The sequence below is a fragment of the Dryas octopetala genome, chromosome 8 (assembly GCF_963921425.1).
Source record: "Dryas octopetala chromosome 8, drDryOcto1.1, whole genome shotgun sequence".
NCBI classification, from domain to species: domain Eukaryota; kingdom Viridiplantae; phylum Streptophyta; class Magnoliopsida; order Rosales; family Rosaceae; genus Dryas; species Dryas octopetala.
The window spans coordinates 4,123,451-4,656,227 of record NC_141373.1 but is presented as its reverse complement, the minus strand read 5'-3'; the positions used below and the strand labels follow the sequence as shown (position 1 = coordinate 4,656,227).

Below are 532,777 nucleotides of genomic sequence, written 5' to 3'. Positions count from 1 at the left end.
AAGCCTCCACTTTAAGTAAAGCATCTCAAAATGGAACCTGAGTATGGATGTGTATGTGCGTACGTTACATGTATAGATAATTTTGTCTAATCTAACCTACGTTAATATTGGGAACTCATTAAATCTGAGTTTAAACCTAAAAATCAATGCATAGGCATCATTTCTTCAAAACATATGCTTTTTGTGAATTGACAACCTACCGAGCAGACTGCAAGAATATACAAAGAGATATAAAGTCATCTAGTCGGAACATTCCATTCTTCTTTTGATCAAAGCTCTGCACAATTAAGAGGAAGAATCAGCAATATCAAACCATCTCAAGCCTTGCATATATGAGCCTTTGCATGATTTTCTTTCTTTGGGGGGTATAATATGGAGTCAATACACATTCATCAAAACAGACCAGGGCACAACCAAAAGGATAATATTCGAGACATGTGTGTGTGTGTGTGTAGATATATATATATATATATAGAGAGAGAGAGAGAGAGAGAGAGAGAGAGAGAGAGAGAGAGAGAGAGAGAGTATACCTCACAGACTGTGTAGAAAGCTGGAGAATCCAACATGAAACCAATTTTCACCAATGCCTGCAGCAATGGTTCAGCAATTGAAAATTCAGAAAACAAATAGAAAATAAGAGATTGGGCAGGGAGGAAGAAGTAACACAGCCTTCCTATTACAGTACTGTCAAAACTCAAAAGATACAAGAATTTTGAATGCCAGAAACATTCACTCCTAGTGATATTTTAAGATACAAACTTCAATTCTTCATCCAAGACAAAGAAAACTAGATACCTACCTTTTGCACATCATCAGGAACAAGATAGCCACGACCCCTGTACAAGTACACCAACAAAATTAGGCAGTTGATAAATATATCCAACTATAATTGAAGCAATTACCCTGATCTCAAACATTTTCAACTAAAAGGAGAACATAATTAATATGCATATGTAATACATTCAGTTGTAGGCATGGTGAAAGAAGATCAGAGGAGCATAAAAGTTCAAGTCAAGCATTGCATTGCTCAATCAATAGAATCATAAACTTCATAGTGTTATAATTTCCTAGCATGCACAAGTTTTGCAAAAGATTATCAACTGTCCATTTTCTTTCTACAGAAAAAAAAACTAACTGCCTAATAATGTCTATCATACACAGTCAAGCGCACCGCCTACAAGAAATAACATAGACTGTTGACCACTTCTTTAAAGCAACCAACTTAATTATCAACAGATAAGATGAATCTTACGGTGTATGTTGCTTCATACTACCACGGTTGAATCTATCATATACACCTTTAATTAGGTTGATTTGAAGACACTGCAACTCAAATCACGAGAGCATGTTTACTAGAGTGGACAAGAAACTGCTTAAATAAATTGCAATGAGCATTGAATTACCTCTCTAAATCTGAGAAAGCTTGTTGAACCTGCAAAGAAGAAAGAAATCCCAAGAAAAATACATATAAGTTATAGGAATACTTAGCCACACATGGCCATCCTCGAATTTGAGGCGTTACATCTTAAGAAAATGCGGGCTTTGGACATTTAATAGAATGAGATGATAGTAACAGAGCAATGGTGTGAGGTATTGAACTAAAAACTGCATTTGCATGATAAAAGTGATCACCTTGATAAGGAACTTGTTCAGCGCAACAAACTCTGAGACATATAAATTGTATAAAAATCAGTGAACCATATATACAAAATTACAAACAAACAAAAGGGTATATAAATTGCAGCATTAAGCATAAAAAAACTTAAAGTAAATCATAGAAATTTTTGCAAAAATATAAGCATATACCTCCAAAGCTCATAGTCCCATTTCTGTCAAAATCATACATCCTGCAAAAGGCTACATATTCATCAATATGTGCAAGTAAACAGATACATACATGAATTGATAGTGGAAATATATGCATATGAGGACCTTATCATTTGCTGAACCACTGAGAGAGAGAATTCGAGGTTCCCAACAGAGAGAGCACTCTGATCATCAGAAGGCCATAGATTATTAGGAAATGAAATTGGAATTAGAGGTTTATAGCGCGAAGAGAATGAAGATTAAGAAGAAGAACCTTGAGCTGAGGTGCTGTGATGCTTCCGGTGTTGGCTGAGTCAACTCGCGCGAACCACTCTCTCAGAATCGTCGCGTTCTCCATTTTCTCTCTGCTGTCAGAGTGACGTTGTGATGCTTGCTCGATTCTTCTTCCGAGTGATTAGGGGTGTGATTTGGATTGGAAAATCCGAATCCGACCGATTCCTATCCGAAAATTTCCAATTTTATTCCGAATCCGAAATTGCCGAATCCGAAAATGCCGAAATCCGAAAATTCTGAAAAAAATTGGATTGGAATTGGAATGTTTATGTAAATTCCGATTCCGATCCCAATTCCGATCCAAAAAATTCCGAAATGTTCCGAAGGCATTCCAATCCAATATTTCCAAAATTATGCCAATTTATTTCATATTATATATTTTATCATTTATTTAGTATGATACATATAACATATATTTTAAAAAAGATGACTAATACTATTAATATAAACATATGTACATTATAAATATATGTGTATCATAATAACATAAATGGTAAGTTGGTAACACAAACACCCACATTTTTCCGTACATGTAATTACTTTTTTTTTTTTTTATTAGGGAGGGGAATTGAAGATATGGAGCAATTCTACAGTTATTCCAACTGGAATATCCCACCAATTGTAATTACTAATTACTAAATATTTAAGCTTATTATTTTCAAAATTTCAAACATGATATATATATGTGAGTAACATGTATCTACTAATGACATTTATTCTAACAATGTTGGATGAGCTCCAAAGATTAATCCCCCACCTCTAAGATATGTGCTATTAAGCCTATTATACATTCATAGTGACATTTATTTCTCTTATATATTATGTATGTTATAATATATAATATATACCATTAAACATACACAATATATATCATACATAATTTATTTCTTAACATACATAATCTAGCAATGAAAAACTTGCTAAATTGCATCTTTTTTTTTTTTTCCTTCTTTTCTAGATTTTTTTTATGGTAATGGTATGAGATGGTATGGTTCTAAATGTTATTTAAATTAATATTTTGAATTTTCTTTTTAAATTGGACATATATTTTAATTACATTTTAATATAAATATTGAAATAGAAAATTAGGATTAAATACCAAATATCAATAGTTTTTTAATAAAGCAGCAAGACACTAATTTTTTTTAGTTTAGGTACTAACCTAGAGTAAAATATTTTGGATTAGGTCACAAATCAGTTTACTATACGGTTGTGACTGTCGAACAGTTACAGTTGTAATTGTCGAACAGTCACAGTTGTGACTATTTAAAATTTATAAAAAATCAAAATTTTTAAAGGTTTCATACTTTTGATTTAGGTTTGGGGGATGAAGTCCTATAATCCAAAGACTAAATATTAAAGTTTAAGCCTTGCAAATGTTGAAAAAACAATAAATCAATAAAAAAGTTATGACTGTTAGACAGTCACAGTTCGATATAACCATATTTTTTAAAATTGGTACCTAAACTGAAATTTAGTACCTAAAGTGAAATGACATAAATGTTTTAGTAGTTGAAATGAAAAAATATTATAATTTAGTACCTAAAGTTAATGGACCTATATTGAAATGCATCATAATCTATTGTCTTTTAATTTTTGTTTGTTTGTTAATTTCATCATTATTCTATAAAAAAATCCAAACATGTTCTAAAAAATATTATGAAAAATGTGAAAATTCCGATTTTTTATTCGAAAATTTCAAATGTTTATCCGAAAGTTCCGAAAATGTTATATTCCGAAAAATTTCGAAAATTCCGAGAAATCCGAAAATTCCGAATCGGAATGAGATGTTGAAATTCCGATTTTTTGGAATGGAAATTGGAACATAAATTTCATTCCAAAATTTTTTGGATTGGAATTGGAACACCCTATTTCCGATCCGATCCGGCCGAAACACACCCCTACGAGTGATGCTAGATCGATGCTTCTCTGTTTTATGATTTTTATCTAATTATTTATATCGTCTCCAAACGTCGCCGTTTTGGGTGCCTTTTTCTATGTTTTTGGGGATGTGTACGAAAAGTCTTTTGTAGGATGGAGGCGTACACACCCATTTTCAGTGTGGATCTATAGAACAGGTTGTTGGTTGCATACTTGGGTACCTCAATGTTTAGCTTATTTTGGACATTTTATCAAACACTTTTATTTTATTCTAATAAATTTATTGGATAAATTCCTTAGTGTCATTCTTTTTATAATCATGTACAACACACAAAAAGGTGATAAAAAATGAGTGAAAGCACTGCTGTATCTCAAAACCTATGTGCCAAAATGAGTGGTGTCACTATGGTTTATAATTAAATTAATTTTTTCTTTGATTTTAGGGGAGGGGGAATTTGAACTTTGGGTTTCTCCATTAAACTAAGAGCTAGTTGGTAATTGAATGATTTGTTTTGTCATCTCTAAATACTGCTTAGAGCCTTCAATGCCTCATCTTCTGCAATATGTCATCATTGTCTGTGCTCATCTTCATACTTAGGGGCAACAAAAGTAACTGTTTGTATGGGCAAACACATTTATATCACTCAGATCAAAGAAACCGTTTGTATTCCAGGAAACATGAGTCATTGAAAAACTGCTTAAAAAAAAATTCACATTATCTGCTGAGTGCATACTTATAGTAGATTTATCTGCAGAGTGCAGACTAAAATAGATGTACTGATGTACTGGTGTTGGCAACAAAAGGAACCCCACCCACCCCCACATGTTCTTAAACCCCCCAGGGCAACTTCTGTTGCTCAGTGACAACTTAAGAAAGACCTTAAAATTTAGAGAGTTTTGGCCGCTTAAAATTTGATCATTTTTCTTTGTCAGCACCATCAGAGATCAAGCAGGAGGAAATCAGCTGGTTCAGCTTTAGCTGCATACCCAAACTTCCATGTACTGTACTTCCTGTGTACTCCAGTAAGTTTCCCAGTTTCAGCCTTCTGATGGAAAGTCACTATCATCCTTGAGCATTCTCTGCACACAAACATCAGCTTTCTGATAAGATTTCATGTATGACTAATGCAAGTAAAATAGATTTCATGTATGACTAATGTAAGTAAATAGATTTCATGTATAGCTACATGCCTACGTTACCATATTCTTGTAACACATTCTGTACTATATTCACTAATAGAAGTTCAGTGATTGTGGTACAATACTGTGATGCAGGAATGTGGTCCAAATAGTTCTATTATTTCATGTATACCATAAAAATTGCTATGAATCATGAAACTCCAACATATACTCACAGGAGTTCATCTTCTGAGTAATTAGTGTACCACTCGTTAGTTTTGCTCCACTGCTTGAACCGTGAAAGACTACACTGGGCAGTGTAAATGGCTGCAGCAGCAAGCAGAGATGGTCGGAACCTAAGCATTTCATACTCCACCAGGCATAGCTCCATGAGAAAGAAGGCCAGAAGCTCAAGCTGCTCCAATTCCATGAGTACCAAGTACATAATATTATTATTTTAATGAGAAAAGAGAGAGAGAGAGAGAGAGAGAGAGAGAGAGAGAGAGAGAGAGAAAATAAAAATAAAAATAAAATCTAATTGGATCTTATAATGTGGGATCCTATTACTCACTTTTTTGTCTGATTGGGCTGCCTTGAGGAATCTCTTCATGAACACATATGCGGTAGGAACAGAGAAGTTGAATTGTAAATTGTTCACCATTGACTTCTCCTATTGGACAATAAACAAGAAAACCAGTGAATGTATATTTTACTATGAAATAAAGTAATGACAGTTAAAATAACTGAAAGATCATATTACCATATCAAGGACATCTTTCCTTGTGTATGCCTTATCTGATATCAGAACAAAATCCTCCACAATTGGGACAGAAACCTCCTCATACTTGCAAGCGAGTAACATGGCTGTCACACCAACCAACTGAAGCTTCTTTCTGATCACCGTTTGGCGCTCTAAGAACCTGTCTATAATATTGACGGTAAGGAATAATGTCTCATCCATAAGCTCAAACTTGTAGTGGACCTGTAAACACAATCAAAAATATCAAATCCATTAACAATCTATTCACACGTGTAAACCTTTAAAAACGCAATTCATAAAATTAGTTTAATATAGTACCTCAATAAGCCAATCAATAAGAATAGCCCTCATTTTCTCGTTGATGTCAGGTTGCTGGGCCATGTAACTTGAGGAGACACAGCTTAACTTCTGCATATTAAGATGAACATTCTTCAGTAAATCAAACTTAGTAACATCTCCTAACTATTCATCTACTTAGACTGTCTTTTTGGCCAATTTTCTGTAATTAATTTCTTTCAGATCTTAATCATTTGACAATCTGACCAACTAACCAATTTTATCACAAGATTATGGCAAAGAAATTAAAGTTGCTCATCAGTTGCTAATGTTAAGAAGAAGAATGCATTTCATTGCAAAAATAAAGAAACCACTAATGTGGTTCAACTAAGGAAGTTCCTCTCAATCAGAAGACCCCATTAATCCGGTCCAACACTTGCACATACATAGCCTTGTCTAACTATTTGGGGTTGGCTACATGAACTTTTGTCCACTGCTCCCTTCAATCCTAAGCCATATTATGAATCCTTTTTACATGTTTGAACTCATCTAGTAAAACAGATGTGTTATCAACAAAACTTGGTTTTAAGGTTATCATGTATTCCTTTAATTGCCAACCCTCAAGAACAGAAAAGTAACTTATGAGATATAGTGGCATGAGTGATCCATCTAATAGTAACACTTTAGTATATGCTTTCAATAGCTAATGTAAATATACCTCAGTTCCCCTGTAGTGAGCATAGATGTCATCTATGTACTCAACAACACTAAGTGGATCCTTGACGCTGCTGCTGTCAATATCCATGACAGGTTCCTCCACCTCTTCATCCTCCTCCTGCAGTAATTCAACACCACCAACCTTGTTAATTACCCAAATGAATAAATAGGAACCCTTTATTAACAAGAATGCAGGTAGTACTAGACACACATACCATCCTATCAATTTCATCTAGCATGGCTTCTGTGTGCTTCACATACATTGGCACAGGAACATCACAATCATCATCCTCATCATCCTCCACATCTATGATTTCACAGTCCACCAGAGCACTAGAATTTGCAGCAGATGAGCTCAGCCTCTTAGTTTCCTTATCACAGTCCTTCACACCACTCGGATTTGCAACCAATGAAGTCACAGTCACATCCTTGGTTTCCTAATAACAAGATAACCAACGCAATATACTTAAATTTCAATTCAAATTGGAAAAGTAAATGAAATTAAAAGCTTCTTGTCATTGGTCTAAAAGGGTATACCTTTGAGAACTGCTGGACCATTTGTGCTGCAAACCGCCTTGTAATTGGTCTATGTGCTGCTAGATTTGCCAAGTTCTTATTACATGCTGCATCTTTCCTGAAAAACGAAGGTCCCCAATTAGTTAATTAGAAATTGAAAGACTACCAGAAAACCCAAATGTCAGAACAAAAAAAAAACTTACAAAGAGATTCAGATTATAAGAAAATACCACATACCCAGAACACTCTCTTTTGTTGACAACGCAGGGGTTGAGGTTAGATCTTGTAATGTTATGGATATCGCCTAGTGCCCGTCTCTGATTGTGCCCCACCTCCTTCACAAACTTGGTACCCCCCATTCTTGGACCCTCTTTAGAATTCAAAGAAAAAAACACAAAAGGAAGAAAATAAATTTTAAATTCAAAATGAAAAATACGCTATAACAGGCATTTTAAGGTTCTGTTGTGTCTCTACCTTGGAGATTCGAGGACCTAATGAGACCTAGGTTATTCTCCTTTGAACCCATTTCGCTAACCTTCAAGAGCAGCCCCAATAGATTAGTCCCAATAAGAACCCACATTCAAACAACGAAAATCAAACCCTCTAAATAAAATTTAAACAAAAAGGGAAAAAACCCATGATCTAGAACTTGAAGAAGAAGAAGACTGCAACGAAACCAAGATCAACCCTTTTCGGAAAACAAAGAAAAGAACGAAAGAAACCCACTAACCTTGAAGAGAAATGAAGTCTAATACTTGATCAAACTGGTGTAAATTAAAGCTAACAAGCCCTTTAGCTTCAATCTTCAAAAGCCCGAGAGAGGCTCTACTCTGAAATCAGAGAAAGGAGTGGCCTATTTTCTTGGTAAGCCCCTCTCTCTCTCTCTCTAACACACACACTGCTTCGCTCTCTCTCTTTCTCTCTCCTCTGTGTGTCTCTGTCTCTGTGTTTCTTTTGGGGGTTCTTTAAAATGGGGTTTTATTAGCAGACTCTCACAGAATAAAAGGAAAAGAAATAAAAAGCGAAAATTGGCACGGAGAGAACGGGCATGTTACACCTCCCTCTCCTTATTCCGATTTTGAATATAACGGCTACTAAATCCTGACCGTCCGATCTTAATACCAGCGAAAAGTCGCGATGCTCTGTCCCTAACGGCTATCTCGCTTTTGTGCTTCGTGTCCGGTGATTTCAAATATTTTGTGGGACGGGCCTGCTGCTTTGGTTGTTTGGGCTGGGCCTTGGACTTTCTATCTCTGGAAAAAGCCCAATGGCCCATGAATACACGCTCTACATGACCAATGATTTCGCTTTTTTCTTTGCCATATTTGGAAATCTGCTAATGTGGAGCCGGGGACTCAAACCATAAATACGCTCTGCACCACTATGGAAACTTGGAATTTCGACCAAAAAAAAAAAAAAACTTGGAAAGTTTTTCCTAGAAGCTCCCATGCCACGTGGCTCACAACAATTTCATATATTTTCTAATTTTGCTTCGTGCCTCATGAATATATCATTTTGATTTACCAAAAAAAATGAGGAAATGAAAAACTCTGATTTTGAATTTGCTATTCTTTAATAAGCATGCTCGCTCCTTTCTGTTTTTTTCTTTTAAACAAAGAATAAGATGAAGAGGGGGAAATATTTTCATGAAACCAAAAGTACAAAAATACAAAAAAAAAAAAAAAAATAATTAATTATTGGTGCTTATCCGAGATTATGAATTTGTGACAACTACTCGTTAGTTGTTTATTGAGTTAAACCATGTCATATATTCAACATATGGTTGATAATTATTTACGTACACCATAGCAATTATCGATAACACAATTTAAATATTAATAAGCAACTGACTATTATTATTAATGTACATATTTTTCATCAATAAAAATTTATACTATTAGATAGCCGATCTAAGTTCAATGTGTTACAAGCTTCACAAAAATTTGTGAGGTTAAAAAAAAAACAGTGACAAATATCATGTAACTCACTCTTCTCTTTCCATATTTTTCATTTTAGCATTACTAGTGGTTTCAAATTTAACATATCATTTTAGCTCTTAATCATTTTTCTATAATTCAATCATTTGCCAACAAATCATGCAGATTATTTTTTAAAAATAAATTTGAAATCTAGACATGCATTGTTAACCATTTCATAATTCAAGTTTTTCATTTATCTTTTGATCAAACAACAAAAGCTTCTCATTTTTCTCTGGTATTCCATTTCCATCAATTTAGTTATGTTACTATATTTGATCTTATCAAACAGTATTGTGTAGAGGGTCTCATAAAATTGCAGATCCATCAGTTTTCCTTTCTTGTTTTCTTGATTAGCAATTCATCTCTTTGCCATTTTTTATTTTTTATTTTCACAAGATTGGAATCTGGACATTAATATTGAAATCTTGTTATTAATTTGACAGCAAAACAATTTGGTGGGTACGGGCATCATGCAAATATGCAATGCAACCACAACACGAAATAGACTTGACCTGCAAAATGTGCTGGCTGGCTGTCAATCACTCAGTGGTCGGAGCTTTTTGTCCATTAATTCCATTTGTGGCCCCAAAAAGTACTTAATTACAAAGAGACTTCAGCATGGAGAATTGGCCAATTGGGGTCAAGCTCGAAATGTGCTGACGCTGAGTCAACATATCGATCCTCAATTCCTATACGGGAAATGGAATTGTTATGACAAATGAAATTGTTATTTATATTCTAAAATTAAGAAAAATTATTATATATAATTAATATCTTTCGTTATCTGATATAACTAACGCATGTGTTATAAATTTATAATTAATTTTTAATTAAATAAAGTAACTTAAGTTCAAATAGAGCAGAGCTCTCAACTCATCCAATACATATGAAAAATGTCTTTTTCACCTAGGGTGAAAACCAAACTTTCTAATTACCAAGGATGAGTTGTGTTGGTGGGTGATATGATGTCAATCATTGGTTGCGTTAAGGGAGGGCTAAGGGAAAATTGCCCTATTTGTTTATGTATTAAGCTCGTATTTATATCAATTAATTATTGATGTAATAGTATTTTTCTTCCTAATATTTTAGTTGCTTAAGTACGTACGTTCGAATTCATTTTTCACATATAAGAACAACTCTTTACAAAGAGATTCAACCCCAAAGGTGATATGAAATTATTAGTCTATTATCTTAAGGACATTCTAGATCCTGTTCACCATGCTTGACATATATAATATATAAGACAGATGCATGCATCATGCATGGATTTATAACCAAGAAAGAGGTGGAAATTCTTGGAGAGACTTGACTTTTCAAACAGGCTTAACTACTTCCTTAATTTGTGCGCGCATGTTTGTGTCACGATCATCATGATTTTGAGAGACATAAAATGTCTATTTTTTCTTGATGAAGATATAAAATGTATATTCAACAAGTAAATTCACTTTTAATTAAATTTAATAGTAAATGGAATGACAAGTTACCCCATAAAATAAAGAAATTAAACTTGTGTGCATGAAAAAGTGACTCATAACATCTAAAGATTTAAAATATATCTCCATTATATGCAGTGTCTACAAGATAAAATTTTATAGAAATAAAATATTTATTTGGCTCCTTATTATTTTTACTTATAAGTAATAGTCATTTACTTTTATAAATTAATGATTAAAAAGAAAAAAAAAACAATCAAGACTTGATAATTTGTGATTGATTTGTAAAGAGTCAAACATTTTTCTAAGCGATTAGCAAATGCAACCAATCAAGCATCAACCTTCCCTTGGTAATTAATCAAATATCAACTTTAATAATGATCTAATTAATTTCATAATCCGATAACTTAACATAGAAATTGTTATAATATTAGACTATCTAATAAGAGATCATATTTAAAGTCATTAAAAAACGTAATTACCAGAATTATCAACCAATGGTCTTAGCTTAAATCACAAGGGTCCCACTCCCACTCACCACAATCCCATCGTAGAGATTTTTTATATCCTGAAAATCAGACCACATAAAGTGGAGGAGAATCAGAGCAGTGGGATCCATCGATCACACCCAAAAACAAAGATAGGGCCAGAAATGAATGGGACCCATTAGCAACGAACCAATACGATCCAAAAGGGTGCACGTGATTGCGCGTCACTTTGTCAATAAACCGCGTGAACCGACCCAGACCATGCATGTATGAAATAGATTAAAAGTTGTAAAACATAGGCAACTGTTTTTCAAATGCCTCCCTTTCTCTTTTTAGTAAACCATAAAACCCGCCAAACATGTACAGCACAACAAAATTAAAATCCTAAACACCCGGAACATCACCAACTTTTTTTCTCTTTTTCTTTGAGAAAAGCATCTCAATTATCATATTAATTATCATAGTATCCAATGAAGACAAGTTTAATGGAAATAAATATCATATATTTGAGATATAATTACATGACAGTGTGAGTGTGTGGATTATACATAATAATTTTTTCGTTTTGAGTTTAAATATCTTACATACTTAAGCCTAATTTAGAATACAAGCATACAATCATTGCAAGAAAAAATCAACAATTAATACGAACTCTTGAAATATCTTAATCTTAGTTATTTTTCCTAACTATGATTGTTTGAATATCTTGAACAGATAGTAAGATACTATCAATCTACTCATATTATAAAATGTATACAAGATTTAAGAATAAACGTTTAACATTGGTCCCACTATATTAGTTAGTGTTTCACATGAAATAATAATAGTTTATCAATCATGATAGTACGTAATTATTGGGTTTTAAATTACTTTCTCGGAAAATTCACCATATATTGTCCGGGAAAGTTGAAGATTTTAAAGTTTTAAGAGGACCCATTTTAAGGAGTTTTGTGTAACTAGGTGAGGCATAGAGCTAGTTTAGTACTAGTGGGGAAATGGCGGAGATCAGGCAGATAGTGATGGAGGGAGGAGGGGATGATGAGAAGGGGAATGTTGGGAGTTCAACAAAGGCTGAAGATGAAAGCGATGGTGGCGTTGTTGGGGAATTGTTGGGAGTGATTGAGACCGTTGGATCGTATTCTGGGTACCGAAGAACGCACAGGAAGGAGTGCTTGAACTTGGTCAGGAGGCTAAAGCTGCTACTGCCCCTTCTGGAAGAGATGAGGGAATTAGAATCATTAGATGACATGTTGTTCATTTCGACTACCATGGCTTTGAATTCTTTGGCCAGTTTGAAGAAGGCACTTGTTTCTGCCAAGAAGTTGCTCAAGAATTGTAGCTGTGGAAGCAAGATTTACTTGGTCAGTGCTCTCTCTCTCTCTCTTACTGAATTGAATATTACTTGGGTTATCATATTAATTCTTTTGTTACATTTTGTGCATGTTTATGATAGACACTGGAAAGTGAGGCAGTGATGGGAAGATTTCATGCTGTTTATGACAAATTAAGCCTGACTTTGGATGATATGCCATACCATGAGCTTGGGATCTCAGTTGAAGTTAAAGAGCAAGTAATTTGATTCCTTTCCTTTGAATTTTTTCTTCAAATTGTTAATAGTTTAATACCCATATGGTAGATTTTCATAGAAACAGATTTGCAGAATGCAATGACTGAATGAGATGACCATTCACCAGCTTTACATTAATTTCTGTTATGTACCAATAAAGCTAGCTTGCCCATGAGTTTTTCTGGTTTTCGTTTTTGTTTTTACATGGGAGGGAATCAAACTCTGAACCTATCATAATCCTAACCGATTACCCCAACCACCCTCACAACTTGGGCTAACTCCATGAGTTTTTCTGTTTCTCATTTTGCATCCATTACTAGTGTGCTTATAAAAGCTTATAAAATTGGTCATTTTTCAGGTGGAGCTAATGCGTATGCAGCTGAAACGAGCAAAGAGGCGAGCGGATACACAGGACATAGAGCTAGCAATGGACATGATGGTTGCGTTCTCTAAGAGAAAGGAGGGCAGGAATGCAGATAGTGCCATCCTGGAAAGACTGGCCAACAAGTTGGAACTCCATACTGTTGCAGAGTTGAAAGAGGAAACAGTAGCTGTTAGAAAGCTGGCTAAAAGGAGAGCAAGGCAGATTAGTGCTGAAAGCATTCAGCAAATCACTGATCTTTTGGTAAAGTTCAAAGAAATTGCAGGCATTTATGAGGACTTCTTGCTTGATGGTCCTGTTTCAACAAGAAGTCTAAGGAAGTGTCAGTCTTTGTTGATTCCTCATGAATTCCTATGTCCAATTACATTGGAGATCATGACCGATCCTGTCATTGTGGCAACTGGACAGGTAATCTCAATTCTCAAATACACCATCTGAACCATTAATTAATTTCTACCACTAGTTATTACCATTGTTTTAATTGTTAGAGCCAAATCAGCCAATGCACTGAATATAATAAAAGTAGTACTTTTACATTTTGATGTATATGATTTCATGGACTGCATGCTGTCATGACCAAGATAATAAGTTATGGTGTCAGCATCAGTTTTTATTCTGTTTATCATCAAAACAGAAAACTTAATCAGGAAAAAAATTGCCTAAAATCTGAAAGCTTTGTTAAGTTCAACTATAGTTTGATTTTCTGAAATGCATAAAAATGGGGTCTGAGATAGTTTTCCCTGCCTTGTTTTGAAGACTTATGAAAGAGTAAGCATACAGAAGTGGTTGAATTCCAAGCACCACACCTGCCCAAAGACAGGACAAACATTGGATCACTTATCACTAGCGCCAAATTTCGCCCTGAAGAACCTGATCCGGCAATGGTGTGAGAAGAATAATTTTGAACTACCCAAGAAGGATCCTTATGCGGGTTCCGGTGGCTATTCTGCTGAAATCTTAGAAGAAATATCTTGCTTGGTATACAATCTATCTTCTTGTCAGCTGGATGTTTTAAAAGAAGCCATTTTTAAGATTCGTATGCTCTCCAAAGAGAATCCTGAGAATAGAGTTCTAATTGCTAATGGTGGAGGAATCCCCCAATTGGTTAAGCTCCTGTACTATCCGGATTCCAAGATTCAAGAACACACCGTGACAGCTCTTTTAAATTTGTCAATTGATGAGGCAAACAAAAAACTCATAGCCAGAGAAGGGGCCATTCCTGCTATAGTTAAAATCCTGCAGCATGGAACAGATGAAGCTAGAGAGAATTCTGCTGCTGCGTTGTTTAGCTTATCAATGCTTGACGAGAACAAAGTACTGGTGGGGACTTTGAATGGAATTCCTGCCTTGGTAAATCTTCTGCAGAATGGAACAATCAGAGGCAAAAAGGATGCTGCCACAGCATTATTCAACTTGTCTTTGAACCAAGCCAACAAGTCTAGGGCCATTAATGCTGGTTTAATACCACCACTGCTTCATTTACTTGATGATACGAACTTGGGCATGACTGATGAAGCCCTCTCGATTTTGTTACTCCTTGCATCACACCCCGAGGGTCGAAATGAGATTGGCCGGCTATCTTTCATTGAAACTCTGGTCGAAATTATCAAGAATGGAACCCCCAAGAACAAGGAATGTGCTACATCAGTTCTTCTAGAGCTGGGATTGAACAATTCGTCTTGCACTTTGGCTGCACTTCAGTATGGTGTATATGAGCATCTGGTGGAGCTGGCTAGAAGTGGAACCAACAGAGCTCAAAGGAAAGCAAATTCCCTTTTGCAGCACATGAGTAAGTGTGAGCACATTCCCTAACACTTCAAACAAAAACTTGATTTCTAACCTTTATTCTTGAGTGGTGCCTACTTATGTTTTTGGGGAGTATAACTATAAATCAAAGTTCATGCTGTGTTATTCTTCTTCTCAATTTTTTTTCTTTTCACTTTGGCTGAATTTTGTCACTATATGTAGTATAGATTGAGAGTTGAGACTGTATGATGGTATAAGAATTGTTGATTCTAATAAGTGAAAGAAGTGAGCTTTAGAGACTGATCCTTATACTTTTTCTGCCTAGCTCCAATGCTTACCAGTACATATTGAAAATTTTCTCAATCATCGTATGAATCATGCAGTAGTGTCTCATTGGATGCAAGTATGCAACTAATACTAATGAAATGGTACCAAAAATGATGTCAAAAGACTTTTCAAAGGGACTTCTATAAGGAGTGGGAAAATATTAGTCAGACTCAGAAGAGTAAGACTCATTCTGATTTGGGTTTTGCTTGTATGCATCTCCAAATAATCCAATGGTTTCCATTATTCCACATCATCATAGGATTTTTTTGTTCTTTTATGGTCTTATAGCTGTCCATACTCGCAGGAAAATTGTCTAATTGTAAAGATAGAAATGCTAATTGCAAGTTTGCAACTCCCAACCCCATCCAACCAAAGAACACTGCAACTAGCAACGTGTACTGTGTATAAACATAATGAAATGATCTGTCGACCACACACAACTCTGGATGTCATTTTCATTTTCATTTTCAATATAAACATCAAATGGTTTCTCAAGTCTTATACACCAGTTGATATAGTCGATGATGGGACCACTTTGAATCCTGTTTTCTTTCAACCAATAGCTTATTATGTCTTGCGAAATGAAGGGTAGAGAATGAGTATGAGGTTATTTTCTCATGTTTGGTATGCACGCTTTAGGAACGAGTATGCATGAGTATGAGAAACCCATAAAATAAGGAAATGAAAACCCCATGAGTCCTTTCAGTTTGTCAATCTCATTCTCTAGAATGAGTTTATAATTTTGAATCACGAGATTACCTCTCATCTCATATACAATCTTTTATATCCTGAAATCGTGATTACTACTCCTATAGCATTTCTAAACATTGAAATGAGAATCATCTCGTTCCCAATAAACTCATTGAGTGAAACAAACTCAAATGTGGTATGGCAAAATATTATTGTTGGGTGACTATGTTTAAATTCCAAAATTTTCTTGCCATACCACTTTTTTCTTTTTTAATGTTTGGCCATACGCCCATACTCATCTTGGAAAGTGATTACTACCAGAAATAGTGAAAGAAATAAGGACTGCATATTGACAAGTAATTTGTTGCTCCATTTTTAGTATCGTGGAGAGTCATAGTGCCTTAATGATTGATGGAAATTAAGGAGGTGTGATTGGTTCTGCAATTTTTTTTTTTTTTTTTCTTTCCGATTGCATTGAGATTTGAGGAGGTGTGAGTTGAATAATTACTCATCTTTAATTTATTAATTCAGGCCTCAGAGGGAGGGTGGTTTCATAAAAGCTTGAAGGGCCACAAGATGACAAGAAGGAAAAAAAAGGTGCCCTTAGTGTTACACAGTTTTTTTTTTTTTTTGGTCGAATTAGTGTTACACAGTTACTATAATATAATTAGACACAACGAATGAAGTTAATGACAACTACCTGTCTTATCATGCGTAATAGTAAGAATGGAATACTTATGTCGGGTTTATAACTCCAATTATAGAGTTATAAAAAAATATAAAAAAAAATTGTAAAAGAAAAAGAAGCTGAGTATATTTGTACCCACCTTCTTACTCAACATCCCCACCTAAAAAAATTTGTCAAAAATGGACTTTTCTACCTCTCTGAGTAGTCTTTGGTTTTGAGAATTAAGGGAAGAGACAGGGAGACCGGCTCACCATACCAAATAAATTTCGAAAAATTTCGCCGAAATTTTCGATGTAGATGCCGGAGAGAGAGAGGGGAGGCAGAGACCGGAGGGAGAGGGGAGGAGAGCACCGTCGCCGGAGGGAGAGAAGAGATCGGAGAGGGTGTTGCAGAGCCGCGCCGTCGTCGGAGGGAGAGAAGAGATCCGGGGAGGGAGAGGGAAGAAAGAGATTAGGAAGGGAGGAGGGAGAGGGAAGAGAGAGATTATGAAGGGAGAAGAAAAGAAAAACTGGAGAAAAAAAAAGAGCAAGGCCACTGCCCACTGGAACAGGAAGAAGACGAAGATGAAGGCCACTGGAGGAAGAAGAGGGAAAGGAGAGAAAAAAAAGAGGAAGTCACGTGGGAAGAAGAGGAAAAGGAAAGAAAAAAAAGAAGAGAAAAGAAAGGAAAAGGAAAAAAAAAAGAAAAGAAAAGGAAAGAAAAAAAAAAGAGAAAAGAAAGGAAAAGGAAAAAAAAAAAATAAGGAAAGAAAAAAAAATAAGAGAAAAGAAAAAAAAAGGAAAGAAAAAAAAGAAGAGAAAAAATAAAAGGAAAGAAATTTTTTTTTTTTTTTTTTAAGGTTGATTGAGATTTGGAGTCTTTAAACAATTGGAAAGGAAAAAAAAGGTTTGAGATTTTATTTGGAGTTTGATTTGGTCATTTAGGTGTTTCGTTTAGTTGTAAACATAAATTATGAAAAAGAAATTTATCCCCTTATCATGAAGTTTCATTTCCTTACTATTTGGTTTTCCAATTTCGATAATTTGTAAAATTGAAATTTTAGGTAAACTGTTATCGTCGCTGCTGTCATCGCATTGGTTCTATTTTAACCCAATTCGGCTTAATTTAACTATCGAAAACAATTTTCAAGCCTCTTTGAGTAAGCTTGCTACTTTCCGTTGCCACATTGGTGATTTATTCGTGTAATTTTATTATGTAATTATTAATTAGTGAAATATTTTTTTAACAGTATTGTCTCCAGCGCGCATTATATTCATCACATATCACATGAAATCTACTATATTATTTGATTTCTTCAATGTTTTTTATCAATGTAGTAGATAATATGTTAAATAAACATATGGTCAAGTTTCATTCAAAATTTCCATATTTTGATAGCAATTTTCGTCATTTTTCAATTTTATCGATATCAAAATTTTAATAGAAATTTCCGCGAAAATTTCAATCGAAATTTCCATTGAAAATTTCTTCGAAACCGAAATTTTACTCCTTGATTATAAGTATTTTTATCTTTTTTCTTAATGAAAAAAAAAAAAAGATTGATAGTCAAATATGGTTGTAAATAGACGGAAACTCACTTTTAAGGAATGAAGTTTACTTATATTTTACTTTTAGAAAAAAAACATAGAGACTTAGAGAGTTTTCTTTATAGGTAAAGAATCAAGCCGAACCAAGCATAATTTATTCAATTATTTTTTGAGAAAATTACAGATTTAATTCACTTATTTCATAGTTAGTTCAGTTTTAATCCATGATCTTTTTTAAATTCGATTTTGGTCAACTTATTATCTAACTTATTCGATTTGGTCCATTCCATCTATTTTGAATGAATATCGTTAATTTGAGGGGCAAATATATAATTTTCTCATAAAAAATTTATAAAATAAATAAAAACAAAAAAATAAATAAAAAAAGTAAAACAAACTTGCAGCCACCACCATCTTCCTCGGCCCTTCCCGCCTAACCCTACCCAGCCACCACCCTTTTCCCCTTCCAACCTTTTCTCTCTCTCTCTTCCCCTTCCCGACCTTTTCTTTTTCTTCCTCATTCTCTGTGCCTCTCATCTTTCTCTGCCTCTACCTTTCTCTCTACCTCGCCACCAGCACCCAACCCCTCACCCATAACCCAACACCTAGACCCACGATCCCAACCTAACCCCAACACCCAGACCCGCGACCCCAACCCAACCCCAGCACCTGCGGAATAGAGAGAGAGGAGGTCGGGGAAGGGAAGAGAGAGAAAGAGAGGGAAGAGAGAGATAGAGGTGCTGGCGTGGGGGTGGGGTGGTCGAAGAGAAGGAAGAGAGAGAGAAGATATAAAGAAAAAAGAGAGAGAGGAGAAGGGCTGGGTTGGGAAGGGAAGAAGGTGGTGGCTGGGGGTGGACGGGAAGGGCTGGGGAAGGTGGTGGTGAGAAAATTACATATTTGCTTTTCAATTTAACGGCATCCATCCAAAATAAACGAAATAGACAAAAACCGAATAAGTTAGATAATAAGTGGACTAAAACTGAACTTAAAAAAATTATAAACCAAAACTGAACTAGTTATAAAGTAAGTTGATCAAATTTGTAATTTTTTTTTTTTTTTTTACTTCTTACTAATAACCAAATCTTCCTTATAAATCCATATATCAATTTTTTTTTTTTGGCCAAACCATATATCAAATTTTAATTGGGTTAAAAAATAATAATGACTTATTATATGTTGCATGATATCATGGTAAATTGGCAACTACCCTAACATTAAAGCAAAATAACATTAACCATCAATCCATCATGGCACAATATGATTGGTCACAAAATTAATTTAATAAATCAAACTTTAGAGTCCAACTACTTATTTGTTCATATTCTTTTATACTATTTTAGAATTTATTTGTATAGTCCATCTCATATAAAAAAATAAATAAGAAAAAAATATTAAAAAGTAATAGGATTTTCTTCTAGCATCTTCCAACTTGAAGAAGGGTTCAACTCCGAGCCCAGCTGCTGGACTAGAATTAGAATATGCGAACCGAACCGTAGAGAATCTAAACTCCTCCTTTTCCTTTTTGTCTTACAAAAATGTTTCGTATTTGGCACACAAACCCACACTGCCACACATACTCTCTGTCTCTTCTTTTCCAATTCTTCTCCAATCTCCTCAGTCCTCCCTTCCCTTTCTAATTTTGTAAATTATATATTTTTTTTATTTTCCCCCAAAATTTATTTCTCTAATAATAAAACGCCTATATTCTATTTAGTAACACAACACACACAAATTTTCTGGGACTATTTTTAACTTCACTCCAGAGAGGTTTCGATTCAATTTTTTTTATTTTCTAGGGTTAGGGTTTTCGGTTCCTTTGTCTTCGTGATCAGTCAATTTGGGTGGAAGGAAGAGAATTATGGGTGCCGAGGGCGATTCGAGCGAGCCAAAAGCCAGTGGCGAAGGAGGAGAAGTAGTGATTAATATTCGATGCTCCAATGGTTCAAAGTTTTCGGCGAGGGCGAGCTTGGACTCGACGGTTGGGGCATTCAAAGCAGTTTTGGCTCAGAATTGTAATATTCCAGCTGATCAGCAAAGGTTGATTTACAAAGGTCGTATTTTGAAGGACGACCAGACCCTCACAAGTTATGGTATGCTTTGTTGCTTCTCTGGATTGACTCTGCGCTCGTTTTCTTTTCTGGGCTTGCGGATTTTTCCCAAATTAATTTTTTTTTTGAATGTTGATTTTGTTGTTTTTATCGAATCTGGGTTTGATTTTGAGATGTGGGTTTGTTTTTATTTGTTGGAATTTATGATATTGGTATTGAAAAATTGTTAATTTGGAAAAGTTTTGGGGGATTATGATGTTGGTGGGTTATCTGGCTTCGATCCCGAGCTACTTTGGTAGTGATTACTGATTAGGGTGAGATTGTTGTATTTGGATGCTATCCATTGCTGTGGAAGTACCCATATATATCTATATCATGTTTAAGGTGATTTGCTGGACTCTAATGAATGATTGGTTTCTTTTGTTGAAGGTTTGCAGGCAGATCATACTGTTCACATGGTTCGTGCCTTTGCTGCAGCTGCGTCAACACCCGCTGCTCCTGCTGCTAATGCTACTTCTGCAACTCCTAACACTGCACCAGGTGTTACACGTGGTGTTGGTTCCACTGAACGTGAGGGGCTTGATGGTCCTGACCTTGGGGCATTATTTGGGCCAGGTTTAAACACACTCGGTGCTGGCGGAGCGTCTGGTTTATTTGGAACTGGACTTCCAGAATTTGAACAAGTGCAGCAACAACTGACTCAGAACCCGAACATGATGAGGGATATAATGAACATGCCTGCCATTCAAAGTCTTATGAATAACCCTGAGTTGATGCGAGGCTTGATCATGAACAATCCACAAATGCGTGAGATCATTGACCGCAACCCAGAGCTTGCACATATACTTAATGATCCCGGCATTCTCCGACAGACGTTAGAAGCTGCAAGGAACCCTGAACTCATGCGTGAGATGATGCGAAACACTGACAGGGCTATGAGTAATATTGAATCTTCCCCTGAGGGATTCAACATGCTGAGGCGGATGTATGAAAATGTTCAGGAGCCATTTTTGAATGCTTCAACAATGACTGGGAACACTGGAACTGATGCGGGTTCAAACCCATTTGCTGCTCTTTTGGGCAACCAGGGTGGGGCACAGGCCAGGGATGGGTCTAACAACCCTTCAACCACTGGTTCAGAGACAACTGCAGGTTCTGCTGCTCCTAACACAAACCCACTTCCTAACCCTTGGAGCAATGTTGCTGGTGAGCTTCTCCCTTTTTGTTCTACGTTATCCAAATATTTGTTTTCCCGATAGTGGTTCAATTTTATTATTCTTGACTCATTATTGCAGTTAAAGTGATATAAATTATATATAGAAAGTATAATATTTTTCCTGACAGAAAATTCAATCCTGAAAACAGGATCGTGACTGCAGTTGGACATCTAGTCTTGGTTCTTACACACATCATTAATTATGCAAACTTTATGCTTGGTTCTTGAATCTTAACACCAATTTGCTTAGTTGTCCTATATATGTAGTTGTGGAATTTTTGGTACTTAGATATTCTTCAATTCTTGCACTGTTCTGAAAGTGTATGTTTGAATCTGCATGATATAATTTAACAGTTGCATATTTTAAGAATGTTTAACTGCAGTCGCTTGTTTGACCTAAAATCCATTGCAGTTGGCCCTTAAAATAGAGTATTAAGTGAACTTATGTCTTTTACCAACCTACTTTCTAGCTTCTTTATATGGAAAGAGTTTTTGATGTAGTTTGGATAAATTAAGGAATTTGTTATTTTATAGTGCACTGATAAAATTTCTATATTTATATGTTATGATCTGAATTATTAGGAGGAAATCAAACGAACACTACCAGACCAAATCCTGTTGCGGATGGAAGGCCACCCAGTATTGCTGGTCTGGGTGGACTTGGTCTTCCCGGAATGGAACAGATGCTTGGTGGCATGCCAGATGCTGCTACAATGAATCAGATTTTGCAGAATCCAGCAATATCACAGATGATGCAAAGCATGCTCTCCAATCCCCAATATATGAATCAGGTACCATCAGTAGACAAATTTTCTTTACCATAGAGGTGAATATCTTCCAAAAGTGGAGTTTTTATTATTTTCTATTTTAGATTTTGAGCCTCAATCCACAACTGCGTGGCATGGTTGATTTAAATCCTCAACTTAGAGAAATGATGCAAAATCCAGAGCTTCTACGTCAGTTGACAAACCCCGAGACAATGCAGGTATTTCCCTTTGATAAGTCTGCAGAAATTCAGCAGCATAGTCTCTCTCTCTCTCTCTCTCTCTCTCTCTCTCTCTCTCTCTCTCTCTCTCTCTCTCTCTCTCTCTCTCTCGCACACACACACACACAATGGATATGCTCTACTGGAACTGCTGGTTTATCTCCTTAGTCCATGCATCTATTTTTATGTGTTGGTTAATGTAACTTAATGACATTTTGTCCACCAAGAACATTGAAACTGTTTGAATTGTAAGCCACCTATATTTAACTTTTCTTCTTTTCTCCCCTACTCTGTGTTTTCCTCTTGCAGCAAATGCTCGCATTACAACAGTCACTATTTTCTCAGACCAATCGGCAGCAATCAACTCAGTGAGTCTGAACTGAATATGTCTTACTATGCCTGATTGGTTGCCACAATCAAATTTTTTATTTGTGTTTGCTGTCAGCATCTGATGATTTTTTTTTAAATTACTTTTGTTTAAATACATGATCAATCTAGGATTTTAATGAATTTATAATATATTTATATATAATTTTCCCATAGAATAATACTATTTCTGTGGAGGTGTCAATGCATCTTATGGTTTGAAATTCCCTACCATTCCACCAGAACACCACCCACCTGCCCAAAAGAAACAGAAAAACACCCACAGGTCCTCTACCTATCATAGTGTTTGCCTTATTACTAATCATTTGCTACTCTCTTGCCAGGGATTCAGCTCAGACCGGTGGTGCAACAGGTACTTTGAAAATAAGTGTGTATATAATATTTTATAATAATTGGTCTCTGTCATTTTCTCCTTTCGGGTGTATATTTTGACATTTTTGTATAATCAGGAACCCCTAACAATAATGGGCTGGAGCTGCTGATGAACATGTTTGGTGGTCTTGGTGCTGGCAGTTTGGCTGCTCCAAACAACCCTAGTGGTGAGGACCCCTCTTCATCATATTTTAATACAAGCTTACCTTCATGAAATTGAACCTTTCCTTATCAAGACAAGAAATAAAATAAAATCGAACTTTTATGTTGTCTCTGAACATTTGGTTTGTTGTTGCAGTGCCACCGGAAGAACTTTATGCGACTCAGCTGTCGCAGCTTCAAGAAATGGGTTTCTTTGATACCCAAGAGAATATCAGGGCATTGCAAGCCACTTCTGGGAATGTCCATGCTGCAGTAGAGCGACTTTTAGGGAATCTTCCTGGGGCATAAAATTTACTTGGTTTCATGTTTCTATATTTATTCAATTGGGAATTTTTCATGTGGACATGTAAAATTAGTAATCTGGAGTAAAGTTTATGAAGACACAAGACATACAGGGCACTTGTAGATTCCATTTTGGGAGTGTGAATAAGCAAGAACACACAATGATACAGCTGTGAACTTGTGGATAGCTTATGCATTACCCACCTGAACTATTGCTTATCTCTTACTTTCTCCCAATCTCTCATCTATGCTTGAACCTGCTTTGGTCCAAAGTATACGTGCACATTCTGTATAACTGGTTTCAATGTCTAGAATACCAATTAGAATAAGTCTTAATTTTTGCTACCAAGTTGATTTCATTCCAATGCCACTTAAATAGTGTTAAAAAATGTTCATCTCATGTGAAATATTCTCTTATTAGAAAATTTGATGATATAAGATGTTTAGGAAAAGGAAAAAAATCGTAAATTGGATGATTGATTAAGCTGATTCTTATAAAAGGGCCTTGATAGAGTATGACAGTATGCAAGGACTTAAATTCAATATAGACAGAAATATTGGTGGTTTAAAAATATATAAATTTTAATTTTGAGGAAATATTGATATATATATATATATGTATAAATTAGACAAAAACAATGAAAATTATAGGAAAAATAATGACATTTTGATTGAAACTTTAAAAGATGATTATTTAATCAATTATTTACTATTTTGACAAAACAAAAAATGAATAAACTTAATTGCATAGTGGGTTTAATATGATATGGTATGAATATAATGCATGTTGTGAAACACTCTTACTTAGAAATTGTTTACTAAAATTTGATTGAACACACCTCAATTTTATTTATACTACAACTTTTTACACTTTATACATGCATAGTGAAGGTAAAACGTACATGAAGCTAGAGTAAGGACATGCATGCATGATGTTCTTTTCAATATGGATAAATGCATGTCATCCCCATACCAAAAATATTAAATAGATTTGTGCTTAAACTAATACGAAATTAAGTATTTAATTAAGAGAAATTTGAAAAATTAACCCATTTTAGTTTTCATTAAATACTTTTAACCATTTTTCAAAATTTTTTAAAATTTAACTCTTAGTAGTACTCAAGCTTCACTCAGGAAGTGTTCGAATCCCCCTCGAGTAGTGCTTGAACCTTATCGAGTAGTACTTGAGGGGTATTCGAGCACTTCTTGAGGGGAGCTCGATCATTACTCGAGAGTCAAATTTTTTTAAAATTTTAAAAAATGTTAAAAGTTTTTAATTGACTTATATGTGAGTTAGTTTTCCAAATTTCTCTTTAATCAAGCATAATGAACAATGATAACATTGAGCCAATGAGATGAACAATAATAAGATTAAGCCAATGAGATGAATAATAATAACATTAAGCCAATGTCGCTGGTGGGGTTTTGTACAGTTAGTTGGATGTGTTAGATAGTGACATGACATATACTTACAATCAGTGGCGGAGCCACGTGAGGACGAGGGGGGACATAGGCCCCCACTCAAATTTTGGCGTTAAAAAAAGATTGGCTTATGATATATGGTAATTTACTAAAATACCCTTAAAACAAATCAGGTCTCACACATGTTAGCCTTTTTTATTCCTTCTTTTTTTGCCACTTTCCCTTTTGTCTATTCTAGAAGGTCCTTTTTTCATATTTTCATTCATCTAATGTCAATCTCTGTTTTTTTTTTTTTTTTTTCTCTTGCACAATTGTCTTTCACTTCAAATAAATTTCTCTACTTTTCAATTGATATGGGTTTTTACACATGCAAAAATTAAAATAACTATTAAACCTAAGGCAATTTTATTGCATGAATTTGATTTAGGGTTTACTTATTTGAACTTGAAGTTGATTAATTAGGTATTGAGAAGCAAAAAGGAAAAGCTACTACTTCTGGTAATTACAAAAAATGAAGACTATATATATGTTTTATTTTTTCAAAAATTTGTTTGGGATATTTTTGTTACTTTGCAAGATTGCAACATAATTGCAGGGATTTATTGGTATTGATAGTGAAGTTATATATGTAGGGATTTTTAATTATGTTTCTTTGTTATAATATTATGTGATTTTTTCTTGTTCATTAACCAATCAAAAGTTTTCTTTTAAATTAATATTATTTTCTGTTTTGATTTAAAAATTTTGAAGTCATAGGTGAGCTTCAAAGTGGAAAGGCCTCAATGAAGATGAGCCGATGGTGCCCCCATAGGAAAACATTTCTGGTTCCGCCATTGCTTACAATTCATCACATATGAAAATTGTATCAGAAAGTGAATAAATATAAAACACATAAGTAACTTAGAAAATAACTTACTTGTCCCTATGATAGGGACAAGTGGTATCACAGAGAAAGAGAGAAGAATGAGAGAAATAGAGAGAGCTAATGAGAGATGGAGGATATTAGGTGGTATCCCAATGGGGGATTGGTAAGTTCTTCTCAGTAACGTAACATAAATAAATTGAAGTATGGTTGGTTGAAGCTTTAACATGATGGGTGTAGGGGGAAAGAGGTTCAAACTTCTTTTGTCTCCAAAATACTTTAACATTTTTATATTTTTCTAAAACTAACGAAATTGAAGAAAATTAAGTGAAAAATTAACCATCTAGCGGTATTTACAAAATACCTAAATTACGGATAAAATGAAAAAAATTGCCAAAAAATCAAAATAATTATGAAAAAAACCTTGAGAATATTCCTAAATATCTAAAACTCGAAAAAGTGAATTTCTTTGAAATTTTAATAGTATGTCATAGAATAGTATGACTGTATGACATATCTTTCTGTTTCATACAACAATTGGATGGCTCTTCATTCAAGAAAGAAAAAAGTTGAATGGCTCTTTTATTTCTCCCCCTAATATGAGAATGAGTCAATGACTCTTGTTCTTAGGATTCTTCCATGATTTTAACCCAAAGTTAAAGATAGATACAAAAACAAGGTAAAAAAGTCATACAAAGGGATTAGAAGACAACTTGTAGCTTTTACTTTTCATCTTTGTCAAAAACCATGACTTCCTATCTTTGCTAACTTCTTTACTTGTCACGGATAGAATCCAAAATTTCACTTATCAATCCAAGGCCAAGAGTTATTTAAAAAGCAAAATAAAAAATCAAGCCAAAGAGAAAAACGAAAAGGGTTGAGAGGTGTATATGTCAAACTTCTGGGGTAAAAGATTAAATATCAAAAGATGGTAGGACTAATTTAAGACTTCCTGAAGAATAGGGAGGGACTAAACTACAAATTCTTCCCGTTGTTAGAGCCAAAGCTTCTGGCTTTTGAAACCCGTCTCATTCTCTGCCAGAGCGGTTCCAATGAGCTAAGGTAATGCTCTTCTTCCCCTTAACCTTCGATTGGAATTTTCAAATTCTTTCGTTTCCGGGTTGAGTCTTACTCTGCTCTACTGTCGTTTTATATATACAATATACATGTATTTTGAGACGGTCTATTTAGGTGTTTTGGTGATAGATTCATAGAACATGATCAAATCCCAATTGCATGAGAATCTTCTCTTAGAAATTTCTTTATAAAAATAGAATTGATTAAATGGGTGCTCCTTAATTTTTGATTTCAATGGAACCCATGTCTCAAAATTGTTAAATTCATGTGAAAATGAAGTGATCTACATAAGGGTCCTTCCTTTAATGCATATTTGTCTTGAAAAGTAGAAAAAGGAACCGAAGTGAGTGAATAGAGAGAGTTATTTGATCATGCATTAGTCGTCAATCTGCTATTAAATAGCATGCATTGTTGAGTAATTGGCAGCTAAATTGGTATTTTTATGAGATTGAGTTTGGATCCTCTGTGTCAATTAGTAAAAGAAACTTTGTAGTAGGTTTTTAGATCATAATGCCAAACTTGAGTTTACCCGCCAAAAAATAAAAAGAAAGATAGACTTTAATGGAGAATGTGTGTTCAGCATAAATCAGTTAATGTTTCTCTGATGCTGCACTTCTTTCTTTCTTTATATTGCACTTATTAATGCCTTATATATTTTAAAAATAGTACTTTGTTTCTCTTGTGTATAATGAGGGAAGTGATTCAAGTGAAAGATTTTATTTGTCGTAGTGTCTTAAATGAAACTGAAAACTACCAGAAGATATTATTAGTAGTATTATGTTTAGGAAATCTACCAGCGGTTTTGGCTATGCGTTTTATTGATCCCACTTTGCAACGTATATCAAGAATATATTTGGTTTGTCATGCTCTGGAGGTCTTATGTACAATAAGCTATCTTCTCTAGTTTAGTTTCATAAATGTGAGTTTGCATTTAATTTATAATATGATTTTTTTAACATTTTTTTGTTTTCTAAATTTGACTGATTTTTCCATCACAAGGTCAATTACTTCAGATGGTTCAGCAAACCTTAGATTCTAAATTCAGTGAATATGGGCTGGGAAATACTGAAGCTGAGTTGCCTATTCATGATAAGCAACAGTCAGTTGCTGTAAAGAAGACAGTGTTAAGAGATTGCCAAAATGATAATAGAATTGCAGTGCCCAACTCTACTGGGAACTCTTGTATATCAAAGGATAGAGGACCCGCTAGTAATTCCATTAGAGTTTCTGGCACCAAGAGACCTATACCTGAGTGCCCGGTGAGCCCTCCTCAACACCAATCCCCCAGTAGCAGTGCTGCAAATGGGCATCTTGTTTATGTTCGTAGAAAATCGGAAGCAGACATAGTCAGAAGTAGCACGTGTGATAGTGCAAGCATTAATGCTGCTTGTCAGGAATCAAGGAAACTGAGTCATCACGAGGCAAGCACCCAACCCATATCCCAAATAAAGGAGCCAAAAGTTTATTGCATTCCGACGTTTGCACCTTTTCCAATGGCAGCTCCGACCATCCCGTCTGGAAAACCTTCAGTTCCTCTCCCACATTCTAAGTCTGGTATACGAGTAGCACCGGCAGGATCCAATTGTCATCCCATTGCTTCTGCTACCCCAACACTGGGTAGTTCAAAGGGACTCAGAAATCTGCACTGGGAAGAGCAATTTTATCAGTTGCAGTTGCTATTGAGGAAATTGGACCAATCAGAGAATGAGGATTATCTCCAAAGTATGCTCTTGAATTGAGAAAATTCACCTTAAGATGTTTCATTTCAAATTACTTAAAATTCTAACTACACTGATTCACCCTTTGATTTATGTTTATCTGGTAGTGCTGCGGTCGCTCTCCGCGGTTGAACTGAGCAGACATGCGGTTGAATTGGAAAAGAGATCAATTCAGCTTTCACTGGAGGAAGGTAATATGAAAATTGGTTCTTTACTTTTCTTTTTTAAAATGAAATATGATTAAAAAAAATTCCTGAATTGGAAATATATGAATCACTTATTGTCTTGTTATAAATATACGAATTATGATTTTTTGCTCACTGTGCAGTTCACAATCGGAAAGTTAACAAAAACATAGATTAAGAAAGTCTGCAACCTGTTTTCATGATCCTTGTATGCAGTTACATGCATGCCAAATCTGCAAAACTTCTTTATTTAGTTCATCTGTGAATACTTGCAGGTTCTTTTGATTGAATTAATCTTGCACTAGGGTCCTGCCAAAGTTAAAAATATTGTGCAGACTTGTTAGTTGACTTCTTTTATAACTTTTGATGCTTTCAGTATCTGCTATTTGGTTTTCCAAAATCTCAATGTTTTCACATGGTTGGTAGCATACTATGATCTGCTATAATTGTTGTTATGTACAAGGTTAAAAGACAGTGTTTATAAGGAGATGATTTAAAGAATCACAATCAGTAAGTTTCTATGATAAGGACTTATTTTTTCTCCTTTGAAAGGAATCACTAGTGATGTTTATTAGGTACCTGTATATTTCATGCTGTATGACACGTGGTATGTACATGTGGCCAGATTCTGTAGGGAAGATGATATTTTTGTCCTATCTCATTTATAACAAAGTCGAACCATCTTAGCATCCACATAATGCATATGGTATGCCGCAATATTTATCATTCTAGATGCTACTGTACTCAGGTATTAAGAAAGAAAGCATGAGTCGATCTCTCAAGTAGGCACAAGTACATGATACATGTGACTTGGTGATGACAAACTTTGGTAAGGCAGTTTGCACATGTAGGCTTCCTTATCCATTATTGTCAGTGAGTTAGGTTTCAGATGTATGTGATGTGTGAATTTTGATAAATTCAAATCCAGTAAACTGATAGATGATATATTTTTTGCACTTTTGGGTGGATGGCATTATGTTTTGGTATTTCAATGTAAGTGCTGCCGTCCAATTACCTGGCATCTGTTTTCAAATTCATTCATTACTCTTTGTTATTTCCAACTCTGTGGTCCATTTGATGATGGGTTTGAGTTGGAAAAGCCCAATTTTTCCTTTAATTTTCTGTAACTACCTGGCAATAATAGAAAGCATAATGTTTCATATCATATCTGGTAAGCATTATGTTTCATATCATATCTGGTAATCATGCATTTTACTGTGGCCAAAACTATTGTAGTCGGGTAGTGCTTACATACCAAGTTTTTAAGCTTTCTATCTCATATTCCTTTTTGCATCTCCCATTATTGCAGCGAAAGAGTTGCAGCGTGTTGGGGTTTTGAATGTTCTGGGAAAACCTGTGAACCATTTTAAAGTGCCCTCAACTCATCAAGACCGATCGGAGAAGTGAGAGCACACCAGGGAGGAGGGTGCCATTGTAATAATTAGTAATTTGCTGCTGGAGCTGGATAAAAGTGTGCCTACTAGTTTCTTTTTCCCCTGGTTGCGTCTTCTCTGCAGTTGTTCTCCAGTTGGTTTTTGCTGGTATTCACTGCAAGTCTTTAATATTGGCTTACCGTATGTGCAGTACTTTTTTTTTTTTTTCCATCAGCTGTAGCCAAAGCTGCTGAAAGTATTGAATTGTAACTGTTGAAAAATAAAAAGAAATAAAAAATTTGTCAACTGCTATGCAGCTTCTTATTTAATCTGATTGTCTGTTTGTGTATTGGGCTCTGTGCTCGTCTGTGTTTTGGGCTCTTAATGTGGTGGGCCTGGTGGTTTCCTCAAATTCTTTTCCAAACCCCAGTTTTAGGTGAAAGTTAAGTCTATATCCAAGCTTTTGGTATGTTCAATGTTGCCAAAAGGCAAGTTTCATGTCACCATGCAACCCTTCAGCGCAATTTATGCTTTCTACAAAGCAATACATAGAATATAGAATATGTAGTGTGGATTCTCCATTGATCTTCTTTACATCGTTTAAATTTTTTATTTAATTATCTATGATAATTAAACTTCTTTAAACTTAGAACGCTCAACTTTTAACCTTCAAAATGATGCAGTTTCGGATATAAGCAGTTTGGGATATAATCTTTTAAAAATCAACAATCATTATGTGCAATTCATGACATTGCAAACCCTACCCCCCCCACCAAGAAAAAGAGAAATGAAAAGGAAACAATGATTATGGTTTTTTAAGTAGATTAGAATTCGTTTGTTAATATTGGTAAAAAAAAATAAGAATTCGTTTGTTAATAATATTAATATACATCTTTGGAAGTTGGAAGGGTTACACTCAACTTTAATATTCAAGTCCCCATTATTTGTAAAGAGAAACAGAGATTTGCGTAATGGAAGAAGCATAAATCACGTTCCAACATACGTTGATATGAAATCATATCACATCACATCACATCCCAAATGGCATGCATTAACATCGAAGCCATTAAATAAAACCTTAAAAAATAGTTCATTGTCTGCCACCTTCATGCACACGCAATGTGCTTGTGAAATGAAATAAATAAAATTGAGAAAAAAAAAAAAAGTGGGATAGTGGATTTGAACTGTACGGATAGGAACAAGAATAACTGATAATAACTGCCAATTCACGATGTGTCCCAAGTAACCGCCTTTTTGCCTACAAAACCCAAACCTTCACCAACTGTTGAACTTTTTTCTTCTTCCCCAAATTTTCTCTTCAGCCGAAGCCTCACAAAGTCTCAATGAACAACAACGATCCTCTGGACCTCGATTTCCGCTTCCCCATTTCACCGACAACCCACCAAAACGCCGTCGTTTCCACCACTGCTTTCGCCGTTGCTTCTTCTTCTACTTGTGCTCACCACCAACAACATCAAAACCCCAGAAAAAAGCGCTCGAAACTGAGCAGAGTCGACGACCCGGCTGCTGCTGCTGCTGCGACCCGGATTTCGAGGCCCAAGTATGCGAAGAAACCCGACCCATCTGCCCCGAAGATCACGAAGCCGTGCAGCGAGTGTGGGAAGAAGTTTTGGTCATGGAAGGCTCTGTTTGGGCACATGAGGTGTCACCCTGAGCGCCAATGGCGGGGAATTGATCCCCCGCCGAATTTACGACGACCTGTTTCGCTGAATCGGGGTTTGAGTAAGTTGGAATTGGCAATGGGCGAAGAGGACCACGAGGCGGCCTCTAGTTTGCTAATGCTGGCTAATGGGACTAGTAGTATTGGGACTAATAGTGTTGGGACTGGTAATGAGATCACTATGAATACTCAGAGTGTTAGTACTACTAGTACTTTTCAAGGTGTGGTTCAAGAAGTTGATCATCATGGTGGGAATTGTCGGTTTGAGTGCTCCAGTTGCAAGAAAGTGTTTGGTTCGCACCAGGCTTTAGGGGGTCACAGGGCAAGTCACAAGAATGTGAAGGGTTGCTTTGCAATTACAAGGAGTGATGGTGAGGTTGATCAGGACCATCATCATCATCATCACAATGGTCATGATGTAGTTGTTCATGGTCATGGGCATGGTGATGATGGTGATGATGATCATGATGATGGTGATCATGGGGATGATGATGTTATGGTGTTGGGAGGGCACAAATGTAGCATTTGTTGGAGGGTGTTTTCTAGTGGGCAAGCCTTGGGTGGGCACAAGAGGTGCCATTGGGAGAAAGGGGATCATGAGCCATCATCATCATCACTGGCCCAATTAGGGCCCAACAATAACAACAACCCTTGTGGATCAAAGGAAGGTTCTGGTGGGTTGGACTTGAATTTGCCTCCTGCTCCTCACACGAATGAAGATGATCAGTCCTCTTCTTATTCTTCTTCAGCCCTCACTTTGGATTTAAGGTTGGGTCTTTGATGAGGGACTTACTACTTAATTACTGAATTAATTCTTTTGTTGGGTCCTCTGCTAACTCTGTGTTACTTACTGTTGCAACTTATTAGGGATTGATATATTCTGTAACATTGATAATTTGACTTGGACAAGATGTACTTTATTAGTTACCTTGTTGTTGGCTCCACAATTTGGAGACATATATGTGTTCCACAGAATACCTGAAAAGACACTTTCTCATTACTAATACTAATAAATTACAAAGCTCAGTGTTCAGGTTGTTTGATGTTTGATGTTATGATATTTTTATAGTGGTATACGAATTTATGAACTTGAGTTGCATCTTCTTGATATTTGGTTGTGTTAGTTCTTACTGCACAAAAGATGGCCAGAAGATCTATTACTAATTAACAAGCTTGGTTTTGTCCTTCTTTACCTTGTTTTAGGATCATCATTGTACACATAGTTTATATCTTTTCCTTACCCTGAGTCAATCTTATGTTTTCTGTTTTATCACTGATTAGTCTCATCCACTTAATTAGAGCTTAATCTCTGGGATTTTGAGGTAAACCCATGTGGTCCATCAATTGAGTAGTTAGTCCTAATGTGAGGTCTGACAGTGGTATGCAGCTACCTGATCGATTTGTAGTCACAAGCTGTCCGAATATATACACAAACAAATCTAGTCTGTTCAGTAGTATAGTTCCATTTGACACTTGTATATGGCCATTTGATCCATCTCAGGGATACTGTCTGGTGACTATATAAGAATAAAACCCGCGATCTGATTGTTATGTGGCTATACAATCAATGTTTTAGATCTTGAGTTCCATTTACAATATGCGGATGTAATATGCCATTTGATTGGTTTAATAGTCAGTTCTTGCCTGATAGTTCACACTAAGACCATTAGATGAAAATATATTGGTGGCCTTAATCATAGGAAGGCATAAGGTAAGAAGAACTCACAAGGCAGTATATTTATGAAGATAATGATTTGGGCTCTGTCCACTGCAATATGGGTGTGTATGTGTATGTGTTTTGGATTTCAACAGCATCAAAAACTTCAGTTTGATTTTTCTGATACTGTGACCCCTCTAGACCAACTTAGAATTTGGAAATGCTTTCCAGCTGAACAGGTGTTAGTTGAAATTAGTAGACCTTTAATTGGCTCTCTCTCTCTCTCTCTCTCTCTCTCTCTCTCTCTCTCTCTCTCTCTCTCTAAAATGATCTAAATTTCTCACAAAGAAAAAAAATCTAAATTTTGCTCATGGATAAGACTCCAGTCTTTACTCTTTAAGGAACTGTTAATGATGGCATAAGTCTGTATCTCAGATATTTATCCTTTCCTAGTTGTCATGACTCATGTTCAATTAACACAGCATCACAACTTTTTTTTGCTGTGAGGCTGGTTTACTTTAGATTAATCTATGCCTCCTTACAATTGGGTCATTATGGTAAAAGCTTAAGTCAACTATCTTCATTACATCACCTAGTTGCAATTTTTCTCTACTTAAATTTACCTTAAAGTACTTTTAGCTCGAAAGAATCTATCTCATATATGCAACTTAGAGGATTATTCTTGGTGATTTGTGTAGTTTACAATCAGACTTTCTGTTTGGTTTGTGAAAAGAAAGAGAGGAAGTCATTGAACCTGTAATGGCAGGGTCCATCATTCAATTAATCCTCTTATTTAATTATGCATAAACATTAACAAAATTTTCCTATATCATCTTAAATGATTGAGCTAGCACATCAATCCTCTTTGTTGGAGAATAGATATTTCCCATATCTACCATGGTTAATATATGATCCAAACGGACCCATATTTTTTTATTATGCATATTTGCTTGCTTATTAGTTTAATTCAAAGAATCTTTTCTGGGTCTGTTTCCTATATATCTGTTTTCTGCAACATGATTCATGTTAATCCCTTGCCTCAGTTTAACCAACCATGTGATACTATTGAAAGAAAATATTAAGGTATCCTCTGCAGTCTGCCCAGTTGAGTTTGGACATGAAATTAATATCAAATATATGGGTCCTCTATGTGTAAGCATATTATTACATATATTAGTCCAATTAATTTCTATATATAACCACTCCTAGTTTTCTACTATTAACTTTTTCTGATGATGATTAATGCCTTTATATGAATTATATGCAGAAGACAGTGACCCATTTTCACAGTGACATCCACATCCATCCCTCTTACATATATATATATATAATTGTATATATTATTTGGTTGATGTTGATATAATTTAATGGGGTAAGTGGTTACAACATTAAGTCATGAACAAACAATTAAACAAAAAGCATCAAGTTGGAAGAACAAGCCTCCTTAATTCCTTCCACGTACTCCTCTTGTTCTCTTCCCTTTAGATCTACTTGTAGTCTCTCTCTCAATCCTTTCAGACCAGACCCTTATTGGTGCTTGAAAACCTCCTACACACTCCTACTTACACATAATAAATAAATTGAATTACTGGGGTTCCTTGTAAAATGGCGCAATCTAAGCAAATATCACACACTTGTCAACAACAGGGCTCATCTGGGTGTGAATAACCAAATTTGAATCCTCCTACACTTGAATGTTGAATCCACATTGGATGCCTTGTCCTACATATGGTTCCTAGCTATTTCCTAACAAACTTAGAAAAAAATTTCATTGACCAATGATCATTTGCTAGTATATTCATATAAATATATATTATATGTGTGTGTGTGTGTGTGTGTGTAAGAATCTCCATCACCAATATATATCCCTGAGGTCATGAGTTTTCATGGTATATATCATCTTGCATTATGATTCTGATTCAGCTTAATTGGTATATAGAAAGCTTAATCACTTTGATTAAGATCAAGATAATGCAAATATATATAGCTTAAAAAATTGTTTGGTGCCTTAATTAGTAGGTGCAGCAATTAAATATATATTTGGCTCCCCTTTAAAAAATTCCTAGCTACATTAAGGTGTTTCAAATAGTTCTGCAAAAGTTGGTTGGTCCCTCAACCCCACTATGCCCAAAAAACAATTATGCAGAAAATTAAGAGCAAAGTTTTAGGGTTAAATACAAAAATGGTCCACGAATTTTATATTGATTCTCAATTTGGTCCATTAACTATAAAAAATGTCAATTTGGTCCACGAATTTTCCAAGTTGTATTAAAGTAGTACAAACGTTAACTTTCATTCGAAAATTAACAGAATTGGTCACATGAAAATGTGATGAACAGAGAGAAATGCAGCTTAAAATGTGGTTACTTGTTGTACACATGATCAGTTTCCGTTAAATTTTTTGATGAAAGTTAACGTTTGTACTGTTTTGGTACAACTTAAAAAGTTCGTGGACTAAATTGACACTTTTTATAGTTAGTAGACTAAATTGAGATGCACTGTAAAATTTATGGACCATTTTTGTATTTAACCCAAAGTTTTATTACATTAAAAAAGAATTTCGTATCAATAATTAATTTAAATTAGTAATTAATTCTTGTACAATGACTTCATCTAAGTTGACAAATTCATAATCTGAAATCAATGATAATTTTGGTCCACTGAATTTCCGAAAATTAATCCAAGGAACCTTAATCCTTGCTGCAATGGATTATTGCACACAACTTGCATGATAAGAGATACTGCAAAAAAAAAAAATATATATATATATATATGCATATTCAAGATCCGATGTTCATGTCTTGGCCAAAAAAAAAAAAAAGATCCGATATTCATGATATTGACTTCCCGGCCTAAGTTTGGTGGGCCCTGCCACTTCGATCATTCGTCATTCTTTTATTTTTCTGATGGAAAATTTTTATTATTGAATATTTTTAGAAAGAATTGAAAAAGAAGGATTTTAATTTTTTATTTTAAATTAGGAAATGAAGGATAAGATGTGAAGAGCTCTAAGAGAAATTAGATAGGAATGACAACGGTGCGAGATGAGGTTGAATTTGTCATTTCCATCCTCGCCTCTAAATTGAGATATTATTTGATAAGCGAGGCTTTGGTACCTTAAATACATATATATCACGCAAAGAAAAATGAAATCTATGAAAATATATGTAAATATTTTTTATCAAATTGTTTGGCAACTTAAAGATCGAACTAAATTAATTTTTGTTTGGATTGTGTGACAACAAAACATTATAATGAAAATATGTGTAGAAAATTAAATGGAAAAATAAGTTATGTTGTTGTATAAAATAAAAATAAGAAAATGGTAGAAAGCAATGCATGTGTCGTGTGTGTTGATTTCTAAATGCCACCTCCCAGGCAACATATTTATGGTTGCCGGTTTTGGTCAAGCAATATTGAAAATAGAGAGAGTTGGTAATTTGGTATGGTTTGTAAGAAATTAGCTCAATTTGGAATCTCAAGCCATGACTGCTCAAGATTCTATTTCTGGACCATTCTCCAAGAAAAGAGAATCAATATTAGCAACGACAACCTTCTTTTTTTTGGCTAACACGTAACAGAACAGTTGTACAGACGCGGCGATCCGACCTCGATAAGCGCGTGGCCCCCCAGAAACATTAAAATGCGCTTCTCTACATAATGAAAATGTGATTTAAATTTTACAGCAAATTTTTTTTTTTTTTGGGTCAGATATTTTACAGTACTGATCTCTTTTTGCCTAAAATTTTAATAATTAAGTAAAAAGAAAAAGAAAATAAATACATATGTGCCCATGTTCGAGCTTGAGTTCAATTATATAGATGACAATTGATTACATTAAATAAACAAAATGTTTGAGGATTGGTTCAAATTGCTGCGTATTCTTGGTGCATCTCCAAATGGACACTTCAAAGCATGGGGCGAACTATAAATACTGTGCATGAAAACTTAAATTTGACCCAAATACTTTTCACCACAGATTCATTATATTGCAGCAAATAGCCAAATAGGCCCCACTATAATTAAATAAATAAGTAATGTAATTGCATTATTGTAAAAGTTGTAAGAGATAAAAACAAAGAGCAAAATAATAGTTTCTCTAATTATTTGGCCCATTCTTTAAAGAGACAAACTTCTAAGTAGCAAATTTCTATGCTAAATGCACATAATAAGGTTAAAAAAGGACAATTTACCATTCATTTGCCTCATTTTTTGGAGATGCACTCACCAGAACTGTTGGATGCAAGGAAATCCCACGTGGCATAGCAAAATGACTTTGACATGGTATTTCCTACCTCCATCGGAGGTGTTCTGAAAAAACAAGAGTCATGACCTTCAAATTTATAAATTTATCATTTTTTGTTTTTTTATTGATTTTATTTTATGATAGATACCTTTATTGAAGAAAACCAAGAAGATTTACAATTAAAATGACGTTGTTGTTGACGCCATACAAGAGCTTCCCTCGCCAAGCAAGTAAAATTTCCAAAAAGTAAGTAAAACAAGCAAGAGCATGAGCCACCACCCCATTATATATTTTAGAAACTACAACTAACGTCGGAAATTGAATCCTAACTCTTTTAGCCTCCTCCAAAAGGTGCATGTGAGGAGCTAAATTATCCTCTATCGTATGAAATCAAGAGATGAAAGTTTGAGCATCGGACTCCATAAAGATAGAATAAAACCCTACACCTAAAATAAACCAAATCTCGTGCAAAAGTGTCATTATCTCTACTTGTTGGGGGAAGCAATACTACCAATTAAGTGGTTGGGCCATAACCATCACGATCTCTTCGTGTGAATCACAAGCAATCACACCCGCACTAGCCACCCCCAAAACTTGATCAAAAGCACCATTGAACCCTGAAAAGAAACCAACAAAAAGCCCCTAGACAAACCCTCTCTAAGAACAAGAAATTGACTCGACAAATCAAAACTAAACTAGACAAAACCCTCGATCAAGAGAAAGACTCAACAAACTAAAATGACTATATCACTAACCTGCGACGGCCTTGGATATCAAGGACGTTGCCACATAAAAAGAAAATTGAAGTTTTTTTTTGTCTCTAGTGGCTAGGGTTTTTTTTTTCTCCCTTAGTGATGATTATTATTATTTTTATTGAATTTTCACCCATTTTTTAGTGAAATTTATACAAATATGTGTATCCACATAAATATTTTTTTTTCAACTCATATGTCACTAACTATGGTTGTTTAACTAGATAGATTCCATAAAGAAATGCGGCTGGTTGTTAAACAAGATCAATTAGGGTCACACATTGAAATATGATTTTACATGATAAATAATTTTAATTGATTAACAATATGACAACATAACAAATAAGAATGTTTAACTACAAAACATATTAAATTGATCGAATTATTTAATAAGAAAACATTATTTTTTATATATACATATATAATACAAACACTATAAGGTTCTTTTTTTGTTTTTTGTTTTTTTTTTTTGGCTCAAAACACACGCTATAAAGTTGCTTTCAAGTGTTCATTAGTATATATATGTCTATACCAAAATAGAGCTTACTATAATTAAAACTTCTTAGGAACAACAATTCCAAGAAAAAGATTTTAATTAAACAAGTGGTGATGATTTGTAGTATTAAGTGAATTAAATAATTCTTTGTCAATGAAAGTACCAATTTACCTATGAAATCCGATCACTACTATATATGAAATATAAAACATATATACACAGAAAAAAAAGAAGAAGACAAAATAATGCTACGTAATATTAATTCAAATAGCTATGTTTGCGTGCATGGATAAGTTTCTTTAATTTCTTTTCTTCCTTTTTCTGTGGGCTAGCTAATAGATAAGTTATTAAGTTTCCTTTGTAGTTGTCAAAATAAGAAAGCTGGAATTTCTTTTTTCCAAAATGAATAATTATTATATAATAGATTCATTAATTATCCACCATGGAATCAAGTTGATCTTTCAGTTAATCATTTAGTATGTTCACTTCGCAGAATATTAGCTCATCATAGAGGGTTAAAATTTTTAAACAAATCACTTTCACCAGCCCATGTAAAATTTTTAATTTAATCTTTTGTAAATTTACACCCAAAAGCTTCAACCAAGAGTCGTAGAATAATTGGTAGGAATAATTATCTTTAAAAAAGGGTAAAAAAATCATGGTACAACTTACATTCCTTAATGGAGACGTATCAATAAATTAATTATATATGGTGATGGTGTTGAGAAATTCATTAATTCCAATTGAATAATTGATGGTAGGCAATTGAAAGTTCAAAGCTACTCTTCAAAAATCTTAAACTACTCACATCTTATTATTAGAGTGTTTTAACTTTTGATGCCATACAAGTAAATATCTTCACGAGACCCAGTAAATTGTACTTGATTTTCTGCATCAATTACTACAACTATATTATATGGTGTAAAGTTGACAAAATTATTTGTACGACATATTATATATGTTTTATATATGTTGAAATTTTTAAAGAGGTGTGATCCACTTGTATAATAGATATTATAAAGATGTGGTATAAAATTTGTGGTACATCAGCATTACTTGATGTGTTCATATAAAAACGTGTTATACTATATTTATCATATTTACTTATTAAATAACGTGACAATATTTCATGTATTTAAATTTGGTCTTATTCAAGATTTTAATTATTTTTAAGATACTAATATGTGCTAAAATAAATTATTCGGTACAAAAATATAGGCGCGCAACAATTAAATGTGGTAACTCTGTTATTATTTTCTTTCTAAAAAAATAGGGTTTTTTTTTTTTTTTTCATATTTAGTACCTAAACTTTGACCCTTGTCTTAATGTGGTACCTAAACTTTTATTTGTCCCAATTGAGTACTTAAACTTTTATTTTGTGTCTAATAGGTACCCAAATGAATTTCTATTAAAATTGTCAACAAAAATTAGGGGCAATATAGTCACTTCAAAAAATTTATATTTTAATTATAATTTTTTTTGTTTGTTGTGTGTTTTTTTTATAATAATTTTAAACATATAAAGAAAATAATTAAAATATACTTTGACTATATTGCCCCTAACTTTTTTTGATAATTTTAATAGAAATTCATTTTGATACCTATTAGACACAAAATAAAGTTTAGGTACTCAATTGGGACAAATAAAAATTTAAGTACTACATTCAGACAAGGGTCAAAGTTTAGATATTAAATATGAAATAAACCCAAAAAAATATATATATCATTGAAGCCGTCACAACTCACAAACGCTGATGCAGTGATGGACTCATATATATGGTGGGGGTGAAAGTGAATGTCATGAACGTCATGGGATAATGAGAATATAAACAAAAAAAAAAAAAAAAAGTATGAGAGTTGTCTTTCTTTTTGGGGTGAAAAGGAATAATAGGGACTTGTCATTTGCCACTAAAGAGTTTTAGTGGCTGGTTGAGTAGTTGTCAGTGGTGTGTAACTGGTCGCACACCAAGGTGGGAACTCTGTAATTTGCAACTAAACAGGGTAACGTAATGCATGCAACAACACTAACTAAAATTGTAGAAAACTTATAAAAGTTGGAGTATCTAATAACACCAATTTGCATTAATAGGTGGATGCTTTATATGGAGATTTTATATTTTCAACACGCCCTCTTATGTATGATTGGATTGTGCCAAAATCAAAGTGACAGAGATCAATCATATTGAGTTACATAGAGTAAGTGTACATGGTTAACTTAGATCTGCCACGTGGATGATCAAATTGCTTGATCTACTTTATACCATGTTGAAATTAGAATATCTATTTCAAAATCAATCAATAATGGATGAAGTGATCTCAAATTTAATATATTATGCCCAATGTTAGCTTTATATTCTTAAGTCTCAAGTCTCAACCCATTCCATTAGGGGTGGGCATATTAACCGCGGACCGCCAAAATCGGCCGAACCGCACCGCAAAAAAACTGAAAAAAACCGCGTTGACAAAAAAAAGTCAACATCGCCAAAAAAACCGAACCGCACCGTTTCTCTTCGGTTCCGGTTCCAGTTCTACACTTTATTTAACCGCACCGAACCGAACCGCACCGCATACTTGCAAAAAATATATTTTTATACACATATTGTCATATACACCATTTTATATATATATTTTTATATATATTTATACCATTTTTATATACTTTTTATACACTTTTTGTACACATTTTTGTACATTTTTATATACTTTTTAATTAGGATGGGTTTGCATCATTAAATAATTGGGCTTAGGCTTAAAAAAACAAGTGTGAGGCCCCATTAGGCCCAGAACCGTGGTGAGAACCGCACCGCACCGCATTCAAGATGGTTTGGTTTGGTTCGGTTTTTTTATTTTTTTCACGGTTTTAAGCACCGAACCGCACCATCTATTCATGTCTGGTGCGGTGCACGGTTCCAAGGGAAAAGTGAGTCGAACCGCACCGCGCCCACCCCTACATTCCATCACTGTGGTCATATTGAGTTTAATGCGTGGATAATTATATTAGTAGACATGGAGCACGTGTGATGAAATTGAACTTGCACATAAAAATGAATAATATGCTATAATATTAAGTTAAAATTCGAGTTATCTAATTTAAAATCAATCAACAATGAATGGAAAGACGTACTTAAAATTATATATATATATATACAGGCTCTTTCTGTTGAGGTATACCTCAACTTATTTATGTTGAGGTATACCCTATTGGGGCCCACACGAGTCGTTTTGTGTCGATCTGAACTGTTTATTTTTTACATTTCCATTGATAGATCATCTTTGCAAAAAATTAGCCGAATCGGAAATTATTTGCCTATCTAACTTTGATCAAATAAATTGACGAACCAAATATTTTCGATGAAACCGTCCATTTGTTTTATCAAAGTTAGATAGACAAATAATTTCCGATTTGGCTAATTTTTTGCAAGGATGATCTTTCAATGAATATTATCCTTGCGAACGATTCGGATCGACACAAAACGACTCGTGTGGGCCTCAACAAGGTCATACCTCAACATAAGTAAGTTGAGGTATACCTCAATCAAAAGAGCCTGTATATATATATCTATTGACATATAAGATTGACTTAGAATATCTTATGTTAGATTATATCCCAACGTCCTCCATCTTATGTGGCTAGATTGAGTTTAACACATGGATCAATTATATTAGATGACGTGGAGACTTGACACATATATATAAATTGTCCGACATAGTACCATGTTAAAATTAAAATATTTTATCCAAAACCAATTAATAATGAATGAAACAAAAAACAAAAATCAACATGTTCTAAATTCCATGCTTATTTTGAGATAACATATGTGTCTATATTAGCTTATTGGATACTTGAAAAATCAAATTCCTGAGTTAATTTAGAACCTTCCATCTATAATCCCAGGTTGGTTTAAATATTTCCCATTCGAGCAGGCCCTAATTAACAAGCAAAAACCTGTCTCATGGAGTAAAGGTTAAGATGAAAAAAGCAAAAATGGTTCTTTAGATCACATGAGAATCTTTTAATCCAAAGGGAACTCACCAATAGTATGCCAAGTGTCTCATCCAAAAAGGTCCCAAATAATAAAAAGCTAAAAATCATATAATACCAAGCAAAGGTTAAAAAAGATGGTTTTCTTTTCTTCTTTTATTAAATGCTATCTAGGAATCTCTTGTTTACTCACCAATAGAACAGTAAGAATCTTTTTTTACAGTCTTCAATTAAAAATTAAAAAAAGAAATAATGAAAAAACAATAATAAAACCCTTTTCACAACTTTCCACTTGCAAATAAAGAAATGGCATTAATGCTATTAATGCAAGTAGTAAGAACGCAGAGGCTTCATATGTTTGATATTGAGGTTAATTAAGTAATTTTTTTTTGGCATAAATTCAATTTAGACACATAACTATATATGCTATTTCAACGGGGTCCACGAACTTTCAAATATTTCAAATATACACCTGATTTATTATGTAAATTGAAAAATGAAATTCCGTCCATCAATTTATTGAGAGATCAGTTAAATGTCAGCTTGGCTTTTGCTAACGGTGATTAATTGGCAACGTGGCACCAACTCAGCATACATTTCCCGTCAAATGAGCAACATATGTCCATGCACTTGACACGAGCCCACACACCCATCACCTCTTTCCCGCTCGTTGAACGCTCTCATGATCATTTAGTCTCCCAAAAACATCATGTTTTTCCCCAAATTCGAATATAAATCTCTCACTTGTGTTCAACGAGCGAGAAAGAGATGATGAGTTTGTGGACCCGTGTCAGGAGTTAGGTGGACCTGTGTCGCTCATTTGGCGGGAAATGAGCAACACAGGTCCACCTAACCCCTGACACGGGCCCACAAACTCTCTCTCTCTCTATTATTATTAAATTGTGGGCATGTGTCGCTCATTTGGCGAAAAATGTTTGCTAAGATAGCGTCACATCGCCAAGTAATCCCGATCAACAAAAACCAAGCTGTCATTTAACTGATCTCTCAACGAATCAATGGACATAAATTTATTTTTCAATTTAGATAATAGATCGGGTGTATATTTGAAATATTTTAAAGTTCATGGACTCCGTTGAAATAGCTTATATAGTTATGTGTCTAAATTAAATTTATGCCTTTTGTCTTTCTTAAATAATGGACATATTTAGAGAGGCATCGTTTTCACCGATGGCCTGCACGTGTGTATGTAGAGAGTACACTACACACAGTGCGTCACTTGAAAATACATAGAGAATGTGTAGATGAGTGTCCATCTGACATGTGTCGTACGGACATCGCAAATAGCCGCATACACTAAGTGAGAGAGTGAGCTCCTGTGCATAAAACAAAGATGTAGATTCGAAACTCCCACATCAAAATATTCAAAAAATAATTTATAAAAAAAACTTTAATTTGCTTCTCGGTGATTTTCCGAAACTGCTATACTCTTTCTGTCCCTTTCTGTTTTTTTCACTCACTAATTTACTCACTCACTCATTCCCATTTAAAGAATATATGTGTTACTTACATGGTCGATTTTCTTTTTTTAATATGAATAATGTTATATTTACCACATTTCTTATACCACATTCTTATACCATCTCACGTGTCATTACTTTATTGGACATAATTTTTCTTTTTCTTTTTATTTTTTAGTATCCAATGTATGAATGCCATGTAAGTTGCCACATAAGGTGGTATGAAATTATGGTATAAAAATGTGGTATATCTAGCACTACTATTTTAATATTTGTGTTTGCGTGTGCGCGCGTGTGAGTGTGTGCGTGTGAGGAAGAACTCAAACAAGCACTGGTGCTACTGCTACTACAAATAGCTGAGGTTGAATCCTCATTTGCTAACCTTGAGACTAATTGAGTACAGTTGACTGCCATAACAAAACATAACTGGAATTGAAAGGACGCATGATTGGAAGATGAGATTGGAATCTGATAGACTCTCCTTGATATAGTATACATGGGTTTCCCTTTATTTATTTAATTATTTTATTTATTGTGGGTCCAACTTAAATAAGAGATTCTTTTTCAGGTTTTTAAAGGTTTTCTTTGGTTCTTAAATAGGAGATTCTTCACTTCACACGTCCTGCCTCAAAAGAATTAGACACCCAAGAAACCAAGAGCTGCAGGAAGAGGAACAAGAGAACTGAGGAGGATATATAGTAAACCCATTTTGAGAGACTTGAGAGAGAAGAAACCATTCATCCAATTCCTTTTGTGGATGTGGGAGAGACCCAATTCCATATTTCTTCAGGCATAGTAGACACATATATGCCCAACTGAGATCACTTTCCTTGGAATTTATCTGAATTCACACAGTGAGTGATACATCACATTCTTTTCTTTCTCCTTTCTTTCTATATATGGCCAGTTTCCATGTATGTGAAAATGTTAGTGTGGGTTTTGATTTAAGTTTCTACAAATGGGACTTGCTATATATGTTTGCATCTTTCTTTGAGCAAAAATTAATCAACCAGTTTCTTGACATCATAAAAAGATTGGATAACCTTATGAACTATGATATGGGTTCTTGATTTTCTCTGACTTATGAATCCTGACATCAAAGGGGGATTCATATATTTGGGTTTTACATTGAAATCTTGCTTTGTTAATTGTCATGAGTGCAATTTGAACCCAGGCTGATGTAACTTCTGGACCGATAAAGAAAAAAATAAAATATCTTTTTAGAGTCGACAAAAGTTTTAAATTTTACATTGTAAATAAGAGAGTGTGTGTGTTTGTGTGTATGCGTATGACAATATGAATCTTCATGTTTGTGGTCTATATGAAACTGTAGTAAGTTTGTTGGTCTGAAATGCATTTGTATATGGGCAAAAGGAATAAAACTTGCTGTTTTATTTTTCATCTCTTCTCTTCTGGGTCTTGACAGTGTTTGCAATTGCGTTGTAGATTGTAATAGGCTGCTCTACTAGAAACTTGAAGAAGAAAAACTCATCATCACTATGGACTACGGTGGTCTGATGCCAAATCCTTCATATGGGAGTCTGTCTGACACCACCATGGAAGTTGATTTCATGGATGAACTTTTATTTCAAGGGTGCTGGTTGGAGAGCAATCCTGGACTCAACCTTTTGCAGCAACAGCATCAGCAGCCTGCTGGTCCTCCAGTTTCTCGGGCTCTAACTGACCACCCTTCACATTACTTTCCGCCTTATGAGTCTAATCCCTCTGCTGCTCATTTGAGTATAACCCCCCATCAGCACCAGCAAATCTATCAAGAAGACACAGATGGAAGTTACCCTGAAAGCCACTCTAGTTTTGTAGTTGAAGGCAATACTGAGGCAGGCAGGAGATTGTGGATTGGTCTGAGGGCGAATCCAGGCCCTTCATCTTCTGCGAAAGAGAGGCTAATGCTGGCCATTGGATACTTGAAGGAATGCACAAAAGGCAGAGATGTGCTTATTCAGATATGGGTGCCTATTAAGAGAGGAGGCAGGCAATATCTTACCACTCATGACCAACCATTCTCTCTTGACCCAAACTGCAAGAGTCTTGCAGGCTATAGAAATGTTTCCAAAGATTACCAGTTCATAACTGATGAGGATTCAGCAGAGTCTGTTGGGTTGCCTGGTCGAGCCTTTTTGGAGAAGTTGCCTGAGTGGACTCCTGATGTTCGTTTCTTCAGAAGCTACGAGTACCCACGAATCGAGTATGCTCAGCAGTATGATGTTCGAGGTTCTCTAGCCCTTCCCATCTTTGAACGCGGTAGTGGAACTTGCTTGGGTGTTGTAGAGATTGTAATGACTACTCAAAAGGTCAATTATCGTCCAGAACTTGAATATGTCTGCCAAGCTCTTGAGGTCTCTTCTTTCTTCAATTTCTTCTTCAGAAATTCTAATTACAAGTCTCTGAAGAACTTTAAAAAGCTTCAGAAATTTTAATTATATATCTCTGAAGAAGCATGAGAAAATTATTAATTTAGTGAAAATAAGTGATTAGTTGCATAGTAGCTCACATCCACACAAACTTTGCTAGTTATGTCATGCAAGTATCTATAAGCATCTGCCATGGGTTAATTCATTTGGAGAGTATATAACAAATGTGTTTCTATATTCCATTTATGTTGTCTTTCCATTTACATAATATTCCATTTGTGTTGCACAAACTTTGTATGCTGATATGGGAATTGACTCTTAGATTTCTTACATGTTCTTCTGTGTGATTATTGCTTATTGCCACTGCATAAAATATAGATTTTCTTAGAAAAAAAAAAAAAAAAAGTTTTCAAAAAGCTTTAATAAATTTATGAAGACAGAATTTTGTGTCTTCCTCAATTGAGGAGAGATTGCTCTTGTATTTCTAGACAAAGAATGTCTATGTTACAAGGAAACAAATACAAATTGGATATACAAGTAAACTAGAGAGACTGACTACATGACTATTTATGTCCTATTCAAGTACTTGTTTATCATACATGATTAGTCCCTCATATCTAACCTAATTTATCATATTGATTTTCAGGCTGTTGATCTTAGGAGCTCTCAGAACTTCTGCCCACCCTGTGTAAAGGTAAGAGGATGGTACCAAAAAACAGAAACTTTGATAGTCTTTAATTCATTCCCAATATCACAGGTATGCTAACTGCATGTTCCCTTTTTGCAGACTTGTGATGAGCTGTACCAAGCTGCCTTGGCTGAAATAGTAGAGGTCTTAACATCTGTCTGTAAGACTCATAGACTGCCTTTGGCTCAAACTTGGGCTCCTTGTGTCCAACAAGGTAAAGGTGGATGCCGACACTCTGATGAGAACTATGCTCATTGTGTTTCCACAGTGGATGTTGCTTGCTTTGTGGCTGATCTTGACATATTGGGATTCCATGATGCATGCTCTGAACATCACCTGTTTCGAGGCCAAGGAATTGTTGGAACAGCATTCACAACAAACAAACCATCCTTTGCAACTGACATAAAGGCCTTTAGCAAGACAGAGTATCCTCTCTCTCACCATGCTAGGATGTTTGGGCTGCATGCTGCTGTAGCAATTCCATTTCGAAGTGTGTATACTGGACCAGCTGATTTCGTCCTGGAGTTTTTCTTACCTAAGGATTGCCAAGACCATGAAGAACAGAAACAGATGCTGAACTCATTGTGCATTGTTATACAACAGGCTTGTCGGAGTTTACATGTTGATGTAGACAAAGAACTTGAAGAGGAAGTCATGTTTCCTGTGAGGGAATCAGTTGTTGCTTCAGACATGGGACTTCATAAAGAAGAAACTCAAAAACTGATATCTTCTCCCACAGAAGAACCATCTGCAAAAGAGTCATCCTGGATTGCCCATATGATCGAGGCCCAACAGAAGGGTAAAGGCGTCTCTGTCTCATTGGATTATCAAACAGAAGAGCCAAAGGAAGAGTTCAAAGTGACAACCCATTGGGATAACACTCAGGGGAGTTTACACAATGGGCAAGCATTTTCAGAATTTGGGCAACTTCATCAAAGTTGTGGACCAAATGGTAACGTTGAGGGAGGTGCAGACTCTTATTCTTTTGGTGGGCGTCGCACATCAGGCGGAAGAAAAGCTGGTGAGAAGAGGAGGACAAAGACAGAAAAGACAATCAGCTTGCCAGTTCTTCGGCAATATTTTGCAGGGAGCCTGAAAGATGCTGCTAAAAGCATTGGGGGTAAGATAGAAACGATTACATATATTATGACTAGTACTTTTTCTGATATTTTCCGGAATAAATATTGAACATGACAACCGAGTGAAATCTACAGCTATTCAGTGTCTAAAATTCTTTCTTGATGCCAAGATTAGATTCTGCTAAAGACACTTGAACACAATTCTTTGGAACAATTTAGTTGGCAGTACTAGTCATTGTCTCTACAGATTTAGCCTACAGCTAGCTCACCAATAATCTCTTACCCGGTTTGTTTCAAATGCAGTTTGCCCCACTACTCTGAAAAGGATATGCAGGCAGCATGGGATTACCCGATGGCCTTCTCGGAAGATAAAAAAGGTAGGCCACTCTCTCAAGAAACTCCAACTTGTAATCGACTCAGTCCAAGGTGCTGAGGGTGCTATTCATATTGGGTCCTTCTACTCGAGCTTCCCAGAATTAAACCCTCAACATGAGAATGGCTTATTCAGCCATGGAACCACTACAAAGTCTCCATCCTCCTCATGCAGTCAGACTTCTGGCCCAAGTGTCTGTGTTCCTGGAGCACACCAGCACCCAGTTACTATCAATGCCTTGAGTAGTGGAGATGCTTTCATGACAGAAGACCCTGTTGGAGTGCTAAAGAGAGCTTGCAGTGATGCAAGTCTGCACGCCTCATTTCAAGAGGAAACAAAGCTTATCCATAGATCCCAAAGCCATAAATCCTTCAGTGACAACCTCACTTACGAGAATCTACCTCCCTTAGCAGGAAGCAGTAGCCGAAATTCGCGGGATGGGGGTCTTTACAGAGTAAAAGCTACTTTCAGGGATGAAAAAATAAGATTCAGCATGCTACCAAACTCTTCTTTCAGAGATTTGCAACTAGAGATTGCAAGAAGATTCAATTTAGATGATGTCAGTAGAATTGAAATCAAGTATCTGGACGATGATCGGGAGTGGGTTCTTTTACAATGTGATGCAGACCTTGAAGAGTGTATGGAGATCTACAGCTCCTCTCCAGGCCGCACAGTCAGACTCTGTCTTCAACAAGCTTTTTATCCAAATCTAGGAAGTTCATATGGCAACAGCAGCCCATCCTAACATTATGACTGCTTTCTACTTGGGTCATATTGTTTAGGATCAAGAGTATACCAACAGTTGTCTGGTCGAATTGTTAGAGAGGGATTATGTTCATGGTTGAGGAATGAGGATTTAGGAATCTGTTCAGTTTTATGTCAGCATAAAAGCCATTGGATCTTATTTTAGAGATCAAATGGTTAATGTAGGCAAAATAAATGAATTATGCTATTGTTTATTAGGACCACACTTCCATCCTAGGCTCTATAAATCATGAGATTACATCTATGTCAGTTTTCATCTGTGAAACTGTCCTTGTATGAACATTCTATTTGGTGCGATTCAGTATCTGAGGTTGTATTTAAAGGCTTAGGGTGAAGTAAATAGGACTATTTATATATATATCTTTATTTTAGAATATATATATATATCTTTAATTTATACAAGATAAGTAGGATTATATGACAATATTTCATAATATATATAAGAGTGAGGCTATGCAGACCACTCTTAGTTGCTGAGTTGACCACCCTAACATATTTTGTCCAACTTTTTTCTTATTTTACCCTTTATTATAAAAACATGATGAAATCATCCAGATTCATTCAGTGGTCATCTACCGAAACATCCACTAATGTTCGGCATATAAATGTCGAATAAATATAAATATTTCGGCAAATAACTGTCGAATGCCTTTTTCATTTCTATTTGGTGGTTATCCACCGAACAATCCACCAATGTTCAGCAGATAACTGTCGAATAATCATAAATATTTCGATAGATAACTGTCGAATGACCAGACGAACAAAATTGAAATTTTTTGTTTTAAGGGTGAAGTTGAAATTTTGAAATAGGGTGGTCAACTCAGTAGTTTAGGATGGTCGGAATAGCATTAGCCTATATAATTATTTTTTGAATAAGTCATTATGATATTATCGGTAGGAAATGCATATGAAATAAGTGAATTGTTGGAGTCTAATTTGAAACCCACATCTTTGTACCTTGTAAGTAAAACGAGGAATCTTCATGCCATGAATTATTAACGGTAAAAGTCATTATGATATTAACGGTAGGAGATGCAAAATAAATAAGTGAATTGTTGGAGTCCAATTTGAAACCCACATCTTTGTACCTAGTAAGCAAGATGAGGAATCTTCATGCCCATTTGTATAATATAGAACCCGTTTTAATGAGACATTATAATTTTGATATCTATTTCAGAAAGTTAACAATTTTGACCGAATCTTTTTTAGAATGAGTTTCAACTTACATAGTTATATACACTCAACTAATTCAACTCTAAACTGGATCAGTAATGCCTGATCTTTGTTTTCTCTGAGGAAACAAGCTATATCTAGAAATAAAATTCCTTCTCCGTTTTCTCTTTTGTCTATCAAAACTGACTTCATGTATATTCGTAATTTTTCAGTTAGGTTCTTCTTTAAATCTATATAAAGCAGATTTCAATTTATTTATGCTTTTGGCAAAAAGAAACTAACAGAATGGAACCCAAAACTTCAAAAGCTAACAGAAGGCTCTTGGCATAGTCCACGACATGCTTTTACATTTGCAAAAGATCTTCTAGAGGGTGATCTTCTCTAAATGCTTTCAAGCTAAAGAGATGAATAGCTCTATCATCATTTAATACCTTTGGTTTATATGTACTGTTCACAACAGTTGGATTAAAAGATGTTCATCTCCTAGGACCAAACCAATCACACTCTCCAACCAGACTTTCCGGTTGGTCGATCTTTTTCTTTTCTTCTCTTTTTGGGTCTATTTTGATTCATATATCCTCAAGAACAATAAGGATCATTTTGTGACGCTACGTTTTTTTGTCAAAACTAATGTTTTGGGGTAATTTTTTGTTATTATTCTTCTCCTCTTGTTATTAAACTCTTACACAAAGTCAACTAATCAGTCTTAATTACAAATCTAACTTAATTGCAAATGCATGATTTTAAGCATCCAATTCTACAACACATTAGGCAATTAACCTCAATTAATGACAAACGTTGACTCTACGCCATTAATGACAAACACTCATTTCAACACCCTCCCTCAAGCTGGACATAGATATCTCAAATGTCTAGCTTGAAGAGTATCTTTTCATCTAGACCCAACAACATTGATCTTGTCTCGATCAATCAGTCACGATCTACTCTCTTGCTTCTCCATGTCTTGGAAAAGACTTCTCCTTCTTCTTGCTTCTCCTTGTTTCAGAAAAAACTTTTCCTTCTTATTTATTTATTTTTTTTTCACATACAGACTGTCAAAATAATGGAAATTTTGTGGAAAATTCCGAAACCCAAGTATGGAAATTTTATGGAAAAAATTCCTAAACCCAAATATTGAAATTTTATGGAAAAATTCCGAAACCCAAGTATGAAAATTTTATGGAAAAAATTCCTAAACCGAAATATTGAAATTTTATGGAAAAATTCTGAAAGCCAATAACAAGTGTGGGAAACCCAAATCATGGAATTTTATGAAAAAACTCCAAACCCAATAACTCTTTTCATCTCTCTTTTTTCCTTTCCTTTTATTATTTTTTTGTTTTTTTGTTTTTTCTCCTCCTCCTCCTTCTTTCCCGACATAACATAATCACCATCATTTTTTTTTTCTTTTGTTTTTTTTTCTACCAAGACCAATCTTCATTCTCATAACAGGTTGTATTGGCGAATGAAGTTGAGCCCTGGGCTTGAACTGGTGATGTACTAGAACTAAAGGAATTGGCAGGAACTAAATCTGACATTTTTTTCCTTTATTTTTTGAACCCATAAACCCTAAAACAACCAAGCCCCAATTTCTTAAGAAATTTCAGAAGGAAATTGAGGTTGGCTCTAATATCATGTCAAAACTAATGTTTTGGAGTAATTTCTTATTATTATTCTTCTCCTCATGGGAGGTTTATATACGAGAAACTTAAACTCTTACACAAAGTCAACTAATCTGTCTTAATTACAAATCTAACTTAATTGCAAATGTATGATTTTAAGCATTCAATTCTACAGCACATTAGTCAATAAACCTCAATTCATGACAAACGTTAACTCTACGCCATTAATGACAAACACTCATTTCAACACCCTCCAAGCTAGACATAGATATCTCAAATGTCTAGCTTGAAGAGTATCTTTTCATCTAGACCCAACAACATTGATCTTGTCTCGATCAATCAGTCACGATCTACTCTCTTGCTTCTCCATGTCTTGGAAAAGACTTCTCCTTCTTCTTGCTTTTCCTTGTTTCAGAAAAAACTTTTCCTTCTTATTTTTTTTCACATACAGACTGTCAAAATAATGAAAATTCCGAAACCCAAGTATGGAAATTTTATGGAAAAAATTCCTAAACCCAAATATTGAAATTTTGTGGAAAAATTCCGAAACCCAAGTATGAAAATTTTATGGAAAAAATTCCTAAACCCAAATATTGAAATTTTGTGGAAAAATTCCGAAACCCAAGTATGAAAATTTTATGGAAAAAATTTCTAAACCCAAATATTGAAATTTTATGAAAAAATTCTAAAACCCAGTAACAAGTGTGGGAAACTCAAATCATGGAATTTTATGGAAAAACTCCAAACCCAATAACTCTTTTTTCCTTTCCTTTTATTTTTTTTTTGTTTTTTTTTGTTTTTTCTCCTCCTCCTTCTTCTTTCCCGACATAACATAATCACCATCATTTTTTTTCTTTTGTTTTTTTTTTTTTTCTACCAAGACCAATCTTCATTCCCATAACAGGTTGTATTGGCGAATGAAGTTGAGCCCTGGGCTTGAACTGGTGATGTACTAGAACTAGAGGAATTGGCAGGAACTAAATTTGACATTTTTTTCCTTTATTTTTTGAACCCATAAAGCCCAAAACAACCAAGCCCCAATTCCTTAAGAAATTTCAGAAGGAAATTGAGGTTGGCTCTGATACCATGTCAAAACTAATGTTTTGGGGTAATTTATTGTTATTATTTTTCTCCTCGTGAGAGGTTTATATAGGAGAAACTTAAACTCTTACACAAAGTCAACTAATCTGTTTTAATTATAAATCTAACTTAATTGCAAATGCATGATTTTAAGCATCTAATTCTACAGCACATTAGGCAATTAACCTCAATTAATGACAAACGTTGACTCTACGCCATTAATGGCAGACACTCATTTCAACATTTTTCTTATCATATTAGTTCCTATATAAGCATCCCTAATAGGAAGATTTTCTTCCTTCAAGATGTCTAATAGGAGTTTCTTTTGTAAAGTTACTAAACCACCACACTGAACCAAATATCATTTAATACTTTACCAAATATCAGATATGTTATATTATTAGATTATCAATCTGACATCACACATTAAAACAAGAGAATCCACCCAATCAATGGTCTTGTATCCCTTCATCAAATTTTTCCAAATATTTTTATGAATTTTTTAAAATTATTAAAAAGAGGTTTACATACTATGGAAAGGCTACATCATAACAGAAAAGTCTGATCACTGTGTTGATTGTACAACAAGATACATTTCTGGAGCAAAGTTTTTATTTCCATAATTTATATATATATATATATATATAGATATTATTTACACATTGCTAATTTAGATCTGTTTAAAGAACTGGAGGAATACAGGCAGATTGGGACTTGGGAGTACCCAAGCAAACAAATATCGGATATTGAAAACAATATCAACACATAAGGAACAAGGGAGTCATAAAAATTGAGTAGAGTGCCTGGGCCAACACAAGGTTTTCAAAGGACTGATGAAGGTATCATAATTGAGTAGAGGCAGGTTTATGACTTAGCGCACCATGTCCACGAATGATGAATCACAGTTCTCGTGGCATGCATCCTCTTGACGTAACAAATGGGGTTCTAGTTTCCTTGAACTTTGCTGCAAATCATTCAGGCCAAATCATTACCACAACAAAGGCAAACATGATTGATATGCGAGCAATACTACATCAGAGTTTGTTAACATAAGCTTCTGCTGGGGATTTCAGCAGCTAAAACCAAGGAAACTAAGGAACCACCAACAACAAAGTCATGCCTCCAACTCCACAATGAATAAGAGGGTTCTAATTATGGACAGGGTGCTAATTGATTTCTAGTTAGTCCATTCAAAATCCTTGGAGGGATTTCAGACCAAGTGTGCTGTAAGGTATCTAACAACAGTCAAAGTATTTCTGTTTATTCAATGAGCAGGCATTAAAAGTCAGCAAACTTGGCTGGTAATCCTACATGTGAATTTGACAGGACTTTACTGCTGGGCTCTTGATTTAATTTCACATTTACAAAAACTCATGTGAGGTTAAAAGAACAGAAAAATTGCCAAAATTAGAAAACCAATAATACCTGAGATACTAGGGTCGATTCCTTTCTTGGCTTTATTTTTGGGGTTCCACTGTCTCTTCAACATAGTCAAAGGAATTAAGGGAAATCATTGCCTCTCAATAATCAAGAACTTCATTTTGCTGGTGCTGCAAACTCGTTAGACTCCCTCGACCCCAGCCTTTCTGTACCCTCTTAAGAGTTTTCAATGCAATTCCACTGCCATCATCTCTGTGAAAAAGAAAAAGGTAAGAATTACCAAGGAAGGTCATCACAGATAACAAAGCTAATAATAAAATTAAGAAAGGAAGTTGAGGAGAAAAGAATCATGAATAAATTTTCGTCAACCATACCTGTGTACTATGGCCTGCCAATCACTTCCACCAGAGTTACTTGGTTTTCCACCAATTATTTTCCTCTCATTTCGGTAAACCTTATTTGCCACCCTACCTTCCGATGCCATTTCCATCATTCTTTCTGAAAGTTCATCAGCCTCATGCTTATTTCCCCTTTTACTCAAGCCATCAATTACTGGCAGGAATGATGCTGGATCAAATCCATATCCTTTATTCTTCATCTTGTGGAGAATGCTACTAGCATCCTCTAACTTTTCATCCTTGCAAAGTCTGTCAATGAGATCTTTATAGAGGAAATTCCCCAAGTAAAAATACTTGTCCAATGCAGCTTCAAACAGCACTGTAGCTTTGGAGACTTCCCCTCCAGCAAGTAGCTCATTGAACATCAAACTATATAAGGCTTCCTTGTGGCCACATACACTTGAAGCAATGTCAAATACCTCTTCTGCATCTCCAAAATCACTTCCCTTGCAGAAAGCTTTAATTAATATTCTGAAGGTAGTAATGTTAGGGGATATGCCCTTTTGCAGCATTTCATCTAAAAGAGAAGTGGCATCTTTGACTCTCTCTGCTTCACAGAGACAGTTCATCACATTATTATAAGTGCGAACATCAGGAAGGACTCCTCTCTCTCTCATCTCATCCATCAGTCCATATATTTCAAATATTTGGTTTTTACTGCCTAATCCCAGGATTAGTGAATTATAAGTTTGAATGCTCTTATTGCAACCTTTCTTCTCCATGTCCTTTAACACCCGAAATGCAGATGATATCTTTCCTTGTTTACAAAAACTACGTATAAAAGTATCATAAATCACTGAATCAGGGTGCAAGTTTTTCTCCATCATCTCCATGAACTTCTTCTTAGCTTCGTCAAGCCTCCCAGCCTTGCATAACCCACTAATTATGGTTGAATACGTAATCAAATCAGGGATGCATTTCTTCCCATTATTACTATCGTCAACCAGGCCAACAAAGGAGTTCCCTAGGTTTCCAAGAGCTGCACTTCCATGAGTCCACATCCCATTCACAATTTCAATTGCTTTGTCCAATTTCCCTCCATTGCATAGACCAGCAATCACAATATTGCATGTCACAGTGTCTAAGCCATAACCTCTCTCATTCATTTTTTGCAGCAGTTCCTCTGCTTCTGATGTTCTTCCCTCTTTCCACAGACTGTGCAGCAGAATGTTGCAAGTATGAGTGTTTGGGAAGCAATTGTTCCTCATCATCTCATGCAGAACATTGTTGGCTTCAAATACCTTCCCTCTATTGCAGTATCCATGGAGTAAAGTACTGTAAGTCACCGTATCTGGGGAAATATTGTTACTTACCATTAGACTCATCACCATTCTTGCATCATGGAGCATCCCATTTTTGCATAACCCATTTATCAAAATGTTATACGAGTAAATACTGGGTTCTATGCCCTTATATACCATCTCTTTAAGAACCAGTCGTGCCTCTAAGAGCTTCCCATTCCTGACCAGACCCAACAAACATATATTATAACTCTCTAAATCAATAAAATCACCAGTCTTTTCCATAGATTGGAACAAGGTCTCTGCTTCCTCTAACATCCCTTCCTTGAAAAATCCTTGCAACATCAAATTATAGGTCACAACATTGGGTTGGGGCAGCCCCAACTCTTGATCTATATGCATATCTCTAAATATTCTAGAAGCTTCAAGAATTTTCCCTGCACTACAGAGAGCCGAAATCCTAGAATTGAAAGTAATGGTATCTGGAGACATACCATCCTCTCTCATCCTCTCCACCAATTTCTCAGCTTCATCAGTCCTGCCTTCTTTACAAAAACTAGAAATCAAAGTATTATACACAACCCTATTGGGCAAAAAACTACCACTCCTCATCTCATCCAAAACCTCCAATCCTCCGTAAGAAAGCCCAGCTCTACAATACCCACGAACCAAAATCCCAACACTGTACTCATTCGGTTGACAACCCTTCTCACGCATTTTATCAAACACCTCCCGGGCATCTTCCAAACGATCCGATTCACACAAGGCGCAAATCAAAAGATTAAAAGTATAAGTCTCGGGCTTAACCCCCGAGACGATCATATCCTTATACAACCACAACACGGAATCTACATGGTTCTCCCTAAGGGAGGACTCGATAAGCAAATTATACAAATAAACAGAAGGAGGGTCATCAGGGAATCGGGTTCGGAGGCATTTAAAATGGGAAACAGCCTTATCGGAGAGGCTCGATTTGGCCAAGATTCGCACGAGCGAAACGAGGCAAGGGAGGAGGATTTCGAGGGGCTGCGAAACGAGAAGGGACTGGTGGAGGCTATCTATTTCGCGGTGCATTTTTGCGCGGATAAGGATTCGGGCCATGATGGGTACGGAACGGAGGCAGAGGTCCGAGGACGAGGAGAGAATGCGCTTGAAGAGGTGCCATGCTAGTTTCGGATTGTTGGTGTTCTTCAACAAAGCTTTGGAGAGTGAGGTTGCTGTGTCCATGCAGTTACTGTCAACGCTCCTCTCCAAGGTTTTACAATTTGCTTCTGCTTGGTTTGGCGGGAGAGGAATACCTCAATTAACCAATTTTTAAAATTTCCAGAAAGACTGGGCCTCGGCCCATGGGGCATTAGGCCACCTCTTTATGGGCCTTACTAGTTGTGTAACATTAGGCCTGGCCCATTTAGTATCAGGAAGATTACAAAATAAAAAAATAGAACCATCCTGGGACAAGTGTTATATATCCAACCTATATAATCCATTCCTATTTTCTCAATCGCCATATTTCCCACCCCACCAAATTTTAAACAATTTCATATTGTCCTTTACGGTAATTTTCTTCAGTACTGGCGTTTATAGTAATTTTAGATAAAAGGAAAATTTGTAATAAAAGAATTTACATAAAGCAGTGTATTTTTTTCCTTTTGAATACATTTGTAAACCACATTAGAGAAGAGACTTGTATAGGTGAATTCCACCTCTATAGTATTGTATTAGTCATGTACTTTACAATGTAATCCATAAATGGAGTCTATGCTGTGATACATATATAATCGTACATATATGGGGATGTCCTTGCATGACCACCTTATACAAACATTGCCACCCGAAAATGGGGAGGGTTAAATTTAGATCATGTAAGTTTGAAAAAACAAAAAAGGAAATCTTGTCCACAGAGATGAGCCATGCTTCCACAACTATCAACTAAGGTGTGATGACGATTCAACTTCTTAAATCTCGATACTTGCATGTCTGTTCAGTGGACCAACCATGCTCAATACCACCTGCAAACCACAAGGCAAGCTCATATACTTGTTGGTTCAATCAATTTTATTAGGGAATGTTGATTTCAAACTCAAGGCACAATAGTGCCACCATGAGATAAGGGCAACCATATTCACAGCATTGAGAACAAAAAAAAAAACCTGTTGAGGTGACTTGTAGGAGTCCAAACAGCAAAAGAAAGTGTTGTTAGTGGTGCAACATGGACAGCAGTATCATCTTATGTGGGTGTCAGAGTAGAAACTGTGACAGGAAGAAACTCAGATAAACTTACCGGTAAAAATACAAGCCCATGCAAGAAACCAATAAGAACCAGTGCCAGGTACATTTGGAAATAATAAACCTGCAAAATTCAGAAAGCTACTTTACGTCTACTGAGCATCACCAAAAGTATTTAAAAGCTGAGAGAGAGAGAGGTCAAACAAACCACAAAAATCTCTGATCTTGAAAAGCAGAGGACAATCACTCCAACTAGCTTTGTAAGTGTAATTCCACTGCCAAAACAAGTCAAAACAATTAAAATTATATAAGAAGGGCATGCTAAGTGTATTGTTTGTGGACAAAATCACTGCTCTGCCTGAAGGGCTCCTAAGGATGCTGTTAAATAGAGCAGTATGGCATTGAACTCTGTAGAAATTGATGGTGAACCAAGTGCCCTAAGTGAGTAAGGCTATTTTGGTATGTTTTTTTTTCTCAAGGTATTCTGCCAATAATTAAAAGAACATATAGAAAAAACCACCTGTAGATAGACATCAAAGACAACATATTTCTCTAACAGCTTAAGCTTTGGGACAAATTAGTTGTCCAACATGATTTTTTGTTCAAAGTTCAAATCCCATAACTTTTTTGGCTAAGCCAAAGAAACAAAATCCTTCATTTTCCCTCAATCAGACAAAATATCTCTACTGTGGCTGGTTGTACCAAATGTATGTATGTCTTCACAGAAAGTATATTTGTTTTAAAATTATTAAGCTAAATCATTGTGTGCGTATTAAATTAGGCAATGTTTTTCTTATATTTTGTATGAGTGAGACAATTCTCGCTTACAAGAAGATTTCAGCTCAATCATGGAGTTCTACCAAGTGCTACAGATGTCATTATACCTCAAATGGTAAACAAGAGGGCATCAAGTTTACCTGAAGACTGAAGCTCCCACTGTACTCAGAGCTTCCTTTACTCGTTGGTTCCTGTCCCCATGGCTCACCTATACAAGTGTGCACGGGTTGTTAATGTATAGCAAATTATAATAGTAACAACCCAATCAAAGGCTGTTGACTGTTGAGAAGAGATCTCAATGGCAGGTAGGGAGTTTCTATGTCAACTCGGGGACTAAAGGAAAAGAAAAGGTTAATGACATGACACGAAGTGGTTGGTGGTTGATGGAGGATGATCAAATAGTGAGTGTGTGTGTGCGTGTGTGTGTGTGTGTGTGTGTGTGAGAGAGAGAGAGAGAGAGAGAGAGAGAGAGAGAGAGAGAGAGAGAGAGAGAGAGAGAGAGTAAATAAGCGTGACACCACAACGAGGCTTGATACTGACCAAGTAAGCATGTGTTATATGGACACAGAACTCAACAGCAATTCCGATTGACATTATAAGATTTACAACAGAGACTGCATTTAGTTGGATATCCAAAATGGCCATTACACCCTGAAAAAGTTCAATTAAGCATGTCAGTTTTCTAACAGGGAAAGAATTAAAATAAATTAAAACACAATTGACATGAAAGAGAAGTAAATACAATGGCAGTATGGCACAAATTTGAAAAAATATAGCTACAAAGGAGGAAGCCATTAATTGTATTCAGGGAAAACATACCATGAGGTCCACAACAATCATTGCCAAAACAAGTATGATGATTGCTGAACTCCATAAACTGTAATTTAAAAACAGATGAAAAAGCAAATAGAAAATTAAGTGTTTCAGTGTCGGAGAAACACTGTTTTCAGTAGATAGATCATAAGGTTGGGCTCAAGAAAGAATACAAACCTGGATGTGATAAGCCAACAGACAATGAAGATTGCACCTGTTTTGCCATCATAAGAGAAATTTGGTAAATGCTTATAAAGCTGAAACTGTACACAGTCCTTAAAATTCTAAACAGAAGCAATAACCTAACGTTAAGATAAAAGATTTAATTAAATAAAATTATGAAGGCCAGCACTATTGGCACTCCATTTAATAATAATCAGGGTAACAACTTATTCTAACTACAAAAAGGAACAAACAAACAGACTAAATGCAGATCTTTATGTCTCTGTGCATAACCATATATAAAAATGGTATAATGTTCTAGAAATACCAACCAAGTGCTATAGCAATGTTGATCAAAGCTATCCTCCAAATGTCCAGATATTGCTCAAAGAAGATATAGAACACTGAGTATGGAAAGATATCCATCTGCATCAAAGAAAACACTGTAAGCATAAGATACGGACCCACATCCACCTGATAAAGCAATCGTGCCAGTCACCACCTTTAGGGAGTTTAATGATGCAACTGGCTAAGAAATGTTGCAGATGCAGCCAAAGAGAAAGTTCAAGGACAAGACCTATCACTTTATCTCGACTGCACCATCTTCAAGTTTAATGCAATTCAACATTGTTTCCAGAAGGGAACTAGGGTTCGTTAATGCCTCCTAAGTGCAACTCAAGTCAGAGGACTAAGAACACAATCAACAAGAAATTGATACCACCAAAAAAATGAAAAATGAAACTTTAATGAAATTCATTGAGAAAGGTTTGATAAATGAAACTTTAATGTAACCAACTTACAGCATTATTTCACTCCACCAAAAAAAAAAAAAAAAACAACTTTACAGCATTATTAAGAATCATTAATCACCTAGTCTATAAACATGTAATGTCATTTACTACATGGAAAGCTGTGTTCTTGATTCAGCAACCAGATAATATATAAAAAATCTGGATCTTCAGCATAATTTGTACACGATAGGTATTGAGAAATGACAACTCTTTTGACATTCAACATCACCATTTTATACTCTTGCATACAGAAGTGGCTTAAATTTTCAATTCCACTATGACTAGATTTGTTCTGCCAATGTAATATGCCAGCAGTTTCACTATGACTAGATCTGTTATGATTTAATACATAAAGCAAAATGGAAAGTTAAGCATCCCATTCCAGGTACGTGAAAACAAAATCACCAAAGCTTATTCATGGAACCATGTTGCTTGGTGGAACTTAAACCTTTAAAGAATCAGAAACTCTTGAGCTGAATTCCCGCGCAGCTCGCAATGAATTGACATAATCACCCTGAGAACAATGAAAGATCAAACAAAAGAAGGGCATCCAATACAAGTCTGAAATTATAAAAGCATAATTCTAGCATCAGTTTACTCAAGACACAACCATACTTGTTTGTTAAGTGGTGTGTGATAGGTACGAAACTCGGATGCTCTTATGACACCACTCCCATAACCTGAAAAAAGAAAATGCAATATTTTTTTGAATACTGATACAATCAAAAGATTTCGGCTTCATGCACTTTTAAATCAGACATGGAAAATTAAGAACAGAATTCTGTGTGTGTCTTTGTGTGTATGACTCTTTCTCACACACACACACACACATACACACAAAAATATATGAGAGAGAGAGAGAGCTGATGATACAGACCATTTAGATCCACACTATTAGTGTAAGCCCCATGGCCACCTTTTGCACAATCCGCAGATGGCAGTGCATTGAGGAACCATGGAAGCTTCTCCCTGAACTGTGCTGTAGACGGGCGATCATTAACCAAATCTGAGTGGCGAAAGCACTGGAACCAATTTAAAAAGTTAGTACTTGACCCTGGTGCTTTGCTAAAGTTAATCTCAGCTGTATAGATAAGATGAGCATTACTGTTGTACAATCTTTGCACACTCCACCAAGGCCACAAGGACCATCATCAGGTGAACAGCAAGGTGGCTGGAGAGAAATATTTCTGCTTCAGTATATCATGGTTTAATAAACAATCAATGAGATGATTACAACACCAAACTTGAATTCTTACCATTTAATGGTCGATGGATACAGAAAAGATATATCAGTCTCACAGATCATATTATAATGCAATCATGATGGTTTTTTAAGCTTGCACATGAACAACCATTTGGTATAGGCAAGTCACCAAATTAAAAATGACAACCAAAATGAAGAGAAAAAATCAAAAGATACAGATGGTGATAATATGTACAAATGTATGTCTTTTGTGTGTGTATAATGCATGCATGGACCTACGTGTGTAAATGTTTAATGTAAGAAAAAAAAAAAAGTCCTAAGCACTGATAATAAAGATGATGCAGTTAAGTCCCAGGGATAAAAAAGGCAGAATCTTAAATCACTTTTCACCCAATGAGAGGTGACAAAAAGCACCAACCTGGTCATCAGGCGGACAATAAGAACCATTTAAGTACTTCCGACAGCAACCAAAAGCCTCAGGTGATATCCATACAAGAAAATCATCAAGCCAAGAGGCAGCTGGCTTAGAAATGTAGCTTGATTCAGGAATTAAAGATGCTCTTGATATCTGCAGCATCACAGAAGGAAGGAATGAGAGTAGGAAAAAAGGAGTATGCTCTTACACAGAGAAAACCCTTGACAATTGTCAAAGTTCACAGATCAGAAGAGATATGATGACAGGACAAACAAATACAAGCTAAATAACCAAACAATAAACATAAGGAAGAAAGAATTGTAGGTCAAGGTGCAAAATTGTAGAGCCTCTAGACTTGGGAGGGAGATGCAGCAACTGAAAAACTACCATATGATTCTAAAACAGGACAATTCAATATACAAGCTCAATATGCATTAAAAGTGGGCTTGTTTGATGCATGGTTGCTAATAATATTGATACAATGTGTATTGCAGCATAAAAAGTCATACTTCACATCCAATTTAAAATCAAATACTACCCCACCATTTCTGTTAGCCTGTACCTCATTCAAAAGAGAATTTGATTCACATTGGCTGATGGAGCATAACTGGTTTGTATGTCTTGATTCTGAGCTGAGACAACCAGGCAACAACAATTGTTAATATTTTTTATTTATAAGAAACGTAAACTTTATTGTATGAAAGAAAGGAACAATCCACTGTTAATCATAGCGTGGAATAATGTCCAAATTTTATGTTCCCTTTTTTATATTGTCTCTCATGCATTGGATAGAAAACTCTCCAAGTTTGGGAATAATCCAGAATATAATATAGAACTTGAAAATTTAAGATCAAAGCAGAATGGAGACTACACAGATACCTGTAGTTGTAATCCTTGACAACAAAATATAGTGGTGGTCCAATCCTTAGATGCTCTGAGACATTATTGAAATACCCCTAAAACACAGAAGATTTAAATGATAAATTAGGACAATAAGTCAGAATTTTATGGTAAGAAGATTCCACAAAAATATTGGAGACCTGAAGATAAGAGTCCCGGGGAAGGACAATCTGCTGTTCCAAACCGGCTTCAATTCTAGTACATAATGCCTATAAGGATCAAAATCATGTATAAGGTTTATGTTAGGTAATCTAGATAAAATAAAAGAAATAAACTCTAGATATAAGCATCAGTACGTGTTAAGTAAATCATAAGCAACTTACAATGCTTGCCAAGGTAAAAGCAGCAAAGACAGCAATGACGATCATTTTAACCACCCAAAATCCAAGAATTCGTGCATGTACTTCCTACAATAAAGCCAAGATCAATTTATTCTTTTATTTTTCGAAGAATAAGAAGAAAAGGAAGGAGAACATATATGATTATTAGTTTACTTCTCTAAAGAAAATATCACCCATTGTCAAAATCTCCAAACATAGGACAAAATAATGATTTTCACATAATAAACAGCATTGTTTCAGATTTGGACAGAACTTCAGTATTTCGCCTGGATTGTCTGGTTCCAAGGAACCGTTAACTCTTTGCTGAATGATTTCTTTTTGGGTGGTGAAGTTAACAAGTGAACTATCACTTTGTGGAATTGTGCTGTTTTGGCCTCTTTTTGAGTAGTGTGGTGGGAAAGAAATAGAAGAAATTTTTACGACAGAGAAGAGGTGACTTCACTTTGGGACAGAATCAGATCTTTGGTTTCCCTTTGGCCCTCCATGTCTAAACATTTTAAGCATCTCCACCTTAGATTGATCCTTCTGGATTGGACTGCTTTTTAGTATTAGGGGTGTGGTTTACTCTGTTTAGTTTGGCCTTGTTTGCCTTTTGGTGTTTGGTTTGTTGTTATTTTTCATTGGATGTTCTTGTTTTTTGTAGTTTTGGATGGACCTCTTGTTGATCTTATTTTGTACTCTTCTTTTATTTCTTCAATAAAATTACGGTTTCTTATAAAAAAAATAATAAATATGTAAATCTAAGATGATGGCTCATAACACAATATCCCCATAAGAAAACCCAGAAATAAAGAAAAGAAAATGTTACCTTCATATAGCGGGTCAGCAATCCATCTCTTCTATAAGAGATTCCTACACCTTATATTATGACTTGATCAGAACTAACACCAATTTGAAAAAGGAAAAGAAAATGTAGAACATGATAAAAAAAGGTAGATAAATTAAGATCGACACTATACTAGAAAGGCAAAGCAACCTCCACCCACACACAACAATGACAACACGCCAATATACCTTCACTAGTTTCCATAATAGACGAAGAGACTTTTATGCATGGAAAACAATCAACCCTGTTATCCTCAGCTCTCAAAAAGTCAAAATATATCAATGCAACAAAGGCAGTAACTTGCAGAAAGAAGTCCAGCAGAACAGCAAGAGCTACAAAACAAAAAGTAGATACATCAATGTACTAATGGAACTAAAATTCTAAAATAACTTTTAGGATATAGGAGAATTTTTTTACCTGCAAACATGGAGAAGACACGGCAAGCCGGCATAGGAATGAAACTTCCAACAGCAAATGCCAGAACCTCAGACAAACTAGCAAGTGTTATGGATGGCCCAACTTCAACCAGCGCATTACTGATTCGTCTTTCTAAAGGTAACTCCAGTGATTGCCGTTTCACCGCATGTACCAATATACACATGTTATCTACACCAACCTGATTTCAGGAACCAAAAAGAGAACCAATTCTAATATCATATCTCACAAAGAAAAGCACATAAGAGAGGTCCGGCATGGGGAGGAAAAAAGTTGGGAAAATTCAGCAAAAGATCACGGAACATCAAGAAATCTGTTCTCCTTTTGAAAGAGGTCGTGATTGAACATGAGGAAGGGAGGGTGAAAGTGGACACTATTAGGTAGCTTGAACAACAAAGAGTGGATAAAATATCATTTAGGATTGGGACAAAAAATGCAAAGCTCTGAAAAATGAAAACGGAATAGAAAAAAGAAGAAGAGAGAATCAGGCATAGAAGACAAAAGAACGAAGAAAGCTTTCTCAAGCCACCAAGAAAATAAAAAACCTAAATTAAGTCCCAAATGTGCAAGGCCCAAAAAGAGTTGTATAACTCTTACCATGTTTATTTTTCTTCTTTCCAGTTTCTCTTGTGCTAGAGTCACCAATATAAAGTGGTCGTAATTACAACAAGGGATATAAGACATTCTATAGATAGCCCAAGAGTGGCAAAAAGCAATTAATTAGTAATGTGTTGCATTACACTGTTACTACACATACATTACTGCCCTATTATCACTCAAGTATCTAATCAGTGTCATTTTGCATCAGGGTCTCTAACCAGTGTCAATGGAAAGAGAACTTCTCAGGCATGTCATATGGTGAGGTGAGAGTGTTAGAAACAAAAAAAAAAAAAAAACAAAAAAAAACAGGATTCAGTATATATTATCTCTACATGAACAAGGCCTAAGATCAATATAGAACAGAGATTCCATAACAGGACATTAATAACTCAAAACTGACACCCATAGTACTTAGATAAGGGGGGAAGAAAAAAACTTACAGCCAGAACAAGGAAAGGAATGACTTCCATTATGATTAATGTAGATTTAACTCCAACAGCACTGAAAAATCCAACAGATCCAAGGACAGAAAGCATGACAAGTATGACTCCTGACAAACCAAGCAGGACCTACAAGTCATTAGATCCAAAAATGAGTAGCGTTTCTGAGAACTTCATCAATGCCAAAAATTTGGCATATATGCCACATGGACATCAAAAATAGACGACTACTTAAGCCAAGGATGAAATTGCACCTTGGACGAAAGGTAAAAAGAAGATAACTGAGGTGCATCTCCCAAGGTCAGAGATATATAAACAAACATTACCAGATAGCTTACCTGTTATGAAGTACGACAAGAAGAATGATTAAGAAACAGTCATTTATTTCAGTAAAATGTTCAGCAACAAGTATATATATTATATTTATTTTTCTCATGAGGGTAATGGCATGATGAAATTTATCTGCAACAGGTTACTTGAGTAACATGAAGACATCCAAGACTCAGACTTACTACTATGGTTATAACATCTGCAGTACTTTCTCTTTTTAGTTCTTCCTCAATTGAGCTTTCAGCCGAAAATGAGAGAGTGAGATTCCGGGACAGAACCATTGGCAATAGTTCCTCCTGTCAACACAATTGCTTCAGATCTCAATACGCAAGTATCATTCTAAGAAAAGCAACATTGACTTTTTTTATCCAATATTGACTAATTCAAGGTTTTTTTTTTTTTTTTTTCCTTTTAATCCACGGGCATACTTGCACTAACAAATGTAAGACCACAAACACAAAACAGGCCAAATATATATTGCTTTGAGAGGGCCTCCTCCTTTTCTCAATAAAAATTCATCAGGCATGCAATTTAGGATGACCATGTATAAAGAAGCATGAAAATTGTGAAGCAATGAAACTGAGAACACTAAATGAATTGTAATACATGAAAAGAATGTTAAGAGGAGAAAGTTTCATATATTATCAAATGCAGATACACCTTCAATTTTCGGGTTCCTACCCAACAGCAGATGAAGAAATTGAACAGCCTACATCCAGATGCAGATCCCAAGACTTATTTATTACTTGGATAATACACAAAGTTATGGGGAAATCAGTAAGGAGACATCATGTTTTCTTTTCCAAGAAGTAAGATGAGTACGACAGGTTACTTGAGAACACTCTAGAGATTGATTTGAATTTTTCCCAACCGAAGGTCCTTGCCCTTGGAACCTAACTGCTGAATTTTGAGGATGAATTTCTAGGTAAGATGCTAGCTTCTGAGTCATAAAATGATGCAATATCCCTTGTATTTGTTGTTTTCTTTTGGTTGGAATCTTCTCCATTCCCCCTGTCACACCTCCTTCAATAAGTAGCATTTGCATAGAAGAGCTGTTGGAATATCTCAACTGGAATCCAGAAACCGTCAACTTATTAGCATTTCTACACACAAACTATAACCATCCTCCCAATCATGCCCCTCCCCAACACCCCACCTACTAAAATCAAATCAAATCAAATAGAAGGTAATGTCCTGCATTATTCTAAGGTAAAGATAATGCCCAAGGCTCTCCAACATCCACAGCCAGTGCAGGCCTAATTTCCATAAACAGACTGTTCAAATGGTTACCCGTGATGGATCTGCTTGTCTAGATTTCTGTTTCACTCCGAAAATATATCAATCTACACATTAATATTTCTATGGTAGTTGCACAGCAGTCTTCCTCTTTATAACAACAATGTGAAGATGCAGCAAATACGTACTGGCATGAGATGAAGATGGATATAAAGACACCAGGAGGTCAATGAAATAAATGAAAAAAATTATCTAGATGCTATTTACATTGAGGATTGCATCCAATCTGAAATTCCCACAGACAAGCATTACATGTCATTAACAAAAACAATGCAATGGATGGATATGCAGCACTCAAACCTTTGCTAACTGAATAAAAGCCTTCTCCCAAGCCAGTGCCTTCCCGTTCTCATTTCCTACATCATCAACTGCATTATTAACTGGGTAGGTGACAATGAATGCAGAAGCCTGAAATTCAAAGATGACATAGAATTAGTATATAGACAGATATCTGTGAAAAGGATTACAATGTTACCTCTGAATAGTTGTTTCCAGAGAATCCCCCCAAGGCAGTGCTTGGATCAAGTGGAGCCTTAAATGCGCTCAAACATGTGTCTGCAGAAGTATAATGCTGCAGGTGGGAAAATGATGGGATGAAAATCAGTAAGTATACAATACTCAAGTAAAAACCACAAGAATGGTAATGCAACAAAAACAAGCTTTAGATGAGCTGAAAATAATTAACAGTTATCCTTCATGAAGTTGATAAATAAAAACCTTCATAACCACTATTAGAACTTTCCTTTTTTAAAGGCAAAAAATTCATGCATAAACCTCTCTCACCAATTAATGCCTAAGCCAAGCATAGGCACTCAGTCAGCCAAATGCTCTAGTTGCAGTCAATGATGTCAAAGATGTGATCCATGCAAATACATGAACTTACCAGTACTAAGAAAAATACAGTGAGTTTAAAGAACATTCGAGTGAACAGACATGCTAGAAGACACTAAGACGAAAACAGTCCATCATTTTTCAACTAACATCATCTACAAAGTGAAAACTAGGTGGCCACCAGGATTTACCTGAAAACAATACTCAGCATGTACAACTCCTCCATAGCTGTCAAAATTTTCAGGGTCCATTTTAAAATACTACAAAAAAGAGAAACGAAAAACAAATAAAAATGTCAATACTGAGTATGTACTACAACTTCAGACTAATTTTCTTAACCATTAAGAGATTTAAACATTAATCTCCAATATCACAATAGCAGAACCAATGAAAATGTGTAACCCCTGGGTCTTGCCCAGTGCAGACTTTCCCTCAGTGCTATTGTGCCAGTTGCGTTAAATAGATGATGCAACTGAACATGTGAAAGGGAAGAAACAAAATTCTAGTCAATCAAACCTGCAAAATGCTTTGAGTGGCACAATCTTGGCCAATAGGCTTCAAGCAAATTTCTGTTAGAGCTACCACTGAGCCAGAATAATTAGCACGAATTCCGTCAACCTGTTGAAATTCAGAAAATTGTAAAAATTACATTAAAGTGAGGAAAAAATTCTAAACAAAAAACACATAATAGCTAGTACTCAAATACCTTGTTTTGTATGTCAAAAAGTAACTGAATATTATCATCTGTGACAATACTGGGTGACTTGCCATGCTTTGAATCCGGAACGGTCGCTAGTATGAGCTGAAACAGAAACAAAGACTGATTAGCATGTCAGTTTTTCCTTAAAACTACAAGACATACAAGAAACCCCATGCTTGTATTTATTTTTATTTTTTTTAATTTAGAATATGCAAAGCCTGCACTTGGTTCGTGGATGGATTTGCATGTGAGAAGAAGTTTTATGGTGTAAACTATATATAAATTGTTGGGCTTGCTTACATATATCTCTAGGAACTTTATATACTCTACAATTCATTAATGTGCTAAAAATATTAAAATAAGTATGGAATGCTAGGTGATCTTTTTCCACGGTAACTTGAAAAAGAAAATTGAAGAAAACATATGAGCAGTAATAAATGACAAATGACAGTGTTACTGAAAGAGAAAGTGAAACATTAAACCAATTCTAAGACCTGCTCAATTCTGTAGAAGGGGGCAAGATGACTGTCAAAAAATTGTTTCTCTTCTGCTGCCTTGCTCCCATGACCTACCCACAGCTGCAAAATTTTACATATCAACGCTTATGAACATTATCTGAAGCCAACCAGCAAGGTTTTCATTATGAACATTCTCATTGCAAAAAATGAGAGTTAAAAAAAAATAAAAAATAGAAAAAAAATTAATTTAATTTATTGATTTGATTCAAAACCGTTATAGGAGCATCAGCATCACAACAGTAAGGGTCTTTATTGCATGCTATAAGACATAACAGATTAGTGATGATAACACGATACCTTCTCCGGCCGTGTCTCCACCTTAAAACAAACTAGACCTACACACAGCATAAGGACAACTGCCACTGAGGAAAAGAGCACAAGAGTGGGATTCCTAGAAACCCAGGTTCCATAGCTCCTGGATAGACATTAAAAATTATTCAGCAAAGACTCCATATGCTATAAGCAATGGTTTAGTTTCTAACCTGTAAAAGCTTGACATATATCCCTGAATAAGAGATAGTTGGACCCTTTTTGTAACTTGAGGATCCATTTCATGCCCCTGATAATTATATAAAGAAAAAAAAATCCAATGGCTTAAAGAAACTAGAAAAACATTACAACAAATTAAATAGAAGACCAAGTCCAAAATAAGTATGCAAAAAGCCAATGAAATGGTAATTCAAATAAGAGTCTCAGCAACCAATGCATACAACACAGCTCCTTACCCATAACAAATGCCGACTCTTTGAACACTTTGTGTCCAAGGTTATCAAACATGCTAGACACTACAGAAAGTCAGAAACCAACACCTAAGACCAATACTCAACCACCCGTTGTGTAATTTATACTATCAATTTCAACTAATTTGGGTAAACTATTTAGAATTTAGTTGAATAGGCTTTCCTTAACTTCAAATATAGTGTTAATTTTGGACCAGCATATAAGCCTATTATTCGAGGAATACTCTCATTGCAAAGCTAGGAATTTGAAATGAAACACCCAACTATCACAAAATTTCAGATGTAAACCCCAATTCAAAACTAAGAAGCATTGTTTATTTCTAAAGGCGAACCACAACATAATACCAAAAGTGAAACATCACATGATTTTGAACATCATGTTCAACCACATCTAATAGGTATAAGAAGAATCAGCAGATACTAAATGAATAAAAATTCAAGTTTACCTCTGTCGCAACACTATCATCCTTTTGCAAAAGAACAGAGTCGACACCATCATCATGAATGACATTCAACAATGGTTCCTCACCAGATCCAGATCTCCTCTTCTCTCTTATCCGATGAAACAAGCTCCAGCCGAAGAATGCAGAAACTAAAAGAATATACAAGATGGCAACTGAAAATTCAATGCATTTTACCTGGAAGCATCAATGGAAGGTACAGGTCATTTAAATGTAGGCCAAATTGACGCACAAATCTATCACCAATCTAGTAAGTGCTCGATGACTTCAACTTGTTAGACAACCAAGCCTAAGCTATTAGAGAATGGGCCAACAATGGCAACAATGTATATTAAGCTAACACAACTAATCACCAAAACCATGGAAGCAATAGACAAATCAAACAAAAAATGTATTTGCATTGCATTAATTCCAACCTCAATAGATAGAATTTTGATGGAGCATGGTTCTTTCTTGTGCGGAGGAGGTTCAGAATCAGAACACACAGGAGATGAAGGGCAATCACCGCAAGAGCAGCCCAGTGAATTATCAGCACATGAATAAACTGACACATTCATGAGCTCCATTCTAGATGACTCAGGAACAGTCAACTTAAAGTCAATGGCATAAGGTGAACCAGGGAAACCGAGGGCTGCTTTCTCACCAAGAAAAGCAAACCATTCTGTTGAAATGCAATGAGAGCATTAGAACTTGGATAAAAATATATAATTAAGTAAAATCAGAGGCAAACATTCTAGTTTCACATCTGAACTACCAGCCTCAGGGCCAAGGACAAGCCAGACTAGACTTGGTATGACCCTTAAATTCACATTAACAATTAGTAAAAGATGCCTTTATGTAAAAGTAGCGGCAGGCTATTACTTAAAACTTACAAAAATTGGCTTTGTAATGTAAATTCTAAGTTCCATTTCCAAGACATGTCTTGTGTTTCAAACAAAGGAAACCCTTAAAGTCACAAACAGCCAAGCTAGATGAGAATAACGTTAAAAACAACACAATTAATTGCAAAATAAAGTGACCTAACCACAGGCTGTGCAACACTGCACATTTTAAACCCACAGAAGTTATAGTAGCTCACCTTCAAAATTTTTAGCACCAGCACCAATAAATTCTATGGCCCGTGTGTTCATAGTCCCAAACTTAACTTCCTTGCAAGAGTTGTACAGCCCTTCTCCAAAAGTTTCAGTTATGTAATATTCAATGCCGTCCACAGTCATATTGCCATTAACCTGAAAGACTAAAACAAACAGGAATTATAATAATGAGATTAAAATAACATATGATAGGATCTTTCATTAAAGTCATGGTTCTTATATAAACTTGTTGGTTTTAAAATTTAAGTTCGCAATTTTGTACTGAACAGTATAATAGTATACAAATTGCAAGGGCATGACCTCATAAAAATGTTAACAGAGGGTAAAATTTTTTGATGCCCATCATTGAGTAAGCAAAAACACATGAGAACCGCTCTGGGTTTGCACCTCAAGTTACATGGAATAAACAATTGAATTTACAAGCTGAAGTTCATTGACAGATGTTTTAATTCCATTAATTGTTGTTCTACAGAAAAGTTGGAAATGTTGAATAACGAAACCAATAAAGGCACATGTATTTATGCCAAGAAACCCTTATATTCAACTATTGAAATGGAAAATATGAGCTTATAGGCACTAAAACACGTCCATAAGCATAAAAATGTTACCAAAAAAATAAAATCAAATTGCCAAAAAGAATACCAAAAAAAAAAAACACCATAAAAAAGCTATGAATCTCCTTTTTACAACAAATGTAAAACACTAACATCAAGTCTGACCTCAGAGACAGAAGTCACATTGATAAACAGACTCTGATTTGGAGAGCAAGAAAGCTCGCAAAAAAGATTTAGGAAGTTCCTCAAGCATGCTGGACAGCCTACAAGAAACGGAATTGCCTGCAATAGATTATATACACTAAAGTTGAGGTATAAGCAAAAGGCATTGCTAGGAATAACTTAACAAGGCAAATATTCACTAGAGATCAAATTAAACAAAAATATGTGGTAGAAGCGGCCCTAATAACTGAATTCAGTATAATTAGGTGGCAGAAGGAGCCTTACTTGTTGAACCTGTGCCCGCAATGTTTCAAACTGGACCTCTGTGCAACAAACATTTCCACTTATTGTTGGACACAAACTTTGGATTTTGGAAGAAAATAGCTCATCAGGCTACAAAGCATGTAATGTTACAGCACCCATCAATATACAGTAATCAAGGTCAAATACTAAGACAGTAGAAAATTAGATATGCATGTCGCTGCAACTAGCCAGAAGTAATGTACCTCCACAGAAGGGGAACCATAAGGGCAATTCAGGACTTTCCCGTCGCTGCGTTCTCCACATATATCATACATTGCACAGTATTCTTCAGAGTGTTGTTTCCTAACCAGAAGACCAGATCTATGTTATTGCTTGTAGATATAACTATGCTTAATACCAATTAAGTTGCAGTGTCATTATAGGGTAAGACAGACAAGAAAAATGAGAAACAAAAGAAATAGATAGCAGTGTCATTATAGGTTAAAATATCAGTGTTCCAAGACCACAATAGCTCACTGCTCCATCATCACCATTGCACTTATAAAAGACAGTAACCAAACCAGTGCGCCAAAAAGAACCAATAAGTGATTGTCATGAACATCTATGTAAAGATCAATAAGTTCAGCTTCGGACCAAAGTAGCCTTACCCAGATGTGAGTTCAGACATCAAAAGAGCCAGCGAATCCGTCTTTGTCTTCTCTGCACTCAATGAAGAGGCAAAGAAGATAACCTACAACAATAACAAATAAATAAATAATTTAAAAATAAAAAACCGAATAAGCGAGGAACAGTAACATTAACCAGTTATAGTAGTCACTTCACTTTACCAACATCATTTCAATAACTGAATATACAACATCATGGAAGTACTACACTACAACTACAAGTTCAATCATCACTCATTGTTCCACAACTAATTCAAATGGGCATCCATTTTTCTCTAAACTTATTCGTAGAAGCCAAAATAATAGCAAATGATAAAGGACCCATCGAACAATTCAGCTACCATAGGTGGTCAAAAAAGTTAGCTACCATTACAGACCAACCCAACGTGAAAATGGGTCAAAGAAAACGCTATCCACAAAGGGTGAAGAAAAAAAAATCAAAGAAGGAAACAAAATTCTTGCCTGTAATAAAGAAAAAGCAGCAACAAAACCCAGAAACGACCCCATTGTTTATGTTCCTTGTGAGAAAAATGGAGTGATGAACTGATCGATCGTGCTTGGATTTCAGGAAGTGAAAGAGAGCAGCGAGAGGTTTTTGGGTTCGGCAGTTTAGGCAATAAGAGTCAAACGAGAAGGTGAAGGTGATGGAAAATTAATGAGCTTTTTCTGAAAATTAATGAGAATCCGACACGCAACATTAATGTGGATGAGTCATAATGCTTTGGCGACTTTTCTATTTTTGCTTAACGAAACGCTGCGTTTTACTAGAGCTGGGGGCTTAACCGTAACATTATCGTTAGTGAGGCGGTTGGTGTTGGGTGTTAGAGCTAAGATGGCCGTTTATTTACGTCAGCAAAGCGGTAACTTTTGTTGGCGCGAAAGAGTTCGGATTACCCATAAAAATGGCCGAAGCCCAAACAACAGACACAACTCTGGGCCTAGAGACGACCCTTCTTCAAGTAAACACAAGCCCACATTAAAAGGCTTATCCACAAACGAGCCCAAATATGCACAACGTGGCTTTTGAGGAGAAGAACATAGAGTTGTGCTTGGAATAATAAACATAGAATTGAGTTTTGTTTTGTTTTGTTTTGTAACCATGGCTGAAATCAATGACACTAGAATGGCCGACTGTATCAGCGAATTGCCTGACGACGTTCTATGTCGAATCCACTTGCACACTTAAGTGTATGCTCCTCATCAACTCACAAGTGAAAACGGAGTTGGTTGCACACTTGCACTCAAGTGTATATAAACTATAAAGGAATTGCTTTGAAATATTGCATACTCGGTTCTGATGTGTCAGAAGCTACTCGGCCAAACCTCATCGATGCAAGAGTGTTTCGTGCCTGGTCTGAACGGGAAAGAGAAGAACCTGCTGAGAATATTACGGTATTCATATGTTTATCTACTTTTCTATTTGATTGTTCATATTATATTGGTTTTGGAGCAGCATTACTAAGTTTTAAAAGAGGGCTGTTATTTGCACCCTTAAATTTCTTTTTGCACACCCTTTAAAAAAAAAAAAAAACTCAAGGGAAAAGACCATTTGGCCCTCCCCTCACCCACACACCCCCATCCCCATCCCTATCTCCCCCCCTCCCCCATACACACCCCATCTTCCCATCTTCCCATCTCCATCTTTTTTTTTTCTTCTTCATCGTCGAAGCCCACCCCCCACCCCCCACCCTCCACCCTCCACCCTCCACCCTCCTCTCTCTCTCTCTCTCTCTCTCTCTCTCTCTCTCTCTCTCTCTCTCTCTCTCTCTCTCTCTCATCTCACCCAAGCAGACAACCAAAAAAAAAAAAATTGCAACGGGTTCGGCACTGGTCCACCGAACCCGCTCCATTTTTTTTTTTTTTTTGGTTTTCTTCTCTGGCGAGCTGGGTAGGTTAGGTGGTCGGCGTGGTCTTGGCGGCTCTGCATGCATGTGTGCAAGTTGGGTGGGGGGAGGAGCGAGGGAGGGGGTGGGTTGTGTATGGAAGTTTGTGGTATGTGGGGGTGTGGCAGGGGGAGGAGAGGGCGATGGCAGAGGGAAGAAGAGAAATGGAAGGAGAAAAAGGAAAGGAGAGGGGGAGAGAGAGAAGAGAAGGGAAGGGTTGAGCCGCCGACAACCCCGCCGGCGACCTTGCCGGCGGTGGGGGTGGCTGAGGGAGGTGTCGGGGTGGGGTGTGTGTTGTCTGGGTTTTAGGAGGGGTGTGTATAAGTTGGGATATTTTGGTAATTGGGAGGGGTGTGTATATGAGAAATGTTAATTGTGGGAAGAGTGTGGGGGTGTGAAGTGAGAAAAAGTGAGGAAAAGGTGTGCAAAAAGAAATTTAAAGGTGTGCAAATAGCAGCACTCTTTTAAAATTAAAACGAGCCAGTATCATCTTCGATATTCTTTCTTTTTTTTCTTTTTTTGAGATCTAATCAATTATGTAAGAATGAGGGTGTGAATCACAAAAGTTTTCCAAATATGACTTTGGAAGTCTCGGCGCCTAGCTCAAGGGGGTACTGACTTTGCCAATGCAATCAAAATTTGAATCCACCCATAAACCTATCATAATCTTAACTCATTACCTCACTCACTCCCACTACTTTGGCTGTTTGGCTAACTCCAAAACTTTACCAATGCAATCAAATTGAACTTTACCAATGCAATCAAATTGATTTGTGTTGGGATGTGGCAAATCTTAATTCAATTGCTAATGCCTTCAAATCCCCATAAATTTTTTTATTTTTTTTAAGAAAAGGAATGTTGTCCTGCTTGCATAAGTTCTTGTGCAAGTAGTGTTTAGAGCTAGAAAGATGATAATTATTTAAGTAACAATCATTCCAATAAATCCAAATGATCAATATTCCTCTTTTCAGTCTTCATACAAGTATGCAACAGCTTAACCATAGAGTGCATCTCCCCTTGAGCTGGTGAATGGGGATGGGAATCATCCCCAGCAACAAATCTACATGTCTTGTTATCAACATGCACTAAGCTGTAACCAGCAACAACCCTCACCCCTCTTTCCTTCACCAACTTTCTCATACTTGCAGCATCGGCCCACAATCCACTTGCTGCATAAATACTTGATGCAAGTAAATACCCAGTTGAGCTTCCAGGCTCCAACTCAAGGACATGAGAGGCAGCTTCTGCACCAAGTTCACTGTTTGTATACCTTTTACAAGCACTCAACAATGCACCCCAAGCATTACTTGCCCCGGAGGCCTTCAAACCTTCCGGGATTCTATTGATGAAATCCATTGCCATCACAAGCTTTCCCGCTCGACCCAACAGGTCAACTACACAAGCATAATGTTCCAATCTTGGTTCAACTCCATGGTCTTGAACCATTGAGTTGAACATTGAGAGACCCTCTTCAACTAAGCCTCCATGGCTACAGGCAGATAGCACAGAAAGAATGGTCACTGCATTTGGCTTCAAACCATATAGCTTCATTTCAGCAAGCGAAGTTAAGGCTTCATGTGCAAGACCGTTCATTCCATATGCAGCTATCATGGCACTCCATGACACAATGTTTTTTTCAGGAATTTGGCCAAAGGCCTTTCTTGATTCTCCTATTGCCCCGCATTTTGAGTATATTTCAACAATTGCAGTTCCAACGGCTACATCTGCTGCCAACCCTCTTCTAATAGCAATCCCATGTGCCCATTTCAACGTCTTCAATTCAGCTGAAACTGAACAAGCTTCAAAAAGATTTATGATGGTGATCTCATTGGGGTTTTGATCTTGTGCCTGCAGCCTTGTCATCTCACAGAAGACGGTAATTGCTTTATCAGGTCTGCCACAACGGGTAAACCCTGCAATCATAGTGCCCCATGAAACCACATCCCTTTTCTTCATCCCATCAAAAAGTTTCCATGCAAGCTCGAGATCATTGCACTTTGCATAAGCATCAATTAGAGAATTTAGGAGCAATTCATTTGAATCATATCCCCACCTGATTGTTACACAGTGCACTGACTTGCAATGGAACAAGCTCAAATGCTTGCATGTTTGAAGAATATTCACAAGAGTCACTTCATCTGCCTCAATTCCTTCCTTCCCCATAGAATAAAACAGTGATAAGGCATCCAAATGCTTCTCATTAAGGACAAATCCAGACAAAATGGAATTCCATGAGACCCTATTTCTTTGCGGTATCTCCTTGAAAACTTTAAACGCAGAATCCACATTATTACACTTGGAATACATATCAATTAAAGAGTTTCCAACAAACAGATCACAATCTAAACCTCTATAGATTACCAACCCATGGACCAATGTTCCCATGGGCAAGTCCTTTAAATTAGTGCATGCTTTAAGAACACTGACCATAGTTACACCATCTGGTTCAATGCCAAGTTCAGATACCATCTTTCTGAACATCTGCATGCCAAGATGAGCTTCCTCACAATGCGCATAGCCTCCAATCATCACACTCCAAGAGATGACATCTCTGTCACACATTTCATCAAACAACTTTTGCGCGCTGTCCATGTCAGCTTCTGCATACAGACTCAACAAAGAGTTCTGAACTGAAGATATAGAGCAAAACCCACCTTGAATCATGTAACTATGTAATTTCAGTCCCTCATACTTAGCTCCAAGACGACGACAAGCTTGAATTACAAGCACCAAAGTAGAAGTATTGGGTTCAAACCCATCAACAGAAAGCCTAGCCTTGTTAAACCACCACCACCCATGTACTAAATCACCCTGATCAAGGTACCCACAAACCACTATATTCCAAGAAACTGAATCTCTGCTCCTCATACAATTAAAAACACCCAATGCAGAATCTGGGTCCCCAGTTTTGATGTAAAAGTCCATGGTGGAATTAGCAATGGAAGTGTATGATTCAAATCCATTCTTGATCAGACACCCATGTACGGATTTTCCATAAGGATGGGAGAGGAGGTTTGCACATGCTTTGAGAATAGGAGGGAAGGCTGAAGGGTCTGTTTGTTTAAGTCCAACTTTCTTCATTTCATTGTAGTGACAGAGTACTTCTTGCCATTTTCCATTGGATGATAACTCTTTGAGTCTCAAGTTCCAGTTACAAAGGTTTGGACCCAAGTGAATGGTCGGGAAGCGCATTCCGATATGCACGTGCAACTTCTTTGAAGGATGCTAGCGCGAGAAAGCCAGGATTTGTATACCTGAATTTTACTTAGGTCCCAATTTGGTCCCATGTTTCTGAGTACACATAACCCGCTCATATTAACTTGACTGGCATAATTAGGATTTAGACTTATTAAACCATTTATAGTCAATTAGGACATATTAGACTTTAGAAACCAAATTGAGATACGCGGCCCAAAGTTTAGATACAAAAAATGAAAAAAAAAAAAAAAAAAAATTACTTTTCCTTTTTTAGGTAAAGAGAGGTTCAACAGTATAACTCATCTATTAGAAATGTAGTTCATATGTAACATAAAAAGATGACACACCATAAAAGCAGAACTTAAAAGGTACAAAGTGCAACCTCCGAAAAACAATAATTAAAAGAACCATGACTCGGGTAGCTAAGGGCAAGCTAAATAGAGAACTTGAGAAACAGGAATCTGTCTGCGGTCAGAGCACAAGAAATGTAAAGTTTTCTTGCTCTTGTTGAGCACTGTTTGGTACTTGGTCAGCAGAAACAACAAAATGATTAAACCAAAAATATGACAAAAGAATTTTGAGTTTTCTTTCTTTGGATAAACAGACATTACAAGGGTATGTACTGTATTTCTCTGTGTGTGTGTTTGGAGGGGAGGGGTTATTTTTTCATTCACTGATGTTACAAAGTTGAAGATAAGGGTTATCAAACATTACATATTTTGACCAGTATGCCTTGTACTTCGAAATAGCCAAATCCAACCATGGCTTGTAGTTTCCATTGTAATGGATCACAGCTGCATTCTCTATTGCCGTTTGGTTGAGGGCTGGGTCATAGCCAAGCCCCAAAGCATGCCAACTCCGATCCAGTGGTTGTGTCAGGTTATAGAAAGTAATAAGCCCTGGTGGCAGTGTACCAAGTTTCCAAAGAGTTCTATCCTCATTCTGCAAAACAGTTCTTCCATCAGTTACAATTAACACGAAAGTAATATAATCTAAAAAATTAATATGAAGGCATTGCTTTTTAGGTAACTGAGTGGAAAACATATTTCGTTCAACTGTTCCACTGTCCCAACACAAACAACTGAAATGGAAAATAATTAGAATCAAAACATAATCTTCATACAATAAAGGTAAATGAGAAATGTAATCACTTCCAGCATGTCTTGCAAGATTTCATCTGAAACTATGAAATAATATCATTGTTCTGACCATGAAGAAATCCTATGCTTCCAAGAGGGTCAATGGAGAGAAAACAGAAGACAAGAGAACCAAAAGCCACTAAGACAAAAATCGATAGCACTCTACATCTCCCACCCAAACCACTATATTAAGGTTTTCTCCTTTTTCTTTATTGGATAGTAAACTGATCAACAGAGACTAATACAGACAAAGTGAACATAAATAGCATGTCATATTCTATTTAGTAAAGTATATGAGCCTATGACATGTTAATTTCTACCCTATCAAGTTAACCAGCCTTGGAACTGAGTCCTTGTCCTTGTAGTGAATGACAAACAATTTTGAGTGAGAAATTATCAGACTAGATAAAGAAGAACAAATGCTGCTATACAGAAATAACTAATATATAGAGAAAAACGTGACGAAAGCATACCATGTCTTGCCAATAATGATATATTCCAGTGATATTTCGCTTCCTCCACTCCTTTAAGTCAAAGATATTCATGCCAAATGCCCAACCACAAGCATTTGGATCAAAATTCTCCGAGATTAGTGGATGTGAGAAGTTGAGATATTTATCATACCTATGGAAGCTCTCTTTACAGGTCTCCACTGCACCATTTACATTCCCTTGAAGATCAATAGACCAAAGAGGGGTCAAATCCTTCTGAACTACAATATCATCATCCAAAAATAGAATCTTGTCCAACTTTGGGTAAACATCATGTATGTAGAATCTGAGATGATTCAGCAACGACAAATATTTTGGATTCCGATATTTGAGTTGGTCAGAACCCAGAGAGAGGGAGGAGGGATGATTTGCCTTGAAATAATATTCTTGAAGTCTGGCAGATTCAAGTTGACGTAGAACGGAACAGGAAGAGGAATTCAGCCACTTGAAATTATCAATGTTTTCAACCTGGACTGTTGCTCCTGCAGGAGGGTTGACAAGAAACCACATTTTCATAGCAGCATAATTTAGTTTATCAGTGACTATATGGAAAACATGGTTGCTGGGATCCTTAGCATGCAACACAGTAGAATTAACAACCACTGATGTCGCTAGTACATTATCGGAAAAGATGGCATAGTGGTAGAGAGAAGGATCCTCAAGCTTTTCTTTGTTAACACCCTCTCTATTATGAAAACCCAACAGGAAATAGTCTGCTGCAAGTTGTAGAGGAAGGCAATGCAACGGTTTAGGGACTGTTTTCGCTGCAAGCTGAATCAAAAATGCACTCTTTTTCTTCAGAGAATTTACATTATCTTCAGTTGACTGAAGCATGGTTCTTAACTTCCTTTCCATTGTGAGGCAGTCATATAACGTATCCTTTGCTATAGAGAGAACACGGCCCATTGCTTGTGCTTGATTAAGTGCACTGGTCAAGAAAAATATAAAGTAAAAACTCTGCATGTATAAACAAGACGTTCTGGGGTAAGATTGCTAGTGGATAAAGAGTAGCAAAACCTTGAATGAAGCTCAGCATCAGAACTTGCTTCTCCAATAGCATGCTGACTAAGTTTAGAGTGCTTCATGAGAGAATTATAAAGCTCACTTTCATTCTTAGACTTGGCAATGTTTGCATAAGCTTTGGCCATTATGATCTGGTCCTGCATAAGTTTCACGGTTGAATCAGAATTTGGGCTTTCATAATCACTCCTCCATATGCTGTACTTTCCCTTGATAATGGGGTCAAAGCCTTTTGATCGTTCAATTGCCACTGCTGCCATCTGGTTATTAGCTTCTTTATCTTTTTGTATTAGCTCTGCAGTCCGAAGTTTCCTCCTTTCTTCCCGTATCATCTGCAGGGCAAGGAAAACCATTAGAAATCCAATCCAACTGAAGAAAATGAAGATAGTCAAGAGAAAAAAAAAGAAGCATTTGACAATTCACCCGCCGCTTGAGCTTCACTGGGCTCATTGATGATAGACGAGAATATAGGAGTTCACCTTCTCCAGATTGACGATCATCTGTAGAATGCTCAGTCTTCTCTTTAAATCCCACTCCCGATTGAAATGAATCCTCCACTATCTAAAAAGTAGCATCAACTAAGTAAATTGCCTGTCTATGTTTGTATCTAGAAAATATAACTCAAATCACTTGAGCTAAAACAATAGAAATACTAGATGTTCTGAGATTTATGTTGCAATTTCCCATCTATGTCACTTAGTTTCCTTCTACACCAATGATTTTTAGTAATGAAAATGAATATCCAATACCTGCAAACTCTTTGGGCGGTCATGTCTTTCATCAGTAGGATTTTCCAAGACCCAGGAAGCAGATAGGTCCCCCATTTTAACCCTACTACTTCGGACAGCTCCAAAATTGTTGCTGTATGTCGCAATTATGTCAATATTCTGTGCGGAATAGATAACATAAGCACCACTGGTATCTGCTCTGAACATAACGAAAAGTACCCAGTAACAATTACCTTTTCATCTTTAAGAGTGCTGGCTCCAGTAACAGAAGATGCACCTTCTTCCTGCTAAGTCAGCATTTGACCATATAGTAAAAATTTAGAATATAAAATGTTGTTTACATAGCTGACATTGACAGTTAAAAATAAAATATGAACATGTGAATGAAGGGTTTGTGGGTGTCCGTCAGAAATACATATCACTTCAGCAATTTATCATATCTATTTGGAACTAATCATATGAATTCTATTAGCCATTCTACTTGTATAGAGCTTTGTAGGGCATCATGTTCTCTTCTCCTGTTCGGCCTCTCTCTCTCTCCCCCTCTCTCCCTTCTCCCTCTGTCCCCCTTCATATACTGACCCAGTGAATTGTAGATCGAAATACAATTATATTAGAACTATTCCCTTCAGCATATGTATATTCTTAGATCATCAAGAACAATCACAAAGGATAACTTTTCTCACAAAATATATTAGACATCAATATTACTAAGCCTTAGATTACCCATGCATAAACAATAATTGCTAATTTATGCTCTATTTTGTTGCCCTTTTTTGAATGCCCTCTAAAGTTTCCAAGCTAAGCACCCTCTTTATATAAAACATACAATTGTAAGCAAACCCCAAATTGTTGACTGAAAAGCCAGACCACCAACAAATAAAACAGCTCTTGTGAGGCCAACAAGCATAGCCAATCACCTCCAAAATGTAAGCAATAACACAATATGATTCTTTGCTCAAGTGTTCTGGGCTGCAACATTTAGAAGCACCCTTTTCAAGCATATGTTTGAAAAAAAAAATATATCATACTACAAGCAAGCCCATACAAATGAAATGAACAGAATCTAACATAAAGACATCAAACGGATACCAAATTATAAACAAGAAGTGTGTTTCTAAGAGGTTGCATCAGCATGACTACACCGGTATCACCACAAATACATAGTTATTAAAAGCAACAAAATATTTGGAAATGGAAATAAGAAAGATGGGAAAGAAACCTTGCTGTCATGGCATTGCTCACAATCACACAACAGTCGAACTTTACTGATATATCTTTGACTGAAAAAAATGCATATTAAAGAAAATCGTCAATCGTGAACAAACTGATAAGAGTATAATGAATTGGATAAAACTAAAAAAAGCAACTCCGAAAATCATAAACAAAAATAAGCCTTACATTGTCGAAGCATCGGACTGATCTGCTCCAACTAGGACACAGTGGAAAACAACCTGCATTAATTGATTAATTGAAGCAGAACTTAATACCAAATCTGAAATTAATTGGCACAGAACCAGAAACTGCTTAAATAAGTGGATGATCTAATAATCTAACTCATTAATCACTAAACTAAGATTAGCATTGATAAATCCATTAAATCATGCTGTAAAAGTCACAGAAACCATGATTTATGAGCTCTTTGTTTCGCCAAACATATTCAAAAGACTAGACAGAGGCGTATTTGCATACTAAAAATGGATCTAAGTGATCGACATCGATCCGTCATATAAAAACCCTAGAAAACCAAAGAGATAATTTGTCCTAATGAGTAAACAAGAAAATTTGAAAACGTGTTATCCGATTCCAAACAGAATCGTCGTGAATGTAACATTGAGAAGGACTGAAAAGAAAAGGGAAATTGAACTCTTTACCAAGGAGACGCAGAGGAATAGCAGAGAATCGAAGCTCGCCGATGTTCGTGGAAGAACTTCCATTGCAATGTACAGCGAGCGAGAGAGAGAGACAGAGTCGCTTCTATTTCCGAGTTCCGATTCACTACCATGACATGTCGTTTCAGGTCCCTTTTTTCTTTTTCGCTTGTCCACGGAAACGACATGTTAGTGTCTGCATCAAGCTGTCACACGACATGTCGTCTCCCACATTTTCTTTGCATGGGCGAGATTGGGCTGCGTCTTGCTCACATTGTTATCTTACAGTATGTTCTAGCATATTGTGTTAACAGATTATTAAAAAAAAAAAAAAAAGAGACTTTATTATACTTTATCCACCAGAACTTTGAACTCAATTTCACTTCACCACCAAAACAAAAAATTGTGTCAATTTATCACTTAAATTAAAAATTTATTGCAATGTACCACCTGTAATTCATTTTGTCTAAATTTTTGTTAAAAATAAGAGTGTTTGGTCTTTTAAGTCAATTTTTTATTGTGTTAAAGTAGATAAAGTATAAAAAAAAAATCATTTTTTTTAACAATAGGAACTTTAAAATGAGCAAAACACTTTTATTTTTAACAAAATTTTAGACAAAATGAGCCAGATGTGGTACATTGCAACAAATTTTTAATTCAAGTAGTAAATTGACACAATTTTTTTTTAGATGGTGAAGTGAGATTGAACCCAAAGTCCAAGTGAGTAAAATGTAATAAAACAAAAAAAAAAAAGTTATCAGATTATCTAGAAATCACCTTATTAAAGCTCTAAATTAAATATAACAACATAATTGACAAGAAAAATTTCTCTTTCTAGATATCTGAGTGAAGTCTTTGCAGATAAGCTTGTAAATGGCACCATTTCAGATTTGCAGGTAAATTTACATGACCATTTTAGTATTTTCAGACCAAACAAAAAAAACTTGCAAGACTATTCAACTAGTGTGCCAAATGGCCCAAAACCCCTGCTGAGGTGATGCTCAAAGAATTTCTTCATCCTTTGATATAAATAATTGTAGAATTTCAACTTACACACTACAATATTAAAAGGTAACCCAATAATCAATGACTAACTTCTCTTCACCATTAACATCGCCTTTGGAATACCAAAATAATATTCCAGACTTTTGGTCCTAGACTCTTTAAATTTGACAACAGAATGGAAGGGTTGTGTAATGCAACCATAAATTTCCCTCCCACAGAATCATAACTATTGAATCTGTTAAGTTTAGAAGCTCAATTCACCAGAGCTACTACAATAATTACACTTTCACTGGTAACATACCCAGTTCAATACAACAATTAACTCATTCCAACCTATAAATGATACATAAATGAAGAAATGGGAACTTTTTCACATGATATTTCCATAGTAAAGGTCTGCACTTGCTGACGGCAGCTGTATCGAAGTTACCTCACTCGGGGTGAGTGTTGATAGGTTTGATTCCCATCGTGCCTGGGGTGAAGTGGAGAACGATGTTGCAAAGGCTGCAGGCCTTGTCGATGAGCCATAGGATGAGTAGAACGAGTCCTAGGCTCCCTTGAAAGTTCATTGGCAGCTTCAATCTGTTCCAATGCCTCCACAACATCTTTCATGGATGGCCGGTTTTTGTGTTCAGATTCAATGCATTTTAGAGCAAGTTGAGCAATTCGAAATGCAGCTTTGGCTGGAAACTTTCCCTCCAGTCGAGGGTCCATAATGCTTTTCAATTTTCTTTTATCTGATAGAAAAGGTTTTATCCAGTCCACTAGATTATGTCTTCCACTCGGACGATTCGTATCAAGAGCCCGTAAGCCTGTCAATATCTCGACCAAAACAACACCAAAACCATAGACGTCGCTCTTCACATACAGATGCCCTGTTTAATTAAACAAGACATCAAGAATGTCAAGACATAAACTTAAATTTGGCAAGTGGCCTCAATTTTGCTAAACCAAGGTCAAAAGCTTGAGCCTAACCATCTATTGGTGTTAATATCACACAAATTCCAATAGGTTGCATAGGATTACCTGTGGCAACATACTCAGGAGCAGCATAACCATATGTACCCATAACCCGTGTTGTCACATGCGATTGACTAGCCGAAGGACCCAATTTTGCCAAGCCAAAGTCAGATATCTTGGCATTATATGACTGCAGGACAACCAAAAGTTAAAAACAAGTTTAGTTTGTTTTTGTTTTATTTCCATAAATAGCTTCTGATTTGGTGAAAATATGATAAGGTAATGAATACCAAAAGATATCAGCATTCCTCATCTTAGTTCTTGATAAGTGTTCATAAATCAAATAGAACTTTACCCCATCAAGTAGTATGTTTGAAGCTTTGAAATCTCTATAGATTACTTGCTTCTCTGATGTATGCAAAAATTCCAGGCCTCGAGCTGCCCCTATTGCAACTTTAAGCCTTATAGCCCATGGAAGTGGCTGAACAGCCGAGCCTCCTGCATTAGTAAGAAACATTAAGTGTTGGTGAAAAGTGAACTATCTGTATTTGAAAAAAGTTTGATGAACATGCTTTATATGCCTGCACATAAGAAATGCTTGCATGTATAGCCAGTTATGTCAAAACTTATATATGCTTTCTTTCTTACTTCCAAATAGATGGTTTTCCAAGCTACCCTTTTGCATGAACTCGTAGACAAGCAGCAGCTCTTTATCCTCCCAACAGTATCCCAACAGCTTTACAAGATTAGGATGAGATAATCGCCCTAAGAAATTCACCTCTGACTGCACCAACAAAGAACGATCATATAAGCATACAATGTGTAAACTAAATTGATTTGATGCACATACAAACTATACACTTAGAGAAAACTGGAAAAACAAGCCAGTGGTCCTACAAATTTATAGGGGTCCTTTATGCGTGTGTGTTGTGTGTGCCAGGAAAGAGAGAGAGACTATGGCTTGAGTTGAGGGGTCTGGAATAAAAGTAGGACTCTGGCAATGTAGCACTTTTTATAAAAGTAGAATTCACAATACCACCTAATCACATTTTGACAAATTTACATATCATAAAATTGGTTTATCATCGGCAGAACTCTATATGTCTCTCCCTTAAATTAACTGTGCACACAAGGCACCAGCTGCATAAACCAATAGCCAATCTGCTCTCCTAAATGAGCAGCAGATACCACAGAAATTAAAGTTTTAAAAATAGTTCACTAATTTATAGGATTTCAGCATCTCAAAACATTATTTTCCACTTTGTGATTAACATATCTAAAGAGAAGTGCAATTCTTATTGAAGTATGAAAGTGTAAAGGACATTAGAAAACAAGCTTAGAGGTAACAAGTTAAAGTGATACTGAAAGTATTATATTCCTCAAAGAACAGTTAAAGGTCAAAGAACAGTTAAAGGACATGAGAACATCACTAACTATATTCTTCTCCCTCGAAGTATAGTAAAATTACCTGCCATTCCTCAAGCCCTTGCAAGCTCTCAGAATTCAACTTCTTTACGGCAATTACTGTTGTTTTCCCAGACTTCGTTGGTGCCTTGTCATCAAGCCAACCTTTGTAGACTTTCCCAAAACCTCCCTCCCCAAGCACTGTGTCGGCTCTGAAGTTTCTGGTTGCAGTCTTCAATTCTAGAAAACTGAAGATCCTCAAGTTTGGAGTGGGTAAGATCTGCCCATGTGGGTAGCCCTCATCACCGCTTGCTGCACCGCTTGCTGCAGAGAATTGGCTGTTCCGGGATACAGTACTCCCACCCGAAGATGTGGATGGGGTAATACTGGTTGTCTGAGATATGCTACTGACCACTGAAGATGTAGTATCAAGGTTAGAAATGACACTCACATTAATATTCTCTTAGAAATCCAAGAAATTCAAAGAGAAACAAAATCTAGTAACTTGATAGTCATTATTTAATTACTGGTCAATGAACATAGTTCAAAAACATAACTTGCAGTTTCCCAATAAGGAATTCTGGCATGAATACACATATTATATACATATCTACACACATACCACATATAACAAAGTTTGGATTTCAATTAAAGATAGACATTGCTCAAAATCTAGAAAGATAAAATTAAATACAACAAAACCCAAATGAAAAGTTGAAGAATTAATGGAATCTGGGGAAGGACAAGAACAAAAAATCAAAAGGGGTACCTTTACTGAGGTCACCAGTAGTTGTTGGTGTTTGGTTAACAGCTGGAGAACCCCAGCAAATCCCCATCTTTGTCTCTTTTTCTTATCTCTACCTGTTGGTCTATATGATTATGGACAAAGAGATGATGATGGGTTATTGGGTTTGTTGAAACCAGGTTTCAGAAAAAGGAGATGGGAAGTTACAGAGAAAGGGGTCTTTCAATTCCTGATATTGATGACAAAAGGTGCTCTTCAACCCCTTTTGCTCTGATCAATTATTCTTTCTCCTTCAACAACCAAATGGGTACCTTCTCTCTCTCCCTCTCTCCTTCCAATATCCAAAGCCTCTGACTTTGTGTCTGTATTTTTTGTGCTTCAGCCACTTTAGCATCAAAAGTACGGTAAAAATGAGAGCATAGCCAGTAAAGACCGAGTCTAAACATTGAAACAAGGTTAGATTAGAACGGTGCTCTAAGTCAACTGCCGTGGCTTGTGAAACCAGTCAGTCAAAGAGAATTTATATTCAAAGAAAGCAGCAAAAGAAAGAGAAAGAAAACAATAAATAAATGTGCAAAGGGACATCTGCCTGAAAAAAGTATATTAATTATGGGTCATGGTGCTAATCTTTGTAGTACTTAACAAGAGGTCTCCTGTTCTACATTTAATTATTTAAATTATTTTTAATTAGCCTATTCAATCTCATTTTAATTAGTCTAATTTTTTTTGTCTGACTAATTAAATCCATTGTTTGACAAAAAGAAGACTAATTAAATCCCTTTTTTATTAGTCTAAAGACTCTAAACAAATGGATAAACTTATAATTCAAAACTAATAATACTAAAGGCACCAATAATGTTTTTTTAGTTATCAATTAAGTTATGTGACAGCTGACAGTATATTACTTAGTAAAAATAAGTTAGTTTTATAATGAGTTTGTATATAAACAAATGAAATAGTAACACATAAGTTGGTGCACTCATGCAAAAGAACAATTAAATTGTCTTTGAAAGTTGAAAAATACAGTACAAGACCACATTAATTTAGAAAAAAGTATTAACATTACCATAAATTAGCTTGACTGTCAATTTTTGAGAACCTGTGTACTACTACAACAATTATAACATGTCAAATTCAGAAATTATAACAATTAAATCAAATATCTGCATTAGAAAGAATTGATAGTTCATGATGATTTCAAAAAACTGCAAAAGGAAGACAACCACCTGATGAAACTTGCAAAATGCAACTTGGGCCATCACTGACCATGGAGTGTTTGACTGGATGCTGTTTTTAAGGGAAAGAAGCCTAATCTTATTTTAGTCATTGAGCTTGATCTTTACTTCAAATAAACAATTGCACCGCTCTTGATTTTGGTCACAGCCTCAGACAGAGTGATCAACTTTCTTGTACTTTTCCAAGATTTGTATTTATCCTAGAATGAACCCATGTACCAACATGTTGTTAATAAACTAATCTCCAATTCCAGATGTTGTTCTTATGTTCTTAACATTTTCTATTAGAATCCAAAACATGTTATTCGAATAATTGATTTTATTCATTTTATTATTCAAATTTACGGTCGATCACTCAATATTAACATGTAGAGTGATATTTTTTTGTCAAATAATCTATTAACATAAGTATATAAGATATTTATATTGTCATACATTGAATATAAATTACACATTTATACAAGATAAAATTTTTTTCATAACAAATTTGCCTTTGATAATCTTAACATTATTTAATGAGAAAACTTGCTTTGTTGCCTTCTTTATAACCATATTATGTTCTTCCAATTCTATTTGGGCCGGACCCCATACCACATGAAAATTTCAAAGTGATGGGGCAGACCCACTTGTTAATATAATTACATGACTCCAAGGTGATTGACAGCTTGTCATCCACATTTGCAAAGGACGCACGCCATTTGTATGCTGTATGCTTTAGAGTACCATTTAAGTTGGGAAAGAAAAAAGAATAAAACTACGTATAAAGTAGTGTTTACCATTATGCTTTTGTTGACCAAGGACTGCTTTCCTTGAACCTAGTATTTATTCTCATGGGCCATCCCTTGGCTCTGGTCATGATCTCCGAGCTTCAAAAAGTCAACCCTGCAACGACTTTTAGATAACAAAACAAATATAGAACAAGGGTACGACCCAAAGAAAAAAGAGAAATTGTAGAAAAAGGAAATGTATATTCAATTATATACGTTTATGATGCTTCGTGTCTTTCGTGTGCGCAAATATAACTATAAACCAATTTGAGTATGAAATGAGCTATAAATTCAGATATCTTATAGTCAAATTATTTTAATGTAAAAATACTCTTTGTCTAACCAATAAATGTGATTTATAAATAGTTACAAGTATTCGGTGTGATTTATAAATGGTTACAAGTATTCAAGATTACCTTAAAACATTGGTTGGAGTAAATAATGGATGGTAAGGGTTTTACTCGTTGCTGAAAAAGAATATAACCATGCAGCTCATGTTATGTGACATGAAATTGTTTCAACCATGTATGAATCCTATGTGAACAATATATCAAGTTGGTCCTCCCACGTAAAGTTTCTTGTATTATTGTACCCAAAAAAAAGTCTCTTGCATTAAAGCACCTTTGAACTTGATCCAAAGTCAGAGTCAAATTGGTTCTTGTCTTCAAGTCCCCGTCATATCATAGAGATTGAATTAATGATTCTCAGAATCTCACCATAATCAACTGATATATTGAATCTCAAGCAAACTTTATTTCTTTAAACTAACAAAGATTTCGAATATAAAACAACATTACATCATCAGGAACCAGAGTGTATGTCCTTGGAATAACCAAGGATTTTAAATGTAAAATAGATATTGCACATCATCATCAGGAACACATTCTCGCCGAATCATGGTTTCCAATGTTACAAATGAAACCTTTCTTTTACTTGTGGACCTAAGAATTAGGGTACATTAATCTGTACAACCTACTCCTTTACAATACAGTTAGGTGTGGCTTCCCTCCACATGAAAGAGACCCCTATGAATCTCATCACCAGGAGCAAGTGAATCACCCACCTTCTATGGTTAACTTAATCAAAGGAGAACTGAAAAAAGGGGGAAAGAATAAATTATTCTCAGAGCTGCAATGCTAAATCTGGCTGCGTTGAATCAGCCCGGCTAGAACTAGGGGACCCCGGGGACTGAAATCTGACATTCAGATCTGGTGGGACTGAATCGGGCTTCTGTTGCGGGGACAATCCTGAATCTGGTTTCTGCTGTTGTGACAACCCTTGCCAAGATGGTCGGGGATGGTGCCCTGTCGTTCGGGTTGCCAGTGCCTCATTCACTGAATTTTGAAATGGACCGGAAGAGTTTATTGTACCTGGATTTTCAGAAAACTTGGTTTCTTCTGAATTTAAGCTGTTTGAAGTTGCTGGATGGATGAAGTTAGTATTAGTCCTAGAGACTGTGTCAAGCATTTGAGATGACTGGAAGTTAAAACCACCAGGCCTGGCCGCTCCAATTAGTTTTCCCATCTGAGCAGGAAGGTTTAATCCATACGTGCCATTATATCCATTGATCCCAGGTTGCATTACAGGATTCTGATGGTTCTGAAAAGGAGGCGTTGGCCTGATTACACCAAGGTTGCTGTTCAGCATATTAAACCCAGTACGAGAGTTCGATCCTTCAATAGTTTCTGCTTTTCCTGTGAGGGGTTCAGGAGATCTATTAGCAACTAAGGGGGTTGATGAAGTGGCAGCAGACAGAGGGATAGGACTGGTTAGATGGCCACCCAATGCTGAAGGAATAGAAGGCACATTCTTCTCTGACGAGTTCTGTGCCAAAGGCTTGTCCGGTAATTTATCTCCACTTGAGCCAACAGAGCAAGATGTTGCAGCAGAAGATGAATTAGCACGAATGGGAAAGGGCTGTGATGAAGATGGCTGCTGCCCTAGAGAGGATGAGGCTAATAATAGGGGCCCATGTGGCGCAAGATCATTTTCCCCAACCCACCCAGGGCCGAACATAACCCCAGCAGGCAAAGACCTTTCAATCTTCTTCGAAGCAACTTTCCAAGCAACGGGTCCCAGATTCGCAGCAAATCGAGCCAGGCTCCTTGCGTAACCGTAGTCTGAGTGAAGCCCTACCTGATTCACATAAAAGAGAAGTCAGCAGACCACACAAAGTCCAGGCAAGGTATGACAAATGAATTTGTTCACCAAAAGGCAGGAAGCAGGACATGCTGGGGCTGTTGTGGAACCATCATGATGAAAATATATCATGGAGCAACAAAAATTCCATACCAACCCTTTGACGTAAACATGGCCATCCCACTAACAAACGTGTGGCCCCTAAACACATTCTAGGAAGTTATAATAACATATCCGCCACCAATCTACATGGTCCTCATGCAAAGTAGTGACTAACTTTAGTTGCTACAAAAGTATGAACTTAGATAATTGAACAACAATTGTATACATACAGCCATTAGTTGCTTTCTTTCTCCATCAAATGTAGTCAGCACAGACGACTCCCGTCCACCAGCTGAGGGATGAGATTGTTTATATGTATTACGCCTGTTCTCATCAAACACAAATTGTTTTCTCCCAGGCTTAGAATTACCCCTCAATGTCGAACCTGAGATAATTAAAAATAAAAGATAAATTTAAAATAAATTATCGAAAATCCATCAAGCCTATTAAATGGATATACGTAATAACGTCAGACAATTAAAATTGATGGACAAATAAAAGTGACACAAACCTGTGAGGTCATCATTCCTCTCAGATTTGTTATCAGCCAACCAACTAGTATAAACGTCATTATTCCGTGAACCATGGAATCGCCCAGATGAATCTGCGAAACCAGACTTGTCCGATCCTTTTCTCAGATCATAATTGGTGGCGTTTTCTGCCCCAGTAGCAAGAGTGGCATCTGAAAACTCTGAACCAGCACGCTCCAAGGAAGGCCTGCCCAGTGGTTTTTTCAAATTCTTGGTTGGTGGTCTACCTCTTCTCTTCGGTCCTGGTTCATTATCATCACTATCTTGCCTCAAATTTTCAAAATTCTTTATCGCAAGCTCTTGTATGGAGCGTGCCTGGAAAAAGTCATCAAAGTTCAGACAACACATAGTAGCCTCAAATGAGGTAAGAAAGGAGCTGGATCTGACTGTACCTGTCGAAAATATATGGTATCCGGGGCATTGTACTGCATCGCATTCGAGCAGATTAAGAAAACATCACTCTGCAAGATCATTAAACCAAATTTTATTTCTGATGAACCGATGTTCCAGCAATATTGCAGAGCATCATTGCATTACACCAATGGCCTAATCCAAATTATGGCTATTTTTTCAACAGTTAAAAACAAATGTAGTACTCCTCATGACATTCATAGTAAATGGCAATCCAATCTCAAGCAGAAGACAGCCAAAAAATAAAAAATAATACGATATCCAAGGAGAAAAATCTCAGTGAATTCTTGGAACAGATTAGTAGCTGTATAACAATGAGATCATTTTTTAGATTCAGAAGAGGGGGGAGGGGGAGGGTAAGAGTCATAATCTTGCTGTGGGTGTGTGCATAAAGTGCTCTACCACTGGAGCAGTGGAGCTATAAATTGCACAAACAAGAAAAAAGGAACCCAAATCATCAAACGATTAAAAAAGAGAATTGCAAAACTACAACAGAAAATGAAACCACAAGATTGTAGTCCAGAGTTGAGGACAACCATTCCATAACCAAACCCACAAAGTATCTGGAAGAGAACCAGTCAACAAACTACTCAAAATTACATATAGATAGAAAGGACACTGCAACAACATGCACATTTATGCCAAGGCACTGTCTCCCCCATGCAAAAATGAATAATGTTCCGGCCACATAAAGGGATGATCCACACATACAAAAGCGAGATGGAAGAATACTCTGATTTAACATCATGCAGACATTGCATAACAATCAAACATGGACATTGCTCTCTGTTAAACAAATAAGGAGGGGAGCATATGCAAGGTCTAACTGCAAAAGCAACAGACCAGTGGCCAAACACATGTTCCCAAGCGCACCACAACCAAAGGATTTAAACAAATGAAGGTAGTCCATTAAGTAGGAAAGCCAATCCTGATGCTAAAGAGTTGTGGAAACAACATTTCTTTTGCTTCATGAGACATTCTCTATTAAGTTACTGAATTGGAGACAAGGGGTCATTTCGAAAAGATTAGTCTGTACCCACTGAAATCATTCTAGATGACATTGTTCTTACAAAGTACAATCATGTAACAAGCCGAGAGTGAGCAGTACAAGTATGCTTGATACTTCTGAATAGAATCTTCATTAACTCTCTCAAGTGAACTAAATTCTAGAAGTTAAATGTTCCAATAAGCACAAAAAATGGAAAGTAATCAATATTAACCTATTCAAGTGGCATTCAGAAAAGTTCACTTCCTGTGAAAATTAAAGAGGGGTACCTACTATATTATTTCATTGACAAGCAAAATCAAAATAACCAAAGGGAAGGCAAATAGACGAGTATTTAATGCTTCATTAGCAACTAATCAAAAGATTTCAATTTTAGCAAATTATGGTAGTGTTTGGAAAGCACATTATTAAGTGGATTCCTACTTACGAGACCAATTTAACTGTATTGCACCAAAGCAAAGTATTTAGTAGAACCATAATAAAAATGGATACTTTTAGAAAATCTAATTGAATAGCCACGTAATCCACTTAAATGCAAATGGCTCCACGGTTTGACATGCATGATGGATTTTCAACAGGATCTTCCGAGAAGATGTGTAGAACAATATTAAAACAATTGCACGTAAACCTACTTCCAAATCAGAACATTTTCTCTCATAATATATTCAGCCCATTCAGCCAGCATCGCTGAAACGTGTCACAAACTCGTACAGGATAAGACCAAAGCTAATTTAAGGATCTAAATCCTACCAAACGATTAAAATCAAAACAGATGATGCAAGGAAGATTGAAAGAAGATTAAATCAGTGTAAGCTGACCTCAAACTGTTCCAAGCTGGCATATGCTCCACCAGTAAGTTTCTTCTTCACCGTTGCAAAATCCATAGGATGCTCTATCACTTCATGGTAGTCCGGAAGCTACATACCAAAGAAAAAAAATAGTATAAAAAGGGAACCTTCACACAAGTCCTTGAAGTTAATGCATCACCATTATATAAACTAACCTCTTTGGGGTCCACTGGTTCAGAAAACACACCGTAGGTGTCCTTCCTGACATAATTGAAAAACAAAAAAAGAAGCATCACCAAATTGATACTCAAAAGCTACAACAAAATAAGCAGAACAAAATCCCAGAAACCCAAAAACACACTTTTGAAGCCTGTCGAGTATGAACAGTAACAGATTTTTATCGGGTAAAGGGGTAGAGGGTCCAGAATCCAGCTTTGTCCCTCCTGCAAATAATCACAAACTCAATGATGCTAACAAAAATAACTTCCAAATCCATATCCAAAATCAAAACGCTTTCTTGCAAATGGGGTTGAGATTATAAGCAAACCTTGGATGGTGCTTGAAGGGTTTGTAGCAGAAATTGATTTGTCACCCTGCAAAAGTGAATACAACTGAGTAACTAAAAAACATGGAAATAGATGTACCAAATTAATTTCCATTGCGGGTGAGAAACCAGTAGCAAAGTGGCTGTGAAAAGGCAAAGTAGCCAGGCATTCAAAGTGCCAAAAAGGGAAAATACAGTTGCAAACTGGGAAATAATAATTATTAATTAAAAAAAGGATAAAAGACAAATTTAAACTTTTTATTAGATATGACAGTCAAATCATTATTAGTAAATAAAAAGAAGAATTTAAGCTAAATGCTAACAAATCGGAAAAAAAAAAAAAAAAAAAACCCCAACAATTATTATCAATTAAAAACTTTTAAGAAATTTATGTTAGCTCTGCAAAATTCAATACGGGAACTCCACAGGACGTACCAAGTCAACCCCATTTACTAAGATTCTAGAAAAACCCCAAAAAAGAACATAGTTCAAAGGTGCGAAATTCAAGGAATTTTCAAATATAATGTCAACGTATATATTTTTTCAGACCCACAGAAAAAGAGCCAAAAAGAATTCAAGGATTTTGGCGCTCTCAACCCGCGAAAATAAAAAACCCCAAACGAAATCTGACCCTTTTTACACAAATCCCCAAAAATTCAATACCTTTTGGGGCCGAACCAGGCCAGATCCATCGCCGATCGCATTGATCTTGCCCTTCTCATCGTCATCCGACGCGGCGTTGTCGTCCTCGGCATTCGACTCGGCGCCGCCGGAGTTCAGAGACGCGGAATTGGCGGACGATTTCTGATTGGGCGGCAATTTGAGGACGAGCTTGAGCTTCTTCTCGCGGCGTTTCCCGGCCGAAACGTCGTCGTCTTCTTCTTCCTCGTCTTGGTCATCGTCGTCGGGGTCGAGGCTAGGGTTGCGGCGAGTAGATCGACGGAGCGGAGTCTGGGTAGGGGCAGACCTGTAATTAGGGTTGGAATGAGGGGCAGAGTTGTTGCTCTTTCGCTTTTGCTGTTGTTGCTGCTGCTGTTGCTGCAGCTGTTGCTGTTCTCTCAGGGTCCGTTTTTGAAGATCTAAAAGAGAGGGCCGTCCTTTCTTCTTCTTCTTCCTCTCCACTACCTTACCCATTTTTGGTGCCCTCTCTCTCTCTAGGGAGACAAACAAACAGGGTGTTATTTTTTTAAAAAAAATTAAAAAATTAAAAAAAAAAAAAAAACAAGTTTTTATTTTATTTAGTTATGCGTTATGACTTTTTGGACGGAGCGGCATGCGTTGCACGTGATCCTCACACAGCTTTCGCGTGCCCCTACTCGACACGTGTCCAGGAGATGCCGAACCGAAGTCGTGTCGAAACGACACCGGATTTGAGAACGGACTCGAGTTTTGTCTTTATCTGCTGCGGGACTGTCTACGCGGCAGAAAGCCAGCGACAAAGCTCTGAGACGAAGTTCTTGTGTACGGACTACGGAGGAGATACGGAGATGTCGGACTTGGATGCTTTGGTGGAGGCGGTTGTACAGAATCAAAACTCGGTGTCGTAGATTTTGATTCAAGCTTATAGATTCTGAGTAGATGATAAAGTACCAGTTGAGTTTGGTGTTCGATTCAGGACAAGTCGGTGAGAAAAACAAACGTGCACATAACTAGTCAGAATAATCCAAAGACACTCAACAATCGATTAAAACAGAACAAAAATCAGCTGTTCCAAGCTAGATTAACGTTAATTGCTCTCCTAAGTCCTCATAGAGGACCAAACACATCTTCATCGTAATATTTTGACAAAAAGTTTGTTAACCAATTTTTTTCATTTTATATATTGAAGCTAGGTAAATTACAATTATATACTTCAATTATACACCACTTTTCAACTTAGTACCTCAAGTTTAAAAAGTTGCATTAAGATACACCAACAATGAAACCGTGTCAATTAGCTACTTTTGTTAGTCTGGTCGTCAAAAAGGCTGTTATTTGATGACGTGACACACAATTAAAAGGCTTAATTTCAATTTAGTACCTCAACTTTACCATATTTTTCAAATTAATACCTCAAGTTAAAAAACTGTCAAATAAATAAATGTTTTCAAGTTTTTATCTCAACTTCACTCCAACTTTTGACCCATCAAATCTTCACAAAAACCAACAATCTTATACTCATTTTGAAGTTATGAATCTTCTCTTTGCAACCATATAGAAATAATTAAAAAATGAGCAATGAAATGCGAGATAAGTAGACAAATTAGGCTACTCGAAATTGCCAATTTGTTTGAAAATTTTGGCAGTTTCGAGTAGCCTACTTTGTGACCAATTTTATATTCCTTTTTGCATGATTTTTATATGGTTGTAAAGAGGAGATTCATAGCTTCAAAATGAGTATAAAATTGATGATTTTAGTGGAGATTTGATGAGTCAAAAGTTGGGGTGAAGTTGAGATAAAAGTTGGAAAATATTTATTTATTTGCAAATTTTTTAACATAAGGTATGAACTTGAAAAATATGGTAAAGTTGATGTACTAAATTGAAATGAAGCCTTTTAATGATGTGTTACGTCATCAGATAACTGCCTTTTTGACAGCAAGACTAACAGAGGTACTTAACTGACACGGTTTCGTAGTTAGGGTACCTTAATGCAACTTTTTGAACTAGAGGTACTAAATTGAAAAGTGGTGTATAGTTAAGGTATATAATTGTAATTAACCCTTGAAATTACCATAACATACTATTATATATATTGACATATAAGGAATCTTTATTGAAACAAATAAAATGAGATCGATGTAGAATCATTATGTATATTGATATAATGATCAATATAATTCAATAATCTTAACCATTTATTTGTTAGATTTCTACTCAATGATCATTCTTAAGAAAAATCAATCAAATTGAAAACTATATACTTAGTCATCTAAGTATGACTAAATAAATAAACAAACACAGGGTTTTCAGTAAATATTAAAATAATCAAGATGATAATCAAACGATTAAATTAGTTAATTTTTTTATAAAGATAATTGTTAAATTTACACATAAAAATTAGACGAATTAGATTATTGATTTACAGTGTTAGATAACTTAATGGGGCCTTTTCAAAATAAATCTCCCTTAAAGCTCCCGGCCATTTGATATATAATTTGATGAGCGTACAAATTTAAAAACTCTTATGTTATTGAATTATGACAGATCGACTTACTTTTTCCTGTGTAAATGAAGATTAATTGACTAGAGGATTGAATCATTGTGCCATTCAAATTAATTTATGATCATATGAATTTGCTATACAACCCTTTTTTTTTTACACCAAATGCAAACTCGACAAATAAAAACTTAGGAAAACATCAATATGGACCTCTCTCATTGAGAGGAGACTAGGTATCACCGTATCACTAAATCAAATGGCCATTGACAACACAAGACAAACTTAATAACTCAACCAAGTTGACTAATCTCACTGTTAATAACATTACCCAATATATATATGCACTTTATATTATTTTCTTTAATTTCATGTACATTCTAAACTAATCGAATATGTTTGGTGATAGTTTTTTCGTAAATAAAATGATAATAATGCAACACAAGAACTTCTCCAATAGGTACACATTCTAGTACTGCATGCTTAAGAAAAATTATAGGGAATTTTGATAGGATCTAGTACATTAATATTGTTAAGATCGCATTCTTACTTTTAACCCTTTGATTATGACATGAATGACTCATCTATTAAAAAACCAAATGTGTACGTCCTACATATATATTCATTGAAAAATGTTTCAAAAGAATCTTTTTTGCTTTTATTAAAGGGGAAGGGGGAGGGTTCGAACCCAGATGTGTTGAGGGGAGCTTTTGTCCTCTGTCAACTAGGCCAATCTCAATTTACCAAAAAAAAATTGCGTGCTTCCTATAGTCAACAAATTTTTATTTACCAGTTAATTATCTTACATTTTTCTCAAAACCATTTTTATTTAACATTTTGAACCATTTTTTTTTTTTTTAATGTATAACCTTTTTAACCATTGTTAGAAAAAATCAACTTTAATTTAAATCTTTATAACACTACCACAAGTACTTCCAAATAGGTGGGTCGGTGACAGTAACTGATCCGACAAACCAAGATCGACGGAAGGCAAACAACACAAAAGGAAACCGCTTTTGAATTGACAGTCGTCGGTTGCCGACTTTTCAGGTTCAGGTGGGTTCAATCGGCAATATTTGGTGGTACAGTTCGACTTTTTGGTGTTTCGCAGGGGGTGGTAGCCGGACTGTTTCCGATCCCGATTGTGGCGGTATAGTTCGATCGTGCCGGTATAGTTCGATCGTGCATTCGAAATCAATGGAGGAAGAACGACCACCAAATTGATCAATTTGGATCGGGTCAATGGTCGGTAAAATTCGGTCTGTTGGCATTTTTTGCCAGCCCAGCTTCCAAACATGACCTATTTAGAAAACATGAACAAAATGACGCTCATCGATTCATGTGACACAAAGGGTGGGGGTTCAACACTTCAACTTAATAAAGTGATCAATACATGGATTCTTCTACAAATACCGATTGGTATTTTTCTTAAACTTTTATTTATGCTTAAATATACTCTAAAAAGTATTATGAATCTGTTAATTTTTTCGAGTGCTATGTAAAATAATGAGAAAATCTCAAAATCCAACAAATTTTGTCTCCAATCTGCATTGTACATTTGTACATAGAATTGCGTTCACGCACCCATGTAGAGAATCAAAGTCCAAAAGGCTAAAAAAGTGAAAAGCCTGACAAAGTGGTAGGTATCTGTGGGACCCACACTACCTTCTGTGGCCCCCAGCTCATGACGTGGTGAGACGTCAGACCTGGGCCAAGTCACCGGGCCTCAATGTAGCGAGGAGGAACGAACCTAAAAAAAATATATTAAAAAATTACCGAACATGCAAAAATCTAACCCTAACACACACATAATCACATATATATAGATGTATAAACTAATTAGGTCAACAAAGTCGTCAAAGCTGTGTGAATATTATTCTTGCGAAAGGTGAAGTCAAACTATTTTCCTGCGGCCAGGTACGTATAATAAGATTCATGATTAATCCCTTCTCTTCTTATTTATTTTGTGTGTTGATTATTTCATTACTGTTCTTCTATACATATAGATATAGCATGCTTTGATGATCATGATCATGCAGTATTACTACTAAATTAAAGATTAACAATTAATTAAACAATATTAATTAAACAGATCAAGGATCGAAGGAAAAATGGCAATGGCAGCAGCATACGCACCGATGAAGCCTACTAAGCTTGGGTTGGAGGAACCCAAAGATCAGATTCGTAAGATTAGGATAACGCTCTCCTCCAAGAACGTCAAGAACCTCGAGAAAGGTTTAATATGATTATCTCTATATATCTTAATTAGTTTTGTATTTTGATTCAATTTTTTGTGATCTATATATATTGTGCTTAATTAATATGGAGTTTTACATGGTGTAATATTATCTAGTTTGTGAAGATTTGGTGAACAAAGCCAAGGACAAGGAAAGGGTGGTTAGGGTTAAGGGTCCAGTGCGCATGCCCACCAAGGTTCTTCGTATCACTACCAGGAAGGCCCCTTGTGGAGAAGGTATACATTTTTATTTTATTTATGATTAATAATTTAATTCAGTCTTTCTCAAATATTATTATAGACATATATATATATGTATATATACAGGAACCAACACGTGGGATAGGTTTGAGCTGCGGATTCACAAAAGAGTGATCGACCTGTTCAGCACCCCAGAGGTGGTCAAGCAGGTTACATCTATAGACATGTTACCAGATGTGGAGGTTGAAGTTATCGTTGCAGATATTTGAATGGGCCTGTTGTTGTAGGCTTGTCTTTTTTATGTTCTTGCATAGTTACTCGATCTGCTATGTAACGCACTATTAATTTCTCATTGCATTACCTTATTTTGACTTTTGACTTTTGATGGATAATTAATAATCTAAATCTTCGGAATTGTGATTTCTTGGATTGATGAGTATTGAACAAATGTGATTTCTCATTCTTCGGAAATGTGATTTCTTGTTTTCATTATCATTATACTCTCTTCTTGTACGTGCATGCAGTTTGTGTACCCAAAAAAGCTTGGACCAAACTATCGGCTCCTTCTGAATAGTAAGGCCCATGAGAGCAACAATCCTACAACCAAAAACTTAAATTAAAAACAGGAATTTATATATAACATTTCTTTCAGTCACCCCTCATATGCAGCTTGCTTACTTAACTAGCTATTGTGTGCAAGAAGAAGAGGAGGCAGGTCCAAACATACAAGATTAAAAAGAAGAAGAAGAGGCAGGCAATTGTTGATGCAAATTTCCGTAAGAGAGATGCAACAACTTAGAGATGATGACTTGGCTGATCCGAAGCCTTGCTGGATGATGACGTGGATATTGATTGAGATCTTCCTGTAGACAAACACAAGATCAAAGGAGATGGACCGGTGTGGTACCAGCCAAACACGCTCCGATGATGAAGTCAGTGATGGAGTTTGATGGTAGGTGAGGAAGAACAAAGGATGAACTTGGGAGAATAGGAAGAACAAGGCAAATGTTCTGGGTTATTCTCAGCAAGTTGGGTATGCTCTTGGGTGTTTGGGAATTTTTGCGTAAGTGTTTTTGTAGATAGGTTGATAGATCCCCCTGGCGCATATGAGTTGATATATATATATATATATAAGCAAAGGAAGACTTGATGAGTAAGTTACCTGCATGTGAATGAATGGTTGCCAGTGACCCACGCGCTTGGTCAGAACTAGTTGCATGCACAGCTACTCACCTCCTCAGCATTCAATGCTGCATTGAATGCTTCATTAAATGCAAGGTTGGAAGGTTCAGGCAAACTACCTCAATAGTCATGGATGCAGACTGGGACATTCCATCCGTCAGAGGATTTGTGTCAGGTGCATTTAAGTGTGGCGGTCCACCCCAACGTGCTCTTCCTGGGAATGGCGGCGGAGAGCCGAGCAGATGTTCTTATGCGTATGTATGAAGTCCATGCGTGATCGGATCGGACATGAGATTCCATGCCGAGCCGATCCAAAAGATAGGGGTTCCTCTGAGCCCTAACTGGCCGACGCCAGAACTCGAAAGGAGGTCATTTCAGTGCCGAGCCGAGCCGAACCGAGATGACCGTGGAAAGATGGACACTCAATCCCTTGGAAGATCATTGGTTCGGCTCGGACCGAACATGGAGGACTCGGCATGGAGACCCGGTCTGAGCTGGCGGAGGAAGTGCTGAGCAGTGATGATGTGGAGGTCAAAGTCTGACTGCTGGGAGGTCAAACATTGAAGTCAGGTCTGACCAGCCACGTGTCCGGCCCTGGTTGGCTGTTGAATTGGTGTGGGTTTATCCACAAACAACAATAATGGTAATTGAAAAGTTGTGCACTGTCAAAACAATCTTTGACAAAAAATAGACTTTGGTGAGGAAAGGTAATGCACATTAAAAAATTAATGTCAGAAAGGCAGGTCCAAGTAGCCTCCAGTAATGGTTTTAATTTGAACTTGTTGTTCCCGTGTCCCACTCCAAGCATACCCTCAGCATATCATCTCACAGATAATAATTTAACCAAACTTCCAGTCTAAACCCATATAACAGAGATAATATATAGTTGCAACTATTACTATTGAAGTATTTTGCATCTCATTTATTTAGATATAAAATCCTTATGAAGCTTATTTATTTAGAACAACAAATAAGATACTAACGTATGTAATGACATTTCACGTACCTATTTTAAGAGTAAATCTGGTGTATAGCATTATAGCAATTTGTTCATCCCACTCGGGCAAATACAAGCGAATGACTGGTCCAAACCAGAAAATTAAACCACACAAGCCCCCACTGTCTTCACATTAATTGTTGCATCCATTGGTATAATATAAGAATCATTATATTATAAGATACTACAAAATATTCGCAAGAGCTTACTTGCATGCAGTCATCCATAAAAGCCTTGTCAAGTTGACACCCAATAAGACACTACATTTCTTTAGTTTGAGGCTTCAGCTAGCTACCATCTTTTCCGACAGGTCAGTCCTAAGCTCTAGTTCATGTGTTGTTGACTTCTTGTTGCTGGAATTTCAATACCCATTTGCTTTGTTTTGTGGTTTTTCAGCTAAATTAATGTTTAATTTTATGCTACTATCTTATGAATTTAGAAAATGGGTTTTCCATAATTTTCAATTGAATGTCTTCTGGGTTCTATCTTATATTGTAGGCAGGATGAGAAAGTTGAGCATTTCTTCTTTGTAATCACATTGGTTCTTGCAACCCTTCAAGAGGTGAGGTCTCATATATGGAGATCAGCCTTGGTCGAAGATTGCTATTCACAATACAGTGTATGCAATTCATGATGACCAAGCTTATGTTAAAGCCTAGCTCCCCAACACTTCTTGGACTGAAGGTGAACTTCTAAGCACACCAAGTATATTAGTCATTTGAAGACTGAGTGCCACTTCAAGCAATTGAATTTAGTTTTGTCAAAATTTTTACGTTTGAGCACTTGGGGTGTGTTTGGTACTGATGCAATTTTTCCTGACTCATTAATTCAGGGGCAAAATTCAGAATGGGTGACATTGGACTTCAGTTCTCCACACCCTTCAATTGATGATTGGATTGGAGTATTTTCTCCTGCCAATTTCAAGTAAATAAATGGAACTTTATTTAGCTAAGGTCAACTATTGGAAAGGCTTCTTGAAACTACAGCTGATTAACCAGAGATAAGACTTCTCTTTTGCACTATTAATTCTCTGGTAGCTTGTCAAAGGTATGCTGCATTTTTTACTCTTCTATAACTGGCATGTTATGTCGATAACTAATATTGCTTCTTGCATTTAAAAAAATTTCAGAGAACCAATGGCTGTTATAGCCTTTGTACTCGGTCTTACATTCTTTTAAATAAATAGAGGTCAAAATTGACCTTTGGGCTTTGGTTTAGGAAATTTCGTGAAGAGAGATTATTCTACTAATTTGTCTTATAAAATAGCCAAAGTTGGTGGCAGACTGGCAGTATCAAATAAAGTAGCATTCACAAATCCAAAAGCTCCAGTTTATCCCCGCTTGGCACAAGGGAAAATCCGGAATGAAATAAGACACAAAGCTCCAGTTTATCCCCGCTTGAAACCAAAATAGCCCAAAAATGTGTATAGCAGTGTTCGTATGGCAAGCTCACCCACTTTACCCCTTCCTCGTCTTGCTCAACAGGGACGAATATCACACTCGGTGAGTTACTGATTCTTCTGGGTATTTCTTAATTTTCTGTTTCTCAAATGAATTCGATTTGATTTTGATCTCTGGGGCTAAATGAGCTAAAACTACAATTGGGTTTGTTTTGGTTTTGGTTTTGGAGGCCAACAAAGCCTCTGGCATGGTGGGAAGGTGAAGAAATCTTGGGAGGAAGAGATGGGTTGGAAGGTGGGACATGGCTGGCTTGTTCCAGAGATGGGTTGGTGGCTTTTCTCACAAATGTGAGAGAAGTTGAGAAACTTCCACAAGCTAAGAGCAGGGGTGACCTCCCAGTTCGTTTCTTGAAGGTGTGATTGTGTTTAACTTCATGTGTATTATATCACTTACTTATCCTATTTTCTCTGTCAGCTGTTGTTGAGAAGTTTGATTTGCATATGTTGATGAAACTCATGAATTGAATTTCCTTAGGGACTTAGGTGTTTTTATGTTTTGGATCGCAACCTGAATTCCCATGTGTAAGGAGATTATTATTGTAATTAGGTGGAACAATGAAGTATAGATGCTCCATTTAGCTGATGATACATACATATACATATATGTGTGTGTTTATATATATATATATATATATACATATATATGTCTGTGGCAATTACTAAAAAGATTAATTCATGGTTCAAGGTGTAGGTGGAAACTTGATTGATATCAGAATGAAGAAAGTTGCTTTGTTACCTGCTTCTATTTATATGGCTTATTTAACTTTTAGGTTGTTGTTGTTGATGTGATAGGATGAATGGTTTTAATGCACTATACTAGTGTATAGGGAGCTTTAACTTTGACCTTTATATATGCGACTCAATTGCTAATCAATTCTTCAGTAATATCAAAAAAGAAATTATTTGCATATTTTTCATTGGTATTAATGTCCTGTTCTGTTTTTATCTTTTTTTTCTGATTCTCTCTAACAAATTCAACAGCCATTCAATATTTACAAGCTGATTGCTACTTGTATTTCTTTTAAGCATGGTTCTGATATCCAATCTAAACATTCAAATTAATTTTCTATCAGACTTATTCCTTTTATTAGAGATAAGATGAGAAATGTCTTTGGATAATCATTATAGGTTCCTGTGGTTGCAGAGCAAAAAGAATCCGGTAGAGTTTGCCAAGGAAGTCGTGGAGGAGGCAGATCAGTACAACGGGTTTAACCTGATACTGGCTGATCTTTGCTCCAGGACCATGGTTTATGTAACCAACAGACCAAAGGAGGACAAAAATTTTGTGACTGAAGTCTCATCCGGAATTCATGTATTGTCAAATGCAAAGCTAGATTCTCCTTGGCCTAAGGTAAGAAGGCATGTTGTTTTGGCTTGTTTTCTTTAATATATTAGATATCATATAAGTCCAATGTTGAAAGTATATACCTCAATGTGTTGGACAGCCTTCATTTTGAGCACGGGATTAATCATATAATCAATTATTGATTCACTCTTTGGTTTGTTTGGCTTGTTTGCTTTAATATAGTAGCCATTGTTCTGTTTGTTCAATTTAGTTTCGTTAACATTTATGGACTGTTTGCATTATCATTAACTCTCTTCATATTTTTGTTGTACTTTACTTTTAACCTCCTGGCTCCTGAATTCCCAGTCAGCTTGCAAATCATTTTGAGTCATCTTCTTCTTTTTCAGGCTCAACGACTAGGCGATAATTTCAAAGAGCTGTTAAATGAATATGCTGATGATGAACTTCCAATAAAAGAAATGGTTGAAAAACTAATGACGAACACGATCAAAGATGATGAAAGCCTGCTACCTCGCATTTATTCTCCAGAACGGGAATATCATCTAAGTTCCATATTTGTGGAACAAGCCCCTCAGTTGGTAAATCCAGTTTTCTTTCTCCCCATGGTGTTGTCCTTACTATAACAGAATTTCTCAAGGCTTTTTGTTTTGCACAGGGACATTATGGCACCAGAAGCACTTCCGCATTGTCTGTGAATACAACTGGGGAAGTTAGCTTTTATGAGAGATATCTCGAAAATGAGCTGTGGAGAGAAGGAACCGTGACTTACCGGATCAATAGAGGAGACAAAGATGAAGTAAACGGTAAGAAAATGGCTCCGTAAGTCTACATTCGTTAGAAGAATTCCTGGCTAATCTTATCACCTAAGATGTTTACTTAGCGAGCACCTTATCAAAGGCATGCATACTAACTGAAGCATGATTTCCCTGCTGCTAAACGGTTGGCCTCTTGGTTTCAAGATCAGTCTGACACTTCATGCCTTATTGGGTGCAAGAGGAGCAAAAATATTGCTCAAACCTTAAATCCCATCTGGGATTTTTCAGACCTATGCCTTATGGCTTGTTCAGAAACTGATATTTTTTCATATTTACATATACTGGGTTTATGGTTCATTTATACAGTGAACTATATGAACCATTTGTTTCATCACTCAATAATCTGCCATGCTCCAAGACCGGGGTTGGTGACTAGTAAGTGGAGGATTTGTTATTGAATATAAATGCCTTGGCCTATTCAAGTTCTAAACCCTGGAAGCTTATCATTTCCATCTTATGTGAGTGGGTCACTTAGGTTGAGCTCTGCTCAGAACATCCATGTTGATTATGCCTCTTACTAGTTCGACTCTTTTAGCTTTGGATCATGGAATCTTCATCCATTTCTCATATTATTTTATCATTACTCTGGCGACTGGTAATGGAGCCTTTTTCCTTTTTCTATTTTTTTATATACTACATAACTTGGATATTTCTTAACTAGAAGTAATCCATATTTTATATCAATTTCAAGATCATAGAACTTTCAAATACATAGTAATATTTCAGGACGGGAAAAAGAAGACTGAAAGCCATATAAAACCATAGTAATTTTATAATATTATAAAGACACTGGACAACCTTTTATTTGCTTATATTTCTGAAGGACAAACCAGTAAGTCTATAACAACAACTTTAATAGTCTTTATTACATTATGACACTATTCATCACAGTTGTGATGTAACTTTTCAGCAGCTGTCTAAGGTAATTAGAGTTGTTGCTTATGTGTGCATGCTTAGGCAGAGCATGAGACACAATTGCAACCTTCGCCACACCTGCAGTAGGCCCTGCCAGTCCCAGTGGTGACCACGCTCTTAGCACAAGTGCATGGGTTGCACCCGCAGTGCTCGCCGCATGAGCATTTCATGTGGCCATCCCCGCTCGTGGCCTCTGTCGTGGTTGTGCACCTGGTAATACTAATACACAGTTCAGATATTGTACAATTAGCAATATAAATAGAGAGAGAGAGAGAGAGAGAGAGAGAGAGAGAGAGAGAGAGAGAGAGAGATAAAACTTCAAGAAAGACGTAGGTGTGTCATGAAATTCCTTCATAAGGAGAATCCGTTCAATAGCGACTGGATCTGATAATCCGAACAATCTGAATGTCATCAGACTGTTCGGAGGGTATGCCAACTTTTAATATTTTAGTGGATAAAAGTTGACTCTCTCTATAGAATTCCGTCAAGTCAGTTTGATTACCTGACGGAATTCGATGATCTGATCAAATTTCGTCAGCAAAGCACTCTAAACATGTGGTTATAAAAACTTGAAGCAGTGACAAACCTGCAAGCCACGCTGCCAGGGCATGGAATAGGACAACCACACCGGTCGTTGCAGCCAACCTTCGTACCTCCCACTGTATCTGCCATTTTCTTCTCTTCTTGTTGATTGAAGAGAGGAAGCTGCTACCACTTGCTCTCTTATATACTGCTTTTCAAGGCCATGTGTGATGCCAAATGGCACAGACGGTCTTAGAAAGACAAACAAGTGGTGCATATCTTGGCCTTTCTAATTTCTAGGCATGGTGGAGGTGGCAATGTTTCTTCATGCATTTCTTGTAGTTGCACCACGTACACAAATTGACAGTCAATCAATCTTTCTGGGTTGTTGTGCTCTAGCATTTCTCATGGGTCAAACACAAGTAAGATGTTCTTGAAAACTCCAGAGTCGGTTTATCTTTATCCTCACTCAAAACTGCTCCTTCACTGTCTTCAACTTTCAGTTTATATTTAGATCATTTTTGGTGTATGTTTTATTTTATTATGTTACATGTTGGTGTATACAAGAAGGTTCCAGTTACATATTCTCATGTCACGTAGCAGAAAAAGTTGAATATTTTTTGGTTTTCTGGTGCTGAAAAGTTTAATATTCTAATGTCACGAGTGACAGTTTTCTACCATTTGACTTTTGGCCTTAGAGGGGTCGCATTTGCTTTACCATGTTTTACGTCTTATGATGTGATAGTTTATATGTTAATTTTTTTCTTTTTTTATCTACATGAAGGGGAATCTAAATTTGTGATCTCTTTTGATAAAAATATATACATATGTATATAATTTGATTAAGAAAAATTCTATCTTACAAACACAATTTTTAACACTCGAAGGATTTCGCTTTTCTACTAGAATATTTGTATCATTAACAAACTTCTAAGTTCTAACCAATAACTAGTTGGTAGTTCATGTGCATTCATTAACAGTGACCATGGAGGGGTGTTTAAGGATGCTTTGTGTGAATTCATTAACTATGCCAGCTGCAAAATTAAAGTTCCACACTTCCACTATCTAATTATCTAGATTCAATGATTATCTCTGTACTATTAACAGTTTAACTTTACTTTGGTCCATGGCATATATCATGAGTGGGATGTGGTTTACCATACTTATCTTAGCTCACTTTATTGTCTAAAATACGTTTTAAATTGTCTTATTATGTCAAGTTTCTCATTTTTTTTATTAGCAAAGTTGGCGTGGCCTTTACGTAGTAAAATTTTGATTGACACTATGTCAACTTGGTAAATGGAAAAAAGAGATCTTTACAAAATGAGATACTTTAAAACACATAGCTGAATTTAATGGGTATAGTGAGTCAAAGTGATTTTGGGGATGAAGTGAGACGTGACCCTCTAGTTTTAAGGGAGATAAGCATAATTAAGCCAAAACTAAAACACCCAAAGTTTTCCATTTAGAAACGTGATGGATTATTTTGATTGATGGATGAGACAAGTGGACAAAGCTTTATGCTTGACAGGGAAATATAATAAAAGTACTTCAATTGTTTTATGTAGCTCTATTAATTATGTCAGAAAAATGGTCACTTTCTCTAATTTGAATATGCTTAATATCATTGCTTGGCAAGATAGATGGGGGTACCAAAAAAGGAATAACACTGTAGTTCAAATTGTAGGTACACTCAGTTATGCAATTGAGGAGTTCAAAGCTTTGAGGCTCTCCTTGATTAAGTTGTTACTTGTTAGATTATCATAGCTCATTGAAACTTCCAAGGCTTAATTAGAGCATCATCTATATATATATATATATATTGTTTAACAAACAATAGATTATTCATCTGCCGATTGTCTCTTTTCTTACTAAGGGAACCTTTTCTCAGCATTGTGTTTGGCTCTGACCCTATTTAATCACCATATGAAATTGGGGGGCCCAATACCATTATTTTTATCTTTCTCACTAATCAAACATTGGGATAGTGACAGTGGCCAGAGAAAAAACTAGAAAAAAAAACATTGGGATAGTGACAACTACAACTAGCTTAAAAAATTGGACCTCGAATGAATAAATCACACAATTATGGGATTTAGTATTTCGGCATGAATTCAGATGAACAAGTTGTTATGTCATCAATAGAGCATACTGTCAGTTTAATTTTCTGACAAAAATAAGGAGAAAGGAGAAATAGAAAGGGTAAAAGGATTCACTAGTTAGATGTTAAGTTGTAACTATTGGTCCACCGAATTTTTTGTGAAAGGATTTCGAATTCAAATTTTCATTTTTATACTAAAAAATATATATATTAAGAACTATCCTAGTGATTCTGATCATTGATGAATATGAAGTTTTGAACCTTATTGTGAGGTCCACCTGCATCATCCATAATCCATAATTAGAAATTGATTGTGCTCGTCAGTGTTTGCTATGAGCTCTATTCCAGTTTTGAAGCTAAACTTATCATGAATCATGAATCGTTTTAATGTATTAATCGAAAAATGTATGTCACATAATGAGCATGAGCAACATAACGATTCATAACACTTTTTAAGACATGCGAAATCAAATGTACATAAGAATAAACCAATATGAATACCGGCCTACATTAATAGCGACCGGTATAGTAGGAAAATCCGAATTTATCACATGTTCAACTTGCATCTCCCGGAAAACAAAGTTGTTTGTCAATGGGGAAAATGGGGAATAGGAAAAGGGATATTTGTTTATTACCACCGGCATCTACAGGGTTTGGTGATTTGTATCTTTTGGACCCTAGTCCTTTTGTACCCATTCTTTATTTTCTTGCAAGCACCTACCCCAAAGACTTTGCAAATTGCAACCCCCAAGGCTCTTAAGGCCCTCAACCAGAGGGGCCACCACCACCACCCCTACCCCCCTCTGCTCTCTGAGAGGCATGGCCTGAAAGATCAGGGTCGTCCTTTAATTTAAGAATCCCTTATAATATGGGTACTTTTGTGGTCCCCAATATTAGCTGTGGATCACAAATGTGCCATTAAAGCTGGGTCATGAGGTGGCCTCTTGTCCAAGTCTCTAAATTAAAAAGACTAAAGTTTGCTCCTCCAAAATTTCTAAATTAAAATGCAAAAATTTAAAAAACCCACATGATCATCATGGTTGTAGCAAAGTTGGTGTCTTGGTGATTACTATTTGGGACATCCATTTTTTTGCATAAACTTGTCGAGTAAAAGTGGCATAATAATACAACATTACCTCCACCAAATAACAAAGATGCATATATCACACTTTTGGACTTATGTTCACCAAATTTTTTTATGAATATTTAATGTGGGTTTCGGTTTCTCTCTTTGGGAGGGTAATGACAGGCTGACAGCATAATTGTAAATGATATAGTCCACTTGGAGGGTGTTTGACAGCATGATGATGATGACCACTGTGAAATATGACATTTTTGGCTATGGCAAGGCTCGCATTCCCTCTCTGCTCTGCTGCCCTTCTCTATCAAAATCTTAGCAATATGCTTAATAACGGGAATTTTAACACCCACATTAACACACATCACATGTAATCCAGATGCATTTCTAACTTTTAGATCAGACAGATTCACCTTTTTCATTTTTAAGATATTAATTATGGACCTTTAAATTTAAATGTGTCCGCACCCCCTAATTGGTATCCTTAATTATTTGTTTTACTTTATTAAATTTTACAAACTTCTAAAATCTATAATAAGATGGTCAAATATGTGATTTATCATATTATTAAACTACCCATGTGAGTAACACAACAACAACTCACTAATGACAACATGAACATTTCCAACTACTACCACTTTTAGTCTTACTCTTACTTTAAAAAGAACTGAATTCTTTCTGAAAGTCATGCTTGATTACTCGGCCAATTCTGCTGGAGATTACTAAGGGTTTGATTGGTATTCTATTAAAAAACTATTTTTATTTTTTAAAAACAAAAAAAAAAAATTTTAGTCAAAAAAACATATTTTGTAAATTATTTTCAAAAACAGTTTTTTTAAAAAATTCAAAAACATGCCTCTTTTTAAAAATAATAAAACATTGTTTTTCTCAATTTTTTTTTTTACACTTCTTTTGTTCTTAACTGTCATTATTTTTTAAATTTAAAAACTATTTTCAAATTTCATACCAATTAAGTTTTCAAATTTCATAAATTGATTTTGAAAACTCATATTTAAAAAAAAACTTTAAATTTTGAAAAAAAAATTTGAGTAAGATACCAAACATGCCCTAAGATTTAAGCTCAGCTCTATCTTAAATTTGTACCATCAATTTCCATATCTTTAGGTATGTTAGTAGAAAATGACTCTGATTGGGATGAGGATTGAGGACAAAATTCCATTTCAGTATTTCAATCTGAATTCAGCATTTCAGCCCACTTTCTTACCAACTTATTATGATGAACAAAATTGCCAAAGCAAATTTCCTTCAAAATGGAAAACAAAAAAGGGCCTAAAAAAAACATATGATCATATAAACATATACTATAAAATTTGATATCTAAATACCCTAACTAACCCACCAAAAAATTGGAAACAAAAAAATTAAAAAAATTACAATAAGCTCAAGCCAAGCTTACTTTATCCATCTCCTCCTCCACCACCGCCACTCCAAACCCAAATCCCCTCCCAGCCTCCTCCAAACCATCCATCCTATAAAATAAAAAACAAATATTACAATTTTTTTTTCTTATTTGCAAAATGTATTTTTCAGTCCAAAGCATTAGGCCCAGCACAGGCCTTCAAAGTTGGGCTCCAAATCCACTGCACCAAGAACCTCCTCCCTTTCCTCCCATGCACATTGAATGTCCTACCTTCTCTATCCCTCATCACCTGCCCAATGTACCCGCCACCGCCTCCGGTTCCGTACAACCCCTCACACAAGTCTCCGATCTCCGTCGGCGCCGTCGGGTCCTCCCCGGCGTACCAAGCATTCACCAGCGGGTTCGACGCCAGCTCCGCCAGCTCGTGCGCGATCACGCTGATCATTCCGTCCACACCCACCTCTTTATTCGGCGGCAGAAGCGCTCCGGGCCCGCCCTGGCCCATGTACCCGGGAACCGCGAACGGGTACGCGCAGACCTCCGGGCACTGCTTGCCGGAGTTTCCAATCCAAGCGTAGGGGAGCGTGGACCCCACCATGGACGGGAACGTGAAGTAGTGGAACCCACAAACTGCTCGACAAAAGTCCTGAACGGTGACGTCTTCAGAAGTGAGGATCAAGTACACGCCGTGCTTGTGATCCACCGGTAACGGCGCGGATCGGACGGCGTTGGCGATGACCTGTTGAACTGAGAGGCGCGTGAGGTGGGGACCGTGGGAGTATTTCAAGTCAGCGTACTCGCCGGCGACGACGACTGAGCGGGAGACATTAGCGCCGGTCTGGTCGGTGTAGAGGGAGACAGTGCGCCACCACTCGGCGACGGAGGGGGAGGGGTCGGCGGCGCGTGGGTCGGCGGAGGCCGAGATGGAGTGGAGAAAGTCCTTGATTAGGAGTTTCTGGGGTAGGGCCCACTTGCCGTACCAGATGAGGTAGATGTTAATGGGGGAGGAGGAGAGGACCGGGCCCATGTGGTAGCGGAGCTGGACGAGGTCGGAGGAGCCCTCGAAGCGCTTGGAGGCGGAGAGGGTGCGCGGCGGGAGCTTGGGGTTGAAGAGTGAGGGTGTGGGGTTTGTGTTTAGGGTCTGGACTGAGGGACTGCTGGGAATGGCTTGGGTTGAAGAGGAGGAGGTGAAGAAGAAGAGGAACAACAAATGGAGGAGGACTGAGATTTTCATTTTTAATTTTTTTGTTTTTTTTTTTGAAATTTTGGGTGGTGGTGGTGGAGGTGGACCAGGTGGTGGTGGAGGAGGTGAGGAGTGAAGAGAGAGGAAGGAGAAGAGGGGGTATATAAAGGGGTTTGGGAATTTGGGAGGGAAATGGGCTGGAGACAGCTGCAATGTGTGGGCACTGGGCACACAGTCTTTAGTCTTTACTTTGAGTCACTCTCTCTCTCTTCTGTTTGTTCTGTAAAAATGGGAATCGGCTTTTAAGTTTTTTTCTTAAGTTTTAAGTGATGGGTTCGCTTCTTTGTTTGAAATTCAAGGACGGAAATGATTTTTGTTGGGTAGCATTGTGGCAAGTGGTTTTATTTCAACAAAAGCAATTGTCAATTTTTACATCTCTCTTTTAAAGTTTTTAGAGCATCTTCAAGAGGATCGGCAAAAGTCTTTGGTTGTTCAATTAGATGTGTCACGTTAGATAAATCATCTCCAATAACCTCTTTTAATGAACTCGTCAAAATAAGAATTTAAAGTCAATTCGTCAATTTTAATGAGTAAATTTGAGTCTTCAAATCTTAAAATATTAATTTAGACCTTTAAATCTTATTGAAATCTTAATTTTGTCTAAACAATAAAAAAATCATAAATTAATGAATTGAAAAGTTTGTTAGAATTCATAATTTTAAAGTAAGAAATTTGGTTCTTCAAATTGCCGCATAGGTTATCAAAGGCTCTTCAAATTGCCATATATGTCAGCAAAGTAAGATTTGAAGAGCCAAATTTAAAGAGTCGTTGGAGATGCTGCATGATCATAAAAGTTGTTTTTTCTTTCTAAATAATAATTTAAGAATCATTTTTGTAAAAAATTATTAAAATTATTTATTTATTTAAAAATAATTATATGACTAAATGATTTACGATGCAGTTGACTTTTTTAAAAATAATCTTTAAATGGTAATTTTAAAAGAGAGTGGACAATTTTGATCAACAACTACACTTGGTATTGACTAGGAAAAAAAGAAAAGATAGCATTCTTCTTGTCATTATTTTCTAATTAGAGAACTTCAATTTAACACAATAAAACTAAAAGAACGTAACGAAAATGGCAAGTTGGGGAAAATTGCAATTCTAAAAGAACAAAATGTTTAACCTAAAAACAATTTTTAATGCACTAACATGGAAAAATTGTTGAATCATTAGCTAATAATAATAATTGTTAATAACTATTTGGTCTAGTGTATGATGCCTAATTTTTCTTTTTTGACAGGAGATTCTGAGTTCAAATTTCATGAATATCAGTTATTGATAAAATAAACTAATAAAAATAAGCAAATCATGTGCTCACAAATTATTCACATAATATTTGGGGAAAAAAGACAATATACAAGATACCAACATGCAAATGAATTAACTAAGGGGAATTCTCGTTAAATAGGAATACTTGGATAAATTAAAGGTGATTAACTAACATAAGTACATAACTAAGTGATTAATTAACAGGTTGCTGCCACCTTCTTGTTCGAATGGAATCGGACCAATGGCAACGGAGGAGAGAATCTTGATTTGGTCGCAAAAAGCTAAAGACCAGATTTGTTGTGACAAGTGACAACGACGGAGATTTCTCTCCTAAAAGCTTGGGACGATGTCCATCCTTGCCACAATTAGTAATAGCATCTCATCTTACAATCAATTAAGCATTGAATTAATTAGTAGCTTTATTTTATCCAGATCAATTATTATTGAAGTTGTCTCTAGGGTCGTACAAACAATTCTGATGGTGGATAATTTACAGTAAACGAAAAAGTAATGTAATAATGTCAATTTATCAAGCATTGAGATTATTTTTTATCATCCAAAATTAGTGCAAAAGTGTGATAATTACTTTTCAAGTTGACTAAAAATATCAAATTGGAGGTATAATAATAATTCTAAAATCATCAAATACAAAGTGTTTTTTTTTTTGCTAGACTGTCGTATCTGAATCACGCATTCATGCATATGTTAATTAAACAAATGATGCATATTCACATATATAATAATACAAGCATATGATATTTTGACAGATTATTTGACAATAAGTAAGGTTGAGAATAAATATATTCGAATAAATAAAACAATTCCACGTGATTTCGTGAACAAATTTGAGTGAGCCGAACACTCTTTTGCTTTTGAGTTAATGCATAGCTAGTAGCTACAATGAGATTGACTTGTGTTGCACTAATTGAGAGAAGAGTGCTTTACAGAAGGCAACCTTCAAAGTGATGTTGACTTGGATGCCCTAGATTCCAAATATGTTCCCTATAAATCTGAGTTTCTAAAAATATCTATGCTTCTTTGACCAGCAAGCACCAAATAAAATATCTAATCGGTAATGTAAGTTCTGTAACCATAGCAGTTGAATTTAATGGGATATATAAACTATTTTGTCATAGTCCATTATTGTACATTAAATTGTTATTACTTTTATTATTAGTTTCCAACATGAACTGTTAGAAGAGTTATTTTATTTTTATTTTTTTGGTTAGGGATGGAACTGAAATTGAACCACATGGGCCAAGAAAATCGAACTCGGACAGAGTTTTTAACTAATGTGGGCCTGAATTGGTATTGCCTGGGACTGATCTATTGCTTGGCCCAAACAGTGGGGCCGTTATTGGTCCATGGTTCATACTCTAAAAATAGCCATGAAGAAACTCTATGCAACCAAAATTGGTGTATTTTTACCAACTTTTTTTTTTTTTTTGTCAAGAACCAACTAAAAAAGATATATTTACAGTTTGAGTTTATTGTTATCTATTGTTTTTTCATTTTTTCCCCATACTATATTTCACTTCATTCACTTATATCAACCTTTTTTGTAATTTTCTAATAATATAATTCAAATTCACCACAAAATTGACCTGTTAGAATTGAGTATTTATTACTTGACAAGCTCATGGCTAAGTTGGCTAACACAACCTATTAACACAAATAAAAGAATATGATTAAGTTGTTTCAAATATAAATAAAGAAAATTAGGATTAAATACTAAATATCAATAGTTTCTCAGTAAAGCAGGAAGACACTAATTTTTTTTAGCTTAGGTACTAACCTAGAGCAAGACATGTTAGATTAGGTCACAAATCAGTTTGTTATACATTTGTGACTGTTGAACAGTCACAGTTGTGATTGTCGAACAGTCACAGTTGTGACCGTTTTAAATTTATAAAAATTCAAATTTTTAAGGGTTTAATACTTTTGATTTAGGCTTGGGGGATGAAATCATATAAATCAAAGACTAAACATTAAAGTTTAAGCCTTGCAAATATTGAAAAAACAACAAATCAATAAAAAAGTTATGACTGTTAAACAGTCACAGCTCAATATAACTATATGTTTTAAAGTTGGTACCTAAATTGAAATTTAGTGCCTAAAGTGAAATGATATAAATGTTTTGGTAGTTAAAATGAAAAAATATTACAATTTGGTAACTAAATTCAACGGACCTATATAAATAACATAATTCTGACATGAAACGTTATCTTATTTATAGATTCGTATCAAATAATAGTTAATTTTGTTATAAAATACTAACATGCGGACATCACATGTGATTTATAAGCCTTTTTCCACTATAGTATAAAATTCAGAATATTCAATTTAAATGGATACAATGCAATGTGCACACACAGCATAACCAACCTCAACTTTGTGTTAGTGTATTTTGGTATGGTGTTGGGCAACAAATATAACCGTTAAACATCAATATGTTTACAGTTGTTAAATAACCCAATTGAAAGGACTTAAAATTTTTCACAATATAGCTAAATTCGATCTCCTAACCTTCTCCCCAACTCAAAAAAAACAAAAAAAAAAACAAAAATCAACATGTTCAACAAATGATGGGTGTGTGTCATAGTGAGCAGGATTGACGATGAGGATGATGAAGATTAAAGAGCTGCCACGTACTCCCATCAATTTCTTGATCTTCAGGCTTCATCATATTGTCACCCGTCACTTTCTGCATGACTGGCCACAGACAGACTCAGCTTGGAATCATTCATGTCCTGGATATGGACACTGGAGTTTTTTCTGGGATGCTCAAAACAATGCAGCCAATCTGCCAGTCTGCCACACCCAAATGGACAGCATCATGCCCACGTGTTCAATTGTGATTGCATAAACAAAAACAAAGTGAATGAATAAGATAAGGACTGCCGTGTGAGATATTTACTTCATTGTTTATGTTGTAACTTTAGGCAAAATTATGTTGCGGTCCTCTTGTCTGGGTCAAATTTTATTTTTGTCTTTAAAGTTTACATTATGCTAAATTTATCTTTATAGTTTCTTAATAGTTGTCATTGGAGAGCACATGTTTGTTTTTGTTAATTTAACTAACAAAAATAGTATGATTTGAGGTGTTTTAGATAATGATAATGAAGTTAAACCACCTAAAAACCTAAAGTACCCTCGACTGTGTGCTACATGTGTTATTTCCGTGAAAAATAAATTATGAAATAAAAAATGTGTCATCCAAACTAAAGGGACCAAAACCAAAAACGTAATTGGCCGACAAAATAAGTCACTGTTTGAGAGGCCGAGGCATGGTATTGGGCTTTCATAAGGCCTACTGTTTCTTGTGAGCTAAACAGAAGGCCCATTAATAAGGCCTACTGTTTCTTGGGCTGAGATAAATTGGTTGTGGACGGAAACTGTTTATCTTATTTTTGTTTGATCTTTATCTCTTAATAATTAGTCTTGATTTTCCACCTTTGCGTTGTTTAAAAAAGACTATTTTAATGAAGGCAAAACAACATAGTTAATAAGTGAATAACTTTTTATATTTACGTAGAGTCACTTTATTATCTTCAAAAAACAGAATCATCTTATGTAACATTTTATGATTTTTTATGCTTTTGTGATTTTAGGGTTTTTTTCATTTTGTGGTTGGTTTGAGATTTTTTGGGTTGGCTTTCTTTTGGCTATGTTTTTCTTGATTTTTTGTACTGTTTTTGGTTCTTGATTTTGCTTGTGTTTTAGGATGGTTTTATTTTGGTCGGTGACTTTATTATTATTATGTTTTATGTAAAAGAATGAGATTTGAATTTGAGACATTTCTAACATTATGAAGAGAAATACCACTAAACTAATAATTAGTTGTTCAATAACTTTAATTATTAAATAATACTTAATCATTTCTAAATTTTAAGAGAACTGATAGCTTGTAAGGCATGGATCGACCTATAAAATACCAAACATTGTGTTGTTCTAGTGGTTTAAATAACCATAGGTAGCTAAATTGTCTAAGAGCTTCACTCAAATTTGCTTCTCTTTTTCTTAATGGACAACTGATGAACTGACTGTGCCACTCTGTCCAAGACTCGAATCTGCATAAGAAGCAACTTGGAAAATGATGGTCTTCCGAAACTGCCCCCAGCCTGTCACCGATCATTATCACTAAACTTCAGTTTTGTTCGGGGTTAGTGTCGTCATTAATATTATTCTTGGACCTTGGAGTCTTGGACAGTTGGACCCATGGTCTCATGGTAGTTGTTGGTACCTAATGGGCCGGGCCACCGAACCAGTGGCAGTTTTGAAATATCACAAAAAAGGCAGTGGCATTTTTGTCCTCGAACACAAAAAAAATTTATAGCAACAATCGATTTTTTAACTTCGTGGCATCTCTCAGCGTCTCCGTCGTCGGCTTCTTCATTTTTCCTCCGAATCGGAGAAGAAAGATAACAAAATAAATCTCTCCGTATGTCATTTTAGGGCTTCGAATTCTCGCTCCGAATTCTGGTTTCTGATTATTCCGGTGCTTCTCGGCGTTCGAGCGTCGCCAAACTCCGACTGATTTCATGGTCTGATCTGCGCGAATCGCAATCCGACGGTGGTGATGGCGTCGGCGCAAAACCCAGCGGCGAATGTGGATCTCTTCGATGCTTATTTCCGACGAGCCGATTTGGACCGCGATGGCCGAATTAGTGGCGTCGAAGCCGTCTCTTTCTTCCAAGGCTCCGGTCTCCCCAAAACGGTCCTTGCGCAGGTACTCTCTCTCTCTCTCTCTGCATATGCATATTGCGTATATACGTATATATTTATAATTGTATAATTGTATGTGTGTAATTATAGAAATTTTAATTGTACGGGTGTTACTTTAGATGTTGATCGGGATTTGATGATGGAAATGGATTTGCGTTTTTAGTCTTTTTGTGGTTGAACTGGTTAATGTAGCCTTGGCGTCCCTAATTCTCTGATCGGAGCTGAGCTTTTTATTTGGTATTATTATAAATGCGGAATTGATGTTTATATAGTTAGATTTTTATAGTATGATGGGAACAAATGGTTCAAAATAAGTAGATGAAGAATTAACGGACTACTGTTAGTGAGGTTAAGAAAGTTAAGTTATCAGGTTAACAATAATTTCCTTAACATTGCAAATAGCTGTTACTCTACCCATGTGCTTTTTTGATGTATCCAATTGATCTTAGGTGGTAGGCAGAGTTAATAATGTTTTTTTTTTCTTTTTTTACGGGTAGTATAAGATGTGAATTTTTGCATAGATGGGTCACGGAGAATTATTTAGAAAATTACAATAATGTAGTGGTGTAAACCTACAGCAGGATGTGTTAAGGCTGTCCAATGTGTGAATAATAGTATAAGACTACCCTGGCATAGTTTGAACTGTAGCATATAACTGAAAGGTTCTTTGTTCATGATGATATGAACAAATAGGTTTTTGAAGCTGTATATTTGTTTAGTTGGAGAAATTACTGTATAAGATGATAACTGATGGGTAAGACGTTGTCTATAGATCAAAGAGAAGCACTTTGTCATTATCTTTTTTCTAACAGAAGTTTGGATCAGTTCTAGTTTATATTGGCCTTTTGTCTTTATCGGCAGATTTGGGCACATGCAGACCAGAGGCAGACTGGTTTCCTTGGTCGGGCAGAGTTTTACAATGCCCTTAAACTTGTCACTGTGGCACAAAGTAAGCGAGATCTTACCCCAGAAATTGTGAAGGCAGCATTATATGGCCCAGCTGCAGCTAAAATACCTGCACCACAAATAAATTTAATGGCCACGCCTGCACCTCAGTTCAATTCTGGTGTAGCGGCACCTGCCACTCAGGGTGGTGCTGCTACCCCAACATCCTCCCAAAATCTTGGGTTTAGGGGACCACAAATTCCACCTCAGTTCAATTCTTCTGCAGCAGCACCTGCCACCCAGGGTGGTCCTGTTACTCCAACATCCTCCCAAAATCTTGGGTTCAGGGGACCGCAAATACCACCTCAGTTCAATTCTGCTGTAGCCCCACCTGCCACTCAGGGTGGTGCTGTTACTCCGGCATCCTCCCAAAATCTTGGGTTCAGGGGACCTCAAGCAACTCCAAATGTGAGTGTGAACCAGCAAAATTTCCTTTCTCAAGAAAGTAAGTCAATTAGGCCACCAGTGCCTCCATCTAGTCCTGCTTCCCAACCGACACAGGGTGTTGCCACACAAGGCTTCCCTAGGGGAGGTTCAGTTGTAGGTCCTCATCCACCAAACTCGAGCATGTCAAGCGATTGGGTTGGTGGAAGGGCAGGTGGAGCTCCGACAGGGATACCCTCACAAGTTCTAAACAAAGGGATCACACCCCCTGCAACACAGGATGGATTTGGGCTGGAAACATCAGGACCAACAACTTCTTTACCACCTAGATCGCAAAAAACTTCTGGGGTAAGACCATCAGGGCCACAAGCTAACAATTCCAAACCATTAAATATTTCTGGGAATGGCTTTGCTCCCAACTCATCTTTTGGAGATGATGTGTTTTCTGCAACCCCATCTCAACCAAAGCAAAATTCTTCTGCACATGCATTTCCTCCTGGCAGTGTATCAGTTTCATCAGCCACCGTTCCAGTATCTTCTGGGACCCAATCTTCAGCTAGGCCAGGCACCGCTGATTCTTTGCAGAGTTCACACATGATGCAATCTGTTGGTGGCCAGCCCCAGCAGGCCCAGTCATTTGCAAAACCAAGCCAACAGGTCCCCGCTCAGATTACAACATCTAGTCAGTCTCAGGTGCAATGGCCTAGGATGGCTCAAACTGATGTTCAGAAGTACACCAATATCTTTGTGAAAGTAGACACAGACAGAGATGGGAAAATCACTGGTCAACAAGCACGTGACCTATTTCTGAAATGGGGATTACCAAGAGGTGAGACTATTTTCATTTTTAAATTTAGCTTTTGGCTTGTGATTTTTATGCAGATGCCATGTGGTTTACTAAAGCTTTGTTTTTTGGTTGTTACTTCCTTTATGTTAGTTTGTAACTGAAATTGATGCTATCGTTGTAAAACGTGCATTACTCCTATATCATTATCAGAGTTTAAGTGCTTGATGTGTTGTAGTGTCTCAGTGGTTGACAACCATCATATGCATAAGCTACATCTTGCAAGTCTGTTGTTGTATAGAATGGCTTACTATTAACATATGATGTTGGTATCTTGATTAAAAAGTTGTAAATGGAAGTAATATTCTCTTTCCAACCAACTGTTACTCAGGACCATTGATAAAATTTATAAATTGGAATCATGTTTGAATGTGTGACCCAGATTGATAGTCTGACAACATATCTTGCTAAAAAACATTACTCTTGTAATTGGATATGAAATTTCAAGGGTTTTTTTTATGTAGGCACTATGCTGTCATGTGTAGACATCCGCGGTTGTGTGCCTTTATAATGTGATTATGAACATAACTTTTTGATGAAAGCTCTAAGTTCCCTAGCTCTTAACTTTATGCTATTGTTTACATCTGTCAGAGATTTTAAAGCAGGTGTGGGACTTATCCGATCAGGATAATGATAGCATGCTTTCTCTCAGGGAGTTCTGTATCGCGCTGTATTTGATGGAGCGGTATAGGGAGGGACGTCCACTTCCAGCAGTTCTTCCAAGCAATGTTTTGTTTGATTTATCCCATATTTTTCAACCTTCAAATAATTACAGCAATGCGGGCAATGTAGCCTGGAGACCTGCATCTGGTATTCATCAACAAAACAAATAAATTTTTGTTTTTAAATCATATGTACTTTGGTGGAGATTAGTTTCTTATTTTACACTTTTTAAAAGGCTTTCAACAACAGCAACCAATGCCTGGACCTGGTTCTCGACACATGACACCCCCGGCTGGAGGAAGGCCACCAAAGCCAGTTGCTGCTTCTCATGCTGATGAAAGGTCGCAAACCAATCAAAAGAAACCAAGAGTGCCAGAATTGGAGAAACATCTTGTAGATCAACTGAGTTCAGAGGAGATTGACTCGTTAAACTCAAAGTTCAAAGAAGCAACAGAAGCTGATAAAAAGGTGCTTAGAATATTCCTGCTTTCCCAATTTTCAGTGTTAGCCATTTGTCTGAGCTTTCCTTATTATTTTTTTTATAATTTTAAAAATAATATATATTGTTGTGCAAAACAGACACAGCTTTTGTGTTGGCCATAGCCCCAATTGGTTTCATTCGTACTCTCTGTCTTTCTTCCCCTTCCTTTGTCTCTCTTTCTTTCCTAACCATGTAACTCTAAAGCCATTCATTTCCAGAATATCTCCTTATCAATATTTGTAGTAACATGTTACTTTTGCAGAACTATATGTCTATGTTACTTCCTGATACATGTCTCATAATAAATAGCCCAAAGAACTTGGAATTGTCACGTGTTTTGGTTTTAATTGTCACGTGTTTTGGTTTTATTTTGAACTTTAATTTTGTTGTTTTCATTCATCATTCCATTAAGATTTTGACCAAGCTAAATTTATAAGGTTGTTCTGGCTTCCAATCTCATAATGATCAGTTCTCATAGATCAGCCTTCCTAAAGATAGGCATTTCGGCATATGTTTTGGGATTATCTTTCATTATACTTTTTTGAACTTTCATTTTTAGTTGGTTTTCCTCAACCTTTTGACATGATTCTTTTGGTCCTTCAAGGTAGAAGAACTGGAGAAAGAAATTTTGGATTCTAGAGAGAAAGTTGAGTATTACCGTGTCAAAATGCAGGAACTTGTGAGTATCTCATGTTGTTTTCTGCACCTTCTTTCTTGTATGCCATTGGTTGTGCATGTTGCATAATCTGAAGTATTTTTATTTGTTTTGTAGTCTAGTATTCATTGTTGTACTGTTTAAGGTGGGCAACTTGTCCACAGAGATTGTACTGTTGTGTGATTGAAATGGAATTTTGTTTCCAAAAAGAAAAAAGATAGATATGGACTCGTATTGTTGAGGAACGTGGGTAGGCACATGTATACCAATGTATCCATTGGAATATTAAAGCTTTCATTCTTATTCACCACAATGATTATGAAATAAAGATCCTATGTTTGATCGACTTGCAATATGGGAAAAAGTTATTATATGTTATTTTCCACTAGAAAGAAGAGCCATGCATAATTTTAGACCATATGTTTTCAGGAAAAGTTCACAGTTTGTGCTGTATTTCAACTTGGCTTCACTATATTTTAAAAAACATTTGACTCAAATATGTAATAATTTTATATCTAGTTACTAGTATGAAGAAATAATGTTTCTTACTTCCAATTACTTAATGCTTATTGTAAAGAAGTGATAATGCTAATACTTAATTTTAAGTCACACATGCTTCAGGTGTGGTGTTGAACTCATGATGTTTGATTGCCTTGTTATTATTGCCCTAATTCTTTCCTCTTTGGTATAAGGTTTTGTACAAGAGTAGATGTGACAATCGCCTTAACGAGATCATAGAAAGGGCATCTTCTGATAAACGCGAGGTATGTTCTAGGATGCTTGAGCCTATGCACATATTTACATTCATATTTAGTTTCTACATTGGCTCAATGAATGCTACATGAATTTAGGTTGAGTCCCTGGCCAAGAAATATGAAGAGAAATACAAACAATCTGGAGATGTAGCTTCCAAGTTGACTATTGAAGAAGCCACATTTCGTGATATACAGGTACCTGTCACTACGTTTCATAATGTTGTGTTGCTTAAAGTGTCGCATGTTTGCTGTTCATTTTGTTAGATTTAAGTCAGACGTGTGATATGGCTTCCTTTTATTGTTTTATTATATTAATAAAAATGAGAATTTAAAACAGGACTTTACATGTTTTACTTTTAGGAGTAACAAACCAGAAAAAAATTTATAGTAGTTTTAGGATTAGTGGGATTGAGAGAGTGGATTGTAGAGAGAAAGTGGGGTTGGAAAAGAGAAAATAGTTGAATGGTGATACTGATAGCACAACTGGTTTATTCGTTTTATATACTAAATAGATTGTCTTATGTGATTTATATGCAGGAGAAAAAAATGGAGCTATACCGGGCAATTGTCAAGATGGAGCATGAAGGTGGTGGTGATGGCACTCTTCAGGTATATTTAAACTTGGGTGGTCAATGAAAACCTTCTCAGAACTTCTCTAAGATCATTTTCCAACTGAAATTTTCAGGAGCGTGTTGATCGTATCCAATTAGATCTTGATGAGCTTGTGAAAAACCTTAATGAACGCTGCAAGAAGTATGGATTACGTGGAAAACCTACAACATTAACTGAGCTTCCCTTTGGTAAGCTGATCTCTTTCCCTAGTTAATTTACTTTGGAATTTCTGAATCCTATATAAATGATAAGAGTACTTTTATTAAGGATTAAAATATAATTACTAGAAAATGTTAGGTGAAAAGTAAGATTTATGGGATATGTCTCAAGAATTTCCTTGGAGTTTTTGAATATATATATATATTTTATCAAACTTTTCTGATGGATTTTACAAAGAAACATTTTGGATTTTTGAAAATTGTACTCAATTTAATAAAAGTATTGTCTTTCTAGAAGCTGAAAGTCAGTGTGTCAATTTCCTTTTTTTTTTTTTTCTGTTTATATCGCTGCAATATGTTTAGTTATATGGCATTTGGCCTTCTGAATTTTTTTTGTTGTTGTTTTCTTTTTCTAATTAAGGTTGGCAACCGGGTATCCAAGAAGGAGCAGCTGACTGGGATGAAGATTGGGATAAGTTTGAAGATGAAGGTATGCCATAAATGATTTTACATAGGCCTAAGATTGTCTCTGAGATGAGAAATTGAAGGTCGCACATTAAGTGGCCAAAGGATTATAAGCATTTGATGCCCACTTACAGCCTACAGCATGCTATGGACAACAATCTTGTCATTTGATGACTGCACTGTGGTTGACTCAATTCAGACGAGTCATGCACTTGTTTCATCCATCCTTTGCAAAAGTGGCTTTTAATTATGGCAGGCATTAAGATGTTTTCCCCTTTTTCCGTCATGGTGAATGGAGTATAGTCCCTACTGTTTTTAGTTCCTTTATTGTTTGTATGTGGTCTACTAATTGAACAGGAATTTTAAGTATTCTAGGTGATTCATGCAGAAGTTTACTTTTCAGGATTCACTTTTGTTAAGGAGCTCACCCTTGATGTGCAAAATGTCTTGGCGCCTCCAAAACAGAAATCCTCACTAGTTCAGAAAGAAAAAGCTTCCACAGTTGAGAGTCCAACGGCTACTTTTTCGCCTAAAGTTGATGTTAAGTCAGAAAAGCCTCAGAGTGCTGATGAAAAGGTAGTTGAAAATGGAGCAGCATATGATAAAAATGAAGACGAGTCGGCAAAAAGTGCTCCAAACAGTCCATTAGCTAGCAGTACTGTTGGAAGCCCATCTGGAGAATTTTCAGATTCTAACTTTGGAAAGACTACAAGCGCAAATGCCTCACCCCGTGATAAGGAAACTCAGAGGTATAGTTCTTTGTGTTAGTTTTCTAAATATTTAAGATCAGCTTGATTTTTGGTCACCGAAAATGTACTTTTTTGTTTTAGAATTGGGCATAAAGATCTGTACAGATTATTTTGCTGTCTTTCATTCTGAATTTTTTTTTTAATACTATTCTGTTATTTAAAGCAAATGCCCCTTAGCACTTTGCTATTTTGTTTGTACTGCAAGATTTATTTATTTATGTATTTTTGTTTTTACTTTCTGTTGTATATAGGATCATTTCCATTTAAATTATAGGTCATCGCGTCTTATCTGAAGTTCTTGTTCCACATTCCTTTTTCATCTTGTTTAGCCCTATAGTGCCTTTACTTGAAAGGAATTATTTATCAACTGGTTTGGCCTTATGGGTTTCATTACAAATTACTGAGTCATCCTTAAATATTCTCCCATCTTTCCTTGTATTGTGTGCCTCATACTTTTCACCATGCAATAAATTATCTAGTAATGTATTGTTTGTATTTGATGGTTGGCTTGATATATTGTTGGGTCATTCCCTAACAACTCAAGTTTTTGGGGCCAATGGTTGTATAACATGGTATCAGAGTTTTGGTTCCTGGAGGTCCTAAGTTTGAAGCCTCTTATCCCAACTTTGCACTTATTTGTTAATTTGCAAGGTGCAGGGTATGGCAACACTTGTATGTTCCTCTATCTGAGGCATGGTGTTAGCTTGATGTACATGGTTGGTCCATTCCCTAACAACTTCGGGTCCAGTGGTGTTCTAATACCCTTTTCCCATTGTTGCCTGTTGAATGCAATACAAACTGACAAACCTACTCCCTTCCCTTGAACACCTATATCTACACATGAATAATATAAGGAACTCGATAAAAAAAAAAAAAAAAAGAATTCTATAAGGAACATCTGAAAATATGTCTTACCAAGTACATATACAAGAACTCCTGTACTATATCGAATATCCATGTCAAATGGCAGTGCTTGAGCCTTCTGAATAGGCTGGTCTTTGCTCTTTTCTGTTTGTTTAGTTAACTGTTTTTAGTACTTTCTAATTAAATTAATAGCCTTAAATGACCATCATGTCATATTGGTGAAATGTGGCTAGAATCAAACATTTTCCGTTTTGTAAATCCTATGATACTTGCAAGACTATTGAAACTATGTATTTTCATCTGCAGTGATCATGGGGGTGCGGGGTCTGTGTTTTCTGGTGACAAGAGTTTGAGTTTTGATGAACCAGCGTGGGGTACATTTGACACTAATGATGACCTTGACTCGGTGTGGGGTTTTAATGCAGTTAGTACCCCCAAGGTAAGCCGATACTTAGAAAATTTGCAATTCGTTTTAGTGAATGGAATCTAGGTTCTAGTGAATCAACTTTCTTTTTAAATGATTACTTGCCTCTCTCAAGCTCTCAGTTTTTTCTGTGTTATATTTGTGTTTGTTGTTAGCGTGCTGGATTGTGCTGTTAAGTGCTCTTAATTATTTATGATGTAGGGTATGGATCATGAGGGTAATAGAGAAAACTACTTTTCTGGGCCTGGGGAGTTCGGCCTCAACCATATCAAGACCGGGTCACCACAAGGTGGGTTTTCCCAGAAAAGCCGCCCTTTTACATTTGACGATTCCGTCCCCAGCACACCACTCTTCAGTTCAGGATACTCATCACCAAGGTACAAGGATAATTCAGAACCCTCATTTGACAGCTTCTCCAGGTTCGATTCGTTCAGAAGTACACATGATAGTGGATTTTTCCCTCAACAAGAAACACTGGGAAGATTTGATTCTATGCGCAGCAGTAGAGACTTTGATCAGGGTCATGGATTTCCAACATTTGATGACATCCCTGACCCTTTTGGGTCTGCAGCGCCATTTAGGACATCATTGGACAGTCAAACTCCAAGGAGAGACTCAGACCCTTTTGGGTCTTCCACATTTAGGACATCACTGGACAGTCAAACTCCAAGAAGAGACTCAGACCCTTTTGGGTCTTCTCCATTTAGGACATCACTGGACAGTCAAACTCCAAGACGAGACTCGGACCCTTTTGGGTCTTCAGGACCTTTTAAGATGTCAACGGAGAATCCAAGAAGAGACTCTGATAATTGGAGTGCATTTTAGCTGGGTAGTTCTGGTCTGTGTTTGTGTCTGCTACTCCCCGTTCGAAGCCTTGTTAATGCTGCTTATTGATGACGCTATTGTGGAACTGGTGTGTCCTTGTGTTTTACAGTTTGAAATCACTGAGCTTGTAATGTATTTTTTGTATTTCATATTGTTCTTGTGTATGCCTCTCTTTTCCTTTGTTCTTTTTGCCCTTTCAGCTCGTTGGATTATTTTTTTTGGAGCTTTCCTAGTCATGTTGAAGCGAATACCCATAGTAATTTTTTTTAAAATTACACATTTGATGATTGTATTATTAATTGAGTTATGCTTTCTTGGGTTTGCTGTAATTTTTTTAGTCACAAATAAGACTGATGTTGGTCCAAATGGACATTCATATTTCCACTGTGATTTTGGTGATTGTCTGTATGTTTACCATATAAATGGCATTCCCAATATACTTTGAAAGTAAAACATGATTAACAGTTCATCAAATTATGGTTCTGGGTTTTTTGTTTTCCTTTTTATTGTGGAGCAATCTTCAATTACTAGTATGTTCATTGGCCAGGATTTGAAAACAGACATTAATTGGTGAATATATCTGGTAACCTGTACCTTAACAGTGCTCTTTTTATGTTTAATTTGAATTAGTCTCCACCGTTATCAGCAAAATGAAGAAATAATTCTAAGAAAACAAGGGTCCCAATACTTGTTTTATTTAGTCCCACTGAATTTATTAGGGGAAAATGCTTGCTTTTAAGCACTCTTCCTTACAAGTCACAGTGTTCTTTAATAGGGTCATACGACTTATAGGATTCAAAATTTGAGGAAAAATCATTTGAAACATTTCACTTTTCTACTCTAGTGCCGTCCCCTGTAACAAAAACGAGTAAATTAGATGCAAAATTTGCAGTATTTGTATGAGAAACGACTGTGTTTTGCTAGTGCCTATTTCCACTAGCTGAATTTTTGGTATAGAATTGGGCAGGGGCCGCGCGAACGCAGGCCCCAACAGCAACAAATTACGACGTTGGCTCTCCCACTTGGGGAGACCATAGGCTGGCACCCCTCCTGAGTGCGATGGAGGTCACCAACCCAGGCCATGGGCCTTCTTGATCACCCATTAGACCCCGTCCAGGTAAGTATCTTTCTCGTACCTATCTCCCCTTTACTTATACCCTCTTCTCCCCTTCCCTTTTCTCTCTTTCTCCGATGTGGGAGTTTCAACTTTCAACTTTTTGATTTTAAGGTCTTTTGTTTTCAAACAGAGACTTAAAATGAGTGTGAGACAACAAATTTAATGATTGGATTTAACACGATTGTGAAATCAATAATTCATTGAAATAAGTCTAAGCCTTAAATGTGTTGTATCTCGCTTATATGCACTCTTATATTCATTGAAGAATATATGAAAATTGTTAATGTTACTTGTGATAATGATATATACATGTGGTGTATCATGACTCATGAGTCGCCTATATTACTATAAGACTAGGATTTCATGTCTTGTTCCTTATTGCATCCTGACAAGTGCTCACTAGAGGGACCATAACACCACCTCATTTCATTCATTTCCTTGCTTGTATCATAGATCAATCTTCTCTGTTCTTTTCTCTCTCTGGGACCATAACACTACCTATTTTCATTCCCTTGCTCGTATCACATCACCTTTTGATTGGTACTGCTAACTTGCTAAGTGCTAACTGCCTTTCAAGGGACATTCCTCCATGTGGTGTTGTTTTTGAATGCAACTGATGTTAAATCAATTACCATGAATGAGTATTCAATACACCATTTCCTTCAGCAGCAAAAGCACACGCGCATGCGTACACACAACAGAACAATAGCGATGGTTTTATAATGTGCAGAATTGATCAAAAATACGCCATTATAACCAACTAACTATTGGTTTCATGTTATTTTTCTTCACAATGTTAGAGAGATTCGAAGTACGAATCTCCCCTTTTCCAAATAAAAAAGAAATGTGCCATTGCAATGCACGGTTTACCCGAACATGAGAAAAGAATAATTCCACACAGATGTCGTTAGCTTTGCATGAATCTAAAAGCTGTGCAACCTAAGAGACAGTCTTATACAATTTATAACTCTATCACCGTGTCAGATACACACATGAAGCAAATCACAAGTGCAACACTACAACTCTACAAACGTTAATAAACTGCCAGCAACGCAGTGTACACATTGCAAGCGAAAGAACATTTAAACAAACAAAAGTCTATCTAATCAATGATCAATATCCTAAATTGGATGGCAAGAGAGCATTTCATTATCTCTTCATTCATAAACAACAAATGAAAGAAACCATGCCACATGGCAGCTATTATTCATTGTGAAAGTAAGTATAAGTCATCAGAATATTTAGTGCCAGCAAAAGCCTCCAAAATGCCAAAACCCAGCACCCATCTTAGCCAAACACTCAATATTCTGTGACAATGTATCAATACAATTCTAAACCTCATCAAACTAGGTAACTAATACTGCAAACATCAGATCTTTTCAAATTTAGACTGATGATGCCATTTCTGACCAAAAGAAGATAATAACAATCATTTGGTCTATACTAACCAACACAAACCAAGTTCCTGAATGAAAGAATCCTATACTTTGACAGAAAAAATCTCTTGCAGAGCAAACCAAGTTCCTGAAACCCCAAGAACAACTCCTAACACCAAAATGCTTACATCTGAACACCATTGTTTCCACCCCATCTCTCCCTTGAAGACCATCAGGTGAAACAAACAAGGCAAAACAAACCCCAATGCACAGCACACGCCACTCCCCACCAAAGACATGAAGTCAGCAAAATTGGGGACCAACAAAGCCACCAAACACACTGCCAAAACCAGCAACCATCTCAGCCACAAGCAATATCTCCCACCCCAAAACCGCCTCTCCACGATCTCATAAACCGGGTTCATCATTATAGGCAATGTGAAGAACAAATTCACAACAAGACCAAGCTTTACCAGAGTGCTAACCAAGCCTGCACCAAAATTAGCTGTGATCATATCCTTGGTTTCTTCCCCAAAAGCAAAGTAACCCAAAGCTCCAAAGCTCCCATACATCAAAGCAATGAAGGCCATGGTCCAAGCCAGGACTCTCCCAAACTTGTCCTTTTCTTTGGTCTCTGACTCCAAAGGCAAAACCATCCCAACCCCTTCAAAGGAGTACACAGCCACACCCAGTACATAAAAAAACAAAGAAAGGTCCCCAAAGGCCTTCACTTCAGGGCTCTGTCTCAACATAACCAACACATCCTCAATCATCACCACCCCCATTGCTCCAAGATCAACCACATCAGCAAAAATACTCAAAGGGGCCAAATGGGTCAGCGTTGCAATCGAATTCAACCCCAATTGGAAGGGAAAACACCCCCAAATGTAAAAGCTTTTCGGTGCCAACCCCAAAATCTTGGCGGTCATATTGGTTGGTGTAGGCGAATTGAGCAAACTGGCCATTGTATTACCAATAAAAATGAGATAACCAACGCAAAACCCAGCCTGCGCAAGAATAATAAGAACATCAACCACCAACCTCCCAATATTGCCACAAACGGCGAAACCCAAATCCCCAAAAGACGGGATATTCGTGGCTCCATTGGAGGCCTCGAGCTTTCTGCGCGTGTAGACCAACAGCATCATGCAATGGTGGGTGAGAAAAGCCACCAAGAAGAGCGTGAGGAGGCACATGACCCACCCGGTGCGCTTGAAAGCATAAGGCAAACCCAGAACGCCAGCACCCACAACAGCGATGAAGACATTGGCGAAGGTCTTAGATTCGGACGACAATGGCTTCGGGTCTCCGATCAGCGGCGTGTCTTCTGTGGGGGGTGGTGGTGGTCTGAGGCGGTGAGAGGACGATTTTGCCTGGTTCCCAATCCCCATCTCTTGATTCTTGACGCTGAATCAACAAGACCAAGAAAAAGAACAGGGACCTCTGACAAATGGGTTTTGCCTTGCTGTGTGATCTGAACAATGGGATTTGATTGATTTTGGGGATTTTGACGGAAAATGGTGTTGTGGGTTGAGAAATTTGGAGATTTTAATAGTTTAGGAATTGCAGAAAAATTGGGAAGATGGGAGGAGAGTATGTATGGTATAATGGTAATGTGTTTTGGTTGCTCTGTTTAATTTTTCACCTGGACTGGATTGCATATTTTGGTTAGGACTTAGGAGAGAGTGATAGTTGATACAGATGGAAGGAAATCAAGTTTGAATATATCAATCTTTCTCTGGTAATTGATTGGCTAAGGTTGATCCTGCACTGTTGCACCTGATTAGATTACAAAATAAAATAAAAAAATAACAATTGATTGGCTAACAGTGAATCAAATTTTTACTAAAACCGTCTGTTTATTTAATCATAATTACATAACCAACAATTTTCTATTTAGTTGATTTTTTGCAGAGATAATCTTCATAGTTAGATCTAAAAAATGAACGGTTCCAATTATAAATTTATATTGCAAAATGAGAATAATAAGAGAGAAGGTCGATGGAAAGGGTGAATAATATCCCCAATACTAAAAACCTTCTTTCTCTCTGTTTATTCAAGATTTAAAAAGTAAATGATTTATATCCTTTTAAAAAAAGTAAATGATATTATATATTAAAAAAGTATAAATGTCATTTTGTTCTTCAGATTATTGTACTTATATCAGTTTGCTTCTCACACTTTCAATCAAAAAATTAAGGTACTGTATTTTTTTAATTTTGCCAATTGAGGCAATTTCGTCAATTTGCTCCTTTTCTATCTAAAACTTTATTTACATTAAGCCAAGTGCCCCTCACGAATGGTCCTTATTGAAGAAAAAATAATAATTACGTGCCTAGCTATCACTTGTAGCAATTTACCAAACAAATTAACAGAATTATTTCAATTGGCAAAATTGAAAAATCAAGTACCTTAATTTTTATGTAGTGCAAACTGATATAAGTGTAATAGTTTAAGAAACAAAATGACAATTATATTTATTAAAAATATATAAATAAAAAAATGTTATGAGGAGGCTCGCATTAGCCATGATTAGAGACAAATGATGAGTAATGCTATTGGAGAATTTTTTGTATGTAAGCATAACATCACACAACGGTGTGAGAAATTCACTTTACTTATACTATGTGTATAATTATTAATATCTAAAAGCCGAAATATTGAATAATACACTGAAAAATTATACACGTGGTATTATAATTACACAATTTCATGTTATTGGGACCATCTTCATCAACCAACTTGTGGACTATCTTTTTAATAGAGGTGGGTGGGTCCGACGTCATGTGTCTCACCTCTAGTAGGGAGACGATGTGCTAGTGTGGGGCTTACCCACCTATATTAGAGAGATTATCCACGAAATGGTTAGTTGAAAATGATCCAAATAGTTTTATTTGAGCAAATGGTGAGCAACCCAGTTGGAAAAGCTGTAGAATTTGCCCGGTTACACCCAAGTTCGATTTTCCCTCCCACTGAATCTTTAAAAAAAAAAAAAAAAAGCTTTATTTGAATTTTGATCATAGAATGCCTTAGGGGTGGGTCGACCAACCGCAACAACCGCTCCGCAACCGAAAACCGCAGCAACCGCTCCGACAATGGACCGCTCCGACAATGGACTGTTCCGACGGCATCGGTATGTCTATTGAACCGAAGGTGGCGGTGGCGGCAACGGTCTGAGAATGCTTTACCCGTCGGTGTAACCGAACCGACCGACACTTCTTCTTCTTCTCTTTCTCATCTTCTTCTTATTCTTATTCTTTTCTTCTTCTCTTCGATCTTCTTCTTCTAATCTTCTCCTCGTGAACATCTCGAAGGTGGACGGTGAGCTCTGGATTGGCAGCGGCGAAGCTCCGGGAGTGGGTGCGAGTGTGCCACAGTGACGCTTGGGAGCTGCATGCGGTGGTGTCTCCTAAGCGAAGCTCCGGGGTTGAGTGGTCGGACTAGCGCCTTGTAGAGAGATAAAGGTGACTGGCCGGAGTTGCAGTGGGTGTTGGAGTTGGAGTTGCAGCAGTTAGGTGACTGGCCGGAGTTGGAGTTGCAGAGAGATAGTCTCAAGCACCGAAACCGATCACACCGACCCGAAAATACGGCATCCGAAGCTGTCGGTAACCGACCTTGTCGGTAGCGATTGCGGTTGTGAAGTTTGCCATTCCGTGGGGTGCGGTTCGGTGGTCGGTCATGGGGTGGCGGTTCGGTTACCGATATCGACCCAGCCCTAGATCAATGCCTATACTGACTGACAATAGAGATCCGTATGGTTGACATTTTCATTGGGCCTAATTCAGACCAAGGCCATTAAAAATTTTCCAGTCCAAAAGCCCATTTCATTTTTTTCCCGTCCGAAAGCCCATTTCTCATTGGACAGTGAGCAATAACAGCCGGCGCAGGTTAGCAAGTCATGGAACTGTTTTTTTGGCCGTAAGTCATGAAACTTGACTAAAATCATCATTGTCGAGTAAACGCGATCAAAATTCACAAAATCGCTTAGCAATTAATAGTTTTTTGGTCAATTACCTTCTTAATCTTTGAAAACATTGAAAATGGATCCTTATAATTCCATCTGATTCTATATTCAAGCTCGTGAGATCGGAGCTCCCGAAAATTTGGCACCAAAAACGAAAATGAAGAAAATTCTCTGCGATTTTCGGTTCCTCCTATTTGTCGCAGCTGCGGCGTTCATCTATATCCAGGTGCACCGAAACCCTACTTCTGTATTTCTCTCAACTATTTGCCTCACATTTCGCTCAACTTCAAGAAGTTGTTGCAGTAGTAGCTGAAAATGACTGAATCAATTTTCCTTCTACTTTGTGCTTGTGTGTTTCTTTTTGGCCACAGTTTCGGCTTTTCGCGACGCAATCACAGTATGCTGATCGCCTCGCTGATGCGGTATGAACTCTATTCACTTCTTCATTTGATAAGAAATGGGAAATGTGCTGCAGATATTAGTTTATTTTAGCTCATTTAGCTTTCTTTTAGTTACAATTTAAATGATGAGTGCGGGAATTGCTTAGTAGGGTTAATTTATCTTGCTGATTCATTGTCTACTTAAAAAAATTGAGCAGAAAAAGAAAAGTTTACAACTTCAAAACAGAGGGTCACACCAAGAGAGGGTTTTGGCTTAATTAATAGTATAATTGACTAAAAACTGTCCCTAGTTGGATGGAGTAATCTGAGAGCTACTCTATAGGTTTAAAAATTCAGTTTTAACGTTTGTTTGTTTTGCCATTCTTAATGATGGGCCATATTTGTTCTTTGCTTCATCCATCTGCTTGCTTATCAAAGTCGCCTGCTTTTGAAAATTGATCATTACCTCATTAATGCAATGAAGCTTCCTATGGGTTATTAATATTATTGTTATTTTTATTTTAAAACTCATAATCTAATCTTGAATCATACACCTACTTGTGACAGATAGAGTCAGAGAACCGTTGTACATCTCAATTGAGAACACTAATTGATCAAATAAGTTTGCAACAAGGACAAATTGTTTCCTTAGAAGGTGTGTGATATCTTTCTAGCACATGGGATTTTCATATGTTCATTTATATTATATGGTGAACAAGTAACCTATCTTTACTTATGTACTAATGAGTATGCTTTAAATTTATTAAAATTGTGGCAAGTTTTTCCAGTTATAGTGTCTGCATCATCTTGTGAGATTTAGTTTTGATCTGTGCTTTACTGTCATAGATCTTAAAGTAATAGAATGATTTTTGGAGAGATTTGTCGAAAAAACTGTTGCTCTTTGTTGATTGAAGATTTTCTGGGAGTTTGGGCAAAAGAGAAGGCTACTATTCTTTGGCGATATGTAATTTGGCTTATCTTTGGATTCTTTGGATGGAAGGAAATAAAAGACTTTTTGAGGACAAGCTGGAGGAGTTGGAACTTCTTTGTGACAGAATCAGATGCCTAGGCTCATTATGGGTTTTTTTTTTTGTCTAAACATTTTAGGGATATCCCTCTTACTGTAATTTATCTGGATTGAATGGTATTATTGTGTTGATTGTATAGTAGTTTTTGTTATTCTCTGGTTGTCGGTTAGTTTAGATGGACTTGTCCTTTTTTTCTGTACAGAAGTCTTACTTTTTATGTAAAAGTAATAACATACGTTTTTATTTTTATTATATAAATCTGACTCTAGAATTTTGCAATTGTAGAAGAAAAGCAACGGCTAGAGCAAGAATGTGGACAAGTGAAGGCCCTTGTTCAAGAACTTGAAAGTATGTGCTTATGAACAAAATCCTTTTCATGGCATGCATGTAGTCTTATTCTGGTTGTTTGGTGATTTCAAAGAAATTCACTTGAAATAGTTATATGATTTAAATGCAATCTCGGTTGGAGATTTTCTAGTGGTTATGTGAACTTTCTATTGTTTGTAAGAGGTAATAAACCTAAAAGTCTTGATTTTAAATAAATAGAGCTTTAGACCCCAAAATAAGGGGTATCAAAAGACTATATTTGTTTGCAGAACCAAATAATAGCAAAAATTGTATCAGTCAAGAGTAGGTCCTATAACAAATGAAGAGTTTAAAGGATTGAACTTCTAAATGTAATAGAAACTGAAAGAAAACTTCTAAATGCAACACAGTTTTAACTTTTAAGTCTCTCTGTTGTCCACCAATAGAGATGGTGAGTGAAATTTACAAGATATTTCTTGTCTGTTTTATTTTACCAAATCACATCTCTTATTGGTTTTTCCCAAAGGTACTTGATTTCAGGAAAAAGGTCTCACAACTTAATTATTATCTCTGGGTAGACGGACAAGGTCATGGTTGTGTATATTTCTGTGTTGCTTTCACCCATAGTGTAACTTAGCATATATGTTTGTCCTACATTAATTACACTGATTTCGATTCCTGTTCTGCTCCATAGTCAGTTTACTTCATGTTCATTCAAATTTACAGTTAGTTGGTCGCTTCTTAGTTCTTTGTTATATACTATATTCTATTTCTAACATATAAAAAAATTGCATTATCACTCTAGTCATGTATTTTCGGTGCTGTCAGTATTTGGGTACTTATACTTTTATGTCATTTCAGTATTATTTAGCTGTTCAGAACATTCCAAAGCACTTTATTTATTATTATTATTATTATTATTTTTTTTATAACATGTTCCATAGAACTTAGGATATTCCTTTTGTCAAACTTTTCAGGGAAAGGCTTACAACGGCTGATTGACAAAGAACAGGTGGAACTGATTGCGTGCCTTACATTTCAGTTTTCTTTCTTCCTAGAACTCATGACTTGTTACTATTCTAACTATTTTTTCTGATGAACTTGTTAGGTGCCACTGGCAGCAGTTGTAATTATGGCATGCAATCGTGCTGATTATCTGGAAAGGACCGTTATGTCTGTTTTAAAGTAAGTTTCATGTTCACAGAATGTTCTACAGTGCATTTTGTACATGATTCAGCTGACCCACTGGCCTAATTTCCAATTATCTAGATATCAGAGTTCTGTTGCTTCAAAGTTTCCTCTATTTGTCTCCCAGGTATGTATGTGCTTCTTTTTTTGGTAAAACATTATGGGTGTGATACCGTGACTGACACTTATCATTCTTTAACTGTTATCTAGAATCGATAGCTAAACATGGTAACTATATTTTTCTCAGGATGGATCGGATCCAAATGTGAAACATAAAGCTTTGAGCTATGACCAGCTCACATATTTGCAGGTAAGTTGTACATTTATAATAAAATTGTTTATCCTTGGGAATATCTTTGACTTTGGAAACGCGCCAGGCTACCTGTTAACTCCAACTTCAATTCATCGCAGCATTTGGATTATGAACCAGTTCATACCGAAAGACCTGGGGAGTTGCTTGCATACTACAAAATTGCACGTAAGGATTCTGAGCTTCTTCTTTTAAGCATATATTAGCTTCGTTTTACATTTCTTTGTTTTTTAGGTCATTACAAATGGGCATTGGATGGATTGTTCTACAACCATAACTTCAGCCGAGTGATCATACTTGAAGGTGAAAATGGTGTTCCTTGGATTATCTTTCCAGTTTTTCTTTCTTTCCTCTTTATTACAGAACGCTTAAGTATGCTATGCTGATGCAATCCATCATATTTGAACACAGATGATATGGATATTGCTCCTGATTTTTTTGATTACTTTGAGGCTGCAGCAGCTCTCCTGGACAAGGATAAGTATGTCTTCTAGATGAATTCAAAGTCTTACGCCACAAATACTTATATATTAGATAATTGTTCCAGATTCCTGGAACTCTGGCTTTTCCTCACTTTCTTGATGTCAAATTGTTGAAGATCTATCATGGCTGTTTCCTCATGGAATGACAATGGACAAAAGCAGTTTGTGCATGATCCTGGTGAGTTCTCATCAAATTTTTTGGGTTTATCTTTCTCAGATTGAAATCAGGCTTTATTTTCAAGAAGCAATTGCATTAATTTAATAATAAGATCTACAGAAATTGTCAGAACCATTATGTTCTCTGATTTGCTATCTGATCCACTGTGCAGAAGTTCTTTATAGATCAGATTTCTTTCCTGGACTTGGGTGGATGCTGGCTAGGTCTACATGGGATGAGCTATCACCAAAGTGGCCAGAGGCATATCCTTGTTGTTATAGTGAATTTTGTTTTGATTATACTTCTCTATGATTTTCGATGCATTTCTTCTAAATGTTTTCTTTCACAATGGTTCACTTACTGGGATGACTGGTTGAGGTTAAAAGAGAATCACAAAGGTCGACAATTTATTCGTCCAGAAGTGTGTAGGACATATAATTTTGGTGAGCATGTACGTTTTCCTACCTTTTCTTGTTCATTTCGTTCCAACCTCAGGCTTTTTTTATTGTAATATCATTGAGTCACATATTTAATTTCTGAAAAGTTCAGTGAATTATGTGTATTGATTATAATGCATTTCTACATTGATTTTTACTTATTATCTATCAGTGATGCTAGAAAGTCTTATCCTGAAAGTGGTTCTGTGTTCCTTGAAACTTTAGTATGTAGCATTACTGCATTGTAAGCTCGGTCTGCCTCTTAGGACTGTCAAATTTTCTTGCCTCAATTTTCAAGTCTTTTTGCAGGGTTCTAGTTTGGGGCAGTTTTTCAAACAATATCTTGAACCAATCAGGCTGAATGATGTCCCGGTAATTACCATTCTGTCTTCTTTTTTATTCTATCTAGTCTAAGTTTGTTCTCTTTTTTTTTTTTTATTCAACATTTTCACATTGAGCTTTTCGTTTTTTACTGTCCATAGGTTGACTGGAAATCTATGGATTTGAGCTACCTGATGGAGGTAATGTATGCCTTAATACATTTGGATGGAGTGCTGCTTTCATTACATCTATAGTCAATGGATCTTTTCGATGTGTTTGTAGGACAAGTATGTAAAGCACTTTTCTGACATTGTGAAAAAGGCTAAACCTCTACGTGGAACTGATCTTGTACTAAAGGCACGTAATATTGATGGTGATGTTCGTATACAGTACAACGACCAGCCAGACTTTGAACGCATCGCAAGTCAGTTTGGTATTTTTGAAGAGTGGAAGGTCATTTTTCGTTGTTATTGTGTATCTTCCTTTAATTATCATTGAAATTAGGAAAAGCCGTGGAGAATCTCTAAGTCCTGTCCTCCATCAATTAAGCAAGTAGCTCTAGAAATAAAATAATTTAAAGGCCTAGTTTTAGAATCCAGTTGTAAAATCTATTCATCTGGAGTTGTTTTTTGTGTTTCCTTCATTTTTCAGGATGGTGTACCAAGGACGGCATATAAAGGAATAGTTGTTTTCCGATACCAAACCCCACAACGTATATTCCTTGTTGCTCCAGATTCTCTCAAGCAGCTTGGTGTTGAAGATTTTTGATGCAAGATGAGGTTATTTTTTATATTCTGTGCTAAAACATGTAGACGCCAATTTGATATATTTGATAACACAAATAGTTGTACTTTGTCATGGTCAAAGTTTGAGAAGTTTTATTAATTCGCACCTGAGATTTTCTCTTCTTTCGTTAATTGACAGAGTTGATGAGGAGAAAATATTGTTTCCACGGTTCAACATTGTGATTCAGGCAATACATATGTTCTTGAAGGGCAAGGGCAACTCATACAAACAGATAACCCATACTAAGTAAACCTAGAGGAGCTGACTACATTTTTCGTGATTTAAGTTTTGTAGCGGGCTGTGTCTTCTGTAATTTGAGTTCCTCGGAAGCTTTACGTTATGGTTACATTTAACAAATAGCAAGTTCCACAATCCAAATCCCTGTTGAGCTCAAGGTGGTGGTCTCCATATGTGTTCAATACATATTCAGTTGGTATTCCTCGACAAGCAAGAGATTCTATGATTACTAATGAAGATTTTATTGTAACTGTGTTTTCTTTGATGGATACCTTCTGAAGGAGCATGAAATCTTAATCCTTGTTGACCCGAAAAAAAAAAAAAAAAATGTAATCTTAATCCTTGATGTATGATATCTTGAGAGATGTAGCATACAAAAATCCAAAATTTTCTAATATGAAATGAATTTTAGTGTGATGCAGCTTAGTCATTGGTGCTATAATGCCTTTAGGAATAAGGAGAAGTTGTATGTTGATTGGTCTTGCTTGCCACATGCTTGAATAAGGTGATAATTCTCATGCACTGGGAACAACAACATGGTTTCCACGTGTGAATTAAAAAGTTATGTTTGCTGACTTCCCTGATTTGCCATGGCCTGAGGGCCGTTCTCGGATGGAAGGGAGGGAAAGAGAAGATGGATGGAAAAGCCTTTTTCTATTTCAGATTTTACTTGACGCAACGAAGAAATACTGAGTGATTGATGAGCGTGTTAAGGTATTTGATTAACAAGTTAATATAAAGTTAACAACTCTTTTTTGTCCACTGTATCACTAATTTTATAATTACAACTATCCATTTTTTGGGTCTCACTTTAAAGATATCAATGCAAAAAATTAATCAAATTGAAAATTAGTTATTTGAGATTAAATACATAGACGAACATCGTTTTTGATAAATGTATATAAATGGTTATTATAATCGAATTGCAAAATGACTTCTAGTTATAAAGTTTTTTGCAAAAATGATATTTGAAGTAAGGTTTAAAAAATAAATGGTTTAAATTATGATTAAATTGTATAGTAAGTCCAAAAAGATAGTTAGTTTCGTATAATACCCAAATATTTGTATCGTGGAAAGAAAATCGTGGGGGTTTCTTTGGAAGCTCCTTTTGTTATAAAACTCTTCAATAATAAAAAGTGAGACTTAAAGTTCAGTTCATTTTATGAGCTTTTCTTAGACTAATATTGGTAATGATTTAGGGTTTTTAATTAAATTCTTTTATTTTTCTTCTTTGACGGCTTTATGTTAGGTTTTAACTCCAAGATTTTGGGCAGAGTTCAAACCTAACATGCAGCCACTACAAAGCCAACTCTACACCCTAAGAGGGGAAATACCCTTCAAATCGGAGAAGCACTTTATTATGAATTAAAAATTTTTTATTATAAATTAAAAGGACTTTATTATGAATTAAAATGATTTTCTTATAAATTTAAAAACATCTCCAGTCTTTATCTAAAAACTGTTTTTCTAAAGAACCTAAGCCTAATTATCTCTAATAAAAATTATTTTGCTTTGTGTCATGCTCGGGCCAGTCCAATTATTTTAAATCTTAAACTCAGTCCGGCCCATGACCCATCTCATAACGGGTTGTGCCGGGCTCACGATGGGCCGAGCCGATTAATTATTTTAATTTCTATTATTATTTTATAAATCAAAGATTTAATTTTAAAAATTAATTAACAATATCAATACAAATTTTAAAAAATAGTAATTGATAAGAAATAGGTTTGTAATTGAATATATAATTGTATTTAGTTTTTTGGAAATTTTTTTATTTATGAAACTAAAAAAATAGGGGTTAGTTAAAAAAAAAAAAAAAAAAAGGCCAGATCCAGACCCCACTGCACAACCCGGACCGGTTGCAAAAAACTAGTACCAAGCCGGTCCACTGCACTTTCTCCCTCACCCGCACTCTCTTCTCTCTCCTCCCTCTCAGTCACTCTCTCTTCTTATTTCTCTCATTTCATGTGACTCTCTCTTCAATCTCCTTTCATTTCTCTCTCCCATGCACACTCTCTCTTCAACTTTTTAGGTGAGTTTTTTTTTATACAAAGGGCTCTAAAATGGATTTTTTAGTAATTTACTTAAAAATTAGTCTTTAAATTTAAAAATGATAATTGAAAACTAATACAAATGGGCCGGCTCAACATAAGACGGGCTCGTGCTGGGTCGGCCGAACGGGATAGAAAACCTTAGCCCAACCTAGCCCATAAGTACGGGCCTAACCCCACTTAATGACGGGCCGAGCCGGCCCCGCCCAATGTACACCTTTACTGTGGAGGCAGACCATAGATGTAAAAAACTAGAGGTGTACATCGGGCTGGGCCAGCTTGAGCCTGGCACGGGCACGACCTGTTTAAAGTTGGCCCAGCCTGACCTGACCAATCATTAAGTGGGCCGGGCTGGGCCAAGATTTTCTATCCCATTAGGTCAGTCTAGCACGAGCTCGTCTTGGGTTGGGCTAGCCCATTTACATTAGTTCTCAATTATTTTTTTTTAATTTGAAAACTAATTTTTAGTTTTATAAATAAAAATATTTTCAAAAAACTAAATACAATTATATATTAAATTTCAAACTTATTTCTCATTAACTGCTATTTTAAAAAAATTTATATTGACATTGTTAATTAGTTTTTAAAATTAAGTCTTATATTCATTAAATAATAATAGAAATTAAAATAATTAATCGGGCCGGCCCGAGCCACTATGGGATGGGCTATGAACCAGGTTAGGCTTAAAGTTTAAAATAATTGGTCTGGCCTGATTATTAAATGGGCCGGCCTGATCATGACAATGTGAACAAAGGATATTAAGAATAGACACATATTTGTGTATTTGTGTTGCTTGCGTGTGTGTGATTAGAGCTGGTAGCAGCCTAGCTAACAACTGCTCAAACACATTGCCTAGTGTCATGGGCCGACTCTTTTTGCCCCAAACGCAGACCGTGCGGCACTTGTTTTCCCCCCATGGGTAGCAAGTGGCCGAATGTTTTACTTCACACAACAAGAACAACTAAAGATTAAGCAATGATTTATATAAAGTAAGAACATTTGAAAGGCTACTCTTCATAAAATTTGCACACACTAGGCACACTGATAAGATGATCACTATTGATATCATTCAATCTCACAATTGTCAGATATTAAAACTCATATGAAGAAGTCAATCCAAGGGTATAGACCACTGCCTGAGTGGAATACCGAAAATTAGGGCACTTTTGAAATAATCAAACAACTTGGGAATCATCAATGAATTTAAGATAAGTAGCAGTTTAAGATCGGATCTAATTCGAGTAATCTCCTTTAGTAATCCAAAAAGAAGACTATGATCATGATCAGTTGATTGCATTCTCTTATGGGCCTCATCCACACTGAGCACATTGTAGCTTGATAAATTTGGTTGAACAAGGAATTCTCGCAACAACATACCATCCGTCATGAATTTCAAGACAGTGTTTTGAGAAGTGCAATCCTCCAAACGAATGGAATAACCTACCTCATGTCCAAACTCAACACCCATCTCTTGAGAAACTCTAGCAGTAACGCTTAGAGCAGCACCTTGACTTGGCTGTGTGCATCTAAATTTCTTTTTTCCAATCTCTGTGTATTCGGCCTCATATACGAATTGGTGTATCAGTGTAGTAAACATATGAAACATATCATCATCTTAAACCCTTCCACCCAAATCTTTAGAACCAGAGAGGAAGATAAGGCTTTCCAAAATTTCGTCACATATGGGTTTGGGTAAACCTGGCAAAAACATACACGACACGACACGACACGACACAGAAATTTACAGGTTCGGGTTCGAGGTTATCGGACCGGGTTGATATGAGTGTCACCCGTTAAAATAACAGGTCGGGTCAGGTCAATTCGCAGGTACCCGTTAAGGAATAAATATTTTTTTTATGAGATTTATCATTTAATTTGTACATTTCTTAGATATTTCTTATGTGAAATATTTAAAATATACATTTATGTAATAAAATATATTTATTTATGTGATAAAATGTATTTATTTATGTAATAAAGTATATTTAATTTAAGTTTTTTTTGTTGAAAAATGTATTTTTTTTCTTAACGGGTAAAAACAGGTTGGGTCGTGTATACCGTTATTTTTCAGGTCAGCTTCGGGTTGAATTTTTTGCCACCCGTTGATTAACGGGTTGGGTCGGGTTCACCCATTATCGTTAACTGGTCGTGTCGGGTTTGACTCGAACCCGCTTCACTCGACCCGTTTGCCAGGTCTAGGTTTGGGTACTCGAAAAGAAGCCATGAATTTAAAATAGTAAAGGTTTATGCTCTTACTTGCATGGCATCTTCAAGCTGCCTAACTCCTACTTTTGAATACTATATGGTGAAGATCAAGGTTTTTAATATGAAGGGCAATGATTGGAAAGAGCTGTATGTCCCTGATTGGATATTTTATCTAAATCAAAGAGATGATTGTTATTATGAAGATCACATCTACTGGATTGGGGTGGTTGGTGATTTGCAGTTGATGTCTGACCCTCAAAAGCTTGGCAATCGCCTAGTCAGATATAACTTAGATCATGATTACTGCGACATGGTCCTACTACCAGACCCTCTCTCAAATGAAAGACTTTTAGAAGTTAATGTAGTAGGCGAGTACCTCTGCGTTTGCTCTAGGAGGAGAAACATGGTGTTGGACATTTGGATAAGGAATGATGCATGTGAATGAATCAGAATGGCTACCATAAATGATATCTTCGAATGTAGTCCACTATGCTACTGCAGCCATGGAGAAATCCTTTTATTGTTCACAAAATATCAACATCTCAGTGTACCGAATGGAGAAGATGCATATATATCACACGTTCACTTCCTTTAGAAATCGCAGGGAAGCCATTGCCTTCGTGCCGACACTTGTCTCTTCTTTTGATGGTCTTATATCATAGATTCATTTTTGTGTTTATTACTTCCGACTTGTCTACCATAAAGTAAGGTATTTTAGTTTATATACTTTTCCAAAAAGAATTCGAGTAATCTCTTTTAGTAATCCAAAAAGAAGACTATGATCATGATCAGTTGATTGCATTCTCTAATGGGCCTCATCCATAATGAGCACACTGTAGCTTGATAATTTGGTCGAACAAGGAATTCTTGCAACAGCATACCATCTGTCATGAATTTCAAGACAGTGTTTTGAGAGGTGCAATCCTCCAAATGAAGGGAATAACCTACCTCATGTCCAAGCTCAACACCCATCTCTTGAGAAACCCTAACAGCAGCGCTTAGAGCAGCACCTCGACTTGGCTATGTGTACCCAATTTTCTTCTTTCTAATCTCTGTGTATCCGACCTCATATAGAAATTAGGGTATCAGTGTAGTAAACATATCAAACATAACATCGTCTTAAACCCTTCCACCCAAATCTTTAGAACCATAGAGGAAGATAAGGCTTTCCAAAATTTCGTCATATATAGGTTTGGGTACTCGAAGGGAAGCCATGAATTTAAAATAGTAAAGGTTTATGCTCCTACTTGCATGACATCTTCAAGCTGCCTAACTCCCACTTCTGAAGACTATATGGTGAAGATCAAGGTTTTTAATCTGAAGAACTGTATGTTCTTGATTGGATATTTTATCTAAATCAAAGATATGGTTGTTGTTATGAAGATCACATTTATTGGATTGGGGTGGTTGGTGGTCTGCAGTTGATGTCTAACCCTCAAAAGCTTGGCAATCGCCTAGTCAGATATAACTTAGATAAACATGGTGTTGGACATTTGGATAAGGAATAATGCAAGTGAATGGATCAGAATGGCTACCATAAATGATATCTTCAAATGTAGTCCACTATGCTACTGCAGCCATGGAGAAATCCTTTTATTGTTCACAAAATATCAACATCTCAGTGTATCGAATGGAAAGGATGCATATATATCACATGTTTACTTTCTTTAGAAATCGCAGGGAAGCCATTGCCTTCGTGTCAACACTTGTCTCACCTTTTGATGGTCTTATATCATAGATTCATTTTTGTGTTTGTCACTTCCGACTTGTCTACCACAAAGTAAGGTCTTTAGTTTATATACTTTTCCAAAAAGAATTCGAGTAATCTCTTTTAGTAATCCAAAAAGAAGACTATAATCATGATCAGTTGATTGCATTCTCTGATGGGCCTCATCCACAATGAGCACACTGTAGCTTGATAAATTTGGTTGAACAAGGAATTCTCGCAATAGCATACCATCCGTCATGAATTTCAAGACAGTGTTTTGAGAAGTGCAATCCTCCAAACGAACGGAATAACCTACCTCATGTTCAAGCTCAACATCCATCTCTTGAGAAACCCTAGCAGCGCTGCTTAGAGCAACAACTTGACTTGGCTGTGTACGTTTAATTTTCTCCTTTCTAATCTCTGTGTATCCGGACTCATATAAGAATTAGGGTATCAGTGTAGTTTTTTTAGAACCTGTTTCGCCATAAATAAAAAGGACCTGCTCATCTTGAACAATTCGAAGAAACTCATCGCGTAGGGTGTGGAGATAGATGTTGAAGGATAACCCAATTTGCTCTTCCTCTTCCTTCTGCAACTTCTGCAAGTTTGATTTTGCTTTAGCCTTGTCAATTTCATAGTCCTGCCAGGTGAATGCTTCATCCCAAACATTGATCAGGTAGTGGTAGTCTTGCAAATCCGCAGAAAACATCGGCCGTGCAGATGGGATCGTTCGTGAATGTTTATGGGTTAAAATAAAATGGTTTGCGATGCACCCTTGCCGAGATTTCTTCAGCAAAATCAACCCTCTCAGTCCAAGAGCGGAATCGAAATTCTTAAAGCTTGTCCACCACACTAGCCGGTGATGTTGCTTTTTCGGTTAGTCCAATAATGTACTGAACAATAATAGGATTCGAATATCTGAGCAATGCCATTAACTTATCGAATACCCATGCCTTGAGATTCTTCTCGCTCTCCATTGCAAAATCAGAACAACAACTTTGATTTAAGTATAGTAGGGAATCGATCACACACTTTTAATATAGACTCTCTCTTTCCACCATGGGCTAGGGTTCTAAACTTTCTAAACAAACTAGTAGTCTAGTAGAAATCTACTTGCCAAAAAATAAAATTAAAAATAATTCGACTTCTTATATTGCTAAAGGTCATCAGGAGGAGTCAGGACAAGAGCCAAGCCCAAGCCCAATATTTTTTAAAAAAGAAAAAGTGTTTTATCCATATAATTTTGTCCAAGCCCAAGCCTAAATCAAATTTGTTAAAAAAAAAAAAAGTGTTTTATCCATATAATTTTGTCCCTAAATTAGATTAAAAAAAGTGTTCTAAAATCAATTAATTTGTTAGATTAAAGATATTATTGCAAAAAATCAATCAAATTGGAAATTACAATTCAAGGAGATGTTACAATTCATGTAGTTTGTAAATTAAATGTCTAAAAACACAACAAATTTGCCATAATAAAAATTCTTTTGCTAGTTTTGATAGAAACTCAACTGCTAAGACGACATGTCGTTTTTGGCCAAAAAAAGACGACATGTCGTTTTACTGAATTGAAGCCATTGCACCTAAAATCTGAAACAAAACCCTTGTTAGTTGTTACACTCTCCCTCAGGCCTCAGTTCAGTTCCCGCCGTGCCTCACCAACGCAGCAGCAACAACAACCAGCATGGCCTCCATTCTCTCCAAGAAGCAGAAACAGAAGCACAAAGCCAGCAAGCTCTCGCACCTCAAAACCCTAGGGCACGAGCTCCTCTCCTCCAGAGCTCACATCAACAACCTCCCGAAGCTCCTCTCCGTCGTCTCCCCAACCTCGCCTCCTCAGCATGTCCTCGAATCCCTCCTCTCTCTCCAGGCCTTCTTCACCCCCGTCTTGCCTGACCTCCCTCCCTCTTCCTCCAAGTCTTCTGCTCTCAGTGGCTCCCAGGACGACCCCGACCTCATCTACCGGACTTGGCTCCGCTCCAAGTTCGACGACCTCCTCGAGTCGCTCTTCCAAGTCTTGCTCTCGCCGCAATCCGATGACACTCTCAAGGTCGCTTTTCTATCTCTTCAACTTCTCTTTTAATTTTTTATAATTATAATTGCGAATAGTTTATAATTATTTTAATTATATTATTTAAATTCCATTTGCTGATGATGTGATTAGGAGGTGGTGTTGGACACGATAATGGAGTTTGTGAAGTTGGGAAATGGAGGAAGGTTTCACTCTGCTTTATACCACAGGTGTCTTCGTAGTATTGTAAGTTATTATACCATTTCTCTAAGAAATTAATTGGAGTTTTTTTTTTTTTTTTGGTTTTGTTTACTATTCTTACTTGAAGAGTGAGTTGATTTTCTGTGCTTATCGATAGGTTCACTCTACAATTCCGGTTAATTTCTTGTTAGACTTGCTTGCGACGAAGTATTTCAAGTATATTGATATCCGGTAAGTCACATAGTCATCGATGCTTTAGTAATTATGTTGTGTTTCGGAGAGACTTCTGTTATTTATTGGATGCTTAAGTGAGGAAAATTGTGTTATGGGGGTCACTTAAAAAGAATTGTAACTGTTACATATGTTTCTGGCAGCTATTTTACCTACATTAGCTTGGAAAAACTTGCTAAAAATTTGGATGCAAACGATGGGGGTCAACCTAGCGAGAGGTTAGTATAATCCACATTGTTGTCATTTTCTTTGGAAATTTCTATTTTCTTCTTCTCTCATTGTCTTTTTCGTGTTTACAGATTTAGATGACCTCAATGTAGAATAAGATTATTGCTTTTTGTACTCATGTTAAGTGGTGAAGTTCTTGAACAAGATTATCTTAGATCTTTATTGTTACATTCTGAATACGCAGATTTTTTTACACTATATTTGGATGGTTTGGTTTTGCATCAAGATTTCTTGGATTTACTCTTTTACTCGTATCCTTGTATGCCTCTATATAATACTGCATTCTTCTTTCACTCAAAGTCTATTCTCATCTGTATTATTCTTTTATTTTATGCTGGAGTATGAATTTTTGCCATTTTTGCGAATGTGCTAGATCCTTATCATGTTGATGCTGAAACTTGTTAGCTTTTGTTTGCTTAAAATCGTTTACTTTTCATGCAGCATGGAGCAATTAATTCACAAGATTCATTATACCATGTCACACATCCCCTCTCTGGAAGGCTCGGTTGAGAAAACTGATTATGAAATGTGGAGTGGTGACTGTTCCCTGCTCTTTTATTATATATTTTTTTTCTTGGTTTGGTGGTAGATATCATTATTAATTTTATGATCGATCAGTTAGGCACCTAGCAAAATGAAAAAAATGGCCTCCGACATGATAATTGTCCAACCTTTTGATTTAATTTTATGAAATGTAAAGATGCTGGAAAATGCTCCTCTTTTTTTATTTGAATGTATTATAATTGATGGAATGAGTGCCTAGTACGTGGAAAAACTAATTCCTTAAATATTGGACAGAAATGCTTTTCTTTTCTACTGATTGTTGTTCGCTCTTATGATTTTAATCATGGTATAAGAGAAAAAAATTCTCTTGAAGTTCCTTCCTGACAGCTTAGAATATACATTTTTGTTTCAAATAGGTTCTTGTAATATACTCTGGCAGTCCTTTTTTAATAATTTTGCCTACACATGCGCACATTAATGTATGCGAATGTGTGCAGTTTTCCTCTATGATTGCTTTTCGTATTTTCCCCCATACATTAAGAGTTTTGAGGTATCCTCATGCCACACATCTTGAGTTGAGAATATTAAAATGTTGGTAACCTTAATTACTTTCTGCCCTGTTTTCCTATTGTATTTAATCTTCTACTTTTGTGATGAATTGGACTTTTAAGTTTTCTTCTTTCTTTATTGATTAAGATTTTTGTCTAAAGGTGAATATGAAGATCACTCTGGCAATCTGAAAGCAGCAGATAAAAAGCCCAAGACCGAGAAGCATAATGATAAGGCAAGCTATCAATTATCTTCTGAGGAAGATGTGTCAATTCAACTATCAAAATTGTTTCCTGTATTCATTCACTAGACAGTCCTCTGTACTGTATTATGAGATTAAAATTTCATATTCCTTTGGGTTCACAATGTCTTCAGGCGTTGTCTGCAGCCAATATTGCCAAAAAGATGAAATTAAAATTTACTAAAGCATGGATGTCATTTCTAAGGTTACCACTTCCACTTGATGTTTACAAGGAGGTAAGATTCAAACCTACCACACCTGTGTTGTTCCCCTCAACATAAATTGATTGTTCTTTGTTTGTCTTCATAATTTAATTTGCTTGAACTATGTACATTGCTTTACCCTTACTCTAGGCTCAAGCCAATGCATTACTTACTAAATTCATGTGCATAATTCTTTCTTTTTTGGCTTGTGTCTTTTATCTAAGCCAGAACACACACGTATGTAATTTCTGTTGAAATATATAATCCAAATGATTGCTTGAAGTTCCATAAAGAACTTCTAGTTCAGTTTTAGGGCTCACAGGGTTCTTCTGTTAAATAAAACTTCTGCAATGCTTGGTTGCTTATTTAGTGGCTTGGTCATTTAACCGTCAAATATGTCATTTTCAAGCAACCTCGTAGATTGTGTGTTTGTGTGTACTTTTTATTTAAAAAAGCTAGTAGCATTTAGTGCTTCATTAATGAGATTTCAAACGGCCCTAGAACAGAAATGATATACTCCTAATTCTACTTGAGGTGTGACATCCAGTTTCTATCTTTGTATCTTATTTTTAGCTCTTTAAATCTCTGTACTCTGTAGCTCAACGCACATTTCCTCATCCGAATTTCTCTCCTACTACCATAATTTCAATTAGAATCATCCTTGTTTCCTTTATCTGGGAACTGCCCACTATATATGTAGAGGCAGTGCCTACTCTATGGTACTGTACTTCTCATGCTTTGATTTGTGGCTCTTGTCCGGTTAGCCTGTAAAGGCCAACAAAGGTAGAATCCCTCAAAATTGCAATTTACGAATTGTGTTCATGTGCTTGTTTCTGCTGTCCTTTCACCTTACATTGATCATAGATAGTTTTATATTTTTATGCTTTATAATTCGTTGACCTTGCTGACTTTTGCTGCTCAGGTTCTTGCCTCTCTCCATCAGGCAGTCATTCCTTATCTATCTAATCCTGTCTTGTTATGGTAAAGTTACATACTAACTAGGTTTTATTTTATTTTTCAAATATTTTCTTCGTGACTTTGAGTCTAATTCATTGGTTGACAACATGCAGTGACTTCTTAACTAAATCATACGACATTGGTGGTGTTATCAGTGTCATGGCTCTTAGCAGCCTCTTCATCCTCATGACAAAATATGGTTTAGAATACCCCAACTTTTATGAGAAACTTTATGCATTGCTGGTTCCTTCGATTTTTATGGCAAAACATCGGTCAAAGTTTTTTCAGGTAACGCTGAATACTACTATAGTAACAGTTTTCTGAAGTTAAAGTTGTATAGCGCAAGGCATATACATGTATGTATGAGTGTGAGTGAGTGTGCCTGTGTGTGGGGGGGGCGCATGCTTGTGTTTTTGTTGTTTTACAATGGCAAGTGATCTTAAGATATGATAATATGTGCTTAGAGATGGATGTTTTGTTGAAATCTATTGGGTTTTGTGTCAACTAGACTGGTTATTTGGTAGCCTAGATATATTCATCAAATATTTTCCACATCATGTGCATCACTATTCTTATCAGAAAACTTGTTTTCTGGTCAAAAAACCTTAAGGGGATTTGACGAAGTCATTCAAGTTTAATGAGCTTTCCCTCAGTTGTTAAATTTTGCACTTCAAATTTGGGTTGGCCTCAATCCCTTTGTCTGTCCACATAAATAAGTTCCAGAGCATAAACTACAGGAAGCTTTCTTGAAATAATGCCTCACGGACTTGAGGTTGCTTGTTTGGTCTGCCTAGTTGTCAAGCACATAGAAGAAGAGGATACACAACCCAAACGAAGATGGAAATTAAAATTGAAAGAGAATAATTGGTTTAAATGATTACATTGGACTAATTGGCTATTTTCTAATTGTGCTATTTAATTTTGCAGCTCCTTGATGCTTGCTTAAAATCACCACTCCTTCCTGCATATGTGGCTGCTGCTTTTTCTAAGAAATTGAGTAGGCTGTCAATTTCAATTCCTCCTTCTGGAGCATTGGTTATTATTGCGCTGATTCATAATCTTCTACGGAGACATCCTTCAATCAATTTTTTGGTGAATCAGGTATCCAAACAATCTATAATTGTTTCTGTCAATGTATCCACTATCCTTTTGATCTGAATGCATTTGAGGTCAGCTGGATTGTATGATAAGTACGCTATCAAACTCTTGACTCCTTTTTCTGTATCTCTTGACAATAGATGATATTAATGTTGTGCAGGGAGGTGGTGATGAAACTGCTGAAGATGATCCAGAAGCACAAAAAAGGAATGCTGATGATCTAGATGATACTGGAACTGGTGCAGCTGATAAGTCAATCAGAAAACGAGGCATTGATCCTTTTGATAATGAACAAAGTGATCTTATGAAATCAAATGCCATGAGTAAGTTTTTTCCCCCAAAATTTGATTACTGCATGCAAAATCCCTGCATTTCATGCAAGCCATGAATGTGGTATACTTGTTAAGATTTTATTTGGCAGCAGACAAATAACACACACTCAATTGCTTTACTTATGAAGTAACTTTTACATATTGATGAGAGCTTTTTGAACAGGAAGTTCACTCTGGGAAATTGATACCCTCCGTCACCACTACTGCCCTCCTGTTTCAAGGTTCATGCTTCAGTCCTGATCATATGTGATTATTATATCATCCCTTGTACCTTTTGATTTTTCCTGATATCTTTTTTTCCTTTGCTGTTAGGTTCGTTTTGTCACTTGAGAATGATTTGACGGTTAGAGCCAAAACCACGGAAATATCTGTTGGAGATTTCAGCTCAGGTTCATATGCGACAATATTTGGAGAGCAGGTAGTATTATCTTGTCTTATAGCTCATGGAGTAATGTATTATAATTTAGTCCAGTCTTGGAATTTATCTTTTAAGGGACAGAAACAGAAGTAATGGAAAATGGTACTTGCTGGTAGTATTTACAGTTTGCACTATATAGTATGTGTGATCTGGTAACTGCTTTGACTCTATATTGCAGATGAGACGAAGGGTAAAGCAGGCTCCACTAGCGTACTACCAAGCAACTCCCACTTCTTTGTTCCCGGAGTCCGGTTTGGAGTTTGTTGGTTGGACGTTCAAGTGTGATGACAGTAAAGGAAACAACGACAATGATGATCATAGTTTGGTAAAACGACAACGAATTGAGTGGTCATAAATAAAGTGTACTCTCTCTCTCTCTCTCTCTCTCTCTCTCTCTCTCTCTATGCAAGGGGCATGAATATGATCGTGAATTATAAGTTTTTGAGCAACAATTATAGGGTTCTTACGTCTATATTTTCTCATTTGTAAACTGTAACCAATTTTGAGTACCAAAAAGGGGGAAAAGAAAGCTACAACAGATCTTGACCTGCCATTTTGTTGACAATTTACCCCTGTACGTGTATTTTTACTGGTACCTTTATACCTTGAAATTTCACTTAAATGATGTGTGATCAGAGCCAAAATTAATTGCATCATTTTTCTGTATGCATTGTTGGAACGTGCTTTACCTGAAAAGAACCGTGAATGTCATTGCTGTTGGTATTGTCGACACATAACCATGTTTTGCGCATTGGTTGGTTTTTGGGCAATTGTGAATGCTTCTTTGATGGCTCATGCCATCTGACTTTAATAAAATAACATATGGTTACACCCCTTCATAAGTGTGCACCCTTTGTTTAGGCCCAAGTGCAGGAGAAATTCAGTGTAGGAACAAATAAATTCAGATTCTTCCTACACGACAGTTCATTTCATTTAATCGAAACTGATTTATTGCTATCATTATGATTATTATGTACAACAAATTTTACTCAAAAGCCAACAAATTAAATAGATCCCAAGGCAGATCAAAAAAAGCAATGGTTGGCCGTTGATGCATTATGAATAAATAAATGCAAGAGAAAAAGGACTGATCGTTCAATATCATTCACAAACGTGATTGAGCATCAAATCTGGTCATACATTACTATCTAGTACCTCCTGCAGAAGATTCAGACCTTCTGCTGATATACTCCTCTTGAATTTGAACTTTGGGATCTCAAGCTGAGGCGGGGGGTCAGCAGAGAAGCACACCACAACCACCGTCAGGTTGTCACAGGTATTGCGCTTGAGTGCCTCCCTAACCAGCTCTCTTGAGCATCTCTCGGGATCATTGTGATGCATTAGTTCTTTTCTTGCAATTGTGACTGCACACTGGCTGCTCATTACATCCCACAGCCCATCACAGCCTAGGATCAAGAACTCATCTTCCTCACTCAGAATTGTCTCCTCAAGCTCCGGCTCTGCACTTAAAGGGCATGAGGAACCTTTGGAGCCTTTCATGTGCCAGTCTCCAAGAGCTCGTGCCACCGATAATTGACCATTAAGGTATCCATCATACACCACACCTCCCAGCCTCTCAATTCTTACTCTTTCCGAGGCACAATTGGGTTTATGGTCTTTGGAAAGTTCAACTGCCCTGCCTCTTCTTCCCAACACAGCTCGACAATCCCCAGCATTGGCAATTAGCATTGTCCTAAAAAGAGCAATTATATATAAAATCAAGATGATGCCATTTTTAAAGACACAACTAGCATAGAGAGAATTTTATGGTTGATATTCTACAGGCAGCCTTCAGTACATTCTTCTAATAGAAAAATTTATCAAGTTTACCTGGTCAAGACCATAAAGTTATGTTATAGCAATATCCAGTGCACAATGGAAGGGTTTACAAAGTGACCCCCTGCCTATTGATGCAAGGAAATGTAAAGTCATGAAAGCATTCCTGGAGAAAAGCACCATGGATGACATTGAAACAGACAAGAAGAGTGGTTGATAGGCAAAGATGAAAGTTTACCCGTGGACTTGGTACATTACAATAACTTATAATATAGAATGAACCCTATCGAACCCAAATTGTCACATTAACCATACTACAGCAAATAACTCCATAAACTTTAAAATCTCTCTGTTACCAGTTGTTCAAAAATCGTTTCCAAAGAACAAAAACAAAGTCTGGTATGCAACAAGGGAGTCATATAGAGCATAAGACGGATGCAAAGACTAACATACAACTGTTAACAGAGTACTTCAAGGACATGGTAAGTATTTAGTTTAAGCAAGACCAACACAATTTAATTTCACTTTACCAATAATAGATGAGAAAATACACAAAAGAATGACAAAAACTCTCACCTTCCAAAGATAAGAGCAGTAATTGCAGTGGTACCGGAGGAACTATCAAGAGTACCAGTAGCAGCAAATGCATTATCAGCGTTTATGAAAGCATTCTTAATAGCCTTCTTGGCACAAAGAGGGAAATGTGAATCCTCAACTATAAACCTTAAAATGTTCTCTCTGATAAAAGAAGCTGCATCAGTACCACCATGCCCATCAAAAACCTGCAATAGAACAAAAATGTTGACACATCATGGCATGTTATCGTAGTTGTGCACCAAGAAGAATCACCAATATAAGTAGCATTAATCTTTATAGTCACAATTATATATATATATAATATATATGGTTGGAAATTAAATTACAGACCCCATAGAAAGCTCCAGGAGAAGGAAAGTTCGCAGTTGCACCTAGATGTTCAAGAATATTGTCTATACAGATATGCTCATCCTCCATATATGGTTTTGGTCCAATCTCTGAACAGCTTCCAGAGCGAAAAGCAGGTACAAATGCTGAGTTACTATCTGATGGGGACTTTGAGCTAACAATCCCAATATCCAATTCCTAAAGCAAGGAGTCAAACGGAAATATCAAATGGCATAAAAATTTAATATGAAGGAATGATTGAAAAAACTGCAATTGTTACGGGTGATGAATTCAGAGTAAAGACAATCTCACCACTTCAGTTGCAGGAGCCAACTGGGCAGAGCTCACACAATACCTAATAGCTGAGAGGTGCCGAGGAGGTTTTCCAATGTTCAGCTGCTTTATATTCTCAAAAGTATTTGATTTCTCATCTCTTGTCACAGTTACATTCTCCTTTCTGTAGCTGCCATCTAACATCGAAAGTGGAGGTGGGTTGTCTGTCCCTGCAGCCATTTTCTACCCAAAACATAATCCACTCCTTGATCAGAAACTGGTTCTCAAGTATTCCCTATCGAGCACTCCTTTGTACAAAGAGGCCGTTCAAACTTCAAGAGCTTTGTACTGTATTAACAAACAAACACTTTCTGATATCAGGTACAGACCCCAACTTGTACCACACAACAGTTTTAATATCGATCCTCCTTTTATGTTGTTTCTTCAGATGCTTTGTTGGGTACCTGAGTGGAAAGTTACCAGAAAATTCTTCACTCACTTTCCTAAATGAAAGATCAAACAGCTCTGTGGCACCACAAGCTACAAGTACACACCCTTAATTGCACTGAAAAGATAAACACCCTTAAAAGCATATTCAAAGAACTTTGACAACTAACCAAAATCTGCCACAACCCATATCAAATTTCAGATAGAAAAAAAAAGAAAAAAAAAGAGTAAAAACAAAAACCATGATTTTATTTCATTTTTGGTAAATATAAAAAACATGGCTTTATTTAGAATAAAAAATCATAATTCACAGATTCAGAATACATAAACCAAATCCAAATATAGAAACCATCACAAACTAAGCAAATAAGTTAAGCAACAAAATCCAAATTTACTACTCAAAACCCCAACAAGACTCACACACCAAAGAAGACAACTGTTCAACCACAAAGAATCAAGCTTGACATATGCAGAAGATACAAATAAAAGAAAATTATTGGTGGATGATGATGAAGATGAAGAAAATACTTGCCGTACTGTTCTGGTAAGCTAAAAGAAAATCTTCAAAGATCCCTGAAAGAGAAATTGGAAAAGGAGAGGAACATGCCCACAAGTCTCCAAAGCTTTCAAACCGAAAATGGTTTTGTTCTTTTTTCATAAATGATTTTTTTGAGTTTGATATGTGTAGGATTGATGTTGATTCGTTGAATAAAAGGTGCAGACAAGAGTTTGATCAATGAAGAAAGCAGGGGGAACTGGCACGTGGCTTTTTTCGACCGGTGTTTAGCAGTCATCCGGTGGACTCGTCGATTAGCACTCAGATTTCTGACACGTGGCGGTTGGAAATTGGATATTTGGGTTGTTTACCGGATAATGGGAAAAGAGGGTGTTGTAGTTCGAGTGTTTAGGTTCAACAATTGCGGCTGGGGTCTCTTAGAGCCGTTGGATTATACAACAGTTGAGAATTGACGGCCAGATGAGGACTGACGGTTTTCACCAAACGTGGGAAGAGGTAGTTGACGGTCGTCGACAGCGCTGATCCCATTTCATGTTTTCAATGCTCTAACAACTGAAATTTGAGGTTTGCAAAGAAAAGTGTAAATTCTATACCATCGACACACAGTCACACACACATCACCTAATTTTATTTCATTTTTAACAGTGACGTTTTTTATGAAGAGAGAGTTACATTTTTGTCACGACGAACCTATACCTCTATAAGTAAATGTTTCATTCACTAAAATACAAAACTATAAGTAAATGTTTCATTCACTTAAATTATATTTTCTTTTTTTCTTTTTCTAGAAGGCAATGTAATTTTAAGATAAATTGTGCATGTGTGGGCTCAATTTATGATCTTTTATATATTCGATTTATAATTTTGCATAACTAAAATGACATAAATGTTAAAAGTCTCATCAATTATGATTAATGACAACCTGTCATTGTATTATTAGTTACTTGTGTCAAGTCGTCATCACGATTATGTGACAAATTCTCCCACTCAATTTAGAACTCTATAGCTAATTAGCTATCCTTGAGTTTATGTTAATTAGGCATGAGGATCTCAACTTGTAATTTTCTTGTTAAAAAATAATAAATATATGCCACTATAGATGAGACACCTTAATTATTTTCTTATTTAGAATTTAGATTGTCATGTTTCCATTCAAAGACACTAACATGGATATTAAAGAGGAGGCCTTTCACATTGATTTTCATAATTACTAAGCAAAAAAAGGGGCATTTTCATAACATGTTTTTGTTTTTGATGAGTGAGAGGTACCCAAAACACCTTGAAGCTGACCAAAAGGGTCCCTCAATATATTTAATTGTGTACCAATCACACATAGAATTATAGAAAAGAAAAGAAGAGTTGTTGGGCTTATGGCATATATTAAAGGTAAGCGCCATCAGCTCCTGGACAATGGAATGAAATGCTAGTGCTAACCTTCAGTCTCAAACTCTCAATCCCTGATTCCCTGCAGATTGAGACTGTCTACTGAATGATGGGTTATTTGAGCAAACCAATGGCCATGTCAGAGTACTCAAATTTAATCAATTTATGTGCATGATATAGTTTTGGCTCCACACAAATTGTCACTTTGTCAGCTTCTTTTTCAGTAATTAAAACATGGGGTTTGATTTCACATTTATAATTTCTTGTTGTCATGTCATATATGCATGTTGACATGAATGGCCACCTGAAATAACCTTGAATAATTTTTTCAGATCTGCCCAGCTACAAACCCCATAGCCATGTTCTTCTGAAGCAGTACTTCTTAGATGTTCGACAATTGTGCTACTTGCTCAGAATAACAGTGAAGTATGAGGACAAAAATTCCAAAGCGTTACTTGATTGTCACGCTAACTTTCATCAGCACATGCATTTGCTATGTAGAACGTGTGGGATTCTCAATTGCATACACTGCAGCCAGTGGCGGATCCAGAAACATTCTGCTATGGGGGCAAGATTAAGTAGCAGGTTCGCAGCAGCAGCCGCCGTGTCGCGTCGCGTCGCGAGGGAGAAGTAGCAGGTTCACAGCAGCCAAGCAGAGCAGGGCCAGCAGGTGTCGGCGCTGGTAGAGGAGCAGGGGCGTCGCGTCGCGAGGGAGAAGTAGCCAAGCAGAGCAGCCGAGCAGGGCCAGCAGGCGTCTGCGCGGGTAGAGGAGCAGGGGCGAGTGGGCGACAGTGGTTTCAGAAATTCAGAATTCAGACCAAGTTTCAATTTTTGTCATTCTGTGATGTGTGTGTGGCTGCCTGGCTGGTACTCAGAGGTTTAATTAACTTGCCAAAACGACGTCGTTTTGGCAAGTTTATAATTCAAAAAACAGCATACGCATCTCACGTGACCGTTTACAGCTTCATCTTCCTCATCATTCTGTTCTTCATTTCTGTCAGCCATTTTCACAAACACTTGCGCCCTTCTCTTGCCCCTCTGCCTGCCACTGCTGCCAGTAAGTTCATGGGGTCAAAAATTTCTCTCAAGCCCAGCAATTCTGGGTTCATGGGGTCAATTGACCCCATTGACCCCATTGTAGATCCGCCCCTGACTGCAGCAGCTGATGCTGCTGGGGTAACCCAATCAAGCAAAGGCACTATACTCTCCACATTCTATTATGGGTATGCCTGTTCACAAGTGCCTGGAGGATTTGCAGCTCAGAGAATAGGAGGGAGGTGGGTTCTCTTCCTCTCCTTTGTGTCATGGTCTTTAACTTATGCTTTTGTCCCACTAGACCCTAATCGCGTCACGATGATGGTTTTGGCTCGATTTCTTGTTGGTGTGGCACAGGGGTTCATGTTCCCCTCCATCCACTCTGTTCTTGCTCAATGGGTCCCACCAAATGAGAGGTCTAGATCTGTTTCTCTCACAACTTCTGGGATGTACCTTGGTGCAGCTCTAGGAATGCTTGTGATTCCAAGCCTTGTGAGGTTGAGGAGCCCCCAAGATGTGTTTTTAGCTGAAGCAACATTGGGTACTATATGGTCAGTGCTTTGGTTGAACTATGCTAGCGACCCATCTCAATCTGAGCTTCCAAAAGCCACTAGTAATGGGTTTGGGGAAGTAATGTTGCTAATCAAAGGAGGTCATCAGAAGATCAAGGTGGAAGATGAAGGAAATTCTATTGGAACAGCCAAAATTCCATGGACGAGTATTTTTAAAAGTTTTCCAGTTTGGGCCATTGTGGTGAACAATTTCACTTTCCATTATGCTTTATATGTGATGATGAATTGGCTTCCAACATACTTCCAAGTTCCAACAAGGCCTCCAGCTTAGTCTTCAGGAAATGGGCACTTACAAGATGGTGCCTTATCTTAACATGTTCATATTCTCAAACATTGGTGGAGTGTTTGCAGACCACTGGATTACAAAGAGGCTCTTGTCTGTGACTACAACCAGGAAGTTGTTGAACACTGTAGGGTTCATAGTTGCTTCTCTTGCATTGATGGCACTGCCCGGGTTCAAAACTTCCAGCGGGGCTATAATTTGTTCTTCTGTGGCCCTTGGTTTCTTGGCACTAGGGAGAGCTGGGTTTGCAGTGAATCACATGGATATTGCTCCCAGATATGCAGGAATTGTGATGGGAGTGTCTAATACAGCTGGTACTTTGGCTGGCATAATTGGGGTTGATCTCACTGGGAAGCTTCTTGAGGCTGCTAAATCTGCTCATTCGGATCTTTCGAATCCGGAAAGCTGGAGATCAGTGTTCATGATACCAGGGGTGCTTTGCATTTTCAGCTCACTTGGGTTTTTACTCTTCTCAACTGGGGAGAGGATTTTTGACTGAGGTACACGATTTTTGATGGAGAATTTGGATTTGGAAAGGTCTGCAATCCTGTGATATGTATCAATGAATTCACCCTATAAAAACTAAGTTTTCAGCACCGATTGAATTGGAACATCAGCCTGAATATCTTGAAGCTCATTGGCTCATTCTTTTGCCATTTTTAAAACATAATTGAGGGGGTTTATTCATCCCCATGATTCATTTCCAGTCATCTCTTGGCTGGTTTGAATTAACATCACACTATGCAGAATATCAGAGTTACCATTGGAGCAGCTGCAGATCTGTGCAAATTGGACATATTTTCAAGCATCCTTCTGAGAATCAAGCAGATTTTTGCCTAACATGCCATAAGTTAATTCCTTTCAGAAATCGACCTTTTGGTTGAATTGTATTATATTTTCTTCAAACCATAAAAGTGTCAGTCAGTGTCACATCAGGAAAGAATTTGCAAACACATGATTGAATCATGTTTCAGCTAAATCCTTGAAAACAATGGATGTTCACTAAATTGATTGAATAAACATCTATGCATAAATGATCCATACACAAAACTTGGGCCACTGATTTTGGGCTATTGATCTTATGCATAAAAAATAAAATTAGATGGGACTAAACAAGTTTGATGTATCATATTGGTTCATTTCCTAACAGCTTAAACTTTAGGATCGAATCTAGTAGTTGCTAACATTTTCATGTGTGGGTTGAGCAATCGTGCATGTGAAATTGTGTGAGAATCACATAAATCAATTTTACCTTATTTTGCTTCTTTGATATTGTTGTAATGGAGTAAAACTTTCATGTAACAATAGAGACATAAAGTGTATACACTCGTTATAGATAAATTTTTCTCGTTGTAGTGTCTAAACCTTAAGTAGTAGGACCAACCAAAAAAGCTGGCCAGCAGTCCTATGGTGAATGAGGAAACGTTACCACCAAATGTATGTATAACTCCTTATGTGCCCCACCAAATGTCATTTAAGCTAAGACTGATGGACTTCGTCTGATTATACCTTTAATCGTAAAACTTCAGGCATCATGTTTAGAGGACTTTTGTCAGAGGAACCCAGAGAGACAGCATCTTCAGATGTTCTTTTTTCACCCTGCCATGATAACCAATCAGGGGAACAAATTCCAAACCAATCACATTAACATCTTTCATCTTTAATCACCACCAACAATTCCATCATCATCTATGAATCAACCAAAGAATAACATCACAAAAAGCCCCATAAACTGTCATCACCCAACTGCATTCATGTTCATGTGGCCTTCACCCAAAAAAACTCTTCTCATTGAGAACTTCTTACATACAAAAATTGTATACAACGTCCCTAAACCCTAAACCCTAATATAGTGTGAGATGCATTGTATACACCCTTTGTTTGTAAGAATTCTTCCTCATGAGTCCTATCAATTAGTAGGCTCCATATAGCCTATAGCCTACCCTTGTATCTCTCGTATCACTGTCTCCCTTTATCTCCAAAGAATTCTACCATGCCATTGTTTTGAAGAGTGACTGATACAAAAGAGAAGCAAACCCTGTACCCCTTCACAAAGACCAAGTGGAAAACCATTTGCCCAAGTTGCTGTATTTCCCTAGTTTGAAGTATTCTCATCATAAGAATTAAATAATGGAACTACCCTTCCCTCAGCTCTAATGGGATTCTTCATTTATTGTGAGTTTTGACTCTCTAGCTTTACTTTAGTCAGTGTATACATTTATTTTTTTTCGCTTATTTGAATATTCAATTCTATTTCCTTTTCTGTCTTTGAATGCCACTAGCTCTTATTAAAATACTTTCCCTGCTTTTTAGGATGGGGGTGGTTGTGTGCCTCAAAGTAACAGCGCTACTCTGGCTCCTCTGCCCTGTCCCCACTCTAAGTTTGAGGTGAGTGTCTATTCCTTGTGAGACACTGAAACCACCTGAATTTTCACTTTTTTCTTGCGCTGAGCTTGGTGGGCATTTCTTATAAATCCAAGATGTTGCTTTAGTGAGACAGATTGTGCTTTTGGTTTGCCCAGTTATCTGTCTGTTGCGTATGGGTTTCAAGTAGAGCAATCCTCAAAGTTCGATAATTTATTGCCTTTGGTTCTGTCTGTCTGAACTTTGAATTGGTATTTCTTCTCTTTTGCACCACTTTATTAACATAATAAGATTTTCTTCATATTTCTGAATGATATGGTGGTGCTAGCTGTTTTGTTCCTAATTTAAAATGCTACCCTTTCTCACTTTGAGTTTCAAGTTGCTTGTAGTTAACTCTGACATAGAAAGTGAATTTTAGTGTGATTTTAAAATTTAATTTGATTGTTCATTGTTCAAGTAATGAAACCCTTTTTGGTGAAGAAGGCAGGTCAGTCATGGCAGGAGGTGCTGGTGGTCTGGTTGTTTGTTCTCGAATCAATGACCGGAGGTGGGAAAGACTGGAGTGCTGATTGAGCGATACCATGTCTCAGGAATTTTTGTACTTCAAACTTCCTTAACAAGTAAGCAAGTAAACTACCTTTTATTGTTTGATGAGCCCAAGTGGCCAGTAACGAGTACAGATCATAGGCCGACAGCCCGTTGCTTATTGCTAGGAGATTTAACCGATGACGGAGCGAGGTTCCACTATTGCTATTGATAGCTTGAGCCAAAGGCAGTCCCTAGTGGAGTGAGGAAAGGAGCGTGGCTGCGGATCTAAACTATCGTACTTTACTGGTTCATTTCATTCCAATATAAGAAACTTGGCAAGGAAGAAACTTTGTGAAACACTGTAGTATCACAATGAATCTAGTTTGGCTCTTGTCAATATTCATTATCTGCACACAACGATCCACAGAAGGGGCCTCAAGACCTGCTGTTGTGAACGTTGGTGCTATTTTCACATTAGGCACCATTAATGGAAGAGTCTCAAAGATTGCCATCAAAGCCGCCGAGAAGGATGTGAATTCGGATCCAAGCATTCTTGGTGGAACTAAATTGTCTATATCTATTCATGACTCCGACTTCAGTGGATTTCTTGGCATCATTGGGGGTACAATTTTTGCCTTCTTTATGCCTGTTTTTACTTCTCTTGTCTTTGAGAACTTTTATTAATAATTTGTATGTCTCTGTTAATCACAGCATTGAAGTACATGGAGTCTGATACTGTGGCTATAATTGGTCCACAAAATGCTGTAATGGCCCATATACTCTCACATCTTGCAAATGAACTACATGTCCCATTGTTGTCATTCACAGCCCTGGACCCCACCCTATCAAGTCTACAGTACCCTTACTTTGTTCAAACTGCACCAAATGATCAATTCCAGATGACAGCTATTGCAGATATGGTTAGTTATTATGGTTGGACAGAGGTGGTTGCATTGTTCACTGATGATGATCAGGGCAGAAATGGTGTTACTGCATTAGGTGATAAACTTGCAGAAAAACGCCACAAGATTGCTTACAAGGCAGTACTTCCACCAGAACCGACAGTTACTCGAGAAGATGTTGAAAATCAGTTGATAAAGATTCGAGTAATGGAGTCTCGAGTGATTGTACTACACACATTTTCCAAATCCGGTCTCTTGGTTTTCGATGTTGCCAAGGATCTTGGGATGATGGAGAGTGGATACGTTTGGATAGCTACTACTTGGCTATCCACTGTTTTAGATTCAACTTCGCCACTTTCTCCAAGGACTGCTGGCTCTATGCAAGGAGCTCTCACTCTTCGCCCACACACACCGGATTCAAAAACAAAAAGGGCTTTTGTATCAAGGTGGAACAAGTTGAGTAATGGTTCTATTGGGTTGAACCCTTATGGTCTATATGCCTATGATGCTGTTTGGATGCTTGCTCATGCTGTGAATTTTCTTTTGGATCAGGGAGGCACCATTTCCTTCTCCAACATTACTAGTCGAAGTGGTCTTGGGGGAGGGACTATGAACCTTGGTGCATTGAGCATTTTTCATGGTGGGAAGCAGTTGCTGACAAACATATTGCAAACCAATACTACCGGTCTGACTGGTCCAATAGCATTTCATCAAGACAGATCTCCCTTGAATCCTTCATATGATATCGTTAACATAATTGAAAATGGATATCAGAAAATTGGATACTGGTCTAACAACTCTGGTCTATCTGTTGTGCCCCCTGAGACATCATCTAGCCGGTCTAGTTCGAACCAACAGTTATACACTGTGTTATGGCCTGGAGGGACAACAGAGAAGCCTCGTGGGTGGGTTTTTCCAAACAATGGAAAGCAATTAAGGATTGGAGTACCAAACCGAGCTAGCTATCGAGACTTTGTATCACGAGTAAATGGTACAGATATAGTTGAAGGTTTTTGCATTGATATATTCCTTGCAGCCATAAAGTTGCTTCCCTATGCAGTTCCACATAGGTTTGTTCTGTTTGGTGATGGTCACAAGAACCCAAACTACTACGAGCTTGTACACATGGTTGCTTCTGGTGTAAGTAAAATTTAACAATTAGATGATGCTAACTTACTTTTCACAGAAAAAAATGGTGAAGATGAATTTTTCATCTGATTTAAAACCTTGTTTTGTAGGTGTTTGATGCTGCTGTAGGTGACATTGCAATTGTCACAAACAGAACAAAGATTGTGGATTTCACTCAGCCATATATAGATTCAGGGCTATTTGTGGTGGCCCCAGTTAGGAGGTCAAATTCTACAGCTTGGGCATTCTTGAAGCCATTTACTCCATTGATGTGGGGAGTCACAGCAGTTTTCTTCCTGATTATTGGATCAGTCGTGTGGATTCTTGAACATAGAATTAACGATGAGTTCCGGGGACCTCCTAGGAAACATATAATCACAATTTTATGGTAAATACTTCTTACATTGTAGGATTAATTTGGTATGCTATGTTGTCAAACTGTGAATGTGGCACACATAAGAGTTCACGGAGCCAATGGTCACAATTGACAGTATGATAGCATAACATTTCCCTAATTTGTAGACTCTATTTTAACTTACCCATCATTCTTTTTGTGACTCATCTGCCTTAATTCTTTTATTTTTCAGGTTCAGCTTCTCTACCATGTTTTTTGCACATAGTAAGTTCTATTTTGGCACTACATGTTGTGTTCTTACGAAGAACTTAATGGTGTGTTTAAAAGACCTTCGAACTTTCAGGAGAAAATACAGTGAGCACACTAGGTCGCATGCTGCTGCTCATCTGGCTTTTTGTAGTTCTAATAATCAACTCAAGCTACACAGCCAGCCTGACTTCAATGCTCACTGTACAACAACTATCATCACCCATCACCGGAATCGATGCCTTGATAACGAGCACTGAGCCTATAGGGTTCCAAGTAGGGTCTTTTGCTCAAAACTATTTGGTTGAGGAGCTCAACATCCCAAAATCTAGACTAGTTCCTCTTGGCTCACCGGAAGAATATGCAACTGCCCTTAAGAAAAGAACTGTTGCTGCTGTGGTTGATGAACGACCATATATAGAGCTCTTCCTCTCAGACAACTGCATGATCTCAATTAGGGGGCAGGAGTTCACCAAAAGTGGGTGGGGATTTGTGAGTTTCTCAACATAATTACTTTCAAGTCATTCATCATCTCTACAATCTGCATCTTCCCATATATCAATTTGAATGTATTGGGGGACATGAAACATATATTTGCTTCACCATTCTCCCAAAACTTGCTCAATATACCCAGAAGCGCGCTAATACTTTTGTTTGGTAAAATAGTCTGAAATGTTATTTATAAGATTGACAATCTTACAAGTTATTAATATTTATACTTCAGTATAAACTATTGACTAGATAGACTCTTTTTTGAACACATGGTTTAAATTGATAGTATAGCAACATAACATGTTAGATATCTGTTAAGAAAATCCGAAATGTATGGTTTGACAATCTCCCAAAACATATGGCTATATTACTGCTTCTACCACATCTGTTTTTGTAGGCATTTCCAAGAGACTCTCCTCTAGCCATTGACATGTCAACTGCCATTCTCACACTATCAGAGAATGGTGACCTTCAGAAGATTCATGACAAATGGCTGTCAAGAAAGGCCTGTGCTTCACAGACCTCAGACCTCATATCAGACCAGCTTCAGTTACAAAGCTTCTGGGGCCTATTCCTCATCTGTGGCATTGCATGTTTTATCGCTCTACTCGTTCACTTTTGGTTGGCATTACGCCAGTTCAGCCGCCATTCCCCTGCATCTGATGACCAGTCTGAGCTGCCTTCTATCCGCGGCAGCAGATCTCGCTCAACACTCCTCACGTTCTTATCGTTCATCGACAAAAAGGTAGATGAAACGAAGAATACTAATAAGTCAAAAAGAAAACGTACGGAAATAATGTTCTCAAATGAGAAGGAAGACGAATCAAGGATTACATCATCAAGGAGAATGCAAATGAACAACAACTCTCGGGAAATACATAATGCTGACAATGAAGCTTGGCTAATTCGTTAGATATTATTATTTGAGTCCATCTATGAATGTCACTTGGTGGCATGTGATGTTGAGATGTGAGAAGTGAAACATATCATGGGCAAAATCATCCAATTTTTTCACTTATTAAAATTTTTTTGGTTATGTCTGTTTATATCGGTCGTCACTAACAAAATTTATCATATCATTTGACCAAAAAAATATTAGTTAATCAATTTAATAACTATACTAAATCTTTACTTGATGAGTGTTTTGGAACTTTGAAGGTGAAAAAAAGTAGATGGATTTATCTTCTTTTTCCTTTTCATGTTTTGGGTTTTCTATAAAAATGAAAAATAAGGATGTGTCATAATAAGTTAATAACTAACTCCATGAGATAGTGAAAACTGAAAAATGAGTTTAGGGTTTTTTTCATTTTTAGTACCTAAACTTTGATCATTGTCTCAATGTGGTACTTGAACTTTTATTTGTCTCAATTGAGTACCTAAACTTTTATTTTGTATCTAATAGGTACCCAAGTAAATTTCTGTTAAAATTGTTAACAAAAGTTAGAAACAATATAGTCACTTCATCTCTCCTCCATTGCCCCCCTGCCCCTTCCTTTCTCTGCAGATTGTAGAAAAGTAAAAAAATAAAATAAAATAAAAAACTCAAACCTCTCTCCTCCTTGGACAACCCAGCCCCCCAACCTCTCTCCACCATCGGCAACCTCTCTCTCAACCTACCCACCTTCCCTCTCACCACCATTTGCACTGGCCGGAGGCCTTCTCTTCCCCCTCCCTTTTTTTTTTCTTTTTCTTTTTTCTCTTTCTATCCTTCTATTTCTCTCCCCCTCTCTCTATTCCGTCTTTTCGTTGAGGATGATCCAGGGACACAACATCACAGGATCCACAGGCCTGCAAATCAGCTTCCTACAGCTTGGCATGATAGCTCTTCATCGGATTGGGAACATGTCATGAAAGAGGAGCTTTGGGGGGCAGAACTGTTGAACTTGATGCTATGAACCCAAATATTCCTGGGGGGTGAATGACTCATCTTCTTTACCAGACATCATACAATGATTGAGTACATTGTCGTGGTTGTTGCTTCGAAGAGTATATAACTCTCTAAACTTCTAAGTCCAAAATTAAAAAAACTAAAAAAAAAAAAAATAGTTTAAGAAAGGGAGTAAATAACTCTGATAATTATATTCCTGTATAAAGGGGTTAGCCGATGCAGTGGGGGGGAGGGGGGAGGGAGGCCAATGCAAATCCAAAATGAGAAAGGAATAAAGAGAGGGGGATAGAAATAGAAAGATAGAAAGAGAAGAAAAAAAAAAAGGAGGGGGAAGAGAAGGCCTCCGGCCAGTGCAAATGGTGGTGAGAGGGAAGGTAGGTAGGTTGAGAGAGAGGTTGTCGATGGTGGGGAGAGGTTGCGAGGCTGGGTTGTCCAAGGAGGAGAGAGGTTTGAGTTTTTTATTTTATTCTTTTACTTTTCTACAATCTGCAGAGAAAGGAAGGGGCGGGGGAAGGGGGGGCGATGGAGGAGAGATGAAGTGGCTATATTGTCCTTAACTTTTGTTAACAATTTTAACAGAAATTTACTTGATACCTATTAGATACAAAATAAAAATTTAAGTATTTAATTAGGACAAATAAAAGTTCATGTATCACATTGAGACAAGGGTCAAAGTTTAAGTATTACAAATGAAAAAAGCTCATGAGTTTATGCCGCCACTATCTAGTGTTTAGGCCCGGCCCACCCGGCCCATGAAATTTCTTCAAAACCCAAGCCTGTCGTCACTCTAAAGTCTAAAGCGTACTTCCACAGCCTAAAACCCCAAGCTACTCACCCACTCACTCACTCACAGTGTCTGTCAACAATGGCGATCTGCCACCAATCTCCGTTCAAAGTCTTCACGACGATCCCATCTGCAAAGCCCAAACCCCAGTTGAGATGCAACCTCTCCCTCCCCTCCAGACCCTCACTGACCAGCACCGAACCCGAACCCGTCTACACCTCCGTCAAGGCCTTCGCGCCCGCCACCGTGGCAAACCTCGGCCCGGGCTTCGACTTCCTGGGCTGCGCCGTCGACGGCCTCGGCGACTTCGTCTCCATCACTCTCGACCCGCAGGTCCTCCCGGGAGAGATCTCCATCTCCGAGATCTCCGGCAACCATTCCAAGAAGCTCAGCAAGAATCCGATCTGGAACTGCGCCGGCATCGCCGCCATCGAGGTCATGAAGATGCTCGGCGTGCGCTCCGTCGGCCTCTCCCTCTCTCTGGAAAAGGGCCTGCCACTGGGAAGTGGGCTGGGATCCAGTGCGGCCAGCGCAGCCGCCGCCGCCGTGGCCGTCAACGAGATTTTTGGCGGGAAACTCGGGGTTGAGGAGTTAGTGCTCGCCGGGCTTAAATCGGAGGAGAAGGTTTCCGGGTACCACGCCGACAACGTGGCGCCGGCGTTAATGGGAGGGTTTGTTCTGGTCCGGAGCTACGAGCCTTTGGAATTGATTCGGTTGAGGTTCCCGGTGGATAAAGAATTGTTCTTTGTGCTGGCGAGTCCCGAATTCGAAGCCCCGACTAAGAAAATGAGGGCGGCGCTGCCGGCGGAGATTGGGATGGCCCACCACGTGTGGAATTGCAGCCAGGCCGGGGCGCTGGTGGCGGCGGTGCTGCAAGGGGACTTGGCGGGACTTGGCAAGGCCTTGTCATCGGATAAAATTGTGGAGCCGCGGCGGGCGCCTTTGATTCCCGGCATGGACGCTGTGAAGAAGGCCGCCATTGAGGCCGGAGCGTTGGGCTGCACGATTAGTGGGGCCGGGCCGACTGCTGTTGCTGTCACAGACAATGAGGAGAGAGGGAGGGAGATTGGGGAGCAAATGGTGGCGGCGTTTTTGAAGGATGGGAGTTTGAAAGCGGTGGCTACTGTGAATAGGCTTGACAGGGTTGGTGCCAGGCTTGTTGGGACCATTCCCAGATGAAGTTGAACTTTGCACTTGTACTCAGAATATGGTAATGATGGTTAGTTGGTGCATCAAAAATAAGTCGTCATGCATGTAAACAATGCATAAGGTGTTTGTGTTTTTCTGATTTGTATTTTGGCGCAGCCTTTTTACCCACAGCAAAATTGCAATGAATGTTTTTGTTTGAGCACCAAATTCAAATTCATTGTCCCACATTTGCCTAGTAGTTTTGAATGTGTCAGCTTTGGTTGGATGTTTGATGTGTGAACTCACATTTGGTGAAGCGAAACAAATTGAACTCTGGTGGTTAAAGTGCTAATCTGCAGACATGGGGATGGGGTAAAAGGGTAGTTGGTCTTTAAATGCTGAATGTTTACCGACTTGTTTCCCAAAATTATGTTCCATAGGGTCCTTATATAATGCTACAGTTGATGCAAAATTCAGAAAATGTGCAGTCTCTGCTTGATTGAGTTTGTGTAGCCTTTACTGTGGTCATAGATGCCATGTGAACTGTATTGGTGGGTGATTAAAGTGCCACTCTTAAGTGCCCATCCGGTCCTGCCAATACGGTTATGAAGAAGTGTCACAAATGAAGTGGATTTTCAACTCATGGATTTGCAAACCAGACAAGTCGATGTTATTAGACTTGTATGTAATGGTACAGCCTTTGTTTATGAATGTGTGAATTCTACCACAGAAAATGTAGATGCTAAAATTTGGTTTTGTCAGTTTGCTAGTTTTATATCCCTTTTTGATCGTCGCGGTCTGACATTAAATAAAATGGTCAGCAAACTGAACATGCAGTATTCACCATAACACTAGCAGTAGTAGTGTATTCTGTCTCTGTAACCAAGTTCTAATGAAAACTCAAGCCTATTCCTCTGAGCTGCTTAATGTTTCATTTTCCTTTTTCTTGTTTCTTTTTTAAACCACAAAGGCCACAGAAACTTATTTTTTCCTTGATTTTCTTTCAGTGAAAGTGAAGTGATGTAATCTTAGCTGGGATACCATGAATCATTCCACAATTTCACTTCCGAGCATATTTTACACAAAATCTCTGAATTCGTTTATATCAAGTATAACAATGAGAGAGACTAAGAAAATATATATGATCCTTTCTACAGGGATCGACCGTGCCATTTCCAAACAAGTAACGAAAAAGTAGATTCAAAGCAAAACCAGGAAGGTACAGTGGCCATCAAAATTTCATCCAACAAGGACCAAGTTAATTGTTCTTGGCAGCTGCAGCCTGCTTTGCACCAACAGAGAAGAACTCAGTGATCACTTCAAGGGGCATGCCCTTGGTTTCTGGGACTTTCAAGAAAACAAATATCCAAGACATGACGCACACAATCGCGTACATGCCAAAAACGCCACCAAGCCCAACAGATTTGAGCATCACCGGAAGGGAGTAAGTGACAATGATGTCGCAAATCCAAAACGTAAGGGCGCAAATGGCAATGCAGAGGCCTCGAACTCGGGTGGGGAAGATTTCAGCACAGAGTATGTTGGGGATTGGCCCGAACCCCATAACAAACAAACAGAAGTAGAGAACAACGCTAACAGTCGAGATTGATGCATTCACTACACTGCCCATATCCACAAGACTTCCAAGCACTAGGATGGTGAGAGATACTATCAAGATAGGGATTGTGCTGAGCAGCAAAGTCCTGAATTAAGAATGTGAGAGGGGGTAAATGCTTAAGGAATGAAAAGATAGTCACAGCAAGTTAATTATAGATATTGTTATAAAGCGATATATGTAAACAATCAAGGGCCTGAAACTTATCAATCAGGAAAACCGACATGCCAGTTCGAACTAAATTTTACGAAACAGTATATGTTTGGCCATTCAACCAAGATGGCAAGATATAACAAGAAGAAAGTAATTTACCTTCTGCCAGAGATATCCATGAGCCTCATGGCAACAGCTATACTAGGAAGCATCAACAAGGTTGTTACTCCACTGATAAGCAGAGAGGCAGAAGCTGAACTAATGCCCATGTTTGAAAGAAGCACTCCAACACCTGCTTGCTCAAGAATTTGAGGTGTGTAGTAGAGAACCCCATTTATGCCAGAGAACTGCATGGAAGAGAAAAATCCTTAGAGGTACAAGCTTGAATGGTCTGGTAAAAAGGTGAGTGCAAGGTAAACTCTTACGTATAATGGTCTCATTTTGAGAATGCTATATTTGGTAGCACAAAGAACATTCTCTATTAAATAAAAATATATAAAAACAGAAAAGAGAAATATAGTCAAACTTGTGCAAAAATGCATAAATTAAATATAGCAATGATGGTTTGAAAATATATCACAAAACACTTAACATTGAAACCTCAAGATGAAAAGGCAAAAGGAAGCAAAAATAGAGTATGTTGACTAAGGATTCAATACACTAGCATGGAGTTATATTTGAGTGAAAGCAGAACTAAAATTCTGGCACCACACTGCATGCCACAAAATAAGAAAGGACAATGGTAATGGAATGAAGTTGTGAGTTTTTTATAAAAGATCACAAGCAGAAGAGTAGTAGAGGTTAAAAACAAGCAAAATACTAGAGCGTTTTCAGTAAATGCCATTTAATACCTGCTGAAGTATCTGAAGTCCCACCCCAACTACCAAAGCATGCTTGACTCCAGGTTCAAAAAGATCACTCCAAGTTGGCCCTTTTGCAGAAGTTGCAGCTGGGTGAACCATTGCCGGTCCAACTGGATGCTGATGCATAAGATCCCTGGAATAAAGAGCCGGTTGACTCACTAAAGCAGCAGCCTGGATAAAATCACCATCTGGCAGTGCATCACCACCAGGAATTGAAACAATAGACCCACGACGAGATGCAGGGATACCCTCTTGGTGCAAATAAATTCTTTTAAATCCTCCTTCCTTAATTCCATCCTGGCCTTCTTTTTCAGACCATTTCCATGCCAGCTGCCAACCACCACCAATCCCAGTGCTACTAGTTGGGTCTCCACCAGTGAGACTGCCGTGTCTCATGCTAGCAAGGCTTCCATTGGCCGGGTGGGTCATGTCCTTTTCAATGCTCGTTGTCTGACGTGAGATCAATGGACTCTGCAAATTGTCATCAGAATCACCACCAGCTGCATCAGATGCATAGTCATCACCTTCTCTGGCAAGGCTCTCCTCATCCCACTCTTCATGTTTGGCCTGATTGCCTCCCACACTGAACATGCTGCCAAAGTGTGGAAAAAGCATGCTCCGCATGCTTCCTGTATCAGGGAACTTCTCATGAACACTGCCAAAGAGAGTGACAAGAGGATCAACAAGTGCACTTTGATTTGCCATGCTTCCATGCCGAGATACAAGGCCAATAGTGCTCTGTCCGGTCACAGGTCTGGCAATCCAGGATTGACCTTGTTCAGGCCCATATAATTTGATTTTATCCTTCTCGGCTAAATCATGGTCATCAGCAAGGTCATTGTCTGGGCTAATTATGTACTCTTCGAAAGATGTTTCACCCCCAACTCCAAGACCCTCAACAAGTAAAGCCATCTCACCTGTTGATCTGAGAAGGATCAATAACATTCAAATAATCCAGCATTGTAAATCAAATAGTTATTTTACTTAAGCGAATAGCATGCAGTACTGAATTTTCTTTCTCCCCCTATAAGGGAAAGAAAAAAGCCTTGCATTTCACTAGATTTATCAGATAATCCAGTTAACCAAAAGCAGCCAAACAATAAATCATAGCAATAACACATGTTTCCCTACAACTAGTGCATACCTCCTAACAAATGGCTACCCACAGCAGAATGATGCAACCTGAAGTAAGAAAAAGAGAGATGCTTACTCTAAAAATGTTTGGTAATATTTATTTACACTTCAGCAATTACAGTTCGCCTCAACATTATCTTGTCCCAATTTATGCCATGATTTGATTAACAAACATCTTACTGAAGGTAGAAAACCAACCAATCACCTGGAACAGACCAAATGAATTCTGCAATTTCAGGTACCATAACAATCCTAAATGCAAACATGGACTATCTGGCAGGTTCATTTAGGGCTAAAAACAATGTGCAGAAGAATTTTGCTTCACATTAAACATAGAATGAAAAGGTAGCTTTTAAACATGACCAACTCTAATTACCCAAAATTGAATTGAAACAAATCGCTGTTTCACCAATCTACTCCAATCTACTTCTAGAAGCTTTACTATCTATATTGAATTATTGATCCTTAATGAATTGCTGAAGTTCCTTCTCAATAGAAATATGGGTCAGAAACCTATCACTAGGAATGTCAAGGTAAGCTCCCACTTAAACACCAAAGCACCATGCAAATAATATAAAAAATAAAATCAATCCCTGTATAACAGAAGTAGCCAATTTTTCGAAGATAATCAGAACAAAATGACTAACCAGAGACATCTTCTCTGCCACGCAGCCTCTGTAAAACTTTCTTGGCCTCAAGCATCCGTCCCTTACTCACAAGCCACCTTGGAGACTCAGGCAAGAAAAATACAGTCAATGCAAGATAAACAAGAGAAGGAATAGAAAGAACCCCAAGCATCAACCTCCAACTTGGTGATTCCGTCAACGACATCCCAAAAACCATGCAATACGATAAGAACATTCCACCAGAGCCAGTGAACTGCGGAAGGGTATTTAACGATCCCCTTATTTCAGGCGGGGCTGTCTCAGATATATAAAGGGGGACCAAGGTAACTGCCAAACCAATTCCAAATCCATCTAAAAGCCTTGCCAAGAGAAGGATATAAACATTGGGAGCCCACAACATTACAATACCACTCAAAAAGTAAAGGACAGAAGAGATTATAAGCATAGGACGGCGGCCTAGCCAGTCTGCTATGGCTCCGGAGCATGTTGTTATCAAAGTTGCCCCTATAAGTGACATGGCCACGATCAGCCCTTCCACTGCTGGTTCACTTTCTAATTTGAATTCCCTCTTTATGTACAAAACAGACGCTGCAGCAAAAAAGTAATTAGGTAGCTCAATCACATATGCTTAACTCAAAATGGTAGCACTTAAAGGAAAATCCGAAAGGAGGATCGTGGACCACTCATGAATCCATGAAGTAAACTTCGCTAGACCACCCATCAAGAAAATTTGATTAGCAAACAAAACACAGCTAAAAAAGCGGCTATTGCTCTCAATCTAAAAGAAAGAACTTTCGATGTTGAAAAAGACAGACATAAAGATATCAATACCCTCTAAGTAGGAAGTGGAAGAGTAGATTACCTGCAATCGTAGCGTTGTCCCATCCTTGCAATAAATTACCAACAGCAGCAGCAACAGCCACAAGCACAGCTCCACTCATTTTCCACTCAAAATTCAAAATCGATTGCTACCCTCTCAATTTTCAAGTCTCACTAATAATTAATCAACCCAAGCGAGACAACAAAAACCCAGATCAAAGATCAATGAAACGAACCAGTTCTTGATCACCCAGTTCAACAATCTTAACAGCAAACTGATCCACTATCAGACTATCAGTATAACCAAAGACCTGTATGAGAAGAGAAACATAGGTATACTAGACTATTGGATCAAAGGCTAAATAGCATCCAACAAAACAAACCAAAAGTGAAACAGAAGGGAAAAACATAGGCAACCCAATAGAAAACAGACAAAGGTGGTTTGAGTTTACCTCAAAGGCTCAAACGTAAGCGTTTAATGGGTGCTTGTTGTGTCTGTCTGCAAAAGCAACGACGCCGTCAAAAAGCTTAAGCCTTTAGTTGTGATATTTTCTTAATTTCCAAGACAATGAAACCCAAATTATGAAAATAAAAACAAAAAAAGCAAATGACCTTAGTCGCCCAGAGAAAAGGTAAAAAAGGAGAAGAAGACAAGGGAAACAGAGGTAAGCCCTTTGGAAACAGAGCGGTGAGTCTTCGACACCTGCCCTTGTCCTCCTCTCTTTGCTTAGCACGTCAGCTCACACTGCTCAGATTGCTGCATCACCCTTCACACGCTGTAATTTAATTTCTCTTTCAAACTTTAAAGAAAAAAAAAAGGAAAAAACTGAAATTTATAAGCAAATTTCACAACCCAAATGAACAAGTTGCTCTGTCTATGTGAGTATTAATGCAAAGAGTACCTGGGGGCTAGTAATGGGTTCTCATGGAACAGTCCAAGTACCCCATTGATGGGAGTAGGAGCTCTCAGGGGATTGAATACCAACCAATGCCGTCTAGGGCTCTAAAAGCAAACCCAAGAGAAAATACTTGAAAAAAAATATATATATGCCAAAATTAAAGATTTGGTAAAATTTCTAAACTATGAGGCTGCTTAGTGCATACACAGCACAGCAGAGACAGCACTACCACAGCTCAGCAGCTCTTGAATATTCTTCCTTTCAATTAATGTCATTATTACCATTTGGACAAGAACCATAAACAAATAAATAAAAGCAAAAGCATCTTAGCAAACAAAAATTAAAAAAAAAAAACTTTTTTGTTTTGGGGTTATGGCAGTGGCATCTGGTGACTACTATGGACTTGTTCAGATGGGAGATAAGTTAAATCAATCTTTCTTTTTATAGAAATCAATCTTTCTTAATAAAAAAAGGAAAAAGCAATAAATTATAGCAATGATTTGAAAGATGAATTGAATCGGATCGGTTGTATCATCAGTTACCTTGTTGTATTGTAGACTTGTAGTGGAGTGGAACACTGGAACACCACTAGCGGACGAGGAATCTATTGTAGTAGTTTAGTTCTAAGACTAACCAATAGGCAGGGATCACCTCCTCATTAGTTTAGTTACACTCAAATTTGTCTTTTCAAATTTTCTTTTTTCTTTTTTAGAAAAAATAATAAAAAAGAGGGGAAAGTAATACTAAATTACTAATACAATCCCTCCATTTTATTCCGTTGGCCCCTTTATTTTTTTCCTTTTCCGGGATTTTTATTGTTTTGGTTAGTATTACCTTTTAGACAATAGTTGGTGCATCAAAGTCATTAATTAAGGATTTGCAGTTGCACCATTGCACCCAACAAGTTGTAGGGCTTATTCCATGGTTGGTCTGTCAAATTTCCAAACCACTTTTGTGTGGGACTTGTAAATTTTGTTTGTTTTTTGTTTTTGGGGGTCAGAATGTGGGACTTGTAATTGATGTGCTGGGGAAGTAGTGTATTTCACTTTTTAGTTTGATCTGAGATTGTTATTAACTTATTATCATTATGCAATGTTAAATTTGATGATTTTTTAGTTCACTGTTCACCAAAAAAAAATTATGATTTTATATTTCATTTGTTATAGATATAAGTTACCCTTTGAGTCATAGATTCTCTAGTGGATGAAATCTCATTTTCCATGTGACTACTAGTTTTATTATGAAATTTCAAATATAAATAGTTGTCATGGCAAAGTGTTAGATGTGTTATATTTACATTGGAGATGGTTAATCAATCTTATAGGAAAAGGTGCAGCTAATTAAGCGATATTCAATTGGCATCAGGCTTGGTTTTCTTAAGAAGGGTTATTACAATTGACACCAAATCTGGATGGTTGCTAAAGATGAGGAGGCGTATATTTTGGTTTCCATCACATGCTTTATCTTTTGGTTTTCCATAACATGTTCTGGTTTGGTTGTCTAGCATATGTTTTTCATTTGCTTTGCATTTTAGATAGTATTGTGACGTTTTAGCTTCTCAAATATATTTCTAATTAAATTCCTTGGCTAATCATTGGTTAATGGTTACAAAGGGTCCATTTGCATGTATTCCATCATCCAAAATATTGAGTGAACTTTCTAGTCTTTGGCTTGTTTTCTAAATTTCTACTTCTTACCTCTTTGGTGATGCTTCTCAAAAATAAAAAAAATAAAAAACCTCTTTGGTGGTGGATGGATTATATTGAGTGACAAGTTGTCTATAAGTATTATTGTTCAATTCTCTCTTTAATCTCCATTTAATTCAGTGTTTACAATGTAATTTTTTTTTTTAGAGAAAAAGAGATTAAAGGGCATTGAAAGTAAAACATAGTGCAACAATCAAATAAGTTATTGATTGGGATGGATTTAATAGTACATACCAACAATAATGTTACTTTTTTATTTTGGTTAGGGATAGGGGAGCCAAATTTAAGTGTAGGAGGCAATTTTACAGCCCTTCCAACTCAGTTACCCTATCAACTACTAATAACATTATTATTTATATCACTATATATTTTAGTAATGTACCAATTCAACCCTCTACCAAATCCCAACTATTTCAATATGAAATGATAGTAGAAAACCCAAATAAAAAAAATGGTACAAAACATTATTTAAAAAGAAACTATAGTAAAAAAACAAATAGAGGGAACACAAAATAAAAAATAAAAAAAATAGTATCCATAGTTGATAGTTCCATACTAGAATGATCAATATTCTTAGGGTTTTTTTTTTTTTTTTTCATATTTAGTACCTAAACCCTAAACTTTGATTATTGTCTTAATGTGGTACCTAAACTTTTATTTGTCTCAATTGAGTACCTAAACTTTTATTTTGTATCTAATAGATACCTATGTGAATTTATGTTAAAATTGTTAACAGAAGTTAGGGACAATATGGTCACTTCAAAAAATTTATATTTTAATTATAATTTTTTATTTTTTTTGTTTGTTGTGTTTTTTTTTTTTATAATTTTAAACATATAAAGAAAATAATTAAAATATATTTTGACTATATTGCCCTTAACTTTTGTTGACAATTTTAACAGAAATTCATTTTAGTACCTATTAAACACAAAATAAAAATTTAAATACTTAATTGAAACAAATAAAAATTTAGGTACCATATTAAAATAAAGATTAAAATTTAGGTACGAAATAAATCCTATTTCTTATGTGAGAGAATGGGACAGGCTACGTGGGTCTATGATTAAAGACAATAGCGCAGGCCCAGGCAAGAATTTGGACCTTTCCCCATAAATTTAAGGGGAATGTATGAACCTAAAAATTTCATCACTACACCCAGTGTTGAAAAAAATATTTTAAAATGAGTTTTTTTCAATTTTGATATCTAAAATTCAAACCGACAAACCACGTGTCGGACAATCTGAGCCGGAAAAATTCATACTACCAAGCGCTTGGCCCACTGCGGAGCCGGATTTGCTATGGTCATTGAGTCATTCACTCTCGAGAGCGACTCGTAGCAACTATATGATGTAATACTCTATTGGGCTGGGCTAAGAGCCAAAGGTCAAAAGCCAAAAGCCCAATGTGAACCCAGAGATGGAACGTAGAAGGGACTAAAGAGGGTTTATGGCCCCTGCAAATTAAAAACAAAAAACAAAAAAACAAAATTCAATATAATTGTTTGATTACCAATGTATTGAGCATATTTGTTGCTTGTAATTATATTTTTTTATTATTCTCGTGAATGTCACGGGTAAATCAAATGCCACCTAACTCAAATCTCAAAACATCATTTGAAATTTTGAATATTTATTCTTTATGGTTATTGGTAATACAAATTTATTATTATTTTTTGTATTTAATTCATCATATTGTTTTTTTTATTGGGTTTATGTGAACTCAATTATTTTGTATCTTATTGGTAACCCAACTTTTTGTATGGAAATTTTCCTCCACATTTGTACTTGCAAAAAACAACAACCATTGATAATTTATTCTTATAGTTTCTTTTCTTTTAAGAACCATACTGAAGAGCCCAATTTCTTAAATAAAATCCCTTTATTAAATCAAACAAGAAATTTTATATTAAAGAACTAGGCATTACATAAAGAAACGATGATAATGATTAGTGCAACAAATGTGTAAACATAATATTCCAACAATAATTTTTTAACATACTCATAATAAATAAACTCTAATTATAAATATCGTATGAATCCACAAATTATTCTTATGAATATATTTTGGGTGTAGTATCATTTAAATAATGTGTCTATTCATGCTAATTATATGAGAATTTAATATATGTATATGTATACAAATTGATAATTTTGTACTATTTTTTTAATGATAGAAAAAGAAAAAAAAAAAAAAAACACTTTTAGACACTATTGTAAAATATTGGTGAAAATTAAACATTTATATTTCAACTCCAATAAACCTTCAAGTCTCATCTTTTTTGTCCCCTTACCCAGTTGGAGAGGGGATGATGGAGCCAACCTTACCATCATAAAGTCGGCTCTCACAAAGAAACAGCCAAAGCCATAGGCCATCCCTTCACATTCATTGCCTACGCTGATCTCTTCAAGTACTTGATTCTTGCTGGGGTGCCAGAGATAAAGCATACTGTGCTCTTGATCCTTGAAGTAGACAATTCCCCTGGAGCACCCTAAGACTTGGAGAAGCCTATCGTCAGGGAAGGGAGGAGCAAGTACGTATTCTTCAACGCTTCCATCATCTTTAAGATACAAAATTCTAGGCTGACATTTGGTGTTGGTGTGATGTACCAAAACTCTCTGCTTCATTGCTATCTTGGAGGGGGTAGACGATGTGGAGAAGGGGCATGAACAATCGTTATTCATAACAGACATAAGGTTTTATTAGTAATTAAATGACTAATTTAATAAATTAATTGACAAAATGTTAATGTGATATTGAATTACAACAATTTGTAAACTACCAATCAAAATTATAACAATTGAAACTATATAAACCAAAAATAAAATTTAAGTCTTTTACAGATTAGATCAAGATTATGTCCCTGGCCAAAAAAAAAAGATCAAGATGATGTGTAAGCAAAAGAATGTGTATATAGCACCACTTAATAAAATCACACTCCCTTGATGTACTATCCCATTGGGTTACGAGCGAAAGGCCAAGGCCCAAAGCCCAATAGCTTTAGAATTTAGTCCCAGCCCGGCACCCGTTTTTGGTCCGGTACCCTACAGCCATGGCACTATGGCAGCAACTACATGTCATTGATGGGTATGTATTTGGCTGATTGGTCACGACTCACGAGAAAGGGCAACAATGGTTTTTTTTTTTTGGTTGCGTTAATTAAACCAAAGCCATGTATTTGGAACCGTAAACGTGGACGTATTGGTGGCGAGAGAAACAAGTCGTCCATGGCATCTCGAGCTTTGTTCAAAGCCCCACTGACACGTAACCACAGAACCTCCTTCCCATACACTTTAGGACTTATATTCTCCAATGCCCTAGCAACAACTACCAAGTAAGCTTCGTCGTCTCTTTCTCTGTTGCACAGCAGCTGTTTGACATTTGGCTCCAATCGGCGATTTGTGAAATGGGGTCCGGTCGTTTTGGACGTGGAGCTTAGAGGAATGAATGTGCGAACGGGAGAGAGGAAAATGAGGTGGGGGGTTGAAGGGAGGTTGTGTGAGGAGTTTTCGCCTGCGTATTATGGGCTGTGCACTGTTGGAGGAATGCTCAGTGCTGGCACTACCCATCTCGCAATCACGCCTCTTGATGTGTTGAAAGTTAATATGCAGGTTGGTTTGAGTGGTTAAGTCCATTGATTCTTTCTGGGTTTTCTTGTAGTTTAGCTTGTTTAACCCTTTTTCTCTGGTGCTGATTGGGTGGTGACATGTATGTTTGATTGGTTTGGTGACAAATGTTTGGTGGGTTTTTGTTACTTTGTCTGACATTGCTTGCTGTTTGCTCATGGAAGTTGAAGGAAGGTTTTTTTAATATTGTTCAATGTTTATGGGTTTATTTTGTAGGTCCTTGTAACTGTTGTCCTGTTCGGGATCATAGTTATCATTCAATTCCTCGTTTTGTTGTTTGTTATTGAGTTGAATATTAGAACAAGGTTCATGTTTTCACAGCTCCGGTCTTATATTTTTCTCACTTTTGTGCTTATGCTATGCATTAGTGTAGTGAAATGTGTGGCCAAGTGTCTAATAGTAATAAACTAGCCGCTGAGATTCCTGTATTCTTTATTTATTCTATTGATTGTGGGTTTTAGTGGTAGATTGTGATAAATTGGTAGTATATGCAAGGATTGGCGTGAGAGAAATTATGTTACTGTTTAGCATAGTAAGACATCAAGTTTCAAGCCTTCTTTTAGTGTGTGAAAAATCTAGTCAATGCCTCTGTATAGATAAAGTAAATATGTATTTAAGGAATAGAAGTTGCCAAAAAGGGGAATGGGTCACAGATTCATTACAAAAAACTACATAGCTTTCCATGCGCATAATTCTTCTGGTGCTTTAGCTCATATCTTCAAGTGCAACTTACCATATATTCCATTTCCATTACTGATGGATTTAAATTGATGTTTTCAAGGGATTGGTCTCCCGAAGTTTCTATCTGCTTGTTGTAAACCAGTCGAGACTTAATTCTTTTTAGAAATTAAAAATGGTCTAATATTAGTTTTTTTTTGTTTTTTTTACTTTAGGTAAACCCAGTCAAATATAACAAAATGGCTTCAGGCTTTTCTACTCTCTGGAGAGAACAAGGCCCTTCTTCCCTTTGGAGAGGTTGGTCTGGAAAGCTTTTTGGATATGGTGTTCAGGGTGGCTGCAGATTTGGTCTGTACGAATACTTTAAGAAGCTTTACTCTGATGTATTGAAAGATCAAAACAGGAGTGTTATATTCTTTCTCAGCAGTGCATCTGCTCAAGTATTTGCGGATGTGGCTCTCTGTCCTTTTGAAGCCGTCAAAGTCCGGGTTCAAACACAGCCCTTCTTTGCAAAGGGCTTGGTGGATGGGTTTCCAAAGCTATACTCAACTGAAGGGCTAGCTGGGTAAGTTACCCCAAAAAATTGATTATTTTCTCATTTTTTTTCACAAGTATCCTTACTGGCTTATCTATGACTGCAGCTTTTACAGAGGACTTTTTCCACTTTGGGGTCGAAATCTTCCATGTAATATATCTATATCTCTGTATTATTAAAATTTTCATTTGCTTGTTTGGTAGAATCCAGCTTATGGATAAAAAGATATTTTTGGATGGTTTGCCACATTAGAATTTCAAGGGTGTGGTATGCTATCTTGATATGGCAGTTTTGAGGTTCATGTCATCTCATCACTTAAATAATGGAATAGCATCCCATTAGCCAGCCTATAACTGTGCAACCCTATTGATTATATCTGTCAAATAACAGTGTGAAAACATGGTGATTGTTGCTTGTTGGCCATATATGTATATACAAAGCTCCATTGTTGCTAGTAGGTAGTAGCGTGGTTCATTTTTAATAGGCGTGTTGACTTCTTTTGGCTGCGTATACTTTATAGTTTTCTTTCAGATTTTCTGATGTATCTTCCATTGCTTGTTGAATATCATGTGAAATTTAATACAGGGGAATGTAATTCTTTTAAATAAAAAATGTCACCAAATAATTTACTAACTAACATAGGAATGTGAACAAAAGGCTACTTGACATTATCACATTGCTGGTAGTTGATTAGTTTTGTTTTTTCTTTTTTCTTCACACAAAACCTCAAGGTAAATGTTTTGCCCTTGACCAAACCTTCCTACTTTCCAGTAATCATTCTGGGTGAATGTTATGGTTGGAAACAAGTAATAGTCCTGCATCCGTGCAGAATTGGAAACATGAGCTTTTTGGCACTTTGATGAGACTGAAAAATTATACCCTTGCAGTGTTGTCTGAGTAACATATTGTATATGCTTATTTAACAGGGTAATGATTTGCCTGACACAAGGAATCAGCTATGGGCTTTATGGGTTTATTGCTTGACAAAGTTGTTATCTTTTCTCAGTTATTGTCATCAAGCATTCAGTAGACAATCACATTAGTATGGCGTTGTTAATTTGAAGGAAATCTTTATTAACTTTTCTGATGTTCATCCAATTTTTGACAGTCTCAATGATAATGTTCACGGCATTTGAGCATTCAGTGGATCTGATTTACCAAAATATTATTAGAAGTAGAAAAGAAGATTGCTCAAGAGCCCAACAGCTAGGCGCAACATGTTTAGCAGCCTATGCAGCAGGAGCTGTTGGTACCATCGTCTCTAACCCTGCGGACAACATTGTATCCTCTCTTTACAATAAAAAGGCTGACAATGTGATGCAGGTAGCCCTTTGAATTAAGCTTTCTTTGGTTTCATCTTCTATTTGATGTTAAAAGCATCAACTGTATTGGCTTTATATCTTGTCTTCACTCTTCAGGCTGTGAAGAACATTGGGTTTGTTAATCTATTTACTAGAAGTCTTCCTGTTAGAATTACTCTTGTTGGCCCTGTTGTTACTTTGCAGTGGTTTTTCTATGACACCATTAAAGTTCTATGTGGATTGTAAGTGCATTTTACTTTATACACAGACAGACACAATCTTTTTTTTCCTCCTTTCATCTAATTATAAGTTCCGTAACTTCCATTTGAAAATATTTTAGGCCTTCAAGTGGAGGGCTTACCAGGCGTCTTGAAGAAGCTAACATCTCAGCTTAAGACCACGGAAAATATAAACAACAGTTCAATGGGATCAATCTCTTTTAGGGTGAGATAATTCATCAGACTCTATAGCTTCAGTTAAAATATTGACGCCAGTCACACTCCTTGAGGCAGCTAATACTATCATTTGTCAACGACTTCTCAACTTTGACCGTTCTTTGTGCTACAGACTACAGTTCATTATTGGTACAGGTGCATTTGAATTAATTGTTCAGTTATATCCATATTCTAAAGATCTGCACTCTACGTTAATGAGATTCTATAATTTTGGGTACATAAGTGAGATGTAAATAGATTTTGAATGCTTATGTTAATGTGCAGCAGCAATTATAAGATGTGAATTTTGCCTTGAAAGACATTTTGTATACTTTGAAAACTGTTGTTTTCCTTTTGGTAACACAAGGCATATCTAGTAGCATGAAGGGGTTTCATGGTCTCATTAACTATGGAACCTATTGTAACATCAAATTGCTGGTGTTTGGGACTATAAAAGGCTAGATTGTCAATGCTTTTTAGGGAGCTTTTTTGTGTGCAGGGCACGTGGTATGTGCAATGCAAGTTGTGACTTGTGACTTCATGAGAGCCTTTGGCTGAAAAGCCAACCAAGCAACACGGTCCGACATTTAAGGGCCAAAGTGAATGCTTTTTGGTTAAAAAGAAAGTGAATGCCTGTGGCTGAAAAAAAAAAAAAAAAAAAAAAAAAAACAGGAAGTGAATGCCTTTGCTTTCTATGAAGCTTTTCATAGTAAACTGAGATTGTGGATTCTGACGTATGTGAACCCTCAAGAACCAATGTTCATGCTGCATATTCACAAAACCACTGCGTCTGCATCTAATAATCTAATATAAGTAGGATATTTAGGAAAATGTTATGGTGTGGACATGTATAACATACAAACACATGTTTAACTCTTAGACTAGGGTATAAATCTATAAATACAATTTTTATACCATAGATGTACTTGAATATTTAAGCTCCTCAACAGAGCTTAGATTCATGTCAGATTGTGAGGGTCATGCATGATGCATGATGCATGATGTATGCAAGTCAAGTCAATGAGTCATGTTCTGGCGTTGTTAACCAGCTTACCTTAATGCAGTGTGTGATTTGCCCTATCCTTTTTGGTTGTAGTGAGTTGACTGTAAATAAGAGTAAAATTTCTTCTACAATTTGCTTAAGCATGTGCACTTAACCGATTGACTGGGTTATTGATGACTTACTGTGGACCACCCGAGTGGTTTTCGACTCCCTTAGCAGCCAACAGGATATTAAAGATACCTTTTATAATAAGTGCTTTGGAATGGTTGGGTATTATCTTTTACTTTTTGGGTTCTGAATTGACCATTTTAAGTTTCTAACACATAATTCAACCTTAAAATGACTGGCAAGCATGCCATGATGGTGGAAATTCATTCACCAGTTATTTTATGGTGGGGAAAGGGCATGTCTCCCAAATCTTTCCACATATTTATCCATAAAAATAGAAGAATGCTACTCTTGTAGGGCTCCTCTCCTTCCTTCCCCCTCTCATATCTTAGGCCTCCATTATACAAAAAAAAAAAATGATGATAGAAATGTGCAAAATTTTACAAAACTTATTTTACGTTAGATAGGACACAAATATAAAAATTTACTATTTCTTCATTCTATGAGTGTCGCTTCAGTTAGAACTCTCGGAAAAATCAATACAATATTTAAATAGAAAATTATGATTAAATATCAAATCTCAATAATTTTTTGGTATAGCATGAAAACTATATAATATTTCAATTGAACTACCAAATTTAAATGTAGTTTTTTAGATTAGGTCACAAATATGTTGACCCCTTTGATTTGAACCTTTTTCATTTGACATTTTTGTCATTTTGCCCACATATGATGGATGTTAGTTAAAATTTATAAAGTTTTGACAAAATTGCCTTTGATGCTTTTATATTATCTTGAAAATTTGCTAATGTAGTCTCAACTTCACATTTAGTTGTGACGTACGACACTCACAACTTCAAATTTAGTTGTGACTGAACGACAGTCATATCTAAGTTGTGAAACAGTCACAGTTAAGTTGTGACTTCATTGAATTTTTTTTTAGAGAAATTATACTATAATATAGTATAAATAGAGGTCAAAACAATATTTTTACTCAAAATAATACATAGTATAGTGGTGTGAATTGTCTTTTTTAATTTACCAAGACAGTCATAGTTAAATTGTGACTGGATTGATTTTTTTTTAATACAATATAGTATAAATTAATGTAATATTTGTGATATAATTTTATTTTTATTTTTCTATTGTAGTGGCATGTAATGTAATATTTGTAAATTCTAATATCTTTTATTTTATTATTTTGTTTGACTTTTCAATTAGTACTTAATCTAAAATGATATTTAATTTTGGTACCTAAACTAAAAAATTATTGAAATTTAATAGTTAAAATCAATGAACCTATATTTAAATTACATTAATTAGTAAAAGTTAATGTTTCATCAACGGTGTATGACGTTATAAAGATATTATCTTAGTGATACCAATAATATTTGCTAAGTATGATTTCTCATCGCTTATACCTAAAAATATTATTTTTGGTAATAATCACAATATCAGCACAAAGATATCAACTATCAATTTTGACTCCATAATTTTTGAAAGATCATGCAAATATCTCATATTAAGATAAGACGCGAGCCATTGCTTGCATAATCTATCTTGGTGATACAATAAGATTTGTTCAGATCATTCACAACTATTGATTTTCTAATCTTAAATAGAATCATAAATTTTCAAGACAAAAAAAAAAAAAATGTAATCATCATTTTTATCCCCCTCCCTAGTCGCCTCATCCCCTTTTAGTGGATGATGGTATTGTAATGGTTAGGTGGTCATAACCAAACCTATCAACAATGATCAGAATAATTTAATTTCAATTTATTGAAGCTTAAAAAAGAGAAAATAAATAAATGAGGACATAATGTGTAATCTCATTATTTTCTTTGAGTAGGCATAAAGAACATTTATTGGAAGTTAATCACCCTTTCATATATAAAATATATAGAAATTTCATGATTGCAAGTTTGCAACTTTTATTGGGTGTTAGAAAAGAAATTATTCCAAGGCTTGAAAAGTTGCTTACAATTGTTCATGATTATCAATCTTTTTAATTTTTTAATTTTTGTTTTCTTAAAAAAACTTGGAATAATTATGGAGTCCATACTATAAGAAGGCTGTTCAGAGAATCAAACAACCGCCTCTGACTGACATGAATGAATGAACCTGTCTAAATGTAGCAGCCACGATTTTAGATTTATCTCCCAGAAAAATCAGCTGGAAAATTTTGACCAAACAACCTCACACCCACCCCCACCGCCTTTTACCGCGCGTGTCATACACGCACCAATCACTCGCACATCGCACTCCCCATTCTCGGAACCATTTAAATCCCATAACTCTGGAAAATTACCTTTCACCGCGGATCTACCGGCGGGTCAACTCGGTGACTTTACCCTTTCATCAAAACCGTGTGCTTTTTTAATTTAGTGTTCAGACAAACAAAAATAAAATAAAAAGAAGAAATGTGACAAATGTCATATTTGACAAAAGAATGTCTTTATTTAATTGCAAAAAAAAGAAAAAAAAAAAAAAAAGAAGAAGTGGGAGGTGTGTGAGGGGAGATTAGAATAGAATAGCTGGTCAGCACTCACCTCCGATGTTTCCCAGCAACACCATCCTAAAATAACATCAAACGAAAACAGCCCATATAACAAAATCTAGTTTTGAAAACAATTTTCAAAACAAGTAGCTGTAAAGATATTCCATTACTTTTTTGATTGAGATTTTGGGATCAAAATCAAATCATCTTCATAACCACCACCACCATCATCATCATCTATCTTGTTGAGGAGGAGGTTTAAATCCCTGTTCTTCTTTCCCTTGTATTCCATTCATTCACACTCTATTCTCTTCGTTTTTTCAACTGGTAAGGGACCCATCTCTCTCTTTCTCTCTGTCTCTCAAAAATGTATTTGCTTTCTTGTTTTGTAGCTTTATATCTGTCTTTATGTGCATGTGGGTATCTGAATCTTGGTCTATTTGTTCTTTTGTTTAATGGGTTGCTTTCTTTCTGTTTAAAGATTTGATCTTTGTTGTTAGTTGGTAAGGTAGTCTTGATTGATTTCCAATAGCCTGTGTTTGTTTCCCCAGAAAATGGATGAGGTAATCTTATGAGTTATTATGATATGGATTTGTATCTTGAAAAAACTAGAGAGAGAAAAAGGAAAAGGGTCTTTCTTGGGGGTGAAGGGAGATTCAATTTCAATACTTCGCTTGCTTCTTGTTTATTATTGTGGATTCATTATTTGTGGAGTCCATAGGTCTGATCTGCATATTATGAGGCTGTTCTATTCTTGGATTTTGTTAGCCATGCTTATTGCTTATTTTGACATTTACTGAATGTGTTCGTGCATTATTTGTATGATTACAGTGCGAATTGATGAGAAACCAATTGGGTGAGGAAAAGTCTGTGAAGATATCTTGAGGGTATTGTGATTGTTTCATGGGCAACACATGCCGTGGATCTTCGAGGGGGAAATATTTTCAGGGCTACAACCAGCCCGAAGACCTATCTACTTCCACTTCCAAGCGCAACACTCCTTCTGACCGTTCGGTTTCCGACCACTCCCCAAAATCTCAGCAACACATTTCCCAAGAACTCTCCAAAGACAACCCCAAAACCAAAGACAGCAGTAACAATAATCATCTAAACCTCATTAGTCCCAGGAAAGACAACACCATGAGGCGAGGCGTTGATAACCAAACTTATTATGTATTGGGTCATAAGACTGCTAACATTCGTGATCTTTACACGATGGGTCATAAATTAGGACAGGGACAATTTGGGACTACTTATTTTTGCACTGAGATTTCTACTGGCAAGCAGTATGCATGTAAGTCTATCTCCAAGAGGAAGTTGATCTCAAAGGAGGATGTGGACGATGTTAGGAGGGAGATTCAGATAATGCACCATTTGGCTGGTCACAAGAATATTGTGACAATCAAGGGAGCGTACGAGGATTCACTGTATGTTCATATTGTAATGGAGCTTTGTGCCGGGGGCGAGTTGTTTGACCGGATCATCCAGAGGGGACATTACAGTGAGAGGAAGGCAGCTGAGTTGACAAGGATTATTGTTGGGGTTGTTGAATCTTGCCATTCACTTGGAGTCATGCATAGAGATCTAAAGCCCGAGAACTTCTTGTTGGTTAACAAGGATGATGATTTCTCTCTCAAAGCCATTGATTTTGGACTCTCAGTTTTCTTCAAGCCAGGTAAACAAAGAAAATAAGTGTGTTGTTTTCTTTTGAATATGAAGTTTTGATGATTCTGGAGCATATTAAGTAACCACTGCACTTCAATTAATATTCATTTAATTTTATATATGGCATAAATTATTATTTTATTATCAGATGATTTTCTACACTGTATTAATAGGTGTTATATCTTCTTCACGTGCATTTGAGTAACTAGACTTACGTTATGTATATATAGTAATAAATCTTAATAATTCTTGTCCTGAATTAATTGCTAGTTTGCTACTGCCTTTAGATAATATTTGAAGAGCTGAAATCCTTTGCAGCCTCACTGTCATTATATAGAAAACCAATGCCATCTCGAATTGCATGTCTGTTCAACTCTATTGAGTGTTTTGTTTTCCAGGACAAGTTTTCACTGATGTGGTTGGAAGCCCATATTATGTTGCTCCGGAAGTACTCCTCAAGCATTATGGACCAGAAGCAGATGTGTGGACTGCAGGCGTCATACTGTATATTTTGCTAAGTGGCGTGCCACCATTTTGGGCAGGTAATGGTGGTTGGGTATTTTAGTGAAACAGTGATTGTTTCATGTTATGCTTTACTGAAAAGTTTTACCTGTTTGGTGCACAGAAACTCAACAGGGAATATTTGATGCGGTGTTGAAGGGACATATTGACTTTGATTCAGATCCATGGCCCTTAATATCTGACAGTGCGAAAGACCTAATCCGGAAGATGCTATGTTCTCGGCCTTCAGATCGCTTGTCTGCTCATGAAGTGTTATGTATGTTTAAACCATTATTTGTGTCTTAAGTTATTTTCGTGTATAATTTTCAGATTTAAAGTGACTAGAATAGGAAGTTTCTCTTTATTTTGTTGATGTTTATTCTCCACTTCTTTTTTTTGGATGGACCATGTCATTTTTACTGTGTGCTCAAATATTTGTTAGTAGCAAGATTATGTGAAAGATGTGTAAAGCAGCTGAGGCACCAAAACAAGGATGTCTAACCTCAGGCCTGAAGTTTAGTTTTTTAGTTGAACTCTGTGCTATCAATTTTATAGAAAATCTGCTACCTTTTCTCAATCAAATTTAGCTAAACAAGAAAAAAAAAATTAAAAGTCTGCCTTGAATTAACCATTTAAGTGCAGTACATGAATATTATTGCTTTCTTTGCACATCACAACTATTGCATAGCTTTCCTTTTTAATATGAGGTTTTCCAAATTTTAGGAAATTGAGAACCAGGAAGATTCTGCTGAAGTGGAATTAATCATAATTATCCAGTGTAGGTTGCACACTTTTATTTCTCTGAAGCATTTAAGTGATATATCTTCATTTTCTAGGTCACCCTTGGGTTTGTGAAAATGGGGTTGCTCCTGATAGAGCACTAGATCCAGCTGTACTTTCTCGTCTCAAACAGTTTTCTGCTATGAACAAGTTAAAGAAGATGGCTTTACGGGTAAGTGCATGTGGGAGATTAAAACATATTGTTAGGCATTTCTTAGATTCTCTATTTGTTCCAGAAAGCATATTCATACTTGATGTTGGCATGCCCCTTGACTATGCTGAGCATTAGAACTATTATGATGGGGAGTTCTTTATGTTTTATCAGGTAATAGCTGAAAGCCTGTCTGAGGAGGAGATTGCTGGGCTGAGAGAGATGTTTAAGGCAATGGATACTGATAATAGTGGTGCAATCACATTTGATGAACTCAAAGCTGGTTTGCGAAGATATGGCTCTACCATGAAGGATACAGAGATACGTGATCTTATGGATGCAGTAAGACGCTTGTTTCCAAAAAGATTGTTTTATGGTTGGCTTATGTACATGTGTCTACTTGTCAATATTGTGATTGTTGTGCCGAAATCATTTAATTTTACATTGTTTATGCTACAAAGAGCTGAGCTATTATGGTTCTTTCCAGGCTGATGTTGACAACAGTGGGACTATTGATTATGGGGAATTTATAGCTGCTACAGTTCATCTCAACAAACTAGAACGTGAAGAACATCTTGTTGCAGCCTTTCGATACTTTGATAAAGATGGAAGTGGTTATATTACAGTTGATGAGCTCCAACAAGCTTGTGCGGAACATAACATGACTGACGTTCTTCTTGAAGATATTATCAGAGAAGTTGATCAAGATAATGTAAGTCATCAAAACTTCACGAGGGAACATTCTGCTTTATCAAATAGTAGACCAGAGTTTGAATATGATTAAGATATATAAAAATCAGTCCAAGAAGGCAAAAAAGGAAATAATGTGAGAATAGAAACATTATTTTCTAGCATTGGTTAATAGTAATACTATTTACTATAATTGGTCTCCATTTTAAGTAACTTTTTAACATGAAGTCTGAAGCTTTAGATGTCTTGCTATGTTAAAAGTATCTCATCAAAATAATTGATTGATGTAGTGATTGCTTTGCTTTGTAAGAAACTAAATATACTTCTAATGATTTATATGATTGTGCATTAGATCCAGAAGATTTGATTTCCTTCTGAATATCTCTGAAGGAAATGGTTATGTGACTAACTTATGAATGATGTGCTTCTAGGCATTAGTTTGACATATATATATATATATATATATATATTGATGGAGAATTAAGTCGTGCTATCTATTTTAAAATTTAAGCTTCTTGTTACTCAAGCTCCAATTCTCTCCTGCATGTAGGATGGAAGAATTGACTACAGTGAGTTTGTTGCCATGATGCAAAAAGGCAATGTGAAGGGCAATATAGCACTTGGAAGACGGACAATGAGGAACAGTCTAAATTTGAGCATGAGAGATGCACCAGGAGCTCTTTAGCTTCCAACTAAACACGTCAGTGTCATGTAAAGGTATCCTTTGCTGCATTTGATGTTTTACCATTTATCAGTTCCATCTAAGATTGCAATGAGAAAAACACGCACAAATGTGAAACACTCTACTCTCAATGCTATTCATACTTGGCCCATTGGCAGGTTGTACAGCAAAGCCAGAAGAGGAGATTTGGTGATAGAAGTTTGAGAAGCAATTTTAGTTCCTCAACTCCAATAGATTGCATTAGGTAACGGAGGATTTGAGTTGTGGAGATTCTGTTCTTTCGTATTTTTTCAAGTGATGCTTTTGTGTTGCTGTATGACCACAGAACATGTTGTAAAGCTTTGTTGACTTCAGAGTGTGAAGTGTTACAACTATTCAAGATGCTAAATTGTTTTGCGGCGTTTTCCCTTAAAACACATTATGTTCATGGCATATGATTGTTGTTGAGGTCCAGGATTCAGCACATAATTATTACATCGATAGGGGCTGCAAAAGAAGATAAATTGATACACAGTAAAAGGAAAAGCAGCCTTTTAAAACTGAAATTTGATTAGTCCTTACTAGTAATCATGTCATGTAATCTACAAGACTACGACAACATAATTTCAGATGTCCTCATTAGTCCCTTTTGAGTGTCTGCTTCTTACATGGATCATGGATTGACCTCTATGAATGTCTTCCTTGGTAATGAACCTGCAAAACTTCCAATGGGTATCGGATACAAATTTTTTATTCCACTATCCATCACTTTTTTCCACTTTTTCTCATACTTGGGTCAGTCCCGAAAACTTATTTTGCGATGGTCATTAGACAATGTGCCTTATGTCATAATGTGGAATGAGAGGTGGGCGGCTTCAAAAAAGTACATTGCCCCCTATCATGTGCATCTGTCTCGTCTGGTGAAGTAGCTCATGTCACTTTTCAAGATCTATAAATAAATAATCACACTCAGACCCAGATTCGATTCCTTTTGAGCCCTTTGTGGATTTTGTCTGTTCAAATTATAAAAAAATCATATATGAGGGTTTACTAATAGCTGTTTGAACTACTCCTCCCACTCTCAATTCTCCCACTCTCAATTGGCAGATTTCTTTAGGTACTCCGTGGCCAAAAAAAAAAAAGATTATTTATGGTACTAGACTAGTCAGATTGCCCCTTGCATTTTGTCGAATGTTCCAGTCAGAATTTATTAATTAATTTATAGTGCATTCTCAGGGCCGACCACATCCCTTTGATTGACTAGAAAATGTAATGAAAAGATAGTTATACTGCATTCATTCTACTTCATTTTTTATCATCCCACGTCAGAGAAATGAGGTACAAAACACTAGAAGGCTGTTTTTAATAGATAACCCTGGAAACCAGTTGTATCCAGAGCATGTGGTATACTATGAACTTGAACAAAAAAAACAAACAAGTTTTGTACATACATGGTAGGCCATGTGCTGTGGATGGCTTATTGTTAACCATTTATTCAGATAGAAGAAAAGGAAAACAAAACTTAAAGCTACATTTCATATGAATCCTATATTTGTGTTTGAATTTGACTCAGCATTGCGATTAATGGCCCGTATTGAAGCTGATCCGAAATGTCATAAATGGCTATGTGCTCTTCAAAGCTGCAGTTTCACATGCTACTGAGATTTCCTGCAAGAGGAGATGAAATGATGTCAAATTATCATACACTTCTTTGTTAATGACCATGAAAAACTGTAAGGACCGATACTTCAGCTTTGATTTATGTGACCAAACTAAAACCAAAGTGGATTGTGCAGACTGAAACTATGATGTAAAATCTAATCTTATTGGAGCAGAAAAATAAGATTGACATAAATGAATTTCACCATGGAAGCCTGAAATAAGGCAGCAATATTCAAACATGAATAGATGAAACTGTCTATCAGAACCTATTTACTGTGATCAAGTCAAATATGTAGGACTGAATCCTTAGCTGGTTTGTTTTCATCATTGGATGCGGAGATGTAACATTAGAAATTCAAAACCATTAAGAATCTAGTCTATATATGCAAGCTTACCTTCACCATTGCTGTGCTTGAGAAGGTGCATCTTGATGTGATGGCACATCCATGATCTAACAGCCATCCCACCTCGCTGCAAGTATCACCATCTTCACATTCTTTTAGCGAACACCACAATTTCTTGGGAAGCAATATGAGGCCACTTTCATCTCTTACTGAATTCTTCTCGTTGTCATCTAAAAGTTCTTGAAGAAAGTTCTGTATTTACCAAGTTGACATTATATACCAATTAGACCATGGAGTTACAAGTTCTTCAACAAAGATTGATGTACAATTATGTTGAGCTAGTAACTTCAGAAGATTCTAACAAAAGATAATAAAACGTGACACAAATGATCAGTCAAGAACTCAATGCAAGAATATCTAAATGTTTCTTCAAGTGGAACAAAACATCGATTGTATATATACCCATATTCATCTAAACATGCTCAGATACATCCATCATACTGATAAAATAGCAAAAGTAAGTTCTGAAAACTCAACTATCCATCTGATTTTTATAACACCAATTGGTTTCAGCCAAATTACAACATGAAATGGTCTCCAGGAAAAATCAACTCATCACTGTTCCATTGATGATTGGTGAAAACTGGTATTGAAATAAATTTTAACAGCAGTCCACAGAAAAGGGTATCATAAGCCTTTAGTGACATCTAAAAATGTAACAAATTCAAACAGAATGTAATGTAAAGATTACAAACTTTGAATGTAATTCCCACAACGGCAAAAGAAAAGAATGAGCTGAACCTCTGCGGTGAGCAAAATCACAAACTACTAACCAACCAAAGAAGTCTTTTAACCTCTGCAGCATACTTAGTGAGCAAAATAGCACCAATCTTAACTATGGCACACAATTATATTCATGGATTTCAGCTTCAGTTCAGCATCATACAAAATATACCAAACCAAAAGAAGAAAGATTTACGTAACTCACATTTTCAGAGCCATTGAAATTGGCAACTGTACTGGGGCCCCGCCAAGTTCCAACAACTTCTGAAGCTTCCAATGCAGCTGTAGAAGCAAAAGCAGAATCACGGATAGCACATCCTCCTAATTGATCCCCATTTCTGAATGGCCCATACCACTGCTCACAAAAAGCTCTAATGTTCTGCAACGTCATCTTCGTATTGTCTATACGAATGGCCTGAATTATCCTCACACGAGACTCCTTATCTTGAGGATTGATCAAGCAATACTCAATCTCCAACAACTTATATGCACCCTTATCCTCAACTGGCCAGACGGCCACATAACATCCACTAGACTGATATGCAAAAGCAGAAACTCTGTTATTCACACCACCAATATTTTTCTCAATGACAGTGTATCGTGTAGCAGCATCGGCTTCACATCCAACTGTAGGAAGCAGCTCTATATTCTTGTACACAAGAGCGCGTTCTTCTGGGTCTGCAAGAGTGGGGCATTGAGTCTGCCAATCAAAAACCTTAACCTCCCACTCCCTGTAAGCTTCAGGTACAACATTCTCGGGAAGCTCGATTGGGTTCCCTTCATTTGTGAAGTCTGCTCCATGGCCATCCCATTCACCGGACACATTTCTGGCAAATTCGGACCACGCTTGAACAAATAAAGGAGATTGAGAAATTGAATTATAATGCATCACAAATATATCAAGTTAGCTTCTAAGCTTCATATATTTAACAGAAAAAAAATGAGAATTTAACCACCACATGTCTTATCCAATGTTTTTTTCATGCTATATTATAAACTGGGTATATAGTAACTGGGCATTTTAGACTGACAGCATGCAATTACTTTGGAAACAAATTATACAAAATATACATTTTCATTATTCAATTTCTCTTATGCTCTTCTTATCGGCTTCCATACAATCCAAACCCAAATAGCTTCAGTTGCTTTTTGAAAACTAAAAGGCAAGATGAAAACTTTTTGATGCTATATACAATAATCATATGCTTTTATCTGTACCCACAAAAATCTAAAATGAAAGAAGCAGAACCATTAGTATAGTCTTTGACTTAGAGGGCTTAGAATAAACTCACCACTGGCAGAAGTGGAAGTGGGATTGAACCCGTTGCTGCGGTCCTCCTGAAGATGGTGCTCAACGTCTGAGAGGGTGGTCTTGGTGCTTTGGACCATTTGACTGCTTGGCCAACGATTGTGTGTCTGTTGAAATTGAGGGTTTGAAAGCTTTTTATGAGAAGAAGGCAAGGAAGTACTTAAGCTCAAGGCTCTGGTATGGGGGATTATGCTGTTCAAAGCCAATGCCATGTGATCGGGTTTTGATATGCTATGGTGGGTCTCTCTGCTCTTATCCTCAGCCTCACCACACCAAGCCAAGCTGGGAAAGACAGTTATGGCCTTGTAGCAGGGCTTAGCTGCACAAACAAGACGATGGAATATTCTATGAATGTTTAGCAGTGGAGAATCAAAGCACTGGGAAATTACCAGGCTAGCCTCACTTAAACGGCGCCGTATAGGCTTATCTATTTCTCCCTTTTTTTTTTTGGGCCGTCTCAAGTTGGGTGGGCTAAGAAGTGTGGTCAAGCCCAACCCGATACATGTGCAGCTAAACTGAAAGTCTGAAAGTGCGTTGTTTTCAGTTTTCACTTTTAGTGAACCACTTGGATGAACTGACAGATTGGATCTTAATTAGGAAACGGACCCAACTGATCGTATTTTGTCTCTACTATTTTAGTAATTTTGTGGTCTCTATTTTTTTGCTTTTTAAGTCTTTTTTTTTTTTTTTTTTGGGGTATTTCTTTGTACTTGGCAATTTATAGGTTTTGGGCATTTAGGGCCTTGAGTTGAAAGCCTGAACCCAGACAAACCCAATAGAAGGCCTCAAGATTACCACTAAGTTGTGGTACTCGTTTGTTTTTATTTTTTCTTATTGGGGAGAATGGAGATTGAAGTTAGAAGTTGGAAAAAAAAATTTAGTTGTAGTTCTTATATTTCAAATGTACAAGTTTGAATAAAACTATAGAAAATTAGGATTAAATACTAAATATTAATAGTTTTTTAGTAAAGCAGTAAGACACTAATTTTTTTTAGCTTAGGTACTAACCTAGAATAAAACATTTTGGATTAGGTCACAAATCAGTTTGTTATACAGTTGTGACTGTCGAACAGTTACAATTGTAATTGTTGAACAGTCACATTTGTGACTATTTAAAATTTATAAAAAATCAAAATTTTTAAGGGTTTCATAATTTTGATTTAAGTTTGGGGGATAAAGTTCTATAACCCAAAGACTAAACATTAAAGTTTAAGCCTTGCAAATATTAAAAAAACAACAAATCAATAAAAAAGTTATAATTGTTAGACAGTCACAGTTCGATATAACCATGTTTTTTAAAATTGGTACCTAAAGTGAAATGACATAAATATTTTAGTAGTTAAAATAAAAAAACATTATAATTTGGTAGCTAAAGTCAATGCACCTATAAAACTATTTGTACCATATATTTAATAATTGCATTGCAAATCACATCTATAATAAAGGTACGCATTTTTAATGAATGTGGAATGTCACCTCTAATTGAAGAAAATATAATAAAATGCACTATTGGTCTACTTATTTTAATTATTTTTTCAAATTGGTCCACAATTTTTTTTTGTCTCACTATAGTCCAATATTTAATTGTCGTGTCCCAATATGATCCATTCCGTCAATTTTGGGCCGGGGCCGACCGTTTGTTTCTGTCACGTGCCCAACACGTGGGCTTTTTTTTAGGGCAAAAAAGTCTTTTTATTCCTACATTATTGCCACTATCTCCAGAATAAAAATTAAAACAAAAAACAAAAGGCTTATTCATACCATTGCCCCCTGTAAGATACACTTTTTTTCACTTTGCCCCCTGAAACTTAAATCCTCTCAGTTTGCCACCTGAACTTCGCAAAGTTGTTGCAAAAGACCCTATGCCGTTAACTCTGTCAATTTTTTCGTTAAAATAGCTGACATGGCACCTATATGACATGAGTGAGACCCTTTTTTAGTTATGTAAGATCCATATAGACAAGTAAAATTATAAAAAATTGACATGGATCTTATTATTTTTAGTTTAAAAATTATTTTTTTTGTCCACATGGATTTTACATAACTAAATAAGGGTCTCACTCATGCCATATAGGTGTCACGTCAGCTATTTTAACGGAAAAATTGACAGAGTTAACGGCATAGGGTCTTTTGCAATAACTTTGTGAAGTTTAGGTAGCAAACTGAGAGGATTTAAGTTTCAGGGAGCAAAGTAAAAAAAAGTGTATCTTACATGGGCAATAGTGTAAATAAGCCAAAACAAAAAAACTATCACTGCACCCTGCAGACTCCAAACCCCATCCCCACCGACAACGTCCATCCCATCCTCACAGGAAACCTTCCTCCCATCCTCATCGGCAACCTCCCTCTCCATCCTCACCATCAAATCCAATCAATTTCTCTCTCTCTCTCTCTCTCTCTCTCTCATCTCAATATTTTAATCAGGATTTTTCCCAATCCGAACCAGATTGAACAAAAAATTACGGCATCACAGCAGCTCCATGACCTCTAATCGCAGCCAGAGAACAAGATGATCGATGTGGTGGGTAGGAAATGAAAATGATCGGGAAGTTTCAGAAAAATGGAAAAGAAAAGGGGTGTCCATTGGGGGGGTGTTGCAGAAAGGAAGAAGAAAAAGAAAAAAGGAAGAAGAAGAAGAGGGTGGGTAGGGGTGTCCATTGGGGGGGGTGGTGGTTGCAGAAAGGAAGAAGAAAAAGAAAAAGATAAAAAGGAAAAAGATAAAAGGAAGAAGAAGAGGGTGGGTAGGGGTGTCCGTTGGGCAGGGGGTTGCTGCAGAAAGGAAGAAGAAAAAGAAAAAAAGGAAGAAGAGGGTGGGGTACGTTGTGGGGGCTGTTGGGCTTTTAGTTTCTTTTTTCTTTTTTTGAATCCTTCTCCTTTTACTTTTAGTTTTTTTTTTTTTAATTTTAGAGATTGTGGCAAGAATGTAGGAATAAAAAGACTTTTTTGCCATAAAAAAAAAAGCCCACATGTTGGGCACGTGACAGAAACAAACGGGAACAACGGTCGTTAGCCCAAAATTGACGGAATGGATCATATTGGAACACGACAATTAGATACTGGACTATAGTGATACAAAAAAACAATCGTAGACCAACTTGAAAAAATGGTTAAAATAAATAGACCAATAGTGCATTTTACTCAAAAAAATAATTAGATCGATTAGAGCCATATATATATCATTGTATCCTCACATCAACTAGGTCAAGATCATCAGTTGGTAATTTGGTATATAAAAAAAGGAGAACACACCATACTAATCTCTAAATTTTAAGGTAAGCGTCATACCAAACGGAGTATGTGACTAAATTAAATTGGATATCAATTATAGACATATGTAATGTGATGTATATAGCTAGAATATTGACATACCAAACGGAGTATGTGACTAAATTAAATTGGATATCAATTATAGACATATGTAATGTGATCAGGGGCGGATGCAGGGTGGGGTCAATGGGGTCAATTGACCCCATGAACGCAGAAATGCTGGGCTTAAGGAAAATTTTTTGACCCCATGAAGTTTGGGTCTTGGTGGCAGGCGCAAGGGCAAGAATGCATTCAATGTGTTTGTGTAAATGTCTAAACAAGAAAATAAGAACTAGACTGCAGAGAAAGGGGAAGAAAGGCTGAAAGGGTGAGTGACAGAGTAGAGCCAGACCAGACCCAAGGGCCAAGGCAGAAACGAAGGGCTGAAATGCTGAAGGCAACTCTCCATGCGCGCCTGCGCTCGCTCACAACGTCAGACCCAGAAACGTCATCACCCCCTGCGCGACTGCTCCCTCGCAACTGCCTTTGCTCGTTGGGTTAATTTTGCCCCCATAATAGTTGATTTCTGGATCCGCCACTGAATGTGATGTATATAGCTAGAATATTGACGTACATGATATTTCATATATGAGAGGTGGGAAGGTCTCACATTTTAATGTCTCAACCTTCCCTCTTCTCATATAAAATTTCACACTAATATCCTAGTTACATGTAATTAAGGAATTAAATTTCAAAAATTTCTTCAAAATTTTTATTTTTTTGAAGTTTCAAAATATTACTAAATTAAAATTGTTGAAATTTTGTGAAAAATTTCAATTGTTTAAGTATAAATTGTCAACGAAATTTGAAATTTAATTCTTTACATATGGCATGTAAGTACTTCTCTTATCCCAACTCTGCCACCAAACTCAATATAGTATCCTCTAGTACTACTCCGGCAAATATTTTTTTTTTTGGTTAACTGGGGGGTCAAAGACCCCAAACAGCAAAACTAGACATCAACCAAACGAGATTTACAGACACTCCGGCAAATATTAGTAACATGTGATAAGTGCTTATTGGGTGGCATGTCTTGTGGTCCGTCCTTGTAATAAACTAATAGTAAAAAAGAATAAAAAAACTGAGGATTGGCATTTGGCAGCTAAGCCATACCATTTGACTCTCTAACTGTTGAGTGACGAGTCGGTGCAATCATGGGATGCATGTGCTTCCAGGTTTGGTCAAAACTCAAAATACTCAAACCAATCATTTCTCTTCCCTTTTTATCATTATATGCTTGGAAAAAGAATGACCGTCAAAGTATATACACCGACAGTTTATACATGGTTGAGGTGAAAAACAAAAGAAAATCTGGTCCTTTGATTTTTCTAAAGAGTAAGTAATAAAGTGAAGTCCTTCAAATATCCACTATAATTACATTTTTGCATGCAGCACATTAACATATATGAACATGTCAACCCCACCATGCAAAATTGGCTACGAATTGTACAAGACTATACAGAGATGAGCTTTCATGGGGTAATCTTTGTCTGTAAAAGTTTCTTCATCATCTTTATTTGCTGGCAATGATCAACATACATCACCGACGCTCAAAAATTGTGCATTGGAATCCCAAAAATCAACTCAATCTTTGGCCTTTATTGCTTTATTTTTAGAGTACAGCTATTTGCATACTTTTTTTTTTTTTTTTTACACACACTTTTCTCCTACACACCCCCTATCTTCTCCCAAAATTTAAAATTTCTCTTTAACACACCCCTCAATTTACCCTAATACCCCTATTTTATACATTTCACAAAATTTCTCACAACACACCCCTTCACCCACCACACCCCATCAACCATACCAAAAAAAAAAACACACAGCCCCTCCCCCTCCCTCACCCCCGACCACCTCCCTCCCTTTCTCCTTCCCTCACCGACCACTTCCCTTTCTCTTTCCTCCTCGCAGCACCGACCTCTCTCTCTCTCTCTCTCTCTCTCTCTCTCTCTCTCTCTCTCTCTCTCTCTCTCTCCTCCCCGCAGCACCACCCTCATATCTCTCTCTCTTCTTCCGCAGCAGCACCACCCTCCGAACACCATTAAAAAAAAAAAAAATTTCAGTTCAGCAGGTTCGGCGGACCAGTGCCGAACTGGGCTGTTTCGTTCGGCACTCATCCGCCGAACAATCCTGTTATATTCGGCGGATGACTACCGAACCAAACAGCCCGGTTCGGCACCGGTCTGCCGAACTGCATTTTTTTTTTTTTTTAATGGTGGCTGGTTCTGGGCTTCGAGGTGGAAGACAAGGTGCTGCGGGCGGAGGTGTAGCAGCGTGTGGGCGGCGGCCAAGGTTGACGGTGAAGAAGAAACATGTGGCTGCTGAAGGTTCGGTGGGTGGCTGTCGAAGGCAACTCGAATGTTCGGTGGGTGGCTGCCGAAGGAAATCGCCGGTTTCGACGGATGGCTGCCGAACGAACCCGCAGGTTTCGGCGAATGACTGCCGAACGGCCTGCGAAGCTCATCCTTTTGGCAAGGACTGCGGCGTGGTCGTGCGAGCTGGGCAGAGCGAGGTCGGGCGTCGGCGGCGTGGTCAGGCGTTGGGGCTGTGTGAGCTTGGCATGGTGGTGGGCGCGGGGAAGGTGGTGCAGCAAGGAGGAGAAAGAGATGAGGAGAGAGAGAATGAGAGGGTAGTGCAACAGGGAGGAGAGAGAGAATGAGAAGGTGGTGCAGGAGGGTGGCGCATGCAAGGGGTGGTGCTGCGCACGGTGGTGGTGCTGCGCCGGTGTGTGCAAAAAGATGGGGTGTGTACGGGGGGGAGATGGGAATGGGGTGTGTGGGTGTATGGGTGAGGAGAGGGCCAAAGTGGTCTTTTTCTTTGAGTGTTATTTTTTTTTTCAGATGAGGTGTGTAAAAAGAAAAAAAAAAGGTGTGCAAATAGCAGCCCTCTATTTTTAATTAGCTACTTGTCCTACCTATTATTATAGATAGACAAAAGGCAAACTTACGCGTAAAAACACTCGAAATCGTATAATAAATATATTTTTATGGATGATTTTACATACTCAATATTTATCTTTTAATGAGAGAGTGGGTCGTAGAATATTTTTCGTTTCTTGGTATGTAAAAGCACTTGTGTAATGACCGAAAGTCTTTTTTCTTGAATTGCGCGCTGTAATTTGAGCTTATATGATGGATTTTGTTATGTGAGTGATTGTATGTATTTGATATTTATGCATTTAACAGAAGAGTGAGTTATAAGATATTCTTCGTTGACCCAAAAACAAACTTCACTCTCAAGGCATCCTTGGTCTTAGATCTACCAATGGAATTGATTTAGTATCACACAAATCCGAAGCTTCTTTCGTAATTTATAAGATTGATGAGGACTGAAAGCAAGGTCTCTATGAAGAAAGAAGAGCTAAAAAAAATTAATATTGCATTACTAGCTAGGGACTAGAACATAAATAAATTGAAAGTACTTGTACAAATTGGAACCTGCAAAAATAATTGCTTTTAATTAAACAAAAATAAAATAAAATAATAACAATCATATTAATTGGTAATTTGGTATTTACTAATTGAAAAATGCTGTCTAAGAACGTAATCGGTGCCGCCCCGTCCGGCCCAAGACCCGAGTTTCTTTCTCCGGAGCCCCGAGACGCCCACGAATATTGCAGGGAGGGAAAATCACTCGCTAACCAAAGAATGGATATTCGACCCGACCACCATTAACGACCAGAAACAGTACTTGATGAGATCTATAACAAGCCCACGTAATACAACAACAACAACAACAACCTAATTACAATCGTATAGTCTTCTTCATTTCACTGTGGAACATGAACATGAACAAGAACGAGAACAAAGAACATGAACATGAACATGTTACATGGTCTCAATCTTGAACCTTATTATTCCAGAAAAGTTCGAGCTGTGTTGGGTTGATTTCACACGTACCGTCGATTTTTCAGCCGAGCAGTTTCTTCGTTTTGGTTCCGTAATTGAACGAATTGTACGTTTTGGGGAGACTACCGACATGGTCCGAACCCATGAGTTTTCGGAGCTCCGACCGGACCTTGTAGAAAACGTGTCGCCAGCTACCTTTGTTGTCGGACCCGAGAATCTTTGTCTCCTCCTCGTTCATCTCCAGATCCTGAGCGAAAATGGGTTTTCGGGAGAGGATCCAGGTCCAGCCCCAGTCCCACCATTTCCTTATGGACCCGCCCGCGTACTCGCCCATGGCGGATACGGATCTGGAGCGCTGGAAGGCCCATTGGGTCGCCGGGGCGGAGATGGGCTGGAGCTTGAGAGAGAGGGAGGAGAGTCTGCGGCGGAGGCCCGGGGCTTCGTTCGGGTCCTGGGTCGGGTTCTGGGAGACTGGGAGGGCTTGGTTTGATGTGGGCATGGTGGGGAATAAGGTGCTGATTCGCTTTTGGTTAAAGCTCTGAGCAATGGAGCTCATTGAAGAAGAAGAAGAGAGGGAGAGAGGGAGGGAGAGAGAGAGGAGAGAGAGAGAGAGAGAGAGAGAGAGAGAGAGAGAGAGAGAGAGAGAGAGAGAGAGAGGTTGAAATGAAAATGTGGGTTGTGGGTGTTGTTTTAGAAGGTGAGGTGGTGAAGTGTTGCGTTCACAGCTGCATCACAGCCTGGTCTTATTCGTTTTATTGTGGTGGGTCTTGAAGAAGAAGAGGAGGAGGAGGAGGAGGAGGTGGTGGTGGGGCCCCTGGCTATTATACTCAATTTTCTGTATTTACAGCATTTTTTCTCCTACCTCTCTGGAATGGTAGGAGAGTTTCTCATCTTGAGAATTTATATAACTTTCTCGTGATAATTTGAGTTCTGTGTGTTTTTTTTTTTTTTTTGGTATGGGATAATTTGGGTTTCCTCCAAAATAAAATAAGATCTTGATTTGGGGTCATTAATTTTGTCTTGAGGGGAAGTTTAGTTTACTTGGAGTCATTAAAGTCAACTCTAAATTAGACATGTTTCATCAATTTACCATTAAAAATTAAATAACACTCACAAATATAGTGATTATTTGTTTATGGCCGGTCAAGAATACTTTTAAAAATCGACTAAATTTCTCAATTAGAGGTAAATAACGAAGGAGTAATGAAACTGGATCATTCCTTATATTTAGAGTACATGTCGGAAAAATTAATTAAAAAAGAGTATATATTGAAAAATAATTACAAGAAACATAACAAATTTGGAATGTCTAACAATAGATTTCGAACACACGATTGTTGGTAGTCCAATTAGAAAGACCGTAAAATTACCCACAATGCACCAAAATTCGATCCCCTTTTCCTCAACTCAAAAAAAAAAAAAAAAAAAAAAAGATTTTGAACACAAGCATCCTGTCAACACTAAAAATATCAACATGTAATCTAAACTTTGAAATAAAACTAATTTTACTACATTTACTAATATTGATTAAATTGTTGTTTTTATTTCTCGGATAAAGATAATGACTCATTTATATAAGTAAATTCTAATTGTATAAAAGACGTAATCAACAGCATGATAATATTCATTTTATGCTATAACTTCTTTAATGATCCTCCAACATTCGAACTTTCATTCCAAGAGTTTGATGCTTAGTCTTTTATTACTTTATAGTAAGGCTAAGAGTTTGAACTCTTATTCTATTTTTGTGCAACTTTTCTGCACATGATTTAAAGTGTAAAACCCCTAGGTATAAACAAACGGTATATTTAGCCTAAGTGTTCGATTAATCTCTCTTAAAAAATTTGACACTTTGAAATTTTTAAACATACTAGAATGCATATTCTTGTTAGAGAAGCACATTTTTGTTTGTAATTTGTACATAGAGAATAAATGTTATACCTGTAATATTGGTTAATAATAAAGAAATATTGCTGGCTGGGTTGTTGGCATTGTTGCTTACCCAATAATTGTGAGCATACAGTGATCATTAAACATAAATACATCGATATCTTTAGTTACCACAAAGCGTAGGGCGCAATTTTTGGTCTGTAATAGTTGATAATTTCATATAAAATAAATATGAAATCACGATAATTGGAATACGAGTAGGGAAGGAAATTGAAATTAACGTGGGGAGAAGGCATCTAAGTACATAGAATCATACATAGTATATGGGGAGGAGCCAGAGTGTGAGTGCAGCTAAGGGACCACTTTGAGTATTTGAGTTGTCGGTTGTAAAGTCTGGATCTGCTGCAAATTGCAATTCACATATTAATAATAAATAAAAATACATACCATACATACATACATTCCCATTCATATTCATAAATCATAATCATAAGCAATTCCCTCTCTTTCTCTTACATTGCTTGCAATTATGCAAATGTTGTTTTATAAAATAAAAAGTAATAGCCAGCTGCGTCATGCTAATACTAACATCCTAACTTACATTAAATACCTCCAAGAATCTTGCATATATGACTTCACTATATACTTTGTGTGGATTCTAGCTCATCAATAGTAATTTGGACCCCCTCCTTTTATTTTGGCAATTCTTCCATCTTATTAGTGTCTAATGATAAAATTTGAAAACCCATTACCACTCTTACATAAAGATTGTCAATTTGCAGGTTGAGAATTAACTATCATTTGGTCAAATGGTATTTTCTCTAATTCTTTGTATTTTGTTAAAGAAAATCTTAGATTTAGTACCATAGATGCGAGTTTGATACATGTTTGTGGAGTTATCCATTACTATCTCCATTACTATAATGTTATTACAATGTTGTAAATATGAACTACTTGTAAATATTTCATCGTTTGTCAACAAGTTAAAAGAAGAGGATCTAAATCAAATTCATAGACCATAAGCACAAACACTTGCATGACTTGCAATTTCAATATAAGACATCTATCCTTGTATCAAGTAAGGATTGGGAATGAAGATTGGAGATTGAAGATTTTTCTTAGTAGGTGAGAATGAACATAAATGATTTTCTTGTCTGTCCTCAAAATATGAAGACATTAATTGAAAATGATGCAATAAACGTGTTTTGTAAACCATTATAGTGACAAGTTAATTTCAACAAACATCAAGACATCGCTATAAACTTTTAAAAACAAACCCCCATCCCCTCTGTATAATTTTGTTTTGGACTGAATCCATTTCCGTTTCTCATCGGGCTTGGCCTGCTTGGGCCACATTCCTTTTGGGCCCAATAGAAGCCCGTAGCGAGGATGGTTCAAAAGCCTCGCAAAATGACCTGTTGCCGGCCTGGTTCAGACCCAAGAGAAAGAACCGGGTTCATCTCGAGACGACGTCGTTTTGTTTGCTTTCTTCTTGATTGAGTCGAAGCGAGTTTTCCAAGTGGCTCAGTGTGCACTCCTTCTTGAGCCCAGTTGTGAGAGTGGTCCGTTAATGGCTTAAAGATCTGAAAGTGGCCAAAAAAACACCAAGAAAAACGAAGTGAGTGTGAAAATGGAGTACAGGAAACTCAAGGATCAGGTATTTTCCATTTTACACTATCAAATTTCTTCATCAAACCTCAAATTTTCAACCTTTTCATTCCCATCTGATCCAATTTCAGGATCAAGATGGAGATTCAGTACCTGATGACATCGAGAACTTACGGGGAAAACCAATTTCTGCTGGTACTTTGAATTTTTCTTCTCTTTTTCTTCAATGCTTAAAAATCTCAATCTTATGAGTTGAAGCTGATGCTGAATTTTGGTGTTCCACTGAATAATGCAGCGACAAGTTTGGCAGGGGGCAAGTGGAAGCGCAAGTATGGCAAACCCATTTTCTATTTTTATTCCAAATAACGCAAATTTTTGTTCTTTTTTGTTTTTTGATTTGATTTGTTTGTATTGGGTGAATTGAAATATAGGTCAGTTGTTACTCTGGCTTTGACTGTTCTTACGAGTTCACAAGCAATATTGATTGTGTGGTCGAAACGAGCGGGGAAGTATGAGTATAGTGTTACCACTGCAAATTTTTCGGTGAGGACTGAGGCAGAGGAAGTTGAATTCTTAATTATATGTCAATATTTATAATGGATAATGTCTGTTTTACGTGAGTTTCAATGGGTTGTCTTTTGGGAATTAGGTGGAGGCTTTGAAATGTGCATTGTCACTTGCTGCCTTGGCACGAATCTGGAATACTGAAGGTGTTACTGAAGATAATAGGTAACTTGTGCATTGTTATCAGTTTACAGTGTGTTGTAGGAGAACTCAACTGTATTCATTGTATAATGTTTTGTGTATTGAGGAACGACTACATAAGGCAACTTAAGGGGATTTAAACCCGAATTTAGATGGAATTCTTATACCAATTATTTTACATGTATTCTGTCATTGAATTAGGTTGAGTACAACCCTGGATGAAGTTATCGTATACCCCATTCCTGCAGCACTATACCTAGTCAAGAATTTGCTTCAGGTTGGTTGCATAATGTGTTTTCTGTTTGTATCAGTAAGTTTGGTCTTCTTACTTCTTGAAATGTGATTGTATCTACTGTTCATTTTTATGTGGCAGTATTACATCTTTGCATATGTGGATGCTCCGGGTTATCAAATACTGAAGAACCTGAATATCATTAGTACTGGTGTTTTATATAGAATCATACTCAAGAGAAAGTAAGCATTTTTACCATTCATGTCAGTGTTTTCCCCTTTTAGCCGGAAAATATTTCTGCTGACCCCTATACAGATCAGTTGTTGAAGGAAAGACCATTTGTTTTTATTCTTCTTTCCTTTTATTCAGCATTGATACAAAGGAACACAGAAAATGAAAAAAAGACATGGTTCATTGCTGGAAAATTGCAAATAGCATCCCCTTATAAGTAAATATGAACTAAGCTAAGATGCCTATGGCTGTGTGGCTATATACTTGCACTGAAGATATAAGCAATCTAATGCTTATTAGATTTTGTTTTGTACTTATATTTATTGCAGGTTAAGTGAGGTTCAATGGGCTGCTTTCATTATACTATGCGCAGGGTGCACTACGGCACAACTGAACCCAAGGTATCATTACCACACTTTTTTTATTGTATTTTCTGATTGTATTTGTGCTGAGTTTGTCTCTCAGTTATGTATGAAAAGCAAAGTGTATTGAGCATTGTTTACCACTTTTTAATCTGTATATTTCATAGATATCAGCTTGTGTTATTCAATAAGTTGTTTAAAATGGCTTTTTGCAGTTCTGATCATGTTCTTCAAACTCCATTACAAGGTTGGGTGATGGCCATTGTGAGTTCTCAACATTTTTGAGACTCTTAATTTTTTTTTTTTTTTTTGTGTGTTTCCCCTCCAAAAAGCTTTTAGAGCTTGCAATTTTTGTTATCGTAACAGTTAGTAATTTATTTACAGGTCATGGCACTTTTAAGTGGTTTTGCGGGAGTATATACTGAGGTAAATTTTTGAGTAAACAGTTCTGTTCTCAATTTCATGTTTTAAGCATCATATAGTGTTCAAATTATTTTCTCAACATACCTAATTTTATCAAACTTGGGGTTAAAGTTGGTTTTTAATGGCTTTTAGAACATTTTGATTGATAATATACAGAACCAGAACCCTATTAATTGAATTGATTGTGAGTTCTTCTATGATTGCTCTAGACAATCTCTTATGTTAATAATCTTGAATGTGGTATTGGCAGGCCATAATTAAAAGGCGCCCTTCGAGGAATATAAATGTGCAAAACTTCTGGTTGTATGTCTTTGGAATGGTCTTCAATGCTATTGCCATAGTGATTCAAGATTTTGATGCAGTGGTGAACCGGTAATTTAAACTCTTCTCAATTTCTGATTCTTCTCTTTTGATAGTTCCATCTCTTAAGCAATTTTTTTTCTCACCTCATTGTTAAAAGATCCCTTCTTTGAAACTGTGTTTTCTGCTTACTAGTTACTAATAATTATATGTATGGATTCCAATTATATTTCTAAGTTATTTGTCTATATTCAGGGGATTCTTCCATGGATACTCTTTTATTACAGTTCTCATGATTCTCAACCATGCACTCAGGTATACAAGATATTATGAAAATATACTTTTTGGCATGAGCAACATTATTGTAACTGTTGATTGGTTTCTATGATGAATGTTCTAATGCTCTCTCATTTTCCAACTGCACCTCTATTCAATTTGCTTACATTGCTTCATTTGCAGTGGCATTGCTGTGTCTATGGTTATGAAGTATGCTGACAATATTGTGAAGGTAAGACATGGCATTAAAACTTTGATTTTGGTGAGACATTCACTACTGTTTTACAATCATGCCTGGGCATACTATTATAATATTCTTTAATTGATTTGATTAAATTATGAGAAATTAGGGTTTTTGGTAGAATGAATTCATGATTTCTTCATTCCTCTTATACATCTTGGTTGGTGTTAACAACTTGTGTACATATCTTTGGCCCTGTTAAGAAGGAAGTGAAGGGAGGGGTACAGTCTTTTTATTTCTATTTTTATTTTCTGCTGGCCCTAGTTGTGGTTTGTTGGAATTACACCATGAACATTTCCTGGCCTTTTAGGGTTCCAATCTTAATTTAGCTATGTTCTGCAGGTGTATTCTACTTCGGTAGCAATGCTTCTCACAGCAGTTGTTTCTGTGTTTCTATTTGGCTTTCATCTATCCCTTGCCTTTTTCCTTGGCTCAACGTAAGTTTTCTGTGCTCACATAATATACTTTCTATATTATATCATCAAATTGAATCCTAGAGACCCATTTAGTTCTGTCATGTGGCATGGAATATGCATGGGGTTGGGACTGCCCTGGCCTTAAATCAACTTGCCAAAAGATATTGACAATTTATTATGAAATGAGTAGCAGTTTGGGTTTCATCAATATTTTTTAAAACATTACTTTATCTCAAATCTTGCAATTTGCCACATTAAATTACAAAAGATGGAAACATCAATTTAGCCATCCTGAGAAATACAATGGTGTGTATGCTTACTTCAATTCTGGTGTTTCCAGTGTTGTCTCTGTTGCGGTATATCTGCACTCAATTGGGAAGGCACAAAGATAGTGGTGACTTCATCTTGCCATCTCTGCTGTCAGTGTAAAGGCTTATGTTACTGAGATATTTTTGTCTTCTTTTAAATTCTCATTAGATATCTTGAATACTGATTGAAAAATCAGATTAGATGATAAGGAACATGCTCTTCTCCTGTAATTGTGTTGCAATTCATTTAATATTGAGTGTGAGGTTCTAGTTTCTGGTAGTTTCTTCAAGTTCTTTGTAGAGTTTAATTTACGTTTAGTTACAACTACTAATGTGATGAGTTCCACTTATAAAACGTATATACTCAAAATTTTTTAGCTCTCTGACTTGCTGGTTTGCTGAGTATATCCTCCTTCTGAGTCTCATCATTCTCTTCTTCTCTAATTCATCCAAGCGGTTTCCATGTATATGTAAACAAAAATGTGTTTTATTTAAGTAAATGATAAATAAGTCTACTCTATACACCAGAATGTTAAATCAACTCACCTAATGTTCGCCAATGTTAAAAGGCCACAACTTTTTTAAAAAATGACAAAGAAATCAGCGTTTTAAAATGGAGGCACTGATTAAACAAGGTTGCCTCCTTTGTCAAGCACTTGGTGTGTCCATATTTTTTCTATTTGATACTAAAATGATTGTCACTATGTAACAACGGCAATTAACAGTGGTAATGTTTAGAAAAAAAAAATTAAAAATTGCCGAGCTCGACTTATTAAAAAGCAGGTCTATCACTGTATTTTTTTTTTTAAATGATAGACCTGCTTTTTAATCGGGCCTTTTTTTTTTTTGGGGTTTTAAAAAAGGCTCAAAAAACTATTATGTGTAGGACCTGAGTATTCAATTGAGTTTTAAAGTGACCTGAGATATTTTTGTCTTCATTCATGTATATTTAAATAGATATCTTGAATCCGATTCAAAAAATCAGATTAAATGACAAACAACATGCTGTTCTCCTGTAATTGTGTTGCCATTCATTCAATATTAATAGTGTAACTGTGTAAGGTTCATAAACAAAACATAGTGTAAGGTTCTAGTCTCTGGTAGTTGCTTCAAGTTTCTTTTAGAGTTTAATTTACTTTTAGTTACGACTGCTGATGCAATGAGTTTCATTTGTAAAACGTATCTAATCACTCTTTATTAACAAGTTTAGAGTTCTCTGACTTGCTGGTTTGCCTGACTGAACTATTTGAAGGGCATTACTGAAACTAGGTGATGATTTCTTCTTGGCCAAAGAGTATGAACTGATCTGTATAAAATTACACCTTCTAATTGCTATTGAGAGGTGACTAGTTTGGAACTTAACTACCATCACTACAATCAAATTGTACAATGGTTGGATTCTATCTCGAATGTTCCTAGTTTGGAACTTACCCACCGAAATCAAATTTTGTACAATGATATAGATTCTGTTTTAAATTTTCAATGTGCCTTTATGGGCAGCAACAATTGTCTGGTTTTGCTTCCATTCTGTACCATACCAGATTACAACTGTTTTGTGTTCAAGGTCGGGCAATTATGTGCTGAACTTTAACACCCCTTAGAAACCAGGCATGGCTGACTTGGGGTTTAAGGAATCAAACTAAGTATTACACATGGTTCCCAAAAAAAAAAAACAAAAAAAAAAACCTTCAGTAATTGTTGGACAAGTTTGACCGTTCTGGTGACTCAATCATTTTTTCCACCGGCCAGTAATTCTAGCAATATGTCCCTTTGTCAAAATAGCCTGAAAATGTATTGCTTCTACCTTAGGCTTCCAAAATAAAATAAAAAAACAACTAAAAAGAAATTTAAAAAGTTTAAATTTTTGGACACACTCCATTCCTAATACAAATCATATTGAATAAGGCATCATTAATAGAGATGAACCCACCTATACAAGTAGGTTATATATCTATTAAAGATGTATCTACTATGTGATAGGTAAATGTGGTCTTAATAATTTTATTAGCTTCTTAGTCCGAGATTAATCAGATTGTTGATGACCTATTAATCTAACATAATGGCACATAGCTAATCTTTGAGATTTCAAGTTTGAGCTCGGACAATATTAGAGAATGGTGTATAATTTATACCTAACAATTAGCAAAAGCACTAAAAAAAAAAGGGAGATCGTAGCTTTGTTCAAATCTTCTACACAACAACTCACTCCCACGTTTGTGAAATCATATACTTGAATACAGTTTATGCTTAATCAAATGAGCATGCTTGGGACAAAAGCCTGCCCAAAAGAACCAACCGTAAAGACTCAGTATTGTAGAAAACAATTGACAACCACTTCACTTGAAAGCAACCCCATCAAATCAAAGCTATATAAGACCATCACATCCCCTCCTTCACATTCACCATCAATTCCTCTCTTACCTCTCTTCTCTCTTGTTGAGCACCAATGGCTTTTTCTTCCTTTTCTAAGGTGACCCTTCTGGTCTTCCTTGTGCCTCTCTTTATGGGTTCTTCTCTGGCTCATGAGTTTTCAATTGTTGGTTACTCACCTGAGCACTTGACTTCCATGGGCAAGTTCATTGAGCTTTTTGAGTCATGGATGTCAAAGCATGGCAAGATTTATCACAGCATGGAAGAGAAGCTGCATAGGTTTGATATCTTTAAAGACAATGTGAAGCACATTGATGAGAGGAATAAGAAGCTTGATGTTGATAGCTACTGGCTTGGGTTGAATGAGTTTGCAGACTTGAGCCATGAAGAGTTCAAGAGCAAGTATTTGGGGCTAAAAGCTGAGTTCCCAAGAAGGAGAGAGTCTTCTTCTGAAGACTTCACTTACAGAGAATTTGATGTGGAGCCATTGCCCAAGTCTGTGGACTGGAGAAAGAAGGGAGCTGTCACTAATGTCAAGAACCAAGGTTCATGTGGTATGTGCCATTCTCTCTCTCCCTCTCTCTCTCTCTCTCTGTGGTGATCAGGTACTAATGAGTAAAGATGACAATTTCATAATGCAGGTAGCTGTTGGGCATTTTCTACTGTTGCTGCTGTTGAAGGCATTAACCAGATAGTCACAGGAAAGCTAACTTCCCTCTCTGAACAGCAACTGATAGATTGTGACAGATCAGTCAACAGTGGCTGCAATGGGGGTTTGATGGATTATGCATTTGAGTTTATAATCTCCAATGGTGGGCTTCACAAGGAGGATGATTACCCCTATCTTATGGAAGAAGGCACTTGTGAGTCAAAGAAGGTAATTAATATTTAATTGGGTGCATAATGCTTTACTTCTTAAATCAAGTTTAGCTATCAGCAGAGCATGGCTGTTCTTATTGTTGCATTTGGTTTTGTAATCTTCAGGAAGAGTCAGAGGTGGTGACTATAAGTGGTTATCAAGATGTGCCAACAAATAATGAAGAAAGTCTCATCAAGGCATTGGCTCACCAGCCTCTTAGTGTAGCTATTGAGGCCGATGACAGAGATTTCCAGTTCTATAGTGGGGTATGCTTATCAACTGTCATATCATGTGGTCTGATAATTGGTCCATTTAGTATTACTTATCTATTATTCAGATAAAAACATTGATTCACAGTTTAATGTCTACAACACATTTTTACTAATTATTGCTTATGGATTGTTGGTTTTGCAGGGGGTGTTCAATGGGAAATGTGGAACTGAGCTAGATCATGGTGTAGCAGCAGTTGGATATGGGTCATCAAAGGGGTTAGACTACATCATTGTGAAGAACTCATGGGGACCAAAGTGGGGAGAAAAGGGCTACATAAGGATGAAGAGAAACACAGGGAAACCTGAAGGACTCTGTGGCATCAACAAAATGGCTTCATATCCCACCAAGAAGAAGTGATCAATTAATATGAGTGTCCATTGATAACCAATATCTTTGCTTGTTTTCTTCTCTATTGTTGCATTCAAAGAGTGATGTATTTTCATTTGTATAACCTCTCCCTTTACGTTTATCAATAAAATGGCTAAGAGATTCATGAGAAATACTTCATATAATTGAATACACTAATTACGATCAAAATAAACCTCCCATTTCTATTGGCAAATAGCAGGTAGCGACATCCAGAGGGTAGATAAGGGTCCATTTCCATTTGATAACATTTTTGTTTTTGTTGTTTTGTTTTCAAATAGGGATCATTATGTCCACTTATATACAAACTCAAGACAAATAGAATACACAAACCCAAATATATAAAAGCCTCCACTTATAATGTCCTCTTAATAGTCATCTGGTCCATATGCTTTAACATGCCATCCATACAAAGACTGAGAGTGTTGGCCCTTCGTTGGACGAAGATGACAAGCATAAAGTCACCTCTTTCTCTATGTCCTTCAAACTCAATGAACACATAGGTTCACCTTCCTCCTCTGTAGTTCTAATTCGCCCCCAGTTCTTAAATGTCTGTGTTTGTAATTCGAAAAAATTGCAAACCACTGTTAATGGCCTGAGGATCATACCTACCATTCTGATTTCTGATTAAAAAATAAGAAGTTATGATAACTATACAAGCTCACATGGTTGTTACCACTCGACCCACAACTTATTTCTAACCTTTTCACCAATGTGAAAATCCACTCGACCTGCTAATTAAGTCACCAACAAAAATTTGCTGAAAAGGTTAGACATAAGTTGTGGGACGAAGCGCTGGTGAGGGCTTGAGGTCTTGGGTTCGAACCCCAGGATATGCTCCCTGCTGCTTTTTAATATATATGTATATATTATTAATTGGCCGGTCCGGTTTGCCTTGGCTAGTTTGTGTAGGGAACCGAAACTGGTTGGAACCGGTCCCAACTCTTCCCAGGACGAGGTTTGCATGCCACTTATGTTATAAAATTAACAGGACATCACCAAGTTCAAATGAATTGCACATGCATTTGTGGAAATCGGGATCCAGACAGAAATTGATTTAAGTTGTTGTAAATAGGTCTTGACATGAGGCTAATTTGGTTATCCTTTGTGGCTCAATACCTACAAAATCAGCTCTGAATATGGGGACATCAACTTCATTAGTAAGAGAGGAAATTTAAGAAAATCTTTGTATGTTTCTATGTTCTCAAGTCCCTTTGATCATCTCACATGGTGATATAATTTGACTATTTAATCTATAGACTGCAAATTTTGTGCATTCTCTAAGTAGGCTGAGGCTGAGTGAGGGTGGTGGTGGTGGTGGCGGTAGCAGCCATAGTGGCGATGATGGGTGAGCCTGGGGCTTCCTTTAGGTGGGCGAGTGGGTTTGAACATAAATAGGTATAAATGGGAGTATTTCACTCCAATATTTTACAATTGGACAAAGCATGTAATAGAAAAGTATAAATGGGTATTTGCACTCACTAGTAATTCAATTCAAGGTTAATGTGTAACAACCATGTGAGCTTGTATAGTTATCATAACTTCTTATTTTTCATCTATTAACTATATATGATCAGAAATCAGAATGGTAGTTATGATCATCAGGCCATTAACAGTGGTTTGAAATTTTTTCGAATTATTACAAACGCAGACATTTAAGAACTGGGGGCGAATTAGAACTACAGAGGAGGAGGGTGAACCTATGTGTTCATTGAGTTCGAAGGACATAGAGAAAGAGGTGACTTTATGATTGCCTTCTTCGTTCAACCACATGTATGTGAGAATAAATTGCCATGTTTATTATTATCAAGAGGGCTGACTTTCAAAGTTGGAAATATGTAAGTTCTTCCCAGTCGCTAAGAAGACCTAATACTCCATGTACTGAAGGACTTAGAATAAACTGTGTTACTGTGTTAGGAGTACAGACAAGAATCAACATTATCAACTCAAAAGTACTTCATTGTATTTGAAGACGCAATCATAAAGCCGTCCTCCTAGAAACTGGGCAACCTCTGCATGCTTCACCTGTAATAAAGACAGGGGGAGAAGGAAACAGAAGTTGCACAAGATTAACATAATGCAGAAAGGAATGCTCACCAACTTAACTAATCGTCACAATCAATAATAATTCTAGTAGAAACATTACCATTCCAATCTTAAGGGAATCACACTTAAATTGCGCATAAAGATTTGTCTCTATCCCACGACCCTGTGAAAAGCAATATAAATTATATAAAAATGATGGAGACTGTCATTTTAAATATTCAACAGAGTCTATAGATGTTCCCACTTTCAATTTTAATCTACACGTAACTTGGTCTTAGACATAAAGTAATCAGTTCAATTTTTTAAGTAAGAGCCAATGCTAGTAAGAATCCAAGAAAGGTTCCTGGTGTTTACCATCCCTTCCAAAATAACTAGGTCTGCGTCACTGGCCAGGTAGGCAAGCTCTTGTGACACGCATGTAAGATCAATAACCTGCAAGGAATTGAGAAGCCAAGAAGGCTAATGTTATACAGTTGTAGCAATAGTGATAATCCTGTAGCAAACTCACATCAATTCAACATGTGACAAAAAAATAACAACTTCCATTCCCTTACCGGCAAATCATTACCAGAATTGGCAATGTACAGATTTGAAGTATCAACACCCTTGAGCTGCCCCTTTTTGTCCTTCAACTGGTAAATTTCCACTTATAATATCAGAATCAACAATGATTTTGCATAAACAAAATTCTAAAGTTTGCTATTACCTTAGATATTATTTCAACTAGTTCAGGGTAAGTTACATCATTGATTGCAGGCAAGTCATTAGCTGCCAACACAACCTGCATAATCAGAAAGGTAAGCATGTGAAAGAAAAAAAAAAAGAGGTTTCATAAGGCAACTCATTCAAAGAGCCCTCGTGAAAGCAATTTAAAATTTATGGAAAAGGAAAAGACACCAGCACTCATAATGACATTTCATTTCCTGTTGCAATATGGCAGGGAGATGGTGTAACTTTAGAAACGCATGCTAAATAATACTAAATATTTGGCTTTGGAAAAGGATTATTTTAAAAAACTTCTTGGCTTTCTGCCATAAGAATCATATGTATTGCACATGAGAAACCAGATCTAACTGCAAACCTGTGTCCCACGCCGGAGTAACTCTCTTGCAAATGGCAAAATACCCAAAATAATATCTGCACCAGAATTGTCAACAAATATAACAGCCTGTGAAGACACAAAAAGGATAATTGGTTAATACATAAGAAGCATACATAATGGCATAACTTCTTCCAGAGATATCTATTATAGCATACACATGAAACTTGCCTTTTTCCAAGATTTCTTGCTCCATTTCACTTTGAAAGCGTCCAAGTCATCGATAACCCAAGGTCGAGGGACAAGGTTTTGACAACTAGCTAAAAAGGACATGCCATCCTTTGAGAAAACTTCTGCAAGCTTCAAGATATATAAAACAGTAAATGTCAAGTAACTGCCACTAAAAGCACTTGTAGAAATGAAGTATCTCTTGAGCACTTGTGTTACAACAACCATATTATAATGCACATTCTCAAGAATTAATATGACATAAGTTCACATGTAAACTTTGATGCTACTAAATCCAACTACTGTAGTGGGGAAGTAAGGCTTAGTTGGGTATCAAATATTACTGCTAGTTCTTTGACAAGTAGACAACCTGTTAGACACAAAATTCGAAAATTGCATACCTGTGCAGAACCAAGATCAAAGATGTTTCCAGCAAATATTCCCCTAACCAAATTCTCTAAACGCTTGCCTTCATCTTCAATAGCATCATTAAGATCCACTACATTCTCAAATAGGGATATGGCCTTTGCATTCTCTTCATCCTGAAGTGTTTGATCACATTTCGAAACTCTGAGTCAATAAATTACACAATCAACTGGGAAGGAAAGTATTACATATCAGCTAAAAAAGCACCCACCTTGACTTTCTTGAATATATCTTGGAACCCCAACTCCCTAAGGATTTGCTCACGAAGTCTGCAAAGAAGCTACAGTACAATTCAACCCCAACAAAAAAGGAAATTAATTTTGTGCTCGCAAATTGCAATGCAACACCCAAGTGGTAAGTAATTAGATTAAACTAAATTTTGTGCTTACAACGCAATCAGGCGGGCCACCGTGACTTTCAGGGTCCTTCTTCAAGTCCTCGAGTATTTCAGCATACCTTTCACAGTAAAAAACACAAACGCATTACAGACATTTAAAAAAACCTACCTCACAAACCACCACAAACAATCAGTACACTCTACCTCTGAGCAAATTTCTCAGCTTTAACCGGAGCATCGGGCACTGAAGCATCAGTCTCAGCTCGTTTCCTGCCCCAAATCAATCAAATTGATTAAGAAAACGAAGTGGGTAATTAGGGATTGTGAAGTTGATGATGAAGATGGTGATGAATACTCAGAGTGATTACTTGAAGGAGGGGATGGAGTTGAGGAAGAGGTCGATCCAAGCGAGCTCAGTCGGGGTTGGCTTCCGAGGATTGTCGGAGGGGAACCTGTAGGGGATGGTGGAGGCTCTGTAGTTGGATTCGATCGGTGTCGTCAGCAATGGAAATGCAACCAATTCTGAAGCGCTCTCCATCTTCGTCTTCTTCTTCTCTCCGATTTCAACTTGTTGCTTCTCCGTCGTCGTTTTATACACACACACGACAACTGAACAAAAGCGACAATGCGTGTGGGAATGAAGACGAGGAGACCAAAAAAAGAAAAGAAAACAATACTACAATCTGAATCTGCTACTCAATATTGTTTTTTTTTTTTTCCAAATTATTTTTCATTCACTATATTTTTTTTACTCAATTCACATATTTATTTTAAAGGCCATAACAAAGAGACCACGTATTTTTTTTATCAAATATTTTATGGGATGAACTTAAAGTTGATATCTGAGAGTACACAGATAAATACTCTCAATCACTAAAATTATAGACCCTTTATTAAACATTCGATCGCATTGATTTTTGAGAAGTTATACATTTGTGACAGTATTGATGCTCTAGTATTCTACAATTAAAACTCTAGATATTTTTATAATAGATATCATTCTTTATTAAAAACAAAAGGGTATATTCGTATCTTATAAAGCTTGCTACCATCAGCTCAATTTTTCTTTTCTTTTACTATTTTATCATATGATATGATAGGTTTGCATAACATATGCACCCTTCTTTTTCATCAGATGGTGATAAGATGCTTTACATAACTTATGCACCTTGAGTGTACCTAAACACTTCCTATTATTCACAGCATACTCAAACAACAAAGTTAACTTCAAAAATTCTTTGATATTGTACAATAAGTTTGTTAAAAAACAAAAAGATGATGTTGTGTTATTACTGCTGCTTTGTTATAGGTCTAATCATTAGGCCTTATATTTTAGTTTAAAATATATTTGACACAAAAGTATGTTCATCTCATTGTCTTTGCTAGCAGCCTAGCACAGATCTAAAGATAATCAGTCACCAGAAAAACTCAAAATTCTTCATGTTAGTGCAGAGTTCCTGAAACAGCATTTCAATCCAACATCAGTAATTTTCAAGTGGAAACTAATAGGACCTCGGTAATCCACCTAACAAGTGAACAACTAAGTACATGGTGGTGGAATTTGGGTGCCAATGAATTTAGCTTTAACATTACTGCATGTTGAAGTTGCTTGTTTCTTCCCTGTTGACAAGTCCAAGTGAACATTTTCAAGGTAAATATTCTGGCATGGGATCCCTTTGCTGCATTGAAGTGCCACTGCTACTTCAGATGATGAGGTCCCTCTTATGTTCTTGAAGTATATGTCACTCAGCTTCACTCTGGATGGTTCCTGAAGTTTTTATATGTGCATGAGAGCCTAAAACGCAAATCAGAAATGTGTTTGAACTTTCATAACTGCATTTTGGTTACCTTTGAAGTGCAAGATGTGAATGGACAATAGGACTGGTCGATTATAATCGGATTGGTCACGTTGTTCATGACAATGTTCTTGAAGGTCATGTTGGTGGCTGCACTGCTGCCTGGAGAGTTAGCCCATGTCTTAATCCTAATACCATTCATAGTTCCTGTCATGGTGCAGTCTCTCACAACAAGTCCACTAACATCTCCTTCATTTGGATATCTTCCTAAACTTCCCACACTATAATCATCATCAACATGTACCCCAACATACAGATTAATCAGATTGTCATAATTAGCTTCATACAGTACTTTTTTTTTCATTGAATTGATAGAGAGGCAGCACCAATATAGAGTTTGAAATTAGTACCTGATGCCATGACCAGGTCCACAAGTGATGCTTGTTATGGTGACCTGAGAGTTTCCTTGTCCAACTGAGATGCAGTCATCACCAGTAGCAATGTGGGATAGAGAGAAGTAGACACTCGAGCTTCGTTCGATGTGGATGCCATCAGTGTTGGGACTTGATGCAGGGGCTAAAATCTTGAGTTTACTGCCTTTGAAGTTGTGGCATTCCACAAGAGCTATGTGAAAGAACTTGCTGTTCACTGAAGTTAAGCCTCGGATGACTGTCTTGTTCATTGCCACAAATTTCAAATTCTGAGAAGGTGAAAATGAATTAGATGGTTATGAAGATATAGCAGTAACCTTACCTATGTAAAATTGAAAACATATTGAGCTAAAAGAACAGAAAGATAGCAAGCTGTGGAGCATACAGTTGGAAGAAGTTTGCAGTTGGTGTCTGTGAGGCACTTATTGTGAGGCCAGGCTTGAGCACCTTGGCCATCAAAGGTTCCACCTCCAGTCAAGGTTAGCCCTTTCATCCATGCAAATTCAACCCAACCACCACCAAATCCATACTTGTACAAGTCTGTTGTGGCCTTCAGATAACCCTGCTAGTAATTCATTTCTCAAAATCAGTCACCAGAAAATGTCTTGGTACTGTAACAATGAAGTAGATGGAGATCATATATGGTCTTGCCTTTACATGAACAGTCAGAGAAGACACATTTAGGCAGGGGCCTGAAAATTTAAGAGGGCCAATCATGTATGTCCCCTTTGGTATTATAAGGTGTACTCTACCTTTGGACTGACATGCCTCCTTCCATGCTGCTATGAAGGCCTGCAATTACAAGCACCATTACTATGTCCTTGTCAAAATAGAGCTAAAACTACACTATGTACTAGTGTTACAAAATACAAGCATATATGCTTAATTATGAAGCTCAGTTTTCAGGTCGTAAAGAGCCAGTAATGACTAAGTCTCATGTTATCTGAAAAATCCATTACATTAAATTCACCCATCAACTTAAATTAGAAACTTTAAGAAAAGGGTTTTTTGAATTTGAAAGATTAATGCTAGAAAAGCACAGGAAAGAAAGTATAAAGAGCAGGGAAGAAAGCATTGAGATCCAACATTGCTGTCATCAGTTTGACCATCTGCTTGGGCACCAAAGCTCTTCACATTGAAAAAACAAGAGCTCTTGGCCTTGTGATCTACTTTGATACTATCCAAGCCTGAACCTGCTCTGCCACAAACACCATTAAAGCAAAACATGGACAGCACTAAGAGCAATCTAACATCCAAGTACTCAAGGCTCATGTTGCCCATTATAGAAATGCTTGATGTTATCTTTCACTCCTGGCTTCTGCTTATTTGCAGTTCTGAGTGTGAGTGTGGGTCATTTTTATTCAAGATTCATAAAGGGTCACTCGACTCTCTGATTTTTGGAGGAATTATAACTGTCGTTAACTCCCTCCCCAATGGCGAAGACATAGTGGGGGGAGTGGGGTCAACTGAACCCTATAGCTTTCTATTATTTTTTTATTTAAAGATATTGAAGCATGTTTTTTAATTGATTATTGATAATGAAGTTTTTTTTTTTTTTAAGAAGAATAATGAAGTTTATTTATTTTTATTTCAAAATAAATTGACAATGAAGTTGATAAATATAGTACAAATTTGGATAGATTTGATGTATTCTCGGATCGATCATTTTGAGTTTCCTTCTCTTTTACCATTTATCAGAAAAATAAATCTCTTTACCCAATTTTTGTTGGCAATGATCTCATTATCCATTTAAAAAATGTATATAGATTTTGTGAACATGAAAGGGGGAATGGTGTACTACTCTAACAACTGCATATTTCACATAGGTTTGAAATAACCAATGTTAAATTTTAGAGCAAATTATAATTTACACCCCTGATGTTTGGGGTATTTTACAATTTGCACCCTATAGTTTCAATTTTTTCAATTTAATATCTAACGTTTTAATTTACTTATAATTGACTGCTGCCATATTTTTGATTGTCTAAATATACGTTAATTGATGACTTGACAGTTGCAGGTCCCACATTTTTGCCAACATATTCAGGCCAATGACCTATTTGCTTATGCAGTTTTAATACATTAAGTTTGATATGGATTTTTGGAAGTCGTTCAAAAACCAAAAATTCATATTAAACTACTAAAGCACTTATTATAAGGCAGTCTAAGAGGTCGTTCAACCTTACAAGTTACAAGTCAACAAAATATGAGACTCACAACTGTCATATTATCAATTAATGTCTAATTAGATAGTCGGACAGTTGACATTCGTCAATTATAAATAAATCAAAACATTAAGTACTAAATTGAAAAAATTAAAACTATAGGGTGCAAGTTATGAAACCTCCCAAATCTCGGGAGTGTAAGTTGTAATGTACTCTAAATTTTACAATTACAATGAATTCATACGAGATAAGCCGTAGGTGGGTCAATTAGTCGGTTGTCACAATAACCTTTTTTTATTATCTTTAAGCATATAATAAGTATTAATTTTATATGTTAACTCTTTTTTATAGGTTGCCTTCCCGAGTTTTGGTGAAATAGTCTAAAAATATCACTTGTTTAACAAAACTATTAAAAGTGCATTATTTAATAATAAATTAATACATTAAATTATTTTATAACAAGATGACCCAAAACAGATGATCAAACCATACTTAGGCCTAAAAAAACCATACTTGGGAAGATACATAAGAGTGACAAGATTGTCTTCAAGACTTCAACCATCTCCATCCGAAACAACGTAACTTGCAATATGTTACAACAATCAAGGAATCAGTTAAACAATCATGTAGTCAAAGACTTTCCAACTTCACTAAATACTAATTATCAGATATGGAGATCAAGGTATCATGAGGTGAAGAAGCAATCATAACATGTTTCCTAGAACCCAAAACCCTGCTTACTCTATTGAAACAAAACAAATGACAAGACTTGGGGCATTTGTTGCAATGACATGCCAGGATATACAGAATTGAAGGATTCATACAAAGAATGAAGTTTGCAAAATGGCCAAGCAAGTAGAACATCAAACAATAATCAAAGGCCCAAGGCAATGTATGTAGCTCCTTTTTTCACCCTTCTTTTTAATGCCTCATTTCTTTGCCTTTGCAAACCTGAGACACCGGTACTTTTCGCCGCTAACAGTGATTTCGAGAGCTCCATCTTGGTTATCTTGATTCGATGCAGTTCCCATTAAAACACTTTTCTCTTTCTCGAGGTTTTCTTTCTCTATTTTCAGCCTCGCTTCTTGTCTGGCAATCTCTGCCTGTGACAAAATAATGTTCATGAGGCTAAACCATAAAACAGTTGTGCATCATTTCCATTTAGATTTCAATGTCTGATAAATTTGCACTTGCAAGCATACATAAATAACTCTAGTCTAGACCAGTACAGAATCACTATTGATATGTAATCAACATACAAAAAACTACACAGCTAAGCAGAGAAAAACTTATGTTCATAAGCAGACTGCAAATTAAAAATCTGGCATTGATTTTTTTTATACCCACTTAGCATTTAAGTCAGATAATAGCAAGAGAAGTTGCTGGGCATTGTTGAAAAGCAACATGGGCATCAAGAATGAGAAGAACCCAGTTTGATGTGAACTTGGTAAGGTTGCATTCAACAATAAAAAAAAAGAAAAAAAAAAAAAAAGAAGAAGTAATAATTGCATAAAATTGAGCAAATTTGTGATTGCTTAACTATCCAATGCAATACTAAATTCAACAGAAATTTGTGCCTTTGCATTTCTACAGTAACAAAAAATTGAAACTCCATTGGGTTCTTAAATCAAACAAAAAAAGACAGGGTATTTGATAATGTAAACCCTAAAACAAAACAAAAAACCCAGTACGACAAAATTAAATTCAATCAAGAAAATGGGATTGTGAATAGGAACAGTACCTCGCGGCGAGAGAGCTCGGCCTTCCAAGCAGCTTCGCGCTCGGCGACTTCGCGTTCGCGCTCTTCGATGTAGCTCTGCATCTCTCTCTCCTTCATGTTTCGGTCTTGAATATCGGCCTCCAAAGCTTCCTTGAGCTCATCCACGAACTTGTCCACCACCACTTTGATTCTCAGAGACATCTCCCACCAATCTCAAACGCTCAGAAATCTAAATGATAGATAAACCCTAACACAATCTCTGACTCACTCATTCGCTCATCGACACGATTGCTGATTGCTGCCTCAGTCAGAGTCAGGACGCTCCGGTTGGGCGGCGATTGCCGAAGAAGGAGACAAAACGTATTCGGACCTTTTGTTGCTTCGCTGCCACGTCTGTATTTTGGTCACTACTTGACGACTCTCTCGTAACTAAAACGGTGCGTCCCTCTTTATTGGATTGCACTATGGTAGTAGTGCTATTTATTTATAGGGGTTTTTACACTTATACAGTCATACGGTCATACCAACTAAATTGCAGTCGTTTTACATTGGCATTGAAAATATAAAAAACCTTAAATCATTTTGCTACTTGAAATAAAAATTTGTTATAATATGAGACCTAAGTATGAATTTTCTTCTTGTAAGAAATATCAAAATGAAATTCAAATAAAATAATGAACAAAATGTGTCCAAATCTCTAAAAAGATGAAATTATCTCTTAAAAAGACAGAGATAATAATGAAATTATAATTTAGATATAACATTACAATAAAATTTAATTTAGACTACAACCTAGATTATTTTTTCCGATTACAATTTGAGATGACCCCAAATTTTAGGTGGCAATTTGTATTTCTTCTTCTTGATCAAAAAAACCTCCGTCCCTCACATTTCTTATTTCCTTATTAAAATTTCTATGTCTTCTAAATTTTTTATTCAAGTCTAATTTTTAAAATATACTACCACATTTTAGTTTTTCTATTTCAAGTATAATTTCTTTATTCACCACAATTGTTAATTAGAAGAAAAACACATGAGAAGTGCTTTTATAGGGAAGCATAGTTATGTGAGAAATGCTTTTGAAGCTCCCTAAGTTAAGTTTGAACCCCTTGGAAGTATAGCACTGAATACCCGGCAAATACCAAACAGCAATGCATGGTCACTCACTCTGTTCTCAAAATGAGAGCCATCTCCATCTCCAAGTTGAACTGCAAAACACTTCCACCACTCTCACTGTCCCGTCCTTGCTCTCACATTGCGGCTAACGTTGCCGAGTCACCACCCTCCTCCACTCTGGTCGAAGAATTTACCAAATTCTGCTATCAGAGAGACCTCCCCAGAGCCATGAGAGCCATGGAAGCCATGCAAAGACGTGGACTTTGGGCTGACTCCCTCGTCTACTCGGAGCTCATCAAGTGCTGCTTGGCCCGTCGAGCTGTTCAACAGGGCAAGCTCGTCCACAAGCACGTTTTCTCAAATGGGTACCAGCCCAAGACCTTCTTAATCAACATTTTTATCAACATGTATGTGAAATTTGCTCTGCTGGAGGAAGCACAGGCATTGTTCGACCAAATGCCTGAGAGAAACGTTGTTTCGTGGACGACTATGATTTCGGCTTACTCTAATGCCAAGCTCAACCACAAGGCCTTGGAGTCTTTGGTTTTGATGCTTAGAGAAGGTGTGGATCCCAATAGCTTCACGTACTCTTCAGTTTTGAGGGCTTGCCACGGGTTGTTGAATCTCAAACAGCTTCATTGTAGTATTATTAAAGTTGGGTTGGAATCTGATACCTTTGTTCGGAGTGCTCTCATTGACGTTTACTCGAAATTGGGTGAGGTGCGTGATGCACTAAGCGTTTTCAACGAGATGGTGACTGGTGATTTGGTGGTTTGGAACTCTATCATTGGGGCGTTTGCTCAGAACAGTGATGGTGATGAAGCTCTGAATCTTTTCATGAGGATGAAGAGGGCTGGTTTTGCAGCTGAAGAGTCCACGTTAACGAGTGTTTTGAGAGCCTGCACCGCGTTAGCGCTTTTGGAATTGGGCAGACAAGTTCATGTCCATGCATTAAAGTATGGACAAGATCTAATTCTGAACAATGCACTTCTGGATATGTATTGCAAGTGTGGAAGTTTGGAAGACGTGAACTCTGTTTTTACCAGGATGGGGGAGAAGGATGTAATCTCTTGGAGCACCATGATTGCAGGGCTAGCGCAAAATGGTTTCAGCCAAGAGGCACTGAGATTGTTCGAGCAGATGAAAGTTTCGGGGACAAAACCAAACTACATCACAATTCTTGGGGTTCTGTTTGCTTGTAGTCATGCTGGACTTATAGAAGATGGGTGGTACTACTTCCAGAATATGAAGCAGCTTTTTGGGATTGATCCGGGAAGAGAGCACTATGGTTGTGTAATTGATCTTCTTGGAAGGGCTGGGAAGCTTGATGAGGCAGCAAGGTTAATTGAAGAAATGGAATGTGAACCAGATGCAGTGACATGGAGGACTTTGCTCGGAGCATGCAGGGTTCACCGGAACGTGGATCTAGCTATATATTCTGCCAAGCAAATTCTTAAAATGGACCCTGATGATGCCGGAACCTACATACTATTATCCAATATATATGCAAATTCTCAGAGATGGGAAGATGTTGCAGAAGTTAGGAAGAGCATGAGACTTCGAGGAGTTACCAAAGAACCAGGGTGTAGTTGGATTGAAGTGAATAAACAGATTCATGCTTTTATTATGGGAGATGACTCACATCCACAAATAGAAGAAATCAATAGGCAGCTGAGCTTGTTGATTGATAAACTAATGGGAGTGGGTTATGTTCCAGACACAAATTTTGTTTTGCAAGATCTTGAGGGGGAACAGAGGGAAGCTTCACTTCTATACCACAGTGAGAAGTTGGCCATTGTCTTTGGTATGATGAGCTTGTCAAAGGGAAAGACTGTTAGGATCAGGAAAAACCTGAGGATTTGTGGAGACTGTCATGTGTTTGCAAAACTTATAGCAAAGATGGAGCAGAGAATTATTGTGATAAGAGACCCCATCCGATACCATCATTTTCAAGATGGAGTGTGCTCTTGTGGGGATTATTGGTAGGGGAAGAAGAGGTTTATAAACTCTTCCCGCAGACTCGCAGGGCATCAGTAAAAGGTAGGGTGAAAACAAACATTTTTTATCAACTTGGGGGATGAAATTGGAGCTCAGACAGGTTATACCAACTAAAAATGGGTGGGATCATTTTTATGGATATGATCACCCACTACTACTACTAATATCAATTCTTGTGAGCCACCAAAGATGTAACTTACTGAAGAAAATTCTTGTAATCAGGTGCAATACGAAGAATGTTAAATACAAATATATTTTTTTGTTTTGTCATGACAATGAATAACTTCCCTGGATTATTGATGAATCATGGAACGAATGCATAATACAATTTGGAGAAAAAGTAAAATACCATGAGGGATTAACCAATATATTTTACTAAAAGCATGTACCTAAACATCAGCCAGTAAGTATTTCACCAAATAGGTCCTGTGCATAGTTAAAGGTGAACCCCCTGCTTCCGCCTTATTGTTACAGTATTCTGACATTTCTCATCTCCCATTATATTACAACAATGGAAAAACAATACGCACCCTCTCTCTTTTTTTTTTTTTTGTTTAGAAAAAGAAAAAAGGAATGAGCCACGTTGCTCACTTACAACTCATCTTTGGAACCCGCATCTCTTGAATGGTCAACATAAGATGAATAAGCTTTGATAATAGATTCGTAAACGCTGATTCCTTTCAAGTATTCATCTTTGTTTAGATACTGCAACAAGGTGAAAATATGATGGTCAGATTACATACTTGCAGATTTAACTTATAAATATAAACCAGAGAGAGAAATTCATGGCACTTTTATGTTTCGGCAGGTGCTAAGAGCAAGCCAGGATGTACAAGCATGCATGTGCACACTTATATCCCCCCATGCACGATCATAAGTGCACAATGCATGATGTGAACAACATAAAACACTTAATTCCGACAAAAAAAATAAATAAATAAACACCTAACGATGCATATGCAAACAGAACAATGAAATCGTCAACTTGGCTATTCACCTCATTGTGGTCATGAAGGAGAATAGGAGTGTTAGCCATAGGAGAGAATCCAATTGCTGGCAAGCCCAGATTCCGGAAGTAGCGAGCATCTGTTGAAGCAGGAAAAATCTCTGGCTTACCAAGTTTCCCATTAGCTTTTTTGACAGCTTCTTCTAGCAGCGCCCACCAGGGGTTTGAGCTGTCAGTTGGTGTAAGGATGGGCCTCCCAGAGCTATCAAGCACAGAAACCTTCTGCTTGAACTGCCCACGCTACGAAGATAATTAGAGAAACTGACATGGATTTAAACTATTCATATTTCATTATAATGCCTAAAAAGGACAAACTTGCAAAATTGAAATAATAGGACTTTCAAATTATGGTAGTCCCTACTTCCCACCAAAGCAATGCATCTAGGTTAAAGCCTAAACATTTAATAAGGTGAGGGCAAATTTAACAGCATAGCCTAAACATTCAAAATCCAGAAAATACTAGGAAAGAACCATTGATGATGGGTCCTGGCAAGGAACAACAACAGCATTTGTACGGTTGTACCACATATGTGCTTGGGAAGGAGGAAAGCTTTATCCATTATTTGATCAAGGAAGGATGGGATGTTATTATTAACTGATTCTTTTCAGCACATAGCTATCTTCAGTAGGTTATTTGAACTTAGTGCAATGCAACCATGGTATACACTATATCGATTTCTAAACCAACACTTTCTATTTATTGATTTATTTAACATTTAATAGCAGTGGTATTAATTTGAAATTATTTTTCATTATGATTTACACTTTTATATTTTTAAGTATTCAATAATTTTATTTATAAGATCAATGTGCTAATTACCCTAAATGTCATGTTGCGTGAAGCAGGCGCCCATTCTTCGGCAATCCGTCTCTCCAAAGACTCTTGATCTGCAGTTGGTGGGACCCTAATATCAAAGCCTGCTTCTGCTTCAGATGGCTGCAAATTCATGACAAAACCCTGGCAGAGAAAAAGGGAGAGCATTTATCATCACAAATCAATTATAATGAGTGGACCAAGGGGGAGGAAGAATTGGTTCCAATGTGATCCCAGTTATACTATAAAAGATAATTACAGTGCCAAATTCTGCAAGAATGTATCTAAGCACTTGCCAAATCAAGCAAACACTTTATGTCCTGAGGCAATAACATCAAGTTAGGCATATGCTTATTTCAACACAGGCATATATATACCTGAAGTGATACTGTAACACCTCCCACTAAAGTGTGGGTCCCACGTATTCGACTGCATTATTGAAGGATTCAAATGAAATTTTTTTCCTACGTTACAGCCCCTGAAGATGGGTAAGCTGTATGAGAACCAGCCCATTTGACAAAGGCATGAGTTCAATAGCACCTACAAGTGATTCTGCTGATTTTGGCAAACAACCATTCCAGTTCCATTCATTAGAATAAATTGCCAATTAGCATGCTAGTCTAGTGCTAGGTGAATCCACAATGCAGTATTGCATACTATAACTGAAATTCCTCATGTCCCTCCAAACTTTAAGAATCGAACCTTATATATGAATAGTCATTACTCATATGCAAGTTTAACTTCTCAAACAAATTTGAGCAATAAGGGAAATTGCAAATCCTATTACACCAACAACTCAAATTAAGCCAGCACCAAAGCATGAAGAAACAAGCCCCAGAGTGAGTGAGTCAACTTACAGTCGGAGTGGGCGTGCCAGACTTCAAAAACACCATATTAACTGAGACAACCTCGCCTTCCTCCTTCAAACCCGCCTTCACCAAATCAAACTGCGAAGCCCGAAACCTCCTCACACTCTCAATGCTTTTCAGGAGATTCTCCATGGCAGCGTTGTCATAAAGCTTAGCCCCATGACCAGGAGCCCCAGTAGCCTTGATGACCAGCCACATGGGGCACCTCTCCGCATAGAACGCCCTGTAATTCTCACTCGGCGATGCCAACCCTGTTTCGAAAACACCCAATTGCCCAAATAACAAACACTTAAAAAGGCACTAGTAACTTCAAAAACATAAGTAAACAACACCCAATTGCCCAAATAACACAATCATCATCAATTAGCAAACAAAATAACAAACACTTAAAAAGGCACTAGTAGTTAAAAAAAAAAAAAAAAAAAAAAAACGTAAACGACACCCAATTGCCCAAATAACACAATCATCACCAATTAGAAAACCAAATAACAAAAACGTAAGCACGCTTCAAAAACATAAAGCAAACAACACCCAATTACCCAAATAACACAATCATCACCAATTAGCAAACCAAATAACAAACACTTAAGAAGCCGACCTTCATCAAGCACTATGCCGACGTTCAAGGCCTTAAACTGATCAGATTCAGCGAACTTCTCAGCACCATCGTGACCACCAATCTCCTCATCAGGAACAAAAGACAAGTAAACGGACCGAGTGGGCTTAAACCCAGAAGCCTTCAAGCGACGAATGGCCTCCAGGTACTGAATCCCAACGCACTTCATATCCTGAGACCCTCTGGCGTAGATTTTGCCTTGTGGGTCTACGTGGGCCGAGAAGGGCGGGTGGGCCCACTTGTCGGGCTCGGAGGGAACGACGTCGGTGTGGGAGTTGAGGAGGATGGAGGGGAGAGAAGGGTCGGAGCCGGGCCACTTGAGGAGGACGAGGGGCTTGCCATGGACGAACTCGAAGGTCTGGGACTCGAGGGAGAGGGAGTTGGCTTGGGAGAGAATGAAATCGGCTGCTTCGTGGTATTGGGGATTAGGATGGGCCGTGTTGATTTGGAGGTATTGTTGGAACCTTGAGATTATCGCTTCCGATGATGATGATGATGACGATGAGTCGTCTTGTTGTGATGTTGATACTGATGAGAGCAGTAGCAGAGAGATTACGCAGAGATGGAAGCTCAGCTCCATCTTCTTCTTTGTTTCTTTGTGTCTCAGTGACTCAGTGTGCGTTAGTGAGTTGAGTGACAAATTTTGCTGTTTTTGTGAAAGATTCGGTTTAAAATAGCGTTGTTGACTTGTTGTAGTCTTGTAGATGTAGTCATGTAGGCAACCTATTCGCGGGACGGCGAGAGCCAAATGCATAAAAATGTTTTTTATATTAAAAAAAAAAAAAAAGAGAAATAAAACATAACATTATGGCATGCTAAACTAAAGTTTTATGAACTAAATTTTATAAAAGCCTTAGTAATAGTATATTAAGTATTTTCTATATCTATATTATACATGAAATTTTGTGTCAATACACTCACTATATATAAATAATTTGAAATGTGAGAAAACCATTTTCATTTTATTGAACTACATTAAGAGATAATTTAAACTTAAAATTTTGTGTAGGAGCAACTGTGTTTAATTACTAGAGTTGTAAGTCTCATAATGTGAAAAAAGTATTGGGTATTATTATTTTGAACTCAAGATAATATTAGAGACTATTATCCTAACTTAATAAATTCTAACTGATGTTACTTTTTTTTTATTAACCAATAGATGTTATAATATTTCATTTATCAATTTTTTAGTCTATTATAAAACTTATTTATTTACAATAAATAATAAATTTACATAGCATTTACCACGTAGTTGAGTTGGTGACCAAATATTAAGATAATAGTTAGTGTTTCTAATTTTAATATTATTTTATTAAATTAATATTATTATTCTAACTATTACTGAAATTAAAAACGAAGCCAGCTTTGTAGGCTGGACTCGGTTGGGCCTTGGAGGTGGGAATGATATGGTTGGGGGTACTAGGGGTGCAGTTTGAATGGACTATGACTCTATGAGTGGGATTTGGATGGGCTAAGAGTGGGTTATGGGCTAAATAACTAAGTAAAATCCGATGAGCAAAAAACGAAAAAAATAAAGTAAATTTTCAATAAATAAAAGGAGGGGGCTATTTCCCCAACAGCACTTTTTTTTTTTTTTTTTCAGAACAGCACATTCATTGAGTCCATAGCTGCGTCCCTCATTGTGCCAACTATATCTTTAAATCATGTATATTTGTAGAGATAGAACATAACTTAATTGATAGTCGTAGTTGGTGGGCAGCCCAGTTAAAAGGATTATAGAATTTCTCCCTTTGCACCCAAGTTTGATTCTCCCTCCTTTAAAAAATAAAAAATAAAAAAACTTAATTGGTAGTCACATATACTTCTAACGTTTCATTTAAAATAATATCTCAATTTAAAGTCTTCATTCCTTTTTTTCAACGGATTTTTTTCATGGTTAGTAACTTCTCAATTTTTTTTTTATGTGATTTTCTTCTCACAACATATATGTGAGTCTTATCATACAAAATTTAAAGGTATTGTATTTTTTCAAAAGAAACTTCTTGTTTTATGATAATAGGTTCATCTTTTACTTTTTTTTTTATATTATAAATTCAAAGATATGCGAGATTCGTAATAGTTTTAAATGTGAATAAAATTAAACGTGCTTAGATTTGTAATACATTATTACGATTAAAATAAGTAAAATCTAAGCATGGATGAGAGATAATATATTTCCCACCCTAATAAGGTATCCATATTATCATAATGGCATGTTTGCTAATCTGTAATCGGAATTCAATTCTTCTGGAATAAGGTGTTGGATTCTAATTCTTGTGTTTACTAATTATATAATAATAAAAACACAAGTGGGGCACACATGATATCAGGAATTCAATTCCTTATTTTAGAGGAATCAGATTCTTTGGTGGGAAAAATTATAAGGTATAACTGATATACCGCCACGTGATATAACCAATCCAACATGTAAGTGTATTATTAGACGATGTGTTTATATTAGTAGAGTATAATATTAATAACATCCACTCATATATAATACATAAACTGGTTATACTACATGTTAATATATCGGTTATACAAAATAATTTCTCGGTGGGTATTCTAATTCCTTATTTTGGAGGAATTCAATTCCTTATTTTTTTCTCATTATACCCTCACATTAGTAACTAGCATATAAAATAATTGAGGGCTACTATTTGCACACCCTTTCTAAAAAAAAAAAAAAAAATCAAGGAAAAATACCACATTGGCCCTTTTTCCCTCTCTTTCTCCTTCCCTCACCCACACACCCCATCCCCATCTTTTTTTTCTTCTTCTTCTTCCCCCCACCTCAACCACCTCCCCCTCGAGCCTTCCCCTCTCTCTCCCCGCCGCCTCTCAGCCCCTCCTCCCTTTCTTCTTTCTCTTTCCCCGAAACCCAACCCAGCCTTTCCCCTCTCTCTCTCTCTTTCCCTTTCTCCTCTCGCCCCGCAGATAGCCATAACCTTCACACACAAAAAATTGCAAGAGCTGGACAGACACAGAAAAAAGGGAAAAAGGAGAGGGGGAATGAGTGAAAGAAAGAGAAAGGGAGAGAGGAAAGAGGGGCAAAGAGGGGGTGGGGTGGTCACCGATGGTGGTGAGCTTCGACGGTGGTGGGTTGCGCAGCTTGGTCGGGATGGGGTGTGTGAGTGTTGGTTGTTTTTTTTAATAAGGACATTTTAATAATAAAATACCTACATGATATCATTAGTAAACAATTTCAATGAAAATTTAATTCCTCTTCAATTTAATTTTTTATTAATTTAATTTCTCCTAACCTGATTAGGGATTATGTCATAACTCATAAGACATATCTCAACATGCCATAAGACATATCTCATAACGACCAATAAGTTGTGTAAACGTGAAAGGGCTCTCTCTCTCTCTCTCAAAAGTTAAAAACCAGTCACACACGCAGTGACGTAGCTACCTTTTTAATTTTCTAGCACGAAAAGACTCAAACGAGGAGGCACCGCTTCAAATCCGCAAGTTTTAAATGAGAATCCATTGCTCGCTCAACTCTGTGCTGTCTGTTCATTTACTCTTCAATGACCATTATTTTGCAGCGTAGCTTTGACTCACTTTCCAAACCGAGTCAGCCACTGAGTCGGTGGCCATTCCCGTAAATTCCCTCAACTTGGGTGTCAAGTCACTAAACCCCAAAAACCCCTCCAAAACCCCCCAACCACATTCCAAACCCTACATTCAATCTCCCTCTCTCTCCCTCTTGTCCCCTAAAAACATTAAAACTCGCAGACCCAGTAACCGATTCGAACTCAGTAACTCAATTCGAATGGAGGAGTACATGAGGGGCTGTACCAGAAAGCTAGCGCTGTGGTACACGCGGACCTTCAAGCCCATAATGACCCACGACGAGCTGGAGCCCATCATGGCCACGTTGGGCTTTGTGGGCCTCCCGCCGAGCCCATCACCGGCCAACAAAGCCTCAACCGCCGCCACGTGGAAGGAGTACGTGTACTCGGCGGCGGGAGGGTGGCGGAGCAAGTGGGTCGAGTCGCAGCCGCTGCCGCCGCAGAGGCCCAGACTACCATACCCGAGGATCGATGGGCTCCACATCTATACGTACCGAGCTTTCATCGACGCCGTTAACTTCTACCTCGAGATGTGTGACATCTCCGATCTCTTCCATATACGGTACGGATCTCTCTATTTTTTTTTTCTTTACCGTTCCCGATTTTGTATATTTTATTTATTTGCCACCTTTTTTCTCGCAGTGGGCTTTGTTTGGCTTTTATTTCCTCTGTTTGTTTATGTTTTTGGGACTGTTTGATACAACCAACTAGGACTAAATTTTGTTTTTTTTGGGATGTTATTGTGTTTGTCGTGAGTGTTTGGGAGTTGGGACCAAATGGTAGTAGGAATGGGGTGTGCGTAATAGTATATTAGTATGTGACAAAGACGTGTGGCAATTTTGGACCAAGTCCATTAAACATATATAGTTAAAACATATATATATATTAATCATGTTTTGGTTATATTAAAGTGAATCGAATTATATGTGCACATTACTTATTAAGAATGACGATTTTTGGCATGCAACGTTACTTATTAAGAATGATGTTTTTTTGGCATGCAACGTTACTTATTAAGAATGATAAGAGGGAAATGGTTAAGTGAAACTCTCGACGTCATGTTTGGTAAACGATTTTTGGCATGCAATGTGATATTATAGTTCAAAATCCACACAAAATTAGTTTATTTTGGGAATAACTGTGTTTGTATTGAAATTGTGTCCACCTAATTAACATAAATTATAATAAATAGTTTGTGTTTTAAGCTTTTAGCTGAATTCTCCTAATTTGAAAATGACACCAACTGACATGTTTCATTATTTAGAAAATATGGTACAATTAATAATCTTGTTGCCTATGTCTGATTTTTTTTTTTTTTAAGAAATTTGAACCATCTCTCCATACATGAATCCCCAATTTTTAATTCTTTTAGTTTTTACATTTTCTGTGATTTCTGGACAATAGGGCATAAAACTGTTTTCTAATTGAATAGTTTAATAATAAAGTCTGAAATAACCTGCAAATGTCACACAGACTCCAGATTAATTAATCTTCACGAGTGTATATATGATGTATCTACTAGCTTTGTTGATGCATATCTACTGGAGTACAGGCAGAGAATGCAAGACAATATATATTATAATTTATATCTACTGGATTACAGGCAGAGAATGCAAGACAATATATATTATATGTTTTTATCAGGAAAATATTAAACTAACATTGAACTTGGAGGGCTTGAAGTTTTTTAACCTAATGAGCTTTTGACTTTACTCTGTGTCTTGTATATTGTAGAGGCATGCCATTGCATGATCTCCATAGAATTAGTGACAGAAGCAGGAAGTGGCGCAAAATGGAAGAAGATGATAGTGTGTTTGTTTATAGGGAAGGAACACTGGATCAAGCAACATTCAATCTTTATCACTCTAATAAGAACATCAGCAATAATGCCAATAATAGCACCGGTGGCAATGGCAGGGGCGGTGGAGGCGCAACCGGCTATAATTCGATCATTATTCGGGATAAGGGCAATAATACCCCTACCAGCTGCATTGTTCCTTTGAAAGATATCATAGTATGAGTGTCATACTCCATCAAGGTTGGAACAAGACAAGCCAAAAGAAAAAAACCTCACAATAATATTTATTTGTGAACCCAAAGTTTTGTTTTCCCCATAAACTCATTCTTTCTTGTGTGTGCCTATTTTTCTTTTTCTTTTTTCATATTTAAAAGAGACTTATTCTCAAAGAGAATGAGAGTCAAACTATAGCTATGAATGAATGAAATGTTCATTCACTAGAATTATGAGTAAGGCGAGCCCTGAGATTTTGGAGGTCTTAGGCGAATTATAAAAATACAGTAGTGCTAGATATACCACATTTTTATACCATAATTTCATACCAGTTTATGTGGCAACTTATATGGCATTCATACATTGGATACTAAAAAATAAAAATAAAAACTTTGTCCAATAAAGTAATGACACTTGAGATGATATAAAAATGTGATAAGTATAACATTTTTCATAAAAATAGGGTGATTGACCATTCAAAATTTAAGTTATAGGCGAAGTATAGTATATAAGGAGGAGTGCTCTAAAACTAAATAATTAGTAAGTTAATACGAAACTAACCATACTTTTGAGCCAATCACATAACTAATCTTATAATCCGAACCGTACATTTTTTAGTTCATACTTCAAAGATCATCATTGCAAAAAATCAACTAAATCGAAAATTATGTAGTCATCTAATTTATATCAAATAAATAGACGATCAGTGTTTTCGATAAAAGCATAGAAATAGTTGTTGTTATAATCAAATGACTAAATGACTTCCGATTGTGGATATTTTTTACAGGGATGATCTTTGAAGTAGGGCCTAAAAAATAGACGGTTCGGATTTTAAGATTACATTGTGCAGTGGGCCCAACATAATAGTTAATTTTGTATTAATTTACTAACATGTTAGTTTTAGAGCATTCTTGAGTATATAAGCATAAAAGGGGTTTATAAAATAAAAAATTTCAAAGTGGTTGCTTATTTCGCTTATCCTCGCCACTAGCCCTAATTATGCACTCTCACAATACACATGCAAAGCCAGTGATATGAGTTCTCACAATGCGCATGCAATTAGTACATTAAAATGAGATTTTCTTAATCTAACCTTTGTCTAAACTCACCTGAACTAGCACCATAGGGTTGTGTACGTGCAATTTGAGTGCTTGGGATGACTGACGTTTAGTAGTCTTGGGCTTTGACAGTAACGCGCTCAAAAGACGACGCCTGCAATAGGAATATAGGATGGACTACTCCACTTGGAGACTGTGGGCTTGGTGCCTTGGTCAATGTCTCAGGCCCGATTTAATAGAAAAATTGCAAAACAAGTCATAGGCACGCTCATAGCACTGGTTGGAGTAGTTTTCCCTCTCAAAAGAAGAGCCAAATCAAAAACACAGTTTTCATTTTAATACTACTTTTCAATTTTCATATATAAAAAAAAGTGCACAAATTACAAATACAAGCCATTGATATTAACAGTGGAAGAATGAAGAATCACAGTCTCAGAGGCATTTTCATCTGAAAGACTGAAACCAAAAATAAACTAGAAAATAATCATTGGAATATGTTTCTAATTTATTTTTAAATATTTATTTCAAGGCTTTCCGTATCTCTGTCTGCCACCGATACAACTATACAAGGCCTCAAACCCTCAGAGCCCCTCACTGTCCAATGTAGCCAAATGCAGGCGCCAAAGCCCCTTTTTCTGAGTCTCCATTGCCCGCTGAAAAGAACAAAAGAAGAGCAGGAAAGAAATAAAGCATCTCTCTTTTCCATGGTATAGGGTCCAAAGTCTATTGACCAATACACCCCTCGTGTTTCCCTCGCAGAATGTGCCCACAATGTGAACTGCCTCCATTGTAGGCAGCTATTTGTCAAAGATTTCAATAGTTTCTATCCCATCCATCAAGGAGGCTTGCTTTGCTTCATCTCCGCAAGGAGATTCAGGTCATTTGGCACAGGAAAAAGGAGAGCTTTCTTCACTCTTCTTCAATCCAGTTGCATCAAAAGGATAAAAAAGAAAAAGGAACCCAGTTCAAGTACAAGCCATAGTTCTCATAGATAGGTCTTGTTATCTCAAATGGGAGCCCTTCAAACTATATTTCTCTACTGGGTTCTGTTGCATATATGCCGCATTGCTGCTTCCATGGATGATGAAGAGTGGAAGACTGCTACTGCAACATACTCCAAAGAAACAGATGGGTCTATCATTACTGGTACTCTTCTTGTTTTCTGGTTCAAGAAATTTGCAAAATTTTCCAGCTTTTGACTGCATAATGCTACTCTATGTTTTACAGTTTTTCAAGGTCTATTTTTTTTAATCATGTTGCAGAAGGTGCTTGTGGCTATGGGGACCTTCACAGGATTAGCTATGGGAAGTACAGTGCTGGGCTGAGTGGCATTTTATTCAACAGAGGGAGTACTTGTGGGGCTTGTTATGAGCTGAGATGTGTTAACCACATCTTGTGGTGCCTGCAAGGCAGCCCCTTTGTTACTCTCACTGCTACAGATTTCTGTCCTCCAAATTATGGTCTTTCAGCAGATTATGGTGGCTGGTGCAATTTCCCCAAAGAACACTTTGAGATGTCAGAGGCGGCATTCACTGAAATTGCAAAGTTAAGAGCTGATATTGTGCCAGTTCAGTATAGAAGGTAACAGAGAATCTGATTAGAATTCCTTTTCTTTGTTCTGTTTTTGATATCTTGCACTGAGAGAAAAGCTCTGACTTTTCCTGCAGGGTGAAGTGTGAGAGAAGTGGGGGGATGAGATTCATGGTGAGTGGAAGTTCTCACTTCTATCAAGTCTTAATTACCAACGTGGGTTCGGATGGGGAAGTACTTGCTGTGAAGGTGAAGGGTTCAAAAACGGGGTGGATACCGATGGCCAGGAACTGGGGACAGAACTGGCAAAGCAATGTCAATCTTAAAGGGCAGCCTCTTTCTTTTGAGGTAACCATCAGTAGCGGAAGAACACTCGCATCTTATAATGTTGCTCCAGCAAATTGGCAGTTTGGTCAGACATTTGAAGGGAAACAGTTCTAGTAGGGAAGCATATGAATTTGAAGTTGGAATACTGGTCATCAGATACTCATTTCTGAATTGAAATATGGTTGTCTGATTGAAACTTCTAAACCTGATCTCATCAATATTGAAGGCTTTAAACAGAAGATGCATTTACTCATGGTCATGTGTCCTTGTGTACTCCCTACTTTTCTGCTGTCCTATAAAGTTTAGGTTGCGGTCAAAAGGAAGAGGGAAAATTGTAGAAGAAAGTTGAAAAATGGGAATACGAGGTCCCAGTTTTGTCCCTTAATGATATAATGAGTAGAAAGTGTAATACTTGATGGAACATGTAATTATTTAAAAGTAAAGTTATGCCCTTGCACTCTTGGCTATATTCTGACTTTAATGGCTATATTCTGACTTTAATGGCTATATTAGTTGTCTTCAGAGATGGTTTACCAGATATTGCTTCTACAGGCAAAACTCACCCTACTATGGAACTCAACGACAAGCTTAAGTTGTTATTATATAAAATGAGACAGTGCTCACAACGAGTATGTCCTTTCTTTCTTTCTTTTTGGCCGGGGAGTATGTCCTTTCAATTGCAACAAAAAATCAGTAGATAAACAAGTGAAAATGCAGAGCATTCAGAAAGAAAAGGAAAATAAGCAGTAGAAAGAAAGTATGGGAGAGGCCGAGATAATCTTAGGCAGGGCATAAAGGAATTCAGAGAGAATTTTCTGTATTTTTCATTAACCTTTCCATACTGAATTACATTGATGACTAATCCTTATATACCGAAGCTACAGTCAGTTACGTAATGCGAACACTAACAGGTGGCATTCAGAAAGTATGGTCTTCGATTCACTTGAATGATTTACAAACTCTTCTTAGTTTCAGTTTGGGTATCTGAGTGTTGCGCAGCATCCTTAGCTTTAGTTTGTTTACTGACTTGTGCTCTGCTACTGCTATCAAAACAAATGCTTGTTTCCTCATTAGGATCAGAGACTCAGAGTTTCATACATATTTCCTTACAGACAATAATATCATATGATCTATCCGACGAAGTCATTGGTGGCTCACTGCCACGTCTTCATTCTCCTCTAGAAACTCCAGAGACGTACCATAATTCTTCTCAGCATCCTGCCTTACAATACCTGAAGAACCTGTCTCTCCCATTGATTCTAGACCATTGATGAGTATTCTAAAAGATGACCTATCTGGTTCGCACCCTACCTCTTTCATCAAGTAATAGCACTCCATTGCAAGTTTAGGGATCTTAAAGCTTATTAATGTTGTCAATAGAGCATTAAAACCTTCAATTTCAGGCTGTAAATTAGTTTCCTTTTTCAAGCATAAGAAAAGAAATTCAACTTGTTCAAACAATCCATTGATAGCCATTACTTTAATTATATCAGCATACAGTGAAACCTGCGGCTTATACCAGTATTCCTTTCGAATGTCTTCCAAGACCTGTAAACAAGCATTGACAAGTACCGAATTGAAAAACTGAATCAACTGGTAAGGAAAATACGTCACAAAACAAGAAAAATGCAAACATATCAAAAGCAAAAACAGAAAGAAAAGACTAACAATCAAAATGATCCATGTAAATCAACAGCAAATACTCATTTGAATTCTATCAGAATAAAAAGAAAGGAAGCTTCTTTTCCATCAAATTTTACACAGCTGGTTCACATGAAAGAGGACCCAAGTCAATATTCAGCATAAATTCATGAAAAAATAGATTGAACAAGAAAAATGAAATGCAAGTAAGACTGTGAAGCGTAAACCTTGAGGGCCAAAATAAATGCAAACATAACATTAAAACAACAAAAAGGAAAGAATTAGCAGCAAATTTCATTTGGATTCTATCTAAACAAAAAGAAACGAAGCTTTTTTGGCATCAAATTTACACAGTTGGTTCAAATGGGAGATGACCCAAGTCAATATTCAATATAAATTCATGGAAAAACAAATCAAAAAAGAAAAATGAATTGCAAGTGAGACTAAAAAGAGCAAACCTTGAGGGCCAAGAGGCACTCATTTTGGCGAAGGAGGTCTTTAAGCACGGCCATCATGTCGAGCTTCAATAAGCGCCTGAACTTGGAATCGAACACTTGCTCCAGAAAGGTCTGGTTTTTTTGCTTGTGGGCTCTCTTCAAGGCCTGCACGGTCTGAATGGCTTCGATGCTGAGGAACCTCCCTTTCTGTAATGGCCTCGGGTTGTTGCTTCGGTCCCTCATCGTCACTATCAACAATCTCCATCTCTTGGGGCTTGAAAGTCGCAGAGACGGAGGCTGATGCTCTGTGTTGAAGCTTGAGGTTTTGGGTAGAGAGCCGAAGAGGGTGAGAGTTTGAGTTGCGGAAGAGGGTCTCATTATGTTCGTCTCTCGCTGGCCAAACCAGCCTCGTGGGAAGTAGATGATTAGAGAAGTGAATACGTTGCGTTTTGGTTGTCCATTTGGCAACGACAGTGTGAACGACATGTCGTTGGTGGAGCTAGAACTTCACCCTTTAATTGGGATGAAGGTAGTACTAGTCTAGTACTACTTTTTTTCTTGATTTGAAATGACCAAGTTTGATCCAAAATCCTATTTTATGTTTGTCATTGTATTCTCAATAGTCTTCTTTTATCATTGGTTCTGATTGCATGACAAAAATAACATTTTCACCCTTTTATATGTGAGTACTGAGAATGCATGTGTGTATTACTTGGATCATGGGTTTCATAATGACTTAGTAGTAATGGCTCAATTGGAGGTAGTAGCTAGCCTAGTAGGAGAGGTACTTTTCTCAACTTGAGTACATGTTTTACTGTTTGTGTTCAGTCTATCTTGTATCTTGTAAAGCATCCAACTGGATCATTTTAATTATATGTAGTGAATTTTGTAGGACCATATATGCCAGCAACCAGAAATAATTAAAGTCTTTGTACAAGCAATATGCTGAGAAGCTAGTAGAATCTGGTCATGTTTATTGCTGCTTTAGGTCTAATGCAGTGATTGTCTTCAACTTTGTAGACATGTATTGATTTCAACAAGTTTTTTTCTTCTCATCCTGGTTGCTCTCTTCTGCTGAAGCACCACTCGATCTCCTGTTTCTTATTGAGCCTTTTGTGTTTTCTTGTTATTATTCAACCAATACCAGTTCTATTGCAATGCAGTCAGTTGATGAGGACATTAAGAAGAAGAATTTGAAGCGTTCGATCAAGATCACTTACTCGAATTTTACACACACTCTTGATGACTGTATTCTTTTCGCAGTTGAAGAGATTCTGCAATACCCATTGAATAGGAAGGCATTTGCTTTTGATCTCAAAGCTTGCAAGGAAGAATTGTTTGTCAGTCCTCCTGATGGTGGACTTGATGAGAGCAATATATCACAAGAAGAAAAGTTGAGGGAGCGTGCGATTGAATATCTCTTTATGCATACGTGTACATCTTTATATTTTACATTTTGAGTTGTCCATTACTTACAAACTCAGATGAGGCTATGACATCGTTTGATTCGATGTTGTTGAGTAATGTTGACCCAAATGAGGTTACTATGATTGCTGTGCTTTTGGCATGTTCTGATAAGGGGCATATTGGTATTGGTATGGGATAGAGTTTTCATGAGTATATACAAATGAAGAATGTGAATTGTAGCCTAAATTTGTCTAATGCTTTGTTGGATATGTATGTGAAATGTGGTGTTTGATTGTGGCTGAAGAGTTTGACAACATGAAAGTCAGGGATGTGTTGGAATGCGATGATTGCAGGTTTTACTCAGAATAATAAACCGAATGAAGCGTTGAAATTGTTTCTATGACATGGTGGAGTCAGGTTTGGCTCCAATAGAGAACAGTTTAGTGTGTGTGCTCTCTGCTTGTGGTCAATTGGGTTGCCTGGATTTGGGTCAGCGGATTCACCACTACTATATCGAAAGCAGATTCAACTTAGTGCGATTTTGGGGAATGCATTGATAGACATGTATGCCAAGTGCAGGAGTATAAATTTGACTACAGAACTCTTCAGCACGATTGCTGGATATGCTGCTCATGGCGATGCTAAGCAAGCTCTTACTCTATTCACCCAAATGGAAAAATATGGAGTTGAAGCCTGACCACATTGGCAGAGAGCATTTCAAAAGCATGAGTAGGTATTGACAGACACATACTAATTGGATCATTTCGTCCCAAGCACTCGCCCTCATCAAGGTGAGAGAGTTAAGAGACCAGAGACAGGTGAGCGATGGAGCACACCCTGCACAGCCTGCACAATTTAAGGGAGGGATGCGCTGCGAGTGATATATATAGTGTTCAGTCTTTGACTTCTTCCCCAAGCAAGCTCATTTGGGTGACTCGGGCCCAATTTTGCATTGACTTCTTGTCCAAGTAAATAACCAACTGTCTGTACCCATGAGCTATAGCCTATAGAAACAACAAAAAAAAAAAAAACCAAATTAGTATTCATTAATCCAATCTCATGCATGAGCATTCGTATTTGGGCCCATTGTTGGACCGGATAAGAGGCTTGATTACGATAACTAATCTTTGGAACTTTTCATGCTTCTCCCTTCACCGAGCAAAGGAATTTTGTGCGAACCTGTCATATATGTGACATGTTCATACACTAATTTTTCTGTTTAGTGATATTAACAATTAATTAGCAAATTATTGTCCAAATATAGGGGCCAGTGTGGTTTTTACTGCATAAAACCTTGAAAATGTGGTATTATTGCTCCTGAAGCTGGGTATTTGCGACATTGGATGAAAGGCTCAAAATTTTGAGGCAAGCTGGGTTTTACTGCTGCCACTGTATCCAATTGAGAGTTCACAGTTTCCACCTGCACCATTCTAGACTTGTTTTAACATCCACATTAATTGTGATTAATAATTATAGGTGCTTTTTTTGATTGGTAATGCATCAGTATCAGCTTTCCAATTGCTGGTTATGAGTTATGACCTTCCATCCCACATGTATTGTGTGTGTGGCTTTGAATGACATTGCGTAATGGCTACTTGAAAGCCTTGTGCTTTGGAATTTCATTATGTTAAGGCAATAAGGTCTCAAAAGCTGAATGGTTTTATTTTGTACAACCCCATGCTTCACAATTCACACACCATTTCTTTATTCAAATTGCCTAACTGGTGACAAAGATGGTTGGATTGTACAAATAAAAAAAAGAGCACAACAAAATAAAACAATTGTTTTTGGTGTATAAGTGTTAAATCAATTATATTAATTTGATGGTAAGTGGTCCCTTGTTAGTTAAAGAATTCAACATTACGGTGTTGAAAGTTTAAACCACAAAAGTTAATGCGCAATTGTTGAAACTTAGAGGAGGATTATGAAGAAAAAAAAAACATAAAGAAAAGAGAATCACTTGTCAATGATATCATTGATGTCTAGTCTATGAATTGCTTAACTGTAGGTTGTAGGGTGCTTAGGAAGAGTTTGTCCTTTGACATTTCCAACTTGAAAAACAATAGAATGTAGTTGGTTCAAGTACTGATATGAGTTCAGTGGCCCAAAAAAAAAAAAAGTACTGATATGAGTTCTTGGCCAAAAAAAAAAAAAGTACTGATATGAGTTGATATTAAGTACTAAATATTATGGTTGAATGTTGAAAGTAAAATATGATCTTCGCTAAAAAAATTAGTATTAATTTTGTGTTTATATCAAAAACTACCTAATTTTGAGATTAAAATCGAGTTTTTGGAAGTGGTAGTTTTAAATTTAAATGTTGATAGAAATACTGACATAGAAAGATGTTAGATCAAAGTGAAGAACTTATTTATCCCCAATGTTATATCACATAGTATCCACGCTCTCTTTCATTGACTCTTTTTTTTTTTTTTTTTCACTCTCTTTTTCCCTTTATTTCTCTTATCTTTTATCTCTATCTCTTTTTTTTGAATGAATACCACATTACAACAACAACAACACGTGGATATATAAATTTTTTTCTTGATGAAAACTTTAAATAAATAATCAAAATAATTTAAAAACTATTAAAAGAAAGACAAAAAGACAGAGAGAGACAAGTGACGTAAGTGACAAGGCTAAGTGGCTTGGTATTAGAATTTCCGATTACGCGATTGTCGGCTGAGGCCCTCTCTCATCTCATCTCAGGCAACACAACCAACAACCAACCTGGCAAAGTCGACAAAGTCATAACACAAAAACTTCCCTCTTTCAGTGAACCCAATGATCGAACACCTTGCAGGCACAACCAACGATGAAATGGCAGATCCGTGAATGCCATCTTCTTCTTCTTCTTCACTGATCCAAATCCCAAACCAATGTCCGCTTCTCAAACCCTAGGCGGGATTTCTCGCGCCGGCCGCCTACTCGGCCCGTCCCTCGACAAAATCATCAAAAACGCGGCGTGGCGCAAGCACTCGCACTTGGTCTCCGCCTGCAAATCAGCGCTCGACAAGCTCGACACGCTCGCCGACTCACCCGTCGTCGATCCCAACTCACCGCTCTCCGGCCTCTTATTCGCCGACTCGGAATTCGTCCTCGGCCCCATTGTTTTAGCCCTAGATTCCGCCTACCCCAAGGTCGTCGAGCCCGCCATTGAATGCGTCTTCAAGCTCTTCTCCCTCGGCGTCTTACGCGGCGAGATCGAACCCCCCGCCGCCGCCAACAATCCCAAGTCCACTCTCTTCAAGCTCATTGAGTCCGTGTGCAAGTGCGGTGGCCTCGGCGAGGAGCTGATCGAGCTGGCCGTGCTCCGCGTGCTGCTCGCAGCCGTTCGATCCCCGTGTATTTTGATCCGCGGTGAGTGTTTGGTGAACATTGTTAGGACTTGTTACAATGTGTACCTTGGTGGACAGAACGGTACCAATCAGATCTGTGCCAAGTCGGTTTTGGCTCAGATTATGGTCATTGTTTTCACCAGAGTGGAGGAGGATTCTCTGAATGTTAGCATTGCGAAAGTTTCGGTTCACGAATTGTTGGAATTTACTGATAAGAATTTGAACGAAGGGAACTCCATTTTTTCCTGCCAGAATTTCATCAATGAGGTTATGGATGCAGGCTATGGGGGTTCGGATAATATCAAAGCACTGTCCTTTCCGCCCCCCAGATTGCAAAACGGGAATGCCAAGGGGCGCGGCGAGTCAGCTGACAGAGAGTCGGGTGATGGAGCTGAGTCCGGTGATAGTGGTAGTAAGATTAGGGAGGATGGGTATCTTTTGTTTAAGAATTTGTGTAAATTGTCGATGAAATTCACGTCACAGGAGCACTCTGATGATCAAATTCTCTTGAGGGGTAAAGTATTGTCCTTAGAGCTTTTGAATGTAGTCATGGACAAAGGGGGTCCATTTTGGCGCTCCAATGAAAGGCAAGTGATTGTGTGCTAATCATACTTGAGCCAATCTTGCTTATTTACTGTTACTTTTAACTTTGAAATCTTAGTAGATGTCTGTTGTTGTTTCTGTTACACCATTTTGCTTTTAGGCATATTATTGGAGACTGTCGGGGCAATTGAGATTAGTGACTAAACAATGTTGAAAGACTTCATATTTAGTGGTATACCATGCAGGCACTTAAGCAATGATTAATGATGCTTTAAGTGGCGTTTCTTATTGTTAGGGACTTGAAATCTGATGTGCAGTCATATTTCGTTTTAATCATGAATTAAGTTTATCGTACAAACCTTCCCAGCATACTTTTCTTTGGGTGTCGGTTGGATGCTGCCCATCCATATTTCATTTTGTGCTATTTTACTGAATACTTAATATGCATCCGAAGTTAGCCATACCAATTTCGTTGCGTTATTTAATGTCCATATCACTGTTGAGTCTGGTTATGTCTTGATTATAGAAAAATTAGTTTGGATAGATGTATGAATCAGAAGGGAGTATGAGGATTTAATAGATTGGATTCTTATATGCATATTTGTATCTGTTGCTTATTTTACAATTTATAGGTACTTTTTCTTTTATATTATTGTATAAGATACTGTTGTTATGTTAGTACACTTTCATTTGCACCAATTTTGATGCATCACCAGTGAGAATAGTTTCATTTGCTTGGCACAGGTTTCTCAATGCCATCAAGCAGTTCCTCTGCTTATCATTGCTGAAAAACAGTGCATTGTCAGTCATGGCCATTTTCCAGCTTCAATGTTCTATATTCATGAGCTTGCTATCAAAATTCAGATCAGGGTTGAAAGCAGAAATCGGTATCTTTTTTCCTATGCTCGTCTTACGTGTGCTTGAGAATGTTCTCCAGCCTAGTTTCTTGCAAAAAATGACTGTCCTCAATTCATTGGAGAAGATGTCTCATGATTCACAGATTATCATAGACATTTTTGTCAACTATGACTGTGATTTGGATGCTCCAAACATTTTTGAAAGGTATTGCACTTTTCTGTTACATTTTTACTTCAATGCCTCTGCTGCCACTAGAACAGGCATTTTCTCTGGGTCGTTTATTATTTTCATTTCTGGGATAAGTAGCATGTTTTAGTTTGCCTTGAAATATGAAGCTCACATATTTTAATCTGAAATAGAAATCCTTAAACTTTGAAGATGGTTGAATTCTATTTAGGAGACACAACATTTATCTCCTAACTGCAATCATTACTTTAAGGTTGCATAGTTGGGGTGCTTTCGCTACTAATGAGATTGACTGGGTGAGAATTACTGCTGTAAGAAGCAATAAAATGTCTCCAAAACTTTTATTAGAGTGTGTCCAAGGAAAAAGTTGAGTGCATGTAGCTAAAGGAGACGCAAATAGTCTTTCAATCAGTCTCTTGTCCTTTTTAACTCTTGAGATTTTTTCTGAGCAATAATTCAGAACCACAACTTGGAAATTTGCATATTACTTTATATTCTTTTTCAACCTAGTTAAAATTAAAATAATTTATCATTTAGAAATATTATTTATGAACTTCAAAATGTGTTTTCCTTTTAGAACTTCAAATGTGTTTTCCTTTTAGTCTTATTTTTCCTGTGCAAAGCATGATAAGATCAGGAAACTTTTTCATATATTAGGGACCTACTGTAGCCAACCTTTTATAAAGCTGGTCTGGAGCCCTTTTTTAATTTAGTTAGATTCTAGATTCTTCTTTCAGTTGTAAACGTTGAAAATACTACTACGTTCTTTTTTCTTAAGACAAATTCAGGGATTAATATTGCCAGAGGACTAGCTTAAACCCAGTTTTTCTGTTTTGTATGCATACTTCAGATAATAGAGCTTAATACTTAGCTTTATGGTGGAATCTCTTTTCTCTCTCTCTCTCTCTCTCTTGTGCATGCACCTCTCTCGCACGCACACATGCATATTTCATCTTTTTCATTGTCATTCCGTTTTAAGCAATGTGTTTTTGTAAAATGTATTAAAACCCTTATAATTCCATCAGATATTTGCAGGATTGTCAATGGCCTTCTGAAAACTGCACTAGGACCGCCTTCTGGTTCAACAACAACATTGTCTCCAGTGCAGGATATCACTTTCCGGCATGAATCAGTAAAGTGTTTGGTTAACATCATTAAGTCAATGGGAGCTTGGATGGACCAACAGCTGAGACCGGGAGACTCCTATCTGCCAAAGACCAATGAAAGCGACACTTCAGCAGAGAAAACAGAGAATCTTTTGATTCCAAATGGTGAAGATGGAGCTGCTTTTGACAATGAAGTAAATCCAGAAGGAAATCCTGAAGTTTCAAATGCTGCAACCCTTGAGCAACGTCGAGCTTATAAAATGGAACTACAGGTTGAGCTCTGATTTGCTTGTACAGGGCATATTTTCTCTAAGCGTTATATTCCCTTCTTCCTCTTATAAATGCTTAGTGTTATATTTCACCCATCTACAAATGCAGTATAAGTTTCATGGTAGTTTGTCCCATCACTTAATTGGGTTTTAGGCTAAATCACTTCCTCTCCATTCCCTTCAATTTATCGTATTTTTTGTCTCTTTCCTGACCAGAAATGAGCCAAGTGACAATTTTATTGGTTTCAATGCAGAAAGGTATCTCACTGTTCAATAGGAAGCCTTCCAAGGGCATTGAGTTTCTGATAAGCACCAAAAAAATTGGTGGTACCCCAGAAGATGTGGCTTCTTTCCTGAAGAACACCAATACTGGCCTTAATGAAACCATGATTGGTGATTATTTGGGTGAAAGGGAAGAGTTTCCTCTAAAAGTTATGCATGCTTATGTAGATTCCTTTAATTTCCAAGGGATGGATTTCGGGGAAGCAATCAGATTTTTCCTGCGGGGCTTCAGGTTACCTGGAGAAGCACAGAAAATTGACCGCATCATGGAGAAGTTTGCTGAGCGCTATTGTAAATGCAGTCCAAATTCGTTTACCAGTGCAGATACTGCTTATGTCCTTGCATACTCTGTGATAATGCTCAATACAGATGCCCATAATAGCATGGTGAAAGATAAGGTTTGCTTGCATAACCTGTTCCTTTTTGTTTTATGTTAAACAGTAATAAGTTTCAAGTCTTGCTTTATCTATTGATAGTTATAGTAAATATTTGGCTGGACTCTCAGGTCTTTTCTCCTGGGTATCTTTATCAATTATTTTCTTCCCAGGATGTGTTTTGTCTAAGTATAGGAATGTTGCCTTTTAAAGTTACACCTTAAGATGTTTTCATGCTTGTAAATATCCAGGGGATCAAATCCTTTTCTTTATGGGAACATCATTAATCTTTTTTTATAACAATTTTTTTTTTTGGAGAGGGGTTAATTGAGGATATCGACACTCTTATTATAGAACTTTTCAAAAAATAATTCTAGAATGCATAAATAAAATTGATAAAAATTTATTGTTGTATCAAACTTTTTTACACATTGATTAGCAATTTAGTGCCTGTCAGAAGTTATCTTCTAGATTGCATATATTCTCTCTGCTGAGCTGACATCATACTGTGTTGGCTGTTTATCCAGATGACCAAGGCTGACTTCGTCCGGAACAACCGAGGAATAGATGATGGCAAGGATCTACCTGAGGAGTATCTTGGTGCCCTATATGATCAAATTGTTAAAAATGAAATTAAGATGAAGGCTGATTCTTCTGTACCACAGAGCAAGCAGGAAAACAGCTTTAATAAATTATTGGGCTTGGATGGTATCCTGAATCTAGTAACTGGGAAGCAGACTGAAGAAAAAGCGTTGGGTGCAAATGGGCTTCTTATAAAGCACATTCAAGAGCAATTTAAGGAAAAGTCAGGAAAATCAGAGTAAGCTAAGATAAACTGTTTTGAGTATATTCCTGGATTTGAAGATAATTGTTAGTAAGGATATCGTACCTATGAATAGACTGATGGAGCATGGAAAAGTTTGTCTGTGATTTAAGACAAATAAATATTCTGCTTGAATATCTGATGTTTGTTTTGACTATATAGAAATGAAAATTGTACCTTTTTTAATTTCTTTTCTTGCCAAATATTTTGATTACTTGGATCGAGTTTTGATATTATACAATAATGTGGGACAGCTTCTGTATTTTGTTTATTTGAGCCATGTTTGGTTGTAATTGAACTCCGCTTGTAACACACTTAGTGTCATACAGTCATATTTTTGCACAACTAGTTCCAAGCCAGACAGAGGAAGACGGATATGGTAGGTTGAAAGCCAGTAGTAAACATAGTCACATCCTATCAACATCTTTCTTTTATGACAAAAAAATCAAAAGTTATTAACCTCAATTAGGGCTAAGGCTTAGTTAAGTTGGTTCGAGACTTGAGATAATTTAATCCAATCAATGTGGCATTGCTGATTGCTTATGTCTTCTGTCTATTCAGAGTCTGGTAACATTTGGGAATTCATTTTTTCTTGGTGCTGCAGGTCTGTCTATCATTCTGTGACAGATGTGGCAATATTGAGGTTTATGGTGGAGGTCTGCTGGGGTCCTATGCTGGCTGCATTCAGTGTGACACTTGACCAAAGTGATGACAGGCTTGCTACTTCTCAATGCCTGCTTGGTTTTCGGCATGCCATTCATGTTACTGCTCTGTTGGGGATGCAGACCCAGAGAGATGCATTTGTCACATCAATGGCGAAGTTTACTAATCTGCATTGTGCGGCAGATATGAAGCAAAAAAATGTTGATGCTGTGAAGGTAATTGCATAATATTCAGTATATCACAATTAAAAGGGAATTCACGGAAAGAACATACATGCTAAGTATGCATCTGAATTTTCATGTGTAATACTATTCCCCTGCTTAGAATTATTCTGTAACACTGAATTGTTATTTTATTACTCTCAGTGCATATTACGTGTGGATACTCTCAGTAAGTCTCTGTCCAATGTCCTATATTAATTTTACCCACACATTTCCTGTGTACAGGCAATAATAACAATCGCCATTGAAGACGGTAATTATCTTCAGGAAGCATGGGAACACATATTAACATGTCTTTCCCGAATTGAGCATCTGCAACTGTTGGGTGAGGGTGCACCAACTGATGCATCCTATCTGACTGGATCAAATGTTGAAACGGAGGAGAAAACTCCAAAACCTATTGGTTTTGCTTCTCTGAAGAAAAAAGGAACCCTGCATAATCCAGCTGTGATGGCTGTTGTTCGTGGGGGTTCATATGACAGCACTAGTGTCGGATTCAACACTTCTGGATTGGTAACTCCAGAACAGATCGATAACTTTATTTCAAACTTGAATTTGCTGGATCAGATTGGGAATTTTGAGTTGAATCATGTATTTGCTCATAGTCAAAGCCTGAACAGTGAAGCAATAGTGGCTTTTGTCAAGGCCTTATGCAAAGTTTCCATGTCGGAGTTGCAGTCTCCAACAGATCCTCGTGTATTCAGCCTCACAAAAATAGTTGAAATAGCGTAAGAGTCTTTTCTCTATTCTTTATAAGATTCTATTGCATAAGTACAGTGACAACAGAATTCATATTTCAATAGAAGATCTTCTATGCATTAAAAGTTCAAATTTTCAAGCTCTCAAATGGCATATTTGTAGGAGTTCCATGTGATATTTTTTGTAGAAATTAAATTCATTGGTACATCTTCTCAGTGTGATTTTATAGCAGATATGATTCTTTGGTTGCTGTTCGTCTCTCTCTCTGCTTTGGAGATAATTTTTTCCTTATTATGAGTCATTCACCTTATCTGAATGGCAATGAGATGTTGGGATGGATTTTATAACCAGAGAATAAATATTTTTCTTTGCAGGCATTACAATATGAACCGCATCAGATTAGTGTGGTCTCGCATTTGGAATGTACTCTCTGATTTCTTTGTATCAGTTGGCTTGTCAGAGAATCTCTCAGTTGCAATATTTGTGATGGATTCATTGCGTCAGCTTGCTATGAAATTCTTAGAGCGCGAGGAGCTGGCAAATTACAACTTCCAGAATGAATTTTTGAGACCATTTGTGATTGTTATGCAAAAAAGCAGCTCTGCAGAAATTAGGGAATTAATAGTTCGGTGCATTTCGCAAATGGTCCTCAGCCGTGTCAATAACGTGAAATCTGGCTGGAAAAGTGTTTTTATGGTATGTTAGAATCTTCATCATTGATTTCTTTTCAAAAAAAAAAGAATTTTCATCATTGATTTCTTGTTGCATATTGGACTCGCTTGGCAAAAAAAGATAATTTAAAACAGGAAACTATCAAATGTTTTAATGTTACACCATTGGAAGTTTAGGAAATATGGACAGGTTGCACAACAGATATGCATAAGAAATTGAGCGTTTTCTGAAATTAGGCTATTTAGAGAAAATATGAATTGGATGCCCAGACATGTTTGTAGTTCCTTAAAACATTAAATTTAGTTTCCTGGTGCAAGATCAGTTAAATTTTGGAAGATTTGTAATCCAAAATGAAACTTTCACAGTAGCATAGTTTATCATTAAAACCTTGTATCTTATCATTTTATTGTTGGATTGGGTGTGTTTATTCCACATCTTATCAATTTTATCTAGTTGTATACAGAATTATCTTCATGCATTTAGCATGCTGTAGTAAGGTTGGCTGGTACTTTTCTCCTCAGTTTCCACTCATCGAGTCTCGCAAAATTACATTGGAATCAGGGTTGGTCTGCATGATGGGAGTTTGCATGCAGTTGATTGTTTAAGCTTATTCCCTTCTTTTCTTGGTTTCAAGTATAGGCATAAATAATGTCCGAATCGACTAATCTTTCAGCCTTTTAAATTACCAGAGGAGTTTACATGTCTGTCTTTTGTAAATGCCTTGTCTCTCATTTCATGCTGTTCTTTTGTCAGGTTTTCACAGCTGCTGCAGCTGATGAGCGGAAAAATATTGTCTTGTTGGCTTTCGAGACCATGGAAAAAATAGTTAGAGAATATTTCCCATATATAACTGAGACAGAGACGTTGACTTTTACTGACTGTGTTAGATGCCTCTTAACCTTCACGAATAGCAGATTCAATAGTGATGTTAGCCTCAATGCCATTGCATTTCTCCGGTTCTGTGCTGTCAAACTTGCAGAAGGAGGGCTTGTTTACAACAAGAAGAGTGAACTCAATAGTTCATCCATTCCAGTAGTAAATGAGGATGCTTCAAATGTAGAGACTTTCAATGATAAAGATGATCATGCATCCTTTTGGGTTCCGTTGCTGACAGGTAACTTGATTTTATAGTTAGCATCTTGTGGATGGCACAACTACAGACACGTGCACACACACACACACACACACACACACACACTTTAATCTGCACCTAAGCCCCAAGCAGAAAATGCCAGAGTTATGTAGATATAAACATCCAATTAAATCCATTTTGGGTATTGGGTTTTATTTTCCCTTCATCTATTGCTGCCTTGCTGGTGGATTTTGTCAACCTCAACTAGTATCTTTTATATGTTCAGTTAATCTGAATGTAAACTCACTAAACTCTAATATGTGTTTACTATCTTATGCATGGTAAGATTTAACTCTAAAATCTACAGCAAACCCCCCTCTTCTAACCCTCTTCATTAACTTATTCCCATCATACTTGTCTTTCTATATCTTCGGAGAACTGCTTGCAAAGAGTTGCTCTTCCAAGACTTTTTTTTTTTTTTGAAAAAAGGGGGGGGGGGGGGGGGGGTTTGTTTGAGGGGACGTCAAGTACCATAAATTGCCATATACATTATATATAACATATATTATTGTCTATGATGTTTGGGGAGGGGGATTTAGCCTTCTCTTTCATAACGCAAGTATTCTGTTCCTGTCACAGGTTTGTCAAAACTAACATCTGATCCTAGATCAGCTATCAGGAAGGGTTCTTTGGAAGTTCTTTTTAACATTTTAAAGGATCATGGTCATCTTTTCTCACACCCATTTTGGACTGCAATTTTCAACACTGTAGTTTTCCCCATATTTAATTCTGTCTGTGATAAGAGAGATACACATATGAAAGATGAGCAGTCCTCGCCAGTGTTGATGTCTCCACGTCCAGAAGGAAGTGCATGGGATTCTGAAACTTCTACTGTTGCAGCGGACTGTCTCATAGATCTATTTGTCAGTTTTTTTGATGAATTGAGGTCTCAACTATCTGGTGTGGTATCCATTCTGACAGGACTCATCAGAAGTCCTGTTCAGGGTCCTGCTAGCACTGGGGTTGCTGCATTAGTCCGTTTGGCTGGTGAAGTGGGCAGCAGGCTTTCAGAAGATGAATGGAGAGAGATTTTTCTGGCTTTAAAGGAAGCAACTACATCTGCAGTGCCTGGATTTATGAAGGTCTTGAGAACCATGGATAACATCAATGTTCCTGGTCTCTCTCTATCTTTTAGTGATATAGATATGTCGTCCGATCAGGGGTATACAAATGAGGATCTTGAGGATGGTAATCTGCAAACAGCAGCATATGTTGTTTCAAGAATGAAGAGTCATGTTGCTATGCAGCTTCTCCTCGTACAGGTTCTCTTCCTCCCCTTTCATTCTTTGCTTGCATACAGGCGTGATACATGTATCTAGTTCTTCCTTCCCCCTTACCCTATACATACAGCATTCATGCAATTATGTCCTTTGCGTATTTGCTTAATTGCTTGTATGTCTACATGTGTTGTGTCTGTGCTTATGGACATACTTGTGACACAATAAAGGCAGGATTTGATTTTATATTGCTAGCATGATACCAAGTATCCATATCAGCTAGCTGACCACCTTTATATATATTTTCGAATTTGATATTAATTGTAATCTTATTTATCCTGTCCCAAAATACTGTGATTACTTAAGCTGAACTTTTGTCTATGCTAGTGAACTATCTATGTGGCTTTTTTACTTGTAAACAAGATTTCAATAAAATAGTCTCTAATGTTGATTTGTGAATTGTGACATTTTCATTTTTTGTTCCTTTTCTTCTCTTATCAGGTTGCTACTGATTTGTACAAAACACACCTAGATTCCTTGTCAGCTTCCAACATCACGATCCTTCTTGAAATATTCTCCCTTGTTGCATCCCATGCTCACCAACTGAGCTCCGAGACGATTCTGCAGAAGAAGCTGCAAAAAGTGTGTTCTATCCTGGAACTCACTGCCCCACCTATGGTTCATTTTGAGAATGAGTCCTACAAGAGTTACCTCAACTTCCTCCAAAATGCGCTTGTGGACAATCCGACTCTGTCCACGGAGATGGACATAGAAGCTCAGCTTGTGGCTGTGTGTAAGAAAATATTGCAGATATACTTAAGCTGTACTGAGCCTCAATCTGCCGAGCAGAGGCCTGCTGATCAGCCAATTTTGCACTGGATTCTTCCTTTGGGTACAGCAAAGAAGGAAGAATTGGCCGCCAGGACTTTCTTAGCCGTCTCGGCATTGCAGGTATTGAGTGGTTTGGAAAAGGTTTCATTTAGAAGGCACGTTTCTCAGTTATTTCCTTTGTTGGTAGATCTTGTGCGGAGTGAGCACACATCTGGTGAAGTTCAGCTTGTTCTAAGCAACATATTCCAATCATGTATAGGCCCAATAATAATGCAATGACTTTATTTTTTGTGATATACTTCACACATGCCATCGTCAAATCACAACCTTCTTTTTTTAATTGGCTGGAGCATAGAGCCATTATTTCATTTCTATTAATTTGGTAGTATATACCAAGGCTGGGTTTTCCCACCCTTTTTGTTTTTCCTCCCTTTTTATGTGGATTTTCCCACCTTTTGAAGAATGTATGATCTAATGTGTTAATAATAATATCTATATCTATATATACCATGATACTCAGAGTGAGACCTTAAATTATCACCCTAGTGTTGAGGTGTTTTATTTCCTTTTGTATATTTTTAAATTAGCACACCAATAAATTCATATGGGTACAAGTGTATGATGCACACTATTCAAGTTACCAAGCATTAATAATCTAATTTTGAGATAACTTTCAAGTATATATTCAGTCTCTTTCAAGGTACAAGCCCGAAAAGAAACTCTCAAATAATGTTAATTTGAATCACACATTCAAACAAGCATCTATTTGATTAATAGACTACTTAATTTACAATGTAGGATATAATTATAGACCCCTTATAATGTTCAAGTACACACCAACACAAATAATGTATGGCATGGCTACTAATTTCTGCCTTTGTTTGTTTTCATGAGCTTCTTCTTTGTTTATCTGCTTTTGTTTGCTTGTTTGTTTTTTTTTTTATAGTAGAGCATATACTCATTTATGTCATTATAATTGTTCAGACAATACATGGGACTTCTGATTCCAATTTCAGGAAATAAATAATTGTTTCCAATACAGTACCTAACGCTGTTCCTCTTTTTGTTTTATTTATTTTGACTGTTGGTATGGTTGTAAACATATAAAAGGTTTGAACCATTAAACCAGTCCAAAAGTAATAATATATTTAATTTGGGTGATTTATAATTACAAGAGTTGGTCAGAGATTAAAGAATTAATATTCTTAACTTCATTTTGTTGTCACACTTGCATTAATGTGCTTGCATGCTTCATGCGTCAATGATGCTCAAAAGGTTGGATGTATTCCAAGCCTATCCGATTTTCTAACCGCGTAATGTATAAATTTAGAGCGGGAGTCAAATTTTTGTCGTGAACGTAGAGGAAATAAATTTACTAATAAACTTATGAGTCTCATGTTCCCGATAATATTCGAATGCTAGCTAGGAACAATAATACAAGACCTAGGAATAAGTTTTAAGCTAATAAACTAATAGGATTATACATCCAAATTTATTACTCAACATTTTAAAGCTAATTTACTATAATATATAATGCAATTTTTAGTTTTCACATGGCCCACTAACTATTTTTAAAATATTGAATCAGTATAGTGGGTTAAAATATGATATATTGTGGGGATTTGGGTATTAGATTGTAATCTTCCTCCACCCGATGTTGATATGTATATATTCATTTGATATTTGCACGCTTTATATGTTACACCTCAATCAAGTCATGTATGATTTAACTAATACACTATAGTTGAACAAGAAATATGCATAACGTGGTCAAAACAATACTTGAATACTTGTCAAAATTTAGTTCCTGTATTTAGTTTTTCTTTTTAAAAGATGGGATTCGATTTACAATGGTACAAAATTACAAATGTACAATAAGGTATTGGGTTTTTTTTTTTTTTTTTAGTGATAAATAGTGCATACATTTTCTATGACTAATGCAAAACAATTAATAAAATGATATTGGATTCCGTTACCCAAAAAACTTTCCCAGGAAAGTGAAACACGACCTTTCTGGGAAAGAGGCCAGCTATGGATCCACGTTCAGCAGTGTCATGCATGTACTCAAAGAACCAAAGCACACTCCCCAACACTATGATACTTGATAAGAAAATTTTAGCTACCAATTTAAAATCCCAATTCTTCCGAATGGAATAGTTAGATTTCAAGTTTTCAACTGACTATTTTAACTTTAAAGTCATAAATAATTTTTTGAATTTTACGTAAATACATCTTACATTAAAATAATACAAATTATATTAATTAATATGATACAAATAATTTAATCGACAAAAAATATTGCAAAGAATAATAAATGATAAAGATCGAAGATATATATAGCAAAATCAAACACCTTAATTAAACCTTGTGTTTTATGAATGCAATGACATGTCTTATATTCCATAATATTGTGATGTCCATCAACTCTTGGAAAAATTATTGGATATATCTTATACATCGTTACGTAGCGTAATTAATCTAACGTGTAAAAATATTATTGAACGGTATATTTATATTAATAAGGTATACTATTAATAACATTCATTCATATTATGACACGTTAAATTAGTTATACCATGTAACGATGTATCGAATATACATAATAATTTTTCCAATTTTTATTGTATCCAAGGAATGAAATTTCGAAAATTTCGGCGAAATTTCGCCGAAATTTTCGTTTTTTAGAGATCCCGAAATTTTATAACATTTCCATTAATTTTCGTTAATTTTTCGACGAAATTTTCGAAATTTCGCGAAATTTCGCTCTACCGAAATTTCGAAGCTGCCACACACATGTTTTTGTAAACTTTCGGCGAAATTTCGCCCAAATTTGGCGAAATTTCGATAAACCCATCCATTTTTAGCATCTGCCAGCCCTCCCCTCGGCGACTTTTCTGCACTTCCCAGCCCCCCGACGACTTCTCTACATTTTCCAGTTCCCTCCCCCGCTGGCTTCCCCCCGTGACCCAAAGCAGAGATCGGCGGCAAGAGAGAGTGAAGTGGCAAAGATGCAACAGAGAGTGGGGAGAGATAGAACTGAGAAACAAATATATATGAGAGAGAGAGAGAGAGAGAGAGAGAGAGAGAAGAGAAGAGAAGAAGCGGCGCAAAGTTGAGAAATAATGAACACTGAAGAGATATCAGATATGTTAGGGACTTAGGGTTCTTTGACCACTTGATATATAATATAATATAATAAATACTGACGTGACCACTGAAGAGGTCATACTTATAGACTTAGAGTATGGTACTCATCATCTAGTCATCCCACTCATTATAACTTGCTTAATATTAGTTTATTAAAGAATATGAGTATAAATACACTATTTTGGACAAAAACTCATAACAATTCAATGGTCCAGTGGATGAGGCTTTCCTTTTTTTATTGGTCTTGTGTTCGAATGATGTAGTGGAAGTAATATGTTTTATAATTTTTAGAGTTTTAGGAATTTCATGTATAAAAAATTTAATATAAAAAAAAAACATATATAAACTAAACAACTATATAAACATAATTATATAATTTTTGTACAAAAAAAAAAACATAATTACATAATCTATGGGTATTACTATTAAGTATTAACTAGTTTAATTAAAAACTTTGTACTAAAACTATATACATTACATATTTAAAGATGGTTTTTTGTGATATTAGGGTATTAAAAATGTAATAAAACCTAATTAAAAGTTTAAAACAATATAAACTATAATATGGTTTTTTTTTATAGAAAAACTATAATATGCATTTAGTAATTTTATATAAGTTTATAAACTAAATATCACTATGGAGTATTTAAGTTTATAATTTTATATAAGTTTGTAAGTATATAAGTTTAATATAATTTAGGGTTTATGGAGTGGTTTATGGTTTAGGAGGTAGGGTTGAGTAAATTTAATAATATAGGATATATTTATGGTATAGCCTAATAGGGCATATAGAGGGTATAGCCAAGGAGTTAAATTTCTTTTTTTTTTTTGTATGAAAATTTTAACACTAGTTCATGAATTTTTCGCCAATATTTCACCAATTTTTCGCCAATTTTAGCCTTTAGGGTTGATTAGGGTTTGAGGTCTTTGGGCAATTGGAAAAAAAAAAAAAAATGTTTGAGTTTTTGTTTGATTTTTTTGGGATTTCGTTTAGTTATCTTTAAACCTTAAATCATAATACATTTCTGTATAAAAATAATTAAAAATACTCTAAAGAGCATAAATCCTAATATCTTATATCATATCCTAAAGAATATAGAGTATATAGAGTTTAATGTAATATTAGAGCATATAAAGCATAGAGTTTAGTGTATAGATTATAGAGTATAGAGTATAAAAAATATACTAATTTTATTTATTCATTATATTAATTTTATTTAACAGTATTTACCTCCAGCGCCCATTATATTCATCACATATTACATAAAACCTACCATATAATTTGGTTTCTTCAATATTTTTTATCAATGTAGTAGATAATATGTTAAATAAACATATGATAAAGTTTCATTCAAAATTTCCGTATTTTAATAGTAATTTCCGTCGTTTCCGTCTAATTTTTGTCGAAATTTAAAAATCTTCGAAATTTCCGTCGAAATTTCCATCGAAATTTCCATCGAAATTTCCTCGAAACCCGAAATTTTATTCCTTGATTGTATCAACCAAAACTTGCATAGGATTTGGACCCATAAATTAGCAAGATTATAAATAGCGGTCTTGAACGTCCATCAAGGGTGAGCCCGCTTTAGGAGCAGTCACTTTTGTCAAAATTTTGTATTATTGGATAATTGTACCCTTGTGACTTGTGACTTGTGACTTGTGACTTGTGAGGGCTTATAGTGGGTGGAGTGTTTTATCTCCACGCTCATTGTTACGACATTTATGGAATGAGTTCGACTCCTAATTTTTTTTGTTACTAAAAAAATAAATATAACACAAATATTGAAATAAATTTAAAAATTCTTAATGTCAATTAATACAATAATATTTCATTTGTTGATATTTAATTGCACTTTGATTCCCATTTATATTTAACAATTTGAAAAAACTTTTATGCGGTCGGATATTATTGTTATTGACTATTTTCTCCTTCTGATTATTGAAAAGATAATTCATCAAGTCTAAAGTTTTTTGTTTTTGTTTTAACAGATAAAACAAGCTAACCGAATATTATTGTACAAATTCAATCTATAATCATAGATGTAACACCAACGATTCAGATACACTTTCATATATGACCTATATACATATTTTTGTGTACAGTAATGCTACACTTATCACATTTTTATACCATAATTTCATATCATCTTACATGGCATTTATACATTAGACACTAAAAATTAAAAAAAAAATCTAAAAAAAAAAATACCCTTCCAGTAAAGTAATAACACATCAGATGGGATACAAATGTGGGACAACTAACATTATTGTTTTGTGTAAGAATCAAAAAAAGAAATTAAAAAAGAAGCAACATATATTTTAGGTTTTTAAGTAGTACCAAGTCCTACTCGTGCATGTTGACTATGATGAGGTAAGAGTAGAGCACGCAACCATCACATATATATAATATTGATCGATATATTGTAGTACTACCATTACCAACCATCACTTATTGTATTCATAAGATAATCAATGTGCATTGAATTTCCAAGTCCTAGTAAAAGAAATAGGCGCCAGCCACTTCAGACTATGGAGGGGTTGGCTAAGCACGAATCTACATACAAACAAGAGCCCGTCGACTTGCTCAAATTTCTTTATATTATCATAGAGATTTCTATGGGATTTTGTGGATGAATCGATCTCTTTCAGTTGATGTTAAATTAAGGGTATTACAAACAACAATTTGGTATATGCTGTTAAATTGTGAATATGAACCATTAATTGGTTTGGTTATTTATTGAATGTGTGGTTTAGATTCTCAGTTTAAATCATGACATGTTAAATTGTACGTTAATATAGATAATTAATTCAGTTAAGTCTTAATTGAATGTGAGGTTAAGATTTACTACATAACAATATGACATGTCAGATTATAAACTTAAATCATTAATTAACAAATTTGTAATTCAAATTTATAATATAACAGCAATAGAGTGCCTAATCACATAACTTGACAAAGAAATTAAACAGGGAAAAAGAGGTCGGGAGACGAGTTTAGTTGATGACTTGTACAATTATAGGAGAACTTAAATTAATGGAGAAGCTAGCCAATCACAAAAAGAGGTATGAAAATTGTGAACTGCGACGCGACCACAGTTTTGGGTTGCCATACAGGCAAAATACAAATGTAATACATGCACTGGATAGTTGCTTTCATCACAGCTATTCCATAATTAAGTGCTCATTATATATTAAATGTTTTTGTTTTTTAGTTTACTTGAGGACCTCAAAAAGGACTAAATCTTGTATGGGACATGCCCCAGTGCGGCAGCTCTCACATGAGGTGGGATCCACAACGGGCATGCCCCAGTGCGGCAGCTTTCACATGAGGTAGGATCCACATGGTTGTGGATCCCACCTCATGTGAGAGCTGCCGCACTGGGGCACGCCCCATCGAAGAGTCTCTCCCTCAAAGAGAGAAATGAGAGATGAGAGAAGAGAGAGGAGTAAAAACAAAATGTTTGATTTTTATTTGTTTCCCTTTTGGTCCGAATAAAATGCTTTTTAAACTAAAAGAATTTAGATTCATTGATTTTAACTACTAAATTTCAATAACTTTTTAGTTTATGTACCAAAATTAAATAGTATTGTAGATTAGGTACGAGTTGAAAAATCAAACAAAATAATAAAGTAAAAGGTATTATAATTTATAAATATTGCATCACATGCCACTACAATAAAAAAATAAAAAAAATATTACATCACAAATATTACATTAATTTATATTATATTGTATTAAAAAAAATCAATTCAGTCACAACTTAACTGTGACTGTTTTGGTAAATTGAAAAAGACAATTCACACCACTATACTATATATTATTTTGAGTAAAAATATTATTTTGACCTCTATTTATACTATATTGTAGTATAATTTTTCAAAAAAAAAAATTCAATTAAGTCACAACTTAACTGTGACTATCTCATAACTTAGATGTGACTGTCGTTCATTCACAACTAAATTTGAAGTTGTGAGTATCGAACAGTCACAACTAAATGTGAAGTTGAGACTACATTAACAATTTTCAAGATAATATAAAATTCTTAAGAGCAATTTTGTCAAAACCTTATAAATTTTAACTAACATTTAAATTTGGTAATTCAATTAAAATATTATATAGTCTTTATGCTATATCAAAAAATTATTGAAATTTGATATTTAATTCTAATTTTTTTAAAGATTTTTTAAAGATTTTTAGCTTTAATTTTCTGTTTTTTTCTTCTCTATTAATCTTCATATATCAAATCTCTCGTATTTTTTAGTATGAGAATCGAATTCTAACCGTGTGATGGTATGTAGTCTACCTCTAGAGCTCTAAAGTCTCCACTATTATCTTCTCTTCTGTATATATATCTCTTCAATTTCTTCTTCCTCTTCAACCAAATAACATAAAAACTATATAAGAGACAAAAACATGGTGTATGAAAATACACAAATATCAACAATCACATCAAAAGTTTTTAAGATATGTAACCACAATTTTTCTTTTGATAGATATGTGAAAAGAAATTCCAAAAAATATTGTATATAGTATTATTAGCTAAAACCATAATATCAGATATTGGACTTTCAAAAATATCAGATATATTTTATTAGCAAAATTAGAATTAAATATCAAATTTTAATAATTTTTTGGTATAGTATGAAGACCAAATAATATTTCAATTGAATTACCAAATTTAAATGTAGTTTTTTAGATTAAGTCACAAATATGTTGGCCTCTTTGAATATTTAAGCCTGTTTCCATTTGACATTTTTGTTCTTTGGCCCACATATGATGAGTGTTAGTTAAAACTTAAAATTTATAAGGTTTTGACAAAATTGCCCTTGAGGCTTTATATTATTTTGAAAATTTGTTAATGTAATCTCAACTTCACATTTAGTTGTGACTGTACAACATTCACAACTTCAAATTTAGTTGTGACTGAACAACAATCACATCTAAGTTGTGAGACAGTCACAGTTAAGTTGTGACTTAATTGAATTTTGTTTAGAGAATTATACTATAATATAATATAAATAGAGGTCAAAACAATACCTTTTACTTTATTATTTTAGCGGCATGTGATGTAATATTTGTAAATTATAATATATCTAATTTAAAATGCTATTTAATTTTAGTACATAAACTAAAAAGTTATTGAAATTTAATAATTAAAATCAATGGACCTATATTTTATACAATTTGAAAATATTGCCAGTAATTAACTTTATAGAAATAATGCATTCAAAGTTTATGATTACAATTAAGACTCGGGGATTGATCGAGCACAATGAGCAGATGCAAGACCCTCATTTTCCACAAGCTGAGATCACAACCTTTATCGTATATGATATCACAATCCACAATCATCTCTTCATTTTCCAGTCCACCATTTCCCACGCCAGTCCCTCCCTGTGTGTGTTAAACGAGTATAAAGCTCATGACATCGTAAACGTACGATACTTTTCAGACAATAAATCTAAACCACAATAATCAATATAATTAATCATTTAAACTTATATGGTTTCTCTAGAGATAACATTTTTATTGTTTATATAATTTTCACATAAATATTTAACCACATATTTAATGGAAATAATTGTACACTAGCCCATTTGATATGTTATGTTGTTGTATATAAACAAGAAAAACGTTACCCCACAGCCATAATTGTGGAGAAAAAAAAAATAATAATAATAAGCTATGGATTACTTGCATACATGCATTTACTCTCATATGAAATTAAGGCCACGAACTTGTGTTTGTTTGACTTTAGGTTTCTGAATAAGTGAGTCACTCTTTCAAACTATTCTTCTTTGGTTGGCTGATCCATAATATAAATATCAGACCAAAAGAATATCCATAATATAATTATATAAATATAAAAACGTTTGTTTTTTGCTTTTAGCAAAAATTTATTGAATATCTTTTGGAGCAATGATCCCGTATTTCACATGTTGCTTACTTACTATTTTACTAAGCCCACGCTCATCAATCATAACCCAACACCTTACTGCACGAGCTGACGACAGCCATGCAAAACCCCCGTTCCCGAAATTGAAAAATCATAAATGTTATTATTAATTTTTTTTTATAATTAGAATTATTCTTTTTCTTTTTTAGAGTTTTATCCAAAAATTTGAATTTTTAACATTAAATTAAGTAATCATGACCTACCACTCAAATTTTATCAAGTAATAATTTTTTTTTTTTTGCGATAATAATATTAATCAATCAACTTGTTTCTATAATTTTTAACTTGCAATCTTATCCATACATTTTCTAATAATCGTTTTAGCAATATTATTACAATCAATAATTATGACCTATCATTTTAGAAAATAAATATAAATCTAAAAAACCTAACTTGTTTCAATAAATTTTAACATGTGATCGAAACCTCTCATTTTTCTCATAAATTTATAATTTCTTATAATTTTTAAATATGTAGTAGAGTAATAATCTTTAATTGAAGCGATATGTCATATATATATATATCATCCCCTTTAAATTGTCTTCTTTCAATCTTTAGAGTATTTCGGACAACAAACAATCTTATAGTGGCCGGTTCCAACTTCCTAGTAATATAACCACAGTCAAATCCTATTAACCCCCTAAAGCACGTATCTTACATTCATTATGGTCTATGCATGGTGTCTAAATGATCGAGGAGCCATTCATGTGTACGTGTACGGTGTACCTTATCAAATTTTTAATGGCGCCTCCCTTGACCTTTATAACTCTCATATTTAGTTTTTTTTTTTTTTTTTTTGGTCCCATTTAGTTAAATGTTACTTTTTATTTATAAAAAATATATATTGCCACAAAAACCCTTTCGTGTCCTTTATAAGGTGCCATTAAAAGACTTTTACGTTGAGAGATGACTTCCCCTAAAGTCCATGATCTTATATATCTCATGGTGGCCCAATGGGCAACTAAATGAAAGAGGGGAAAAGAAAAAAAAAAAGAAAAAAAAAAAGGTTCGCGAACCATAAATTTTATTATAAAAAATTGGAGAGACTAGTACTTAAAATTGCATATATTACAAAATTGTAAAAAATAACAACATTTGTATGGATATCTCCACTTATTCTAAAACAACTATAAATCATTATCAATTCATTCAATATGTCCGTTTTTCATAAACTCATACTTTTAGAAATCATTTGATCTATCAAATAAGACTTCATGGCTATAACAAGATTGATTTATTGTCACATACTCACATACAAACATTTCTAATACAATATAATTTATTGTTCGCATCATGCTGATATATTTTTCTCACGAATTAATTCACTTTTGCAAATCATAATAATGTACATTTGATGGATTAGCTTAAGTGGTGAGGGAAGGTGGGTGGGGTAAGAATTAGAATTAGATTAAGTTCAGGATTCGATTCCCTCCAATGTAACCAAAAAGTTACTAATTTATTATTTTAAAGTATTATAATAGAATATTATGTGTTTTAGTATAGTTTATGTATATTATATTATATATTTGTAATAATCTCTATCCTTTTAATAAGAATAATAATATTTTAAAAAATAATATGAGAGCCTTGCATACCTAATGAGATCCCCCGTTAATATGATGGTGCAGAAATCAGGATGACAAATCTAATCTAATCTGATTTATCCCTCATGTGATACCACATAATATTCTCATTTTTTCACTGGCTTTCTCTTTCTCTCACTTTCTTCGTCTCTTTATTTTTTTTATCTTTTGTTTTTATATATCTTTTTTTTAAGAAATGTCATATCAGTCCAACATGAAAATAACTCCAACATGAAAATAAGTAAATTTTTTTTTAATCCATACATCATAAAGGTTAATTAACAAAGATGAAGATAAAGACAAAAAATGAGCACCCAAGCGACGTGACCCAATTTTAGTAACAATTAATTTTTCTCGAGAAAAAGCTAGGAAAGAGCCAACAACAACAACAACAATAGGTGTATTCCTTTGACTATTTATGTGTTGTAAGTTCAACACGTGCCAAAGACCCAATAGCCTATTATTAATTATCACTCTCTCTCTCTCTCTCTCTCTCTCTCTCTCTCTCTCTCTCTCTCTCTCTCTCTCTCTCTCTCTCTCACTCTATGTACCTTCCTACTACTCCCCACACGTGTGCTGTCCCTCCTCACACGCTTCACACGAGTCCTTGAATACAACCCAAACAAACTCCTATATAAAGCCCCCTAAACACTTGCTACACCATTCAAACACAAACCCCCAAACGGAAATCGCAGAACAAACACTCGGTTTCCAAAATATAAGCCTTTGGATTTGCTGCCACTTCAGCAGTCCTCGTTGTCAAACCCCGCTCTTCTCTCTCTCCTCTCCAACGTCCGATCGCCGTCGACGCATTTTAGCATCACCACCCCCACCGAAACCACTCGATGGACGTCCGTAGGCGATCGACGATGGAGACCACCACCACCAAGGCCGGAAGGCCCAATATGAAGCCCATGAAAGTGAAACTGATGGACGACGAAAACGACGTCGCAAAGGCCTCCGACGCCTTGCCTCTCCCTCTGTACCTGACCAACGCCGTGTTTTTCACGCTCTTCTTCTCCGTCGTCTACTTCTTGCTCACCCGCTGGAGGGAGAAGATTCGCACCTCCACTCCTCTCCACGTCGTCAATCTCTCTGAGATCGTCGCCATCGTCGCTTTCATCGCATCCTTCATATACCTACTGGGCTTTTTCGGCATCGATTTCGTCCAGTCCCTCATTCTCAGGCCCAACACCGACGTCTGGGCCGCCGACGACGACGAAGAAGAGCACGAGCGCTTGATTCTGAAAGAGGATGCTCGCAAGGTCCCTTGTGGGGCAGGCCTCGATTGCCCAATTCCCCAAATTGCCCCTATCGCTTCCCCCAAAGCTGCACCCAAGGTGTTTGATAAAGAGGTAGTAGTGGTCTCGACCCCGGAAACAATCGAAGAAGACGAGGACATCATCAAGGCTGTGATCGCCGGGACCATTCCTTCGTACTCGCTCGAGTCCAAGCTCGGCGACTGCAAGAGAGCCGCGGCTGTTCGACGTGAGTCGTTGCAGAGGATCACCGGGAAGTCTCTGACTGGGTTGCCATTGGAGGGCTTCGATTACGAGGCGATTTTGGGTCAGTGCTGCGAGATGCCAGTTGGGTATATTCAGATTCCTGTTGGGATTGCTGGGCCGCTTATGCTTGATGGGAAACAGTTCTCGGTGCCCATGGCGACCACTGAGGGTTGCTTGGTGGCTAGCACCAACAGGGGTTGCAAAGCTATCAATTTGTCTGGTGGAGCTTCCAGTGTGCTTTTGAGAGATGGGATGACCAGAGCTCCTGTTGTGAGGTTCAACTCTGCTAGAAGGGCTGCTGACTTGAAGTTCTTCTTGGAAGACCCCGGCAATTACGACACCTTGTCCATGGTTTTCAACAGGTAAAGCCTTAATCTTTGATAATGAGGTTGATGGAATTATGGGATTGTTTTGGTTAAAAGCTTTTGCTTTTTGATTTCTTTTTCGGTTTTAATTAACTGGGTTTTGGGTTTTGTTTTGCAGGTCGAGTAGATTTGGTAGGCTTCAAACAATCAAGTGTGCCATTGCTGGGAAGAACTTGTACATGAGATTCACTTGCAGTACTGGTGATGCTATGGGGATGAACATGGTCTCTAAAGGTGTGCAGAACGTTCTGGATTTCCTCCAGAATGACTTCCCTGACATGGATGTAATTGGCATTTCTGGCAACTACTGCTCAGACAAGAAGCCTGCTGCTGTGAACTGGATTGAGGGTCGTGGAAAAAGTGTGGTCTGTGAGGCTGTTATCAAGGGTGATGTGGTGAGGAAGGTGTTGAAAACCAATGTGGAGGCCTTGGTGGAGCTTAACATGCTCAAGAACCTTGCTGGGTCTGCAATGGCTGGTGCTCTGGGTGGTTTCAATGCACATGCCAGTAACATTGTTTCTGCAATCTTCATCGCCACTGGCCAAGACCCTGCTCAGAATGTGGAAAGTTCTCACTGTATGACTATGATGGAGCCCCTCAATGATGGAAAGGACCTTCACGTTTCTGTGACCATGCCTTCTATTGAGGTAATTGATTGTACCTTGATTGAATTCTCATGCCTTCAACGTTTTGAAGCACTAAAAAAACCATGCTTGCTAGCTAGAGTAGCAGTGCTTGAAATATTGGGTTAACACATGAAGTCTTACATTGCTGTTTGATGTTTTTTACAGGTTGGTACTGTAGGAGGTGGTACTCAGCTTGCATCTCAGTCTGCATGCTTGAACCTGCTTGGGGTGAAGGGTGCTAACAGAGAGGCACCGGGATCAAACGCAAGATTGTTGGCCACTGTTGTTGCTGGTTCTGTTCTCGCTGGAGAACTGTCTCTCATGTCTGCTGTTGCAGCTGGACAGCTTGTTAACAGCCACATGAAGTACAATAGATCGAACAAAGATGTCACAGCTCTTGCTTCCAAATAAGAAACTAGAAGACCGAACCCTCTGAGGCTCAAATGCCTCAAGAAAATGGTCTCAAGAATTCAAAGAATAACAGTGACATATGAACTGTCAATTTGGCATGGAGAGGGAGGACTGGGAAATAATGAACAGAAAAAAAAAACCGCAGGGCTTAGGAGAGAAGATTGTACTATTTGTATTATTTTCTTTGTTTTTTGTTATTTATTTTAATTTTCATGCCATGTAAGAAACAATATGCAAATTGTGTAAAATGATGATGAAAAGTTTAGTAGCACTTTTAATTCCAAAAATTCTACACATGGTGTCCAGTACTTTATTCTCTCGTTCTGTTCATAATGAAACTTGCTGTGGGATTCAGATGCTAAGTTTCCATTTATCTTTGATGATGCATGAGAATATGATATCCTTAGTGTTAGTCTCCTTCTGATTGTCACAAAATTCAGAAAGAGAATTGTGTTCTTCATGTGAGTTGAAGTTTTATTTCTTGTGATGCTTGCAGGGAATAGTTTGGGGAAGGTTAAGTATTAAGACTTCTTGCCAGCCTTGTGGGGTGAAACTTTCATATTGTTAATAAAGGTTGCTACTAAACTCCCAGCCTAATGAACTGAGCTCATGAAAGTATGTCCTTTTTCTTTGATCTGTTTCTTTGATCTCTTCTATGATCGTCATGTTATGAAAATTATTTTATATATATATATATTTTTTTTGTTACATGTGCTTGTGTATGACCTAGTCTATGTGTATGTATGTACTATGTATGTATTCATGCAGGCATTTAGTTTGCAAAGCTTCAGAGACTTCCTTAAAGTTTTCTGTTGCTTTTTGGGAGTTGGATCAATTTGAATGATAGCGCTCTCTGGTTGATTGTCATGTGTAATTTGTTTCACATTTTCCACATAATACATGCATCTTGACATCTTTTTGCCTTTTTGGTGATGAGACGTCAGACTTCACTTGTGAATTCCCTTTTGCCCCCCCTACAATTGTTTAGAAGTTTCAAAGAATACCTTCTCTTCTGTTGGTTGGTGTGTATACTGTTTATGGAGTACGAACCCAGTATTCATTGAAAGAATAGGAGAGAGCTTCATGGACCCAAATAATAGATGATAGATGATAGATAACTCTAGATTATCGAGGAAGCTCACATGTGTACCTAACAACCCATGTAGTCTTCTTCTTCCTGTTTTATTTTTTTATTTTTTTATTTTTTTATTTTTTTTGGAGCTTATCTAGTCTTTGGGTGTCTTGGAGTTAGGAGTTTGAATATTTTAGTTTCTGCAACATTATATATGAGCTGTACTATGATGCTAATTGCCTGGATCCAGATCATTGTTATGCCACTAGTTGACATAAAATTGTTTTTATTACTTTATTATGTTTTCAATATATTAATGCAGAAAACAAGCCAAGTTGGACTGCTTTTCTTGAATCTTGATGCCGCTGGAATTCATAAAGTTTATTCACCAATCTTACCTGAAAGATTAAGTATGCAGCTCTCTTGCGTCGACAAACTTGCACAAGTCTGTATATGTCCATAATGGTTAATACAGTACTACTAATAAGTTGAAGATCAAATTAGGAATAAGGAAGTAAATTAAATAGATCGGATTTACATTGTTTTTTCTGTCCATTACCCAAAAAATTGTCCCTTAATTTTTTCAAGTTTGGGGCACAAAAATTGTAGTTTAAGGTGGAATTTAGACTAGGCAACAAAATGCTTGGGAATTCATTATTCGATAGCTATTCCCCTTTCTGTTATTCAGTGGCTGAAGTGGCCAGCTATAAAAGTCAATCTATGTTGGCTTCATTTATACATAAAAGTCATTTCCTTGGGGCTTTGATATAGATCTTTAGCTACCTAACAGGCTAACAACTTAAACATTTAAACTTTTGAGGTCATTGTCTGATGTAGTATCATAGAAGGGGTCAAGAAATTGAAACCTTCCCCATATATCCTCCCTCTCACACTTATTTGTTAATTTGTAAGTTGTAGGGTGTGGTTCTACTCATATATTTCGTTATGTCTATATTTATTTATTTTTGGATTTACATAATAAGAAAAAATAAAATTTTAACTTAACTTAATATATATTGTTAGTTGATTTCCTAATTAACTTAAATTTTTTAAGTTCAATTGCTATCTAAGCCATTTTCTACAATCCTAATGGGCATAATGTGGGCATAACGAAAGTAAGAATGAAGTGATTGATGAGAATTGTTAAGTGGTTTATTAAAATTGTCGATTGGGAAAAGGTCAGTTCTGGCTGCTGCAGGCGAGTAAGTTGACCTGATCAAAAGTAGGTGACCTTCGCCATTTTAGACTGACCCCTTTGTTGTAGTCTAAACTCTAAAGTTGAGTTGGCACTAGCGGCAACCACCACTGAGGCATTGACTACCAATACACTGTGCCATCACGTTTTAATAGATTATGTTTCATTTTCATGTACGTGTATGGTGATGTTTACATACCTCTGCTAGCGACAAGTAATAATAATACAACTACACTTTGATTGCAGGCTGAACATATGGTTGTGTATTCTGCATGCACATAATTGAGAGCTCATAGTCTCCATACTAGTCTTTTTCTGCTCGTTGGCTTTAGAAAATTGAAAATCAGCATTTGGGCTATCTCAGACGTGACCATATATTGCATTCAATTTTGTAATTTATATAACTTATCTTTCACAACCACTCTTTCATGTTTTAATCACTTATACAATGTCTCTTTCATCATTTCTTTCATGTTTTAATCACTTATACAATGTCTCTTTCATCGTCACTTGTATTAAGTCGTGTGAGTCATATGACCAATTATAACGGGAGAAATATTGTATACACCCATCGTTTTCGTTTTATGCAAGAATTTCTCTTCAAATATTTCATTGGCTTGGAACTACTTACTTCAAATATTTCCTATTATTGGGTCTCTGTTTATATTATAACTAAATCTGATTCACACTGTGCATACTGCATGGGCAAACCCCTGCAGGATTGCCTGCTAACTTTACCCGAAGAAATTGGCAACATCTGGACAGGTGTGTTTGCAAGGTGTTTGATATGTAACCTGAAAACTGACTATAAAGTCTTAACAGCTTTATGCTTATTCTTGTAATTGGTGGACATCCACCAATGATTGGTGTTACAGAACTAAAGTTAATAGCCTCTTCTGATTCATCATCAAGGAATGTTTAAATAAGAAATTGTTTTATTTCTTCAGATAATCATAGTACACAACTCATTCATTTACATGCAATTTTTTAAAGTTCTCCATGCCATTATATATTACCAGGTAAGATTCATATCCTCCATTACATATATGGATGATTTTATTGCCATATAGAATCTACAAGTTCAATCTGGAACACTGGCCATTATTACATTATTTTGTATGCTTATATTTTAAGTCCCCAACCAACTCTGCACTTTCTCCATTTCTTGTTGCTGAGGACTCTGGAAGCTTCAAACTACCGCTTTTGTTTGATGCATATCAAAATTAAGATCTACTAGGCTATATACATGCAGCATTTGAGATGTTTGGTAATTGGTATTCTATTCAAAAATTTTTTTTTTTCAAAAACAAGAAAATGTGTTTTAGTCAAAAAAAATATATTTGATAGATCATTTTCAAAAACAATTTTTACAAAAATAGACATATTTTTAAAAACCATGTTTTTCTATTTTTGTTAGGCTCCCCTTTTCTTTAGCTGTTATCATTTATAAAATTCTTAAATTGTTTTCAAATTTCATTCTAAAATCTAAACAAGTTTTCAAATTTTAAAAATTTATTCTGAAAACTCATATCTAAAAAAATAATCTTAATTTTTTTAAAAAATATTTGAATAGAGACCAAACAGGCCTAATTAAATTTATGGGTCTGCCCTGTACTGGTCAAACCCTGCAAGACACTGCCAGATAGAACAGGGGTCATAATGTCAGCCAACTGTAAGTTATGGAAGATAGACAGAGTTTAAAGTATAGGGCCTAAAAGTAAAGGCTCTGCTCGTGATTTCCTTTGTAATTAATATATTATTGCATGGCCAAAAAAAATATATATATATTATTGGGCTCTTAACTTAGATTTGCCTTCTGAGTAGGTGATATCTAAAACTACATACGCGCCTACATACTACATTCAATGAGGAAATTAATGACCTTCCACCTACCCTACTCTTTTTTGCCCTTTAGCTGGGAAATAAGAACCAACCTATGTTGTAGGCTTTTAATTTATCGTGATGGACTTGGATACTCTGCTAGCTTGTTTGGTACCAGACTGGGACCTGACTTTTAATCTAAATCCTTGAATTTTTTCTTATGTTACAATCAGCTGGCAGGGAATCCCAGTCCTATGGTGATATAGAAATAATGTAGTTTTGTTGGGCATCATTAATTATTATGTACTACATTGTAGTTAATTCATGTATGTGATTGTTATATATATTATGTAAGAAAGAAGTGCCCCGTAATTTTCTCTTAGGAGAGAGAAAATAGGCTTATGAAAATGAGTACCTACATATGTTGTAGGTTCTTTTAAACTTTGGTGATTTGGAAAGGAATGCAAATTTGTGAGTTAATTACACTTACACCCTTTGAGGTTTATCGTCTTTTCACATCTACTCCTGGAGTTTCAATAATTACACATACACCCCCTGAGGTTTCAAAACTATTGCATATAACCCTCTATAGTGAGATAAAAAATGATGAGAAATTATGCAAAAAGACATGTTAAGGAGTAAATGGCCTAATAAAATTACTCAAGGTGTAATGTCCAACCTCAATACAAATATTTTTTTTTGTTTAATTTTTTTTTCTTGTAGGGGGTTATATGCAATAATTTTGAAACTTCAGGGGTTGTATGTATAATTATTGAAACCCCAAGGAGTGTATGTGAAAAGACAATAAACCTCAGAGGATATAAGTATAATTAACTCGCAAATTTGCTAGTCATCATCAATTATATGGGTTATTCTATTTGAACTCACAGATTTGCTCTTTACACCTATAAACCTTTTGGGTCACAACCAAAAAATTCATCATCACTCCCATATTCAAATTTATGAATTAAATTTTAAGGAATGCTATCCACTTTTTTTAATTTATATTCTTCATTGACCTTCTTTTTTATTATTCTCATTCCGTAATGTAAATGCATGATCGAAACTATTCATTTTTTAGATCTAACTATGAAAATCATTTTTGCAAAAAATCAAACAAAATCGGAAATCATTGGATTATGCAACTGTGATAAAATAAACAAACGGTTTTGGTAACAATTTGATAACGATTATATGACTAAACGATTTCTGATTTAATTGAGTTTTTGCAGTGATGATCTTCAAATAATCATCTAAAAAATAAATGATTTCGATCATTAAAATATACTGTGGAATAAAAATAATAAATAACAAGGTCAATGGATAACATTCCCCTTAAATTTTTATGATGAGTGCTTCTTTTTCCATAAAAAAAGTTATATATAAAAGCTTCCTCATCTCATCCCCATAAAAACAAAATTATGGATTTGTGCCTCCATTGATGATACCATGGTTTCTAATAGAAAAGTATATCTATCTCTTTAACTAAAAAAAAAAAAAACAAAAACATCACAAAATGGGCCGTAAATTAATAGATAATTTAGAAAATTATTTTTCACGGAATAGTGAAGGGGAGGGATTATGAATAAGGGTTTTTTTTTATAAATATTTTGTACCTAAACTTTGACCTTTGTCTTAATGTAGTACCTAAACTTTTATTTGTTCCAATTGAGTACCTAAACTTTTATTTTATGTCTAATAGGTACCAAAATGAATTTCTGTTAAAATTGTCAACAAAAATGAGGGGCAATATAGTCACTACAAAATTATATTTTAATTATTTTCTTTATATGTTTAAAATTATAAAAACAAATAACAAACAAAAAAAACAAAAAATTATAATTAAAATATAATTTTTTTGAAGTGACCATATTGTTCCTAACTTCTGTTAATAATTTTAACAGAAATTCATATGGATATCTATTAGACACAAAATAAAAGTTTAGGTACTCAATTGAGACAAATAAAAATTTAAATACCATATTAAAATAATGATCAAAGTTTAGGCACTAGATATAAAAAAACTTTATGAATAAATGGTGATATGTGACATATAAACAACTAAACAAGCAAAGGAAGACGACAAATTGGCTGATCACATGGCCTTGCTTGCTTCATGTCTGTATTCTTTATTTTGAAATTTCTTGAATCTTTAATAAAAATGTATTAAAGTATAAAGTAATCTGCAATTTGCTTAATGCTTGTATAATTAATTAATTCGTGAGGTAACGTATGGGAGCAGGGAGCTCGTCATTATTGGTACCTTTTAATTATTTTAGTGGCCCTTTGCTCCTTTTTTAAAGTTTTCTCTTCATATGAAAATTACAAAGAATCCTTAAGTCGAAGTTTTATGCATGTAATTCCATCCAAGTAATTTTCACCCACAAAACTAATAAAGAAATGCTTAAAAATATAGATTATAAAAGTTAGAATTCCATTTGTTCCATTTGTTCATACTATAATTTGATACATTTTTATTGATTTAAAATGCGACTCTACCAACTCTTCATCTCAGACTTGGCTTCTGCAAACTTGGGTATACCTTCAGAATTAATTGTCCAATTTGGCTTATATATGCAAACTTGCGTACATTAATTATATACTAATCAAAGTTTAAAGGGAATATAAAAATATCAATTGGTCATGCTGGAGTACTTTTTGTTTTTTGGTTCAATAAAGGTTGTTCTATAAATCATTAGGACAACTTTGATAATTCTCGGAGGCATCCTATCAACAGTTACATTGTAACGCATGTGCTATAAGCCTATAAGTATCCATCTTCTAAAGCTTGCTCTCAATTTTAGGGTTTTCCTTAAGTAACCAACTTTGATAATTCTATGTAGATTGATCAATTTTGTGGTTATGTTCAAAATGACTTTATTTTCGATTTATATATAATCATCTTTTCATAAAAAAATTTTAACTACTATACCCTACAAATCCAAAAACTTAACTTTTAAATACCAAAAGGGCATTATTTTGAACATAAAGTACAAAATTAGCACTAACGCATCAACAAAGGATCTTTTTTAATTTATTTATTAATCAACTGTCGTCTATAAGATTTTAATTTAATTAGATTCTTTTTTAGTAAGGAAAAATGAGTGTCATTCGCTAGACCAAATAGTCATTAACATTCTACAAAAGATCTAAAAATCATGGTACATTTGTAGTACTAGAGATCTCAAAACCTATGGAAATGGGTGCTGGACACCATATATGTCTTATAGTCTGAAGAGGGATGAGTAATAGTTAGGCCCAGCCCAATCTAGCCCAGCTTCCCAGCCCAGGTATCTCACACTGACATGTCGTTTGAGCACCATATTTGTCATTAATTAGTACTGTATACAAGATGCCATTAATTTGTAATTTTGTATCGTATACTTCTATAAATTGCTTTGGGCCTAAAACTCCCAGGTATACTTGTATTAATTTATGAGGGCCTTAACATCAGATACATGGTACTACCTACTATAAGCGTGACATTAACTAGGCGTAATATTTTCTCATCAATGAATATTAATTTATATTAATGAAGATCCAAACGTACTATACCACTAACACTTATTTCATTTAATTTTGGTGCAAATATCCATGCATGCAATTCGATAACAGGTGTATGCAGCTTCGGTTACTGCCTGCTGGCTGAATAAAAACTCAATTGCATTTTTGTTGTCCGTAAATGAAATTACTCTAGAGCTTGTTAAGTCTCGATTTATGTTTTATTTGTCACATAATTAGATAGATATATAGATAGGTAGATTAATTAAGGTCCCCGAAAGGCATAAAATTTTTATTTCTTCGTTGACACGAAAGCATGTTTCTTTTGAAATTTTCTATATATATCCGGTATTCAACTCTCTCTCTAAACTTTTCATGGGGGGGTTTTCACAGAACCTTCATCGATCTCTTTGAAAGATTCCTTTTCTCAGACGACATTCAAACCCATAGATCTTGAAAAAAGAAAAAGCGCGAGCTAGCATGCATCATATATATTAATATTATATGATACAGATATGATGATGATGATGACCGGTTTATAATATAAAATTCAATAGCTAGTATTCATGAATACACAATACTTTATATATAATATTAAAGTTCCCATACATATATTTGATCAAGAAAAAGAAAAAAAAAAGGTTCCCTCTATATATTATAACATTAATATATATTATAATTAGTTATCTTTAAAAATGAATTCAACCGGATGACATTATTAACTTTGTATTAACCCTCCTGCTACAGTTCCTTCCTGTAGAGATCTGACAGTCATGATCAGTAAAGAAATTAAACATATCTGGGGAACCCTTTAGGCTTTAATTAGCAGAGATTTTAATCTTTTTGGTACGTTGCGTTTTCTAATGCACTTCATCAATCACCTTCCTATGTGTATATGCTTCTTAGATCTTCATTCTTAATTAGACAGACTTCTTCAATTTTTCCCTTGTTTTCTTTGTATGAAATACATGTTATCTAATACTTAAGATGGTGACAAAAATAGGACAACTTGTCCAGGTATATGTTCTAGCCTTCTAGGGTTTGGATTCAAAGGCTTCGATTTCCGTAAGCATAGAAGAATTTAATGCAAGGCTAGCTTGTTATTCCAGTTATAGTGTGTCACATTTGAAAATCAAAAGTTTTCAGTTATATAAATATATAGCTTCTTCATATTTGGATAAATTAAATGTCTGGTTTAGAAGAACCTTCAGCTCCAGAGAAGAAATACCCTGCTGATGCACCCACCACAAGTTCCGGTGCTCCCGCATCCTCCACTGCATCTCGTAGGCCTCGTGGCCGTCCTCCCGGCTCCAAGAACAAGCCCAAGCCACCACTCATAATCACTCGCCACATCCCAAATGCTCTCACATCCCACGTTCTACAAGTTTCGCCCGGTTCAGACATCCTCGACTCGGTGGCAACCTTTGCAAACCGCCGTGGCCGAGGAGTTTGCGTGTTAAGTGGCGGCGGAGCCGTCACCAACATCACCCTGCGTCAGCCGGCAGCAGCGGCGGTATCATCAGCGGCTCATGTGGTGACGCTGCACGGCCGGTTTGAGATTTTGTCCCTGACCGGCACGTGCCTGCCACCTCCGGCCCCGCCTGGGGCCGGTGGCTTGACGATATATGTGGCGGGCAGACAGGGGCAGGTTGTTGGAGGGAGTGTTGTGGGGCCCTTGAGGGCTGCAGGGCCTGTGGTGTTGATGGCGGCTTCTTTTGCTAATGCAGTGTATGATAGGTTGCCACTGGAGGAGGAGGAGGAGGAGGAAATGCCGGCTGCCGCGGTTCAGCCAGCGGGGGCAGCTTCGCAATCTTTGGGAGTGACGAGTGGTGGCAGCGGCGGCGACGGAGGTGGGTATGGTTATAATTTGGGCGTGAGTACGGGGAATTATGGTTTTCCTGGTGATCATGTATATGGTTGGAGTAGTGGGAGTACTAGTAATATTAGGCCTCCAATTTAGTGTACTCAAACTGTGAATCTTTGAAATTGTGAACTAATTTTACAACTCTTGCATATTCAAATTAAAACTACTAATTTTTGCCCCTTATATTAGCTTTATTGATTAATTAATTTCCTCAAGCTTAATTGGCAGTTTCATGCTTTTGAAATTGTGTTCAATTGCATGTGCTAGATCCATGCATATATATATATGTGTGTGTGTTATATATTATCTGCAGGACATCAAATATTGTTGCTTCAGCTGCCTGTTGCCGTAACTGCTGAATGGCAGATCATGTATGGTTTCATAATATTTAATAATTAGTAAGTGCTTGCCATATATAGAAACAAATTAATGTTGCTTGATTTTTTACATTTTCAATATTAATTGTTAATTGTTGTTTAACATGATCGATGTTATTCCTTACAAAAACAAGTAATATATTTTGAAGCACCAAGCCACCAAGCATCTTGGGAAAAGAAAACAAATTTTGAAAAGCTAGCTGGGACTACAAGTATTGGAACTCTGAAATGTTGAAACTTGAAATTCATGCATTAATTGGAGCTCTAGCAAGTTTGTGTTAAACTGTTTTTGTTTGACATGTCCTGATCTTCTGCTCTTCAATTGAAATTGCACATTTTCGAAGCCCTTCGAGTCAGCGTTGGATCCACCAATATTTAACAAGGGGTGCACCTGAGACAATTTGCTTCTCTTATATATGTTTAATGATATTTTTTGGATAACAATTTAAGCTAATATTCATCTTCTTACAAAAGGCGCCCCTAGTTTTGCACTCTCTACTACATTTTCTGAAACTTGTTACTGAAGAGAAGAAAGAATGTGTGATCTGACCCAAATCGAGTAAGGGAGAGAGATTTGGGAGAAGTCGGGAACTAGCATGAGAGTAAGAGAGGGAGAGAAAAAAATTATATAGAGGGAAGAAGAGACACTTGAAATTTGAGATTAACTTTGTAATTCATGTACATAAACAAAAAATTTATATGTGTTCTTTTAAAATTTAGAACAAATAAAACTGAGTAAGAGGGGGGCGCGTGTTCCCCGTGGGACTAAGGTGGCTCCGCTATTGCTTTGGGTTAATTAATTAATCCAGTGGTGAATGAAAGATAAAAAATATATATGGAAAAATGAGTTAAAACTAAATATATCAAGGTTTAAGATTTCATTTTCTGTTACATTTTCTTTTAATTTTCTTTTTTTGGGTGAAAAAGCTCATCCTAAACATTGTACTGTCTAATTAATGTCTATGTAATCCAACTTACATTATGCTGGGGATGTGGAATGCTAGGAACAACTCGGTGCTGCAAAGACTTATTGAAAATGCACATGTGATTTTTGACAGAGTGATGCAATTTGCAAATGCTTATGAGCAGGCCAATCATGCAACCAATGCACTTCCTGCTGCTACTGCACCGGAGATCTACATTATTTAGTTGGTATAGTTACAACTAAATTTCATATATAAAATAAAACAGTTACTTTGATGAAGTCTCTTTAACAAAAGTCATAACTGATTTAGGGACCTATATATCATTACAATATGAGATTCACATAGTAAATTTACAAGTAATATTGTTGCAAGGAAAACAAAATTCAACCGGCAAAAGATAAATATATTAAAAATATATATATATATATATCACCTGAAACTTGGTCTTAGTAGTTTGACTAGTTTCTTCCAATATCTCATTATTTTGCTGATCAAATTTTAAACATATTAGATTTGTAATTAGTTATTTATATATAAATTTTAAGGAAAAGAGAGAGGAAAGGACTTAGAAGTTTAAGTTTTAATGAATAATCATAAAAATATGGAAAATGAGATGCATTTGAATTATGAAATCATGCAAATGACTAGAGTTCGCTAGCTTCTTGACATGTTATATTAATTGTTTCTCGCAAAGTGTATGTCCGGTTGCATGCAAGGTTTATTTTGCTATTATAAGTATCAATTGTATGACCACTTTAGTATGACAACTTTAATTCCAGTTTTATCTCTTAAAAAGAAAAACACAAAAAATATTTTCCCCTCTAACACGCAACCATCATGTATTCATGTGTGCATTTATTTTAATAAGAGGTCTAGTTTATTAGCAAATCGTTTCAAGAGACATGTACAAACCTTGCATGGTTGACCAGGCTTAATTATGACTAAGTGACATGTACTTTCTCCAGCTCACACGTACATGCTGCTCCTGCTAATAACCGATTAGCATGTGCACTACTAGAAAATTGAGTATATATACCCTGTGTGGCTGACTGCGCAGCTAATTAAAACTATGTGAAAAAAACAAATTAACAGAAAAATACCCAATTAATAAGAATAAGTACGTAGTATGATCTCATTTAATTTCAATCTTTTTAACTTTTAATTTTTAAAAACATAACCATTATCGCACAAAACAATAATACTCGATCATATATATATATGCTAGTGGTCGATATTGCAAAGAACCTCTAATTACTCCAAATAAATATGACTTAAATCATTTTTAATAGTTGATCCTCCTTAATGAATAATACTCCATAATTAACATGTAACTAAAGTGCTTGTTAATTAGTGACGTTATGGAGGTTAATGAATAATTAATGAATGTTCAAACTCGGCTGTGCTTCCCTCCACAAACACACACATACTCACTCCTTGAAACCCGTCACGCGGGACTCTAAAAACAGCATCTGATGGATAAGCAAAGACTCGGTCTCTCTCTCCGTGAATCGTTCTTCTTGTTCTTAGTACCTCCACTTTCACCTCTCAAATTTGTCCCTCCTATGTTTGTGGAAAGAAAAGTTAATTACCAAGCTAGCATTCATTCCTCCCTGCTTGTCTGAATCATGAACGTACACATCGGTATTTGTATTTCTCTAGGAAAAAACCATTCTGGGTTAGGTTAGTATATCCGCGCGACATGATTGGTCTACATGAAGTTGATCAACATATATCTGTATACCTTCTAAAGACATAAACAGAAAATTAATAGAGTAATTAATTGATAGAAAATATGGCATCATCCAACCAGCCATCAAAGAAGGCGATAAAGAGCCCGGGGGGCTCTTCTGGGTCTCAAGGCAAAGGCAGTTCGAGTGGGCAAACGGTTAAATTCGCGAGGCGGACTTCGAGTGGCCGGTATGTCAGTCTGTCTAGAGAAGACCTTGATATGTCAGGAGAGTTTTCCGGGGACTACATGAACTACACGGTTCATATTCCGCCCACGCCGGATAACCAGCCCATGGACTCCAACGTGGCTGTCAAGGCCGAGGAGCAATACGTGGCCAACTCTCTGTTTACCGGGGGATTCAACAGCGTGACACGCGCGCATCTCATGGACAAGGTGATCGATTCAGAGGTCACTCATCCTCAGATGGCCGGAGCCAAAGGTTCCGCATGTTCAATGCCTGCTTGTGATGGTAAGGCGATGAAGGATGAGAGAGGTGTTGATGTAACCCCTTGTGATTGCAGGTACGTAGGAATGATATCTCTCTAAATGCTGGTACGTACAATATTTGATGTTCGTATTGTGTTGTGTAGGTTCAAAATATGTAGAGATTGCTATTTGGATGCCCAAAAGGACAGTGGGCTTTGTCCAGGTTGCAAGGAGCCATACAAAGTGGGGGAATTGGATGACGAAGAGGAGGCACGAGGGTATTCCAACGGGACACTGCAATTGCCAGGCCCAGACGGGAAAAAGGATAACATGTCAGTCATGAAGAGGAACCAAACAGGAGAATTCGATCACAATAGGTGGTTGTTCGAGACCAAGGGTACCTACGGTGTTGGAAATGCCTTTTATCCCCAAGAAAATAATTATGGTGATGGCGTCGATGATGGCTTCTCAGGCCCTCTAGAATCGCAGGACAAGCCTTGGAAGCCGCTAAGCCGGGTATTGCCAATCCCGGCAGGCATTATCAGCCCTTACAGGTTGGTTGGTTGGGTCGATTAATGTCATTTAATTTTGAATTGAATGCTCTAACTTCAACGGAACTTATATATGCAGGTTGCTAATCTTTGTTCGGTTGGTGGTGTTGGGTTTCTTCTTGCATTGGAGAATAGCGAATCCAAACGAGAATGCAAGATGGTTGTGGCTGTTGTCAGTGATTTGCGAAGTATGGTTTGCCTTCTCTTGGATTCTCGATCAGACTCCAAAGTTCTTCCCCATCAATCGTCAAACGGACCTTCAGGTCCTACATGACAAGTTTGACATGCCATCCCCTTCCAATCCCACGGGGCGTTCGGACCTCCCCGGTGTGGACATGTTCGTGTCCACTGCCGATCCTGAAAAGGAGCCACCCCTTGTCACAGCGAACACCATTCTTTCAATCTTAGCCCTAGATTATCCAGTGGAGAAGCTAGCATGCTACATCTCGGACGATGGAGGCGCGCTTCTTACATTTGAGGCTATGGCAGAGGCTGCCAGCTTCGCGGATTTATGGGTTCCGTTCTGTCGAAAACATAACATTGAACCAAGGAATCCGGATAGTTACTTCAGCTTGAAAATTGACCCAACCAAGAACAAAAGCAGGCCCGACTTTGTGAAGGATAGAAGGAAGTTAAAGAGGGAGTATGATGAGTTCAAGGTGAGGATCAATGGGCTTCCAGACTCCATCAGGAGGAGATCGGATGCTTTCCATGCCAGGGAGGAAATGAAGATGTTAAAGCACATGAGGGAGACTGGTTCTGACCCTTTGGAGCAAGTCAAAGTCCCCAAGGCCACATGGATGGCTGATGGCACACATTGGCCTGGTACTTGGGCTGTCCCTTCAAGTGACCATGCCAAAGGTGACCATTCAGGAATTCTTCAGGTATTATATAATTAACAAAGTTAACACGAGAGACAACGTACACATTCAAGGTTTCGATTTAATTTAATGAAATATGCACGTACACGTACAGGTGATGTTGAAGCCTCCTAGTCCTGACCCACTATTGGGAGTGGCAGACGACGGAAAGCTCTTAGATTTCACAGATATAGACATTCGTCTCCCCATGTTTGTATATATGTCACGAGAAAAGCGGCCGGGATATGATCATAACAAGAAAGCCGGTGCCATGAATGCCTTGGTACGAGCCTCAGCCATCTTGTCCAATGGCCCATTCATGCTGAATCTTGATTGTGACCACTACGTCTACAACTGCAAAGCTGTTCGTGAAGGAATGTGCTTCATGATGGACCGAGGTGGTGAGGACATATGCTACATTCAGTTTCCTCAGAGATTTGAAGGCATTGATCCCTCCGACCGTTATGCCAACCACAACACAGTGTTTTTTGATGGCAACATGCGTGCTCTTGATGGTTTGCAGGTAGTACAAATGAATTCGATATCATTTTTAATTTCCCGAGAAATGAATTCGATGTCACGAAAATTGATTAAAAATGCAGGGTCCAGTGTATGTGGGAACTGGTACCATGTTTAGGCGGTTTGCCCTTTACGGTTTTGACCCGCCAAATCCTGACAAGTTTGTTCAGAAGAGCACTGAGGGTGGCGGGATACAAGCGGAGCCTTTGACACAGACAACACAACCCTTGTCAGCCAGTGACTTTGACCCTGATCTTGATACCAATCTACTGCCCAAGCGTTTTGGTAACTCCACCATGCTAGCGGAATCCATACCCGTGGCTGAGTTTCAAGGCCGTCCATTAGCTGATCATCCTGCAATCAAATTTGGACGGCCTCCTGGTGTTCTCAGGGCTCCTCGTGACCCGCTTGATGCCACCACTGTCGCTGAAGCTGTCTCCTCCATTTCTTGCTGGTACGTACATACTATATATGCTAGCTTTTTGACCAACAGTTGATGTGTACGTACGTACATGTCAGTTAATATAGTTGATGGGGGTCGTAATAATTTGATTTGGTAGGTACGAGGACAAGACTGAGTGGGGAGACCGTGTGGGATGGATTTATGGGTCGGTGACAGAAGATGTGGTGACAGGCTACCGGATGCACAACCGTGGATGGCGCTCAGTCTACTGCATCACCAAGCGTGATGCATTTCGGGGTTCAGCTCCAATTAACCTGACAGATAGACTCCACCAAGTGCTGCGCTGGGCAACAGGCTCAGTGGAGATTTTCTTCTCTAGAAACAATGCACTCCTTGCCTCCATGAGACTCAAGTTACTGCAGCGTCTTGCCTACATCAATGTCGGCGTCTACCCCTTCACCTCCATCTTTCTTATCGTCTACTGCTTCCTCCCTGCACTCTCACTCTTCACTGGACAGTTTATAGTGCAGAATCTAAACGTTGCGTTTTTAGCCTACTTGCTAACCATTACCATATGCCTTATATCCCTAGCCCTCTTGGAGGTGAAGTGGTCTGGTATAGGATTGGAAGAGTGGTGGAGAAATGAACAGTTCTGGCTCATTTCTGGAACCAGTGCTCACTTGGCTGCTGTGGTTCAAGGCCTTCTCAAAGTCATTGCAGGGATTGAAATCTCTTTCACATTGACTTCCAAGTCTGCCGGAGAGGACATTGATGATATCTATGCAGACTTGTACCTTGTCAAGTGGACTTCCTTGATGATCCCACCTATTGTTATTGCATTTATCAACATCATTGCCATTGCTGTTGGATTTGGCAGAGAGGTTTACGCTGCAAATCCGCAGTGGGCAAGGTTTATTGGAGGAGCATTCTTTGCCTTCTGGGTTTTGGCTCATTTGTACCCTTTTGCCAAGGGTTTGATGGGAAGGAGAGCCAAGACCCCTACCATTGTGTTTGTTTGGGCAGGTCTCATTGCCATTACACTTTCCTTGCTCTGGATTTCCATTAACCCGCCCGGTGGACAACCAGCAGGCCTTGGCTTCCAATTCCCATGAGCTGATGATCGATGAGAGACTACCATTTCCAAGTTTTTTAACAATCATACAGCTGATTGGATTAATATAGAGTTTTAGGGTCAACAAACAAACAAATAAAAACTGTAGAAATATGAACCAGCAGGATTGAAATAGTGAAGAGGACATCCATGAATTTCCATTTTCCCCACTCGCTTTCCTCTGTTACCTTTGGAAATGGGTACATGCACAAGGTTGTTTATTGGAGGATTGTAATGGGTGGAGTTTGTATATCTTTATTGAAGGAGGTGTATGATGCTGAAAAGTCTGTAAACATTAAGTGTAACTCTCTTACAGAATTGAATCTGCCAGTTGTGGCAAGCATTATACAGTTATCCCTGGAACATATTCTGTGGTTGATCATATCCTAGTACACATCTGATGTCGAATATTAGCCCTCTTCGTTATATCCCTACCTTTTCATATAAAAGGGTAGCATAGCGTATGTTATAAACTGGAAATCATGAAGTGCAGAGAAGATCAATTACTAGTCTTTAGTCACAAGCTCTGCAACATAATATTCTCACTAGGGCCTTCATAATCAAAACTACAACCCCTCCAGACAGTTCAAGAGGATTGAGCTTGTCGTAAGTCACACCTAAACGCTGCTAAACTAAAACCATGACTCCATTGTCTGTGTATTTCAATCAATCTCCACCATCATATACCATCCTAAAACCTAAAATGCTCAACTGCAGATGATAACAAAGCGTGCTATTTCCTAAAAATAAATGTACGAAAAGTGATGATTCGGTTACATGCTATGCAAAAAGGAAAAATAATAGTAAAAGTTTAATGGCACATCCTTTCCTTCCTATAAAAATCTGAAGGAGAATTTACTTTTAAGTTTGAAGTATAAAATAAAAGGTGAAAAGCCATTACGGCAAAGATCAACTAAGTAAAACATAAGAGCGGGATTTCTAAAATTTTAATTTCATCCTCAATGTACCCTAAATAATTATGAAAAAGAGACCCAAATACAATAACATCAATAGTACCTCATATTTACATGGATTTAACTATAACTGCTGACGACAATAATTATAGAATGGATGGTTAGATACATCCAACTGCATAGGCTTGAGCTCCAAGTATAAGTATGAACAATTCACAGACCAAAATTACTCGTCTTCTATCTTCAAAAACGTAACTGAGGCTCTCTGTAAGTGGTGGACAGACAAAATATTCATTTCTACATTTCAAAAATCTGACTGTTCAAATGGAACACGCACAAACAACTGGCCATTCAGGGTCACCACAGCAGATGTCTGATGTGGATCAATTCTCGAAGGTAAGCTGACAACCTATAAAGAAAGCCACTTTCATTATCCTGCAGGTATAATTTCATAAAGTGCCACACTGCATAACAAAAGTTTTGATTTAAACATAAAGTGTCAACAAGAGGCCGGAAATCCAGGCTGATGATATCTTAGGCTTAGGCCTAGGACTGTAAGAACCTCTTGGGAACAAACCCCCTCCCCACCCCCACCCCCTAAAAAAGATCCACTTTCTAAGGATTCTTTTTCCTCCATAACTAACATAGTTGATGAATCAGCTTTCCCAAAATCCTCCTTTGTCAATCATTACCCTAAAAATTGCAGCACTATCAACTGAATAAAAACAAAATGATATAATTGTGAGTAAAATATGGAAGAGTTCAGATAGGTGATCAATTTGCTAATTCATCAATTATTAACATGAGTTGTTACTGCAAACTGCAAAGAACCACACATGCAGCTATATAAGTTAAAGTTATCCAAACCTTCTTAAAGGGTGTGACGCCCCAAGGATTATCCAGTTGCGTTGGTTGACCAAATATTACCAGGCGTCCGGCTGGATCAGACTGAACATGGACCTGAATCACCAAAGATCATTGTTAACAACAAAAACAGATACAGAATATAACAAGCAGAGGCAGGATAAAGTTGAAAAAAAATATATATTTACAGTTGATCAACTATATCCCTGCATTTAAAAAAATGATATTGATAACAAAACTAGTTCATGAACTAACCTCCTCACGCAGAAGTCCAGGAACTAAGGCATATACCTCAAAGCAGTCATTCTGTGTACAGCCAAATTTCAAAATCTAAGTAGATATAATCAGTACAAATAGGTTCAGTCCTACAGTGAGAAGAGAGAAACTTACAAATTTTTTCACATTAATCTTCACCCAATCTGCTGGGGGTCCAATATCAAATACCATTATATCCAACCTATAAAAAGGGGAAAACAAAAACATTGAACTCTAACAAGACTAAAGGTACTTCTCATTATTATATGAACTGAAATCAATGGGGCCTGAGAGAAAATAATAACTGTGGCTTTATCGCTTTCATGTCAGCAACCTGGACAGCACAGTCCACTGGATATGGCTTTTTCCGCTTTAGTAAACCTGAGTTGATAAACCATTTTTCAAAGAGAGAAGACAATTATGGCAGCTAAACTGTCAAAAAACTAGACTCATGATACCAGAATTTTTAAGCTGCTTGTCACTTTTTGGCATACTACTCAAGTGCTTATCCTGAAATACAAAAAAAGAAAAAGAAAAAATCATATGGGAAAAGAGCAAAAGGCAAAAGAGAAGAAATTTAAAATAAAATAAGCAAAGAGCTTAAATATTCTTCAGACCTTAATAATTGCATCGCCAACCTCACCATTACCAAGAAGGCGTTGAGAGTGCCAACCCTGCATGGCACGAGCTGCAGCATCCCTCAGTGCCCTGCCTGATCCTAAAGTATGACTACGATCAGCCTGCATTACAAATCCAAAAGGATGATTTAACCAAGAAACAAAAGAAAGAAGGAAGAAGAAAAAAAACTGTGTGGTCTCTGCAGATCCTCAAATAATTAATTACTACTCATGCAACATTCAGCATCATTTTTATCATCTTATGCAGAACTGTAACTTACTATCTTCTACATCCAATAACAGATATATGCACCCCAGAAACGAAAGGAGAGGAGACATATATCTGCAATAGAAGAAACATTCAATCATCTCAAAACACTGAAAACAATATTAGCATTATAAATGATTAGCTAAAATTACCCGATTCTCAACTCTAGTAGGCTCAGCAGGAAGAGCAAGCTCACCGCCACGCAGTCTATGCTTTTCAAATTCAAGTAATGCCTACAGAAAGTGGTAATTAGGGACTCCAAGACCCATGTTGGTAAATCAGACAAATAACACAGAAGACAGTACTGACATGAAAACATAATAATCAGAGCATAACCTTCTCATAAAAATTTCGAAAAGTCCAAGAGACAGTAGTACAGGTCCTGTGCACCATGAAAAACCAGCCATTGGAATTTAAGTTTACAATAAGAACTCAAAACAGCAAAAAGATTTTATGGGGTTTTCCTATGCATAAGATGGGGACTTCTTAAATAACAGAAATGATAGTTTCCTAAATTCATTACACCACAGCATCATACTACAGATCAAAATAACTATGTCTCAAATATAGCCCATTCAAGCTCTTGAATATTACCATCAATTGATGGATGTATATATATACATACTATAACTTTTGGTAGCTAGCACAAAATGAAGTTGCTTCTTTTTCATTTTTATTTTCTGGTCATGGGAAACCATTTAAATAGCTTAAAGAGAGGCGTCAATTAAACAAAAGGATATTGCTTACTTTGGGGGATTGAATGATTCTCCGACCTGCCGCCACAACTTGCATGAAGTAACCTACATGTGCCCACAGACAAACACTAAGCCTAGTAATTACTAATTACCAACCAGGGAAATTCTGATGCAAGAAAAAAAGTGTAGGACATATCAAATTTCACATGATTGGTATTTGGAAGTAGAGGAATTGAGTAAAATTAATCTACCATAAGAAATAATTAATATGCATCTGCATCAGCCAGCTTTCTTTCTTTCCTTTTTATGAGTTTTTCTCCAACTACATTTGCATAGAAAAGCATATAAAAAAGCAGTTGTTCGCCTTATAAATAGAATTATGTCTTACACTATTTAAACCAATTTGTAATGCACAACTGAAAGTCAGGGATTCTTTCTAAATTATGCACAACACTTTCCAATCTACAAAGCCTTATCAAAAGCCAAATCCTCCATAATAACAAAGGATATTCAACATTCAGAGATAAATAAACACAGACAAACCTTTTCATAGCCACCAAGTTTGATCACAGCTCTCCATAACCTAATTTATAAAAAACAACAAAGTAACCATAGAGCCAAAATGTTTTCTAACTAATTAATTTATGCAACTCAACAGAGACATTATCACCAAGAGTTTACTTGAGCAAATTTAATTCCTCTCTGTAGAACTTTGGGGCTTTGAATTCCAAGTTCCTCTCTTTATATAAATTCTCCACCTCCCTCATGAATGCCGCTTGCTCCTCCTCTGTCCCTGAATCATCACCCTCAGCAGCACCTGAAGCCCAAAGAAAGGATTGCTCTGGGTCTGAGCTCTTCATCCCAACCTCCCGTCCAACATAAAACTTGGGTTTTGACACTTCCTCCTTTATGTCAGTATGCAGAGACAACTTTGTTTTGCTGCTCAACCCCCCCTTCAACTTCAGTGACTCTCCTTTCTCACCATCAGATTCAGGTTCAATCTCCGTTTCAACCTCATTACCGCGAGGCCTATTAAGCTCCACCGTACAAACAACATTATCAGTTTTAGCACTGAGATGTGGTTTTTTGGAGGGGTTGGCCTCGTTGCTCACTCCATCCATCAGTTTCTCAATTGCAACCTTGCTATCAAGAGACATATCAAGCTCCGCCTTACAAACAACATTATCACTTTCAGCACTGATATGTGGTTCATTGGAGGCGTTGGCCTTGTTGCTCACCCCATCTATCAGTTTCTCCATTGCAACCTCACTGTCACAAGACATATCAAGCTCTGCCTTACAAGCAACATTATCAGTATCATCACTGATATGTGGTTCATTGGAGGGATTGACCTTGCTGCTCAACCCATCTATCAGTTTCTCCTTTGCAACCTCACTATCACGAGGAACATCAGGCTCCACCTTACAAACACCGTTATCAGTTTCAGCGTCGATACATGGCTCATTGGAGGGGTTGGCCTTACTGCTCACCCCATCCTTCAGTGCCTTCCCTTCCTCATCTTCCTTTTCAATCTCCATCGGGACCTCAGTGTGATGGGACTCACCATCCACCTTACCAACAAGATTATCAGTCTCAGCACCAGCATATAACTCAATGGAGCGGTCGGCTTTGCTACCCATATCATCCTTGAGTACCCTCCCTTTCTCATCACCATTCTTTTCACTTTCAGTCTCCATAGATACCTCACTCCCACGATGCATAACAGAATCCACATTACTAACAAGCTTATCAGTTTCAGCATTGGCATGCAGTTCATTGGAGGGCTTCGCAGCAATATTAGCATCTTCAGGGGTTTCACTAGGCAATTCAACACCATTTTTACGAATGTTGTTCTGGGTCTCCAACTCCAATTCTACACTACCAACCAGGTTGGGGTTTTGTTCTTGGCCCTCTTCAAGCTGTGCATGGACATGGGTATCAGTCAGGCTTCTGTTTTCTTGAACCTCCTCCATACTTTTCCCCTCTTTATCGTCCATGTTTCTCCAACCTCTCCTTCAACCATTCAAACAAAAAACCACATACTAAATCTCAGCATCAAACAATCAAACCTAAAAAGACTCGGAAACTAGCAACCCAAATTTTGAACAAAATGAAACAAACAAAAACAGGAAACTTTGTGAACAAAACAACAACCCAGAAGAATAAAAAGAGTGCTTGTATTAGAACAACGAAGAGACAACACAAAAACAGCAACAACGAGGTGAAGGGGGACTTACCCAGCTACCCAGGTGAGACACGAAGATGGTGAAAGTGGTGGTGGGGACGGTGGCTCTGGCTCACCAACCTCTGCTTCTGCGTTCTTCTCTACCTCTCTCTGTTACTCTGCTCAATGGGTTTGCCAAGCCAAGCCAAGTTACGCGTGTAATGTATTGATCTGACTACTGGGCTCAGCCGGCTGGTTGCTACTGCTTGCTTGCAAATTTGCAATGGCTTTTTTCTCATTTTTTGGGACTTTTATCTTCTTTTAACTTCTCATGTGTCAACGACTCAAATCAACATGCTCTTTATTTTTTGCATTTTTTTGGGCCTTGGCATTTTATCACTTGGGTATTTGAGTATTTCTTACTCTTCTTTTTTAAAAGGGTAATACATTTGGCCATTTTTGGAGAAGTTTTTTGCTTGCAAGTTACGTACAACATTCCTTTACCACAAAAAATATGAAGTTAAATGTGAAAAATTATTGTATACAACGATTATTACAACAATTTTTTTTACGATCTAACAATGTTTTTTAGGCCATAATATCTCTTGTTTTCTCTAAAAATGTCACATGATTTTTTTTTGTCAAATTATACATTTTTAAGTCACGAACAAATCAATCTTGAATCCGGTTTAAATTAAATTGAAATTAAAACTTATAGACATATTAGAAGAAATACAAATTAAGCATTGATTGATAAATTGCTAGTTAAGTTTGTGTTGAAGTTGACACAAATTTGTAGTCTGTTTTCTTATTAACTTGAGTACAAACCATACTATAGGCCTCAAGGATTGATGGCAAAAGAGTAGTGATCAACACCCGGCTCCGAACTGCATCCAAATGAGGATCAAGGCCAGCCAAAAAGACATACATGTGATCATCATTAATCTCCTTAGCATGAACAACAATATCATCAGCATTCTTCAACTTATCTGGATGCAAAGAATCAAGTTGTAGCTAGTTTATGTGTAGAGCACCATTATAATTAGTTGAAGATCGACCATTCTGTCAAATAGTGTACACCTTGCAATGAAGTTCATATAGTTTGGAAACATCAAGACCCACAAAATAAGTTTTACTAGCAGCATCCCAAATATCTTTAGCATTCAAACAATCAAATATAGCATAGATGTTCTTGTTCATAGAATTGAGAAACGAATATTGCACCAAACAATCTCTTATTCCCAAGTATTAAATGAAGGATTGTCTTTAGTAGACATAGTTTTCTTCCCATTATAATAGCCCAACTTTCTTCAATCGGTAATGTATAACCATATAAGTGAGCACCCAATTAGTATAATTGGAACCATCTATTTTTTTCAGTATAATATAGAGACCATGTCAGGGCAGAACGAGGATTGATCCCTGTAGTAGGCAACAACTGGAGGCAATTTAATGTAATTAGTGAAAATAGCACATGCCAATTATTATAAAAAAATAGAATTAATTACACTTATACCCTTTGAGATTTATCGTCTTTTAACATACATTCATTGAAGTTTTAAAAATTACACACACCCCTTGAGGTTTCAAAACGATTGCATATAACTCCCTACAAGAGAAAAAAATAAATAAACAAAAAAGAAAATATTTGTATTGAGGTTGGACTTTACACCTGGAATAATCTTATTGGACCATTTAACCCCTTAGTATGCATTTTTGCATAATTCCTCATCATTTTTCATTTCATTATAAGGGGTTATATGCAACAGTTTTGAAACCTTATGGAGTGTATGTGTAATTATTAAAACTCCAGGGGGTATATGTGAAAAGACAATAAACCTCAAGGAGTGTAAGTGTACTCAACTCTAAAAAAATAACCCTATTCGTGCATAATATACTATTCGGTCTACTAAATTGATGAAATTAAGTATGTGTTCACAAATTGCATAATTCCGAAATTAACACAATTAAAACTACAAAAACATTAGTGAAACCAACCCAAGCCACAAGAATAAAAAAATGTAATTTGACCTAATATTTTTTATGTTGATTAATGCTGAACGACAAGATATGAATTAAATTGACTTAAAAAAAAAAACTCACCCACAATCTAATCCAACGGTGGATAAGCGTTTTGTCAAGTGATGTGTGAACCAGTAGATCAAAACCCCAAGAACTGGGTTGGAATAGAGTACGAAGAGTCTACCCACCCTTCTCAAGCTCCCGTCCCTCCTCCCCCTTCATCGTGACTCTCCGTATTCATAATTTTTTATTCAAATTTTTCAAGAAATTCCTTCAATTCAATCAATTTGAAATAAATGCAAAACCTTCCCACCGAAATTCAACCAATCCCTACTCAAATTGAAAGCAGATTCTAGGGTTTCTCTGTCATTGAAAACCCTAAGAAAAACCCCTCTCACTCTATTGGATCAAGCTTAAGATTCCACTCTGTTGAAGATCCACCAGAGCTCACTTTCTCAAGGGGATGAGACTATGAGAGTCTTTCTGAATGACTGTCTCTTTGAGGGTCAGTTTTTCCCTTTATAGTTTTTTACATTCATTCTAGCTTTTTGCATATTTATTATAATTTACTCTGTATTCCACTCTTTCCCGCTAAGACTGTAGAGGACTGATACTGAAATTAACTTTTTTATATATGTATATAATACCATATTATATTCATACAGAAGCACAAAATTGTCAGACTTGGGGCTTGAGAGAATTCACTTGGAATTGATCTGAAACTGTTCCACAGTTTGATATGGATAACGAGGTGATTGAATTTGATATTGGGTTGGGAGGGGGAGGCCGAGAAGATGATGATTTTGTAGACATTGAGCACCCTGTTGATGATGAGGAAATGGTTGATAGCCCTTCTTTTATGGGCAGTGCCAGTGGCAATGCAAGTGGGGTGGTTGTGGCTGGTGGGGTGAGCGGTGAAATTTACCTTCCTGAGGGGGACCTCTTGGACCTTGAACCTTATGATGGAATGGAGTTTGAGTCCGAAGAGGCTGCCAAGGCCTTTTACAATTCGTATGCTCGCCGTGTTGGGTTTAGTACTCGTGTCAGCTCCTCGCGTCGTTCCAGGCGTGATGGGGCAATCATACAGAGGCAATTTGTTTGTGCGAAAGAGGGTTTCCGTAATTTGAATGAGAAGCGAACCAAGGATAGAGAGATCAAGCGCCCCCGAACTATCACCAGAGTAGGATGCAAAGCATCCTTGTCTGTAAAGATGCAAGATTCAGGGAAGTGGGTTGTGTCAGGTTTTGTTAAAGAGCATAATCATGAGTTGGTTCCACCTGATCAGGTGCATTGTCTTCGTTCTCACAGGCAAATATCCGGTCCTGCTAAGACCTTGATTGATACCTTGCAGGCAGCCGGAATGGGTCCCCGGAGGATTATGTCAGCACTGATTAAAGAATATGGTGGAATAAGCAGAGTTGGATTTACAGAGGTGGACTGTAGGAATTACATGAGGAATAATCGCCAGAGGAGCTTAGATGGGGATATTCAGATGCTTTTGGATTACTTGAGACAAATGCAAGCTGATAACCCCAATTTTTTCTATGCTGTGCAGGGTGATGAGGATCAGTCCACGGGAAATGTCTTATGGGCTGATCCAAAGGCAAGGATGAACTATAGTTACTTTGGCGACACTGTTACTTTTGACACTACCTACAGGTCGAACAGGTACCGTTTGCCCTTTGCGCCTTTCACTGGGGTAAACCATCATGGACAGCCTGTGTTGTTCGGTTGTGCTTTCCTGATAAATGAGTCTGAAGCATCATTTGTTTGGCTGTTTAAAACATGGCTTATGGCAATGTCAGGCCACCCTCCATTGTCAATTACCACTGATCATGATGCTGTGATACAGTCAGCCATAATGCAAGTTTTCCCACAGACCCGCCACCGTTTCTGCAAATGGCACATCTTCAAAAAATGCCAGGAGAAGTTATCTCATGTGTTTCTTAAACATCCAAGTTTTGAAGCAGACTTTCACAAATGTGTTAATTTGACTGAGTCAATAGAAGAGTTTGAGGCTTGCTGGTTGTCTCTTGTCGATAGATATGATCTCAGGGATCATGAATGGCTTCAAACGATATACTCTGCTCGCAGGCAGTGGGTCTCTGTCTATCTGCGGGACACTTTTTTTGCAGAAATGTCCATAACCCAGAGAAGTGACAGCATGAACTCATATTTTGATGGATATGTGAATGCTTCAACAAATCTGAGTCAGTTCTTTAAGCTCTATGAGAAAGCTCTAGAGAGTCGCAACGAGAAGGAAGTGAAAGCAGATTATGATACTATGAACACTTCCCCAGTTTTGAAGACCCCATCTCCAATGGAAAAGCAAGCATCTGAGCTTTATACCAAAAAAATATTTCTGAGGTTTCAAGAGGAGCTAGTTGGGACACTGACTTTCACGGCATCTAAGGGTGATGATGATGGGGAGATCATCACATATCAAGTTGCAAAGTTTGGGGAGGACCATAAGGCATATTATGTTAAGCTTAATGTTTTGGAGATGATGGCAACTTGTAGTTGCCAGATGTTTGAGTTCTCGGGTCTTCTTTGCAGACATGTATTGGCAGTCTTTAGAGTGACCAATGTGCTGACTCTCCCATCCCATTACATATTGAAACGATGGACAAGAAATGCTAAGAGCAGTGTTATGTTAGAAGAACATTCTAGTGATGTATATACCAATTACCTAGAATCTCATACTGTTCGATATAATACCCTACGTCACAAGGCCAATAAATTTGTAAATGGAGCGAAGTCTTCGGAAACATATGACATTGCACTAGATGCTCTGAGAGAGGCTGCAAAAAAAGTAGCTCATGCAACAAAGAATGATGGGAGAACTGCCATGGTCAATGGGCATATCAGGGGGAACTTGGCTGGTGGTGCAATTCGGGCAAATTATACTAGTGGGGATCTTGAGGGGAGTTCTGACCAACATTTGTCTGAGGTCAGAGTTATTTCCCAATTTTTTTGTTATTTGATTACTTGTCTCCTTAGCCTTGTATTTTTTTTCATTTTTGGCTCCGGGATGGAGTGTTCCGTGTTAATGCAATCTTTCTTTGCCTATGTATGCCTCTTAATTTGACTTGTGGGATGCTACATTTACTATTTGCATATAAGACCTGTTCAAGCCTGCTGTAACTTTCTGTCATGTGGTCATATTGTGCAGGATGATTTGGACAAAAAAATTCGAGAACTTATGAATGAGCTGGAGTGTGCAAATCGGAAGTGTGAAGTTTATCGGGCTAACCTGCTTTCAATTTTGAAAGATATTGAGGATCATAAGTTACAGTTGTCAATTAAAGTGCAAAACATTAAGATTAGCATGAAAGATGGTTTCTAAAGGTGCAATACAGTCACACATGTATTTATCTTTTATTTGATTGCTTTTAAGTCAGTGTACTTTCAACAATGCTCTTTGGATGAGGCTGTTGCTTCACTTATGGGTAGTGTAGAAAATGGAAATCTGTGAAAGTTGTGATGTGTTTCCAAAGTGCATTTAATATTTGTAGATTATATGCTATGAATTTATAGTTGCTGAATCCAAACTCTGTGGAGATAATTGGCCTTGTGTCTGATGTACTGAAAGGTATTATCTCAGTTACCATCTCACAAGATCAATTGGAAAGTGAACTCTCACTTATGTGTGGAATTTGCAGGGTCCATGTTGTGGATCATGGATCTTGGTTGTGGATTGGACTCATCAGAGGCTATCTCACATGTAAATTTTTTACTGGCATATTTGTCATATTTCCTTCTTTTCTTTTCACAATTTATATGTATCTTTAAAACCATTTATATTATTTCTGACATCGTATGTGTAGTGATCTCCGCATGCTACAGTAACCTTGCAGGAGGAGAAACATCATTGTATGAGTAGTTGCAAATGAAGACAGATATGAGAGCCAACTGCAAGGTTAATCGGGGTACGGATGTGTTTGCCAATTGAAGTTTGGTGATCCTCAAATGCTGTTGAAGTCTTCATCCACTACTTATCTTTAAACTCAGAGGTTCCCGTGGAAGGTAATAGCCTAATAGGCAGATGTTATATATTTGCCTGCCAAATAACATCTTTTTTAACTAATGTTTTAGGAAATTATCCTAGATTTGACAAGTCATATTCTACTCATCCAGGCAAATTGGCTCAACAGAATAATACATTACTTGCAATTTCTGTTTTGAAGGCTAATACAATTTTACTGGAGAATATTTGAAAACAATTTTGTTTCATTGCCATTCATGTTTATCTTTAGGCTTTTGTTGCCGTTTTTCTTTAGCAGTGATTAGCTGTGAAGTATAAGTTAGGTTTTTTCTTGCCCTCTTTTATATCTTTCTGTCAGTCAAGCTTTACTTGAAGTTGGCTGCTTGGTTCCTGCTCTACCTATCGTAGGCTACCTTCTTTCTCTTGCATTGGGAGCGATGCTGTGAAGTTGTGAGGCTTTGTTGGGGCGAGTTATAAATTTGTAATGTAATATTCACATGTACACCGCAGGATCTGATTTCTCAAATAAAATTCAATTATGTGGCAGCAAATACTGATCTCTATGGTATGCTGGATTTAACAACCCTAAAATTGGGAGTACGTTGATTTATCATCGACCGTAATAGTTATGTTATCAATTAATGGATGCATGTGAATGATTCTTAATCGTTAATTGATGTAAGATTAAATAAACAGAATTTTAGAATTTGTGTCAATCAAAGGCATTGTTGGCTCCAGCGTAGGCTACTGTGACTAAGATTTTCCTAAGAATAATAAACTCATGTGGGATTTGGTGTTGCAAATAGCACGGTATCATCAGAAGCAATAGATAGGGAAAACGTCATGTTAGCAGGTTGAGTTTGTGTCTTAAAGTATATGGATCGACACCAACACGATTCATTTAACTAATCATGTTCAACAACTGAACACAAATGTGACTACCATATCCGTTTAATCTGTCTAGTAAATAGGTCAACAAAATGACATGTGACACCCATTTATTTATTTACAAAATTTGTAACTCCTTATAATTCATTAATACTTATAGAAAAGGATTTTGTAAATAATAATTGTTATTTTGAAATGGGATTTGGAAATGTATTAGAAAAAAAGAGATAACTTTGATGTTAGGTTTTTTTTTTTTGGCCAACAACTTTTATGTTGGTTAAAGTTGTGAAAATGCATTAAAATTATAATAAATTAAATCCTATTTAAAATAAATAAAAAACAAAATAAAAACCCTATTTCATGGCAATTCTTTAATTTCTTTTCTATTTTTTATTTTTTAAATAAACCCTCCCACTTAAAGATAGACGCTACAGAGTACAGACTGACAACACGAAGACGAAGCCAAAATGCGGGTTTTGTTTTGAAAGTCGCTTCCACTCGAAATAATTAAAAGGGCTTTGCATTGAGAACTCTCTCCCTCTCTCCCTCTCTCTCTCTCTCTCTCTCTCTCTCTCTCTCTCTCAACTCTGAAGAAACATTATCGTCGGAGGGAGACAGCGATCGGACTCCTCTTTCAGTCTGACGAAGACCACTTTCCCGAGTTGCAGAGATTGATTACGGTTCTGGGTGAGTCCAACTTTCCTTCTTTCTTTTAGTTTTCGCCTAATACAACTTACAAAATGTGCTCTCCTGGGTCCCCTGTAGTCTGTACATTAATTTTACTTCAATTTGTTCATCTTCTTCACGATTCTTTGCATTTTTGGCATATAATTTGTTTGAAGTTGATGAAGCCCAATTGATTCAAATATGTATTGATAACTGTAGCCCCCCCAGTTGCAGGCTTTCAGCTTTTATCACCCAATTCCCCCTTATCCCCAAACCCAATACTTCACCTTCAACTTTGTATGGAAATTTTTTGTTGTCGCTTTTGTCCTCCATTTTCATTAGTCTGTTTCTCTCTCTGCAATAGTTTGTGGGTTGGTTGGTTTTCTCTCTGCAACAATTTTTTTTTTTAATTTTTAAAATATACCTTTTTGGGTTCTCATGTCATATGTGTATGAATTGAAGTTACTGTAATGTTCACGATGTTGCTTGAAGGCGGTTTCAAATATAGGGGTTGTTTAAAGTGGTTTGATACTTATGACAAAAGCATGCTTAGGATTAGCTTCAATTGATAATGTTCCGAAAAAAGCATGCTTAGGATGGAAAATTTTCACAAGACGACTACAAGGAGCATAATATTTGAGTGAAAGTGTACCGATGATAGCATATGATGCGTTTGTTTTAGTTTGAACCCTGATTTGTGTGTTACCTTCTGTTTTTAATGGACTGTGGTGGAACCATTTCTTACTGTTTTTTTTTTTTCTTTTCATATTGGCTACAGTTGAATTTTGAAGTTAAATGAGTGGTGGCAGGCAGAGGAACCTCGGGGGAGGGGGTCAGCATGTGTTGGACTATTTGAAACGAATGCAGGCAGAGAATCCTGCTTTCTTTTATGCAGTTCAGAGTGATAATGATCACTCTAGTGGAAATATATTTTGGGCAGACGCAACAGCCAGGATGAACTATACATATTTTGGAGATGCTGTTATATTTGACACCTCGTACAGGACTAACCGCTATAGGGTACCGTTTGCCTCATTTTCCGGGTTTAATCATCATGGACAGCCAGTGTTGTTTGGCTGCGCAGTAATTCTCAATGAGTCCGAGTCCTCGTTCATATGGCTATTCCAAACTTGGCTTCATGCAATGTCTGGACGCCACCCTGTATCCATCACCACTGATCCAGATAGGCTCATACAAGTTGCTGTTGCGCAAGTTCTTCCTGAAACCCGCCATCGTTTCTGTAAGTGGGCCATATTTAGAGAAACACAAGAGAAACTGGATCATCTCTATCATTCTCATCCTACGTTTGAGACTGAATTTAAGAAGTGCATTAATGAGAGCGAGACAATTGATGAGTTTGAGTCATGTTGGGAATCACTGCTTCAAAGATACTACATCATGGATAATGAATGGCTTCAATCAATGTACAATGCCAGGCAACAGTGGGTCCCAGTTTACATGAGAGACACTTTTTTTGGAGAGTTTGCTGTAATTGAGGGAAGGGAAGGTTTAACTTTGTTTTTTGATGGGTATGTGAATGCATCCACTACCATACAGATTTTACTTAAACAGTATGAGAAAGCTGTAGTTAGTTGGCATGAACAGGAATTAAAAGCAGATTATGACACTACTAATACTATGCCAGTTCTGAAGACGCCATCTCCTATGGAAAAACAAGCTGCAAACCTCTATACTAGGAGAATATTTAAGAAGTTCCAGGAGGAGTTGGTTGAGACCCTTGCAAATCCTGCAACCAAAATTGATGATTCGGGAACTGTTGCCACCTATCGAGTGGCCAAATTCGGGGAAGACCACAAAGCACATGCTGTTAGTTTCAATTCTTTTGAGATGAAAGCTAGTTGTAGCTGTCAAATGTTTGAATATTCAGGAATAATCTGTAGGCACATACTAGCAGTTTTTAGAGCAAAAAATGTTCTTACACTTCCTTCTCAATATGTACTGAAACGATGGACAAGAAATGCCAAGGCTGGAGCTGTGCTGGATGAACGTGCTTCTGATTCGCCAAGCAACTCTCGAGAATCTGTCACAGTTAGGTACAACACTCTACGTCAGGAAGCAATCAAATATGTAGAAGAGGGAGCAAAATCTATCCACATTTACAATGTGGCGATGAATGCTCTACAGGAGGCTGCTAAGAAAGTTGCTGCTCTGAAGAATCAAGGTTCTGGAGTTACACAGAGTAGTTCCCTGGCCAATGGAGGTAGCCAAGAAATGCATGCAAGTGAAGAAAACCAAATGGCAGCGTGTCAATCTGCAGTAAGTTTCTCCCTCCTCAGTCCTCACAATCTGATCCAAGTTATTATTACTATTATTATTGTTTATTTTATTTCTGAGAATCTCTCTCTCTCTCTCTCTCTCTCTCTCTCCCTCCCTTCCTCTCAGTAGAAGGTTATTTGGGAAAATTCTAAATATGGAATAGGATTATTCAGAAGTGTTATGAATCTGGAAGTGTAGATATAGTTTCTGAATTATTTGCTTATTTGGTAGCTTAGGTGCAGCTATTGAGCTCTAAAAACTAAGAAATAATGCATCTTTGGGTGTTCCATGGTTACAAACATTAGTACCATAAATTTGATTTCATGTTTGTAGCCAGAAAGAACCAGTGATAAATGTTGATGCTTAGATATGGTGACATAATTAAAGAGTGAATCTAATAATTACATGTTATAGATGGTTCTTGTGTTTTCAGTGTAATCATGATATAATATTCTATTCTTTATGTTTACTCATTTATTTTCCCCAGGATGAGAAGGAAAAGAAAATTCACGAATTGTCTGCTGAGTTGGAGAACACCAACCAACGATGTGAAGTTTATAGAGCAAATCTGCTTGCTGTTCTACGAGATATGGAAGAGCAGAAGTTGAAGCTTTCAGTGAAGGTTCAAAGTGCAAGGCTAAGTCTGAAGGAGTGACTGTTATTTGCAGGAGAAACCCTACCATTCTGTATTCCCCTCTCCTGACTTTGTTGGTTCAGTCATTGGTTCGTTTCTCCAACCGGCCTGCCAGGGGCTACCTGCTGGAGAAAAGGGGGGGATGGAGAGAGGAGGGGGTTGACTTGGAACTTGGAAGGTGGGCAATATTGTATTTGGAACGATTATTTTACTCTTGCACCTTAGAATTCTTGTGTTGAGACTCTGTTGGATGAACCATGTACGGAGGAGCTGCCATTAGTCCAACTTAGTGCATGCGACCTGTGCCAGCTCAAGTGCAATTAGGCTGCTGAAAGGTCACTCATTAACGTTTTAGCCATGGGTTAACATCCTCTAATGTCAATAATAGGAAGATTCAATATTTAGGTTTTAGCCATGGTTGATAATTTGTGACAATTGTTAACAATGAGATTGTAAAATATGGAGTTGTCTTGCTGTTGCTGCTACTGAATCGCCTTCTTTGGAGGTGCAATGACAAACTAATTCTTGATTTTGAAATTTGTCTCATATACAGTCCTCTTATCCACTTTAAATTTGATATGGTTGGAGTTTGAAACCCTTTTTCTTTTTAATCTTTTGGTACTGTTTTCGGTTAATGCCTCCAAGAAAACGAAATTCCTTCTTAAACCCTCCACAATTGTAGAGTGTCGAACAGACAGAAAAAAAAAAAAGAAAGGGAAAGAGGACAAAAACAAAGAGAATAAAGAATCAAATAGTGAAAGTGAAAGGTCGAAGCTTGATTCACACAAAGTAAGGACTTCCGTGTAGTACTGCCTTAGTTGGCAAGTGGCATCCCTTCAGTCGGACGCTTACTAATTAACCATGTAGGAAAGGAGGTATTGCTTAACACTAGTTTTTTTTTTTTTTGGCCATATTGCTTAACACTAGTTTAACTACATGTATTTCTCACCATCTCTCGTTCCAAATATTTGTAAAAGCCAGAGAGGGGAGAGGGAGAGGGACAGTGACCGACTGTGAGAGTGACAGTAACAGTAAAAGCGAGAGTAAGATGCATACAAATTATACCATGCTTAACACTAGTTCAACTAAAGGTAGAATGAGATTGAGAGAGAGATGCATACAAACTACTCCATGCTTAACACTATTTCAACTACATGTATTTCTCACCATTAATTCTCAATGCATACCGACCTGCGATTACATGCCCATGACTTGTCTTGATGTGCACATGACATCCCAATGACTCATTCACGCACATCGATATAATTTATCAATATCTTGGAGCACTATACAACGTTTGTTTGGCTTCATCGTGGGCAAAGCGCCTTTAACGTGCCCATGACTTATTCATACACATTGTTATGATTTCACAATATCTAGGAGCTAGACAACATTTGTTTTCTCTTCTAATATTTGTAATTAAGCCCCAAGGAGTTGTATCCATGCAACACATCTCCTTGCACTTGTGTTTCTCGAGTTTATTGTTTGGATTGAGAATGTACCAAATTGGCCATTCGATATACTTGTATTGGATGTATCTCCTTCGAATTAAGTAAATAAAGTCCATCTTCTACATGCAAAAAAAAAAACAAAGAAACAAAACGTTTGTGAAAGTGTCATTTTACGTCATTGTATTGATAAATTTCGGTAAAACTATCATATCATGTCATTATGTTGATATGGTGAATTTTAGAATTGAAAAACTGAAAATTCTGCCATACAACTAAGTTTTTATCCTTGGATTTTGATGGGTTTATTTTTTCACAATTATAGAGTATAGATTTTCAATCATTAAATATGATTAGAGAATGAGAAAAGTAAGCATACATATGTACGAAAAGGGTGAGCCATTAGAACATCACACCGGTCAAGACACCTGTGACAGTGGCACCGAAGCTATCTCATTTGTTCTGCTTCTTTTCCCTTTTTCTTTACAAAATAAGTGAAGCTTCCAGATAATAAATCCTTGCTCCTACTTTAACAAGCGTTGAATCCCTTTATTTATCAAAGAGAATCAGAGTAAAAGCCAAAGCATCCCAAACATTCCACCTGTTGGGGTCAGATGAATTTTTAAGGACATTGCTGCCTTTGTTCTTTTGTAGACTCTGAAGAAAGAGGATAGTGGCTGCCTTAACATTCCGTGAAACTCTTAACTTAGTAGCCCTGCTGTGAAAACCATTCACAAAGCTTCTGATACTTTAGCAAGGACCAGTTTCAATCTTAGGCTCATCAAATTACAATAATATTGCTAAGGTTTTGAGTAATAACTCAGTATTAGGAATGCTAATCAGCCTAATCTTAATCCCAATGAGATAGGCAATAGCCAAAACAACATCCTTCCACGGCATTAGATTCCAAAGCTAATGCTTTTGCTTGATCCTTCTTTCAACCCTTCTCACCTTAATTATTACATCAACGTAACCATTTTGTATTCTCTACTCTTAAAATTTAAGAAAAGAATCTGAGAACTCTTTTCTTTTAGCTATCAAAGGCAAACCAAGCAGCTGGTCCATTTTAACCTTCATCCACCTCCATATAAGCAACCATCAGCTGGGTACTTCCAAATTGGCCAAAGTGAGAAACTTGGGGTTTGGATAAGAAAAATTATAGAAAAAGAAAAACCCATGAAGATTGACAAGGAAATCTCTCACCCCATCCACCCAAAACACAAGCTCAAGATTGAATACACAGAGATCCCATTCAACTGTGATGGGTGCAAAGAAGCTGGCATTGGCCTCAAATACAAGTGCCAGCAATGTGAGTTTGACTTGCACAAGGCCTGTGCTGTGGCTGACCCCTACATCAAACATCCCTTCTATAACAAATGTGAGTTTCAGTTTCTTTATAACCCCCCTGGTTCTGTTAGGAGAGTATGTGATGCATGTAGGAAAGATGTGTTGGGGTTTGTATACCACTGCAGGAGATGTGGTTTTGATCTGCACCCTTGTTGTGCCAATCTGCCACAAGTCCTAGATGATGGGGAGCACAACCTTTACTTGTGCTTCAAGATATCTAGTGCTTGTCATCGCTGCGGGGGTAAGGGATCTGGTTGGTCTTACCGGTCTGAATGCAAGACCTATAACCTTCATGTGTCATGTGTGAAGGAGTTGCTTGTGGAAAGTTGGCAAGCCATGTATCTCAATGTGGACAAGAACAAGGTTAGGGAAATGCAGACGAGGATCCCAAGCTTTAAAGGCACACTGCAAAACCATCATGGGGGAAGAGGAGGAAAGGTCAGAAAGTGTTGCCAGATTGCTGGTGGTGCTGTTCGGGTTATCATCTCTGCCATCCTCGGAGATCCTACTGCCTTAATTGGTGCGGCTGTTGGCGGCTTCATATCTAAGTAGAAGGGGCAGACAATGAAAAAAAAAACAAGTATATGCTTAGTATGTCATGTTATTGCTGCTCTTCATGTTGTCCTGTTTCATTTATTACTTGGTTTACATGTAAATTTAAATACTGTGTGCATGATCAGGACCCAGTGTCCTCCAAATCTGCATATTTCCTTATCTTTGTAAAAAAAGGATGTTTAGCTATGACAGTGTGTTTTTTTCTATGATAAAAATCATACAATTAATGTTTATAATTAAAAATGGGCTAATGGGAGAATGAGTGGCATTTTCACAAACCTCTTATTTCTTATGCATATTGGTCAAGAAAATAAATCTGAATGAAAAATATCACTTCACTCCGTTACTAGTGAGTGGATAGCAGGATAAATTTGGTTTTGCTCTTGGTGATATAACACTAAATAATTTGAAACCAAACTATGACCATGAACAAGGCAAGTGACAGTTCTGTAATGTAGCAAAGAGATAATAGTAGTCTATTTGACTTTGGTGCGGTCTGCGGTTGAATGCAAAATTTTGTTTCTTTGTGATTTTCTCCCTTTGTATCATTCAAAACCTTCTTCTTCTCCTTATGCCAGTGACCTAAATTTGGTCATGAGTGAAATTGCTTGAGGCCATACGGTACTCTCGTGCTGCTTAGAAGTTTCCTCAAAAAAATAGAATAAAACGTCATAGGCATAAGCCCAATGGCTTGAGATTTATGGCAGAAAAGATTGACTTTTCATAACATATTGCGCTTTGACTTTTGAAAAATCTTTCTGTTCAACATGTTCAACAACCAACCCATTCCATTCCTTGAAGAGGAATCAAAGGAAGAACATTGTATAATGAAGATAAGATTAAAGGTCCCAACGACAAATTGATAAGAGGAACAAAAGAAGTGCCCTTTTTCCCATTTTGGTAATATCCTATAAGTTTCCCTTAGTCAATAGATGCAGGTAATATATATTCTATATGCTATACGTAGAGAGCAAAGCTCTTATTTTGATCACCTTGTGCAGATGCTGAGCATCCATTGATTTCCTCTCAAACTTGGTTAGTTTCATCTTTCCTTTTCTGCCTTCAAATTAGTACTAGGTGCATAAACCAAAAGTAACAAGGAAAATGGGTTTTCCAAAAGGAATATCAATCACCTTCATAGTTGTCCCATTTGCTCTAGTGCTGCTGCATTATGCTGCCATAGGTTCTTCAGCAGCATCAGCAGTTGAGCCTAAAGATTTCCCTTTTTCTGTATTTGATGAGAAAACTGAACAATCCACCTTCCACTTTACTAAGTATTCTTCCATTGATAATGAGGCACTTCAGTTAACCCCAGACACTGAGAACCAAGACTTTGGCTTAAACAAGTCCGGCCGGATCATGTACCACAGGCCTTACAGACTCTGGCTGCCTGACATCGATAAGGATGATGATGATTACATTGTTGCCTCCTTCAACTCAACTTTCCTCATGAACATCTACCGCGACAAAGATTGGAATGCTGGCGAGGGCTTTGCTTTTCTAATAGCTTCGGATACTAATGTACCTGAACAAAGTTATGGGCAGTGGCTAGGCCTCACCAATGCCAGCACTGATGGTAATGCTACAAACTACATGGTAGCCATAGAATTTGACACAGAAAAGCAAGATTTTGACCCTGATGACAACCACATTGGCCTCAACATCAACTCTGTAAATTCAAGCAAGACTGTTTCTCTGAATTCTTTAGGCATTGAGATATCGCCGGAGATAGCCACCAACTACAGCGTATGGGTGCAATACAATGGCAGGTCCAAAGTAATGGAAGTGTACATGGCTAAACACTTCAAAAGCAATCCACAAAGAAAGCCAGAGACACCACTTCTGAGGGAGACAATAAACTTGAGGCATTATCTGAAGCAGGAGTCCTACTTTGGATTTACTGCTTCCACAGGCAGCTCAGCAATTCAGCTGAACTGTGTTTTGGAATGGGATCTAGAGGTGGAGGAATTGCACCCCATAAAAGATATGACTTGGCTGAAGATTGCTGTTGGGGTTGGTGTACCAACAATGGCTTTGCTAGTACTATTTACAGTTTGGCTGGGGATGGGGTATCTGAACAAGAGGAAAAGAACCAGCGTTGAGGAGTCCAATGTGCTAGGGACACTGAAAAGGTTGCCAGGGATGCCCAGGGAGTTCAAGTACAAGGAGCTCAAGGAGGCCACCAATAATTTCCATGAGAGTATGAAACTGGGACAAGGTGGATTTGGCATTGTTTACAGAGGAACTCTGCATGATAGGGATCTTGCGAATACTACTATTAATACACCAACACAAATTGCTGTCAAGAAATTCTCCCGGGACAACATCAAAGGCAAAGATGATTTCTTGGCTGAGCTCACCATTATTCACCGGCTTCGCCACAAGCATCTTGTCCGGTTAGTAGGTAAGAAAGTTTCACCATTCATTTTGTTAATCCAGTAATTTCCTTTTACCCCCAATCTATCTTTCTCTCTCTCTTCTAAATTATTTCTGTTTAAATTGCAAATGTTATTCTGCTAAGATAAAAATTATGAGCTGTACGTTCAGGAAAATTTCAAAATGTTTTGATTAAGAAAAAAGAATAAAGTAAGGATCAATAGTCAACTGAATATATCCACCTTGCTGATCACTCCATTCAATATGGACATAGTCTCTTGCATTGAAATTTGACCCAAAAAAAAAGAGTTCTTGCATTGGAAAAGGGTGTTTTTTCCTCGTAGGAAAATAGGAAAATGCTTCAAACCCCAAATCTTTTCCATTTTTTTCCCTCTCAAACTCACACACAAACATGTAACTGACTTGGGAGGCTGTTGTAGGACCCCTTTCCTTCTATTTTGTTTCAACTTTCAAATTTAAGTTTCAAGTGTCAACTGCATTTACTTCAGTTTCTGTTGTATATACAGTCAATGAAAAGTTCCAAAACCATGTTCATTACTCTAATACATTTACTGTCTTTGTACAGGATGGTGTTATGAGAAAGGGAAGCTTCTTTTAGTGTATGATTTCATGCGAAATGGCAGCGTTGAGAAGCACCTATATAAAGCTTCCAACCAGAATACACTGAATTGGAAACATCGGTGCAAGATCCTAGCTGGTGTGGCATCAGCATTGCATTACCTGCAAAATGAGTATGACCAAAAAGTGGTGCACCGTGACCTCAAAGCCAGCAACATCTTGCTTGATTCGGACTTCAATGCTCGCCTGGGAGACTTTGGCCTCGCCCGAGCCTTGGATCAAGAGAGGAACTCATATGCTGACCTAGAACTAGCAGGAGTCCCAGGCACCATGGGCTATGTTGCTCCAGAGTGCTTCCACACAGGGAAGGCGACTCCAGAATCTGATGTGTTCGGTTTTGGGGCAGTGGTGCTTGAGATTGTGTGTGGTAGAAGTCCAGGAATAAAGGTTCATCATGAACAACACCACTATTCCTTGGTTGATTGGGTGTGGATGTTGCATCGAGAAGGGCGAATTCAAGAAGCAGTGGATGAGCAGCTAAATAACGATTATGTGTTTGATGAAGCAAATAAGCTTTTACTTCTTGGGTTGGCATGTTCACATCCCATTGCCAGTGAGAGGCCTCAAACACAAGCCATATGCCAAATTATATCTGGAACTATGTCAGCCCCTGGTGTACCTCCATTCAAACCTGTTTTCACATGGCCTTCCATGGGTACTGCCAACAGCAGCACTGACAGTACATATTCTAACATCATTCTTTCTAACATCACATTGTCTTCCTAACTTTTGGTGGAACATTAATTTAACATCACTGCAGTGGCTTCAGCTCATCCCCTGATTAGAGTATTTTTAAGCTCCTGGGATGGTGGGGTTAACCAGCCATAGTTAGTGTTCTTGCTGATACATGGGTCGGAGCATATAGTCTCCCTTTGAATTAAGATTGGGAGGATTTTTACAGGAACCCATTGGTTAGAATGCCTAGTAATATTTGGCTTTATGGGACTGCTAAATGTGTTATGAATTTTCTGTAGATTCTACCTCAGAAAATCAATCAAATTATACCATAATTTGTTCTTTGAGATCCCAAACACTGTCAATTAACCTCATCAATTGCGTTATACCAAGGTAACTGCAAATCGTTAATTGAAGAGGATAGATTGTCATTGATTACATAGAATCAAATTATGGCATAATTTTGTAGCCTCAGGTTCCTATATGAACAACTCAAACTACCCCAGAGGCTCGGACAATGTTCTACCAGATGGCACTTTATAGAAGGGAAGACTTTCATATTGAAATGTATTGAAGACTAAGCCATTCCGTTCACCCAGAAGGGCCAGAAGCATATACAATTCAGTTCACCTCATATATTGAAAATACAATACCAAACTAAGCTACAATACAAGAAAAATGAATTTGAAGCATAGAAAAATGAGACTCTCGTACCTCGGGCCTATTCTTCAAACCAAACCAAACTTCATGTGGAACTTCTTCTGATTACAGTCCAGCATTTCACTCAAGCTACAATCAGTCGTCCTCTGTTTCAAAAGTTTGTGTCGCCACTCCACTCTTTTCTTCAAACCATGGCGAAAGAAGTCGGGATAATCAGTGACTTCATCAATTCGTCTCCCCATTACCTCTACCAAGAACTTGATTCTAGGTTCTAAAGAATTGTGGATGCTCTTGATCAGAATGGGAGGATAACCAGACACCAAAGCTGCTACCTGTCCATCTCCAAATCCACAGCTCTTTAGATAAGTGAAATTGGGTCTCAGAACCTTGTCCACATCTCTACACAACACTTCTGGAAAGTTCATTGCCACTGTTTGAAGACCCTGCTCTGTGAGACCTACTGATTTCAAAAACTCTGCAGTAGGGCGCAGTCTATTATCAACACTATAACCCATGATAAATGGGTTCTTTACCAGTACTTTGCCAATCATCCCATCTCCGGCAAGGCCAAGATTAGCAAGAAAGTCCACAATTTCTCTCAGTTTTGTTTCAATGCTGTAGCTGATGAGCCTAGGATTAAGCAAAATCATTTTCCCAAGTTGCTTTTGAGGAACACCCAGTGCCTCAAAGAAAGCCAAGAGTGGACATAGCTTCTCTTCCACACTATGTGACAGAATGTGAGGGAATTTGGCAATGGCAGTCGCAACTTCGCGGGGTTTGGTACCAAGCGTGGTGAGGCACTCAACCGTAGGCACAAGCTTCTCATGGAGACCAAAAGTGAGTATCTTGGGGCACTTTGAAACAACAGAAGGTAGCTTCCTCTCTTGAATGCCAATACTTTTCAAATAATCCCAGTTCTCAGAAGCTCTTTCCCCTTGCACATTCTCAAGACGCTTGCACTTTCTGAACAGTTCTTGAATACTCTTATCATCAAAACCTTTATCCCTGAAGAACCACATGATACTAGCACTACCATTTTGAGTGGTGCTGGTTTCCATTAACCACCTGACACCGTGAAACACATCAAACCCAAGCCACATTTACAGGTTCATATAAACCCAAAAAAGACAACTGATGTATAAGTTGTAATAGTATGAACAAGCAGTGAACATTAATGGAGGACTATGATGAAAATGAACAAAATTCAACAAATGGGCAATTGTAAAATCTAACAAACTAAACACTACCACACAATTTCTATCAAATAAACATCATTTCTTGTGTGAATTTAGCCAATAAATAATGTAAACAGAGTCACATACCTATAATTCAATCAAGCCCAGCAAAAGGGGAATAGCTAAAAGGAGAGAGACTTTGTACTTTTGCTGCCAGCAGCCGAAAAATCATAGGCGGAGGCAGTGGCAGGAAGGAGTTATTAAGAAGAAAGCCAAAGCCAAAGCCAAAGCCTTATCTGTTTGTTTTAGCTCTGCATTTCAAGCAGTGAAGCGAAGGGACTACTCCGGTACTGAGAGCCTTCATTTTCAAAATACCGTTTTTACCCTCGTTGTTTTCTAAAATGACCGACATACCTCTTCTTATATGCCACAATATACACACACACGCACACACACGCGCGCGCGCACACACACACACACACACACACACACTCACAGTCCTCTCTTGGTTTGAACTTTGAACCCCAAAACCCCAACTCTCACTTAAACCCTAAAACCGAAACCCAAGCTCGTCAATTTATTGATCAGAAATCTCTGGGGCCATGCCATCGTTTCAATCTCTGGTTTCTAAGCACATATTCTCCAGAATTTCTGACCCTCTTCGCCATTCATCTCAGTCCCCCATTTCAACGAGCTTGTTGATAAAACTACGTCGTTTCAGCTCCACCTCCGATCGCGGCGGTGAAATGGAAGCACCAGAGCAACAACAACAACAACCACCTCCAGAGCCCATACCAAACCGGCCCTTGAGAGGCCAAAGACCATCCAATCCCCAGACCTCCCCTCTTAAATTCCTCAACAAAAACCCACCCAATGTAGAAAGAAGGGGAGAGAACCCTTCTCTTCAACCAGAGGACAACAGTTTTCTTGAAAAACTCAAGCTGGGTCTTGATAAAAGCAAGAGAGAGAAGCCTCAAGAAGCAGCTGAGCCGCCACAGCCACCAGAAGAAGCTGATGAGATATTCAAGAAAATGAAGGAGACGGGTCTCATTCCCAATGCTGTGGCAATGCTTGATGGGCTTTGCAAAGATGGGCTGGTCCAGGAAGCCATGAAGCTTTTCGGGTCCATGCGTGAGAAGGGTACTATTCCTGAGGTTGTTATATACACTGCTGTGGTTGAAGGGTTTTGCAAAGCACAGAAGCCTGAAGATGCTAAGAGGATTTTCAGGAAGATGCAGAGCAATGGGATTGGTCCCAATGCTTTTAGTTACACTGTGTTGATACAGGGGTTGTATAGGGGTAATCAGTTGGAGGATGCTGTTGAATTTTGTGTTGAAATGTTGGAAGCCGGTCACTCGCCGAATGTGACTACTTTTGTGGGGTTGGTTGATGGGGTATGCAAGGAAAAGGGCATGGAAGAAGCTCAGAGTGTTATTGGAAAGTTGAGGCAAAGGGGGTATTTGGTCAATGAGAAGGCTCTTAGAGAGTTTTTGGACAAAAAAGGTCGGTTTTCGCCAAAGGTTTGGGAAGCTATCTTCGGGAAGAACACCTCAGAGAAATTGTTTTGAGTTTTCTTGTTTATTGGAAGCATAAGAAATTGTAAGTTCTGCTGTTCTCTTGATCATAATGGATATGAGTTTCTTCTGTTTTGTTAAAACCTTGTTGCTCCGTTGCATGAGGGGCAGCATGAGAAGAACAGCAATGTCACCCATGGAAATTCACTTTGCTAATTATGGTCATGATTCTTTGTGTTTTATGTGGTTGTCGAAGATATGTCAGCATTAGCGTTTTGAATCATATTTTATACAGTTTACATTTTCTCATACTGGCCACAGTACTTCTGATTAGTAAAAGATTACTCTTTTAGCTTAAACTAGGATATCATGGATTGTGAACATGGTAAACTGTGGAGTTCAATTAGAGTAAGCAAATTTATGGCTTTGACCAAGTTATGATTCACAGTTTCTGACTGGCCTTGAGTAGGATTGTTAAATCAGGTTTCAGTAAAAAAGAATATTTGGAAAGGGAATCAGTGTATTCTGATAGATGCATGGCTCTTTTAATATAGGGTTCAGAGTAAAGGTCAACATCTTGATGAACTTCTCACCTTTGGGAATTGCCGCATGCAATTTCTGCAATAAGTCTGAACTGTGTGAATACTAGATATGGCGAATCACTTTTGGGTTTGTATTTGAGCTGTATTGGCTTTTAAAAATTAGTCTCGCCATCCTGAGTACTATAATGTTATGCTTTCATGTGATTAGGTACTTTTGATTGGTCATTTATAGAGAACTGGTAGGAGTAGGTATTAGTGGTAGATAAGGTTAAAAAAAGAAAAAAAAAAAAAGAAAGGTATAAGTGGTAGATGAAAACTGAATTATATTAGTTTAGTAGTATTTGATGAAAACTGAATTTTCTAAGTAACTATCTGAAGTATTGTGAATATCGACAGGGTTCTGCCTAGGGGTCTGGAGGAGTAGATGAAAACATTAATTTCTCTCTCTACAGGCTACAGCTTTTGATGTCATTGAAGTCACTTTGTATTAATCCCTGGAGGTAGTAGTAGTAGGTGGTAGTGAATATCTGAAGTGTTAAATTTGCTCAGTAACTATCTGAAGCACTGTGAACATCAACATGGTTCTGCCTAGGGGTCAGTAATCCATGGAGGCAGTAGTAGTAATAATCACTTTGTATCGACATGGTTCTGCCCATCGCTTTTGATGCCATTGAAGTCACATTGTATAATCCATGGAGGTATAGTAGTAGATCACTAGATCTCTTCTATATTCATGCAGTTCTGTATTTTGGTGATTGAGTTTGCAATTGTCCAGCGTGGCAGGATTAGATGGAGATGCAAGTTCTTCCAATTATCATTTACTTGTATTGGTCTCTTTTTTGTCCAAATTATTTACCTTTGATAGTTTTCTAAGTGCCAGATACATTCCCTTTTGGAGCTAGTTAGGTCTGGAAGCCCTATATTGAACCCAGAAAGGAGCTTTGCCAAAAAGGTTACTGTGAATGTTGACTTGCAGTTTTGTGTAAATTGCACAGGATCTGGATAATTTTTGCTCTTTAGTTGCAGTTGCAGTTTATAAGGAATTAAGTTTTGTTATACATTGGCTGTATCTTGTATGCGAAAAGTTCTCGTAGACTTTGGAAGTCAAGACATATCCAACAATACCGAAGTGTTAAATAGAGACTTGTGAACAGAAATTAGTGAACTTTAAGAAGTTATGATATTAATTTTAACTGACTAGTTAGATGTCCAAACCAAGTTGGACCTTGGCTTGGATTCAAGAGGACATGTCTCAAATTCTTGTACTGAAATCAAAATCCTCAACAGACCTCAAACTTTGGTGGGTGGTAACACATCTTTCAACAACCCATAGAAGGTATGTAATATACTTCTACAAGTTGGTTTAACAAGTAAAGAATACCCCAGTTGCTTTGGCATTGCTTAATTTTTAACGTGAGCTTTGTTGTATTATAGGACAACAAGGGAAGCAATGTCACGTATAGAATTCATTTCCATTTATCAAGCTAACATTTTCCCAAACGTGCAACATATAGAGAGAAACATATAGGTGCAATTTCACAAACTAACAAAAAGGTAGGAACTGTGATTGTAAACATTCAACTCATGACTTTTTGAAACCAGAACTCTAATATCATGTTATGCACTAGATGCCACAAGCTTAAAGCTTAAGAAAATATGCTAATAATAATGTATATCAAACTAACAAAAAAAAAACAAAAAAGTGGAGAATACCCAAAAAGGATTGAAGATATTGAACTCATTGCCACCTTGCCTCCTGAAACTAGAGCTTAAATTTTTTAAGAAATGTATTAACAATGTATATCAAATTAACAATTATTACATCACACGTATATTTGGTTGCACAAAAAAGAATTTAAGTAGCTCAAAAGATGCTCCCAAGCTTGTAGAACATGTAAGATCACTATTCATCCTCTCTTGCCATAAGCACACGCTTTTGGTCACATTTGTTGCCAACCCAAGAAGGCTTTGTGGAAGGAGCACTACTCCGCGCATGTATGTTTGTTCACATTTCACAAAAGAGTAATGGGGTTGGCGACTTGGCGTCTGTCTGGGATGAGTAGTCCTCCGGCTGCTGTGGGAAACTCAATGACTCATATATGGTCGGCTATTGTTTATTCCAAGTGAGCAAATTGTCAAGAAGGAGATACATCTCCTCTTGAAAGGAGTTTTGATATTATAAACTACTCATAATTTAACCAACTCACCCACAAAATTCTCCCCTCTTTGCCCTATAAGATCTTTGTGATTTGGTCGGCTTTTATTTATTTATTTCTTTCCCCTGCTAGTTTAAGGTAGTCTGTGGGCATACTTAGGCTAGATGAAATTGTCCCTTCAATTTAGGATGGGCTAGATATTTCAACATATTTTAATCAACCTCATAGTAATCGTGATTGTTGTTATTTGGACTGTATTTATTTCTCACATTGTTCATTCCGTTTTGATAGAGGTGAGATTCACATAAATGTATCTTATCTCTATTATTAGATGTGATAAGTGAATGTGATACAAATAGTTTTATATTATCAACAAACAATAATTTCATCATGTGGGAAATCACATCATGTATATATAAGAACTGCATGCAGTTTCAATCACATTAGTTGATCCCATGATGATTGTATTGTTAATTAATACATTAAGTATTACTTACTGATGTAATTAGTACATTGAACATTAATAATTTATTTATTTTTTATGGGGATACATTAATAAATTAATACGACTCAAAATTTGGAATAGGCTCTAAAAGTTTTATATATAGAAGCACATGCTTGTTTTGTTTATATGCATATCAAAATTAGAACTAATGTAGTTTTCTTATTATAGCATGAAACTTCCCAAATCATGTGCACATTGAAAAGTTCATTATTAATTTTACATTTTATATACAAGTACTTTATATCAACCTGCGTCAAGGAGCCAATTACGGAGTCATTTGAGCTTGGTTTTGTCTATTAAGGTCTATGGTATGCCATCAGAAATTATATACTCAGATTTTTCGTGTTGTAGTTATAACCAATAAAGTTTGTTTTAGAAAGATAATTAATGGAGACTGAAACCACATAATTTTAGATAAAGGTACAATATCAACATAGAAATTATAAAAAGATTTGAAAATCACAAAATAGACGGTCATCTCAACTTAAAGGAGATAAATTGAAATTATGGGTACGTATACACCTTCTCTCTTTCATAATAAATAGTGAAGAAATTGTGAATAAGAGAATGAATGTATACATACACTCATTACATATAGATTTTTATAAAGAAAACCATGTAACTATATCTAACTAATGAAATCATACTTGGACTTTGTGAATATCTATATCAGTCAATTTAGCATAGATAACTAAAATTTTGGTTCTTGGCATAGTGGCAATTAAAGTTGTTTGTAGCTAACTAGGCTAATAGGCTTTATAGGGTGGGTCTTATGCATAATTTGCCTGTCTAATAAGAAGTCTCTGCAGTGGTGCAGTGGTTGGACAGTAAGTCTTCAACACAAAATGATAAACTACACTGCTTCTCGCCTTCTCTGGTGTTTGCATGTCTAATGTAACACTAATTACCAAAATAATAATAATTATGGAATGCATTATTCACGCTCCATCAACTAACAAGAGCTTCCCAATAAATTAAACCCATTATTTATTGTTTCATTCAAGGTTTAAAGTACTTGCTAATTACCATTATAAGTGAATTAGACACAAGTTGTACTTGTTTAATTAACTTGAACATTTTTTATATATTTAATCAAAGACTGTGAGGATGTGGGGTCGGCGCCGGCCCTGCTTCCCCGCCAATTTCAAAGTACGATATATAATTTAGAATACAAATGCATATGAAGCACAGAGACTCACACACTTGACTTGCAATATATATATAGATATATATAATTATATAATAATATATAATCATATCAAACACTTATATTAATTTGAAAACCTCCACCTCCAAAAGTCAGAGCTAACTGCTAAGAAACTAATACGTTTAAATTGTTTTTTAAGCCTATATGGATTAACATTTAGCACCCAAAAACCAGTTGCTATATAAAGGGTTACATGGGGTCCTTTATTACTCACAAACCAGTTGCTATAAAAACCAGTGCCTTGATTAGTTTCATTAGCCTACACTGCATTACTCACACAAAATCACAAAATTTTGGAACTTTGGGAGTGAAAGAGCAAAAGGGTTGAGAATTGCTTGAATTAAAAAGCTAGCAAAAATGATATGTCTAATGGTTTCTCAGTCAAGTTTGAGCATGGCCGCCATTTTTTTCTACACATGTTTTTGGGTCCCATTCATGCAAATGAAGAGAGCTGTGGCCAGAGTATTGGGTCATGTCCTGTTTTTCAGTGACTGCAAGCAGCCAGAGGAGGACTATATGTGCTGCAGCCAGTTTAGTCTACCAGTGGCTAGGTTTGAAGACTTGTTGCTGCAAACTCAGGACAATAGTACTAGTACTAAAGGGAGGACTGGACAAGTTCTGGAAGAGACATGTTCAATTTGCTTGGTGGAGTTTGAGAAGGAAGATGTGGTGAGCCAGTTGAGCAAGTGTGGGCATGTTTTCCACATGGACTGCATTGAGAGGTGGATGGACAGAAATCACTTCACCTGCCCACTTTGCAGGTCCTTGTTCTTCAATGTAAATACTTCTCATGCAAAATGGGATGATGATATCCCAGATACTACCACATCCTCATACATTAATGGTCTTTCTTGGCATTATTAATTTTCTTGATCTCAATTATTAATTAGTTCTTAATTTTTTCTAGAGGGGATTGTTGTAGAGGGAGGCAAGGCGTCAGATTTTCTTTTTGTTTTTCTTTTTTGGTTGAGATCAGGGCTCATGTAATTGATTGTTATATAGCTGCTTCAACATTTATAAGATCGGTTCGTCTATATCATAAGCATTTTACATTTATGACATACAAATTGATTTAAGGGTAGAATGATCTATATTTTCATAGTCAAAAGACTCAAAATGTAGGAGTTTTTTTTTTTTTATTTTTTTTTTTTTATTAAGAGTTCAAAATGTAAGAGGTAAAAGTGTGTTTGTATATATAATATGGTATTTGTATGATAAAATTTTTCTTACAAAGGCAGTTGCATAACAGAAAAAATCAACAAGGCATTTTGTTCTAGCTGCTGGTGTATGTTTCATATCATATAGATTTTAATTGTTTTTATTTTATTTTATTTTTCATGAGGGATATTGATAATAAAAATTAGTTTGACAAATGAATAGTATGACATCTGATGTTATATGTTTGTTGATGATGATGATGGGTTAGGTCAACCTTTGGTTAATTAATTTGCAAAAATAATGGAGGAGTACCTGAATCAACATGAGGGATATTGATGATAAAAATTAGCTTGACAAATGAATAGTATGACATCTGATGTTGTATGTTTGTTGATGATGATGAAGGGTTAGGTCAACGGTCAACCCAGCGCATGAAGTACAAAATAATGGAGGAGTACCTGAATCAACATGTTGGAGACGGACTTTTTTTTTTTTTTTTTGGTCGAAATTTGGAGACGGACTTTGAGCATATTTTGATCGATCATAATAATTAACAATGTTTATGAGGAGTACCAATCTTTATCTTTATTTGTACATGTAACATATTTACATACATACATGCTGTTTCAGCTAAATTTCTCAAATAATTATATATATATACATATAAATTCTCTAATACAGTTAATTGTGGAAATGTAAAATTGTATCGAACATTCGAATGCTTATACTTCAACGTTAATACTAAAAGAAACTAATTGGGCATATCTGGACTGCGATTAATTTTAATAAAGAAGAATTGTATATATATATATATACATATATTATGGTGACATGGTTATCAATATCATGCATTTTATATGAAGAGTAAATTTATTATGATGACAAACTTATCATAATAGGATAACTACAAAACTTATTCATACCAATGTTGTGATATTTATGATCAGACATTTACTATTAACTTATTGAGCAAAGTACAATCTACATCCATTAGGTTTTGAGGATTTTACAACTTGCACCATCTTGTTTCAATTTTTTCAATTTAGTACATAACGTTTTTATTTACTTACAATTGACTACTGTCGTCTATTTGACTGTCTAATTAGACGTTGATTGATGATATGACAATTGTGGGTTCCACATTTTGTTGACTTGTAAGGCTGAATGACCTCCCAGACTATCCTATAAGAAGCGCTTCAGCAATTTGTTATAAATTTTTGGGTTTTAAATGACTTTCCAAAATCCGTATCAAACTTGATGTACTGAAAATGCGCATGCAGAAAGTCATTCGGTCTTACAGATTGGCAAAAATATGGGATTCACAACTGTCAAGTCATCAATTAACGTATAATTAGACAGTAAAAAATATGGCATTAGTAAATTGTAAGTAAATCAAAACGTTAGGTACTAAATTAAAAAAATTGAAACTATGAGGTGCAAGTTGTGTAACACCTCAAACCTTAGGGTTGTAAATTGTAATTTGCTCTAAATTATTTACAATACAAAATGAGGGCTGCTATTTGCACACCCTATTTTCTTTCATTACACACCCCTCCCCACTTATTTAGTAAATTACCATTTTCACCCAAACCTAAATTACCAAAAAGGACAACACACCCTAACTCAGCCACCCAAGTCTAGACCCCACCCCTGACCTTGACTCCGCCACACGCCGCCACAGTCGCCTGCGGTTCAATCCATTGGCATCCCTTTCTCTCTCCTTCTATATATATATATCTCCCTCCCTCTCTCTCTCTCTCTCTCTCTCTCTCTCTCTCTCCTCCCTTTCTTTGTCTGGCTTCTCTCTCCTCTCTATCCAGCTTCCAGATCGAGGGACCCAACCACCGATCTTGAGGCCATCAAGGTCACCGACCCTTGCAACAGACTAGAGTGAGACATAAAGGAGAGAAAGGGAAGTAGAGAGATAACGAGGCCATCGAGTTGAACTATCGGCGATAGTCACCGAGGTTTAGGATGGGTTGGCATTGGGGTAGGGGTCGGCTGGCTGGATTTTAGTTTTTTTTTGTGTGTGTGTGTAAATGAGGGTATTTTAAATATTTTGAAAGTGTGTTTTAAGAAATTAGAAAAATCAAAATGAAAAAGAGGTGTGAAGTGAGAAAAGGGTGTGTAGTAAAATGAAAATGGGTATGCAAATAACAGTACTCTACAAAATTAGTCACATATAAGAAGTACGGACGTCAAACCTTATGTTTTGGCTGTAAATTTGATTGACTTTGACTCTTTCAATTTGATATCTTATGGGCTTTTCTGTGGGCCCAGAAGTTGGCTTGCTGCAAAACCTGGACTTATACCTGGCTCTTGCTGGGCCCAGCCTGAGAGGCACGGCCCAACTTCAGAATCCATTTTCATTCAGAGTTAAAGTTGGGGAAACATTATCGAGCTCAGGTGGGTTGGGGGAAGCTTCGAGCTCTGAATACTAAGCATCCGATCGCCAGATAAAGAACGAAGCTATGGTAATTCAAACTGAATTCTCTTTGTTTATTCGAAAACATCTACGATTTCCCAAACCCCATATTGATTCGATTATGTATTTACCTCTTTTCGTCTTCATACCTCAATTCCTAGATTGGGTTGTTTAAAATATTAGATCTGTTTTGAAGTAGCGAATTTCCATCTAGTTTTTGGCTTTATTGGGCTTTTTTGAATTTGATTTTTTATGAGCAAAATCTGGGCAGTTATAGTTGTAGAAATAAAATGTGATCCATCTTTTCCATCACCGCAAAGTATGCAAATTTTCTTGGTTTCGTATTTGCTATGGTAGTGGTGCTTTTGACAGCGTTTCTATGCTTGCGTTTATTGATTTATATGGGTTTTTACTTTCTTTGCTGATCTGATGGTTTATGTTGTAGATTCAATTTGTGCTTCTTATAAGTAGACAAGGAAAAGTCAGGTTGACAAAATGGTATTCTCCTTATACCCAAAAGGAAAGAACTAAGGTATTGGCTTTTCCATCTAATTTTGTGGGTTGTTTAAGATTCACTAATTTATCACATTGTTAATCACTATGTCTGTATGTTCATGCATTTTGAAAAGGTCCTTCGTGAGCTCAGTGGAGTAATTCTTGCACGAGGTCCGAAGCTCTGTAATTTTGTGGACTGGAGGGGATACAGAGTTGTTTATAAAAGGTGATGGACAGATATGACTGTGGTTTTGCTCTTCTAAGGATAATATCTTTTGTGAGTTGCCTTATAGGACTTTGTTACTGATTTGATTCTGTGAATGTGTTATGCAGATATGCTAGTCTGTATTTCTGCATGTGTATTGATCAAGAAGATAATGAATTGGAGGTCCTTGAAGTAATTCATCATTATGTTGAGATTCTCGACCGATACTTTGGCAGTGTGAGTAAAATGTGTCATTATATTCTTCATTCCATTTGATAAAGGATGTTCTTGTAGTAATTCATTCATGCTTACAGGTCTGTGAATTGGATTTGATCTTTAACTTCCACAAGGTATGTATGCTGTGCTTGTTTAATGGTCAAAAGTTTTGTTTCTAGAAATTGTATTTCAAGGATAAGTTGTCTTTTCCACATGTTGCTATTTTGTTAATAATCAATGCCATAAAAGGGGTCACTCAAAATCTGCTCCAGTTATCAAATTACAATTTTCTGATGTATTTTATATTATATTAACATTTGGCTTGATTGTTTGCTACTGTTAAACATGGAAGGCCTACTATATACTGGATGAACTTTTGATTGCTGGTGAACTTCAAGAGTCGAGCAAGAAAACAGTTGCACGGTTGATAGCTGCACAGGTATGGTTATTCTTAGATCAGTGCCATTTATTGTCAAGTATTCCAATACTGCTAATTGAATTATATTACTGGGTTGTAGGATTCATTGGTGGAGACTGCAAAAGAGCAGGCTAGTTCAATAAGTAACATAATCGCGCAGGCCACCAAGTAGGGAAGGAGATAAGCATATATGGTCACCTGTTGTATTAATTCAAATTGAAATTTTTCTGTATTGATATGGTCATTAATATTTTGGAATTCCTTTACGATAACTGATGCGCATTTTTTCAGTTATGTATGTCTTTTCAAGGATTCTATACTACATTGCTCTGTGGGCAAACCTTTGTACTTTTTGTGTGGCTGATTCATTGACATTTGAGGCCTTGTTTTGCTGTTCAAATCTCTGCAACTGGACCCGGTAGCATTGTCAACAATAGAATAAATAATTTGCAAATCACCAAGCCCTCACTGATGTATATCAACGTTTTTCAGTGTTTCAATATCTCTCCTTTTGTGTTTTGATACCACCAGTGCAAGTTTCACTAAATGTACTTCTCCCTTTAATAATTTGACTGCTCCTTTAAAATTCCTTGAGATGAAGGCATTAAGAATTGAATTTGGAATTATCCCCAATGTTAGCATATAGAAGAATGTATTGACTTCTGAGGAATTGCTTGAATAGTGAGGGAGATGGGATGGCAGGTGTGTAGTGGCAAGTGTGGCAGCAAAGATTATGATGTCACTAGGACGGTGATAGCGCATCATCATGTGTCTAAACCTTAAAAAAAAAAAAAAAAAAACTATTTGTTTGTATTTTATAATAAAATAATAAACTTTAAAATTTTATTTTACAATACATGACAATAGCATGGCGTGCATTGGAATGAAACAAATTTTTTTTGAAAAAAATTTTCAATTCATGGCATCCTTAGGGTATCCCTCTTGTAGGTTGTAGCTTAGGCTGGATCATCGTCAGCTCGTTTTGTTTTGATCAGCCTCATCCTTTGCCCCTCTGTCCTCTCCCTCAGTTCAGTTAAAAAACAGTGAAGATAAAACATGGACCTCTTATGAAGTTAGAATATCCATTCACATCAACATTATAGCTAAATAGCATTAATTGATTTTGATATAATTAAGAACATTTATTCGCGGGTAAATATATTTTGTGTAATTCTCTGGTTGGTTCCTGACACAACCTCTAATGAACCCAACCCAGACAACCAAAATAACCCCATGTTGACTCTCTGAGCTGTTTCTCTCGACCTCAAAGATCTGAAATTTCATGCTTCTAAGGCAAGGTAGCCCCCCATTCGCTCAAAACGAAGGTTGGGCCGAAAGATCTTGTCCAGTAACGCACCACATAATTCCATCCATAACATTGTGATAGTCCTGCAAAGTTAAGAAAAGGAAAAATATAAGGACAGAGTGCAACAAGAATCAGATACCATAAATTTTCTTGTATTAGCAGGGGCAGCAGAACATCAAGTATTCTGAATCAGCAGCAAATAGAGTCACTAGACATGGTTCTAATCTCTGTTTCTACAAGTAACTAAACTGAACCTTTAGAAAATATCCATATCCATTGAATTTACAAGAACTCCGTCATCTTCCCACGTTATATCCTTGGCCTTTGGATCTTTTCCGAAAGGCTGAAGAGGCACATCTAATGGCGGAGGACTCTGCAAACAGAACACGCAGATTTTAAAGCATGCAATTGCATGGAAAATTATAATATAATTGCCTTTATGAAATTTACTAATATTTTTTAAATCCTGGGTAGGCTTTTTAGACCAGTATTGGTATTTCAAAAATCAGTATTATTCCTCAAACAGTGATGGAAGTATTACTACCATGCAACGGATCAAAGGCCAATTAATTCCCCGGAAGAAAGGATGCTCTTTGATTTCATTTGCACCAGTGTTGGATCCTAAACGTGAGGCAGGATCTCTTTGCAACAATGCATTGATCAACTGCCGCGCTGAAAGGCTTACCTGGAACGTTAAATTATGTTAGTGGGTGCATAATTAGCACGAAGCTTCATATATTGACATTATAAACGCAGTCAAAATGATAGTACAAATGCATAGCTTGATTTAACGATTTTACCGGAATGCTGCTTGGAAAGGTGAGATCTTTGTGCAAGATGTTGGCGAATGTCCTCTGTCTATTTTTACCTCTGAAAGGTGTACGGCCATATAGCATCTCATACAACAAAATACCTGAATACAAAACACAAATCAATTCAAAGCATTAATGATAAAACGTATGATGGCCTCTACAAAGCAAATTAGTTAAGAGACCCATATCATGAAATAAATGGAACAAATCATTTGTTACATCTTTTTCAAACTACCCAACAGAGGCAAAAAAAACTCTATGACAACATGGATCCCCTATTTGTCTCAACCATAATAGGAAGTTTTTTCTATATGGTTTACTTGAGAGACCACAGTAATTTCAAAGTAGTGGAACTTGAAAAATTGATTCTTTGATTAGTGTCAGAATGACAATAACTTGCAATGGTTGACACTTCTGAGAAGTCATTAAGTTAGTTTTGAAAAAGCATTCGTAAAGTTAATTTCACAACAGGTGGTCCTATAATGCCTTGGGGCTCTGAAGAAAGAAGGAATCTCGATCATCATGAGGCATATGCTTCATGTTATGAATTTTTCATACCCTTTTAAATATTTTTCAAATGACCAACCATGCTCTATATGTACCAGTAGCACGAATACTTTTTTAACATACTAAAAGTGCTTACATAATTCAATATGTGCTGATGACTTAATTATCTTTGTTGTTTCATTACATTAATATATCCTCAGTTATTTGATATAGCTACTTCATCTGTTACTCATTTTTTCTCTCTGACTGCTTCTAATAATTTATTTGTTTATTTAAAATAGCAAATTAGAGGCTTACACTTCAGGTCTTCATGTACATATATGACGCAATGCTAAACTTAGTTTTCAAAATACAGGTGAACTCATAATAAGACATTTTATGATCAGACTTAACAAGAAATTCTAATTTGTAAAAAATCTATATATAAATATATATTATTGTCATGCCATGAGCTGTTTATGGTAGAAGACACAGTATTTGTTAGCAATGTTACAGCTCAAGGAAAAAAGAAAAAGAAAAGGAGAGAGTTACAGCTTAGGCACTATAGCATTATCATATTTGGGAGGAAAACAAGTCAACAATCATGCATGCATGCACGAGCGAGCACATGCATATGCATCCACACACACACCCATGTTCTTACCAAGAGCCCACCAATCAATAGCACTGCTGTGGTTTGCACCGGTAATAATTTCCTGAAATCAAGCACCTATGAGAACTTTGAAAAGATATAGGTAGATGAAATTATTATTCATTATTGGAATACTATTGTAGCTGACCAGATTAATAGTTATCTAAGTATTTCATAAACATGATTAAGAGGATGCATACATAAACTCAGTGCAGCTACATTTCTGAAGCAGACGCATATATCTTACTGTTGATGAAAAGGTCAAAATTGTGCACGTATGTGTGTGTCTCATATGGGACACTAATATCTTACTGCATGAAATAAATTGCTCATGAAAATTCATGTCCTGCACACTATGTTGTACAAACATACTTTTTCTCTGTAATCTTTTGATTTGTGCACTCCACATCAGAGGTGGTACATTGATAAAACTCATGCAAATCATTTTTAAGGTGTTATAGCATCTCCAGTCGTTTCCCTATATTTTTCTCCAATTTGAGGATTAGTTAGGGGAAAAAAAAGTTAGATTTGGGGAAGGGCTCTCCAATGCTAAAGTTAATATTTTCCTTAAATCTTTTTTTTGTTTGGGTTTCTAGTCTAAAATATCACTATTAGAGGTTTAGGGAGAGTTTGAGGAGCCTCATCTATTCAACTTGATTTGGGGAGAATTTTTGGGAAATCTCACATTTGGGGAGATTTTAGGGAATGGTTGGAGCTGTATTTTATATCATTTTCCTCCAAATTTAAATTTGGGGAAATGTTTAGGGAAGGACTGGAGATGCTCTTACCCAATCATTCTAGAATTGCATGAAATCAAAACATGTCCTTCTGTCTAATGCACTATTAAAAGTAACATGAAGTTCCTTAAACCCTAAACCATAGTTGAAGATCACCATACAGGAGCAATGTACTCTTCAGTTCCAACAAATGAATTTGATTGTGTAATTGGTTCTGCAAAAAATGTTGGTGGTGGTTGACTACTCGATCTCCTCCTATTCTTAGGCATTTGATGCCTTATAATCTGCAAGGCATAACAAAATATGTTAACAAATTAGAAGAGTCAGTGGTCCCCATTTCAAGATCTATTAGGTAAAATGGAAATTCTAGAAACATCACTATCAATGTAATCTATCAACATTGGCATGGTACAAGGCACACTCTGCACCAAGGGAAAGAAATTTGGAGAAATTTGTTATAATAATTTGGTCAAAACTGGACAGAAATAAAACATTATCAGATATGGGGAACACTTAAAGCAAGTTATTGATATAACCAAGTGGAAACATTTCTACCACTTAAAAATGAGAAAGCAGTTCACTGCCCTCATTCAAACAAGTGACTACATGAGTACCCTGATTGGGTTGGGAAGGCACTAGCTTATCATGCCATTCTTGATGTAATGAACATGAATGACCCATACTAATATTTTTAATCAGTTACAAAAATGGCCCAAACATCGGGAGCAAAAGATTCTAAAGTCTATAAAAAAGCAACATGATCTTGTAAGAGGTATATGATTTTGTACCTGAGGTTTACAGGATGTCATAAATGATAAATCAAAGTCTGTTAAGACAATATGTCCATCCTTCTGAAGTAAAATATTTTCAGGCTTAAGGTCGCGGTAAATTATTCCTGTAAGAAGCCATAAATATAATAAGCAAAGAAGCAAAAGAACTGAGATTTTTTTTTTTTCATCATCATAACTGATGCAAACTGTTATAATCACTCAACCCTGGGTTGGAATCCTGTACTTCAAGTATTAGTTCTTATACTCAGGGAAGAGCTCACGTTACTAATTATATCATCTTGGTGTCAAGAAAATTACATAAACAGTAAATGTTAACACTGAAAATACCTAGACAGTGAAGATATTCCAAGCCGATCACAACCTCTGCCGCATAGAACCTGGGATATAATTAAAGTTAACACTGAATCGTAAGAGCATACAGCTAGTGTATAGATGGCCAGAAGATGAGGTTCTTTTGTACTTCAATTGAATAAATATTAAAAACATCTGCAATTTATATGTAGCAACTATCGCTTTCTGCTTCACATGGCCATAGATCCATAAAAATGAAACACAGTTACCTTAACAGAACTGGGGTGTATATGGGTTGGTCCCTTCTAAAACTTAAGTATGCTTCCTCAATCTCTACCTATATTTGTTTGTGGGATCTTTGTTTAGATTTTATATATGAGTGTTTGAGTTGGTAACTTTTTTTTTTTGGTTAAGTAACTTAGTACAGAGAATAAGTCATCAATCATATTATGATGGGATTCATCTAGTGTTGATTTATCATAGGCCCTTGAAACTATACAAATTCCATTATTTGTAACAAAGTAGAGATGCTGTTTTAGTTATTAGTATTGTACATATAACATGTGGAACCCTAAACTATAAGTTTCGTATCTACACATTGGCATATAACTGCTTTAACTAAGCTCTGCATTTTTAGAAATACATATATTTTAGGAAAAATAATAAGAAAGAAATTTCAAAGAAGTTTAGTATGATGTTATCATAGTGAGTGCCACTAATTGAAAGAACATTGAGTACATACAAATTATAGAAGACACTAAAAGTAAAATTTATATAGTATACTGACACTCATAATAGTATAGACTATATACTGACACTACAACCATCAAGAATGGATTCTCAATAAGTTATTTTGCCTTTTGCCGTCCCGTGAAAGTTAGTCCTTGTTCTGCCAGTGCGTGCCAGTTTGTCAGAGGAAAGTGAAATAATAATTATTTTGTAGTTCCATCAACCAAATGGTACTATCTCCAATACAAATATAAATCCTTGTCTTGGTGTTTCTTAACCTTCAATCTATATCAAAAATCCATTGGTTGTTATGCAATTTTAACTTTCACTAGCAAAAAGGACACATGGATTGTGATGTAAGGTTCAGATTGAAAGTCAAGCAAACCAAGGCAAGCAGAGGAGCCATATCCCTAAAGGAATACTTAATTTGTAGTAGAATCTAGCACAAGAAAGAGTTTAAAGTAGCTTTAATCAGATTAATGTTTCTTAATTACACATTCCAAGCAATAGTAAGGCAAGTTGTAGCTTTGGTACTAAGAGATATTAGAGTAAGAAAATAAAAGTACCTTGCAGATTCCTCCTTGAATAGTTTCATAGGCTGCTTATCAAGCAAAGCAAATAGCTCTCCACCAGTGCAAAAGTCGGTTATCAAACAAACATGTGTAGAAGTCTGTGGAGGTAAAAGCACATCACTATACTTGGCCATATTTGATAAGTTAGGAAAGTAGAAATATTCAAACTGCATATTTGGTAAGCTACACAAAATATTGAACTGTCCCACCAATCAAATGTGCCCTATCCATGCAGTATATGTGTGTGCATGGATGCATCACAAAATGTGCATACAAATTTTCCAGTTGAAAAGAGAAGAAGTTGTGGTGTAAACCTCAAATGAAGTGTACAGTGTGGGAAGAAAAGGATGATCCAGCAGCGAAATTATTTCCCTTTCAGTGCATGCTCGGTGAACCTGTAAACAATCACAGTAATATGTGACCCCCAGGAAAAAAATCAGGGATATAAAGTAACTATGCCACTGTTCCACTTTTGAAAAAACAAAAAGGGCATCCATATGTGCACATGTATATGTGTGCAAATGCCATGAATTCATACAAAAAGGTGTGATAATGACACACATTCATGCACAAAATTGCAAAGCTCCTTTTCAGGATGCCACTAAGACACATGCTTATGCATTGCAGAAGAATATGGGTTCTCTTATATGTTCATACCTTGTTGCGGTTCAACATTATTGACTTCTCCATTGCCTTCATAGCATACAGTTCACCTGTACCTTTTAATTCCACCAAATGGACACTGCAAAAATACCATAGTAACGTAATTGAAAAGTCAGATCCAGTCCAGATACATGAATATTTGTGCTCTGCATGCTGTAAAGGATTGCCTAATGACCCTTGATTAATAGGTCCTCTTGACACCATTGAACATAAGTAAATCACCGTTTCATCCTTGTATAGCATAAAGAAGAATGAAGCAATTATGCTAAATTCAAATCTAATTTAATGTCTTTGGCATCACTCCCTTGAACTAGTGCAACTCTAAAACATCATTCTAATGCTACAGAATGTAAAACTCAAAAGTAAAAAGTTAACTTATCAAAAAATTGAAAAAATACTACCATTATAATTCATATCCACAGAAAGGCTTCAAAAGCACAATATTGTAAAGTATACACCAAGGCAAGGTGATCACAAATTTATGTTGAAGAATCCTGATGAAACAAATAAAGCGGGAATGGAGGGAGGAGGCTAACAATATAACGAATAATACATGCTTAAACGAAGGAGATAAGGATTATAAGATTTAAGCATACAAGTTAAACAATTCATTTAAAGGGACACACCCTTACTGCAATCCTTCCACCTCCCTCAATTGGGTTTTCTAACACAGACTACGAATTGCAAATTCTGTGCTAATTGAAGATACTATAATTAATGACAGACTGTATTCAAGATTTCCAGGGTCCAACATAGCAGCCAACAACCATATAACAAGTTCTTTTTTTCTTTTTGGTCGAATAACCATATAACAAGTTCAGATAAATGCATAGAAGTTCTCTTTTGAGAAAATTAGGAGTGACAAACAAAATACAGAATATAAATACAAAGATTTGGTGGAGAATGACAACAAGAATTATGAATGAACACCATCTGATCTCAATCACATACATCAAGAAAAGTGAATAATTTGCAGTACCTGCCAGTATCACCACAACCCAATGGTTTTATGGGCTTAAAATGATGTAGACCAATTTTTTCACCACGCGCAGTAATCTGCAGGGAATAAATAAGAAAAAAATGAAAAAGAAACAAGACATTAGTGAGGGAGACAGCTCATAAATGAAAACATATCCTGATTTTGAACACCATCAAGAAGTAACTATAACTTGTATGGACCTAGAGACTACAGAAACTAAAATACATGATAATCTAGGGATTGGTACCTCTTGTATTGCTATCCAAGAAGGACTATCCTTTTTGTGAGGCCTTGGGAAGACAGGCTGAGAATGAATTGCCCACAAATCTTCAGGTCTCTAAAGAATGAAATAAATATGATATTTGCATCAGCTAAAGTACAAAATTATAGCCATAAAGATATTGATTGGATCTCATCATTTGATGAAATAAAAGATGTAGCAACTAAAAAAGAATTTTAAATGTTTCATTATCAAAAAATTTAACATTTTACGTTATGTGCCAATACAAATTTTTAAAATATGTGAAATGAAAATATTCAAAGTCAAAACTATACTTTTTTCTAAGAAAAAACTTTTAATAACAACTTCTTAGCCTCTCTAATTCAGAGCAAAAGGAGTACCTTACCAAGTTGGCATCAGGAAGTTCTCGGACAGCCTCGTTAACATTTTCTGCAGTAGCTTTGACCTGATAAGAGAGTAAAATGCTGAAGCATCACCAGTAACACAGGAGAAACGTATAAGAGATATATCAATAAAATCACTGATAGAGTATGCCACTGCACATGGACTGAATCTCTGCATTTTCTAAAGTATGCATTTATTGCATATGGTGTTATTAAATGTTCAAACAGTGAGTTGGTCTTCTTTCTAAGATGCAGCGTATGTTGAAAGCATATAAGTCTGTTAGACAGCTTTCTTTTCTTTCTCCAATTAATTGGATATACTGAGTGATCAAAATATTGGAAAGATAATTCTTCTTTTTAATCAACTTCCAAAATAATTATTGTTGTTTTGCAAAAACATTCTTGCAACTACTTGGAATGGGCACATTAGGAAGTAGGCATCAGCATCATGATTACAACAGCAGATACAAATTCAAATTACACGATAAACATACTGGATTGAATACGAGAGTTCTAAAAACAGTTAAAAGAATTACCACTTTAGCACTTTCTAGCTCTGTTCTCTCCGATAGGCGATTTCTCAGAGGTTCCACATGACCACTTCCATCCAGTTGAACACCAATGAAATATTGAAGTTCACCCTACGAAAATTACAAGGGACTCAAAAGAAAAGACCAAAATGAAATATGCAGCCGAATTAGATTTAGATTGAACCTAGGATAAGAATCTCATAGTCACCTTATGGTCACGCATGGGTTGCAAGTGGAATAAATTCCAAAACTTTTTTCCTGCAAATCAATAAATCATAACAATTAGAAAAAGGAAAATATAACATAAAATCTCCCAAATAAAACAAAAAATACAAGCTGATAAAGTAAATATAAACTATATGACACTTGCAATTAAATGTTGTAGCTTTACTTGTCTTGCAACCAACATGAACCAGTGAAAATAATTCGAGTTAATTGGCATATCAATGTTTATAACATATTTGTGGCATAAAAAAATCCAATGCATGTTCTTACCACTCTTAGTATAGTTGATCAACTGTACAGTAATTTCCCTTTGTTCTCTAATAGCATCTCTTATCTTTGAGACAGTTGCTTGATCTGTTTCAGGACCTTGAAGAAAACTTCAAAATGGACAGAGAAAATTAAAATCCCATTGCCATTGCTGATAGAAGTATATCAAACAAATGAAATATAGAGTAGGATAAGGGATTAGGTTACAATATCAAAAAGAAATCTTAATTCTAGTTTCATAAGATTCATATCAGCAAATTGGACCAAGTTACCATAATTAATAAAAATATAACAGTTGACAGGAATATAATCTGATATGCTTCAGTTTTAAGTGGGAAGTAATGATGAAAAAAAAAAAAAAAAAAAAGGAACCTTGTCAAGAAAAAAGGCATAATTAGAGTGAAGTTCGTACCGACAATTTCTTCCCAAAATTTCTTCACGTGTATATTCTGTCAATTCTAGAAAGCTATCAGATGCAAATATCTGCACAGAAAATAGTCAAAATACTATTCAAGTCAATTAAAAATATATGTCTAAACTGCATTTATAATTGGAGTAATTTTGCAGAAGAAACCATGATGCTTACAGTGCATATTCTATATCATAAAGACAAAAACAAAGTGAACCTCCCTTGGGGATAGCAAAAATAATACTAGTATTAATGACAATTAGCAGTCTTGTACTGCCATGTAATTTCCAAGTACAGGAAAATGTCAGCTATCATATGAAGAGATCAGTAGTCTACAGAAAGATATCTTGAAAAATGATCTACAATTATCTAAACATCTCAAATGCTCTGGTAATGTCCTTGAAATGGAGTTGGGCTTGCAAGATGCACTTGGAGTTTGAGAGAGAGCACTACAAGAAAATTGTAAACGAACTTTTGGCAGAAAGTTAATATTAGAAAGCAACAAAACAACAATTGAACTCACTCTACTTGAGTGAATAATCATGAGTATTGGCTCAAAGTCTAAGTGGGTACTTGAGGTTGTGTAAAGTGAGTCCTCGGAGCAGTTCATTCACGTGGTAGTGTGATATCAATGTAGCGTGGTGGAGATTGAGAGTGAAACTAAATATGAATGAGAGTAAGACTGGGAGAAATGTTTGCGTGTTTTTTTCAGAAAAAAAAAAAAAGAATTCATACGATTGGGTTATCAGGAAGTCTAGGATCACTAATCACAAAGTTCTTTTCAATGCGTTCCAATGTGGTTGCCAAGTCAATTCCTTGGCGCATATCCCTTTCTCTTTCAGTGGAGTCCCAACTATCAAAGCATTCTATATCTTTGGTGATTAAAACCTCTGGTTCAACAATTGGTTCATTTTCATGCATGCTTGCAGAGCTTAGAGACCTTGTTTTAAATCTGCAGGAGAATATCACACATCTAATTAAAATCATGTTCATCCAGCTAACTAAAATGATACTTCTAAGTAATGAAAGACACAGGACATAATGCTAAATGCCAAGGAATTTACAGTTCTCAAGCCCTCAACCTCACTATAGTGAAACAATTGAAATTTGGATTTGAAAAGAAAAAGTACTCACCCAATTGAGGAAACGCGCCCAGATTTTCTAGATATTTTTCCTGCATCCAGAGAAGAGCCTCTGCCAGATGCATCACCTTTCACATCCGACTGAGTAGTTTGTCTACCAGGCGTACTCATACTTGCAATTGCAGCAGATTTAGGAAGAACATAATCAAGTTTCATGTTATCCTGCTCTTCTTGATTGGTTGTAGTGTCATGACTCGCATCCTGGATGTGAGAACGTGGATGTTTCACAGTTTGGACAACTTCCTTAATGGAGCCTAATGCCTTCTCCTTCTGTCGAGCTGATACATGAACAATACAATTAGAAGTGAAGTAACAGCCATACTAGCCATACTAATTTACTAAATACCCAAATGAGAAATTATGGTTACCATCATAGCGGATTAGTGACTTGGGCAACCCATTTGGCCTTAATGCCTTGTCATTCACCCCTTCTGTGAACTTGCTGACCTCAACCTGCATTCTGCAAAAACAACATGTAAACTTTTTCTACAAGAAATGCTCATAAACATTATGTATACATACAATGCCAGAGAATTCAGAAAAGGGGACTGACCCAATAAACTTGATGGTTTTTCCATTTCCATCTTTGATTGGGGTGATGGTGAGCAGATTCCAGAAAGGAGTGCCATCTTTCTTGTAGTTGTAGAGCCTGCCACAGTAGCTTTTCCCATTTTTCACTGCGTCTCGGATTTTGTTCACTTCAGCCTGGTCCGTTTCCGGTCCCTGAAGAAATCGGCTGCAACCAAAACATCACAATCTTAGGGCACACAATTTTTCCCTTTCTCGTCTTCTTCGTGGAGCCAGACATTATATGATTAGTCCATAAAAACTCAGTCCAAGCTGTAATTTATGAAAGCAATTGGAGAGAGCAGCAAGTTTACGAGCAATGTCGCTACAAAAGGAACTCTATTGTGACTAAATGTGGTGCTGGTTACATTTGCAGTGAAAGAAGGCCGTTGGCGATGGCGGGTGTTTCTGAGCTGAACTGAAGCAGTGAAACGGCGCCGTACTTGTTTCATAATTCATTCATCCAAGACGCTTCGAAACGACGGAGGTGCATGTTAACCGTTTGTTTGTTACGGTAACATACAAAACGACGGGTTTTTTTAAAGGGTAAAAGTACTTGTGATGTCGTTTTCCTTTTTTGTTAATTTATTACTTATTCAATGAAGGGACTGGATTCTTTTTGCAGGTGTTTGTTGGTTTTGTGACTCAAGAAAACTAGAAAAGGTGTGTGCTTGATGGCCTTTTTGAATAGAGAGAAGGTTTGTTCAAACTTAAAGATATCGGAGATTACATGTCGTTTTATATTTATTATTATAATTGATTATATAAGTAAATTTGAGATTACTTTATTAAAAATTTAATATGTGTTGATATGTTATATTGTTATATTCTCAATTTAAATCATTATCATTATAATTAATGATTTTAGATTGAAGAGAGAACATTTTCTACAAACCTATGTACTAAAGAGAAGGGCAATTAGTAGCTTACCAGTTCCTTCCAATGACCTCCTTTGAAGGATAACCAGTCATACTAAAGAACCCACTACTGGCATACATAATTGGGCAATCAGGTTTTGTAGCATCAGACACAACAAATGTCTGTTGCAGTGTAGCCAAAGCTGTCTTCAGCTCATTTGACACTCTGGGGAATTCAGACCCAGAATTTGACTCTGATGATGTTCTTGTTGATTCAAATCTCCCTGATGAAGTGTTCCTTCCATCTCCTCCATCACCTGAAGACCTTTTGCCTTTAAAACTACCTTCTCCAACATCTGTCTTCACAACAACTCCCCACTCTGCTGTTCTTGCATCTATGCTTGCCTTCTCTGTTATAATCTGGCTCGTGCCAAAAGAGTACTGCCCATTTGAACCATTAAAGATATTAGCATCTGCAACATCATTGTCAGCAGTGGCAGTGTTCTTAGACTCATCATCTGCAGCCTCAGTTTCAAATGCCATCCACTTGTTAATAGGCTCTCTGCTAGCAGAAGTGAAAGAAGTGCTTGCTGATCCACTTTCAATTTCCAACATATCAGCAGCATCCCCAAGCTTATTGCTAGGCTGTCCAGCAACTTTACTGTCTTGCAGAGTAAAGACCTCCATTGATTTCCGGGTCTGATTATCGCCATGAGCCAATTGGTCCTTGGCATTGGAGCTCATAGCAGGAGGCTTGGGTGGTGGCCTACTAGCCCTTGGTTGTTTCTCCATCTTGTAATTCTCTCTTCAGTGGATACAGATGAACCTGCCACAATTGTAAAACATAATCTCTGTTTCAGAAAATTGGAAAATGGTCCACACCACACCAAACTTTTTTGTGAATCACATTCTGGAAAACTCAAGGACTTCCCAAAATGGAAATCATCCCCACTTGTCCCTATTTAAAGTGGAAAACAAATATAACAATTGAAATCCGTGACACTAAAAATCCCAGAACCACCCCCCCCCCCCCCCCCCCCTTCCCAAAAACAAAGAAAAAGGCCAAAGAGAATGTTAAATAGCATATTTGATGCTGAAATTATCACCCTATTCAAAGTTCAAACTTTACCAAATCCTCTCCAGCAAAAGTTCAACAAGAATTGCTATTCTAAGTGCAGAGTGCATTGGAAACTCAAAAGTCTTGGTGCCACTCAATGATGATCATAAGATAGACTTTAACATAAATTGATGTACTGCTGAATGAATTAGATGGCAAAGAATTAATAATAAACTAAAATTTGCATGAAAGGACCTGCTTTGAATGGACTACGGAAATTAAAAGAACAAGTTCTTGAAGTCTCAGAACTTAGAAGAGTAATGAAGCCAATAATGCTCTTCCCACAACTTGACAAATATGGAAAATTTAACAAGAATCATCTGTTTTCACCGACTTCTATTTATCTCTTTGTCTCAACAGTACCCTCTGTCAGGCATGTGAAGGTTTCTTCTCAGAGTTTTCTTTCTATCTGGGTCGAGTTGTAAAGGATAGGAAAAGAGATAGAGAGGAAGATAAACCTCGGGTTTCTCATCAATAAATATGTCTTCCAAACCACACTAAGCATGCATACCCCATGAAAGTTGCTTTTCCTCACAGCCTTTGTTTTGCAATATTATTCATCTTGGTGTGTACAAATTGCATAGAGACCGCTGATTTCTTTCCAGTTTATCCAAACTTTTTTATCTGCATGTCAATTGTCACATTTCCCTCTTGGTGGGATAAAGAGCCAATTATGATATACCAATAATAAATGCAAATGCGAACAGGTCAGAAGAGTTATGGGGCCACAAAACAGTGTACTACACTAGTTAGTGAATGAAGTGTTACTTCAACTTCAAGCTGTGCTGAAGATAAATTTCGCCATCACTTTTGAATTTGTCTTGTAGTCTTGGTGTGTATAGACGTCTGCATATATACGATAGCTGCTTGCACCACTGCCAAGGACCACAGTGTAATGCGGGCTTGTAAACTTTCCACGCACACGCAAAACTAGCTATTAATTAACATCCACAAGAACCTGATATCATACACCTGGCATGCATAATCAGTATCGAAAAACTCTACATAATACAACTTTGTAGGTACGTGATACAACTATTCTTTGACCTTTAAACATAATGGGTTAGTATTTTTTCCCTTCAGATATAAAATGATAATTACCGTCGAATATAATTGTACATATAAGATATAAAGTTGTATCGCAGAACTTGTATCAATTTAGTTTAATTGATTGCAAAATTTTACCCTCATGATATAGCATGGAGATGCACAAGCTGGTCAAAATCTTCATTAATTTGCTTCATGACTGTAGAGTATATAATTCTTAGTTTGCTGGCGGTTGGTTTTTTTGGTTGAAGCTTAGTGGTTGTTGCTGTAACACATAAACTGTATATAATGGCCACAAATATATGATTTGTCAAAGGCTTGGCTAGGGATGGGGGTTATGTATGCATTAAATTCTCACTTTTGTCAAAGAAAGAAAAAGAAAAAAACAACGTTTCTCTTTCATAATGCTTTTTCACTCATACACAATTTCACATAGAATACGACTATTTGTATCATATCAATTGATCGTGTTTTATATACGTATTATTTCTATATTAAAAGTGGGATTCATACAATCTCATTCATATTTGTATTGTTTTTACTTAAAAACCATTGACATACATAATACACAGATTATAAAGTATAATGAAATTACTGAATAATGTAGATGAAATACTTCAATGCTGATAATATAATGTTAAGTTTGGAAAACCCACTAGGCTTCTCCAAGTATTATGTGTTTTTGGTCTTTGGATATAATCCATTTGTTAGATAGAATGCCAGCAAAGTTTATAGAATGATGTTTCCAAGAGTTACATACACCAGGGAAGGTCCATGTCACATGGGGTAGTGATGAACACGTGGCATCATTTGGAGCCACATGAGCACTCAACAATCACGTGGACACGTGTACTTATGTCGGTCTCCAGCAACCAGGATTTTTGTGGTGGTTGTTCATCCACCACCCACTTGGAGCAGCAAAGAATCTCAAGGAAATACATAGATGGGAGCTTTTTCCCTCCATGCATGGCCATGAGTTATTGAAAGTTGCATTCCCAATCACTATCTAAGTAATTCATTATTCAAATCATGTTTTCAGCAAAGAAGAAAAACTGAACCAATTAATAAGTTTTACAATACTTTCATCATCTACTTAATATATAGAGTAATTGTATCTTGTTAAATATGTTATGATATGTTATATTAAAGAGAGTTAAAGTTGCTTTTCGGATTCCTAAACTTTACTTAATTACCCATGTGGGACTTGGGATATCACAATTTGCCCTCCCTTAGACTTTCTTATATAGCGTAGGAGAGGGCATCATTTCCATAATCAAGGAATAGCCACCATCATAACTATGGTTCTTGAGTCCACATATGTAATAAATTGGGTTGCGTTTGGATACCAGTTCCTTTCAATGACCCAAAACCTCCTCCAAAATACTAATTAAATTTGACTTTTGGATTCCAAAATCTTATTTAAATACCTAGATTAGTGCATGATCAATGTGGGATTCAAGGGTATTACAATATATATGTGAAGGCATATATATATTACAAAAAGACACTAACAACTATGTATGCATATGTTTATGTATAGAGTCATTGCATCATAGAAAGATCAGATGAAAACGTACATTTTATAGTAAATTTCTTAGTTTATTGGCAAGGTACTGCCATCCACTGCCTTGCTTATTAACTTCCTAAGTCGAGGCTTTTATGTCTCTTGTTGGTGCCTAGTGGTGTGTGAACCCTTACAGCCATAACCCTTAACTGTGAACTCCTGCAGCTACATATAGCCTTGCCAAAACACTATGGCAAGACAAATTGCAGAGCTTCCTACAATGGAGAAAGATGGCCTTGCTCCACCAGAGAAGCAACGCAATCATCAAACATCTCTTGGATAGTCTTGAACTTGAATCCCAGACTCTTCAACTTTGAGGTGTTCAAATCATAATATGGCCTTTTCAGTTGCTCAATCCTGAAAATTCCCATGCATATATGACATTTAAGAACAGTTAATTAGTACTGCTACATAAATAAGTACAACTTTCGGCTTTCCCAGAAAATGATCATTTTGAATCCTTTACTTCATGTAGACTGTAAATTACAAACCTTTTGGGGATAGGTAAGGAAGGATATCTTGTGGATAATTTGGATACCAATTCATTGTTGTCCAGCACTGTTGAGCTACAAATGTATCGACCATGAGCACTTTCATGCTCATAAACTAAGATGTGGCAAAGTGCAACATCATCAATGTGAACATATCCCATCCTTCCATGCCACTTGAATTTCTCTGTTTCCCCTGCTTAATTTCTTAAACCAATAAGCATTTAAGGTAATTGGTGACCGACGCGTTCTCTAATGTGGGATATGATGCAGCAACAATGCGAGATGTGGGATGTGAGAGAGTGTTCAAACGCTCTCTCACATCCTGCATTAATCTTGCATTTTTCATCCCAGGTTAGAGAAAATTCAACCATCATTTGGTTTCCAATATAAAACCAATTAGAATGAGTACTACCTTTAAGCAGGCCAAGTACATCTGATGCAGTAGAACATAGATCAGGTGGCAAACTAGGTCCAATCACGAATGAGGGTAGAACGGTTACTAGATCAATCCTATTTTCTTTGCAGAAATCCCATGCTGCCTTCTCAGCTAAAATTTTTGATAAAGGATACCAAATCTTTTGTAATAGGCAAACAACAATCATGGGTTAAGTTATTATGTAGTAGCTAGCAAAGACCAATAGAAATGTGTATTGCTTTGCTTTGCAGCTCTGAGAACTACATGTAAGAAACAGCATTTTCAATATTATTTTGAATTCCCCAACAAATCAACTATTGGACTACCTTACAATTAACAATCTATGTTTAGGCCAGAGGATGTGGGTTTGGTGATTATGACAGAATTCAAACCTCAACAAGGACAGAAAGAGAGAGAGTGTTGCTAATGGTACCTGAAGTCTCTCGCAGAGTTCTAGAGAGCTCCAAGACGACTCATCCAGAGGAATATTGGGGTCAATATCATCTTCTTCTCTCACCCTTACAGCTGAAGAAGATGAAGTGAGAACCACACGCCTTAGAGATAGATTCTTCTTACATGAACGAAGCACATTCAATGTACCCTCAATAGCCGGTTCCAGGATTTCTGTCTGTGCATGACAAAAAATTTATGTAACCACAATATCAATCTGTGTACAGGGTCAGCTATTTTAGGACATATATACATAGAGAGAGTAATATTTTAGGACATATACGTTATGTTGTCAGATTATAAATCCAAACCCACATGGCCACATCACAGTTCTAATTCATAGAAAATTATATCTGATCGATCAGTTTTTGCCTTTTTGGTCAACATGCCTTTGGATCAGATGAAGGTTTGAGTACAGGGGAAGCTGAGTGGAATACACCATGGCACCCCAAGATTGCATCATCAAAGCTGCCTTCTTCCATTAAATCAGCCTTCACCAATCTGAGTCTTTCCTTAGCTCCCTCCAGCCTCCACAAATGTGCCAATTTCTTCTGGTTTCCTAATTTGCATGCATGCATAAACCAGATGATCATAGTCTTACAATTTGAACCATGCACATATTCTTATAAAAAGAAAAATGCATTGCAGGCTTGTTCATGCAGATTGACTTAGGGGGGTATACCTGGATCTCTGACAGTCCCAGTTACATGATAGCCGGACAAGAGAAGTCGCTTAATAAGCCAAGATGCCAGAAAGCCAGAAGCCCCAGTAACACAAACTTTGCCTTGGGATTCAAGTTTTTGATCCATCCCTTTCAAATTAGCAGTGCTTTAGTCCACTGCACCCCTGGCCACCACGTTTACAAGCAATATATAAACATACAATCATACATGTTGCATGCATTGGGATTTCCCATTAATACAAGTTGGGGTTTGGAGAGTATGAAAGGAGAGAAGGTAAGCCATCCTATGCTTGTGGCCTATTACAAAATGTAATCATATTCTTTATGAAGTAAATAATTATAAACTACAAGCATAAGTGTGATGATTTTACTTTTTACCTTGAGCTAAGTTTAGAAGTAGGCAAGCCATGCAAAAGGGCTGATCCCCTTGCCATTCTTGCAGCAGAATTAGGCTCCCTATCAATTCTTTGGACTAGAATCTCTAGATCCCTCTGATACAACAGTAATGCTCAATGTGTGCTACAAATCAAATACATAGCAAGCACAGCTTATTTGGTGGCAATAAAAGTTATAAAACTACCCTCCCAAACTGGGCAGTCCAAGCCTCATATCTGGGTCTGACCTTACATTATACTAAGAAAAATTTGTACGTGACCGTAACATCATGTGACGTATTAATGTAGTGTTAATAATTCACTCAAATTATAAAACGCGTACAATTTTGAAGGATATGTTTAGCGTTTAAGATTTTAGATATTAATAATTTACAATCTTATAATTTAAATAGATCAATATTTTTCCTCAAATAGATTAGTAATTTTTCTTACTTCAGCATGTCATATATAATGTTACGGAAACAGAAAAAATTCAACAAGGAATTTCAAGCCTCATTGCTCTAAGGCCCAGGTTCCTAGTGGCAAGCTCATCTACCCAAATGCTTAGTACCAGTCCATTGGACCAACAGGCTGAAAAACAGTCCCTTCGTTGATACTTGATAAGTTACCTTAGTTAAGTAACATGCGGATTCTAGAACCACAGTTACAACACTAACTACTAACATCATGGGCCGGCCCGGCCCAAATCTGGCATGGCCCTGCCTGGCCCGTTAATAAGTGGGCCGAGTTGAGCCCAGTCCATAAATATGGGTCGGGCTGGGCCAATATTTTCTATCTTATTAGACCGGTTCGGCCCGATCTCGTTATGTGTTGGACCAACCTGTTTATATTAGTATTTTTTAATTTTTTTTTATAAAAAATATATTATTAACTTTATTTTAATTATTAATTTTGATTTTAGTAGTGAAATTGAATAAAAAATAAAATGACATAAAAAATTATTTAATTTATTAAATAATAATAAAAATTTAAAATAATTAAAATAATTAATTGAACTAACCCAACCTAATACGACTTCTTATAAGATAAATTATAAGTCGGGTTGAACTTAAAATTTAAAATAATTAAGCTGACTCATCAAATTATTAAATAGACCGGCCTAAAGAGTATGAACGGCCAACTTGACCCGGCTCAGCCTGTTGTACACCTCTTTGGTTTTCACCCGTTGTACACATCTAGTACTAACATGAAACATCTACAAAACTAGAAGAGGGAACAAGAACCGCCACCTTCATCTTCTGTTCTCACTTCTCTCCGTTTGTTGGCGCCTCTCAACCACCAATCAGGTACCACTTCACTCACTCCTCCAATTTCTTCTGTCATATAAAGTATACACATAAATAAACTGTAAACTTGTAAAGTAAACAAATTTATTCTCCTTTTTACTTTTCTTAAAATATTTGATTTGATGCCCTACCTACTGATTCAAAAACCCAAAAAAAACCCAAAAACACCAATCTGAAAAAAATCTGATTTTGTTTGAAGAAGAAGCAACCAGAGAGAGAGAGGGAGAGAGAGATGGACACCGGCGGCAATTCCTTAGCGTCGGGACCCGACGGCGTGAAGCGAAAGGTGAGTTATTTCTACGACCCAGAGGTCGGAAACTACTACTACGGCCAAGGCCACCCGATGAAGCCGCACCGAATCAGAATGACCCACGCCCTCCTCGCCCACTACGGTCTCCTCCAGCACATGCAGGTCCTCAAGCCCTACCCGGCCCGCGACCGCGACCTCTGCCGCTTCCACGCTGACGATTACGTCACCTTTCTTCGCAACATAACCCCGGAGACCCAGCAGGACCAGCTCAGGCAGCTCAAGCGCTTCAATGTCGGCGAGGACTGCCCCGTCTTTGATGGGTTGTACTCGTTTTGCCAGACCTATGCTGGTGGCTCCGTTGGGGGTGCGGTCAAGCTCAACCATGGCGCTTGCGACATTTCGATTAATTGGGCTGGTGGTTTGCACCATGCTAAGAAGTGTGAGGCTTCTGGGTTTTGCTATGTCAATGATATTGTGCTTGCAATCTTGGAGCTTCTCAAGCAACATGAGGTAAAGGTTTTGACTTTAATGTTGGATTAGTTTAATTTTGCATAGTCACATTCACAATACGAGGTAAAGGTTTCGAATTTGATGTTGGATTAGCTTATTTTTTTCATAGTCGCATTCACAATATGAGGTAAAGGTTTCGAATTTGACCTTGGATTGGTTTAATTTTGCATAGTCACATTCACAACATGAGGTAAAGGTTTTGAATTTGATGTTGGATTAGTTTAATTTTGCATAGTCACATTTACAGTGTCATCAAAATTTTTAATTTGGGATTGAAATTGTTAGTGTTTTTCAATTCCAGCGTGTTTTATATGTGGACATTGATATCCACCACGGAGACGGTGTTGAGGAGGCGTTTTACACGACGGACAGGGTGATGACAGTTTCGTTTCATAAATTTGGAGATTATTTTCCAGGCACTGGGGACATTCGTGATATTGGGTATGGGAAAGGGAAGTATTACTCTCTTAATGTTCCCTTGGATGATGGGATTGATGATGAGAGCTACCATTACTTGTTCAAACCCATCATTGGGAAGGTCATGGAAATTTTTAGGCCTGGTGCTGTTGTTCTCCAGTGTGGTGCAGATTCCTTATCTGGGGACAGGCTTGGCTGCTTCAATCTCTCCATCAAAGGTCACGCCGAGTGTGTTAGATATATGAGATCCTTCAATGTCCCACTCTTGCTGCTAGGTGGCGGTGGCTATACTATTCGGAATGTTGCTCGTTGCTGGTGCTACGAGGTATGCTTTTTGTATTTTATTGCATGTATTATGGTTTACAAAGCATTTCAACTGTGACATGATTATGCTGACATATAATATGGTTTTTAGCATGAGTAATAATCTCTTACCAAAGAGTATGTTATGTTGTCATAATTTCAATCAATATTGCATATTCAAACATCAACGGTTGTGATTGCATAAAATACTTATTCTGCCTGGTAGATGATTATGCTTTAACACGTTGCTGTTGGTGCTCTTGAGTCTTGAGCAAATACTTTAATTTTAATATGTTGTATGTAAAACAGACAGGAGTTGCACTTGGAGCAGAAATTGATGATAAAATGCCACAGCATGAGTATTATGAGTATTTTGGTCCAGATTATACTCTTCATGTTGCCCCTAGTAACATGGAAAATAAGAATTCTCACCAGTTACTGGAAGAAATACGGTCCAAGCTTCTTGAATATCTCTCCAGGCTTCAGCATGCACCTAGTGTCCAATTTCACGAAAGACCTCCTGATACTGAGCTTCCAGAGGTATGTTTCTGCAACTATTCAGTTTCTCAGTTCTAATTTTTTTTTTCCTTCTCTCTGAATATTCTTTAATCTATGGATAATGAATGTAGCTTGCTAGTTCAATCATTCTAATTCGAGTTGATATGTGATATTCAAAGTTGTTTAATTAGCTTACAGTCAATATTTTAATAATGTTTTGCAAAACTATCTTTTAGGCTGATGAAGATCAGGATGATGGAGATGAGAGATGGGATGCAGATTCTGATATGGATGTTGATGAACGGTATTCCAATCTATTCCCCTAATTTTACTTCTCATTATCTTGCACTTTTGTCTTTGCAGTATACTGATTTATGGTTTATACAGTAAGCTGTTACCAAGCAGAGTAAAGAGAGAGATAGTTGAAACTGAGGTCAAAGATCCGGTATGCTACAAATCTTTCATGAACTCAATGTTTTAAATTGTGGAAGCATATTAACTATAGTTCGTTGAAATTTGTATATCAATTCATTTTAAAGTGTGCTCACCATCTGTGATAATTGAAGTGCATTGAGTTTCTATATAATGGTATGTAAAGCCTGCATTAGTAGTAATGTTTCAAGCCCTGGTAGCTGCTACTTATGCTTATATGTTTATATGTATCATTGATTGCATGTCCTGCACGTAACATTACTATGTTCTTGGATGCGCTGATAGCATTTGCTCTACATTAAACTGTCCATATACATGTGGCTTATTTCTTGTATGACAACATGTGGAATATACTTTCTGCCTTTGTATTCAATAAATGATAGATATTGGGATTTTAGGATTCACAACATTGAACCATTTAGATATTTGTTGTGTTTATTTGCCTCGGCAATTTCTAATTCTGGTTTACATGGCCTACCACAGAGCCAGAAAGGAACCACAGAGAATGCTAGAGGCTATGATCCAACAGTAGAAGAGATTACAACAAGCGCGAAGGTGAAGTTAAACACATAAACCCACAGATAAAATGAGGATCCACTCGATGTAAAAATGCCATCACACTAATAGTTTTTTATGTTGGCATTGATATTTGCAGGCTTTGGATATGGGCTCTGGGCCTGTGGATGAACCAAGTGTGAAAGTCGAACAAGAGACTGTGAATAAGCCTGCTGATCAGATGTAACCCTTATCATGAGAAAATGTTTTTCGGTCAATTATCACGAGCAAATCCAGTCTAATTTAACTTGTCATTGTTTTTTGAAGTTGGTAACTTATTTAAGCTGTAGCATTTCTAGTAATTTGTAAGCATTATACGCTTGTTACGTGGATGAGCATTGGCAATGAAGAAGTATCCAAATTTGGCCTTTTGTAGATGTGTTTAGAATTTATTAAAGGCTTTTTTACCCAAATACCACATGAACTATAGGGATGTGTTTTTGTATCACCTAAGCTTTTTTTCTTACCACAATTTACCACCTGAAGTTATTAATATGTGTCAATGTGACATTTGTTATCTATTTCTATCAATTTTTTTGTTAACTTGAAAGGTACTATTGTCAATTTATGTTATAGAATATCTGGAAAAAAAAAAAAAAAAAAACTCTAAACTAAACAAAAAAACAGAAAACAAATCCAGCCAATCCACCCCCACTCTTGATGTGAGACTCTGTAAATTTTTTAAATTTTATTTGAGATTTATTATGAGATTTTGATAATTTATTGAAAGAAGTTGTGATTTTCAAAAATAGTTTGGAGTCAAAAATAATATTTTGATCCCTTAGATAATTAGTATTCATTGAGACGAGTCCGTATGATTTTTCGGTGATTTTTTCTAAAACTCGAGCTATTTTTAACAAATTTTACAAAAGTAATATTTAATTATACTTAAGGGCAAACTAGGAAGTTTGAGAAAAAAGTTGATGATTTAACAGAAATATGGATGACAGGTGCTACATTGGCACATATTGATAATTTTTGTGGTTAATTAGTAAGAAAAAAAGTTTGAGTGGTACGACAACACACCCCCTATAGTCCAAGTGGTATTTGAGTAAAAAAACCTTTATTAAATGTCGAATAGGAAGGCATGAAACTGTAACCATTACTCTTGTACCCTAAAACAGTATTTATATCATGAAATGTAATTTCAGTCAGTAGTTCATGCATCAGTTGGGTTCACAGCTGCTAGATTCCTTTTTTTCATTATAGATGAAAACAGGTAAAAGAGATTTGACCAACGTGTGATCAGTTTTATGATGATCTTCGATCATTCAAGGAATTTGAAAGAAATAGTGGCCAAAAAAAAAAAAAAAAAAAGGAATTTGAAAGAAATGAGTTTTGTTTGAGAGAGAGAATGAAATTACTTTTGGTGTCAATCAAATAAAATGGTGTGCCCTCTGTATAGGGTTCATGATTCTGTGGTGGGAAAACATGATGCACGTTGCCCATTGCCTTTGCATAACAAAAGTGTGTATGCTATTCCAACATCTACACTCATTCTTAAAAGGCAGTTGTCGCAAATGTTGGACTGGAGAAAGTGGGATTGTAATCTTTTTGGTTCCATTCTTTGCTTTGGCAAATTCATGTTGGCAGAAGAATTTTAAACATTACAAATATTATGTACGTTAGGTAAACGCTAAATTACAAGGCAAAATAGTAAAAGGAAAAACCAATTTTGACAGCTTCGGTTATTCCATTAGTTGTATACTTGTATATGATCTCATGCATCTTGCATTTCTCCCTCCATCAGTTGTATTTAAAATTGGTAGTTGTCCACCTGACTGATCTTAGATTTCCAACTCTCAGTGCTTTTCAGTAATTGAACATCAAACAAAAGACCTTTCTGAGTGTGGGATGAGAGGCGCCCTAAGGCAGCATTCGGGTTGATGCCCGAGTTGTATGTGCTCAGGCTGGGTTCGTAGTCTTGAGACGGTATTACCAAAAATCGAAAGATAAATGTCATGTCAGGTATTCTGATTAATCTAAACAAATCACCCTATCCAGTGTTGAATACTAGCAAAGGGATTCTCTGGTTGCTAAAGCTCTGCACCCAACAAAGAGGGTAAAAAAAGAGATCAGAAATCATTATATTAGTAAATTATGGAGAATTTCCATGTCAAACTTGGATGTCAATACAATCCCCCTACCGCCCTACCCGAATTTTAATGCAAAACTAGTCTCTTTGAAATTCAATTGATAGAGATATATTTGTAAATTTTCCTTGTATTAAATGCAGCCAAGACCAAAACCAAGTTATAATCCCGATCTGTAACTTATGTTTTTCTTACTAACATCATAAATGTTCTATTACCTCCATCATTGGATGTAAATTTTGTTACCAAAATTTTAAATCAGCAACCACATACGCTTGATATTTCAGATGCTGTCAATAGATGATATATAACTTGTCAAGATGGAAAGGCAGAGTAAAAGGTTGGTACCTGCAAGTTAGACTGATACATTCTCTGTCTAGAAGACCAACTAGGTGCCTTCTGTGATCTTGAACCTGCTCTGTAACAACTGGAATTTGGTTCATTCCGTACCTATTCATAATCATCTCAGCAGACAGTAGATCCATACTGGGTGTAGCAGTCCATGGCACTTGGCATACAACGCCATCCGAAGAACACATTTCAGATACTATAAGCTCCTGTAGCAGGTATGACGAGTTATTCAAGCTCACTTGGTCACAAGTAAAAAAGAGGAAAATTTTTTACAACAGTTCAGTAAGACAATAGTCAAGTGAAAAGAAGACCAGCGGTCTAAACTTTGACCTATTTGGGGTATATAATCAACAAATCTTCAGCATGAGATCACTAGAAATTGGTAACCTAAAAGAATTCTCTGATAATGCATGAGGTTCTAATTAACTTTCCAACTCCAATTAAATGTAAGCAATAGATCCTTTGAACATTATGGGTGATTTTTCTACCCTAATGACACAACAGATCGTCTTAATTTTTCATTTTATATCATTTTCTGATATGGTCAGAGTTGTTTCCAATGAAATTATTACTCTTCACCACTAATTGCCTTTTCTCACCCAACTAATTTGGTTTTGACGTTTGCCCTGTCCTTGATTTCTACCAAAGTCAACTTAGCAGAATGTAGTTATTAAAAAGGAGTAAAAAGTAACTAAGTATTACCTTAGGTTTTTGTCTTCTTGATTTTGCATATTTATTGCTGAACTCTTGGATGTCTTTAAGTGTCAGTAAACCGACTAGAGTATGATCATTATCAACAATCATGGCACAGGGCTGCTTTTCTGCAAGCATGAGAGTCACTGCTTCTGTAAGCAAAGTGTTCATTAAAACAGTCACGTATCTTGTTCTCATGGCTTCTGAAACAAATATTCTCTTTTCTAACTTCTCAGTATCAGTATCTGAATTATCTATACAGAGTGAACTTTCAATTTCACAAAGGTCACTCGCATTAGACACCCTTTCAGTGAAAGCATTACTAGAAGATAGCCCACTTGCATCACGGGAAAGTACTTCAGGTTGTTGAATGCTATTAGTTTTTCCCTGTTTGAGTTTCTTGCCCTTCCAGATATCTTTTCTCCTTGTTTGTCCAGATGTGATCCATGAAGATAACCCTACAGCCCCAAGTAGTGGTAGAACAATTCGATAATCTTGTGTCAATTCAAAAAGTAGCAGAACTGACGTAAGAGGTACCTCACACACTCCTGCAAGAGTAGCAGCCATTCCAACCTGTAAATGGAAGCTCTCCAATGGTCAACCACAACCTGATTTTGGGATACCCATAATAGCTTCAAATTTCAGAAGAGAAATGCAAAAAATAGTAATGACTATTCACACAGCAAATATCAGGGTTTTAAGCCTTAAATAGTTTATCTGTTTACCATGGGAAGTTATATCATGTAAAATCCATGTCAATTGTCAACAAAAGATCATTGAACAATCTTGAGTAAACTAGGTAGCTGGTATCAACACCCTCTAATAAAAAACAGGAATCACAAAATCTACTGCTGGAACGAAAAATGGATTCTGGGGACAGAAGATGGTCAGTCATATTGTAGGTTTCTAGATAACTACCAATTCCTTTTAATTCGAATGTGATTTTTGTTCTCAGAAATATCAGAACAGAAATGCATCTAGATAAAGACATTATATCAAATATGCGAGGTGATCATTTCCAGACATTACAAATCTGGAAGCAAACTATCTTCTAGGTATAAAATTGACATAGAACTGTACCAGGCCATATGCTTGCGGTGATGCTACTTCCAAGATGGAAAGATGAAGTATAGGATTGGACAGAGCAACTGCAGAACTGATGATTTTCCCATATGCCATTCCTGTTGCTGCACCAATAAAGAGTGATGGAGCATAGTAGCCTCCAACTAAACCAGAAGCCCGACACAAAGAGGTTGCACCTATTTTGACCACTACCAGCTGAAGCAATAGATCAGCTGAGAGGCCTTTCACAAATGGCCGAGATTCCAGCAAAATGTCGACATTCTCAAAACCCCAATAAAGGATTTCAGGATATACCAATGCTATAAGCCCGACCGCTAAGCCACCCAGTACAGGGAACAAAATTCTTGGTAGGCCAATGGTCTTGTGAAGATTATTTACGAATACCAACATGTATGATGTGCACTTAGATAAGGTTAATGAAACCAAGCCACATAGGACTCCCAGCAATAGATATAGCGGAAGCTCTGAAAATGAGTTGAATACGTCTCACTGTTAAAACCGCACCTTTTAAATAATAACTTGAACATCTACCTCTAGATATACTAAAGGTATGCCTGAAAAAATTCATCCCAGTAGAGTGAATAATCTAGTGTTGTAACGAAATCATATATGAAATTACCACTTGGAATATGCAATGTCAATTTAATTTCTGACCAAATAAATGGGCAAACTCAGAAACTATATTTGAAGGAAAATGACACCACTAGGGAACAAGTAAATTCTCATAGATGATGCAGTGATGCCACAACCAGTTGAGGAAAATATCCAAATTAAAAACACCAACGTTTGTTCACTCAAATGCAAATGTTTATAAATGTTATCACTTGAAGATATGAACAGATAATCAATAGTGTACCACTAGGTGAGCGGAAGTCATAGTCTGGGACCTTAAAAGCTGGTTCAGAACCAAGACCAACTTCTGTAACTACAGAAGCTATCACAGCACTAAGTATGACCATAGAAGTGGTATTTGTAAGCGAAACAGATGAGGAATCCGGTGGTGATGGCCATAGAACCGACTCTACGGCAAAGAAACAACCGGAAACAGCAGCATTAAACCCTGTCAAATCAGAACAACAACAACAATTACAATAAGAGTAAGCATAAACTGAGAACGGGCAGCATCGAGAAACACAAATACGAATACGAATATACAAACCAGAAGCAATTCCGGCAGCTGACCCAGCAGCCACAAGAGAGAGCTTTCTCTGTGAACTTTTATCAAACACAGCACCAACACCCCTGGCAATGGAAGTTCCAATCTCAACACTCGGACCTTCGGGACCCAACGAACTACCAGTCCCGAGAGTGACACAAGCCGCTACTGCTTTAAGAAAGGGACGCAATGCAGCCTTCAGACCACCCAAAACCGAAATGGGCATTCCCATTTTCACCAATATATTCTCTTCTTCTTCTTCTTCTTCTTCATTTTCACCATTTTCTTGGGGACCATCCCCTACAGCACCTCGAAGCACATTTATCGTGGCTACGATCAAACCCCCAGAAGCCGGAACCAGAATCACTCGCTTCCACATATCCCTCATGGGCTCCTCTCTGAGCCACGAAGCTCCTCGCTGTGGTATCCCATCCCAGAACACATCGCGTATCTCATGTACCTTAATTACCATTCCTATAAAGTCTCAGATAAAGCTCGAAAAAACTGTAAACAAGCAAGCAAGAGAAGAACATCGACACTGGGTAAGCATAAACAATTAAACATACTGTGTAATTGAAGAGCACGACTCCGATTCCGGTGAGCAGACCCACTAAGCTCGACGACAACACTATTGTCCAGTTCCCACGGCCACCAACTTGGGATGATATACTTTTATCTTCTTCTTCTTCTTTGTCATCATCATCATTGTCTTGTTGTTGTTGGGATTGTTGATTTTGAGGGAGAGAGAGAGGAGGCCTGAGACTGAGAGCTCTTCTAATACTAGTCCTAGTGTTTGTGTACCCAACACCATTTTTGTTGTTGTGGTTGTTGCTGATTTTGGTGTTTGATGAGGGAGAGAATAACAGGAGGCTCTTTCTCAGGAATTGTGAGGATGGAGGAGGAGATGAGGCCAGTGAACACAAATGGCCATAAAATTGGGCGTTGGGGAACCGCCATATACAGTCCAAACCTCCCATTAGCTATAGCAGCAGAGCTAGCTGTTCAGTTCAGTCCAAGCACAAGAACAAACGGATAAATCTCTCATAAATAAATATTCTCAGATAATTGATATATTTTCTTAAAAAAATATTAAGGACAAAATAAAATTAATAAATGGATATAGGTTTTTTTTTTTTTTAATTTGATTTGAGTTTATTTTTTCATATACAACTATCACTTATTAATGCATTATAAAATTATAACTGACATTTTTTTTGTGTTTAATCTTCATCTAAGAATGTACTATAGTTATGCAAAAAAATAAAAAATTTGTACTGTTATATATATATATATATATTATATAATAGGAATCCAGTGTAACTCCAAACCAACCAATAAGGAAAAGATTTTGTGCTCTATCTAATGTGGCAAAATTATTTTGCACACATCATTATTTATTTACCACATCATAATAAATAATTAGTGTTAAAATTCTTAACACTATTCTTTATTTTACAAGTAAAATCCCATTACTTCTTTCAAAACAAAATCTCATTACCAAATCACACCATGAATACATTAAAATCTCATTACTTCTTGCAAGTTCCACTGATTTATTCCATTACTTTGTATTGTACTTTGAATCGTAATTTGTATCACTGATTAGACAAGGGTAATTTTAAGCCACTGAATGAAGGTTTGAGTCTACACTACCAAACAAGCATTTTTGGGGAATGGGGTGACCTGAAAATACCCTCTATACCCCCTAGGGGTAACCCAAGCATTGTCCTTTCTCAATTAAGTTCCAATAATTTATTACTATTATACTTTGAGCCGTAATTTGCACCTCTTCCTCCATTTGATTATTCTAATTTTAGACAATTCATTGATTGATTTGATGAAATTTAAAAAATTAAGATGATTTTTTTAATATATTAAAAGGAAAAAGCCATTACTCAGACACCCGAATTCGAGTCTCTAGTTCGACCCATAAAAAATTCTCTACAAATAGCACCAGTCTATCTAATTAAATCTCAAATATCGTAATAATATTACTAAGATTATTATTAATTCTCTTGATTTTCCTAATTTTTCCAAGATCTCAGATAAAATTTTCACCCAACGGTGCCCAAAAAAGTACCTTAGTTGAAGGTGCGAAAAATTGTGGCCTTAATGTGCAAATTATTACGGTATTCAGGTAATAATTATTAGCATACTTATTAGGGTATTAGGTCTTTGTACGAATAGCATACAATATGAGAAGATCGAAGAAAAATTCAACACGCACGTACCCTTACAATTGTATAATTTTTAAAAAAATTAACTTATACGTACAATCTAAACTTTGGATTGTGGCTTGAATATAGTACTCTTAAGGGCAAGTACTCTTAAAGGCAAGTACTTTTACTTGGCAAGTACAAAATACAACAGACACAAAATTAGAAAAATCAGGATGATTAATGATACAATCTTTGTGATTTTAATTATTAGATATTATTTAGTCATAATGCGTGAGAATCAAGATCGATATATAATATCTTCAAATATTTGATTTTTTTTTTATACTTAATTATTTTTTGGCATGTTGCCCTAATCCGTTCAAGCCACAGTATATAGGCATACACAGCCTCCGGCCACCATCTCACAGACAACCAATCTTTGTCATTGTCGATCTCTCTGCTAGCTTAGCTTATTATTATACCATTCATGGCTAAGATGTTGATGATGAAGTCACTCTTGTTTTTCTGTCTTATCTTTAGTTCTTGCTTCTCAACTATATATGGCACAACCCTGCACCACTTATAACTTGTCTAACAAGAAAACCTCTGCTTCTAATTGTCATTACACGGCAGACCCGCCCGTTGTGGTGCATTCAAAATCATCAAGACTCCACCTTAATATTTTTAAAACCTTGCATGGGATATATAATCAGCACCATCAGTTGGGGTATACTTATGCCAATATATTGTGGCTTTTTTCGCAAGGCATCTCAAGGTATATGAAGTAGGGGATTCACTATGGTTTCGACGCTGGCTAGTCGTGGCTACTTCAGCTTATGTTGTTGGGTTTGTTGGCTATGGAACAGGCTTTTTGCTCGATCGTCCTAAATCTGCAGGAAATTTATACAAAGGCCACAGATGCATAGCCAAAATAATGGTGTTGATGCTCAAAAATGGTAGAGCAGTCAACGTCGAGTCGAACCACGTAGGCCCGTTGACCTACCACTGAGTGGATGACACGTCGAAGTGGGGCAGGAACGGGTAGCTGGGTCCGACTGGTGAGTAGTGAGAGAGAATGATATCCAGAGCACCCTGCACAGGTACACAAAAGTGAGCGGGAAGGGCACCGGTGTGGTGCCGGCCAAAGCTTCTCCGACGCTCAAGTCAGTGTTCAGAGAGATCTGAGAGCAGAGTGAGTGAATAGTATAATAATGATTTCAGTTGTCCTTTTGTGACAAGAAGGTACCTCTTTTATAGTACCTTTGGAAGAGTGTCAACCAATCCGGTGATGACACGTGTCCTTTGTGATGACTTGCACTGTAGGAGCGCCACGTGTCACCGGTCTCGAGGATCCGAGTGAGTTGACACGGGTCGGGGCCTAGGAGGCTGGAGCTTAGGAGGCCGGAGCCTATGGGGCCGGAGCTTAGGAGGCCGGAGCCTATGGGGCCGGAGCCTAGAAGGTCAAGGCTTAGGAGGCCGGAGCCTAGCGGGGGCTTAGCTTTTGGGTCTAGGCCCAAACGACATGATGTTAAGCCTTGTGTGACTTGTCGTTATGCCCAGATGATTAATCATACGAACAAATGGTGTGTAGGTTTTTGCGCAATAATTAAATTTTGAATTTGTTAATATGGGTAATGCTAGGGGATCATGTCATTTGGCTTCCTCCCTTGATCTATTCCTCTCTCTCTCTCTCTCTCAACGATAGCTAGATTCGGCATCATCTACAACACCCCCATTATCATCTGGCTCGTGGAGTCCTACCCACGCAATCCCCCATGCGTCTTTGTCAACCCCACCAGCAACATGGTCATTGTGCGCTCTCATCCCCATGTCAATCCTGATGGCTTGGTCACTACGCTCGCAGACTAGGCCCAATTCGAATCAGAATCCAAGAAAAAGAGAGGGCTTCTCATAAAAAATTTTAGCGCAATAGTCAAAAGATGTAAAAGGGCCTCTTTTTCATAGGGAAGGGAGATTGAACTTGGATGTTGAGGAGTAATTTTACGGCCCTTTGATTTTAACACTTTGTCAACATGCTTCCACCATCATATAATTTGATCAGCTAACGATGATTTTCTCTCCTTGATCTCCATTTACAAGTATTCCAAATGCTCTCTTTAATTCCTTTTCTTATCACTAAATTTATGTACCCCATCTTTGTTCTTGGAATTTATTTAATTTCGACCTAATTGAATATTTTTAATTTTGTTATCTTGTTTAATTGTTAGACTGTCAATTAGGACCGTATATTCATATTCATGTATGATTATACAATATTCCAGAATAGAGAATTTCTATTTACTATATATCCTCTCTTTCAAATCAATGGCCATTCACCCGAATGGGATCATGTAGTTGGAATCGATCAGTGGTTTCATATCCACTTCTGACAGATTGTGTTCGTATTAGGGAGGTGGTTGGATTTAGCATTCATTTGATCATTCAGCCTCCACAGCCCAAGTGTAAACTATCATGCCCATAACAGCAAGAGCCATCCCAAGCATGTTTTTAAGTATGAGCTTTGAATCAAAGAGTAGCCACCCCAATGTCAGGACACACATTGTTTTCATGTGGCCTAAAACCTGGAATGAGACTGCTGAGAAGCGTCCAATGCAGAGGTACTGACTAACCTTGCCGAATACTGCTATAGAGGATGAGAGTAGCATCAAAATCTGCACACACATTCGTAGATGTTAGACAATTATTGGACCGAAATTCGGGCCAGTAATGTATATCTTGCTATTGCTTTTTGCTATAGAGTATGAGGGTAGCATGAAAATCTGCATACACATTCGCAGTTGTTAGACAACCATGGACCCCGAAAACTTAAATTGTTAGAGAATACAGACATAATCAACATTAATGTATATCAAGATAACACCTGATGCCCATCCTTGCAGCCCTATTCTGTAAGACCCTTATGGACTTTGGTATTGTCCTATTTGGATAATCAACTAAATGCTAAACTTGAGAAGCAAGTAACAGGAGTTCACATCAATACAGAACTAGTTCATAATTCATTAGGTATCCTAAACCTATATGAACTAGGATTACTTAGTTGTTTATGCTATTAGCTAACAGCTGGACACAATCATAAGCAAGTCTTTATATAGGAGTCTAACTAGGATTGATAAGAGTTACCTTAGTGGGAGGACACTCAAAATCAAGACCCTATATATAGCACAGGTCCCTGACCACACAGACTGACCAAGCATTTAGACCACTGCCCCTCTCGAGTGAAGCTTTTCAAGGACTGTGTTGGTTGGAAGACTGGTGCACTCAGACTAACAAACAAGCACTTGGCGTGCATCTTGTTTGCTGCTTATCCCCTGCAATCACCATGGCATCATCAGGTCAGTAACTTGTGTTTATTGTGCTTATAGAATAACCATACATTGAACAACATATTTGTTTGGCTGTGTGTGTGTGTATTTTAGATGTACAAAGTTAAACTTACATGTGGTATCAGAGCTTACTCAAACACACAGTTAAATAAAATCAGACTTTAAGGTTGTCATTGATTTCAGTCAACAGAATTCAGTTCTCTTTTAATCTTTAAGGTTTTTTCTATACTTGAGTCACTATAAGTTCATATGCTTAGTTATTTATTATTCCATCTGATTCTGGACAACATGCGTAGATTATAGGTTTGGCTTAATATGCATGTTATAGTTTGTTATTTATCTGCCATAAATAAATGATTGCTTGTTGTTTATTTGTATATGTACACTCTCTTTACTCATCAGAATCAGTAATTCATTATACATAAGTTTAAATAAAGTTTTTTCCAAATGATCATCAGTTTGTGATTGAATATATTTTGATCATCAGCACTCATCATGACAGATATAATAAATCCTTCTGCATGCTAAGTTCTGTGATCAATACATCAGTTTTTCAAAATCACATACAGACAATTCCGCATATTTTAGGTGTTCATATATGTATAATAAAATTTCAGTCATGAACATCTACAATACAGAATTGACATGTGACATCCAATTATGGAACCAGTTTCTTCTTTTGGTCATGCTTTCTGCTGGACAAATTGCAGGAGCATATCCAAAACAAGGGTTCTCATAAAAGGATGGAAACATGATATGGTTATATGTTTTCTTTATTACATGGACAGACCAAATAAGTTCCATGTACTAAAAGAACACATTCAGTTTCGGATATGATTTTATCATATTTGTTATAATCAAAGTTTTTTAGTATCTTTTCATTCATTGAGGTTTTACATGCAGCATCTTTAAGTTTTTCAAGCATTGAGCCTCTGAATGGCCACAATTTCAAAAAGTGGAAACAAGATATTGAGATTGTACTAGGCCTGAATGACTTGGATTTGGCATTGAGGGAAGATAAACCACCTGTACTGACAGCTGCCAGCAGCAGAGATGAAAAGGCTAAGTTTGATAAATGGGAAAAGGCCAACAGAATGTCACTTTTGATCATGAAAAGAAACATGGCAGATATAGTTAAAGGGGGAATTGAGGACAATGACACAACTAAGGGCTATCTTGAGTCTATTGGTGAGAAATATAAGGAATCTGAAAAGGCTGAGACAAGCAATCAAATGTGTACCCTGACAAATAAGAAATTTGATGGGACAGGAAGTGTGAGGGAATATATCATGTCTCTTATTGACACTGGGGCTAAGTTGAAAGCCTTGAAAATACCTATTGCAGATGAGTTTATAGTTCATCAAGTCCTAATGTCTCTACCACATGAATATGAGCATTTAACTGACATCTACAGTGCTCTTCAAGAAAAATGGAGCCTCAATGATTTGATTGGCAATTGTGTTAAGGTAGAGGAGAAATTAAAAAAGGGAAAGGCAGTCATGGATGTCAATTTCATGCAGAAGGCTAATGGTGGAAGGAAAGGATTCAAAAACAACAAAAAGGATTTTCAGCCAAGATCAAAAGGCATAGACCATAGTGCTAACAGTTCCAAATCCACTCCTAATGGCCTTAAGGCAGTGAAAACAACAACATTTAAGTGTTTTCATTGTCATAAAGTAGGTCATTTTAAGAAGGACTGTGAGAAATGGAAGGCTTGGATGACTAAGAAAGGTAGTTTTCATTGTTTTTACTTGGAAGTTCATTTAGTTGACTCTCCTATTAATTCTTGGTGGATTGATACAGGCTCACCCATACATATTGCAACTTCTTTGCAGGGTATCACAAGAAGGAGAACACCAAGGAAGGATGAAGTCATGATTCGAGTAGGCAATGGGATGCAAGTAGCAGTCAAAGCCGTAGGAGCTGTTAGCATTAGATTAGGATCTGGTTTTGTCTTAGTTTTAGATGAAGTTTTTGTAATCCCATCTTTAAGTAGGAACTTGATTTCAGTGGTTCAATTAGTCAGGAAACATTTTGAATTTACAATCAATAAGAACAGTTTGGATTTGTTTTATGATTCTACTATTGTTGGTTCTGCTGTGCTAATAAATGATCACTGGAAATTACAAAGTACTGAAACAAAAGATGTTCATATTCTATCTGCAAACAAACGAACAAGGACAACTGAAAGTTTTGCTATCTTATGGCATAAAAGGCTGGCACACATATCCAAAGAAAGGATGAAAATTCTAATTAAAGAACATATTATTCCAGACCTTGATTTCTCAGATTTTGGGGATTGTGTTGAATGTATAAAAGGAAAAACCTCTAGTTTTCGAAAGAAAGGTGCAACAAGAAGCAGTGAGTTACTTGAGATTATTCACACAGACATATGTGGACCTTTTTCGACACCCACCATCTGCAAGAATTCATATTTTATTCTTTTCATTGATGATTTTTCCAGATTTTGCACTTTGTATTTGATATCCGAAAAATCACAATCTTTGGATGCTTTCAAAATTTTCAGAACAGAAGTAGAAAAACAGATTGGGAAGCAAATCAAAATTGTTAGGTCTGACAGGGGAGGAGAATTCTATGGAAAATATAGTGAAGCTGGACAACATCTAGGACCTTTTGCAAAGTATTTACAGCAGCATGGCATAAGAGCTCAATACACCACACCTGGGACTCCCCAGCAAAATGGTGTTGCTGAAAGGAGAAACAGAACCCTTATGGAAATGGTAAGAAGTATGATGAGCATGGCTGGATTGCCTAAGTTTCTATGGGGAGAGGCTTTGAAAACTGCAAACTATGTGTCAAATAGGGCCCCAAGCAAGATCTTGAACAAAACCCCATTCGAATTATGGACAGGAAGAAAACCTAAGCTACTTCATCTGCATGTATGGGGCTGCAAGGCTGAAGCAAAATTGTATAATCCTGAAATAAAGAAGTTGGATTCTAGAACAACAAGTGGATTTTTCATTGGTTATCCAGAAAAATCAAAAGGATTCAGGTTCTATTGTCCTTCACTTGGTTCAAGAATTGTAGAAACCAACACTGCAAGGTTTATTGATGAATCAGTCTCATCAAATGAGCATGAATCAGATGATTTTGAATTAGAAGAACCTTTTGATGACAAACAATTTCAGGATAGGAATTTAGAATTAAGTTTCTCAATTCCAGATCACACTATTGTTGCATCAAATAATCAGGAAATTTTAACACCTCAACAAGATTGTGATGTTGAAAATTTTCCTGCTGAAGCTCAAAACCATTTGGCAGCCCAAATAGAAGAAATTCAGGATGTACAGCAGATTGTGGAGATACCTAGAAGACAGTCTACTAGGCAAAGGAAGTCGGCCTTGTCAAGTGATTACATACTATATTTGCAAGAAGTTGAATTTGATGTTGGAGAAGAAACAGACCCGAGAAACTACACACAGGCAGTAAACAATGCAAATTCTAAACAGTGGCTCGATGCAATGGAAGCAGAGATAAGATCGATGTATGAGAATGCAGTGTGGGAATTGACTGAGATACCTCAAGGTTTTAAAGCAGTAGGTTGTAAGTGGATTTTTAAAACAAAGAAGAACCCTGATGGAAGCATAGAGAGATATAAAGCAAGGTTAGTGGCTAAAGGATTCACACAAAAGGAAGGGATTGATTACAATGAGACATTCTCACCTGTATCAAGTAAGGATGCATTTAGAGTCATTATGGCTCTAGTAGCACATTTTGACATGGAATTGCACCAAATGGATGTCAAAACTGCTTTTCTAAATGGAGAGCTTGAAGAAGAAATCTATATGGTTCAACCAGAAGGTTTCATAAAGGAAGGCAATGAACATTTGGCTTGCAAATTAAGAAAATCCATTTATGAACTCAAACAAGCATCAAGACAGTGGTATGTTAAATTTGATTCAATTATCACATCTTTTGGTTTTCAAGAAAATCCATCAGATGAATGCATATATCTAAAGTTGAGTGGGAGTGCTTTCATTTTCCTAGTGCTTTATGTGGATGATATCCTACTGGCCAGCAGCAACAAGAAACTGTTATTTGAAACAAAGACTTTCTTATCGGAAAATTTTGAAATGAAGGATCTTGGAGAGGCTTCGTATGTGTTGGGAATTGAAATCAAGAGAGACAGGAAGAATTTTTTACTGGCCTTATCGCAAGAAGCTTACATTAAAAGAGTACTTAAGAGGTTTGACATGGTAAATTGCAAGCCTGGTGATTCACCAATGTCAAAAGGAGATAAGTTCAGTAAGAACCAATGCCCCACAAATGATCAAGAGAGATCATTCATGAAAGACAAGCCCTATGCATCACTTGTAGGATCTGTGATGTATGCTCAAATGTGTACTAGGCCTGATTTGGCTTTTGCTGTAGGAATGTTAGGCAGATATCAAGTTGATCCAGGTCAAGCACACTGGATTGCAGGCAAGAAAGTCCTCAGATATCTACAAAGAACAAAGGGACACATGCTGGTTTACAGGAGGGTTGAAAATCTAGAGCTAATTGGATATTCTGATTCAGATTTTGCAGGGTGTGAAGATAGCTTGAAGTCAACTACTGGATATGTTTTTATTTTTGGTGGAGCTGCAATCTCTTGGAAAAGTGTTAAACAAACGTTGATTACAACTTCTACTATGCAGGCAGAGTATGTGGCAGTCTATGAGGCATCAATCCATGCTATTTGGCTAAAGAATTTCATGATAGAAACCAAGGTAATAAAAACTATAGCTGATCCCATAAAGATATACTGTGACAACAGTAGTGCAGTGAGTTTTTCTAAGAATAGTAAAAGAACATCCAAGTCCAAGCATATTGGAACCAAGTTTCTGTTGGTTAGAGAAAAAGTGAGAGAAGGTGAGTTACAAATTGAATTTGTTAGTACTCAAGATCAGCTGGCAGATCCTTTTACTAAAGCATTACCAGTGGGAGTTTTCAAAAGACATGTCAGAAATATGGGAGTATTTGAAGAATTTGGTGCTGCAATTGAGTGGGAGCCATGAGAAGAGTGGGAGTTATTTTCTATGTTTATTACTGGTGCTGTTTTCTTACAGGTTTAGTGTTATGAATTTTAGAAATTAAGCTATCATAATTTTCAGTTTGTAAGCTTGATTTATTAACAATAGAAATTTGTTTTAATTTTCAGTTTATGTTTTTTCGAAGATAATATGCAAATACAGTTGCATAATCTGGTATAAGCATGCATACCATAAATAATGATTATGCATCACTTTGTCTATCTACAGCTATCTTATTAAAAAGTTAAGAGTATTGCATCTAGTTTCGCAATACATACATTAGGACCAAGTTTGCAAATTTCAGAATTGTTATCAGCTTTGCAAACTCATTTCATTCTTATGTCCAGTAATGACTAAGGTGAGATATAAGGTTGGACATTAATGATTATGAGTTGTTCAGACAACAGTTGTCCGAGTACCTCTCATGGTCTAATGTTCAAGGATTTATGTCTTGACTAAGTTGGTCTAAGTTAGAGTATGGTTGATCACTCCAGCGCATCTACAGGTTACTTACTGAATTATTAGTGAATCGGTCGATTAAGAACAATACCAGTCCAAGTGGGAGAATGTAAGACCCTTATGGACTTTGGTATTGTCCTATTTGGATAATCAACTAAATGCTAAACTTGAGAAGCAAGTAACAGGAGTTCACATCAATACAGAACTAGTTCATAATTCATTAGGTATCCTAAACCTATATGAACTAGGATTACTTAGTTGTTTATGCTATTAGCTAACAGCTGGACACAATCATAAGCAAGTCTTTATATAGGAGTCTAACTAGGATTGATAAGAGTTACCTTAGTGGGAGGACACTCGAAATCAAGACCCTATATATAGCACAGGTCCCTGACCACACAGACTGACCAAGCATTTAGACCACTGCCCCTCTCGAGTGAAGCTTTTCAAGGACTGTGTTGGTTGGAAGACTGGTGCACTCAGACTAACAGACAAGCACTTGGCGTGCATCTTGTTTGCTGCTTATCCCCTGCAATCACCATGGCATCATCAGGTCAGTAACTTGTGTTTATTGTGCTTATAGAATAACCATACATTGAACAACATATTTGTTTGGCTGTGTGTGTGTGTATTTTAGATGTACAAAGTTAAACTTACATATTCTGCACGTGAAGAGCCAAAAAAATGCAAACCAGCATAAACGTGGGAAATGGGAATTGATGGTTTTGAAAGCAGGACATTTTGCAAACTAATGTTCTAATATCGTGTTAGGTAATCACTAGAGCTTAAAAGTTTAAACTGTTAGGGAATGTGCTATCAATTAATGTATATTAAGTCGACGATGCATATCTAGCACAACTTCATTAGAACGTCAGAAGAACACAAGAAGATCAAATAGGCTACAAGCATGCAAAAAAGGAAATTTGAGAGAGTACATAAGGACTTACAAATGCACCAGAAGACAACTTATAACTTGATAGTTTGCCAGTAAGGTAGTAATCAACGAATGGACCAAGAACAAGAAGGGAGAGAGCTTGTACTGGAGCTGTCTTGCTGAGCAATTCAAAAGACCCCATTGAGTATTTCTTCTGTAAAGACCCTATTAACTGTTCCTCAGGGAAAAAAAAAAAAAAAAAGAAGAAGAAAAAATAGAACACGAAGTCAGAGTCACATTCATAGTAAATATAATCCAAAGGAAGGAGGAGGAATTTGAGTGATACACACAATTTGTTGCAAGGATGTACACAAGACAACCACACAAGAACAGAGGAAACCTTTAGCATTTACTTTCACTTCAGTCACTGTGCAGATACTCACACCTTTAACCACCATTGCCACAGCCATCTTGGCTTTCCTTGAAAATTGTTTCTCATGAAGAATCCATTCCATCACACACACCACAGGAATCAAGCTCAACTTCGATATCTACACACCATAATACCAGTTAGTGTTGGAGATCTGTAATCCCATATTGGCAGTGAATATCTAGCCTTAAGATTTATAAGCGACTATTAGCTGTTGATGTGTGTATGACTAACTCTGACTGTAGTATTTACACATATCAATGACTTACAGTCGCTTACACTCGCGTGGAGTACTAATATCATAGTTAGGACCAACAAAATGACATATGCACCTGAAAAAATCCTGGAGAGTTTAGCATGAGGATGAAGTTCATCCCAATGATTGAGGCATTGGCTACAATTGAGAACCGAAGAAGCTCCCACAGAGGAACATGCTTCGGTGCAGAGTAACCAGCGGCATTTGACGCCAAACAAACCAATGTGGTCACAGAATAGTGGAAGCTACACAAAGTTGTAGCTGCAGGAAATTAAGCAAGTTAATTACTAAATATATGCTCTTGCAAACATCTCTAATGAGATCCTAATTTGTTTGCTCTCACATCCATAAATATATGATACCAATGTGATAGAAAAAATGTTGTAAAAATAGTTTTATATATGTTTTCTGTTAAGCTATTTGGCACTGCAATTGTACCATATATAGTGATTTGTGATCCTCATCTGAGTAATGTTATGTACTTATGGAGACCACTCTTTATGAGGATAACATATATTATGTGCGTTAATGTGTATTTGTTACAATCTAATATTATGATCAGTTGTTAATCGATACATTAGCTACCATATAATTTGATTAGTTAATCTGGTCCCACTATACTTCATCGATCCCTAATGTTATGCACACTTGTAATGCAATAAATTTCATGGGATAGAATATGGAGATTAAATAATGGCAATTACAAAAGTGATGAATCAAAAATCCCTTTATTGTATTGAAATGAAATCATTTTCAAGGTTTAATGATAATAATAATCATATTTTATGGCACTAACTCATGACTAAATGATGTTAAAAATGAAGAATCTAGCTAGACGAATAACCGATCAAAGGCGAAAGCAAAGCCATGGGGGGACATGAGCTGCCTGTTAGCCATGACAATGCCCCCCGAGCTCACAACATTCATACACCATGCTCCTAAATCACACACTTCAAAAGATGATTTTCTCTCCTTGATCTCCATTTGCAAATATTCCAAATGCTCTCTTTAATTCCTTGATTATCACTTAGTTAACTCCTCTGCAGAGGCAGAGCCCCAGTGGAGTAAGTAGTGCTTGAGTTTTATAACAGAGACAGGGCAAAAAACATGCATGCATATGATATTATTGGCTGCAGCCTTCATATTCCTTTCTTTCGCTTTTCCTCTCTCCCTCTCAGCAACCAGCTGCATGTTTCTCTCATTCATCTCTTTATCTAATTAATAAATATCATAATTAGTGATCATTAATCAAATAAATTTATGCACCCCATCTTTTGGGTAGGGATCATTAATTAATACCCCCATCTTTGTTCTTGGAATTATTATTTTTTTTAGTTGTCTTTGTCTTGTTTTATTGTTAAACTTTCAATTAAGACCGTATATTCATATTCATGTATGATTATGATTTCACAAGATTAATTATAAATTTGATTAATGATTTGAAAATATAACATTTTTACATTATCAAACACGAAAACATTGCCGTTGATGTTTGTGTGTGTATAACTATATATTAAATAATATTCTCTTGCCAGACAATATGACAATGTAACATTTAAGACTGTAATTTAGCATTATTAACTAGGTGATGAAATTATATTTGAATATACAAATTTTGAAATATCTGATAAGAGATCCATTTCATTATATAGTACCTTTCTTTTTGTACACGTTTCCTTAGATCTCTTTATACACGTTGACAAATCCAAAGTCTAAACTTGTTATTCACTTCACCATTGTCACTTTCTCCTTTTTTTATTTTATTAAAAAGTACTGAAATAACTTCATCTTTCATTTTCTGGATTGCAAATTCAGTGCATGAATCTAGTACATTTTCTATAAAGGGTTTATGTGTAATTGGATTAGATCGATATCATAATCAAATTTCTATTTGATTACTGTTCTCTCATTTCTTAGGTAATTAGGAAGCAAGTAAGAAACTGTAAGTCGCAATTAAAGTTGATTTTGCAGCGAACATGAAAGAAGTACAAAAACTATCTGTACCTTATCTAGTTCCTCTGTCTCTTCTTGAATGAAGATAAGAACACAGAGAGTTGCAGGGGATAGAGATTTAGGGTGTTTGCTTTTTGGAATATTGAGGCTCACCAACAATGGTGATTTCACAACTGCATTCAGAAAGGGACGTCATCGATGGATGCAGATGAAATTGGCATTCCCATTTTCACAAAATCAAGTTTCTAATTCTACTTCATTTGTTCCTGGTTTTGGTGACATTTGATAATGAAGAGAATAGTGAGCTTTTCTCAACCATGATGAGTATCATTGGCAGATCCAGAAATTTTTCTCCTGGGGCGGGAAAATATAACCAGCTGCCTATCTTAGCTGCCTCCTTGAGACTCATTGAATATCTTATCCCCACTTTAAAGAAATTATCAATGGATAAACTCAATTCTCCCCTACATAAATTCGTTAAAGAAAATAAAAAAACGTGTCTGAAACTTCAATTTATATACATTTCTCATAAAAGGAAAAATAATTACCTATCACGAGTGTATGTAGTCTGTATGTAGTCTATGTGTCTATCTCTTTCATCACGTGACCTAACACGTAATGAGAAAGATAAATACAATAGTCGTATACACTTGTTACATGAAAATTTACTTGATATTTATATATTATATAAGGATTTATTGCGATAAATCTAAGATGTGGTCAAAATGTAGCTGACTAGCTGGTGTACATGTATGGTAGCCACTCAATCTCGAATTGCCTTACTAGCATTATCACGGTACTACTAGCTTGAATAGTTGAATCCCTTGTAGATCCAAAAATAGAATCGACTCGAAATTCCGCCCTCAATACAATTAATATTAAAAGTGACTAGCCAGCAAATAGTACAGGCATATTCTGATAAATATTCTTTAGATTCAATTATTCCTAAATTAAAAGCAATAAATTTAGATACGGGCATTCACATGTATTCTGACTCTTTTAATTGTTTATTTATTTATTACTTTTTAGAGCAACAAAGAATTCAGGCAGCCGACAACTGAGTGTAAGGTAAAGTGTATAACTGGACACTAACGAGTAACGAACTCATGTCAAAAGGCGATGGTTAGAAAGTACAAAATTGCTGATCACTTTTCCTCTTCAAAATTGGCTGAAATTTTAGTGTTCAAGTACAGCTTCGCATCCCTTGCCCAAAAAAAAAAAAAAAGTACAGCTTCGCATAATTAACATGTTTTATAATTTACACAAGTTTATAGCATAAAATTACCATCGAAGATGATGACCACACATATTATGAGTTTATTTTAAAGCCTGAGGTATATAGACAGGTTGTAAGAGACTTTCTATGAGAGGCATGGGATAGAGCATCTTCTCACAATGAGATAGGACCCACAAAACTTGAGACCCGCCTCATGGTAAGAAAATGCAGCGTAGGGCATGCCCTTCAAGAATTAGTGCATCCATCCACAAATGATTACTCCAAATATTGGCTACAACTCAATGAACAAAGAAATAAAGCATTAATTGTACTTTTTCTCTCAATACTGAAGTGCATATACAAAATATTTTTACAACCATCCACAAAATGGTTCAGCCTAAACATCATTATTAATTGCTTTCTGCCAAAATAAATAGAGAAAAAAAAATTAAACATTTTTGTGAATAAATAGAATTAGATGGTGTAAAAAGCCTGTGCTGGATGAGCAGATGAATGTCAAAGCCATGTGCTTATCTCAGATGTTTCTGTAGCATAGATTAATGAAGAGAACATAAACTGAATCCAAGAAAATGCTTTTGCCCTGAGAAAATAACGGTAACCTATGCTTTAGACTCGCCAAACTCCGCTTCTTTCAATGGACTCTCTGCTATTCCCTCCTTCAAGGGTTTCAGATCCTCTTCTGACATAGTACTAGGGAGGACCTTGGATTGCTTCTCAGCCTCCACAGCCCAACTGTACACTACCATGCCAAGAACAGCAAGAGCCATTCCAAGGCAATTTTTAAATGTGAGCTCTGAATCAAAGAGTAGCCACCCCAATGTCAGGACACATACTGTTTTCATGTGGCCTAAAACCTGGAATGAGACTGCTGAGAATCGTCCGATGCAGAGGTACTGGCTGATGTTGCAGAATACTGCTAGGGAGCATGAGAGTAGTATGAAAAACTGCACACATTGCACAGAAGATCATTAGAAATATGTTTCCTCATAAACTCATAAGCAGATTAAGATCAAATAGGCTGCATAAGAAGCACTTACAAATGCACCAGTAGACAATTTGTAATCTAAAAGAAGTTTGCCAGTAAGAAAGTAATCGATGAATGGACCGAGAATAAGAAGGGAGAGAGCTTGGATTGGAGCTGTCTTGCTGAGCAATTCAAAAGAGCCTATTGAGTATTTCTTCTGTAGGGAACCTATTGACTGTTACTCAAAGAACAAGAAAGTCCCAGATCAGCAATCATTTCAAGGTTGTTATGCCTACACTCAGAGTAATGGTATGTATATAATCAAAAGGAGGAGAAAATTTGAGAAATACGCACAATTTGTTGCAAAGATGTACACAAGATGGCCACACAAGCACAGATAAAGCCTTTAGCATTGACTTTCACATCAGTGACTGTACATATACCCACACCTACAACCACCACTGCCACAGCTATCTTGACTTCCCTTGAAAACTGTTTTCCATGGAGAATCCATTCCAACACACATACCACAGGAATCATGCTCAACTTTGATATCTGCACCATAATACCAATGAAGAAGGTCAGATGAGTAATTGAGCCTAATTGTGCTTCAAAAGAAAATGGTAAGACTAATAAACTGATATATGCACCTGATAAAATCCAACAGAGTTAAGCATGAGGCTCAAGTTCATCCCAGTGATGGAAGCATTGGCTACAAGTGAGAACCAAATAAGTTCCCATAAAGGAACATGCTTTGATGCAGAGTAACCGGTGGCATTTGACACCAGGCCAACCAATGCAGTAACAGAGAAGTGGAAGCCAGTCAAACTTGTAGCTGTAAAGAATAAAATTTCATCAATTGCAGGAAAAACCAATTTACCAAAGAACTCAATTATGTCTGTGTGACCATAGGCGTGTTCTAGCAAACACCTTCAATGGGACCATCATACGCATAGCACTACAGTGGATGATGATAAGTCAAAAAAGGCTGGCCAGAACAAAAGCTGACCAAGTGACCATGAGTTGAATAATGAGTCCAAGCGCACATGGAATATTTAATTGGAATTAAAATGAATTTTGGATCCTTCTGTATCAAATAAGTGGCCAAAAACAATAAATCAACAAAACAAAAATGAGAAAATGGGGTTCATCCTCAGAATAATGGCATCTGCAAGACTGCAAATTTCTACCACCTATTCAGGTCATTAAATTAGTCAATTAGATGAAGCTGATGAAAATTAAGGAATTCAGGAAAGAAGAAAGAAACCCAAAATTCATTGAAAGACAATAAAGGTAAATGCTTTCAACCCATTAATGGTGATGAGAAGTGAAAATGAATTATGAAATTGAGATGTCTACTCCAGATCTGAAACTAAAACAAAAGAAACAGCACAGGAAATAGATTAAAGGAGAAGAAGAAGAAGAGGAACTGACCAAAGCCAAAAGCAAAGCCGTGGGGGGACATGAGCTGCTTGTTGGCCATGATAATGCCCACAGAGCTCACAATATTCATGCCCCAAGCTCCCACATCTGACACTGGAGACTTCTTTTCCTTCTCCATTTCTGCAATTCCAAGCTGATGAGTAAACCCAAAACCCAAATTCTCTCTTACCCTCCTAATTTCTTTGGATCTTTTCTTTTGGGGTTTTGTTTATTTGTGTGTATATTATAAAGAGGGGAGAGGTGGACAACCAAAGAAGACAGAGTGCAGGCCGCTATATGCAAAGCACTCACTCAGCTCTTCTCCGGCAGGCAGAGAGAGTTCGAGTTTTATAAGATGGACAAGGCAAAAACCAATATAAAATGACAAAAGAGAAGGCTAGGCTATAATTTTTTTTTTTGGTCGAAAGGCTAGGCTATATTGTCTGGCTTCATATTCCTTTTCTTTTGCTTTTGCTGTCTCTCTCAGCAATCCAGCATGTTACCCTCATGGCCTCACCTCCATTACAATTAATAAATATAAAGGATTAATTATTAATTATTGACCATTAATAATCAAATTTAACTATTTAAGTAAGTGGGGATGATTTAGGACAGTTTGGTATTGCTGTGAGGAAAAACAGATGTGAAGTAAAATAACTGTGAAGTAAAGTCAGCTGTAAAGTAAAGCAGTTGAGTGTTTGGTAAATTATGTTTTCAAAAATTTTGTGAATGCAAAAAACAGTATTAAAGTGTTTGGTAAATGTTAATGTAAAAATATTGTGACTGTGTATAATTACTAAAATGAACATGATGTTGAAAGTGTCTTTCACTTATTTGTTTGGTAAAACAAAAATGTTTTTTTTTACTTATTTTTAAATTTGTGGCTACAAATTTTTATTAGCATTAATTTTTTTAAGAACAACATTATTAAATAAGTATGCCTATTATTTTTTTAGGTATATTATAATTTTAATCATACAAATAAAGTATAATAATTAATTATCACAATATAAAATATAATTAACACTGGATATATTTTTTAATTTAAAATAAACAAATAAAAATTATAAAAATCAATAAGGGTATTATGGGTAAAATAAAATATTCATTATTGTTGTGATTCACTGCAGCTTTCAAAAGCACCTAGAAACCTACTTTCTGTTTTTGCTGTGGGAAGTTGAGAATTGTGGGGTCAAGCAGTTTTTTATTTTTTTACCAAACACCAAAACTGCTATAGGTGATTGAGAATTGTCATCCACAACAGCTTTTGGGTCCTCCACCGCAATCTCAAACGAAGCCTTAGTATTTACTCATTTCCCTTTTTCCAATCATATTGGAATTATTTTGAGAAAAATTTCACTGACTCACTCTTTTATCAGATTTGATAAAATTTAGATACTTAAAATCTCATTTAGTGTTTTTCATAAGATGCGGAATTCTATATTATTTTTACGACAATGCTACAGCTAATAAGGTACGTACATATAAGTCAACAGAAAAATTCACGGAAAATAATGAAGGGAGAGAAGAAGGGGATTTATCAATTAAGTAAATCAAGGAAGTTATAGCCTATAGGAGGTGATTTGGATATGATTAAAGTTTTCCACTTTCCTTTCTCATTATTTCAAAGTCTCTTTCTTCTTTTCCTTTTTTCCAAAAAAAGAAAAGAATAGATAAACAGAGGTGAAGTGAGAATGCGAGACGTTCCTCCAATAAGTACTAACAAAACAGCGGAGACACTCCAGATTTGCCTTTACGTGTTTCAGTGTTGAAATGCAAATTCACGCGTTTAATGGAGTTTTTTAGTAGGCATGTAACAGATCTGAGAAAAAGGACCCACAAGTGAGAAATTGATTAGAACTTTAGAAGCAACCCACGTTTTGCAAATTCTCATTTCCGTCCCCAGAAAAATCTTGAGTTTTCATTTTTAGTCTTACCCGTTTGACCCGGCATCCCTTTTAGATATTTGTGGAGGACCCAACTATTTCGCAGCTTTGCACTTATAATCCTCATTAGTCCCAGGAATGACACCCCATGAGGCAAAGTGCTGATAACCAAACTTATTATTTTGGATCATAAAACTGCTAACATTCATGATCTTTACACGTTGGGTCATAAATTAGGACAGGGACAATTTGGGACTACTAATTTGTGCACTGAGATTTCTTCTGGCAAGCAGTATGCATTTAAGTCTTATCTCCAAGAGGAAGTTGATCTCAAAGGAAGATGTGGTGATGAAGCTACACTACTTAAAAAACTCAAAATACACCAACTCCTGCATGACATATGCTATTTATCTCGAATAAATTGATTGAATTAAGGGTATATTTTAAATTTTGTAACTATTAAAAAATTACATAGATGAAATTGATACAATTGAAATTACAAAAGTAAAACTTAACTCAAACAATAAGGATTACAAACATATTTTGACCTTCACAATATATCCTACATTTTCTCCACCTACAAGACACTACACATGTCCCTCAAAAACATTAGTTTTGGTAAACATTGGTTAAAGACACTATTATAATTTCTTTTTACATCGGAGGAAATTGAATCCTAAATCTAATCTACTCATTACCTTTATCCTATGCACCCTCACTAAACTCATCCGAAGACACTATTGTAATTTCATCCAATTCATTTTGTATTCCACTCATGACTCAACCCACTTTCTCCCTAACTTCTATCCCACTTTTTCCCTAAATTCTATCACACACATGGTGTGTAATCCATCTAGTCAATCATTATTTAAACTTTAGTGATTTGACAATTATATGAACACCATAAACACTCTTTACTATTAGAGTTGATTTTCATACAAATAAACAAAAGTTAATTTTCTTATTCCACAATCTAAACCCACTACCTGAGGCTTATAGCTTTAGTAATAGAACACTTAAATCCATGCCTACAATAAGGGACATAATACTATTAAAAAATAAAAAATAAAACCCATGACCGAAACAAATACTATTAATCTAATACGCTTTGAGTATAATAAAAAAAAAAAAACCAACCTTGATTTTCTACTTCTCTTATAGGAACACGTGAATTTCTTATATTTTGCTTAAGAATGTGGGAACCTAATAAATCAAACATACAAAAAAATATATATATTTTTTCAAAGGCTTCCAGTTCCCTGTAATGGAAAATTGGAATTCGATTGGATGCCAATAATCGAATTTTCATCAGGGAAAAATACAATTAATTACTTTATATATATTCACACATTTTTTTTTCCTGAATATAAGCAAAAAAACAAATTATTGAGAAGTTGATTTTCCAGCGAACAAGGAAGAAAGAAACAAACTACCTTTATCCGGTTCCTCTGTCTTTTCTTCAATCATTACAAGTTTTTGGCATCGACTTAGGCCTAAATAGTTTAGATGAATTGCTGTAAGCCAAAAGTGGAATCAACCGTTTTCAGCCACCCAGCCCAGCAACTCACACGTCAGAGACTGAGAGTCATAATTGTAATGCCAACATTTTAAGAGCAATCGTGGTTTATTATCTTTTCACATACTCTTTGAAGTTTTAACAATTATATATACACCTTATAATAAGACGAAATTGTTACATATAACTCCCTATAGTAACACGAAAAATGATAAGAAATTATGCAAAAAAACATGCTAAGAGGTTAAATAGTCTAATAAGATTACTCCAGGTGTAAGGTCCAACCTCAATATAAATTTTTTATTTTATTTATTTTTTTCTCTTGTTGGGGGTTATATACAATAGTTTTGAAACCTCAGGGAGTGTATGCATAATTTTTGAAATTCCAAAGAGTGTGTAAAAAGATAATAAACCTCAAAGAATATAACTATAATTAACTCGAGCAATTACAGTGCATACATTTTTTTTATTGGGAAAATATTCATATGTTTATACAGAAAAAGACATTTTTTACTATATAAAACGTGTTTACTTACCAGTTATTATTAGTCTGTGATTCGTATTGCATATATAATGAGAGAATTCATTAAAATCTTAAAAGACTAAAAAATTCTAATAATTGTTTTTTTGGTACTTTGTGGAGGAAGCCCAAGAACAGAAAACACTGACCAAGGATGGATCTGGTCCTAGGTACAATGCGTTATTATCTCAAGAACAGTCATAGTTAAGCTTCTAGAAACATGTGATTCAATATAGAATTAATCACACGTAAACATAATATATTATCATATTTTCAAACAATGATACAAAATTCATACTTACTTATGTTTTATGTTTTATTTTTTATTTTATAAATAACTCATTATTTGGAATCCTCTTCCACCAAAAATGGTGATTTTGCATATTTAAAAGAAGAAAAAAGAATCTACAATCCCAGTCATGCAATTAATTTTCATTTTTTTTTTTCCATTTAACAATGAGTCAAATGAAATCGCAAAGTATTAATGAAGCTACTTGTCATATGGCACACAACACATTCCATGTCTCCCATCAAATTGTTTAGGTTGCTATCAAATTCTAGCAATGTAGGAATCCGAAAAGGTAAAGATAAACGCAGACAAAGCATGAGTTGTGGTGGTGATTACATCCTCACGCTAATGATCATCCAAGAAGATTGGTTCCAAACCAACGACATACGCATAACATGCACGAACCGTATCATATGCCACAATGACGACTTTGAGACTTACAGAAAGGCATCCTTCTCAAGCAACTTTAGGACGTCGTTTTGGTTGTTCAGCTTGGCAACGTCGATGGGAGTTTTGCCATCCATGTTCTGAAGAGTGCTGCAGATCCAAAAACCAAAAAGATAAGTACTTCTAAGCCTAATAGAGTGGATCAGGGTCAAATTTTATATGGAAACAATAAATTATTTGAAATGAAATTTCGAAAAAGAAAAAAAAATGTTGGCTTACACAGCTGCGCCATTCTCCAGTAGAAGTGCCACACATTCCTTCCTGCCATAACCGGCTGCATAATGAAGTGCCGTGTTTTTATTCTTATCCAGAGCATCCACCCTTGCTCCAGCCTCAAGCAGAACTTGCGCACACTTCACCTGAAATGAGATGATATGTATCTAAATAAATACCTCCAAATAGCAAAAGCCAAAAACATTTCTGGAGGACTGTATGCAATTCTTCCAAGAATTAGTTTTAGCAGTACCTCATATCAGAACTTTATGATTTACCCCATATGCAAAAAAAGTCTATCACCCAATGATAACAAATACTGGCTTACAGAAACAAGCAATTGAGAAAAAAGAGAGGGGAAAGCTTCACTTTTAGAGATTTTCATACCTCGCCATATCCACATGCAAAATGCAATGCTGTCCTTCCTTCTGAATCTTCCTCATCCTTGTCAGCACCAGCTGCTAGGGCAGTTTTCAAACCCTAATTGACAGAGAGTGAAAATTTAATCGCTTGCACATCTTCTAAGTTAAATCTTAGTAGCCTCTCTTGTACCAAAAGAAAAATTGGCACCCACCCTCTGCTAAATTCGTATCTCCATAGAAACTTTATAGTAAATTTTAATACATCCTTTTCTTGCACATTTATAAACAGAAGATTTTTTCTGAATCGATATAAGAGAATGTCTGACATTTTCTACTAATCATAATCATTTCAATTGCAGAATTTCTTATAAACAACTAAACACAACAAAATGGCACATGAAGGGGGAATATAAGCAGACAATGGTGTGTTCTACCTCCACATCACCAACACTAGCAGTGTGATGAACAATTGATTCATCCTCATTTCCAGCATCTTCTGCTTCTTCTGGTCCAGAAGTATCAGCAGAAGTGGCTGCATCTCCTGAAACTGCAAGACCCATTGCTTCTCCCAACTTCTGCAGAACCTCTTTATCATTCCAGTACCTGAAATAGTAGAATTTTCTTTAGCTCAACCAAAGTTCACAATCAATTAAACCCAACCCCAATACCATGTCAAGAAGAAGAATGTTATAGCTCCATCATATATTTCTATTTCTATAACAAACCTAGCATTACTAACCTCATCATGGCCTCAGGACCACCAGTCTCTATCTCTTCTAAAATAGGCTTCAAAGAAGGATCTTCTTTGATACGTGACATGCGTTCCTCAAGCTGATCTTTGTTCGATGGATTTGCAAAACTCTCAAGCATAGTATTCATAGATGGATCCTGTTGTAGCAAAATTAATAAGATTGAAATTTAATCAACCAGATAACTTCCTTGTACATGAGTAAGAATAAAACAAGTACAGTTATACACGGCAAAAGACCACAAATACCTGCATCAATGCATTACCGAGGCGCTCAGCCATGGTCATAAATTGAGGATTCTGCATAACCTGTTGCATGGTGGAATAGTATTGTTGACTATCAAACTGAGGAACACCATCATCAACTGAGGCACCTTGAAAAGTTTTCTGAAGTTGGTCTGCCATTTGGTTGAATGAAGGATCTTTTGCTATCTGTTCAGCTAGTTCCTTAATGCTTGGATCCTGTATATATCAATTGAACTTCAGATCTCAAGCTCTTGAGTCGTGAAAATCAAAAGTAAAAAAAATATATATATGCACAGAGAGAGAGAGAGAGACAGAGGAACAAGAGTACTTGACCTGTCATATGAAAGTGACCAACATTAAAAATTTTACAATTTTACTAGTCTCTTGAATTTTGGAATTCCATTACTTACCAAAATCAAATCCTAAAATTAACGTCAACATTTGAATTCTTTCCTCATCATCAAAATTGGCCCACCCAAGACACAACAAGTTGGACCCTGAGGTGGCATAGTGTCTCCCCATTCTATATCCAGGCAGCATGTATCCTAACATCCAGCTCGCCCCCATTACTATAATGTATTCAAAATGTTGAGAATTGGATGACATGATGCACATTCCAGCATGACAATTAAGTGGGAGAAAGCACATGTGCGTCTAGAGAGAGCAGAAGGAGAGTTGAATAAATTCTATATTGTTTGCTAGCAATTAATCAAAACATAATTTTAAAATAAGATAAATTATCACCCTTCTGTGATGCAAAAAAAACTCTTCTATGTCCTTCCCTGCTCGGTCATTCATATGTTTTTTTAAACCCAAGGACAATAGACAATAGAAGAAGTAACCATACATTAAGCAAGCCAGTCATGGCCGAGAAATCAAAAGGATTTGGAGGAGCAAATCCAGCTTCAGGAAGTGGAAAAGGGGAAGTAGCTCTTGTCTGTTCTGTCTGTGACTCCCCAGTCGATGTTTCAGATTTGGTACTTTTGTCCTCTGTTGATGATGGCTTGTCGCCTGAGAAATATAAGATGAACGTGAGAATGGTATACTCAAAAACTTAAGGTCCAAAAGACATGGAATGATCTTATGCAAAAAATGTTATTGAAAAAATGCAACTATGTAACTCCCCTTGCATCCAGTTGCAATGAGAAAGACAATTGCTAAGTAAAAAAGGACAAGGGAAATAATTTTCCAACTAACCCATTATCAAGCTTCACTATAATACAAAAGAAACCAATTGCTCGTGCTATGTTATTGTAGACTAAGAACAGTTACAGCCCCAACATATTCTTCCAGATTATTTACAACGGGATTACTATAGTAATATTCTATAACAATTTTTCAATTTTCCGGTACAAAACGTATGCATCAGTTCAACAAGAACCTCAGTTTTGACTACATGGGTGAGATACATAAAGCCAAATCACTTCACCATTCAACACTACCCTTGGTGCTATAAATCTGAATAAAAAAACCAATTCATAAAACTGCCATCACTGAGCTAGTATATGATCATAATTTGAAAATCAAAACAAATTGAAGAAAAAAATGAAGCTTTCTCTCTTGTAACCCCTAAAACCAATCTCACTCTCACTTATTCACATATCCCAATTCCCAAGCCACCTCCTAGATAGAGATGTTCTAGATTAATCAAACTGATGGCAATTACAGCAACCAAGCTACGCTGCAATAGCTAATTCAAATCAATACACAACAATCATAACAAACACACAGCACCGTACCAGCAGGCAAATCCTTCTGCGCACTCGAAGCCATGAGAACGCCTGAATCGACAGACAAAGAAAGCAATCAGAGATCAAAACTCAAAACCAAACAGCTACATGAAGACTCGAAAATTGAAATATAAGCGATCAGAAGAAAGAGAGAAGTGTGAAATTGGAACCTGATCCTGATGCGATGCGGTGGGATTGAAGAGGAAGAGTGAAGAAGCAGAGGTCCTCCGCAGCACGCAAAGAGAATACTCTGAGAGATCCTCACTCGGTCGACTCGGTCGCTGGCTCGCTAGCTCGGGCGATTCACAACAACAACAACCAACCCTATTGAGAGCTATTGACTATTATTGTGCTGTGAAATGAATTTGATGAGTTTTTATCTATCGTATCGTATCAGCTCTCAGCTCTCTCGCCACCGATTATCTCTACACCGCTCTGTGGGCCATCTCAATCCTCATCTTCCCAATTTCCCAAACGAATGGCTCTTGCCTCTACACCAAAATTACTCTTTTGCCTTTTGGGCTTGCAACCGCTTGGCCCAGTTTCTCAACTCTTGGGCCCAAAAGTACAATCAAGTGAATCATGTCTCAAACGTACGATCAGTGTATTAGTTCATATAGTTACAACTTCCAAATTAGACTATAATAGTGACCCATTTACAGTTTGTCACACTTGTATACCAAGAAAACGTAGAACTTAAAGGTTCAAGCCTTCTTGTGAGCAATTTGAGTCACATATACCTTGCTTTGCAGCCAAGAGGAAGAAAGGTATCTCTACAATGAGGTTTCCTACAAAATATTTCGTGTAGAACTAAGGATCTATTAGGCCATTAATGAGAGTATTGTACCATAATAGGTACGTCATTACCTGTGTCAAAAATCCATAAAATAAAAAAAACAAGTGAAATTTGAATTTCAAATTATGTGGCAATATATGTGTCAAAAATAAGAGTTAAGTTCAATCAACTATTTTTAATCGGTGAACCATGATCCCATTTGAAATTTGCACAATGAGTTAATTTGGGTTTTTGAGATCGATACACAATGGGCATAAAGGAAAACTTCACAATTTCCTTTTTCTTTTTCTACATTAAAAATTTTATAGGTAATGGATGTACTACTCAAATAATTAAGGGCCTTTAGAAGCTCAATTCTAAAGGCAGCTATAAAAAAATAGAAAAATTTCCAAGGCGGGCCAGAACAAGCCCAAGTCCAGCCCATATATACATTGTTTGGGTCTGATTCTTGTCATTTCAGCTGACAGCTCCACACGCCAATCCGGCAACAAAATCCCTTGACGAGGCACCAACAGGACTTGCGAATATCCCAAGGAAAAGACGGCTTGGGTCTGATTCATTGTCAACAAATATTTCAATTCAATGGGATCGGATGAAAATTTGGTCTGATCGTGGATGAGTGAGGATGTCCCAAGCTGAGGTCTCCTACAGGTAATCCCCATTTCCATTTCCATTGCTCTGAATCTGAATCTATTCTCATTTTATTTCTTTGCCCAATTTCAATCCCATCACCTATGAGCATATGCCAAAGTTCCCTGTTAATTTTCTCAAATACCGTTATTTTATTTTTAAAAATGGTGTTTTCTAAGGCAGCGACTGTGTACTGGGTGTACTGGGTATTGGGTAATGGGGACTGAGGAATACTTTGCAATACTTTGTGACGACGATGAATATTTAGCCTTCATGTATCTAATTTCATTGGGTTATTGCTTGTTTTCCAAAACTTGATTCAAGTCCTTAACTTTATTAGTACACTTCATTAGTTAAAAATGACCATTGCCCAAATGTGCATGCTATGCTATCTTTTATTTGTTTTATGGGATTCTGAAACTGAAATTTACCACAAAAAAATTGTTTGATTGTTGTGTAGAAATTGATTTTTTGTTTTTGAATTCCTTACAGTTGTGGGTCTTGTGGATACCCTTTGAACTTGTCATCTTCAAATCGTATGACCTCTGGGTCTGGCATAGGCTCTGAATATCAAAAATCCATCAAGAAAGGTTTTATTTCCTTCCTCTCAGTTGATCTTAGTCGGTTCACGCAGGTTGACGAGGTTAACTGTTTTCCTGTCTCTTGGGGCCGTTATCGTTCAAAGACAAAACTCCTTTGCCGGAAATGTGGGGTTCATATCGGTTATGGATATGGAGACTCATCTGTTCTTTGTGGTTTTGACTCTCCCAACTCATCTGCTTCATCTTATAGAAAGTTTAATATAAAAATACGAGCTCTACAGCCTTCCGAATAGTGCTAACATGCAACCTACTTGTAATTCTAGTACCAATACTCTTACCTCCATTATGGATCTCCCCGAGGACTGCCTCTTCTTTATTTTCCAACGCCTTGATTCAAGCTCTGACCGCGAATCGTTTGGCTTGACTTGCCATCGTTGCCTTCATATTCAAAATCTTAGTCGTCGATCCTTACAGTTTCAGTGCTCATTCGCACAACTTGATGCCTTCTCACGTTCAAATGAACTTGTCAACATTAACGCCATCCATCTTCTCAGGCTGCTAACTCGGTTTCAACATTTACACTCATTGTCCTTGTCTGGGTGCACAGAGCTACTTGATTCAGGCTTGTACCATTTGGCAAACTATGGTTCAAAGTTGCACGCGCTTCACCTGGATTGTTGTTTTGGTATTACTGATTGTGGGTTGTCTTCGGTAGCTGCTGGTTGCCCCTCATTGCAAGTTATAAGCCTTTACCGTTGTCATATTACTGATATTGGGTTAGAAAGTTTGGCTATTGCTTGCGTAGCTTTAAAGGATGTGAACCTTACATACTGCTTTTTTATTTCTGATCATGGGTTAAGAGCTCTTTCACAAGGGTGTCGCGAGCTTCAGGCAATCAGGATATCAAATTGTAGGGGTCTCACTGGTATTGGCTTTAAAGGTTGTTCATCAACTCTAGCTTATGTAGAAGCTGAATCTTGTAAGCTTGAGCCAGATGGCATTTCGGGTATTGTTAGTGGAGGTGGGATTGAAAATTTAAATATATCTGGTTTAACATGGTATAAAGGTGGAAATGGTTTGGCAACAATTGGGAGAGGATTTGCCTTGAACCTTAAAATTCTTAACCTTCGGATGTGCAGAACTGTTGGTGATGAGTCTATTGTAGCTATTGCAGAAGGTTGTCCACTACTTCAGGAATGGAACTTGGCATTATGTCACGAGGTCAGGATAGTTGGATGGTCTTCTATTGGGATGAATTGCCATAAATTAGAGAAACTTCATGTGAATCGATGTCGGAATCTATGTGATCGTGGGTTGGAGGCTTTGCGAAATGGTTGCAAACAGCTCTCTGTTTTGTATATGAGCGGGTGTAGTGGGATTACTTCTACGGCAATAGAGTTGTTCAAATGTTATAGAGGTGATGTTAACATCAAGGAAGAAGAAAGAATGTGTATAGGACCTATCTGGACATTAAGATGATAATAAAGAAAATTGACTTATTTTAAATGAAAATGTCACTAATTTTCGTTCAGACACTCAAGAAAACTTGTTCAGTTGTAATAGAAAATCAAAAGGCTACAATAAATAGCTTGTTTTTCTTGACATCTTGTCAACTTCTGTAGTTACTTCCACAAATCACCGGGACTATGTTGCAGCCTGTGTTTGATCAACATTACATAGCCACTGATTTGTTGTTGCTATGCCTTGTGCATTTTTCTAGTTCTGTTGCAGATCCTGCTGTTCAGGACCGTCCTGAAGTTTTTGTTGCTGCTGATCCTGTGTGTTGACTTGATGCAGCGAAAGCATCTGTCCGGCAGAGGCTGTATCCATTGCATTATTTCTGTTTCTAGGAGATGAACAGTTGACCATGGTGCATTCAGCCTGTTGAATTGATCGTTTCAGATCTTGGATCTCTTTTTTGATTTCAACAATCAAGGCTGCCAGTAAAACATAAAGATATTAGTCTGTTCATTGTAGATGTCTAGTTGTCAACTAAATGCAAGGATCACTGTCAAGAAATGCTCTTTTTATTATTGTTGAAATACCAAAAACACACAGACCATAGCAGTAAGAAAGTAACCCTTATAGTCTTGCAATTCAATTTGTTGCACCATACGGTCTATACATTCTTTCAGTCTCTTGTTTTCGGCATCAAGGCAAAGGACATCTGTCTGCTGTGAGAAATGTGATTAGTAAATGTCGTACCAAAAAGATGGATTCTATTTACATAGGTGAGTTTCAAGTGAGGTTCACATAAATTCCAATGTGACCGATAAATGTGGTACAATAATTTAAGTGCATGAGTTTAGCATCTATTCCTTACTTAGTCTTGAGTTGTGAAACTAAAAATCACTATCTGCTGAGTTTTACTTTTACCTGATATGAAGTCAATTGAGCAGATAGAGTAGCTGATTGCAATTGCAAGGCTGGTAGTTCACGTTCAATCATGTCTTGTTGCAGCTTCTTCATGTCTCTTGACCACCTGGCTGACATCCAGTTTTTCCAAATTCTATCACAAATTTCATTAAATAAATATAGCATGCCACTGATGTTAATTCAGATCACCAGCATATGATCAGTTAACTCAAGAGAAATTTCAGACTGAAGTAGGTCACATGTGACTGTGAGTTGTATCGATATTGTCCCAATTTAACTATATTATTAAGTTTAAATGTGAGGTAAAGTACAATTAAAAAAAAAAACAACAATCACTTAGGATAATTATATTTGATTAAAAATTTTTAACAATAATTATACCTAAAAAATGAATAATTCCATGTCGCACAATAATGGAAGAAGAATGTTTTCATTGAAAAGCAAAAACAAATGAATGAATACAAAATAAGCCGGCCAAAAAAAAAAAAAAAAGACAAAAGCCTGTCTATAGTGAGGTGCGAAGGTCAATCGATCCCTTCAAGAGAGGATGAAATAATGGGTGGGATTCAATCCCAGCCCTCCACGCATATTAAAGGAAGAAAATAAGGGAAAAAAAAAAAGCTATTGATTCTACGTGTTATCTTTTTCATCACGTGGTCACGTGATGAGAGGTAAAATGCATCAAATGGATATTGAATGAACTTTGCAAATTAAAACTTCATAACTAGTGTATACACGCTATGTTTTTATTTCTTTCATCACGTGATCTAACACGTAATGAGACGTGATAAAAAAGACAAAGATAAGAGGAGTGTAGACACCACGTTACAAGTTGTATGCCCATAGAACTGATACCATCAATTGCAATAGAGATATTTCATAGATAACTATACCTTTTGGCTCGCTTTGGATCACAGGGAGCGATTTCTGCAAGGTTTGCAGGAGGTTTTTTCTTGATGCTGGTGCTAATGCTAAAACTTCAAATTTATATCCTACTAGTTAGGGTTAACCTGAAGAATTTACATGCGCACCATTAAATTAATTTACAACAATATACTAAAAACAGTTTATACATGCGTGATTTATTTTTGGTGAACTATACATGGATGATTAAACTTGACGAAAATATAAAAGGAAACAAATTTGAAATGTTTATCCCATTGACAACCATTATGTAATTTCGGATTGATGGTTTGAAATCATTGGATTTATTTCCATAACCGGATCATAAAAATGGCAGGGGAGTTAAACAGTGGCTAAGAACGGATTTCTATGTATCTATATATGTATTTTTCATATCAATAAATTGAGGTAGATTTGCTTAATTTCAACACTTTGGATACTTTTTTTATTGTCAATTAGTTTTAGGATAGATGCTTATATTTTTTCAGAAGGTGTATATCACGTCATATAATAAAAAGGAAAAAAAAAGAGAGAGATAATTTTCAATTAACAATACAAATTAATTAATTAATAGTCGAAAAGGCACAAATTATTACAAAAAAACTCTTATTTTCTAGACCACAATCTTAACTCTAGTATAACAGCAACAACAAATAAGATAGCAATAACAACTCCATAACCAGCATTCCATCCCTTTCCCTTTTCTCCTAAATGAATTCCATAGAAAACATTTGCTATTGCAAAAATAATCAGAATCCTTCCCACGCTTTGATGGTACCAATTCCAGTATTTTCGTGCCTTTGATGCCTTGTCTGGTCGAACCAAAAGGGCCATCACCTATAATAACATATACCAAATCAATAGAAAACAATGAAATATTCTTTTAATATAACAAATATAAAAGCATAAGATACTTATGTTTGACTATGTGAATCTGTACCACACATTCAAACTTGAATCAATATAATCATAGACGAAATTAAAATTTCAAAATAGACTAAAATGGACTTAAGAACTAATGTTTGGGTAGACCGGACCGGATTATAGCCCATACAACTCCGTACACAGATCTATCATTAAACATAATTAATGATCTAGATTCAAAATTGGCAACATAAGCATAAGCATCTTATGTTGGTAGACTGTTTGTCAAAAGAACAGTTCATATGTTTGTATAAATTTGAATTTCATCTATGGCTACGTCACCTATATATATATTTTGTTAAACAATTTAATATTATGTTGTTAGATTGATATAATCTAAATTTTTCTTTTTTGGCCAAGATATAATCTAAATTATAAAATATGTGAATTCTTATTTGAATGTGTGGTTCAAGTTTATAATTTTATAACATAATATTGTGTAAACATATGTGTGTGTCATGAGTCATGAGGGATAAAAGAAAGACAAACCTGAAGGGATCCAAACACAAGAATGAAGATACCAAGAGCTTTGTGGGTGGAGACATCAGCATTGAGCTTATTGTTCAAGACAAATCCACAAAGAACACCTATTATACCGAATATAAACCCAAATGATTGAATGCAAGTATGAAGATAAAACCAAAGTGGATCATAGGGCTTTAAGTAACGAGCAACTATTACTCCGATTATCATCAAAATGCCCCATCCTAGCATATTTAGCACTCCATGGCTCCTTCTTAGTCTTGAATATGGACCAACTGCACTTGATGTACTTTGACCTGTTTCATATATTGCACAAAAAAGAGGGAAAAAAAAAAAACCTTTGAATTAATGTTTTGCATTGATTCAAAAAAGTAAATACTCTATTGGGATTTGAAGCAATTTGAATCTCAAGTTCTCAACCAGAATTGAATTTTGATCTAATCAATTGATGAACATGAATATTTTTGATGACCAATAGTGACCAAGTCATTAAAACTCTAATATAGATTATGAATTTGTTTAGTAATGTTTTTGGAACGCCTAAAAATGGTTTTAGTAGTGTATAGTAGAAATAGTCAAAAGTGCTTTTTGGAATATGATAATATTTTTTAGTGCTTTCTGGAAAACCACCTGATAAGTATTTCATTATGAATCGTTTCGTTCCGAATACATTTTAAAAAATCACTGTAGTTTTTAATAAATTTTTTATGTAATTCTACAAAAGCAATCCCAAACCGCGTTTTAATTTCAATAGGATCAAGTCACACTCACACCTCTTATGAGGTGGGTGCACGCATGCATCAGCATTCAGCTCAACTACAGATAGCATGTAGCTGTCATGGTTCCACCAGTCAAAATAAATGTGATTTTAGGGTCAGCATCACAATTTCCATAATTCCTCATGTCCCTAATTCACACCAAGAAGAAAAGAAAGAAAGAAAAAGACCTCTAACACTCTTTAATTAACATTGGTTGAGTTCATGTTCATGTACTGACCTGTGATATAATTTATGGAGGTGGAGACCCTGTCCTTGTGCTCAGTCAACCTGTAGTTTGGTGCCACAGGCAGCACCCCAATTTGCCCAACTGAGTATATGACCTTAGATTGTGGTTGGTTGGTCTCCAACTGAAAGGCCATGTACACCCTAGAGGACTGAGATGTAATTAAGGAGAAGTTGCTGAGGACCTGCAGGTTCCCTTTGTTAGGCTCCACAAGGCTTGATGAAGTCCCACCCAAGTAGTACTGTTTGATCAATCCTACCCCATCTGAGGGCACCCACCCCACAATTGCACTGGACCCCACCATCTGGCCATTGCTTGAGAACCCAATTGCTATGTAAGAGTTTGTAGCTGGTGCTGAGAGAAGAAAGGTCCATATATTTGGTGTGGTCTCTGAGTACTGCAAGAATGTGTTGATATTGGTTATTAGTGAATGTGAAATTGAGATGAATATGAAATCTATGAATCATGGAAGAGAGATGTGGTTGACTTACTCTGAGAATGTAATTCTGAGCATCCCAAACAGCCCGGCAGTTGAGGGAGGCTGCATCAAAAGGCAAATTAACATTCTGCAGGTTTAGACTAGAGCTGCAGGAATCTATTTGTGAATTCACTCTTGCTAATAAGCCAAAGATGGTGAAGATGATGAAAACTATGATTTGGAAACTTTCCTTCATCTCTTTCGCTCTCTCTCTCTCTCTCTCTCTCTCTCTCTCTCTCTCTCTCTCTCTCTCTCTCTCTCTCTCTCCCTCTGTTTCTAGGTGGGCTAAAATAGGCAAAGTGGTGGGTGATCATTGATTCATTTCAATATATGTTACCTAGAAGAAGTTGACAATGCTCATTATTCTAATGTAGCTAATAAATAATTGAAGCTGTTGTAATCAACATGATATGCCTTGTGCACTGACAATTATTATTGTAATGCAAAAAGTTAACTTATATGAAATATATTCATTAGGTAAGCACCATGACCAAGCTTGTTATTCTGATTTAGAAGACTACTTTCCAAGCATGCAAATCAGATTTGTGACATAAGCAAGAATGGGTTCAAGACTTGTGGTAATGCATCCATGTGTCACAGTATCAGCAGTTACGCAAGGGAAATCCCTCGTCCACAGAAAAATCGAGTTCACATTAATGTAGGAAAGTGAATCAGAATTATGATATGGCAGACCTGGACCTACAGTTTAGGACTTGAACCAAGACAAGTAGACAACCCACACAGTCTGTGTGTAACTTGCTATGATCTGATCTGGTATATCATTTTTCTAATAGAAAGAACCCACTTTGTGAAGACCAACCTTTTTGAATCTCTTTTGTTTTATTTAATTATTTACGAATTTTATAGTACTTTAATGTAATTATGTTATATTCCATGGTTGGAGTAGAGCAGTGAAGTACAAAGCAAGAATATATGGGTGGCCAAACCACCTCCACTGAAGACATCTGAATAGGTGGTTCAAATAGTACAATTCAAAGGCACCCTCTAGTGTCTTCCTTTCTCTGTTTTCTGTATGTGGTTCAAATAGTACAATTCAAAGGCACCTCTAGTGTTTTCCTTTCTCTGTTTTTGTAGTCACTTTGTTACTTACTACAAGGGGCTAGAAATTAAACATTTTTAATTATCATCATCACAGAGAGAGAGAGAGAGAGAGAGAGAGAGAGAGAGAGAGAGAGAGAGAGAGAGCATAATTTTATAACCAGGAATCCATTTTTTTATTTTTGGGATATGAATTTACACAACGTTTTAGGATACAGATAAATTGTGAAGCAGAACCCAATTTTATAAAAAGAATGCTAAGCATATCCCATTTTACATTTTTGGGATCTGAATTTACACAACATCTTAGCATACAGAGTGTGTACGAAGTTTGTAGCTTTGCTCAACTGAATTGAGCAGTCTACAACAAGCCAACCCCCCAAGATCTCACATAACATCATCAGCAGCCCATGAAATCTCGGTTTCAACATTGCCGGCCCCTGAACATACAGAAAGAGTAAATTAATCCAAACTGGAATTCTCTACAACCCTATAACAATATTTAATAATTATATTATTTCTTTAGATGCAGTATTGGAAAGAAGAGGTTCAGGACAATCATCAAGCTAAAATGTACAAATTCCTCCATAATAGGATAACATTCTAATATGGACAGATTCCAACTTTCAGATGATAAAAAGATATTCCCATCTGTATCATCCAACAATAAATCCCAGTGTTGTTGAGAGCAATGCTATGATACCCATGAAAGAATTGACTGGAAAAGGTACCCATGTAACCTCAGATAGTAAGAAAGAGGGCCAGTCATGAATCTAGAACAACTGTTGGATGATAAATTTAGGATTCAAAATGATGCACTCACTAAGGTATGCCCCCAATGACCTGAAGACAGAAACACGCACACAGCTGTCATATCCTTAAGCCCCATAGGACAAGAAGCTCATAGAAGGAAGACCATAGGAAAGTTAAAAAGCCAGCAAGCACAAACACTTGCAACTAGAAACATTTCCTGACAATGAGCTGTGCCCCCAATATTCATGCCCTCCCTACTCCAACAGAGTGGCCATGGGTTCAATTCCTAATAGAGCAAGTAATTGAACCCCCACTAGATGGTCCCCTTGGATCCAGATTAGCTTCATTGCAAGTAAAAAAGCCATCTATACCACATGTTATTGGCAGATAATGAACATTTCAAACCAATTTAAATCTAGAATTCATAAGAACAATGACAGACCTAAGCTGTACAAATAAATGTGCTATCACATAGCTACGGTTTAAAGAAAATTACCCAACGATGCATATGCTGGTAAGCTGACGTAATTAGGACATGAACTACTCGAAGATAACTTGTCGTTTGGATTGCCAGATCCAGTAGCACAATCCCGAGGCTGCAATAATATCAAACATTCATAATACATAAGAAACCTCTGCATATATAACAAAAGAGCATAATCCAAAGTGGACCACGGGATTTCTCTTCAATGCCTATCTCAAATAATCTCAATCTTCCAATATGTTGCTACTTTTCAGTTTTTCAGAAAATGGACGAATTCAATCAATGAAATTCCAGCCCCAAATGCCTGAAATAAAATGCACTGACAAAATGGATAACTCTTAACCACCACAACAATTAGGTCTGACTCCTCAATCTAAAGCAGTGTCTAATTTCTTTGATTCAGTTTATTATAGGATTTAAGGCAAATTCTAGAAAGGAGACTAACCTTGAAATCCTTGTAGAAGCATAGATGAAGTTCCTCCACAGCACCTTTTCTGCAAACCAACTTTGGGGTTGCCCGGAAAGCATTCTGAATGGCAGAAACAATGCCTCCAAGAGGATACTTTTCAGTATTAGAAGGTACATATCCAGCTTCATTCAGGACTTTCTGAGAACAGGGTAAAGAAACTACCGTTACACATCAAATACATAAATAAGATAAACTCCAAGGTTAAACCAATTTCCAATAAGAAACACAAATGATGAATATGCATGGCAAAAAAAATTCTTAACAATAATTAGGGCAATTATAGGTTAGAAACATACCAAAAGTACAACAAGAAAGCCAAGGCACCTAGGAAACAATGATTTTTAGGACCCCAAAATAAGAGGCAACTCAAAAAAGTCTCAAGTGCCACTCATGAATTTTTTATCAAAACAAATAAATACAGATCATCACAAGAACGTGAATGTATGTTTCTCTAATCTCCTAGCATGAATTGAAATTGCAAGCATTAAATAGGATTTTGGAAACCTTAAATTAAAACAGAGGGGAAAGTTCATCTCACTAACAGAATTCCCATGTTTCTCAATAATAATCTATCAAACAGAGTCTGAGATATTTTTATGCACATTTTTTCAATTCAGAACAGAAAAAGCTGTTATTACTACTACTGCCAACATAATTTGATTCTGTTCATTGCAGCCCATCAAACTTCCACTACATTCAAGTTGTATAAACCCACAGGTATTTTGGCATATATCAAGATGAAGTCTGCCTTGTAAATAGTATACAATTACCAACAGAAGCCACAGTATCTTATAACAATAGGGCAACAAATTTAGAACAACTTAAAAGTTCATGGACCCCATGCATGGATGACAAGCCATCAGACAGTTTTGATACCTTAATGAGGAGTAAATGAATAATACAGAAGTAACAAAGGACAATATAACAGTATGCTACCAATATTTCATTCTGGTATGAGCATATAACCAAGTGTGAAAAGCATGGCAGGATTAGTTTTAATGTACAAATTTCAGTTCTCTGAAACTTACTGTGACATTGTATTTAAAATAGACATTGAGGGTCGTCAGAAAGTAATTGTATTCATCTTTAACTACTGGAGAGGAGCAAGTCCCATGCTTCTCTGCAGGTAACAATGAAAAATGAAAAAAGAGTAAGATAAATGCAGGAATCAGAATGCATACATGTGATGCAATCCAAGCAAAAGTATACTTGCATGCTTTTTCAAGCCACCATAATGACCTCATAGGTCTACATTCAATCTAATTATTTCAAATAAAACTCATAAACTAAAAGAGTTCACAAGCAATGCCTACAGAAAAATAACTGATTCTTCATTATAAAACTATGAAGAGCAAAAGATGAAGATGATTACCCCACTGCCATTGTAATATCGCCCAATCCAATCATTACAGAAACATAAGAAGGAAGAATAGTTAGCTCTCGGTTAGGGTCATTAAAAATTTGAAAACAAAATAAGTCAAAAACGGATGACCACCTCATGACCCCAAAATGATCCTTTTCCACCATGGCAGGATGATGGTTTACCACAGCTTAGAGATGGCCAATATTTCTCCAAAGCGTCAACCAATGTTGAGATCTACACAATACAAAAAGAAAAAGTGGTGAGATTTAGGTACTATCTCTGCTAGAAATATCTAAGGGGAAAAAAGCGTACTGGAAAAGAAAAATTGTAACTGCTGAGCTGAACTATGAATACAAGTCAGAGGATGTCCTTTGAACTGAACTATTTTCTTAAATATTGAAAACCCCAAAAAGGATGTAGACACAAAATAAAAAACAGACCTCTTTTTCATCAAAACTTTTCTGTGTGCAACAGGCAGGCCAGGTTCCATCATTGTAGTCAGCCCACAATCCATCTGCCATTCAAGTATAGAATGCCGGTTAGCCTATTTCCCATGCCTATGAAGATATGTATGCATATAATATCATATTACCATCAAACAACAGTCAATGGATATGGGTTGACCGACTTTGATCATGAGTAAACAATAAATTGAAACCCTTTTCCTGAATTAATCTCAGAATGACTTGCCAATTTCTGGGTTGTCTTTTAAAAACAATAAATAAAGATTCTATATTTCTGAAAACACAGAAACTGTCGTTTTGATATCTCCTACAAACTACAAAGGGACCAATTCGAAAGAAATATTCAGGAAACAATATTAAAAAAAGAAAAGAAATAACAGCTGCTGACTAAACACATATGGTACATGTTCTAAGCAAAATACTTTTGACTTCAAGCTAAAATCAACTTATGCCATGCTTTCAATCTTGGCAATACACAAAAATTATACGCTGGTAGCTGTATACTTACGGATTGTAAATACGGTTGGAGAATTTGCGCTGGAATAAGAAAAGAGAAAAAACAAAGTAGAAAAATCACCTCAAACATCAAAGTACAAACAGCAAAAATCAGCCTAATTTAATCAAACCAAAGTAAAAATAAAAATAAAAATGATACAATCATCATTAAAAAGAAAATAGAGATAGAGATGAAAGAGATTATGAACCCTCGGCAGCAAGCATTGGAGGAACAGCAATGGCGGGTGTGTTGGCAGTAAGTGCCAGGCCATTGCAGGGCCAAGTTGAAGTAATCGAACTCCCTCTGCGCTCTTTTAACTCTGCTTCCGATTTCGATTCCGATTCCAGTTTGATTGGCTTCGATTAAACACAACGAAGCCGCCAATATCAATGTTGCTGCAGAGAAAAATCGAGCAGAGAGAACCGCCATTTTCAAAGAGACGAGAAGAGCCTGAGGAATTTCAGATGGATCGAGTTTGGTTTATATGGACACTCAAGGGTAGATTTGTCATTAGAAATCCTCAAAACCACTCCTTACTTCTTCTCCAATAATTCTCTTTTGTTTTTTGGGTCGAATATTCTCCAATAATGCTTGGGCATTAATTGCTGGTTGCTGACGTTAACCGGAACTTTTTTTTTTTTTTTTTTCAATTATTCTGTCATTTTAGAAATGAAGAAATGGTAGAACTAGAAGTGGCTGAAAAGGGGTGGAATTAAAGGGCATAATTGATAACTTGATATACATTACAACGACCTTGATTGGCCTGAAATTTGGATGAGATATAATTAGTGATGACGAAGGAGAAGGAGGTAAAAGGAGGCGCCAAGCGCTTTTTGTTTTGTTTCCTGGCTTGAAAATTAGACACGTTGCAAGATAAGTCCCATGCTCCAATATTTTGGGGACAACTTCAATTAACGGCCCAAAGTACATACGTTAATGGATAGGTCCCATTCTCCATTACTATGGGACAACTCCAATTAACGGCCCACCCATAATCGCCCAAGTGCATGGAAGATTGTGGATTTTCTAAATAATTTAGTTTTAGATTTACAATTTTAAAAAATAAGATAAAACCTCCTATATTTTCACCACGTATCATATTATTTTTTTGTCACATGAGAGGAAATAAAACCTTAAACTTATCTTAATTTTGATAATTATTTCATCCAACTTCACCACTTAAGCTAATTCCAAAATAATGTCCCAATTATTTCATTTCATTGTTGAGTCAACATCGTATAGCAAACATGTGGTATTATTTACCATTTCCATTTCACACACGCTAAATGCATCATTAGAATGTCTCTCTTTTTTTTTTTTTTGGCCAATATCATTAGAATGTCTTTTATTTTTGGTTTTTTTTTTTTGGTTCTGGAGGACCAAGACCTCTCAAAAAGAAAGGAAAATAAATATTCGCATTTATCAATTGACATTTTTACTTTATTTTTTCTTTTGTATTTTGTACTCATTGTTTATAACTTTTTATTACTCTCTCCACGTTTTAAGGTGGTGGAGTATCTTTTTTAATTTTATAAATTTTATTTTAATAATTGTATTTCACAGCTATACTCTTATTTATTAGGTTATTTTTATGTTAATGTATGTTGGATGAAGGGTATTTTAGGCAATTTTATTTTTTGTGAAGTATGTAAGGCAAACTCTTATTTTGACTTTATAATAATAAAAAGGCTTAATTATCGATTTACCACCCAAAACTGTAACTCATTCCCACTTTACCACCTGAAAGTTTTTTTGTCCCAGATTACCACCTGTAACTTACATTTATGTCTCATTTTACCTTATTCCGTCAACAATTCTGTTAATGCTGACGATCTGGCCGTTAATGCTGACGTGGCGCGCTAGATGTCCGCCACGTGTCACATATTTTTTTTTATTTTTTCGCATTTTTTTATTTTTTTATTTTTATAAACTTTGAAAATTCATTAAAAATAGCTCCGAACTCAGAAAAATACACGAAAAATTCCTACGGACTCGTCTTGACTAGCACTAATTTTCTATAAAGTTAAATTACCAATTTGCCCTCTAAAAATTTTCAAAAAAATTAGAAAGTTCAAATTTATTTCTAAAAAATTAAAATAAAATTTCCTCTATTAAATAAATTCTAGAAAAAATTATAGAATTTTCGTAAACTCTTGGACAAGTTCTCAAAAATATTTTGAAAAATTACCAAAAGCTTGTTTTAGAGAATTATTTCGAGACTTTACAGAAATTTTAGAATTTTTCTAGAATTTATTTTATAGGGAATTTTATTTTTCTCTAAGACCGAGAGGTCTTTTGGGTAGCAAGTGTTCACGAGAAAGGTAATGTTAGTTTTTAGAAGACTAACGGTGCAGACGTCATATTTTTTGGAGTTCGGGAGATTATTCTATGAATTTTCAAAGAGTCTAGAGTATTTTAATTTTTTAGAAATAAATTAGGACTTTCCAAATTTTTTGGAAATTTTTAGAGGGAAAATTGGCATTTTGACCCCATAGTAAATTAGTACTAGTTAAGACAAGTCGGTAGAAATTTTCCGTATATTTTTCTAAGTTCGGAGCTATTTTTAATTAATTTTCAAAGTTTATAAAAATAGAAAAATCAAAAAAATCAAAAAATATAAAAAAGATGTGACACGTGGCGCACATCCAGCGCGCCACGTCAGCATTAACGGAATTGTTGAAGGAACAAGGTAAAATGGGACACGGATGTAAGTTACAGGTGGTAATCTGGGACAAAAAAACTTTCAGGTGGTAAAGTGGGAATGAGTTACAATTTTGGGTGGTAAATCGATAATTAAGCCTAATAAAAATTATCTGCTTATTCAAAAGAAAAAAAATTTAAAAGCCATTTTTTTTACTAGATAATTTGATATGTTATATTTATAAACTTTTAAATAATGTATTCATATTAAAAATATGACAATATGACACCTATACTAATAAAAACATTATCCAATATCCACCATTCATGATAGACTTTCAATTTATACACCCCTAAAAAAGGAGAAAATCTATGTCGTGAGGGCAATGGTCCGGGCAACTGAAAAGCGGCGCCATATTTTGATTGAGGGAATGGTAATGACAAATTGGCAATAACGGCAGTTTAAGTAAACCCCATATATGACAAATAGCCAAAATATAAAGAAAAAGAGAAAAAATCGAATAAAATGAAAACCCCAAAATGGCAAAATCCCAACAAAAGAGAGAGAGAGACTGAGAGAGGGAGGGCTTGAGAAGAAAATAAACGAAACGAAACCCCTCCAAAGTCCAAACCCTAGTTAGATTTAGATCACTCGATATTCATATATATTTATTTATATTTATATACTCTCCTCCACCACTGTTCCTCTGTTCCTCACCACCACCTACGAAACTCGAATATCTCCCTCTTTCTGGAACCTTCTCGATCCGTCAAAACCCCAACTCGGACCTCCCTCACTTTGCAACTCTTTTAACCCAATCTCTTTCCTATTCCGAGAATTTCAGCTTCCACTTCCCGGAAAACCCCCAAACCCAGCAGATTGGCAATCTTCCCAGGTCAATTCCCCACACGATAACCCTAAACACGCCTTGCTTTCCGAGCCCTCTAATTGTTTAAGTTCTGTTCGTCAATCACTCAATTGGGTATTTGAAATTTCTGTATTAGCAGCTGTCTGTTTAAGTTTGGGGACTGTCGGACTGTACCAGTGGACGCAAGAGGACGAAGAAAGTGCTGGAATTACCGTTTTGTCCTCGTGATCTGGAGTTCCACTACTAGAAGAACAATTCGGGATCCATGTCAGAGGTTCGCGTTTCGTCAATTTACTTTTCAAAAACCTTAAATTTTTGTTGGGCTTTCAAGTCTGTGTAATTCAAAATATTGGAAAATTTGGTTTCTTGCTTTCTTCTTCTTCTTCTTCCAAAGTTCACATTTTTTTTAAATATCAGTATTTTTGAACACGTACTATTTAGGGTTATCCGAAAAGTTACTAGATTTCATCACATACTTATTGGTAGTTTTGGTAACAATAGAGATTTATCGGATAGGGAAAGTGGGTACAAAGAAAAGAGAAATCTTTGAAGGATAAGTTTGTTTAACCTTGTAAGTGTTGTGGTTTTGTCTCGTCGGAAATTTCTGGAGGAAGCTACAGTTCTGGCCAAGAGCAGTAGGGAGACTGGGCAGTGGGGTAGTTTGTTGTTTTCCTAGTGGGGTACGATTTTGGAAGACAAATAGAACTTGCACAAGACTTTCCTAGTGTGGGAAGGAGTTCTAAAGGGTTTTCCTTGTGTACAAGGGAATAGAATTAGCTAATAAGTAGATTACCTAATTCTATTAGGATTAGGAATCCATATTGTAAGAGGTAAGTCTATGCTCTATAAATAGGCTGCTGCAAGTCTCATAAATAAAAAATATATAGCTAGAGACTTCTAGGGAAGAAACTCAAAGGGAGACTCGGGTTAGAGACTCAAGGGTGAGTGACTTCAAGGGAAGGGTTTTTCAAGAGGGAAAAACACAAGAGAGCTATTTGTGCAAGAGAGGAGAGCGGCTGCGAGTTGGGTAGTCTAGGGTTTCAATAAGTTCTTGTACTCTTATTCTATACATAGTGCAGCTGTGATTCTCTAAGGATCACACGGGGACGTAGGCAAAGTTAGCCGAACCTCGATAACAAATCTTGGTGTTCTTTGTGTTTACTTTTGCTGCCATATTGTGTGTTGTTTGCTATATCTGTTTTAACTCTAGAATACATCAAGGACAAGATCACAGGGGGTGTTAATTCACTACAATTGGTATCAGAGCCAGGTTGGTAATAGGTGTCCGCGATGTCTAGAGGAGGTCGAAGCATGGACTTAGGGGATTTAAGGCCTGCTTTGAAGCCATATGATGGCAAGGATGATTTTACAGATTGGCAACGGATGATGAAGAACGTGCTGGTGCAGCAGGATCTGGATGATGCACTTCTTGGTGAGAAGCCGACAACCACGTCAGAAGGAACATGGAACAAGGTTCTCAAGAAGGCCAAGAGTTCAATAGAGATCCACCTCACAAGATCCGTGAGGTCTCACATCACAGAGGCGATGACAGCAAAAGAAGCATGAGACAAGTTAGAGAGTGTTTATATGGGCAAGACGGTGTCCAATAAACTCTTCTTGAAGGATGAACTCTTCGGGCTTCGACTAGAAGAAGGTGGAGATGTAGCGGATCATGTATGCAAATTTCAGCATTGCATAGCTAATCTCGACAAGGTCGAAGAAGTTTACAAGGATGATGATAAGGCTATCATCTTGCTGAGATCCCTGCCATCTTCTTTCAAGCACTTCCGAACAACTTTGATGTTTGGAAAGGAGACTCTAAAGCTTGATGACGTGGTGCAAGCGCTCCAGTCATATGCAAAGTTAGATGATTTAACTGAAGGCACTCAGTCATCACAAGGCCTTTACGCTAAGGGCAAGGAGAAGAGTCGAGGGAAGGAAAGGAGGGGCAGATCTAGCAAAAAGGGGAAGTCCAATGATTCCGATGAAGAAGGTGGTTGCTTCGAGTGTGGTTCACTAGACCACTGGAAAAGGGATTGCCAGATATGGCTGGAGAAGAAGAAGAAAAGGGATGAAAACTCAAGTAACGTCGTGGTCGACGATGGGGAGCTTTTGGTGGTATCTTCAGGTAATTCTACTCCACATGCTTGGTATTTGGACTCCGGATGTAGTTTTCATATGTGTGCAAACAAGGAGTGGTTTCATACATATGAGGAATCTAGTAAGGGCAAAGTTTTGTTGGGGGGTAACTCTGTGTGCAAGATTCATGGCGTCGGCACAGTCAAGGTGAAGATGCAAGATGGAATTGTTAGGTTGCTTGGGAATGTGCGATATATTCCTACATTGAAAAGAAATCTTATCTCTCTTGGAACTCTAGAGAAGAATGGGTATGCATTCAAGTCTAGAGCAGGGAAGCTCCAAGTCTCAAAAGGATTAAGTGTGATCCTGAAGGGAGTTGTGCAATCTAATAATCTCTACAAGCTTTCCGGGGTTACAGTGATAGGTGGAGCAGCTGCGTCTACCAAAGAGAGCTTGGATGTTGAGCTCATGGAGCATTGTAACAAGGGAGAGCAAGGGCATCATCTCATAAAGGAAGAGTCTCATCAAATAAGTGCTACGGCTAAGGAAGAAGAAGCAACAAATCATGATTGTTGCTTGGTTAGTTATTCATCAAAGATTGACTTCAAGGATGCAGCAAGGGAAGTCAATAAAGATGAGGAAGGTTTGATTGTTGTTAAGGAAGATGCAACCATAAAGGCAATCAAGGTGGTTATGAAGGTAAATCCAGTTCAAGAGAAGGCCAACTCTGAGCTGGTGGAGCATAACACAAGGGTTGAAGAGTTTGGGCAGCAACAACAATCAACAAAGGTTCAAGAACAGGTGGAGAAAAAGAGCACAAGGCAGTCCAAGCCCAAAAGTACCATCAAGCTAACTCATAAGTTTTGGTGGGAAAAGGACAGAGGTTACTATGGTGTTAGTAAGGGAAATCCGGCTACATTCAAGGGGGCTTGTGAGAGTAAGGAATGGGAACGTCGGAGGTGTGCTAGGTTGTCTCTACAAAGGAACTTCAGTTGGAAGTTAGTTCCTAAATCCAAGGAGAACGTTGGCTATGAATGGGTTTATGGAACAAAAGGCGAAGAGAATCTTGAGGCTGCAATTAAGATTCGAAGGTACAAGCTCGGGTTGAGCTTGCTCAATCTTCAAAGTTAGTTGATTGAGGTGGAGCACCTTCTCACTTAAGGTGCATTGAGGCAATAGGTTTTTTGCCAATGTGAAGGGGTTTTGGAGGTTTGTTCGAGGTTACTTCAAGACTAGAGAATATCTCGAAGGTACAACATTCATGGCTTTGGTTCCGACTCGCCAAGGTGGAGATTGTTGTGGTTTTGTCTCGTCGGAAATTTCTGGAGGAAGCTACAGTTCTGGCCAAGAGCAGTAGGGAGACTGGGCAGTGGGGTAGTTTGTTGTTTTCCTAGTGGGGTACGATTTTGGAAGACAAATAGAACTTGCACAAGACTTTCCTAGTGTGGGAAGGAGTTCTAAAGGGTTTTCCTTGTGTACAAGGGAATAGAATTAGCTAATAAGTAGATTACCTAATTCTATTAGGATTAGGAATCCATATTGTAAGAGGTAAGTCTATGCTCTATAAATAGGCTGCTGCAAGTCTCATAAATAAAAAATATATAGCTAGAGACTTCTAGGGAAGAAACTCAAAGGGAGACTCGGGTTAGAGACTCAAGGGTGAGTGACTTCAAGGGAAGGGTTTTTCAAGAGGGAAAAACACAAGAGAGCTATTTGTGCAAGAGAGGAGAGCGGCTGCGAGTTGGGTAGTCTAGGGTTTCAATAAGTTCTTGTACTCTTATTCTATACATAGTGCAGCTGTGATTCTCTAAGGATCACACGGGGACGTAGGCAAAGTTAGCCGAACCTCGATAACAAATCTTGGTGTTCTTTGTGTTTACTTTTGCTGCCATATTGTGTGTTGTTTGCTATATCTGTTTTAACTCTAGAATACATCAAGGACAAGATCACAGGGGGTGTTAATTCACTACAGTAAGAAATCTTTAGCATTTTATATTGGGGTGGCTAAAATGTGGATAGTGATATCTGTGAACCGAAGTTAAGCAAAATGGCAATCAAATTTGTGTCATTGATAGTGAAATATAAATCTCAGCACATGCATAGTTGTTTGCCCTAGTTCAGTTACAACAGTGGCGTGAGTAGAGTTATTAGTGATAGTCCTAGATTGGTGCTTCTCGTAGAATCTATAGTAGGCAGAACAAATCAAAAGCTTTCTTGCATTAGTAAGGGACTATAGTAAGTTCTTTCGTGGACACCTTCCAACCTTGTTCATTAGTCAATACTAATATTGCCAGTAGTTTGCTTTGAGTTTTTGAAAACATCCCCTTGATTAATTAGTTGGACTGTGTTATTTGGTGTTTCTGGTGGATAGAAAAAGTAAGCATAAGAAGCTCGATATTATGTACTTTGGCTTTCTTGTGATTGTATATCATTTCTTCTGTGGACTTTTTTTATTTGAATTTTCTGGGTTTGCCAAATCGTCCCCTGCCAATTTTGGGATAAGATATGTGAGAGTCCCCAATAGAACTTGAAGTGATTGGTAAGTTGTGAATTACACAGGAACAAGATGTCTATTTCCTCACACAAATCTAGTTATGAATACCTTGTTCTGCAATTTGGATCTTATCGCTGTTTCTATGGTTGTCAAAACTTCCATTTCTTATTCTCTTTTTTTTTTTTGTTTTTGGACATCACAGTTGATAACGGTCCACCATTTCGTGAGACATTGACCCATGGATCCTGAAGGAACAAGGTTTGGAAGAGGTAGAATGCTTTTTTGATATGGTGTCTCATGACAGTTTTCTTCTTATGCACTTTTTTGTTGAATTTACATATGCTTGTTGTATCTTGTTTATTTGTAATTACATGTTGAACAGAAGAATTTATTCCTGAAGCATTCAAACCTCATTTGTTCACATATGGCACTGAATGAACTTATCACGAGAGCTGTGTGGTACCCATTTCTGATCAAGTTTTCTGGAAACCCTGAATTTGTGCCTATCTGGTTCTTGCAAAAGATATTGATGCATATTTAAAAATTTAATTTAGAAACTTCAAAGTTCATGACAATGTCTTGCTAAATAATATACTTATTTCAATCTAATTGAGTGAACAATTATTTTGCTTATATTGTGTCAGTGAATGCCTAATTTCATTTTAAGAGACTATTGTATTTTATTTGATGAGATGCTATTGGGTTAGGACCAAGAGAGCTGACTGGCGCTGTAGATCTTATAAGTCACTACAAGTTGCTTCCGCACCATGAGTTTTTTTGCAAGCGATCACTTCCTGTATCAATTTCAGACACACACTATCTTCACAATGTGGTGGGAGACACAGATATCAGAAAAGGAGATGGAATGCAATTGGATCAACTTATTCAGAGTGCATCATATTCCAGGGATACTAAACCACGCATACAGCCTTTTGACATAGATATTCTCAGAGAGGCTTTCCAACTTAGAGAAACTGCTCCTATTGATTTGCCACCTGTGAGAATTTTACTTCCTTGTAGTTACTTCTATTGCTGTTCTTTTGTTAGTTTCCGAATTTTTTACTTATATTGGATGTCAGTTCTGTGTCTTCTTTTCCAATAAATATATGGTCTTGCAAAATCATTTTCCCTTTCAGGTTCTCACCGTAATTGATACATTGTCTTGTCTTCTTTAGGCAGATAAGGGGACTCCAACTATTGCAGCGAAATCAAAGAGTGAGTCTAAAGACAAGGAGAGGAAACACAAAAAGCACAAAGACAGAGACAAGGAGAAGGATAAAGAGCATAAGAAGCACAAACACCGTCATAAAGATCGAAGTAAAGATAAAGACAAGGAGAAGAAAAAGGAGAAAAGTGGGCATCATGAATCGGGCGGTGATCACTCAAAGAAACATGAAAAGGTCGGAAAATTTTACACTCATACAATTACATTCCCTTTCTTGAACACTTGGTAACCTTTGAGAGAAACAAGAAAATAGTTGAACATGAAAGTTTGTCCAAGTAGATCTATTATGGTCTTGCGTGGAGCACTGAAATAAGTATCCTGGTAGTTATAACCTGCTGTTGTTTGTGGCCCAATCTAATTACAGTTTTTTGGTTCACAGTAACAAATTTAAGTACTATTTTCTTTTTGTTAAAAGTATAATATTCCAAGATATTGACATACATAAGTTTTGCTACTTCGTATAATTTCAGAAAAGGAAACATGATGGAGATGAAGATCTTAATGATGTTCACAGACACAAAAAAAGTAAGGTAATATACACATGAAACTTCTGTTCGGGATTACACATTTGCGTGTTCAACCCTTAGCTTTCGGTTTTACAAGTGATACACATGATTATGGTCACTATTTTTGTATAGTTTCTTCCCATCCTTAAAGAAGGTCTTTGTTTCTCACTAATTTTTTCAGCACAAGAGCTCAAAAATTGATGAAGTGGGTGTGATCAAGGTTGCTGGCTGAAATGGTGGAATACTTTATTTATTTTGTTTTCTTCAAATGGTTGTCGTTTATAGTTTGGAGGGGTCTTTCACTTGATGCTTTGTTTATTGAGGTACACATCTTTACCTTTCCTGTATATCTAAATTATCTGTTTGTTTTTATGGTCTGAGACTTCTCTGTTCTTACTTCCATTTTCTTCTAATAAATGAATAAATACATTGAAAACTTCCTATAAAAAATGAATAAATACATTGAAAACTGACGTACCAATATCTGCCTTGCATTGTCACCATTGTACATCTTTACTCTTTACAAACTGGTGTTGTGTGTTCTCATTTTTCTGCACATTTAATGTGTCTTTATGTCTCTTTAATATCTGAGCTCTTGATGCTGGCTTGAAAAAAATGAGATGGATGGCTTTATAGTCATAGGAAGTTCATGTAGTACTAGGTGAGGATAGCAGGAATAATTCGAGTATCTTAAATGCGTTGGTCGAATGCAATGTAGGGCAAATAATTGATCTATTTCTGACCTTCAGTTAAAAATACCAAAATGATTAAAGGGAAGGCCAATTGGATTAAGTAGGGCTGTGTCCCAAGTTAGTATATGACTTATGAAATTCATTTATTACCTATTGGCCTCCTGTTCATTGGCAGGGTGACAATAGAAGAGTATATCAGTAAGAGAACTTCTAAGATATTATTATGCTTGACCCCTATATATGTTTACTCTTCATCTCATCGGTATGGTAAGATGATATTCCTTTTTTATATTCTGCCATAAATGCATTTTGAGACTGGGGGAGTGTCAGGTTTATTAAATTCTATACATTAGACCCTTACTATTTTGGAACACAATTGCTTGAGGTGCTGGTGCATTTCATTAAGCTCTTGTTTCTTTCAAGTACTCGTTATCCGCTTACATTACAAAGTCTTGTTCATAACAATTGCCATATGAATGCCAAAACCTCCATTCTCCTCTCAACTTTCTCATTTTATAGGCTAACACTTAATTGTTGTATCATTGCTTTCATTTTCCATGAAACGTGGATACATGATGCTTTTTGTTTATGTGCAGAATAACTTCTGAACTGACTAAAGATTGTGAGGAAGGTGAATTCACCTGCTAAGAAATATGTGGATTAAAGGTAAAAAGTATTGAAAATGAACTTCTTTGTATTATAACAATGATCTAATATGACTGCCAGTAATTTGCAAAAAGACTCTGCTATTCTGTTTTCATGGCACATTGGATATCATAGCATGTCCACAGTATTATGATCTTTTTTGCATTTTGTAGAAGTCCAGAATTTTATAATCTGTTAAAGTAGAGTTTTTAGCTTCCAGTTGTAGGGAAAGTAGGTTTAGGAAGAGATTGTAAATATTGGTTCCTTTGTTCCTATTTTTTTGTATCAATGGCTAACGTCACTGATTATCTGAAAAAAAATGTAAGGATAGGCTTATGTCTGTTCTCACCTGAATTCTAATTGATACCAGTATAATATTCTTTGTGCATACAGAGGAAAGAAGTAATGATTTGAGGCAATCATGATTTGTGCTGGTTGATATTTCGTGACATCAGTTTCCTTTGCTGTTTTTTCATGATGGAAAATTTCTTGGTCCTCTTTTTGTATTAGGTTGTCTATTTATGTCTGGGTGTGCTTATAAATAGCATTTAATGAAAGACAGTTTTTCACCCAGTAATCACCTGACCCTCCAAGATGGCAACTTTGGAAGTGAGGTGTTATAAGGTAGCCTTGTGGGTGTAATTAATTAGAGAAACCATGTGTCCAGCTTTACTAGACACCCCATTAGAGACAGAAGCCTCCCTAGATGTGTAAGTGGGAATGGAAGAGAGTGGGCTACCTTGTTGCTTTCACCTTTTGATGAGAAAACAGGAACAGCCTGAAGAAAATAGAACTGCGGGATTAATCTAGACTCTAAAGCTCAGTCATTTAAGCTGCGACTTGCCCTGGTAATAAAGCTATTTTTTGCTTATTTTGTCATTGGAGTGGCTTAAGTCAGTGGTAAGACATATGTGGGTTGGTTATGCATCATCTGGACCGGACAATTCATCTAGATTAGAGCAGTTAAGTTTAGTAATCTTATGGATCATTTGGACAATCAAGATTAATCATGTCTTGAGATGTTATAATGTAGCGATTGAATTAGAGGAATCCTAAGTTGTAAGGATTGCAGCCCTTCTCCATTCATTTCATGTCACATATTTGAGAGCTCAAATGTACGGGAAGAGCATTTTGAATATGAGGCATATATTATTGTTATCCAGTGGTTTCAAGTCTAAGCAAAAGTTGTAACCAAAACAAAAAAGTCTAGGGAAAAGTTAAATTTGTTCCTAACCAAAGGGGGAAAAACAGAAGGATAGTTCTTATGCATCTTACCTGAGTAGGAAAGGCATCTGGATAAGTTGCTTTTGCTTGACAGGGTTATATCAAAACCCTGGAGATGAATTTAGGGTTAGTTAGGGGAAGAAAATTGTATCGGTCTGTGGAGTATGGCTTCAGTGTAATCATTGTAACTAATGGGTGTCGGAATGGGTATGGGAAGGGAGGTTGTCAAGTTCTGTATGACCCTGAATGCTTCAGATTGAAATTGTGATTATTTTGTTTGTCATTGACCTTCAATCAAATGGCTAATGATGAGCGAAGAGCTTCCATTTGATTGACCCATAAGTAGGGTTTTGTGAAAATGATGGATGTCTCATAAATAATTGAGCTTTGGCGCTTATTTTTGTTTTGAATCTTCAGCATGACTTTCATTTGATCAATATTCCTGCATGACTACTGAGATTATAACTGGACTGGGGCCAGCTTTCCGAATCCCTTCCTTCCATTGTTGAATGCACCTCATGCATGTATGGATGGAAAAGAAGAATCTTATTCTTGGGCTTTTTGGCCGAACAGATTCTCCCTACAAATAAGCAACAGTTGCTTTCAGAACAATTTTCCCATTTCTTTTATTGCGAGCATCAGTAGATTCTGTAATTTCCTTCTTTCAAGATAATAATGAAGTTTTGGGTGCGAAAGGCAAAGCAAATTTTGGTCAATATATTTGATCTTTTATGTTCATTCCAAACAACTCGGTTCACCCTCTGAGTTGCATCACCAATCAATAATATTAAGGAGGCAAATAATGTTGGGAGAGATTTCACCTTCTTATGATTGCATAATTAACAACTAATCATAATGATAATTTAACTTAGCTTATCATTGTTGTGGTCAGCTAATAGCCTAATATGATCTCTTTAATTTTACTTCGGGGGAGAGAATTATTCACTCTACTTTCCAAGTTGAAAAATAAATAAATGACGATAATTGACAATTACAACATTGGACCAATGACAACATAACACCGAATCAATTACACCATGGTTTATTTTTACCAAAAAAAAAAAAATTACACCATGGTTTATAACTTTATATATTATAAATGCCTAGGTCTAGACCGGAGTTACACGAGTAGATAAGATACCAGACACGTGGACCATTTACAAGTGACACTGAACAAGGATCTCAAACTGAAACACTTACAAGTTATAAGTAGCTGGATTACAGCACAGTACAAAAGACGAGATAACCAATACCAATATATCTATATATTGAGAGAAACTTACCTGCACCAGTGGCACCGGTGCAGAGAGAAGGTTGGGCAAAGGGTGGGTCACTGGGCCTTACTGATGCCCACCTTTCTCTTTACACTGGGATGCTATCTCAGTGGTACTGTTGCAGACAAGTTATATATATATATATATATATACACAGAAATGATCACTCGCTCATTATAGGGCAGTGAATTTTTCGCTTACCTAACCACCCAACAACGAATTTTAATGATCGGAACCGTCTATAATTTAGGGCATCATTCAAAGATCACCCTTATAAAAAATCAGCCAGGAAACTGTTTAGCCAGTGTATTACTGTCAACATCATTTCAACCTTATATGATGAACTGTATTTGTTTGCAAAGTTTGGAGGACCAAACAATTATTGATTTGACTGATTTTTTACAGGGACGACCCTTAATGATGGACCTAAAAAATGGACGGTCCTAATCATTGAATTCCTCGCTCTGTGGTGAGCGGAGAATTCTCTGTTTTTTGGTGAGCGAGTGATCATTACTATATATATATATATGTGTGTGTGTATATCAGGTAGCTTTTAATAAGGGATCTCTCATTTAGTGTTAAATGAGGGATCTCCCTTGTGGGGTCTACACGAGTCGTTTTGTGTCGATCCAAACCGTTCATTTTTTATATCTTTATTGATAGATCATCCTTGTAAAAAATCAACCAAATTGAAAATCATTTTCTTATCTAACTTTAATCAAACAAATAGACGAACCAAATATTTTCGATGAAATCGTCCATTTGTTTGATTAAAGTTAGATAGGCAAATGATTTCCGATTTGGCTGATTTTTTGCAAAGATGATCTATCAATGGAGATGTAAAAATTGAACCGTTCAGATTGACACAAAACGACTCTTGTGAGCCCCACAAAGAGGATCCCTCATTGGAAGGAATGAAGGTAGCAGGAAATGTGTCTTATTTTCAAGTATGTGACATGTACAATTGGCCTAACTAATGATCATGCCCAAAAAGATGTACGAAGTAATAAGATGTATTGCTTACTAAATTACCAAGCTGACAAATAAATACATGAACGAATCACATTCATTATTCCATCTGGGCTAGGTTACTCAGTTGGGGTATTCAACCCTTCTCATCGTCTAAAGTCCTCATTCAGTCATATATTCCTCAAGGCTAGGAATGCAGCTTCGAGGAAGATGTATTGTTGTCAAGTATCCATGTGAAATGAATCTAATTGTCTGTTTCCTTTTGCTTGACTATCTTTTTAAGTAAACAAAAGGTACAAATTCTTTTTAAGTCATTGGGTAGACATGCAGTAGAGTAGACTGATCTTTACTTTGTATCTTTGTGTGTGCTTATTTTCCAACAGAAAAACACGTCTCATCTGCTTTAAGAAAAGCAAAAAAGCAAAGCTCTAAGAATTATTGCATCTATATCTCCTTTAAGAATTATTGCAAGCTGGCCACAACCGGCAATAATATATTCTTACCCCATAATTGCTTTTAGATCGATAAAAAGAAGTACATCTCCTTGATCGAGCTTCTTGTTATTTGATATATATCTGGCTTCATCTTCCGATCAGCACGTACAGTTTGGGTGATGTTGGATATATAATTGGATATATCTTCCGGCAAAAAGTCCATTTTATTTGTCTTACCAAAGGAGCATGTTTGTATTCCCCATCTTCCAAGACAAATACACCTAGGAATTTTTTTAATTATTGGAATTGTGGCCTAAGCCCGGGAGAAATTAAACCACTAAGGTCAGGACCACAACCATACTGGGCTTCAAAGGTCAATTCTATCCTCATCTGGTATTCCCATAACACACGTAGGGAAGCTCTTGATAACATGATAACCCAAATCCAAAGAATGGCAACGGAGGGCCCAAAAGAGAAAAGCCCACAAGAGAAGCCTCCAGCGGGAAAACCAAACGACAATCAATAGAACTGGACGACAGAGTGTAATCTACGGTAAGAGAAGAAACTTGGCTGTAAATGCTGAGCCACAGCGTCAACAGCGCGTCAACGCAAGGCCACCAAACTACTTGCACTCTCATGAAGTCATAAGTCGTACTTGGTGGATAAGGGAGGCACTCACGAGCTAGCAACCACAAATACCAGGAGAGGAGAAAGGTGGTTCGATTTATGATCGAGCTGCTTGGGTAGAGATCGAGTAGACTATCTTTACTTTGTATCATTGTGTGTCCTAATTTTCCAACAGAAAAACACGTCTCATCGATCTGCTTTAAGAAAAGCAAAAAAGCAAAAGCTCTAAGAATTATTGCATCTACATCAAGCTGGCAACAACCGCCATTAATAATTCTTACCCCATATATAATTGCTTTTAGATCGATAAAAAGATGTACATCTCCTTAGACTCCTTGATCGACCTTCTTGTTATTTGATATGTGGCTTCATCTTCCGATCAGAACGTACAGTTTGGTTGTTGTTGGATAATTGGATATACATGGCCCTTGTTCGATCAGCTCAAGAAGCCTCCTCCTCTTCCGATACTCGTCCTCGTCCATTTAGTTATGACGTGTTCTTGAGTTTCAGGGGCGAAGACACTCGCAAGACTTTTACTGACCACCTCTATACAGCCTTTCTCAAAGCAGGGTTTCGCACGTTCCGGGACGACGATGAACTTGAGAGAGGAGAAGATATTAAACCGGAGTTCCGGAAAGCCATCCAGCAGTCGCGAAGTTCAGTCATTGTGTTCTCAAAAGACTATGCGTCTTCTGGGTGGTGCCTCGACGAGCTTGTGATGATCCTCGAACGCAAGCGGACCTCCGACGACCACCACGTAGTTTTACCAGTCTTCTACGACATCGATCCATCTCATGTGAGGAAGCAGACAGGAAGCGTTGCAAAAGCATTTGCTAGACACGAGCGAAATCAATCGGTCAAACACAAGGTCAAGGGATGGAGGGCAGCACTTACAGAAGTTGCAGATCTAGCAGGGATGGTCTTACAAAATCAAGCTGATGGGTAATTATATGTATTCATTTCATTCCAACTTTTACTCCATTTTTATGAAACATGATTAAGTCTCTGTCTGGACTCAACGACATTTTAATAATTAACACATCACTTGATTCACTTTGGGATTTATATTAAAAAAGAAAAAAATTATGTTTTTTATTTTTTCATGTTAAATTCATGAGACTCCTAAAAATTTGTATTCTAAATAGTGTGATAGTGTCTTTTTTGTTAATACACGGCCTATTCGATGTATAACTCATTTATTTCACAAACAAGTAAAATATTAACACGTGTAATGAGACATCATTTAATATTATTCTTTCTTATAATTGATGGCATGAGGCTTTCCAATTTAATTATTTGAAGTCATATATGATGAACACATGTCTTATTTGTTTTCCACTTTGATTGCAATTTTCTAGGCACGAGTCAAAATTTATCGACAAAATTGTTAAAGTGATTGAGCACAAATTAAGTCGCACGCCCATAAGTGTTGCTCCGCACCTAATTGGAATTCATTCTCGAGTCGAAAACATTAATTTATGGTTACAAGATGGATCAACTGATGTTGGCATACTTGCCATTTATGGGATGCGGGGAATAGGGAAGACAACCATTGCAAAGTTTGTATACAATTCAAACTTCAAAAGATTTCAAGGAAGCAGTTTCCTTGAAAACATTAGAGAAAGTTCAAGAACACCGAATGGCTTGATTCAAATGCAAAAACAACTTATTTATGATGTTTTGAATATGAGAAAAGTGAAAATACACAATATTAGTGAAGGAATAATGAGGATTGAAGATGCTATTAGCTCTAAAAGAGTTCTTCTTATTTTTGATGATGTGGATCATGTAGACCAATTAGATGCGGTATTTAGAATGCAAGGTCAGTTTTATCCGGGAAGTAAAGTAATCATAACAACTAGCAATGCAAGATTGTTAAAAGCTTGCCGCCAATTTATAAAGGTGCATGATGTTGAAACTTTTGGTGATAGTGAATCACTAGAGCTCTTCAGTTGGCATGCTTTTGGACAAGACCATCCCAATGAAGATTATATGGAATATTCAAAGAGAGTAGTACACCTTTGCGGAGGACTTCCATTAGCTCTGAAAGTTTTGGGTTCCTCTTTATCAGGGCAAAGTTTAGCTGTATGGGAAAGTGCATTAGAGAAGTTGAAAGCTAATCCAAATGGTGAAATCATGAATAAACTCAGATTAAGCTACGACTCTTTACAGGATGACCATGATCAAAATTTATTCCTTCATATTGCATGTTTCTTTATTGGAATGGACAAAGACGTTATTGTTAGAATACTAGATGGTTGTGATTTCTACACAGTTGTCGGCATTGAAAACCTTAAGGAGAGGTGTTTGGTTATAATTGATAAATATAACAAAGTGCAGATGCATCACATGATTCGAGACATGGGAAGAGGAATTATTCGCTTAGAATCAAAGGAGCCCGGGGAGCGAAGTAGGTTATGGCATCATAATGATTCTTTCAAAATATTGACAAGAAAGAATGTGAGAAATAGAAATATATATATATATATATATATATATCTTTCCTTAATTATATATAATTAGTATAGTGGATTATGTGTTATTTACTTTACTGCATATTAATGTTGGTTAAGTTATCCAAATGGTTTTTTTTTTTTTCCTGTTTCTAGGGTACACAAACAATTGAAGGCCTTATCCTGAATATGGAAATGCATCCTGCATACACTCCTTCAAATATGGTAGTTTTCGAAAGCAATGCATTTGCAAATATGCATAAACTAAGACTGCTCAAGCTTAGTCATGTACAAGTCAATGGATCATATGGAGTATTTCCTAAAGATTTAAGATGGCTATGTTGGGATAAATTTCCTTTTGATTATTTACCCAATGATTTTCCTCTGGAGAGCCTAGTTGCTCTTGAAATGTGTTATAGCAGCTTGAAACAAGTCTGGAAGGAGACAAAGGTATGCTACTCTACACAATATCTTTCACTTTTCTTAAATTATTTTGGGATTTCCCATGATTAATTTTACATTTATTAGAATTGACACTCTTTATCATTTATCATTTTTATTTCTTTCACCAGTATCTTCCATCATTGAAGATCCTAAATCTCAGCCATTCCCATGTACTTATCGAAACCCTTGACTTTTCGCACGTCCCGAATCTAGAGAGTTTGATTCTTAAAGATTGTGCAAGCTTGGTGAATGTCCATGAATCCATTGGAAACCTAGAGCGGCTTGTTCATTTGAATATGGAAGATTGCATAAATATTAGAACGCTTCCGAAGAATATATCTATGCTAAAATTCCTTGAAACATTTATCATATCTGGTTGCTCAAATCTTCTTGAGTTTCCAGTAATGGAGATGTGGAAGATGAAATCTTTGAAAAAGCTTCAAGTAGATGGAATTCCAATACGTCGACTATTCACTACCACTAGGGAGGTCAAATTATGGCCAAGAAAAAATCCAGAAATTAGTTGGGCTTCATATTTACCACGCAGTTTAGTGGATTTAAGTCTTGAGAATTGCAATCTTTTTGATGATGATTTTCCCAAGGATTTTGGTAACCTATCCGGATTGCAAAGACTAAATCTAAGCTCTAATCCAATTTCTTGCCTACCAGATTGCATCAGAGGTCTTACGAGGCTCGATGAACTATCTTTTAGACTGTGTACGGGGCTCACATCGCTTGTAAGGATACCGGTAGTACGAGAGCTGAATTTGGTCGGATGCACATTATTGGAAATAGTTACAGGTCAACCAAGTGAAGAGATACTTTGGGGATCCAACCGCAACCTAGTCGAAATTGGGTGGATATTCAAGTTAGAACCCATTGAAAGAGTTCAGATAGAAATGACCCAACTTTTTGGCTCTATAAACTTGCAACCCACGGACACCATTATGATGGACAGTTTCTTTACAGCTGACTTTTTATTGAAGAGGAGGGTGCTTCCCATCCAGGTTTTTTCTTTTTTCCTCTCTCTGTCCCTGATATAATAAGCAAGATAGTTGATTAATATTTTGATTTCAATGGTATATGTAGGTACTTTATGAACGTGGTGTAATCAGCACATTTGTTCCTGGGAGTGAGGTTCCAAGCCAATTCAACCATAAAAGTAGAGGCTCCTCCATATCTTTTACTGTGCCTTCAATTTCCGATCAAAGGATCAGAGGCTTGAACGTCTTCTCTGTTTATGCCCAATCCAATATTGATTGTCCTAGCTATAGCACCATGGATGATCAATTCAAAAGTCGTTTTCCTTTCCCAATATTCACAAGAGTCAGTAATAAGAGCAAGGGTCTAAAGTGGATCTATGGCCCATGGTTCCTTGGAGTTCCGGGTGATGGAAAAGACATAATATGGTTAAGTCATTGGAAGTTTGGGAATCAATTGGAAGTTGGCGATGAAGTGACTGTTTCAGTATTCACAAGATATGAGCTTCAGGTAAAGGAGTGTGGCATCAAGCTTGTGTACGAGCAAGAAGAGAAGATGATGACTACCCAACACAACAGTGTTGACACCACAATTAATCCTTTATATGGCATTGGTGGAGAATTGTCAGATTATGAGGTGCTTCCAGGAATATACTTCCTGAGCTATACGTCAAGGGAATTTCTGCGTCGACAGGATTGGTTCAAATACATCATTCAAGACACTGATGAAATAGCAGGTGTGTTGTTCAAGTGTTCCATTTGATTTTTGGAAATGCTACTTATTTAAACTATGTTTTCAAAAAATGAAATATAAAACACAAAGACATATATCTAGCATCACAAGTTTATTTTGTTGATTTAGGCTGTTGATGGATTGACACTCCATGAAAAACACTTCTAAATCGATCCAATTTGATTAATTTCAAGAGATTTTCTCTGATATGTAGAAATTAATTTTCTGGAATATATATATTTTGTATGTTTTTATAGACAAAGAAGAAGGGGAACATGGTGACGGCACGATTGAAGCACAGAGGAGCAGCCATAATCGCGGTGGTAGAGGTTGGAAGGTGCTCATGATGGCCACTGTCTTGTTTCTTTTTCTTCTGTTGGGGGTGCATGTCTTTAAGCCCCCTCAAATTACACCGATTTTGGTCCCAACTTAATCAATTTATCATATCTGTTTGCTCGCTCTTCTGTCTTCCAACAAAAGAAGCGAAAGGCTGCTATGCCATGCCCTTCATGAATCTGTTGTATTTAATGTAGTCATGTTTGGTTCTCACTCTCATTTCATTTCAAAGTATATTTGAATAACCCGATAAGTGTCCTAAATCTTTGGCTTGTTTATTTGTTGATTAATTTTTTTATAGAGTTGTTCTGCCTTCATTGATCAGAGCTAGTTTTGAAATATTCTTATCCTTTATGCTACAAATAGAACTATTAACTGGAATCTCAGTTCTTCCAAAGCTTTTATCTATATTTTCTATGTGGGAAATTAAGTCCTAATTTAAACATGATCAGGTTTAAAAGTCATAAATAATTAGAAACTAAATAAATGTTATTATATATGTTCAAAAGCTACCGTCGCTAGATTTTAAAAGCTTCCCCATCTTGCGTGGAAAGAAGAGTAGCACTGAAAATTAAACCATGTTTAGTATTATTTGAGTTGGGAAAATATTTAGCTATACCCTGATCAATAGTCCGTATTACACTTTTTTCCATGAAAAATAAATTGTTTTCAACTTCAAATTTAAAAAACGTGCAATATATATGGTCTATCATTAAGTTCTATATGCTTTAAGAAAAAACTCCTTTATATATATATATATTATTCTTTATACAAAAGAAAGCTACAAAGCAGAAAAATGCTTGAACTTTAGAGTTTAGCCTATGGGTAAATGTTAACTATTATCAAAGAATAATGTTTAACGTACGTACCACATTTTTTAGTGGTAAAAAAACAAAAAAAACGTACCACATTTTTTATATAGCATTTGTTAAAGAGGTGGTATAATGAGGTATGAAATATGTAGTACACATAGTTTTGTCTAGGCTGATCCAGGATCCCTGATCTGGGGCGTCATTGTCAGGTGGAGCTCGATCGGCGCCGCGAAGCAGCGGCGGAATTTTTTAAGGACTGGACAGGTGACCAGCTGTGGCGGTGGGAAATGGCCGGATGGCGACCTGGGTGTAGTTGCGGATGGGTGTGAGTTTTGGGAGAAATTTTGCAGATGGGTGGGGGTTTAGTGCAGGGGAAAACTGAAAATGGTATTTCATGAATCCAAAAAAAAAAAAAAAAAAAATGCAGGACGCAGTCACGCAGGCCTCTCTCAAGAATTTGATCTACTTGTTTTAATTTACTTTGTTTGTTTGTCATAGGATGAATCCAAATAAAACTCACAATGATGATTCAAGTTCTAAAAGTTACCTTGGAGTTGGTTCGGAGGTGCAGCTATAAACTCAGGCACTTAAGTTCGAGTCTCCAATTCGACCTTTGGAGTCAGGCAGCAAGGGAGGTAAAATTTCTTGTGAATTCCTTAGGCCCGGCGTGGATTGTCTGTCTTTGACCGACTCAGTAGATTAGTCTAGCGTACGAAAGTTGGCCCAAACACCCTTGGTTACAAAAAAAAAAAAAAAAAAAAAGATTTGATTTTAATTACAAAAATACTTGAACATTACTCATGGTTGGAAGGCAAATTAAGAGAGATATTTACAAAAATAATAGGGATAAGCCTTTAAAATTTGCACAACTTGATCAATATATATTATGTCATTTTTGTAATTTTCTATTTTTCTATATTTACGAGTTTGGTGACAGCATTTAAAAAATGGGCTTGTCACTATGCTGCCTACCGGTGGACTTTTGAGAAAGTATCAACAACTTGTTTAAAGATAGACGACTGGATGTCGCATGCCCAAATGCGCTGCAAGACTGTTCAACTGTACATTTATTCTGGTAAACAAATACGTTAATAATGTTTCAATAACCGAAAATTAAAACTTAAAACCCAAGTTTGACTTAATTTTAATTTGCATGGAGATAAGCATTAGAAAATAAAAAAATAAAAAAATTGCATTCTTTATACCATCATGGGTTATGGTCATCGGCCCCCATAAATTTAAAAATACACTGAACGCGTGGATGATGCTGGTATCTTTTGTAAGACTTATTAGAAAATTAACTTAGGATTTTTTTTTTAGACCGCGCAACTATGGGCCTTAGTTTCCAATAAAATACACCAAGAAGAAAACAAGTTGTTGCCCACCCGAGATATAATATTGATTTGGAGGACGTACCCATTCATGGTGGCATGTAATTTGTATACACCATCGCCTTTCCAGTCAAAACCACTACCAAGAAGTTAGAAGTACATTTTGATATATATCTTCCAAGGGCACGGTTTGTTTGTTCTTGGATTAGATGGCCCTTGCACTTAGAGCTCAAGAAGCCTCCTTCTCCTCTTCCAGTACTTATCACGTGTTCTTGAGTTTCAGGGGCGAAGACACTCGCAAGACTTTTACCGACCACCTCTATACAGCCTTTCTCAAAGCAGGGTTTCGCACGTTCCGGGACGACGATGAACTTGAGAGAGGAGAAGATATTAAACCAGGATTCCGGAAAGCCATCCAGCAGTCGCGAAGTTCAGTCATTGTGTTCTCAAAGGACTACGCGTCTTCTGGGTGGTGCCTCGACGAGCTTGTGATGATCCTCGAACGCAAGAGGACCTCCGACGACCATGTAGTTTTACCAGTCTTCTACGACGTCGATCCATCTCATCTGAGGAAGCAGACAGGAAGTGTTGCAAAAGCATTTGGAAGACACGACAGAAATCAATCGGTGAAACACAAGGTCAAGGGATGGAGGGCAGCACTTACAGAAGTTGCAGATCTAGCAGGGATGGTCTTACAAAATCAAACGGATGGGTAATTATTCATTTCAATATTCCAACTAGCTAGTACTCCTTCAATTCCCTTTTTATGATGCTTGATTAGATCAATTTCTAGAGTCAACGACATGCAAATACTTTGAAGAATGGGAGATCAGTGTTTTAAAAATGCAGTTACAAAATTACCCCTGCTGCCTAACTGGCCATTTACTACTTTTATAGCTTAGAGATATCTCATACACAAACAAGGCTTCCTCTGTTTCATTTCTAAATAACGTGACAGTGTCTTATTGATTCATACATGTGTAATGAAACATCATTTAGCATTATTCTTTCTTATTCATGACATGAGGCTTTCAATTAATTTAATTATTTCAAGTCATAAATGATGATCACATGGCTGAATTGTTTTCCACTTTGATTGCAATTTTCTAGGCACGAGTCAAAATTTATCGACAAAATTGTTAAAGTGATTGAAGACAAACTAAGTCGCACACCCTTAAGTGTTGCTCCCCACCTGATTGGAATCCATTCTCGAGTCCAAAATATCAATTTATGGTTACAGGATAGATCAACTAATGTTGACATACTTGTCATTTATGGAATGCGGGGAATAGGGAAGACAACCATTGCAAAGTTCGTATACAATTCAAACTTTAAAAGATTTCAAGGAAGTAGTTTCCTTGAAAACATTAGAGAAAATTCGAGAACACCCAATGAGTTGATTCAAATGCAAAAACAACTTCTTTATGACGTTTTGAATGGGAGAGAAGTGAAAATATACAATGTTAGTGAGGGAATAATGAAGATTGAAGATGCTATTAGCTCTAATAGAGTTCTTCTTGTTTTCGATGATGTGGATCATGTAGACCAATTAGATGCGGTATTTAGAATGCAAGGTCAGTTTTATCCAGGAAGTAAAGTAATCATAACAACTAGCCATGTGGGGTTGTTAAAAGCTCGTCACCAACTTATAAAGGTGCATAATGTTGAAACTTTTGGTAATAGTGAATCACAAGAGCTCTTCTGTTGGCACGCTTTTGGACAAGACCATCCCAATGAAGATTATATGGAATATTCAAAGAGAGTAGTACACCTTTGCGAAGGACTTCCATTAGCTCTAAAAGTTTTGGGTTCCTCTCTATCAGGAAAAAGTATAGTTGTATGGGAAAGTGCATTAGAGAAATTGAAAGCTATTCCTAATGGTGAAATCATGAATAAACTCAGACTAAGCTATGACTCTTTACCAGATGACCATGATCAAAACGTATTCCTTCATATTGCATGTTTCTTTATTGGAATGGACAAAGATATTGTTGTCAGAATACTAGACGGTTGTGATTTCTACCCAGTTGTTGGCATTGAAAACCTCATTGAGAGGTGTTTGCTTACAATTGATGTAAATAACAAAGTGCAGATGCATAAAATGATTCAAGACATGGGAAAAGGAATTGTTCGCTTAGAATCAAAGGAGCCCGGGGAGCGAAGTAGGTTATGGCATCATAATGATTCTCTCAAAGTATTGACAAAAAAGAATGTAAGAAATAAATATTTCTCTTAATTATATACTATAGTGCATTAGGTGTTATTTACTTTACTGCATTTTCAATGTTGGTTAAGTTATCCAAATGTTTTTTTTTTTTTTTTCTGTTATTAGGGTACACAAACAATTGAAGGCCTTATCTTGAATATGGAAATGCATCTTGCATACACTCCTTCAAATGAGGTAGTTTTCGAAAGCAATGCATTTGCAAATATGCATAAACTAAGACTGCTCAAGCTTAGTCATGTACAAGTCAAAGGATCATATGGAGAATTTCCTAAAGATTTAAGATGGTTTTGTTGGGATGAATTTCCTTTTGATTATTTACCCAATGATTTTCCTCTGTTGAGCTTGGTTGCTCTTGAAATGTGTTATAGCAGCTTGAAACATGTCTGGAAGGAGACAAAGGTATGCTACTCTACACAATATCTTTCACTTTTCTTAAATTATTTTGGGATTTTCCATGATCAATTATACATTTATTAGAATTGACACTCTATCTTCTTTCATTTTTGTTTATTTCACTAGTATCTTCCATCATTGAAGATTCTAAATCTCAGCCATTCCCATTTCCTTTCTGAAACCCCTGACTTCTCACAAGTCCCCAATCTAGAAAGTTTGATTCTTAAAGATTGTGCAAGTTTGGTTTATGTCCACGAATCCATCGGAACTCTACAGAGACTTGTTCATTTGAATATGGAAGATTGCAAAAACATTAGAGAGCTTCCAAAGAATATTTCTATGCTGAAATTCCTTGAAACATTGATCATATCTGGTTGCTCAAATCTTAATGCTGAGTGTTACATAATGGAGCTAAGGAAGATGAAATCTTTGAAAAAGCTTCAAGCAGATGGAATTCCAATACATCAATTATGCACTACCTCTGGGGAGGTCAAATTATGTCCACCCAAAAATCCAAGAATCGTTTGGGCTTCATATCTACCACATAGTTTAGTGGATTTAAGTCTTGTAAACTGCAGTCTCTCTGATAATGATTTTCCCAAGGATTTTGGTAACCTATTCGGATTGAAAAGATTAGATCTAAGCTCAAATCCAATTTCTTGCCTACCAGACTGCATCAGAGGAATTACGAGGCTCGATGAACTATCTTTTCGTAGGTGTGAGGGGCTCGAATCGCTTGTAGGGATACCAAGAGTAGAAGTTCTGAAAGTGAATGGATGCAAATTATTGGAAAGAGTAACATTTCAATCAACTTGGCATAGAATCATACATTCAGGGCGGGGCAACATAGTCCAAATTGGGGACCTGTTCAAGTTGGAGCCCATTGAAAGAGTTGAGGTAGAAATGACCGAACTTTTTGGATCCATAAAATTGCATCCCACGGACACCTTTTCAATTGATATAAACGGCCCTGAATTGACTGGGAAGAGGACGCTTCCCATACAGGTTTTTTCTTTTTTTATTTCAATTAAGTTCTAGAAATGTTTCTCTCTGTGTCTCTGATATAATATGCAAGATAGTTGACTAATATTTTGATTTCAATGGTATGTGTAGGTACTTAATGAATTCGGTATAATCAGCATATTTCTTCCTGGGAGTGAGGTTCCAACCCAATTCAGCCATAAAAGTAGAGGCTCCTCCATATCTTTTACTGTGCCTTCACTTTCCAATCAACGGATCCGAGGCTTGAACGTCGTCTCTGTTTATGCCCAATCCAATATTGATTGTTCTAGCACCACCGATGATACCTTCACTCATTTTGGAACACCAATATGCACAAGAGTCAGTAATAAAAGCAAAGGTCTTAATTGGATCTATGACCCAAGATTTTACGGTGTTCCGGGTGATGGAAAAGACATAATATGGTTAAGTCATTGGAAGCTTGGGAATCAATTGGAAGTTGGCGATGAAGTGACTGTTTCAGTATTCACAACATCTGAGCTTGAGGTAAAGGAGTGTGGCCTCAAGCTTGTGTACAAGCAAGAAGAGAATATGATGAGTACCCAACACAGCAGAGACGTCACCACAAGTAATCCTTTACATCCACGTGCCATTGGTGGTGATTTGTCAAATTTTGAGAGGCTGCAAGGAATATACTTCCTCGGCCTTGGAGGGCGAATAACAGATATGTGGAGGCACGATTGGTTTGATCACCTCATTAAGGACTCTAATGAAATAGCAGGTGAGTTGTTCAAATGTCCCATTTGATTTTTGAAAATGCTACTTATCTCAACTATATTTAAAAAAAAAAAAAAAGCACATTGACTGATGCAGTACAATCGACCAAGGCTTACAAGCATAAACCTAAAAGAATAAGAACCCTGAAATCCATAAGGAAATTGAGAGAAAACCTCAATAATTAAGTTGATAAAATTCTGAATAATAATTGTCTAGCAATTGTAAAATTGCTTAAGTACGCTTAAAAAACCCTAGGGCGCAAACAACCTTATAATTAAAGCTCACGGGTAATTACAAACCCAAATAAAATATAAACGAAATTAAATAAAATGTCTAAAAGTTTAAAACGCAGATTTGAGGCCCTAAACGACCTCAGAAGGCCAAAAAAGCCCATACATCATGACTAAGCTATGATTTTGACTCGTTTCACGATTCCCTTCGAAACGATATGCAATAGTGTCACTTTCAGAGCCAAACCCTCCGACTAGTAGAAATCATTTCCCAGATTTCTTGGATTTACAACGATCAAGTTGTTGCATAAATTTCTCCGACAACCATTCTGCATCATTGACATCTAGCACCATATGTTTATTTTGTTGATTCAGGCCGTTGATGGATTGACACTCCATGAAAAACACTTCTATATCGATACACTTTGATTTCAAGAAATTCTCCATGATATTTATGTATGAACTAATTTTATGGAATATATATTTTGTATGTTTTATAGACAAAGAAGAAGAACAGGGTGATGGCACGATTGCAGAACAAAGGAGCAGCAATAACCGCAGTGGTAGAGGTTGGAAGGTGCTCATCATGGCCACCATCTTCTTTCTTTCTCTACCTCTGGTCACTCGCTCTACTCTCTCTCTCCGAAAGAAGCAGCGACAGTCCACGAGCCCTCCATGAATTTTCTGTGTCTTCGAATAACCGGAGAAATCTTTAGTTGGTTTTATTGTTTGTTTTTCAACAGAGTTCTGCCTTCATGCATTGATCAGATTGTATTGAAATGATTTTATCCTTCAGGCTACAGATAGAACACAAGAATGGGCCTGTTACATTTGTTTTAAATTTTATTTAAAATGTTTATTTTTAGTTTAATAAGGCTTAGAGGCCTGTTAGTATTTTTTCCACTTTTAGAAGTGAAAGGCTAACCTTATTGTTTCTTGAGGACATGAATTCCTCTATAAACCCTAAAATTTCTGTAGTTCATATCAGGGCCCTAAGCTCAGTATGAGAAGAAATTAACCCACAATTATACTGGGCCTCAAAGGCCGATTTTATCTTCATCTAGTCTGTCCTGTAATACACGAAGGCAGACTCTCAATAACATGATAACCCATGTCCAGAGAATGGTCCAAGTGAACAATGCTATCAGCTGCAAAATTACATCAATATTCACAAGAGTCAGTAATAAGAGCAAAGGTCTGAAATGGATCTATGGCCCAAGTTTTTACGGTGTTCCTGGTGATGGAAAAGACATAATATGGTTAAGTCATTGGAAGTCTGGGGATCAATTATTGGAAGTTGGCGATGAAGTGACTGTTTCAGTATTCACAACATCTGAGCTTCAGGTAAAGGAGTGTGGCCTCAAGCTTGTGTACAAGCAAGAAGAGAATATGATGAGTACCCAACACAGCAGCGACGACACAAGTAATCCTTTACATCCACATGTGGGTGGTGATTTGTCACCTTTTGAGGAGCTGCCAGGAATATACTTCCTCACCTATGCAAAGGGAATTCTGCCTCAACTCATTCGAGACTTTGTTGAAATAGCAGGTGTGTTGTTGAAGTGTACCATTTGATTTTGGAAATGCTACTTATTTAAACGTACTGTTTTTTTTTTTTTTTTTTTCAAAAAATGAAATATAAAACACCAAGACATCTAGCATCACAAGTTTATTTTGTTGATTCAGGCTGTTGATGGATTGACACTCCATGAAAAACCCTTCTAATCGATCCACTATGATTAATTTCAAGAAATTTTCTCTGATATATATGTAGGAATTAATTTTCTGGAATATATATTTTGTATGTTTTATAGATAAAGAAGAAGGGCAACAGGGTGACGGCACAATTGCAGAACAGAGGGCCAGCAACAATGGCGGTGGTAGAGGTTGGAAGGTGCTCATCATGGCCACTGTCTTCCTTCTTTCTCTTCCTCTTGTTTCTCGCACTTCTCTCTTTCAGCCAAAGAAGCAGCGACAGGCCACCAGCCCTCCATGAATTTGTTGTACGTATATGTTCGAAAATCTATGGCTGGTTTTATTGTTTGTTGATTAATTTTTCGATAGAGTTACTCTGCCTTCATTGATCAGACAGTACTGAAATTTTTTTTATCCTTCAAGCTACAAATATAACACAATTAACTGGAATCTCTGTACTTCCAAAGCTTTTATGTATATTTTCTACGTTGGAATTAAGTACTAATTAGAGCATGATCAGGTTTAAAAGTCATATACTAAGGAGTAGAAACTAAAAATAAATGTTGAAAAGCCACCGTCGCTTGATTTTAAAAGCTTGCCTAATCTTGCGTGGAAAGAAGAGTACCACTGAGCACATTTAACCATGTTAATTATTATTTGAGTTGGGGAAAAATTTAGCTATACCCCTGAACAATAGTCCGTATTATACTCTGTTCCCTTGATGAAAAATTGTTTTCAACTTCATTCAAAATTTTAGAAACGTGCAATATATGGTCTTTCATTAAGTTCTATATGCTTTAAGAAAAAAACTACTTTATATATTTTTTTATACAAAGAAAGCTAAATAGCAGGAAAATACTTGAACTTTAGCCTATAAGATAAATATTAACTATAATCGAAGAATAATGTTAAATGTTGTGCATTTCATGTCGCATTCGCTTGAACGTCTTCTCTGTTTATGCCCAATCCAATATTGATTGTTCTAGCACCATCGATGAAATGATCAAAAGGCGTTTTCCTCACCCAATAATCACAACAGTCAGTAATTAATAAGAGCAAGGGTCTGAAGTGGTTCTATGGCCCAAGATTCTTCGGCAGTCCGGGTGATGGAAAAGACATGATATGGTTAAGTCATTGGAAGCTTGGGAATCAATAATTGGAAGTTGGCGATGAAGTGACTGTTTCAGTATTCACAACATCTGAGCTTGATGTAAAGGAGTGTGGCCTCAAGCTTGTGCAAGAAGAGAACATGATGAGTACCCAACAAAACAGTGACACCACAATTAATCCTTTACATCCAAGTGTCATTGGTGGTGATTTGTCAAATTTTGAGGTGCTAGCAATATTCTTCCTCGGCTATCCAAATGAGCCAATGAGAGATATGTCTAGGCGCGATTGGTTCAAATACCTCATTAAGGACTCTGATGAAATAGCAGGTGAGTTGTTCAAGTGTCCCATTTGATTTTTGAACATGCTACTTATCTCAACTATATTTCAAAAAAAAAAAAAAAAGCACATTGACATCTAGCATCAGAAGTTTATTTTGTTGATTTAGGCCGTTGATGGATTGACAGTTTGACACTCCATGAAAAACACTTCTATATCGATACACTTTGATTTCAAGAAATTTTCTATGATATTTATGTATGAATTAATTTTATGGAATATATATTTTGTATGTTTTATAGACAAATTAAGAAGAAGAACATGGTGACGACATGATTGCAGAACAGAGGAGCAGCAATAACCGCAGTGGTAGAGGTTGGAAGGTGCTCATCATGGCCACTGTCTTCTTTCTTTCTCTACCTCTGGTCACTCGCTCTACTCTCTCTCTCCGAAAGAAGCAGCGACAGTCCACGAGCCCTCCATGAATTTTCTGTGTCTTCGAATAACTGGAGAAATCTTTAGTTGGTTTTATTGTTTGTTTTTCAATAGAGTTCTACCTTCATGCATTGATCAGATTGTATTGAAATGATTTTATCCTTCAGGCTACATATAGAACACAAGAATGGGCCTGTTACGTTTGTTTTAAATTTTATTTAAAATGTTTATTTTTAGTTTAAATAAAGCTTAGAGGCATGTTAGCATGTTTTCCACTTTTTTCTCATTATAGTTGTAATGATCACATATTTAAAGGTGTAACTAAATTAATAAAGAAATGAGAGAATTAAGTAAATAGCGTGTTTAACATTAGAGATCAAAGACTCTTTTGTTAACCTTATTGTTTCTTGAGATCATGAGTTCCTCTATAAACCCTTAAATTTTCTGGAGTTGATATCAGTGCCCTAAGCCCAGTATTAGAAGAAATTAACCCGCAACCATACTGGGCCTCAAAGGCCGATTCTATCTTCATCTAGTCTGTCTGTAATACACGTAGGCAGACTCTCAATAACATCATAACCATTAACCAATATCCAGAGAATGGTCCAAGTGAACAATGCTATCAGCTGCAAAATTACATCGTGAACATGATTGATTACAGTATTAGATAAATAAATTATTGATATTACCTGGTTATATCATTCAATGGCTGGGTGACATGTGTGACATAATCAGGTATTCCGTTTCTGAAATCTATAACCTGGGTTCTCATTCAATGGCTGGTATATTAAATAAATAAAGTATTGATATTACATATATACACACTAGAGGCAAATTAAATAATTAGAAACCCCGATTTCTGAACTCTAGCTTGTGTGGGATTTTCGGTACTTCCAAAACTTTTATTTATATTTTCTATGTTGGAAATTTAAGTCCAGTACCATGGTGCTATAAACAATAGTATAAAATTAAGTTAGTTGAAACGTAGCTTTTGCATCTTGCTATAAACAACTAGCAAGTTGCCTAGATTAATTAATGTTATATCATGATCGCAACTACTGACTCCATTTTGTTGTGCTTTACTGATTTGTCCGGCCAATGAGTGTAGCAGTATTCTGTTATTTCTGTACGTAGGAGAAGAAAGCTCCCTGTAAATGCTGAGCTTGTGGATTAGGGAGAAGCACAGCGTCAACGCACCACCAAACTCTCAATCGATTTATTGAGCTGCTTGCAATTCATTTGTATACGCATTCACTTTTTCAACTCATGACAGAAACCAGCTGCAAGCAAGAAGTGAATTGATATATATCTTCATCATCATCCATCTTAATTACCAGCACGTACAGTTTGTTTGTTTCTTGATTTGTTGTTGAATTTGGTTATGGCTCTTGCTCGACCAGCTCAAACTGCCTCATCCTCCTCCTCTTTCGAAACTCGTCGTCCTCCATTTAGTTATCACGTGTTCTTGAGCTTCAGGGGCGAAGACACTCGCAAGACTTTTACTGACCATCTCTATACAGCCTTTGTCAACGCAGGCCTTCGCACGTTCCGGGACGACGATGAACTTGAGAGAGGAGAAGACATCAAACCGGGATTCCGGAAAGCCATCGAGGAGTCGCGAAGTTCTATCATTGTTTTTTCAAAAGACTACGCATCTTCCGGATGGTGCCTTGACGAGCTGGTGATGCTCCTCGAACGCAAGAGAACCTCCGACCACGTAGTTTTACCGGTCTTCTACGACGTCGATCCATCTGATGTGAGGAAGCAGACAGGAAGCGTTGCAAAAGCATTTGCTAGCCTCGAGAATAAGCCATCAGTGAAACACAAGGTGGAGGGATGGAGGAAAGCATTGGGACAAGTTGCAGATCTAGCAGGGATGGTCTTACAAAATCAAGCAGATGGGTAACTATAATTTCGTTACAACTAGTACTCCTCTTTCTGACCAAAAAAAAAAAAAAAATTTATTAAAGAACATTCAAATAACTATAATAAACAGAAATATACTTATCATACTTTGGGATATATGTTCCCCTTTTTTATGTATTTTCAACATAATTTTGAACAATCTATTAATAAATCTACATTTCGAAAAAACCATAATTTTGTGAAGTCATTTTCATTGTGTGAACATTATAATATATTTTGTCATGTTATTTCCATAAGACTCCTACAATTTCATTTTTATGGCATGAGGCTTTACAATCTAATTATTTCAAGTCCTATGGTGGCAAGTTTGATTTGATTTTCACTTTGATTGCAATTTTCTAGGCATGAGTCAAAATTTATCGAGAAAATTGTTAAAGTGATTGAAAGCAAACTAAGTCGTACGCCATTAAGTGTTGCTCCTCACCTGATTGAAATTCATTCTCGCGTCCAAAACGTTGATTCATGGTTACAAGATAGATCAACTGGAGTTGCCATACTTGTCCTTTATGGAATGCGTGGAGTTGGGAAAACAACCAATGCAAAGTTTGTATATAATTCAAACTATCAAAAATTTCAAGGAAGTAGTTTCCTTGAAAACATTGGCAGAAGTTCAAGAACAACCAATGACATGATTCAAATGCAAAAACAACTTCTTTATGATGTTTTGAATGGGAGAAAAGTGAAAATACACACGGTTAGTGAAGGAATAATGAAGATTGAAGATGTTATTGGCTCTAAAAGAGTTCTTCTTGTTTTCGATGATGTGGATCATGTAGACCAATTAGATGCGGTATTTAGGATGCAAGGTCCGTTTTGTTCAGGAAGTAAAGTTATAATAACAACTAGCCATACGGGGTTGTTGAGAGCTCACCACAAATTTACTATGGTGCAGAGTGTTGAAACTTTTGGTCATAATGAATCACTAAAGCTTTTTAGTTGGTACGCTTTTGGACAAGACTCTCCCAATGAAGATTATATGGAATATTCAAAAAAGGTAGTACACCTCTGTGGAGGACTTCCATTAGCTTTGAAAATTTTGGGTTCTTCTCTAGCAGGACAAAGTATAGTTGTTTGGGAAAGTGCATTGAAAAAATTACAAGCTATTCCAAATAGTGAAATCATGGATAAACTCAAGATAACCTACGAATCCTTGCAAGATCGCCATGATCAAAATCTATTTCTTCATATTGCATGTTTCTTTATTGGAATGGACAAAGATGATATTGTTAGAATACTAGATAGTTGTGGTTTCTACACAGTTATTGGCATTCAAAACCTCATTGAGAGATGTTTGGTTACAATTGGGAAAGATAACAAAGTACATATGCATCACATGATTCGGGACATGGGAAGAAGAATCGTTCTGCTAGAATCAAAGGAGCCAGAGGAACGTAGCAGATTATGGCATCATAATGATTCTTTCAAAGTATTGACAAAAAAGAATGTAAGAAATTTTTGAAATATGCTCCTCTTAATTTTGTAAGGGGAATGTATAGTGGATTAGGTGTTTTTTGTTTTTTTCATCTGTAAGGTTCGTTAACTTGCCCAAATTTCATTTTCTTATTAGGGTACGCAAACAATTGAAGGTCTTATCATGAACATGGAAATGGTCCAAATTGATCCTGCATACACTAGTCCAAGAAATTCAAATGAAGTGATTTTCGAAATAGATGCGTTTGCAAGGATGCATAAACTAACACTACTCAAGCTTAGTCATGTACAATTCAATGGATCATATGGTGAATTTCCTGCAGAGCTAAGATGGTTGTGCTGGAATAAATTTTCTTTTGATTCTTTACCCAATGATTTTTCGTTGGAAAGCCTGATTGTTCTTGAAATGTGTTATAGCAGCTTGAAACAAGTTTGGAGGGAGACAAAGGTATGCTACAAAATATCTTTCGAGTATACTTTTCTTTAATTTTTTTGGGTTTTCATTAATTATATATACTTTTATTATAATTGATTCGCTACCTTGTTTCATTTTCTTTATTTTATCAGTATCTTCCATCATTGAAGACTCTAAATCTCAGTCATTCTCATGACCTTACCAAAACCCCTGACTTTTCATACGTCCCCAATCTAGAGAGTTTGATTCTTAAGGATTGCGTAAACTTGGTTGATGTCCACGAATCCATTGGAAACCTAGAGAGACTTATTCATTTAAATATTGAAGATTGCAAAAATATTAGAAAACTTCCCAAGAATATGAAATCTTTGAAAACGTTTCAAGCAGACGGGATTCCAATATATCGATTATTCACGGACATTGGGGAGGTCGCATTATTGCCAAGTAAAAATCCAAAAATCAATTGGGCTTCATATTTACCACACAGTTTGGTGAATTTAAGTCTTGTAAACTGCAATCTTTCTGATGCTAATTTTCCCAAGGATTTTGCCTTATCCGCATTGCAAAGAGTAAATCTAAGCTCAAATGCTATTACTTGCCTACCAGATTTCATCAGAAGTGTTACAATGCTCGAGGAACTCACTCTTAGCCAATGTACTAGGCTCAAAACGCTTGTAGGGCTACCAAGTACACAAGTGTTGAATGTAACCAAATCGACATTATTGGAAAAAGTAACAGGTCATTTGAACGCATGGAGGGAGGGTGGACTTCGAGGCATCGCTTGGGAAACCAATTGCAACCTAGTCGAAATTGAGACATGGTTCAAGTTAGAACCCATTGAAAGTGTTGAGGTAGAAATGACCCAACTTTTTGGCTCCATAAACTTCCAACCCACGGACACCATTATGATAGGCACAGGCGATGGTTTAGTTTTGTGGGAGAGGAGGAGACTTCCCATCCAGGTTTCTAATTTCCTCACTCACTCACTCTCTCTCTCTCTCTCTCTCTCTCTCTCACACACACACACATATTATGCAATTAATGAATAGTTGAGTAATAGTTTGATTCGAATGGTATATCTAGGTACTTCATGAACTCGGTATGATCAGCACATTTCTTCCTGGGAATGAGGTTCCTAGCCAATTCAGCTATAAAACTAGTAGAGGGTCCTCGATATCTATTATTGTGACTTCACTTCCCAATCATAGGATCCGAGGCTTGAACGTCTTTGCTGTTTATGCCAAATCTAATATTGATTGTCGTAGCAGCATCGATGAAATCAAAGATGGTTTTCCTCAACCAATAATGGCTACAGTCAGTAATAAGAGAAAGAGTCTGAAGTGGTGGTATGGCCCATTGTTCTTTGGTCTTCCAGGCAATGCACAAGACATGATATGGTTAAGTCATTGGAACAACTATAGGAATCAATTGGAAGGTGGCGATGAAGTGACTGTTTCAGTATTCACGAGATCTGATCTTCAGGTAAAGGAGTGTGGCATCACGCTTGTGTACGAGCAAGATGACCTACACAACAGTACTACCACAGATATTCCTACTTATGGGTGGATGTCATCAGAAAAATTCCATGTATACCATATCTGCTGGTCAACTCTGGCACTAAAAGATAGAGATTTTGGTAAGACGGATTGGTTCAAATACCTCATGAAGTATTCTGATGAAATAATAGGTTCGTTGTTCAAATGATGTCCCTTTTGATTTTATTCCAACTATAATGACATCGTTTATAAAGCATCACAATTTTGTTTTGTTGATTTAGGCAGTTGATGGATTGACACTCCATGAAAAAAAAAAAAAAAAAAAAACATGCATTCTCTAATTTATATGTGGGAACTAATTTCTTTATATGTTGTAAGTATAGACGTAGAAGAAGAAGAAGAAGAAAGGGAGAAGGGTGACAGCATGAGTGAAACTGTTATTGATGAAATAACAGGTGTGTTCAAATGTCCCAATAATTGATTTCATTCCAACTATAATGACATTTCTGATAAATTAGGTACACAAGTTTTTTTTGTTGATTTCCGTTGATGGATGATGCAGTTGAAGCCCAGATAAAAGCTCTAAGTGCAAAAACCGAAGCTTCATTGGCAAAGGTTGAACGCAAAAAAAACAAGAAAGTATCATCTCCTTTGAGAGAATTGAGCTCCATTGAAAATTGCATGGAATCATTGGAGGCTATGGAGGGTGTGGATGATGCTTCCTATGTTGGAGCTTGTAAAAAATTTACTAGTTCGGATTGGAGGACAATGTTTATGAAGATGTCTGATACAAGAAAAAGAGCGTGGCTTGATAGCCTAAAATGAATGTTTATGATTATTTTAGTTGTTGGTAGGCACTGCTAGAGACATGTGTTTCAATATTTGTTTGCTTTGACTGATCAGTTGATGCCACTACTAGAGACATGTTTATTTTATGTTATTATGTGGTTTGTAGAGTGTGCATGGCTTAAAATCTTGAGTAGATCTTCATCGTATGGCATGCTATTTGGCTGTTTGCAAATTAGATTTTATGGATCTTTGCTGTGCTGTGTGTTTGAGGTACAATTATCATTGGATTTTTATATTGCTCAGTTTGAAATAGATAAGCTTGGGTTCTATAATTTAATTGCTTTATCAATTGAACAGTAACATTTCACAAACAAGTGCATAAAAATATATGTTAAAAGAAAACCTGAGAAGTTATTATTAGCGACTGGGGTGATTCTCATCAGTACTAGGACATGGCTCTTAGTTTGGATCTCAATCCAACGTATGAATATGATCAGCTTGATTCTTGAAGTTAGTGTATATTTTCTAATCACCAACTTCAGTTTTATTTCCTTTTTTTTTAGTACTTGAAAATACTTTATGAGATTGTCAGGAAATGTGTAATCTCTTAACTGTATTACTGAAGAATCCAGTATATTTCTATTCTGAACTTGAGCCCTGCTAGGAAAGAAATCATGGAAGCTAACTCCATCTTGCGTGGCAAGAAGAGGAGCGCTCAGGACATTAAACTATGGTTATTAACTTATTATTATTCCAGAAGGAAAACAATTTAGCTATACCCCTCAACTATTCTATATTACACTTTGTTCATTGAAAAAGAATTTCTTTGCAACTTCAAAGAAAAGTAATATTTGGGGTTTCCATTATCAAGGGGCCTAAGCCCAATAACAGAAGAAATGAACCCACAATCCTACTGGGCCTTAAAGGCCGAATTCTATTCTCTCATCTAGTCTGTCCAGAGAATGACCCACAGTATCACTCCATGTTGTTTCTATTGATATTTCTGAATACCTTTTGCTGGTGCGGGAGTTTAATTTCTCTGGGAATTAATTTGACCTTGGTGGATGATTATTGATGCTGTTTTATTTCGTATCTATTAAATTCTATTTAACAGGTTGTGATTGCCACCGACGTTATTCCCCTGGTTGTTCAACTTCTCAGAAATACTGAATCTAACACAAAAATGGAGGCTTCACTGGTCATTTCAAATGTCACTTCTGGAGGATTCATTGACTTGACAAAGTATGGTTTTTTTATACTACTGGATAAGTTTTTTTCACCTGTTACATATCTATTTCTCAATTTTTTTTATACTACTGAGCTACAGGTTGAAAAATTTCAGACTTCATCCAGCTATGAATTTGTTGTATTTCATAGTCATCTTTGGATGGCGTTCTCTTTCTTATTTCAAAGTGTATCTGAATAACTGGACTCATCTTTGGTTGGTTTTACTGTTTGTTAATTAATTTTTCGAAAGAGTTGTTCTGCCTTCATTGTTCTAGTTTTTTATTATTTTAGTTGGAATGGGCCCTAAGCCTAATAAGAGGACAAATTAACCAACAACCATACTCGGCCCCAAACGCCATTTCTATCATTATCTAGTCTGTCCAAAACACACGTAGGCAGGCTCAATAGAGAATGGCCCAAGTGAATAAGATTCATATGAGTTTCTAGGATGAGTGTCCTTTCATAATTCATTTGACCCTTGGCTAAGTTCAGAAAACGACAACTTTTAAGAAAAATATTAAAAAAAAAAAAACCTAGAATGAGAGGCTCTGTGTCTTACAAGTAGGTAGTGGACACGTGGACCAATTACAAAGTGACACTAAACATGCACCGAGGATAGAATAAAAACACCTGGCTAGATCACACCAGACGACATAACCAATACAGAGGACTTGGATGGCTCTTTTATAGATCAGCTCAAGAAGCTTCCTCCTCTTCCGATACCTGGTCCTTCTGCATCTGATGATGATCCAATTGCAGATCTAGCAGAAGATATGGTCATACAAATTCAAGCTGATGGGTACGTTCGTAATTTTACTTTTTTATGACAGCTTGAATAAATCGATTTAATTCTTAACATATATATATATTTACATAGGAGTTTTCATCCATCGGATTGATAGATCGGGTTATTAGATTCCCCATTCACAAAACAAATTTTTATAGATTACTTTGTGCTATTTTTCTCTCTTTCATGTGTTGTCAACGTAGTTTAATAACTTTGTCAGGTTATTTTAGCTTCACCAGACTTGACAATTTAACTATTTGATTGAATTTCTGCTTGATTTACTTTTCATTTTTATTTCGATTTTTTAGGCATGAGTCAAAGTGTATGGAGGAATTTGTTAAAGTGGTTGAAGACAAAGTAAGTCTCATGCACTTATGTGTTGTTCTGCATCTGATTGGAATTCATTTTCGAGTTGAAGAGATTGATTTATGCTTAGAAGATGGATCAATAGATGTGGTCGTACTTGTGATTGATGGGATGGGTGGAGTAGGAAAGAGAATCATGGCTAAAGCTGTTTATAATTCAATCTTTAGAGGATTTGAAGGAAGCAGTTTCGTTGAAAGTATTTGAAAAACTTCAAAACAACCCAATAGCTTAGTTCAAATACAAAATGATAATTAAAATTGAAAAAGCTATTGACTCTAAAAGATTTCTTCCTGTTCTCGATGATGTGGACCAATTAGATGCAGTACTTATGATGCAAATCTATTGCCGTCCAGGCAGTAGAATTATCATAACAAGGAAGTAAAATCATTGTAACAAGGAAGTAGAATCATTATAACAGCTAGCCGTGCAAGGATCTTGGGTTACAATGAATCATTGGAGCTCTTCAGTTGGCATGCCAGTGGACAGACCATCTTGTTGCAGATTATATGAAACATTCAGAAAGGGTTGTACACCACAATGGAGGCCTTCCATTAGCTCTTAAAATTTCGAATTCTTCCCTATTAGGGAAAAAGTTTAGTTGTATGGGAAAGTGCATTAAACAAATTGAATGTTATTCCAAATGATGAAATCCTAAAGAAACTCAAGTCAGAGCAGCTATTTCAATTGCTGCCTAATCTCTCAACCACTTCCACATATGTCGTATTTGGGATCGGGAGAGTTAAAGGTGATTGTGACTGAAATTTATTCCTTGATATTGCATGTTTATTGGAATGAAGACGGCTCATTGTAGAATACTATATGACTGTTATTCCCAGTTGTTTGCATTCAAAATCTCATTGATAGATGTTTGGTAACAATTGATGAAGATATGCATCACATGATTTATGACATGGGAAGATGAATTATTTGCCTAGAATTAATGGAGCCTAGGGAACATAGTAGATTATGGAATCATAAGACTCCTTTCATAGGTTGTACAAAGCTCGATGAGCTCTCTTTTTGTTCGAGTGTACAAGGCTCAATTAAATTGCTTGTAGGTTACCAAGAGTAGGAGAATTCATAGATGTGGACGTTTGCATATCATTGGAAAAAAATAACATCTCAATGATCAATTTTCTACTTATCAAACTTCATCCTACTCAAATTGGGTCACCTGCAAGCTTGTTGAGGTTGAGTAGTACTGGTACTAATTAATTAGAACCCAGTGAAGGAGTTGATGTTGAAATGAATCAACCTTCTGGGTTTGAGCAACTTGAAGTCCGCCAAAACCATTAAGAATTTAAGATGATTGATGGACATGCACATGCAAGTACTTGATACTTTGAAGACTACACAGGTGTTTATTATCTCTCTCTCTCTCTCTCTCTCTCTCTCTCTCTCTCTCTCTCTCTCTCTCTCTCTCTCTCATGTCATATACAGTAAGTGGACTAATATTTTGATTTTCATGCATAGGGATTTTATCAATGTGGTATATTCAGCACATTTCTTCGTAAGAATGAGGTTCCAGGCCTTCAATTATTTTCCCAATGGAGAAGAAAGCAGTCAGTTTCTTATTGGAATGAATTGGTCATCATCTTGGGGCTCAATCTTGTCTCTCATCCTTGGACAGTACGTGCATGCTATTGAATTTGAAAATGTTCCGAGTGGTGGCAAAGATTCTTGTATAACTGTACTCCTGAAGGCGTATACATGCATACATTAAACATACATATACAGTAGAAGTAAAAGAGAAAGTGGGTCCCGACTCCTGAAGGAATGAAGGTAGCAGAAGATGTATTGTTTCCAAGTATGTGAAATGTACAATTGTAATGATTATGCCCAAAAAGATGTACAAATTAAGACAAATTAATAAGATCTTTGCCTTTTGTACATGTCCTTATGTTTCTTCGTTAAACCTCAATTTCTCAAAACTTATTGTGTGTGAATCTAAGTACTTCTTGTTTCCATGGCTTTTATATATATTTTTATGTTTTCTACATTGGAAATCTAGCTAATTAACCTGGTTTGAAAGTCATAAATCATAAACTAGATTTGAAAGAATAGTATAGAAGTTAGTTGAAACGTAGCTTTGGCATCTTGCTATAAGCAACTAGCAAGTTGCCTAGCATGATGATCCTGATTACTCAGTCCACCTGGTTGTTTTGGTCATGTTTGATGAGGAGGAGGTTGCATTGGAAGTGGTTGTGGTGGTGATGCCAGAGGTGGTTGATTGCACTTCACTTGTACTAGTTGTGACGATGGGGTTGTTTGTTTGTGGTCACTTGCTGAACTCAGCGGGGAGAGAAACCATGGAAGCCCCATCATGTATCTGTTCATCAAATGATGCGTTAATGTCTCTATGTTACTTGTTAAATTAAGTAAATGAAGTTTAGAGTTGACTCACACAATTAAACAAATGAAATACCACGAAAATGATGTAGCAGTTTTTCATTTATTTAATTTAAGTTTATTATGAAACTCATTTATTTTTAACAAATTAATAAGATGTACGTTGACATGTGCATATTGGCATTTTATGAACAAATTTAAGACTCTTCATTAATCATTTTTTCATTTATTTTATATTTAGTCAGTGGCTAGCTAGCTAGTGACTTTTATTCTTCTTTTCTTTATCATCAAACGGTAACAACTTAAAAAGCTTTTCAGAATAAAAAATATACAAAACAGAAAAAGGAAAAAGAAAGAACAACTGAAAAAAGGAGGAAAAAGAAAAACTGAATCTAGCTCCATACTTATATAAAGATGATACTGTTCTAGACTATATGCTATATCATATCTTGGTAATGAAAAGCAAATATAATCATTTTTTTCTCTATGGAAAAGCAAATTTGATCATTTAATTTGAAGTAATTGTTTTATCTTTGTATCCTGAAATAATATTATATATATGTGAGTATGTGACCATGATAATGGTCCAATAATGCATGTAATAACGATAAGCAAATATATATGGAAGGAAGGAGAGCCTTCTCCTGTTGTGAAAGAATTTTTAATGTGGAACCAGAAAGGGCAAGGCGATCATCATGATTAGTGTAACTGATGATGGTGTTAATAAATTGATGATCAAAACTTCAAAAGATATCATCATATATAATAATTGGGAGATGAGGGTGAAAGAGGAAAAGGGCTTTAATTGGCAAAGCATTTCTCTTGGACATTGTTGGTACTAATAATTAACTATCAGCTTTAGGACTTAAAATTCACCTACCTCCTTGCCACAATTATGATATGAACCACCTTATAAAATAGATATTCTGCTTTTTTTTTTTTTTTTTTTTTTGTGGTTGATCTTGTACTTGTGTCGAAAATGATGTCGTTTGAGATTAAATGTTTTGGATTTAAAGTTTAGTGTATTGGATTTAATCATATTCAAAAGATAACTATATCAAAATTTACATAATTAACACAAGATCAACAATAGTGGCCAAACAAAAAAAACACGAGATCAACACTGAATAGATCAATAGATCCAGAATCTCAACTCATAATCTTGTAGCCAAAGCTCCTCTACCCCCATTTTTTTATATTATCCATTAATCCCATATAAATCACCTTCTTCTAACTTGAGAGCAAACCTTAGCTAGATTGCCCCCTTCTCTTTGCATATATATATTTCATGATTAATTCACATGGTAAATGGAAGGCCAATAGTAAAGGAACCACATTTCACATTGGGTCCACTAACAAGTAGCTAGTTTTTATCCTTAATTTCCCTATATGTCTTTACCTTTTTACCTTTCTTTTATAGGTATCCTAAAAAGTTAAAAGCTTGCCTTCAAAGAACAAAGGCTGTAGTGCACGCTTTGAAAAATCTAAAACACATGACTCGTACCAAAAAGCAAGAGGGTGCATATCAGGTCGCACAAAGACAGTGGTGGCCAAGAGATTCTCAGCAACAATGCTTCATGCTATATATTGCAAGAAGTAGCATCACGTACTAGGGGTTACTTGTTAGAGGGGCCATATATTGCCCTGCACCACCTTATTTAACAAAACGATTATGAGCATACACATGGAATTAATTGTTTTCTTTTTCTGAATATCTACATTTTTTAATATAGAGTACTGAATCAAGACCACACATCTAGAAAATAATCAACAATCATGATTATTCAGATCCCACAATTTATTAACGTATATAATTAAATATCTTGACTATACATTCAATAAAGAGTTAATTTAATTAATGATGCAATTTAATATGACAAAAGAACATCTATGTATAATATATACTCTTAACGGCTTAATATAATTAGCTTAATTCTTGTATAGCGTTTTGTTTAAAATACGTAAATGATCAAAATAAAAGAAGCAGTAATGATCACAAAAGACAACAGAAAGAAAGAAAAGGGAGAAATTCTCTTTCTAAGGCTGATCTGATTAGAATCTTGGAGCTTTTTATCGTGGGAAAACCCCACTTGGAAACCTTACGCATTTCAAAAGTTCAACCCTAAATAACAACTTTCTATTCTTTTGTTAATTGGATCTTTCTGTTTCTTAAATTAGTCTATCCAAAGATGAGAGTATAGACTATAGAATTCCATATGGAGATCGAAATATAAGCTGCTTTCTCAACAATATATAAGAAATAGAATTCATGCATTTACTCATTATCAATTGATTTTATATTTAAATATCTTAACTCCCACACGATATTAGACAAAAAAGAAAACTTTTATATCAAATCGAATAGATAATTCATATATTATAGGTCAGTATTAGGTCACTCGTAATCCACGTCATTTAATAATAATCATTTTATATATTTTGTTTAAATTGCACCACATGTCAGAGATAGAGCATATTGAGAGTATGAAATCAATCTAATATAAAAAAATTTTAAATATGAAGAAAAAGGCAACATAAAGGGTATATACTCTGATCTCAATGGCATTGGCATATCGATATATAGAGAATAATGAACAAATATATATAGAATTGGGGGACCAATTAAGGTACATGCATGGTACTAATGATATTGAAGGTTGGTTCGTTTGAGTGTCTTTTTTCATGGTCATGGTGTGTCTTCTCGTACCCATCTATATACAATTATACAAATCACCTTCACAACAATATATAGATGTCTCCGGAGTTGATCAAGTAGTGAAGAACCAAGCAAATGATTGCCTCCATGGCTCTAAATGCACATCTCTGCAAAAGCCTCAACATTAATATATAGAGGAAATTACAGATTTAGTATATTTATTTTATATCCAGTTCAATTTTGGTCCACAATCTTTTTTAAGTTCTGTTTTAGTCCACTGATTGTTCTACTTGTTCAATAAATGTCCATATTTGTTTTCTCAAATTTGGCTTGCCTTTTACCCTATCAAATCTCACTCAAATTCAGCAAACATATACGTGTTTTAAAGCTATGAATTTCTTCTTTACAACCATATAAAGATCATTTAAATTGGAATTCTAAAACTCAAGATAATTGACCCCAAAGTAGGGTATCCGAAACTGCCAATTTTTCAAACTTCACCAATCTCAATTCTCTTAGATTATAATACTCCAAATTTGTTTTTATGACTAAGAAATGATGAAATATAACTTATACTTTATTTACAATTGAAGAAAACACAACTCAAAGGATTTAAAGTTACAAATCTGGACCTTTATTGAATAAATGAAACAATTAGTGAACCAAAACAGAACTTAAAAAAGATCGTGAACCAAAATTGAACTAGGTATAAAATAAGTAGACCAAATTTATAATTTCCTCTTAATATATATGTATGGTCTAGATTTATATATGCACCATCAAATTGGGTGGTCTCTCTTCTGCCCAACCAAATATATTTGGTAGGCTCCTACTAGATTTTGTGAACTGCTAACTATAGTCAAAATAATTCGTATCCCAAATGCACATCATGATTTATTTATTTTATTTCCTTTAATTGGGTTATTTATTTTTTCTGTTGTTTAAATTTGGGTCAGGTCCATCTTTGAATCGACCCCAAGATTGTGACATAAATTTCCACTACATAATTAAGTATCATATATTTATTCATATCACTCTGAGAAAGCATTTTTGGAAGATTTTAAAAAGTTGTTCTATTATTGTTCTTGAACAGTAATTCACACATCATGACATAATTATTCAGTAATTCTGAAATTAATTAATATGATGACCCTGTTAATCTTGTGCAGCTGTGAGCATATGCATATGTCTTCATTTTTAATTTCCTTTTAAAAACATTAATTTGATGTCGGCTCAATAGTGTGACTACTAGTCGCACACCCGCAAAACAACCTTAAAATACAAATTATCAAAATGATCACTTAATAAGATGGTCATATCAGACCCAAAAAAAAAAAAAAATCAGATGGTCATAGAATAATAGTAAAAAAAATTATTTCTCTCCTAGATTTTAATTTTTTTTAAATGTAAGAACGTTTAGCCAAGACAGACAGAAAGAGACTAAAATACAAATTAATTAATTAAACAAAAAAGAGGATGATCGAGTGGTATCTTGTGTAGTAGATCCATAAATATGAATAACTTAATTAATTAGAAAAACAATATATGATAAGCATTTGGGTTCCAAGATGTACCTTCTAATTTCCACTGTTTGAGCAAATGTGCCAGTCTCTCCATTGGTTTCCTAAAATTGGTAGCTACAATGGCAATTGTCAATTGACCACCCACGCACTTGATTAAAGAATAATTTGATTGCATGAAATAATGCAATTCCTAAATGTACCTACAAAAAAATAAAAATAAAAATGCAATGATATTCCAAAGTGTCGGTGCTCGATCCACAGTCCATGTTCCTTACACACTACACTGTGCTTGCTTTTTGTATGCAAGCAGTGCTCAAGCCACACCATTCACATTATTCATTATTTAACCTTGTTCCCATTAATACCAATTTGTCATGTAACATGTCACATGACCTGCAACTCCTCTTTCATGCATGTTCTTTTGATCTTTTTCATGCTTAGCTTTCGCATTCCAATTTTGTAGAGACCACTTGCAAGAAGTTGGAGATTCATTAGTTAAAAGCAGGGCCGGCCTGACTTTTGGAAGGGCTAGGGGCGAAATTTAAATTGGGCATTTAATAAAATATTTTGCAAAATAATTTACAATTGATAAGAAATCAATTAGGAAATTTTTGATCACATCAAGAAATCAATTAGGAAATTTTTGGTTAACTGTCAAGAAAATAATTTATAAAAATATAAGAGAAAAATTAAAAGGAAAAAACACACATTCAAACATTAATTACCTTTTTGCCTTAATGGGACCTCTCTAATTTCTTTCAGATTGAAAGAGCCTGTGGAGAACAAAAAAAAAAAAAACTAGTTTTCCACAAGACTATATGGAGAAGCAGAGATCCGTCTTTGCCAATTCAAAGAAAACATGTTCTCTGAATCCAACTTTCCAGAAATAAGGCATGTACTTTTGATGAAAAAAAAAAAAAAAAGGTGTAAACCCAAGGGCAAAAAGGATCCACTGTCATACAGATGAGGATGTTGGCTTGCTTCTCTTGTGATTCACGTGAGAAGCCAAAGAAAAATGAAGCAAGTTGGCTAAACACAAATTAAGGAAATAAAAAGGTGGCTTTCAACTAATAATCAAGGAAAAATAGGTTGCATAATCCAAACTTTATATCTTAGAAGAACCTAGTTTTTTTTTTGTATAAAGGGGGGCCTAAGCCTAAAAAAAGAAACTAGATAACTACAGTTCTGACACAATAAGTAGAATGACCTAATTGCAACGAAGACATTATAAATAGACCCAACAACTATTTTTTTAAATATATATATATTAATATATACATAATATAAAAATTTGTGGGCCCCCCTTGAAGGTGGGCCCTAGGCGGTTGCACTTGATGCCCCCCTTCAGGGCTGGCACTGGTTAAAAGGGTTTGTAACTTCACTTATTTTTACTTATTCACATTAGAATTCAACTCTCGATTCCTTTATTCTTTAAAACAAAAATATATATTTATTTTTTTTCACCATTAAGCATCGAATGAGAGAAGCTCGATTATAAACACTGTGCTAATGAGATGAGATTGTGAATTACAAAATTTACTTCATATTTTATTTTTTGGTGGGTTAATCTAGGTTATAGCATTTGTTAGCCAATAAACAGTTCTCCAAGTCTTTGGAGTTAGTTGAAGTGGTAAGGATTAAATTAATTCCAACTTTTCAGATCTCAATTCTCTCCAATATAACTAAAAAAAATAAACAGTTTTTCCTATGATTACAAGTGCATAAAAGTTATAAAATACACAATTTGGAGTGCCAAAAATTAAAGAGGAGTACTAATAGTATTATCGTTATTTTAAAATTTAATATAAGTTTTATACAATTTTAATTTTTTGTTGAATTCTGTCATACTTAAGATGGTGCTATGGTATGTGGCTATGTGGTATATTTCAATCTCAGTTCCATAGTGTCATCCCGCGGGTGACGGAAGCATTGCTCATTGCTATATTGGCTTTTATGGTTGGTGCATATTCTGTGCATGCAGCATGCTTGCATTGCAAAAAAGAGACGACCGATTTTGTTGACCTCCGCCCTAGAATCTCGGGCGCCATTCTCGCTAAACTAGCCGAATTTCCTCTCTTTTTATATAAAAATTCACTAAATAAATACTTCAATTTCAATTTTCTATTTCCACTACAAAAATTTATTGGACGGTATGAACACGCTTTTTCTGTTCCATAATAAAAGGACAAAGAAATAATAATAATTTTAAGGCAAAACTATAGTCAAATAGTGGAAACGTTTAATAGTCATATGTGTATTATTTGGTATATCTGTTAAAAAATATGGTTAAAAATTAGGTTATCATACAAAATTTTGATCTTTTGTTCAAAATAAACATATATTTTTTCACATAATTGAGGAGGTATGAAAAATGAATTTTTTTTAAAAAAAAAATTACATACGTATGTGACTATGTGTATTGTAGCAAAAACTTCAATTCATAAGGCATAATGTTATTTGTACTTCACATAAAACTTCTTACACTTCTCACTGTCCTAATGTTGTTATTTGTATAATTCCAAAATGAAATTTATTGGGTGTGCGATGGTGCTTCCTTAATTAAAATTCACTTGTATGGCATCATCGCTAGTACAACATGAATAATGTAGATGTTGTGACATTATTTTATTTGTCATTTTAGCTTGTCTTTTTAGTAAAGAGTATTACTAAGATTAGCAAATTATGTTTACTAAATAATATGAAAATATTCCATTAATTTAAATGTAGAGTTAAGGCTTATTTATTTTTAATATGTAATTAGCACTTATTTTGACACATTATGTAATGAACAAATTTGATGAATAATAAAGTATATAATAGAGAAGAGCATTCTCCCTCCCCTAGGTCCCCTATTCCTCATTGGTTGGCACTAATGAATAACTGACTTCAAGTGTGGTATTTACTGTTAGAATATAGGGAAAAAGCCCAACAAAGAACAGAGTCTAATTCAATTTCACCAAAAGAAAACAAAACCAAAGAGTTGGCAGTGCACGGTGTAGTATTCCTGTTGTACCAAACAGCAGTCCAACTCCAACCAAGAATCTTAGCTGGATGCAGCTGCTCTCAGTCTCACTGCACCCACCAACGGAACCAAAAAAAACTCCATTTCTAAATTCACAACACCACTTTTCACCCCCAGATTCAACCCTTTTCACATAATCACAACAGTCGCCACCATCACTCTCTCTCTCTCTCTCTCTCTCTCTCTCTCTCTCTCTCTCTCTCTCTCTCTCTCTCAGTGACAAGTGAGCAAGTGACACACTCACACACACACAACACAAACAACACTGGGGACTCCGCAACCCAACCCAAACCCAAATACACAACACAATCACACAACAATGCCAACCACCACCACCTTCATCTTCCTCCTCCTCTTCTTATCCTCAGCCCCCATTGCAGCCCCAAAGCGCAGTCTCCTCCACGAGCCATTTCTCCCTCAAAACTCCTCTTCCTCACCCACCCAACCCCCATCTCCATCCCCACCCTCCCTCCCTCAAAACCCCAAGTACCCATTTTCCACTTCCACTTCCACTCCTCCCCCTACCAATTCCCCATTTTTCCCATCCTACCCCTCCCCACCACCCCCTCCAACCCCAGCCACCTTCGCCTCCTTCCCCGCCAACATCTCCTCCCTCATCGTCCCTCAGTCCCCTTCCTCCTCCGCCGCCAACTCCCACAAACTCCTCGCCCTCTCCATCTCCGCCGTCCTCTCCGCCGTCGTCGTCCTCTCCATCGCCGCCTTTTTCCTCTACCGCCGCCGCCGTAACAACAACCGCAACTTCCCCGACGACGAGGACGAAAAGTCGTACAGTAGATCCGAACACAGCAACAGGTTGTTCCCGGCCAATGCTCACTCCATCAATGGGACCCACAAGCTCAGAACGGCATCTTCGACCAGCTCCGAGTTTCTCTACCTGGGCACTCTGGTCAATTCACGCGGAATCGACGACCGGGTTGACTCACGAGGCAGTGCTGGTGGAGGAGGAAGTGGGTTGGACACTCTGAAGCTCGACTCGCCGGACCTTCAGCCTCTTCCCCCTCTGGCTCGGCAGAGTTCGAGGCTGAGTCATTGCGAAAATGGCAAAGTGGGTTCGCACAGAAACGACGAAGAAGATGAAGAAGAAGAAGAAGAAGAGTTTTACTCGCCGAGAGGGTCTTCGGGTGGTCGCGAAAGCCTTAATGGCACTGGATCCGGGTCTCGGAGAGTGTTCGCCGCCTTGACTGTTGGTGATTTCGAGGGAAGGAGCAGCGAAACGAGCTCGTGTTCGTGCTCGTCTTTGGATTCGGGTTCGCCATCTCGGTCGCACTCTATCAGTCTCTCTCCACCGGTGAGTTTGAGTCCCAGAAGATCAGAACAACCCAAATCTCCGGAGCCTTCAGTCATGCAGGCTTTAGCTTCTTCACCACCACTGCCAGCACAGCCCATTTATGCGACGTCGTTTGGTAATCAAAGCGTGTCTCGCTCACCATCTGCTTCGACGGAGAGAGTGGTGGAGAAGATTCCAGAAGCATCGCCGAGAAGGTCTAGTGTTTCAGATCAGAATGTGCGGTCTCCTTCATTGACTGCAATTTCTTCACTGGAGAGAGGTTTGGAGGAATACCCAGCTGCATTGGATCGAAACAGTGGATCTCCTTCGCTGTCTTCGATATCTTCGTCACCGGAGAGAGGCTTGGAGAAGAACCCAGATGCATTACTAAAACTTTCGGTCTTTTCGAATCAAAGTTCGCCGATTTCTTCACCAGAGAGTGGTTTGGAGAAGAACCCAGATGCAGTTTCGGCCTTTTCGGATCGTCTTAAGCAGTCTCCTTCACCATCTCCACCATATTCGTCGTCACCAGAGAGAGTATCAAATGGTTCTGATCTAAAGGCCAAGTCTCCTTCACCTTCTATGTCACCAGAGAGAGGTTTGGAGAAGATCCCAGCTGCATCACCAAGAAATTCAAGTTCTTCGGATCAAATGTTCATTCGTTTGGATCCGAAAAGGCAGTCGATTTCGTCATCTTCGACATCTTCGACATCTTCGCTGTCTTCTTCACCGGAGAGAGAGTTGGGGAACAATTCAGATGCACCACCACAACTCTTCAATGTTTCTCATCGCATTGCACAAGCTCCAGTGAGACTGAGCGGTGCTCCAAACCAGCCTCTTTCAGTTCCGCCGCCGCCGCCACTACCTCCTTCACTAAGACTGTGGGAAACTCCAAGTCCTAAAACACCAGTTGGGCAACCAATCTCTAAGCCACCAGCTCTTATACCTCCTTCAAGACCTTTTGTACTTCAAAACTCAGCAAAGGCTTCTGTTTCCCCAGTGGAGTTGCCACCAAGTTCTAAACCTTTGGAGACAATTGAGGAGATTCCCAAACCCAAGTTAAAGCCATTGCATTGGGATAAAGTTCGAGCAAGCTCTGATCGTGAAATGGTGTGGGATCAGCTAAGATCAAGCTCTTTCAAGTAAGATATTGCACTCTCTCACTATCTATTTTTGTCTATATAGTACTGGGATTGTATCTGATTTCCATTTACTTGCTTTTCTTGTTATGGTAGGCTTATAAATTATGTACTTTCTTTGGTTGGTTATACTATGTTGCTCTACTAAATTTGTAGAACTGGGGTGGTTGCAGGTTGAATGAAGAAATGATAGAGACCTTGTTTGTTGTAAACACAACAAACCCGAAACCAAAGGAAGCAACCCCACGCTCTGTTCTTCCCTCACCAAACCAAGAGAACAGAGTACTTGATCCTAAGAAGTCGCAAAATATTGCAATCTTGCTAAGGGCTCTCAATGTGACCATAGAGGAAGTTTGTGAAGCACTATTAGAAGGTATATCCCATTAATTTTTGACTATTTCTTCAAATTCTTCTTTTTTTTTTTTCCCCTGAATTCTGAGAAAATTGTTGAATCTTGTTGGAAAAAGTTAAACTTCTATATTTTTGGCTATAGCTTGAAATAGAGAACTAAAACTTTGGTTGGTATGGACAATATTTGAATTCTCATAAAAAGTAGCATTTCGTAACAATGCTCTCTCTCTCTCTCTCTCTCTCTCTCTCTCTCTCTCTCTCTCTCTCTCTCACACACACACACACACACACACACACAGAGCACAGCACACACTAGTGCTATGTTGATAGATTCTGTAGTTTATAGAGAGAACGCCAAGGTGGGGTGCATCTATAATGTTATTTACATCATATTGCTTCTACAAAAATTTAATAATATATAGCAGTGGTTCTTCTATTAAGATTTCTAATTGCAAATGGAATGGTTTGTGATAACTTTTGGGGTATGGTTGTGAATTCATGGTGGTGGTTGGTACTGGTTATGAATGCAGGTAATGCAGATGCTCTTGGAACTGAGTTACTTGAAAGTCTGTTAAAGATGGCTCCAACCAAAGAAGAAGAACGTAAGCTGAGGGAGTACAAAGATGATTCACCAGTGAAGCTTGGTCCTGCTGAGAAATTTCTGAAAGCACTACTTGATGTTCCTTTTGCATTTAAAAGGGTCGATGCAATGCTTTACATGACCAATTTTGAGTCTGAGATCGATTACCTTAAAAAGGCTTTTGAAACTCTAGAGGTAAATCCTAACATTCCTCCTCCTCTCTCTTGCAAATTTTTTTTCTCATGTAATTTTAGTTTCCCTTTTGTGCGATTATGCTAAGTTGGTAATTTTGAGCATATGTTTCCTCTCTATAGGCTGCCTGTGAAGAATTGAGAAACAGTAGGATGTTCTTGAAGCTTCTAGAAGCTGTGCTAAAGACCGGAAACCGGATGAATGTTGGGACAAACCGTGGTGATGCCCATGCCTTCAAACTTGACACACTCCTCAAGCTGGTTGATGTCAAGGGGGCAGATGGGAAAACGACACTCTTGCATTTTGTTGTACAAGAAATTATAAGAACTGAAGGTGCTCGTATGACTGGTGGAAACCAAAATTCAAGCCCAACTTTGAGCGAAGATGCCAAGTGTAGGAGGCTTGGCCTGCAAGTTGTTTCAGGTCTCAGTTCAGAGCTCAGTAATGTGAAGAAAGCTGCTGCCATGGATTCTGATGTGCTTAGCAGTGATGTTTCCAAGCTTTCTAAAGGAATTAGCAACATTGGGGAGGTTGTGAAATTAAACGAGACAACAGAATCAGACAGCAAGAGGAAATTTTCAGAGTCAATGAACATGTTCATGAAAATGGCCGAGGAGGAGATTATAAGACTTCAAGCTCAAGAAAGCGTTGCTTTGTCCCTGGTGAAGGAGATTACAGAGTACTTCCATGGGAACTCCACTAGGGAAGAAGCTCACCCATTTAGAATCTTCTTGGTGGTGAGAGACTTTCTTACAGTTCTTGACCGGGTATGTAAGGAAGTTGGTATGATAAATGAGCGAACCATAGTTAGTACTGCCCACAAATTTCCAGTTCCAGTAAACCCGACACTACCGCAAGTACTTCCCGTGAATCCAATGCTACCACAAGTTCTTCCTGGAATTCATTTAAGGCGGCCGTGCAGTTCATCTGACGATGAGAGCACATCCCCGTAGTATCCATGGCTCATTTTCAGGAATCAGGATGAGTTTTTGAACAGGTTGAAGCTTAGGACGGTCCAGCCTGCAAGGTTTATATATAAATATATATAGCTTCTGGTTTCTTCCCCCCAAAATTTGTACTTGTAAAAAAGTCATGTAAGCGATTTTGCGTTTCATATAGATAATATACAGAGGAGGAGATTCTCTCTGGGAAGACTAAGCTGTATTTCGGATTAGTTGAATACTGTAAACCTCTCTAGAACATCCATCACAGAAATGCTGTTCAATGGAAGCAGAACCCATGTAGATAGTTTCTGTAAAGTATCTGTATTGTATCAAACCACTAATTCATTCTCTATAACTCTTTACTTCAAAATATTCTTTGTTATTTAATCCTAGCATCAGTAATTGGTGCAGTTTTTTCCTTGTGAAAGATTTTTGGATTGGGTCCATTGCTTACAGTCAACTTGTTTGAAATTGAATGCCATGTTTTAATGCTACACATATGACAAAACATAAATTATTACTTGAAAGTTGAAACATAAGGGTGTCTAGGGGGGGGGGGGGAAAGCATGAAGAGGTCGTTTTTAATGAAGGGCTACATCACATGATATAAATCTGTGTGTTTGGAGAAAAAGATTCTGGCGATGCTTGAAACCTTGGATCCAGCTAGCGATGATGTTCGAGGGAAAGTGACCTTTAGGTAGTGGTGTTTGGTTGGGTGCCATTCCTATTTTGGTTCTCAATTCCATTGTTTTGTTCTCACATTGAAATGAGAATAAGCATTCTGAATCTTATCGCCTTTTTCACGTAAAGAGACCAAAACCTTAATATCTGGACCCCAGTTTTTATTTTGAGGACTGCTATTTGCACACTTTTTTTTTCTTTTTGCAAATCCTTTTGTTAAAAAAAAATAAAAAATCAAAGGAAAAGACATATCTCTCCTTTTCACACCCAAAAACCAACTCCATTTTTCTCTTTTGCACACCCCATCAACAGACCAAAAAAAAACACACACACCCAGCCCCTTCATCTCCCTCACCCGACCACACCCACCCACGCAGCCTTCCCTCATCAGCCTTTTCTTCACCCGATCCACCCACCCAGCCCCCTCCCTCCCTCACCCGACCACCGCAAGCAGCACCCGACCCCACCCCCAACCTCCTCCTCTCTCTCTTTTCTTCTCTCCTCCCTCCCTCCCTCCCTCCCTCCCTTTCTCTCTCTGCTTTCTCCTTCGTTCAGCACTGGTTTGCCGAAAATTTGAGTTTCCTTCGGCAGCCACCCACCGAACATCCACAAACCATTCGACAAGTCGCCGCCGAACATCCACGACCCATTCGGCATATAGCCGCCGAACCAGCTGCGATTTTTTTGTTGGCAGTGGTGCTTCGTTGTGGTTGCAGCAGGTTGAGGCGCAATGTTGCAGGCGAGCTCGGAGAAGGGTGGGGCTCGGGTGCTAGCCGGAGACGATGTGCTCGGCCATTGGTGTTGCAGGTGAGCTCGGAGGAGAGAAGAAAAGAGAGAGAGGAGGTTGGGGGTGGGGTCGGGTGAAGGAGGGGAGGTGGTCGGGGTGAGGCTGAGAATGAGGGGTGTGTTTTTTTTTGTCTGAGAATAAGGGGTGTGTTGGGTGAGGGTTGAGTGGGTCTTTTCCTTTGATTTTTGATTTTTTTTTTACAAAAGGGTGTGCACATAGCAGCCCTTTTTACTTTTTATGGGATATCCTCATCTTTAACCAACCAAAGTAAGAAAGTGGCCAAAAAAAAAAAAACCAACCAAAGTAACAAGGTGCAGGAAGTATCAGTTCTATACTTCTATTTTCTATTATCTTTATTTTTTGGACAACACTTTCTATTTCTCTTTTGTAAAGGAAAAGAAAGAGTTTGTGAGGCTAGTAAAGGAGGTTACTGTGTCCACAAAATCCATTCCATCTCCTCAAAAATGAATTTGCACCCTTGATTTGTTAAACAAATATAGATGCTATAGTAGATATGAATAAACTATGCGGATGTAATCTCACAATTTATCTTAGTTAAGGGCGCTATGCCGCTACATAGATGTAATTCTGCGATAAATAATAGCCCTTTTTTATACATATAAACTTTGAGGGTGTACATGAGGTTTATGCCTCCTCACTCTCTTGTCATGTTTCAATTGCTTAACAAAATATATAATAGCCCATTTGTTCAAGGTTTCTTTCACTTTTTTTTTTTTTCATTTATAACTGACAATTATAAGCTTCTTCACTGCCTCCTGTCGCACTAGACACAGATTTCGTGCTTATTTGCTGACGCCTCTTGTTGAAAGCAAGGCCTCAGCATCCATGCGATCTAGTATGTGGTGTGCTTCTTCCACTGTTGCTGGAACCACATTCCGTATCCTGAATCCATTTTTCGTGGCCTTTGCCTCGGGACGTACAGTGAAAGTGAAATAAAATGTATTTGACACCTATTTTAAACATGAGATAGTAAAGATTTGCAATTATCTAAATAGAAAATTTGTGAAAATTCATGAATGCACAGGCCATCCAGTCATTTTAAGGCTAAAAGTTTAAACTTTCTTGTTCTTTGAATGTGTAGTTGGCAGGAACATACCTCACTAGACCTAAGCTCAGGCCTTGTAACATGAGCAACAACTTCAATATTAATCAGAGGCTGATCTGGATTGTTAACTTCTGTGTAGAGAACACATGATTTGAAACGCAGGAAATCTCCAACATCCACCTGCTCATTGAACACATATATTTAATATAATTCTAATACAGAAATGGATGAATGGAATCTAGCTTATTTTCCACAGTGTACAATTAAGGCTTATATATCCATAAAGCCAAAATAACATATCAAAGATATTTTGGATAAAAACAAAAATACTACCACAAAATCTTCATTGATCTCAATTGAAAGAGAAGTTAATGACAATATGGGTAATGCTCACAGTTAGACGAAAGAAGGAAGTATATGGGGTACTCACAGGTCTCAAGAAGTCAACGTGATCAACTTCTAGAAAGCAAGGCACCAATCCTGCAAAGGCATAAGCTGTGGAGAAAGCCAATTCAAACGCTCGGTGCAACAAAAACCCTCCAAAGATCCGACCATGTATGTTTCTCTGCTGTGGTTGGCAGATCAAAGAGTTTTCTAAGCAGGTATCCCTCAGAAGAATGCTATCTCTGTCTGCCAAGGCAGGCATATCACAGAAGATCCTTCCCTCAGCCAATAGTGTTTCAAGTCTATTTACTTCTCCATTCTCAAACTCCTTTCTGCCTCCTTCTCCTCTCTTTCTTTTCCTCAGCTTATTTCTGGCTTCTGCTTCCTCATATAACAACTTTTCTCTTTCAGTTTCAGGTAGGAGCCGATTAACTGGAGCAGCTTTCCCAGTCTTAGAGTCACGAGCCACAAATATGAAGTTGGCCGAAAGAGCAAATGAGTCTGAACTGTTAGAGCCCTCTGCAAAACAAGGTTTCTTATGTTAGGTCTGATCAGCCAAAGCATTAGCTATTTCCTTTCACATGAAGAGGAGCAGAGTTTGTACAGGTAACACTTTAAGTTGACAAAATTGGTCATTGGTTCTTTTAACAGTTGTTTTGTAGTGGCCAAAAAAAAAAAAAAAAACAGTTGTTTTGTAGGTTTGCAGGTTTTAGTCACAAGATATCAAGAACCTGCTTAACAGATGCAAATCATAAAGCTTAATTTCAGCCTCAAAATCAGAGGGAAACACCAATGTTCATAAGCAAATTCTAATATTTAGATGTAATTGATATTTTCTAATAGTTCTAACAAATGATAAACACTTCAACAATCAGGTAAATGAGTCCATTAGTCTGTTTATCATCATCATCAATTGATAAATAAGAATAAAAAAAATCCACTTAATGCTGGCAAAAAAGTTTCTAGTTAAACATTGCAAGATTATCAAACTTCAAAAATTAAAGTTACTTAAAAAGTTAAAACCACCTTTTGTGGACTCGATGACTTCTAGTTGAATCTCAATAGATGACCGCCCAACCCATATGACAGCACCAACTATTTTCAGATCAATGTCAACACTAATCGGCTTCTTCAGGACAATCTTGTCAACAGATGCAGTGACTAGCAAGAGTGGCCTGGTTGTATTATCATCATCAGAACAGTGCTGATCCACAGAAAAAGCATAAAATAACCAATCACAACCCAATTCAAATAATCAAATTTCAAGCACAACCCACAAGTCCAATCACAGCAAAACCTCAAAGAAAAGAAAAAGAGTAACAAACTGAAAAGTATAAAAATGAAGGTGATCGCATATATATAACTTCATAATCAATCACAACCCAGTTCAAGTAATCAAATTTCAAGCACTACCCACATATCAATTACAGTAAAACATCAAAGAACAGAGAAAAGAGTCACAAATTGTACCTTGACAGAAATGGTTCCAGCTAAAGCATCAAGGTCTTCGAGCAATTTCCCAATTCTCACCTCATTCCAAGGGTCCCTGTACTGCTCCCTCAATATATAATCCGAAGAGAAATTGTAGAGAATGGTGGTCCGGCTCTGCGAGGGAGTCTTGGTGAGCAATTCGCTCTGCGGAGGAGCGTCTTTTGGCGGGTCCAGAAGCCTCTCGAAGATATTTGACCTCGCTTCCCACAGTGCATTCGTCACCGGCGAGTGGTACATTCCGGGCCACAAGCTTATGGGCTTTCGGGTCAACCCATCTTGGGTCGAAGTTAGGTTCTCGAAAGGCGAAGCGAAGGTCGAGACCACAGGAATGGTGGTGTTGGAATCGGAAGGAGACGAATTCAAATCCATCGAATTTGAGGGTTCTTGGAATTGGGTTTCTGGTAGTTTTAGTTTAATTTTGGTAGTTTTGAGTTGGGTGAGGCTTTGTAGCAGACAGCTTTGGTTTTATACTTCTTGTTGTGAGCTGGGTTTGAGACTTTGAGCTTTGAACTATTACAAGTTGCAGTTGTTTTACTCTTTCTCAGATTCCGCGAACGTGGGAAGGGCGTACGAACGACAAGAATTGTTTGCCGTTTCTTGCCCATTGACCATTCCTCTTCATTGTATTAGTTGGAAACGACGAGACGCTTAATGATGGTGGATTTGACTGTGAGTTTGAACAAGGAAAGACAATGAATGTGACATGGAAGGTGTCTTTGCATTGAATAGAATCAGTTAGAAGTTATAAGTTTATAACATATCTTTATTAACATCTCTTGCATGGAGTACCTACTTATTGGGTTGGGGAAAAATGTGATTCCTGATATAATCATAAATATGATACATGTTAGATCAATGTTATTCAGACAAGCAACAAATTTTGAGTTACTATTGGTTTGAAATTGAAAATGCCGAAATTGGTAATTTATTAACGCATTGTATTAAATCCAATCATAGTAAGTGATTCACTTATAATTTTATAAACACATAAATTTGTTTGTATATATTATAAGCAGATCTCAGTGACAAAGCATCAATGTGACAAGGATTGAGGTGTCTCAAGTGGGCTCTTATTGTTTTCTTCAATACTTTTATATATATGCTGCTAGTTAAGCAGGTAAGGTAGGACAAACACTAGCTATTTGGTAATTGGTCTCAGCAGTACATTATAAAAGGAGACACAAGGACAAACAATCGCCTCTTGTACGTGTGTACAAGGCGAGCGACTTCAATTTTTGATCAATATATAGACACATTTTGAATTGTTCCACACTTGTGCCAATTAATTTGATTCTATTTGAATTATATGCTCATGAGTAGCTAGCTGTTGCCTCTTACTGAGTGCAAGCTAGGGGATCAGCATCCATGCGCTATCATACGACGGGCTTCTTCCTCTGTTTCTGGAATCACATTCCTGATTTTGAATCCAGTCTTCATGGCCTTTGTCGCCTCAGCACGCACAGTGAATGTGAAATAGAATGTGTTTGATGCCTGCTTCAAATAATAAATAAGAATAAGTAACATGCACCAATTAAAGGTTTTTCTTTTTAGAAAAAGAAAGTGGCTTAAAGATAACTTAATGGACGGGTAGCTTAATTACCTCTGCAGACCTCTTCTCAGGCCTTGTAACATGAGCAACGACTTCAACATTGATTAAAGGTTGCTCTGGATTCTCTGGTTTTGTGTACAGGACACATGATTTAAAACGCAGGAAGTCTCCCACATCCACCTGCACCTCAAAAGCACATACAAATATCATTTGAGATTATATTCTCAATAGGGTTCTCACGTGTGTGTCTCGTGATCGAGTCAAAACAGATTAATTATATTGAGTGACGTGAAACAGGTGATTAAATTTGGCAGACATATACTCACAGGTTTTAAGAAGTCAATATGATCAACTTGTAAGAAGCAAGGCACCAGTCCAGCAAAAGCATAAGCAGTTGAGAAAGCCAGTTCAAAAGCTCTGTGCATCAGAAACCCTCCAAAGACTCGACCATGCATGTTTCTGTGCTGTGGCTGGCAGATCAATGAGCTTTCGAGGCGGGTTTCCCTCATGAGAATGCTGTCTCGGTCTGCTAGGGCTGGCATGTTAGAGAAGATCCATCCCTCACTCAAAAGTGCTTCAACTCTGTTCTTGAGGGTTAATGCTTCGCCATTCTCCAATTCTTTCCCTCTCTTGCTTTTCCTCAAGTTGTTCCTTGCTTCTGCTTCTTCGAAAAGTGCTTTTTCTTGCTTGGTTTCAGGCAAGAGCCGGTTCACCATGGCTGTTTCTCCGGTCTTGGAGTCAAGGGCCACACATATGAATTTGGATGTCAGAGCCACCGAGTCTGAAGCATCATGATGGTCCTCTGTAAAACAAAACCTTATCATTATGCATAGATTATGGTCTGACTGAGCTAAGCACGTGTTTGCCACATGGATGAATTGTATATCATGTTAGAAATTTAGAATTAACGAACCCAAAACCAACCGGTAATGCGTACAGAGACCCAATCATACATTGTTATACAAAACTTAGACTTTCCAATATGGGATTCTACATTCTCCAACGTATGCTTGATTAGTTTTTTTGCTAATAATATGTTTGATTACTTAACGAAAAGAGTAATGCAAGTACATTTATATAGGTACTGACTAGATTACTGACTACATTTTTTACCACTTTTCTAATGTTATCAATAATGTGAATAAATATGGTACAAATAATTTTATTCAGCGATGTACCTTGAGAGGGTTGAGTAATTTCTATTTGGATCTTAATGGATGACCTTCCAACCCATATGACATTACCTACGATTTTCATATCAATGTTAATACTAAGTGGCTTTTTCAGGACAATCTTGTCTACAGCAGCCGTGACCAGAAAGAGTGGCCTTGTTGCACTACCATCATGAGAACAGTGCTGATCATCCACAAAAATTGAATTAACACATAATTAATCAATTGCTAAATGCTTGCAATGCAAGTAATTGACTTAATGGTCATCATCTTTATGATACCTTGACAGATATGGTGCTAGCTAAGGCATCAAGGTCTTGCAGCAATTTCCCAATTCTAACTTCATTCCATGCATCCCTGTAATGCTCTCTCAAAATGTAATCTGATGAAAACTTGTACAAAATGCTAGTCCTACTTTGAGATGGAGATTTTGTTAGCCATTGGCTCTGAGGAGGGGCATCTTTTGGTGGGTCAAACCTTGCTTCCCACAGAGCATTTGTGACTGGTGAAAGGTAAATACCAGCTGCCCATAGCCTTATGGGTTTTTGGATTGAAGATTTCAACTTGTTCACCAGTGGAGGGGTCTCCAAAGCAATGAGGATTGTATTAGGAGGAGATGATGAAATTAAATCCATGGGATTTTTAGGTAGCTAGCTAGTTCTTGAAATTACTCAATTAGGAATTTCTGATGCTTAAGGCTCTATATTGTCTGTCCAAAGAGAAGTGAGTTCCATTGGCTTCAATCTTTGTGGGGTTATAAAGGAGGGGAACTGTGCTGCCACTTATGAATTTTCAAATTTCTTTTTTCCAAATTGAGGAGTTATTATTTTTTCAGAGTTTTTTTTTTTTGTTGAAATCAAGAGTTTTCGTACGAATAAAGAATTGCTCAAAATGATGGTTTTTGACCATATGTCCCACGCCAAAGGTTATAATTACATTTTATAAGCCAAAAAAAAAAAGGTCATTTGCCTTTTGGTTGAAAATGGTTCACTTCATTTTTCTCCAAACTTTTTGGTGGTAGTGTTTACTTTTAAGTATGTTTTGTTTTATTAGCGTGGGTCGTGCACGCATATGTAAATAATTGATCATTGTTAAATGTGAATCATTTATATAGTAATTCATGCAACGCTAGCGAATTTGCAATATTGTGATGATATAATCGATTCGTATTTTCAAACAAGTGAAAAGGCATATTCAAAAATCAAAATTATAATCTACCAAAAGACCAATCAAATCCAAGGGGTGGTGTGAAAAGTAAGTTTCATTCATATATATACGAACATGCTTTAATAAGTCACAAAAATAGTAAAAGAAAACAAATACGCCACAATCAATTTGCATTTACTTCTCTTTAATTACCAATGTAAGCATGTTGCATGTTGCTGGCACTCTATTAAACTTTTTCAAAAACCGTTTAGCCGCTGGTTTGACCAAATTAAATATTGGAGCACCAATTCACTTGTATTGAAAACGCCCTTTTGTCAAACAGTTAGAATTTACCTAAAGGACACCTCTGTCCACACCCACAGCCGGCAGAATCAAGGCTCTGGATACCATGGTTTTAACATATATTTTTGAACAGCCCCTTTTGTGTCTCCCAACCAATTCAAGACAGCAACTAATAATAAGACAGCCAAATCCACTGAGTAGAAAAGCAACAAACTCTTGTTGGCAGTTTGCCACAAAATTAGATAGATCAAATGCCCAATGCAAACTCGGCAGCATGCCAGCACCATGCAACATGCTTTCAGCATGCCAATTGTGTAAATAGTTGGTCTTGCAGCATGTTTAACCAACTGCTATTACAAATGTAAGCATGTTGCATGTTGCATGTTGCTGGCATGTTGCTGCTGGCATGTTGCCTGTTGATTAACCAACTTTGTAATCATAACTATTTCACTATTATTCACAAAGTTGGTAATTAATAACCAAATAATTAAATAGTGAAGTTTTATTCAGGCTCTAAGCCAGATTAAGTCCATCATAATTAAATTCACTAATTCACATATATACATATTACGATTACTATATTTACTTTGTTTGTTTATTAATCAACTGTTTTTCTTGAGTTTTGAACTCAAAACCTACTTAAACAAAAAAAATTGAGTACCATTTAACTACTTAATCATCCGCGATTACTATACTAATTTTGCAACAGTTTGATTATTGCCATGCTTTAATTAATAGTCATAGTCTAGGCCTCTAGGTTACACCGTACGTTTTCTTGTTTTTTATGAAAGTCATGCATATACAACTTGTTTATGCAAGCTGTTCCAAGGTATTAAATTTCGAAATTTTCGAACGAAAATTTCATTTTTTTGGGGTTCCGAAATTGAAACATATGTTTAATAATTTTTTGTAAAGATTTCACCGAAATTTTCAAAATTTATCGAAATTTATTGAAATTTATCGAAATTTTTCTATTTTTTATTTTCTCCAACTTCAGAAATTCACCAAAAATAGCTCGAGACTCCAAATAATTTACCGAAAAATCTTACAAACTCGTATTGATGAGTACTAATTTCCTATGACCTCAAAATAGTCAAATTTCTTTAAAAAAAATTATGAAAAATCCTACACTCATAATTTAATCCTAAAAAAAAAATCGCCAAATTCTTAAATTTTCATTTTCTAAAATTTATTTCCACACAACTAAGCTCTAGAACCACAACCAAAGGTCTAAGTTAGTTAAAATAAACTTAAAGAAATTTCTAATTCCTTTAAACAAACCTTAAAACAAGTTTGAAAAATTTAAGTAACAAAATTATCATAAGCCAAAATTTGGATTGTTTTACACTTAGTGAAGACAAAGCTTGGCTGAGTGAAAGGCACGAGAAAAAAGGAAGGAAAGATTAAAAAAAAGGAGGGGGGGTTTGGGGCCTTTGGGCAATTTGAAAGATAAAAAAAAAGTTTGAGATTTCGTTTAGTTGTTTTAAATCTTAAACTCTAATACATTTCTATATAAAAAAAAAAATTAAAAGTATCCTAAAGGGCTAAAACCTAATATCCTAAATAATATATAGTATATAAGATTTAATGTATAAATTATAAAGTATAAAGAATATTAGGGTATATAGAGTAGAGTCCATTAATATATAGGTACTGGCATCTAATTTTATTAACCAAAACCACCTAAAGCCTCATTCTTCCTTTGCGGACCAACTACCACAAACTCATTCTTCATTTGCGGACACCACACCACCACTAGATCTCAAAATACCATGCAGACACCACACCACCACCACTAGATCCCAAAATACCATTCGAAAATAGACATAACAAAAATATAACATGCAGACATCTTCCAAAATATCAGCATCAACGCATCACCAAAAAACAGAAACTGAAACTGCAAGTCCGCAACTCCAATAAACTGCAGTTTCAACTCAAATAAACTGCAGTTTCTGCAGTTTCAGTTCACTTACAGTTCCAGAAACTGCAGTTTCTACAGTTTCAGTTCACTTGCAGTTTCAGAAACTGCAGTTTCAGTTCACTTACAGTTCTAGAAGTTTTTGCAATTTCAGTTCACTTGCAGTTCCAGAAACTGCTGAAAACTGCAGTTTCAGAACCTGAACTAAACAAAAAAAATCAAGAACCTACTACTGATAAGGAAGGCACGAGGGTGGAGTTGGCTTCCCCAATAACTTTATAGGCGTTGTTATAGTGAGGAACTTGGCTTATTCTTCGACAACATCGCGATAAGGCCGGGATCAGAGTCAACATCGGGGCTCCGATCGGGTATGGGGGTTGCTGGGTGTTCTGAGCTCACAGGGATGAAGAGGGAAGATAGAGGAACTCAGGGGTGGTCCTCTCGTCGTCATCCATGGCCGGATGCACACACACGCTATCGAAGAAAGTTGCAGCGAGAGAGCAAGAGAAAACACACAGAGAGTGATTAGGGAGAGAGAAATGGAGTGATGAAAGAGAAGATAAATTTCAGAAATGAGGAAGAGAGAGACATGTGGGAGAGTTTAAGAGAGTTTTGATGGCTAAGATAGAAAGCTTGTACCAATTGGTACCAACTCAAAGTGACCTGATTGTTAATAAAACTAACCTGATTGTTATATATTAATAACAATGGTATTAGAAGTTAAAAACCATAGCAAAGATGTAGTAATGAGTAATTATTTTTATAGAGTATATAGAGTATTAGGGTTTAGATTTGAGTGTATAATTAAATTATACAGTATAAAGAATATATTAATTTTATTTATTCCTTACTAATTTTATTTATAGAAAATTAGGATTAAATACTAAATCTCAATAATTTTTTGGTATAGCATGAAGACCATATAATATTTCAATTGAACTACTAAATTTAAATATAGTTTTTTAGATTAAGTCACAAATATGTTGGCCCTTTTGATTTAAGCCTTTTCCATTTGACATTTTTGTCCTTTAGCCCACATATGATGAGTGTTAGTTAAAATTTATAAGGTTTTGACAAAATTGCCCTTCAGGCTTTTATATTATCTTGAAAATTTGCTAATGTAGTCTCAACTTCAGATTTAGTTGTGACTGTACGACACTCACAACTTCAAATTTAGTTGTGACTGAACGACAGTCACATCTAAGTTGTGAAACAGTCACAGTTAAATTGTGACTTGATTGAATTTTTTTTTAGAGAAATAATACTACAATATAGTATAAATAGAGGTCAAAACAATACTTTTACTCAAAATAATACATAATATAGTAGTGTGAGTTGTCTCTTTTAATTTACCAGGACAGTCACAGTTAAGTTGTGACTAGATCGATTTTTTTTTTTTAATACAATATAGTATAAATTAATGTAATATTTGTGATGTAATATTATTTTTATTTTTTTATTATAGTGGCATGTGATGTAATATTTGTAAATTCTAATACCTTTTACTTTATTATTTTGTTTAACTTTTCAACTAGTACTTAATTTAAAATGCTATTTAATTTTGGTACCTAAACCAAAAAGTTATTGAAATTTAGTAGTTAAAATCAATGGACCTTTTTATTTAACAGTATTTGCTCCAGCGAGCATTATATTCACCTTATATCACATGAAACCTACTATATAATTTGGTTTCTTCAATGTTTTTTTATCAATTTAGTAGATAATATGTTAAATAAACATATGATAAAGTTTCATTAAAAATTTCCGTATTTTGATAGTAATTTTCGTCGTTTCTATCTAATTTTTGTCGAATTTAAAAATATTCGAAATTTTCATCGAAATTTTCTCGAAATCCGAAATTTAATTCCTTGAGCAGTTTTTATTATTATTTATACATATATATACATATATACATACGTATTGTCATGCGTACGCGTTTTGCAATCTAGAATGTGCTGTATAACTAAGATATGGTGTGAAGACTCGTCAGTGAGTGCCCTTTTAATTCATGGAAAAGCTTTTACTGTAGTATATATGCATATCGGATTGTGTTATCTACCATTGTCAAGTACGTACGTTTTTTATAGGTTTACACATTTATTGATCCCATGAGACTGTGAAATTGTGTTTATGGTGTTAAATATTAATTAATCATCCGGCCAAAGATGCTTAATTATTGCCATAGTCGATATCTAGTTTTCACTTCTCTTGGGAGTTGGGAGTGCCTGGGGATGTTAATTAAACAAATATCTTTTCGATTAAAATGGTCATTCTAACTTTCTAAGGTATTGAGAAAAGAGATTTGGTAGAACACCAACAATACCAATGTCCCAAAATATACCAGAAGTATTTATCAGATTTTTTAGCAAAACTTCATACCTGTACTTTCTATTGTTGATGTTTGTATCAAACCTCATTAAGGCAAATATACACTAGCTAGACATTCACATATAGGATCGATGCTATGAATCATGTCTTCTTTTATTTGATTACACGTATTTACTCTTACATACATTCCTTTGTCCTGCTTAGCAATCTAGAATGATTGTGATGATTTTATTTTATTTTATGCAAAAGATTCATGGACAGACATTTTAAAGAATTTAGCATAATATAATTATGGTAACGAGTACATGGTGTGAAGAAGACATGGGTGCCCTTTTAATTCATGGAATTATCACACTTATTCCTAGTGCAAAATCTCAAAGGCAAATGCAAATAAAAAAAATATAAGAGAGAGAAAAACTAATCAAACAGAACTATAAATAAATAAGACACCAATTTATCTGGTTCATTTTAAATTAAACTACATTTACCGATGATGACGATTTAAATTACTAAACCAAATTAAGCAGCAACAGAAGTTTATAGCACAAAATAAATAAAAAACAAATTGCTAACCTTTCTAACAGAAGTGCTCAAAATGTTTGAAAAAAAAAAAAAAAAAAACATTCCTTTCTAATTTCTTTCTATCCAAGTAAATTAAAATTCATTTTTTTACTGTTGTTGTTTAGCCCCATTCCGGCATTCCGTTCAAAAAAGCGTTGTCTAGCTGCAGTCACATCCTCTGGTTCCAAAAACCGTTGTTTGGCTGCCAAGACATGATCACATGTTGGAATCAATTTCACTTTCAGCCTCCTCCTCACGTTCTCCTCCCAACTGCTCCTCCTCCTCCTCATCCTCCCGTTGCCGCTCCTCCTCCGCCGTCCACGGCCAGTCTCTGACAACCACCGGCACGTTCTTGGAAGCAGCAATTTGTGGCTCTTTGATCGCAAGTTTACGACGCACACGCCGTTGCATCGCTTCGATCGTCGTCCAGTCTCTCTCTACCACACCCCACGGGTTCCGAGCAATTTCCGCCCTCTCGTGCTCTTTGATCTCCTCCACAAGTTGACGCAGACTCTGTTCTTCCTCCGATACCAGCTCTGCAATTTCTCTTTTGTAAGCACTCGTGAAATATTTGTCCCTGTTATCGCTTGATCTCTTTCTAGCAGCAAGTAATTTTCTCGCGTATAATATATCGGATATACTATTTTCGCGATCCGAATCATCCGATAACGGGTCTTGCAAATCGGATACTGGGTCCTCTTCCGCCAGCTCCATCGTCGAGTTGGTTACAGAAAATTGGCGGAAATCCTGGGGGTTGAGAAATTTGTAGCTCTCTTATATGAATTGTGCCAAGATCGATATAATCATATGTATATATAGACTGCGGTACTAAAATCCTATTTGAACTAATAAACATGCCCTTAGAGAGATTCCACACAAAGTGGGCCGAATTCTTTTGGGTTAAACATTGGACTGTAGGGCCCATTTATCTGGGCTTCATGCTGGGTCTTATTAACAGATTGAAGAAGAACCCTTGATTGTTGCGACTACTAATTTTGGGCTTGCCTTCCCATCTCATGCTACTCCTCCTCATCTCCTCTTGAATCTTTTTTTTATTAAAATCCTCTTGACTCTTGATCCATTGAAAGAATCATAGACCAAAATTTGATTTTCTTTCCTCTTTTTCCTGTCAAGTTTTGCCTTTTTTCGTACTCTGAAAAGCTGCCCCGTTGATGCACCCATTGGCAATCAATCATCAATTTATCTTGACCCAATGACCCCTAAGCCCAAAAAGTGGACCGACATGCAGTATTGACCGCTCAAACAAATATCAAACAAGAGGTGGAAGATTTTGTTGATCGAATCTCCATGAACACTGTGCCAGCCAGTACATAATTGCAGGTTTATGTAGATGTATATCCGACAAAGAAATATTATTTGATGCAGCAATAATTTCCTGGCAAAAAAGTAAGGACCCAGCTGGGGTTGTGAAACACGATTCCACCTAAAATTGTAGTTGAAGTAGACCTCACAAATCGAAAACGCTGCAGGCATTCATCAGCCAATTGAAAAAGTAATTGGTTAAAGCTATACATCCATGATTGCAGGAACTTTTGTGAGTGTTTTCTTGTGGAACTGATTGAATTTGAAACACACATTCATAGTCGATACATCGAATCGATAATTCATATTTACAGTCTGGTCAGACCGTTTGGTAAGAGCTCATGTTTCCTATTCTTTATATAATAGTAGCACAAATGGCAAACATCTAAACTTGTGGAAACAGTTGAGAAATATGGATCAGAAAGGAGCTGAGAGAGCCTACAAAGCGCATTGTTTAGTCCTATCCTATCCAACCCAAGGCCACATTAATCCCATGCTCCAATTCTCCAAGCGTTTACACCACAAAGGACTCAGAGTCACGCTCGTCACCACCCGCTCCTTCCACAACACTATGCATGGAGGCTCCTCATCATCATCACCGTCCGTTGCCTTGGAGACCATATCCGACGGCTACGATGAAGGGGGCATTGCCATTGCTGAGAGCATCGAGGCCTATTTGGACCGCTTTTGGGAAATAGGCTCACAGACTTTGTCCAAGCTCCTTGACAAGCTTTCTCACTCAGGACACCCAGTGGACTGTATTGTCTATGATGCATTCTTGCCTTGGGCTCTTGACGTGGCCAAGAGGTTTGAGATAGTTGGGGCTGTTTTCTTCACTATGTCTTGTGCTGTGGACAACATATTGTATCATGTCCAACAAGGGCTGCTCAAAGTTCCTCTTTCTGAGTCTCAGATTTTGCTTCCTGGATTGCCACCACTTGAGCCTTCGGACATGCCATCTTTTGTGCATGTTCCTGAGTCGTACCCTGCTTTCTTTAAAATGGTTGTGGATCAGTTCACCAATGTTGGGGAAGCTGATTGGGTACTCTGCAACACATTTTATGAGCTGGAAGAAGAGGTAATTGAGTTTATTGGGGTTGTTCTTATTAGATCAATAATTGAAGTGATATAAAGGTTTTTTCGAAAAACAAAAACAAAAATGCTTGCAATATATCCTGCAATTAAAGCAAGATTCCATCTGAAAAGCGAATTGTGGGATAGTGATACTAATCCTTGCTTAAATATAAATGTAACTTCTGATTAACTTGTTTTTGTATAGGTGGTGGATTGGATGTCAAAGTTCTGGCCACTGAGGACAATCGGACCAACCATACCATCCATGTACTTGGATAAACGACATGAAGATGATAAAGAATATGGTTTCAGCCTCTTCAAGCCAAACAGTGAAGCCTGCATGAAATGGCTAAGTGAACGACCAAAAGGGTCTGTAGCTTATGTGTCGTTTGGGAGCATGGCAGAACTTGGAGCTGAGCAAATGGAGGAACTGTGTTGGGGTCTGAGGAGGAGCAATAGCTACTTCTTGTGGGTGGTCAGAGAAAAAGAAGCAGCCAAGCTCCCAAAAGGGTTTTCTGAGGAGGTATCTGAGAAGGGTTTGGTAGTCTCATGGTGCCCCCAATTGGAGGTTTTGGCACATGAGGCTGTTGGGTGCTTTGTGACACATTGTGGTTGGAACTCTACTTTGGAGGCCTTGAGTTTAGGGGTTGCAATGGTGGCAGTGCCACAATGGACTGACCAAAGCACCAATGCTAAGTACATTATGGATGTGTGGAAAATGGGGCTTAAAGCTCAAGCTGATGAGAAGGGGATAGTGAGACAAGAAGCAATAGAACATTGTGTGAGAGAGATACTGGAGGGAGAGAAAGGGAAAGTGATCCAAAACAATGCATTGAAGTGGAACATATTGGCCAGAAAGGCAGTGGATGAAGGTGGGAGTTCTGATAAAAACATTGATGAGTTCATTGCAAAAATAGTTGAACGCTATCTATAGTTTTCTAGTAATGTTAGATATATCTGTATCACATGTGTGTTCACTTGTATAGATAAGATCCACCTTTATTTGAGATGTGGTACACTTAGTTATTATTTTTAATTTTTAATTTGTGCATGCAAACTGCACCAAAGTCTAAAAGATGTGGTACGCGTTTTTGCAAATCAATTGCCTATAAGTCCTTTTGGAAAAAAAAAAAATGAGTGTATGTAACAAATTTAAATTGTGCTATTTAATCGATCTATCTATTATTTGCATGTGGTTGTTTAATTTGTAATTTAGTGAATTAGTGATGAGACGTGTTAGGAACATGTCTAAATCTGCAGGAAGAGTAAAGAGCTCCAAAAGTTTAATTAGAGCCACAAGAAATGAAAACAACTTTTAAGCACGTACTATATATGTATGATTCTAGCTAACACCATCGATCTTACATTGACGAGTTCATTTTTACAAATATTATATGGTGCCTTGCTTATATGAAATTCATGAATATATCTGACAAAGAATATAATTTGATGCAGCAATAATTTGGTAGCAAAATTAGTACGGACCCAGGGTTTGAGAAACACTATTCCACCTAACATATATTTTAGTTGAAGTACTAGTACCTCACAAGTCACAACCAAAGCTACATATATGCATTCATCAGCCATTGAATTTTTGACAAATAAATTAATTGGTAAAGCTAAACATCCATGATTGCAGGATGTTTAATTTGTACTTTTGTGAGTGCTTATTACAGCTAGGTAACTTCAATCTAATCGATAATTGAAGTTTACAGAATAGCAAGACTGTTTGGTAAGGAATCATATATGTTTCTGGTTCTTTATATATATCATGTTAAAGAAACATATGAACTTGTGGAAACATACCAGAAATATGGATCAGAAGGGAGTTGAGAGAGCCTACAGGGCGCACTGTTTAGTGATATCCTATCCAGTCCTAGGCCACATTAATCCCATGCTCCAATTCTCCAAGCGCTTACACCGCAAAGGACTCAAAGTCACACTTGTCACCACCCGCCGGATGATAAACACCCTGCATGCAGTCTCACCCTCATCCTACTCATCATTGCCGTTCACTTCCATTGCCTTGGAGACCATCTCCGATGGCTACGATGAAGACGAGATCGCCTACATAGCTGAGGGCATCGAGGCCTATTTGGACCGTTTTTGGAAAATAGGCTCGCAGACTTTGTCCGAGCTCATAGACAAGCTTTCTTACTCAGAACACCCAGTGGACTGCATTATCTATGACGCAGTCATGCCTTGGCCTCTTGAAGTTGCCAAAAAGTTTGGGATTGTTGGGGCTGCTTTCTTCACCCAGTCTTGTGCTGTAGACAACATATACTACCATGTCCAACAGGGACAGCTCAAAGTTCCTCTTCCTGAGTCTGAAATTTTGCTTCCTGGATTGCCACCACTTGAGCCCCCAGACATGCCATCTTTTGTGCATATTCCTGAGTCGTACCCTGCTATCTTAAAGATGGTTGTGGATCAATTCACCAATGTTGGAAAAGCTGATTGGCTCCTCTGCAACACATTTTATGAGCTGGAAGAAGAGGTACTTGACTTTATTGGGGTTGTGTTAATTTGCTAGTCAATTCATAGTGCACAAAACTTGTTTACCAGCTAGCCAATTAAGTTCTGATTAATTTGTTGTTGCATATAGGTGGTGGATTGGATGTCAAAGTTCTTGCCTTTAAGGACGATAGGACCAACCATACCATCCATGTACTTGGATAAGCGGCATGAAGACGACAAAGAATATGGCTTCAACCTCTTTAAGCCAAACAGTGAAGCCTGCATGAAATGGCTAAGTGAACGACCAAAAGGGTCTGTAGCCTATGTGTCGTTTGGGAGCTTGGCAGAGCTTGGAGCTGAGCAAATGGAGGAACTGGGTTGGGGTCTGAGGAGGAGCAACAGCTACTTCTTGTGGGTGGTCAGAGAAAAAGAAGCAGCCAAGCTCCCAAAAGGGTTTGTGGAGGAGACATCTGAGAAGGGTTTGGTGGTCTCATGGTGCCCCCAATTGGAGGTTTTGGCACATGAGGCTGTTGGGTGCTTTGTGACACATTGTGGTTGGAACTCTACTTTGGAGGCCTTAAGTTTAGGGGTTGCAATGGTGGCAGTGCCACAATGGAGTGACCAAAGCACCAATGCCAAGTACATTATGGATGTGTGGAAAATGGGGCTTAAAGCTCAAGCTGATGAGAAGGGGATAGTGAGACAAGAAGCAATAGAATATTGTGTGAGAGAAATATTGGAGGGAGAGAGGGGGAAGGAAATCCAAAACAATGCATCGAAGTGGAAATTATTAGCTACAAAGGCTGTGGATGAAGGTGGAAGTTCTGATAAGAACATTGATGAGTTCATTGCAAAATTCTTTAAGAGGTAGATGTATACACATTTTTTCTATTACGTATGCCACATCTTCTTTAATAGAGGTGAAATTCACTTGTATCTATGGGAGGTCCATTTCAATTACAGATGTGGTATATGGGGCAAAAAAATGTGGTACAAATAATTAATTTTATCATTAAGTTTTAGTTGGTATAGGCAAAGTGCACCAAAATCCAAAAGTTTGGTGTTTTTTGCAAATTAATTGCCTAAAAGTCCTTTTGTGAAATATGTAATGAACTTAAATTGTGCAATTTAATCAATCTATTATTTGTGCTTGTCTAATTTGCAATTTAGTGAATTAGTGATGAGACATGTTGGACCTCTAGGAACAAGTCCAGATCTTCAGGAAGAATAAAGAGCTCCAAACGTACTCTAGCTACTTTGGGCATAGCATCACTAGAGCCACAAGAAATGAAAACAACTTTTTAAGCACTATTAATTTGTGATTCTAACACATGCATTCGTACATGGACAAGTTAATTTTCACAAAAATCATATATATGGTGCTGTCCTCACATGAAATTCTTGGCTTCCCCACTGTCTATGGTACAATGTTAAACATGTATATCAAGAGTTAAAGGAACCTATCATGGACATAATTTTCAAGGGGACAAATGATAAATATCGTACTTGTTTTCCCATCAGCATGTTTCATGTTTGGTTATTAGTGCATCTCAATTGAAGGGACTAAAACCAATCAGTCAATTAACTTGAAAGCTATCGCCAACAATATTACGTTGAGAGACAACATGGCAAGCCAACAATTTGAAGGGCTCTATAAAATCAGCTAAACAAAAAAAAATAATAAAAGGGGAAGTGTGTTTGTGGCTACCCCAGTTTACTACATTATATGCTTATAAATATCTAATTCATCCAACTTCTATATATTATTTACAATAACGAGTTGATGAAAACTTATAAAAATTTGAGAAACGGGTGATTCGAACAATAATATATAGACGGCTAAGATGCATCTCAACTTAAATCCTCCTTAGAATACGATGTAAGGCCCATTGGGAGCTCGTTTTGGAGTTGACGAAAAAAGTGAAAGAAAAAGCAAAACTAATACCAAAACCAGCAGCACCCACCATAAGTACACTATTGGACTTCAAAACCCTAACCAAACTAATGGGCTTCTTTTGAGACTTGCAACGCTTGAGAGGGCCCCCACAGAGCCCAGGATTGTCTGCATAACTCTCCGGTCCACGCAAAGCAATATTATTGAAGTCCGGGAGTGGCCCAGACAGAAGGTTGTGGGCCGCACTAAACGTGTTGAGCCTGGGGAGCAGCCCAAGTTGGGCCGGAACGTTACCGGAGAAGCTGTTGTTTTGAAGCAAGAGCACGTTGAGCCACGTGCAGTTGGAAAGGTCCGGGATCGGACCCGAGAAGTTGTTGTTGGAGAGGTCGAGGTACGTGATGTACGGAACAATGGTGTTGCAGATGTTTGTGGGAAGAGGTCCGTAGAGTTTGTTGTTCGAGAGGTCGAGGCGTGTGACGCCAAAGCAAGTGGCTAAGCACACCGGAAACTGGGCCTTGAGGCTGAAATCTGGATACTCCATGTTGAAAACTTTTTCGTGGACCGAACAGCCCGGAGTCGTACAGATAACGTTGACGTCTTGGTCGCCAAAGGTTAAACGACAACAACAAAACAACAGTATCAAGTAAACGACAACCGCGATAGAATTAGTGCCAAGATTGTCATTTCGTCCGGTGCTCATATCAAAACCTGAAACAAATTTAATTAAAAGCTTTAGCAACATAAATGAACCCAATAATGATCGGAGCTAAAAATACTGAACCCACAAAACTCTATCTTTTAATGACACTCAAAGGAGAAGGGTTATTGAATTAACGACGAAATGTTCTGTCCCTCTTTCCAAGAGCGAGAAAGACTTCAATTGTCAACAAAATGCAAGTGCGGCTTACACGCCTGGATTCTTAATTTATAATTTCGCACTACCCCGCATGGATTATTGTATTGCATGAAGTGGTCGGCGTAATAACCGGCGCACCGAAACACTGAACCAAACCAACTGAATAAAAATCAAAAATAGATCGAGTTGACAAAAAAAATCAATACCACAAAGAAAACCGAACCAAACCATATATGGACGGTTCCGATTCCAATTTCATGCTCACTTTGCCCGAACCAACCCGAACTGCACCGTATAATTTTTAAAAAATATAATCATATATTTTTATGCACATTTTATACATTTTTGTACACATTTTATACATTGTTATATACATTTTATACATTTTTATTTTAGACCCTAAAATATATTTTATATAACCCTATGAGTTTAATATTCTATATATATAATAATGTTTTAGTATATAATTTTAATTATATCTTATATAATAAAATTAGTATATTCTATTTCTATATAGTCTATAGTCTATAGTCTATATAATAATGTTTTATGTATATAGTTATATATAAACTTAGTATATAACTATATAGTTAATAACTTAGTATATAGTTGTATACATACTACAGTAGTTATATATAACTATATAAGTAATATATAGTTATAGTAGTATACTAGTATATAGTAGTATATAAGTTATATATATACTATACTCATTACTCTATATTAGTTATATATAATCTTATATATAGTTATAACTTATAACTTAAGTAGGTTATATTTATTTTAAAATTTTAAGTACTAAGTAGGTTAAGCAAAGTTCAAAGTTCAAAGTTGTATTTGTATTTGTGTTTGTTTAATTGGTAGAATGGTAGTTCAAAAACCCAATTATGTCAAAAAGTTCAAAAACCAAATGTGAGTACCAACAAAATAATTGGGCTTAGGCCCAAACCTTTAGGTCCGAAACCATGCATGTTACACCGAACCAAACCGTCCCTGCAATGGTCTGGTTTGGTTTGGTTTTTCCCCATTTTGTCCGGTTCACAGCATCGAACCGCACCGAGAGAACACTTTTGGCACGGTGCATGGTTCTCGAGGTGAACTGAGCTGAACCGCACCGTGCCCACCCCTAGTCTCTAGTCATTAACACATCGACGGTATATAAAAAAATTATTAGTAAAATTAAATTATTATATTTTGTTCATCAAATAATATAATACTATTTTAATCATTTAATTCCCAGTCTAGACTCTATTAATTTTTAACCAATTTTTTTTTTATTTAAAGGAAGAGGGATCGAAGTTCGGTGCATTGTGGATAATTTTACGCAATTCCAACTAAACTACCCAACAACTCTAATTTTTTAACAAATTCAATAATATTAGTATGTATATAGACACAAGATAGTTTTATGGACAAAAATATAAAATCTTTTATTCAAATCATAATTTGAGTCTTTTAATGCTTAGTCAATATTTGACTTAAAGATAACGTACATCATCATGAGAATGGCTCTTGATGCAGACAATTGCTTAATGCCTTATGATTTACGCATTAATGTTTAAAGGCTTTACAGGTTTGATTAGGTCAGGGTGTAACTGGACAGGTTCAACCCGAATTCGTCCAAACCTAACCCGAAATTTGAACTTATACAAATGGGAACTATATATCGCACTTGTTGAGTTGTTTCACCATGTTTGGTTATAGTTGTATCTCAGTTGGAGAGACTAATATTGAATATTTGAATGTCTGTAATAAAAATTTAAACTATTAGGTGGAGAAATTCGATGAGTATTTATAGCTTTATTAGAGACTTAGCCCATCACATTAGACTCCTCTTTTATGTGGTTATATGCGTGGTTCTTTGGGCATGATTTAAGACTGTACTTCTTAAGGGAAAGTTTTTTATTTTATCTAATTAATCTTTAAAAATATACATAAAAGAAGTAAGTTATTGGGTGGAGAAATTCAGTGAGCATATATATATTAGACACTAAGCTTATCCAATATGAGACTAGAGTTCACCAACTAAAACCAATCAGTCAACTTGTAAGCTATAGCCTATAGGTAACAATTAGTTTAAGACAAAGGCAAATGAGATCGACTAGCTTGCACATGCATCTATGCTAAAATGAATTTGTCTTTATTAATTACATTCAAAGAAATTGAATCCTTAAAAGTATTATAATTCTAACCAAATTCTCCCCTGATCCTCACCTTTTGAGCCAACCCTGATCTCTAAAATTATCTTAAAAGGAAAAAAGAAAAAGAAAAAACAAAGCTAAAACCATAACCAGCTGCTGCCAACATAAGTACAGTATTGGTCTTGAAGACCCTAACTACACTGGCCAACTTATTCTTTTTAGATGAACGGCAAAACTTCAGTGGGCCTCCGCAGAGTCCACGGTTCTTTGCGTAACACTCCGCTTGAATTGAAATATTTGGGCCGAAGTCTGGGACTGGCCCAGACAAAAGATTGTGGGCCACAGAGAATGTTTTAATCCTAGTGAGCTGGCCCAGTTCTGGAGGAATGTTACCCTCCAATTGGTTGTAGTCAAGTATAAGCACATTCAGATAGCTACAATTGCCAAGACTCGATGGGATGGGCCCTGAGAAGCTGTTGGAGGAGAGATCGAGAGTGGTTAGATAAGTGTTGATAGAAGAGATATCATGAGGAATGGACCCATTGAGCTTGTTGCTTGAGAGATCCAAGCCCGTTAAGCTTGTACACTTCTCTATTCCTCGAGGAAACGGGCCCCTCAGGCCCAAATCCGAGAGCTTGATGTTTAAGACTTTGTTTTCGTGAGGGTGCCAGCACTCGATTCCCAGAAAGTTGCAGATGAAACCTTCGGTCCTGTTGTTGAAATCCCATGAAGAGTTTAAGTAGCCTAATGTGTCTTCGAGTGAGTGTTTTATGCTTTTCAAGCAGTTGATGTCACTCTCAACGCCAGAACTGAAGTTACAACTGAGCAGTAACCAGAGGACTACAACACCAACAAAAATGCCAAGATGTACTCTTCCAGTACTCAAAACCATAATGGCGTAAAAAAATTGGTATTTAATTAATTATATCAGAGCTAGCTCAAGATGTTAGTGATGAACTCATGAACTACCCACAAAACCCCAATATTACTTCGTTAATTAAACGCCAAAACCTGACACAAATTCAAAAGCATTGAGCCTGAGAATATATATGAACGTACCCAAGTTACCCAATGAAAAACAGAGCCAAAGATATGGACTGAAACCTGCGCGTAACTCTAGCTTTTATAATAACACCCAACCAACCAAAGATCAAACAACCCAAAGAAGGGGTTATCAAATTGGTATTGTGGTTCACATTTAATTTCCACAAATCAAGAGAAAAGATTCCAATATGCGAGTGTGATTCATATATATGTCAAGTTTCACCTGATTATTTGCATGCGTGCAGAACGTGGCCTTCGATCTGTCATTAATTACATTGACGGATAAATATATTGGAAATGGTTACGAGTGTGAAAGACCGAAAGGGGATGGGTTAAGTTTGATGGAAATTCAAGTGAGGAAGGGAGAAGCTCGTCGGGTCAACGGACAGTCATTTTGCCATGCTCAGAGACGACTTGGAGTCTTTTGGATTACTGCTGCTACTGTGCTATAGACCTATAGTGCTTGACTGCCCTCTATTTTTATCATATTTTACTTCATTGATTGTTTCTCTTATATTTGGATTAGATTTGTAGCCTTTTACACCAAAGGTCAAAGAACCCAAACAAGGGGTTATTGAATCAACGAGAACAGTGTTTTCCCTCTTAATTTTCCACACAGAAAAAAGACTCTTAAGTACAGTCAACAAAATGCAAAGTGTTGGATTATTGGCATGGACTGTCTGATAGAAGCTTCTCTCTAAAGTCTAAACTGGCAGAAAGCTATTCGAATACATTATGTGTAAATATATGAACTTTTATCCCTCTAAGTCTAAACTGGCATAAAGCTATTCGAATACATTATGTGTAAGGGGGAAGCTGTTCAGACTACCTTAAAGTACTTAGTTGATCACCCCCTTAATTTTTTTTCACATTTTTCCTATTTTGCCCCTGCATTATAAAAAAAACACATTTCCAGTTTTGGCTGACCACTCCTCCCCACCGCCGGCGCAACCCCTCCCCCTCCCCACCCACCCCCTCTTCGCCTGATCTCCCTTCTCTCTCTCTTCCTTCTCTCTGCCTTTTTCTCTCTCTCCCCTCTCTCTGCCTCCCTCCCTCACCGGACCACCATGGGTGGCCAGCGCGACCCCCGATCTGGAAGTCTATGGGGTCACGTCGGCCACCTATGGTGGTTCGGTGAGGGAGGGAGGCAGAGGGAAGGGAGAGAGAGAAGAAGGCAGATAGAGGGAAGATTGAGAGAAAAGGGAGATCGGGCAAAGAGGGGGGTGGGTGGGTCGCGTCGGCGATGGGGAGGGGGAGGGGTTGCGCCGGCCACCCATGGTGGTCTGGTGAGGGAGGGAGGCAGAGAGAGGGGAGAGAAAGGGAAGAGAGAGAGAAGGGAGATCGGGCGAAGGGGGGGTGGGTGGGTCGCACCGGCGGTGGGGTGAGGTCGCACCGGCGGTGGGGAGAGGGAGGGGTTGCGTCGGCGGCAGGGAGGAGTGGGCGGCCAAAATTGGAAATGTGTTTTTTTTTAATGCAGGGGCAAAATAGGAAAAAATGGGAAAAAATTGAGGGGGTGGTCAACTAAATATTTTAGGATGGTCTGAACAGCCTCCCTCTATGTGTAAATATATGAACTTTTATCCCTCGTGACCTCACTCTTTCAATATATATGTATACGAGTTTCATTGTATTATAATTTGGCCGGTCCTGACTTTTGGAAAGCTGGGGCAAAAATTTGAAATGGGGCTTTTGTATATAATTTTAATCATAAAAAGAAAAAAATTATAAAATTTTGTAAATCAATTTTTATTATATATAAAATAATATCATAATTTATACAATCTTAAACAAAAAAATAATTAAAGTTGTAAAGTTCTATTTTTTTGGACATACAAGTTTTGAAAAAAAAAAAACTTCAATGATTCATAATCATAAATACAAATATATCTCAAATACAAATAGCAGTACACAAAAGGGAAAAAATAAAAGGAAAAAAAAACTTTTCGACTTTTTCTTTAAACTTCAAATTCTGATTTCTTTAGAAATTTAATTTGGTAATTAGAGTTTACAGATTAAAGGAGAGGATGTGAGAAAGAGAATGCCCAAATTAATTTGAGATTTGAGAAAGAACCAAAGCTTGAAGTTGAAGATGAGAGATGGAGCATGCGAGTGTGACTACAGGGAGAGGAGAGAAAGAGTGATCAGAGATGAGAGATGGAGCATGCGTTTTGAGTCTTTTGACTGATGGACGACCGAAGAGTCTGAAAGAAGAGAGAGAGAGAACAGAGACCAACCTGACTTTTGGATGTCCAATTAAACTTTAAAGAATAAATAGTTAGTCAAAACAGGCCTTTAAAGAGTTGGGCTTTTTAATATTAGTGCACTTTTTATGTTTTACAACATTTCATGTATAATATATATATATATATATACATATTCTTTTTATTGAAGTATATTTTAATTTATTTATGTTGAGGTATATCCTGTTAGGACCCACATGAGCTGTTTTGTGTCCATCCGAACCGTTCATTTTTTACATCTCTATTGATAGATCATCCTTGCAAAAAATTAGTCAAATCATAAAGCATTTATCTATCTAACTTTGATCAAATAAATGGACGAATCAAATATTTTCGATGAAACCGTTCATTTGTTTTATCAAAATTAGATAGGCAAATGATTTTCGATTTGACTAATTTTTTGCAAGGATGATCTATCAATGAAGATGATTCTTGTGAACGGTTCGAATCGACACAAAACGATTCGTGTGGGCCCCAATAAGATCATACCTCAACATAAATAAGTTGAGGTATACCTAATCTTGCTTAAACAAGGTGAAATTTGTAATTTTATAATTAAGCCCCACTAAAAATTGGGTCCTGACTCCTGGGCGGTCGCCGCTGCCGCCCCTGCTCAGGGCCGGCCCATTTGTATAATAAGTATATTGTGCATATAAGTTGACATGGTGTAAGAGAGATCATATAAAACCTTGGTATTATAATTTTCCGAATGAATGAAATGAGTTTAATGGAATTAATTAATTGAGGAAATTAAGGAGAAGCTGGTGGGGCTTATGAAGACCTGCCATTTTGTCAAGCTTAGAGACGACTTGGAGTCTTGGACTGCTAGTGCACTTTTGATGAGTGACTGAGTGAGAGTGCTTGACTGCCCGTTTTTTATTTTTTCCTTTTAAAAAAAAAAGGAACTAAGAAATTTATTTATTTATTTTTCTATTCGAAAAGAAACTTATTGAGTTACTGTTACAAGATGTTATATATGTTATTGCGAATAAAGTAATTTCTCATCCAAAAAAGAGAATTATATAAAAATTGAATTTCGAGGGCTCTGTTTTAAGAAACAGTGAAGTAGCAGCTGGTTTCATTCGAGATCATGATGCCTTTATATGACAATGAAAACTTTACTCGTTGGTACAACAAAGAATGTAGGATATGAAAGTTAAAACGTCTAATTCAAAATGAAAATAATTTACATATCTTTGTGATAGAGACATGTGGTAAAAATGAAAGAACGTTAAATGGTATCTTAGTGGGATAGATAAATTCTTCTCTTCAAAATTAATTGACTACACGTGTAGAGACCTTAAAATATTAAATGAGGTAAAAAAATATATATAAAATATTATAATCTTATAATTGAAGGAGATTCTAAAGTCATAACAGATTTGCTCATCAATCAAATGCAATTTCCATGGAAGATGCAGCGCATTTTTTTAGAATATCAGTCATCTTCTTCGACATTTTGACCATCTGACAGCACAGAGTTCCCTTTGGAAGGCAAACTTGGTCGTTCCAATGCTAGCTTCTATTGGCCATTCTCTTGCAAACCCAATTGTGTCGATTTCTCATATTCCGGCAACTATTGCTACAAATTGTGTGGATTTCATCTAGATTGCATGAAATCTGTTCACATGTAATGTTTTATTTTCATGTTCATGTTTGTGTTTGAGTTCGAGTGACTATGAGTCCAATTCCATACTGGTGGTGGCACTGCTTTTGCCGTGACGGCTAGCAAATTATGAAATACACTCCCAACAATTTCAACATTTTGAAGTTGAGAATATATGATGGGACAGAGAGAATTCAAGCTATGAATTTTTACAATTTGGATCAAGAAAAGAAGTTTTACAATCATAATATCATTTGTCTTGCCTAGGATCAAATAAGAAAGCAAGGACGACCAAGAGGGCAAAAGCAGCAATGGAATATATAGGGTTTCATCGTGACACAACTAGCATGACCATATAAGCATGCCTTATGCTTATAGGGTTTCATTGAACGTATATAAAGATCAAACAACCCAAAGAAGGGGTTATCAAATTGGAATTGGGGTTCACATTTAATTTCCACAAATCAAGAGAAAAGATTCCAATATGCAAGTGTGATTCATATATATTTCAAGTTTCACCTGATTATTTGCATGTGTGCAGAACGTGGCCTTCGATTTGTCATTAATTACATTGACGGGTAAATACATTGGAAATGGGTACGAGTGTGAAAGGCCGAAAGGGGATGGGTTAAGTTTGATGGAAATTCAAGTGAGGAAGGGAGAAGCTCGTCGGGTCAACGGACAGTCATTTTGCCAAGCTCAGAGACGACTTGGGGTCTTCGGGTAAATATATTGGAAATGGGGGATATATGGTTAAAGTTTGATGAAATTCAAGTGAGGAATGAAGGGTTCAAGGGAGAAGCTCGTCGGATCAATAAAGGCCAGGCATTTTGTCAAGCTTAGAGACGACTTGGGGTCTTTTGGAGTACTACTTCTCGTACGTGCTATAGACTTTTATCATATCTTACTTTATTGTATTGTTTATCAATCTTTGGATTAGATTCATTTAGTACTTGTTTGCGGTGTAGCCTTTAAACTTTATAGCCTACATATGTTACATATGAGAAATCGGAGCGTCTAATTTAAAATCAATTTGTTATGAATGAAGAGGTCTAAAATCATATATATTGTTATACAAAACTTTAATTTCCTAATGTGAGATTCTCGATCTTTCAACCAATTTTAGTCCCAAACTAATAGTGTATTATTTGCTTAGCACCTAATCGTAAATATAAAATATATATTTATTACTATTTTGGTTATATGGGCCCTTCAAATAAGGTAGGTATATCTCATTTTAACTATAATGAAGTATAGTTTGTGGGATCATAAGGTATCGATATTAATATCAATAAATTAATTAAGAGTTGTTGATAACTATCTTTCTAAACTCACTCCATATCATAATTCAAAACCTCTATTTTTTAAGTTTTAATGCAATAATCACCTTTATAAAAAATTAGACAAATAAAAAATTATTAAGACATTTTATTATAATTACATAAATAGATGAACATATATAGTAGTGTCATAAACACTTAAAATGATAGTCATTTAATCTAATGGTAAATAATTTCCGATTAATTTATTTGATTTTTCAGATTTGAGAAATGGATTATTGGAACTTGAAGCATCTTTACAGTTGAGATGCATTTCAACTATAATAAGTTCTCCTTAGAATACGATCTAAGGCACATTGGGAGATCTTAGAGTTGACGAAAAAAGTGAAAGAAGAAGAAAAACCAATACCAAAACCAAGTGCTGCCAACATAAGTACACTGTGGGACTTCAAGACCCTGACTATACTGACGGACTTTTTTGGAGATGACTGGCATTTCATCATAGGCCACCCGCAGAGTCCAGGATTGTTTGCATAACTGTCGGCTTGAATTGAAGGATTATTACCAGCAAAGTTTGGGACTGAGCCAGTCAGACGATTGTTGGCCACGCTAAATGATTTAATCCTAGGGAGCTGGCCAAGTTCTTTAGGAATGTTACCCTCCAACTGGTTGTTCTCAAGCTTAAGCACATTCACATAGCTACAATTGGAAAGACTCGCTGGGATTGGCCCTGAGAAGCTGTTTGATGAGAGATCCAGAGTCGTAACATACGAAATCATTCTACCGATATCATAAGGAATGTGTCCATCGAGCATGTTGCTTGAAAGATCTAAGCCCGTTAAGCCTGAGCAATTGGCTAGGCCCCGAGGAAACTGGCCTATCAGGCCCAAATCCGAAAGCTTGATGTTTAAGACTTTGCTCTCGCGAGGGTGCCAACACTCGATTCCCAGAAAGTTGCAGATGAAACCTTCGGTCCTGTTGTTGAAATCCCATGAAGAGTTTAAGTAACCTAACGGGTCTTCGAGTGAGTGTTTTATGCTTTTCAAGCAGTTGATGTCACTCTCAACGCCAGAACTGAAGTTACAACTAAGCAGTAGGCAGAGGACTACACCAGTAACAAAAATGCCAACATGTGATCTGCTCAACAAGTACATAGTGAAAAAATTGCCTGCTATTTGATGATGGATATACCAGAACTAGCAACAGAAAATGAACCCAAATACCCAATTTATATTCAGAGCTAGAGCTAATTAAAGATAGTGAAACCCACAAAGTTAACTGGCTTATAATAATACCAAAGGTCAAAGAACCCAAACAAGGGGTTATGGATCGAATCAACGAGAAAAGTATTTCCCTCTTAATTTCCACACGGAAGAAAAGACTCCAATTACAGTCAACCAAATGCAAGTGTGATTTATAAGTCCATTTTTATTGGATTATTTGCATGCAGGACGTGGCCAAAGAAATAGTTCGCCTGTCAATAATTACATAAAAGACACGTATATTAGGCATATAGGATCATTCCATAGAATTTTCTCTCTAAAGTCTGTAAGGGCAAAAAGATATTTCAATTCATTAAAAAATAGGTGTGTAAATGTATAAACTTGTATCTGTGACAGCATGTGACATCAATCTCACAATATGTATACGAGTTTCATCGTATAATAGTAATTATCGTATAAAAGTATATTCTACATATACATTGACATGTTGTAAGAGTAACCTTGGTATTATAATTTTCCGAATGAATGAAATGGGTTTAATTGAATTACTTGAGGAAATTAAGGAGAAGCTGGTGGGGCTTATGAAGACCTGCCATTTTATCAAGCTTAGAGACGACTTGGAGTCTTGGACTGCTAGTGCCTTTTGATGAGTGAGAGTGCTTGACTGCCCGTTTTATAATTTTTCCGTTTTTCAAAAAATAGAACTAAGAAATTTATTTATTTTTCTATCCGACAAGAAACTTATTGAGTTACTGTTACAATATGTTATGTTATTGCGAATAAAGTAATTTCTCATCCGAAAAAGAGAATTATATAAAAATTGAATTTCGAGGGCTCTGTTTTAAGAAACAGTGAAGTAGCAACTGGTTTCATTCGAGATCATGATGCCTCTATATGATAATGGGAACTTTACTTGTTTACAACAAAGAATGTAGGATATGGAAGTTAAAACTTCTAATTCAAAATTAATTCACTACACGTGTAGAGGCCTTGAAATATTAAATGAGGTAGAAAAATATATATAAAATATTATAATCTTATAATTGAAGGAGATTCTAAAGTCATAACAGATTTGCTCATCAATCAAATGCAATTTCCATGGAAGATGCAGCGCATTTATTTAGAATATCAGTCATCTTCTTCGGCATTTTGACCATCTGACAGCACAAAGTGCCCTTTGGAAGGCAAACTTGGTCGTTCCTATGCTAGCTTCTATTGGCCATGAATTCTCTTGCAAACCCAATTGTGTGGATTTCATCTAGATTGCATGAAGTCTGTTCATATGTAATGTTATATTTTCATGTTCATGTTTGTGTCTGAGTTTGAGTGACTATGAGTCCAATTCCATACTGGTGGTGGCACTGCTTTTGCCACAACGGCTAGCAAATTATGAAATATACTCCTAACAATTTCAACATTTTGAAGTTGAGAAAATATGATGGACAGAGAGAATTCAAGCTATGGATTTTTACAATCATATTTGGATCAAGAAAAGAAGTTTTACAATCATGATATCATTGTCTTGCCTAGGATCAAATAAGAAATCAAAGACCAAGCAGGCAAAAGCAGCAATGGAATATATAGTACTATTCACACAATGACACAAGTAGCATGACCATATAAGCATGCCTTATGCTTATAGGGTTTCATTGAACATATAAATAAGTTCTAACTGGAATATTATACAAGTTGGGTTGTAAGTGACTCAAAGTACATAATTCAAAGCTTACAAAATTATGATTTTGCAGTAGTATGCCTAAGAAAAGCAGGTTGAGACAGTAACTAAAGCACAAAAAATATATGTAGTAATAATTGTTTATTTTAGCAGCACACCAAACAAATAATTACAAAAGGGTAATGGTCACATATTAATACACTCTTTCATACCTTTTTCAATTCATCTCCCTCATCTCTCGAGCAACAATAAGTTCCCCTACACAATCAGTACCACCAGTGTCTGTAGGCATCGTCAAAATGTCGTCTTCGATTGTGAAATTATATTTCTCCCCAATGGCCGTCAGAAGCTGGTATACTTCAAACATGGTAGGCCTCTCCTTGGGAGTTGGCAACACACAGTTACATGCTACTTTGAGAAACTGGAAAAGCTCTTCATCCGCACCCTTCCCAACCAAGGATCCGTCAATTGCATCCGGGAGTTGAGATTTGCTTGACAGCTGCATAATCCATTCCACCAAATTTCCTTTGAAGTCTTCAGGAGCTTTAGATATATGGGTGGCTCTCTCACCAGTCACCAACTCAAGAAGAACAGTTCCAAAGCTGTAAACATCTCCCTTTGGAGTGGCCACAAGTGTTCGTGTATACTCAGGAGCAACATAACCCAGATCCCCAAACTCCCCATTCACAAAAGTACTCAAATGTGTATCAATTGGATTCATGAGCCTAGCAAGGCCAAAATCAGATATTTTGGGCTCATAATCCGCATCCAGTAAGATGCATTTGGAGCTTATGTTTCGGTGGATTATTCGAGGATTGCAGTTATGATGGAGCCATGCTAATCCTCTGGCTGCCCCAATCCCAATTTTAAGCCTAGTAGGCCACTCCAGAATCTTCGCTCCATCATCCACGGGATGTAGCTGATCATGGAGGGTACCATGAGGCATGTACTTGTAGACCAAAAACCTTTCCTTCTTTGCCACGCAAAAACCTAAAAGGGGAACCAAGTTACGGTGTTGTACACTCCCCAAAGTCGTCATCTCAGACAGAAACTCTTTCTCAGAGTGTTGAGATTCCTGCAACCTCTTGACCATAAGAGAAGTGCCATCATCAATCACTGCCTTGTACATAGTTCCGGTTCTTCCTGACCCAATGATATTGTCTTTGCTGAAACTGTTGGTGGCCTTCATGAGATCACTCAGCCTCATTTTAGAAATTGACTTCTCAAACATGGAAACCTGAAGTGAACTAGCTTTATTACAATGCAATAATACTAACAATTTAAACTTAATCTTTTGTTAATAAGCAATCAACACATATATAGAGAAAGAGAGAGGAAACATAATTAATCAGGCTATCATTCATTATATAATTTATATGTAAATTTTTAATTGTTTCTAAAAGAGATGCTCTGTATTAGCTTGCCTTGATGCCTTTAGTTCCCTTCAAACTCTTTGCCCATTTGTTTCCTTCAGGGTCCTCTTCCTTCTTCCTCACAGACACTCTGCGCATGAAGAACAACAAACCAATAACCACAACTAGTGCTGCAAAAGTTGCACCACCAACACCTGCTGCCACAATAACTACACTGTTAGACTTCTTTGCAGATGACTGGCACTTCTTCAGAGGGGCCCCGCAGAGATCAGGATTGTTTGAGTAACTGTCGGGTTGAATTGAAGTATTATTACCAAAGTTTGGGACTGGCCCAGTCAGACGATTGTTGGCCACGCTAAATGTTTTAATCCTAGAGAGCTGGCCAAGTTGTGCAGGAATGCTACCATTGAACTGGTTGTTTTCAAGCTTAAGCACATTCAGATAGGTACAATTGGAAAGATTTGTTGGGATTGGCCCTGAGAAGCTGTTAGATGAGAGATCCAGAGTCGTAACATACGGAATGATTCTACCGATATCATTAGGAAGGGATCCATTGAGCTTGTTGCTTGAAAGATCTAAGCCTGTTAGGCTTGAGCAGTTTGCTATTCCCCGAGGAAACTGGCCCTTGAGTCCCAAATCCGAAAGCTTGATATTTAAAACTTTACTCTCATGAGGGTGCCAACACTCAATTCCCAGAAAGTTACAGATGAAACCTTCAGTCTTGTTGTTGAAATCCCATGAAGAGTTCAAGTAACCCAAAGGGTCCTCGAGTGATGTTTTTATACTTCTCAAGCAGTGGATATCACTCTCAACACCAAAGCTGAAACTACAACTAAGCAATAACCACAGGACACCACCAATAAAAATGCCAAGACATCGTCCACCCAACAACATATGCATTAAGAAAGCCATCAAAATCTCCTAAATTGCTATTTAATGATATCAGAGCTCAAGATACTGAACTCACAAAACCCCAGCATTAGATAACACCAAACCCTGAAACAAAGCAACAGAAAATGAATCTAATCAGAACTAAAAAAAATACTGAAACCCACAAAACCGCAGCTTTGAATGACATTAAATTTAGAAATAAATTCAAAATCAACACAGACAACAAAACCCAATTCATTCATCTACCAAAAGATTCAAAAACAGGTGTAACAATCAACAATTTCAATTGATGAACCTGCAAATTCACAAACTACAGGCTAAAACAAACACATAGAAAGTTTAAGAAACTTACTTGATCCGTTCGAGTTGACCCAAATATCCATAAACATAAGCATATATATACAATCTCAAAAATCCAGTCAAAAACTAAAAAGTTTTAGGAAAAATTTAAAGAGCCCACCTGAGAGAGTCCACTAGCAGAAACACAGGAAAATCAAAGAGCCCGGAGAAGGGTTCTTGAATCAACAACAAAGCGTCCTTCTTTCCACAAAGACCAAGACTCCAAAGGGTCAACAAAAAAGCAAGTGAACTGTGCACACACGATTTATAAATATATATATATATATGTATGTATCCAAAAATGATTAAAGCCCAAATTTCTTGGGAAAATTGGAGATGGGTGTGTGTGAATGGGGATCGTTTTAGCTGAAAAAGCTTGGATGGGTCTGATAGGAAGTGGAGAAAGGAGAGGCTCGTCGGGTCAAACAAGGCTGGCCATTTTTGTCAAACTAAGCAACGACTTGGGACAGTGCTAGAGCGCCCTATAGACTCTTCAGAGTGCTTGACTCGCCGTTTCCATTTCCTGGAAATTTCAATAAAGAAATAAGTAATTTATTTATTTACTGTTGAAATGTGTGATGCTCTGGTCGTTAAACCGTTAAAATATGGAGCCTGAAGTCGTTTGTGCGTGTTTGTGTTCAACAACTCCTTTCTTTTCCAGTGGCTTTTCTGAAAAGTACTTAAGAATTTAGATTAATTTCTTTACGATAGTTCATTAGGTAATAATTAATATTTTTCTTTTCGCCACTAAGATCCTCATCCACCATCATAAATTCATGATGTATTATTTATTTTGAAAACATATTTGTTATAAGGCATAAATTTAATTTAGACATATAACTATATATACTATTTCAACAGAGTCCACGAACTTTCAAATATTTCAAATATACACCTGATTTATTATGTAAATTGAAAAATGAAATTCCGTCTATCAATTTATTGAGAGATCAGTTAAATGTTAGCTTGGCTTTTGCTAACGATGATTAATTGGCGACGTGACACCAACTCAGCATACATTTCTAGCCAAATGAGCAACACATGTCCACTTGACACGGGCCCACACACCCATCACCTCTTTCCCGCTCGTCGAACGCTCTCCTGACCATTTAGTCTCCAAAAAATATCAAGTTTTCCTCCAAATTTGAATATAATCCCTCATTTGTGTTCAACGAACGAGGAAGAGATGATGAGTTTGTGGACCCGAGTCAGAGGTTAGGTGGACCTGTGTCGCTCATTTGGCGGGAAATGAGCGACACGGGTCTACCTAACCCCTGGCACGGGCCCACAAACTCTCTCTCTCTCTCTCTATTATTATTAAATTGTGGGCCCGTGTCGCTCATTTGGCGGGAAATGTTTGCTGAGATAGCGCTACGTCGCCAAGTATTCCCTGTCAGCAAAAACCAAGTTGTCATTTAACTGATCTCTTAACGAATCAATGGACAGAAATTCATTTTTCAATTTAGATAATAGATCGGGTGTATATTTGAAATATTTTAAAGTTCATGGACCCCGTTGAAATAGATTATATAGTTATGTGTCTAAATTGAATTTATGCCTTGTAATAATTTTCGAAACTAAGTCTATTTGGAACAGAAAAAAAGCTAAACTTCAAAGAGTGGATTTGTAATTAAATCTAATAAATATGATAATGTGCAGCAATTATTATGAAAAAAAAAAAAAAAAACAGAGATTGGAATAAGACCAAAAAATGAACAGTCGATTAATATGACACTATAAAATTACGTTATAGTATTATGGTGACACTAATTGACAACTACATGAATATTTAACACTCATAAATAACATCTAAATGTTTAACTTTACATTAGATTGGATTAAAAAAAAAAGAGTTAAAACGTAAGTTTTATAATCATTGTAACATATAGGATGAGATTTTTAACATTTTTTTTTTATAAATACCTTACATTTTGAGAATCTAAATATTTTGATAGCTCACTAATTGGAAACTTGTTCCAAATTAAAGTTAAACTCAATCAACTAAGGTGGTTTGTGCTCATAAAATTGAGTTTGGATTTAATTTAGGCTATTTTTGGTGAGTAATCCAGGCAGAGTCCATTAGAAGTGATTATTGAAGCGTTCAACAAAAGTTCTTAGTCCATCTCCCATCAGTTTAATTTCTATTTATTCATTAAATTTGAGTAAAAGTTAAATTTTAGGAAAAGCACTTTAATAATAAAGTAAATTTTTTCTCCCTAGTAAACAAAAAAAAAAAAATTATACGTAAATACTTCAAGTATATCTTATATTTCAACTTAGTATCTCAAGTTCAAAAAATTACACGTCAATACCTTAACTTTCATTTCGTGACAAATGCATACCTTCGTTAGATTTTCCATCTGAGAGGTCGGTAACTGCCTACGTGGCATACTGACATGGCTTTAAAAAATGCCACATAGACAAAAAAAAAATAAAAATTGAAATAATTATAAAAACAAAACAAAACAAATTAAAAAAAACCAATAATTCAATTAAAAACAAACAAACAAACAAAAAATCAATACAAAACTATCCAAAAAATCAATCAAAATCATCAACAAAAATTTACCCAAAAAATCTACAACCCATTCTTCTTTTTCTTTTTCCCCACCCAGCAACCCTTTCTCCTTTCCTACCCAATAGCCACCCCCCAAAACCCGAGTAACCCTCCTCCCTCCCAGCCACACACTCCGCTGCCAAACCACAACCCAAAACCATCACCCGAGACCCATACAAATCAACCCTCTTCCTTCCATTGTGCTTCTGCAACTCAAAACCACAACCCGAGACCCACCAGTCACCACTTGAGACCCACCTCAACCCATAACCACTACCACCACCCGAGACCCACCCCAACCCTTATCCCTTCCAGCCACACAAATCAACCCAGCACCCGAAACCCCAAAACCCGAGCAACCGTCCTCCCTCCCAAACCCCGTTGTTGAACCATAACCCAAACCAACCCAACCCACAATCACCACCCAAGACCCATGCCAACCCTCCTTTCTTCCAGCCACACAAATCAACCCACCACCCGAAACCCCAAAACCTGAGCAACCCTTATCCCTCCTAGACCCCACTGTCAAACCACAACCCAAATCACCACCCGAGAAAGAGAGGAAGCGAGAAGAGAGATTCACCGGAGGTGCCGTCGGCCCTTGGGTCTGCTTTCGAGCGATTTTCCGGGCAAGTGCAGGTAGAAGGAAGAAGCGGAAAAAAGAGGAAAAAGATGAGGTGGTCTCGCCGGAGAAAGAGATCGGGAAGAGAGAGAAAGAAAAATGAGAAGAGAGAATGGGGGGGAGGGCAGCTGAGAGAGGGAGAGAAAAGAGAATAAATGTTGTATTTGTTTTTTTTTTAATTTAAATATTAGGGTTTTCAATTTTTTATTTATAATAATTATTTATTTTATTTTTAAAAGTTTATTATTTTTTTGTCTATGTGGCATTTTTTAAAGTCACGTCAGTGTGCTATGTAGGCGGTTAACGGCCTCTCAGATGGAAAATCTAACGCAGGTACGTGGTTGTCACGAAATGAAAGTTGAAGTATTGACGTGCAACTTTTTGAAGTTGAGGTACTAAATTGAAATATAAGGTATACTTGAGGTATTTATGTGTAATTTGCTAAAAAAAAAAAGTTCATTTTTTCTCCAAGTCCTTGTAAGTTGTAACATTCTCATTTTGTCTTTACAACATCATATAATTTTGAGGTATGTTCAACTTCTTTCCCTCCATTTTTTTTCTTTCATAATACTCAATTTGATTCGAGAAAAAATTTAGAAGTTTTTCAAATTTAGAGGCTTCATGATTAGTACACCCCGAAGGTGCTGGACCTGCTGGTAAGGTTGGGACCGTGGTCGTCCGTCTCCGATTGAAAATTCGGCAGTAAATTATAGCGCACTAGTATATTATTTTTCCAAGTTTAAATTTGGGAAAAGTTGTCATCCCCTCTCTTTTTCTTAAATAATAATTGAATATGGGACTTAAAAGTCTAACCAGCAGTGACTGTTAATTTTTAATTTATGGGTGCACTATCAGCAATGTTTCTTGATGTATCTTACAACTTCTTAAGGTGCGAACGTGAGATGTAATTAGTTAAGTTTTGTTTTCTTGGGCTTTGGCCCCCAAACTTGCCAAAAAAACTATATCATCGTATCATTTTCACCTCATTGATGTTTAACTACATTTTCTATGTAGAGTCGTTCTTGCCATTAATCCTCATTAAGGAGTGTATTCATTACAACACAAATTGCTCATTATTAAAGTAGTAAAGGGTTGGATACTTGCTATTCTTGTTCCATAAATTTCTTGTCCACCATTCACAATATTAGGACCCCCTTTTGTTGAAAAGAAAACTGTAAACTTCTTAAAAAGAATACTTGCTATAAAACCATATTTTTGTAAATGAACTTTGTTTGCTTTCACATTTGTAACAAACTTCAATAAATTATTTCTAATTCAAACCAGAAAAGTCATCAAACTTTGCGATAAACAATGAAACTGAAATTGGAGCACGTTGAACGTTAACCCAAGCTCAACTATTCACATTTCAAGTTCAAGTGCATGTTCAACATAATCAGTTGGACATAACTAAATATCAAATGAAGCAGAATAAGTGATTTTTCATTAAAAAAACACACTAGCACTAGCACTCTTGTTTCATGCTCCTCCCTTTGATTTAGAGTTGTCAAACGGACTGGATCGGGTTGGACTGAAGTTTTTAGCTTGTCGAACACAATACAAATCAAGCACAACATGAGCAAGAAATAAGCCCGAATTAAGCACGACTCATTTAGCATTGTTTTTTCCATTTTAAATAACTTTTCAAAAACAACATTCAATTTTCATACAAAAATATTAATATTTAATTATAAAAAAAAATTATAAATTTAGTTTTTTCACCCTCAAAAAGAAAAAAAAAAAACCTATGGGCCGGCCCATTTAAGGCATAAGACGAGCACGAAACAAGCGCGAATGCCCCACGGGTTTAGGTCTTAACTATATGGGTTGGTACGAACACAGCACAAAAGCACAATAGCTTAACTTAAACGGGACAGCCCGTTTGACACCTCTACTTTGATTGCTACATGAGACTCTGACGATATGAAGCAGAATCCAAGTCATAGAATGATCCCACACCAAAGGCGGACTAGTGCGAAAATGCTTGCTAGTATAACAATCCTTCAAGTCTTGAAATAGGATGTGACGTTAGGAAAGAGTATACAATCATAAAAACATAATATAAAATATTTTAACAATTGAGTGTCAGATTGCAATTCGGATTAAGTTCATACAAATATATCAAATTAACAAGAACCAACTTCAGCCAAAATTTATCAGATCGAAAAATTTTCAATTCAATGGGTTTAAAAATTGAGTTGTATTCGAAAATATTCGGGTTGATCCAATTGAAATGGCACCCTTACATAATTAAGAGATGATTCCTCTACCCATTAAGCTTGAAGACTCCTCGACAAACATTGGATTACTTTGAACATAGAAGCACACAAATCCTTGTACGACAAAGATGTTTTTCGTAGTCCTGTCCAGCGCATAGAGGGCCGGCAGGTGGCATTAACCTTAACGCCACTCCTTAGTTCACTAGCAACCCTCTCGCGGCCCAGCCCATACAATTTCGCTAAGTTCTATCCAAGATTCTCCAACGGGGAAGACTGGGAAGTAGCCAAAACGAGAGTGCCCCTTAAAAAGCAAAAGAAAGAGGGCTGCGACATAAAACACGCTCGCTTGCTGGTCTGAACTTTCCTCTTTCTCTCTCTCTCTCTCTCTCTCTCTCTCTCTCTATGTAGGGATTGCTCAGTAGCAGCCACACACACTCATCGAACCACCCCATCTCAGCAGCCATGGATTGATCGGTTCTCGGCGGAATTTCCACAATTCCTTCGGGGCTTTTCGGTAATTTCTCGCCTTTCGCTTCTAATTCACTCACTTTGCTTAATTTCCCTACCATTATCTCCAGATCGGCGCCGTTTCGTTCCGCGGAAATTTATTTTCCCTCGAAAATTCTTCATTTTCCCGGGAAAGTCAGAGAAATGTTTCCCGCGAGAACAAACGGGTTGTTGTTATCTGAAGTTTTTGTTCGTCAATTTTAAATTTTTTTAACGTTTTGCTTTGACTTTGTTTGGTTAGGGTTTTTGAGCATCTTTTGTGAATCTGACATTTGGGATCTCTTACTTGGATATCTTCATTGCGATAATTCAAGCTTGAAGTAATCACCGGTGAGCTATTTTGTTTTCGTTTGTTATACAAATTTCGTTTTTTGTCGTTTATCTTTCCAATTTTGGCTTCACTTTCTTTGAATTTAAGTTGTATTTTTCTGTCAATTTGATTAATTGAGGTTAATGCTCTTCAAGATTGCTACTTTTGCTTTAAATGCGTAATTTTTTAAAATTATAGAATAACCGTGGAGCTAAGAGTGCATTACACATTTGTTGAGCTAACAGTGCATTTTGATGATTCATAGGACCACTTGTTTTGCTCAGTGTTATCCCACTAAGTTTCCAGCTTTAGTATTATTTTTTACTTCATTTGCATACTGAATTGTTTGTTTTGAAGTGTGAGTACTGTTCTAACTCTAATATATAATTTGGGACCATTTAATGTTTTAAGTAGAGAAAATCCGTTACATTTTGAAATTCCTAGGACCACTTGTTTTGCTCCGTGTTTTCCCACTAAGCTTCCAGCTTTAGTAATACATGCTTTTTTTCTTTTTACTTTATTTGCATACTGAATTGTGAGTACTACTAGTCTAAGTCTAATATATGAAGTTGGGATAATTTCATGCTTTAATTAGACAATCCGTTCCATTTTGAAGGTTTTCTATGTTTCTTAACACTATAAAGATGACCAAATCATCATGCCACTTCCCATTTTCTTAAAATAGATAAGCTTTTCTTTGTACTGAGGGAAGCCGCCGGGGGGGGGGGGGGTGTGGGGGTTGGGTTATGTGATCTCTGATCTGTTCCAACTACATCCTTGAAGCTGCCCGCCTCACCAGTCCATCTTCTTTCCTATATTTATTAAGGTGCTTTCATATAGATGGTGCTCACCAGTATTTATTTGAGGTGGCCTGAGAAGTCAATGAAAATGGAGTTTACATCGTTTCAATTCCTCTTCTATAACCACAGTGCTGCTAGATTCTCCTACCTTGTTTCCTGTAATCCCATTGAAGCCAACACTATTGTTAAATAGCTTCACAGTTGAACTTCTAAGACCTGAAAGGCTTTCTCTATTCTTTATTCTTTATTCTTTTACACTCTTATTATTTTCCCACCTGGGTGCCAAAGATGTTGGCATATTTACCTAGATACCTGATGATATTCTCATAGATTATAATATTCCTAGATATCTTGTTATGTGTATATTGATCTGTTTACTGATTAGCCATATAATTAGTGTAAACAAGATGCTTTAAGGGATCAGATTGTTTGAAACAGAATTTAGTTTGGGAGTAATGTTGAAACCTTTTTCAATATAGCATGTTGCTGTGGCTGCAGTTGCTATTGCTACTGCTTTGACTGTCAATACCACTATATGTGTTGATACTTCTCTTTTGTTCTCTCCAGATCCTTTGCCATGGAAGATACCCAGTCAGTTGCTACGCTGATAGATTGTACGACCTCTAAGATACAGCAGCTTCAGCAAGCATTTGCTGAACTTGAGAGTCACCGGGCTGTCACCCTGAACTTGAAGTGGAAAGAACTTGAAGAGCATTTTCATGGGCTTGAAAAGTCCTTAAAGAGGCGTTTCCATGAGCTGGAAGGTCAAGAAAAGGAGTTTGAAACCAGAACAGTGGAAGCCCAAAAACTGTTAGAAAAGCGGCAAGCTGCTGTTGTGGCCAAGGAACAAGCTTCACTGGAGACGCTTCAAGAGAAGAGAGATGCTGCTATATATGCTATTGCAACTGCTCGAGAGAAGCAAAGGAAGGTATCAACTGAGGAGTCTTCTGCTGTCACTGATGAGGGCCAAGGTGGGTCACCAAGTGTGGAAGAGAAACCACCAGATGTGATGGTTTCTGATAGTAACTTGGATGAAATTAAAGGTCCTGAAAAAGGGAGTATAGAGGTGAAGTCTTATCCCCAGTTAGTGAAACTATGTGAACAGATGGACTCAGAAGGGCTGCACAAATTTATATCAGATAACCGAAAGAACCTTGCTGCCATAAGGGAGGAAATTCCACTTGCATTAAGAGCTGCGGCCAACCCTGCCCTCTTTGTTTTGGAATCTTTGGAAGATTTTTACCGCCTGGAAGGGCCCAATATGGATGGGAAGAAGGATTCGAACCTGTTGGGTGTCCGTCGAACCTGTATCATGTTGATGGAGTGTCTGAGCATATTGCTAACAAATCCAGATTTAGTCTCTGCTTCTGATGTAATTACAGAGGAGGTTAAGGATATGGCGGAGGCAATTGCTGAAGAATGGAAGCCAAAGTTGGACGCTCTTGACATGGATGCTAGCAATGGAAACTCATTGGAGGCTCATGCTTTTTTGCAACTTCTTGCTACTTTTGGTATTGCCTCTGATTTTGATGAGGAAGAATTATTCAGGCTAATACCTATGGTTTCACGACGTCGCCAAACTGCTGAGCTTTGCCGTTCTCTTGGATTGACTGAGAGAATGCCAGGTTTGTCTTTTATTTGTGGATACTCATTTTAGATGAAAATTGCCAAACTTTTTTAGTTTGTTCAATAAACTCTACTGACCTTAAATTTGATCATGTTAACTATTCCAAACTAAAGAAGTGCTTTATTATTTTTGTATTTTCTTGTAGTTGATTCTGTTATTTTTGTATTTCACAGGTGTAATTGAAGTATTAGTGAATAGTGGAAGACAAATTGATGCGGTTAACTTGGCCTTTGCATTCGAACTGACAGAGATGTTCTCTCCTGTGCCTTTACTAAAGTCCTACTTAAAGGAGGCAAGAAAAGCTTCTTCACCAGTTAAACCTGGAAATGCATCTCCCACAGCACAGGTGTGTTCCTTGCTAATCTATTTCACGACGTAGTAATTTCTATCTTGCTTTTAATAATTCTGCTTAGGAGCAAAGGAATGGACAAAAAAAGCCCGTAACCATGTCTAAACATCATAATGGGTTGTGTTTCCTTACTCATTTCATCTATATTATGTTTCACAGTTTTTGATTATCAGTGTAATATGAAGTTGAGTTTTATTTGCTACTGAATGGAAACCCAACTAGTGATAGCACTGATGTTTGATGGGTTGTCATTGTTTTCAGAATGAGGTGAATGAGCGAGAGCTGACTGCCCTTAAGGCTGTGATCAAGTGCATCGAAGAGCATAAGCTTGAGGAGCAGTATCCACTGGATCCACTCCAGAAACGGGTTCTTCAGCTGGAAAAGGCCAAGGCAGACAAGAAGAGGGTGGCTGAAGCTGCAAAGCCACAACCGAAGAGACCTCGAGCTAACGGTGTTGGATATGGGCCCCGTGTCACTAATGTTGCTGCTGACAAGACTTTCTATCCTAGAGTTGCTGATAATAGGTACCCGCAGTATATGTATGACCGACAGTTTGTTTACCCCGGACCTGCTGACAACCACTGCCCCTCTCTACTGGGTTCTGCTACTTACAACCTGTCTCCCGCTCATGGCAACTACTTTGCAACCGGCTACCAGTATCAGGCCGCATATCTTCACTAGTTTAGTAAAGATGGCCAAAAGGTGACAATGATCTCAATTTAACGGTTAGTTTTTAACCCGCCCAGTATCGATGATGTTCCAATGTAATGAATGATATTAGTATCTAAAAAGACCCAAAAAAGAAAAAAAAAAAAGTCTTTTTAATTTATTAGTTGGATGTACAAGAAGATACTTTGATCCTCTAATATATGTACTTTGTTTTTCTTTTGTATATGTTTTTGTTTGATCTCCATTGTATTTTAGTTTGACTGCTGCACCCATATAGCAAAGGCCCTAGTCGTTGGAAATTTTGGAGCAAAGCTATTCTTGTGAAGCCATGGGGGTGCCAATAATGGCCCAATTTCAAACAGTCCCCAGCTATTGTTGACCTTGGCTTAATGGCTTTTGCTGAATGTGGGACCCATTTCAATTCAATTAAGGCTTGATCTCAAAAAATTAGCTAAGCACTAAAAAAAGCCTAATTAGGTTGTTATTCAAATAATAAATGGGATAAAACAGTGATGCCATGGACAGAATGAAACGGTGTCGTACATGCCGATGTTGTAACAATTATTCAAGATGTGCCACGTGTCATCAGCTGGAAGACAAAGAGAGGTTAAAAAGCCCAAGCCCAGCCCAGTTTAGAGGGATAAAACAGTCTTGTATCTCGTACGACTCTTTATTGAGAGTCGTCTAATCGTAACGAATTCTCCTCCAAAATTCAAAACAAAAGTTTGTCTACCTCCAGAAAAAGACCCTCCATATTCAAATTCCCGCCAAACACGAATGAGGATCGCCGAGCTATCAACGCCGGAGCTCCGGCAAAGCCACCACGACTCCCAATCGCAATCGCATCAACATCTCATCTACCAAATCGAGTCCTCAATCAAGCAAGCCGAGAACCTCTCCCCAGACCAGATCACACCGGACACAATCTCTGGCGATCTCCGGCGAACTTTGACTCAACTGAGCCAGCTCGCTCCGTTCCCGAACTCTCTCAAGCTCGTCATCTGGAAGCTCAGCTATCGCCTATGGAACGCATGCGTCGACCTCTCCAACACCGCCTCGCTCCGCTCTCTCCCTCCCTCCAAAGCTGAAGAGCATGCCAAGCTCCGCCAAGTCGCCGCCGACCTCCTCTTTAATGCCGGCGACGTCTCCGGCGTCCCTTCCCCGAAGCTCAAGTCCGCCTCGTTCTACCACAAGACTGGCCTCATCTGGCACGACCTTCGCAAGTTCGATCTCGCTTCGTCGTGCTTCGAGAGAGCCACCGATCTCGTCTCTAAGGCCGATCTCGATGCGATCTCCGATGCCGGAGAGAGAAAGCTTCTGCTGGACTTGAATATCGCCAGGTCGCGAACCGCCTGGGAAGTCTCGGACCGGAATCTCGCGGTCGCGTTGCTGAACCGGGCCAAGAGCTTGCTATTCGGGTCGCCCGAGCACTACAAAGCGCTCGCTTACCAGTACTCGATGTTCGGAAAGAGCACGTTGGCCAATAGTGAGAGAAATGCTCTGAACGAAGCGTTGAAGCTCATGAACGAGGCTCTGGATCTCTACGAGAGAGGATTGCGTGCGGCGAGAACACGCGAAGAGACCGTGAACCTCAAGGGCATGAGGTCGAAGACGCTGCGGTTCATCTCGGCCGTCCATTTGCAGATGGGCGAGTTCGAGAACGCGATCAAGTGCGTGAGGGTGTTGAGGGAAGGCGACAGTGGGGATCAGCATCCTAGCCTTCCCGTGCTGGCCATGAAGGCCTGGTTGGGGTTGGGGAAGTACGGGGAGGCCGAGAAGGAGCTCAGGGGCATGGTAGTAAATAAGGGCATTCCTGAGGGAGTTTGGGTGTCGGCCGTGGAGGCCTACTTTGAGGCGGCTGGAACCGCCGGAGCAGAGACCACAAAGGGAGTGTTTTTGGGGCTGCTGGGAAGGTGCCACGTCAGCGCCAGCGCTGCTGTTAGGGTGGCCCACAGGGTGGTTGGAGATGCCGGCGGCGACGGTGGCGGCGAGGGTTTGAGAGTGAGGGCTAAAGTGGTGGCGGAGCTTGTATCTGACGAGCGAGTGGTGGCACTCTTCGCTGGTGAGGCTGCAGCCAAGCAGAGAGCAGCAATGCATGCGGTGCTCTGGAATTGGTACACTCATATATTCAATTCAATCATTTCATTATCTGAATTTTAGTCTTGGATTGTTTCTGGTTGTTTAAGTATTCAATTCAATCATTTTCTTGTCTGAATTTTACAGTGCTGCTGACCATTTTCGATCAAAAGATTACGAAACAAGTGCAGAAATGTTTGAGAAAGCAATGCTTTATATTCCATTTGACATAGAAAATAGAATTCTCCGAGCCAAGGGCTTTAGAGTTTTGTGTCTCTGCCATCTAGGTCTCTGCCAGCTTGATCAAGCACAAGAATACATTAACGAGGCTGAAAAGGTTTCCTTAATTATATATACAAGATAAAGTTTTGGGAATTTGATTTTTCTACTTATTAATGCCTTCTCTGTCTCTGCAGCTTGAACCTAATATAGCTTCAGCCTTCCTAAAGGTACCCATTTGTCATTGTTATATTCAATATTCAATGTTATGACATCTTATTACTAGTTCTATGCAGCTTGATGCATCCTAGTGTTTCTGCAGTTCAAGATTTATCTGCAGAAGAAAGACCAGAATGGTGCTATTAATCAGATTCAGGCAATGACTACCTGCCTTGATTTTACACCGGACTTCCTCTCCCTTGCAGCCCATGAAGCTGTTGCTTGCCGTGCTCTTCCTATAGCAGTTGCCTCTCTATCAAATATGCTTAACTTTTATGCCCCAGGGAAATCCATGCCAACAACTGAAGTTGTAGTTCTACGCACCTTGGTCACAATCCTTACTCAAGAACCTGGGAATGAGCTTGAAGTCCTCAAGTTTGTCAAACGTGTTCATAACCGCGCATCTGAGCTTGGGCCTAATAGCTTTTTTGGCACAGGGGAGGTCGGAAGACGGGAAAGGAATTGGTTTGCTGTGACTTCATGGAATCTTGGGACGAAAACTGGGAAGGCGAAAAGTTATGAACTGTGTGCCGAATTCTTGAGTCTGGCATCAGATTTTTATGGGTTTCTGGTTGATGGGCAAGTAGAAGAAAATATGGTCTGCAAATCATTAATACTGGCTGTATCTGCAATTATAGCTTCAGAGAATCAGAGGAACACCACATTGCCTGAAAGTGAAGTGAAACAAGCTGTAGAACTGCTAGATAGAGCAGGAAAGGTAAGGATTAGCAAATTGTATGCCTTATTTATCCGAATATAATATATATGACTAGTGATAACTTTGCGCTGTATTTTATGTATTAATATGCTTCATATTACTCTATGTTGAGGATCTGCTTGCTCCTCCTAATGGCATTCTTGTATTTATGAAGATACTAAAGTCAATCTCACCTGGGACTCAACTTAATGGTGATAAAATTACCACCATTGAGCCTGACCTCTACTTCATCTACACCTTTTGTGCCTATGATATACATGGAAGGCTCAATGATTTAGGAGCACAACTACAGCTTGTGAAGAATTTTGCTAGTTCAAAGGCTTGCAGTCCCAAGTACCTCCTTCAGCTTGGCCTCAGTGCTTCACAAGGTCCCCGGTCAAATCATGAAGTCGCCACCTTTGCTCTAAAGGAATGCCTCTCGGCCTTCCTCTCTTCCTCCTCGCCAGAGTACGAAAATGTGGCTCTCACTGTTCGGAAGCTCATTGCAGTGACCAGCATTCACAAGGGCGATACAGATGACGATGCAGTTTATAGTATGTACAAGCAAGCATACCGAATAATGGTGGGACTGAAGGACAGTGAGTATCCCACTGAAGAGGGAAAATGGCTAGCCATGACAGCATGGAACAGGGCATCACTGCCTGTGCGGCTTGGACAGATTGATGTGGCAAGAAAATGGATGGATGTGGGTTTGCAACTTGCTAAGCATGTTCCTGGAATGGAGACTTACAGGGCATGCATGGAGGATTTCATTAATGACTTTGAGAAGAAATTTTGTGCCCCAAATGATGGTGAAAACAAACCTCAGCTAGTAGTATAATGTGTGTCTTGTATAGGAGATATGGTGGACATTCTTGTATAGGAAATTATGGGTGCATTCTACACAGTCCTCGGATAGTTTTACTCTCATCTTATATTGTATTAAAGATTCACTATTCGAGTATTCGATTATGGTTCATTTCAAGTAATAGTTAATCCTAACTCTTTAATTTTGTATTAGACTTGTATGTATCTAAAATTACTACCTCTACAACATGAAAGTATGAAACAGTTCATATTGCCATTTTCAGAGGGTCCCGGCCCAAATATATAATTGGGCTATACCCATGGAACATGGGCCATTTTTACAATAGTACCCAAACTCGATCGTCCAATGACCATCCTTTCCTTTCCCAACTTGGCCTTATCCTCTCTCTCTCTCTCTCTGGTTTCCTCTCCCATGGAGTCTCTTTCCATGAACCTCTCCTGTTCTCTACCATTCCAAAACCACCTCAAAACCCAGAAACCAGTCACCTCCGGACCAATCTCTCTTCCCCAAAACTCCACTGCTACCTCCATTGTTACTTCCCAACCATTCAATTCTCACCACACCCATTTTTCCTCTAGCAAAAACATCCCTCACACCCAACCCTCAAACCCTCTCCAAACCCCACTTTTGCTTCTCAAAGCCTCTCCTTTTTCCCAAACCTTACCAAGAACCCAGCTCTCCTTTGTTCTCACTGAGCTCATTGCAACCACTGCTATCACTCTTCCTTGTTTTGCTTCTGAAGCTGCAGTCTCCTCAACTGAGCAAGCTTCGGACAAAATAAACTTGGAATCAATCTTAGTCTCAATTGACGATTTTTTCAATAGATACCCATTTTTTGTTGCTGGGTGTACGTTCATTTGGCTGGTTGTTATACCTCTAGTTCAAGAGTATTTGAGAAAATACAAGTTTATCTCTGTCATTGACGCATTTCGGAAACTCCGAGATGACCCGAATGTTCAGCTGTTGGATATTAGGGACGAGAAGAGTTTGAAGTTTCTCAAGTCTCCAAATTTGAAGATTCTGAACAAGGGTGCAGTGCAGGTTCAGTTTTCTGAGGGTGATGAAGATGGGTTTGCAAAAAAGGTTTTAGAGAACTTTGGGAACCCAGCAGACACTGTCGTCTGTGTCCTGGGCAAGTAAGTGTAAAACTTTTGCTCTAGCATCGTCTTTTACATGGTTTTATGATTTCCGAATACTAAGTACTAAGCAGAAGCTCATGTCGTTCAAAGATAGAAACAGTTATAGTCTGTTGTTGTTCTTGTCTTACTGTCACCTCTTTTTCCCCTAATTTTCTTGAATTGGATGCTTTATTAAGTATATGTCTGTGATGATTGTCTAGCTTCAGAGTTTCAAATATTGATTTCCTATATTGGGTTTAAATGTATCTGTAATTTCAATATCAGCTTCTCTTGTTGTAAGGTAGTTTTGATGGTATTTCTATCAAAGTGGCTGAGTTACTGATCAAGAATGGTTTCAAAGAGGCTTATGCAATCAAGGGCGGGGTTGGAGGCACAAAGGGGTGGTTGGTAAGCTTCTTTTCTTTCCTTCTACTTGCTACATCTTCCGTGTTATCTATTACTTAAATTTTAGTTTCTGTCCAGGGAGTTCCATTTTGATCTAAATTTGTTTAATTATATGCCATCAGGAGTATATGGTTCCATTAACTTTGATTGACTTGGTTGGATGTTTAAGATCACGATAGAAAAATCCTATGCAGAGAACTCTATTATTCTATATTGAGGCAAATTTCCCCATTTCTGAATGTGTACCTGCACCATACAAATGCAAGTATTATATACATAGGCAGAATTTGAATTTTCAATTGTGTACTTCTAACTGCATAATTATAGTAAAATTTCCAAGTTGCCTAGTGAAATGATTCTCTGCATGGGTTTGAAATTGCTTCTAGGTTGTTTTAAAGACCATTCAGTAATTGCATATAAGAATTTTGAGGCTACAGTTTTCACTCAAGGAGTTGCCAAGTAATTTGGTCAATTTCGCTTTATTAGAATTTCTGTTTACTCTACTTTTTTCCTCCTCAGGAATCACAAGAAACTCTTTTGCCACCTTCTATGCATATCTACCCCAAGAAGAAGGTAAAATCACAAGAAACTGGGATGAATGGAGGTGTTGTTCAGGGAAAGGAAGACAGCAATGGTGCTGCCTCTTCTGGTCAAAGGGTGGACAATGGACGCATAACCAAGTCCACAGACTCTGTGCCACATGTGAAAAATGGCTCTAGATCATCCTCTCCCTACCCAAGTGTATGATCAGCTTCTGAATTCATGACTTGTTACAACAAATTGTTTCAGGAACACTTATTTTATGCGTACAAAATTTACATGTAACCACAGTTTATGTCTACCTTCCTAAAACTCATGCATGAGTACACCCTCAACATTTGATGCAAATTACATTCCCGGTTTTTCTGTTTGTTTGTTTATTTTTTTTTCTTTGTGGTTTTTTGGATGCAGTACCCAGATTTGAAACCACCATCTTCCCCAACTCCATCGAAGCCCTGAAATTGATGTTGTGACTGGTATTGCTCAGAAGTGGCAACTCCTATCGGGTGAAGCACATTCTTTTATAAGTTTTGACAATCATTAGTTTCATATTTATTAGATGGAGAGGGATATTGAGAAAATGAGTGCTCTTGTATCCCTTAGTGGCAGTAAAGTCTTAGCTCTGATTTCTCATATCAGTTGTATAATTTTTTGTCACTAATGTAACCTGAGTGTTTGTTGAGCTAAACATTTGTCCCAAGGTACTAAAATGGCGATCATTGCAGTGGAAAAGTGTATCCAGCACACAGTTCTCTATTATACTGGGGTTCATACATAACTATAAATACCGTAAAAATTGAAGTTTGAAAGGCCTATATTTGTCTGCTTCAGAACTAAAATGTGTATGTTTCCCAAGTGCACAAAGGGAACCCAGTTCTTAAACACACGAACGAACGACAAGTAATAAAGGACAACCCCCAACCCAACTCTTAAACAAACCAACTTTCATTAAACAGCAGTTCAAAATGACAATAGAAACGACGTGTCGTACTTGACGGAAAACAGTACTTGTCCAGTTGTCCCTTCCATTTTGATTATAAAACAGTACTTGAAGCAGAGCACAGGAACGATTTTCAGACCCGATTGTAAAAGAACCTAAAAAAACCGTGACCCGCGAATAATACCCAGCAACCCGCCATCCCCAATTTGCAGTACCACTCACAATCGCCACCAACCACTTCAAACGCATGAGACTCTGAACCCACTTAGCTGCCAATTTAATCAAGCTTTGATTTATGGATGTTTTGACATGGGATGGAACCCTCTCGTCACGTGACTTCTGTGTAGCTGCACGTGCTTTTACCGAGAAATGGAAAGAATTCAACCCTGCTTTTCCTCCATGGAAGTGGGCTCCTTGTGCTAAACAACCTTCCCATCTCTCTCAGGTGAAGGGCTACTTGTCGCTGGAGAAGATGAGCATTCTTGGGTCAAGTAAGGTACACGTGCTTTCATCTCAGGTATAACAGCTAATGATCAATGAGCTTTTTAAATTATAGCAGAATTGATATTTTAGAAAACTCTCATGGTTTGTTAATGTTGTTTACAGGAAGCAGTTGATGAAATGACTCGGACTGAAGAAGAAGAAGAGCTTGACCCCATTGATAATGCCACTCTTGTAAGTGTATAACTGAGCTTATTCTATGTCAAGTCTTCAATTGTATTTGTATCTCATCACCACTCGTGTATTTGTCATTTTCTTTTTTCCTATTTGCAAGGTTGAGACTGAGACCAACAGTGTTCAAGAATGTTACTATGATTTCCATATAGTGTACAGTGATTCATATCGGGTTCCTGTGCTATATTTTCGTGGGTACAGCATTGGTATGTTAATCTCTTTTTGGGAACTTGGGTTGGTTTGCAGTTTGAGCTTGATACATTATTTGACTAAAAGATAAAACTATATTAATGAATCACTTACATATGCCTACTAATGTCAATCTCTTATTTGTAATTTTATACCATATAAACTATTGCTTTTTTGTGAATGATATAGATGGACAACCTTTGGCATTGGATGAAATTGAAAAAGACCTACCTGCATGCTCAGCAAAGGTGTTACTGGAATCAAAATGGACATTTATAACTCAGGAGGTACACTACACTACGTTCTTCAAAGTAATATTCATTGCATTCATTTTGTTATAATGAGTGTGTTACATCACCAGCCACAGTGCATGAGTGCAATAGGCACTTCCTTTTTGTCTTTGCTTATCTCTGGATGCATGCTTTCTGTTCTTTCTAAATCTGTTTGTGCAGCCAAATTTTCACTTGTGTGATGAACAATCTTTGGAGCTGCCAATATTTAATCAAGTATCTGAATATGGTATCTGTAGGAGCATCCACACTTGAATAGACCATGGTACAAGTTACATCCATGTGGGACCAGCGAGTGGATGAAACTGCTTTTCCTCGGTGATGAATCTCAGGCTAAAAATGGAGTAGCAGTTGAACAATATTTGGTGTCTTGGCTCTCAGTTGTTGGTCAAGTGGTTGGTGTTAGAATCCCTTGTGAAATGCTGAACCATCAAAAGAGTTGTGAATGAAGATCTATTCTATGAACAAGAGTTTAAAAGGTTCATATGCTAAAACTGTCTTCCTCAAATCACAATCTCAAAAGGGAAGAGCATATATTGTACTTGCCAATGAAGTAAATAGGACAAATCAGGTCATTTTATGTATTCAGACTTGCAATTCTAAAGAAAAGCCTTTTCAAAGAAGCTTATTCATGAATTACAATTTACAAGTAACATCTAGACCCTGGACAATTGGGTGATGCCATTGCTACTTCATCTTCCATTTCATGGCACTCCTTAATGGCAGGTTCATATTCATGCCCAATGAACAGATTCTGTCACATATTGCATTTTAAGTTAATCTGCACTTCTCACAGCTGTATCTGCACTTCCCACAGCTGTATCTGCACTTCTCTCAGCTGTTCGAGTAAAGTGAACCAGAAATTCTGTATTGCCCTCAGCACCCTTAAGAGGAGACTCAATCCATCCATTGCTGCTAAATCCAAAATTCTCTACACCCTTAATAATCTTCTCGAGCACCTATACAATAAAACTTAATCAATACCAAGCTGTATTTCATTCCATTTGCCAGCAAATAATGAAAAAAAGGGTTTGTTTCACTTTCTGACAAGGTGTGGGGTAGTCAGCACATCTTTGAAATTAAGTGGTTGAGTAAAGTTGGCTTTTCAATTGGACAATTATGTCGCAAGATCTTGAAACTGTTGAACTCACAATTAGTGAAACAGCCAAACACAATGGAGGCATATATTAGGCCTCTATTAGGGCTACATAACAGTTGTTAAGGAAAAAGAATATTAAGAAAAAGATGAAGAAGAAATATTGCTATTTGAGATATTGGGCTGAAAGAAAGAAAACCAAATAAAACAAGGAAGAAATGCTTACTTCTTGATGGACTAATGGATCTCTCACAATCCCACCTTTTCCTACCTGCAAAGAAAATGAACTTCTGCATTTAAACACAAATGCCTATTCTCAAAAAGTACTAAAATTATAAGGAGAAGATTGATCTTTCTCTTATCACTGTGCAAATGAACTTGAAATCATAAGGAGGTTCTAAATTTTCCATCTCTCTAAAAGTACTGAAAACCAACATGCAACCTAAATAAAAAGTGTTCCATGCATTGGGCACATAAGGAGTACAGAAAATTTATAAACTTATAAATGTAGACCTATAAACTCTCTAAGCTTTATATATGGCTTTGTATAAGGAGAAAAATTTGTTTGAACAAATCAAGCACAGCTTTCTTATACATAATGGTGCAAACACATGCAAAGGAAATAGTTATTATTCTGGAACATCCAGAAGTAAGTGGATGATGCTACATAATTATACTGCTTATAAGGGTATTCTTTAAAAATAAAAATAACAGTTAAATTGGTATTGGTGTTGTAATCCAGACAAGGAAGGTACCTCCTTCCCTATCTTGATATCTCTGCTACACTTTCTACATTTCGTGACAAAAATGAACCTGAATTAGCTTCAAAAGGTAACTACTGGTTGATAGAAAACTATTTTCTTACTTGTTGTCTGCGAGCTTCAAATTGAGGTTTAACCAGGGTGACCAATGTCACCTCTTCTTTCATCACATTGACTATAGCAGGCATGACCTGCTTCCAAATAAAAAGAAGCTGTCATCCAAGAAAAACCCACAGCATCATAGTGAAAGAAGCTAACTAGCCTTTGAAATACAATACAGGAAATTCATAGAGAAGATAAGAATAATTAGAATTAGACAAGCATAAAATCCTTCAGAACACCCCTCATAGAAAATAAAAGAGAGATTGAAAGCAGTCAATGCAGCCAGACATAGAGCAATGATACATATACTAGGATTTGACAGCTTACCGTTAAAATAGAGATGAATGAAAGGTCTAAAGTGACCAAATCAACTCTTTGCGGGAGTCCAGGAAGGTATCTTAAATTTGTCCTTTCTATCACACTGACACGTTCATCCCGTCGAATTTTTTCCGCCACCTAATGAAGCAACATCCATAAGAAATCAAGAAACCCCAATGATCGAGGTGCAGAGTACAAGATATCAGAGAGAAGAAGGGCATGGGCCATGGGTAATGCAACTTCATCTGTATGTTTTCCATTTGTGAAAAGTAGTAAAAAAACTGCAACTCTACTGACAAACCTACAGTTTCAGTGTATAGAACAAAACCTAATTTACTACCAGATAATTGTATTACCTGTCCATAACCTACATCAACTCCATAAACAAATGATGCACCGTACTGAAGTAAACAGTCAGTAAATCCACCGGTTGACAACCCTGAATCAAGAGCTACTTTGCCAGAAACATCAATATCTAGCTGTTCAATGGCAGCTTCTAACTTGTGTCCTGCTCTGGAAGGACAAATAGAAGAACACATCAGCATTAGAGGTCTCACCAAAGACCAAAGTTGGTGCATAAATGAATTCCAGTATAATGAAGTGTAAGTTGGTTTGCTAAAGTGAAGTAATCACCTACATACATATTTTGGGACTTCAGCCATTATCTGCACAACAGCTTTTTCAGAGACTGGAGTTCCGGCTTTGTTGACCACTTTTCCATCCACAAATACTTTCCCTACACCAGCAAACGTGAACAAATAAAGTTAAGTCCCTTCAATGTTATATTACATAACAGCATACATACAAGATAAAAGTATTGCGCATCACAAATTTTTACTAACACAGACTAAAGTTGAAGAGTCGTATAGTCATGAATTATGCGACTGAACAATGCACACCAGTAGAAAACTATACCCAGCTTGTTTCTTAGGTGGGTTTTTTGTAAATCAATTGTACAGCTCACCTTGTAAGATCCATGACTGTATGAAGGTTCGGCTATATTGTTGAAACCTTTCAAGGCATACCTCATCCAGCCTCTTCTTTCTGAAAATGTCATTGGTCAAGCACAACAGTGATTATATACAAATGGGCTTCTGGGACCAAAACTTAACACTAATTACAAAATGGGTAAATTATACATTTTGGTTTTGAGCAGTAAAAAAGCTTACTTCTTTGGTGGTGGAACCTTTGCTAACCTCACAGCAGCAAAGCTTCTGCATGGACTATGCATTGGCACCCTAACCCATCTTGCTGAACATAAAAAAAAAAAAAAAGAAAAAAAAAATTAAAGAAATGAGATTTAAACTGTTAGATGAAAAACAGACACTTGTCACAGAACCAACAGGTGTTTGTGAAAATTACCCAAAGAAAAAGAAAAAGGAAGTACTTTTGAGAATTATATAATAGAAACAACAATAGTTGGAGGAAAAGAGAAGTACCAGGGAGCTTATGTGAGTTGAATTGGGATAGAAAAGAGAAGCTTGAAGTTCTGCTAAAATGGCGGGAGATGATGGTGTGATTTGGAAACTTGAGAAGCTGAAGTGCAGCCATCTCTGATTCTCTGCCTACCAGCAGCTAGTGGCTGCGGGCCAATGCTTGTTTGAGTAATTTGTTCTTGGCGGTTGGATCGGGTTGGCCCGTTGGGTTTGTAATTGGGCCGACACTTGACAGTTCAGTTCAGGTTATGATTGGGCTTAGCTATTATAGCCCAACTCATGAATTCAATATTCAACATTCGTACCTTTGATATTATATCAATAATTACATGAATAATTTTATATATGATACAAAAATAAATGATTTTTGCATGAATATTGTACTTTTGTTTAAAATCAGGTCGTTCTAAACTTTTTATTTGATTATATTTTTAATTTAAATCTTAAATAATAAAGTTTAAATCCGAAATGTCGGTTTGAACATAAATATAAAATCATCACAATAAAAAAAAATGCAGATTCGGAATAAATTTATACTATATGCTTGAAAAACATGTGTGTGGTGTTACACAGAGGATGAGGACCAGAAAATGTCTATCCCCAAAGGCCTGACCCACCATTCATGTTAAAACTGACCGTTAAAAGAGCCTCTCTCTCCCGCCTTGCAACCGTTATTACAGTTTACAAGCAAAGCATATGAAGCATGGCAACCCAAGCCAAAACCCCTTCTCTTTGTTACTCTCATAAACTCCAACCCTTTCTCCACAATCCTGTTCCTGCTTCCCTATCACTTTTTGGTAGTGGTAAGGACCACAAGAAGCCTCTCAAACTCAGTTGCAGATCCAATGGCAGCGATGAGGTGTGCTTCTTTGTTTGATTTTATTCATTAAGGCTCTCAGATGATGCAAAAGTTGACCCTTGCATGTTCATTTTATTTATTATATTGATTTGATTCCTTACCATACTTTTGTGCCAGGATTATTATCTCATAGATGCTCCTGTTGAAGTGGGTGATGGCTTTTCTTTCAGTGGAGGTAGTTGCTTAATTCTCTTCCCAAATCCCAGTTCTCCTTTTCTTTTCTAAATGTTAACTGTGTGTGTTAAGAAGCCAATTGAAATGTGGGTGTTTTTGACAGGAAAGTATTCTGATGGGCCAAGTCCTTCTGATGAATGGTTTAAGCAAGGGAAGCTAGTGAGTCCTATTCCTATTTTTCTTTTTCTTTTTTCCTTTTTATTATTTTTGCTAATTTAACCAGTTAAAAGAAAATTAAAACCCCAGTTTAATTTGACCTTCTAGTACTTTTGGGTGAAATCCCACCATATGGCTGTTGTATTTGCCTAGCTTTGCAGTGTTTATTAGGATACCATTGTCATCATATGTCAGAGTAAAAGAAAGAATTTTTTTTTATCATATAATTTTTTTTTTTGTAGGTGAAAGCTTATACTGTTCTTGGATCTGGTGAGAAGGCAAAAGATCCAATTTTTGGACTTGCAATGGGTGCTGATTCTCAGGCCTCCACTGACGTTTTCAGGTAAATTTATAAATTGTCTTTAGGGGACTACTAGCTGACATATTTGAAACATGATAATGTTGTGTTTATATGTCTCTGTGGCATGCAGACAATGAAATTGGATTATTTGCAGGGTTTACCAATTGAAACATGCTCTATATATATGATTTTGTGCAATAGATGGTTTTGCGTTGAATCCGGAAGTGCTGATAATCCTTCAGTTATATTAATTCATGGTTTCCCTTCTCAGGTGAGTGAGTCTTAATTTGTCAATAGTAGGAAGGCTTCTACGGTTCTACCATCTTTGTGCTGTATCTGTATGATTCATTTTAATTTAACTTAATACAAATCATCTGCATCGATTTTAGTTTAATCCAGTTACTTTTATGCTATTTTCTCTTTTTTAATAGAAATGCTGCTTGAAATATCCATTTTAGCGTTACCATCTATGGATATATAGTATGCCTTCAGACTGTTTTGTCTTCCGGCCTAAAGATTTTATTATGTTCCTGGCATATGTTGTTGTAAACTTCATAAAAAGAATGCTGATGCGAATTGCAAGATATAATTGATTAGCTAGTGTAATTGGACTTGGTTCCTTATTCATAAATGTGTTCAAATCATCAGGCATACTCTTACCGCAAAGTTCTTCCCATACTTTCTAAAGACTATCACGCAATTGCTTTTGATTGGCTGGGTAAGACCATAGTTCAGCTCATTGTGAATTTTAGTTGACATTCTCAATTGTACTTCTTTTTAGCAGTTTAACCTCTGTGATTTCTTATTTCATATGTTGATTTTGGGCAAATCGTGGGAAACTGATTTTTGGCATTATCTATCATTGTGCATATATAATACTAAAACAATTACAAGCAGTGGTTACACTTAAGTGTATTGGAATATGTGCTCTGAATATGGATTTATACATGTGCGTGTGTGTAGCAAGAAGAAACTTCTTGTGCAATTTAGTTTGGCTTTGCTTGAAAAACAGTTCTGGCTTTGCTTGAAAAACAGTTCAATTGCCTCAGAAGTTCATGCCACATAGCATCTCTCATTATGATTCCAACTTATTGTATGCTAAGCCAAAGATATTCCTGTGTTTTTCCCCTTCAATTACAGGCTTTGGATTTTCAGATAAACCTCAACCCAAATATGGCTTTGACTACACTCTGAATGGTAATTGATTTTGGTCTTAATGAGGGAAGATGAAAGCTTAAGATTAGTTTCTATACTACAATTACTAATTTAATATCCAAAACAATAAAACTTTTATTTATGTCAAATTTTGTTATGGCTTGCAGAGTATATATCATCCTTGGATTCATTTATTAACGAAGTTGCTGTTGGCAAGGTCTCACTTGTTGTCCAGGTATTTTATTTCTCCAGTGCATGTATAAGTTAGTATGTATGAGCCAAAACTAACTATTGCATAACATGCAACTGAAAATAACTTGTGATCTTTGATTTTCTTCTCAGGGATACTTTGCGCCAGTTGTTGTTAAATATGCTAGCAGTCATCAGGAGAAGATTGACAGCATAATACTCTTAAATCCTCCTGTATGGATTCTCCAGAAACCTACCATTCATTTTCTTTGTTTTTTCTTCTTTTACTAGTACATACTCTATCATTTTGATCATGCTGGGACTGCCAGAAGATTGATTAAGTTGGTACACACATAAGTGGTCAAATTAAACAATTTTTCATGAGGTTTTCATGTTTTGGAAATGACTACCTTATTTCTCGAGTACATCTAATCTATATGATCTTTATCCTGTTTTATTCAAGCTAACAGCGAAGCATGCCAACCTTCCATCAACCTTGTCCATATTCAGCAACTTTCTGTTAGGTGAAATATTTTCTCAGGTAGGAAGGTTGTTTATAATTTCTCACTTTATCTAACTTGTTTGTTTTATTTTTATGCATTTTTGTGCTTGTACGAGCACATGTGCATGTATGTTTGTCTTCATATTTACACTATACATTGGTTGGGCCAGAAAGAATTTACTCGATGTAAACTTGATCACGCTTCTTTCTGTGCTCAACTAGGATCCTCTAAGGGCTAGTGATAAAGCCTTGACAAGTGCCGGACCTTATAAAATGAAAGAGGATGATGCGATGGTTTATAGAAATCCTTACCTCACATCTGGGGCCTCTGGGTTTGCTCTGAATGCAATTAGCAGGGCCATGAAGAAAGAGTTGAAGGTGAGCCTTCTTATTATTATTTCTACTTTTTATTGTCTATTGAGTTAAATAAATTCTCTTCTACTGGAAATCTTTGGTTTAGTCATGGTATTAGATAGATAGGTTTGGAATGCCAATAATAGGTCAAAAATGGATTCAGTGTGGTATAATCTACCATGAAAAACTTTCATCCTAAAATCATCTTTTTACTAATTCTGTTTCTTGTGCTGTTATTCTTCTGGTTGCTTTACCTGGCAGAAATATGTAGAGGAAATGAGGATGATACTGACAGGTGAAAATTGGAAAGTTCCAACGACAGTATGTTGGGGCAAAAGAGACCGCTGGTTGACTTATGATGGAGTCGAAGATTTCTGCAAGGAATCAAAACTCAAGCTTATTGAACTTCCTATGGTACGGTCTTCTTTTATGAACATATGCGGGAGAAGTTTTAGCTTTACAATTTTTGCCCTTAAAAGTTCTGATGCAGACAATGTGACTATAATATATGTGAAGTTTTACTTGCACGCTCTACGTTTTATACACATTGCTTAACATAAAATATAAAATCCTTAATGTTGCTGTATTAACCTTGTTCAATTGTTTGAGGTTGTTAGTTTTGAGAACTCATGCAATTCGTTTGTTGGGGTTTGCAGGCAGGCCATCACGTGCAGGAGGATCGTGGTGAAGAACTTGGAGAGATCATTTATGGGATTTTCAGAAAAAGAAGATTAGGTTTATGATACTTTGTAATTGCTTATTTTAAAATTTTTCTTAATTACTAAAATTTTTTAGCATTGTCCTTAATTGACTCAAATCAAATTGAGCGAATTAATTTTAAAAAAGGGTAAATCACATCCATGTTTCTTATGTTTCCCAAATATGAGAATGTGCATGAACCAAACACCACCTTGGCTATCCAGAATTGAACTGTGTATTATATTTAAATTGTATAAATGAATAGAAAATTCAGTTACAAGCTTATATGACTGTAGCAGTATGCCAGTATACATCAATATGTTGCTGGGAGAGTCAAAAAAAAAAAAAAAAAAAGGTTTACATAATGTCGTGTTAGAAATGAATAATCTAATCTTGAAGGTTGAAACTATTTTGGAAGCTTCTTTATTGTCTGCTTTTCACCATTTTAACGAATGCAAGTGTGATCCAATTTGTGTATGCCGTCACCGGTCAGATACCAATCTTTTTGTGATAGACCACACAGGGTTCTGCTGTTATGCACTAGTGTTTACTCTGCTGTGGTGTCTTTTGGTATGGATCAATCCAGCAGTTATCTTCTCTAACTGCCTTTTTCCATCTGTTCTTGAAAATCTCTAATTCAACAAATGATAGCTTCCTCACCTGTCCAAAATAATCCAAGAGCAATGAATCAAGGAATCCCAAAGTTCATCCTAAAACGGAAAGGATCATACACTGAACTGGCCAGGATTAGTTTGATATATGTCAAAGATGCAGAATGAACATATTCATAGCATCAACTTCATTGAATGTCTGAATGATGCTCAGATATTTTGTATGCTAAGCATTTTAAGAGGTTACAAGCTTCAGGCTAGGAGAAAAAATTGTGCAGAAAAGAAATTCCATTATAAATCTTACCTCAGTTCTAGGGTCAGATGGAGATGGCTGTGATGGTGCCTGCAAATTCAAAGTTATCAACCAGAATTCACAAACGAGTATAAATAGCACATTAGTTTTGATTAGGTACCAGTTGTCCTGAACTAGGCAAGCTTATATTTTTAGTAGCTTGATCATGTGCTTCAGCATTTGTCTGCATTGATGATTATAATCATTAGTGAGTGATAAATAGATTATACAAATTAGAGAGAGAGTTGTATGTATTAAGTTTCGAACCTTGTTTGCTGCCAAACCCCCTAGTGTTGGAAGACCATAATGAATAATGTACTCAGAATCAACAATTCCAATATTTTGGGTTCGATCACCCTGTCAAGAATTGCTTCAGACATAAGAAACAGGTGCAAGAGAAAAGGTAAAAAAGGAAAGAAAAATGTAGGTAAAGGATGGGGAAATTGCCTGTGCACAATAACCAAGCTGAAAATCCAAGCCCCATGCATGAACTAAGTCATTCTGTTTATCAGGGAAAAACATTAAGAAAAAAGATAATCAAATGCTAAAATTTTGAGAATCCCCAAATGCAATCTTATACAAGTTGAGAAGGCATACCTGAATCATATGCCATACACAGCGCCAGGATGCTCTTGAAAAAACTGGAGCCATCATTTCTACAAACCTGCCATATGTTTGTAGTATTATCATTTCTTCTACCCCAAGATACATATGTTACTAGTTATAACAGATGTATTCTTAGCACGATGGCATGAGAACTTTAAGCTTCCAAAAATGTAGGATATGTTGAACTACGCATAAAATCATGCATGCATACATGGATTGGTGTGTAACGCACACATATATAGATATATATAATGTGCAAATTTCCTACCCTGTGCATGGAGGGTCTGTGCTGTTTTCATCACACCTCCTTCCACCACCAATTATCTTATTTATCTTCCTATTAATGCAACACCAAATACAGATAGCAAGTTAGAACATATCAAGTGAAACATTTACTGAGAATAAATAAAATCATTCAATTCTGTACATAAGTATCATTACTCATTAGAACCTGCTTTCAAATTCATAATATAGTTTGATATAAATCTCCTAAGTTTCTTTAGAAAGACAGAACACCTGTGTACTTCTGATCTTTTGTCTCTTGCTGTAAGATCGTGATGCACCTCTGAGTTGTCAGGGTCAAGTGCTGGTTGTGATATCTCAAGCCCCTCTTTTCTGATAATTGATAAGTATCTGAATGAAAGAAATCAAGATGCAGAATATCAGTTTCACAATGTCTACCAAATAAATATTCTGCAGCAGATAGCTTCTATTTTTCACAACATAAGTGCATAAAACATATAAAATCTCATGTACCTTCCAACATTAAAATTTTCAATTCCGAGGTCCTCATCCCAAAGGAATATGTATGCATACTCAGAAACAATATCTGGATGTAAGAAACGCTTTGCATACCACCTAAGTAAGAAAACGATACCTAATCAGGTCTCTAGAATTCACTAGGCAAATCTGAGCAAGTACAAAATTTAATTTAGACTTTCGGCTAGGCACCATTACCACTTAGTTTGATTCATAGCAGACACGTGTATGGCCCGACCACTCCATTCCAAATCCCTCCACTCATTTACATGACCATCGTAATGAAATAGCATGACAATGAAATCACTTAATACAAACTGTAAAATTGAAGTAAAAGAAGAAATTGAATCCAGTGAATTCAAAAAAGAAAGAAAAGAATAAAAACAGTATATGATGAGCAATATGGTTCCTTTACCTTCTTTACAATCTTGTTCACACTTTCTTTTTGCTTGATTCCAACTGCAATAGCCAATAAGTTTGTTGATGACTTTGAGTTCTAAGCAAAAGGAGTGCAGAGCATACGTCAACATTCAAATCAGATAGCCAGTGAGCAGTAAAAAATTGCATTACTGACAAGCCTATTCAGTGCATATCCACTGTAAGTGCAGCTGAATGAGATTTAAATTAAATCCAACTATCAACTTCTCATGTACCCTGAAAAAGCTATGGTATTACTGCAATCAACATATAAATATTGGCTCACCTTTTTATTTCTGGGGCCCCATAACGGTTGCATTACCAAGTCAGAGGTCTTGGAAACAATACCTTTAGGCAGTCCCTCAATTCCATCAGGCCTGCATTGATTCTGAATATGCATGTATGACAGCATTAATCACAAATTCAAAAGTACAAATATCAGCCATTACATATATATATTGCAGAGAAAACAAAAATCATGTACCATAGCAACAAACCTCACAATTCTTAGATATTGCATTTTGCATAGCATCAACCAATCCCCAAGATAGAAACCTCTGTGAATGAAATGCCTTTTAATTAGTACTAAAAATGCCATGTTAAGAGCAAAAAAGGGCAACTATTCATATATATGCAATCATAGGGAGCCTACTGCCTACCTCTTTATAATCTGTGACAACAAATTGGCTGCAAATGAAGAAACCTGCAGAAAGCAGAGCCATAGAAGCAAGCAAACTGCAATGAAAGAACCTCCTTCTTTTAGGGTCCTTAGGAGAAATCTGAAACCAAGAGCAAAGAAGAAAACATATATATGAACCAAAGAAAATTAAAGGGTATGTATATATCATTCTCTGTTATGAGATTGGAGGTAGAAAGCCACAGAAACCCAAATGCAAAACCAAACTGGGGTAGATGATGAATTCAAAGAACCTATAAATATCTCATAAAAGCAAGAGGGGACTTACAGAAGTGGGGGCCTCCATCATCTTCATTAAAATCTACTAAGCTCCTTGGTATCAACAAATTGAGAACAATTCTCAATGAATTAATAAGAGACTAAGAATGTGGTAGTAATAACTATTATATTGTGATCTGATTCAGAGAATTGATTAATCAAGGTTTGTCAACGAAGCTTAAAAAGCAGTGCACAATGTGAAGTGGACTACGTTTCTTAAAACTACAAAAAAGGTTTGGTTTTAAACAACTGAGGTCTTCCTTGAGCGGCGGGCAGGCCAATTGTTTTTCAAATAAAGCGATCGATTTATGATGCCACGTGTCAATCAACGGCCGTGAGTTTACGCGCCAAGAAGCGGGAAGAATCGCTTTCAGCAGTTTAAGAAGGCCAACGCGGCCCACCAGGCCCAGGCCCAAGTCTTAGACACGTAACATTTTGTACTTAAAAACCAGGCTCGATCTCTTGGACCCTGTATTGGGTTTTTGTGGCCTCCATGTTAGTGTCCCTTAAATTTCTCAAATATTTAGTATGGCACGGTTGGCACCCAAAAAATTATAAGAAGAATAAAACCATGCTAACAAGTAACAAACATGTTGTGCATGGGGGTTTGGCTAGCTCTTCATGTTTACATATCGTTATGATTAAGTAACCTTCTTGTTATTGGAAAAAGAATGATTAAGTAACCTCCATGCTTACTTAGAAATTGTTGTTTTCTAATGAGTTTGGCCTAACTATAGTTGGACCTAGCCAACCTAGACTTTCACTATGAGGGTTTAGGAATATGTGTGTGAGCCAAAAATCATATATATATATATTTTTTTTTGTGTGGATTGAAATTCAAGTCTCAATATGGGATAAGACTGATTTTGATTCCAATTTAGAAAGTTAGTAAGTAAATTGGTTTTGATTTTGATATCGATCATCTCATTCTCATTCCAAGTATGAAACCAAAAAAAGGTACCACAAAAGTTGATAAATTACAAAACAGTAATATGCCTCATTATTCTTAGGCTTTTTTATATTTTACTCATCTGAATTTTAGGCTCAATCTCACTTCACTACTTAAAAAAAAAAATGGTGTCAATTTACCACATGAATTAAAAATTTGTTACAATGTACCACCTCAAGCTAATTTTATCTAAACTTTTGTTAAAAATAAAAGTGTTTTGATTTTTTTCAAGTTCCTATTGTTAGAAAAAAAAAAATTTACACTTTACTTGTTTTGACATAATAAAAAACTAACTTGAAAAAGTTAAAACACCCTTATTTTTTATAAAAATTTAGGCAAAATGAGCCAAAAGTAGTATATTGCAACAAATTTTTAATTCATGTAATAAATTAACACAATTTTTTTTAAGTAAAAAAAAGAGATTGAGCTAAAAATTCAGGCGAATAAAGTATAATAAAAGCATAGATATCATCATTATGTAATTGAAATATAAAAACATAAATACCATCATTTTATTGGATTGAAATATTAAATTAGCCGTATTTATGTTAAAAAAAGTTTTTATACAATACAACCTTTTATCTTCCATCGAGAAAAAGTGTTTTTGATGACATTCAAGATTTTTGTTTTTATTTGGTCAGAGGGCGACATGCAAATATGCAATGCAACATTATACTGTAGAATTTTTCAATAAATATGTAGTGATTTTGAACATATATATATGAACAAGTCTTGTCGGTGTGGCAGATGATAGGGTTTTAAAGAGGAACTCTAGTCCGTAGCTTGTGGAGGAGCAGAGAAAGAGACACAACATCCGACAACAAGGACAACCAAATCCATCCATTAAATTTTATCACAAACACATGCATGCATCATCCCATTAGTCAGCCCCATACCCACTGCTTGACGCGTGATCTCCACCTCCGACAGAGACTAATGGCCGGGCATTAAGGTACTATTGGAGATATTTTTGTTTCCTCTTTCATGTATTATACAAACCAAATCTGAAAATGAAAATAAAAAATATTTACTTGTTACTTTTTTGTTGTTATTTCCTCTTAGAAAATAAATAGGAATTGATTTTCTTCGTTTGTGAGGCAAACGCGGCCTTGAAGTCAAATACATTGGAGGCTCTACATCCCACATGGGTCGACCTTTTGCGTCCAAATACACTAAATAGTTAATGCTCTCTCTATTGCACAGGAAAGGTGAGAGGACAAGTCACAAGTGGATGAATGCTCGCCGTTGATCACATTTATGATTACAACAAGTGGAAGTGATGGACTTCTCCAAAATAAAATGGTACCTTTGCGATCAAAGGCAAAACCCTCCTGTAATTTGTAAATCCATAATCATGATTAACAGATTAAGTAGTACTATTACTTAATATTAAATATTTAAAAACTGATATCTGTCCACTGACATTCTGTATGATGTAATGGTTATCTTCTTGATATTTGTAGTGTGTCTGTGTGGAGCTGTTATTTGTGATAGATATAACTATTTGGCTTCTCGAGGGTTTCATATTTCCACTAGTCTTCTTTGCTTTTATTCTCTCGCTCTCTCTCTCTCTCTCTCTCGGCTTCTCGAGGGGTTTCATACCTTTGCAATTGCAGGCTTTGCAGCTTCATCTTTGAAACTTGAAAGTGGTTTTTACTTCTTTTGCATGTTGCTTTTTTGTTTTTGTTTTGGTTTGGTCTGGTGGGTTTTTTTGTTTGGTCTAATTTTTAGGGTTTGGATTTGGAGCTTATCATGCCTAAAATTTTCCTACTTGCTTAGACTTCTTTTGTATAAGTTTGCGTTTATACATTTGTCTTTTTCTTGAATTTTTTGGTGGTTTCTGCTTGGGAGATGGAGCTTTGGGTTTCTTTCAAGTATATTGTTCATGCACTTGTGACTTTGGTGTTTAAGAAAGCTTAGGAAAAGAAAAGAAGTTTTTTTATTCTTCTTCTTTTTCTTTTTCTTTTTTCTATATATTCATGAGCTTCAGCTTAGATGTGCCAGGAAGGGATATGTTATAATTAATCTTATAATCTTAAACTTTTTTGTGTAGCAATTTATGATTTAAAGCTTGAGTTTGTTTGAGTTTCAAAGCATTTTGAGGAAATTAAGATTTGATGGAACTTTTATATTTTTTTCACCAACAGGGACAAGATTTTGCTTACTGAAATCTTAGATTTCTCAAGCTTTTCTACATTTCATGGGTGTATAATATACGGTATGACTATATATTCAACTTGTATAATCATTTTCTTGAAGCTTGATACTGATCCGACTTTTCCTTTTCCACGTTTAGTGTACAAGTTTAGGTTCTATTAGAGGTTTTACATATTGTTGTAGATGTTGGGGTTCTAGAAAGTTTTCTTAAGATCAGGACCCAGTTGAGGTTTCTGATAGTATATATGTATCTTGCATGTGATACTGTGTGCTTGATTTCATGTTTTGGTGACTAGAAAAATCTTCGTTGATCTCTAATTATACAGTAGGTCTTAATTCTCTAGTCATATTAATAATTTTTTTTTTTATAACTTCTAGTCATATTATAAAACAAAATTCTTATTATTATTACTTGATCTGTAATTTCTAATATCCTACATATATATTAGTTTATTCAACTCAAGAGTTGTCCAATGAATCTGTTGATTTGAAATTGTGGGATTGGGTAACTGTCACAGATGATGAATCAATGTTCACTTCCAAAAAGAAACCAAGTACCTTAGTTTCAGTATGAGGCTTCTTTGGGTTGTGCCTAATTAATCTAGGTCAGGTGGTAGGTTAATTAGTTGGTGGTGATTGGAGTTTTGGTTAGTTGGTACTATATTCATATATACATTACTTTTTTTTTTTGGCCAGGGTATGTACATTATAGTATTATACATTACATATATATATATATATATATTTATCTATCACATATATAATTCATTTCTTAATTTCTTTTCTTTTTCTTTTACCCCTAATTTTGTTTATGTCTTGACATTTATGTCTGATTTGTTGACAATTAATCAATTGTTGTGATTGATTGTTAAATTAAATATTATAATCTGGCCTTTTGCAGTGTCTCTTTATATAATTATATGTATATGCATGAAGAATGAGGTGAGGTATGATTGGTGTTGTGTGACGACGAGAGAGAGCACGCTTGTCAGCATCCATGAAAGGGCCGTGGCTGTTTACATGCGTGCTCTTTCTTGTTGTCATATGCATAAGTCCATCTGCTTGATCCTCCACCTTCATTTTTTTTTGCTCCGTTAATCTCATGTTTTTAATTGGCATATCAATTAGAATATATTAATTAGCAGGCGGGATTCTGATCCTTATTACTGTTGCCGAAATTCATTTATATATATATATATATATATACACACTTCAATCTGTTGCAAGCAACTAAATGATCATCAGTTGCAACATTAATTGTGTAAGTTGTTGGTTATGTTTGTCAGTCATATATATATATATGTATGTATGTCTTCCAGAATGTTCAATCTTCTTGGTGGTTGCTGTCCTTGTAGTAGTAGTAGTTGGATGCATTTTTACTTTACAGTCAATTATAAAATCAAATTTCAGTGATTAACTTTTACATAAATGTATATGTAATTTGTATGAGCTCATTAAGATTTTGCTTAAATCTGTATTAATTGTGTAAGTTGTTGAACAAGGACTGGCTTGGTGAGGTTTGGCATCAATGCCATAGATTAAATAGAAAACATTAAGGTATGAAAATTTAAGCAAACAAGACGTACAATTTAATTTCAACAATGTTAGATTTCTCTTTGATTATATAATTGTTATTTCAATATCGACTACAAAGTCAAAATTTAGAATTTTTCTAGGGAAAATGAATAATTGATGTTTCACCATCATCTACGAAAACAAAAATTAGAATGCATCTAAGCAAAAAGAATACTATGATTAATGCAAAAAAGAATTGCAATGACACCATTTGGTGTATAAGTGAAGAAATACATTTTCTTATCAAAATTTCCAGAGGGGAAGTGTGTTTGGTAAAAGTGAAATATTACAAAGTATGTGATAAATAAATGAGAAGTGTAACAACAATGAGCAAAGATTGCTAATGCGATCACAATATAGGATGTTGGTAATCTTGATGAACATGAAATTGAATTGGGTTTTGGCAGTGCTAATTAAATTGGTGTTAGCAGTGTTGATAGCGAAGGTGATTGGGAGATGGTAGTTTGGCAGTTGATAGATGTTGTGGCTACGGTGGTAAGTGAGTTGATGTAAGTTCATTGAGATGTATCTTAATTCTAATGATGATTTTGCACTCTTCCTCACAAGGGATGTAATAGATCCTTTTTTCTTCCCCCCTTTGGTTCAAATAGGCATAACGCAAGGTGAGGTGGTACAGTGGCACTCCTTCGGAAAGTCCTCCTGTGATTTGAACCCTGAGTACTCTTACGAGAAAGGATGAGGTACTACTTGGCTACAAAGCTTTTGGTAAACACATAATTCGTGTTCATAACATATGTTGAAATTAACTTAATCTATGATATGATGAATTACCTTGATATTTGGGCTAATGTTATTAGCATTGTATTTGAGCCTCTTGCAATCCAAAATGATTGTTTTTTTAATGTTCTTCATAGTGGAGTGTAAGAAGCTAAAATGGAGTGCCAATGAGAGGGCCTTATATTATCATAGTTAAGTTTCTGTGGTGCATAAATGACATAACTAACATTCTTACTGTAGTTAACATGTTTAATAGATTATTAGGTCATATTTAACTCTTTTTTTGCATGAAAGCATGTGTAACTAATTGTTGATCTAAACACAAAATGATTGAATAATGAGGGAAGTATTTTATTGAGATTATAAGCAGGAAATTAAGTTGCAAATTATTTTTATCAACATGGTTTAGGGTAATAACTAGGGGTTGAAGTAGTTATAGCCAATGCATAATACTCACATGAATTTTTCTATAGGGACCTAGTAAATTTGATGTGGGTTTAATCTTAATTATATCATACTACTTTATGTTATATCAATAAACAACATGCTTATTCGCATGCTTTCCCTCCCCATCCATGCCTTTTATTCTGTCAGTCAGATTATATCTTTGATGTTCTTTTTTTGTACTCAGGCCATGTGTGTACAGTGGGTGATTCTCAAGTGACACTTCGATTTGTTCTTCATGTAATTTCATTATAGCCTTTTCTTTTGTTTAAGATGTAAAAAATCTAGATTATGATTTCGGCTATGTATTGTGGCAACATGTTTTGTAGTCGGGCGTGTAAAGCTGAACTGAAGCTTTATTATAGAGAAAGTTGTTCTGCTTACTGTTTGAATGGCATAGAAATGGGAATGATCTTGTTGGCTTCATCTCCGATATATGATTTTGGGGTGGATGATCTGAAGAAATGTTTCCCTACAGAGATATGCTTGAACCAGCTGCTAAAGGTTGTTGATTTTTCACTCCTGTTTTTATGTGTTTAATTATACTTTCTGTTTCTTTCCCCTCTTTTAACTGATTGATCCTTGTTCCAGGCAAAGGTTTGTGGTTTTAGCCATGTTCCGAGACCTGCACCCACTGCCATCTGAGGCCAGTTTTGTAATTGAATCAGTTTACTAATTTCCAAAAGCTTGGACGAAGATCATGGAGACAGGTCTCTTGGGATGGGGCCTCTGATTGTGGCATTCATCTGAGGTGCTTCTAATAACAATGGCTTGCCTGGTTGCTGCTGTGAATTCTGAGCTCCCCCTGGACCTGGTTTCTTTTGAACAGAAAGAAGAGGAGCTGGAAGAGACGGCATGATGGCATTGCTGGAGGAAGAATTTCAATATATTGGTGGTTTCTTGGTAGCATCTGCTAAACTTGTAAGCTTTGGTTCGTCCAGAGAAGCCAAAAATGCAGCAGCAGCGTCCGTTTTTGTTGTTGGTGTGTGCATAACCTCCTTTTGTAGCATTTTATTCCAAGCCTGAACCAACTTCTTCAATGTTGGTCGCCCATGAGCCTGCAAATAACAGTGAGTAGGTTAGGTCTAAGTAATACACTCAGGAGTACAATGTACAAGCAATACAGAAAATGCTGCTTCACGTCCCGAGCCAACTGATATTACAACTGTTTCTAGAAAGTATGATATGAAAATAGGAAGAAAATCGCTGATAAAAGTAATCTGGAAAACAGCAAAGACGAGTAGACCAATGATATTCACGAAAGGAACAATCCAGGAGTCGGGCCAGTGTGCAAGAGCAGCAAAATTCATTTAAGAAAAATATCGAAAATTTTTAGCAAACCTAACTCATACGGTTCAAACTGCTCAGAGAAAGTAAAGTATGCAAGAAAAGACATTAGCATAGTTACAATTATGAATACCTTATATGTTGCATACCATGTTTAGTTATCGTAGTGTAGGCCAAACAAATCAGAACTAGTATGCAAGAAAAGCAAGTTCAGATGTGGACAGCATACACTAAATAAACCGTGTCAACTCTCCATGATTGGCTAGGCGCAGAGCTTGTCCTTAATTAATTCATGACCCTGTAAAGCTCCTTTTAAAGAAGCTGCAGCATCCAACCTCTTAAGAGCTTCCCGAGCAATTTCAGCCTGTCCAGTAGCATCTGCAGCTCAATAAGATCCAAAAACTCCTTTACAAATTTCACTCTTCCTTGGACAGCTTCCAATACATGTTATATACTTGACACAAAAGAAAAGAAGCCCCTCAAATTGGAAATAATAAACAAAACAAAAATGAGCAACAGTAGGCACTGTGATAAATTTATACAGGGCATAGTGGCATACCTCTTAGATATTCCAGGCAAATGAAACGCCTCAGTAGCATAACCCATGCCTAGCAAAAATTGTGCCAAGTCATCATGATGTTCTCTGCCAACCCTATTTGCCCTGCATATATAAGAGAATAACATGTAGCATGAAAAATCATTGTTAAATTTGTATAAAACTGTAGAGAGAAAGATTGACACCATTTCACAGCACTAACAGCATCTCCATAAGCAGGAAGATACCGGCAACGGATCCCGGGGTGGCTGAGGGATAAGGCATGAGCAGTCATGTATCTGCCGGGCAGATTTTGAGAAGTTATACAAGGACATTTTTCCAATTGATATGAAAGTAATACCCGGACATCCTTTATATTGAATCAGTTGCAGTAGCTAGTCAAATAAAAAAATTGTTAAGACTTCTACATAGCCTTGAGGAATGAGAACAGAGAAACAAGGCAAGCCAAGTGAACAAGGAATAATCATTACCATATGAAGTACTGAAACTCCAATTAACAATAGACCAAAAAGCATGACAAGCTGAAATAAACACCATTAGATAATTTCAGCCGGCATATATCACATCAGAATACAGCACATCTAGAAACATGGTCAAAGATAGGCATCATAAACAAGGTGCACTGATTGCTTGCTGCTATGAATGTTTAATAAAAAGGCTGATTGATATGCATTGCATAAGCATAAACTCAAGATGAATGAATACCTAATTCAATTTAATACTAATGCTATCGTCTAATAATGCCCCTACACAGCTTGAAAACAAAACGTAGTTCAAAATCGCAATTACAGTGCCTGATGCAACTTACTTTCCCGAACTGCTTACGGAAAGAACTGAATAGGAATCATGTGAAACGGGAGTACTAATGTGCTTCTTAATCTGTTTGACATGTAACGTTTCAATGGAGTCTCCCCTAAGCCTTCCTGTTTCCGAAAAAGAAGCATTATTTCCCAGAGATGGATTTGCTGTCTGGGATAACTGAAAGTTTAGTAGCTTAAGTTCCCTTTCAATCAAATAGACAGCATTATGCTCTTTACTCCCGGATGGTGTTGGTAGGGGAGCTACAGCTGGAAGAGATCTCGCATCAAATTCACTGATAATGACACCGACATTGGTTCCAACAGCTACCAGGTGAGGCTGTAAAGAATGTGCAACCATACAGTATACCTGCGATACAACTGGTGAGTGAAATTGATATGTGAAAGTAACTTGATAAAAATTTAGCATTGAACATTGAAAACAGACTTTGACTATCTTATGAAGCCAGAACTATTTTAAAAGGGTTGTAAAATTGGTTCATTACTTGTATTGCAATTTAATGCTCTTCTTTCCAATACAAGGCAAGTGGTTCAAAGCTCTCCTTTTAATTTCCAGCTTTCTAAGTTCAAATTTAATAATTGAGGAACTTAATCTTACTTTGAAGCAGGTCCCACACACAACAAAAGTCCCTGTACTTCTTTTAGGCTCCCAATGAAGTTATTACAAAAAACCACAATGAAAACATGACTTGCTCCTAAAACAAATTATATAATTTACCATATAGATTGAACAATAGAAGTAATGATGTTTTCCAAGACAAGAACTCTGGAGTATTTTCAAAGACAAGAACTCTGGAGTTCCTGGCATTGTCCAAAAATGCATCAGATAGAAGCATCGCCACTCTTGTATGATTCACAAGTAATAATCTGGGTCATATTGAACACATGCTATATGTCTATTTGCAGTGCAATAATAGTAAATTGAACTGTAGAGACCCACAATCTCATATAGCATGGTTAAGATGGAGTAGGGTTTACCCAAGAGCTTTCTAAGTCACTCAAGAGTCTCCATTTTTCCTTTATTTAGTTTGTTAATTCTAAGGTGCCTTTCACTTACTGCATCAGAGTCGTATACAAGAGTCTCACTATGTTTACCAAAATAAGAAATTTAACAGCTCTGAATAGTTCTCCCATCCATGCCCTGAAGTTTCCTAGGCAGAAACCAAATGTCAGACCAACCAAACAAAAAATGGTATGTAAGATAATAGGAAAAGCATTTGCAAAACCCCACCCAAAAACTTCCATACAACAATGGGAAACATTTGCATTTCTTAACATTAGACAAGTCCATAGGTCATCAAGCAATGGACTGAGGTTTTCCTATTTTAAAAAGATGACAACCTGGATGTAAAGATCTGATATGAAATAATTTAAAGCTAAACGTAAAAAAATAAAATAAAATAAAATAAAGAGTGACTTACCCTTATTTTCTTGTTGGGTGCGATTACTTGTGGAGGGATTAGTGAGGAAAGTTCACACAGCGGCCTTGTGACAGCAGAATAAGTTGGGTGTGGGTAAATATCCTCTGTCATCTGGTGTTATAAGTCTCAACAGTTAGTGAATTTTCTATGAAGACACGTGTGAATAATCTACAAAAGCTGATAGGCCATGTGTATTAGAGTGGTCTGCTACTGCTAACTGCCTCATTGATCTTCATCTCTCTCCTCTGTCTTCTGTACAACACGATCACAAAGGTGTGCCACCGTGGGACATTTTTCATGTGTACATTTCATTGACTACGTTTCTTAAAGTTTTATTAGATGTTTTTTTCAGGAGCTGATCAGCTATCATTAGGCCCAGGTACTCCATCTCTTACCCACATTCTTATGAACATTCATAGGTCAAGCAATTTGTGATCCCATCTGGGAATTGACTTCAATTGTCATCATCGTTCTGTTCCTGAATTGTTTTCTTCTGGGATTTCTCAATTAAAACAATGGTTTTCAGAAACCCAAATCATTGTTAGAATGAATCTGCAGAAACGTTTTTTTTTTCTCTGCACCCATTCATGCATTGAATGTCTGACTCCAAATTTTCTTGTACATTATGTTTGTTTTCTGGTAAATGCAGGTACCAAAAAAGAAAAACATAAATTATTGTTTGCAAAATGGCATGTGTACCATCTTGTATTCTCTATAAAATCTTATGTTTTCAGATGATACATTTCTTTTATAGGGTCATGTTGCAAATGTGAATGTTGCTACACCTGTCTATAATTAGTATTGAGCGAGCTAACAAGTAATTGGATTGAACCTTCCAACAAATCTTACATTGCTAGCTGGAACCTTAGATTAGAGTAGAACTGAGCAATTTAATGAAAAAACTTGTTCTACTGGTTGAAAGGGCTTTCCTTGTGGCAGAAGTTACAAGAAACGAAAATGCTGGCTTCATTAAGTTTTTGATCTATCGTTATGAACTTCAATAGAAATTATAAAATTTTTGTTATCTCAAGTTGAGTTAGGACAGCTCATGTGGTTTATTCTATTGCTTGATGGAGCTCATCTTTTGTTCTTTTCATGTTTCTGTGCTTAAAACCTTCACCTATTAAACTACAGTGATGAAAGAGAATCTAGGATTCCAGTCTGGAATTCCCATACCAGGACTGAATCCCCCATCAAATCAATTCGGGAATGCATTTTATGGAGCCGGGTCAGGACTCATTCGAGGGGGACTGGGTGCATATGGAAAGAAAATTTGTGGTTCAAGTACTCAGTATGTGCAAAGCAATGTAAGTTGCATGAAAGCCTACACTAATTTTGGAATCCGAGTTCGAACTATATATTGATTCCAAATCTACAAGTATTGAGGATAATCAGGCAAGAATAATTGAAATCCAACTTAGCCTGTGCTTAGTTAGAGAAATGGACAATAATGAGACACTATGCAGTCATGTTATTGATTCAGACTGCAAGTTGATATCATTTTAAGGCTTTCCCATTTGTTGGATGTGGCACACCCTAGAAGTCTTGGTGATATGGTGATCTTGAAGTCACATGATACCATATAAATGAATGTTTTATGACAAATGACATGATGATAGATTGTTTCTGTGATTTGAATGTTTTTGTGTCTCTTTACTTTTACTCCCAAATGAGCAGATAAGCAAGTACTTCTCGGATCCTCAATACTACTTCCAAGTGAATGCCCACTATGTCAGGAACAAACTAAAGATAATTATGTTTCCATTTCTGCACAGGGTATGTATAAATCTGAAAATATGGCTGGTTATGACCTCTTCTGATCATAAACAAATATAAATGTATAACTAAACTACAAGAACACATGTTTAACATCTCCTTTTGTTTAGGGGCACTGGACGAGGATAACAGAGCCGGTTGGAGGCAGGCTTTCCTATAACCCTCCAATTACTGACATAAATGCTCCAGATTTATACATTCCATTCATGACATTTGCAACATACTTGGTTCTTGCTGGCATCTCACTTGGGCTTTCTGGGAAGTAAGTCCAAAATCTTAGTAGCATCCTTTTAATTTGTCCAACAAATATATGACCCATTACTCACTTCTGTCTTTTGATGCAATATCATGAATACTCAACATGTTATATTCCCATTTCCATGCCAGATTTAGCCCAGAAGCCATGAATTGGCTTTTTGTGAAGGGAATGGTGGGGTGGTTACTCCAAGTGATGCTGCTGAAGGCATCGCTGTCTTCACTCGGGGGCGGAGAGGCCTCTTTGCTGGACATGATAGCATACACTGGGTACACCTTCACAGGGTTATGTGTGGCTGTTCTAGGAAGAATCACATTAAGCTATGCATACTACTTGATAATCATATGGACATCCATGTGCTCAGGCATCTTCCTGGCCAAGACAATCAAGTTAACCTTGTATGCTGATGCTAATAGTTATGAGGCAAACATGCATCACTATATCTTGCTTGGTATTTCATTTTCTCAGTTCCCACTGATCATCTGGTTGAGCAACCCTACTGGGAATTGGCTGTCCTGAAACTGCTATTTTGATGCATATATGCACATTGCTCGGATCATGTGGTAGCATTCCACTCCAATTCGATTAACATCTTTTCCGCATGACTAGGACTTGAAGTTGAATTCTGCTAACCTGGTTGCAGGAGTTACATGTAACCCAGGAATTTCTTTCCCTTCTTAATCCAATTTTTGGTATTATTTCAGAATTAGTTTAGTGACTTAATTAATACAGCTTCATTGTATTTTATAGCTTGTAATTGAAGTTGATTGCATTATTGTGCTTCTTTTCTTGGCATTTGGGTTTATCATTATGCCTACTGAAACACTATTTTTGTGTTGGTTCTTAATGCAACCAGTAAAAGTTTCTCAAGTGAATTGGCACCCTTCTAAAAGTGGGCATTTTGCTTGGTCTAAAATTTTTTCGTCTTTAAGAGAAATGTGAATGTGGTAAAAAACGACTTGAGATACCCAAAAGTACGACGGGAGAAACTCTTGGGTATGACTTGGGAACTGTCAAAACATGACTTGGAATGTAACTGAGTACAATTTGAAATGAACCAAGAGTATAAACATTTAAAATCTCTTAAGTTACGAATTGAAATTTTCAACGAATGACTTGAAATGCCCTAAGGAACGACTAGAGATATGACTTAAGAAATTCTAAAGTATGACTTTGGAAGCGTCAAGACATGACTTGAGATGTCACTAGGTACAATTTGAAATGCACAAAGGGTATAAACATTTAAGATCCCTCGAGTTACGAACTGAAATTTTCAACAAACGACATGAGATGCCCTAAGGAATGACTTGAGAAACTCTATAGTATGACTTGTGAAGCGTCAAAAAATGACTTAGAATGTCACTAGGTACAATTTTAAATGCATCAATAGGATAAACATTTAAAATACCTTAAGGTACGAACTGAAATTCTCAATGAACGACTTGAGATGCCCTAAGAAACGACTTGAGATGCTCAAAAGCACGATTTGAGAAACATACTCAAGGGAATGACTTGGTAAGCGTCAAAATATGACTTAGAATGTCACTAGGTACAATTTGAAATGCACCAAGGGCATAAACATTTAAAATACCTCAAAGTACAAAGTGAAATTCTCAAGGAACGACTTGGAATGTCCTAAGGAACGACTTGAAAAACTCTAAGAAATGACTTTGGAATCGCCAAGACATGACTTAGGATGTCACTGGGTACAATTTGAAATGCACCAAGGGTTTAAACATTTAAAATCTCTTGAGTTACGAATTGAAATTTTCAACAAATGATTTAGAATGCCCTTAGGAACGACTGGAGATGCCCTAAAAAACGACTTGAGAAACTCTAAGATATGACTTTGGAAGCATCAAGACATGACTTAGGATGTCACTAGGTGCAATTTAAAATGCACCAAGAGTATAAATACTTAAAATCTCTCAAGTTACGAACTGAAATTTTCAACTAACTATTTGGGATGTCCTAAGGAACGATTGAAGATGCCCTAAGGAACGATTTGGGAAATTCTAATATATGACTTTGGAAGCATCAAGAGATGACTTAGAATGTCACTGGGTACAATTTGAAATACACCAAGGGTATAAACATTTAAAATCCCTCGAGTTACAAACTGAAATTTTCAACAATGACTTGGGATGCCCTTAGAAACGACTCGAGATGCCTTAAAGAATGACTTTAGAAACTCTAAGATATGACTTTGGAAGCATCAAGACATGACTTTGGATGTTACTAGGTACAATTTGAAATGCACCAAGGGTATAAACATTTAAAATCTCTTGAGTTACGATTTGAAATTTTCAACAAATGACTTGAGATGCCTTTAGGAACGACTGGAGATGCCCTAAGGAACGACTTGTGAAACTCTAAAAAATGACTTTGGAAGCATCAAGACATGACTTAGGATGTCATTAGGTACAATTTGAAATGTACCAAGAGTATAAATATTTAAAATCTCTCGAGTTACGAATTAAAATTTTCAACAAATGATTTGGGATGCCTTTAGGAACGACTGGAGATGCTCTAAGGAACGACTTGAGAAATTCTAAGATATGACTTTGGAAGCGTCAAGACATGACTTTGGATGTCATTAAGTACAATTTCAAATGCACCAAGGGTATAAACATTTAAAATCCCTTGAGTTACGAATTGAAATTTTCAACAAATAATTTGGGATGCCCTTAGGAACGACTGGAGATGCCTAAAGAACGACTTGAGAAACTCTAAGATATGACTTTGGAAGCGTCTAGACATGACTTAGGATGTCATTAGGTACAATTTGAAATACATCAAAGGTATAAATATTTAAAATCCCTCGAGTTACGAACTGAAATTTTTAACGAACGACTTGGGATGCCCTAAGGAACGACTTCAGAAATTCTAAGGTATGACTTTAAAAGCGTCAAAACATGACTTCGAATATGACTGGATACAATTTGAAATGCATCAAAGGTATAAACATTTAAAATCTCTCGAGTTACGAACTGAAATTTTCCATAAATAACTTTGGATGCGCTAAGGAACGACTTGAGAAACTCTAAGGTATGACTTTGGAAGTGTTAAGACATGATTTGAGATGTTATTTGGTATAATTTGAAATACACCAAGAATAACGAAAATTCTACAATACGGTTATCGCATGACATGCAAACGTTTTTTGACCATTAGATGTTGAGGACTTCCCCTTTCCACTATTATTGTATAGATGTTCTACCATTAAATATGTTAACATTGTACCAAAAACGAACTTGTGATGAAAATTTTTTCGGGCTGATTATGATGAAAATAATTTAGTATTTAACTTAGTGATGGTAGAAAACTACAGATAGAGTAGCAGTCCTTTGACCCTGTCCCTTGTTTGGACTGGAATTAAGACTATGGGTTACCCTTTTTTTTTTTTTTTTTGGTCAAGACTATGGGTTACTCAACGACCGTGGTTATAGGGAACTCGGTATTCCCGCAAAATTCAAATCCAAAACCCAGGAATTCCCAAAACCGGAGAGAAGTCATCTCTCTGTTGCATAAATGCAAACATGTTTCTCAGATTGCACAAATACACGCCAAAATCATAAGAACTGGCCAAGAGCAAGACCCATTTGTCGTTTTCGAGCTTCTTCGTCTTTGCTCCGACTTCAACTCCATTGACTACGCCTCCAAGATTTTCCAGCGCATCCAAGCCCCAAATGTTTACCTCTACACAGCTCTCATTGATGGGTTGGTGTCGTCTGGTTTCTACCTTGAGGGGATTCGTCTTTACTGTCAAATGGTTAATGATTTTGTTTTATCGGATAACTATGCCGTCACTTCTGTGTTGAAAGCTTGTGGCTTTGGGTTGGCTTTGGAGGAGGGCAGAGAAGTTCATGCCCAGGTTTTGAAGCTTGGGTTGTCGGAGAATAGATCGATAAGGATGAAGCTGATGGGTCTTTACGGGAAGTGTGGTGAGTTTGAATATGCACGACGGGTTTTCGACGAAATGCCTGAAGGGGATGTTGTTGCGTCGACAGTCATGATGACTTGTTATGTTGACTATGGATTAGTTGAGGAGGCAGGTGGGGTTTTCGACCGGCTTAGGACAAAGGATACGGTTTGTTGGACTGCGATGATTGATGGGTTGGTTAGGAATGGAGAGATAAATAGGGCTTTGGAGGTGTTTAGGGAGATGCAGAGGAAGAATGTGAGGCCTAATGAAGTTACCATTGTTTGTGTTCTGTCTGCTTGTTCGCAGTTGGGAGCATTGGAGCTCGGAGGATGGGTTCACTCTTACATGGATAAGTATGGCATTGAATTCAATTACATTGTGGGTGGTGCTCTGATTAATATGTATTCGAGGTGTGGTGATATTGATGAGGCATTAGAAGTGTTTAGAAAGATGAAAGTGAGAGATGTAAGTAGCTATAATTCCATGATTGAGGGGCTTGCTATGCATGGGAAGAGCATTGAGGCTATCCAAATGTTCCGGGAGATGATAAAACAAGGGCTTAGGCCAAATAGCATTACTTTTGTTAAAGTATTGAATGCTTGTAGCCATGGAGGTTTGTTGGAGTCGGGATTTGAGATGTTTCATTCCATGACTAGTGGTTATGGTATTCAACCACAAATAGAACACTACGGATGCATGGTTGATCTTCTAGGCCGCTCAGGTCAACTTGAGGAGGCATACAATTTCATTACAAGAATGAAATTGGCACCAGATCATATCATGTTGGGCGCTTTGCTAAGTGCTTGTAAAATCCACGGAAACCTTGAACTAGGAGAAAGGGTAGCCGAAATGTTGGTAAATTGTGGCAATGCAGATTCGGGTACTTACGTTCTACTATCAAACGTCTATGCTTCATCAGGTAGATGGGAAGAGGCTGCACAAGTGAGAGCAGATATGAAGGAAGGTGGAACTGCAAAGGAGCCTGGTTGTAGCTCGATTGAAGTGAACAATGGGATCCATGAGTTCCTTTTGGGAGACCTCAGACACCCCAAAAAAGAAGAAATCTACAAAAAGTTAAAGGAGCTAAACCATGTCCTGAAATCAGAAGGATACTCGCCGGCGACAGAGGAGGTTTTGCATGACATTGAGGATAGGCAAAAGGAATGGGCTCTGGCAATACACAGTGAGAGGCTTGCCATATGCTACGGGCTAATCTCTACAAAACCAAGTACCACTTTAAGGATTGTGAAAAATTTAAGGGTTTGCAATGATTGTCACTCAATAATCAAGTTGATAGCTAAGGTTACCAAAAGAAAGATTGTGGTGAGGGATCGCAATAGGTTCCACCACTTTGAGAATGGTGCTTGTTCTTGTGGTGATTATTGGTGAAATAAAAAACTTAATATATACAAAACCAAAAAAACAAAACAGCATTGTGAAGTGTATATTGTTTCTTTACCCTAGATTTACAAATTTTCATTGTTTGAGAATTGAGCGCTTCTTGACAAGTTGGAATATACCCATTAATCTCTTCTGTCCTTGACAGTGTTGGCATGTTTCATTGTTTCAGTGCCAGAAAATAAAAAATAAAAAACAACCACTAATTTATCAGAGGGCAAACCCATGCATGCCAGCCAAGAAAATGATATTCCTTCTCTTTAGACGACCTTTCCATTAACTTCAATAATTGTCCTGTTTTCTTTGGAGTCTGTGTGTATCAAATATGAAATATTATCCTCTCCAAGTGAAGAAAGGAAAAACTTTAATTTATTCCACTAAAAGGAATCAATTAAAAAGTTCTTTAGTCTCAAGTCTCAACCAGTGTAATGTATATGTATATATATATATAGCTTCTCCAAAATTGCAGACATCTGTAGTTTAATTTTGCCTTTGGAAACCATTTCCATCACCCTCAGTTTCTTTCTCATATGGCCTACACCAGAATAAAACCATGACTTCCTTTTGCGTTTTCTAGTTGGCCGGGGAACACTTCCCTATAATCCTGGAGTCTTAAATTAAGCACACCTCAATCTCTCTTCCAGAACCCATGTTGCTGTTGATCTTTCTCAGGTCCCAAGCAACTTCGGGAATTACTGTCCTCTTGGGTTCATGCTTCATATGAATCTCACTTGTTGCTATACATACATTCTATTTGATCTGGTGACGAGTGAGATTCATATGAAGTATTAATTTGAAGAAGACCGAAAAGAGGCTTTGAGGCTTTGCCATATATGTCGATGGTGGCTGGTGAGTAGTTATGGCTTGCTAGCTAGCTGGTTTGGCTCATGTCTTAATTATTCAAGCATAGAAGAGTGAGTTTCCTTTTTAGACTAAAGTTTTGAGCTACCTTTTATCTCAGACATGCATCATTTGAGGTTTACCTCATACACATGAACCCTCATCATCATGCGTATTGCATCGCACCTCATAACTACCAATTCCAACTTCCAAACTTTATTTTCAACATTATACCTAAGACTTTCTCTTTATACATGATTTTTAAATCATATACATGGGTCTATTTTGTAGGGTTGTGAGGATCTTTACAGAGAGTGGGAATGTGTTGACCAATTCAATGCTCATTGCCGTCCTAAAGAGGGGGTTGCCTCTGCTGGTTATGCTTTTGATTTGATTGTAAATGCATATTGCAGAAAGAACAGGGCAATAGATACATACAAGTTCCTCAACGATTTGGTCAGTGAAAGGCAGCTCAAACCATGGCATATATACATACAAATTGTTGACTAGTATGTTATTGGTTCAGGATGGATTTAAAGATGCTCTGAATTTTCTGGGTCTGATGAAAAATCAATACAGTTCATCGCCAATTATTCACCAAAACAAAAAATCATATATATACAGTTCATCTAAATAGGTTAGTCTAGTATGCGTATGGGATGAAAGCATTTCTATCACATTTTTGTACCACATTTCCAATAGAGGAGGAACCACTCTATTAAAGATGTGGTACACATTACTCATGTGCATCTAAAAATTACTGTTACACACTCATTGTATTCCAATTATTTAAATATGAGTTCATTATGAATCTTATAATTTATAGCAAGTCATGTATTATAAGATGTCAGAAATGTCGATGGGCTTTTGTTACTTGGGCCGGCCATTGGGCAGCTTTTGGGCCAACCAAATATCTTAGGCATCAACATCGATTTTATACCCATTAAATTGATTTTATATTATTGTCTACATTATTAGTCTAACTATGAATGGGATGTTTCAGAAGTACTTGGCCACTGAAGTTCCGAATTGGTTAAACACAATAATATCAATAACGGTTCCCATCATCATAATGATATATATACCTTTTTTTTTCTTTTATTAAGAGACTGTTAGTCTGTTAATAAGAATCATATATACAAATACGGTTCTAAATTAATAAAGATATTCATTAATAGATTTTGACAACATTATATAGTACATTTTATGATAATTATATACATCTTCTCGAAAGATGTTTGGCATAAAAGTATCCAACAAATATATTCTATTATCTTTCTTTTTCTTTTTTCAAGGGAGAATGGTAAGATTAAAGACTTTGAACTTTTGCTAAGAGTTTGGAGTGAAGTGCTTTTCAGTCCACAATCATGTCATGTCTTGTTCTAAAACCAAACAATATATATTTGTCTCGTATGCCTAACTTATTTGCTATCCTCCGCACGTGGTTAATGAATGTTCTTATGTTCTAATCGTTTCCCTCTTATAAGCAACAATAGATGGAAATATAGGTTAAAAATTTGAGTCAATAAAAGTTTTCAACTTTTTTAAAAATATTTTTATAAACTAATTCTTGAGCAGTACTCAAATTTTCTTCAAACACTACTCCACAAGATTACTCATAGACTATTTGTTTGTGGGAAAATCCACATCTATCCGAACAGCCAATCACGGCTCGACACGTGGCTGGTCAACACCCACCTCGGAGTTGACTCTCTGTGTTCAAACTTTGACCTCCACGTCATCACTGATCGGCATTTCCTCTGCCAGCTCAGACCGAGTTTCCGCGCCGGGCCCACCATGTTCGGTCCGAGCCGAACCGATGATCTTCCAAGGGATCGAGTGTCCATCTTCCCACGATCATTCCGGTTCGGCTCGGCTCGGCACAGGAGATGGTCTTCTTTCGAGTTCTAGCGTCGACCAGTTAAGGCTCGGAAAGACCCCAATCTACTGGACCGGCTCGGTCTGGAATCCCATGTCCGATCCGACCACACATGGACTTCGTGTCTTCGCATAAGAACATGTGTTCGTATCGGCTCGGCTCGGCTCTCCGCCGCCATTCCCAGGAAGATCACGCTGGGACGAACCGCCACACTTAAATGCACCTGACACAAATCTTCTGACAGATAGAATATCCAGTCTGCATTCATGACTACTGGGGCAGTTTGCCTGAACCTTCCAACCTTGCATTTAATGGGGCATTCATTGCAGCATTGAATGCTGAGGAGGTGAGCAGCTGGGCATGCAACTAGGTCTGACCAGGTGCGTGGGTCTCTGGCAACCATTCATTCACATGCAGGTAACTTATTCATTAAGTCTTCCTTTGCCTATATAAGGCACTATATGTGCACAAAATGGATATCTACGCATCCACCCAAAAACACTTATACAAAAATTCCCACTCACCAAAGAGCTTACTCAACTGGCTGAGAATAACCCAGAACATTTGCCTTGTTCTTCCTATTCTCCCAAGTTCATCCTCTGTTCTTCCTCATCCCCCATCAAACACCATCACTGATTTCATCATCAGAGCGTGTTTAGCTGGTACCACACCGGTCCATCTCCTTTGATCTTGTTTCTTTTGCAGGAAGATCTCAATCAACGTCCACTTCATCATCCAGCAAAGCATCTGATCAGCCAGATCAGCTATTCTAAGTTGTTGCATCTACCTTACGAGAATTTGCATCAACACTATTAAAACATTTTTTGAGAAGAACTTGAGCATTACTCAAGAGTTCAATTTTAAAATTTTTAAATAAAAAGGCTAAACATCTTTTAATGCACACAAAAGAATAACTTTATTTTCAACATTTCCCAAAAAATTTCTTGGAGTGGAAAAGTTGTGTTTTGATTTTGATTTTTTATGTTGTTGACCAAGAAACTAAAAATCTATAAGACCCCCAAATCCAATGAAAAGTATTAATTATCAAGAATTATTCTATATTTTTGGGCTGGAGAAGATAGATTGACTAACTAGCCATAAAAATTGTATAAAAAATGAAATTTTCAGATCTCAAAACTGATTGACAATTAAAAACATGACATTTATTAAATGTTTGAAGACTCCTCAATTTCATGTGAAGAACTCGGGCTTTGGAATTTTGCTAAGCAATAATCAATCGTGACAACAATATTTGTTGACTAGACAATCATATAAAAAGCTTGATAATAACAGAAAATGTATATAAAAAAAGCTTGAGTTTTGAGTGACAGAACAACTCTCATGTCTTACTCTCTCGTCAGTTATAATGTATCCATAAAAATAAATGCATATAATGATTACAAATCACTTTGTAAAATAAACTTTGTCTCTATTAAACTTTGTATCATGGCTTATTCATACCATTGTCCCTGTAAGATACACTTTTTTTCACTTTACCCCCTGAAACTTAAATTCTTTCAGTTTGCCACCTGAACTTCAAACAATTGTTGCAAAAAACCCTATACCGTCAACTCTGTCAATTTTTCTGTTAAAAAAGCTGATGTGGCACCTATATGACATGGGTGAAACCCTTTTCTAGTTATGTAACATCCATGCAGACACTAAAAATTATAAAAAATACGATTATATGAGTAGGGGACGTTGCAAATTTCGAGCTTAATGTCAATTTTTTATAATTTTTAGTGTCTGTATGGATGTTACATAACTAGAAAAGGGTCCCACTTATGCCATATAGGTGTCACATCATCTTTTTTAACGGAAAAATTGACAGAGTTGACGGCATAGGGTTTTTTGCAACAACTGTTTGAAGTTCAGGTGGCAAACTGAGAGGATTTAAGTTTCAGGAGGCAAAGTGAAAAAAAGTGTATCTTACATGAGGCAGTGGTATGAATAAGCCATAATTTTACTAGGATATTGACAAAGTTTAATAGAGAAAAATAATTTTATCTGGTGTAAAAAAAACATAATTTCCATATTATTTTTATTTTCTTTTAATACTTTCAGGTTCTTTTATGATCTTATCTCTCTCGATCTCTTTTATTTTATTATTTTTCCCGGTGTCGTATTTTTCTTGCTTGTAGGCCTGCAAATAGCAATAATACACCTACCCTATCTCATGAAGTGGTATAATCACTCAATTTCATATTAAACAAATAATGATTTTCATATTAAACAAATAATGACACCGATAAGGTTATGACCAAGGAATAAAATTTCGGGTTTCGAGGAAATTTCGATGGAAATTTCGATGGAAATTTCGACGGAAATTTCGAAGATTTTTAAATTTCGACAAAAATTCGACGGAAATGATGGAAATTATTATCAAAATACGGAAATTTTGAATGAAACTTCACAATATGTTTATTTAACATATTATCTACTACATTGATAAAAAACATTGAAAAAAATCAAATTATATGGTAGGTTTCATGTGATATGTGATGAATATAATGCGCGCTGGAGGCAAATACTATGAAATAAAATTAGTATAATGAATAAATAAAATTGATATATTATTTATACTCTATAATATATACACTAAATTCTATATACTTTATAATCTATACTCTATATTATTTAAGATATCGTATAGAATATTAGGGTTTAGGTCCTTTAGGATATTTTTAATTATTTTTTATATAAAAAGGTATTAGAGTTTATTGGTTTAGGGTTTAAAAACAATTAAACGAAACTCCAACACGGCCAAACGAAATTTCAAATCATTTTTTTTTTCAATTGCCCAAAAACCTCAAACTAGAATATGGTATATGATATTAGGGTTTAGGTTCTTTAGAGTATTTTAAATTATTTTTTATATTGAAATATATTAGAGTTTACAAATTTAGGGTTTAAAAACAACTACATAAAACTCCAAAAAAGCCAAATAAAAACCCAAACTATTTTATTTTCTTTACAATTGACCAAAGGCCCCAAACTCCAATCTACCCTAAACCTTTTAATTTTTTTTTCTCTTTTTTTTCTTCTTCTTTTTCTTTTTTTCTTTTCTTTTTTCTTTTTTTCCTTTCTTTTTTTCCTTTCTTTTTTCTTTTCTTTTTTTCTTTTCTTTTTTTCCTTTCTTTTTTTCTTTTTTTTCCTTTCTTTTTTTTTTCTCCCTTTTCTTTCTTTCCCCAATTCCCCCCGAGTCCACTGTTTTTCTTCTTCTTCTTCTCTCTCTCTCTCTCTCTCTCTCTCTCTCTCTCTCTCTCTCTCTCTCTCCACCCCTACTGCGC

At 36.7% G+C, this 532,777-nt stretch overlaps 80 protein-coding genes, 2 long non-coding RNA genes, 1 other non-coding gene and 6 pseudogenes across 118 annotated transcripts in view; 49 read left to right on the top strand and 40 right to left on the bottom strand.

The window, feature by feature from the left end:
* The window catches only part of LOC147276287 (uncharacterized), a 3,131-nt gene extending 890 nt beyond the window's left edge, over positions 1–2,241 (bottom strand). Inside the window, exons 1-8 of the mRNA XM_086254488.1 lie at positions 2,081–2,241; positions 1,933–1,991; positions 1,807–1,847; positions 1,633–1,664; positions 1,404–1,432; positions 800–836; positions 531–587; positions 201–277 (exon numbers count right to left, since the gene is read on the bottom strand). Of these exons, the coding sequence (XP_086110614.1) occupies positions 201–277; positions 531–587; positions 800–836; positions 1,404–1,432; positions 1,633–1,664; positions 1,807–1,847; positions 1,933–1,991; positions 2,081–2,164 (416 nt within the window). The 5' untranslated portion in view covers positions 2,165–2,241. The remainder of the gene's footprint in view (positions 1–200; positions 278–530; positions 588–799; positions 837–1,403; positions 1,433–1,632; positions 1,665–1,806; positions 1,848–1,932; positions 1,992–2,080) is intronic.
* Positions 2,242–4,904: 2,663 nt separating this feature from the next.
* On the bottom strand, positions 4,905–8,276 carry LOC147276286 (G2/mitotic-specific cyclin-2-like). Its single transcript, XM_086253977.1, has 11 exons — positions 8,100–8,276; positions 7,844–7,904; positions 7,607–7,739; positions 7,391–7,487; positions 7,069–7,290; positions 6,855–6,971; positions 6,179–6,268; positions 5,861–6,082; positions 5,672–5,770; positions 5,337–5,515; positions 4,905–5,061 (listed from the first exon to the last, which is right to left on the bottom strand). The coding sequence occupies exons 2-11, from the start codon at positions 7,893–7,895 to the stop codon at positions 4,920–4,922; spliced, it is 1,353 nt and encodes a 450-aa protein (XP_086110103.1). The 5' UTR covers positions 7,896–7,904; positions 8,100–8,276; the 3' UTR covers positions 4,905–4,919.
* A 3,914-nt stretch (positions 8,277–12,190) lies between these two features.
* On the top strand, positions 12,191–15,254 carry LOC147276285 (U-box domain-containing protein 15-like). Its single transcript, XM_086254171.1, has 4 exons — positions 12,191–12,630; positions 12,723–12,839; positions 13,195–13,626; positions 13,975–15,254. The coding sequence occupies exons 1-4, from the start codon at positions 12,265–12,267 to the stop codon at positions 15,028–15,030; spliced, it is 1,971 nt and encodes a 656-aa protein (XP_086110297.1). The 5' UTR covers positions 12,191–12,264; the 3' UTR covers positions 15,031–15,254.
* A 4,493-nt stretch (positions 15,255–19,747) lies between these two features.
* Positions 19,748–23,878, top strand: LOC147276284 (ubiquitin domain-containing protein DSK2b-like). Its single transcript, XM_086254850.1, has 8 exons — positions 19,748–20,285; positions 20,673–21,449; positions 22,042–22,250; positions 22,331–22,444; positions 22,754–22,812; positions 23,155–23,183; positions 23,281–23,370; positions 23,502–23,878. The coding sequence occupies exons 1-8, from the start codon at positions 20,054–20,056 to the stop codon at positions 23,651–23,653; spliced, it is 1,662 nt and encodes a 553-aa protein (XP_086110976.1). The 5' UTR covers positions 19,748–20,053; the 3' UTR covers positions 23,654–23,878.
* Positions 23,879–26,932: 3,054 nt separating this feature from the next.
* On the top strand, positions 26,933–30,595 carry LOC147276283 (uncharacterized). Of its 2 annotated transcripts, XM_086254374.1 has the most exons (5): positions 26,933–26,993; positions 28,008–28,730; positions 28,834–28,917; positions 29,660–29,740; positions 30,221–30,595. In XM_086254374.1, exons 2-4 carry the CDS (start codon positions 28,022–28,024, stop codon positions 29,695–29,697), a joined length of 831 nt encoding a protein of 276 aa, XP_086110500.1. In that variant the 5' UTR covers positions 26,933–26,993; positions 28,008–28,021; the 3' UTR covers positions 29,698–29,740; positions 30,221–30,595. The 2 variants fall into 2 exon arrangements, with proteins under 2 accessions (XP_086110500.1, XP_086110499.1); XM_086254373.1 differs by lacking the exon at positions 29,660–29,740.
* A 1,032-nt stretch (positions 30,596–31,627) lies between these two features.
* DAZ2 (C2H2-like zinc finger protein) lies at positions 31,628–32,746 on the top strand. Its single transcript, XM_086254134.1, has one exon. The coding sequence runs from the start codon at positions 31,628–31,630 to the stop codon at positions 32,744–32,746; it is 1,119 nt and encodes a 372-aa protein (XP_086110260.1).
* A 13,328-nt stretch (positions 32,747–46,074) lies between these two features.
* LOC147276281 (protein NLP2-like) lies at positions 46,075–49,998 on the top strand. Its single transcript, XM_086254436.1, has 4 exons — positions 46,075–46,932; positions 47,594–47,641; positions 47,735–48,755; positions 49,018–49,998. The coding sequence occupies exons 1-4, from the start codon at positions 46,075–46,077 to the stop codon at positions 49,830–49,832; spliced, it is 2,742 nt and encodes a 913-aa protein (XP_086110562.1). The 3' UTR covers positions 49,833–49,998.
* Positions 49,999–54,374: 4,376 nt separating this feature from the next.
* LOC147276280 (Pentatricopeptide repeat (PPR) superfamily protein) lies at positions 54,375–57,976 on the bottom strand. Its single transcript, XM_086254806.1, has 3 exons — positions 55,482–57,976; positions 55,153–55,359; positions 54,375–54,691 (listed from the first exon to the last, which is right to left on the bottom strand). Exons 1-2 carry the CDS (start codon positions 57,971–57,973, stop codon positions 55,248–55,250), a joined length of 2,604 nt encoding a protein of 867 aa, XP_086110932.1. The 5' UTR covers positions 57,974–57,976; the 3' UTR covers positions 54,375–54,691; positions 55,153–55,247.
* A 468-nt stretch (positions 57,977–58,444) lies between these two features.
* On the bottom strand, positions 58,445–74,913 carry LOC147276279 (uncharacterized). The gene is given in 39 exon segments (XM_086252909.1): positions 58,445–58,755; positions 59,028–59,096; positions 59,181–59,247; positions 59,890–59,957; positions 60,290–60,400; positions 60,569–60,626; positions 60,740–60,776; positions 61,057–61,150; positions 61,964–62,029; positions 62,131–62,195; positions 62,393–62,537; positions 62,621–62,686; positions 63,138–63,287; positions 63,697–63,766; positions 64,014–64,090; positions 64,175–64,243; positions 64,358–64,441; positions 65,184–65,227; positions 65,390–65,533; positions 65,619–65,817; positions 66,677–66,805; positions 66,931–67,014; positions 67,189–67,302; positions 68,603–68,710; positions 68,778–68,873; positions 69,325–69,393; positions 69,650–69,751; positions 69,840–69,935; positions 70,328–70,411; positions 70,649–70,766; positions 70,834–70,910; positions 71,538–71,729; positions 71,969–72,213; positions 72,631–72,781; positions 73,366–73,482; positions 73,648–73,755; positions 73,869–73,968; positions 74,274–74,356; positions 74,754–74,913. Coding segments are annotated over 39 exon segments (3,885 nt in total). The 5' UTR covers positions 74,799–74,913; the 3' UTR covers positions 58,445–58,671.
* A 2,191-nt stretch (positions 74,914–77,104) lies between these two features.
* LOC147276278 (Tetratricopeptide repeat (TPR)-like superfamily protein) lies at positions 77,105–79,433 on the bottom strand. The gene has a single exon (XM_086255118.1). The coding sequence runs from the start codon at positions 79,364–79,366 to the stop codon at positions 77,105–77,107; it is 2,262 nt and encodes a 753-aa protein (XP_086111244.1). The 5' UTR covers positions 79,367–79,433.
* A 362-nt stretch (positions 79,434–79,795) lies between these two features.
* Positions 79,796–84,743, bottom strand: GAUT3 (galacturonosyltransferase 3). Of its 4 annotated transcripts, none has more exons than XM_086253046.1 (9): positions 84,625–84,743; positions 84,152–84,204; positions 83,973–84,033; positions 82,984–83,037; positions 82,772–82,883; positions 82,446–82,583; positions 82,020–82,354; positions 80,985–81,930; positions 79,796–80,314 (listed from the first exon to the last, which is right to left on the bottom strand). In XM_086253046.1, the coding sequence occupies exons 2-9, from the start codon at positions 84,162–84,164 to the stop codon at positions 80,039–80,041; spliced, it is 1,935 nt and encodes a 644-aa protein (XP_086109172.1). In that variant the 5' UTR covers positions 84,165–84,204; positions 84,625–84,743; the 3' UTR covers positions 79,796–80,038. The 4 variants fall into 4 exon arrangements, with proteins under 4 accessions (XP_086109172.1, XP_086109173.1, XP_086109170.1 ...); XM_086253047.1 differs by having other exon boundaries at positions 82,984–83,034; XM_086253044.1 differs by having other exon boundaries at positions 82,772–82,909; positions 84,625–84,737.
* A 963-nt stretch (positions 84,744–85,706) lies between these two features.
* Positions 85,707–89,133, bottom strand: LOC147276276 (putative serine/threonine-protein kinase PIX13). The gene is made up of 6 exons (XM_086253251.1): positions 88,760–89,133; positions 88,055–88,404; positions 87,235–87,370; positions 86,942–87,084; positions 86,653–86,776; positions 85,707–86,501 (listed from the first exon to the last, which is right to left on the bottom strand). Exons 1-6 carry the CDS (start codon positions 88,824–88,826, stop codon positions 86,053–86,055), a joined length of 1,269 nt encoding a protein of 422 aa, XP_086109377.1. The 5' UTR covers positions 88,827–89,133; the 3' UTR covers positions 85,707–86,052.
* Positions 89,134–91,470: 2,337 nt separating this feature from the next.
* Positions 91,471–97,432, bottom strand: LOC147276275 (uncharacterized). Its single transcript, XM_086253250.1, has 9 exons — positions 96,921–97,432; positions 96,261–96,306; positions 96,075–96,156; positions 95,929–95,974; positions 95,744–95,842; positions 93,901–93,969; positions 93,490–93,823; positions 93,209–93,363; positions 91,471–92,873 (listed from the first exon to the last, which is right to left on the bottom strand). The coding sequence occupies exons 1-9, from the start codon at positions 97,389–97,391 to the stop codon at positions 91,860–91,862; spliced, it is 2,316 nt and encodes a 771-aa protein (XP_086109376.1). The 5' UTR covers positions 97,392–97,432; the 3' UTR covers positions 91,471–91,859.
* Positions 97,433–101,507: 4,075 nt separating this feature from the next.
* LOC147276274 (small ribosomal subunit protein uS10y-like) lies at positions 101,508–102,102 on the top strand. The gene is made up of 3 exons (XM_086254690.1): positions 101,508–101,631; positions 101,750–101,869; positions 101,960–102,102. Exons 1-3 carry the CDS (start codon positions 101,508–101,510, stop codon positions 102,100–102,102), a joined length of 387 nt encoding a protein of 128 aa, XP_086110816.1.
* A 3,214-nt stretch (positions 102,103–105,316) lies between these two features.
* Positions 105,317–108,191, top strand: LOC147276273 (transport/golgi organization-like protein (DUF833)). The gene is made up of 5 exons (XM_086253780.1): positions 105,317–105,514; positions 105,642–105,825; positions 106,616–106,822; positions 107,164–107,355; positions 107,433–108,191. The coding sequence occupies exons 1-5, from the start codon at positions 105,432–105,434 to the stop codon at positions 107,598–107,600; spliced, it is 834 nt and encodes a 277-aa protein (XP_086109906.1). The 5' UTR covers positions 105,317–105,431; the 3' UTR covers positions 107,601–108,191.
* A 257-nt stretch (positions 108,192–108,448) lies between these two features.
* Positions 108,449–109,553, bottom strand: LOC147276272 (metallothionein-like protein 4A). The gene is made up of 2 exons (XM_086253781.1): positions 109,094–109,553; positions 108,449–108,717 (listed from the first exon to the last, which is right to left on the bottom strand). The coding sequence occupies exons 1-2, from the start codon at positions 109,177–109,179 to the stop codon at positions 108,546–108,548; spliced, it is 258 nt and encodes an 85-aa protein (XP_086109907.1). The 5' UTR covers positions 109,180–109,553; the 3' UTR covers positions 108,449–108,545.
* Positions 109,554–113,364: 3,811 nt separating this feature from the next.
* Positions 113,365–114,919, bottom strand: LOC147276271 (protein EXORDIUM-like 5). The gene has a single exon (XM_086255213.1). It carries the CDS (start codon positions 114,821–114,823, stop codon positions 113,756–113,758), a length of 1,068 nt encoding a protein of 355 aa, XP_086111339.1. The 5' UTR covers positions 114,824–114,919; the 3' UTR covers positions 113,365–113,755.
* A 5,566-nt stretch (positions 114,920–120,485) lies between these two features.
* LOC147276270 (uncharacterized) lies at positions 120,486–130,016 on the top strand. Its single transcript, XM_086253476.1, has 13 exons — positions 120,486–120,833; positions 121,691–122,987; positions 123,594–123,812; positions 123,901–124,133; positions 124,751–124,825; positions 125,494–125,565; positions 125,653–125,751; positions 126,094–126,165; positions 126,242–126,356; positions 126,748–126,816; positions 127,195–127,540; positions 128,711–128,843; positions 129,030–130,016. Exons 1-13 carry the CDS (start codon positions 120,684–120,686, stop codon positions 129,651–129,653), a joined length of 3,504 nt encoding a protein of 1,167 aa, XP_086109602.1. The 5' UTR covers positions 120,486–120,683; the 3' UTR covers positions 129,654–130,016.
* A 600-nt stretch (positions 130,017–130,616) lies between these two features.
* LOC147276269 (U1 spliceosomal RNA) lies at positions 130,617–130,778 on the bottom strand. Its single transcript, XR_015124143.1, has one exon. It is a non-coding gene; the product is annotated as a U1 spliceosomal RNA (small nuclear RNA).
* Positions 130,779–131,973: 1,195 nt separating this feature from the next.
* Positions 131,974–133,819, bottom strand: LOC147276268 (amino acid transporter AVT3B-like). Its single transcript, XM_086254468.1, has one exon. It carries the CDS (start codon positions 133,535–133,537, stop codon positions 132,251–132,253), a length of 1,287 nt encoding a protein of 428 aa, XP_086110594.1. The 5' UTR covers positions 133,538–133,819; the 3' UTR covers positions 131,974–132,250.
* Positions 133,820–136,083: 2,264 nt separating this feature from the next.
* CGL1 (alpha-1,3-mannosyl-glycoprotein beta-1,2-N-acetylglucosaminyltransferase) lies at positions 136,084–142,159 on the top strand. Of its 2 annotated transcripts, none has more exons than XR_015123779.1 (19): positions 136,084–136,336; positions 136,482–136,532; positions 137,058–137,145; positions 137,804–137,866; positions 138,802–138,836; positions 138,933–139,009; positions 139,094–139,139; positions 139,260–139,322; positions 139,424–139,490; positions 139,557–139,625; positions 139,734–139,803; positions 139,921–139,982; positions 140,134–140,224; positions 140,319–140,412; positions 140,708–140,770; positions 140,881–140,919; positions 141,002–141,143; positions 141,371–141,498; positions 141,644–142,159. XR_015123779.1 is itself a non-coding variant. In XM_086253406.1 (19 exons), the coding sequence occupies exons 1-18, from the start codon at positions 136,268–136,270 to the stop codon at positions 141,485–141,487; spliced, it is 1,335 nt and encodes a 444-aa protein (XP_086109532.1). In that variant the 5' UTR covers positions 136,084–136,267; the 3' UTR covers positions 141,488–141,498; positions 141,644–142,159. The 2 variants fall into 2 exon arrangements, 1 of the variants encoding a protein (XP_086109532.1); XM_086253406.1 differs by having other exon boundaries at positions 141,002–141,172.
* A 7,182-nt stretch (positions 142,160–149,341) lies between these two features.
* Positions 149,342–155,401, top strand: EMB2762 (CCAAT-binding factor). The gene is made up of 14 exons (XM_086253408.1): positions 149,342–149,753; positions 149,868–149,960; positions 150,073–150,146; positions 150,290–150,364; positions 150,816–150,910; positions 151,589–151,662; positions 151,803–151,904; positions 152,794–152,852; positions 152,942–153,116; positions 153,756–153,929; positions 154,087–154,249; positions 154,422–154,479; positions 154,571–154,676; positions 154,855–155,401. The coding sequence occupies exons 1-14, from the start codon at positions 149,388–149,390 to the stop codon at positions 155,029–155,031; spliced, it is 1,791 nt and encodes a 596-aa protein (XP_086109534.1). The 5' UTR covers positions 149,342–149,387; the 3' UTR covers positions 155,032–155,401.
* A 298-nt stretch (positions 155,402–155,699) lies between these two features.
* LOC147276265 (putative protein phosphatase 2C 27) lies at positions 155,700–158,779 on the bottom strand. 5 transcript variants are annotated; one of them, XM_086253409.1, is made up of 5 exons: positions 158,629–158,779; positions 157,689–158,113; positions 157,380–157,574; positions 157,029–157,234; positions 155,700–156,369 (listed from the first exon to the last, which is right to left on the bottom strand). In XM_086253409.1, the coding sequence occupies exons 2-5, from the start codon at positions 157,887–157,889 to the stop codon at positions 155,811–155,813; spliced, it is 1,161 nt and encodes a 386-aa protein (XP_086109535.1). In that variant the 5' UTR covers positions 157,890–158,113; positions 158,629–158,779; the 3' UTR covers positions 155,700–155,810. The 5 variants fall into 5 exon arrangements, with proteins under 5 accessions (XP_086109535.1, XP_086109538.1, XP_086109536.1 ...); XM_086253412.1 differs by having other exon boundaries at positions 157,689–157,997; positions 158,629–158,772; XM_086253410.1 differs by lacking the exon at positions 158,629–158,779 and adding an exon at positions 158,521–158,588.
* Positions 158,780–160,424: 1,645 nt separating this feature from the next.
* On the top strand, positions 160,425–162,795 carry LOC147276264 (putative anion transporter 5; annotated as a pseudogene).
* A 2,355-nt stretch (positions 162,796–165,150) lies between these two features.
* On the top strand, positions 165,151–168,833 carry LOC147276263 (glutamate receptor 3.2-like). The gene is made up of 6 exons (XM_086252911.1): positions 165,151–165,400; positions 165,490–166,820; positions 166,919–167,196; positions 167,396–167,427; positions 167,507–167,901; positions 168,299–168,833. Exons 1-6 carry the CDS (start codon positions 165,151–165,153, stop codon positions 168,812–168,814), a joined length of 2,802 nt encoding a protein of 933 aa, XP_086109037.1. The 3' UTR covers positions 168,815–168,833.
* Positions 168,834–170,602: 1,769 nt separating this feature from the next.
* Positions 170,603–172,590, top strand: HSK (homoserine kinase). The gene has a single exon (XM_086252918.1). The coding sequence runs from the start codon at positions 170,655–170,657 to the stop codon at positions 171,750–171,752; it is 1,098 nt and encodes a 365-aa protein (XP_086109044.1). The 5' UTR covers positions 170,603–170,654; the 3' UTR covers positions 171,753–172,590.
* A 129-nt stretch (positions 172,591–172,719) lies between these two features.
* Positions 172,720–178,016, bottom strand: LOC147276261 (monosaccharide-sensing protein 2-like). Of its 5 annotated transcripts, none has more exons than XM_086252912.1 (8): positions 177,814–178,016; positions 177,524–177,711; positions 177,364–177,410; positions 176,955–177,222; positions 176,114–176,680; positions 174,321–175,249; positions 173,629–173,816; positions 172,720–173,404 (listed from the first exon to the last, which is right to left on the bottom strand). In XM_086252912.1, exons 4-8 carry the CDS (start codon positions 177,031–177,033, stop codon positions 172,960–172,962), a joined length of 2,208 nt encoding a protein of 735 aa, XP_086109038.1. In that variant the 5' UTR covers positions 177,034–177,222; positions 177,364–177,410; positions 177,524–177,711; positions 177,814–178,016; the 3' UTR covers positions 172,720–172,959. The 5 variants fall into 5 exon arrangements, with proteins under 5 accessions (XP_086109038.1, XP_086109039.1, XP_086109040.1 ...); XM_086252913.1 differs by having other exon boundaries at positions 177,524–177,687; XM_086252914.1 differs by having other exon boundaries at positions 177,524–177,678.
* A 4,649-nt stretch (positions 178,017–182,665) lies between these two features.
* PHT3;3 (phosphate transporter 3;3) lies at positions 182,666–186,405 on the top strand. Its single transcript, XM_086254140.1, has 6 exons — positions 182,666–183,124; positions 184,033–184,382; positions 184,459–184,502; positions 185,461–185,675; positions 185,771–185,895; positions 185,994–186,405. The coding sequence occupies exons 1-6, from the start codon at positions 182,957–182,959 to the stop codon at positions 186,046–186,048; spliced, it is 957 nt and encodes a 318-aa protein (XP_086110266.1). The 5' UTR covers positions 182,666–182,956; the 3' UTR covers positions 186,049–186,405.
* A 3,294-nt stretch (positions 186,406–189,699) lies between these two features.
* On the top strand, positions 189,700–194,599 carry LOC147276259 (calcium-dependent protein kinase 26). Of its 2 annotated transcripts, none has more exons than XM_086253836.1 (9): positions 189,700–190,025; positions 190,530–191,373; positions 191,762–191,905; positions 191,989–192,141; positions 192,701–192,816; positions 192,970–193,137; positions 193,283–193,507; positions 194,036–194,202; positions 194,326–194,599. In XM_086253836.1, the coding sequence occupies exons 2-8, from the start codon at positions 190,602–190,604 to the stop codon at positions 194,168–194,170; spliced, it is 1,713 nt and encodes a 570-aa protein (XP_086109962.1). In that variant the 5' UTR covers positions 189,700–190,025; positions 190,530–190,601; the 3' UTR covers positions 194,171–194,202; positions 194,326–194,599. The 2 variants fall into 2 exon arrangements, with proteins under 2 accessions (XP_086109962.1, XP_086109963.1); XM_086253837.1 differs by lacking the exon at positions 189,700–190,025 and adding an exon at positions 190,142–190,261.
* Positions 194,600–195,480: 881 nt separating this feature from the next.
* LOC147276258 (glycerol kinase) lies at positions 195,481–198,601 on the bottom strand. The gene is made up of 4 exons (XM_086253934.1): positions 198,228–198,601; positions 197,141–197,781; positions 196,204–196,404; positions 195,481–195,814 (listed from the first exon to the last, which is right to left on the bottom strand). The coding sequence occupies exons 1-4, from the start codon at positions 198,454–198,456 to the stop codon at positions 195,770–195,772; spliced, it is 1,116 nt and encodes a 371-aa protein (XP_086110060.1). The 5' UTR covers positions 198,457–198,601; the 3' UTR covers positions 195,481–195,769.
* A 6,387-nt stretch (positions 198,602–204,988) lies between these two features.
* LOC147276257 (uncharacterized) lies at positions 204,989–206,132 on the bottom strand. Its single transcript, XM_086254673.1, has one exon. It carries the CDS (start codon positions 205,952–205,954, stop codon positions 205,460–205,462), a length of 495 nt encoding a protein of 164 aa, XP_086110799.1. The 5' UTR covers positions 205,955–206,132; the 3' UTR covers positions 204,989–205,459.
* Positions 206,133–208,745: 2,613 nt separating this feature from the next.
* LOC147276256 (CMP-sialic acid transporter 2-like) lies at positions 208,746–212,673 on the top strand. The gene is made up of 15 exons (XM_086254185.1): positions 208,746–208,945; positions 209,028–209,091; positions 209,192–209,225; positions 209,328–209,439; positions 209,546–209,625; positions 209,803–209,878; positions 209,975–210,075; positions 210,394–210,465; positions 210,642–210,690; positions 210,811–210,852; positions 211,100–211,221; positions 211,405–211,464; positions 211,609–211,657; positions 212,009–212,103; positions 212,423–212,673. Exons 1-15 carry the CDS (start codon positions 208,919–208,921, stop codon positions 212,472–212,474), a joined length of 1,035 nt encoding a protein of 344 aa, XP_086110311.1. The 5' UTR covers positions 208,746–208,918; the 3' UTR covers positions 212,475–212,673.
* Positions 212,674–214,810: 2,137 nt separating this feature from the next.
* LOC147276255 (cysteine protease XCP1-like) lies at positions 214,811–216,377 on the top strand. Its single transcript, XM_086253089.1, has 4 exons — positions 214,811–215,314; positions 215,402–215,637; positions 215,745–215,885; positions 216,034–216,377. The coding sequence occupies exons 1-4, from the start codon at positions 214,837–214,839 to the stop codon at positions 216,247–216,249; spliced, it is 1,071 nt and encodes a 356-aa protein (XP_086109215.1). The 5' UTR covers positions 214,811–214,836; the 3' UTR covers positions 216,250–216,377.
* Positions 216,378–218,036: 1,659 nt separating this feature from the next.
* On the bottom strand, positions 218,037–220,998 carry LOC147276254 (damage-control phosphatase At2g17340-like). The gene is made up of 12 exons (XM_086253527.1): positions 220,703–220,998; positions 220,539–220,604; positions 220,387–220,453; positions 220,209–220,277; positions 219,973–220,113; positions 219,575–219,703; positions 219,386–219,472; positions 219,011–219,085; positions 218,859–218,936; positions 218,659–218,736; positions 218,405–218,467; positions 218,037–218,283 (listed from the first exon to the last, which is right to left on the bottom strand). Exons 1-12 carry the CDS (start codon positions 220,870–220,872, stop codon positions 218,200–218,202), a joined length of 1,107 nt encoding a protein of 368 aa, XP_086109653.1. The 5' UTR covers positions 220,873–220,998; the 3' UTR covers positions 218,037–218,199.
* Positions 220,999–221,874: 876 nt separating this feature from the next.
* On the bottom strand, positions 221,875–223,842 carry LOC147276253 (exopolygalacturonase-like). The gene is made up of 6 exons (XM_086254132.1): positions 223,648–223,842; positions 223,213–223,353; positions 222,947–223,123; positions 222,541–222,830; positions 222,183–222,411; positions 221,875–222,102 (listed from the first exon to the last, which is right to left on the bottom strand). Exons 1-6 carry the CDS (start codon positions 223,840–223,842, stop codon positions 221,875–221,877), a joined length of 1,260 nt encoding a protein of 419 aa, XP_086110258.1.
* Positions 223,843–225,211: 1,369 nt separating this feature from the next.
* On the bottom strand, positions 225,212–226,900 carry LOC147276252 (beta-mannosyltransferase-like protein). The gene is made up of 2 exons (XM_086255004.1): positions 226,468–226,900; positions 225,212–225,829 (listed from the first exon to the last, which is right to left on the bottom strand). Exons 1-2 carry the CDS (start codon positions 226,645–226,647, stop codon positions 225,656–225,658), a joined length of 354 nt encoding a protein of 117 aa, XP_086111130.1. The 5' UTR covers positions 226,648–226,900; the 3' UTR covers positions 225,212–225,655.
* Positions 226,901–227,564: 664 nt separating this feature from the next.
* REME1 (Pentatricopeptide repeat (PPR) superfamily protein) lies at positions 227,565–230,115 on the top strand. 2 transcript variants are annotated; one of them, XM_086254227.1, is made up of 2 exons: positions 227,565–228,518; positions 228,609–230,115. In XM_086254227.1, the coding sequence occupies exons 1-2, from the start codon at positions 227,602–227,604 to the stop codon at positions 229,546–229,548; spliced, it is 1,857 nt and encodes a 618-aa protein (XP_086110353.1). In that variant the 5' UTR covers positions 227,565–227,601; the 3' UTR covers positions 229,549–230,115. The 2 variants fall into 2 exon arrangements, with proteins under 2 accessions (XP_086110353.1, XP_086110352.1); XM_086254226.1 differs by having other exon boundaries at positions 227,565–230,115.
* On the bottom strand, positions 229,895–233,524 carry AQI (Peptidase M20/M25/M40 family protein). 2 transcript variants are annotated; one of them, XM_086254229.1, is made up of 5 exons: positions 232,848–233,524; positions 232,238–232,500; positions 231,387–231,524; positions 230,558–230,806; positions 229,895–230,265 (listed from the first exon to the last, which is right to left on the bottom strand). In XM_086254229.1, the coding sequence occupies exons 1-5, from the start codon at positions 233,443–233,445 to the stop codon at positions 230,152–230,154; spliced, it is 1,362 nt and encodes a 453-aa protein (XP_086110355.1). In that variant the 5' UTR covers positions 233,446–233,524; the 3' UTR covers positions 229,895–230,151. The 2 variants fall into 2 exon arrangements, with proteins under 2 accessions (XP_086110355.1, XP_086110354.1); XM_086254228.1 differs by having other exon boundaries at positions 230,558–230,797; positions 232,848–233,519.
* Positions 233,525–236,623: 3,099 nt separating this feature from the next.
* LOC147276249 (tubulin-tyrosine ligase) lies at positions 236,624–238,563 on the top strand. The gene is made up of 2 exons (XM_086255341.1): positions 236,624–237,002; positions 238,175–238,563. The coding sequence occupies exons 1-2, from the start codon at positions 236,641–236,643 to the stop codon at positions 238,458–238,460; spliced, it is 648 nt and encodes a 215-aa protein (XP_086111467.1). The 5' UTR covers positions 236,624–236,640; the 3' UTR covers positions 238,461–238,563.
* A 1,947-nt stretch (positions 238,564–240,510) lies between these two features.
* EXPA20 (expansin A20) lies at positions 240,511–241,634 on the top strand. Its single transcript, XM_086255273.1, has 3 exons — positions 240,511–240,655; positions 240,772–241,090; positions 241,177–241,634. Exons 1-3 carry the CDS (start codon positions 240,520–240,522, stop codon positions 241,478–241,480), a joined length of 759 nt encoding a protein of 252 aa, XP_086111399.1. The 5' UTR covers positions 240,511–240,519; the 3' UTR covers positions 241,481–241,634.
* Positions 241,635–242,161: 527 nt separating this feature from the next.
* LOC147276247 (pentatricopeptide repeat-containing protein At1g62350-like) lies at positions 242,162–243,841 on the bottom strand. Its single transcript, XM_086255131.1, has 2 exons — positions 243,466–243,841; positions 242,162–242,914 (listed from the first exon to the last, which is right to left on the bottom strand). Exons 1-2 carry the CDS (start codon positions 243,820–243,822, stop codon positions 242,510–242,512), a joined length of 762 nt encoding a protein of 253 aa, XP_086111257.1. The 5' UTR covers positions 243,823–243,841; the 3' UTR covers positions 242,162–242,509.
* A 3,670-nt stretch (positions 243,842–247,511) lies between these two features.
* On the top strand, positions 247,512–258,578 carry LOC147276246 (SEC7-like guanine nucleotide exchange family protein). 2 transcript variants are annotated; one of them, XM_086253894.1, is made up of 11 exons: positions 247,512–248,776; positions 249,477–249,794; positions 250,812–251,154; positions 251,406–251,831; positions 252,335–252,627; positions 253,235–253,508; positions 253,740–254,242; positions 254,588–254,909; positions 255,639–255,999; positions 256,597–257,279; positions 257,736–258,578. In XM_086253894.1, the coding sequence occupies exons 1-11, from the start codon at positions 247,731–247,733 to the stop codon at positions 258,342–258,344; spliced, it is 5,178 nt and encodes a 1,725-aa protein (XP_086110020.1). In that variant the 5' UTR covers positions 247,512–247,730; the 3' UTR covers positions 258,345–258,578. The 2 variants fall into 2 exon arrangements, with proteins under 2 accessions (XP_086110020.1, XP_086110021.1); XM_086253895.1 differs by lacking the exon at positions 247,512–248,776 and having other exon boundaries at positions 249,623–249,794; positions 250,802–251,154.
* Positions 258,579–269,413: 10,835 nt separating this feature from the next.
* Positions 269,414–271,946, top strand: HMG2 (3-hydroxy-3-methylglutaryl-CoA reductase 2). Its single transcript, XM_086252907.1, has 3 exons — positions 269,414–270,619; positions 270,741–271,269; positions 271,414–271,946. Exons 1-3 carry the CDS (start codon positions 269,598–269,600, stop codon positions 271,657–271,659), a joined length of 1,797 nt encoding a protein of 598 aa, XP_086109033.1. The 5' UTR covers positions 269,414–269,597; the 3' UTR covers positions 271,660–271,946.
* Positions 271,947–280,434: 8,488 nt separating this feature from the next.
* LOC147276244 (AT-hook motif nuclear-localized protein 27-like) lies at positions 280,435–281,208 on the top strand. The gene has a single exon (XM_086254131.1). The coding sequence runs from the start codon at positions 280,435–280,437 to the stop codon at positions 281,206–281,208; it is 774 nt and encodes a 257-aa protein (XP_086110257.1).
* Positions 281,209–284,207: 2,999 nt separating this feature from the next.
* Positions 284,208–288,015, top strand: CSLD4 (cellulose synthase like D4). Of its 2 annotated transcripts, none has more exons than XM_086253365.1 (6): positions 284,208–284,552; positions 284,895–285,124; positions 285,201–286,005; positions 286,097–286,504; positions 286,584–286,954; positions 287,061–288,015. In XM_086253365.1, exons 1-6 carry the CDS (start codon positions 284,208–284,210, stop codon positions 288,013–288,015), a joined length of 3,114 nt encoding a protein of 1,037 aa, XP_086109491.1. The 2 variants fall into 2 exon arrangements, with proteins under 2 accessions (XP_086109491.1, XP_086109490.1); XM_086253364.1 differs by having other exon boundaries at positions 284,208–284,665; positions 284,735–285,124.
* Positions 288,016–288,812: 797 nt separating this feature from the next.
* LOC147276242 (uncharacterized) lies at positions 288,813–294,079 on the bottom strand. Of its 2 annotated transcripts, none has more exons than XM_086253224.1 (13): positions 293,865–294,079; positions 292,309–293,640; positions 292,171–292,210; positions 291,680–291,732; positions 291,269–291,314; positions 291,085–291,165; positions 290,665–290,787; positions 290,506–290,557; positions 290,353–290,428; positions 290,183–290,249; positions 290,048–290,098; positions 289,796–289,888; positions 288,813–289,337 (listed from the first exon to the last, which is right to left on the bottom strand). In XM_086253224.1, the coding sequence occupies exons 2-13, from the start codon at positions 293,622–293,624 to the stop codon at positions 289,233–289,235; spliced, it is 2,103 nt and encodes a 700-aa protein (XP_086109350.1). In that variant the 5' UTR covers positions 293,625–293,640; positions 293,865–294,079; the 3' UTR covers positions 288,813–289,232. The 2 variants fall into 2 exon arrangements, with proteins under 2 accessions (XP_086109350.1, XP_086109351.1); XM_086253225.1 differs by having other exon boundaries at positions 292,309–293,637.
* A 1,912-nt stretch (positions 294,080–295,991) lies between these two features.
* Positions 295,992–300,342, top strand: FRS5 (FAR1-related sequence 5). 7 transcript variants are annotated; one of them, XR_015123929.1, is made up of 5 exons: positions 295,992–296,318; positions 296,479–298,763; positions 298,986–299,161; positions 299,476–299,537; positions 299,660–300,342. XR_015123929.1 is itself a non-coding variant. In XM_086254696.1 (4 exons), the coding sequence occupies exons 2-3, from the start codon at positions 296,553–296,555 to the stop codon at positions 299,157–299,159; spliced, it is 2,385 nt and encodes a 794-aa protein (XP_086110822.1). In that variant the 5' UTR covers positions 295,992–296,318; positions 296,479–296,552; the 3' UTR covers positions 299,160–299,161; positions 299,660–300,342. The 7 variants fall into 7 exon arrangements, 3 of the variants coding, with proteins under 3 accessions (XP_086110822.1, XP_086110821.1, XP_086110820.1); XR_015123928.1 differs by having other exon boundaries at positions 298,986–299,537; positions 299,660–299,839; positions 300,157–300,342; XR_015123926.1 differs by having other exon boundaries at positions 298,986–299,537.
* Positions 300,343–301,193: 851 nt separating this feature from the next.
* On the top strand, positions 301,194–304,809 carry FRS9 (FAR1-related sequence 9). The gene is made up of 3 exons (XM_086253205.1): positions 301,194–301,373; positions 302,131–303,629; positions 304,117–304,809. Exons 2-3 carry the CDS (start codon positions 302,148–302,150, stop codon positions 304,282–304,284), a joined length of 1,650 nt encoding a protein of 549 aa, XP_086109331.1. The 5' UTR covers positions 301,194–301,373; positions 302,131–302,147; the 3' UTR covers positions 304,285–304,809.
* A 2,038-nt stretch (positions 304,810–306,847) lies between these two features.
* On the top strand, positions 306,848–307,762 carry LOC147276239 (protein VACUOLELESS GAMETOPHYTES-like). The gene has a single exon (XM_086253208.1). It carries the CDS (start codon positions 306,888–306,890, stop codon positions 307,608–307,610), a length of 723 nt encoding a protein of 240 aa, XP_086109334.1. The 5' UTR covers positions 306,848–306,887; the 3' UTR covers positions 307,611–307,762.
* Positions 307,763–308,672: 910 nt separating this feature from the next.
* LOC147276238 (putative L-type lectin-domain containing receptor kinase S.5) lies at positions 308,673–311,490 on the top strand. The gene is made up of 2 exons (XM_086253204.1): positions 308,673–310,017; positions 310,576–311,490. The coding sequence occupies exons 1-2, from the start codon at positions 308,718–308,720 to the stop codon at positions 311,352–311,354; spliced, it is 2,079 nt and encodes a 692-aa protein (XP_086109330.1). The 5' UTR covers positions 308,673–308,717; the 3' UTR covers positions 311,355–311,490.
* A 366-nt stretch (positions 311,491–311,856) lies between these two features.
* PDE191 (Mitochondrial transcription termination factor family protein) lies at positions 311,857–313,502 on the bottom strand. Its single transcript, XM_086253207.1, has 2 exons — positions 313,286–313,502; positions 311,857–313,028 (listed from the first exon to the last, which is right to left on the bottom strand). The coding sequence occupies exon 2, from the start codon at positions 313,019–313,021 to the stop codon at positions 312,032–312,034; it is 990 nt and encodes a 329-aa protein (XP_086109333.1). The 5' UTR covers positions 313,022–313,028; positions 313,286–313,502; the 3' UTR covers positions 311,857–312,031.
* Positions 313,503–313,619: 117 nt separating this feature from the next.
* LOC147276236 (uncharacterized) lies at positions 313,620–315,805 on the top strand. Its single transcript, XM_086254907.1, has 2 exons — positions 313,620–314,737; positions 315,591–315,805. Exon 1 carries the CDS (start codon positions 313,741–313,743, stop codon positions 314,704–314,706), a length of 966 nt encoding a protein of 321 aa, XP_086111033.1. The 5' UTR covers positions 313,620–313,740; the 3' UTR covers positions 314,707–314,737; positions 315,591–315,805.
* Positions 315,806–322,595: 6,790 nt separating this feature from the next.
* Positions 322,596–324,329, top strand: LOC147276235 (Clathrin adaptor complex small chain family protein). The gene is made up of 7 exons (XM_086253606.1): positions 322,596–322,694; positions 323,091–323,177; positions 323,275–323,366; positions 323,474–323,582; positions 323,660–323,695; positions 323,914–324,000; positions 324,080–324,329. The coding sequence occupies exons 1-7, from the start codon at positions 322,692–322,694 to the stop codon at positions 324,149–324,151; spliced, it is 486 nt and encodes a 161-aa protein (XP_086109732.1). The 5' UTR covers positions 322,596–322,691; the 3' UTR covers positions 324,152–324,329.
* Positions 324,330–325,027: 698 nt separating this feature from the next.
* On the bottom strand, positions 325,028–338,311 carry PHOT2 (phototropin 2). 3 transcript variants are annotated; one of them, XM_086253599.1, is made up of 24 exons: positions 337,931–338,310; positions 336,692–337,444; positions 335,748–335,930; positions 335,563–335,654; positions 335,187–335,472; positions 334,788–335,004; positions 334,056–334,126; positions 333,647–333,753; positions 333,360–333,409; positions 333,158–333,262; positions 332,624–332,683; positions 332,245–332,334; positions 331,998–332,074; positions 331,013–331,097; positions 330,670–330,750; positions 330,350–330,453; positions 329,091–329,140; positions 328,761–328,867; positions 328,134–328,256; positions 327,248–327,299; positions 326,086–326,198; positions 325,830–325,970; positions 325,540–325,658; positions 325,028–325,368 (listed from the first exon to the last, which is right to left on the bottom strand). In XM_086253599.1, exons 2-23 carry the CDS (start codon positions 337,408–337,410, stop codon positions 325,542–325,544), a joined length of 3,030 nt encoding a protein of 1,009 aa, XP_086109725.1. In that variant the 5' UTR covers positions 337,411–337,444; positions 337,931–338,310; the 3' UTR covers positions 325,028–325,368; positions 325,540–325,541. The 3 variants fall into 3 exon arrangements, with proteins under 3 accessions (XP_086109725.1, XP_086109726.1, XP_086109724.1); XM_086253600.1 differs by lacking the exon at positions 325,028–325,368 and having other exon boundaries at positions 325,422–325,658; positions 332,245–332,301; positions 337,931–338,311; XM_086253598.1 differs by lacking the exon at positions 325,028–325,368 and having other exon boundaries at positions 325,422–325,658.
* A 2,127-nt stretch (positions 338,312–340,438) lies between these two features.
* LOC147276232 (dihydroflavonol 4-reductase-like1) lies at positions 340,439–350,390 on the bottom strand. Of its 2 annotated transcripts, XM_086253605.1 has the most exons (7): positions 350,368–350,390; positions 342,385–342,518; positions 342,092–342,261; positions 341,686–341,880; positions 341,250–341,412; positions 340,838–341,030; positions 340,439–340,703 (listed from the first exon to the last, which is right to left on the bottom strand). In XM_086253605.1, exons 2-7 carry the CDS (start codon positions 342,509–342,511, stop codon positions 340,562–340,564), a joined length of 990 nt encoding a protein of 329 aa, XP_086109731.1. In that variant the 5' UTR covers positions 342,512–342,518; positions 350,368–350,390; the 3' UTR covers positions 340,439–340,561. The 2 variants fall into 2 exon arrangements, with proteins under 2 accessions (XP_086109731.1, XP_086109730.1); XM_086253604.1 differs by lacking the exon at positions 350,368–350,390 and having other exon boundaries at positions 340,838–341,033; positions 342,385–342,511.
* Positions 343,972–347,401, top strand: HD1 (histone deacetylase 1). Of its 2 annotated transcripts, none has more exons than XM_086253602.1 (8): positions 343,972–344,065; positions 344,265–344,825; positions 345,127–345,567; positions 345,855–346,085; positions 346,280–346,347; positions 346,431–346,488; positions 346,959–347,030; positions 347,131–347,401. In XM_086253602.1, exons 2-8 carry the CDS (start codon positions 344,298–344,300, stop codon positions 347,215–347,217), a joined length of 1,485 nt encoding a protein of 494 aa, XP_086109728.1. In that variant the 5' UTR covers positions 343,972–344,065; positions 344,265–344,297; the 3' UTR covers positions 347,218–347,401. The 2 variants fall into 2 exon arrangements, with proteins under 2 accessions (XP_086109728.1, XP_086109729.1); XM_086253603.1 differs by having other exon boundaries at positions 343,992–344,065; positions 344,268–344,825.
* On the bottom strand, positions 348,569–353,401 carry CLC-E (chloride channel E). The gene is made up of 7 exons (XM_086253601.1): positions 352,973–353,401; positions 352,410–352,866; positions 352,107–352,310; positions 351,248–351,714; positions 350,177–350,740; positions 349,472–349,680; positions 348,569–349,074 (listed from the first exon to the last, which is right to left on the bottom strand). The coding sequence occupies exons 1-7, from the start codon at positions 353,381–353,383 to the stop codon at positions 349,044–349,046; spliced, it is 2,343 nt and encodes a 780-aa protein (XP_086109727.1). The 5' UTR covers positions 353,384–353,401; the 3' UTR covers positions 348,569–349,043.
* A 3,538-nt stretch (positions 353,402–356,939) lies between these two features.
* On the bottom strand, positions 356,940–365,945 carry LOC147276230 (UDP-rhamnose/UDP-galactose transporter 3-like; annotated as a pseudogene).
* A 2,488-nt stretch (positions 365,946–368,433) lies between these two features.
* LOC147276229 (UDP-rhamnose/UDP-galactose transporter 2-like) lies at positions 368,434–370,959 on the bottom strand. Its single transcript, XM_086253426.1, has 5 exons — positions 370,550–370,959; positions 369,766–369,950; positions 369,470–369,670; positions 369,189–369,350; positions 368,434–369,095 (listed from the first exon to the last, which is right to left on the bottom strand). Exons 1-5 carry the CDS (start codon positions 370,674–370,676, stop codon positions 368,751–368,753), a joined length of 1,020 nt encoding a protein of 339 aa, XP_086109552.1. The 5' UTR covers positions 370,677–370,959; the 3' UTR covers positions 368,434–368,750.
* Positions 370,960–374,879: 3,920 nt separating this feature from the next.
* On the bottom strand, positions 374,880–378,901 carry AKR2 (ankyrin repeat-containing protein 2). Its single transcript, XM_086253291.1, has 9 exons — positions 378,665–378,901; positions 378,504–378,545; positions 377,612–377,775; positions 376,768–376,980; positions 376,510–376,658; positions 376,205–376,373; positions 375,796–375,888; positions 375,415–375,554; positions 374,880–375,285 (listed from the first exon to the last, which is right to left on the bottom strand). The coding sequence occupies exons 2-9, from the start codon at positions 378,535–378,537 to the stop codon at positions 375,186–375,188; spliced, it is 1,062 nt and encodes a 353-aa protein (XP_086109417.1). The 5' UTR covers positions 378,538–378,545; positions 378,665–378,901; the 3' UTR covers positions 374,880–375,185.
* An 870-nt stretch (positions 378,902–379,771) lies between these two features.
* Positions 379,772–380,755, top strand: LOC147276227 (uncharacterized protein At4g08330, chloroplastic-like). The gene is made up of 2 exons (XM_086253292.1): positions 379,772–379,941; positions 380,413–380,755. Exons 1-2 carry the CDS (start codon positions 379,916–379,918, stop codon positions 380,753–380,755), a joined length of 369 nt encoding a protein of 122 aa, XP_086109418.1. The 5' UTR covers positions 379,772–379,915.
* Positions 380,756–380,762: 7 nt separating this feature from the next.
* On the top strand, positions 380,763–382,064 carry LOC147276226 (RNI-like superfamily protein). The gene has a single exon (XM_086253290.1). The coding sequence runs from the start codon at positions 380,763–380,765 to the stop codon at positions 381,939–381,941; it is 1,179 nt and encodes a 392-aa protein (XP_086109416.1). The 3' UTR covers positions 381,942–382,064.
* A 2,268-nt stretch (positions 382,065–384,332) lies between these two features.
* LOC147276225 (Cytochrome b561/ferric reductase transmembrane with DOMON related domain-containing protein) lies at positions 384,333–386,842 on the bottom strand. Its single transcript, XM_086255245.1, has 4 exons — positions 386,642–386,842; positions 386,145–386,547; positions 385,155–385,444; positions 384,333–384,578 (listed from the first exon to the last, which is right to left on the bottom strand). Exons 1-4 carry the CDS (start codon positions 386,822–386,824, stop codon positions 384,348–384,350), a joined length of 1,107 nt encoding a protein of 368 aa, XP_086111371.1. The 5' UTR covers positions 386,825–386,842; the 3' UTR covers positions 384,333–384,347.
* Positions 386,843–387,825: 983 nt separating this feature from the next.
* Positions 387,826–392,245, bottom strand: RNS2 (ribonuclease 2). Its single transcript, XM_086255250.1, has 9 exons — positions 391,925–392,245; positions 391,729–391,757; positions 391,197–391,270; positions 390,889–390,990; positions 390,766–390,769; positions 390,422–390,513; positions 389,370–389,531; positions 388,937–389,036; positions 387,826–388,127 (listed from the first exon to the last, which is right to left on the bottom strand). The coding sequence occupies exons 1-9, from the start codon at positions 392,143–392,145 to the stop codon at positions 388,075–388,077; spliced, it is 837 nt and encodes a 278-aa protein (XP_086111376.1). The 5' UTR covers positions 392,146–392,245; the 3' UTR covers positions 387,826–388,074.
* Positions 392,246–394,929: 2,684 nt separating this feature from the next.
* On the top strand, positions 394,930–404,750 carry MED19A (mediator of RNA polymerase II transcription subunit 19a-like protein). 3 transcript variants are annotated; one of them, XM_086254093.1, is made up of 8 exons: positions 394,932–395,499; positions 400,001–400,067; positions 400,506–400,795; positions 400,974–401,198; positions 401,494–401,553; positions 401,711–401,852; positions 402,818–402,887; positions 404,508–404,750. In XM_086254093.1, exons 2-6 carry the CDS (start codon positions 400,037–400,039, stop codon positions 401,759–401,761), a joined length of 657 nt encoding a protein of 218 aa, XP_086110219.1. In that variant the 5' UTR covers positions 394,932–395,499; positions 400,001–400,036; the 3' UTR covers positions 401,762–401,852; positions 402,818–402,887; positions 404,508–404,750. The 3 variants fall into 3 exon arrangements, with proteins under 3 accessions (XP_086110221.1, XP_086110219.1, XP_086110218.1); XM_086254095.1 differs by lacking the exon at positions 404,508–404,750 and having other exon boundaries at positions 394,930–395,499; positions 401,494–401,548; positions 402,818–404,491; XM_086254092.1 differs by lacking the exon at positions 404,508–404,750 and having other exon boundaries at positions 402,818–404,491.
* A 2,725-nt stretch (positions 404,751–407,475) lies between these two features.
* LOC147276222 (TMV resistance protein N-like) lies at positions 407,476–412,664 on the top strand. Its single transcript, XM_086253671.1, has 6 exons — positions 407,476–408,336; positions 408,753–409,854; positions 410,004–410,297; positions 410,420–411,298; positions 411,381–412,008; positions 412,262–412,664. Exons 1-6 carry the CDS (start codon positions 407,816–407,818, stop codon positions 412,435–412,437), a joined length of 3,600 nt encoding a protein of 1,199 aa, XP_086109797.1. The 5' UTR covers positions 407,476–407,815; the 3' UTR covers positions 412,438–412,664.
* Positions 412,665–414,692: 2,028 nt separating this feature from the next.
* LOC147276221 (TMV resistance protein N-like) lies at positions 414,693–419,749 on the top strand. The gene is made up of 6 exons (XM_086253672.1): positions 414,693–415,195; positions 415,594–416,695; positions 416,816–417,109; positions 417,230–418,108; positions 418,217–418,844; positions 419,577–419,749. The coding sequence occupies exons 1-6, from the start codon at positions 414,693–414,695 to the stop codon at positions 419,747–419,749; spliced, it is 3,579 nt and encodes a 1,192-aa protein (XP_086109798.1).
* Positions 419,750–423,689: 3,940 nt separating this feature from the next.
* Positions 423,690–428,917, top strand: LOC147276220 (TMV resistance protein N-like). The gene is made up of 7 exons (XM_086253670.1): positions 423,690–424,488; positions 424,855–425,956; positions 426,080–426,391; positions 426,511–427,320; positions 427,442–428,045; positions 428,238–428,309; positions 428,417–428,917. The coding sequence occupies exons 1-7, from the start codon at positions 423,968–423,970 to the stop codon at positions 428,677–428,679; spliced, it is 3,684 nt and encodes a 1,227-aa protein (XP_086109796.1). The 5' UTR covers positions 423,690–423,967; the 3' UTR covers positions 428,680–428,917.
* Positions 428,918–430,529: 1,612 nt separating this feature from the next.
* On the top strand, positions 430,530–432,913 carry LOC147276219 (uncharacterized). The gene is made up of 3 exons (XR_015123809.1): positions 430,530–430,669; positions 430,966–432,380; positions 432,497–432,913. It is a non-coding gene; the product is annotated as an uncharacterized LOC147276219 (long non-coding RNA).
* Positions 432,914–440,775: 7,862 nt separating this feature from the next.
* Positions 440,776–445,422, top strand: LOC147276218 (formin-like protein 1). Its single transcript, XM_086254209.1, has 4 exons — positions 440,776–443,003; positions 443,174–443,373; positions 443,882–444,126; positions 444,246–445,422. The coding sequence occupies exons 1-4, from the start codon at positions 440,893–440,895 to the stop codon at positions 445,074–445,076; spliced, it is 3,387 nt and encodes a 1,128-aa protein (XP_086110335.1). The 5' UTR covers positions 440,776–440,892; the 3' UTR covers positions 445,077–445,422.
* Positions 445,423–447,036: 1,614 nt separating this feature from the next.
* On the bottom strand, positions 447,037–449,974 carry LOC147276217 (Thioesterase/thiol ester dehydrase-isomerase superfamily protein). The gene is made up of 5 exons (XM_086253909.1): positions 449,456–449,974; positions 449,012–449,189; positions 448,032–448,504; positions 447,653–447,781; positions 447,037–447,506 (listed from the first exon to the last, which is right to left on the bottom strand). The coding sequence occupies exons 1-5, from the start codon at positions 449,843–449,845 to the stop codon at positions 447,339–447,341; spliced, it is 1,338 nt and encodes a 445-aa protein (XP_086110035.1). The 5' UTR covers positions 449,846–449,974; the 3' UTR covers positions 447,037–447,338.
* Positions 449,975–450,810: 836 nt separating this feature from the next.
* On the bottom strand, positions 450,811–452,832 carry LOC147276216 (acyl-coenzyme A thioesterase 2, chloroplastic-like; annotated as a pseudogene).
* Positions 452,833–460,181: 7,349 nt separating this feature from the next.
* LOC147276215 (mogroside I-E synthase pseudogene) lies at positions 460,182–461,787 on the top strand (annotated as a pseudogene). The gene is made up of 2 exons (XR_015123853.1): positions 460,182–460,857; positions 461,059–461,787. The product of XR_015123853.1 is annotated as a mogroside I-E synthase pseudogene (transcript).
* Positions 461,788–462,665: 878 nt separating this feature from the next.
* LOC147276214 (mogroside I-E synthase-like) lies at positions 462,666–464,181 on the top strand. Its single transcript, XM_086254443.1, has 2 exons — positions 462,666–463,350; positions 463,459–464,181. Exons 1-2 carry the CDS (start codon positions 462,667–462,669, stop codon positions 464,179–464,181), a joined length of 1,407 nt encoding a protein of 468 aa, XP_086110569.1. The 5' UTR covers position 462,666.
* Positions 464,182–465,166: 985 nt separating this feature from the next.
* On the bottom strand, positions 465,167–465,745 carry LOC147276213 (probably inactive leucine-rich repeat receptor-like protein kinase At5g48380). The gene has a single exon (XM_086254124.1). The coding sequence runs from the start codon at positions 465,743–465,745 to the stop codon at positions 465,167–465,169; it is 579 nt and encodes a 192-aa protein (XP_086110250.1).
* A 2,533-nt stretch (positions 465,746–468,278) lies between these two features.
* On the bottom strand, positions 468,279–469,513 carry LOC147276212 (probably inactive leucine-rich repeat receptor-like protein kinase At5g48380 pseudogene; annotated as a pseudogene).
* Positions 469,514–474,586: 5,073 nt separating this feature from the next.
* LOC147276211 (uncharacterized) lies at positions 474,587–475,635 on the bottom strand. Its single transcript, XM_086255226.1, has one exon. The coding sequence runs from the start codon at positions 475,523–475,525 to the stop codon at positions 474,686–474,688; it is 840 nt and encodes a 279-aa protein (XP_086111352.1). The 5' UTR covers positions 475,526–475,635; the 3' UTR covers positions 474,587–474,685.
* Positions 475,636–477,192: 1,557 nt separating this feature from the next.
* BIR1 (BAK1-interacting receptor-like kinase 1) lies at positions 477,193–480,354 on the bottom strand. Its single transcript, XM_086254602.1, has 3 exons — positions 479,994–480,354; positions 478,694–479,638; positions 477,193–478,506 (listed from the first exon to the last, which is right to left on the bottom strand). The coding sequence occupies exons 2-3, from the start codon at positions 479,552–479,554 to the stop codon at positions 477,487–477,489; spliced, it is 1,881 nt and encodes a 626-aa protein (XP_086110728.1). The 5' UTR covers positions 479,555–479,638; positions 479,994–480,354; the 3' UTR covers positions 477,193–477,486.
* Positions 480,355–485,622: 5,268 nt separating this feature from the next.
* On the top strand, positions 485,623–489,752 carry LOC147276209 (FRIGIDA-like protein). The gene is made up of 5 exons (XM_086254301.1): positions 485,623–485,781; positions 486,016–486,104; positions 487,452–488,509; positions 488,685–488,857; positions 489,122–489,752. The coding sequence occupies exons 3-5, from the start codon at positions 487,462–487,464 to the stop codon at positions 489,539–489,541; spliced, it is 1,641 nt and encodes a 546-aa protein (XP_086110427.1). The 5' UTR covers positions 485,623–485,781; positions 486,016–486,104; positions 487,452–487,461; the 3' UTR covers positions 489,542–489,752.
* A 127-nt stretch (positions 489,753–489,879) lies between these two features.
* On the top strand, positions 489,880–493,642 carry ATSPO22 (Tetratricopeptide repeat (TPR)-like superfamily protein). The gene is made up of 5 exons (XM_086254300.1): positions 489,880–491,643; positions 491,753–491,942; positions 492,022–492,054; positions 492,147–492,761; positions 492,916–493,642. Exons 1-5 carry the CDS (start codon positions 490,307–490,309, stop codon positions 493,579–493,581), a joined length of 2,841 nt encoding a protein of 946 aa, XP_086110426.1. The 5' UTR covers positions 489,880–490,306; the 3' UTR covers positions 493,582–493,642.
* A 319-nt stretch (positions 493,643–493,961) lies between these two features.
* LOC147276207 (Rhodanese/Cell cycle control phosphatase superfamily protein) lies at positions 493,962–496,609 on the top strand. The gene is made up of 4 exons (XM_086254415.1): positions 493,962–494,705; positions 494,993–495,095; positions 495,612–495,833; positions 496,044–496,609. Exons 1-4 carry the CDS (start codon positions 493,981–493,983, stop codon positions 496,089–496,091), a joined length of 1,098 nt encoding a protein of 365 aa, XP_086110541.1. The 5' UTR covers positions 493,962–493,980; the 3' UTR covers positions 496,092–496,609.
* Positions 496,610–496,716: 107 nt separating this feature from the next.
* ATG10 (autophagocytosis-associated family protein) lies at positions 496,717–498,362 on the top strand. Of its 3 annotated transcripts, none has more exons than XM_086253500.1 (5): positions 496,717–497,068; positions 497,179–497,247; positions 497,348–497,453; positions 497,626–497,723; positions 497,966–498,362. In XM_086253500.1, the coding sequence occupies exons 1-5, from the start codon at positions 496,868–496,870 to the stop codon at positions 498,173–498,175; spliced, it is 684 nt and encodes a 227-aa protein (XP_086109626.1). In that variant the 5' UTR covers positions 496,717–496,867; the 3' UTR covers positions 498,176–498,362. The 3 variants fall into 3 exon arrangements, with proteins under 3 accessions (XP_086109626.1, XP_086109625.1, XP_086109628.1); XM_086253499.1 differs by having other exon boundaries at positions 496,717–497,089; XM_086253502.1 differs by having other exon boundaries at positions 496,717–497,089; positions 497,889–498,126.
* A 139-nt stretch (positions 498,363–498,501) lies between these two features.
* On the bottom strand, positions 498,502–501,567 carry LOC147276205 (bacterial hemolysin-like protein). The gene is made up of 9 exons (XM_086253498.1): positions 501,443–501,567; positions 501,173–501,254; positions 500,968–501,047; positions 500,637–500,739; positions 500,360–500,516; positions 500,013–500,141; positions 499,688–499,774; positions 499,049–499,093; positions 498,502–498,685 (listed from the first exon to the last, which is right to left on the bottom strand). Exons 1-9 carry the CDS (start codon positions 501,552–501,554, stop codon positions 498,503–498,505), a joined length of 978 nt encoding a protein of 325 aa, XP_086109624.1. The 5' UTR covers positions 501,555–501,567; the 3' UTR covers position 498,502.
* A 538-nt stretch (positions 501,568–502,105) lies between these two features.
* On the top strand, positions 502,106–505,984 carry LOC147276204 (alpha/beta-Hydrolases superfamily protein). Its single transcript, XM_086253497.1, has 13 exons — positions 502,106–502,298; positions 502,416–502,473; positions 502,576–502,631; positions 502,871–502,971; positions 503,131–503,200; positions 503,578–503,647; positions 504,070–504,126; positions 504,252–504,319; positions 504,427–504,507; positions 504,737–504,814; positions 504,998–505,153; positions 505,391–505,543; positions 505,786–505,984. The coding sequence occupies exons 1-13, from the start codon at positions 502,143–502,145 to the stop codon at positions 505,870–505,872; spliced, it is 1,191 nt and encodes a 396-aa protein (XP_086109623.1). The 5' UTR covers positions 502,106–502,142; the 3' UTR covers positions 505,873–505,984.
* A 384-nt stretch (positions 505,985–506,368) lies between these two features.
* Positions 506,369–509,361, bottom strand: LOC147276203 (uncharacterized). Its single transcript, XM_086253613.1, has 14 exons — positions 509,173–509,361; positions 509,011–509,070; positions 508,800–508,901; positions 508,512–508,592; positions 508,295–508,413; positions 508,094–508,195; positions 507,854–507,970; positions 507,606–507,674; positions 507,329–507,395; positions 507,179–507,232; positions 506,999–507,088; positions 506,853–506,915; positions 506,744–506,782; positions 506,369–506,488 (listed from the first exon to the last, which is right to left on the bottom strand). Exons 1-14 carry the CDS (start codon positions 509,359–509,361, stop codon positions 506,369–506,371), a joined length of 1,272 nt encoding a protein of 423 aa, XP_086109739.1.
* A 2,594-nt stretch (positions 509,362–511,955) lies between these two features.
* On the top strand, positions 511,956–516,476 carry LOC147276202 (uncharacterized). Of its 2 annotated transcripts, none has more exons than XR_015123860.1 (4): positions 511,956–514,658; positions 514,761–514,850; positions 515,519–515,835; positions 515,923–516,476. It is a non-coding gene; the product is annotated as an uncharacterized LOC147276202 (long non-coding RNA). The 2 variants fall into 2 exon arrangements; XR_015123859.1 differs by having other exon boundaries at positions 515,025–515,835.
* A 372-nt stretch (positions 516,477–516,848) lies between these two features.
* Positions 516,849–518,332, bottom strand: LOC147276201 (uncharacterized; annotated as a pseudogene).
* Positions 518,333–520,549: 2,217 nt separating this feature from the next.
* Positions 520,550–521,964, top strand: LOC147276200 (uncharacterized). Its single transcript, XM_086254593.1, has 4 exons — positions 520,550–520,720; positions 521,091–521,189; positions 521,300–521,451; positions 521,577–521,964. Exons 1-4 carry the CDS (start codon positions 520,550–520,552, stop codon positions 521,962–521,964), a joined length of 810 nt encoding a protein of 269 aa, XP_086110719.1.
* A 2,902-nt stretch (positions 521,965–524,866) lies between these two features.
* OTP80 (Tetratricopeptide repeat (TPR)-like superfamily protein) lies at positions 524,867–526,800 on the top strand. Its single transcript, XM_086254591.1, has one exon. It carries the CDS (start codon positions 524,867–524,869, stop codon positions 526,757–526,759), a length of 1,893 nt encoding a protein of 630 aa, XP_086110717.1. The 3' UTR covers positions 526,760–526,800.
* The last annotated feature ends 5,977 nt before the right edge of the window (positions 526,801–532,777 follow it).

Bases quoted from the DNA above. Each gene is read 5' to 3' on its own strand.
- LOC147276286 (XM_086253977.1), bottom strand. From the start codon at position 7,895: ATGGGTTCAAAGGAGAATAACCTAGGTCTCATTAGGTCCTCGAATCTC. The intron at 7,740-7,843 runs GTAGAGACACAA...TGAATTCTAAAG, and splicing joins TAGGTCCTCGAATCTCCAAG to AGGGTCCAAGAATGGGGGGT. The intron at 5,516-5,671 runs GTGAGTAATAGG...GAATTGGAGCAG, and splicing joins CAGCCCAATCAGACAAAAAA to CTTGAGCTTCTGGCCTTCTT.
- LOC147276285 (XM_086254171.1), top strand. From the start codon at position 12,265: ATGGCGGAGATCAGGCAGATAGTGATGGAGGGAGGAGGGGATGATGAG. The intron at 12,631-12,722 runs GTCAGTGCTCTC...TGTTTATGATAG, and splicing joins GTGGAAGCAAGATTTACTTG to ACACTGGAAAGTGAGGCAGT. The intron at 13,627-13,974 runs GTAATCTCAATT...CTTGTTTTGAAG, and splicing joins TCATTGTGGCAACTGGACAG to ACTTATGAAAGAGTAAGCAT.
- LOC147276284 (XM_086254850.1), top strand. From the start codon at position 20,054: ATGGGTGCCGAGGGCGATTCGAGCGAGCCAAAAGCCAGTGGCGAAGGA. The intron at 22,813-23,154 runs GTGAGTCTGAAC...CTCTCTTGCCAG, and splicing joins AATCGGCAGCAATCAACTCA to GGATTCAGCTCAGACCGGTG. The intron at 23,371-23,501 runs GTGAGGACCCCT...TTGTTGTTGCAG, and splicing joins TGCTCCAAACAACCCTAGTG to TGCCACCGGAAGAACTTTAT.
- LOC147276283 (XM_086254373.1), top strand. From the start codon at position 28,022: ATGGTTCAGCAAACCTTAGATTCTAAATTCAGTGAATATGGGCTGGGA. The intron at 28,731-28,833 runs GTATGCTCTTGA...TTTATCTGGTAG, and splicing joins GAATGAGGATTATCTCCAAA to TGCTGCGGTCGCTCTCCGCG. The intron at 28,918-30,220 runs GTAATATGAAAA...CCATTATTGCAG, and splicing joins TCAGCTTTCACTGGAGGAAG to CGAAAGAGTTGCAGCGTGTT.
- DAZ2 (XM_086254134.1), top strand. From the start codon at position 31,628: ATGAACAACAACGATCCTCTGGACCTCGATTTCCGCTTCCCCATTTCA.
- LOC147276281 (XM_086254436.1), top strand. From the start codon at position 46,075: ATGGACTACGGTGGTCTGATGCCAAATCCTTCATATGGGAGTCTGTCT. The intron at 47,642-47,734 runs GTAAGAGGATGG...CCCTTTTTGCAG, and splicing joins TCTGCCCACCCTGTGTAAAG to ACTTGTGATGAGCTGTACCA. The intron at 48,756-49,017 runs GTAAGATAGAAA...TTTCAAATGCAG, and splicing joins TGCTGCTAAAAGCATTGGGG to TTTGCCCCACTACTCTGAAA.
- LOC147276280 (XM_086254806.1), bottom strand. From the start codon at position 57,973: ATGGACACAGCAACCTCACTCTCCAAAGCTTTGTTGAAGAACACCAAC. The intron at 55,360-55,481 runs GTATGGTTGACG...TCTTTTTCACAG, and splicing joins TGGCAGGCCATAGTACACAG to AGATGATGGCAGTGGAATTG.
- LOC147276278 (XM_086255118.1), bottom strand. From the start codon at position 79,366: ATGCGCTTCCCGACCATTCACTTGGGTCCAAACCTTTGTAACTGGAAC.
- GAUT3 (XM_086253044.1), bottom strand. From the start codon at position 84,687: ATGGAAGTTCTTCCACGAACATCGGCGAGCTTCGATTCTCTGCTATTC. The intron at 84,205-84,624 runs GTAAAGAGTTCA...CAATTAATGCAG, and splicing joins TATTCCTCTGCGTCTCCTTG to GTTGTTTTCCACTGTGTCCT. The intron at 84,034-84,151 runs GTAAGGCTTATT...CATTTTTTTCAG, and splicing joins CAGTCCGATGCTTCGACAAT to TCAAAGATATATCAGTAAAG.
- LOC147276276 (XM_086253251.1), bottom strand. From the start codon at position 88,826: ATGGGGATTTGCTGGGGTTCTCCAGCTGTTAACCAAACACCAACAACT. The intron at 88,405-88,759 runs GTACCCCTTTTG...CTACATCTTCAG, and splicing joins TACTGGTGACCTCAGTAAAG to TGGTCAGTAGCATATCTCAG. The intron at 86,777-86,941 runs GTAAAGTTCTAT...GTTGTCCTGCAG, and splicing joins CAAACATACTACTTGATGGG to TCATATAATGCCAAGATATC.
- LOC147276275 (XM_086253250.1), bottom strand. From the start codon at position 97,391: ATGGGTAAGGTAGTGGAGAGGAAGAAGAAGAAGAAAGGACGGCCCTCT. The intron at 95,975-96,074 runs GTGTGTTTTTGG...CAATTATGTCAG, and splicing joins ATACTCGACAGGCTTCAAAA to GAAGGACACCTACGGTGTGT. The intron at 92,874-93,208 runs GTATGTATACAA...TATGTGAATCAG, and splicing joins AAAGAAAGCAACTAATGGCT to GTAGGGCTTCACTCAGACTA.
- LOC147276274 (XM_086254690.1), top strand. From the start codon at position 101,508: ATGGCAATGGCAGCAGCATACGCACCGATGAAGCCTACTAAGCTTGGG. The intron at 101,632-101,749 runs GTTTAATATGAT...AATATTATCTAG, and splicing joins CGTCAAGAACCTCGAGAAAG to TTTGTGAAGATTTGGTGAAC. The intron at 101,870-101,959 runs GTATACATTTTT...GTATATATACAG, and splicing joins GAAGGCCCCTTGTGGAGAAG to GAACCAACACGTGGGATAGG.
- LOC147276273 (XM_086253780.1), top strand. From the start codon at position 105,432: ATGTGTATAGCAGTGTTCGTATGGCAAGCTCACCCACTTTACCCCTTC. The intron at 106,823-107,163 runs GTAAGAAGGCAT...CTTCTTTTTCAG, and splicing joins TAGATTCTCCTTGGCCTAAG to GCTCAACGACTAGGCGATAA. The intron at 107,356-107,432 runs GTAAATCCAGTT...TGTTTTGCACAG, and splicing joins TGGAACAAGCCCCTCAGTTG to GGACATTATGGCACCAGAAG.
- LOC147276272 (XM_086253781.1), bottom strand. From the start codon at position 109,179: ATGGCAGATACAGTGGGAGGTACGAAGGTTGGCTGCAACGACCGGTGT. The intron at 108,718-109,093 runs GTTTGTCACTGC...TAGTATTACCAG, and splicing joins CCTGGCAGCGTGGCTTGCAG to GTGCACAACCACGACAGAGG.
- LOC147276271 (XM_086255213.1), bottom strand. From the start codon at position 114,823: ATGAAAATCTCAGTCCTCCTCCATTTGTTGTTCCTCTTCTTCTTCACC.
- LOC147276270 (XM_086253476.1), top strand. From the start codon at position 120,684: ATGGCGTCGGCGCAAAACCCAGCGGCGAATGTGGATCTCTTCGATGCT. The intron at 122,988-123,593 runs GTGAGACTATTT...TACATCTGTCAG, and splicing joins GAAATGGGGATTACCAAGAG to AGATTTTAAAGCAGGTGTGG. The intron at 123,813-123,900 runs GTATTCATCAAC...ACTTTTTAAAAG, and splicing joins AGCCTGGAGACCTGCATCTG to GCTTTCAACAACAGCAACCA.
- LOC147276268 (XM_086254468.1), bottom strand. From the start codon at position 133,537: ATGGGGATTGGGAACCAGGCAAAATCGTCCTCTCACCGCCTCAGACCA.
- CGL1 (XM_086253406.1), top strand. From the start codon at position 136,268: ATGAAGAAAATTCTCTGCGATTTTCGGTTCCTCCTATTTGTCGCAGCT. The intron at 139,323-139,423 runs GTAAGTTGTACA...AATTCATCGCAG, and splicing joins ACCAGCTCACATATTTGCAG to CATTTGGATTATGAACCAGT. The intron at 139,626-139,733 runs GTGAAAATGGTG...ATTTGAACACAG, and splicing joins CCGAGTGATCATACTTGAAG to ATGATATGGATATTGCTCCT.
- EMB2762 (XM_086253408.1), top strand. From the start codon at position 149,388: ATGGCCTCCATTCTCTCCAAGAAGCAGAAACAGAAGCACAAAGCCAGC. The intron at 150,365-150,815 runs GTTAGTATAATC...CTTTTCATGCAG, and splicing joins GGGGGTCAACCTAGCGAGAG to CATGGAGCAATTAATTCACA. The intron at 154,250-154,421 runs GTAAGTTTTTTC...CTTTTTGAACAG, and splicing joins TATGAAATCAAATGCCATGA to GAAGTTCACTCTGGGAAATT.
- LOC147276265 (XM_086253409.1), bottom strand. From the start codon at position 157,889: ATGGCTGCAGGGACAGACAACCCACCTCCACTTTCGATGTTAGATGGC. The intron at 157,575-157,688 runs GTGAGATTGTCT...TCCTTGCTTTAG, and splicing joins TGGCTCCTGCAACTGAAGTG to GAATTGGATATTGGGATTGT. The intron at 156,370-157,028 runs GTGAGAGTTTTT...TGCTCTTTTTAG, and splicing joins ACTGCTCTTATCTTTGGAAG to GACAATGCTAATTGCCAATG.
- LOC147276263 (XM_086252911.1), top strand. From the start codon at position 165,151: ATGAATCTAGTTTGGCTCTTGTCAATATTCATTATCTGCACACAACGA. The intron at 167,197-167,395 runs GTAAATACTTCT...TTTATTTTTCAG, and splicing joins CATATAATCACAATTTTATG to GTTCAGCTTCTCTACCATGT. The intron at 167,428-167,506 runs GTAAGTTCTATT...TCGAACTTTCAG, and splicing joins TACCATGTTTTTTGCACATA to GAGAAAATACAGTGAGCACA.
- HSK (XM_086252918.1), top strand. From the start codon at position 170,655: ATGGCGATCTGCCACCAATCTCCGTTCAAAGTCTTCACGACGATCCCA.
- LOC147276261 (XM_086252912.1), bottom strand. From the start codon at position 177,033: ATGAGTGGAGCTGTGCTTGTGGCTGTTGCTGCTGCTGTTGGTAATTTA. The intron at 176,681-176,954 runs GTAATCTACTCT...TTTTTGCTGCAG, and splicing joins GGACAACGCTACGATTGCAG to CGTCTGTTTTGTACATAAAG. The intron at 175,250-176,113 runs GTTAGTCATTTT...TCAGATCAACAG, and splicing joins TGGCAGAGAAGATGTCTCTG to GTGAGATGGCTTTACTTGTT.
- LOC147276259 (XM_086253836.1), top strand. From the start codon at position 190,602: ATGGGCAACACATGCCGTGGATCTTCGAGGGGGAAATATTTTCAGGGC. The intron at 192,817-192,969 runs GTAAGTGCATGT...ATGTTTTATCAG, and splicing joins TAAAGAAGATGGCTTTACGG to GTAATAGCTGAAAGCCTGTC. The intron at 193,508-194,035 runs GTAAGTCATCAA...TCCTGCATGTAG, and splicing joins GAGAAGTTGATCAAGATAAT to GATGGAAGAATTGACTACAG.
- LOC147276258 (XM_086253934.1), bottom strand. From the start codon at position 198,456: ATGGCATTGGCTTTGAACAGCATAATCCCCCATACCAGAGCCTTGAGC. The intron at 197,782-198,227 runs GTGAGTTTATTC...TATTTGTTCAAG, and splicing joins CACTTCCACTTCTGCCAGTG to CGTGGTCCGAATTTGCCAGA. The intron at 195,815-196,203 runs GTAAGCTTGCAT...CTCCTCTTGCAG, and splicing joins CAAGCACAGCAATGGTGAAG to GAAATCTCAGTAGCATGTGA.
- LOC147276257 (XM_086254673.1), bottom strand. From the start codon at position 205,954: ATGAGCTCCATTGCTCAGAGCTTTAACCAAAAGCGAATCAGCACCTTA.
- LOC147276256 (XM_086254185.1), top strand. From the start codon at position 208,919: ATGGAGTACAGGAAACTCAAGGATCAG. The intron at 209,092-209,191 runs GTACTTTGAATT...TGAATAATGCAG, and splicing joins GGGAAAACCAATTTCTGCTG to CGACAAGTTTGGCAGGGGGC. The intron at 210,076-210,393 runs GTAAGCATTTTT...TATTTATTGCAG, and splicing joins AGAATCATACTCAAGAGAAA to GTTAAGTGAGGTTCAATGGG.
- LOC147276255 (XM_086253089.1), top strand. From the start codon at position 214,837: ATGGCTTTTTCTTCCTTTTCTAAGGTGACCCTTCTGGTCTTCCTTGTG. The intron at 215,638-215,744 runs GTAATTAATATT...TGTAATCTTCAG, and splicing joins GCACTTGTGAGTCAAAGAAG to GAAGAGTCAGAGGTGGTGAC. The intron at 215,886-216,033 runs GTATGCTTATCA...TTGGTTTTGCAG, and splicing joins ATTTCCAGTTCTATAGTGGG to GGGGTGTTCAATGGGAAATG.
- LOC147276254 (XM_086253527.1), bottom strand. From the start codon at position 220,872: ATGGAGAGCGCTTCAGAATTGGTTGCATTTCCATTGCTGACGACACCG. The intron at 218,937-219,010 runs GTAATAGCAAAC...GAAATTTACCAG, and splicing joins TAGTTGAAATAATATCTAAG to TTGAAGGACAAAAAGGGGCA. The intron at 218,468-218,658 runs GTAAACACCAGG...TGCTTTTCACAG, and splicing joins TAGTTATTTTGGAAGGGATG to GGTCGTGGGATAGAGACAAA.
- LOC147276253 (XM_086254132.1), bottom strand. From the start codon at position 223,842: ATGGGCAACATGAGCCTTGAGTACTTGGATGTTAGATTGCTCTTAGTG. The intron at 222,831-222,946 runs GTATGCTCCACA...TCACCTTCTCAG, and splicing joins ACTGCAAACTTCTTCCAACT to AATTTGAAATTTGTGGCAAT. The intron at 222,103-222,182 runs GTAACCAAAATG...TAAAAACTTCAG, and splicing joins TCACATCTTGCACTTCAAAG to GAACCATCCAGAGTGAAGCT.
- LOC147276252 (XM_086255004.1), bottom strand. From the start codon at position 226,647: ATGTCTCTGAGAATCAAAGTGGTGGTGGACAAGTTCGTGGATGAGCTC. The intron at 225,830-226,467 runs GTACTGTTCCTA...ATTTTGTCACAG, and splicing joins CCGAGCTCTCTCGCCGCGAG to GCAGAGATTGCCAGACAAGA.
- REME1 (XM_086254226.1), top strand. From the start codon at position 227,602: ATGGTCACTCACTCTGTTCTCAAAATGAGAGCCATCTCCATCTCCAAG.
- AQI (XM_086254229.1), bottom strand. From the start codon at position 233,445: ATGGAGCTGAGCTTCCATCTCTGCGTAATCTCTCTGCTACTGCTCTCA. The intron at 232,501-232,847 runs GTCGGCTTCTTA...TTTTCGAAACAG, and splicing joins CGGCATAGTGCTTGATGAAG to GGTTGGCATCGCCGAGTGAG. The intron at 231,525-232,237 runs GTAAGTTGACTC...TTTCTCTGCCAG, and splicing joins CTGGCACGCCCACTCCGACT to GGTTTTGTCATGAATTTGCA.
- LOC147276249 (XM_086255341.1), top strand. From the start codon at position 236,641: ATGGAGGAGTACATGAGGGGCTGTACCAGAAAGCTAGCGCTGTGGTAC. The intron at 237,003-238,174 runs GTACGGATCTCT...TGTATATTGTAG, and splicing joins TCCGATCTCTTCCATATACG to AGGCATGCCATTGCATGATC.
- EXPA20 (XM_086255273.1), top strand. From the start codon at position 240,520: ATGGGAGCCCTTCAAACTATATTTCTCTACTGGGTTCTGTTGCATATA. The intron at 240,656-240,771 runs GTACTCTTCTTG...ATCATGTTGCAG, and splicing joins AGATGGGTCTATCATTACTG to AAGGTGCTTGTGGCTATGGG. The intron at 241,091-241,176 runs GTAACAGAGAAT...CTTTTCCTGCAG, and splicing joins GTGCCAGTTCAGTATAGAAG to GGTGAAGTGTGAGAGAAGTG.
- LOC147276247 (XM_086255131.1), bottom strand. From the start codon at position 243,822: ATGAGACCCTCTTCCGCAACTCAAACTCTCACCCTCTTCGGCTCTCTA. The intron at 242,915-243,465 runs GTTTGCTCTTTT...GCTTGTTTACAG, and splicing joins AGTGCCTCTTGGCCCTCAAG to GTCTTGGAAGACATTCGAAA.
- LOC147276246 (XM_086253894.1), top strand. From the start codon at position 247,731: ATGTCCGCTTCTCAAACCCTAGGCGGGATTTCTCGCGCCGGCCGCCTA. The intron at 249,795-250,811 runs GTATTGCACTTT...AGATATTTGCAG, and splicing joins GCTCCAAACATTTTTGAAAG to GATTGTCAATGGCCTTCTGA. The intron at 257,280-257,735 runs GTTCTCTTCCTC...TTCTCTTATCAG, and splicing joins TGCAGCTTCTCCTCGTACAG to GTTGCTACTGATTTGTACAA.
- HMG2 (XM_086252907.1), top strand. From the start codon at position 269,598: ATGGACGTCCGTAGGCGATCGACGATGGAGACCACCACCACCAAGGCC. The intron at 270,620-270,740 runs GTAAAGCCTTAA...TTTGTTTTGCAG, and splicing joins TTGTCCATGGTTTTCAACAG to GTCGAGTAGATTTGGTAGGC. The intron at 271,270-271,413 runs GTAATTGATTGT...TGTTTTTTACAG, and splicing joins TGACCATGCCTTCTATTGAG to GTTGGTACTGTAGGAGGTGG.
- LOC147276244 (XM_086254131.1), top strand. From the start codon at position 280,435: ATGTCTGGTTTAGAAGAACCTTCAGCTCCAGAGAAGAAATACCCTGCT.
- CSLD4 (XM_086253364.1), top strand. From the start codon at position 284,208: ATGGCATCATCCAACCAGCCATCAAAGAAGGCGATAAAGAGCCCGGGG. The intron at 286,505-286,583 runs GTAGTACAAATG...TTAAAAATGCAG, and splicing joins GTGCTCTTGATGGTTTGCAG to GGTCCAGTGTATGTGGGAAC. The intron at 286,955-287,060 runs GTACGTACATAC...TTGATTTGGTAG, and splicing joins GTCTCCTCCATTTCTTGCTG to GTACGAGGACAAGACTGAGT.
- LOC147276242 (XM_086253224.1), bottom strand. From the start codon at position 293,624: ATGGACGATAAAGAGGGGAAAAGTATGGAGGAGGTTCAAGAAAACAGA. The intron at 290,788-291,084 runs GTAATTTTAGCT...TTTGTAATGCAG, and splicing joins CTACTAGAGTTGAGAATCGG to GCTGATCGTAGTCATACTTT. The intron at 290,099-290,182 runs GTAAGTTTCTCT...GGCTGTACACAG, and splicing joins AGATTAATGTGAAAAAATTT to AATGACTGCTTTGAGGTATA.
- FRS5 (XM_086254696.1), top strand. From the start codon at position 296,553: ATGGATAACGAGGTGATTGAATTTGATATTGGGTTGGGAGGGGGAGGC. The intron at 298,764-298,985 runs GTCAGAGTTATT...CATATTGTGCAG, and splicing joins CTGACCAACATTTGTCTGAG to GATGATTTGGACAAAAAAAT.
- FRS9 (XM_086253205.1), top strand. From the start codon at position 302,148: ATGAGTGGTGGCAGGCAGAGGAACCTCGGGGGAGGGGGTCAGCATGTG. The intron at 303,630-304,116 runs GTAAGTTTCTCC...TATTTTCCCCAG, and splicing joins TGGCAGCGTGTCAATCTGCA to GATGAGAAGGAAAAGAAAAT.
- LOC147276239 (XM_086253208.1), top strand. From the start codon at position 306,888: ATGAAGATTGACAAGGAAATCTCTCACCCCATCCACCCAAAACACAAG.
- LOC147276238 (XM_086253204.1), top strand. From the start codon at position 308,718: ATGGGTTTTCCAAAAGGAATATCAATCACCTTCATAGTTGTCCCATTT. The intron at 310,018-310,575 runs GTAAGAAAGTTT...GTCTTTGTACAG, and splicing joins GCATCTTGTCCGGTTAGTAG to GATGGTGTTATGAGAAAGGG.
- PDE191 (XM_086253207.1), bottom strand. From the start codon at position 313,021: ATGGAAACCAGCACCACTCAAAATGGTAGTGCTAGTATCATGTGGTTC.
- LOC147276236 (XM_086254907.1), top strand. From the start codon at position 313,741: ATGCCATCGTTTCAATCTCTGGTTTCTAAGCACATATTCTCCAGAATT.
- LOC147276235 (XM_086253606.1), top strand. The intron at 323,178-323,274 runs GTATTGGCTTTT...CATTTTGAAAAG, and splicing joins CCCAAAAGGAAAGAACTAAG to GTCCTTCGTGAGCTCAGTGG. The intron at 323,696-323,913 runs GTATGTATGCTG...TAAACATGGAAG, and splicing joins TGATCTTTAACTTCCACAAG to GCCTACTATATACTGGATGA.
- PHOT2 (XM_086253599.1), bottom strand. From the start codon at position 337,410: ATGGAGAAACAACCAAGGGCTAGTAGGCCACCACCCAAGCCTCCTGCT. The intron at 325,971-326,085 runs GTAAAATCGTTA...TTAACGTTCCAG, and splicing joins CCTTTCCAAGCAGCATTCCG to GTAAGCCTTTCAGCGCGGCA. The intron at 325,659-325,829 runs GTAGTAATACTT...TTCTGTTTGCAG, and splicing joins GGCCTTTGATCCGTTGCATG to AGTCCTCCGCCATTAGATGT.
- LOC147276232 (XM_086253604.1), bottom strand. From the start codon at position 342,511: ATGGATCAAAAACTTGAATCCCAAGGCAAAGTTTGTGTTACTGGGGCT. The intron at 341,881-342,091 runs GCATGTTGACCA...TGTCATGCACAG, and splicing joins AACCTTCATCTGATCCAAAG to ACAGAAATCCTGGAACCGGC. The intron at 341,413-341,685 runs GTACCATTAGCA...CTATTACAAAAG, and splicing joins AACTCTGCGAGAGACTTCAG to ATTTGGTATCCTTTATCAAA.
- HD1 (XM_086253602.1), top strand. From the start codon at position 344,298: ATGGACACCGGCGGCAATTCCTTAGCGTCGGGACCCGACGGCGTGAAG. The intron at 344,826-345,126 runs GTAAAGGTTTTG...TTTCAATTCCAG, and splicing joins AGCTTCTCAAGCAACATGAG to CGTGTTTTATATGTGGACAT. The intron at 345,568-345,854 runs GTATGCTTTTTG...TATGTAAAACAG, and splicing joins CTCGTTGCTGGTGCTACGAG to ACAGGAGTTGCACTTGGAGC.
- CLC-E (XM_086253601.1), bottom strand. From the start codon at position 353,383: ATGGGAGGTTTGGACTGTATATGGCGGTTCCCCAACGCCCAATTTTAT. The intron at 352,311-352,409 runs GTTTGTATATTC...CTGATTTGACAG, and splicing joins AGCTGCCGGAATTGCTTCTG to GGTTTAATGCTGCTGTTTCC. The intron at 349,075-349,471 runs GTACCAACCTTT...TGTTGGGTGCAG, and splicing joins TGTATCAGTCTAACTTGCAG to AGCTTTAGCAACCAGAGAAT.
- LOC147276229 (XM_086253426.1), bottom strand. From the start codon at position 370,676: ATGGAGAAGGAAAAGAAGTCTCCAGTGTCAGATGTGGGAGCTTGGGGC. The intron at 369,671-369,765 runs GTGCATATATCA...ATTATGGTGCAG, and splicing joins ACTCTGTTGGATTTTATCAG to ATATCAAAGTTGAGCATGAT. The intron at 369,351-369,469 runs GTGCGTATTTCT...TTTGAGTAACAG, and splicing joins GTACATCTTTGCAACAAATT to TCAATAGGTTCCCTACAGAA.
- AKR2 (XM_086253291.1), bottom strand. From the start codon at position 378,537: ATGGCTTCGAGTGCGCAGAAGGATTTGCCTGCTG. The intron at 376,659-376,767 runs GTATTTGTGGTC...TTGCTACAACAG, and splicing joins TCGGTAATGCATTGATGCAG to GATCCATCTATGAATACTAT. The intron at 375,286-375,414 runs GTAAGCCAACAT...TTGGATCTGCAG, and splicing joins CTGGAGAATGGCGCAGCTGT to CACTCTTCAGAACATGGATG.
- LOC147276227 (XM_086253292.1), top strand. From the start codon at position 379,916: ATGTCCCAAGCTGAGGTCTCCTACAG. The intron at 379,942-380,412 runs GTAATCCCCATT...AATTCCTTACAG, and splicing joins CAAGCTGAGGTCTCCTACAG to TTGTGGGTCTTGTGGATACC.
- LOC147276226 (XM_086253290.1), top strand. From the start codon at position 380,763: ATGCAACCTACTTGTAATTCTAGTACCAATACTCTTACCTCCATTATG.
- LOC147276225 (XM_086255245.1), bottom strand. From the start codon at position 386,824: ATGAAGGAAAGTTTCCAAATCATAGTTTTCATCATCTTCACCATCTTT. The intron at 385,445-386,144 runs GTCAGTACATGA...TATATGAAACAG, and splicing joins CTCCATAAATTATATCACAG to GTCAAAGTACATCAAGTGCA. The intron at 384,579-385,154 runs GTTTGTCTTTCT...ATGTTATTATAG, and splicing joins TTGTGTTTGGATCCCTTCAG to GTGATGGCCCTTTTGGTTCG.
- RNS2 (XM_086255250.1), bottom strand. From the start codon at position 392,145: ATGGCGGTTCTCTCTGCTCGATTTTTCTCTGCAGCAACATTGATATTG. The intron at 389,532-390,421 runs GTAAGTTTCAGA...CCCTGTTCTCAG, and splicing joins ATTTTAAATACAATGTCACA to AAAGTCCTGAATGAAGCTGG. The intron at 389,037-389,369 runs GTTAGTCTCCTT...ATATTATTGCAG, and splicing joins GCTTCTACAAGGATTTCAAG to CCTCGGGATTGTGCTACTGG.
- MED19A (XM_086254093.1), top strand. From the start codon at position 400,037: ATGGATCCTGAAGGAACAAGGTTTGGAAGAG. The intron at 400,796-400,973 runs GTGAGAATTTTA...TGTCTTCTTTAG, and splicing joins CTCCTATTGATTTGCCACCT to GCAGATAAGGGGACTCCAAC. The intron at 401,554-401,710 runs GTAATATACACA...TAATTTTTTCAG, and splicing joins ACAGACACAAAAAAAGTAAG to CACAAGAGCTCAAAAATTGA.
- LOC147276222 (XM_086253671.1), top strand. From the start codon at position 407,816: ATGGCCCTTGTTCGATCAGCTCAAGAAGCCTCCTCCTCTTCCGATACT. The intron at 410,298-410,419 runs GTATGCTACTCT...TTCTTTCACCAG, and splicing joins AAGTCTGGAAGGAGACAAAG to TATCTTCCATCATTGAAGAT. The intron at 411,299-411,380 runs GTTTTTTCTTTT...TGGTATATGTAG, and splicing joins GGAGGGTGCTTCCCATCCAG to GTACTTTATGAACGTGGTGT.
- LOC147276221 (XM_086253672.1), top strand. From the start codon at position 414,693: ATGGCCCTTGCACTTAGAGCTCAAGAAGCCTCCTTCTCCTCTTCCAGT. The intron at 417,110-417,229 runs GTATGCTACTCT...TTATTTCACTAG, and splicing joins ATGTCTGGAAGGAGACAAAG to TATCTTCCATCATTGAAGAT. The intron at 418,845-419,576 runs GTGAGTTGTTCA...TTATAGACAAAG, and splicing joins GGACTCTAATGAAATAGCAG to AAGAAGAACAGGGTGATGGC.
- LOC147276220 (XM_086253670.1), top strand. From the start codon at position 423,968: ATGGCTCTTGCTCGACCAGCTCAAACTGCCTCATCCTCCTCCTCTTTC. The intron at 424,489-424,854 runs GTAACTATAATT...GCAATTTTCTAG, and splicing joins TTACAAAATCAAGCAGATGG to GCATGAGTCAAAATTTATCG. The intron at 427,321-427,441 runs GTTTCTAATTTC...TGGTATATCTAG, and splicing joins GGAGGAGACTTCCCATCCAG to GTACTTCATGAACTCGGTAT.
- LOC147276218 (XM_086254209.1), top strand. From the start codon at position 440,893: ATGCCAACCACCACCACCTTCATCTTCCTCCTCCTCTTCTTATCCTCA. The intron at 443,004-443,173 runs GTAAGATATTGC...GGGTGGTTGCAG, and splicing joins CTAAGATCAAGCTCTTTCAA to GTTGAATGAAGAAATGATAG. The intron at 443,374-443,881 runs GTATATCCCATT...TTATGAATGCAG, and splicing joins TTGTGAAGCACTATTAGAAG to GTAATGCAGATGCTCTTGGA.
- LOC147276217 (XM_086253909.1), bottom strand. From the start codon at position 449,845: ATGGATTTGAATTCGTCTCCTTCCGATTCCAACACCACCATTCCTGTG. The intron at 449,190-449,455 runs GTACAATTTGTG...TCTGTGGATCAG, and splicing joins CTGGAACCATTTCTGTCAAG to CACTGTTCTGATGATGATAA. The intron at 447,507-447,652 runs GTATGTTCCTGC...TGTTTAAAATAG, and splicing joins CTGAGCTTAGGTCTAGTGAG to GTGTCAAATACATTTTATTT.
- LOC147276214 (XM_086254443.1), top strand. From the start codon at position 462,667: ATGGATCAGAAGGGAGTTGAGAGAGCCTACAGGGCGCACTGTTTAGTG. The intron at 463,351-463,458 runs GTACTTGACTTT...TGTTGCATATAG, and splicing joins TTTATGAGCTGGAAGAAGAG to GTGGTGGATTGGATGTCAAA.
- LOC147276213 (XM_086254124.1), bottom strand. From the start codon at position 465,745: ATGGAGTATCCAGATTTCAGCCTCAAGGCCCAGTTTCCGGTGTGCTTA.
- LOC147276211 (XM_086255226.1), bottom strand. From the start codon at position 475,525: ATGTACTTGTTGAGCAGATCACATGTTGGCATTTTTGTTACTGGTGTA.
- BIR1 (XM_086254602.1), bottom strand. From the start codon at position 479,554: ATGGCTTTCTTAATGCATATGTTGTTGGGTGGACGATGTCTTGGCATT. The intron at 478,507-478,693 runs GCAAGCTAATAC...AGTTCACTTCAG, and splicing joins AGGGAACTAAAGGCATCAAG to GTTTCCATGTTTGAGAAGTC.
- LOC147276209 (XM_086254301.1), top strand. From the start codon at position 487,462: ATGGAAGATACCCAGTCAGTTGCTACGCTGATAGATTGTACGACCTCT. The intron at 488,510-488,684 runs GTTTGTCTTTTA...TGTATTTCACAG, and splicing joins ATTGACTGAGAGAATGCCAG to GTGTAATTGAAGTATTAGTG. The intron at 488,858-489,121 runs GTGTGTTCCTTG...CATTGTTTTCAG, and splicing joins ATGCATCTCCCACAGCACAG to AATGAGGTGAATGAGCGAGA.
- ATSPO22 (XM_086254300.1), top strand. From the start codon at position 490,307: ATGAGGATCGCCGAGCTATCAACGCCGGAGCTCCGGCAAAGCCACCAC. The intron at 491,943-492,021 runs GTTTCCTTAATT...CTGTCTCTGCAG, and splicing joins ACATTAACGAGGCTGAAAAG to CTTGAACCTAATATAGCTTC. The intron at 492,762-492,915 runs GTAAGGATTAGC...GTATTTATGAAG, and splicing joins TGCTAGATAGAGCAGGAAAG to ATACTAAAGTCAATCTCACC.
- LOC147276207 (XM_086254415.1), top strand. From the start codon at position 493,981: ATGGAGTCTCTTTCCATGAACCTCTCCTGTTCTCTACCATTCCAAAAC. The intron at 494,706-494,992 runs GTAAGTGTAAAA...GTTGTAAGGTAG, and splicing joins GTCGTCTGTGTCCTGGGCAA to TTTTGATGGTATTTCTATCA. The intron at 495,834-496,043 runs GTATGATCAGCT...TTTTGGATGCAG, and splicing joins CATCCTCTCCCTACCCAAGT to TACCCAGATTTGAAACCACC.
- ATG10 (XM_086253499.1), top strand. From the start codon at position 496,868: ATGGATGTTTTGACATGGGATGGAACCCTCTCGTCACGTGACTTCTGT. The intron at 497,454-497,625 runs GTATGTTAATCT...TGAATGATATAG, and splicing joins TTTTCGTGGGTACAGCATTG to ATGGACAACCTTTGGCATTG. The intron at 497,724-497,965 runs GTACACTACACT...TGGTATCTGTAG, and splicing joins GGACATTTATAACTCAGGAG to GAGCATCCACACTTGAATAG.
- LOC147276205 (XM_086253498.1), bottom strand. From the start codon at position 501,554: ATGGCTGCACTTCAGCTTCTCAAGTTTCCAAATCACACCATCATCTCC. The intron at 501,255-501,442 runs GTACTTCTCTTT...TTTTATGTTCAG, and splicing joins CAACTCACATAAGCTCCCTG to CAAGATGGGTTAGGGTGCCA. The intron at 499,094-499,687 runs GTAAGAAAATAG...TTTTCTTTGCAG, and splicing joins TTGAAGCTCGCAGACAACAA to GTAGGAAAAGGTGGGATTGT.
- LOC147276204 (XM_086253497.1), top strand. From the start codon at position 502,143: ATGGCAACCCAAGCCAAAACCCCTTCTCTTTGTTACTCTCATAAACTC. The intron at 504,127-504,251 runs GTAATTGATTTT...TATGGCTTGCAG, and splicing joins CTTTGACTACACTCTGAATG to AGTATATATCATCCTTGGAT. The intron at 505,154-505,390 runs GTGAGCCTTCTT...TTTACCTGGCAG, and splicing joins CCATGAAGAAAGAGTTGAAG to AAATATGTAGAGGAAATGAG.
- LOC147276203 (XM_086253613.1), bottom strand. From the start codon at position 509,361: ATGATATATACATACCCTTTAATTTTCTTTGGTTCATATATATGTTTT. The intron at 508,593-508,799 runs GTGAGCCAATAT...CCTTTTGCTTAG, and splicing joins GGGGCCCCAGAAATAAAAAG to AACTCAAAGTCATCAACAAA. The intron at 507,396-507,605 runs GTAGGAAATTTG...AACATATGGCAG, and splicing joins ACAGACCCTCCATGCACAGG to GTTTGTAGAAATGATGGCTC.
- LOC147276200 (XM_086254593.1), top strand. From the start codon at position 520,550: ATGAAAGAGAATCTAGGATTCCAGTCTGGAATTCCCATACCAGGACTG. The intron at 520,721-521,090 runs GTAAGTTGCATG...CCAAATGAGCAG, and splicing joins CTCAGTATGTGCAAAGCAAT to ATAAGCAAGTACTTCTCGGA. The intron at 521,452-521,576 runs GTAAGTCCAAAA...TTTCCATGCCAG, and splicing joins TCACTTGGGCTTTCTGGGAA to ATTTAGCCCAGAAGCCATGA.
- OTP80 (XM_086254591.1), top strand. From the start codon at position 524,867: ATGGGTTACTCAACGACCGTGGTTATAGGGAACTCGGTATTCCCGCAA.